Here is a 537902-nt window from a genome sequence, read left to right on the forward strand (position 1 = left end):
GAGACTTGTTCTGGGGAGGAGCTAGCTCTGGAGTTCCAGATGCAAAAAGGCTGTACCCTGCCAACCCCACTTTGAGCAATGAGGGGGCATGATTGCATCAGCAATGTTAGAGAATCCAGTGTTTACTTTGTACAGAGCCTTCGCTCCGGACACTGCTGAGAATGGGTGCTGTGTAATGCCTTGGCAGGCTTCAATCACCGATAACAGATCATGTTAAAATATCTTTGCGCTTTCTTGTTATTTGGCACAGGCTTCTCTTCCTGTGTTGTATTTGGAGGATTGCAGAGGGAAAATAGGTAGCCAAGATCTCCAGTGTAGGTAAGGAACTTTTCTTTTTTTTTTTTTCTATACTGCCTCCCGCTCTTTCTTTAAATGTTCATGTGGAAATGATTTCAAACTTTACAGAAAAAAGCGAAAGCAACAATTGTACAAGCAACCTTTACCTTTCGAATGTTAAGACTCGTGTGTGGCCGCCAGAAGCTGGCTGCCATCCTGTCCATTCGGACTCACGGTGACCCTCTAGGGCAGGGGTGAAACTGCCCCCTGGGGGTTTCCGCTGAATGACTGTCATTCATTTGGGGAGTAAAAAGCCTCCTCTTTCTCCTGAGGAGTAGCTGATGGCTTTGAATGGCCGGCCTTGAAACCATGCTTGGAGGGACAGCAAGGAAGGTCTTCAAAAAGATGGATTAACACTGGCTGCAAAAATGGGACAAACTTAAGAATTGTGAGACCCAGCACCAGGCAGCATTTTGCCCCGTTGTACCTAGGATCGCTGAGTCAGCGCTGACTTGATGACACCTCACAGCAACAGGCTTAACATCTTAGACTTTCCCCTTGATCCTGACCTTGGCTACCACTTTCTCTCTCACTTCTTTCGATCAAATGCCCTCTCCATGTTTTTGGAAAGCTACATGGCCCTTTACCTGCAAATGCTTCGGTATTTCCTAAGAAGAAGGAGAGTCTACTATATGAAGGCGGGTCATAAAGTATTGCTACACAGGTTGCAGTTTAGACTTGCCTGGGTTTTTCCTAAACAGAATGTGTTTCAGCTTGCCCCTGAAGATGCGTTATCTTAGACATACATGTGTTTTCGTCTCCTAAAAACCAACTCAGCTCACTACTATGGAGTTGATCTGGCTCATAGAAACCCTTCAGCAGAAGGTAGGTCTGCTCTGTGTTAGTCAGAGTTCTCTGGAGAAATAAAACCAGGACACTTATGCTAGATAGATAGATCGATAGACAGATTTCTATAGCACAAAGGAACCGATTACAAGGATCCACATGTGACCTCCTCCCTGGGAGACGGACAGCAGAGAAGGGGTGGGAAGGGAGACTCCGGATAGGGCAAGATATGACAAAATAACCATCTATAAATTATCAAGGGCTCATGAGGGAGGGAGGAGCAGAGAGGGAGGGGAAAGAAAAAAAAAAGAGGACCTGATGCAAAGGGCTTAAGTGGAGAGCAAATGCTTTGAAAATGATTAGGGCAAAGAATGTACGGATGTGCTTTATACAATTGATGTATGTATATCTATGGATTGTGATAAAAGTTGTATGAGCCCCTAATAAAATGTTAAAAAAAAGGAATATATAACGTTAATTAGTCCACACAGCAGTACAGAGGGCTTAGTTCAACTCACTTCAGTGGAACAGATAATATACTAGAAGTCCTTCAACTCACAAGGGCTGCCAGATTCAAGATCAAGGAAACAGACAGCTGAGTCTTCCCTCAGGCAATGCAGGCAGCACCACCCACATGCAGCAAACAGCAGGGTGGGTCAGCAACAGCTCAGGAGCTTTGCCAAGCAGGCCTGATGGGATATTGAACTCAAGCAATGCAAGAAGACAGGATCCACCAGCCTCAAGCTCAAGTGATGTAGTACACACCAGGAGTGTGGAGAAGCAGGTCTCGAAGGAACCTCAAGTTTAGCAACGTGATCCACAGGTTGGTTGTCCCACAGGTAGTATAGCTCACAAGTTGACGCAGAGAACTAGCTAAAGCAGCTGCATGCACTTAGGTCCAATCAACAGAGAGCAATAGAGCAAAGGGCAGGTCTTGCTGACCCATTATCTCTTTGCTCTCCATATATTCCTTTGGGTTTCCAAGACTGCAAATCTTTCTGGGAGCAGAAAACCTCATTGTTTTCCAAATGAGCAGCCGGAGGATTCAAACTGCTTGCCTTGCAGTTAGCAGTCCAACTCATCACCACTATGCCACCAGGGCTCCTTTCCGTCTTGCTAGGGTACCTTGGGGAGAGGTCCCATTCAAGCAGCAACTTCTGAGGGGATCTGCTGGGCCAGTTAAGCTCAAGGCAGAGAGGTTAGCATAGAAGGCTATGGCCGCTTTTTGGAAATCCCAAGAAGATATCATGATAGATTTTGTAGAAGACCATACCTCGGATTTATTAGGAAGAATCCAGAAAACTTAAACTATATTATTAGTGAGGGGAAAAAAGTCCGGGAAAGTTATGCCAAAGGATTTTCACCCCTTTCGAGACAATGCACCTGCTCATTCCTCAAGGTGGCAAGGGACATGCTATCAGAATTCCACTGGGAAGCCCTACCCCATCCACTCGACAGCCCCCATCTTGCCCCTTCAGACATTTATTGTTCCCCAAATTCAACATTTAAGAGGAACACAATTTAGCTCCTCAAGCATGCCAATGCTGCTTCCATGTGATGTAAAGTGAAGAGCGCAGACTTCTTCCGGCCAGGGTTAGAAAAACATTGTTCTCAGAAATGTACAGATCCAGATGGAAGATATGTCAAGAAACATTAGCTCCATCTTTTGATATATTTGTTTTATAGAGGTTTCTGCGATGTTGTAGCCATGCTTTTTGACCTGCCTTGGTATAATCACGGTGGAGTTATTGGGTTCAGTAACTTTAACAATGATATAGTACTCTTAGCTCATCAACTATTTGTATTCTGTCTTGTCAGTTGACCTAAGAGCATTTCCCCAGCTCCATACTGGGTCCATTCTAAAGCCAGGGATCACACTTTGTCATTTTGTTATCTTTCAGCCTTCTAGAATCTTTCCACAGCCTGTCTTTTCTGACATTGAAACTTTTAAGTAATCCTGTCTTCCCAGTCCCACCATGTTAAAAAAACAAAACAAAAGCATAGTCTGGAACCACATGCGGCTCTTTCAATATGTAACATGTGGCTTTGAAGTAAAACTGAAAAAAAATTTTTAAGGATATTATTCAGATAATAGTGATTTCATGTTTGTAAAAATATATTTGTGGCTCTTGAATAATTTTCAAATTGCCATGAGGGACAGGACTGGCTCTCCCACTCTAAAGTTTGCCATGCCCTGGACTGGAATGTTCCTCTCTGGATTGGTGTGATTCGATTCAGGTTTGTGCTCTAGCCGGCAGCAGCTCTGCAGAGAGGAGCCCTGCACAGGGCAGGCAGCTGTGTGGTAGCGCCTGATGCCCCTCTTCCCTCGCTCACCTTGTTCATTTCAGTTACCTTGACCAAGGTCTCTGGACTTCTTCACTGTGTAATTACAAGTTTCCAACTGGTAACCTGTCAGAGGTCTGTGGGAGAGAGGAACTGCTCGATTTCTAAAAATAATCACGTGGTGCTGAGGGTAACAAGGGGAGGTAATTGATGAATATCCAAGCAGCTGTTGACCCCTGCGAGGACTCCTTCCTTTTATTCTGTTGGCGAGTGTTTATAAAGGCCTTTTATACTTTCAGTTGGGGTGTATTATTTTTTTCATTTGATTTATTGTCTTTATTTTAAAATTTTTAATAAATCATTTTGTTGGGGCTCTTGCAACTCTTATAACAATCCAAACATCAACTGTATCAAGCACATTTGTGCATATATTGCCATCATCATTTCTAAACCATTTTCTTTCTACTTGAGCTCTTGGTATCAGCTTCTCATTTTTTCCTCCCCCTCCCCAACCCTCCCATTATCATTAATACATGATTATTTATAATTTTTAGTTTCATTATTTACACCATCCACTCCCTTCACCCACGTTTCTGTTGTTTGTCCCCCTGGGTGGGGTGAGGTGGGGTGGGGGGGAGATGTACATTGATCATTGTGATTGGTTCCCCCTTAGTCCTGCTTCTCTTCCAACCTTTCCCCATACCCTCATGGTATTGGTAGTCCCATTATTGGTCCTGAAGGGTTTATCTGTCCTGGATTCTGTGTGCCGAGTGCTCTTTTCTGTACCAGTGTATATGTTCTGGTCTAGCCTGATTTGTGTTGTGGAAGTGGGGTCGTGATGGGGTGGGGCATTAAAGAACTAGAAGAAGGTTGTGTGTTTCGTTGGCGTTCTACTGCATCCTGGCTGGCTCTCCCTTCCGCATGACCATTCTGTGAGAGGACATCCAACTGTCTATAGATGGGCCGTGGGTCTCCATTCCGACCCCATTAGTTCACTTCAAAATGGTTGTTTGTTTTGGATCTTCTGATGCCTGACACCCGATCCCATTGATATCTCATGATCACATGGTTGGTATGTTTCTTCCATGTTCCCTGCTAGATGGCCACTTGTTTAACTTCAAGCCGTTTAGACTCCAGATGCTATATCTTGTAATAGCCAGGCACCATCAACTTTCTTCACCACACTAGCTTATGTACCCAATTTTGTCTTCAGTGATCATGTCAGAAAGCTGAGCATTACCAGATGCCAGGTTATTAGAACAAAGTGCTCTTACATTGAAGGAGTACTTGAGTAGAGGCCCAATGTCCATCTGCTACCTTAATACTTAACCTATAAATATATGTACATAGACCTATATCCCTATGGATTTGTATTAATTAATATTTACATATTTACATGCCTATGTTTATATCTCTATAAATACCCTTTGCCTCCTAGTTCTTTTCTCTATTTTCTTTTACTTCCCTCCATCCCAGTATCATGTTTGACCTTCATTTGGCTCTCTGTACTTCCCGATGGCTACATTGCACTTGCTCGAACCCCACCAGGCATTCTATGTCCAACTCGCCATCGATTTTAGATCTCTTGTTCCCTTGTCTCTGGGTTTGTTAGCTCCCCCTCCTTTCCCCCCACCTCCTCCTCTCCCCTGTCCCCCCAGAACCTTCTATCCCATTGTTTTCTCCTTGGGATTGTTTATCCTGCCTATTTTATATAGATAAACATAGGGGGGGGAAGAAAAATAGCCTATGAATAGTTCCGGGTCTGTCTGTGGACCCTTATGAATGTTTTCCGATCAGGTCTGATGCAGTGCCACGCCCTGTCCGTCCCCTTCCCCACCCAATCCGAAGTCTATTTTCAGAATTCCTTGGGGACTTGTTGCTTTGCTCCCCTTTGCACTCCCTTCGTGTTACACCCTGGGGAGGTGGGGGGTGCGGCAGAGGTCACACCAGGCACAATTCCCGAGCTGCCTCCAGTGCTGCCCCCGTTGCGCTGTGGGTCAGTAAGCGGACATCGTGTCTTGTGGTGAGGCCAACCCTACAGTCCTCTCTGTGCACTGGCTGCTCTGAGGGGGACTGTCGTCCTTGAAGCTTAGTGGGTCCGAATGCTAGCCACTCTCTCGGTCTTTCCCTCTTAGTTTGCTCCCTGTGGTCTGGGAAGTGCTGTACCTTCAGTGTTGTCCTCTGGAGTGCATTTCCCTGAAGAGGGGAGAGGGGCCGGCCGAGCCTCGCAGAATCTCTGTTATTTCCCTGCATCGTGCCAGTATGTTGCCCTCAAGGCTTGGCACACCAGGTTGAGGTCTAGTCCCCCTCTCCCGTTCCTGTGGAGACATAAACAGTTTTAATAGAAATCAAAAGAAGCCTTTGAACTAAGTTTCTTCCCCCCCCCCCCACTGGCCCTTCTTATGATCTGTTTGGCAAAGTTTATAATTGTATCGATTGTTCCATCTGATAGGCACGGGTTTGGCAGCATCAGCCTAAAATGCTTTGGGTATGACAGATGGTCTGCGGCGATCCAACGGGACACAGGGACTCTGGGTAGGTAGGCACTTGGCAGTGAAGTATGGATGCTCGTGGGTTTCCATAGAGACATGCAGACGTACAAAGTTTCAAATGCCGCTACAGAACCAGTGTCAGTTTTGAAAAAGGAGAAGCCAGGCTCTCTTTACTTGGGAAAGTGATTCATCTTTTTCTAAAGCAGCCCAGGTCTCTGGTTTGAAAAGACCCATGGAGAGGTCAACATGGGAAGGCTGCAGGCACTCTGAGCCAAGGCTGACCTTGGAGAGCCCAGGAGAGGAGGCATCGGATGGGTTCCCTGCTCCCTGGCAAAGGCAGCAGACCACACTGACTTCATCCAGGATCCCAGATGCCAAGCGGTGCTTTACTGTGTACGTTGCTAATTGTGAGTGGTGAGGAAAGGAGAGTTGGGTGACGTGTTCCTTTGTGGGGAAGGCTGGCAGAAGTTCTGCTGAAAGTTTGACATCTTGAGAGCTCAGGTTTTCTCAAGTGGAGTCCATAAAAATGGGTGCGTGCCCCTCTTTCTCGCCTGAGTTCTCAGTGCTGGTGGGCTGCAGACCAGGAAGCTGCGCTGTCAGGGAGACATCCTGGTGCCCCATCGGGAACCTGGACCTGAAGGTCTGGAGCGGCCAGACCCAGCCGGCCGCCTGCTCTGCTACTCCCCGTGAGCAGAAAGGGGCTTTCTACGTACTTTCAATGGTCGGGGAGGAAGTGCAATGGAGAATGCGATTTTATGATGGCTGAAAAAGATTGCTGTTGGGTCGGGTTGGCTCTGTCCGTTAGCTGGCCCTGTGCACAGCTCGACCAAACCCTGCCCAGGCCTGCGCCAGTCTCACATCCAGCAGCTCCTGTGCCTGAGCACACTGTGGCAGCCACTGTGTTGATCCACCTCGTCCAGGGCCTTCCTGGTTTTCCCTGGAAATTTTAGGAAAGTCCAGTGTCCACGCTTGACTGTTTTCCCGTGGTCGACAGCAGACCTCTCCCAATGGCAATCTCCGACTTCTTCCGGACAAGGATCTATTTTTAATTTTTTCTGACGTGTGATTCCTAGAGCTTATGTGGTTTGAAATGGGGTTTGGTGAGGACAACGGAGGCTGGAAGCACGGATCCCTGGGCAGGGCTGACTTGGTCACAGCGAGTCTTATTTTCAGTGTGGTGGCACAGTGGTTCAAGCGCCCAGCTGCGAACTGAAAGGTGGGTGACTCAAACGGCCCAACTGCTATAGAGGAGAATGATGAGGCAATCTGCTTCCTTAAAGACTCACAGCTTTGTTATTTTGTGTCTTACACTGTCTGTGGTCTCCCTTCACCCACATTTCTGTTATTCGTCCCCTCGGGGGTGGGCTATTGATCAAGGATTCACAAGTATATCTCAGGTGAGCATGTCCTCGACAAGGGCGCCAGGATGAAGGAAACCCCACCATGGAGAACATGTGCGGTGACTGCTGGCAGAGAGGACAAAGATCAGTGACTGTCATGCAGAGTCTTAAAGCTGGGATTCTTGGGAATCTTGTTGAATGCCTCTTCTGATTCAGGCCTTTGAGGGGTGTCCGAGTTAGGAGAATCTCGAGACACCTACCAGGACATCAAGTTAATGCGTTTATTTATTCTCCAAATCCACACACCAGCCACTACCTACCAAGTTCTTAACCTGAAATGGACCAAACATGCAGTCAAGATGCATTAATACTCATTGGTGATTAGAATACAAAAGTTTGAAACAAAGAAGAGGGATTCGTAGTTGGAAAATATGGTCCTGGTGAAGGAAACCAAATTGGAGATCGGATGATAGAAGTTTGCAAGACCAATGATTTCTTCACCGGAAATACCCATTTTCAACAGCATACACAGCAATTCGACATGTGGACATCACCAGATGGAATAGCCAGGAATAAAATAGATGATAACTTCAGGAAGACATAATGGAGAAGCCCAATTATCATTGGCCAAAACAAAGGCAGGGGCTGACTGTAGAACAGATCATCAATTGCTGAACTTGCAAGGTCAGGTTGAAGCTGAAGAACACTAAAGCAAGTCGCCGAGAAACAAAATATGATCTCAAGTAGATCCGACTGGACTTTGGAGGGCATCTCAAAGCAGATTTAACACACTGAATACTAATGACTCAAGACCAGAAGAGTCATGAAATGACATCAAGGACATCACCTGTAAAGAAGGCAAAACTCCAAAACCAAACTCACTGCCATTGAGTCCATGCTGACTCATAGAGACCCTAGAGGACAGGGTAGGACTACGCCTGTGAGTTTCCCAGACTGTAATTCTCCCTATTTCTCCTGCTGGTGGGTTCTAAGTGCTGCCCTCGCAGGTGGAAGCCCACTGCGTAACTGCTATGCCACCAGGGGTCTCTGAACAGACAGGAAAGGAAGAAAATGCCAAAGTGGGTGTCAGAAGATCAGGGTCGATGAATTCTTTGGGGGAAAATATTGAATGATGCAGCATCCAAAGAAGTTGAAAAGAATACACGGAGTCACTGTACCAAAAACTGCTCAACATTAAATCATTTCAGGAGGTAACCTATGATCAAGATCTGGAGGTATGGAAGGAAGAAGCCCAAGCTGTACTGAACTGATTGTCCAAAACAAAACAAAACCAAACAAGGCTCCGAAAATTGACAAATGCCAATTGAAATGCTTCATCTGATGCTGCATTGAAATTGCTTACTCATCTACATCAAGACATTTGGAAGAAAACTAGTTGGCCTACTGACTGGAAGAGATCCATACATTTTGCTCGTTCCATAGACAAGTGCCACCACTTGTCCGTCAGTTTGCTGTACTTGGGTGGCTTGTGTGTTGCTGTGATGCTGGAAAGTGTGTCACTGTGCTTGAAATACTAGCAAGTTCACCCTAGGCGAACAGTTTTCAGCAGAACCTAGAGACTAAGAAGAGACTTTGCAGAAGTAAACGGCTATCCATTTTGAGCAATTAGCCACTGAAAACCTTATGAATAGCTGTAGAGCATTGTCAGATATAATGTTGGAAGATGAGCCCCTGAGGTTGGAAGACGCTCAAAACATGACTGAGGAAGAGCTGCCTTCTCAAAGCAGAGTTGACCATAAGGACATGGATGGAGTTAAGCTCTAAGGACCTTCCTTTGTGGATGGAGCATGATTCCAAATGATACGAAACAGCTACAAACACTTATTAATAGTTGAAACTTAGAATGTATGAAGTACAAATCTAGGAAACTGGAAGTCGTCAAAAAGAAAATGGAATGCATAAAGACCAATATCGTAAGTCTTAGTGAACTAAAATGTACTGGTATTGGCAAGTTCAAATCAGACAAGCTTATGGTCTACTACTGTGGGAATGGGAAATTCAAGAGAAATGGCTTTGTATCCATTGTCCAAAAGGGTCACTTAGCGTATGGGTGCTATAGCAAAGTGTGGGGAAGTAAGTATTTGTTGCTTGACTATAAGAAAAAAAATGTCTCAATTTTAAAGGCTTGTCTTCAAACAAGCAGGCACCAAAGTGTGGCTTTGATTTCATCCACATGGAAGAAGCACACCAGCCGTGTGATCTAAGGGTTGTAAATAATGCAACCTAAATCCAAAGGAGGGGATGGTACCCGAGCCTAAACCGTGAACGCTTGGTGCACAGAAGGCTGTGGATGACAGTGGAAGCCCGCAATCCATAAGCAGGGTGCCCGCGTGGATGAGTCTCTGGTGAATTCCCTCGGACCACAGGGAAGGGACGTGGACAGCCTTGCTCTCAGAAAGGGGGCCCTGCAGAGTAGATTATGGCAGATACACTTAGGTTAAAAGGTAATACCTTATCATTTGATTTCCCTTGTGACCCATTAAAAAACATTTTATTGGGGGTTCTTACAACTCTTATCACAATCCATGCACACATCCATTGTGTCAAGCACATTTGTACATTTGTTGTCATCATCATTTTCAAAACACTTCGTTCTACTTGAGCCCTTGATATCAGCTTCTCATTTTTCCCCTCCCTTCCCTCCTCTCCCTTCCTCATGAATCCTTGGTAATTTATTAACTATTTTTTTCATGTCTTACACTGACCGATGTTTCCCTCCATCCACTTTCCCCCCGGGAGGGTGTTATATATAGATCATTACGATCGGTTCCCTCTTTCTCCCCACACATTCCCCTTACTCTCCTGGTATTGCTACTCTCAATATTGCCTTTTGGACCATTTTAAAGTTGTTTCAGTTTGTACTAGTGCCTGCTTTCTCTTTGAAGTTTTTCTATGTTTTGTCTTGTCATTGTTGGGGTTTTGTTTGCTGGCTGACTGTTTGTATTTGGTATGAACTGAATAGGTGGGGGGAATGTTGAATAGGTGGGGGAATGTTAGATGGGTGGGGGGAATGTTGAATAGGTGGGGGAATGTCAGATAGGTGGGGGGGAATGCTGGATAGGTATGGGAATGTTGAATAGGTGGGGGGAATGTTGAATAGGTGGGGGAATGTTGGATAGGTGGGGGAATGTTAGATAGGTGGGGGGAATGTTGGATAGGTGGGGGAATGTTGGATAGGTGGGGGGAATGTTGGATAGGTGGGGGGAATGTCAGATAGGTGGGGGGAATGTTGGATAGGTGGGGGGAATGTTGGATAGGTGGGGGGAATGTTGGATAGGTGGGGGAATGTTAGATAGGTGGGGGGAATGTTGGATAGGTGGGGGGAATGTTGGATAGGTGGGGGGAATGTCAGATAGGTGGGGGAATGTTGGATAGGTGGGGGGATGTTGGATAGGTGGGGGGAATGTTGGGGCAAAATGAGGAGCTAACAACAATGAGGATAAGAAGAAAATGTTCTGAAAATGGCTGTGGTGAATGATAATTGCACAAATCTTCTTAATATGATCGAACAATTAAATTATATGATATGTGATGTATGTATCAAGAAAGCTATTTGAAAAGAGCTATCTTGAAATACAATGTCTGTGATAGGATAACATCTATAGGTATTAGAGCAACTATTATTTAAATTTACTCATCAACATACTGAAGCTACTTATGAAGCATTGTAACAACTTAATTAAAACATTGATAATTATTGGCAGATGGTAACATGAAAGTTGTAAATGACAAGGAAGGAACAGTATTGGAAAATTGGTCTTGGTGATAGAAATGAAGAAAATGATTGCATGATAAGAGTTTGCAAGACCAATGACTTCTTCATCATATATACCTTTTTTTAATGACACAAGCAGCAACTATATACTTCTCCAGATGGAATATCCAGGTATCAAATGGACTGCATCTGTGGGAAGAGAGGATGGAAGCTCAGAATCAGTAGTTGAAACCAGGCTGAGGGCCACATGTGGAACAGACTCTCAATTGCTCCTGTGTAAGTTCAGATTAAAGTTGAAGAAAATTAAAACAAATCCATGAGACCCAAAATAATAATCTTGAATATATCCCACCTGAATTTCAAGAACATCTCAAGGATGGATTTGGTGCATTGAACACTAATGATTGATCTATTAGCTGTGGGATCACTCCAAGAACATCATACAAGAAGAAAGCAAAATATCATTAAAAAGACAGGATAGAAAGAAAAGATCAGTGTGGATGTCCGAAGAGACTCTGAAACTTGCTTTTAAGTATAGTGACACTAAGGCACATGGAATAACTGATTAAGTGAAAGAGGTGAACAGAAAATTTCAAAAGGCAGCTTGAAAAGACCAAGTAGCGTATTATAAAGAAATGTGCCAAAGCTAGCATTAGAAATCCAAAAAGAAAGAAGATTCTCAGCATATCGTAATCTGAAAGAAATGAAAAACAGTCCAGCATTCAGTTGCAATATTGAAAGGTTCTTTGGGAAAAATATGGAATGATGAAGGAAGCATCAAAAGAAAATGGAAGGAATACACAGAATCACTGAACCAAAAGAAATGGTCAACATTCAACCATGTCAGGAGGTAGCAGATGACCAGGACCAATGGTACGATGTCCACGCTTCACTGAAGGCATTAGCAAGAACAAGTCTCATGGAAATGACAGAATAGCAACGCAAATGTTTCAACAGGCTGATGAAGCTCTGGAAACATTTACTAATTTAAGCCAAGAAATGGGAAGCCAACTACCTGGAAAAGATCCATATTTGTACCCATCCCATTGAATGGCGACCCAACAGAATGTGGAAATTATCAAACAATATTATTAATATCACATACATGTAAATTTTGCTGATGATTATCCAACCATGGTTACAAAATTCAGGCTGGATTCAGAAGAGGATGTGGAACAAGGGATGTCATTGTTGATGTCAGATGGATTTTGGCTCAGAGAATTTCATAAAGATGTTTTATTGACTGCAGACGTTAGACTGTATGGATTCTAACAAACTATGGCGAGCATGAGGAGAATGGGAATTCCCGAGCACTTCATTAAGCGACGTGGAACCTGCACATGGGTCAAGAGGCCGTTGCTCAAACAGAACAAGAGAATGCAGCATAGTTTAAAATCAAGGAAATGTACATCAGGGTAGTAGCCTCTTGCCCTGCTTATTCGATGTGTATGCTAAGCTGATAATCAGAGAAGTGGGACTATATGAAGTAGAAAGTGACATCAGGATTGGAGGTCAGCTTATTAACGAACTGCAATACGCAGGTGACACAAGCGTCCTTGCTGAAAGAGAGGAGGACTTGAAGCACTTGCTGATGAAGAGCAAGGACAGCAGCCTTCAGTGTGGCTTGTAACTCAATGTAAAGAAGACCCAAATCCTCACAACTGGACCAATCGGTAACATCATGATAAATGGAGAAAAGGCGGAAGTTGTCGAGGATTTTGTCTTGTTTGGATCCACAAGCAGTGCTCATGGAAGCAGCAGTTAAGAGATCGAACGATGCCTGCGTTGGGCATATCTCCTGCACAAGACCTCTTCAAACGATTGACAAGCAAGACTGTCACTTGGAAGACTGAGGTGCACCTGCCCAAGCCAGAGTATTTTCAGTCACCTCCTATGCACGTGAAAGTGAGACATTAAATAAGGAAGACCACAGAACAATCGATGTATTTGAATGGGTGAAGAATATCTAAAGTACCACGGACTTCCAAAAGCACAAACCAACCCGTCTTGGAAGCAGTCTAGCCAGAATGCTCCTTAGAGGCTAGGGTGGAGGGACTTCATCTCATCCACTTTGGACATATTGTCAGGAGAGCCCAGTGGGGACAAGGAGATTACGCTCAGTAAAGCGGAAGGGCAGCGAAATAGAGGAAGCTCCTCCAAGAGGTGGATTGACACAGCAGCTGCAACAATGGCTTCACGCCTGGCCACCAGGGTGAGGATGGCACAGGCCTGAGCAGCGCTTCATGCTGTTGTACAGGGGGCCACCAGGGGGTCACAACCGACTCTAGGGATCCACCAGCAACAGCATAGAAAGGTGAGCTTAAAGGACATGGCATTTATTAAGCAACATCAATGTCACACAGCATAATTTACATAACAACAGGCAAGTACAAGGTGCCCTGGTAAACTGGCCTGGGTTCCTGTCAGCTGGAGCGTTGAGTGGACGGCACACCGCCTCTGATTGACCTCTTCCTGATTCTGCCACAGGCTACTTGCCGTCAGGGGCAGGCTTCAGAGTCAAGGAGTGACTGAGGTAAAGGCTCCCATTTCTGTGTTAAGCCTCATTTACACACAATGCTTGGCGCGAGACAAGACCACTCTTCATTAAATGAAAAATAAAATGGGGAAAAATAGCAGAGAATAGGTACATCTCGGACTGCCATAACAATTAGGTGGCGCCGAAGTTTCAGAATGAACCACTATAATAACTGTGTGAGCAGATCAGCTAAATGTGAGGTAGCAAACGGGCCGTGACAGTTTTTCCTTTGGCGCATCCAATAGAAGATGCTTTCAGTGTTGTTTACCTGCCCTGCCACGAATCATACAACAAATGGACTTTAGATCTGATTGTGTCTCATTAGACATTTTTGTCATGTAATGCACATTCAAATAACCCCAAACCAAACGTAATGCCATTGAATGGATTCTGACTCACATTGACCCTGTATGTCAGGGTACAGCGACCCCTGTGAGTTTCTGAGACTGTAACTCTGTGGGAGTAGGAAGCCTGGTCTTTCTCCCTCAGAGCTGCTGGTGCGTTTGAGCTGCTGACCTTTTGATTAGGGGTCAACATGTAATCACTACACCACCAGGGCTCCTAATTCACTTAAAATAATATTTCAATAGAAAGTTAATAAAACAAATAATTGAGCTAGCTATTACTTAGATCTAAAGAAAGGTACTCTATGCTTTTCTTTTTTGAGTCCCATGATGGTGTAAAGCATCCCTGGTAATGCAGTGGGACACTGCAAGGTCTGCAGTTTGAACCCCCAGTCGTTCCTCAGGAGAAAAACGAGACTTTCTGTTCTCCTAAGGATTTACAGCCTGGGAAACACAGAGGGCCAGTTCTATTCCGCTCTACAGGTCCCTCTGAGTTGGAACTGACTCATTGGCGGTAGGTTTGGATTTGGGTGCTGTAAACCCCAAAGTTGGAGGAATGAATTCATTCAGAGGTGCCTCAGAAGAAAAGCCTGGTGAGCAATTTTTGAAAATTCAACTATCAAAAACCCAGTTCACAATTCTAGTCTAACAAACGTGGGTTCACCATAAATCAGCGTTCACTCCAGGGTCACTTTTGGGGGCGTGTTGAGTCCTTCTGTAACTCACAGTGACCCCAGTGACATTGTAAAACCACCCCAGACTGGTTTCTGAGTTGTAATCTTTGTAGGAACAGATTGAGAATTCTTTCTTTGGTGAGGCTGGGGTGGGTGTTAGAACTGCCAAACTTCAGGTTAGTGGGTGAGTTTAGCCATTGCCCCGAGGTCTCTCTCTCTCTTGAATTTTTTTTTTTTTCAATGAAAGGATCCGACTGAATTCCACTGCCTGCTTGTTCTAATCCTGGTAGGCAATACCGGGTACCACCGTGCGCTGCCTTTGGAAAAAGACTCATCACTCCTTTCGCGATCCTGATTTGATCTAAAAGTGTGTCCAGCTTTGACTCTATCCCGCACCAGCGTGATGGCAAGTCCTTTCTGTCAGCGGCCCATCTGCATGGGAAGCCCGGGTGAATTAAAGCTGTCAGTCGGGAGCTGGTGATCCTTAGCGTTGCTATGACGATTCCACTGGTAAACCGTCTGGAAAGCTCAGATTTCCTCGTGACGGGAGAGGAGTCCTTTTCTCTCCAGCTCTGCTGAGTTGCCAGGCGGGCGCGCAGCACAGCTGCTGACCCCGGAGGCTGCAGCCTCCTCCACAGGCCACGCGACACATCCCCGGGCTCGGGCTTCATCGGCAGGCAGGCAGGCACGTCGCAATCGCCTTGGTACAAGTCTCCCCCCTCAAGGCCTGCCGTCTCCAAGGCTTCTTCCCCAAGTACTCCAGCTCACAGGCATCGTCTTCAAACTCCTACTTAATGTCACAGAGTTTAATCCTCAACTGGTCTCTAATTACAGTAATTAGATGGAAAGAGCCTCAAAAGCAAGGACGAGGCCCACTGCTAGGCGCGGAGGTGGCTTTGATGGTTCCTTCCGGGCGCATTTGCGTTGGTGGAGGGTGCCCGTCCTCGGGACGCCTGGTGGAGCCCTGCTCCTCAGATGGACGTTGGCGCACTCCCTGGCCCACAGGTGCGTCCCCCGGGCGGTCCCTGCCAGGCACCTGGGCAGTCAGAGTCCCACGACTCAGACCCCAGCTGGATCCTCCTGCTCCTTTCTTCACTGTTAGGAAGCCCACACTTTAGACTTGAACTTGCAATGTTCCATTTTTAGGATGAGGGAGTCAGAGGTACAATTTTTCTATCTGCTTTGCTAGAAATGAACTTTCTGGTGGAGACAGAACCACACAGGCAAGGGGACAAGGTGGCATCCTTCGCAGCCAGGGACGGGCCGTGCGCAGATTTATGGAACTCATTCGCAACGTTAGCCCAGAAGCTGGATGAGTATTTTAATTCCGTTATCTTGAGAGGAGGCTGCAGCTGGTAGAACCGTTGGAGCTGACATGCCAATCCCCAAGCCAAGTGTGGTTTGGAGACCACCATGGAAATGATAACGGGCGGGTTGGAAGGGGAAAGAAACCAGATAACAGCTTCAGGATCAACAAGTTATTTTTTATTATAGACTAAGTTGAGGGAGGCCATGCGCTTTGTTATTTTAACCTTTACATGAAAATACGGATGGCTTTTTCTCATCACTGATGATGACTCTTGGCAATGGTAGAGTTTAGCAAAATGACCGCACTAGGCCTCCCCGCCTGCGCACTGTGTTTCAGTGGCCGTTTTAATGGTGCCGATCTGCTTGGTTCTGGGGCGTCCGATGGCAGGGAGCGCATGCTGCCTCCTCGCTCCAGTGAATTTGAGTTCTCACGGCCTGGATTCGAACATGGCCCAGAGTGACTGACATCCTGAACTGGCAAGGAAAGGGCCTCTCTCCTTTTTTATTTCTTTACATTGTCTGCCTCCTCCTGCTGGATAACACCAGCTCTTTACGGCGCCTCCAAGCCAGTTCTGACCCCTAGCAACCCTGTAGGACAGGGTAGATCTGTGCCTGTGGGTTCCTGGCACTGCAACTCTTTATGGGAGTAGAATGCCTCGTCTTCCACCTGCAGCGCGGCTGGTGATTTCGAACTCCAGGTTCCATGGGGCTGCCGGCGCTCCCTCCTGGAGTCCCTGGGTGGCACAGATGGTTAATGCTCTTGGAAAAAGCGAATGGAAAGGTTGGAGGTCTGAGTTCGCTCAGACACACATTGAAAGAAAGCCCTTGATATCTATATTTAAAAAAAATCAGCCACTGCACATCCGCGGGAGCATACTTTAACTCAGACGTGCACGGAGACTGCCGGGAGTCACTGTGGACAGCAGGGGGCTGCTGGTAGCTGGGCTGGGGGTGTCAGGCTCTTCTGCTTTGGAATGCCTATCATGGAAATTAGTGCTCAGAGCATGATTTGGGACTGTGTTCCTGCCTGACATTGGTGGGAGTAAGACTGGCCCGGTGATGTTCTGCATTCTGTTGCCCCTTAGGGATTTTTGCAGAGGGGTAATGGAAGTTTAAGGTGGGCATCACCAAACTTGGGTGGTTCCGAGCTTCACTCGTGTTATCTTGGCAGATGGCACAGGTCGCAGCTGCTGAAGGAGGAGCCCAGACCCCAGCGGGTACCCGAGCCCCCTTCCTTCTGGCAACTGCGCCAGTGGGAGGCAGTGGACCGGGCAGACGTTTGAACGGAGCTTTCTCGGTGGGAGCAGCAGCTTGGATTGATAATGAGAGCGAGTTTGTATTGTTAAGTTTTATAAGGTGGCAGTAAATTTCAGGAATTTTATAGTGCTGGCCTATTATTGGGCCCATATTTTCGTCTTGTGCTCATTGCTCAGCCTGCTTAGTTGGACGGCAGCCCTGAGCAGCGTTCAAATCGAGCAGAGGAGGAGAGCGGCCCGTGGCAGTAAAATGGATGCCAGTCATGTCCTGGCCTGCTTCAGCGGCTTCGGGGACCTCACCAAACAGGCCTTCACGAGGTCCCCAGGAGGAGGGAGGAGCTATGTGTTCGACATGGAGGAGATACGAAGGAGGAGAGGTGCGGATCGTAGAAACGGATCCCTTTATAAAAGGCGGAGAGCAAATTCTCTACTGAGCTCTCTCCCCGAGGAGGATGGCAGGGCTCCAGGGAGCCTCCGGCTCTGGTGGAAACTTTCACTGGATGACGAAGAGGAGTGGAGGGCCGGGCGGTGCAGTCATCGGTTCATGTGCTCGGAAGGCTGGAAGTTCAAGTGTACTCGAAGGCACCTCAGAAGAGACCTGGTGGTCTACTTCTCACCACTCGGCCATAGAGAACCCTGTGGAGCACAGGTGTCCCCTGGCACACACCAGGTGCCCAGGAGGTGGCGTCATCTCCGTGGAGTAAGAGACATAGCTAGAAAAAGCAAGAGTGTTGGTGTCAAAGGGGCCCTGTCCCTATGGTCTGCATTCCGCCTTCCCTCTAAAGGGGAGGAAGGGCGCAGTTGGTTGGTTAAGTGAAGGACATTTGAATGGTCTCTGTGCTCATGGGCAGAAGGATTGTACAAAGTTCAGTCACTTTGGGCTCTCTTTTTTTTCAAGGCTGGGGCAACTGGCTGGGAAAAGCCATCGTGACACGTGACAGTGGTTCAAACTCTGTCTTTTCTTCTCCCCCCCCCCCCCCCCCCCGCTCCCTTTTCTCACCTTGTAGAGCCAACCCGAGACTCGGCTTTGGATCTGTACTGAGGCTGGCTCTAGGTCAGGGGTCCTCAGACTTTTTAAACAGGGGGCCAGTTCACTGTCCCTCAGACCCGTTGGAGGGCTGGACTATAGTTTAAAAAAAACTATGAACAAATTCCTATGCACACTGCACATATCTTATTTTGAAGTGAAAAAAACAAACAGGGCAAAAACACCCGGCGGGCCGCATGTGGCCCACGGGCCATAGTTTGAGGATGCCTGCTCTAGGTCGTTCAGCCCTGATGACGTACTTTGCACCCAGGCCAACTGGGCTCACGTAGCTTCGATAATAGTGTGCTCCACCCTTGCCTTGTTGGAGAGGAAGCTTATGGAGCACAGGCTGGTCCGTGAAAAGAACTCCGACTGGCTACAATTTATGGACTGTGTATTGTAAGCTGGGCATTTCTCTAACACATGGATTATTTTATGTGATCTTCGTAGGAACCTTGGGAGGTGGTTATAGTTAATGTTCTCATTTGAGAAGGGAGGTCATTGAGTTTTGGTAATTTGTTGAAGAGTACAGAGCTAGAGAGGGACAGAGCCAGAAATTTAAACACTGGAGCTCACATTTCTGAATCACCCAAACAAGCTATTTCAAGGGCATCACTGAAGGAAAGCACAAAGGGTGAGGGTGATCTTTATTGCCCACGCAGCTCTCGGAATAGATCATAGCTCTGGAACGTGAGGGGTAGTTCCGAGACTGGCCTGTGCCTTCTCCCAGTTGTGTATTGGCATGCCTCTCTCTTCTGTGTGCTTATGTATTTGTTGTTGATCACAGCAAGTCTTGCAGAAACCAATGAATTTTGCATGTACGATGGCAGATCCCTCATTTTTAAGCTGAATACATGCAATTGGACTTATCATTTTGATCCGTTACAAACACTGGAAGCAAAATGACATGATTTTACAAAGCTTTCCGATGGCAAATCTCGTTTAGGAACCACAAATGAACCTCCAATGCTTTCGTGTATTCCGTAACCGTTGCCCCAAAGAATAGTACATATTATCATCGCTGTGTTCTGCAGGTGCTGTTATTAGCAGTGGGTACTGATAGTTAGGTAATAGACCTTCTACCATGTGTCGATTATCTACTGCCACATAGGTTGCACAACCCAGGACCCACTAAACTTCACTGACATATAATCGTAACTATGATTCACATCCAGGGGGCCGACTAGACAAATCTGCTGATCTTGCTTGGGCTCCTGGCAGATGGGGTTCAGCTTTCTCGAGACCGATGTGGCTTCACCTTCGTTGAGATGTACGTGGGACTTCAGGTCCTTCACGCGTTTCTCATTCTCCTGAAGGCTCGTTTGTGCATGTTCTCTTGGGGACAGCAGAACTTCAGGTCCTAAGCTAAACTCATTGCATACGTCCATCTCCAGTGTCTGCTTGCCACCTGACTATTAAGATTCCATTGGTCACAGAATGTCACATGGCTAACTCTAAAGATAGGTCACCATGCAGGGAGTGTGGTATATTGCCTTTGGGTCCCCTTTTAATTCTTTTTCTTTTTCCCACAGTGGTTGCAATTCTGCTCAGATGACCATCTTGGAAGTGAGTGGTCAGTTGATGATCTGCCTCAGTGGCTCCCAAGTAATTGGACACTTTATAACCCACTCTATAGTGGACCTTTACTAAGATCGGCTGCCTTAGTCTGGCCTTCCCTCACCTTGTAACGATCCAGGAGTGCACTGGGTAACTTATAAGAAACCTAGAAGGGGGGGATTCACAGGGGGCTTTCAGATTGATTCAGCCCAGGAGAAGAATGTGGGGCCCTGGCTACCCCACTGCCAGACTGAGGAAGTCTGCGACAGATGGCCACAGAGGCAGTAGCTATGACAGGATCAGAAGAAGTGCAGGCAATGAGCGGACACAGGTGGTGGAAAGACTGACCTTCTGCCACCTCCTGACAAACGTGACGAGTAGCCAAGCGCGCCAAGTGATGCCATCGAGTTGACTGTTTGAAAGTGTCCTGACGGGTGAGAATGAGGATTGGTTTGGGGGAAGGATAAGCAAGTCTCCGTAGTCACGTTAAGCACCTGTAGTGGAACCTTTCCTGAATGTGACCCTTTGCACATCTTCCTTTCGGTTCTCATTCTTTGTTGATGTCTTTCTCTGTTCTGAAAGCTGTTAGTGCAATGCTGTTGTTTCCATGTGTTTTCGGTGACCCTTCCAATGGATTACCAAACCCAACAGAGAAAGAATGCCATGGGCAGGATGATGGAGCCCCTGGTATCAGAAGCGGTGGAGAATCGGAGCGTATTTGGAGAAGCTGGTGGTATATATGGACTCCGCTTCAGAGGCACCTAGCTATTATTATTTAAGCAAATGTGCCATCACCCCACCATTCCTTGCTAGGGAAGGGTAAAACACCATGGCAGAGGGCAAAGATGTAGGGCCTGGTGAGCCCATAGGGTGTTGTTGCGGTTTATCACATATTCCCATTTTAGAGTTGAAGAACCCGAGGTCCAGATGTTAGATGGCTTGTCTAGGATGCACACATATTATGTGGTAAGAGGTGGGCCTTGAACCAGCTTTCTCTTCCTTGAAAGCTAGTTTCCTTAATGGCCTGTTATAAATGCAAGATTGAGCAACTAGTTCTGTCTCTAACTCCTTTCCAGATGTGAGAAATCTTTTCACTCCCCTTTCAGGCATTTGCACCCGGGATGACAACATGCAGCTGTTGATATCATATAATAGGAATGCTATGATGGGGAGTAATCAACGTTTCCAAATTCTCTGAAAAAGTGCTAGGTATTGGAATCAAAGAAAAACATAAACTTTTAAGTCCCTGCCTGACCTTACATTACATTTTAAATTGTTTGTGGTCTCCCTCATCTGCCATAGTTTAGAAATGTAGTTAAGTATAAAATTTCTTAATATTCACACTCTCTTCCTGCTCAAATCACCTCTGTCCCAATCTGCCTCTACTAGCAGTTAGTTATGAATTTTAAAATGCCCTTGTTCGAATGGCATGGTTTTAAAGTGACAGTAGCATCTTTAAGACCGCTCAGAAAATGGTTAATTTTACCAATCGACTACTGGGGTAGTTCTAAGGTGATAGGAAAGGGCTCTTTAGATCAATTGCCTCTTCAACACATGTGTCCTAGACTATTTTGCTGCGGAACTTCCTGCTGCTATTATATTTTACTAAGCCAATTCCACGGTCCATGTTTGGAAGGAAATAGAAAAGCCTTATACGCTTCTGTGGACCCTAGAGACTAAGCAGCAGAAGGGGATGTTCCAACATGCTGCTTACCAGGCCTGCATTCCTGTCGCCGGAATCCAGACCCTCTGGTCCTGTCCTTGACCACTGGTAAAGTGTGAAAAAGGCAGCCTATTGCTTCTCAAGAGAGAAGGCGTTTTGTAGAGTTCCAGGATCGTGGAGGGCCCTTCGGAGTTCTTGTGACGACCCTTTGCTTGGACCCACAATCGCTGCTCATGGAAGCAGCAGGCCTGCAATCAGATGGCACCTAATACTGGGCACATCTGCTGCATACGACCTCTCTAGAGAGCCAATGACGCCTCTGTGGGAACCGGCCTTCTCCTGAGGATTCCAGGAACTCGGGTCTTCTTGCCTGGAAGTGGGACACAAGCTCTCTCTGCTTCACATTCCTGTTGACAAGCCAGATGGAGCCACGCTGATGGCAGCCAGAGCCTTGGAAATGAAGGAGCCACATGGAGGGCCACTGAGGGCTGAGATGTTTCCACAAGACTTCACCCACTGACCTGTGATCTTCCTGCTTTCGGCATTAATGCATGTGCTGCATGAGTCTATAGAAGAATTTATGGACTAATATCAGACATATGGGGCTAATATTGGACTTAAGGGCTAATATAAAACTTATGGAATTGAGCTGGACTGGGCCAGAGTGTTTTCTTAATATACAATTACTCTTTGATATAAAGCGTTCTCTTACGTTAAAAAAAAAAGAGACCTTTTAAAGTCTTAAAGAGCAAGGATATCATTTTGAAGGGTAAGGTATGTCTGATTTTTTTTTAAGCCATGGTATTTTTAATTTGCTCCTGCGCATGTGAAAGTTGGACTAGGAATCAGGAAAACCAAAGAAGACTGTATGCATTTGAATGAGGGTGCTGGTGAAGCACGTGCCAAGGACTGCAGGAAGAACACCCACATTTGCTTTGGAAGAATTACAGTGAGAGTCCTCCTCAAGACTTCGCCTCTAGCCCTCCGGACACGTGCTCCGTCCACAGCAGCCCCTGAAAGTGCCATCCTGCTCGGGAACCCAGACTCCATGAAAAAGAGGAAGATCCTTGGTCGGGGGATTGACACAGCGGCTGCAACAACGGCTCCAACAACCACAACAGGTAATTGTGAGGCTGGCAAAAGGGGCAGGCGGTGTTTCACCCTGTTGTCCACGGGGTTGCTATGCATCAAGACAGACGCCACGGCCGTGGCACCATCAACAGCAGCACTCTAGCGCCGCACGCTGTGCCACGGCAGCCATTGGCACCCGATCGGTGTTCACGGAATTCATGAAGGACCCTCAACTCCAACACAGGCTCATAAAGGTGGTCTCAGATCCTGGTCCCGTTGTTTAGTACATGGAGACTTTCACTTATGCGCATGATCAAGTCATGGCTGCTACTTAAAACAAATAGTTCATTGAATTGTGGTTTGTTCATTTTAAGAAATGAGCTTTCTTTTGTGGAAACAATAGTGGGAGTAGTGCTACTTACCAATTTTCTAGCCTGTTTACTATATACACCACTGACATAAGATACAGAGAGTCAAAGGGGAGGGTTCTTACCCTCCAGAAACCTCATTGGTTCATGAGCCGCAATGCCCACCCTTCACACTAATAAAAATCAGTATGACATCTTAGTTAAGTTTCTTTGAATGCAAGGAAAGCTAAGAGAGTGACCCGTGGAAACGTAGGACACGTGGAAAGGGAGGGCGTAGGGAAGTCAAGGTTCTCCACTGCTGAGAGTCAGGCCCAGGATCCGCAGATGGCTCAGCAGGGTTCTGTGGCCAGGCTCATTTTGTTTCATTTGTTTCCCTCTTTGGGTCACTCCACTCAAGGTTCATGTGCCTGTAGCCACGGTGGAAAACAGTTGGGTCGTTCCTGTGAAACTTGCATGTAGAACGACCATATGACCTTCACACCATTTTTCTTTCTTTCTCACTGCCAAAGAGATTGTACTAACCCTGTAGGACAGGGTAGAACTGCCGCATGAGTTTCTGACATGGTAACTCTTTACCAGAGTAGAAAACCCTATCTTTCTCCCGTGGAGCAACGGTGGTGTTCATGGGTCTTGGCTGAACGAAGAGTACACCAGAAACATGTTTTATCTATGTGTTATTTACTATACAAAGAAATCCAATTATATGTATTATAATAAATTGTGGATAGCATTGCCAAGGATGGGAATTCCAGAATATTTAATGTTGCTCTTGTGGAATTCATACATGGACCAAGAGGTAGTAAATTGAACAGAACAAGGGATTTAAAGCCAGGAAAGGTATGTATTAGAGTAGTATCCTTTCACCAAGCGTATTCCATTTGTATTTCTGAGAAAATGATCCCCAAAGCTGGCCTAGATAAAGAAGAAGGTGGCATCAGGATTGGAGGAAGACTTAATAGCAACTTGGGATATGCCGATGACACAACTTTGCTTCCTGAAAGAGAAGAGGGCTTGAAGCAGCAAAGACAGAGATGAGCATTCATCAAAGACCCTTGGATTTATTGCTGTTTAGAGAAGTGAAGGTCTATGCCAGATTTAAAAAATAAATCCACGAGTAAGCCAAGGATACAGTAAATGTAGAGCTAATGTTGTGGCAGTTACATAATCTGTCATTGAGCAAAGGGGTGGAGTCTAGCCTGTCAATCGGGTTGCAGCTTGATGAACTCATTTGGAGGCACCACGGAGATAAATAGCTCACTGGAGGCCAGATACAGAGAGACTCTGCTTTGTCTTCATGCCGACAAGACACATGGAGCTATGCTAGAGCCCTGGAGCTGGAGGAGCCTCTGCCAGCGTTGAGATGCTTCATCTGCCACTGGACCCACAAGGCTTTCTGCACACTGGCCTGCGATCTTCCGGCATTCAGCATTGTAGAATGTGTTGCATGAGTCTGAAGAGGAACTTACAGACTGGTATTGGACATATGGACTAATGACGGAACTTACAGACTTGATCTGGACTGGGCTTGGATGTTTTTTTCAATATACAATTGCTCTTTTATATAAAGCTCTTTCTTATGCACATATGAGAGTGTATGAATTTGTTTCTCTAGTCCACTTGGACTAACACACATGGAATACGAAGGACTTATGGGGCAGTCCAGTCCCTGAAATAGCACCTGGAAGAAAGGCATAGCATTCTGCTTCCTGAAGAAAACCCCATGGAGCATTTCCTCAATAACACATAAATGGCAAAGATTGTTATTCTGAATTATTCCCATGGACCGCCCCATTCATATTATTACGTGCATAGTTAAAACTGTCGCTGTGCTGGGCTGCTAACTGAAAGGTTGGAAGTTTGAGTCTATGCAGTGGGGCCTCAGAAGAGAGGACTGGTGACCTACTTCTGAGAAATCAGCCATGAGTGGGACACCTCATGGTCCCACTCTGACACACAGAGGCTTGCCTTGAGTCTATACTAACTTTATAGAAATTGCTTTGGGGGATGGGGGGGTGTTGGTGTATTTTTGAAAAGAAATGTGAGAAATGAAGGCTACATTGGAAGACATTTTCTGGGTATGAAACTGAGAATCCAAGGGAGGGGTGCATCTTCAACAAGGAAGAGCCACCACTTGCTCAGAAGCTGGGGGAAAGGACGAGGGGCTGGGTGTGTGGTGAGACAGATGCACAGCGATTTATATGGTGCTTCTACGTAATTTCTGGTTGGACATTGACCCAAAGGTTAAAGCTTGGTGTCCACCCAGTGATGGCTTGGGAGACAAGTCATGCAATCTTTGTTCACACAAAACCACGGAAATCTGCCATTAAAAACCCGGTGGGTCAGAATGAGAAGATAGCAGGCTGCTGATAGTTTGGACCATGCTTGAATGGGGGTAAAATGTGGATGAGAACCTCAAGTTCCTAAAAACAAAATAAAACAATAAAGAAGCAGAAAACAGAGACCCTCTTGAAATCTTCATCTGGAACCACCCCTCTGCGGTGACCTTGTAGCTAAATAAGAAATTGGCTTTAAAAAATATGGAGGATCGCCCGTGAGTCCAGTGCTGTCTCAGGCCACGTGGTTGGATGAGACTGCACAGCAGCAGGGAAACCACCTGAAAGAAATGAGGAGCCTGGTCACACGCTATGAAGAGTGTGGCCACGTCCCCTGGCAGGCCCTGTAGGCACTGCGCAATGGCACCGAAGCTGCTGTGTGTGCCTTCACCAGAAAGACAATCAAATATGAACTACTATTCTATATAAACCCGCACCAGAAACACAAGAAAATAGGATCTGAAAAGGAAGGAGGGAGGAAGGAGGAGAGAAAAACACCCTCTGGAGCCCAGTTCTCTGACAGACATGGGGTCACCACGAGATGAAATCGACGTCACAGCAATTAGCTTTACTGGCGCGCTAAACCCATGGGGTGCGGGTCAAGGCTGGGCTTGGGGACACAGGTGTCGGAGAAGGACCGTAGGGGAATCTAGACGCTTTGGGACACCAACTGTGCACAGGGCCTTGGGAATCAAACGGGGTCATCGGCAAGGGGTTACAAAAACTGCTCTCGCTCGGTGAAAATTAGTATGGATTGAAGTCTCTTTTCAAAATGACTGGATGGACACTCTGATTTTAGTTAATATCTAAAAGTTGGCATTTCCAAAATTCAGAAGAGATTTTAAAGATAAGAGCATGTATTCAGGAATTTAACCTTTGTTCCTAGATGGAAAGGCTCATAGGAAATGGTTGGAAGACAGCAGATAGGCATGTTGTATTTGTGATGGTTTGCACCTCCTATTTATGTATAGTTTCCACAGAAGTCCCTTGATCCTACATTCATGTCATAAATGTATGACTAGAAACACCACCCAGCTTCGTGTTTGACTTAGCCCTGAAATAACAGCCAGTGCGGCCCTACTCAGCCTTAGAATATTCTCACCCATTACTTATCCTGGAGTAACCTCAGAAGTGGATTAAAGGGGAAAGCATGCGCCTACAAGTTATCCTTAACCTCAGATATTTGATCTATGCCATCACATTTAAGTAGCTCAGAGTCTGGAAAAGTCAACCCAGGGGAGTTCAGCTTCTCTTTGTCCCTTCTCTTTGTCTACACTGTTAGGGCTTATTATTGTGTGAGAGTCTCCCCATGCCCCTGCTGTCCTATGGTGGTCCAGACTAAGTCTGCGTAATGCATTGGATAAATACTTGTATGATATTAATTTATTTCTGGAAAATTAAAGGTAAACCAAGTGTTATTTTGATTTAAAAGAGGCCGATGGATCATGGTTTAATATAAGCATTCACGATGTGTCCTTTTAGGTAAGTTTAAATGTTCATTTATTGGATTTGCTGATATTGAGATACATCAAAACCTTTGAAACATAATATATGGGCTATGTACCAGGTCTTAAGGTATATCTATTTTAATTTTTCTATTGTGGCTAGTATGTAACTTGTTCACAAGGACTAATCTAGTCATTGATGTGCTTAATCACAATAACCACAATAACAACAAAGAGTAAATTCCTTAGAACTATGTAAATATCTAGTTTCTCATCATATATTTATCCATGGATTTTAGTGGCAATTTATGATTCTTGCCTAAAAAAGAGGTTACTATAGTGTTTGTAAAAGGGGGACACTTTTCTATCATTGGTTGAAATTATATTGTATAGAAAAGCTATATCCATCCACCCATCCATCCATCCATCCATCCATCCATCCATCGCTCTATCCATTTATCCACCCACCCATCATTAATTCAGTGATCTGTTTATGTTTTATAGACTCAGACATTCTTCTTATATTCTGTAGGCTACTGTCCACTGCTATCCTTTGTTTTGTTGTTCAAATTGTCTCATATTTTTCCAAGAGAGCCCCTTCAACATAGCTCCCCTATCCATTCAACATGTCCTCAGCACTTCCTAACTTTCTGGTACCACAAGATTTCCAAGGCTTATCTTGTCTTTTCTTTGCCTCGCTTTGGAATCAGCCACTTGTCCAAGAAATTCAAGTTATATTTAGTTGGAAAAAGGTATTTAGAAACCAAGATCTGGGCTTTAGTTGTGTTCATTGCCTGCCATTGTTTGAATCTCTCAGTGGAGTTAACCAAGATATTTATGTGAGTATGCATACACATACCAATCTACTTTTATCTGCCTTTCTTTATATATATGATATATCTTTATATATATGATATATATATATATAATACTAAGTTCACAGTGATACCACAGATCCTCATCCAGCACTCACACTTTAATCCTAGTCTCTATTTTTAACTTCTTTCTACGTGAAAAAACAGGCTCCCACTAGCCATAATATATAATACATTAACTTATTTATTCAATACCTGTAGTACATTTATATATATACTTCATTTTATCTTTTGTCTTAATGTAGATAGTCAAAATATTTCCTCAAAGTAATTTAGGTGAATTCCCTTTTCATCTATGTGGTTATGCGATTAATTTATTATTATAAAGTTAAAAAACCCATTACCATCAAGCTGATTCTAACTCTTAGCCAACCTAGCACAGGGTCTGAGACGAAGTCTTCATGGGAGCAGACAACCACGTCTTTCTTCTTGGAGTGGTTAGTGGGTCTGAACCAGGGACCTTATGGTCAGCAGCCCAATGCCCCCAGGACTCCTTACTCTACACCTAGGTTTATTTATTTGTTGTCATTTCTTGCCAGCTATCAATTCCTTGCCCACTCACCTCAAAGCTACCCCTCCTTACCTAGTGTCCAACAGTAGGGCTGGATCCCTGACGCATTTCTCCTTTGCAGCGAGCACCATGACAACGCATGCTCAGAGAGGACTGCTGGATGGACCATGGGAAGGAGAGGGCTTCTCTTCTTGGCTCCACTGTGCTACTGTGCTGTTATCTCCGCATTCTGACCACAAGGGCACCACTGGGTATGGAAACATCCAGGGCTCTTCCGGCCCAGCCACTTGCCCAGCCCACACAGAGCTGGGATGAGCGCACCGCCTGGTGACTGGCTCACTGTGGCCTCATACACGGACACTACAAGCTCCAGGTCTCATGACACGCGGCTGGTGAGCAGGCCCCCACTACCCCGACTTCTGAGTCAGTCGGCCATTTGTACTGCAAAGGGGTTTCTGCCTTACTTAGCTTGGCGGCAGCGCCCTCTTGCCGGCTTCAGCTTGCCTTTAGGCCGGAGGGGTGTTTCCTGCTTGCAGTCTGGAGAGTAGCTGAGAGCCAGGCAACCCAGCCAAAATCTCCACCACACCCTCTCCAGTGAGACCTGAATCCCCGTCCAGCTTCCCTCTTCCCTTGGACACGTTCTACCCTTGAGAGGCTTCACAGTTCTGTTGGCGCCTGTATAGTTATTCTGCTGTAATTAATGGCGCTTTATCTTAAACTTTACGTTCCTGCAAACTAGCGTGTGATTCCCGTGGCCCTGACTGGATGCTGGAAGAACATATTTCATTTGGGATTTCCTCCTCCATTCGGGTTGATTGAATTTATTTATTTTGTCCTATCTGTCTATCCTGAGCATGTGAATCATGGCCGCTTCTCGTGCCGAATGATACAGAAGGACTTACTCAGAAAAGAGTGGTTCTTCTGCCTCCTGTGCTCCGTTCCACCTTGCTCTCCTTCTCTGTTCTCCTAACACATTCCCGCCTCCTCTTTGTAGGTAACCACTCATTCAGTTTCCAGTTTGCCCTTTTTGTCTTTGTGCACCCATGAGCAGAGAAGGTGCATTATTTCTTGTTTCCTTCTTTTGGGCACAAAGGCTAGCACACCATTGGTACTGTTTTGTATACTGTCACCTTTTTTCCTCATTTAGCTACATAGTCTACTAATCATTCTGTATCAATTCATACAATTCTTCACCATTCTCTTTCCGTTGCCTGACACTCCATTGCATGGATGTACCAGAGTTTGTCTGGCATAATTATGTAAGCTTGTAGGGCATGTAGGCTGTTTCTGAGCAATGCCGCCTTGAATAGCCTTGTGAACATGTATGCATGTACTCTGGGAAATCCATTTTCATGCATGGATTCCTATAAATGGGATTACTCCATTGAAAGGTACGTGAGGAATAGCTTCGTTGGTCATTGCCAAGTTCCTTCCCAAAGAGCTGCGCCAATTTTCATTCCCACCAGCAATGCATGCGAGTGCTACCGTGCTCCCTCCCGCACCCCAAGTCGCTACCGTGCTCCCTCCTGCACCCCAAGTCTTGCCAATACACTATGCTCTTACACTTTTTAATTTTGGCTTCTCTGTGGAGGAAAAATAGTCTCAATTTCCCTTGTGTTTCTTTAGTTGTAAGTGATCTGAATATCTTATTTAAAGGAGCCCCACCGTTGCTGTGGCTTGTGCGTTGGTCTGCTAACTGCAAGGTCAGTGGTTCAAGCCTAGTAGAGACACCTCAGGAGAAAGATGAGGCCGTCTTTCCCTACCAAGTTACAGTCTCAGAAATCCTGTGGTTTTGTTGTTAGTGGCTATTGAGTCAGTTCCAACTGAGGGTGAGCTTATGGACAACAGAATGAAAGTCACCCCAGGCTGGTGTCGCCCTCACGTTGTTCTTATGTTGGGTCCATTGTTGCCGCCACGGGGTCCACCCTCCTCACTGAGGGCCTATGCAGAGTTGCTATGCGTTGTAATTGGCTTGATGGCAGTGGGTTCATATGGCTAAAGGTATATATAAATAAATGCTTACATTTAGATCCTTTATCTGTTTGAAATTTAGCCTTGTGCACGGTAGGCATAAGAGTCTTATCTTTCTCCAATGACAACCTAGTTTCCCCAGCATTTATAGCATCTATTAAAATCATTTCTTAGCATTTATTTTAAAATTCACTTTCAGTCCAGTGCTTTAATGTGCTTTTGCTGGATGCTAAATTTTCATGTATACTTGGATCTCTTTCTGAAGGTTTTACTTTATTCCACCGGTCTGATCATCGGTCATGTGGCCATCCCAGGCTGCTTAAATATGAAGACGCTATTGCATAGTGGATTCAACATTAGTCTGCTAGTGGACAGGTCAGTGGATCTAAACCACCAGCCACTCCACAAGAGAAAGATAAGGAACTTTGCTTCTTTGAAGATGTTTAACCTCTGAGAGCCTGTGAAGCAGTTCTCTCTGTCCTCTCGGGTTACCTGAGTCAGAATGGACTGGATGGCAGTGGATTTTTTGGGGCATGAGTATGGTATAGATTTTGCTACATGATTGAACCAGTTTACCCTCTTGGCTTTTCTTTGGATTGTTTTCCTTGCTATTTTTCCATGATCGTGATAATAAAATAATTGTCATTCAATTCTGTGATACCACATTGACGAAGCAATGTCAAGGCTTTAAAGGTATGTTTCTATTGTTATCATTGAGTCATGTGACCCCAAGTACAAGGTGATTGCAACATTGTGTGGTCCATAGTGCTTGAATTAGCTGATAGAGACAGCTGGCCAGGCCTTCCTTCCTAGTCCATGTGAGTCTGGAAGTTCTGCTGGACCCTGTTCACGAAAGCCCCCAGTGAGACGTGGGTAGGGGCTGTGCTTGAGGTGCATTGACTAGGAATCAAAGTTGCGTCTCCGATGGGGAAAGCAAGCATTCTCCCACAGAGACACAGTTTGTGTTGTTGCAGGGGGACAGTGAGTCGGTTCCACCTCATAGCAACCTTCTCTACAACGGAGGACACGCCGGGTCCTGTGCCACCCTCACCGTTATTTGGGTGTTGGAGCCCATTGTTGCAGCCACTGGGTCCATCCATCTGGCGGAGGATTTCCCCTGTATTTCTGGTTGCCAAGCATGAGGTCCTTTGCCAGGGCCCCTTCGCCCCTGAGACACCGTCTCACCATTCTTCTTTCTAAGGAGCATTCTGGCTTGTATTAGGAACTGTTAATATTTCTGCCCATGGCAGTTGGCAGCAGAGACATGAGTTGGGGTGGGGGAGGGTTGGAAAAGGAGGCAATAGAAGGTCAGATGGGGGTGGGAAAGCGTTACACAGGTAAGAGGCAAACATCAGGAGAGTGTCCTCATAGCTTGGAAGCTCCCGCTGGCTAAGGGGCACTGGTGCCATAGATGTTATGAGCGGGGCTGCTGAGCCCAAGGGCGGCCATTTGAAACCACCAGCGACTCCACTGGAGAAAGAGGAGGCTCTTTACTCCCATAAAGAGTGATGGTCGCAGAAACTACAAGGGCCGTTCCACCCTGTCCTATAGGGTGGCTATTGAGACAGGGACAAAGTGCTGCTCTGGAGGAGACAGAGGGCCGCTGCGGAGACAAAGAAACTTGACTTTCACTCTCCATCCTCCCCACCTCCCCACCACCACCCCGACACATACACTTCCGTAACCAACTTGCTATCTGCTTGCTGGCTCACTGAGTAACCACAGACACCCCCCTGAACCCGCTCCCCTTCCCTATAAATGCTACCAGATGGGGAGAGGGGAGCTCAGTCTAGTGTGGACACAACGAGGCCCTTCCTTTTGTTACATCGCTCTTAGCATTGGCCACTCCTGCAGAGGGACTCCGGTAAGCTATCGATGAGTCAGCATCGATTTGGGGACAGTGAGCTTGGGTTTTTGAACCACAAGCTAAAAGCATCAAAATTAGATGGTCAAGAGCAGTGGCCGGTCCCAGAGGCGTCTCAGGAATCATGACCTTACCAGTGATGTTCTGGGACCTCATGCAATGATGCTATGAGGCTTTGCACAATGATGTTGTGGACGGGCCAGCACACTTGATATCAGAGTCCACAAAGTCTGACTTCTAGGGACTTGTAGGGTATAGTTAGTAGGAAATCATTCCCAACTCTCTGTTCACACACACCCCCTAAAGTGACCTTAATGAGATTTGCTAGAATATATTTATGTCTTCCTATTTCTGAATAAGCTTTGTTTTGCTTGCTTCCTGGGTATTCTAACTTCCTTCTTGCAGCGTTCAAAAACTTGAAACTCAAAAGTTTCAAATGCATTTTAAACAGCCCCCTTCCCTCGCCTGCCTACCCACACATTTACCAAAATAAACAAGGCCACCCTACAAGGCGCTCCCTGATTTGCATAGCAGCAAGAGCTGTCGTGAATGCTCACATTTCAGGGCTATTTCAGCTCTTGTGGAAAGGGCAAGGGTCCCCCTCCTTACATAGTCTCCGCACACTCCCCTGGACGCGGGCACTTTCTAAAGGCTGGTGTTACTGTAAAGTGAAATGCTGGAGGAAATAAGATGCAAATGACAAAGGACAAACTGGGGATGGTGTCAGGCTCCTCCAGGTCTACTCGCTACACACCTTACTTCTGTTTTTCCTCTCACTAAAAAAAAACAAAACAAAAAACAAACACACACTAGGCCCTGAATCCCCCTTTGCACCCTCTCCCAAGCTAATCTTTTAAACAGCGAATGAATGACCCAGAGATTCCAGAGAAAAGCTACCAGAGCGAAGGTTGTGGATTAAGTGGCCTCCAATGAGGTGCTGGAGAGAATGTTGAGGGACCAGGGGACTGCCAAAAGCACAAAGTACAAACTGATCTGTCTCGGAGGAAGCGCAGCCAGAATGTTTCTTAGAAGTGAAGGTGGAGGGACTTCATCTTGGTGAGGTCGAGCAGATAGATCGACACAGTGGCTGCAACAACGGGCTTCGACACAACAGCCAGGGTGAGGGTGGCAGAGGACTGGGCAGGGTTTAGAGAGGAGCTAACCTGATGGTGCCTGTTGGCAACCCAAATCTCTGCTGGGCTCAGTCTCTATATCTGTGAACGGCCTCCTATTAGAAATAGGGGTTTTCCTTGTTACATTAGTGGGGTCATGGCAGTGTAGGGTGTGCTCTAAGCTAACCATGCCCGAGTTATCAAAAGCAGATTCGACCCAGACACACACATACAGGATCGAGACAAAGCTATCTGAGGTTGATGGGGGCAGATTTCACAGAAGTCTGGCCAGCTCCTCGGATCTGAAATAGACACAAAAGGACAAGCTCTCTTTAGAGCCACGTGATAGATAAGGATGTCTGAAGTGTAAGAAAATAAATGTATGTTCTTTAAAAGTCACCCACTTGTGGGACTGGTGTGTTAGCTGCCCTAGGAAGGAAAGGAAGACACTGACACATGAATTCGGCCAAGGTTCCGGACTGCAGATCAACACACGCAAGTAGTTGGGCTTCTGTACCACAGTGGCAAACAACCTTCAAAGGAAATCAAGGGAACCACTCCATTCATAATAAAGAACAAAATACCTAGGAATAAGTTTAACTCATTAGGCAATAGACTTGGAAAACATTACTTTAAGAAACAAAAGAGGACCCAACTGGAAAGCCAGCGAGGGTCCATAGGTTGGGAAACTTAGTATTGTTAACCTGTCTATGCCACCCAAAGCAATCTACGGGACTGAAATTCCTACCCAAATGCCAACATCCTTTGTATTTATTTATTTTTTTACAGAAATGGAAAAAAATGAGACTTGAATTCACAGGGAACTGCCAGGGGCTCTGGATAAGCAAAACTGATAACAAAGGAGGAGGACATGCATGTTCTGACTTAAAAACACAACAAAGCCGGCATAGTCAAATCAGTGCAGTCCTGGTCTGAGGAAGGCCTATGGAATAGACTTGAGAACCTAAACTTAAACAAACAAACAAATGCAGAGAAAAAAATATAGAAAACCTGATTTGAAAAAAGATATAAGAACCCCTCTCCTGGCCCCCCCTGAAGAATTGAGAGTCCAGAAGTAAACCCATGCATCTCCGACCAATAAATTTTCTGACAAAAGTACCAAGTCCATTCAATGGAAAGAGTACATGTTTTCAGTAAATGGTGTTGTGAGACTGGATTTCTATGTGCTGCTCCCTGGGAGAAAGACCTAGCAGGGGGCTTCCGTAAATATGACAGCAGCATGTGGGGAAGTTCTACTCTGTCTCCTGGGCTTGCTATGAGTTGAAATAAATTTGACGATGCTAACAAACTACATATATAAAGAACTCTTCTCAAAACTCAGCAATAAGACACACAGCCCCCTTTGAAAGGATGGACAAATGACTAGACATTTCTCCAAAGAAGGCCACAAATCACGTGATACCCTGCTCCATGTTTGATGTGTTAGGGTATGTCATTCCTCTGCTCACCCCACTGAGGTAGCTATAATCAGGAAAACCGAAAACAACATGTGTTGATGAGGATGAGCAGAAATTGGAGAGAAAATGTATCGCTGGTGGAGCTGTAAAATGGGCCAGTCACTGTGCAGAATAATTTGACAGTTTATGAAACACAAGAACAGGTTTATCGTAGAGCCCAGCAATCCTACGCCTGGGTGTAGACTCAAACAGATACGTATACACCTATGCCCAGTGTAGCATCACACACAATAGCCAAAGAGTGGAACCAACCCAAGCATCCATCAGCAGATGACAGGTAAACAAAGTGTTATATATAGATACATTGAAATATTATTGTTAGGCATCATCAACTCGATTTAGCTTCAAAGCAGCTCCACGTGCTAGAATAAAATTGCTCCATAGGGTTTTCTAGGATTTGTTCTTTACAGAAGCAATCTCTGTCTTTATCCCCTAGAGTCGCAGGGTAGATTCAAACTGCCAACCTTTGACTTGCTATTACTCAGTTACAAAGAGAAACGAAGTTCTGATACTTGCTAAGCTTGAAACTATTTTGCCCCATGAAAGAAGACAGAGATGAAGAACAAATGATTTCCAGTCCCTCATCTATGAACAGCTAGAAGAAGCACATGCGGATTCAAGACCTAGGGAACATTAGAGGCTATGAAGAAACTGGACAACTGGCCAGGTTCTAAGGATGTGGTCCTCAGCCTCTCTCGTCCTCAGGTTTCCACAGATGTGCTTGGCTGTGTTCTTTGGAGGCGTGGTCCTCTTTGTTTTCCAAGGAGAGGAGGTCGCCCCAGTGAGTTTGAAGAGAGGGAGTAAAGTCAGACGCTCGCTATGGGATCGTACTTTACCAAACTCGGATTTCAGAAGCATAATAGTCAAAGCTACTTGCAATTGTCTTTCATTTTATCCTTTCCACCCTTCAATGCTCACACACTCTTCACTGGCTTGAGTTAGTCATGGAGCTCAGCACGGAGAGAAGACGTATTTAGATCGCTAGTTACCAAGCCATGTTCAAAGACATTTCCTCCACCCCGGCCCCCACTTGTCCATAGTGCCAAATGCTCCCCACTGATCTTTGCTTCTTAGACTCTCTTCAGCACCACCAAGGACAGACACAGCTGCATTGGAAGGCGGATGGAAGGGTTCAACATTTAGATCATGGAATCAACCCTTTCCAGTAAACAGCCTTGAGCCACGTGTTATTTGGTTCCAGAATTCCAGCCGATGATGGTTTTAGCTAACCTGCCAGCCGGAGGCAGGTTTGGTGGGGTGGTCTGAGTTAGGCTGTGGTTCTTTGTACTATGTGTCTGCATTGAAGGGGTGGAGGGGTGTTGTCCAATAGAGAAAGGCCAATTCTGTTGAGATTTAGAAAGAATTTTTTGGACTTGTTTTTCGTTTTCATTTAGCAGGCTGTGCACTTCCAGCGAGAAAAACATTCGTTTCCATTTGACTGAGTAGGTAAAGAGCTGAGTGTGAAGAATCCAAATGAGCGAATGACGTTTTTGGTCGTTGTTGACTTAAAAATAAAATGAAATTATTCAGGTCTCTTACCGGCTGACACCCTGGGCAGCCGGCTTCATTTGCAGGCAGCCCCTGGTGAGGAGGCCTCCTGAGCATCTTCCCTCCCAGAGCCAGTGCTTCTACCACGGAACAGGCTCACTGACAGACCACTCGGTCAGTCCGCCTCTGCACCTGCACGACCTTCACACCGTCCAGGTCCAATGCTCCCTCTCTGAAGATTCAGAGGGAGATTTTCCTACTTTTGTGGGTATAATACCGCGCTCCAAACAAGTATGTGTGATCCAATGACACATCACATGGGGTAAACCTGCTGCACAGGACCTCTTTAACATGCTGAAAAGCAAGGATGTTTCTTTGAGGACTACGATACACCTGCCCCAAACCGTGATATTTTTCAATATTTTTCTATGCATGTCCGTGCTGGCCATTGGATGAGGAATTCTGGAGAAGAATTGAGGCATTTGAACTATGGTTCTGGTGAAGACATTCAAAGTACCACGGACTGCCAAAAGGAACGAACAAATCTGTCTCCGAAGAACAGCCAGAACGCTCCTTAGAGGCAAGGATGGCGAGACGTTGAGGTGACGCCAAGGCGAGTGGTACACAGGACACATGCCGGATCGCCAAATGGCAAATACCAGTCCTTGTTTCCTTCCAAGATCCGATTCTGGGACAAGAGCAACAGAACGAATGATCTGGGTTTGGTTCATCTATCTTGACAACCAAACAAGATAGGCAAGACTAGAGACGTGTGCCACGTTCCAGCCAAAGGGGGGAGGGTCTCTCTGCTAATGGCCAAGGTCTGACCAGGGCTCCCTCCCGATGGGCAGGGAAATGACTCAACCTGGCTGACCAGTTGTTCTCCAGTGGGTGCTTACTGCACCCCTGGAATTTTAGAAGCCGTCTTCTGACTTAGAAAGACATTGCATCTCCTTTTGCAGGTTGATGGACATTGGTCATTTTGCTGCTCTTTTAGGTTTTTCCATTTCTAGACAGCTCTGTGGAAGGACAGCCCACTTTGGAAATCGTGAGCAGCTTTTGGTGTAAACCCCACTGCAAAACTCAAAAAGTTTAAATGGAGGAGGGGTGATGGGGAAGCCAATTTCACTTTCAACATATTGTTAGTAATGAGTTAGCTACTGTCTGGGAATGGGACATTGGCTATAAAATGGTGACCTTATATCCGTGTTTCTAATCTGTCACTGGAAAGAAAAAGAACAGATTGGTTCCTCTTAAGGCCCTGGGACCCTCATGAAGACGGTGGCTGTCTTGGAATGTGGGTCAACTCGCTTGCCCTCCCCTGACCCTGGTCCCTTCTGGACAGTGCTGGCAGCGTGCTTACCAGACATTGCACCTTAGAAGAGCAGTGGACTGCTGCCTGCAATAGACAGAAAGCACCGCATTTTGAATTTGAATATTCTAAATGACCACTGCGACAGCACACAGCATCTGAATTGTGTCTGACTTGGATTGAATTGTGGCTCCTCCAAAGGTATGTATCGCTCTTCCCCTCTGTAGGTGTAACATGGTCCTGTTTGCAAATGGGGAGTTTCTTCTGTCATGTTCAAGAAGCCTACCTGACGAGGATGGGTCCTGAATCTAATCTCTCTGAGTGTCAACAAAAGAGCAGAATGTAGGTACAGGAAGCTTGCACAGAGGTGGGTTTGGGGGATCATGGCATAGAAGGGATGATACATCTATGAGCATCAAAGTGGCCCCATTCGCCACCGAGAAGCAGGAGAGAGGCAGGCCCACAGAAGAGATCAACATGGCTGAGCTCCTGAGGTGGACTTTGAAACTGACTCATAGTGACCCTATAGGACAGGGTAGAAGTGTCCCTGTGGGTTTCCAAGACCTTTCCAACTGGTGCCCTTGCGGATTGAAGCTGAATGCATAAACCCTACGCCACCAGGGCTCCTCAGAGGAACACTAATTCCCATTCCTTAAAATCACCCACTTCGTGGCCTTTTTTGGTTACAGTCGTGCTAAGTAACTAAGACCATATGCTCTTCGAGTGCTCATGGCACTGCATACATAGCTTGGAAAATGTGCCCATGAAAGGGATTAGGAACTCTTAAGAGGTCTGAAGTCCCTGTTTGGTTCAGTCCACCACAAAGAGGCCAGGCACACACCGGATCTCTAGTCCGTCGTGGCCCAGCCACTACCACTTAGGTCACAGGTGTGCTGAGAGGGTCTCATTCAAACACTGTACTTACAGGCGGAATTGTTGACTCTTTCTAGCTCTCTACCTTGCTTTTCGATTACACATTCCTATAACAGTAAAGAGCAAAGCCCTTATATTGAGTTCTAAAGCTCTCCTGAGCTGGCCCCTGCCCACCCCACCCCACCCCTTCCCTTAGCCCTGCCTCCCTCTCTTCTTCTTCCACGTGTCTGCAGGGCGTACCCAGTCAGAGGGCCCCCCAAGTGAACAGTTTTGTATTTGTTGGTATCTTTGCCTACCTTTATCTTGTATGTGAACGTGGATGCATTTGGGGTGGGAAGAGGCAGGAGTTCTTCTTAGTCTACAGTTCCTGGCTGGTGTGAGTGATTTGCATGCTTGGCTGTTCACCTCAAGGTTGGAGGTTTAAGTTGAACCAGAGAAGCCCCAGAAGAAAGCACTGGCGATCTGCCGCTCCTGTGGAGCCCACCTCTGCTCTGACACCCCAGGGCTCCCCAGGAGTCGGAGGCCACACCCTCGACCTGTCTTTCAAGTCAGAGTTGCAGTGGATTGAAAGCCAAGCAGTGTCTTCCCCCTGCCCGGGTGTCCCCAAATTCTTCTAAACTGTATTACCTGAAGACCCACGATGAAGACTAGAGGCCTTTGAATTGTGACGCCGGAGAAGAATGCAGAAAGTACCGTGGCCGGCTAAAAGGACACCTTCAATCTGCCTCGGCAGAGCTCCAGCCAAAGTGCTCTCCAGAGGCAAGGATGGCAAGATCTCATCTTAGGTACTTGGGACAGGAGAGACAAGTCCCTGGAGAAGGACATCATACGCGGTGGAGGAGAGGGGCAGCGACAAAGAAGGCCTTCAATGAAGTGGGTTGACCCCGGGGCCGCCACGATGGGCTCAGGACGGAGCGGTGCATGGCTCTGGGGTGCACAACGTGCCTGTGGTCAGAATGGACTCGCGGGCACCGCGCTACAACATCACCTGATAGCAGACGCCACCCGAGTCCGCTCTACATGGACTTGCTGTCCTCTTCAGAAAGGTCATTTGTTGCCTGAAGAAAACAACAAAGCCATGGGCGGCTCCCCAAACCTTCAAGAGGAGTGCGCCTGTTCCGAGCGGAATGGCTCATCCTTTCCAGTCATGACAGTCTGTTACTTCGAAGGACTTGACAGCTGAGCATGGGGAGGCACAGGGAACACGGTGAATCGCACAGCTGGAAGGTCTTACAGGTCATCTCTGCCAAGCTCTCACCCAAGGAAAGACTTCGTGAAGCAAGTCAGCACAGTAGCCGGCTCCCAGGCTCGGAGAAGGTTCCCTCTGACATCCTTTTCTCCCGCCTCCAGGCAGGGACAAAGCTAAACAACACTAGACAAAGAGAGGACGTTTACAAGATCCCCACTGACCCTCTCCTTGCCCTTTCCCAAGGCCCCGCCATGGTGTCGAGGTGTACAGTGACAGCGCAGGATGTCCGTTGCTGGCCAAGGCAACCGGGATGTCCAATTCCCTCTCCCAGACTCCCAAACCAGACCGCATTCCTGCTGTTTCCATGGAGTCCAAATGTTTGTGTGGGCTTAGTCATCGCCAGGAGAAACCGATCATGAGACAAATGTCTCAGCCTTTGCTGGTGCCAGGGCATGGACCCAGTGACCTCACACAGTCGGCCTTTCCCCACATCCTCTGACTGCACGTGGAGGTTTCGTAACTCCACCTGACTCAGGGTGAGTGGTACTTACCGGAACAATACCATGGAGTCACACAATTTGCTGTGTTCACACCGATGGGCTTGGAGCTATTAAAAAAAAAAGCAGAAAAGGGAAGGAACGAAGCTGGAAGCCACACGGAGTCACACCAAGCCTACTGCCATTGAGTAGCTTCTGACTCATACCAACCAGATAGGACGACATCGAATTGCCCATGGGGTTTGCCAGCTGTCACCTGTGTGCAAGCAGATGGCCAGGCTGCTTCTGCCGGGTGGTTGGTGGGCTGGAATCACTGACCTTTCCGGTGGTCTCTGAGGGCTTTAACCACTGAGCCGTCAGGGCTCCTTACAGACCAGGTCAACGCTCTGAATTGCTTTTATTCCCTCACCACCTCCATTCCAGGTGCCCAGGGCTCTCCTTGCTGTGCGATTTCCTCTCCCTGGAATCCCACAGCTCACTGAGAAAGCGTGCAGGGAAAGAAACCCAGGTGCATGATTGAGGACAAACATTTACTGGGAACTAGGGACGTAGATCGGCTCAGACCTCACGTGCTTGTTCCACTGGGGCCTCGAAGCTTCAGTCCTGTGGAAACATTCCGTGCACAGACATAGCGGGTCTGTCCGGCTGAGGGAGCTTCCCAGGAGGCTTGTTGGGTGCAGGGAGGGAGCAGGCGGAATGAGGAGACTATGGAAAAGTTCAAAAGTCTGACTTCCATAGAAGACATTTCCCTGCAAGAGAGTCCTCACCCAAGAACTCTAGTACAAAATGAGCAAAAAAATGTGTCCGCTCGTCAAGCGATGTTGCCAAGAAGCACCCCTAATATTTGTGTTTTTCATTCAAATTCAGAGTTAAGTCATAGTTACCGCACTCACCAAGGAAGTTAAAAAAAGATTCCGGTGAGAACAGAATTATGCCGAGAGCCACGAGAATCGGCCACGTGCCGTCTGCCACCAGCTGAGGTGTGTGCTGCTGGCGCTGTGTCCAACGTGGCTCCTCACTGGATGGCGCCCAGGTTCCCGCCGCCGTCTCTCCGTCCCCCGCACCCACCCAACCAGTCGCTTCATTTGTGTCTCTGTCCTCCAAACAAAGCCTGCTGGAAGGTATGCCCGGTGACCTCTGATGGACTGTCCCTGAACTGCGGCTGGGGCCTCTGCATAGCTGTGCTCCGAAACGGAGCTGAGGTTGGGAATTCGGGAAGGGCCGTGATGTCTTTCACTGTGGAGAGCTTCCAGCTTGGGGTAGCAGGCAGCTCAGATCTGGGGTGGGGTGTATGGCTCAGCCTCAGTTTCACCTGAGTGTGGTGGTGGTGGGGGGAAACGAAGGGGAGGGGCACTCCACATGAGGTTGAGTACAATCTCTAACACAGAACATGCTGAGCTCCAGGCCAGCTCTATCACTGAATGGCTGTGTAACTTTGGCCCAGTAACTTATTATTATTACATTGTCAGTGAGATAATACGAGTAGTTACTGCCAAGGCTGATTTTCAGGGTTAAAAGCACTCTTTCATTTAGTTATTATTCTGGTGTAAAGTAATCGAAGGCGAGAACTTGGGGAGAGATTGAACAGCTGTGGGAAAATTGAGAGGAGGGAAAATTTAAATAAATTCAAAATCTATGGGAAGAGGTTAGTGATGTGGAATTGACATCACATGTTATTTTTGTTTTTCCAAAAACCCTCTAGAAATCTCAAATATGTAGGCGTATCATACCTTCCTTGCCTCTCCAGACGCATGAGGATACATCAAGGTAGCTTCTTCAAGGACCCCTCGTATACGGAGGTAACCTGCACTCTTGCTTAAAATGAATGTAACCCATGCTGAGCTCTTGAATCGCACTTCACTCTTTTCCTCGCTTGGATGTTGGACAATGTATTCGGAGGGACCGCTTTCAGGAGAAGGATGTCGTGTTTGGCAAAGTAGAGGCTCAGCTATGAGGAGGCAGCGCCTCGATGCGTTGGGTTGACACCGTGAGTATAACAAGGGGCTGACGCGGAGCAAAGACTGTGGGGAAGGTGGACAGGGCGGTGCTCTGCTCTGCACGACGTGGGGTCACCGTGCGTCAGAACCAACTCACGGGCACCCGACAGCCACAATATTTCAAAAGCGTGTGGAAAGGATATCTTGTTTGATAAAGTAGAGGGTCAAGGACAGAAGGGGCGTTCTGATTAGATGGGATGCCGTGACGTCCACCCAAAGGGCATCGGACACAGCAAAGGCCAGGAAGATGGGGCAGGCCTGCTGACATTTTATCCATAAGGCCTCTATGGGTTGGAGCCAAATGGACAGCAAACAGCATCACTCCCACCACCAAGAAAGTACCTGCAAGGTGGTTATTCGAGGGGTCCCCATGAGCCGGCATGGCCTTGATGGCCAGGAGATGTGCTCAGGCGGCTAGCCACCGCTGAGGGCTGCAGAAGGACAGATAGTTGGACGAGGCTTCTCTGATGGGAGCTTTCAGGGGGGAAGGCTCTAGCCCAGAGATGGAGCTGGGGCTGCCAAGCATGGCTGGCTATGAAGGCCCGAGCCATGGTAAATGGCGTGCGGTTCTTTGCACCTACGTTACCACATAGGCGCCTACTCTGGATGCCTCAGCAGGTCCTGCAGCACGTTTCGATCTGGCAACTGTGACCCCTGCCCTTGTAGCCTCCCCTCCTTGTTCTCCTCCCCTCCCTTGTATCAGCCACCTGGTCTTCTTGCCTTTTCTTGGCGTGGCTACTTCTGCCCACGGGGAAGCTCTCTGCACACAGAATGTCTCAGCAGCAGAAGAGCACCCGGCACGTGGGGGTGAACTCAGGACAGATTTTTCACCATAATTCTGAATTTCCTAGGTTGTGTCAGTGTAAGCCAGACTCTTAATGCTATTTTAATGTAGTTGTTTTGTGTGTGAATAATATGCTCTTTTTGCCAAACCACAAGCCCTGGAACTAAGATCTCATAAAAATGCCTCCAGTCCAAAGCTAATCGCTGTTATTCAGCTGTTAGGGGGTTAGGTCTGGAACGGTTCGGATTGGTGTTATTCTCAGCAGGGCTGAGGGGGCCATGAAACTCCTGGGAGGGGGTGGTGCTGGTTGCTCTAAATCCCTGCAGGATAGGAAGAGACCTGCCCCGTCAGGATCTTCCCGTTGGCCCTGCTGTGTGGAGTTCTCTGTCGATTTTTAAAATGCATCCCCTCTGAGCCGTTTGTCACACAATGCTTTCCCTTTTGTGGCCCTCCACTTAGTGAGCAGCCTTACTTCCCACATCAGCTGGAAATTCTGCACGTCATCCTTGACACCTGCCCCTTCCACCTATTTTACTACCGTACGCCCTCAGTCCCCACCAGCAGTCGCTCAGCAAGAAGTCCTGTCTGTGGGCCTACTATGTGCTAGAAACTCTGCTGGAGGTGACAGGGAAGTAGCAGTCTGCTCCTAAGAGGCAGTGTAGTGATTACGACTGTATGAAGGTGGTTAAGGTGTGGAAGCCAGACTGCCAGGATGCTTCACAGCCTGACTCTGTCGCTTACTGGCTCTGTGACTTTGGGCAAAGCCTTTCTTTACACGCTCATAAAGCAGCCACACGTCTGCCAGTGTCTTATATGTGGTGGCTTGTGTGTTGCTGTAATGCTGGAAGTTATGCTATGGGGTTTTTCAGGTAGCAGCAGGATGATTCATAGTGAATTGGTTCCAGCAGTGCTTCAGAAAAACTAGCCCCAGAAAACCATACGAACACCAGCCAAACCTTCATCTATCTCCTGCCCAAAGATGCGACTATCGGGTTGTAAAGCACTCCAAAGTAGAATTGACCTTGATGACCTTGATGCAGCAAAGCTCATAGGACCTTCCTTTGCTAATTTGGAATGCCTCGTGATGAGAACAAACAGCTGCAACCATTCATTAACAACCTGAATATGGAATATAAGCGGACTATGCATCTAAAAATTGGAAGTTTTCAAAACCGAAATGGAATGCATCATAATCAATATCCTGGGTCTTGGTGAGCGGAGATGGCCTGGTATGGGGCATTTGGAATCCTAGGGGGTGTTACGAGCATATCAGGGGTGACAAATTAAAGAACAATAACATAGTATTCATTCTCAAGAAGAATATTTCACAGTTTATCCTGAAGTAAGATTCTGTTTGTGATGGGGTAGAATCCATGTACCCACAAAGAAGACCAGTGAATGGAATTGAAGCTTAAACACCAACCACTAATGCAAAAGGTAAGGAATTGGAAGATTTTTACTAACTTCTCTGGTCTGAAATTGATGGAGCCTGCAATTAAGATGCATTGATAAGTACTGGAGATTGGAATGCAAAAGTTAGAAACAAAGGAGAAGAATTTGCCCTGGGAAAATGTGGCCACGTGATGGAATTTTGCAAGAGTAACTACTTACTGACTGCAAATATCTCTTGGAATGACACAAATGGTGGCTACACAAGTGACCCTGGGCAGAAGCAACACACAGGAATCAAGTCAAACCCACCTGTGGGAAGAGAAGAAGAAGGAGCTCAGAATGCACCAAGAAGGAAGAAGGCCAGGGGCCGACGACACCACATAAATTACCATATGCAAGTTCAGAGTGGAGCTGAAAACATGAAAACAAATCCACCAAAGCTAAACGTGAACCTTGAGCATATCCCACTTGAGTTCAGAGACCATCTCAAGAACAGATCGGTTACCCACCAAAGATGGCGTCCAAATGGCCAAAAAACATGAAGGAATGCCGCGTGATCACGAGCCACGAGCCACGTGCATCTCAGAGCAAAGATGAGACACCACTGCATACCAATAATGACAGCCACATTGAAAAAGAAAATATCAAATGCTGGAGAGGCTGCAGAGAGATTGGCGCTCTCCTACACCGCTGATGGGATTATCACCATGTGCATCCACTGTGGATAGCAATCTGACACTATCTCAAATAAATGTGTATTTTTCAAACAAATGAGACTACCATTATCTGAATAATAGCCCTGAAAATTCTTCAGTTTTACTGCAGAGCCACAGACATGTTCCCAAAGAGCTACAGATGGCTCCCGAGGTGCAATCTGCTGACTCGGGGTCAGGCTGTTGATGGCAGTAACTTGGGTGAAGTGGAAGATAGTAGACCATGAGGGGAAGACGAGAAATCAAGGTGTAGGTGAAGAAAAAAAACTGTTGGGGAGTTTGATGAATCATTTAAACTGTTGAATACAAAGTTGATTATTTGAAATGCAAGCCCCCATTTAACTTACAGTAAAAAGCTGTAAAATAAATGATTGAATGTGACTGTTTTAAATGTTAAAAGAAAAGAAAAGGCCAGACTAAGGTCCCGTTCCCCTTCCTTCTAGTTACATGATTGGAAACCCAGCACATAGGGTTTCTCCACTGTGAACAAGTGATTTTATCTAAATAAACCAAAGGAAGCAATGCTCTCTCTTGCATGTTGTTGAGCCAATAGGTGCTTGGATTCTGTGATCATGCAGAACCCCTACAGCCCATGAGGTTGTCTGGTGCCATCCGGTCACTTCTGACCCATCGCCCCTCTATGTACAGCAGCACCAAACGCTACCCAGACCTGTGCCATAGGAAAGGGGGACAATATTAAAGTTGGGGAGAGTATTAAGTATTAATATGCTATGACCAATCTGTCTTGGATCAGGTCTAGCCAGAATACTCCTACGGCTTAGGAGTAAGGATGGCACGACTTCATCCCGTGTGCCTTAGATAACTATTCAGAAGGACTCCACCTGGGAGAAGAGTATCAAGGTTAGTAAAAGAGAGAATCAGCGAAGAAGAGGAAGACCCTCCGTGAGATGTATGGATGCAATGTCTGTAACAATGAGCTCACAATACCCTCTATAGCTGGCACCAGACCAGGCAGCGTTTTGTTCTATTTTACACAGAGCTAATAGGAGCCAGAATTTACTATGTGGCTCCTAACAAGAACAACCTCATAGTTATATTGCTTCCACAAATTTTAAAGCATGTACTTCGTACATGACCGGGCTTCAAAAAGTTCTTGGGAAAATTGAATGAAGAGATGATGGAATTTATGTAACTGTGCCACACTTTTTGAAGCACACATACTCCCAAAATAGCTGTCAGTTCTACAGCGCTCCCATGTTGGTTCAGCCAATGCCGTTCGTTGCATTCACTGTATTGGTCTATGACAATGACAGTGTGCTTGGTCAAGTGCAGGGCAGTCAGAAAGAGAAAGGCCCTCCATGGCATGGATTGGCCTGGTGGCTGCCGCAGTGGGCTCGGACGTGGGAAGGATTGTGAGGACGGTGCCCAACCACGCAGTGTCTTGTTCGGTGTGCACAGGGTCACTACGGGCCGGAACCAACTCGATGGCACCTAACCACAACAACGTGTTTGGAAACCATGGCCACTCTTCATTTTCAAACGATGCTACTACCAAGACAGAAACTCGGTGTCTGTTAGAATTAAATTCATACCTGTTGTCTCTATACTTTTGCCGGTTTCATTTAAGTGGGATCCGATACGGCATGCCGTTTCATGCCAAACTTATTCAACTTAGCATGCCATTGTCAAGGTTCATCCCTGGCAGGCCTTAGGACGTCATGTCTTTTCCTGGCTGAGTAGTATCCCATTGTGTGTGTGTGTGTGTGTGTGCGTGCGCGCGCGCGCGCCACATTCATTGATTCGTTCTTCAGTGGGCATGCATTGGTTTGCTTTCACCTTTGGCTGCAAAGCAGAATGAGGTACAGGTTCCCATCGCTTCTTTCTGACAAGTCAAAACATTTCTCATGCACTCAGCGCCTGGCTCATGGGAAATACCCACTGAGTCTGAAGCAGTGGGGTTTGGGGGACAGATGGCAAATATGCGACTGCTGGGAGAGGGCTGAGGAGGCTGGGCTGGGCTGGGCTGGCTGGGGAGGACTGGTGGACACGAGAGTCCTGCAGCCTCCCTCTGACCATTTCCCGGGTTTGGGACCCAGAATTCTTCCTTCTATGGTATCTTCTTTCCTGTTTTCCCCTCTGCAGTCTGCAGCCGAGGAGAGTTTCTCAAACATCAATCTGACGGTGTCATTTCCTAAGTAACTCTGTTATGTCACTGTGCTCCCAAGTACCCTCAGGTCTACATCCAAACATTTCAGTGGCCTCGTTTTGTTTTCAGCACTGCCTCTGTCTGCCTGCCCGCTCTCCTTGATTCTTAGGCGCCATCTTCATGTACTGCACTCCAGCTTCATGGGACTTCTTTCCCATCTCTCCCCGGGCTACGGCCTCTTTCACCTCTGAACCTTTGCCCTCTTTGCCACTTCCATCTGGAATCGGCTCCATCCCACCCTTCCCCTCTGGATCTTCTCTTTGGGCTTCAGACACAAGCTTATCTCCTGGTTCCTCCCCCAATGAGGACACTCGCTTGTGCTGTGCTCTCCCCGGCCCCTTTGCAGCCTTGAGCACATCCTTACACACATTTCCATGTTGCTTTCTGGGATCTTGGGGAGCATGAGAAGGGTGGAAACGATATTTCTTGTTCCAACATGTATTGTTCCCCCCCAAAACAAACAAACAAAAAACCTGCTGTCACCGGTGAGCGTGGCCTTGCTGGGAAACAGATTCACTGAAGGCATGATCAGTTAAGTTAAAATGAAGTCACACTAGGTAGGGTAGGGTGGGTCCTATTCCATTTGAGTGGTATCCTGTGGCCTGGAGAAGAAACATAGAGGAAGATGGAGTGAACACTGCCATGCGAAGGTGAAGGCAGAGAGCTGAAGTGAAAATCAAGGAAGGCCAAAATCAAGGATTGGCAGGGACGAGGAGAAGAAAGTTGGGCATTGAATAAGAAAGACCCAAGAATAGATGAATTTGAGTTACCGTGCTGGTGAAGGCTATTTAAAGTACCAAGGGCTTCCAGAAAAACAAACAGATTTGTCTTGGAAGAAGTACAGTCAGAATGCTCCTGAGAGGCCAGGATGGAGGCACTTTATGTCACATGCTTTAGACATGTTGTCAAGAGAGACCAGTCCCTTGAGAGGGACATCGTGCTTGGTAAAGTGGAAGGGCGGAGAAAAAGAGGGAGACCCTCTACAAGATGGATCGAGACAGTGCCCGCACCAATGGGCTCAAGCCTCAGAGCAACCGTGAGGCGGGGCCGGGACCAGGCAGCGGTTCATTCTGTTCTTCAGAGGATCGCTGCTGTGCAGACCGGTTCAATAGCAGCTAACCACCACCCGGACAGCAGAAGTTGAAAGAGACAAAGAGGATCTTCCTCCAGAGTCTTAAAAGCCAGCTTGTTTTTGGAATTCTTTGGAATGCATTTCTGTTGTTTGACCCTGTGCTGCTCGTGGTACTTTGTCTCGGCTTCCGGAAGGGAGGCTTAGCGGTGTCGTGGCTACTCCCTGGGCAGCTAACAGCCCTGTCAGCAGCTTGGAACAACCCGTGCGCCTTGGGAGAATGATGAAGCTTTCTACTCCCGGAAGACATACAGGCGAGGCAACCGCAGGGGTGATTTGATAGGGTCACCATGAATCAGAATTGACTCAAGGGCCCTGCGTTTGTCTGCTTGGGACAAAGGAATGCCACTTGCAATGCATATTTATTCAAAGACAGAATATACAACTTATTTTTAATGTGTTCCTCTAAAGAACAGAAGGCTCCCTGGGTGGTGTAAGCCATTTGCATCTGACCACCAGTGGAAAGGTTGCCAGTTTGAATCCCTCTCAGCAGGGTTCAGTCGAAGAAAGACCTGGTAATCACTTTCCAAAGACAGCTGAACAGCCATTGAAATCCCTATTGGGCACAGTTCTGCTGTGGATTTACAATGAGTCCGAATCAATCCTGGGGCCATGGGTTTTTTTTTGGGGGGGGAGCTTTTGTATTTTATAAGTGAAGGCTTAGCATGTGGACAGATAAACCCTAAACAGCTCAGTGTTCCACAAATAGATGGAGCCACATGAATGGCAAGCCCAGGTGGCTGTTAGTCATCGCGGCAAGCAGCCAATTTTAGCTTCGAACGACCCCCTCTCCCTGGATATTCCGAGAACTTCACCCAAGTGGGTAGGGGAGGCACCCCTCTCAGCAAGGCCCCACAGCAGGGGGATTTTGAGCGGGCAGCAAGCAGGTGCCTGTTTTTCTCTCCCAGCCAGGAGGAGCAGCTGAGGAGGAGCCAGGGGAGGAGGGGGGCCATGGGGCCCCAATTATGAGCAGGCAGGCAAGGAGTGAACTGAGAGCAGGAAGGTGGAGCCCCGTCAGGTTCATTCCCGACTCCAGGCCCACACCGCAGGATGTCAGTGCAGGCTGTGCAGAAGCCAAGATGTCAGGCAGGAATTTCCCCCCTGCCTAAAAAAATCAAGGAAAACGTCTCCTTCTCTATTTGATTGCAGCCTCTAATAAGCAATTCTTCCAAATTTCTTGTGACTTAAGAAGTTCAGAGTATGTGGAGCTAAAGAAACACCACGATCATAATGATGGTTATTATAGGGAGCTGTTGTGTGCCCATCACCACAGCATCTGGCTGTAATCACATATTTAATGGAATGCAAGATGATCCACAGCTCCTAATGCGCAGTTTCCGAGCCAGGCAGCCACCAAACACCCACCCTCCCGCTTGGAGGTCCAAGGAAACAGATGTTTATGGAAAGAGAAGATGCTACGCTCCTCTGGAGGGGCACTGACCTCGGGCATGGAACTCAGGGAGCGTGCGTTCCACAGGCAGGCCTTGGCACTGGTGTTGTTCCAACCAGCCATCAAGGGCAAGAATCAGCCTTTCTAGCTAATGCTGGTGGCGGAGGGGAGGTGCGAAGGGAACACCCCATCAGTCACCTCTTAGGTCACGCTTCACAGATGGGGATGATAGCTAGAGAGGGTTGAGCAGGGCCACAGACTGACGCCTGCTCCTGGTAACCCCAAGTTCCTGACTCGACTCTACAGTAATGAGAATGGCCCCAAAGGGCAATTACTAATTCCTCTAAAACATAATCAAACTTAATCATTATTTCTCTGTGCCATCCGCCTTTCTTTAGACCTCAGTTTTGAGAACGGAGCTACATAGGGTACCTCAACCCTGAAGACTTGGCCTCTGAACTTTCAGGCCATACCTTGCTCTAGAGCAGTGGTTCTCAACCTTCCTAACGCCGCGGCCCCTTAATACAATTCCTCATGTTGTGGCGCCACCCCCCCGACCATAAAATTATTTTCATAGCTACTTCATAACTGTCATTTTGCTACTTTTATGAATCAGGCGACCCCTGTGAAAGGGTCATTCGACCCCCAAAGGAGTCGCGACCCACAGGTGGAGAACTGTTGCCCGAGACCATAGACCAGGCATTATCCCTAGTTTTGTAGGGAGTGTAGTCTTAGTTCAAGTCTCCCAGAAGTGCCTTTAGATTAGTTCTATCAGAAACCCTGAGGCTACTTGGTCCTAGTCTGCCGCACCTTACAGAAATCTTCATGAACATCCCCAAACTGAGAACCCGATAGGCATCTAAATGCCCCCGTTGAATCCTGCTCCGCTGTCTCTTTGCTTCCTCTTCCCCTTTCCACGTCCTCACAGCTTCTAGCCGATGAAATAAGCATCCCTATTTGTAATCGCCTAACAGGCATATGAAAGCTGAACGCTGAATAAGGACGACAGAAGAAGAATCAATGCATTTGAATTGTGGTGCAAGTGGAGAATATTGAATGTACCGTGGATATGTTATCGGGAGAGACCAGTCCCTGGAGAAGGACGTCATACTTGGTGAAAAGAGGAGGGCCCTCGGCGAGGTAGCTGGGCCCAGTGACTGCCACAAGCACAGAAGCACTTGTGAGGATGGCGTAGGACAGGAGGGCGTGTGCGCTTCATTCTGTTTATTCACAGGTTTGCGATGGGCTGGAACTCACAACAGCAGCAGCAGCCCTTGGACACATTCTACATCCGTAGACCTTCTGTGCATCACGGCCATTGAGTCGGCGCCAACTCCTGGTAATCCTGTAGGCCGAGTCGAGCTACCCCTCTGGGTTTCCAAAGCTGTGAATCTTCAAAGGAGCAGAATGCCTCATCTTTCTCTTAAGGAATGGCTAGTAGACTCAGACAGCTGACTGTGTCGCTAGCAGCTCAACGCACAACCAACTATGCCACTAGGGCTCATTCACCCACATACAACTCAAATGCTCAGTGGCAGACAATGAACTTTTAATATCCCTTATCCATCCCACTCCCTGAAAACGTGTGTCTTCTGTCATTGGCTCATTTGGACGGTACTATTACCACCCACCCCTTGATGTATCCTTCTTTTTTACCCAACACCTGACTTAATAAGTCCTTCAGGGTTTACTCCTGGGATACTATACCCAGGCATATCTCAGAGAGATTGTTTAGTTCCAGATCACCGCAATACAATGAATATTTCAAGAAAGCCAGTCCCATGGATTTATTTTTGTATCCCAGTGCATATAAAGCGATGTTCACATTCTACTGTAGTCTATTCAGGGTGCAATAGCATTGTGAGAAAGTTTGAAATACTGTGAGGATTACCAAAATGTGACACAGAGGCACCAAGTGAGCATGCACTGTGAGTGAAATGGCGTAGGTAGACTTACTCAATGCAGTATTGCCATTAATCTTCCATTTGTTAAAAAAAAGAAGAAAAAGAAGCAGCAATATCTACAAAGTGTAAGAAAGGGAGGTATGTCTGTAAGCATGCAAAGGAGCCCATAATTAAAATAGAACATATTTTTCTCTTACAATTCAACTATTTTTGAGGGGAGCTAATTAAATCTATATTCAATATCTATTTACATTTAAATTATTAATCTATAGAGACATAGAATTGAAAAATCACACATAAATATAAGATATTTTCTAAGGTTGGGTTCTTTAGAGAGGCAAAACCGGTTTAAAAATATATGTATATGATAAGAAAGCAATTGATTGATTCATATCAAAGAAATGTCTCGTGCAGTCGTAGAAGCAGGCTCAGTCTAAGCTAGTGGGTCAGATATTAGCTTTAGCCTGACTTGTCTGGCTGCATGGGCTGATGAACCCAAGATCAGCAGGTCGGATGACAGTTTCTGGCGGCAGGAGTGAAAGAATCCAAGGTCTGAAAGGAAGATGGTCGGGTGATGGTGACCTCCAGGATCGGCAGACAATATGGCAGCCCTCTGACGCAAGCCCAGAGAACCTGGCTCTGCGGTCAGTTGCAAAATCCAGACCCAGCTGAAAAGAAAGAGAACTTTCCCATAGCGTCCACTTACATTGAAGCAGACCCAAACTTTCCCACAGCATCCACTTCTATTGAAGCAGAGCCCATCCTCAAGGAACTCTCATGACGGGGGACTACTAAGTCTTCACCACCAAACCACTGAGAATCCTGGCCTAGCAAATTTACAAAACTTTGACTATCACGGATATTAACTTAGAAATCAATATTCTCATTCACATTTTGACAGACAGTGTTTTGGCATCAGAGTCTGTTATCAGTGAAGCTTATACAGTGTACATGTAATGCAGCTTTCTAGAACAAGTCCTGGTCCACCCTGTAGCATTCCAGAAACAGCACTTTAGATGTGAGGCTCTAAAGATGTTTCCCAAAGTAGCAAAAACCCATGAAACAGTGTTTGTTTTACCTCTGTTGTCACCCTCACTATGTAATCACTTAGTATAGTCATTTAAAAATAATTTCTCTAACGCTTGTTTATAACACCACCCAACGCTTGCAATTATGAAATCAAAATCCCAGGGATAATCGCTGCATCTCGGTTGTTGTTATGTGCTGTCAGGTGTTTTCAAAGCCATCGCACCCCTAAGTGTAATAGAATGAAGCACTGCTCCGTCCTGCACCAGCCTCCCACTCGTTGCCAGATTTGGGTGCCTTGTTGCAGCCACTGTGTCAGTCCATGTCATTGAGGACCGTCCTCTTTTTCGCTGACCCTTTAACCTCCTGATAACACGTCCAAAGTGAGACAAATCTCCTTTCTTCCAGGGAGCATTCTGACTGTACTTCTTCCGAGATAGATTTCTTTGTTCTTCTGCTAGTCCATGGCGTATTTAATATTCTTCAACAACAACATCGTTCAAATGCTTCAATTTTCAGTGACCGTCCAACTTTTGCATATGAGGTGGTTGAGAACACGATTGCTTGGGTCAGGCGCACCTGAGTCCTTAAAATAACATCTTCACCTTTTAACCCTTTAAAGAGGTCCTTTTCGGCATATTTACCCAATGGAATGCGTGGTCTGATTTCTGGCCGGCTGCTTCTATGGGTGTTGATGGTGACTCCAAGAAAAATGAAAACCTTGACATCGTCCATCTTTTCTCAGGATGTGGTGTATTGTTCGTACCTTGTGCAACTGTGTTTGCCTATGTTGTTTTTAACTAAACCAGTCAAGAAACCTCTGTAAGCATCCCAAACTAGCATTGATTCAAGTCATCTTAAGACAACGCCTCTTCCCAAGCATCGGGCGACCGCCTGGCACAGTTGGTTGAAGACGTTACTCGCTTACACATGTTATCCCCATGTAATTATCAAGATGACCCACCTCAAAGTGGTTCCATTTGGGTAATTTGTCACTCTGTCAAAAACGTGTCCGTTGTTCTAACTAAAGCTATGGAGAGAACTCCTTAATAAGGAGTTAGTTGCATTGTTAGTTGTCTTCTAGCGGATTCCTATTCATTATGACCCCATGTATGCGGAGCCGAGCTGGCCCGAGCAGGCTTACTTTGAGAGGTGCATCTGGGTGTGTTCGAATGGTGCATTTTTCTTGTTCATTGTTGAGTGCTTAGCCATTTGTGCCACCCAGAACGTGCAATAAAGCTTTATAAGGATTCAACTATCAGGTGATTCTGTCTTTCCAGAGGGATTTTGTGGACATGGGAAAGCACATGGTTTCATATTTAGGTGAAAACAGTGTTTTCCATTAAATCCCATAGTAGTCTTCTGGTTTTGTGGTTAGTTTATCCCCTTCAATCCAGACCTCCCCATCCGTTCTTCCCTTGCTTTTGACCCTTCAGTGGCTCCCCAGCAACAAGAGGAGAGGAGCAAGCCCCTTACTATGGTTTACAATGCTCTGCTTTCCTGGGCCCCTTCTTGCTTCATGAAATTCATTTGCTCTCATTTGCTAAGCTTCAGAGTGCCCCCTACGCCACCCCTAATTATCCTCATCCTGATCCCTAGAACTTGTGAATGGCACTTTATATGGAAAAAGAGATTTTGTAGATGTGATCAATCGAGGGGGTCGAGATAGGGAGATTATCCTGGATTATCTCATCACTAGGTCAAAGGAGGAAGTATGAGATATGACCTGATGTCAGAGTCAGAGAAAAGGCAGTGTGGTGTCAGTAGACTGGAGTTATTCACTGTGAAAATGCTAGAAGTCACGGCCAAGAGATGTTGACGGACATTTGTTGCTGGGTGCTATTGAGCTGGTTTTCATCTCATAGCGATGTCGGGTGACAGAGTGGGAGTTCTGCATGGCAATCTTTATGAGAGCAAATCACCGGGTCTTTCTCTTGAGTAGCTGTGGGGTGCGTTTAGCTACCTTTTTTGGTTATCAGTCGAATGCTAAACCATAGTGACACTGAGTCCACTAATCTACAAAATATCTGAACCTGCTGCCAATGAGTTAGTTTCAACTCACGACAATCTTATAGGATAGAGTAGACTTGTCCCATAGGGCTTCCAAGGTCGTAATCTTTATGGAAGCAGAAGACTGTCACATCTTTCTACGTCAGAGCAGCTGGTGGCTTTGAACTGCTGACCTTTCCATGAGAACTCTTAGCCATTGGGCCACCAGAACTCCCTGAGTTACCATTAGAAGCCTCGAAAGGCAAGGAACCAGGCTCTCCTCTCAGAGCCTCCACAGGAACTGGCCCGACAGCAATTTGACGGTAGCTCAGCAAAACTGATTTTGTGCTTCTGAGCTCCAGAATCACACGCAAAGACTTTGCAGTTGTTTTGCTCTACTCAGTTTGTGGTGATGAGCTACAGCTGGAGTTAGTCCGGGTAGACTACAGAAACAAATTCATAGGACGCTCATACATGTATATGAAAGAGTTTTATAGAAAGAGTAATTGTACATTGAGAAAACATCCCAGCCCAGTCCCCATCAAGGCCATAAGTCCTATAGGAGCCCATATGTCCGATACCAATCTATAAAGTCCTCTTCAGACTCATGAAACACAGGCAATGATGCCGAACGCAGAAGATCACAGGCCAGTGGGTGCAAAGTCTTGTGGATCCAGTGGTGGTGGAAGCATCTCAGCACTGGCGTGGGTCTCCACGGAGCCCCGCTGGATTGTTCTTATCTCCATTTCTTCGCTTCCTCTTTTCCTTCTAGAATGTAGTTCTCTCTGACTTTCCTTGCTGTCATATTTCACCCCATTGACGCACTGGGTTGCAATGTCTAAAAACTGAAAATGACCTCAGGTCCTGGTTAGCTATTTCTCTGTTGGGATAACGAGATATGAGTAATTCAGTCCAATCCATTACAACCACAAAAGTGGCTAAGATCAAGTTCTTCCAAAATTGTGCCAACAACATCTTTATCTACAAAGGAGAGCACATTGTCAGAGTAAAGCAAGCCTATCTTTAGATTGCTGGTGAAGTCTATCATATAGGCCTCTGTACACTCTCTTGTGTATATTGTGTGGCCCATTATGGTAATTTCATCTCCTCTTTACCTTCTTTGTAACTGGGAGATTGTACTGCTGTTCCCTGGGTACTATAATTTGCATTGCAATATGAGGCTTCATTTGATGCTTGCAAATTATGAGCCCAGGGCTGAAGCTCTGCTGTGGGAGTTTCTTCCACATAAGTCAGAAGTTGCATATACACGAGTGCAGCTCTGGGAATAAAGGATTAGTTTTATAATCACAATTTAATATTTAAAAATAAAATCTCAGTTGCAGAAAAGTAAAAGGTGCAGGCCCCCTATAAAAGGAAGAAGAGAGCTGAAATGAAGTGCTCTCTCCTAAGTTTCGTAGAATACAGCCGCACATATATTATGCACTTGGGAGAGATGCCATACAAGTTATACATGGGAAAAGGTAATGTTCCTTCAACCTCCCTGCCTGTTCAGCATGGACTTGTTCCGAATTCTGAAGTGCCTACAGGTAAGCGCTCACAAGGCACTCAAGAGAATGAAGCTGTAGTCACTGGCCTGGGAAGACAGGGAAGAGAACCCAGTGTCCCCCAGGGAAATCACAGGCTATTGGTATCAGAGGACAATGATTTTCATATAGATGTGTTCTCCTTAATTCAGGCTTTCTCAGGAGATAAATTTTGTTGATCTTGGATTTAGAGGAAAAACATGAAGAGTGGAAGGCAGGGGACAGCTTCCCTAGAGGTAAGAAGACTGGAGTGCTAGCCTTTGCCTCATCTTTTCCTAGTCACCCCTCAACAAGGCTTTGCTTTCCTCACCTGCTCATTATGAAGTCTAATGCGACCCTCCAAGGTCGCTTCGATCTTTATAGCGCTGCTACCCAGTGCTCACTGGGAGGTGAGCACGACTCAGGTTCCTGGTTCCTGGTCAGTAAGGGGTACTCTTTACCTGGAGATATTATTCCAGCTTTACTGTATATAAAGGAGTTAAAAACAGCATCAAGCCCAAAAAAGGGGTGTGTGTGTCACAGAGAGAGAGAGAGAGCGAGAGAGAGGAGATGCTTTAAGAAACGTAATGCTAAAATCTATGGAAAGTGACAAAACCAAGGTTAGAGAGTAAAAACGAGGCTGTTCAGAAGCAGAAATTAAACAAAATTGTTTATTCTAAAAATAATGAAACTCTTCTACCTTCTAGCTAAAATGGAAAAACAAAACAAAAACCAAACATACTGTCATCGAGTTGATTCCAACTCATAGGCACCCTAAAGGCCAGAGTGAAATGGCTCTGCAGGGCTTTTCTAGGTAAGGCCTTCTTGATTTAAGAACTCCAGATGATGCTGAATGGGGATGCCAATCCCCAGGTTCATGCAATGGCCCTTTAACAAAAACGGTCTCGCCTCTTCATTACCTAGCAATTAAAATTCTCTTCAACTTCATTACGTCATTTGACTCATATGGTCCTTGGCATAAAATAAAGGGGTAGAAACGATGAAAAAAAGAGAAAATTTTGACCTTATCTCTTTTTCTAGTCACGTGTGAGCTCTTTGGTGTTAAGATGGTCATAGGCAAAGAGGTCAAGCTGGGAGTCAGGCTACCCTGGGCTCAAACCTGAGCTGTCACTTCATGTTATGTACTCTTGGTAAACTCTGGAGCTTATTCAAACTTCAGCTTCAATTATCTGTCCGATGGGGACAGTATCTTTTGAGTGATGGTGAAAATTAGAGCTACTGGGATAGGAACTCCATAGTAGCAACTGTGAGTCAGTCTCTAGGAAAGCTCTAGGATGGACTTCCAACAAGCCTGCCACTGTGAACTGTACGCTCAATTAGTCAAGAGGTACAAACAAGGAACGAAATCAGAGGGACGATTTTATTACAATTCCAGGATTTTATTACTTTTCCAAACTTTCTAACTTCACATTTACTTATTTCAATAGAATATTTCCGTGGTTGCTGTTCACTACCATGGAGTTCGTCCAACTCATAGTGACCCTCTGCACACCAGAATGAAACCCTGCCTGCACCTCCCCGGCCTCGGAATTGTCATGGGGGCTACTGCTGCTGCAGTGGCTGTGACTGTCACCCAGGGCCTTTCTCCCTTTTCCTGACCCTCCAATGTGCCGAGGATGATATTCTTTCCCGTAGACTAGTCTCTCCTGTTAATTTGTCCAAATTACATGAAATGAAGTCTTGCTATCGTCCTTTGAAGGAGCATACTTCTTAAAGATCTTAGGCTCCCCTTTTCTTCATTTCTTTGTAAAAAAAATTCATTTTATTGGGGGCTCTTACAGTTCTTACCACAATCCATCCATCCGTCCATTGTGTCAAGCACATTTGTACTGTTGTTGCCATCATCTCTCTCAAAACACTTTCTTTCTACTTGAGCCCTTGGTATCAGCTCCTCATTTGTTTCCCTCTCTGATGAACTCTTGATAATTTATAAATTAGTATTATTTTTTCATGTCTTACACTGAGTGATGTCTCCCTTACCCACTTTTCTGCTGTTCGTCTCCCTGGGAGGGGGTTATAGGTGAGATCATTGTGATAGGTTCCCCCATTTTCCCCCCACCTTCCCCTTCCCTTCCTGGTATTGCTACTCACATTATTGATCCTGAGGGGTTTATCTGTCCTGGATTCCCTGTGTTTCCAGCTCTGATCTGTACCCGTGTACATGCTCTGGTCTAGCTGATTTGTAAGGTAAAATTGGGATCATGATATTTGGAGGAGAGGAAGCATTAAAGAACTAGAGGAAAGTTTTATGTTTCATTGGCGCTATAGTGTCCCCTGACTGGCTTGTCTCTTCCTTGTGACCCTTCTATAAGGGGATGTCCAATTGTCTACAGATGAGCTTTGGATTTCCACTTCGCACTCCCCCTTATTCACAATATGTTTTTTGTTGTTGTTGTTCTGGGTCTTTGATGTCTGATACCTGATCCCATTGACACCTCATGATCACATATGCTGGTGTGCTTCTTCCATGTGGACTTTGTTGCTTTTCAGTTAGATGGCCACTTGTTTATCTGGCCCCCCTTTCTATAAAGGACTAACAAGCCAATGTAAATTTTGTTGTATTGCTATTTAGTTCACGTATCATAAAACTCTGCAACTAAATGGAACATCCTTGATTTTTTTCATTTTATTTCATGTCTATGTTTTTGAGAATAAGCATTCCATGACTTCCTGAATAACCGTGTCCAATGACATCCACAGGAGTCAATTTCCAAATTCTTTCTCTCTTCTCCTTTTCCTTCCTTCTCCCTTCCCTTCCATGAACCTCACTTTCCTCCTTCTTTTACTTGATTTCTCTTAATTTCTTGTAGAGGTTGGCCTCAGAGAACTCTTCTGTGAAATCTTTGCTCTCACGTCCCTGTTACTGTTTGTCCATCATTGCCTTTCACAATCCAGTGGTATAAAGGAGGGAAGACTCTTTGGATCTCTTGTCCCAAACTGAAACATATAATGCCCATCTCTCTTTGTTTAGGATATTGGTGTCAAAAGCAGTTTCCCAACAGTTCTCCCAAGAGTTGCTCATCTAACTGTTCAAAGTCTGATTCACTTCTTTTGCCACAGGAAAGGAGGGAGTTGGTCATCACACACTTGGATGGTGTTGTTGTTGTTGGGTGGTGTGGAGTTGGTTTGGATTAAGAGTGACCTTATGTATAACAGAACCAAACACCAGCTGGTCCTGCGCCATCCTGACAATTCTCTTTTAGCCCATTTTTGCAGCCACTGTGTCAATCCATCTCGTTGAAGGTCTGTCCCTTTTTTGTGGTCCCTTCACAATATCAAGCATAATGTTCTTCCCCAGGGATTGGTCTCTCTTGATTGAATGTACAAAGTATGGGAGAGGAAGCCTCACCGTGCTTGCCTCTAAGGAGCATTCTGGCTGGACTTCTTCCAAGACAGATTGGTTAGTTCTTTTGGCCATCTAACATATTTCAATATCCTTCCCCAACCCCATAGCTCTAATGTTCAAATGCATCGGCCTTCCTTATTCAATGGCCCGCTTTCACATGCACTGGAAGCTATTGAAAATACCACATGACTTGGATTAGATGTACTTCAGTCCTCAAAACAACATTCTTGTTTTAAAGAGGTCTTATGCTACAGATTTATCTAATGCAAAGAATCATTTGATTTCTTGACTGCTGCTTCCATGAGCGTTGGTTGTGGATCCAAAGAAGACAAAATGTTTGACAACTTCAAGCTTTTCTCCATTTATCGTGATTGTTACCTATTGGTTCAGGTGTGAGGATTTTGGTCTTCTTTAATTTGAGTTGTAATCCATGCTGAAGGCTGCAATCAATCCTTGATCTTTATCACCGAGTGCTTCAAGACCTCCTTACTTTAAACTCATCTTCTTATTGTATATGAAACCTGATAAGACCACCTGGACCATGCTCAGAGCAATGTGAGCTATTTATACCTCCAAATGACCAACACTTAAAATAGCCTGTGCAATTCTACGTCATAGCTCCTGTAGGCACGAGAAGCAAAATGATTTTTAATTCATGTTCTGGCTTCATTTTGCATCATTATAATATTGTATATTATAAGACAATGATTTATAGATCTTTTCACATATCTTCTTTAAAAATCATGTTTGATTGTATTTTAGGTGAAAGTTTACACAGCAAATTGATTCCATTTAATAATTTCAAGGATCCCAGGTGGCATGATGGATTATGTGCTGGGCCGCTACCTGCAAGGTCGGCAGTTTGAAAACACCAGATGCTCCTCGGGAGGAAAATGAGACCTTTGATTGTAATTGACTTGATGGCAGTGAATTTGATTTTTTTGTATACATATTGTTAAGTCATTTGGGCTACATTCTTCACAATGTGTCAACATTCTCATTATTTCCCTTCTGGTTGATCTGTTTCCAATAATCTTTGCTTTAGGGTAAACGCCGACCCTTTGGTCTCATATTGACTTTTTTTCTTCTTAAAATAGCACAGAAACTAGGGGTGATATTATTTCTTTTATATGCCACCTTGTTATTTCGTTGAGAGATGACTTCTGCATCCATTTGTGAAAACATTTCAATTGCTATTCAGATACCTCCTTTAACCTTGTTTTTGACTAGTGCCTTCAGTGCAACTTGAACTTGGGTCTTGAACATGTGGTGCCTCTTGAAATGATTGAATGATGATCAGTTAGTTTTTTGGTACTGTGGCTCTGAGTATTCCTTCCATCTCCTTTTGAAGCTTTCTGGGTCATCCAATTCAATGAAGGATTCAATAGCAGAATCTTTCAATATCACCACAGGAGGCGTGAATTTTCTTCAATTCTCTGAAGCCGAGTATGTTTTCTCTTTTGTTTTTGCCTTTTAAAAACAGCATTATTGCCATTTAATATGCGTATCATATATTTCAGGAGTCAAATGACATCAAGAGGAGCTGTACAATCATCATAACAATCAGTTTTACAATGTTTTCTTCATTCTTGTACTCATTGTTATTAGCTCAGTTCCCATTTCTCCCAGCCTCCCCTGTCATACCCATAATTTATATAGATTTACCTCCCTTGGATTTCATATACAGAAAAACATTTTTAAACTAATAACAACAACAAAGGAAACATATTAAAAATAAATGGAAAGAAAATATTTAATAAAATATTAAAAACTAGAACGAATTTAAAGTGGATCAGAAGGGAAATCAAATGAAAATGTATTAAATTTTAACATAACTGCCTCTTCAATAATTCATTTCCCAATAAATTCTGCATAATAGCAAGATTATTCATACTTTTGGTCTATGGTCAGAGGGGATTACCAGAGGCTTAATTGACCCATATGTCCTCTTCACTTTTTTTAAAAACTGAAACTACTTTAAAATGGGTCAATGGGAGATGTGATGATATGATATTACATTTTAACCTAACGAGCCCATCTGCTATCATCACTTTACAGTGCTCGCTGTCTGATACCAAGCTACTCACATTCCTCAACTAGAACCAGAGGGAATTCTCTGAGGTTTAATCATGTGGGGACCCTGCAAATGGATCTTGTGCTTCTACTGTTAGCCACAGCCTTCTGCAAACCAGGTGCTCACAATTTAAGCTCCGATACCTTTCCCTCCTTCCCATTTAGATTTGATTTTTTGATTATATTAATTTTTATTACTTACAATCCTTGGATCACACAGGCTGGCGTGCTTTTTCCAGAGGGCTGATTTGTTTTTGAAGACAAGTCTTTGCATAGATCATCATAAGGCGTTACTCTGTATTCTCTAGCTGCTCTTTAAAACCTTCTGCTCAACAAGATTACATAATCATCCCTTCCATTTGTTTTGACTACTTTATATTTTTGACTACTTTATATTTGAGAACAAGATTCAAAGATTCTTTTGATAGCCACTTGAGTATTTTCTTTCTTTTCTGTCTTTAATAATGCCTATTCTTTCCTCATGTATAATGTTCTCGGAGTCGTTCTACAGCACTTCTGGTCTTGAGTCAGTGTGCTCAGGGTGTCATATCTGTGCTTGAGATGGTCTTGACGTTCAGGTTGGATGTAGGAAGATCATATTTGGGCTCTCATGGGCTTATTAGGATTTTCTTCAGTTTCAACTTCAAGTTATGTATGTGCAATTGATGATATCTTTCAAGGTCAGCCCCTAAAGATATTGAACTTGTGCATCATCTGTTCCCACATATATTATCATTTTGATTACTGAGTATTCTATCTGGTGATTTACATGTGCATAAATGATGTTTATGATGTTGTATTTGCAATGAGGAAATCAATGGTTGTGAAAACTTCTATCATGGGATCTGCAGCTTGGTTTCTATCACCAAGGCCACGTTTTCCAATTACTAATTGTTGTTTCAAACTTCAAAATACAGACTCCAGTAATTATCAGTGTATCTTGATTGCATGTTTGATCAATTTTAGACCAAAGAATTTGGTACAATTCTTCTGTTTATCACCAGTTTAGTTGTTGGTGTGTAAATTTGAATAATAATTATATTAACTGGATTTCTTTTTTAGGTGTGTAGATATTATCATAATACAGATAGTACTGTATTTGGGATGATGTTAGGATGTGATTTTTGGTGATAAATATGACACAATTCTTTTGAATATGTCATTCCCAACATAATTAGCTATATGATTGTCTGATTCAAAATAGCCAATACCATTTTAGCTCACTATTGTTTAGGATACAGATCCTACGTGTTCCATTTAATTTCTGACAATTTCTAGTTTTCCTTGGATTCACAAAATCAAGTTCAGATTATTATTGTATATTTACAGCTTTTGTTTTCATTCTGAGCTGTGCCCCTCAGCAAGTGAAGGTCCTGAAAGCTTTGCTCCATCCATGTCATTATGGTCAACTGTAATTTCTGGGCCCTATTTTGAGTGCATTCTTATGTGAAGGCTCCTTTTCTGGCATTATATCAGACGATGTGTTTTCTGCTATTCCCAATGGCTCTGGTAGCTAATCCCTAAGCAGTGGTGGTGCTGTTTCTCCTTTTGACTCTGTCCTTTTCCTGGGAGATCTGTAGAAACCTGCTCACCATGGCTGATCCAGTTGTCATTTGAAATATGAGTGGAATAGTAACAGGCAAGCCACCACGGCATAACAAACTGATTGTTGAGTGTGGACTTCTTCTATACATATATGATGAATACATATCTGCCTATGTAACTTTATACATTTAAAAATTATTTCTTTTGTTGCAGAGTGGTACATGTTTTATAGCACTTATCAAAATGTCCCTTGAGTTCTTCTTAATGTCATCTTTGACTTTGGTGACATTGTGCACACTTCACCTGCATTTGGTAGTGTCTTTCCAATCACAAGAATAACGACCATCTGCTGCCTAGTCAGTCAGTCCTCTGCCCGCCATTTCCAGCCCTGACAATAACCAATGAATTTTGATTTTTGTATTCCTATTTTTGTCTTTTTATGACAGTGAGATTCTACAATATTGATCCTTTTAAGATGGACTTATTTCACTCAGCATAATGTCCTCTAGATTTATCTACATTATAAGGCACTTTGAGATTGCGACATTATTCTCTATAATATATAATATTGTATTGTAGTATGTTTTATTTATCCATTATGTCTATGGATGTGAATTTGGGTTGTTTCCATCATTTTGCTATTAGGAATAATGCTACTGTGGACATAGGTATGAATAGGTTTATTTATGTCACTGCCATTAGCTTTCTTTGGTATGTAACAAGGGGTGGGATTGCTATTTCTTTTTCTAGCTCTTTCCATAAAAGGTGTATCCTTTTAAAATCCCACCAATAGTAGATAAGAGTTTTTATCCCTTCACAACCTCACAAGCATTTGTTGTTTTCTGCTTTTATCAATGTCAATTTTTTTTGCATGGGTGAGATGCAATTTCACTGTATTTTTTATTTATACCTCTAATGTCTAATGATCAGATTTTTGTAGTACCTTTCTTCAAATCCACCACAACTAATTCCACCACCATTGCTTGATTCTGACTCATAGGGTTTCCAAACTTTTCGGTTTCTACAGAAGTGGACTGCTACATCTTTTTTCTGCAAAGCACCTGGTGGGTTCTAACGACTGATCTGTTGGTTAGCAGCTTAGCACTTTAACCCCTGTGCTACCAGAGTGCACTCTTTATTCAAAGCCATTAAGAATTATAACTGGGGGCCTTCCGGGAAGATGGCGAAGAAATAACACATACTAGAGGGACTCTGCAGAATACAGCCCGGGAGAGTTGTTTAGAGGGAAATTCAACACTGCTGGACCACAGAAGGAGCATCACAAAGATAAGTAGGCACAGACCCACAAGGTTTTGAGAGGCTGGGGGCTTCTAGATTACTACAGTGGAGGCTGGCTAGGGCTTTACCTTAGCCCCACCACTGTCTCTGCCAGAGCTGAGAACATTTGGAGCCCAGGCGGGGAATTAATCTCAACACAGCCACAGTTTGCCACAGCTTTGGGGCAGGGACTAAACCCTTGCAGCCCCACAGACAGGGACTGGGGTTCAGCTACATTGTTATTTTTGTTTCCCTCTCTTCTCTATATCCCCACACAGTCTCAGCAGATTTATTTAAAATTTTTTCCTCCTCTTTGTCTCTTTCATTTTCTCTTACACTCCACTGCTGACTTCCAGACCACTCCCCTCAGCCTAGGACAATTACACCTGTGCCACACCCAGCTAGGTGAGTTCCACCCTATGTAGCTAGCTCGAGCCTGGGAAAAGCCCTGCCAATCTCCACCAGTATATACTCTGCCCAACGTCTTACTGTGGAATTCCTGCCTGTGTGCCTGGGGGCCCAAGACAGCTCAACAAATACTCCTCAATGTTCCAAGCTGCTTCAAGAACCTCTGCCCAACCTCTGCAACACCTAAGCAGGAAACCCACCAGTTTTCTGGGCCAATCCCCTGAGGGGGAAACCACAGGAGGATAAAGTGGTAGGTTAATTCTTTAGTGAAATTAACTGTAGGCAGTTCAAAGAAGCATTCCTACAAATCTCCCAGAGAGGGCCAGTGCTCTTCTACTCCCTGGAAAATGGCACCTGGCTCCTCTAACAATGCAATGCAAACAGCCATTGGCTCCAACGACTTCAACTAAAAAACAGGAGAAACAAAAGGCAATGGCAGAAGATGTCCTGAACAAAACAACATGCATAGAAGAAGCAGATATTGAGCTTCCACAGAAAGAAAATTTCAGAATGCTGCTTGGAGTCATACAGGATATAAGGGAAGCAATACAGAAAAAGGATGAAATGATAGAGGAGATAATGGCCACACACCAAAGGGAAATACCGGAGCTTAGGGCGAAGATAACAAAAACCAGTAGCAGAAACATAGACCTCGAGAATCAATTGGAGAAAGCAGAGAACTGCACCAGTGACTTGGAGGACAGCCAAGCATACTTTAACAAATATAAATAAAAATCTAATAAGATCATCAGAGAAGCTGAAGAAAACCTAAGAGCTATGTTTGATGCTATGAAGCGGAACAACTTAGAATTATTGGCTTACCGGGAAGACACAACAAAGAAGTCATCTGCAACAATAGTGAGAGAATTCTTGGAGGAAAACTTCCCCAGCTTAATGAATGAAGACCAGGCAACCATTCAGGGCGCTAAAAGAACACCAGCTAGACTGAATCCCAAGAAGTCACCAAGGCACATAATAGTTGAACTATCAAATTTTGAGGAAAGGAGAAAATCATGAGAGCAGCTAGGGAAAAACAAACAATATCATATAAAGGTTCCCAAATAAGAATATGCTCAGACCTGTCATCAGAACTATGAAAAAGAGGGGAGCGTGTAGTAACATATTCGAAAAATTGAAGGAAAACAATGCAAACCCAATAATACTCTACCCGGCAAAATTATTGATCAAGATAGATGAAGAAGTAAGAGTCTTCCCAGAGAAGAAGAGACTCAAAGAATATGTTAGAAGAAACCCAGCCCTACAAAAGATCCTTGCCGACCCAATATGGGGAGAAGAACAACACTCACCAAATATAAATAAGAGGCTGCCACATAAAATAACCTCACCCAAAGGGCAACAAAGAGAAGACAGAACCCAAGATAGCATTGGCTTAAGGATGGAAAGAAGTCAAGAATGACAAACACACTCACACACACATGCACAACATACTAATGAGAAAGGCAAGTAGGAAAACACCCAACACAAAAGGTATAAGATGACATCACAGAGCCCGCAGATGGAACTATTAACCCTGAATATCAATGGCTTTAATTCAGGCATTAAAAGAGTGAGGCTAGCAGACAGGCTTAGAAAACACAACCCATCAATCTGCTGCCGACAGGAAACATATCTCAAGGGTACAGACAAAAATAGGCTGAGAATCAAAGGCTAGAGAAAGGTATACCAAGCAAACAGCAATTCAAAAAAGCAGGCGTTGCAATTCTAATATCGGTAGAATTGACCTCAAAGTGTAAACCATAAGAAGAGATAAGGAGGGACAATATAAATGCTCAATAGAATGGTAGACAAAGACCACTAAGTATTGTAAAGATATATTCTGGAATGAGAGAACTGCTGAATACGTCAACCAAACACTCCAAAAGATGAAATAAGAACTCACAGCCTCAACAATTACACTGGGTGACTTCAATACACTGCTCTTTGAGAAAGATAAGTCACAGGAAAAGAAACTCAACAAGGAGACTAGAGATCGAAACACTACAATTAGACAATTTGACTTGATAGATATTTTCAGAGCTTTTTTCCAAATACAAAACATTCACATTCTTCTCAAGTCCACTTGGTACATATTCAAAGATAGACCACATGCTGGGGCATAAGGCAAATCTACATAAATTTAAGCACATTGCTATCATATAGACTTCTCTCTCTCACAACTGTGCCAACAGGCTGGAAATCTACAAAAGGAAGATGAAGAAAACAGAGAAAACAATTGGAGGTTGAATAACTCTAGTGCAAAAGGAGTGTGTACTGGTACAGATCAGAGATGAAATTAGGAAAATTTTAGAAACCAACGAGAATGAGCACACATCGTACTAAAACTTATGGGACATAGTAAAAGCAGTTATCAGAGGAAGTTTCATAGCAATACATGCACACATGAGAAAGGAAGAGAGACTCACGGTTGATATGCTGGCACAAAATTTACAACAACTAGAGCAGAGTCAGCATATGGAAAAAATTAATACTGTTAAAAGTTGGTTCTTTGAAAGGATAAACAGAATCGACAGACTGCTGGTAAACCTAACCAAAGAAAGGAGGGAACAAATTTCAATAGCAAGAATAAGGGATGAAAGAGGGGACATTGAAACATAACCTAATGAAATCAAAAGGATAATTACACAGTATTATGAAGGATTGTACTCCAATGAATTCAACAATATGGAAGACATGGACAAATTCTTGGAAAAACAATCCCTCCCTAGACTCTCCTTGATGGACGTCAAGAATCTCAACAACCCACAGCAATAGAAGAAATACACAAGGGTATCAAAGGATTAACAACCAAAAATTCCCCTGGAACATATGGCTTTACTGGAGAATTTTACCAGTCATTTATGGAGGAACTAACACCAATCCTACACAAACTCTTCCAGAACATAGAAAGAGACAGCAAACTCCCAAACTCCTTTTATGAAGCTAGTATAACTCTGATAGCAAAACTGGGCAAGGATCCCACAAGAATAGAGAACTACAGACCAATATCCCTAATGAACATTGATGCAAAAATCCTTATAAAAATACTATGCAACAGAAGACAAAAGTATATAAAACAAATAATTTACAATGACCAAGTGGGGATTCATACTAGGGATGCAGGGATGGTTCAACACATGCAAGACCATAAGTATTATTCATCACATTGACATGAAAAACTATAAGAACCACACGATGATATGGATAGATGCAGAAAAAGCATTCAACAATATCCAACACCAATTCCTGTTTAAGACACTTGAGAAGGTAGGAATGGAAGGAAAATTCCTCAAGATAATACAAGCTATATATAAAAAAACAACAGCCAACGTGGTAGTCAATGGAGAAAAGACTAACATAATCCCACTAAAAAAGGGGACCATACAAGGATGCCCCTTGTCCCCATTCTTATTTAATATCATGCTAGAGGTGTTGCTAATAGAATAAGGCAAAGAAAAGGCATCAAAAGTATTCATCTGGGGAAGGAAGAGGTGAAACTATCGTTATTTGAATATGATATGATTTTATATATGGAAAATCCCAAAAGCTCCACAAGGGGAGTACTTGAAGAAATAGAGGAGTTTGGCAGAGTGGCTGGATACAAGATCAACAAACAGAAGTCCATCGGACTGTTATACACATCGGATAAGACAACAGAAGAGGAGATCAAAAAAGTGGTACCCTTCACAATAGCCAAACACAAATAGAAATATCTAGGGATATACCCAATTAAATGAACAAAAGATCTATATGGGGAAAACTACAGAACACTATTACAAGAAACTAAGAGCGACCTCAACAAATGGAGTAATATCCCATGCTTATGGATTGGAAGACTCAATATCGTCAAAATGTCAGTTCTGCCAAAGGCACTATATAAGTTTAATGAAATCGCGATACAATTACCCTCATCTTTCTTCAAAGAAATGGAAAAACTGATTATCAACTTCATATGGAGAGAGAAGAAGCCCAGAATTAGCAGAGAACTCTTCAAGAAAAAGGACACAACGGGGAGCTTGTCTTACCTACTCTAGCACATACTATGCAGCCACAGTTGTGAAACCGCATGGTATTGGTACAATGACAGATACTCAGACCAATGGAAAAGAACTGAAAACCCAGAAATAAAAGCATCAGCATACAGACAACTGATCTTTGATAAGGGTCCCCAAAATATCAATGGAACACAGATGTCCTCTGCAACAAGTGGTGCTGGAAAAAAATGGAGATATACCTGCAGAAAAATGAAGCAAGACCCTATCTCACTCCATGCACAAGAATAAACTCAAGGTGGGTCACAGTCCTTGAAGTTAAACCCCAAACTATTAGGGCCATCAATGAGGGAATTGGGACCAACTTGAGAACTTTGGCACAGGGAATACACAGGCTATCAGAAATAGGGAAGGACACAAACACAGAGGAGGCACAAATTGACAAATGGGATATACTGAAGATAAAACACCTGTGTACATCGAAAGAATTCACCAAGAGAGTAATAAGAGAGTCCACGGACTGGGAAATCATCTTTAGCAATGACACATCAGACAAAAGCCTTATTACTAATATCTACAATACTCTAGCTTCCAAAAAGGAAAAAAAAACTAATTTCCCACTGAGGAGGTGGGCAAAGGACCTGAACAGAAGTTTCACAGGGGCAGAAATCCGAATAGACAACAAACTTATGAGAAAATGTTCCCAATCTTTAGCCAGAAGAGAAATGCAAATTAAAATAACAATGAGGTACCACTTAACACCCTCAAAGATATCCCAATTCAAAAAATCAGAAAGCAACAAGTGTTGGAGGGCCTGTGGGGAGACAGAAACTCTCCTCCACTGCTGATGGACCTGTAAGTATCTACAGCCACTATGGAAATCAATCTGGCGATATCTAAAACAGATGGAAATCAAGTTACCATATGGCCCAGAAATCCCCCTACTGGGCATATACCCAGAAGAGGCAAGAAACAAACCGAGGCCAGACATCTGTGCTCCAATATTCATTGCGGCATAGTTCACAATTGAAAGGAGTTGGAAACAACCCAATTTTCCATCAACTGACAAGTGGATTAAAAAGATGTGGTACATACATACAATGGAGTACTATGGATCAGTGATGAACGTATGAAGCACATAGATGCATGGGAAGAACTGGAGGAAATCATGGTAGGCGAAGTAAGCCAAGCACAAAAGGACAAGTACACCATGAGTCCACTGAGGTAAGTTTAATAAAATGCAAAATGGGCATAGGGAAAAAGTTACTGTATACAAACATTCCTGGGGTGAGGACCAGGTAGTATGGCAGGGACCAGACCAAATACAGGGATACATATGGTAGACAACGAAAAAGGAGGTGGGGAAAGGAAAAAAAAACTGAAATGGGTAGTGGAGGCACAGGGCACTAAAGCACCCAAGGGTAGGGTATTGTTTATATCTCCACAGGGAAAGAGGGACCAGACTTCAACCCAGTGCTCCAAGATGTGAATGCAACATGCTTTTGTCAAGTAGGGAATCAGTGGAAAGGACTGAGGGGCCAGCCCCAATCCCAACTACTACATGGACACCTGCCCCTCCCCCAAGAACAATTTATTTCAAAGGACAGCATTGAATCTGCAGCTCCGGGAGAGTGACATATCTGATCAGAGCACACGGGAGCAGAGGAAGGGGGAGGAGGAGACAGTGGAGCATATCCTGCACCACCAGGCCTTGAGGATGATGTTCCCAATTAGAGCAGGCAGTCCACAGAGAGGAACACATGGCCGACCCCACTATGAGACATGACGTTCCTCACTGCCCCATATCCCTACAGGGGACAACACTGGAGACACAGTGTGGGAATTGTGCCCGATCTGATCCTGCCACACCGAGGCAAAACAATAATGGGGTGCAACAGAACAGCAAGGGAGCGGCAAGGTCCCCAGGGAATGCTGAAGGTGGACTTTGGGGCCAGGGCATGGTGCTCCAACAGACTGGACTGGAAAACACTCCTAAAGGCCAACAAACAAACAGTCCTTGAAGTAAACTACAAACTTTTCTTTCTTGTTGTGTTTTGTTTTTTGTCATTGTGTTGTTTTGTTGTATATTATTGTTTGGTTTTTCTTTGTCTTGTTTTTGTGCATGTTACTATCTCTGTAGGTCTGTCTAAATGAGATAGGCTTGATGAACAATTTGGAGGAGAAAACAATGGTACCAACAGTTCAGGAGGGACATGGGAGAGGGGGCAGTGGGAGGTAGTGGTTAACAAACCCAGGTACAAGGGACAAGTGATCCAAATCAGTGGTGAGGTGGGTGTAGGAGGCCTGGTAGGGCGTGATCAAGGGTAATCTAACCAAGAGGAATTACTAAATCCCAAATGAAGACTGAGCATGATAGTGGGACAAGAGGAAAGTCAAAGGAAATAGAGGAAAGAGCTAGGAGGCAAAAGGCATTTTTAGAGGTCTAAATAAAGGCATGTACATATGCCTTTGAGGATGTGGAAATAAATCTATTTGCAAATTTGAGGATGCAGAAATAGATCTATGTGCATATATTTATAGGTTTAGTATTAAGGTAGGAGAAGGACATTGGGCCTTCATTCAAATACTCCCTCAATGCAAGAATACTTTCTTCTATTAAATTAGCATTCTTTGATGCTCACTTCCCCGACACGGTTGCTGAAGGTAAAGCGGGTGAATAAGGAAATGTGGTGAAGAAAGCTGATGGTGCCAAAAGCTGATGGTGCCTAGCTATAAAAAGATATAGCATCTGGGGTCTTAAAAGCTTGAAGATAAACAAGCGGCCATTAGCTCAGAAGCAACAAAGCCCACATGGAACAAGCATACCAGCCTGTGTGATCACGAGGTGCCGAAGGGATCAGGTATCAGGCATCAAAGAACAAAAATCATATCACTGTGTGCTCACCTCCCTGATACAATTGCTGAAGACAAATAGGTGCATAAGCAAATGTGGCAAAGAAAGCTGATAGTGCCCGGCTATCAAAACATATAACTGTAAGGTTTATTTGAGCACGAAACAGAACCAGAGATCCAATTAATAAAGTTTTAGAAGCAGGCTTCATTGAGAAGCTTGCGGGCAGGATCAGCAACTCAGGGCATTGAGTTGTTGAAGCTGCGCAGTGGGAAATTTTAGCTGTGTTTTTATACCCCCCCTTGCTGGCAAGCACAGGGGGGGATGTGCCTACACAAAGGATTGTTAAAAAAGGGAAGCAGTCGTTATATTTTCTGGGAATTGAGTGGGAGTTGGGCAAACTGGCTGAGCAAGCATCCTGTTAGTGAGAATATGCACTTTTGGACATTTGTGGTTAACCAAAGGGAGGGGGAAGTCAGTGAGGGGTAAGTTTCAAGAACTAACATGGAAGCGCCTGATTCAAAATGGAGTTTCTTGTGCCAAGGCCATACAATAACGTCTGTGGTCTTAAAGGTTTTAAGGTAAACAAGTGGCCCTCTAGTTCAGAAGTAACAAAGCCCACATGGAAGAAGCACACCAGTCTGTGTGATCACGAGGTGTTGAAGGGATCAGGTATCAGGCATCATCAGAACAAAAAATCATATCACAGTGAATGATGGCAGGGGGTGGGGGTGCGGAGTGGAGACCCAAAGTCCATGCCACTGGACATCCCCTTACAGAAGGGTCTCAGGGAGGAGACAAGCCAGTCAGGGTGCAACAGAGGAATGATGAAACATACAACTTTGCCCACGTTCCTAAATGCTTCCTCCTCCCCCACTCGACCTTACAAATCTAACTAGACCAGAGGATGTACACTGGTACAGATAGGAACTGGAAACAGGGAATCCAGGGCATCTGATCCCTTTAGGACCGGTGATGTGAGGAGTGATACTGGGAGGGTGGGTTGACAAGGGGGAACCAATTACAAAGATCTACATGTGACCTCCTCTCTGGGGGATAGACAACAGAAGAGTGGGTGAGGGGAGACGTAAGACAGGGAAAGATATGACAAAATAATAACTGATAAATTATCAAGGGTTCATGAGGGAGGGGGAAAGGGGAGGGAGGCGAGAAAATGAGGAGCTGATGCCAAGGGCTTAGGTGGAGAGCAAATGTTTTGAGAATGATGAGGTCAATGAATGTACAAATGTGCTTTACTCAACTGATGTATGTATGGATTGCGATAAAAGTTGTATGAGCTCCTAATAAAACGATAAAAGAAAAAGAATTATAACTGATATTTATATTGTCTAATGCTTGGCGAAAGACAGGGCTTTCTACTCTCACAGAGTCTCAGAAACTCACGGTAGCAGTTCCAGCCTGGCCTATAAGGTTACTATGAGTCAGTATTGACTTGATGGCGGCAAATTTGAGTTTTGGTTTTACTGAGTACTTGGAATGAATTTTTCAAGGGTACACACACACCCAGACACACACTGAACAGTTTTACTGGCATGTAATTTATATGTCATTCAATTCACTCGTTCAGTTACTTCAAGAGTTGTACAATCATCACCATCAGTTTTAGAATATTGTCTTCATTCTTGTTCTCATTGCTATTAGCTCCTCACTTTCCCCTCCATCCCTTGCTTTACCCGCGAAGAACCATTAATCGGGTTATTGTCTGTACACATTAGCCTGTCTTCAATTTCATATACAGGAAAACATTTCTTAAAAGCAAAAACTAATAAGAATCACAAAATAAAACAGATAAAATCCCAATAAAAAAGAAAGCAGAAAAATTAAAGACTAGAACACATGTAAATGGGTCATAAAGAGATTACATGACAGATGGCTAAATTTGAACCTAGCTGCACCGCAACAATCCACTTTCCAATGCATTCTGCACAATGGCAAGACTATTCATGTCCCTGCTCTATGGTCAGAGGGTACTTACCAGGGATTAAATACCAATGTGCATTTCCCCTTCTGTTTTTTTTAATTAAACAGCTTTAAAATGAGTCAAAAGGGAGATCAAATGATAAGATATTATATTTTAGCTTAACTCTACAAAAATCAACCCTACAGTGCTCTCTCTGATGATAGGGCAATTCCCATCCCTGAACTATGATCAGTGAGGATTCACCAGAGGAATCGGCGTGGACCTGCAAATGATTTGTGCTTCTACTGTCATGCGGACCTCCTGCAAACAGGTGCTCACAATGTAAGCGCCGATGCCATTCCCTCCTGTGGAGTTGGGCAAAGATACATTCTAGACGCAACATATATACAATGACTTTGCCTCATGTATTTTGGACGTGTGATTAGGCATGATCAATCTCTGGCTCTGACATGGAGTTTAAAATAGTAGAGGCTCAATGACAAAGAAGAGTCTCAATTAGAGGGATTGACACAGTGTCTGCAACAAAGGTCTGAAGCATGGCAATAATGCGAGGATGACCCAGGACCTGGCAGGGTTTTGTTCTATTATTCTTAGTGTCTCTGTAAATCAGAGCGGTGTGAATAACATTGTCAATATATAATATGAAGACGGACAATGATTTTTAGTTAGAAAGAAATTAAGCATCAGACTACTTCTGTTTATTTTGCTAAACCACATAGCAAGTGAGTAACAAAGCCAAATGTAAGCCTAGCTGTGTATGAACACGATCATAGGTATACATTGTTATATGCCGTGCAAACTGTATGATAACTCATCAAGAATTATCGGAATTAAAATACACACTTCCCCCTCATATAACAATGTAGGCTGGCTTGGGGAAGAGGAGATGCTAATGGATGACAGGTGTCAACAGCTTTTTGAAGCTGAAAAAGTAGATTAATTAAATGACAATGGACTTAGCAGAGCACGGGAAATGGAAACCCAACAACCAACAGAGGGAAAGCAAGATGGAGACTGTTGGTGTTGGTTACTGGGCTTAGAACAGGCTCAGAATATGGAGCGCCAGCAGTGCTGTACTGGAAAGCAAATGTTCTGGGGATGGGGGCGCGGAGGGTGTTTGAATTATCCCTCTACAGCTGATTTCAAGCTTCAACCAGCCCTAGCACACAACGGAGCTAGGTATCTTGGAAAGTGGAGGTAAGGAATGTAACTGCAAACAACAGAATGGATTAAAAGTCTTTAAAAACAACAACAACTCCTGCCAGGTTAATGGTGACCCCATATGTTTGAGAGTACAGTTGTGCTCCATAGGTTCTCAACAGCTGATTTTTTGAGGGGGGAAGTAGCTCACCAGGTTTTTCTTGGGGGACACCTCAGGGGGGCTCAAACGTATAACCTTCTGGTTTGCACCCTCCAAACAGAAAACAAGCACTACCACCAGTTCTAACTAAAGAGGCTCTCTAGAGCAGTGGTTCTCAACCTTCCTCATGCCATGACCCTTTCATACAGTTCCTCATGCTGTGGTGACCCTCCTCCCCACCAAAAGATTAATTTCATTGCTACTTCACCAGGGTAATTTTTCTACTGCTTGAATTGAGAGGCCTCTGTGAAAGGGTCATTCGACACCCCTCCCTCCACGGAGTCATGACCCACAGGTTGAGAACTGCTCGCTGCTCTAGAGGGTTTCTGAGTCTGTCAATCACTTTGGAAGCAGCCTCATATTTCTCCCATGGAGCAGCTGTTAGGTTCGAACCATTAACGTGATGGTTAACAGTGCAGTGTTCTTCCTACAGTATGCCTTTCACATTGCCCTTCTACAGCATGCCTTTTCCATCGCCCAGTGACTCCTAAAAATCTCCTTAAAAAGTAGCTAATGCCCCCTGTAGGCAACCTAACCTAACCCACTTCAGCAACAGACAGGTTTGTTTTTTGGTGAATATTATCTCAAAAGGTCTAGGTATCAGGCCCAGTAGAGAAAGACAGTATAGATTGAAAATGAGGAGTCAACAAAAGTCTGCCCACTAAGCAGGATTCGCCTCCTCTTCTATCCCGGGTTCAGCAACCAGCTTCTAGAAGCCACTCGATAGGCAGGACTCAGAAAGATGCTCTGACCAGGACAAGAGCAAAAACCTGCAGATACTGACAGCTGACTAAAACCTCACATTTGCTCTGAAGTTCTCCCTCACTCACAAGGAGTTTCTGATCGGAGCCGCTCCTAAATGTGGACTGACTGAAGAATCAGGCTTTTAAAGAAAGCCTTTTATAAGATGGAGACTAAATTAAGCCTAAAGGAACAGAAATAATTTACAGAAACATAATGCAGGGATCAGAAGAAAAGCTGAAAGATTCTATAATTAATATCCTCAGAGATAAATGAAGGCACTGAATCCACGAATCCAGAGCTGAAGGCTATGGAAAAATAGTCACCCCGAAATTTAAAATGCTCCTGAAAATGAAATGCTCAATAGCGGAGGTGGGGGAGAAGTAAATAGCATTCAGGCTACAATGGTAGAGAAGACATTTCTAAGTGTCTTAGTTATCTAGTGCTGCTTTTGAAAACAAAACAACCCACAAGCGGATAGTTTGAAAACAGAAATTTACTTCTCACACACTAGACAGTTAAAAACAAAAACCAACCAACCAACCACCTCACCACCATGGAGTCCATTCTGACTGCCAAGGACCCGCTAGGACAGGGCAGAACTGCCCTGCTGTGAGTTCCCAAGACTGCAACTTCTTACAGGAGCGGAAAGCCTATTAGGGGCCGGAAGTCTCCCGATTCAGAGCCACAGCTGGAATGGAATGGTTTCTCTTTCTGTTGGTTCTGGAGGGAAGTCCGTGTCTCTTCTGCTTCTGCTTCTTGGTTCCTTGGACATCTCCATGTGTCTTGGTGCCTATCTTAACCCCTTTCTCTCTCTCTGCTTGATTTTTTTTTTTTATCTCCGAAGAGAGTAACTCAAAATAACCCTTCTTTAATCCTCCTTTATTAATATAACAAAAAGTCTATCCCCTAATTTGATTACAACCAAAGACATGGAGTTTAAGATTTGCAATACATATTTTTTTGGGGGGGGGGATCCGAAACATTTCACCCTCTCTGTGGTTAGCTGCCATGAAGTCAGGTGAGTAAGGTGCATGGGACAAGAGAGGCATGCTGTTTTTTGTCAAAATTTGGTGCACCGAGAAGGCTGCATGTGCAGTGCATTGTCATGGTGGCAAACCCAGTCCCCCGTCTGCCACATCAGGCCTTATTTTTGTCACATACTGTTTCACAATCTTTTCAGAACCTCTAAATAGATAGCTTGATTAACAGTCTGACCTGGTAGAATGAACTCCAAATGCATTACATGTCGACATTTGAGTCCATTCAGGAATTTGATGGATATCTAGAACGAGGTTTGTCATCAATCAACCTTTCACCTTTTTTGAAATGAGAAAACATTTGTACACTTGAGTTTTTCCCACAGCGCTGTCCTTGTCAGCTGTGTTCATCACAATGGGTTTCTGTGGCATTTTCCCAGAGCAGGAAGCCATATTTCACAGCAACATGATGTTCTCTTAAATTGACCATCACAAAAACAAGTTCGAGCGAACCTGCTTTTATGGAAAAATTCACTGTGACCAGAGAGAAGCTTCCCAGGCAACGCCACCGAGTGCACTAACTCAGAGCAAGTCGCTCAATGCTCTCCTAGCAGGAAAATAAATGTACTCTGCAAGCTTTGTCCAGTGGAGTTTGTGTGTGTGTGTGGGGGGGTACCCTTCAGGTCAATTTATTCCAATTAGTTGATCAGGCAGCTGTCTGCCGAATTTTTTGGCATCGGTGAGTGAGTGAGTTCTTCCAGTACATCACTTTATGAAATATTTCTGTGTTTTGTCACATACAAAAGAGTAATGCTGCTTTTTGAGAAGATACTTCCATAAAGAATTACAATTTCAGAAACTACAGGATTTCTACGAGTCAGAAGGGACTTGATGGCAGTGGGTTTATCGTATGTACACTGAAGGTGAGATGTAGCTTTGCCCTGAGTTAGAGCCCCTTCAATAGCATCTAACAACAGCAGCATGTTCATAGGAGCTCCTGAATGTAGCAAATAACTACTCACGGGGAAGGTTGGTGGTTGGCAGGCACCCTCGAAGAAAGCTTCGCCTGCCTGAAAGATCAGCTATCACAAGTCAATGGTGAAACCCATGAGGTCACCATGAGTCGAGATTATGCCATGGCAACTAGTTTGTTTTGTTCGTTGTTGGGTATGAGACATATTCCGTATCCGATGAGGCCTTTTTATAACACTTGTCATAATATTTGTTTTTCGTGGTGGTGGTTGTTAGGTGCTGTTGGATCGATTCCAACTCAGTGACTCCAGGAGCGACAGAACTCGTATTCCGTCTCCAATCTCACGGACTGGCTAAGTTTGAGCTATTGGTACGGTCACGTTGTCAATCCATCTTGTTGAGAGACTTCTTCTTTTTCACCGATCCTCCACGTTACCAAGCAAAACCCCCCTCTTCAGGGACTGGTCCTTCAGGGTAATGCGTCAAAAGTGCATGAGGTCAGGTCTCACTATCCTTCCTTCGATAGAACATTCTAGTGGTACTTCTTTCACGACAGATTTGTCTGCTTTCTGATAATCCATGAGGTAGTCAATATTCTTATCCAGCTTCATAATTCAAAGGCATCACATCACCAGTCTTCCTTATTCATTGTTCAGCTCTCATATGCATTTCAGGCAACTGAAAATATGATGACTTGGGTAAGGTGTACCTTGGTCCTCAAAATGAAACCTTAGCGTTTTCAACACTTTAAAGAGGCCTTTTCCAAGATTTACCCAGTACAATGGCTGCTTGATTTCTCAATGATTGTTTCCATTGGTATTGATTGTAGAGCCAAGCAAAATAAAGTCCCTGACCGTATCTTTTCTACATTTATCATGATACTGTTTATATGTTCAGTTGTTAAGCCTTTTTCCTTCTTCTTCTTATATTGAGGTGTAATCCACACCGAAAGCTGTAATCTCTGATCTTCATTACTAATTGCTTCAAGTTGTTTTGGCTTTAAGCAAACAAGATTATGCCATTTGTTAATGAGTCTTTCTCCAATCCAGATGCCAAAGTATTCTTATTGTACAGCTTCTTGGATTATTTGCTCAACAAACAGTTTTTACAACAATGGTTTTTAAACCGTGCAGTATTCCCTTGTTCTGTCAGAACTCCCTCACGGTCCATATAAATGCTCCACATGAACCCAATGAAGTGTTATGGAATTCCCATTCTTCAAAATGTTATCTGGAGTTGGTTATGACCCACATAGCTGAGTGCCTTTTCATAGTTCATAAAACACAATAAAATATCTTTCTAGTAGGCTCTGCTTTCAGTCAAAAGATGTATCTGGTGTCAACAATGATATATCCCTTGCTCCATATTCTCTTTTGAATCCAGTTTGAATTTCTGTCAGTTCCCTGTCAAAACATTGCTGTAAATTTTTATTATCTTCAGCAAAATTTTACTTGAATAATATTGTGGTCATTAAGATTTTGTGTCAGCTTGGCTGGGCCTGGATTCTTAGTCTGGCAGATTTCGCAGTTAATACCTAGCAATCCCCAATGACCTGAGCTAATACAATGTACTCAAAGCCAGTCCGTGGTAAACCTCCATAATAGGATAAGCAAAAGGTGGAATGTAACATCCTTACTCAGGTCGCAGCCATCACAGCAGTGATACAATTAAAAATAAGTCTCCTCAAGGGTGTTGCTTCCTTCCAATATTCAAGCCTTTGTGGAAAAGCTTCCTTTGTTTTTGCTGGATCTGGATCCTGCGTTGGCTCATAGGTCTCTGTTCTCAACAGCCTGGCATATTGCTGCCGATCTTGGGAATTGTCCAAGGCCTGTCACCTGACCTGCCAACTTTGGATTCATTCATGTCTTTACTTAAAAACCTGACCGACTGAACGTGGTGGATTCATTTGCTTCTGCAGCTCCCTACCTGTGGCCTTCCTCTTTATCTTGGGTACATCAGCCTCTAGCTTAGCATCTGACCAAACAGGCTTTGGTTTGTTCTGGATTTGAATTTCCCTGCTTCCACTACTATATCAGCTATGTGTTCCATATGTATTTAGCTACATATATATATATATACATACCTAGAAGTAAAACTGTTTTTGCCATAGTCTTTTGAACAAGTTCTGTTTGGAATGGAGAAAACAAATATTCCAGGGAGGTGCACAGGTATTATCGGAAATCTTGGAATTTGTAACCTGTATTGAAAACATTGTTGTTTTGTTTTGCTTGTACCTAGATTTAACCCTCACTAGTGATATGGTCATAGACATATTATATGATATGTTTCAGGAACTTATTTGGGAACAAGTGTTAGAATGATAAGTACCTCATAGTACTCTTGGAACAAGATAACAAAATTTAAAAGTTAAACACCCAACAATAGATTAAATAATTATGTAGTATCTATAACATTAACATTTAATTGTATATAGTTGTATTTAAAATTCTTAATCTAAGCACAAAAGTACAATGTTTTCATTACAGATTCCAGATCCTAAGCTTTTCCCATAATACCTAAGCTGTCTTCTCCTCTCTCTCTCTCTCTCTCTCTCTCTCTCTCTCTCTCTCTCTCTCACACACACACACACACACACACACACACACACACAGAGCTTCCCAGTATTCCTGGGAGTCACAGTCCACTGCACTGTACACAGAACTATAACCTCATCTTCCTTTTGCTTTTGTTCTTACTCTTCTCTTTGGCTCTTCTTTAAATGTAACATATTCTCCCTTTACTTCTTCCATTTTCTTGGACAGGAACATTTCCAGGAAATACTTTTCTTATCACAAACATTTATTTTGGAAACACACAGATGTACTTTTTATATCCCGATCACTAACCATCTTACATTCTGTCGTTTCTATTTGTTTTTCAAGGCACATCTGGTTAGGAACATGATGTCACTCAGGACTCTCAGGTGCTAATTGGATCAATGGATACACAGTCTGATGTAATTTATGGCATGAGTTGGGGTTTTATGTGCTCAAACTAAGATAAAAGAAAGAATACAAACAGAAGTAAAGACTGGAGTACTTAGCCTCATAAGTCCCAGGTTTGCTACCATCATGACTTTTAGGGAGTTTTTCTTCGCCACTCTCTTAAAGCATTACTTTTCCTCTCCCACAAAATGTTCCCTGGCATCGTAGGATGTGATGAGAAGTGGAAATAAGCAACACTTTCAGTTTGGGGCAGTGCTTGTCTTTGTTTAAGCAAAACCAAATTCACAGTCATTGAGCCCATACCGACCCATAGCAACCCTGGGGTTACCAAGGCTGTAACTGCTTACAGGAGTAGAAAGCCCCATCTTTCTCCAAGCCCAGGCTTAAACAGGTTCTAAATAACTATAGACATACTTAACATTTAAAGGGCGTGTTTCCTTTAAACTTTGAAACACATGCTCACATACCTGTTTTCAATATCAAAACATATCTCAATGAGGAGATAAAATAAAAGAACAAAGAAATTTTCAGGGAATCCCAAATCTTCACTAGTTTTGCTACAGAGAAATGTGGCAGGTGGTTTTACCATCCTGATATTAATACTTTATTTTGAAGAGATTAGAAATCACAGTGGCTTAGAAGCCCTTTAGAAGTGATGAGAACCTTGAACTCTTCATTGTTAAAAGATAGAGGGAAGTATGCTTGCATGTAACTGACAGATATTCTTACAGCCTGAGACTCATTGTGTCTGCATCTATTTCTCTAGGCTTACAGATTCAAGTTGTATTTTATATAGTTTGAGTTTTAAAATCTTAAAATTTATTTTGCTGTTGTTGAGAATATACACAGCAAAACATGTGCCAATTCACCTGTTTTTAAATGTATAATTCAGGGACATTTATTACATTTTTGAGCTGTACAACCATTTTCACCCACCCTTTCTGATATCTTGATGAAGACAGTGAAGGTTGCAACACACTGAAGTTTTGCACATATCTATAAACAAAACATCATCACTATTTATATTTATATCTATCTATAATAATACTGATATCTATTCATCTACTATATCTATATTTACATCCATCTGTCCATCTATCAAAAATCTATCCTGGAATATACACACTAAAAAGTCTTCAAAGGTGTGATAGGACCTCACATTTATTGAGATATTCTGCCTGAAGACAGGTAAGTGGATTTAAATGGCCCCTTAAACCCCTTTGATTTCTATTGCATCTGAGTTTGACACCTGGTCTGTGAGAGGCCACAGGAACTGCTATGACACCATTAAAGTAGCAATTAACACAAGAGGCATGCTCAACATCATCAGGAGGCCCGGTTACTTGACATTCTCAATATATGCCTAACAGCTGTTAGAATCCAAGGAGAGGCTCCCTCAGACATCCAGAACAATGGATCTGCCAAAGGATCCATTCAAGTAAGTATCATCTTTTCAGTGTATAGTTTCTGGTGAGAGTAAGCCCGTGAAGCTTCATGGATAGCTTCGCCAGTGCTGTACGTGTAGGATCCTGGTATAGGAGTTATGCGTTGGGCTGTAATCTACAAGTTTGGCAGTTCAACACCAGCAGCCGCTTTGTAGGATAAAAACAAAACTTTCTACTCTTGCAAACAGTTACAGCCTTGGAAACTCACAGAGGCAACTTTACCCTGTTCTACAATGGTCGCTATGAGTTTGCTATGGGTCAGCATTGACTCCAGGGCAGTGAGGTCTTGCTTTTTTAGTGTAATCTGGCATTGGGAGATCTGCTGGTGTAGTGGTTGTGTTGGGCTGCTAACTGAAAGACCAGCAGTTCAAAACCAAAGACTGCTCTGAGGAAGAAAGACGAGGCTTTCTAGCCCTAGAAAGAGTTACAGTCTCAGAAACCCACAGGGGCATTTTGACCCTGTCCTGTAGGGTCAGCACGAGTCAGAATTAACTCCAGGGCAGTGAGTTAGGCTTTGGGATTGAATCTGCCATTACGGCTTAAAAACGCCACTAAATTGGAAGAGGATCAATATTCTTTCTTTTAAATGTACACACAGGAGACCTGTGCTCAGAACCCATCTGGACATCATAAGAAAGATCCCCAAAGTGCATGGCATGTAAACCAATGAGCCCGTGTTGATGTATTTCTGCTCAGTGAGAAGTTTTCACTCCATGGGTGTGAGAGTAACCTCTGCCCTGGACACCATTTCTGGGTTGTATTAGGACATTTTTTTAGTTTCGTTTTTCTTCTTCAGCTAAAGCCATATCTTTTAAAAAATTACAAACGTAAGAAGATACAAAAAATCGAAACTTTTTTCCAGTAAAACCTGAAGAATTGCACGGTAAGCAGTTTCATTCTTCCCTAGAGATATGTGAATAATAGTACAGTAGGCCCACATTCATTTATTCTTTGATCCGTTGTCTATTCATTCAACACATCTTTCTGTGATGGAGTTTATATTGCCAGTAGGTTATTATTGATGCTAGGTTAATTTTAATTTCACTTTTAGACCCCAAGCTTTATAAAATCAATCAAAACTTACAGGAAGATTCTTTGTGAAATTTAAAGAAAAAATATATTCTTTTTGACATTTTTTTAGAAATAAAAAAAATCATTCATCTATTTGATAACTCTCCTTCATTCTTGCTTTGCTTTGTTATCATTTTAATATTTATGACCTCAAGCCCATACTTGGTGGTTGGAGGTCCAGTTGCCGGATATTCATTTTACCTGATAGTCTCCATATACGACTAAAATGTGCTAGAATGAAAGCAGAGGATCCCTATGACATTCAGCAAAGTAGATTTGCCAAAGGGACCATTTACGTGAATATCAGCTTTCCAGTAGTACAGTTTCTGGTGAGAGTAAGAGTAAGTCTGTGAAGATTCATGGATACCTTCTCCTGTGCTGTAGTTGTGGGAACTTAAACCCGGTCTAGTAACCTCATGTTAGTGCGTCTTCCATGTGGTAACAACTAAGGTCAAAACTCCCTAACCAATAGCCAGCAAATCAACACCGACTCATGGTAACCCCGCATGTGCCATATAGAACCTGATATATAGCGTGTATATATAGATATATGTATACACAGTGGTGCAACAGGCCTCCAACCTGTGTCAGAGTGAAAGCCCAAAGCCCCTCTGTAGACAATTGGACATCTCCTCACATAAGGGTCACAAGGAAGGGACAAGCCAGCCAGGGTGCAGTATAGCACCAGTGAAACATACATTCCTCTAGTTTTTTAATGCTTCCTCCCCTCTCCCCCACCCCCATTATCATGACCTCAGTTCTGCCTTACAAATACGGCTAGACCAGAGCATGTACACTGGTACAGATAAGAGCTCTCCACACATGGAAGCCAGGATAGATAAACCCTTCAGGACCAACAATGGGAGTAGCGATACTATGTGGTTAAGGGGAAGATGGGTGGAGAAAGGGGTAACTGATTACAATGATCGACGTATAACCCCAGGATGATGAACAACAGAAACATGGGTGATGGGAGACAGTGGATGGTGTAAGATATGAAAACAATAATAATTTATAACTTATCAAGAGTTCATGAGGGAGGGAGGGGGAAGGTAAAAAATGAGGAGCTGATACCAAGGGTTCAAGTAGAAAGAAAATATTTTGAAAAGGATGATGGCAAAATATGTACAAAAATGCTTGATATAATTGATGTATGGATTGTTAGAAGAGCTGTCAGAGCCCCCAATAGAATGATTTTTTTAATTGCCAATTAGACATTGTTCGGGTATACAATCAATGGCATCAATTGCACTAGGTTATGCCACCCCCCACCCCATAATCTGCCAATACGGTGTTTTCAATGCCTGAGGGTTTGCAAGTATTTAACCAAGTTTTGTTTTTTTATAAGATTTTTATAAGTTTTGTTTTTTTTTATAAGATGGGTGGACTCGAGCCTCCAACTTTTCAGTTAGCAACTGAATACATTAACCATTTGTGCCATCCAGGGATTACCAAAGTGTCTCCGTGTTTACATTTGGTAAAATCAATTTGTATATGTTTTTTATTTGTATTTATTGGGTTTTCAATGGGCAAAATGTTTTAGGAATTCAGGGTTCCATCTTCCTCCTGAATACGCTGGTCGTTCAGGGAATGGAGTCTTCTCAAGCTGTAAGTGGAGAGGCAGATGCCTTCCATTGCTTCTGTGTTATGAAACGTTGAGGTAAGAGTACCACCTAATTTGGTACTTGTGTTCTCTTGAACCTTTCTGCTTCATATGTGTAAAGCCTTGTCTTCTTTTTATACCTAAGGTTTCCAACGTAGAGTTGTGTCTCATGTTTCATTTGTATTCTTCCACCGTATCTTCCATCCAAAGTATTCTATGAATGCTTTTTTTTAAGTAGAGTGAATTGTTAGTTTATGATAGCAATTACTGTTACCAAACAATTCGATATTAAAGTTAATGTACTTGGGTCGTCCTGGCAATCTATATTTTCCCAAAGGCAATTCCTGACTCCCACAAATTACTCTGCTTAGTAAGGTAATTAAGTCAATCTTTCTCAAGGCAATTCACTTTCAGTTTTCTTCATTCTGGTGGAATGCGATGTTGGTCTTGTTTTCTGCTTCACGTTCACAATTCTGCTTCTGCATGTTGGACTCAGCCCATCGTAACTTTTTGGCTGCCAAGGGATTCACCATCATTGCTTTAAAAAATGAAAATGAAAACGAAAGCCTATCCACAGAGAGGCCTGCAGGGTCAGCAGCAGCTTGAGACAGGATGTCATCTCACTGGAGCAGACCGCTACAGAGAACAATACTGGGGACACAAGGCAGGGAGTTAGTCCAGCCTGAACCCCCACAGTGGGGCAAACCAGGAAGAGAACATAACAGATCAGCAATGGAGCCAAGCCAAGCCACAAAGACCCTGAGGAGCCCCCCCACCCCAATAGAATTCAGGGTAGGAGGGACAGTTCCCCCAGGACCAATAGGGAGATAGTCATAAAGGTCAGTGAACAGACCTGGAATTATGTACCATCTCCTTTTTTTTTGCTAATTAATATTATTCCCACCCCCTTCTTTTTATACAATCTTTGTTTTGTCTCTGTTATTATTGGTTTGCCTACCTGAATAAGACAGGCATAGGAAGCATCTGAGGAGAAAGCAAACAAACAAACAAAAAACAATACTGTTGAGAAGGAGGGAGTCAGAGCAGAGACCTAAAACCCATCTGTGGACAATGGGACATCCCCTCACAGAAGGGTCACAAGGAAGGGATGAGTCAACCAGGGTGCAGTATAGCTCTGATGAAACACACAGTATTCCTCTGGTTTCTTGAGGTTTCCTTGCCCCCTCACTATCATGACCCCAGTCCTGCCTTCCACTGCGAGTTAGACCGGAGCATGTACACAGGTACAGAAAAGAGATTATAGCTCATGACATACAGAATCCAGGAACAGAAATGGGAGTAGCAATCCCAAGAGTGTAGGGGGAAAGTGGGGATAGGAGAGGTGGGGGGACAACCGATTGCAATGATCGACATATAACCACCACCACCACCCCACAACCCCCGGGAGACAAATGACAGAAACCATGGGGAGACAGTCTAAGATATGAAAATAATTTATAATTTATCAAGTGGTCACCAGGGGTAGAGGGAGGGGAAAAAAGGGGCGTTGATGCCAAGGGCTCAAATAGAAAGTAAATGCTTAGAAAATAATGAAGGCAACATGTGTACAAATATGCTTGATACAACTGATGCATGGATTGTTATAAGAGCTGTAAGAGCCCCCAATAAAGTGATATTTAAAAAAAATAATAAAAATAAATAATAAAACCTACCATCAAGCCAACTCCAACTCATGGTGAGTCCTTTGGCCCAATACATTTTTTTTCAACAGCTAGGATATTTTAGAAGTGAATTGCCAGGCCTGTCTCCCAAAGCATCTTTGGATGATTCAAATCGCCAACCTTTGCTTAGGAGCAAAGAAAGCTCACTGATGTGCATCACTAGGGAGTCCTTAGCTCAACATCGCTGTTGCTAGGTGCCTTGGAGTCCGTTACAATGCAGATTGAGTCTGCTCTGCCCCACAAACGCTCCTGTAATGAAGCCCAGTACTGTAACCACCGTGTTAACCTCATCTCATTGATGGGCTTTCTGATTTTCCCTGGCCTTACACATTACCAGGTATGATCTTATTTTCAGGGACTGGCTCCTTTTAATAATGTGTCCAAAGCATGTGAGATGAAGTCTAGTCTTCTAAAGAACACTCTGGTTGCACTCCCCCGGCAGATTTACTTGCTGTTCTAGCAGTCCATGGTGCTTGATTTATTTATGTTTTAATTTTTTCTCCATGATGCTTTTAATATTCTCCAACAACATAGTCCAAGGGCATCGACTTCTTCTTTGGTTTTCTTTATTTATTGTGTAACTACTTTTGAAATTGTTGAATTTCAACTAATTCTTTTGGTACAGTGACCTTGGGTTCTTTCTACATTCTTCCCATGGTTCCTGCATTATTCAATACTTTGCCGTAGACTCCTTAAATCAGTGGTTCTCAACCTTCCGAATGCCGTGACCTTTAATACATTTGCTCATGTTGTGGTGACCCCCCAATCATAAAATTATTTTCGTTGCTACTTCATAACTGTAATTTTGCTACTGCTATGAATTGGGCGACCCCTGTGAAAGGGTCGTTCAATCCCCAAAGGGGTCACGACCCACAGGTTGAGAACCGCTGCCTTAAGTATTTCAACTTGAGGCTTGCATGTTTCATTATGATCTTTCAGCTTCAGAGAAGCTGGACATATTCTTTCCTCTCTAAGGCCACTCCTTTGCACATTTCATTATAATGCTTCACTCTGTCCCCTTGGGTTGTCCTGTAACATTTCTGTTCAGCTCTTTAACTTCATTTCTTCCATTTCCTTTAGCTGCTTTTAATCTTCATTTTTTCCATTTGCATTAGCTACTCTATGTTCAAGAGCACATTTCAGAGCCTCTTCTGACATCCAGTCTGATCTTTTCTTTATTTCTTGCCATTTTAATGACTGCTTTCTGTGGCCGTCAGGTAAGCATTGGACTGCTAACCATAGAGTCAATGGTTCAAACTCACAGGTCACTCCATGGGAGAAAATTGAGGCTCTCTGCCTCCCCAGAAGACTTACGACCTTGGACTTCCTTCAAAGAGGTCATTATTCAGAAACAATATGTAGGGTCTCTATGAGTCAGAATCAACTCGATGGCAATAAGTTTGACTTTTGCTTTCTTCATCTGTGATGTTACTGACATGATCCCATAACTTTTCTGGTCTTGGGTAATGAGTGATCAGTGTGTCAAATCTGTTTTTGAGATAGTGTATAAATCCTAATGGGATGTACTCAATGTCATATTTAGGCTCCTGTGGACTTGGCTTACTTCAATCTGAATTTGCTTATGAACCATTGATGGTGTGTTCTATAGCAAGGCCTTAGCTTCCTGCTGGCTGATGATGTTGAGCTTCTCCATGATCTCTTCCTACTGATACAGTCGATTTGATTCCTGTGTGTTCTGTTGGTGAGGTCCCAGTGTATACTCCCTGTTTATATTTTGCAAAACTCTATTATGGGATTCACTTGATTTCTATCATGAAGGCCATGTCTTACAACGACTGGTCCTTCATCCTTATTTTTTAACTTCCAAAATTTGAGCATCAGTGGTTACCAGTGCATCTTGATTGCACGTTTGATCAAATTAGGGTGAAGAATTACATAGAATTTTTCAATTTCTTTATCCTTGGCTTAGTGGTTGATAGGTAAACTTGAATAGTTTACATTAACTGTAATAGTTGTATTAACTGCTCTTTATTGTGGGGCATAAATATTATTCTATCCCAGACAGCATTGTACTTCATCATAAATCTTTTGATGTTCTTTTAATGATGAGTGAAGTGTCACTCATCTTGTAGTCGTCATTCCCAGCATAGCTAACTATATGACTGTTTGATTCAAAGTGGCTAATCCAAGTCCATTACATTTCAAATTTGCCATGAGTGTTGATCTTTATGTATGTCATTTCATTTTTGATGACTTCCAACTTTACTTAGATTCAATTTATCAGTGGATGTTTTCAGGCATCTCTTTTCATTTTTAGTCACCTGAAAATGAAGGTCCCAAAGCATTGCTCTATTCATATCACTGCATCCACTCTACTTTGAGAAGGCAACTCTTCTCCAGGCTCATTTCGAGAGCTTTCTAACCTGAAGAGCTCATTTGTATCACTATGCCACATAATGTTCCGCTGCTGTTCATACGGTTTTCAGTGGCTAATCCCTCAGAAGTGGGCCACTTATTACTTCTTCCTAGTTTTTTCTTAGTCTAGAAGGTATCTTCAAAACTGTTAGTCATGGGTGACCTGGCCTGTACTCGAAATACTAGTGGTATAGCTTCCCGCATCACAGCAACATGCAAACAAACCACCACAATATGACAACTAATGGACAAGTGGGGATCTGAGCGTGTGGGTCTGGGTAGACTAGAGAAACAAATTCGGAGACACTCACTCATATGTGTGTAATAGAGAGCTTTATATCAAAGAGTAGTTGTATATTAAGAAAACATCCTAGCCCAGTCCAAATCAAGTCTATAAGTCTGATATTAGCTCCACAGGTTGGATACCAATCTATAAATTCCTCTTCAGACTCATGCAACACAAGCAATGACGCCAAATGCAGGAAGATCACAGGCCAGTAGGTGGAAAGTTTTGTGGCTCCAGTGGAGGTAGAAGCATCTCAGTGTTGGCAGGGGTATCCACGTGGTTCCTCCAGCTCCAGAGCTCTGGCTCAATCAATGTAGCTCCATGTGCCTTGTCAACAGGAATGTGTAGCAGAGAGCATGTGTCCCACCTTCAGGGAGGAAGAGAGGAGTTCCCAGAATCCTTAGGAGAAGGCCATGCCCACATAGAGGCCTCATTGGCTATGACTTGATTAACACACTAGATACCACCCCTTCACAAGTTGACAGATTATGTAACCACCACACCTAGGTATTAGCTATTTTGAGTCAGAATATCTATCCTGAAATACAACGATGTAGTGATAGAATATATCCATATGCTTAAGGAAAACAGTCAATACAAATATTATTCAAACTGACATACCAACTACTAGTGCTCAAAATGAAGAAACTGAAGACTTTTAATAAATTCTGCTGTCTGAAATTAATCAAACATGATTAAGATGCCTTGATACCTAACTGGTGATTAGAATGTGTAAGTTAAAGACAAATGAGAAGTTCAGTTATTGGAAAATAAGGCCTTGGGGACAGAAATGACAAAAGAGATTCCGTCACAGAATATTTCGAGACCAATGACTTATTCATTAGAAATAGTGTTTTCAACAATATAAACGGTGTTGTGAAAGTTAAGGTTTTTTTGTGCCGATAAACACATGTGGGATTAATTGAAAGGCAGAGAGATAAATGGCTCAGCGAGCCTCACCTATGTGGTCTCTGGTTCTCTGATGGTCGGACCAGTGTGCCGCTGCCTTAGCTGGCAGGGCTCACTTCCTGCGAGACATCCCTGAGGAGAAGCCACATGGACCTACTCTGATGCAGCCCTGGGTGCTGCAGCAGCTGTGTGGAGATCCCTGCCAGCGCTGAGATGCTTACACGCTCACTGATTCAGCTTTCCTCCTGCAGTCGGCAGCATAGTGTGTGTTTTGTGAGATTGAGGAGGACTTTGTGGATCGGTGTCGGACATATGGGCTAATGCTGGACTTATGGGCTTGGGCAGGACTGGGTTGGGATCCTTTCTTAAAGTACACTTACCCTTTATATAAAACTCACTCTTATAAAATATGAGTGTCTATGAATTTTGTTTCTTTAGTCTACGTAGACTAACACAGGTGTCAATACAGGTGAGCCTCGCTAGATGTAAGGAATCAAATAGATTATTATCTGTGGGAAAGGACAATGGAGAAGTTCTATGGCTTCATTTAGGAAAAAATTCAGGGGATGAATGTGAAATAGACTACCAGATCCTTATATGCAAGTTCAAGTTGAAGCTGAAGAAAATTAAAACAAGTGCACAGAAGCCGAAGTTCAACCTTAACTACATCATACGTAATTTAGAGACCATCTCAGGTGGAGCTGACGCACTGCACGCTGATGATCAAATGAGTTGTGGAAGAATGATGGGGTGACATCAAAGACACCACACAGAGAAAGCAAATGGCCATTAACAAAACAGGACAGAAGTGACCAAAATGGATGTCAGAACAGATTCTGAACTTTGCCTTTGGAAGAGTAGCTAAAGAGATCAAAGAGCTACCCAGAAGGCTTCACTGGGTGGCTCGAGAAGACAGAGCGCTATAATGAAATGTGCAGAGATCCTGATGTTAGCAAGTCAACACGGAAGAACACACTTAGACTTTCTCCAGCTGATCGAAATGATGAAAAACGTCAAGCCTCAACTGTCGCTGCAGAATATTGCCCTGGGCAGCGCTATGTAAGTCATTGTCCCATGCACCCCTCATTTCCAGATCTCTGTCTCACCTGACCACGTGACACAGCGACTGCAACAATGGACTCCAGACTTACAGGAACGGGCAGAATGAAGCAGGATTGGCCAAAGGGTCTTAGGAATTGGAGCGAGCAAGCAGCCGCCACCACCTCCCTAGATGGAAACTGACTACAGGGGTGTAGAACAGAGAGTCCAGAGTGGGCCCAGCATCTCGCCTGTTGCAGACCCTCCTCAGGTTCCCTGATCACTGGGAACCTTGTTTCCAGTCCTAACAAATGGTCTTGATCACTAAGTTCCAATAAAGGGCTCTTCTCGTTGCTCCAGAAAGCTGGAGCCTAACTATGACCCTGAGACCATAGGATTTACTGTCTCTTTCTTGTGAGCCTTCATCTTGAAGTACAACTCAACTTCCATTTCCAACAGCCTTGTGGCAGGTTTTGAACTGGTTCAGCCATGGCTGATGAATCATGTGTTGATTACTTATGATCCACTCAACCTGTGTATCTCTACTGAATATTTATAACAGCTCTATGAGGAGGAGGAAGAGGAGGAGATCATCCTCTCTACTGTGCAAACGAAGAAGAAATTGAGGTTCGTTGGTAGTGGTCATTGTGCTAATTCCAACTCATAGTGACGCTGGGAATTACAGAGTGGAAGTTCTCCGCAGGGTCTCAAGACCTTGGCTGTTCAGAAACAGACTGCCAGGTTTCCTTTCAAGGCACCTCTGGCTGGTTTGAACCACCAACCTGTTGACAGCCACCCAGCATGTAACATTGGTGCCACCCACGGTCGCCACATTTTGGAAGAGTAAACTGAGTCTGAGAAGGGTTAATAATGTAGCGCCTTGGCCAGTGACCGTCAGAGCCGCATGCAAAGCCCCGCCTCTCTGCGTGCACAGAGTAAACTGCGTCTGAGAAGGGTTGATAATGCAGCGCCTTGGCCAGTGACCGTCAGAGCCGCATGCAAAGCCCTGCGTGCACAGAGTAACCTGCTAACCACCATGCAAGTTCAACTCACTAGTCACTTCCCTTTCTTTTTGGACAGAATAGTTTCCTTTCAGCTTTAGGTAGGAAAACGAGTGAGTTTGTGAAGAAGCCCATGAATGTGAGTCTGCACATTCCTGCTTTTTCTTGTCCCTGGGAGTTCTATTATGATGGTCCCTTTCATCATCTGAAGGGCCATGGCTGGCACAGTGACAGAAACGCGGGGATGTTGGGAGATCCAGAGTTTTGGAATCTCGGGCAACAATCAATATGCTAATCACATAACAACCCTCAAACACTTTTGCAGTCATATGTCCAGCAGCCTGGGAGAAATCCTCTCCCTTTCTATCGCTGCATAGGGAGGACACAAAAGAAGACTAGTTCCAGGTTAGTGGGGGGCCTGGCAGAACCCCAACTCTATTCTGTCCTCACACCCAAACCCTTGTCTCGGGCCCCTCTCCTGTCATTTCTCTGGATTAAAAGGATCAAATCTCAGTGGTGGGAATGCCCAGGACGCCTGGTTTCGGTTATGAAACGGACTAGCTCAAAGGAGCAAGAATGAGTGTTGTTGAGGGAGGGGGTGCTGCGGGCAGGGGTAAAGACAAGAGGTGAAGGCTGTGATGGGGGCACGAATAAAGAACTGAGCAACTGCCTGGGTAGAAAATGACCAGCGATCTGTGAGAGGGAGCATGAGAGGTTCCAGTGGAGAATGGGAGTGGGCACAGCCAACGAGAGACTGTGCCAGACTGTGCCATCTGGGGTCTGTTCCAGGCTCCTCTCCAAAGGATTTTCTCTCCCTCTCATTTTAAATGTAATATGTGATTCAGAACATAGTGTATATGTATATGCATTTTGCATACATATTGTTGGAAGTATCTAAACTGAAAACCCATTGAGGTTGACTTGATTCTGATTCATGACCACCCCATAGGTTATAGGGGTCCTCAAACTATGGTCCACGGGCCACATGCGGCCCGCCGAAGAAATTTATCTGGTCCACCAGGTGTTTTTGCTGCCGCTGCCTGTCCTGCTTAGCAGCCGACTCATCCAGTGTGCATAGGAGTTTGTTCATAGTTTCTTTCTTTTTTTTTTTTTAACTATAGTCCGGCCCTCCAACGGTCTGAGGGACAGTGAACTGGTCCCCTGTTTGAAAAGTTTGAGGACCCCTGGGTTACAAGGTAGAATGGCCCCTTAGGGTTTTCTTATCATCTTTACAGAAGCAGTCACCAGGCTGCTCTTTCATGGTACTGCTGTGTGGCTTCCAATGGCCACCCTTGACATTAACATCTGAGGGCAAATTGGGCATGAGCATGCGCATACGTACACACACACGACAAAGAGTGATTGTACATAGAAACATTGCTTTTGGGTAGATTCGGGTCATTGGCGGCCCTGGGTGTGTCAGAGTAGGACTGTACTCCTTGGAGTTTTCATTGTTTGAGATTTTGCCAGGCCTTTTGGTGGAGAGCTGAGCTTATTAACCATTTGTGTTAGTCCAGGTAGACCAGAGAAGCAAATCCAGGGAGATTCACATATGATAGGAAAGAACTTTATATTAAAGAGTAATTGTATATTAAGAAAACATCCCATCCCAGTCCAGATCCATAGTCCATAAGTTCGATACTAGCCCATATGTCCAATACCAGTCTATAATTTCCTCTTCAGGCTCACCAACAGATGCAATGCCACCAAATACAGGAAGATGACAGGCCAGTGGGTGGAAAATCTTGAGGATCCAGTGGCAGTAGAAGCACCTTGGTGCTGTCAGAGGTCTCCACGTGGCTCCTCCAGTTCCAGGGCTCTGACTCCATCCGTGTAGCTCCATGTGGCTTGTCAACATGAACGTCAAGCAGAGAGTGTGTTTGTGTCCCACCTCAAGGGAGCAAGATAGGAATTCCCAGAACCCTCAGAGAAGCCATGCCCACGCAGAGGCCTCATTAGCTATGACCTGATTGACAGGCTAGACTCCACCCCTTCGTGCCAGTTGACAGGAGATTATGTAACTGCCAGACCACTGGAACCAAAGTCCTTTGGTTTTTCCCAGGTTATTTTTAAACTGGTAGAATTCATGTTGAAATGGAGTGTGAGGAAGCACACAGTAGGGAAAACAAGTTCTAGTCCTAACACAAGAAAGGAGAGAGGGGTTTGAACCTTGAGTAGGAGATTAATACAAATTCCCATTATTCTCTGAAGCACGTGTTGCAGGTGAAAAACCAATGTCCCTCAGATTGCAAGGTTTACACCTGCATTCCGTCCACAGCTAAACACAGAGACGGTCCTATGGAGAGCGGATCTGAGAATTTAAGCCAGTTTGTTGTAAGGCAGTGATTCCTGTGCTGCTGTGCTGCCGGTCACTGCACTGGGCACATCTGCTGCATAAGACCTCTTGTTGAAAAGCAAGGAGGTTACTTTGAGGACAAAGGTGTGCTTGACTCAAGCCATGGTCTTTTTAATCGTCTCATCTGCATGTGAGAGCGGAACCTTGACTAGGGAAGACCAAAGAAGAATCGATGAGTTTGCATTCTGGTGTTGGTGAAGAATATGGTGGGCTGACAAAAGAACAAACAAACCTCTCTTGTGAGAAACGTGACCATCAAGCTCCTTAGAGGCAAGAATGGTGAGACTTTGTATTTTGGACATGCTGTCAAGAGAGACCAGTCTCTGGAGAAGGGTTCGTGCTTTGTAAAATAGGCAGCAAAGGAGAGGAAGGCCCTCAGTGAGTTGGGTTGACAAAGTGGCTGCAGCAATGGGTTGCAAACATAAGAATAATTATGAGGACGAGGCAGTGTTTCATTGTGTTGTTCATAGGGTGCGATGAGTTGGAATTGACTCAACAGCACCTCGCAACAACAACAAATGCTGGAAGCTATGCAAACGGTATCGAAGGGGCATCGAAGGCCACCAGTCACCCAAACTTAAACAGAATAGAAAGAGAGGCCTGCTGGCCTACTTAAAAAATTTGGAAATGAAAACTTTATGAAACACAACAGAATATTGTTTGGTTTGCTTGCTTTGAACAGGGAGAATTCACTGGAAGGGGACTTGAAGGTTGGTGAACTAGAGGACCAGGAAGAGTGAGGGAGGTCCCTGGGGAGAGGGATGGACGCAATAATTGCAGGATGGATTTGAACTCGCTCATGATCTTATGGATGATGTAGGACTTGTGTTCTGTATATCTGCTCCTGATTCAGGTCTGGTGGGCAAAAAGGATGATCATCTCCATACACATGAATCCATTTCTCAAAAAGAAACATCTCAGCACACAAAGAAATAATGTCTTATTGTTAGAAAACCATTTTTACTTTTCTATTAAATTATTTTTAATAGAAGATAATGCATTCAATAATAATTTAATAAAAATAATTTAGAATAATGTAAGTCAATTACTGTACCACATGGAGACACCGTGGTGGGGTAAGCATGTGCTTCAGAGACATACCTGAGAACACTGGCGTCTGAGTGCCACTGATCAGACAGGGCTGTTGAGACGGTCACTCATATTTCGTGAGCCATAGTTTCCTCATCAGTAACATTCCAGGTGCTATTAGGTCATGTGGATTGCAACGTTTGGTGACCCCAGGGGTACCTGGTTAGAACTGCGCTCTGTAGGGTTTTCATTGACTGGTTGTTTTGGAAGAAGGTCAACAACAGGTCTTTTGTTTAATATCCTTCTGAATGGACTTGAACTCCCAACCTTTCAGTTAGAAGCCGGATGCTTTAACTGTTTACACCACTCAGGGACTCTCCTCACTAGTACTGAGCTGATCACAATAAGGATGCTTTTGTGGCTCAGTCTCCCATGAGAACTAATGCCTTTCTCTTCTTCCAAAGACTCGATGGTGTAGGCCCCTCTCCCAGGCGCAAGAATGCATGGCTAATTTTGTCAAATGCTTTTCCTGTATCTGTTGAGATGGTTGTACACTGTTCTCTGTTATTAGCTAAATATGGTGAATTATCTGAATTGGTTTTTCTAATGGTGAACCAACCTGATCGAATGGGATCAATTTCACGTGTACATAGTGTGATATCTGTTTAATATAGTTCTGGAGTCAACTTGACAATGTTGTGCTCAGAGTGTTTGGTCTCTGGCCTTCCAGCATATTGGTGTATAAGGTTTTCCCCTTGAGCTCTACTTGGTGTAAATGTTATCAGGAGTGTGCCCCCGAGATCATGAGGCTTCAGGCAAATAGTTGTCGCCTGACCACTGACTACAGAAACTGTGTGATGAAAAGTGTCGGATAAGAGTCATGGGCCTTGGTGAGGTTTGGGGAAGAATTAGAGAAATTCGTGCAATAGAAACAATTATGTGTTTATTATCTAATCAGTGTACATCTCTTCATAAAGCCTATCTCTCCAAGGGAGGCCCAGGGGCCATTTTCCCCTCAATTCTTTATTATCCAACGAATTCCTGATTATATTTATAATCATAAGAAAATACAGCCATAGAAGCCTAAATACAGACATGTACATATGTAAATATATTTATGATTATGGGGGAAATAGACTTATGTGCATATATTTATAGGTTCAGTATTAGGGTAGCAGGTGGACATTGGGTCTCCTCGCGCACACTCCCTCAATACAATAGCACCTTGCCCAGCTAAACGGTCTTTCCATGATACCCACCTTCCCGACATGATCACTGAAGACAGACATGTGTATAAGCAAACGTGGTGAAGAAAGCTGATGGTGCCCGGCAATCAAAAAGATATAACGTCTGGGATCTTAAAGGCTTGAAGGCAAACAAGCGGCCATCTATCTAGCTCAGAAGCAACAAAGCCCACAGAGAAGAAGCGCACAGCCTAAATGAATACAAGGTGTTGAACGGACCAGGTAGCAGACACCAAGGAACAAAAACCATCATTGTGTGATCACCTTCCTCACATAATCGCTGAAGACAAATGTGTGCATAAGCATGTGTGGTGAAGAAGGCTGATGGTGCCTGGCTATTGAGAGATATAGCGTCCGGGGACTTAAAGGCTGGAAAGTAAACAAGCGGCCATCTAGCCCAGAAGCAACAAATCCCACATGGAAGCAGCACATCAACATGTGTGATCATGAAGGGCCAGGGGGACCAGGTTTCAAACAACAAAGGCGGGGGTGGGGGGTGGAATCACATCACCGTGAATGAGGGTAGTGCGTGATGGGGACCCAATACCCATCTGTAGACAGCTGGACATCCCTTGCAGAGGGGTAGTGGGGAGGAGATGAGTCACGCAGGGTTCAGTGTAGCAACAATGAAACTCAAAACCTTCCTCTAGTTCTTGAACGCTTCCTCCCCCCCCCCCCAATTATCATGATCCCAATTCTGCCTTGCGGTACAGTAGGGATCTGGAAACACAGGGAATCTAGGACGGATGAACCCCTCAGGACCAGCAGTGAGAGTGGCAACACCGGGAGGGAAGGGGGTGTAGAAAGGGAGAACCGATCTCGGGGATCTACGTGTAACCTCCTCTCTGGGGGATAGGCAATGGGAAAGTGGGTGAGGGGAGATGCCGGGCAGTGTAAGATAAGATAAAATAATAATTTATAAACTATTAAGGGTTCATGGGGGAGTGGGGAATGGGGAGGGAGGGGGAGGGAAAAAAAAGGAAAATGAGCTGATTCCAGGAACCCAAGTGGAAGGCGAATTTTGAGAATGATGAGGGCAACGATTGTATTAGGGTGCTTTACTCAACTGATGTATTATGGATTGTGATAAGAGTTCTATGAGCCCCAATAAAATGATTTATTAAATTAAAAAAAAAACTTTGAAAACACACACAAAAATAGGAATAGGGTTATTAATTTTAAAAATATATTACTTGTTATTTAATCAGTGGAAGTTTTCGTTTTATCTATTAATAATGTAAATTTCTCTATTCAGTGATCAAATAAATGTTGAATACATTAAAAAAATACAACTATGTGGTTATTACTCAAATTGCCAGAACCTGTTTGCATGGGAACAATACCAGTCTCTTTAAGGCCATGGATTGAATATAGGTTATGTCATTAGTCGTGCTGCTACACCATCCATTGTCTACCCTTTACTATGGGTTTCCAATAAATCCAAAAACCAAACGGATTGCTATCCAGTTGATTCTGACTCCTAGCAGCCATGGGGGATAGAGTAGAGCTGCCCTGGCTTTGGCTGTGGAGGCTGTAAATCTGTACAGAACCAGAAAGCTTCCTTTTTCTACCATGGAGTGGCTGGTGGATTCAAACCGATGATCTTGTGCTTAGCAGTCCAACTTGTAGTCCACTACACTCTCAGGGTTTCCAAGAAGACACAGTGAACATTGCCTTATGTGTTGTGAATGAGGAGTACAAATGCAGATCTTACTGAGAGAGTGCAGAACAATGAAGGATATCTTTGTTTGTGGCATTGTTCAATTTAGTGTTTGGAACTTTCTAGCATAAATGTAGGCTTCATTAGATCATGTAGTAGTTACATATATTTATGTCAACTTGAAGATATATAAAAGTGTAGGGATAGTATTCAAGCAGTCAATCCGGTTATAGCCTGATTGTGCCTCCTTGTGGGCATGGCCTTCTCATAAGGAGGGTCTTGGGAACCTCCCTCCCTCTCCTCTGTGCCCCTTCTACCTTTCTCCTCCTGCGTGCCGCCCATACCGAGAGCTGCAAGAGCCTGCCATGTTTCCACCAACATTGGATCCACATGACTTTGCATGTCCCGTCCTGTGTTCTTCCTGCACTTTGCATCAGTATATGTACCTAGGTGAGTCTGAAGAGGGACTTGTGAACTAGTATAGGATTTAAGGACTTGAGTTTGACTGGGCATGGATGGTTTATTGATATCTAATTAGTTCTGGATAGAAATCTCTTTCTTACACATAGAGGAGGGCCACTGGATTTGTTTCTCTAGGCAACCCAGCCTAACACAGACCATAATCATGCCATTCATAGAATATGATTTCCTTCAATGTCTTCCACTTCCTGTCCTGCTCATAGTCAGTGGCAGGGATAATTGATGAGAGAGCAGTACAAGGAAGGCAGTGTTCGTCCCTTACATCATGACTTAATGACCATTCAGGGAGACCACTACCACCTCAGACAGAGGCAAGAGAAAACATCAATCAGCAGGACAATTTGTGTTGCCAAGCAATGATTGTGGAGGCCCCTGAGGAGATAGGCTCAATCGCCTCCAAAGGACTACCTGATGCACACTGTGGAGCCCGAGGAAGGGGGAGGGTGAGAAAGCTGGGTGCCAGCAGTGAGCAGAGGGCAAAGGGTGCCTGCAACCAGGGGTAAAAATGACTGCTGTCTCTCAGTACCTGGATCACGGGCAACGATGCAGTCAGGATATAGATGGGCAGGAATCAAGGTGTGGGTACAAACATGTGGCGCAAACACATGAATACATGCCTGTATTTCAACCTCTATAAATGCCCTTTGCCTCCTAGTTCTTCCTCTATTTCCTTTTACTCTCCTCTTGTCCCACTCTCATGCTCAGCCTTCATTTGGGTTTCAGGAATTCCTCTTGGTTACATTGCCCTTGATCACGCCCTACCAGGCCTCCTACACCCACTTCACCATCGATTTTTGATCACTTGTTGTTCCCTTGTCCCTGGGTTTGTTAACACCCAATTCTCCCCCCCCCCCACCTCCCATGTTCCCCCTGAACCATTGGTCCTGTTATTTTCACCTCCGGATTGTTTATCCCACCTATCTTATCTAGATATACATGCAGAGACAACAATAAGCACAAAACCAAGACAGAACAAAACAAGTGACCAAAAAAAGCCTATGAATAGTTCAAGGTCTGTTCGTTGACCTTTAGGGGTGTTTTCTGGTTGAGACTGATGGGTGCCATGCCCTGGAGCCACAGCCCATTGTTGGTATCCCCTGGGGACTCTATTGCTCTCTTCCCCTTGCTGTTCTGTTGAACACCCTTAGTGTTTCGCCTGTGTGGTGGCTATGCCTGCTCATCTTTTTCTTTCTTAAATCCATCACTCTGTCAATTCTGGATCTATTTCTCTTGACTTGATGTTCTCCCCATTTTGTGTGATGTTCATTGTTGACGGCAACTTTTCCCATGTTTTTCTAGTTTTCAAAATTAAAATTGATCTTTAGATTTAATTATTTTTCTTTTTTGCAATTGTAGCCCCATTTGATCAAGGAAGAATTGCATTTCAGAAATTCATTCAAACAAAGAGGGTCGCTATAAGAGAGGCTATTCCTGTACTTCATCGTTTTTTCTTTTCTTTTGCCAGTGAAGGAATAAGTCTTTATTGGGCTCAGACCAGGAGTCCATGGGTCTTTAGAACCTCTGTGTACTTGTTGATCTTTGTATCCAAGTTTTTCTCAGCATGTTTCTGCAGCCTCAGGAGCTGCTGCTTCTTCCTGTCATGGATTTTGGCCTCTCCTTCCTCTTCTCCTCCAGGGTTGCTGTCACCGCCTGGTACTTCCAGTCCACCTCATGAGCTAGGCAGCCCATAAGCTAGACAAACTTGAGCGTGGGCTTCAGCCACACCACCTTGAGGGCAGCAGGGACCACCATTTGCTTCTTCTTATCGTAGGTGGGTGGCATCCCATCAAACATCTTGAACCGGTCCAGGGCAGCCTGGGCCCCCTTAGTCTTGTGGGACAGCAGGTCTCACACGGTTGGCCAGAAGATGCGGCCAGGGGGCCCTGAATGGTGGGGGCCGTGGGAGGGGTTGGTATTCGTGCGCTTCCGGAGAAAGGCCAGGTACTTCCACTTTGTCAGTAGAAGTTGCCAGATATGTCGACGTCCTTACAGTGCACCACCACCACCACCACCTTGCGGTCTAGTAGCATTGGCTTCGCCACAGTGGCTGCCAGACGGCCCAGGAGGAGGGCATGGCCATCGAGCACCAGGACCTGCCCGTCTGCCATCTTCGGCAGGCGCCTGGGAAACTTGTTTTTAGTCTTAAAGACTGCTTTCCTAATGAACCTAGACCACGGTGTAAGTTGAGAGGAAATGTGATTGATTTTTCTACGCAATAATATCGTTAGTTGCCTCCAAAGGGTGTTTAGTTATCATGACACCAGTTGGATCTAAACTCTGAGGGCATTAGGATGTGGTGGTTTAATGTTCATAAAGTGATGTTGTCTTGCTTCTTGGCCTGTGCAAACTTTGCCTGCGTTTTATGTTGCATGCTGGATTTTTTTTTGCCGGGGGGGCGGGGTCTTCCTTAAAGAGTTGTGTGTCTTATTCTGGCATTTAAAACCTGGAGGATTAGTTTAATAATTCTGAGGCTGGTTGAAAAGCTTTTTATAGAGTGGTTTGAGAATAACCGTTACTCAGGAATTCAAGCGCTACTACTAGGTCCTGACACTTCTAGTATTTCCATAGGAGGTTTAGTGCGGTCTTTTGACTCTGGCGTGTGAGCATGTGATTGATTCCTGGCTTTATGGATCTGGGGCGTTTGTTCAGTGTACAGTTCCTCAGTAATTGTTCTTTCCCTGAATTTATAGAGTTTTGCCCCGTTCCTCTATTAATATTTGGTTTCTGTCGGTTTTTGGTTTTGCCTTTCTCATCGCTCCCTCCTGTCCAACACTCTGCTCACAAATCCTAGGCAGCTCAACGCCTCCGACGTCTGAGCTCTCTGTAACTCCATGAGGCCCCAAGCATTGTTTGGGAATTCCCCTCCTACTACTGGGACCTAAAAATTGTCTCAGAAATCCAGGGGCCTTATAGTATATTTCCCTATTTCTCAGGGTCAGTTATAGGCAGCTCTGTGGACCAATGGCTGAACGTAGTTATTTTTTTTCTAATATTTCCCCACTCCCCTCTTTTTTACCTTCTTCTTTACAGAGAAGGCCTGAAGGGACAGTGGTTACGTGTTGGGCCGCAATCTTCCCTGTGGTAAGTTAGAAACTACCAGCTGCTGCAGAGAAAGATTGGCCTTTCTACTACAGTCTCGGAAACCACAGGGGGGTCGCTGTGAGTCAGCCTTGACTCAATGGCAGTGAGTTGTTTGCAGTAGAAGCCGGATTCCAGACTCTTATTTCTTCATGTCAGGAAGCAGAACTTCCCTGGAGACACAACACCCTTTCAACTTCGTGTCAATATTCTGCAGATACTTAAGGCTCACACAAATGGCAAACTATAACTTTAGAAATCTCCCCCTCATCTGCTCCCTCTAATTTTCAGAGAAGTTTTTAGACTAGAGTTTCCAATGGAACCCTGAAACCAATAAAGTGACCTCTTGGCTTAAACCTTAATTAATGCCAAGAATTCAGGTCTCAATTTGAGCCAGTTTAAATGCAAACCTTATTTGTGGGGGACACAATGTCATAAATTGGGGATGGGTGGGCGAGGGTGTCTGTCCTTGGAAAACTTTCTTGTAATACACATATCCAAAACTGATGGTCGAAATACTATGAAATTAATACATCTAAAAAGCTATGGGACAAGGGAAATTCTTTCTTCCCCGGAACTGCCAACCGGAGTCCATCGTTCAGAATGAAACTTGGCAAGTATTTCACGTTTCAAATCCAGAGAAATGGCTCCTTAAGCCAGTCCCACACTTTAGATTTGCTAATTAGATGACATCCTGCAGAACCAGTTTCTTACACTCGACTCCATGGCTTTGTACAGAGTAGAGGATAGAGAGAAAGCAAGGCTATTAGAAAGCAAAATTCACCAAGTATTCACAATGCCCCTTTCCTCCTCGTCCCTTGGTGCAGGTCCGTGGGTGGCACAAACTTAACAGGCTCGTGGTTCCACCCCAAACAGCAGCCCTGTGGAAAAAAGTCCTGGAAATCTACTTCAATAAAGAGCCGGCCAAGAAAACTCTACAGAGCAGTTCTACTGTGGAGTCACCAGGAGTTGGAACAATTAGCTTGATGCTTTCAATTTCCTGGAGGGCAGGAAGAGAGAGGTTTCTCTTTGTTCCGCCCTCTTCTGTGGAAATCTGTTTCCCCAAGGTCCCCTCCCTCCAAGTAGGAACTGTGGGGGTGCGGTTGTGGTTGTGTGCCAGCCAGCTGACTGAGCATTTGGTATTGCAGTTGATAAAGAGGCGAGAGACAGTGCCCTGGGGCAGCCTGTGTTTCCACCATTGGCTTGAGGAGGCCTGAGAATGCATACTATGGAAGGTAGCCAGGGCTTGCCAGATGATGGTAATCTGGAGTGAATTACCTGTTGCTGTGCTAAAAGGGGAATAGGGGAGAGGGCAAGTGCTCCAGGGTGGACCCCTGAAGAACTGATCATTTTATATCCACTCAAAAGCCAGAGCCAACATCTAACTCTAACCGTGAGTGTTGGACTGAGACAGGGGTGTCAAACTGGCAGCCTGTGGGCCGCATGTGGCCCCCAAGGCATTCTTTTTGTGGCCCATGAACAATGAAAATAGAAAAAAATTGTTACGAAGAAAATAGTGCTTAGGGGAGATTGAGGCAATACTGTACACAGAATTCCCTCATTACATTTTATTTCAGAGCATCGTGGGCCACAAAAAATTACCTTGGGGGCCACATGTGGCCCACAGGCTGCCAGATTGACACTCCTGGACTGAGAGATGGAGGAGGGACTTGCCATCTCTGATGTTCTACTGCTATGCAATTGAAGGTCCTTCCCTCTCCTGCCCAGACATAAGGGAGAGAAGAGAAGGGAAGGAGAAGCTTTGACTTGATCGTGGGACTGAGAGTTTACCATCCAGTTTGCAATTCCAAAAGCACAGGTTGGAATAAATATTAAACCAGAATGGAATGAAGAATGAAGATGTCTGGCTCAGGGTGGCTGCAGGATTCAGGGTTGTACTGTTTGAAAATGAATGCGTTTCATTCTTACATATATCTATGTTGTGACTCTTTCCTCATGCTAATAGCATATGCTTGGGTAAGCATGTACATACAAGTCTACTGTAAAAAAACCCTTTTATATTGTGGTGACTTTACATGCCTACAAAATCCGAGGGAATTTTACAACAAGGACTATTTTCACCAAGGCTTTAAATATGTAAATATATATTTTAAAAAAATATATATATATATTTCCTTTCAATAAAGTCCAGGAAAATCTCCCTATGGCAAACATAAGCAATGATCATCCCTCCCAAACTGTTGAATTGTACTCTAAATTTGAGATGTCTTAAACTATTTCACAGCTCCTTTGAAAGTATATAGTGGGTTATGCAGTGGGATGCTAACGGCAAGCCCAGCCGTATGAATCTACTAGTCTACTCTGTGGGTGAAGGATGAAACTTTCTACTCTCGTGAAGAGTGACCATCTCTGAGACCCACAGGGCTCTTCTATCCTGTCCTGGAGGGCCACTGAGAGTTGATATCGAATTGACAGCAGGGAGAGGAGTTGCAAGTCCAGCTAGAATGCTCCTGAAAATAAGGAGGGTGAGCTTTCATCTCATGTCCCTTGGACACGTTATCAGAAGGGATCAGTTCTCGGAGAAGAACACCAAGCGTGGTGAAGTAGAGGGTCAGCGAAAAAGAGGAGAACCCTCAATCAGATGGATCGATGCAGTGGCTGCAAGGGCTCATGGGAGCTACGATTGTGAGGATGGCACAGGACCAGGCAATATTTTGTTGTGTTGCACAAGAGCGCCATGAGGCATTAGAAGGAACTTACTGGAATCTAGAAATAAGCATGGAAATGTCCAAATCATTTTTGAACGACAAATAGTGTTTCTTTTGGACGACAAATAGAGAATTTCTTCAAAGATCTTTGGCATTACCATTTTAATAAACCAGATGAGTTTGCAATGATTTTGACTGTGTTGCCAGGATGGATTAATTGGGTTGGCTGAGGGACAATGGTGTTGGCTACTCAATGGTTAAAAAGTCATAACTAGGAGTTTTAGATATGTTCCGGAAGCTAAAACTACATGTTGTTACTTTGCTTTGGGTGTAGTATGGGATTGACCCATACAATGAGATAAAAAAGATTTAATGATACCCTATGGAGCACTACACTATTCTTGCTGTGAAACTGTGCCACGAACTGCAGTAGGACCTGCCCTCTAAAGTTCCTGCTTTGTGGAAGGCTGGAGTCCTCACTCCATTCTGAGTCCATTCTTGACATAGATTCAGATACTGTTTGAATTCAAAGGGGGCTATGTTTGACCAAGTTCCGGGTAAGTCCATGAAGGGGCAGTTTGCTCTCAGGAAGATTGTGGTTGAAAGTAGATAACCTGGTATTTCCTTTCAGAACTCACAGAAATATGACCAAAGAACTAGGGGCCTTGCCTGGATATTTACCCAAATATCCCATTAGTTTGCATTTCATCTCATTGAAGTTGGGACTTGAGGTCCTGGCATGGTCTCGAGCCAGGTGGTTGAGGCTCCAATTATGAGCTTTCCCCTGTTTCTGTGGCCCCACCTGTAAGAGTGCTGGGTTGACCTGCCACCAATCATGACCTTGAACTGGTTTCCTTTGTTTTCTCTCCTATCTGTATAACCAGCAGCCTCTGGCCTGGGTCGATGCTGACCATTTCCCACATCCAGTATGACTATGCTGGGTTTGTCTTTGTCCTGTTTAAGGATTAATAAAAGGGTCTCCATAGAATATGTTTAAATCTGGGATTTCTTCCCACATAGCAGAAATAACAATGAGGCTGGCATCCAAAGCCATCTTTCCCAGTAGGCCGAGGACCAAAAACAGGCACCCTAACTTCTACACACACCTCGGGGAATCCCATGGGGCAAACATTCATGGATTTTGATCCTAAGTTTTGGGGCAGCTCCCCCGACCTTTAGTAAGCCTTGCTGCTGCGTGTTCTTAAGCCTGATGATTGTTAACAATTCCTGTCTGTTTGCTGGTAATTGTTACCTCCAGGTATAAGCCAAGGCTCTGTCTCATCATCTTTTGAAGGGATTAAGAAATGAGCAGTGGCTTAGTAAACTAAAATACGTTCTAGGACGCAGCTCTTGTGTACATCTGGAGATTGTGTGTTGTGTGTGCTGAACTCCGATCTAACACATTTTTCTTCACTCCCTGTCGTCCCCGCCCCCGCCCCCCACCTGTCTTTCTAAAGAGTTAGTTTGCCTCCACAGCTGGCAGCAGAAAGGCGTCCTGGTGGCATCGTGGGCTGCTGAGAAATCCATGGCTCAAAACCACCAACTGCTCCGTGGGAGAAAGACACGCCTTTCTGCTCTCTTAACGGCTGGCAGCCTTGGACAACCTAGGAAGCAGCTCTGTGTGGCCCGAGGGGGCTGCGATGTGTCAGGATGGACCAGAGAGCATGGCGTTTGGGTTAGGCGTGGCAGTTCCGTCTCTTGCAGTCTTTATTTGTGGCCGCCGGTGGCAACACTGGGAGGTAAATTACGGTCCTGGAAATGTTGAGTTTGTAGAAGTTGAGGTTCTAGACTCTGAAAAATATAAACGGCAGAGAGTGACCAACAGAAGGCCGTAGGGCCGCCAAGAAAGATGGTTAAAGAACACCCGTGTCGGGCTGAGCCTGTTCAGAGAAAGAGCCACACACAGTTTTGGGCTGCCTGTCAGTCACCAAACACTACCTCTATAAGTCTTTGGGACACATGGGTTCCACAATGCACGGGCCACACTCGGCGGTGCTTCCCACTCAGGGTTTTACGGAGCTCACGAGTGTAAAACTTGGAACAGATTCAAACCTTCTCTGAATTGGGATGTCACACCTGTGGTCAATACAGAGTTTCCTTACAATACTCCTGTGTGATGTGTAGTCATTTACTGGGGCTCTGTCGCCTCCTTGGGAGGTCCCATTAAGGATAGCCCAGGAAATGAAATGTGGCAACTTTGGAGTTTTCTGTGCTGTAAATTTGAGTCTTAAAAGGCTGACTTCTTGCTAGAAATTTGATTGGACCATTGGAGACCAAAGTCTCAACCCAATTCTTAACATCCTTAATAAATAAGCCTGGATTTCCCCCCAGCCGGAACACAGGTAAAAGCCCCGGTGGAGCGTGAGCTATGCACTGAATAGCTCACCGCAAGGTCAGCAGCTCGAGCCCACTAGCTGCTCCACGGGACAAAGGCAAGGTTGCCTGTGCCTGTAAAGGCGTAAAGGCCCAGAAATCAAAAGGGAGCATTTTGTTCTGTCCTGTAGAGTTGCTATGAGCCAGAATCTAAGCGACGTCAGTGAGCTTACTGGTTTGGGAGAAAGGAGGAGGTCTCAAAGCAAGGTGAGAAACCCTGGTCATTTGTTCTCGTCTTTCAGCTACCACAGAGCAAAGGTGGAGTCAACCCCAGGGTCTCTGCCCTCTGGGAAATCTGAGGCAGCCTTTGGACAATGGGCTCTTGGGTGTAATAGTAGCACCTGAGCTAGCAGGTGTGATTTAGTGTACTATGTGCATCTGGACATTGAATAAGGAAGACTGAGGTAGAATCAATATGTTTGAATTGTGTGCTGGAGACGAACATTGAAAGTACCATGGACTGCCAAAACAACAAACACTTTTGTCTTGAAAGAAGTACAGCCAGAATGCTCCTTACAGGGAAGAAGGGTGACACTTCGTCTTACATTCTGAAGACATGCTGTCAGGAGAGACCAGTCCCTGGAGAAGGACATCATGCTTCGTAAAATAGAGGGGCAACGAAAAACAGGAAGGCCCCTCAACAAGATGGATGGACACTGACTACAGCCAGGGCTCAAGCACAAGATCACTTTCGAGAACGGCACAGGACCAGGCAGTGTTTCAGTCTGTTGTGCATTGGATCACTATGGGTCAGAACTGACTTGCCGACGGCATCTAGCAACAACATGTGCATCTGGAGACATACCTCTACTGTCTCACTTATGGAAGTATGGCAGGCTTCAGGGGTGAACTTCCCAAGGCAAAAATAAACACCAGGAAAAGATAAAATCAAACCAAATCCTGAGAGCTAGTCACATAATGATATTTCCAAGACAGTGGGGAATGCATAAACTCAGCATGCTTCTAAGTAAGTTCTATCAGTCCGATTCCTATCGAAAGCCCCCAGGCTTCAACTCCTTTAGGGATGAGTCTGATACCTAAATTAAAACAACTGTTCTGGTGGTTAGGTGCCTTGTAATTCTTAGTGACCGCATGGCCAACAAATGGAAACACTTCCCTGCCATGTCACTGTCACAATGACTATGTCCGATCCCAGGGTCGCAGCAACCGTGCCATTCCATCTCCTGGAGTCTCTCTTATTCGTGGACCCTTTACCAAGTATAATGTCCTTCCCCAGGGCTACTCCTGGTTGCGCACATGTTCAAAGTGTCAGACAAATCCTCTCCATCTTCACTTTTCAAGAACATTTGATGTTCTTCCTCTGAGACAGATGTGTTGGTGCTACATAGCATATTCAATGTTTGTCATCAACAACACGACTCAAAGGCAGTCCTTATTCAACACAACTCCCCGGTTGTCCTTATTCACCATGAAGCTTCCCAGCCTATCAGGCCATTGAAAATACCATGGCATGATTCGGGCACACCTCAGGCTGCACCGTGTTGGTTATACTCTTCGAGCGTCTAAAGAGCTCTTTGGTAGCAGATGGCCCCAGTGGAGTAATTTGATTTTTCACCGTTGCTTCTAGAGTCATTGATTGGGGATCCAAGTAACTGAAACCCTTGACAACTTAAATCTTTTCTTCATTTATCATGGTGTTGTTTATTGTTGCATATGGTAGTTACATAATTTCATGTCAACTTGATAAATAAGTGTAGGGGTAGAGTCTTGCCTGTCCATCAGGTCAAAGCCTGATGATGCCTCCTTGTGGCTGTGGCCTTCTCATGAAGATTCTGGGAATCTCTTGTCTTTCTCCCTGAAGATGGGCCACACACTTTCTCTCTACTTCACCTGTCTGTTGGCAGATACCCGGAGAGCTGGAGGAGCCACATGGAGACCCACGACAGCACTGAGAAGCTTCTACTGCCACAGGACCCAAAGACTTTTCATTCACCAGTCTGAGATGCGCCTGTATTCAGCATCATTGCATGTGCTGCATGTGTCTGAAGAGTCCAATTGTGAGAATATTTTATTTTTTACATTGAGGTGTAACCCATACTGAAGGGCACCACAGCCAGGTGTTTTATGCTATGGTGGCTTACATGTGGCTGTGATGCTTGAAGCCATGCCACTGATATTTTTGAATAATGGCAGGGCCATTTGTGATGGACGCGTGCCAGTGGACTTGACAGACTAAGACAGACTAAGAAGGAACAGGCAGCTCACTTCTGGAAAATGTGCCACAGAAAACCTTTTGAATCGCAGCAGAGCATCCTCTGACAGTACCAGCAAATGAGCCCCAAAGGCTTGAAGGTACTCATAATATGAGGGGGGGAGAACTCCTTCCATTGAGAAAATGCTCTCTTAAGAATGCTATAGGACAGAGTAGAACTGTCCCTGTGGGTTTCCAAGGTGGTAAGTCCTTGCTGGAGCGAAAAGCCTCATCTTTCCCCCTTGGGGTGGCTGGTGGTTCAAACTTCTGGCCTTCTGGTAATCAAGCCAACCTGTAACCCACTAATCAGCAGGGCTCCTGTGGAGAGGAACTGCCCCAAAGTATAGTTCACCCAAACGATGGAGCAAAGCTTTTGAAACGTTTATTTGCTGATGTGGTAGGACTCAAAATGAGCAAACAACTGTAAACCTGCACTAATAATGGAACTGTGTAATGTACGAAGAACGAATCTAGGAAAATGGGAGGTCATCAAAAATGAAATGGGATGCATAGACATGCATAGCCCAGGCACTCGTGAGCTCCAGTGGACTGGCACTGGCCATTCCGAAGCTGACGGTCATATGGCTTACTCTGCTAGCATGGGCAAATTGACGGGAATGGCACTGCATTCATTGCCAAGGAGCATTTCAAGGTCCATGTGCAAGTACAATGCTGTCTGCGTTAAATGATACCCATACACTTATAAGGAAGACCAGCTAATAGCTATCTCCCACTAAAGGTACCTCCCACTAAAGGAAGAACGTGTCATCTGCGGATGGAGAAAGGTCCCAGAGAAATTTTTCCCAGGAATTTCTCAAAACTCTCCTTTCTTTGGTGTTTCCTGCTTTGAGAGTCATCTTGAAAAATTGATTTCCACTTAAAGAGCACTTTTGCTCCCTTCTTGCATTTCTTCATACCATTTAACTTGCTTTTCCATTAATAGTATCGATTCTGTAATTACATAAAATGCTTTCAGCATAAATATAGCTCACTGTAGCTCAAATTGTAACTTTTTTAAAGGTAGGTCTACGATACTCACATACCTCAAAAAAATCTTCACATTGCTATAGACAATTGTCTCACTCACTTCTGACTTAAATGAAAATGCCTTTGGGGACAATTCCATATCATGTGATAGCTTCATTTTTTAAATTGTTCCAGTCTTATTATCAAGTGGTGCAGAAGTTAAGTGATAAGCTGCTAATCCAAAATTGGTGGTTCAAGGTCATCCCAGTTCCACTGGGTAAAGACCTGGTGATCTGCTTCTGCATGGTGACAGCCAAGAAACCCCTATGGGACAAGTCACTTTTGTCACATAGCATTGCTAAGGGTTAAAACTCAGTCTGTGGCTTAGACAACACAACCCATCAATCTGCTGCCTGTAGGAGACACATCTCAAGACTATAAGCAAAAATTGTCTGAGAATCAAAGGCTGGAGAAAAAAACACACCAAACAAACAGCAATTTGCAAAAGGCAGGGGCTGTAACCCTTATCTTGGATAAAATTGCTCTCAAAGTGCAAACCAAAAAAAAACAAAAAACAAAACGAAAACTGGAGGGACACTATATAATGCTCAAGGGAATGGTTGATGAACCACTAAACATTTTAAACATATATTCCCCGGATGAGAGACCTGATAGATATGTCAACCAAATGCTCCAAAAGATGAAGAAAAAAAATCACAGGTTGAACAATTATAGTGGGTGACTTCAATATACCACTCTGAGAAAGATAGATCACAGGGAAAGAAACTCAACAAGAGGCTAGAAATCTAAACACTACAATTAGACAATTTGACCTGAGAGATATTTACAGAGCTCTTCATCCCAATACAAAAAAACAAACCAAAAAACACGTTCTTTTCAAGTCCACATGGCACATATTCTAGGGAAGACCACAAGCTGGTCTATCTGGGGCATAAGGTGAATCTGCATAAATATAAGCACATTGACACCACACAGATCTCTCTCTCTGACCACTGTGCCATAAGGCTGGAAATCAACAAAAGGAAGATGAAGAAAACAAGAGCAAACAATTGGAGGATTCCTAACTATCTCTTGCAAAAGGAGTGTGTACTGGCCCAGATCAGAGATGAACTTAGGAAATTTCTAGAAACCAATGGGAATGAGAACACGAAGTACCATAACTTATGGGACACAGTAAAGGAAGTTATCAGAGGAAGTTTCATAGCAATACATGCACATCTGAAAAAGGAAGAGAGACTTATGATTGATATGCTGGCCCCAAATTTACAGCAACTAGAGCAGAGTCAACCAGACAATCCTAATAGCAAAACAAAAGAAACAATAAAAATCATGGCTGAGATTCAGGAGAGGGAAAATAAGAAAACTACGGGAAAAATTAATGCTGCTATAAGTTGCTTCTTTGAAAAGATAAACAGAATTGACAGACCACTTGAAAACCTAACCAAAGAAAGGAAGGAACAAATTTCAATAGCAAGGATGAGGGATGAAACAGGGGACAATACAACTGACCTTAATGACATCTAAAAGATAATGACACAGTACTACAAAGGGCTATACTCTAATGAATTCGAACCCTTGAATACTTGGAAAAATTCTTGGAAAAACAATCCCTCCCTAGACTATGCCAGTTGGAAGTCAAGAATCTCAATAGACCCATAGCAATAGAAGAAATAGACAAGGTTATTAAGGGATTACCAACAAAAAAATCGCCTGAACTAGATGGCTTCACAGGAGATTTCTACCAAACATTTTGGGAAGAACTGACACTAATCCTATACAAACTCTTCCAGAACACAGAAAAAGACAGAAAACTCCCAAACTCCTTCTGTGAAGCTAGTATAACTCTGATACTGAAACCAGGTAGGGATTCCACAAGAATTGAGAACTACAGACCAATATCCCTAGTGAACAATGCAAGAATCCTTAACAAAATACTGGGCAAAACATACAAAAGCATATAAAGCAAATAATTCACAATGACCACGTGGGATTCATACCAGAGATGCAGGGATGGTTCAACATACGAAAGACCATTAGTATCATTCGCCACACTGGCATGAAAAACTATAAGAACCACATGATAATATCGATAGATCCAGAAAAAGCATTCGGCAATATCCAACATCAATTCCTGTTTAACAGACGCAAGAAGATAGGAATGGAAGGAAAATTCCTCAAGATAATACAAGCTATATATGAAAAACCAACAGCCAATGTAGTAGACAATGGAGAAAAGACGAACACACTCTCACTGAAAAAGGGGACCAGACAAGGATATCCCTTGTTCCCACTCTTATTTAACACTGTACTGGAGGTCTTAGCATAAGGCAAAGAAAAGACATCAAAGGTGTTTGCCTGGGGAAGGAAGAGGGGAAACTATGGTATTTTGCAGATGATATGATTTTATATATGGAAAATCCCAAAAGCTCCACAAGGGAGTACTGCAAGCAATAGAAGAATATGGCAGAGTGGCAGGATACAAGATCAACAAACAGAAGTCCATCGGACTGTTATACACACTGTGTAAGACCACAGAAGAGGAGATCAAAAAGGTGGTACCCTTCACAATAGCCAAACACAAATCGAAATATCTAGGGATATACCTGACTAAAAGAACAAAAGATCTATATGAGGGAAACTACAGAACACTATTACAAAAAACCAAGAGCGACCTCAACAAATGGAGTAATATCCCATGCTCGTGGATTGGAAGACTCAATATTGTCAAGATGTCAGTTCTGCCAAAGGCACTATATAAGTTTAATGCAATCGCGATATAATTTCCCTCTAGTTCTTTAATGCTTCCTCTCCCCCCTCTCCCACTCTCATGATCTCAATTCCACCTTACAAATCTGGCTGGACAAGAGAATGTATGCTGGTATAGAAAAGAGCTGGAAACACAGGGAATACAGGACAGATAAACCCCTCAGGACCAATAATGAGAGTAGCCATACCAGTAGGGGAAGGGGAAACTGCGGTAGAAAGGGCAAACCGATCACAAGGATATACATATAACCCCTTCCTTGGGGGACAGACACCAGAAAAGTGGGTGAAGGGAGACATCAGACAGTGTAGGACATGATAAAATAATAGTAATCTATAAATTATCAAGGCTTCATGAGAGAGCAGTGGGGAGGGGAAAGGGGGAAAATGAGGATCTGATACCAAGGGCTGAAGTAGAAATATTTTGAGAATAATGATGGCAACAAATATACAAATGTGCTTGACACAATAGATGGATGTATGGATTGTGATGAGAGTTGTATGAGCCCCAATAAAATAATTTTAAAAAGAAAAAAAAACCCTCCGTCTGATGGCACCAAACAATAATATATCATCCAAAATACATGCCCAGTATTTCCACATGCCTCAGAGCAGCTATGGAGACAATGTTTTGTACATTATTGAGATTACATTTTGAATAAGAATTCTATTATGTTAATAGTTTGAGACTTATGTTTCTAGAATTTTAGTTACGACAAGTAAAATTTATTTGCTATGTTGGCTTTATTTTGAAGGGTATATTAATCTTGAGAAATAATTTGGACAGTTCTCCTTATTCTGTAACCTTGGAACAATTTAAACAACATGAGAATTGTTACTTGAAATTTTCAAGAGCTTGCTCATAAAATACTCCTGATCCAATTTCTCTTTTGGAGATAGTTTATTGCACATTAAAAAAAGTCTTCCATGAATATTAATTTGTTAGAGCTTTCTAATTCATACTGAAACAATTTTCCTGGGGGGAAAAAACCATTTCATCGAATTCTAAGAATTTGTTTCCACAGAGGTATAAAATGTACTTTTTAAAGAATTGTTTTTCCTTTTTAGAAATTATTATTTTTGTTATTGTTGAGATTACCAACAGCAAAACATATCAAATCAACAATGTTGATATGTACAATTCAGCGACATTGATTACATTCTTCAAGTTGTAATACTAGTCTCTCAATTGTTTCTTCCTCATGAACATAAACTCATTTTCCCCTGTTTCTGATCTAATCTTTTAAAATGATAATGTCAATTTCTGTCACTTGTCTGTCAGTATGTTGTACTGCGGTGGCTAGTATGTTGCTGTGATACTGGAAGCGGTGTCTCTTGTAGTCGGTATACAGTGACTAAGGGGCATCAAATAAGAATGGATGCATTTAACTTGTGGTGTTGAAGAATACTGAAAGCCCCAGGGAGTGCCAAAAGGACCAAAGGGTCTGTCTTAGAAAAAGTAAGGTCAGAGTGCTCCTTAGAGGCAAAGATGGCAAGACTTCACCTTCCATCTTTTGGACATGTTGTCACAGGAGAGACCAGTTTCTGGAGGACATTATGCTTGGTAGAGAGGCTCCCAAACAGAGGCAAGCCCTCAAGGCGATGGACTGACACCGTGGCTGCAACAATGGGCTCAGGCATGTGAACAGCCGTGAGGATGCCCCAGGACAGGGCAGGGCAGTGTTCAGTTCTGTAGCGCATAGGCTGTGTGTCCGAACTGACTCAATCTCAACGGCATCAACAACAACACCACTGTCTTTTTCATTCCACATCGGCAGTTCTCAGGAGAGGACAATGCTCAAGGCAGACATTCTTGACAAGTTAAAATGATTGATTGCTTATATGGAAATGTCAAAGGATATTTTTGGTTTAAGGCTTAAAGGTGAGCGTGGGACAATGGTTTCAGGAGTTCATTCAATCTCCACAGTTCCAGGAAATCTATATTCCATGAGAAGTTCAATATTTTTCTGCATTGCCCCACTTTTGATTTTTCACCCCCCAAATCTCACGGGATTTTGTTTCTTGTTTTGAGGTTTGGGGTCATGGTTTCCTGGGACATCCACGTCAATTGGCCTAATAACATGTTCAATGCGTCTGTTCTACTTCCTAATTTGCTGTGTAGTGCTTGGGGTCCTTAAAGCTTTTAAGCAGCCATCCAAGATACAATGATTGATCTCCATTCCCTGGCGAAACAGGAAGACAGAGCAGAGGATAGGAGGAGGAAATGAAATTCGAATTGCCTCCATGTGCAGCTCTTTCCCTTGCCAACGAGCCCGGAAGAACGGACTGGTTTGTGACTGCCATTACTGAGCAGTTTGTTCAAAGCTTCTAGGGAACAACCTCTCTTTCTTTTTAATTAACCTGTAAGCAGTGTGCCCATTTTGCTGATAACTGAGTAGAAACATATTGATTTTAATGATTTCTTTATCAATTCCAGTTACGGTGGCTACCTTAGCTTCGTTAACTTTTGCCTCATATTTTTCCAAGAATTTTTGTTTGTTTTCCACTTCTGATTTTTTAGCTTGTTGTCTTCATTCAATTTTTGTGGATATTGCAAATGATCTTTTGATTATATCTTCGACCACAGCTGGTATAAGGAAAACTATTGCTCTCTATGAAATGTATACCTTACTAAGTTATCTTAATTTTAAAATATCTTTTCAGTTGATCGCTTTGGGGGTGTACTGGAGATGGCACTTTCCAATATAGCCTCCAGTCTATTCCCTATACATCCTACTCCTCTATGTTCCTCTTGCCTTATAAAATGAATACTCCCTCCGACAGACGGAGTCTGACTTGACCTATGACTACAGAAGAAGCAACACGGCAGCTAAGTCGTACAAAGAAATATGCCTTTTGCCTGGGGCTGCGCAGACCTGGCCACCAGCCACCATGTTCTGACAAAGTCAAGGAGCAGAACAGAAAGGCCATGGGTAGTTATCCTAGTCCGGGTCTCAGTCAACAGCCATCATCAACCAACTGGGTACGAACGTGGGAGAGTCCTTTTTTCGATGATTCTCTCTCCTGGCCATGGACTTGATGCTGACTCTTAGCCACCCTATAGGACAGCATAGAACTGCCCTTGTGAGTTTCTGAGATTGTAACTCTTTTCAGGACTAGAAAGCTCCATCTTTCTCCTTTGGAGAAAGCAGATGGGGTCAAACTGCTGACCTTGTGGATCATAATCCAACACAGAACCAGTATAGCACCAATTCTTCTTTAGATGACTCTAGCAGCCTTTGGGTCACCCCAGAAGATATTGGTGGAGCAGAGACAAACTCCATCAAGTCCTACCCACACTGTAGATCCACTAACAAAATACGTGTTGTTTTAAGTCGCTATGTCATGAGGTGATTTTTTTTGACAGTTATAGATAACTGGAAGAGTTTATTTTGTTTATAATCATATCTTCTTCAACTTGTGAATAATTTCCCCCTTTCCATTTTCATTGTTACATCTCTAATTTATTTCTTCTTCTTTAACTGTAGGAGCTCTGTTGGGGTATTGGATTATGCAATGCACTGCTACCTGCAAGGTTGGCAGTTCTAAGTCACCAGCCCACTCCTCAGGAGAAAGACGGGGCTTTCTGCTTCCATAAAGCCTTGGAAACCCAGAGGGGCAGTTCTACTGTGCCGTGCAGGGTTACTGTGAGTCAAAATTGGTTCAATGGCAGTGAGTTTTGTTTTGTTTTGTTTTGTTTCAGCTTTTCTCCAACTGTGGTACAGGGATAAGAACAACATCCTCAATGTATGTTTCCTTCAAAGTCTAAAAGGACACACCAAGGTACATGTCTTTTTCTAAGTGATACTCACTGCCATTGTCAATGCCGACTTATTGTGATCCCAATGGGACAGGGGAGAACTGCCCCCATGAGTTTCCAAGACTGAAACTCTTTATGGGAGTAGAAAGTCCTGTCTTTTTTTTCCAGAGGAGTGGCTGGTGGTTTTGAACTGCTGACCTTAGGGTTAGCAACCCAACGTATAACCAATGTACCGTGGGGGCATGTTTTCCAAGCAGTAAAGTATGCAGACTGCAATGACATTTTATCTCCTTGTTGCTGTTAGTTGTTATTGAGTAGATTCCAACTCCTGGCAGGTGGACGGAGAAGAAAGGTTCGGCAGGGCGTTCAGAAGTGTGACCAAGGCACCTATCTTCCAAGGCACCTCTGGGTGGGCTTGAAACCATGCATCTTTAAGCCAGTACTTTGGTGCTTATCCGTTATGCCACCTGTGGTCCAATTTTCATTGTGGAAGGTGTATGTTACCAGGTCTCAGATAGAAATTCAGTAGCAACTTCACAAAGGTGACACACCAAACTGTGCCTCTGCCAACAAGTCCGTCCACCTGAGGTAGACCCACAGCAATGCTAGCCTGAGGCGTCTGAGGCTTTGTAGGCCTTTACGGGGGCAGCCAGTCACCTCTTTCTCCCAAAGATGGCAGACTCCTGGTTAGTATTATTTGTCACTTATGTTTTTGAATTCAGGTGTTTTTAAAAATTTTTATAAATCATTTTATTGGGGGCTCTCCATCCATACATTGATTGTGTATCAAACACATTATAATTTTCAAAACATTTTCTTACTACTTGCGCCCTTGCTATCAGCTCCCCATTTTTTCCTCCCTCCCCTTTCATAACTTTCCACCTTCATAAACCCTTGATAAATAATAAATTACTATTTAATTCTTACACTGTCCACTATCTTCCCTTCACCCACGTTTCAGTTGTTAGTCTCCCGGGGTGGTGGTGGTAGTGGTGGTGGTGGTGGTGGTGGTGGTGGTGGTGTGTGTGTGTTATGTTGATCACTGTGATCAGTTCCCTCTTCTCCCCTCCCCACCTCCCCCTCACCCTCCTGGTATCGCTACTGCCATTATTGTTCCTGAGGGACTTATCTGTCCTGGCTTCTGTGTGTCGAGAGCTATCTGTACCAGTGTACATGCTCTGGTCTAGTCAGAACTGAAAAGCTGGACTGGGGTCATGCTAGTGGGGGATAGGAAGCTTTAAAGAACTAGAGGAATGTTGCATGTTCCGTTGGTGCACCCTGGCTGGTTTGTCCCTTCCTTGTGACTCTTATGTGAGGGGATGTCCAAGTGTCTACAGATGGGCTTTGGGTCTCCACTCCAACCCATCTCATTCACATTAATATGGCTTTGTTTGGGATCTTTTGATGTCTGAGACCTGATCTCATCTACACCCCGTGATCACAGGTTGGTGTGCTTCTTCCATGTGGGCTTTGTTACTCCCTGCTAGATAGTCATTTGTTTAACTCCAAGCCTTTGAGATCCCAGATGCTATATCTTGTAACAGCCAGGCACCGTCAACTTTCTTCACCACATTAGCTTATGCACCCATTCTGTCTCCAGCGATCATGTCAGGAAGGTGAGCATCACCATATGCCAGGTTATCAGGGCAGTGTCCTTGCATTGAGGGAGGACTTGAGTAGAGGCTGCTGTCTGCTGTCCTAATACTTAACATGCAAATATATGTACACAGACCTATATACCTATCCTTATGTATTAATATATTTATATATGTACATGCCTGTTTATACTATGTCTTCTGCCTAATTCTTTCCTCTATGTCCTTTTACTTTCCTCCTGTCCCACTCTCATGTTCAAACTTCATTTGCTTTCAAGTAATTCCTCTTGGCCACATTACACTTGATCAAACTCCACCATGCATTCTACGTCCTCCTCGCTATTCATTTTATATATCTTGTTTCCTTGTCCCTGGGCTTGTTGGCTCCCCCCTCCCTTTCCCCCACCCCCTCCTCTCTCATGTCCCTCCAGAACTGTTGTTTTCTCCTCAGGATTGTTTATCCCGCCTATCTTATATAAATTGATGTGGGAGGTGGTGGGGGAGAAGAAGAAGAAGAAAAATAGAAAAAGAAAAGCAAGCTAAACAAATCCAAAAAAGTCTATAAATAGTTCCATGAGTGTTTTCTGATTGGGTCTGATGAGGCGCCAAGTCGTGCCCACCCCTCCCCACCCAGTCTGAAGTCTATTTTCAGGATTCCTCAGGGACTTCGTTGCTTTGCTTCCCTTGCTTCTCTGTTGTGCTCCCTTCGTGTTGTGCCCCGTGTCTCAGGGAGTGGGGGGCGAGTCTGGTGCTTCCCACTCCCCAGCCAGTAGGGATGTAGGTTAGTCAGGGCCGTCGTGTCATGGTGAGGTTGTCTCTCTGGTCCTCTGTGCATTGGCTGCTCTGAGCAGTAATGTCCTCCAGGCTTGGTGGGCGGGGATGGCATGCAGGAGCACTCTACTTATGATACTGCTCTAGCCCGGGCACGCTAGCTCAAGCAGTATATGACAGTGAGGCAGCAAGTATTGCTACTAGGGTTCCTGTTCATACACGAACAGGTTTATTTCCAAAGAAGCTCGTTTACAGATGCCCCGTGATTAGCTGATGGCTGCAGACAAGTTGTCTCAGGACCACACGTGGTCTTAGTCTCATGACCGTCCTTTATAAAAAGGTTCCCATCAAAACCAAGTCTTCCAAGAGGCTCACCCATGCCACTGAGTCAAGCTAGCAGGACAGCTCAGTAGGCATGGCAACGACGTGTAGGGTCCCAGACGGGCCATCTAGACAGATTTTCTTGAAGGACACTGGAGGATCTTGGGAACTTGTTATGAAGCAGTTGCATTGTTATAAGATCTGTATGAGCTCCCCAATAAAATGACTAATTTTTTAAAGAAATAAAAGAAAATTGAAAACTACACTGATAAATAAAAGGCCAAAGAAGTTGTCCCAAGGGATGTTTTTTCCATGATGATAATAAACCTGCTCATTCTTTGAGGATGGCAAACGGCTGTTGGCCTATGAGAGTCTCACTGGGAAACGTTACCCCTCAGACCCAGTTCTGATTTGCCCTTCAGATTTTTTGTTGGAAGAACTCAAAAGAACATTAAAAATCAAAACAAAAACACCGTTTCAGTCCCCGGAGGAGGCCACACTGCTGTTTTGGCACGCTGCGGACTGCAGAGCAGAGAATGGCTTGGGGACAAGATGCCATGGAGTCAGGTCTGACTCAGGAACCCGTGCGCAGCACAAGGAAGCACTGCTCAGGGCTGCTCCATGTGGGGAAGGGGGAGGGGAAGGGAGCAGTTTGCAGAAGCGTGCAGAGGCCAGGTCAAGAAGTGAGAGCGCTCCACTGCGCTATACTGAAGGTATCTGTGATTGTGTAGCAATGTTTTTTGACTTGCCCATGTAGAACCCGGGGAGGAAGCTCAGTATCATGTGGGATGATGAGCCACACACACTGCTTTCCTTGAAAGAGAAAGGAAAGCCCAGCCCTGCTCCCCAAGATCAGCGGCTTCTTAATTAAGCTTCCCAACGTTGTCTTTCTCCAAATGCACGGGGTCTTTTGTATGCAGCTCAGACAGAAGTGAACGTACTTGTGACGAGAACCACCCGCACTGTCCTTTCAGTCTCTGATCGTGGTACTGATTTGCAGAAGTTAGTCCAACCATGAGAGATTATTTTTGGCTGCTTTGTCTGTCTTCTGCCCCAACTTCCTATATGCGTCCCAACCCCAGGAGCCGGGAAACCAATGCTGGCATCCCACTAGGTGCACTATGTTTATTTAAACCCTGGGTTCAGAAATTGGGGAAAGGGTTCACCATGAAATGAACTCAGGCCCAAGTTGCACACTGTCTCATATGAAAAAACATGACCATTGTTACTTTTGGTTTAACATTTTCAGACATTCTTTTGCCGATCTTCTTTTCAGTCTTTGGGAAATACTCAGTTGTGCGTGTCTATGTTTTTGTAACATCTAGCATATCCCAATCTGATATATTCCCCCCTATATATAAACTGAAACTCATTTGTATTTAGTACTATACTAGGCATCTTATCTGATGTTATTTCATATTGTATATCTTAATTTTCTTCGTAATCATGTTTATCCATGGAAATGTTCTCTACATTGAGATTAAAAATTAGATACCCGTCCTATAAAGTACAGATATGCTTGTTGGTGTGGTTATTCTTGGTAAGCGGCATGGACTTGGCTCCAACTGATTGCAACCCTATATACAAAGGAACATATATACACAACCCTATAGATGCTGCTTAGCCTCGCGCCAGCCTCACAAACGCCATGCTTGAGTCCATTGTGCCAATCCATCCCATCAAGCATCTTCCTCTGGTTCGTTGACCATCAGTTTTACCAAGCATGATGTCCTTCTCCAGGGACTGACCTCTCCTATAAAGTATCCAAAACATGTGAGGCAGACTCTCGCCATCTCGCTTCTAAAGAGCATTCGGGCTGTACTTTTGCCACCACAGATGTGCTTATTCTTCTGGCAGTTCTGGTACTTTCAACACTCTACCTATTATAGTACTTAAAAGATCCATCCAGTAAATTATCCGGAGCAATCAGCAACCTTTCTTCTCTTTTCAAGTGACCACTGGGCCCCTGACTCATGGGGACCATCCAGTGAACTCAGGAGATCACCGGAGACAGACTAGAGACAAGACGGACTAGAGAGAGCGCATTTAGTGGGCGTACGGGCATACGGGAAGAGGTGAGTTTGTGCATGCGTGTGTGTTTCTGTGTGAGACAGACAGAAAGGGAAAGGTGTTTCTGGTGTGTTTCCAATTATAGTACCGACTAAAATATAACAACAAGTTTAATCAGTTGGTTGCGATTCTTGTATTTATTGGTAAGTGTTCTCAAGCCAGTCTCCACTCAGTGACATTATGTACAACAGACATAGACGACGCCCGGTCTGGCTCCACCCTCACTGTTTCTGGGGTCAGCTCCTGGGCCGGGTGTGCTCATGGAGCGTCCCCCCCTTTTCTTGTTGTTCCTTAGCCAGCCCTCCCTTCTCTAGGGACTGGTCCCTTCAGATAATGTGTCCAAAGCCCAGCAAAGCCTTTCCATGCTCACTTTTAAGGAGAAACTTGACTGAACTTCTTACAGCACAGGCTTGTTCATTCTTCCGGAAGTCCATGGACTATTTAAGATTATCTTCATCTCTATCAGCAGGGAGAGTAAACAGCTATCTTTACACAAACTAATATTTCTGATTTAAATAACATCCTATTTTCTATTTTAGCACAATCCTTGTCAAACGTTGCAAATTTGCTTCCCACCCCCCTCAAAAATCTGCTTTAAAGGTTATCATAAAGATGTACAGTTTCAAGACGAGAACATTATAGAAATGAATCCGGTTTAGAAAATCCATCACGAATCGGTAGCAGAAGCGAAGAATGGAGACATCAATGCTGTTAGGACTTCGAAACGCACCAGGAAGTTATCACATTGTGCTTGGTTTGTCTTTAATAAAGTTGCAGCTTGCATCTAGGAAAAGTTTCACAAGATTCAATCACGAGATCCAAATACTTATACTATCAAAGTTTTGATTAAACGGTTATCACTGTAACTAATAGATCTCTATGGAGGCAACTGTGATATTATTGCAGGAGACAAATCAATCATGTTTCCTCTCAGCCTTCCACTGTGGCCTAGGTTCCTTATAAAAGCTGTCCTTAAGACTAAACACAGGAATGGCTTGCCCCGTACCTACCCCTCTGATTAGAATGGTTTTCTGAACAAGCACAGCACACTTTTATTCTCCCTTGATTAAACAGTGCTACAATTGCAAAAAAAATTAAAATCCAAAGATCAATTTTAGTTTTAAAAACTAGGAGAAAAAATAGTTATCATCAGCAATGAATACGGAGAGACTTGTTGAAAATACGAGGGCAAATTATTTTGGAAACAACTGACGGATAGAAATATACTTTATCATATATATTCATAGTCCTTTTGGGGCAGAGGCAGGGAGGTGGATGACTACTGCTTTCTTCGCAGCTGCCCTCCGGCACTGCCGATGCCCGGGGGTGAGCGAGTTTCACGGGTGCCTCCATCCAGTTCTTCTGCTGAGACGTCTAGTCTCATTCCAATTTCGGCTTCTCCTTCTCCTCTTCCATACCTAGAAATACAGGCAAAGTGCTTTATTTGGACATCAGATTAAGCCAGGAGCGGGTGTGCCAAACCTCCTTAAAAAAAAAAAATCTCATCTCCTCATCCTTCTCCTCCTCTGCCCTTCCTTTATTTTCCTCATCGCTAAGGAGGAAAGCATTTATAACCTTATCCAGAAGCTTCCTCAGTGGCTTCTCACCCCACCCTTTCCCAGAATCTGATCACGGCATCTTCGGGACACGCCCAGCCCCTATCGCTTTTGGGAGGGAGGGGCTCAAGTTCGATCTTGACTCATTGGGTTTGCAGAGAAAGGCCGACCCGTTTTTTGAGCAGCTTCTGGGATCAGCTCGTGGGCTCCAAACAGCCCTTGTTTGTTCAATTTCACCACCTCGTCTCAAGTCGACGACTGCACTCTCAAATTTCCAGAAGCCTGTTCTTTTCCAGCTTGCAGAGACTCTATTAGTCACAACAAGTGTTTATGTTTCATATTTATACTTAAACTTAACCCAGTCCTGGGAGCACTATGTTTTCCTTCCAAATGCACTCATACGTACTAGACGGTCAGATCACTGTCTGCTGTCTGGGGAGGAGTCAGTACCATTTCCATTTCCTAGAGATTGAATATGCCCAAGTTATTCTCATGAATTACAGCTGGTAAACGCTCCCACCGCTTTATCTCTTTTCACCTCAAGATACACACTCTTCTTTAATATCACACCTCCCAGAGACGTTTTGCTCGTTTGCTTTCATAACAGCCATAGAACAAGAACACCCAAAGTGTTGGTAGTTTTCTCGTGTAACCGCATCTTCTGGGAAGGCGGGGCTCTTACTGGTGTGAGCTCAGTTATATTACTAGCATCTGAAAGGGTATCTAGTTCCCAGACGTCGCTCAATTAATCTTTGTTAAGTTAATAAGCAACCAATACAGAGAGAGCTTCAGAAAGCTGGACTAAAGGGAAAACGTGGACCAAAATTTGAGACTTGAATAAAAAATGGATAAAGCCCAACCCCAGAGGCTCACTGTGATAGAGTTTAGAGAGTATGTCGCTACCCAATAGCAGTCTATTTTATGGGCTCAGCACGGTGGCAGTGGGATGTGGGTGACATGCGTCCCAGCAGGCATGCTTTGACTGTCTCTTATGTTTTTATGGCTGATGGGATCTACTGCACTTTCCCCCACGGTAGCCCCTTTCCCATGGGCAGAAATCTGTAGCACGTTTCCCTAAGTACTGTACTTGCCAGAAACCATATCCGGGAAAACTTCACCTTGAAAACAAGGAAGGGCGGCTGAAATAAAGACTGGGCTGCAGGGGAGGAGGTAGGAGAGGCCTTCAATGTGTCCAAAGCAAAGGCGGGAAAACACAACGCGGGTTCCATTCAGACAGCACACCTGACGTGAGCCCCAACTTCCATCCACTGTGCCTGTGCAGAGGCCACCAGGAGCTCACGGCTTGCTTTGAAGCCTGTTTTCTCCAGTGTTCCCTTGCAGTGAAGGTCAAATCTTCAAAAGCGAGTGTGTGTGTGTGTGTGTGTGTATGGTGGGGGGATGGGGGGGGGTTCATTGACCCAGAAAAGGAAAATGGTTCCCCACCTACTTTAGTTTGGCAGCTTTGAGGTAAAGGGAAATAATCAGACAGCTTTTAAATGATGTTTGGAGGAACCAGAAATAAACCTGCCACAAAGCTGAGGTCTGAGCGCCCTGTGGCACGTTGGGGTCAGACCCAGGGATTTCTGTGGCACTTCCACCAGGGCATGGTGCGGGGCGCATGCCTGTGGAGGCTGAGTGAACTGACAGGCAGGGGTTTGTGCTCCTGCCTGCCTGATCCTGACCGCCTCTCTTCTCTGCACTCTTGCCTGCTTCCTCCACCCTCATGCCAAACGTCAGCTTTTGGACACTCATTTCTGGTCTCACAGTGTTTAATTTTATTCTGACTGGTCATCTCAGATACACTGGGATTGACTGAATGACAGGGGGATTTTTTTCTGACTGTTGAGTACAGAAATAGTTCATGATATCAAAACATTTTCAGAGAGCCACCGTGAATGACTTCCTTTTAAAACGGGCAAGTGCTTCAGTGATGTTCATGAAGCATATCATGTGGATCTCCCAGGCAAGGTCTATGGCTCCGAGAGACGTTTCTGAGATCCACATGGCTGGTGTACACACACGGCGACCTTCTGAAGGTTCACTGCAACAAACACATGGCGCAGAAGGTTAGTCAGGGCATGCTGGCTCTGCGACCACCTGCTCTGATGAGCCTTTTAAGATTTCTGGGCTCAGCTCCCTCTTTGTAGCAAGCTTCCATGTTTCTGCGGCTCTTCTTCAGCTCGATGAGTCTTGAATGTTAGGTGTGGTTTCATGCTGGAGGTGAAGCTAAGGTCATGTAACCAAGCACAGTTAGTGGAGTCAGTCTTGGAAGACAAGGAAGAGGCTCAACTGCGGCCTTGCTTTCTTGGAGATTTTGTTCGGGGTGCAGTTAATATTGCGCTATTGAGCATTATAATACTGTACTAAATTGTCAATCCATACACACACACACACACACACACACACACACACACACACACACATGCCCATGACACAGGGCACACACTGCTTTGAATCAGCAATTTCAAATGACCCACCAACAGAACCAGGCAGCTGGTGTGATCATGTAACATGACTAGGCGAGAACTAGGGAAAACCAGAGAGCCATGTCAGGGGACAGCGATACTCAATCCCGGTCCACTGCTGCCAGAAGGGAAGTGCTGACTTGGAGTTGCCAGATCCTATATTTGATAAGAAACTGGGAAAACTTCCAGTTTTTTTTGGAAGAGCCACCTTGTCTACTAACAGCTTTGTTTTAAAGTCCTATAAGAACCTCCCTGTTTAAAGGTCTTTCAGAGTGCTTGCCTGAAAAGAAAAACCACTTGGAGGCTCCGAATTCTCTCCTAGAATAATGTTTCCTTACAAAGCTCGATCTAGCTGCTTGTTTGATATCTCTGCTTCTTGAGGACCTAGATCCAGCTATAGCCACTGCTCCCAGAAGAGGATTTGAGGTGGCCTTGTGGTAAGGAAGAGTCCTCTCCTTCATACGTGTGCAGCAATGACATCAGGTCCTCCTTTGGGCATCTCCATTCCATTCCATTCCTCAGCAGGCTGCACAACAACACTGTTGCACACCAGGAGACTCTAAATCAAGAATGCTTCAAAATGCAACTGACAACAGGATGAGGTTTAAACCATCAAGGTTTAGTGAACCTCCTAAGAGGCTTCTGACGTGGGTCCCTGTCCAGCAGCCACAAAGGACTCATGGTGCCCACTTTCAATCCTATCAGGATGTCTGGGTAGGAAGCATGGAAGTTGTGATCAATTCTTGGTATGCAATTAAACGAAAATTTTCTTTTTTGAGGAAAAAAAAAGTAATTTAAAACAACCTAAAAATGTTTCTTGTTGGTCTCCATTGCCCAGACTGCCAAAGGAGCAGGCCTACTTGATCTAGGGAGGTGATAGGGATGTGTATGGGATAAACCTTCATGGATCTTCAATTTCAGCTTCCTTTTGTGGCCAACACACATGCAGCAAATCACCAGGGGTACCTGCATGTTACAGGTCCCCTGAACCCACACAGTAATTCTTATTAATCTTGGAGGAGCCCCAATCCAACTGAACCCCATATTGAGGAAAGGCTGAGGAAAGGCTTGGGTCCCTCAAGTTGTGTCATTCAACATAACCCTGCCATCCGTTTAGTCAGCTGGAGGCAGACTTGGCCACGGAAGCCAGCATCGTAACATGGTGCAGTAACAGAAGTAACTGGACCAGGAAGAGGAGGCAGCTGCTCCAATGATGTCACAGCCATCGGCAGAAATCTTCCAGTTGCTAAATGCTAGCCGCCAACCAAAGTTCCCCAGAAGGAGGCCTAACCAAAGTTCTCAGCAGGTAAAAATGTGTGGGTGGCCATTGCTGGTTTATAACAAAGTTGTAAGGCAGGGCGGTGGCTAGTTGATGTAAGACATCTGCCTGTGGGTCAGGAACAAGATGGTCCCCTGTACACTAAATTAATGCCGGTGCTTGAAACGTATGATCAAGTGCAATGCGACCTGCACTCGCACTCCCCGAGAAAGGCACAGAGCCTTCCGCTGAGCAGACCATTCAACAGCCCTAGGATCCCTGCTGGTCTCTGTTCCTTGTCAGAGCTGTCACATCTAGACTGGGCTGTCCCGCTCTGGCTTTTCAGGCTATCGTCATGGAGACCCAGCGGGAAAGTGCCCAAGGAGCTATCGGCCGAGCAAATGGAGGAGAAACAGGCAGTCATCAAGGCCCAGATGCTTCCTGAGCCCCATCTGTTGGACATAACAGCTGACACCTCAGCATGGCCTTTCTCTCGAGAAGCGAGAGAGGTGCACATTCCCTTCCCCAACGTGTTTCTGAAGGTCAACTCGGCACTTTTCTAAGTGAGCTTGGAAAGAAGTCTATTTCCACGGACCAGAGAGGAAAATCCTTAGACCAGGTGTCCTCAAACTATGGCCCCCGGACCACATCCAGCCTGCTAAGGACATTTGTCCGGCCCGCCGGGTGTTTTTGCCCCATTTTTTTACTTTAAAATAAGATATGTGCAGTGTGCATAGGAATTTGCTCATAGTTTTTTTTCTAACTATAGTCCAGCCCTCCAATGGGTCTGAGGGACAGTGAACTGGCCCCCTGTTTAAAAAGTTTGAGGATCCTTGCCTTAGAAGATTCATTCCTGGTTCCCCCAAGGTGTGGCCTGAACCGAATCTAAACGTAGGACATGTTTTCGAATAAGTTATTTATTCGACGCAAACTGGCTGCTGAGAAAAGGCCTTCTCCAGTTCCTCTGGGCCTCTGAACATCGGCTAAGAGATGGATGTTGCCATCTTGGAAGAGACATCACATACAGGCCGGCACAGGGATCACATGGTGACTGAGGTTTATGCCATTACACCCAGCTCCTGGTGTAGCCTCTGACCTGCAGTGGAGGCGGGGGGGGGGGGGGGAAAGGGGGGAACGGGGCGGTGTCTCGATGTGTGTGCAGCAAGCCCGTAGCACTGACTCGTCAGGGCTGGGGCACTTTGACCACGTCCAAGCTCGCTACACCTCACTCCAGTCATCTTGCCCGGGGATGCCGTGTCCGGAAGGGCTCAACTCACTAGCCGCCTGGGCTGCAGCTTTCCCACCTTCCAGTGTTGTGTGATCTCACCCACACAGCGGGCAGATTTTGCACACAGCTCAGATACACCGGAACGACAGAGCAATCAAACCACGGGTGAAGGGAGTTTGAGCAACAATGAAGTCTTGATCTGGCCACCCTCACACCTTCCCTACGGCAGTCCTGGGCGAGTGCTGGGGGTCAGAGGCCCTTAGCGCCACTTACAGTTGAAGCAGAAGGGTGGGGGCAGCAGGCCCCTCTGAGCTGACTGCACCCACCCAGTGGTTGACAGAAACAGCGAGAGCTGGTTAACTTTATTGGGGTTTCCTGGTTTCACGTAGGAACTGCTCGATTCGATTTGTGGCCCTTTGAGCTAAGTCGGAGCCCTGGTAGAAAAGTGTGTACTCATTCGGCTGCGATTTGCTAAGTCAACCGTTTGAAACCACAGGCTGTTCTGCGGAAGAAAGACGGGGCTTTCTACTCCTGTAAACAGTGATACGGTTTAGAGAACTCACAGGGATCATCCCATAGTGCCACTCTGAGTTGGCACCGCCTTGCTGGCAGTGAGTCTGTCGGCTGCTGGTGAGCTAAGGAAAGGCGATCTGGAAGCACATTGGGTGGCCAGCCTCCGCTGTGGTGGGTCAACCCCAGCCACCGTGAGGCAGAAGATAAAGCGTGCCTGTCCCTTGAAAGAGCTCTAGTCTTGGAAAGGCTGCGACGGGTCATATTGACTCGAGTCAGCTCTGGTGGTGGGTTTGGGTGAGCTAGGAAGGAGCGCTGGTGGCAGCATTGGTGAAGTGCTTCCCTGCTAACCAGAAGGGAAGGTGGGTGTTGAAGCTGCTGCTCTGTGGGAGCAAACTGCAGCAGGCTGCTGCCGTGCCGTGCCGGCTGTGGCTGTGAGAAGCCTGGGGTCCGCCCCAACTCATGAGCAGCCCTATGGATGTACAGCAGAACCAGGTACTGCTGGGCCCGCACCAGCCGCACTCTCGCTGTGTCTGAGCTCAATGTCGCAGCTACGGCGACAGTCCATCCTATGTCGATTACAGCCTTGGGGACCCCAGGGGCAAGTTCTACCCTGTGGTACGGGTTGCTACGAGTGAGTAGGAATTCAGCTCCACAGCAATAAGGGTTTGGGGTGTGTTTGTTCGTTTAGCTAAATATGGGTAATCAGTAAGAGCCCTTGTTACATGTCTGTCTGGTTAACGATGCATCTCTCCCTATAAAAGCTTATAGGCACGCGTCTTTCCTCTTCGATTTGAATGCTTCACTCGGTCACAAGACTAAGTGAATGGTAAACCATTCAGGTAACTGCCAGCAGCTCTTAACGTCACATTGTGGATATGAGAACAAAACTCCCATCAGCCATCCCAAGTTCAAGATGAAAGAAGAGGCCACAAGGAAGGCTCCCGCGGCTTTGCACGGCTCCCGACACTTACTTCTCTGTGTATCCCCGATGTAGTTGTTCAGAACTTCTCCCAGCAGGTACAGAAAGTTCATTAAGATGGTTGTGGACCCAAAGAAGATGATTCTGGCTCCCGATCCAATGTGTTCCAGGAAAGGGTAGACCCACATCCCAGTCACATGATGTATCCAACACACCCTGCGACGGAAGCAAAGACAGGAGTTATACTCGGGTCAGATGGCAGAGCCGTGTCCGCCGCAGACAGAGGCTGCCCCCTTGCCCCAGCCCAAGGTGATGCTGCCAGTCAAGTGCGCTGCCCCTCCGCCAGGGTTCCCAGAAATCGATGCTGCTGTTCTCCTCCACTTTTCTCTGGGAAGACTGTGGACTCATAGACAGGTTACAAAGGGAGTGTGTCTGCCCTCTGCTTAGATTCCCCTGGTGTTAACGTCTCGTAGACTCGTGAAACGATTACTAACCTGAAATATGACGGTTGTACTAATACAACCAGAGTCACTTGGTGGTATAAATGGTCAAGTGCTAACCACCCAGATCGCCTTGGAAGAAAGGCCTGGATATCTGCTTCTGACAGGTCATCCGCTCCCTGCCATTGAGTTGATTCTGACTCAACCTGTCCCTCTTGGGACAGAACAGAATGGCCCCGTTGAGTTTCCAAGGTTGGAAATCTTTACAGGGTTGAAGGCCTCATCTTTCTCCCACAGAGCGGTTGGTAAGTTTGAACTGCTGACGCTGTGGTCAGCAGCACACTGTGGCGGCCACTAAGAACCCTACCGTTCTACTCCGAAACGTACTGTCTCCATGGGTTGGGATGGACATGACAGTGAGTGGTGGTTTTGCTTTTGGTTTTTTAAACAACCCTCAAACCCCACTGCGGTCGAGTCAGTTATTTTCCAGTAATAGTACCGACTCAGTGACAGACTTTATTTGGAATTCCCTCATTTTTCCATCAGTGCCGTCTCTGTGCGGCAGGATCCAATCCAGGTTCCCACGCTGGGTTTAGTCAGCACATCTCTTTAGTGACCTCTGATCGGGGCAGCTCTTCAGTCTTTCCTTATCGTTCATGACACTTGGGGAGTTCTGCTCAGGTCTCTGAAACGGTGGCGTTTTTAATAATTTAAGAAATGCTGTTACACAACCTCCCGAATCACTTCTTTGCATACTGAAACCGCATGCCCTCGGGCAGCCACACTGCTATAAAACCGAGGAGACATGTGTCGGGCACCCTGCCCTGCTGCCTTCATTGACAGGCAGAGCCCCCCCTGCGATCAGCGAATGCCCAGCTTCCCACTCCTCCGAGTTTTTGATCTCACAGAACTTTCTTTTCTATTTCACATACTTCTTTGTAATTATTCTGTTTGTGTTCTGGAGACATTTTCAGTTCGGTGGGAATAGCAACATCATGACTCTCCACTGCTCTCAAAAGTTTAGTGAGAATCTTTGCTCCATTGGCCTGGTTCTGACACAACTGCGAACAGCTGCTATGGGTTCTTTATCAAAAGCTGTCAGTTTTGGAGATGAAGTACTAGTAACTTTACGGCCCTGAGAATAACAATCAACATTTATACTTAGGTGCTTGACGGTCTTTTTTTCTTCTCATCTATGGCTCTCTCCCCTTTTCAGCAGTCTATCTACATACAGCAGGGGCCCTGTTGGTGCAATAGGTAAACACTTGGCTGCTAACTTAAGGGTTGGTGGTTTGAGCCCACACGCAGCTCTGTGGGAGAACTGCCATGACAGTACCTAATAACGACCACCTACATACACAGGCACCCTCAGGAGTCCTGGGGGTTTGGTCACACGGCAGCACAGCAAGCAGATACGGCACTGAAACAAGTCACAGGAATTGTCCCCAGTGCACGTACGATTAGGTTCACAATCTACAATTCTCCATTGAGTATGCAATAGCATTATGCAAAAGTCCGAAAGACAGCGAGTGACCAAAGTGGGACGCAGAGATACGAGGTGAGTGCATGGTGTTGGGAAAATGGCACTGCTGGCCTTGCTCAACCTGGGATTGGCACAAAGCACACGGATCAGAGAGCGATGGCTGCGTACTGAACTGAGGCAGGATCCACAGGCGGCCACCAAGGGGACTCCAGTTCATAGTGACCCTGTGTGTGTCAGGGTAGAATTGTGCACCACTGCGCTTTCAATGGCTGGTGATTTTGCAAATAGATCACCAGGCACTTCTAGGTGGATTGGAACCTCCAACCTCTTCTTTGCAGCTGACTGTGTTGACCATTTGCATCCTCAAGGGCCTCTGAGGCAGGGGCTTATGGGGTCTCTGTGAGTGGGGATCATCTTGATGACAACTGTTGTTTGTTTTTCGGTAGCGCTGTATTCTCCAGGTGTTGAAAATTGGTTCTTGGGAAGGGTACAAAAAGTTCTCCTTTATGTGTAACTCACAAACCACATACATGTGCACAGAACATACGTAGATATGTTAGGGGGCTTCAGAAAGTTGGTGGGAAAATAACATTATCTTTTAATCCCATCTCAACAAAATTGATCTGCCCATCCATGTAATCTGGCTCATTGTATACTTGTTTCTTAGTGAGGTAAGCTAAGAGCAATTCAAATTATGAATAGCAAGTGTACTTATTCCCAGTAGCCTGCTTGCTTTTGATAGAATGAACCTTTCACTTGCAGCTTTTGGCATTGTCTCGGATGTTGTCTGCATTGTGCTTTTGGTCTGTATGAAATCGTTTTATAACCCAGATAAACATAATAATACCCACATTCCCTCCACCTTTAGTTTTTGTTAGGGGCCACTGAATCTGTTTCAACTCATAGCAACTCTATGTACAACACAATCAAACACAATCATTGCTGTTTGAGAGCATTGTTGCAGTCCCGTGTGTTGAAGTATGCATATATGTATGTATTATCTATCTATTTATCTATCTACCTATTTATTTTCCCAATTATGGGATTTATTAGGGAAGAAAGCAGGTAACAATTTAGAATCAGAACCACTTAGGATATAGCCAGATGATCTCTTCTTAGCCATGCCCTCAGGCATACCTCTTTCTGGTCCTGGACCTCTTAACCCCATAGTCTCATAGTTTCTGCCTTCCTCAGTCAATGTTACAATGTCCTTTTAGCCTTGTAGGTGAGTGCCCAAAGGGCATTTCACTATACCAAGAACTTCAGCCCCAAAGTTACTCCTCCAATTAAGTGTCTGGAGGCACCCTACTCTGCAAGTAAGCTTCCTGCCTGAAGGCACTCAGCCCACCACTTTGTCTTGTGCTCTTGATGCTCCTGCTTCTGCCATTCCTCCCTCCGCTGCTCCTTTGGTTTTGTCTGCAGGATTGAGGAAATTCTGTGTACAGGCATTTCTGATTCCAAAAGATACACTGTACTCCTGGATCTTTTATTCTTTTAAAATTAATCACTTTATTGGGGGGCTCTTACCAATCTTACGGCAATCCATCATTCAATTGTATTAAGCCTACTTGTAAATATGTTGCCACCAACATTTCCAAAACATTTTCTCTACACTTGAGCCCTTGGTATCAGCTCCACCTACCCCCTCACCTGCCCACCCTCATGAATCCTTGTTCAATTACATATTATTGTTGTTACTCGGTGTCTTACACTGTCCATTGTCTCCCTTGATGTACATTTCTGCCATCTGTCCCCTTGGAGGGTGGGTGGGCTATACATCTAACCTTGTGATAGATTGCCCCTTTCTCCCCACTCCCCCTTCATGCCTACACCACCCCCCTACCCTCATCATACTGCTACTCCCACTACTGTTCCTGAGGGTTTTATCTGTCCTGAATTCCATGTGTCGAGAGCTCTTATCTGTACCAATGCGTGTACTCTGGTGTAGCAGGATTTGTTAGGTAAAAGTGGGTCATGGTAGGAGGTGGGAGGAAGCATTCAGGAACTAGAGGAATGATGTGTGTTTGTTGGTGCTATACTGCACCCTGGTTTAATTGTAACCTTCCTTGTAACCTTCTGTGGGGGGATGTCCAATTGTCCACAGATGGGCTCCACTCCAATCCCCCTTTCACATCAATATAATTGGGATACCTGTCTTTTTGGAACCTCATGATGACACTGGCTGGTGTGCTTCTCCCATGTGGGCTTATTTGCTTTCCTGATAAATGGCTGCTTGTTTAACTTCAAGCCTTTAGGACTCCAGATGCTATATCTTTTGATAGTCGGGCACCATCAGCTTTCTTCACCACATTTGCTTCTGTATCCATTTGTCTTCAGTAATCGTGTAGGGAAGGTGAGTATCAAAGAGTGCTAGGTTATTACAAAAAAGTGTTCTTATGTTCAGGGAGGCCTTGAGTAGAGGCCCAAAGTTTGTCTGCTATCTTAACATTTAATATGTAAATGTCTGTGCATTGCTCCTATCCTTCTTATTATAAGTTAATGTATTTACATATATGGATGCCTATAGATATACCTCTATACATAGCTTTTGCTTCCTATTTCTTTCCTCTATTTCCTTTCACATCCCTTCTGTCACACACAAAAAAATTTTATTGAGAGACTCCTAGGAGGAAGAAAAACCATCTCAGCCAGCTTAGTTGATCTCAGTGTTTTCTTACTCTTCCCATTGTAAAACACAGACTCTTAAGGATTTGCGTACAAGACATAGTTGGGACAATTCCTCCAGTGGCAGGGAGTAATGGCCACCTTGGTAACAAAGGAATCTGGGAAATGTAGTACCAAGGTATTGCATGGAATCTGTGCATGGACTGTCCAAATCTGTGTTGTTGCTCCCACGTCCTATGTCATTTCCTACCCCCCTGAGAGATTTCATACCCATAATTCCTCATGGTATTGGGGTGGAGGTCTTTCCTTTTGTAACTCCTTCTTGCTATGACCCTCCGGTTTGAGGACTAAGGTGTGTCTGACCCAAGTCATGATATTTTCAACTGACTTATATGTAGATGAAAGTTGGACATTGAATAAGGAAGATCAAAGAAGAATCGGTGCATTTTAATTATGGTGCTAGGAAAAATACCATCTGGCAAGTACCGTGGCCTGCCAGAAGAACAAACAAATCTGTCTTGGAAAAAGTACAGCCAGAATGCTCCTTCTAGGCAAGGATGGTGAGACTTCATCTCGTGTACTTTGGACGTGTTCTCATGAGAGACCACTTCCTGGAGAAGAATACCAGGCTTGGTAAAGTAAAGGGTCAGTAAGAAGCGGGAAACCCTCAACAAGATGGATTGACACAGTAGTTGCAACAATGAGCTTGAACCCAAGAGTAACTGTGAACGTGGCACCAGACAGCGTGGCGTCTCCGTCTGTTGTACTAGGGTGCACGAGTCAGAACCAACTTGGTGGCACCAAACAACAACAACACAACAACAACAACACGTCTTTCTCCTAGGACTGCTCCCTCTTGATGATATATCCAATTACATGAGTCAAAGTCTTGGTATTCTCCCGTCTAAGGAGCCCTCTAGCTGGTCTTCTTCCCAGACAGATTTGTGCCCTCTTTTGACGGATCGTGGGGATATGTAATATTCTTTGCCCACACCCTAATTCAATCTATTTTTAGATGACTCACACATTTATATCTCCAGCCCAGACTACTTTCCTGACCCTCAGAATTCCAGTAGGGAGCAGTCCTCCAAGTTCAATGACTAAGTGTTCAGCTGTTGACCTAGAGCTTCATGGTTTCAGCCCACCCAGAAGTTCTGTGGAAGAAAGCACTGGCGTCTACTCCTCTCAGGGGCATTTTCCTTTTGTCACATCAGGTTCCTGTGAGTTGAAGACAACGTGACAGCCGCAGTGATAACAGCAACAATGCTCCACTAGCAGTTTCTAGTAGAAAGTGTGCAGCTGTCTTTGACTCTGGTTTTCCTCACAATCCCACACACAACCCATCCTAAGCTTCTACTGGCTCTCCTTTCCAAACACGTACACCCAGAGTATCGACTCACCACCGCCTTGCACTGGGTTCAAGGCCTCATAATGTTCCTGTGAAACCTACTGCAAGAGCTTCCTAACTGCCTTCCTCACTGTCCCACCGCCTCTGCTCACTAGCCCAGCGTATTCCTCTATAGCAAGACTGGTCTGGATAAAGCCTACGTCAAGTCACATCACTACTCTGCTCAAAACGCTTGCTTACACTCCCATTTAGAGGAAAGGGCCACTGCCTGACAGTTTTCCAAGGCCGCTACACCTAAGCTTTTCTGGTACTTTTCTGACTTCACCTCCTTCTACTACCCTCCCCCCCACCACCACCCCAGCTTGTTCACTTCATCCCAGACACACAACTCCTTGGTGTTTCTTGCACACCTGAAGTCCCCAGGCCTTTGCATGTCTTACTGCCTTTGGACCATTACCATTCTCTCAAACCCCGCTCTGATTGCCACAGGCTTTGCTCTCTTGCTTCCTTTAGAGGTTTAACTCAAATGTCACTCTGTCAATGAGGTTTTCCCTGGTCACAGCAATGAAAAAATCCAATCCCCTCCCACCCAACCCAGAACACTTTATCCTCCATCTCTCTATTTTTCTCTTTGTGTATAAGACAATGCTCATTCTTTGCTTTGCTGTTTATTCTTCAAGGAACTTTGGTGGCACACTTGCTGTGAGTTCAGCTGCTAACCAGACTTTTGGTGGTTCAAACCCGTCTTGCGACTCTGAAGGAGATGGATCTAGCAATCTGCGTTGAGGAAGTGATCCGCAGCCCCGCTGTCACGTGGGGCTGCCGTAAACTGGAATTGACTACACAGCACCAAACAAGAGTCACAGTTTATTGTCTGTGGCACGAGGACAGGCATTTCTGTCTGCTAGACTCATTGCTGGATTCCAGACCCCCGGGAGCAGAGCCTAGCACATATTTTGTCCTCAAAAATGCTTTGTTGAATTCATGACCGAATAAAGCTGAGTCAAGCTGACAAACAGCCACAGCATGTTTATTGAACCCTTACTGTCAAACAGGTACTTTGACAAGGTCTTCCAAAAAATGAACCTAAAAAGTTTTCAAATCAATAAACACCCTTTGTAAAGCTTTTCAACAAAAGACCAGATAGTAAATATTTTCAGGCTTGTAGGCCATATGGTCTTTGTCACAGTTATTCAGCTTCGTTGTCGTCTTGAGAAAGCCGTGTGGGGCATACAGATGAGTGGGCTTAGGGGCATGCCAATAAAACACTACGTACGGACACTGACCTTCGCATTTTACAAAATGCTCATGTCACTATTCATCTTTTGAATTATTTCCCATTAAAAATCTGAGACCTGTTTTCAGCCTGTGGACCACTGAAAAAGCAGGGGGAGGATCTGCTTCCTGGCCTGTATCCTGCCCACTCCTGTGTTACATAGTCCTCGATATTTCCAAAGCAAGTTCAAGCACATTACCTCACCTCATCATCTCAGCATTCCTGGGAATGCGGTGTACTACTCATTTGACTGATGTAGAAGCCAGAGATTACAGGGTGGACATGAGACTGTGTCAGGACTGCTCTTAAAACTCTATCATTCTCAGCTCTGCAAGCTGCCAGGCAAGGAAGTAGACAGCTCTTCTGAGTGCAGCGCTTTCATAGGGTAAGGAGTCTCCTGAATCTCCCACAACCACTCTTCATGAGAGGATTCACCCCCACTTCACAGATGAAGAAAACGAGGCCAGGTTAAGGGATTCCCTAAGGGATTTCGTAGGAGGGGAACAAACACATCTGATTGTGTGTGTGTGTGTGTGTGTGTGTGTGGACGTGCGTCCTTCCATGAGGGGCTTCATATTGCCTCTTGCTTTCTTCAGGTGTCCTCAACTTGCTAGGGTAGCAAACCATCCCAGCCCCTGAAGGGCTGTCAGTGGAGGTCTCACGTGAACCACAGCAAAGACGCAGCCACTTATAACAGGTTGTATTTTCGCCACTTGTTTCCTTGACATAATCCACGCTCAATCCCCTCCCCCCTAAGATGATTACTCATGGATTTGCTTGTTGGTTTGTGGGGCGTTTTCAGTTCTTGGTTGACTTTCCGTTCCGATCTCATTTTAGGCCTTCTTCTCTTAAGTGTCCAAAAAGCACGTGCTTCAGCAATTCAGTCGAATTTCGTTTCAGTCAAAGGGTTAAATCCAAAGATGGATGGTTTAAACCCACTCAGAGGCGCCTCGGAAGCACAGCCTCGAGACCTGCTTCTGAAAGGTTACGGCTCTTAAAGCCTTGAAGTGCTGTCCCTCTCCGCACGTGGGGAGTTGCCACGCATGCTCATAGACTCAGGGGCACTGAGCAGTAACAAGAGGCACAGACTCATACTTTCCTACTTTATTAAATGGACCTCTAATTCTATTTATTTCAATGTTTTCTTTTTAAAAGCAACTCTTATTTGATGCTCATATCTAACGACTGGGTTTCCTGCTAAGGACGGGAAAGCACACATGGCCGAGCTGAATCCTGTCCTCATGGACCACTATGTAAGGGGGCATTCAGACAGACAGCAAAGGGGGAGGGACTACACGCACAGCAAGAAGAACAAACAGGTAAGTGTAGAGACCAGAGGCACACAACAGTGACCAGTTTCTGCTTTACTTTTTTCCCTTCAAACCTACGGTTAGCATTAGTCTTTCTTTCTTTCTTTTTTTTTTAACTTCTTTAAAAGAAAAACACTATTTTTATAGCTATTAGGTATACTCATTACCACTCACCTGTCAGCTTTTCATACTGTTGTGGTTTGTATATTGCTACGATGCTGGACACTATGCTACTGGTATTTCCAACTCCAGCAAGGTCACCCCCCCACCCACAGTGGACCACAGATGCTGGGCTCCAAGTCAAGGCCGAATAGGAAGAAGGACCTGGTTAAGCACTCACCAACAAACAAAGAGAAACTGGACAGTGAAAACCCGAGTATCAGCAGAACCCGCCTGTCTCATGCTGCAGGATGCGCCCTTCAGTTAGAAGGCCCTCAAAAGATGGTGGGGGAAGAGCTGCCTATTCAAATTCGAGTTGATCTTAATGACGTGGACTGAGTAAAGCTTTGGGGGCCGTCACTGGCTGGTGTGGCACGACTCAAAATGAGAAGAAGCAGTGATAAGTGTTCATTAGCAATCATAACATGGAATGTACACAGCCAGCAGCTAGGAAAATGGAAAGTGCTCAGAAATGAAACAGAACCATATGATCACTTGCCCAGGCACGAGTGAGCTGAAGTGGGTTGGTGTGGGCCTTGGAATGGACCATCCTATGGTTATTCCAGGGCGACAAGTTGAAGGGCAATGGAGTCACAGTCATCGGCATTTCAGGATCCAGCCTGAAGATAATGCTGTCAGTGATGGGGCAATGCCCATAAACTGACAAAGACCAGTTAATACAACTGGGATTCAAATTTATGCCACAATCACTTATGTCAAAGATAAAAAAATTAAAGATTTTTATCTACTGCTTTAGTCTAAAATTGATCAAGCATGCAATTAAGGTGCATTGATAATTACTGGTGGTTGGAATGTCAAAGTTGGGGACATAAAAGAAGGGCCACGCATTTAAACATATGACCTTGGTGACAGAAAAGGGGACAGAGATCATATGATAGGATTTTGCATGACCAATGAATTATTCAACAACACAACCGATGACTATTCAAGTTGTCCTCACTCGATGAAATACACAGGAATCAAATCAACTACATCTGCAAAAAGAGGTCATGGAGAAGCTCAATACCATCACCTGCAATTGTGGATCAGACCAGCCAATGCTCATAAAGAAGACCCAGTTGAAACAAAGAAATTTGAAGATAAAAGGGGGTTAGTGAATTGTTTAAAATCAATAAAGGTGTGTCCTTTTCATGATATTTATTCCATCTGTATGGTAAAAGATTTGAGAAGCTGGACAATCTGACAATGTGTTTGGCATCAGGATGGGAGAAAAAGCCATTAATAACTGTGATGTGCATATGACACACAACATGCCTTGCTCAAAGTGAAAAGGACTTAAAGCAGTGATTAACAAAGATCAAAGATAACAGCCTCAGACAGATTACAATCCAACATAAAGAAAAATAATTCTCACAAGTAGCCTAATAAATAATTTCACAATGAACAAAGAATGCCATTGTGAAAATACTGATTTTACTTGGATCCACAATCAATGTAAAAGTCAAGAAATCAAACGACACATCGCATTGGATAAATCTGTTGCAAAAGACTTCTTTAAAGTGCTAAAAAACAAAGAAGTTATTTTAAAGATTAAGGTGCACCACATCCAAGCCATGACATTTTCAATCGCCTCATATGCATGCACAAACTTGACAACAGATATGGAAGACAGAAGGATTGATAGTGGCCTTTGAATTATGATGAGGGCTAAGAATAGTGACTATACCATGGTCTGCCAGAGCAAAAAACAAACCTGTCTTGGAAGAAGCGCAGCTAGAACACCCTGTTAAATGCGAGGATGGTGAGACTCTATTTCATGCACGCTTGACGTGTTATCAGGAGGGACTGGTCCCTGAAGAAGGGCATCACAATTCGGGGGCACCACCACCAAGTAGAAACAGCCACAGTCTTTAACTTAGAACATCGTTTGATGTTACCATTGTAGTTATAAAATTATATAAAACATTGTTTGCTATTTTGCTATTTTCACCCCTGCTGCACAGTTTAATGGTAAGTTAACTTAGTCTAGTTCTATAGCCATTGCTGTGAGCTGATACCAAGTTTTGTGGATGACTTTTTAAGCCATGGGAAGAATTGTGGGCTTTTTTAATCAAATGTAATATAAGTCAAATTGACCTAGAAACCAATTGCATTGAAATGTTGGTGGGTAGGAATGGAAAAGCACTGGGAATTAAAAGTAGCAGATGGAATTAAGAGCTATGAAGATTCCCCAAAACAAACTCACTGCCATGGAGTCAATGCTGACTCATCGTGACCCTAAAGGACAGGGTAGAAGTGCTCCTGTGAGTTTCTGTGGCTGTAGCTCTTTATGGGAGTAGAAAACCATCTTTCTGCTGAGGAGCGGCAGATGGTTTTGAACTGTTGACCCTTTGATCCGCAGTCCAATGTGTAACCACTATACCACCAGGGCTCCATAGATTGCAAGCACTGGTTGGTATTCCAGAGATGTCTCATATCAGGTAATGAGAGCTGGATGTTACATTTTTGGAAGTTTGAAAGCTTGGCAGGATCTTGAAATTGATCGTGATGAAGAATTTACACTAGGAGTAGGGGCAAATGGTATACGCCAGGCCTTTCCTCCTCTACCCACCAATGGCATGATTGTTAAACAGAACGAAGTCCCCAGTTATAAACAAGCAAAACAAGAATAGAAAAGAGTAGAGAAGACCAGAGTGCTTTGAGTATAATGAGAATAAACAATTTGGGAACCTTCTCTTTAAGTGTGTGTGTGTGTGTGTGTGTGTGTGTGTGTGTGTGTGTGTGTGTGTGTGTGTTTACATGAGAGGGCAGACATGTGTGCATGCTGGCTGGGCCATGAACTGGAAAAAAAACTCAAGAAATTAATTTTACTAACAGTCAAAGAAATTTGAAAGGTGCTGGCTTAGGAAGTAGAATGAACTTGTTGATTGATTGGTCTTAGGCAGTGAAGGGATTGAGATGAGTTAAGGATTAATCATAGATTCCTGGCGTGATTAACTGGGTGGGGTGTGCCGTCATTTCCTGAGATAGGGAATGCTGTAAGGGAGTCAGTTGGAGGGGATGATGAGTTCAGGGGGGAGGTGTTGAGTTTGAGGCATCTGGAAGATTTCCAGGTGGAGATTTGCTGAAGGCAGTTAGTTACATGGGTGTGAGCTGAAGAGGAAGGGCTGATGCGTCCATGCAGACACTGCCTTCATTGACAAAAAGATGGTGGCCGGCGCCATCAGAATTTACTGGAATTTCCCACGTAGAGTTGAAGGATATTAAGGCAATGGGCCCATGAGAGTCTTGAAAAGAGCGGGGGTCGAAGGGGATGAGGATACAAAGGAGGGGTCAGTGTCATGGGAGGAAGATAGTAAAGTGTGTTCCCCGAAACCAACGTGCAAATGATCCAATTGTAGAGTAGAGAGTCTGTATTAGCAGGAGCTCTTGGAGAATGAAGAATGATTAGAAAATTGGCAGTCCAGTTATCAAGGGAAATCAGGACATTTTTCAGATTATAAATCGTATGTATATCATGCAAATCTACTTTGGATGCTGATTGAGTATAAGTGATACATAAATACAAAACAGACCGTGTCATACTCAGTGGCTCTTTCTGACATACAGCTCAATTCCATCATTCTTTCATGGGACTTGAGGAGCTTTAATGTGGGAGACATCCCCATCCCTCCATTCCCTGGTTCTGTCACCTTTATTCACATGGGTGAGGTGAAGCACCCATCTTACAACTGATGCCATTTCAGGTCCTACAATGGCTTTATCTATCTATCTATCTATCTATCTATCTATCTATCTATCTATCTATCTATCTATCTATCATCTATCTATCTATCTATCTGTTTATTTTTTCCATGATGGTTTAATTTCTTTTTTAAAAATCATTTTATTTGGGGCTCCTACAACTCCTATCACAATCCATATATACATCCACGTGCCAAGCACATTTGTACATTTCTTGCCCTCATCATTCTCAAAACAACTGCTTTCTAGCTGGTTCTCTTCGAAAGAGTACTTAAACGTAACACGATCACTCATTTTGTTAAGTAGAGAGGCTATTTATTTGATAGAGCCAGCAGGACACAGAGGATATAGACGTATGTGCAAAAATAGCTAATAACTATCTATGGCTAGAGTTTAGTGGCAGGCTATGAATCAACTGCTTTACGTGAGCAACTTTTCGGTGTATTTATTAGTCTCGTTTTGCAGATGAAGGCACCGAGACTCACAGAGGTTAAGCAAATGGAGAAGCTGAGCACATTACAAATGGAGAAGCTGAGTTCGCCTCTCAGCTTGCTTGTCAGGCTCCACCGATACGCTGGACTGCATACAAAGGGTCGTCCCAGGGCTCTGGAAAGCTTTTCAGGTTCTCAGAACCAAGCTAATGCTGGGAGCAGGAAATCTCTGTGTAGACATTTCCCCTCTGCACCCTAATGAAAAGTGTTATTCAGGTTCATTGTGTAAAATGTGTGAGATACAGAAATATTCCAAACTATAAGTAAATCACATTTGGCGAAGACTTAACACAGGATTGAGTCTCTTATAAAACTCAGGGATCATATTTTACAGCTTCCTTGGAGCGGGACAACAGCGCAGCAAGGATCAAATAATCACTTCCTTCACCGAAGGTATTGGCTTACCTCTTAACAACCTGCAGTTATAATGAAGTCAGATGTTAAATGCATCACATGTGCATCGAACCTACTTGAATTTATGACTTGCTTGGCAGCAATGAAGCTGTGTCTAAGGGTAGGAGGAAGGCAGACGACCCTCATGCGCAGATGGTCTTTTAGTACTTCTCATGGTAGCTCCAACCAGATGTCTCTGAAAAGCCTTTCAGAGGCGACTGTGCGTCTGAAACGCACTTGGTCCAAAGGCTGACTTGAGAGCGCTCCCTTTCTTTAGACGAGCAAGCAAGTGGACACATCGGAAAACACTGTTGGAGAATTCTGCTGGAGTTTTCTGGGTTAGTGTACTCATTCCTTTAGCAAGGAACAAAAAGAGTCCCTATTTTGTGCAAGGGAAAGTTGAGGCTTTCTCCTCCCATGAAGAGTGACAGCCCTGGGAACACAAAGGGCCAGTTTTATCCTGTCCTACAGGGTCACGGTGGGCCAGAATGGACTTGATGGCAGTGAGTTTGTTTTTGGCTTTGAGATTCAGAGCTATGGACAGCCTGAAGAACAAGCAAATCAGGTGAGGGCAGTGCAGTGAGGGAGAGACTTCGCCTTGCTTACCTTGTACTAGTTCATTAGGACAGGCCAATGGCTGAAAAAGGACCATGCTTGGTAAGTCGGTGATGAAACAGCAGGGAACTCCTCAAGAGGTGGACTGATACAAGGCGGTAGCCGTGGTCTCAAACACACCAGTGACTGTGACGGGTGGCATGGGGCGGGGCAGTGTTTGGGGCTGCCATGCATAAGGTTGCCATCCATTGGAACCAACTCAACAGCAAGGAGCAGCTCTGTGCCAGGTGGGGCGCGCACGCGCTGTGGGGCTACCCAGGAGGCCCCCGAGGAGATCGCAGTGCTGCTGCCTGTACACTAAGGCTCTGAGGGCGGTAAATAAAGGAGTGCTGAGCAAAAAGATTCTGCTTAGCTTGGTGACGTGTATGACAGGCCAGAGATTGAGGCCCTGATTTACAGACAAGTACCAACCAGAGGGTATCTTAACTTCAGCAGTGCCAAGCACACGGTCGGTCAGTTAGAGAGCCCTATTTCCTCATCTACTGCAGGTTTTATAAAGTATTTATAATACACGATCGTAGTTTTCAATCCAATGAAGTTTTTCCAAAGTTCTCAGTGGTTTGAACTTAGAAGGCCTAGTGAGGGCGGTTCTCAACCTGTGGGTCGCGATACCTTTGGCGGTCGAATGACCCTTTCACAGGGGTTGCCCGATTCATAACAGTAGCAAAATTAAAGCAATGAAGTAGCACGAACATCGTTTTATGGTTGGGGGGGGGGTCACTACAACATGAGGAACTGTATGAAAGGGTCATGGCTGTAGGAAGGTTGAGGACCAGTGTCCTAGCGGTCATGTATTCTTAGAACTGGCTGCATTGGCGTGTCACATGTGCAGTCAGTCACACAGGGGACACGAAGAGGTGGCACTTGGTTTAATGGTACACTGTTAATGCCTTGAAATTCTTTTTTTTTAAATCTTTTTATTGGGGCTCATAAGGCTCTTATCACAATCTGTACATACATCAATTGAGCAAAGCACCCTTATACATTCGTTGCACTCGTCACTCTCATAATTCACCTTCCACTTGGGTTCCTGGAATCAGCTCGGTTTCCCTTTTTACCCCCCATCCCCTTCCCTCCCCGATCCCACCCCTGGTCCCTTGATAGTTTATAAATAATTATTATATCTTATCTTACACTCCCCGGCGTCTCCCCTCACCCGCCTCCCCCTTGACAATCTCCCAGAGAGGAGGTTACACATAGATCTCCAAGATCGGTTCTCCCTTTCTACATGCCCTTCCCTCCTGGTGTCGCCACTCCCACCGCTGGTGTTGAGGGGTTCGTCTGTCCTAGATTCCCTGTGCCTCCAGATCCCCACTGCACCGCTGTACATCCTCTGGTATAACCAGGTCCGCAAGGCAAGGTAGAATTGGGGTCATGATGATTGGGAGGGGAGGAAGCATTCAGGAACTAGAGGAAGGTTTTGAGTTTCATTATTGCTACACTGAACCCTGAGTGGCCCATCTCCTCCTCACTACCCCTCTGGAAGGGGTGTCCAGCTGTCTACAGGTGGGCATTGGGTCCCCATCATGCACTCCCCCTCTTTCACGGTGATGTGATTCTCACCACCACCCCACCTTTGTTGTTGGAGACCTGGTCTCCTCTGTCCTTCATGGTCACCTATGTTGGTGTGCTGCTTCCGTGTGGGCTCGGTTGGTTCTGGGCTAGACGGCCGCTTGTTTGCTTTCAAGCCTTTAAGTCCCCAGACGCTATATCTCTCAGTAGCCGGGCACCATCAGCCTTCTTCACCACACTTGCTTATGCACACTTTCGTCTTCAGCGATTATGTGAGGAAGGTGATCACACAATGATTGTTTTTGTTCCTTTGTATCTGCTACATGGTCCATTCAACACCTTGTATTCGCTTAGGCCGTGTGCTTCTTCTCTGTGAGCTTTGTTGCTTCTGAGCTAGATGGCCGCTTATTTGCCTTCAAGCCTTTAAGACCCCAGACGCTATATCTTTTTTTGATAGCCGGGCACCATCAGCTTTCTTCACCACATTTGCTTACACACACGTCTGTCTTCAGTGATCATGTCGGGAAGATGGGTATCCTGCAATGGCTGTTTAGCAGGGCGAGGTGCTATTGTATTGGGGGATTATGCATGAGGAGGCCCAATGTCCATCTGCTACCCTACTACTGAACCTATAAATATATGCATATAAATCAATTGCCCCCATAATCATAAATATATTTACATATGTACATGTCTGTATTTAGGCTTCTCTGTATGCACTTTGCCTCCTACTCCTTTCCTCTATTTCCTTTCGCTTTCCTCCCATCCCATCACCATGTTTAGCCTTCATTCTGGATTCAGTAGTTCCTCTCAGTTACCTTGCTCTTGGTCACTCCCTTCCAGTCCTCGCCTCCCCTCCCTCCTCTGGTTTTGAACCACTCGCTGTTCCCTTGTCCCTGTGTTGGGCGACACCTCCTCCCTTCCCCTACCTCCCACGCTCTCATGTCCCCCCAGGACCATTGGTCCTGTTGTTTTCTTCTTAATGATTTCTGAGCAGGAGGCCCTACCTTTGCATTTTGTACAAGGCTCCACACATTATGGAGCCAGGCCTGTCTGTACGGCTGTCTCATTACTCCAGATCAACTTCCGGCTTACTTCCATATTCATTAGGTCACTCTTGACATTTTTAAACTTCTTTGAGCCTCAGTTTCCCTTCTTCAAAGTGGTCCATACAGGACATGGGACATGTAGGCTTTAGATCACGTCACGTTTTTAGTACAGTGGGTGTGTTAAATTATAAGTAAACAGGAGATGGGTCAATCGGGGTGCGAGGTAGTACCTATGAAGAACACAGCTTTCCCCCAGATCCTGGATGTTTCCTACCCACAACTACCATGATCCGAATTCTACCTCGCAGGGCTGGATAGGGCAGAGGCTGTACACTGGTGCATATGGGAGCTGGAGGCACAGGGAATCCAGGGTGGATGATACCTTCAGGACCAAGGGTATGAGGGGCGATGCTGGGAGAGTGGAGGGTGAGTGGGTTGGAAAGGGGGAACTGATTACAAGGATCCACATGTGACCTCCTCCCTGGGAGAGGGACGGCAGAGAAGGTGGGGGGGGAGGGAAGGGAGACTCCGGATAGGGCAAGATATGACAAAATAACGATGTATGAATTACCAAGGGCACGTGAGGGAGTGGGGAACGGGGAGGGAGGGGAAAAAAAAAGAGGACCTGATGCAAAGGGCTTAAGTGGAGAGCAAATGCTTTGAGAATGATTGGGGCAGGGAATGTATGGATGTGCTTTATACAATTGATGTATGTATATATATGGATTGTGATAAGAGTTGTATGAGCCCCTGATATATTGTTTAAAAAAATTATAAGTAAACAAAGCAAACCCCAAACCGTCTACTGTGGTCTCTAAGGTAGAGGTGTGGAATATCTGTCTCTACTTTCTCACACTCGAGCATGTTTTCAAGGTTACAAGTGTCTCCACCCATCCCTTGGGGGAAAAGGCAGTTGTGCGCGCCTCCCAGAATGAATTCCTGTAATGAGGTAATGAGGGCATGTGTTTTCTTCCTAATTCTCAGTCACAAACATCAGAGTGATTTATCCATCAAGGCAGGCCAATAATCGATTTCAGAACTCGTTCCTCCAGCACGTGCCCTGCCTCACGTCTCCGCTGGTTTAAAATGATTTTCTTCCCTGGACTCCGGTGTTCTACAGGGTACCTGGGCCGATGGTAATGTTTTCCTGGAAATCGTTCCATTGGAATTTCCCTTAATATAACTCATGACTATTTTGCTTAACGTTCATTATTTGGGCCTTCTCAAAGCGGACAGATGCCAGCTGTCAAGCTGACACATTGAAAAATTAGGGAACATGTGTTCTTTCTGAAAGGAAGGAGAGAATGCAGCCAACAAGGGACGACGGACTACCAAAGCCCAAACAATCCTCAAGATGGCTGAGGTGGAGAAGAGCCGAGCATTTCAACCACTCTGGGAGGGGCAGAGAAAGGGCATTTTGAAATCTCACAAGAGAAAAACCCTAAGTGTGCACATCTTGCGGACATTATCCAGTGTTGTTCGTAACATATCTTATGCTTCTCCTTCCATTTGGTTCTTCTTTTTAAGATTGTAATGCTCTGGTGACCCACCCCTGCCTGAGAACATCCCTTCCCTGACTGCGCCACTTCCTGGATTACAGACCTCTCCCTCTCTGTCTGTCATCACCAAGCTTCCTTAATAAGTAGAGCAGCTTCCAGACATTAGAGTCCCTCTTGTGGGCCAGAGCCCTGGGTCAACTCAAAGGCCATCTCTTTATTATCTGTGTCCACTTCTACCACTGTCTCGTATGCTTCCATTAGCAGACATTTGTCCAGTCCCTGGAGAAGGGCATCATGCTTGGTGCAGTGGAAGGGTATTAGAACAGAGGAAGGCCCTGGACAAGATAGACTGATACAGTGGCTGCAACAACGAGCTTACCCAGAACAACAAATGGAGGAAGATTGGGTGGTTGGGTTGCTATGAATTGGGACAAACACAGTGGCGCCTAACAATAACAACTGGAGAGTCCGTTCTAATGACCTTATGCACAACAGAATGAATACTGCGTGGTCCTGCACCATCCCCCCAATTGTTACCATGGTTCACCCCATTGTTGCCGTCACCGTGTCAATCCATGGCCTTGAGGACCTTCCTCTTTTCTGCTGGCTCTCCACCTTATCAAACATGATGTCCTTCTCCAGGGACTGATCTTTCCTGACAATACGGCCAAAGTATATAAGGTGAAGTTTTGCCATCCTTCCCTCTAAGGAGAAATCTGGCCATACGTCTTCCAAGACATCTGTTTGTCCTTTTAGCAGTCCAGAGTACTCTCAGTGTTCTTCTGCAGCACCACCGTTCCAATGCCTCAACTCGTCTGTGGTCTCCTTGAGCTCGCAATGTCCAAACTTCACATGCACGGGAGCGAGGCAACTGAAAACACCATGGCTTCGGTCAAGCACACCTTAGGCCTCAAAGTAACAGCATTGCTTTTTAAGGCTATAAAGAGGTCTTGGGCAGCAGATTTACCTAATGCAACTTGTCTTTTGAGGTCTTAACACATGGCTTATGTGAGCACTGATTGTGGATCTAAGCAAGACAAAATCCTTGACAAATTCAACCTTTTCTCCACTTGTTATGATGTTACCTATTGGTCCAGTTGAGAGGACTTTGGTCTTCCTGACATGGGGCTGTAATCCACGCTGAAGGCTGCTGTCCTTGATCTTCATCAGCAAGTGTTGTCAAGTCCTCCTCACTTTCAGCAAGCAAGGTTGTGTCACCTGCGTGTGCCACCTGCGTATCTCAGGTTACGAATAAGCCTGCCTCCGATCCTGATGCCACGTTCTTCTTCACATACGCCAGCTTCTCTGGCGTGTGCTCAGCCTATAGATTGCATACTTATGGTGAGAGGATACAACCCTGCTGCACACTTCGCCTGAGTTTACGCCATACAGTACTCCCTTGTTCTGTTCGCGCATCTGTTCTTAGTCTATGTACAAGTTCCTTGTGCGCACAACAAAGTGTTCTAGAATATTCCCATTCTTCTCGAGGAGATCCACAGTTTGTTAGGCTCTACAACCGCAGTGATTGTTACGGTTAGCTGCCCATCAGAGTTGTTATGGGACCATACATTCTGTCATGTTTCCGTGGAACAGCATGCAACTGTCCATTGGGTTTTCTTGGCTACACTCTTTTTTTCTTTTCTTTCTGCCTTTAAAAATAAATAATTCTATTGGGGGTTCTTCCAGCTTGTATAACCACCCATACATCCATTGTATCAAGCACATTCGTACATATGTTGCCATCATCATTTTCAAAACATTTTCTTTCTACTTGAATCCTTGGTAGCAGTTTTTCCCCTCCCTCTCCCACCCTCCCACCCTATTGACCCCTTGATAAGTTATAAATCATTATTTTCATATCTTACATCTTCCGCTGTCTCCCCTCACCCATGCTTCAGTTGTTCATCCCCCCTGGTGGTGATGTATATGTTGATCATTGCGATCGGTCCCCTCTTTCTTCCTCACTTCCCTCTCCCCTCCTGGTATTGCTACTCCCATTATTGTTCATGAGGGGCTTATCTCTCCTGGATCCTTTGTGTGGAGAGCTCTTATCTGTGCCAGTGTACATGATCTGGTCTGGCCTGATTTGTAAGGTGGAACTGGGGTCATGACAGTGGGGAGGGGGGAGAGGAAAGACTAAAGAACTCAAGGAATGTTGTGTTTTCTGTTGGCATTACACAGCACCTTTGCTGATTTGTCCCTTCCTCATGATCCTTCTGTGAGGGGATGTCCAACTGCCTCCAGATGGGCTTTAGGTCTCTACGCTGATGCCCCACATTGGCATCGATATGACTGTATGTTTTGCAGTTCACCAAGTCTTTCTTTCCTGGAGCCTCTGAGTTGGTTCAAAGCGCCAACTTTGGGGATAGCACCTGATTACCTTTCAGTTGCACCGACCAGCTTCCATATTAAGAGTTGTTCTGGATCCATAAATTCTATCATGAGGAAACTCAAAATTGGGTGTGACAGATCAAATAAAAAAAACCAAAAACCCAAACATGTCCCCGGGCTTCGTGTTCCCAGGTGGCACCACCCGTTAAGCACTGGGCTGTTAATTTAAAGGCTGGACATGTGACTCCCCTCAGAGGTGATTTGGAACACATGGTCTAGTGATCTGCTTCTGAAAAGTCAGACATTGGAAACAGTATGGATCAGTTCTACTCTGCCACCCAGGAGGTGGCCATGAGGCAGAATTTGTTTTGGTTTTGTCTTAGTATCAGACCTGTGAATACAGCAGTATGGGAAGTAGGTGTGGTCCCTACCCTTGGGAGAGAGCCCTCAGTCTAAGGGGACATCTACTGGAGATGAGATGACACCACAGTGCTACCCTCATACTCCTTCCAGGAAGGGATTATGAGAGTTTTTGAAAGTTGAATTGTAATGCCTCTTTTTGAATTTTATTTTTAACCAATTTAAGCTGACTAAAGTACAAAGAAGCTTCTATTAAAAGCTCCTTTGCTCCCCTCAACTGCCCCGTCACGCTTCTCCTTAACTCCTAGCTTGGTCCCCAGAGGAAGCCACCAACAACTCTTTGGGATTTTACCCCCTAATTTCTTAACAATAGCCTTTATGTTGCTGTTTCTTGATTTGTCAACTTAAGATCATGCTGCATGACATCCTAACATGAAAGAAACCAGTTCATGTTTAACATTTCACATAGTGAACACTGTCCATATCTGTGGAACAAAAGAATCTATGAATGAAGGCAAGACCATCACATCAAGATGGTTTCAAAAAAAAAAAAAAAAGAAGAAGATGGTTTCGATGAAAAGGTAGCCAATCTTTCTACCTCCACCCCAGTGACTTCATTCAAAATCCAGGACAACTCTCATTCCCTATTGATTAAACAGGGGTCAAAATGCAGGACCTAAGAATACAGGGAAATTTGTTCACTCGTTAAGTGGAAAAACAGTGTGCGTGGCACACCGCACCATCAAAGGCCTTCTTTTTTTCCAAAAGAGCGGTGGGTGCACTGCTGGTGTCTGCAGAGAGTGGGGGAGTCTATCCGAGCCCTTCATTGCTCGGTTCCTCCACACAGTGGTGAAATCTCTCCCCTCGTCTGGGTCTGGAGTCACTGTATTTGCTGCTCACTCACAAGTCTGGCTGTAGTCTTCTTCTTGACCAGAAGTTCTCCTGGTGACCTCAAATCCCTCCCTTGGCCTGATCTCCCGGTATTCCTCTATTGGGAGAGCCCACATTCCCTCTCTGTTCCACCCTAAATGAATGCCTTCTGGTGATTTCAAGCTGGAAACCTTCCACCCTTAGTTCATTTGAAATGCTTTCCTTCCCAATTCTGGGCCCATTCCACGATTGCTTCACCGTCTACACTCATGCCTAAATCCCTCCTAATCCCTCCTGTCTTCTCTCTCATTGGAATTTTCGTCTCCTTTTAAAATATTCTCTAAATGACAGAGAAATCTGCACACTCTCGTGTATGTTACAGTCATTTATTATAATGAGAGCTAAGCTTATAAGGGCAAATCAAATGGCACCCAGTAGGAATTTCATGGATGAAAGTAGCTACAGCACCATAAGGCTCCCAGTTTATACATTTTGTTGGACCTTTGGGTCTCCGGGAAGGTGAAAGGTTAATTGGATTACGGCTTCCATGTTTTACTACATCTTGACTAAGTGGCAGAAAGGATGCTTTGGTGGGAATAAATGGAAGAATGACATAAAACTTTAGCAAATTCTCCTCCTTATTTGAATAATCGCGCATTCATGGTCTTTTCTGTTTACCTAAGAACAAGACGGTCTGGGTAATAAAGTCCCTATGTGCTCCTAAGAGCCCCAAGAACCAATTTGTGACTCAAAATGAAGTAATGCTTATTAGAATGCATTTATTTTGGAGAACAAAGACAATGAGAAAATCCAGATTTTGAGTCCCTGGGAAGAAGGAATTTATATTGATCGTATGCATCAACTCAACAAAAAATCCACAGCCACTTTCACTCCTTAATGCTCTTTATCTGCCATGTTTATACACACTGCCCTCTTATTGGTGCATATTTTCTTGGTAAGATTCAGCAATAATGAAGCTATTCTATTTGTCATTTCGATCTATCTCCTCCTCTGACAATAAAAGGAGACAATGGGAAGTCATAGATACGATCAAAGGGACACTAGCCCATTGAGTGGACAGCTGCTGAAGAGAACACCTGACCAGACAGCATCCCCTTTCTTAGTAATGGGGCCAGAGGCCAGTTTTCTGACTATACTTGTGCTGCCAATATTCCATGTCTCTTCATTAAGCTGTGACACAGTGAGTCTTCGGATACTGTCTATATTATGAATGTGAATAACAAAAGAGGGCTGCTACCATGGAAACATACCTGATGGCCTTTGTGGTGAGCGCCTTGCTACTTGAATACAAGCAAATGGCACACAATAAAGGGCCGCTCAATGTTAGGTAGAAAGCTTCTACACAAGAGCACTGATTATTCACTTTAATGAATGCCTTGAACGTTGCGATCCCAGCTCCAAGGCAGCATTCTTCTCGTCCAACCTCATTACTAGATAAGCACAGGGGGACTTGCAGTAAGATCTATTTTGAATTGCAAAGCACGAGTCAATTTGAGGCTATCTCCTACTATTTATCTCTTGTTAAAAAACAAAACAAAACACCAAGCTACACAGTCCGAAGATGTATGCACTTGGAAATAAACTATTAAAAGAAAACTAAGAAGCTGGTTCATTGCCAGCTGCATTTCAATGAATCAACCTCCCTTAATTGATATGTGTTCGATATTGCTTCCTCGACAGGGCGCCTTCCTCAAAGGAAAGGCCATTCAAAGGCTTCCAGCACTCACCGTTCCAAATGCAACTGCACATTGCCAATGTCAGAGGTGAGGACAGCCAAGGCAGGCTCAGGGGACTATCGACAGTTGAGTCAAGGTGCATGTGGAGTGCTGGGGAACAGGCAGAGACCATTTCTGAAGTGTTGTATGTGCCATAAGATGACACAATTGTGCGGCATTATCCCGCCTCTTCATTCAACCAGGCCTTCCCTCCCACCTGAAACCCTTCAGTTACCTGCCAGCTCTTTCTCCTTTTAGCTCTGTGGTCATTTTGTATGTTCAAACACCTGCCTTTAGCCCCCAAACGTAAACAAGTGAAAAACTGTCAATGAACTGACAAATGGATAGACACAATGTGGATATCCATGCAATTGGATATTAGTCATGAACAGAAATGAGGTACTGATACATATTGCAACCTGGATGAACCTTGAAAACATGGTGCTCAGTGTGAGAACCAGACAGAAAGGGCACATTGTGAAAGAACATATACCAACCCCCTCCCCAAAATCTTCAAATCAATTCAAAGAGTCGTTATATAAAAAAAGAAAGGCCACAATGCATATGCTTCCATTTATATAAAATGTCCCAGAGACACCTTGAAGGTGCAGTGATGAAAGGGCTCACGTGCTAACCAGCAAGGTCAGTGGTTTGAATCCACCACAACTTGCAGGCGGGAGTGGCAGTCAGCTTCCAGAAAGAGAATGGCCTGGGGGCAGGTCTGCTTTATCCTGTAGGGCCACCATGAGTTGGAGTTACCTTGATGACAGTGGGTGTGCTTTGGTTTGGGGTCTAGAATATGCAAATGAAAGGGAGCATAGATTCATCCTGCTAAGGGTTCTGAGGAGGGGGGAATGTGGGCTCTTCTGAAACTCAGTATGTGTGGTGCTGTCTGACTTTGGGAATATACTAAAAACCACTCATTTGTATACATTTAAAGGGTGAATTTTATGGGATATGAATTAGACTTCAATAAAAACCAAACCCAGCTAAAAGTAGAAGTCCAACCCAACTTTGGGAATATACTAAAAGTCACTCACTTATATACATTAAGAGGGTGAAGGGAGATGTCGACAGTGTAAGACATGACAAAGTAACAATTTATAAATTATCAAGGGTTCATGAGGGAGGGACCAGGGGGAGGGAAGGGGAAAAAATGAGGAGCTGATGCCAGGGGCTTAAGTGGAGAGCAAATGTTTTGAGAATGATGAGGGTAATGAATGTACAAATGTGCTTTATACAATTGATGTATGTATGGATTGTGATAAGAGTTGTATGAGCCCCCAATAAAATAATTTTTTAAAAGAGGTGAATTTTATGGGATATGAATTAGATTTCAATAAAAACCAAACTAAAAGTAGAAGTCAACCCCCTCACCCTCACCCCCGTTCAGCAACTCTCATGTCACAAAGAATGTAGGAGCCAATAGATAGCAATCTCCACATTTTCCTGTCACAAATTCTTCCCCTCCTTCATTCTTTTCTGCATTTAACAAATGCCCTGCTTAAGAGATGGGCAGGTATTAATGGGCAGTAGGGGGCAAAGTCGCTACCCTCTGAAGTTTATCATTTGGAAGGAATATCTGATTATCTACATATAATTACAACCAAGCAATTAGGAAGGAGAAAAACAAACCACAAACTTAAAGTACACTGGGGAATCAGGGAAGGTTCTTAGGAAGTAAGGTTCAAGAGAGTCCTGGTGGTGTATGGGTTACAAGTTGGGTTGTTAATTGCAAGGTCAACAGTTTGAAACCACCAGCCACCTCGAAGGAGAAAGATGGGGCTTTCTATTCCTGTAAAGAATTAACAGTTTTGGAAACATAGGGGACAGTTCTACCCTGTCCTATAGAGTCTCGATGAGTCAGCATTGATTCAATGGCAGTCAACTGAGTTGAGTTGTTAAGAGTCTAATTGTAAGTGTGGGTAGGAGTTAACTAACGGGGTTAAGGTGGACAGAGAGCAGCAGGTAGGAGGAAAATGTAAACTGAATTCAGGCAAGAATGAGCCCGGGGCATGCCTGTGGGGCCAAGAAGTCTAATGTGGCTGAAGGCCAAAGGCTACGTGGATGGGAAAGGAGGTACTGGGAGGGCGTGGCTAGGTCCTGGATGGCCTGGGAGGTCAGTTAAGGATTTCAGCAATTGCAAGCTCATTCTTTACTTTTACTGTTTCACTCACAGTGATTCCTATGCCCATGCATCCAGAAACTGAAAATAGCAAGAAGAATCAAGAACTCACTGTTCTTTCTTTTAGCAGCTGCTCAGACAGGAGCAAGTGCCACTAGAGATGATCAACACTGTATCTTATTGCTCTCCATTATTCCTTGACTAAGAACCAAGATATCATGATTGCTAGAGAATAAGACACCTGTATGGAAAAAGAGTGGAGTATCCCATTACCAAAGAATCCCATCCAATATGCCTCTATTCCTATAGTGGTGTGATGGGAACATTTAGGATGAGGCAGTGAGATTCCTATTTCCTATTCCTATTTCCTATTTTTCTTGAGGTACACTAGACTCTTGTCAATGACACTTGCTTGAACCCCAAGCCCAGCAGAACACCTGTTACAGATGTGATGCGATGACTCCCATCTTCCAGAGACATGCACTGTTATTTTGGCCACAATGTTTCTGTGTGCATCTAGTCAAACACTACTGGTGGTACAGACTTGGGTAATGGATTCACCTACACAATGCCCACAAATGAGGGCCACACCTGCCCTTGTACCATCGTATACCTAGACTCAGCTATTTGTGATTAGGAAGACTAATCCCAAGGATTGGCAGAAGAGGAGCGGGAAGAGCTCACAGCTTCCTTACCACAGCGGAGAAGGAACTTGTACCTAACAGATGGGATAAGGAGGCATAAGGAGGCTACCCTCTCCTCATTATCCAACAGGAGAATGGCCGTTATTGCTTACCCCTCACCCGGGAGAGGACCATTGTTCTTCTTGATGGTTACTTCATCACCTCTGGCAACGAGAGGATCATGAAATCATTGGCTCTCTCCAGTCATCCTACTTTGGCATGAAATTAGTGGCATTCACAAGACCACTTCTGATTCAGTCATCGATGTGATGCTGATGTCAGAAAGAACCTACAAAATGCCCTGTATGACCTGGAGGTACTGCCCTGGATCCTGGTATTGCTGACTGTGTGACACTGATCCTACAGCCCTGGCACCAATCCCCATGAAATTAAGATGACCGTGCCTCCCAAGCACAAATCTTGTGTTTGGCTTCTGTCTTAACCTTCCATCAGATGTGGATTAACAAGTAGAACTCAGATGACTTTAGCCTGTCTGCTGCAAATGTTTTTAAATGGACTACTGGAAGAACCCTGCACTTTCTATTTAATTTCTAACGTTACCCTGGCAAAAGGCATGTATTTTATTTGAGACTCATCAATCTGGAGGATGCCTTCTTTCAAAGACTCTAGTCTTTGTCTGATCATATTAAGGCAAGTATCAGTATTATTTGACTTTATACATAAATTGACAATTTCTACACATTCTAAAAATTACATATTACTTTGGGTCTAAAGAGTAGCACATGTGGTCTGATACTGTGTGACACAGAGAAGGCCAGGGTAATATATCAATGCGTGGCCTGGTGTGATAGGTCTTTGGCTGGCAGTTTCTGATGAGTGAGCTATTCACTCCTCCAGGGCTAATCAGACCTGAACAGAGTACTAATGTCCATTCCTGGATTTCTCTAGAGGCTGGCAAGAGTTTATGAATGAATTTTCACCTCTTCCTTACAGTTTTCCAGCAAGGCTACAAAACATCATTAATTGAAGCATTAGGATTCCACCTTCTTTCTATCTAATGGTTTTCCGGCAGAAGATCACAGGCCTAAATTACTTGCTATGCATACTTGCAAAAATTGCATTTGTAGCTGTTAATGTATGCAGCTTCAATTTATGTAAGAATTTTGTACGTAATTCTCAGCTCTTAAGTATGACTTACACATTTTGTATTTCTCTTGACATATGAGAACATCACAGCCCAAGGATGCAGCAGGAAAAATAAAAGTGCTACCAAAAAATAAAATAAACAAAAGCAACAGCCAGAAACTGGAAAACAAACTAGGGAAAAGACTTTAAAATGAGGATGAACAGGGTCAAGTTTTCATTTTAGTCAACTCTCTTGCCCAGAATTTGAGGATGGCTAGGAGGCAGTTGAAGAGACACTGCTGGGCGGGCGGGTGGGCAAGCGGGGAGGGGGTCCAGGTCTCACAAATGGCTTGAAATGGTAACGGAGGTAGAGAGAATACGAAAGGGCTGGACAAAGAAGCAAAAAGCTGGCTGGACTGAGAGATCTAGGCGATACTCTTGAAGAAAGTGGAGACAGATGACATATGATGGCTATCACTCAGGGAGGAGCCAGAGATGATACCTAGGTATCTGAAAGGAAAACTGCAAACTCAAACCCACCATCCTTGAGTTGATTCTGACTCAGCAACTCTAGGCTTCTGACCGATGAACGGGAAGTAGATTGGGAAGCAAGATGGTGGGGGTAGAAGAGGATGTGTTTATACAGAACGTGCTAACCTTGGAGTGCTCCTGAGAGAAGACGAGACATGGGTACAAGGTGAATTAGTAGGGATGGCACTCAAGGGAGAAATTGGGTTGGCACATGAACTTGGCACTTGTGGATTAATGGTTGGGATTTTTAGCCCCAGCAGTCGATGAACTAGCTCTGGAAATTCTAATTCTAGAATTACAAAAGAAGGCTACTTCACAGCGGAGGCCTGCATGACACCAACGCCAGGGAATGCAGCGAAGGGCGGGATCTGCCGTGGAGGCGAGGCCGATTGGAGTAGTCAGGAACAGGTGGGTTCCTGCGGGTCCGGGGAGATGGAGACCAACAACAGACAGATAAGCAACAATCATAGAACAATTACAAAACTGGGAAATAAAAATAGTTTTGGTGGGAAGAATCAGAGTAGAATTTAGATTGCAGCTATTTGAGGAGGGCAACAATGTTCATGGCCCTCGCCACACGCAACTTCTTTTGGTTCCCAGATTGTGATTTGCTTTCTGTTACCTTTGGGTGATGTTTTGGGACACACTTAGCCTGGCCTGGGTCTTCACAGGTTAACTCTTAGTCACCCTTAAAGTGACAGCTTCTATGTCATTGCGCCTCTGGGAAGCCTTTCATGATCTTGTACATCTGGGTTGGGAATACTCCTTGGGATATTCAGAACGCCTTGCATTTCCTCTATTATAAATGGCCCTTTCCAACTGTCCAGTAAATAAAAAAAATTCTTTATGTTTTTTCAATAAACTGCAACCATCTTGAGGGCAAAGATGAATCTTTAATCTGTCTTTACCCTCTATACTCAGTGTACCGCACTCAACGGTTGTAGCTATTGGCGGCTGAGTTGACTCAAATCAGTGGCATGAAACATTGACCCATTCTGCCCCACCTTCTTGACAGTTGGTGTGTTTGAGCCCATTGTCATAGTCACTGGTGGCACAGTAATTAAAGCAGCCTGGTTGCTAACCAGAAGATTTGGATGCTCAGGAGGAGAATGATGTGGCAGTCTATTTCTATGAAAACGTAGTCTTGGAAGCCCTGTGGGGTCTCTATGCATCATAATTGATTCAATGGCAGTGGGATTGGGTTTTGAGTTTGTTGCAACTCAGGGGTTCATCTTGGAACATTCCATTAGACCACCTTTCATGGTGATCCATAGAGTTCTCATAGGCTAATTTGTGGACATCCATCTCCAGCTGCATCATAGCCGGTCTTGATCTAGAAGCACCGCTCAAATCTGTCTTCCATGCGTGCCTCTGCTGGGAGCTGAAATACTGAGGACACAGGTCTTAGCAGCACAGAAGCTACTACAACATGACACGTCAGGTGGTGCTGACACTAGGAGGTGTCAGGAATTGCTTACTTGAAGGAGTAAGCACACATATCCGAGTCCACCGCACCCCAGATCCTTCTGAACACGAAATGATTACAGTAATATAATCACAATCAAGCTAGCCCTTTCTCTTACTCTGAAAGCTTTGAAGGGAACAGATCTACCTAAAGCTGGACTAAATCCATTTTGTGCGATGACCTCAGACCGATATTTTCTTGTCACTTCTGTTATATCGTACACAAAGGGGCTCTTTTTCTTGCTGTACATTTCTATTGATTCTCACAGCACAAACTCACTCCGGGGCAGATATTTCCTCATCTGAATTTTCTTTCATTGCCCCAACATTTTACATTGTTTTCCCAAAGACCAGCACTCTCTGGAGCTTGGTGGCCAGAAATGCTTAACAACTCCTTTTTTCCCACTTGTTTGGAAACCATCTGCTGAAGGTGAGGCTGGGTAGTTTGGGTCACTGAAAAGTTGCTCCATCGATCCCTATCCTGCAGCTCGAAGGAGAAGATGCTCTGAGCTTTCCAACCAAGCACACACTCTAAGATACTGAGAAGGCCCACCTCAGGGAAATGGAGAGGCTCTTAATTTACTAATGAATGGATCTTTCCTCTACTTGAAATGTTTGGATTGCCTGAACTGTATCATTTCTTTTGTGGAATTTCACTTCAGCAAGGAATGAAGGCTGGGAAGTTTCTCCACAAGTTCACTAGCAACACAGTTTGGCGTTTTAAATGATCAGGCCGGTGGGAGAAGACACAATTAAACTGAGGTTCGATATCAGATAAATGGATGGTAGGGGTCTTATCAACACTTTATACGGTTAGAATTGAGCTGAGAGTGTTGTTGTGCGCCATCAGGTTGATTTCAACTTATAGTGACCCTATAGGACCACGTAGATGCAGCGCAAGGGTTCTGCGGGGGTAATCGGTAGGGAACCAGGTCTCCAGGTCCGTTTTCCTACAGGCTGGGCACTTAACTCTCGTGTTACCAGGACCCCTTTACAAGAACATGCATGAAATATGTATTCATTTTCTCTACTTTAAATCTCACCTAGTAACAACTTCTCTTGTTGAATAATTAACGAATATTTTCTTGGCATGTTAATTGATGTCATGTACCAAAACATATGTTTGGATTAACTCTTGGGATCTTGTAGACAAGAAAGAAAGCGCTCTTTCAAAATTACAAAAGAACACTGTGCTGGGTGAAATTAGCAAATTACAATAGGACAAATATGTGAGCCTACTGGAGAGAGAGAGAGAGAGAGAGAGATATTTCCAAGCCAAAAGGAACAAATTTTGGAGTTTGCCAAGGTCAGGAAGATCAAGCAATGGGCTAGACTGTTGACAGGTGTTAACTTCGAGTAGTCCACCAGAGGTAGAAGAGAAATCAAGGAGCCTGTGATGGGTAAGTTATTGGGAATTTGATGAGTAATTTAAACTGTTGAATACAAAGTTGGTGATTTGAAAGGTAAACCCCTATCTAATTTACAGTAAAAAAATGTTGAGAGAGAAATAAATTGGGCAAACAGAACAGATGACGACTTTGATCTGGAACCCCAGGGCTATGGTCCTTAGTCGCCTTTCAGGTATGGAAGAGAACTCACCCTATGGTTCTGTTTTCCGCCAAACAAGGGGCCTATAAGGAGAACACTAGTACTTGGGAGGTACGCACACCTCAGCATAGTTAAGCATCTAAGATCAAAACGGAAGAATTTATCCAAGGACAGGGCTCAAAAGGTTAGGGAAGGAGGCGATGTGGAAACGCCAGCAAGGTAAGGAGCAGGAGTGAGGACACATGGAGGACTGGTGGGTGCGGCGAAGCAGACCGTATGTGAACTGCTCAAGGAGAAGCCGAGGCTCTGCTCCTTCAACCCTCGCCTGCCTTACGTCTGTGTAAAAAGCACGCTCTGTTTTCTTCAAGAGCACCTCAACTGCCGGTCTATTTATTGCCTCTGGCTCTAGATAGAGGAGGAGATTTACTGAGATAACCACATCACTACGATGATTTTAAAAATCTTTTTATGGAAATGAAAAGAAGCCTGAGAAATCAGAGACGTCCTCTCTCCGAAAAAAGCTAAGCAAGTTAAGGGGGGGGGGGGGATGGAGCTATTGGCGAGAGTTTAGCTGAAGGAGAAGAGGAGGGTGGGGTGGAGTGGGGAAGGTGAAATCTTCAAAGCTTCTTGTATTCGCCAGTCAGAGAGGTCACCGTGGCTGGTGCAGGCAAGCGGAGGGGAAAGAGAAGGGTGGTGAAATTTTGGATTTTATCTCTAGAAGTCATGAGAAGGGATCCATTCTCTCTGAACAAGGGAATGGTATGATCATACATGCTTTTAAATAGATCACCCAGTGATCTTATGATGGACAGGCCAAGACCGGCTAGTGAGGGATGACGGCTCTCTGCAGTGGTTCAGGAAGGGAGGTGACTACAGCTTGGACAGTGTTGGCAGTGAATCAGAGAAAGCTGTAAAGCGTCTGCAGCTATTTTGGAGATAAAAAGCAACAGACTCCACAGTAATGGGTAAAAAAACAAAAGTTAAACACTGCCACTGAGTCAATTTCCACTCATAGCACACCTAAAGGGGGAGGGGGCGATAGACCTAACTGTTCTTTATAGTTTCCAAGGTTGTAAATCTTTATGGAAAAAGAAAGCTGCATATTTCTCCCTTGGAATGGTTCAAGCCACCAACCTTTTAGTTAGCAGACCAGCAGTAGGTATAGCTGGCCCAAAAGGAGATAGGTTGGGGATGTCTCATAGGCCATGCGGGAAGGATACAGATTTGGGGGCAGGTCAGGTCAGGTGGTGAGATGGGTTTGTGACTGTTAAGTTTGAGAGGCTGGGTGGTGAAGTAGCTATCAAGTAGGCTCAGGAAATAGGATGGGGAGAGGCAACTGAAAACATGGGAATGGACGTGTCCATCTAGCGAGTATGGATAAACTTAGAAGAGGACCTAGTCAGCAGACAGACCTGTGATTATGTATGTCTTCTTTTTTCAATCTTTTGTTTTCTTTTTGTTTGGTCTCTGTTATTGTTGGCTTGCCTACTTATATAAGACAGGCATGGTAAGCAAGCTCGAGGAGAAAGCAATGGGACCGATGGTCCTGGAGGGACTTGGGGAAGAAGGAGGGGGGGGGGGAAGGGAGCATTGAGCAAATAATGCTATAGACAAGGGAGAAACTAGGGAATTAAAACCAACAAGGAGGATGTAGAGATCCTGGAGGTGTTGGAGCAACAACAGTCTAGCTGAGAGGCGGATGTATGGTGATGGCGGGCAGGAAGAGGGTAAAAGGAAACAGGAATGACCATAGAAGCAAAGCTATGGATAGAGGTATAAGCATAGATGGGCATATATGTAAATACATTAATTCATAAAAATAAGAGGTATTGGTCTAGGTACATATGTTTAAATGGCAATACACTGAGATAGTAGACAGACTTTGGGCTTCTGCTCACACTTTGTTCTAACAACCTGGCATTCTGTGATGCTCACCCTCCTAACATGATCGCTGAAGACAAAATGGGTGCATAAGCAAATGTGGCGAAGAAAGCTGATGGTGGCCAGCTATCAAAAGATACAACACCCAGAGTCTTAAAGGCTTGAAGTTAAACAAGTGCCCATCTAGCAGAGAAGCTACAAGCCCACATGGAAGAAGCACACCAGCCTGTGCAATCATGAGGTGTTTAATGAATCGGGCAACATGCACTGGAAGACCACAAACAAACAAACAAACAACATATTGTTGAGAATGAGGGATGTTGGAGCAGAGACCCAAAACTCATCTGTAGACAATGGGACATCCCTTCACAGAAGGGTCCCAAGGAAGGGATGAGTCAACCAGGACACAGTATAGCACGGATGAAACACACAATATTCCTCTGGTTCCTTGAGGCCTCCTCACCCCCCACTATCATGACCCCAATCCTCCCTTTCACTGTGGGCTAGAACGAAGTATATGCACAGGTACAAATAAGAGATAAGAGCTCATGACACATGGAATCCAGGAACAGGAATGGGAGTAGTGATACCAGAAGGGGGAAGGTGGGGAGAGGAGAAGCGGAAGGGGGAACCGATTGCCATGATTGACATATAACCACCCACACATCCCTCCAGGGGGATGAACAGAAATGTGGGGGAAGGGAGACAGCGATCCGTGTAAGATATGAAAATAATAATAACTTATCAAGGGATCACAAGGGTGGCAGGGGTGGGAGTGAAAAAAAGAGCTGATACCAGGGGCTCAAAAGAATGTAAATGTCTAGAAAGTAATGTTGGCAACATATGTACAAATATGCTTGATACACTTGATGTATGGATTATTGTAAGAGCTGTAAGAGCTCCCAATGAAATGATCTTTCATTAAGAGAAAATAAAACAAGATGAGGACCTAGGACTAACCTCCAAAGACCTGCAACACTGAGACGTGGGTGGGAAGAGCCAGGAAAAGATGCTGACTGAGATGGGATCATCTTGGGAATTGGGAGAAAAACGGAGAACGCTGTACCATGTGAGCCAAGCGATGAGAGCTTTTCAGGAAGAGGGTGGGCTGGGGTGTTTTATATGGAAATTGCCTAAATGTCAAGTGTGAAGGGGTCTAAAAAGCACTTCATGGATTCAGCCAGACAGTTCATGGGCACCTCAGCAAGAGTTTTGGTGGTCCTAAAGCTGGACGTACATGAAGGTATCTGCCATCCTTTCTGGACAAGGGACTCCAATTGCTCTCTTGCCTTTTCCAGTTTCTCAAGGCCACGGTCCTTCCTTGACTCCTGGCCCCTTTCGCCATCTTCACAATCTGCATCCGCGGGCGGGATCCTTTTCACACACCGCATCTCTCTGCCCTTCCTCCAGAGCTTCAATGTTGTAATTCAACATTGACAGGGACAAGGTTCTCTGCTTTTAAGTGATCTTGTGTCGGATGACGGGTCTTCATGATGTCGTGGTTGAGCTCTCGGGTACAGACAACAAGGCCTGCAACTGGAAACCACCAGCCACTCTGCGGGAGAAAGATGGGGCAGCCCGCTCCTCTAAGGATTTACAGCCCCTGAGGAAGATCTCCTCTGTCCTGTAGGGTCGCTGTGAGGCGGAATGAAACCCACTCACGGCAGCGCTTTGTGATTAGATTCGTTCACTTGGACAAGTTAACCTCTCCATCGCAACGTCCTTAAGTTAAATGCATAGGTAGAGTCCTTTGCCATGGAAGGTAACACATGTCAGAGGTTTGTGACATTAGTATATGGGCATTATCCTACTCCTAACACCACTACTACAGAAGTTCTTCAAAGAATGCCCTCTGGAGTTGAATTCAGATTTGGCCAGGAAATCCTGCTATTTTCAAAATCTATCCCGAATCGTGCATCTCCGTATCTGTCCAATCAGGAACGCTCTCACAGACTCTTGCTCCGGTCTTACCCTGCATGGTCTTTTCAAAGAAGTGATCCCTTTTTACATGTGTCGGATCGTGTAAATTCTGTGCTTGGAAACCCTCCAATGCCTCCTTATTTCATTCTGAGTTCAAGGACAAAGTCTTCACAGTGGCCCGAATGGCACTGTCCCCCTCCATTCACTTTGCTTACTGCTGGAACCACATAAGTGGAAGAATTTGGGGATTTTTGTTTGTTTTTTGCCTTTTCATTCATTCTGCTTGACACTCCAGGGCCATGGTGTGGAGGAGAAGACACGGTCTGGCTCTAGATGTGCTTCTCCAGTCCAAGGAGCTGACCAGCCAAAGTGGAGAAGAGGAAGCCCTGATGACTTCATTGCCCATGGTTGGGCAAGTGGTTGCTCCTGATTTTTTGTTGTTCTGTTTATTTGTTTTTGGCTAATACCTGCTTCCCACAGATGAATGCCGTGAGGCGGCTGTTTATCAGACGGCAGAATGATGGAATCAGTGTGCACTCCCAAGAAACAAATCATTTGTGCCTGGGAAGAATGTGTCATGAGGTCAACATTGTGTCCCTGGGGGAACGCTGTGGTCAGGACTGCAACCACGCAGAACCAGACTGGCGAGTGCCACTTGCCGAGGTGCGAGCACACCCTTCCCAGCCAAGTGGCTGACCTGTAGACTTCCAGGGACTTCTAGCTGCAGCTGATGCTTGCTCTGATCAGTCATTGACTTCCTACCTTGCTTTTGCTCCCTCTGTGTGTAGACCCCTTGGTCTATTTGAATGGGGGAGGGTGGTTGAATTTTTACTTAGCACTGCCCCAGTGTGAGCTATTCCTCCATAACACTCAGTAAAGCGATTCCCCGATAATAGTATTCCTCAAGGAAGTGCCCTTCTTTGCCTCCTAATAGATGTTCGTCTCTGACAGTGCTTTCTTAAGCCTCACCCTCCAGACATCGGAACAGAAAAGATTCAGACAGAGAGGTTGCAGAGCAAGCTAGAGTTAGAACCATGCAGCCAGACAGGCTGGCTGGCAGCCCCTGAAGTATAGATTTAGCTGAATGCTGCCTAGCACTATAGGGGAGATCTGTTTATTTTATGATGAACAAGCCCTATGAGGCATGCTTTCTTAAATTCTGGCATGAGGTCTGGAATGTCCAGTGACAACACTGGTGTGTTTTCAAAAGATTTCCTATCCTATCCTGAGCCTTTTGCTTCTGTCTCGTAGGCTCCGCTGTCGTCTGGAGCAGAGCAAAGGCCAGTCCTTTTTTGATAACACTGAAAATCCTTGGAATTATATGATGTGATATGATGTGAGGGGCATTGTTTAACTCTTGGCAGGGCTATGGGAATGCCTAGGGCAGCACACCAAAGGGAAAAGTTGACTTTGAAAGCCACCTCAGAAAAACCCACGAGAATGTGCTGGTTAATGCAAATACATGTCCAAACAAGTCCTGGTGCACTGAAGGAGAACGCAGGCCTGGCCAGACTCACTTGGCATGAAGAGTGTGCCTTAGCTTTATCTTAATGAGGGATCTTGGGGGTCTACCACGAAGACTGCGTCATTTCCCATGTGTCTGTTTGGAATGTCGTCTGATTGTCTCAAGTCCATCAGAAAGCATATAATTCCCGAAAGCTCTGGGGCTCTGCACGCTACAGATAATTTAATGGCATATAAAGAAATGCGCAGAAATATACCCAGAGTTCCCTGAGCAGACAGCTTCCCTTCCCACAGGTACCCAAGTATGAGTGCAAAGGAATGAGACTATTTTTCTTGGGGGTGGGGGAGGGTGGTGATAAGGGGTTGATCTTTAAGCTGATGTTGCAGGCAGTTCCAGATAAGTTCAAAACACTGCAGCATCCTTGGGATGATTCTGTAACTCAATTGCAAGACAACAGTCATTTGAGTTTCATGTTGTAAGTATGAACCACACACATTTATTTTTTATAAGAACTGGAAACACAGGGAATCCAGGACAGATAAACACCTAAGGACCAATGTTGAGAGTAGCCATAGCAGGAGGGGAAGGGAAAGGTGGGGGGAAATAGGGGGAACTGATCACAATGATCTCCTTATAACCCCCTCCCAGGGGGATGGACAACAGAAAAGTGGGTGAAGGGAGACATCGGTCAATGTAAAACATGATAAAATAATAATGATAATTAATAAATTATCAAGGGTTCATGAGGGAGGGAAGGGAAAATGAGGAGCTGATACCAAGGGCTCAAGTAGATAGAAAATGTTTTGAAAAATGATGATGTCAACAAAGGTACCAATGTGCTTGGCACAATGGATGGATGGATGGATGGATTGTGATAAGAGTTGTATGAGCCCCAATAAAATTATTTTTTTTAAAAAGACATTTTATAAAGGCGATACTCACCTTTCTGTAGATGCCCTGGTCATTTGTAATGTTTAATCAGAGTAATTAAATGCTTACATTTCAGATGAAAAAAAAACCACAGAGAAAACCATCTGTTGACTAGTGGAAGTGGAAGATAGGTGAACCTTTCCGCACATTTGTTCTGGGGGCTCCCTCACTGGACGGAGGTCTCTGCAGTCCAGCAATATGGCAGGACTACCAAGCAGCACATTCTCTCTGCTCAGATCTGACTCACTATGTGATCAGTGAAGTTAGGCTGGCCTTTGTTTTTTATTTCTGGGCTAGCTGGAGCCAAACCCTGCATAGGGATGGGGCCTCCTCAAGCATTCTGGGATTACATGCAGCCCTGGGTCTTAGGAAGAATGTGTTATCCATTTCCTTAGGCTTAAAGGAGGAGACAGTGACCCAGGGTTCAGGATAAAAGAGTCCCCAGAGACAGAAAAGCTGTCAGGAGAGACCTCTTCCATATACGTTAATGTATCTAAGGACTTGGAATTAGAAAATATACAAAATTCTTAACTATTGGAAAGTCAAAACACGGTACAAACCAAAATGTATGTGAAGTAAGCTCATCAGGCAAAATTTCTTATTAGACACGCTTGGCACCTCACACTTGGGACTTCATAGCCAGTGAGCCAAACGTGGCTGCCTTGTGATGTCTTTACTCCAATAGGTTTATGAAAACGAACAACCCACCAACAAAAGCCCACTAAATACACCCTGACCCTAACAGCTCATTCTAGAATAGGTTTGGACCTCACTTGCAATAATGCCCCTTTTCACAGCTCTCTTGTAATGTTTAAAGTCACTCCTGTTAGAGGTCATTTTTTTCTGTCCCTCTTTTGTGTTCTCTCCCCACCCCTAACAAAAGTAATAACAACAACAACAACCGCAACAAACCTAAGCTCAAGAGCCTGTAAGCAACACAAAGCTTGTCCAAGAAAAACACTGAGTTAGAATGAGGGCTGGCCAAGTGCAGCCTTCGAAGCCCCACTGCTTACATGGGACTGTTGAACAAATTCCTGTTGTGTGAGGTTTGGCATCTACTTTCTAAAAATATAAGCATCTGGGGAAAGGAGACAAAGCCCAGGTCTTGGACCAAATGAGGCACGCAGTGTGAATCTGTTAGTGATTATATCCATAATGAAACATGTACCCAAATTTAGCTGTGCAGAATCTAATACCCTATGAAAGCCCAGCAGGCACCATCCTTACCATAATATATAGCCAACAGAGAAGGTACATATGGCAGGGAGGCCGCTGCTCCTGCTGGGGTACTGATGGTGCGACGTCCTCATCTCGATTAGTATAAAAGGCAGAACTGTTGTGTGCTGAAAAAGAACAGGGTACAGGTGACACCGATTCTTGACTGGGATCTTTTTTTTGCTTTTGCTTTTTTCTTCACAGGAGAATTACCAGTATAAAGAAATACCCACAAAAAGCATTAAGGCAGAGAGTTGACCAAAAGGGGCAGAACTAACCATGAGTAAGCACATGTAGTGGATCACTCGTTCCACTGTTGTTTTTCTTCTGGGTCGTAATTTTTGAATTAGGATTTCATTATAAGACCCATTATAGGAAAATTTGATACTATAGAAAGTAGGCAAAAAAAATCATTGGAAAACAAGGAATAGCGATAACCAAGCAAAAGTTGTGGTACACAGTGATTTTCTCACTTTCCCCTTCCTGCTCAGATGATTGCTATATATTCAGTTTAGTTTTGGATTTTTATCACATTGCAGCATGAGAGTTTCTGATATGCTGTTTTAAGAATTCATCTAGAATATCAGTCCTAACCAGCGCTGGCTACACTCCATGTCTCCTCTGAAGCACGCTTCAGGTAGCCAAGTCCTGTTCTTGAATATTAGGCCACAACGTTTTCAATTTTTCAGTTATTAACAATGCCATGATGTATTTCTTTTACAGACGTCTTTGTGTGCCTGTCTGAATGTTAAATAATTTTTTATAATCCGACAATGAATATTTTAAAGTTGTTGATACAAAATACCAAGTTATAAACATACCCACACCAGGAATGCATGAATTTCAGCTATGTAGAAGCTATGTGGAACATGCATTTATTTATATGTGTGTCTATTTTTGTGTGTTTTTCGACTCAGTGTCTACTTTAGGTATGAACTTCAGTGGACCAGGATAGAGATGCAATTTATCCCATTCATATGGTAAGAGGAGGGGAAAGTCAACTTTTCATATCTCTCAAAGACCCGAACATTTTTGATATTGAAATCTGGTAGATAAAGAACAAGGGTCCTTTTATGTAAAAATACATCACAGTATATACACCGACTCTCCCAAAATGTAAAATTTTGCAAAAGTACAAAATTGACAGACCTGGAATTGAATTATCAGCAGGTGAGAGCTCATTTTAATGCCTCCTCCACCACCACGAAGGAGCCCTGGTGGTCTAGTGGATTATGAGCTAGGCTGTTAACCACAAGGTCAGCAGTTTGATTCTACCCGCTACTCTAAGGGGAAAAGATGAGGCTATCACCTCTGGTAAAGATTTAAAGCAGCGGTTCTCAACCTGTGGGTTGAGACCCCTTTGGGGGTGAAATGACCCTTTCACAGGGGTTGCCTAAGACCATCGGAAAACACATATTTCTGATGGTCTTAGGAACTGAGAAACTGCTCCTCTATTTGTCTCCAGGTGGGTCCACCCACATGCAGATATGCTGATCTGGTGAGAAAGAAGCTATCTGAATTTTCACACCAACATTAGCTTTTTATGCATACTGTCGCAAAATGTAGCAATGTCATTTACTGTTGTTATAGCAAGACTGTTACCCATGTTACACCATGCTTCAAGACAAAATTTCATCTATTTATAATTAGAAATAAATATTTCACAATATATAATGACGTATTATTTTTGTGATTAATCAGTGTGCTTTCATCATGTTCAATTTGTAACAATGAAAATACATCCTGCATATCAGATATTTACGATTCATACCAGTAGCAAAATGACAGGAAGTAGCAATGAAAATAATTTTATGGTTGGGGTCACCACCACATGAGAAACTGTTTTAAAGGGTCACGACATTAGGAAGGCTGAGAACTGCTGATTTAAAGCCTCAGATGCCCCCAGAATGAGTTCTATTATGTTCTATATGGCTTCTCTGAGTCAGAATTGAGTTGATGGCAGTTGGCTTGCTTTTTTAGGTTAACCACCATGAAAAAAACACCTTTGCTCTGCTCTTACTGTATTGTTTGCATATTCAAGGAAAAAGGCAGGAAATGGAATGTTAGGATTTTTAAACATTAATAAATATTTTGTACACTGAGACGCCTTTAAAGTGCAGAAAATACTGAAGCTATAAAGGATTTTGTTGAACTTGGGTCCATAACCCAGGTCCGTGGAAACAGTAGTCAAGAGATCAAGTGATGTGATCAAAGCTGGGATGTAAAATAATTAATTCTTAAGGCCGGTACTCATCCTCATGACATCACTGAAGACATGGGTGCGGTAGCAAGTGTGGTGAAGAAATCAGGTGGTATCTGGCTGTCATAAAAAAATGAAGTCTGGGGTCGTAAAAGCTTATCTCAAAACAAGCAGCCATCTAAGTGAGGAGCCAGCAAAGGCTACACGGATGAAGCACATTAGCCTCTTGACCCAAGGATTGCAAATAATAAGATTCAAGCCCAGAAGTGGGAACAGTGAAACAGAAACAAACAAACAAAACCCCCCAGATTCACTGCCATCCAGTCCAGACTAACTCACAGTGACACTATGGGTCAGGGTAGAACTGCCCTTGGGGGTTTCCAGGACTGTAACTCTTTGCAGCAGTAGAAACTTCATTTTTCTCCAGTGGAGAGACTGGTGGTTTTGAACTGCAGATCTTGTGATTAACATCGCAATGTGTACACACTACACAAGGGTCTGAATTCTAAATACCTGGTTCGTAGTCAGCTATGGAGGATAGTGGTAGCCCAAAATTTACTTACAGGGTCCCTACCTGGATTGGGTCTACAGTGAATCCATAATCCCCATAGACCAAGAAGGTTACCAGCCCTAATATCAGACAAACTGCATTGCAAAGTGGATTTTAGCAGCTGTGCTTTGGCTGGATTATAACAATTTATCATTTGATCTCTCTATGGACCTCTCGTGAATTTGTACTAAATTTTTCATCTTTTCTAGTTTCTATAGGTTGAGGTCTTATTTTGTTTGTTTTATAAGGCCATTGGTGCTGGGTCCTTCTTTGTTGTTTACCTTGTTTTCTATGTTTACCTGTATAGGGAAAGTGGGATGGGTGGGTTAAGGATTAATGATTGCCTGGGGGCCCAGAAAGGCAGGGTAGGGAATGGGGAGTCAACACCAATGGGTGCAAGAAAGAAGAAAAAGTTTCAAAGTTGATTGTGGCAATGAATGGACAACCGTCTTAATATGAATGAATGATTGAACTTTATTAATTATAGCACAAAAAAATCAAACAAGCAAAAAAAATAAAGTAAATATTACATTGGGGAAATCTGTTGCAACCGACCTCTTTCAAGTATTACAAAGCAAAGATACCATTCTGAAGACATATGCGCCTAACCCAAGCCATGGTATTTTCAATCGCCTCATGGGCATGTCAAAGTTGGAAGAATCAAAGAAGATTTCTATCACTGAATTTTATGCTAGACAAAGAATATTAAATTATACCATGGGCTGCAGGAATAAGGAACAAATCTGTCTGGGAAGACATATTGTCAGACGATCCTTACAAATGCGAACAGCAAGGCTTCACCCTATGTATTTTTGCCATGTTTCAACATGAGGGGCCAGTCTCCTGAGGGACATCCTGCTAGGTGAAGTCAAGGGTAAGCAATCAAGAGGAAGGCCCTCAATGAGACAGACTGACACCGTGGTCGCCACAATGGGCTCAAACCTAGCAACCATGGTTAGAATGAACAGTATTTCATTGTTTCACAACTGACCGGATGGCACCTCACAACGACAGCAATAGCATTTTTGCCGAACAAGGGGGAAGGAGTTCTTGGCAGACAAAAGACATGCTGAGAAACTCCGGGTGGACATCTCTGGATCAACTTACTGTTTATATTCATTGAGAAGAAAAAAATAGACGATTTTGTGAAAAATGTCAAGACAGGGGAAATCCTTTGCCTCAAATGTTCTACTCTAGATAACCATCCCGACTGCCCATCCATTAGTCATGAGAGGATGGCCTTCCAAGCACGCCAGGTGGGTGATTCCACAGTTGGGTAACTTTCTATTTCTTCATTCTTTGCTTTCTTACTGCTGTTTTCAAAGAGAATTATTAGTTCGGAAGGGAACTACACAAAATGTACATGCAAGCGAATATAGAGGCAGTATACATTTTAAAGGTTTAATCAACTTGTTTTTTTCATTATGTCACCTAGTTACCTTAGGTGCTATTGGCCTAGTAGTTCACCAACAGCCTGGCGGGTGTAGCAGCACAGTGGTGCATACACGCGGACATCAGATAGACTAGCAGCAAGGCTGATCTCCGAGAGAAAATCTCCTTAATATCCAACAATTATATTGAGGATCATACCGACTCTAGTCGCCTGAGGAGATTATAGAGTGACAAAGATATCTTTTTATTCACTAATATTAAAAAAGTTTCTACATTCTACCTCTTCTTGCTTCAAACCAAGCAGAAATTCATCCATTTTTCCATCAGTGCACATCATTCTGTAGTGAAGTGGACTTTCTTAATGTGGATCTTTTATCCATGTCTCGGTACCTCTCACCAAATGATTGGGTGGTACGATGCAAACAGAGTGCAAAAAATCCTAATCAAGGGCACTGGCCAGTTTGGGTTGCCAGTCTCCTGTATATAAAGTAGACGTCTGAGAAACAGGAATCAAGAGAAGTCCCAGAGCCATCAAAGAAGAAGAGGCACCAGTGGAGCCCATTGGAAATCCCTGGAGCTGTAGACAATATGGCACTCTGAGATGGAAGGCTGAGGCAAGGAGATCATGAGAGCAAACAGAGGAGCCGTGCTGAGACTATGAGACGGCAAGGCAGCGCAGTGGGTGGGCTTCTTGTTGTATGGATGAAGTCGGAAGCAAGAAGAGCATTTGGTTGAGAGTCTAATGACCAGAGAGTGAGAGACAGAGAGAGAGAGAGAGAGAGAGAGAGAGAGAGAGAGAGAGAGAGAGAGAGGTGGTTGTTGGCTAGGAGAGATGTTGCTATGGACCAAAGACCACAACCTTAATGTTTCGTGAACCTGGCTTACAACAACCTGTAAACTTCACTAATAAACTCCCATACTTGTGAGTATTATCAGTGAGTTCCATAGGGCCATTGCAATTGATTGTGGAACCCGGCAGAGAAGTGGAGTGCCATGGGAGGGATGGCTGGTGTCATCATGGAGAAAAAGAAGAATAGAGGTGGAGCCATGTCTGACTGCTGCCTTGGGGCAGTGAGCCTCAAGCTGGTGTGGAGTTGGCTTCTCCTTCCCTTTAGGTCCATCTGACTGTTCTTAGTTATACAGGTCATTAGCCTATTTGCTGATGATCAGGTGTTACATCTAGAAGACCTATGATGTACACTGATGTTGCCAGGCAGAAAATTTACTTGAAAAAGCCCCGCCCCCCTTTTTTTCCCCTGGATCACTTCATCAATAGCAGTATCACAACTGAAAAGAAGTTACTTGTTCTACTGGTGATGTGATCACTGACAAGCAATCTTTTTGTGGCAATCTGAGAAGGGACTAAGAGTGTTGATAGAAGGCCAGTCGCTAGTGAGTCAACTTGAACTTGTGGTATCCCCTGGTCCATCAAAATATAACGTCCTGAGTAGTGGATATTATTAACTCCATCAGGCAACAAAGCTCAGAGAGTCATTATCTGGCTCAAGGGAAAAGAGCCAGAAAGCCTGGCATTAGGGTTTAAGCCAATTCTGTCTGCCTCCAAATTGCATGTTCTTTTGCTACATCAGAATGATATATTTTAAAGATATCGATGTTGAATAGTCTTTGAATCAATTACCCTATGGGAGTGTCTCATCGAAGATCTCATATGGTGCCACTCAACCGACGAGAACTATTTTTGGTTGAGCCTCAACATAAGCAAAAGATTTTCACTGTACAAAGCTAATGCTGTTGAGTGTGTTTCTTCGTGGACGCATGTTATCCTGCTGGACAGTAATAAACAGAAGAATCACCTAGCACAAAATCAGAACCTTTCTGAGGCAGTGCTGATAGTTAAAAGATGGCTGCAATTTGACAAGCAATAATTAGTGTCTATATTTTCAAACAGAAGCCAGTTTCTAGTGTTCCTAGCCAGGTGCAGCTCCCCTTTGGGCAAACAATGAGATAAAGTCTGGTCACCAAAGGGGGTGTTAGAACCGCACCCGGACTCTGTTGTCAATAGAACAACAGAACAATTCTCAGCAGTGGAATTATAAAGATGTACAAGTTAACAATTCGTGTATTAGAGACTAATAATATGTCCCACACATGTATAAAGTGCTGTGCACAACAGTGATTTACCACGGACTAAAATAAGTGTTAGCATTAACAGAATCACCTTAAGTCCCACAGGGATGATCTCTGATGTTCTACAGCAAAATGATGTCTGTCAATGTGAACCAAGGACATTTAGAAACCATAGTTAGAGGAACTGCTTTTGAGTTCTCTCTTGAGCTTAAATCTAATATAAGAATGATTCGTTCCTGTGACATGGCCCTGCCCAGTATCCACCCTCGTGGGATCACTGAAGATGTAGGAGCCACAGCAAGGTGTGGTGAAGAAGTAAGATGGTGCCAGGCTATCAGGAAAAAGTGTCTGGTGTCTTAAAGGCCTTGTCTCAAAACAAGCCACCGTCTAATTGAGGCGTCAGCTAAATCCACAAAGAAGCAGCACAGCAGAATGTATGATCCGAGGAGTGTATATAAGATCCAAACCAGAGGAGGGAACGGTACCAGTGCCTGAATTCTAAACACCTTGTTTGTAAAAAGCTATGGACAATAGTAGAAGCCCAAATCTATTTGCAGGGTCCCTGTGTGGACTTAATTGCCACTGAGCACAGATTAGGAAAGTGAACATTTCCAATATCCCCGGCCATTGTGGAAGGGTGTCTAGCAAATGTACTTAGACCAGAACATAGCACCTTGTCATTAGACCTCCCTTCCAATATACTTTCAATTTATCCCCCCAAATTTAATGTCTTTCACAGTTTTGTATGATTATTGTTGCTAGGTCACCCCTGCCCCTTCTGTTCTTTGTCCTGGTTTCATGTATTTTTCTGTACAGGGAAGCTAGGATGGAAAAACACAGTAGATGAAATAAGAATCACCTGGAGGCATGAAAGGGAAGGTGCGGGCAATGGGAAGTCAACAGCAATGGACACAAGGAGGAAGAAAAGGCTCCAGGGTTGGCGGTGGCGATGGCTGCACAGACTGAACTATGGAACTGTCTGCTGTGTTCTTTATCGCTCAATAAGACTAAATAACGACCTCATATACTTGAGTGAACGCCGACCCGAATATCAGCCGAGGCACCTCATTTTACCACCAAAACCGCATTAAAAATGCGCTGAAAAACTCGGCTTAAACACAAGTATATATGGATAACTAAACTAAATATAAACAAAGCATTTATGGTAAAAAAAAAGCCAGTTAATTTTAAATGTTAGCGCTGTATGATCATGCGACTCGGAGACTCACTCTTGATTTGTTCACAGGGGATGTGAGCATTTGTGGGGTATTACGGGGATATTAGCACAAAGGAAAGACTCTGTTCTGCTGAATCAGAGGGATTTGATGACAATCAGGGGAGAATTACTTTTCCACTAAGTGATTCGATCTTGTTTAATTCCAATCCCTGTGCCATACAAACGATCCCACACACCATCAGGGCTACACAACCCACACACTGGAATACATGGGAATAGTGCATCTGTGAGTAAGAGCTGAACCTGCCAATGACTAAACTATTCAACTGATGAGTGGATATTCTTTTACTAGGAAAATGAAAGGATATCTGAGTAGAATGTTTAGAAACCGACGGAGTATTTCAGAGTATTAAAGAAACAGGTCGATGTTTCACAAAAAGGATTTGGATGTGTTGTTGTGGGGAAAGCCTTGACTATCAGTGATGGAAGATAGCGACCCATCAACTGGGGAGATGTCAGACTACCCTTGGCTGTGACCTTGATAAAAACATAAAGGCTAGGCTGTGTGATGTACTGAACACTGGCAGATGCGATGGATAAATTAGGAGCCTTCTCAAGATGACTTTAGAGTGGACAGTACCCCAAACCATGAGATGTTTGAAGACTGCGTTCAATCACTATTTCTCTAGTCTCTCCCCTCTGCTCCCATATATATAAATATATATATTTAGTAGCAGACTACTACTTCAATATTTTGGAAAATCCTGGAGGAGATATAGTTAGGATATTCCATAGAAGCGAGGATGGGGAGACTGTCTCATGTGATTAGGACATGTTTATCAAGGGGGTCCAGTTCAGGAGAAGGGCATCCTGAGTGGTAAAGTAGAGGGGAGAAGACCCTTCAGGGAAATGGACTGGTACAGTGGCTGCTACAATGGGCTCAAACAGGGTTGGCTGTGAGGGTGGTGAAGCACTGAGTAGTGTGTTAGACTATTGCAACTAGGGCAGTTTCTACCAACTAAATCGTACTTAACAACCACAGCTCGTTTATTCCGTGGAAGCAAGGCCTCATCGTGAACCTGAGAGATGAGCAGCTTTTCCTAAGTTGTGCTGGAGTCCATTGGGCATGTTCTCAAAGCATTGCGAACATCAAAAGCATCAGGTATACTTGCTAACATTAAGATCGCTGGGCCTGGCTCCGGGGAGGCTGATTCATGGGGGCAGAGCACTGTTCTTGGTCGTTCCCCCTTCTTGTCTTGTCAGGACTTCTAGGTTTTCTTCTACCCCGATGACAATTTCTGATCATAAACAAAAGGCTTCTTGTGGTTATTTCTGTGAGTAGGTGCCTATCTGCGTGTGTCCCTGAGTGTGTGAGTGTACGCACCTGCATTCCTGTGGGAACCCAGGCTGCAGGGCAGGGCTGGAGATGGGACTGGACTTGCCAGGGAGGCCCTGGTGAGGAAGAGTCCCCTCCAATGTCCCAACCGGTTCACAGGGACATCTCAGAGGGATGTCATTTGGAAAACCGCTCTTAGACCGAGAGCTGCAAATACAGATAGTAACGGGAACATCCTGTTTACTTTTGTTTTCCTCTTCAACATGGAATGAATAGAAAGGATTCAAAAGACAGGCCAATGTACATTTTGGGGAAAATGCTAGAAGGAATTTCAAGGTTTTGAAAGAAAGCCTATTGCACCAATACAGCAGGATCTAAAATAAGAGAAACGGTGCCATTAGAAAGACTGGGACAATCACTAATGGACTAACACTTGGCAGAGCTTCCAGGATCCCCCGAGAAGCTGAACGTCTGATGAGTGCGGGCTAACTTGACCCTGGATGGGGGCTTGTGCAGAATTGATAGGGATCCCACACTGGGACAAATGGAAAAGTGCAGTCAGCTCTGGCTGACTCCCAGCGATGGCAGGAACTTCCAGGAAGCTGGAAATAAACTGACTGCAGGCTTTAAACTACCTATTTATTCACCTTGGAAGGCCCAACCAACTGCCTTAGCTTGCGACCAGAAACCACGATTACTGACTTTACTAATTGGTCAGCTCAGCATCTGCTGGCCTTCTTCAGTATCAGGGGTTGGAATGATGAGAATTGCTAGCCTACCTGCTACAAGAGTTTCCATGGCTCAGACGGGAAGTTCTCCTCTCCTGGTTTTAGAAAGTTGATGCCTGAACACCACTACCTAGAATCTCCCCCCAGGCTTCCAGGGCCGTTCCGATTGTACTTCCCACAATCGGTCTCTGTAGTTCTCACAGAATGTTGCTGCTAGGTGCCGCCGAGTCCATTCTGACTCCCAGCACTGCCGTGGACCACAGAACAAACCGGCTGGACGACAGTGGCTCTTCTTTTGGGTTGAGGGGTCGGCCAGGCAGAAGAAAGTTGAAATGAGCTCCACCGGGCTGGAGAGAAGAGATGCTTTGCTCTGCCACAGGCCGGGCCACTGAGGGGGCCGTCAGCTGTGGCGGGACATGAGGCAGCACTGAGCTACGCTTAGACGAGTGAGGTGGGCACAAGGCCAATGAAGCATGGAGGACCACATGTGGACTGTGTCCTGCAGGAGGGGCGAGCCCAGAGGAGGTGACATGGAGAGAGGGCGGAGAGACAAGTTTGGGTGTAATCAGAGTCTCTGCCTCTCTAGTTTTCTGGTTTGCCTTGTGGTTTACCTAATTCTCTCATTGTGGGGTGGTTTTTTTTTTTGCTATTTTAATGAAGACAGGATTGAGAACTTCCAGGCTCTCTATCTGCTGGATCCGAAAGCATGATATTCATAATAGACAGACCGGCTGGGCACAGGTGGGGGCTAGAACAGAGAAGAGAGACTGCTCTGCCAAGTCATGTCCTTCACCTCCCTTTGCTCTCTCTTGCGTGCTCTGGCATTAGGGAGCGGATGCAGGTCTCTCCGGGACTCTGTGAGGCCTGGTGCTCGCCTCTCCCCTCTGCTAGACCTTGCTACAACCTCACAGCGCCTTTCCCTTTGGACTCATCTGCTCCTTTACTTCAAGAGGAACCCCAGACACAGAGTGATTGCGAATCGCGCTGCCAACTACAAGGTCCAAAGATTGAAACCACCAGCCACTCCTCAGGAGAAAGACGGGACTTTCTACTTCTATAAACAGTTCCACCCTCGGACACGAACAGGGGCAGTTGGAGCCCATCCTAGAGGGTCACTGAGAGTCAGCATGGACTTGCTGTCAGTGAGTTTACATCAAGAAGTACCACTATGCTTGCACACCATGGGAAAAAGCACACACACACACACATACACACACACACGCAGAGAAAGCTTTGGGAGACAGGTACATGTATCAGACAGGTAAGCACACTTATGTGACTTCTTGCCTCTGTCTTTTCATTTATGCTGCTTCCCCCCCGGCCCCCTTAGCTGAGCACCCTGGGGAGTGCACGCAGCTGGGAACTCAGGTAGGAGCGGCGAAACCCCAGAAAAGCTCTGTAGAAAGGTCTGGCCATCTACTTCCAAGAGATCCTCTCCACAGAACCCCCCCTGGTTTCAAAGTCACCCGTGCTGCCTTGTTGGAAAGAGCGCAATGGGATGACGTCTCCTGAAGTCAATTCTGGAAGTCCCCGGTTGTTAATATGCTGGGCTCTTGAGCCCCTCCAGAGGCACTTGGAAGAAAGGTCTGGTCGTGGGCTTACAGAAAACCCGCTACCCCAGGGAGCCCAGCCGATCCATATGGAGTTGACAGTGTTTGGAGTTGATTTGATTGCAATTTATTTTTAAAAAATGATTCCATTTTTTCCATTGGTTTTAAAAACGAAACTGTAACCTGCTATCAAAGAAGAATAAAAAAAAATCAAGTTCCTGAATAGAATATATAAGTAAATGGAAACGAAAACATTAATTTTTTTCAGGAAAAGGGATTTAAGGATTCTATAAAAATAATATCAAAGGAAGGCGATATTAAAGGAACGGCGTGATCCTGCCCCACACTGTTTTCCTGGACTAGAGCTACGTACTTACAAAATATACCGAGGCATCAATTACAAGACAAACAAACAAAACAAAACAGTAACGCAGAACTATTGCTTTGCCATCTCCACACACTCCTCGAGCCCAATGTGCCGCACACTCCAATAGCACAACACCACAGAAACAACCTTGCCGGGCCTTCAAACCCAAAGTTTCCAAATGGTTTTAATCCACCCTTGTTTATGATAAAATAAATGTTATTTTGATTGACTGGCACAGTCTACCAGCAGCAATAAGAGCAATCATGTTTGACATGGAAACATTATAAAATCTATAACCCAAACCTTTAAAGCCTGATTTGAAATGTCAAATTTGACTTATGGGAACCAGTTATAATCCTGCTTCATGCAAAAAGCATTAGGTTAATGCTGGAGCAAAGTACTGCTGCCAAGTGTGCACTGGCATAATTAATCAGGAATATTTCAGAAACGAGCCGTCTCCAAGAGGCTATTGATTTACTGTCATGCCACGTTTCTCTTTGGGGCTGGTGGCTGCTCTGGAGCTGGGGTGCACTGGCATGTATTTTTCAGTGACTAAGCCTTGATCTGTCCTCCTGGATTGCTGCCATCCCAGCACCGACATCTGCAACCACTCACACTTGACAGCCTGATGCCTGGCGCGGTGGCTTCCAAGTTGATTAGGATTAGTTCAGAGGGCTCTGGGACTAGTCTGAGTGTAATCGAAAGCAGAGACTCAGGAGCGTCTCTGGAGAGTAACATGTACCCTGCAAATGACATTGCATCAATAGTGGACATGCGTGTGCACATGGGCACACCTACAAACACACCCATGCACGCACATACACATACTCTCCCATGCACACTAAAACCCCCAAGCAAACTCATTACCACCAAGTCAATGCTGAATGATAGCAATCCTAGAGGGCAGGGCAGAACTGGCCCCATGAGTTCACAAGATTGTAACTCTTTGTGGGAGCAGAAAGCTCTGTCTTTCTCCCTCCATGAACACACACACACACACACGTGCACGCAAAGACCCAGGATGACTAACATGCACCTTTCAAATGGTAACATGTTAATAGTGGAGGTGCACGTGTAGGCAGACATATCTACAAGCGCACTCATTTACCCACGCGCACGCACAGATGCAAAGATCTAGGAGAGTGAGCTGCACCCTGAAAATGTCACATTAAAAATGAATGTGCATGAGCAACAGGCCCATCTACAGACACCACACTCAAGCATGAACACATACACACACCCATGCATGTGCACCTGATGGCTAACCTACTTAAAGAACGGGGAAGATTTGGGTTGTCATCTTCAAGGTCATCTCTATCACCTGCGGAAAGAAATGAAGATTTTTATGGTGGCCCTGCCTTGAACGCATCTAAACATAACTTCGCTCTTCTCTGTAAGGATTCTGGTTTATGAGGCCGTTTTGTCGGGAGAAGCCTTCAGAGTCAAGTGTATTCCCAAAGACAACAGAGGAAAGTCAAGGGAGAAAGAGGCAACGTAGGTCAGAGCTCAAAATCTCTTCTCCGTAATCTCTGCTAAAAAAAGCATTTATTTGGTCATCTCCTTAACCTTTTCATTGGACGCTCAGAGACGAGCATCACAGATCGGTTTTGTCTGATTTGAAATGGACATACATGGGCCATGCCACGTATGCTCTTTTTTTTATTGTCTGATTACTGTGCAAAATCTCGTTGGTGAGATTCATCCATGTTGAGTTGTCGAGTTGCAGGTCTTCATTCTCGTTGCTGTAGTCATTGACCTTCCACAGGATGTGCGCCACGCAATTTGTTTATCCGCCCTACGCGATGGCCTGGTGGTTCTTTCCAGTGTGGTGCATTTATGAAGAGAGCTTCGATGAGGCTTCCTGTAGATGTGTCTGTGCGCACACGCATGTGTGTGAGTGTGCGTGCGCGTGCATGTGTATGTGAGTGAGTGTGCATGTGAGTGAGTGTGCATGTGAGTGAGTGTGTGCGTGCGTATGTGCATGTGAGTGTGTGTGCGTGTGTGCATGCGTGTGAGAGTGTGCGTGCGTGTGTGCATGTGAATGAGTGTGTGTGTGCGCATGTGTGTGAGTGTGCGTGCATATGTGTATGTGAGTGTGTGTGTGCGCATGTGTGTGTGAGTGTGCATGCGTGCATGTGAGTGTGTGTGCGTGTGTGAATGTGAGTGTGTGTGCATGTGAATGGGTGAGTGAGTGTGTGTGTGAATGTGAGTGTGTGTGTGTGCGTGTGTGTGCATGTGAGTGTGTGTGTGTGCGTGTGTGTGTGTGTGTGTGTGTGTGTGTGTGTGAATGTACTTGCATTCGATGCGGGAATAATCTTACGAGTATGCCAGATGGGCCGTAAGGATGCCTCCTTGGATCGACTTACATGGGTAATGCTGAAGAGTTTCCCAATTTATCCTCTCCTCAGCACTGTATGCGAGTTCTGGTTGTTCCACAACATCCTGTCACTACTTGGTACTGTCTGTCTTTTTAAAAATTGTAATATTCTTTTAAAATCATTTTATTGGGGACTCATACAATTCTTATCACGATCCATATATACATCCATTGTGTAAAACACATTTGTTACCCTCATCATTCTCAAAATTGCTCTCACTTAAGCCCCTGGCATCAGCTCCTCATTTTCCCCGCTCACACCCCTGTCTCTTTTGCTTCTCTGTCACAACTGATTTTAAAATCATAGTGTTAAACATCTAGCACAGATGATCTTTTGGCTGAAGCTATCCAGCCTTGCATGGCGTTGCAGGTCAGCTCCCTTGTGAAACAGCCTTTGGAAACTGGCACGCGGAAGGTTTATTGGGGGGTTGGGTTACGAGGATCAACACCTGATTGGGGAAGGCAAGGAAGCAAGAGTCAGCAGAGAGAGAAGGGGGCCAGTGCTGACCCACTTGAAACCTTCAAGTTGGGATGCCCTTCAGAGTTGTCCCCCATGTGGGCAAAAGGGCCCATTTAGCCTCTGTGAGGATTGGACAGAATCCACCCAACATAGTGTATATACTCGAGTATAAGCCAAGTTTTTCAGCAAATTTTTAATGCAGTTTTTGTGGTAACATTAGGTGCCTCGGCTGATACGCGGGTTGGCTTATAGTCACGTACATATGGCAGTTAACATCGTATCAGGAAAGGCAGTCAGACGAACATCTGCACTTCTGTGTGTAAAATCCATGGTTGCAATCCCAATAACTGCATGGATTTGGACATATTCTAACCGCTGGTGTATCAACTTGCTGTTGGAAGCATTTGGGGGAGTCGATGTAATGCTGAAGGGGGCAACCAAATGGTCAGTGTACATTTGAAGTCCTCACTTGCCCCTACTTTGCGTGTTGTAAAATCAGTCACAGTGATTATCTATCTACCTATCTATCTATCTATCTATCTATCTATCTATCTATCTATCATCTATCTACCATCAGGCTTGGCTAGTAAGCCTTTTGGACCTGTCACTGGTCTTCTCATGAATCAGGCATAATTGGCACAGGATGTCCTTTCCGACTCAGTAACAATCTGCAGTCATTTATTTACACCACAGCCAGCTGGAAAGGGCCTATTCTAGACCCCACCTAATTTATCCATGGCGGGCGTGGGACTCAGGGACAATGCTCCTTCCTTCCTGGAGAGTGGGAGGCTGGCTGGGCTGGGGAGTAATACTTCAGGTTCTGTATCTGGGCCACACCAGCAGCCCTCAGGTCCCCCTTTCCTTATGCGTTGTGATTTTCACCTGGAGAGCCGTGGTTTTAATGACTCTTTCCTGAACGGTGGATATGAAGTTATGCAGTTTTCTTCATCATCCCTCAAAGACACCTATTTGAGCTGGCCGCAGAGCAGTAAGAGATCAGCATCCTATAAAGCACTTGTAGAATTCAGCCAAATCCAAAAACGCTGACTTTTCCATTCGCCTCTGCAGCCTAGTCATGGGTACCTAGTCATGGGTACCGATACACCAGGCAGAAGCACAGCACATGGCTCCATCCCCATGCCTACGGTCATTGATCTGAGCAGACACATTCCGGTTCTGCAGGTGTCTTAGGTAAAGAGAAAACCCCAATGTGGACAGTGATGAGAGGGGTTCTTGCCTCTTGACCAGGGACCTTGTTAGTTAGTGGAGATCAGAGATCAGAGCTTGAAAAGGTTGGTGACCAGCTCCTTTCTTAGGTCAACCCCTGCTCTAGTCAGTGGATCTCCTGATCCCAGACTCCTCCAGCTTCCACAGCCAGGAGCCCAAGATCTCTACCCGAGAGCCTCGAGAGGTGGTCACAGGATGCAGGAGGGCAGGGCTCACTTCTAGCTTTGAGAAGCACGTCGACTCGGGGGATCGGAGATGTTGAAGGGAAACAGGATGCAAGAGAGACAGTCCCCAAAGTATAAAATAAGGAAAGTTAAGGGACGGTGTGACCTGGATACAATAACTGGTTTCCAGAACACTGGGGCTAGAAATGAAGTGATGTGGCTATTACAAAAACAAAACAAATGCATGCATCTGAGGAGAAGTAGTTTAAGGGATATGAAAATGAACAGGGCTAAATTTAAAGTCTTACAAGGAAGCCCTGGCAACCCAGCTGATTATGTGTGGGGCTGCTAACCCCAAGGTCAGCAGTTCAAAACTACCACCCATTCCACAGAAGAAAGACAAGGCTTTCTACTCCTGTAAAGAGCTATAGTCTTGGAAACCCAGAGAGGCAGTTCTCCCTGTCTTGCAGGGTCACTGTGAGTTGGCATAGACTAGAGGGTAGTGAGTTTGGTTAGGTTTGGTTTTAGGGAGCACTCGTGGCATCATGGGTTACATGTTGGCCTGGTAACCTTTAGGTCAACAGTTCAAAATCACCAGTATCTCTGAGGAAGAAAGGCTTTCCATTCCTGCAGTGAGAGGAAACTCACAGGGGCAGTGTACTCTGTTCTGTAGGGTCCTTACGAGTTGGACTTGACTCCATGGCAGTGACTGTGGAGTTTTAGAGAAGTTAGGGAACATCAACGACACTGGGGTCCTTCCCTGTTATCAGACAGAGTGCATGGTCGGGTGGATCACCACAGGGGTAGTTCAGGCTACAATGGGACACCCTGTCACTGGATCTCCCTTTGGATCCAATGTATACTTATTCCAGTTTTTAATATTTTCTGCTTTCTTTTTGATTAAGATTTTTCTGTTTTATTCTTTGTTGTTAGATTGCTTGCTTGCTTTTGTTTGGATTTTGTATACATTTCTGTGTATCCAATGCAGGGTAGGCAAGTCTCCAGAGCCAGTGATGGACAGTTTTCTTGGGCACGGCAGTGAGGTTGCTGGGAAATGGGGAATTCGCGTGTACAAGGAAGAAATAAAGGCCTAAAATTGATTGTGGCGATGATTACACAACTCTTTTGAATATGATCCAACTATTGAAATGTATGATGTGTCAACTATGTCAATAAAATGTTGTTTGTTTGTTATTTTAATCATGTTGTGTACCCTTAAAGATGAGAAGACAAATGAGTCTTTCTTCTCCAGTGGAGCCTCAGGAAGCCCATTCCCTCTGAGCTGGGCTGTCCTGGGGGTCTGACCTACGGGGTAAAGACGACATTCCCTCATGAACGAAGATGGCGCCTGTGGCATTTGAGCAGGAGTTGTCTGACAGCCACAGCTGAGCAGCCGGAAGGCAAAGAGCGAGAGGCGAGATGCTGGCAAGGACCCGATGCTGGTAAGAAGCACCAGAGCCCCTTCCTTCCACTGCATTCGTCTTCCTGGAGGCCACATTCTTGGGCTGCAGCTGAGTGAGATCTTGGTCAGATGGATTACTGCCCTCGATCAATTCTCCGCAGAGGACCGCAGGTGATTTCTGCTTGGTCCCTTCAGCAAAAGGGCCATAGTCTCTGCTGTTATTTCAGTCGCCAACAATTGTCTCCTTTCAATGCTTCCCTTGGGAAGCATCACAGGATTCTGCATCAGGGGAAGGAAGGGAACTGACAGCCAAGGATGTTTGGGTGCCCCTGGCCGGGAACAATGGGTGGTGCCCAGGGTGGAAAGTTGGGAGGTTGAACACGCCCAGAGGTGCCTCGGGAGAAAGAGCTGGCAATCTGCCTAGGAAAGCTCCAGGCCTGGGCAACGTGGAGCAGAACCCAACCGCCGCAGCACACAGGCTTCACCAGGTGTTGGAATCCACTGTACTGCCTTGGCACGGGTGCATGACTCGACATGCGTGGGCAAGGCCACGGGGCGAGCAAATGCAACGGGCACCGATGGAAGGGCAGACTTGGCCCGAGAAGGAACCTTCACACAGGGTTTTCAGACGGTAGGTGCTTAGCACACTGTGTGGAACCAAGGGATGGGGGGGGGGGGGGGACGCTGCCATTGGGCCATTTTAAGTTCACAGGGAGCCCGAGGGGGTGGCTGGGGTTTCTCTTGAAGGGTCTCACTGAGCCATCTCTGAGTGAGGTCGATTGTGTCCGGCTCCTGCCAAGGGAAAACTGCATCCACGTTAAAGAGGGGGGAAGGGTTTGGCGCATTCCTTTGGGGAGCAGAAACAACTTATTTTGTTTGTTTCTAATGGAGAGGGTTAGCTCCAGAATCTCACCGTGAGATCTGAGAATCCCGGGTCAGGGGGCTGCCAGGCAGCCAGATGTGGGGGGAGAGCGAGACACTGAGAGCTTCCCAGGTGATTTCAACAGCATGAGCTGCCAGTCATAAAGGCAACACAAAACATCCAGTTTGTGGATTTAGGTCAGGACTGCATTTCAGTCAAAGATAACATGACTACAAGTGCTTGCACGAATTTTTATTTTCTTTGAAAAAATGCTATTTTTGCTATAAAAGGCAAGCCTTCCCAACAGCTCCCATCTTTGATATATATATGCATTTTTTGGGGGGGGGTGTTGTTTTTTGTTTGTTTGTCTGCTTTTCCATCCTTAGTGCTCAACAAATGAGCCTGCCAGGCAGAGGCCCCACCTGCTTGTGGAGGAGGGAGGTGAGAAGGCATTGATGCAAATCACCAGGATGATCACCAAGAAGGAGATTTTTGAAAGACCGGAGGGTGACGTGAGCACGATGTTGCGTCTGTTGGCGTGCCCTGAACCATGGACTTTCGAGTACAGCTTCTTTCCAGAGGGCAGGCTTCGTCTGTTCCAAGGAGCAGAGTGGGGCTGCTGCAAATGTCAGCAACCAAGCTCAAGGTTAGCCTGGGAAGCATCTATTACAAGGAACACTCATCCTTCTTACAGTCCCCAAGTCTGCGCCGAGACTGCTGGTGTGTTCAGTGATAGATCGCCCCTTTTGCTATCTGGCAGGGAGCAGTACACTTTGAGGCTCTGAAATGTTGTTTCATTGCCTCACGGACGCCAATCAATAACATGCAGGTAAAGTTTTCTGCAAGACATAAATCCGAGTGCGGGGAGACCAGCTGTTGTCAGAGTCTGGGTGGGTGCCAGCTTCCGCCTGGGGAGTCTCAAGGAAATGATCCTGAATCCGGGGCTTTGTTTGGATTTCAATGGAACATAATCGGGCGACATCTGGTCCCCCACCTTGTGCTGGCTTGGCCACACTTCATCAGCCATGGCTCTGGGCACCTCCTGCGGGGCTTCCTGTGAGCGCCAAGTGCCGGTGCCCTACCCGTCACCAGCTGCCAATCAGCTTTTCACAGTGGGGTACACATAGAGAACTTGGGGTGTTGAAGACGCCTGCTGAGAATGTCTCATAAAAATGATCTTAAGATGCAATTTGGGCTGCACCGCCCTGTAAGCTACTGGACCCCAGACAAAAGAGAATTATACAAGTCATGTTGAGGGGGTGGACAGGCGAGCAGAAGAGGCTACAGAGAAGCACTGGAAATTAGCTGTGTGGGGCACAAGCTAATGTTAAGGCGATGAAAGGGTGAATGAATGAATACAGCCAATGACAAACAAATACAAGGAAAGAGATGCACTCTTCCTAATAAGCAGTGAGACGTCTACAGGAGGAGAGCCAAGTTCACATATTCAGTTATAAGTAAAACTTTCTTTAAATCTCAGTGCTTGGTGTTGGAAGAATGAGGCGAGGGCAGCACCATGGCAGCCCTGGAGAAAGAGCGCGGGAACCACAATTTCACAAAGCAAAGGGGTCGTGTTTTTAAGCATCCTTAGCTCTTTCCCAGGGACTGTAATTCAAGTCCTTGGAATCTATGGTAAAGAAGTAACTACCCAAATTTAAAAACAAAAACAACCCCCCCTAAATAAAAGCCACGTAAAACACAGCCTGTAGATTAGTAGACAGGGCTATTTTCCCTAAGAGTGTTTATCACAGCTCATGCGTTGACATCAGCTCAGCAGCAGGTTTGGGTTTACTTATGTACAATAGTTAATAACTGAAAAGTAAGTTTCATGCTATATAGCGAGGGAATGGTTTGGGAACTAAAATATAACTAAGATTGCCATTCAAAAATATGTTGAAGAATATTTCTCATATGTAGACGTCAAAGAACATGGTATCAACCAGGAAGCTCACAGCACATATGTGACCAGAGTTCTGATGTGGGGGTTTCATGATGTAGCCCTGTGAGACACTCACACACGGCTGAGCTCAACCTCCAGTCCCCCTTCCCTGCCGTCTGGCGCATATCACATGGGGTCACCCTGGCCTCGCCCACACCCAAGTGTTACCTCCTTAGCTCAACTGCCAGTGTGCTCGGGAGCCCCCACAGGTAACAGTCACTGGCCAGTGGGGGAATCCAAGGTTTTAGAGGTTGTCACTCAGGGACCAAGGGCAAAGACCAAAGTCTTTGGATAATGCTATTTGAAAGAGCTACACATTGAGTCATTAAAATCCTTATTCAGAAAACGGTCTAAGATGAATACACTAAAATCTTAGCGTGATTTCTTCGGCCTGATGAACTTAGAACGATCTCTTCTCCTTTTGACAAATGTTCTTTAACAGGCAAATATAACCTTGTTATGAAAAATAATAAAGTACTAACACGTTTTTAAAACACACAGAGGGAAATACGGCGTATCTGTAGAAAGGTATTGGAATGAAAGGCTTTCATGAAAGCACAGGCACGTTAAGAAAAAGGCGCAGCTCATGGCATGAGCTAAGAGGAGGAACTGCACGGAGGAAGAGCAAGGGACAATGTTGAGGGATCAGAAATAAAATAGGGCGAGGGCGATTGGAAAGGCGTCAGTCAATGATGTGGAAAGAAGAAAACTCTGGAAAGTCCTAAGATACAGAAACAAAGGGGAAAGCTCTTCAATAAAAGCTGTCCAGCTGCACTATTCGACCACTTTTGCTTTATGGTGAGAGGGGGAGCCATTTAAAAATGCTGGTTCACCTTAAGTAATGCTGGGGTGAGGCCGCAAGAATTCACGATGCAGAAAAGCCACAGAAAACTGGAGGGAGTGGAGCAACGGGCTAATCTAGTTTCCCTTCTATAGGTCAGGGGTGAGGGAGTCACGGGTTTTCAGCTGTGTCTTCAGGGGGCTCCACTGGGATACGAGGCCCTAATAAATATTTCTCTTGGATTTTCCTTGCCACTCAGATTTTTATCTTCTGCTTGTCTCTGGCGTCAATTTTATGTATAATACTTTGGGTGAGAGAAACAGGGTTATCTGGGAAGGAATATAAAAGTGGATAAAATTAGAAAGGATTGCAATAATAATGCAAAATGAAAATTCCTGGAAAAAGGAACATGCAGTACTTTTGTATTTTTTTAAAGAAGAAATGTCAATTGCAAGTCTCTCAGCTGTGGTCCCTCTGACACTCGGCCCCAGGGAAATCCCATTGAGACTAAATTGTTAAAGGCCTTTCTCCCACTTGCTAGATGGGACAAACCCGTTTAGTTCTTTCAATTTTAGTTTTAGTTCTTTCAATTTTAGTTTTTTCTTTTCTTTTTCTGCCTCTCTTATGTCACGTGCTTTCTGAAAGATCATCATGGAGAGACACTGACCATAAGCAAACCATTTGCTCTTCCCAGAGTCCAAGTATGAGAAGCCTACTCTTAGACTTGTACTACTAAATAAAAGGGGGGATAAAGGTTTTGAGAAGTTCCTTAAATCATCGCCAAGGTAAGAGCTGTTTGCTTAGGTAACCAAGATAAATTACTGAAATCCAAATGAAGGCTGAGCATGATAGTGGAACAAGAGGAAAGTAAAAGGAAATAGAGGAAAGAACTAGGTGACAAAGGGTATTTACAGGGATCTAAAGACTGGAATGTACATATGTAAATATATTTATATAAGAGTGTGGGGAAACAGATCTATGTGCATATATTTATAGGTTGAGTATTAAGGCAGCAGATGGACATTGGGCCGCCACTCAAGCACTTACTCAATGCAAGAACACGTTGTTCTACTAAATTGGCATTCCAGGATGCATACCTTCCTGACACGATTGCTGAAGGAAAATGTGTGCATAAGCAAATGTGGTGAAGAAAGCTGAAGGTGCCCGGCTATCACAAGATATAGCATCTGGGGTCTTAAAGGCTTAAAGATAAACAAGCAGCCATGTAGCTGAGAATAAGAGCCCACATGGAAGAAGTACACCAGCCTGTCTGACCACAAGGTGTAGAAGGGACCAGTTATCAGACATCAAAGAACTAAAAATCATATCAGTGGGTGCCCACCTTTCCTGATATGATCAATGAAGACAAACGTGTGTATAAGCAAAAGATATAGCATCTGGGGTCTTGGAGGCTCCAAGATAAACAGGTGGCCATCTAATTCAGAAGCAACAAAGCCCATATGGAAGAAACACACCAGCCTGTGTGACCATGAGCTGTCAAAGGGACCAGGTATCAAGCATCAAGGAACAAAAAATCATATCATTGTAAATGTGTGAGTGCAGAGTGGAGACTCAAAGCCCATCAGCAGCCAACCAGACACCCCTTACTGAAGGGTTGTGGGGAGGGGATACGCCAGTCAAGGTGCAGGGTAGTAACGATGAAACATATAACTTACCTCTAGTTCTTAAAAATCCCCCAACCCCACTATCATGATCCCAATTCTACCTTACAAATCTGGCTAGACCAGAGGATGTACACTGGTACAGATGGTAACTGGAAACACAGGGAATTCAGGGCAGATGACTCCTCCAGGACCAGTGGTGAGAGTGATGATGCCTGGAGGGTGGAGGGAATGTGGAGTAGAAAGGGGGAACAGATTACAAGAATCTACATATAGCCTCCTCCCTGGGGGATGGACAGCAGAGAAGAGGGCAGGGAGAGACATCGGACAGTGTAACATATGACAAAATAATAATAATTTATGAATGATGAAGGGTTCATGACGTAGTGGGGAGGGATGGGGAAAAAGAGCGGCTGATATTAAGGGCTCAAGTGGAAGGCAAATGTTTTGAGAATGATGACGGCAACCAATGGACATATGCGCTTGACACAATGGATGGAAAGTGATAAGAATTGTATGAGCCCCCAATAAAATGATTTTTTTTAAGTTGTTTGTTAACCCATTGCTCTAATGACAGGTGGCTGTACACCAATTTCTCCTCCTGAGAAGGCTTTCTCCCATGTGCCAGGTGGGACAAACCATCTTGGTTCTTTGCGTTTTAGTTTTCTTTTGGTTGATGTGTCGTCTGTGTAAAGTCTCTTCCATGACTCTAGAAAGCCTTCCGACTCCTTACTTCTTAAAACCCATCTACAACCAATACCGAGTAACTGACACTTGGCAGCAGTTTCCTTCCTTGGGAGGCCATGGTTTCCCAGGGTTCCCTTCTCCTGGTCTCCTCATTGATCTGTAGCTGGGTGTGTGTGTGTGTGTGTGTGTGTGTGTGTGTGTGTGTGTGAGAGAGAGAGAGAGAGAGAGAGAGAGAGAGAGAGAGAGAGAGAAAATGACACTGAAGGTTCTCATTTCCCAGCAACCCCATGGACATAAGGCATGACTGGGTGTCTGCCGGTCTCTCGCACATCAAACATCATTGCCTCCTCCTGACTTGTAGATGGAGCCCTCAATTTTCTAGAGGTTAAAAAAAAATACCTTTGAAATGATGTCAGCCTGCTTTAGCAACATGAAGTATTTAATATTTCCTAGGCTACTTGGATTATGTAAGCCCATTTACCTTCCCCTGGTGCCCTTTAAATTGGCAAATGGATGTTATATAGAGCTGTTTCTGCTAAGCTGTGTAAATGAGAACACTTCCTCTCGGAGTTTTTCGGCTGCCTTATGCTATTTATTTTACAGGATGGCCACAGCAGAGCGTCAGGCCTAGTTAGAAGGTTTGCAGCAGTAGCACTTGGAAGGTGCCCTCCAACGGGGTTTGTCAACAGCAGTGTCTGCTCCCTCCTGCCTCTCCTAACTCACGTGCTTTCTGAAAGATCATCATGGAGAGACACTGACCATAAGCAAACCATTTGCTCTTCCCAGAGTCCAAGTATGAGAAGCCTACTCTTAGACTTCTACTACTAAATAAAAGAGGGATAAAGATTTCAAGACATTCCTTAAATCATCACCAAGGTAAGAGTTGTTTGCTTAACTCATCGCTCTAATGAAAGGTGGCTTTACACCGATTTCTTCTCCCGAGGCAATGTCACCCCAGCACGGAGGCACTCAGAACACAATGGCTGTCCCAGAGCGAAATCGAACCCTAGGTCAGCTCGATCCACCTTCCCCTAAATTCTCTGCTTTGGGCAATTCAGTTGCTTGCCAAAGCTTACTGCTTGCACCCCCAAAAGATCAAGGGTCCATATTTTAGCTGGTGTGAGGAATTGTTTGGTAAAAGGTTTGCCAAGAGTGTTTGCACAGTGGGATCCAAGAAGACTGCCTTGGCCAACATGTCCCAGGAGGTTAGGAAGTAGAAATGACAGCAAGGACTATTGCGTAACGTGACTCACTGTCCCGCATCCCGCAAGGCCTAGGTTTGTTTGCTCCACCCAATGGAAACTATGCCTTCTTCTTACATCTCGGACACGACAGCACCCTGCCTGAGTGCTGGTGTCTCTCTAAAAATGCCAGTCTTTCTACTTCTCTGTGAAACTCTTGGCTTTCACGCCACATCCAGGGAGGACTGGTCCTCACGGCAGCGCACCTTAAATCCAGGATGTCCCCTTTAACTTCTCACCTTTGGGAGCTCAGCCCACGGAGTGTGAGTTTGAGGATGCTGCTCTTTCTCCAGGCAAACTGACAAACTTTAGATTCAAGCCTTCGTAATACTTTTATTGCATGGAGGAGAGGGAAGATATAGGGATATATTTTAAAAATAGCTTTATTCCCGACCCTCTGTATTCTGAAGTTTAACTAACACTATTCTTCAGGAGAATGCCTTTGTCTGCTTAGGTTAAAGCTACCAGTGTTCATATATCAGCCCCAGTTCTAGCCTAGCACAGGCTGGAAGACGCCAACACCCAAAGGCAGTCAAACCTTTGCTTCTTTCTCCCGGCTCCTCTGCAATGTCCCGCCCACATAACAGTGTGGGTTGTAATAAGGCTCCCAGCACTCAAGCCCAGGATGTTTCCTCGTGTGTTAACTCTAGGACCCTCTTTACTTTAAATTTATTCCTCACCCTCCACCCCCTCAGTTAATGTGCTGGAACCAACCAGGAAGACATTCTTTTATTGTTTGCTTGTCACTTCTAATGAACAAACGGAAGGAGAGAGTCAACTCCGGGCTTCGGTGCGTACAAGTCACTGAAGTCACAAGTTCACTTGGCTTTCAGGTCTCAACACCCAAAGGGTACTATAACCACACCAAACTCACTGCCAAGGAGTCCATGCTGACTCGTCGCGACCCTAGAGGACAGGGTAGAACTGGCCCTGCTAGGCTTCTGAGACTGTAACTCTATGTGAGTCATTGAGCGATGCTGAGTCAGTGCGAACATTAATTCTATTTATGATTTGATTTGTAATTTGCCGATGGCTGTTCAAAATTCATGAGGAGCTGAACACAAGCTCATTTGAAATTGTTTAGCCACATTCAATAATCTCCCATTTAATGAGAGATTAAACAAGGTGGAAGGCTTTTGTTTTTATTTTACTGATGGGGAATTCGAGGGCTGATATGCTGTAGCATTTGTCTAGAAAGGCTTCAGGCTACTGGGTAACACGTGGGCTTCACCTTGGGAGAAATCTAGAATCAACTGATGGTTTGTGGCAGAAAACGCAATTGCCATACAGAAGAATAGGGTTTGATTCCTGGTCAGTGTGTCTCAAGCACAGCCAATCACTGTCTGTCTGTGGTGACTTTCCCCTCGCTGTCATGCTGAACAGATTTCAGTCGAACTTCCCAACTGAGATGGACTAGGAAGAAAAGCCTGTGATCTATTTCCCCAAATCAATCAACTAAAGCCCTAGGGATCACAACGGTCTGATCCCCAATGGATCATGGGAAAGGTGCAGAGGATCAGGCAGTGAGGTAGTTCGTTTATTGTACCAACCTGGCCGATAAACACATGTGGGGTTAATTGAAGGGCAGAGGGATAAATGGCTCAGTGAGCCTCGCCTTTCTAGTTCTCGGGTCTCTTGCTTTGTGATGGTCGGACCAGGGTGCAGCTGCCTTAGCCAGTTCCCTGCTTCAACTGGCAAGGCTCACTTCCTGCAAGGCATCCCTGAGGAGAAGCCACATGGACCTACCCTGATGCGGCCCTGGGTGCTGGAGAAGTCGTGTGGAGACCCTTGCCAGCACTGAGATGTTTACACATTCACTAACTCACTTTTCCTTCTGCAGTCAGCATCATTGCATCTGTTTTGTGAGATGGAGGAGGACTTTGTGGATTGGTGTTGGACATATGGGTTAATGTTGGACTTGTGGGCTTGGGCAGCAGTGGGTTGGGATGTTTTCTTGATGCATACTTAACCTTTATATAACACTCTCTCTTATACATGCGTTTCTGTGGATTTGTTTCTCTAAAGTACCCAGACTGACACAGGCAGCATTTCATTCGTGTGTGTAAGGAATGCCCATGAGTTGGGCATGGGAGCCGAATTGCCAGAAGTTCACAACAACATAGATTCAAATTTTACATAGGCTTTGCAGTAAGTGGGGAGAGACTTGAGGCAATCTTTTGGTTTCTTGGAGCCTCGGTTCTCTTATTTCAACGGGGATCATTACACCGCTCTCGTGGGATTTCTGTAAAGACTAAAGTGTGGAAGATGACAGTCAGCCACGTAAAAGCAATGGTCTTCCTTCTTCCTTCACATTAGAAATCACGATAGACAAAGCACCGTGGCTGTTTCACCCGGAGAGCTGGCAAGCATGCAGGAAGCATCAGGCAGAACTCAGCTTCTCCCAAAAGCCTGGAAACCATGTTCCATCATGCACGGACATGGGTGGACACGAACAAGAATCAGAACTCAGGAATTGATTTTCTTGCCCTGTCAAGACAGCCCTGCCGAGTGTGCCCAATGAAGGGAACGGCCTAGACTTTCATCTCTATCCGCACCTAGCAGAGGACCAAAACCCTAACAGACACTCAAGAAACAAGGGCTCAAGTGTTAGGCTGTTAAAGCGTAGCAGCCAGTCCTCTGTGAAGAAACTCATCTTGCCTAGACCCAGCACTCCCTGCATAACCTGGGGCAAGTGACAGAAAGCACCGAAACCGGCATTTCTTTGCGAAGCCCTGTAGAGTTGAAATGTTCGCAGGGACAGCAAAGACCCAATGAAATCAAACCCGTTTGAACTAAAACTCAGACAAGTAAATAATAACAACAACAATAGAAGCCCCCAAAGCAGACATAAAGCCACAGGCACAGAGGCTTAGCAATCACACAGTGACGACCACGAAGATGATGCAGGCCTAGACTGGGCTTCCTTCCTTGGGACGCAGTGTTGCTGTGAGGTAGAACTGACTCCACAGCACCCACAGACAACATAACTGCTCTCTCTGTCTCTCGCTCTCTCTCTCACACACACACTGTAGAAGATGGGTCACCTGAAAACCCCCAAGATTTGTTACGGTTCCATTTGTACCCATTTCAAAGATTTAATTTGTGTAGTAAGAGATCCTCAATTCTTTGGGGGAGGACTGTAAGTAAAGATGATTTCCCTCTCTCTTACTAAGTGGTGCTACTTGGACACAATGTTTGGACATATGGATTGTAATAAGAGTTGTACGAGCCCCAATAAAATGATTAGAAATAAATTAAAAGCAGCAGCAACAAAATAATTTCAATAAACTGCAAAAAAAAAACCCAGTCCCCCAAAATAAATCTCTCTAAAGAGGAAGCAAGATATTTGCAACTACCCATTACTTTTGCTCTTCTGGTGCCCTTGATCCCGGAGGGTGGGGGTGAGCCCCAGGAGTTTAGAGCGCTCTCTGAAAACCAGCTGCCTTTGAGTCTGATGCACGCACGTCAGCAAAAATGACGTGGGGCTTTGGAGATTCTGTCAAAAATAGCCGCACACCAGAAAGCCCGGGGAGCTCTCCCTCTGTGGGTTGTCACTCGAGCGGCAGGCTGTAGGAGAAAGCAAGACCACAGGCCCGGAATGTTCCCAAAGTCCATGATGTCATTTAAGATTTCCAATCCGGCCTCCAACATTGTCTTAAAATGAGGGATGGGGAGTGAGCATGGTCTTGGTTTTCCCAACCAAACATTTCTAACCAAAGGCTACAGTCAGAGAAAATAAATATGTCCTGGTTAATTTTGCTCTATTTTTTTTAACAAATAAAAACCTGGGAATATACTTTTCCTTATTTCCCCGTGTGTTTTCCGCTGGCATTTCAACACAGACCAACAGGTAGCGAGTGAGTTGATGCAACTCATGGCGACCTGATGCAGGTCTCCAAAGGTGGTTGGTGGTTTTTTTAATGGCTGGGGGTTCACAGGGAGATCCCCAGGCCTTTCTTCTTAGGTGCCTTTGGGTGAACTTGAACCGCCAACCTTGAACATGAGCCCTGGATGCAATGCCCAGGGACTCCACATCAATGTGTACTTTCTTTGCTAAACAAAGAAACTGCTAATGGATTAGGGCAGTGGTTTTCAACCTGTGGGTCGCGACCCCTGTGGGGGTTCGAACGACCTTTTCACAGGGTCGCCCAATTCATAACACTAGCAAAATGACAGTGATGAAGTAACAACAAAGCTAATTTGATGGTTGGGGCTCACCACCACATGAAAGGGGGGCAGCATTGGGAAGGCCGAGAACACTAGAGTAGGGATGCTGCTTAGCATCTGTGTTGGCTTAGGGAACTGCACGGGTGTAAAATGTTTTTATCTCAGCAGAGCCTCAGTCCCACCCCACTCCAGCCACAAGTTACATTTTTTTATCTGCTTGGCATCCGTGGAAGGTTTTGCTTGGATTCACAGTTCCAGAATGAAAGAAAGATTTTAACATCACTAGGCAGAAAAAGCAGCTTCCACACAAACCAAACTCTCGGACCTTGAGTTGACTCTGTCTCATGACAACCCTCCAGGACAGGGTCGAACTGCCCCATGGGGTTCCGAGACTATAGCTCTTTACAGAAGTAGAAAGCCCCATCTTTCTTCAGAAGACTGGCTGGTGGCTGCTGACCTTGTGGCAAGCAACCGAACTTGTTCCCCACTACGTCACCAGTGCTCCTGAAAAGAGGCCCAAGTCCCTCAAAATGAATTTCCTGGTGGCAAGTGACAACCCAACATCTAGGTTACAAAATTCATCAGCACACGTATGCCCTAGAGATCAGGGCGCGTGACCCAGACCAGGCTGTCCAGGTTTACAGGGAAGGAAGCAAAACAAAGAGGGCTTCAGTGTCCTTGACCCTCTACTTCCCATTAGAACATTCTCATCTATTTGCTTTTCCACAGGGCCCATTTCCTTGGCCACGTTTCATTGCCTTTCTGTCTTCATTAAAAACAACCTCAAATTCATAGCGCTTGAGTTAATTCCATCCCACAGTGACCCTATCTAGGGCTTCGGAGGCTGCCAATCTTTATACGAACAGACAGCCTCATCTTTCCCTTAGAGCACCTGGTGAGTTAGAACCATCAACTTTGAGGTTATTAGTCCAATGCTTATCCAATAGCGCCACCAGGGCTCTCTTCTGTGTGCATTACACAGACATAAGTAATATAACCTATGTTGGAAATTTCCAGAGAAGTTGGATTATATAAAGAAGAATGCTGCATGAGGATTAGAGGAAGACTTATTAACGACCTGACATATGCAGATGACACAAGCTTGCTTACTAGAGGTGAGAAGGCATTGAAGCACTTGCTGGGGAAGGTCAGGGATGGCGGCTTTCAATATGAATTAAAATTCAATGTCAAGGAAATTGAACTCCTCACAACTGGACCAATAGGTAAATGGAGAAAAACAATGATGTTGTCAAGGATTTCATCTTGCTTGGATCTGCAATCAGTGCTCATGGAAGCAGCAGTGAAGACATCAGAAGATGCAGTGCATTGGATAAATCTGCTGTGTAAGACCTCTTTAGAGTGTTCAAAGCAAGGATGTTACTTTGAGGACTAAGGTATGCCCAACCTAGGCCAAGGTATTTTCAGTTGCCTCATATGCATTTGAAAGTTGGACACGGAATAAGGAAGAGCGATGAAGAATTGGTACATTTGAATTGTCGCGGTGGTGCAGAATACCGAAAGTGCCATGGACTGCCAAAAGAACCAACAGATCCGTCTCGGAAGAGGTCTGACCAGAAATACAGCCGTACAGGTGAGACTTCATCTCATATCGCTTGGACGTGTTATCAGAAGAGGCCAGTTCCTGAAGAAGCACATCATGCTTGACAGCGGGGCAGCAAAAAGGATGAAGGGCCTTGGCGAGCTGACTGACACATGGCTGCATCCATGGACACAGGCATAACGATTGAGAGGGCGGTACAAGATGGGGCTTCATTTTGCCGTACGCATGGCCACCATGAGCTGGAACTGACTCGATGGTATCTAACAACAACCAAATGGTTACATTTGTGGAAAAATGCATGTATACATATGTTATGTATTTGCACAAATGACTGTGCTTAATGGCTAAGCTGAAGGGTAGGGCCTGTAGTACCATGGACAGAAAGGCTAGTGATTTGCTTCCAGTGAGATCACAGAGAAGAAAACCATCAGGAACAATTACCCTTCATTACCACGTGGGGTTCTCCTGAGTTGGAATGAACTTGATTGCAAACTAACAATAATGACATGCATGTGTCTATATTTCTTCATTAATTCACTTATTTAATAGTTTTTATATATACTATTTCTTTATCCCCAACTCACAATTGCTTTCCATTGCTCTTCCCTTTACCTACCTCACATATTTGATTTTCAGAAATTTATAAATGTATATATGTATTTTAATTAAAAGATCATTTTATTGAGGGCTCTTACAGCTCTTATAACCATCCATATATCAATTGTACATATATTTGTACATATATTGCCATCATTTTCTAAACATTTACTTTCTATTGAGCCCTTAGTATCAGCTCCTCCTTATTCCCTCCCCTACCCCCTGGTGACTTGATAATTTTTAAATTATTATTTTCATATCTCACACCGACCGCTGTCTCCCTTCCCCCTTGGTTTCTGTTGTTCATACCCCGGGGGTGGGGGAAGGTGGTGATTATGTATTGATCATTGCTATTGGGTCCTCTTCCCTCCCCTCCTCTCCTCACCTTCCCCCTACCCTCCTGGTATTGCTACTCCCATTCCTTTTCCTGGATTCCATGTGTCACGAGCTCTTATCTTTTATCTGTCCCTGTGCACACGGTCCAGTCTAGCACACAGTGAAAGGCAGGACTGGGGTCATGACAGTGGGGGGTGAGGAAGCCTCAAGGAACCAGAGAAATATTGTGTTTCATTGGTGCTATACTGCACCCTGGTTGACTCATCCCTTCTTGTGATCCTCCTGCGAGGGGATATCCCATTATCTACAGATGGGTTTTGGGTCTCTACAGTGACCCCCTCATTCTCAACAACACATTATTTTGGGTTTTCTGATGCCTGTTACTCAATCCCATTGACACCTCATGATCACACAGACTGGTATACTTTTTCCACATGGGTTTTTTTGCTTCTTAGCTAGATGGCTGCTTGTTTAACTTCAAGGATTTAAGGAAGAAAGCTGATGGCTGGGCACCATCAGCTTTCTCCACATTTGCTTGTGTACCGTTTTGCCTTCAGCAATTGTGCCGGGAGGGTGAGCATCCTAGAATGCCAGATTGTTAGAACGAAGGGTTCTTGCATTGAGGGAGGGCTTGAGCAGAGGCCCAAAGTCCATCCACTACCTCTGTGTATTGTCATATAGGTATATGTACATAAGCCAATACCTCTACTTTTATGAATTAATGTATTTAAATGTGTGCACACCTATGCAAATGTATATATTTCTCAAGCACCTACGTTGTCTTTGGCAAAGGAATACACTATAAATAAGATAACAAAAACATAGCAGCAGCATGTCAGCTATCTCAGCAAGATAAAAAAACTGTTTCTAATGATCCACTAACCCTTTGAAAGATTAATAATTTGTAGCAGAAATGAGAGTATCTCAAAGTATGGAGACTGTAGAAATCGGGTTTATAGCCTCATAAACTAATTGTGAAAGTAGTAACACATGTCATCCTGCCTAGAAAAATAATTAGGGAAGTTGGTATAAGTGAGTGAGTCCTGTCTATCAGAACCTGCTGTTACTGTTCTAAGCCATCGAGTCAGCTCCAACTCCAACTGAACAATACCCTGCCTGGTCCTGTCCCTACTCACAGTTGTTATGTTTGATCCATTGTGACAGCCAGTGTGTCAACCCATCGTATTTCATTATCATCCTCTGTTGCTGACCATCTAAGTGACCAAAAGGTGCTATTCTCACTGCCATCGAGTCAATATTGATTCACAGTGACCCTGTAAGACAGGGTAGACTTGTCCCTGTGGGTTTCAGAGACTGTAGCTCTTTATGGGAGTGGAAAGTGTCATCTTTCGCTTGACAGCTGCCTCTACTCTCTATTAAAAAAAATCCAATGTGTGTTTACACACACACACACACACACACACACACACACACACACACACACCATTTATGATTTCCAAACAGTCTTGGTGGCATTGGGGGCTACTCTGTGTTGTGCTGCTAACTGCAAGGTCAGCAGTTTGAAACCACCAACACTTCGACGGGGAAAGATGAAGCTTTCTACTCCCATAAAGTGCTACAGTCTTAGAAACCCACAGGGAAAAGTCTACCCTTTCCTATGGGGTTACTATGAGTTGGAATTGAATCAAGAGGGGTGAGCTTTGCTTTTATTTTCGGTTACGTATGACCTCCAAGTTCATTCACTGTAGACGTTGAGGGTAATGCTGTGATGTAAGGGAGGCGTGCTGGTGGTGGGGGAATAAATGCTTGCCCCATCCTAGAGGCTGGCATTTCACACCCACCAGCTTCTCCAAGGGGGGAAAAGATGTGCCCGTGGCTTCCATGAAAGTCACAGCCTTGGAACTCCTCTGGAGTCATTCTAAAGCTGGTCTCCAGGGTCACTCTGCGTCAGAATCAATCAGCAAGAGGTTGGCATGGGTTTGGCGTATCCTGGTGGTACCAAGGTTGTGCATTGGGCGTGGTCAGCAGTTGGGAACCCCAACCGCTTTCTCCCACTTCGTGGGAGGCTGGTCGAGCTTTCGACTCCCGTCACAAGTTACACTCTCAGAAACGCACGCAAAAGTTCTATCCTGTCCTCTAGGGTCACTCTGAGTTGGCATGGATTTGATGATACTGCGTTCGAGTGTCCGACATGGAGGAAAGTGTGGTTTGAGCATTGCTGCTAAGATCACCACATGGCCAACTCATGCCTGAGCTACTCTGTAATATACAGCCATCTCAGGGCCTGTCTGTGCTCAAAATGGCTAACATCTGTGCCTTGTAGCCGACCTAAGATCACAGAATCAGAGATTTCTAGAAGGGTCCTTTGGGTGCCCCACAAGGCATCACAACATTGTACCTTTAGTGCTCTCTCCCTTAGCAAACCAAACAAGTGAAAAAAGACCTCTTTAGAGGTACGGCTGGACACAGCTAAGGTTTCAGGGAGCCTTTGTAGTGAGACAGTTCAGCGCTCAGCTGCTCACCAAAAAGTGGGCGACTTGCACCCACTGAGCTGCTCGGCAGGAGAAAGGGCTGGCGCTCGGCTTCCATGGAGAGCCTGTAAAGCAGTCTACTCTGTCACAGGAGGTCGCGAGGAGCCAAGCCCCTGCCGGAGAGCCTACCAACAGCAAGAGCAAGCCCGCCAAAGGCACTGGAAAATGTCGTCGCGACCCGACCAATGCCTGTCAAAGGCAGAAAGGAAAACCTGGGCAATTCCTGGGAGTGTCAGCTTCAGGTTGTGTTTACGGACAAAAGCAAGCAGGAGGATCACCAGGAAGTCTAGGACTTAGTCTAGGAATTGGCTCCTTAATTATCTGGGTGCCTGGGAACCATTCCCATTTAGGCACATACTTGAAATTTGCAATTTCCTCAAGTATAATGTCTTTGGGATGCCAAAGGCCAACATTTTCACGGAGGAAAGGGCCATTTGAGAAACCACTCCCTGCTTGGTGCAAGTCACAGACAGCTGCAGCCTACTTGAGAAGGCAGCTTGATACATAAGCAATATTGCAACGTGTGCCTTTCCATGGATTGCACCGTCCCATCCCATCCCATCCCCCAACTCTTGCCTGTAATTACCAAAGATGACGACTCCTGATTATTATTATTTTGGTTTATTGCTGCTTACTTCAACAGACCCATGGCAGGCAGGAATCCGCCACCTTCAAAAGGCACTTGCTCCCTGCCCAGAAGGGAAGGAGCCTTTGAAGAGGAGCAGAGCCGGTGGGAGCTGAGTTCAAAGCCCTCCCCAATGGTTAGGAAGCAAGAGAGGACTGCACACTGCAGGAGGGCCAGGCTTTGATGAGGATAGACACTCACAGCGGGTCCTTCTGCCCTCTAACCAGGACATTCTTCCAGGGCGAGCTGGAGGGAGACAAAGTGGCATCTTCAGGTACTGGAAAGGGTCCTGGGCCTGGGACTCCAGGGGAGGGGATCAGGTGATGGACCAGAAGCTCTCGTTTAGTGTTAAGAATTTAAGAGCTATGTGAAGTGGTTCTTTGAGTGTCATATACCGAAAGACTTTACACCTGATTCTCTTTTCCCTGTTGACACATTTCAGTGCAAATAGGAATGACTGCACATTGGCAAGCATCAGTGAAAGGCATGTTTTGCATGGATGATGCTCACCCCCGGAGTCTGAGGTGGTCCAGGAATGACTGAGGCTCAGAGCTACAGAACTCCAAATGTCCTGACCAGGCTTTTGTAAAAAATAATTTTATGGGGGGCTCTTACAGCTCTTATAACATGCCATAAATCAATTGTTTCAAGCATATTTGCCCAGAGGTTGCTACCATCATTTTCTAAACATTTACTTTCTATTTGAGTCCTTGGTATCAGCTCCTATTTCCCCCCTCTCTTCCCCCTCCCATGTCGTGGCCCTTGGTAACTTATAAATTATTATTGTTTTCATGTGTTAACACTGACCTGACAAGGCTCGTTTGAAGATCTACTGCCTGGGGAGGGAGGGAAGGCGCTTTTCCAGAGCAAAGCAATGGTGGAATGGAAAGAAATGGTGGTGTATGGAGAAGGGAAGTTGCTTCAGCAGAGTCTTCACTCCCAATCTCTGGATCTCTCACTAAATGATTGGGTGGGACCATGCAAATCAGGTGTGAAACACTGAAAGGGGATTCGTCGGAATCAGGAAAAAAAAGAATCCAGGGCCATCAAGAAATATGTAAGAGTCACCAGTGGAGTATGTTCGAGGTCCCTGTCTGAAGTGGCAGAGGCAGCAGGTGCCACAGCCTCAGGCCAGAGACCATGAGACTGAGCAGCAGGCAGGCTTCCTGGCCCACAGAGCCGGAAGCCACGGGACCACATGACTCAGCTGCTGTGGCCCCCAGAGAGATTTGGCTGCTGGCTAAGAAGAGTTACTCCTGTGGGCCAAAGATGGTATTCTTAATTATTTCCTGATCCTGGCTTGTGGTCACCTGTTTAGCTCCCCAGTAAAACCCCTTCTTCGTGAGTATTGCCTGTGGGTTCTGTGTGGCCATTGCACCCAATCATGGACCGTAAAGCTTCTGGGGAGTGCTGTGGGAGGGAGAATTGGTGTCAGAGCGGGGCAAAGACGGATGGAGGGTGGAGGCAGGTCTCACTTGGTAGTCAGCCTTGATCTAATGTGAAACTGGAATCTCCTGCACCCTTGTGTAATCAGCAGAGATCAGACATGGTCCCTATAGTGTTTCCTCAGCTGGTGAAAGTGACCTAGTCCCCATGACATTGGGCATACTCTGGGAAAGCCGGTCTTACCAGGGGGCAGCCCAGGAGATCATACAAAGTCCCTTAGTTCCGACAGGACAAGAAATACATTTTTGGAACATGACCAATTCACTACTTAGGAGACATTGACAGTTCTCTCCCAGAGTGGTGGGCAAATGGTCAGAGTTTATACATGATCACAGCTTCCTGGGTATGGGATAGCTTAGTGGCCTGCTTCTATCCAATAAAATAAAGGTCATCGATGGCCTTTCTGTAAGTAGGCAGGCTAACATGGTCACCTCCAATTTGCTAGCACGTTTTCTCCTTCGCTGGCCTTGACAGAGCAAATTGCTGTGCTGGGACTGCAATTGTGGCAAGGAACTGGGGGTGGCCGGTGGCCAACAGCCAGCTAGAAACTGAGGCCACCTGTCAAAAAGGGATTCTTGAAAATCTGACTCTTCCAGCAACTGAATGTGCTTGGAAAGAGATCATTCTTCAGTTGGTCCTGTCGGAAAGCCCCAGCTTGGGCCAATCTTTTAGTTTCATCTTGTGAGAGATCTCAAAGCAGAGAACTGGTGAAGCCATGTCTGCCCTGCAGATACGGTAAGCCAAGAAATGTGCTGCATTCAGCCACTTATTTGTGGTCATTTGTTCCAGTGTTTGTACGGTTAACTACTATGACGCAGTGGGTTATGTGCCGGGCAGCTAACTACCAGCCACTCCCTGGGCGAAAGACGAGGCTGTCTGCACAGAGACACAGTTCTGCTCTGTTCTAGGAGGCGGCACTGAGCTGGAATCAGCTCGAGGTCAGTGAAGGGTTTAGTGCTTTTGTTTGTCCCTCCCCAACCCCCCCCACTGTGATCTGGTAGTGGAATAAGAAACCCAATCTTATCAAGAAAGGGTCAAAGATGGAAAAGCTGTGTCTTGAACTTGGGAGACTACAGAAGACGCTGTTGGGCATCTGGAATTGTCAGAGAACAGAAGCTACTTACTGGACAGGCCTGGACTGAACGACAAGCAACCTTCTTTTTCCCACAAGGTCTGGGCGTGAGCGGGTCAGTGTCTCCGCCCTGTGCTCTCATACTACATGCCTCCCTGTAACTTGAGCTACCGAGGCCTGCATCCTTTTTACAACCTGAGAGAACCTATTCACCCTGACCACATGCCCCATATTGGTGTCAATAAATACTTAATAACTGGTTATTCCATCATCACGAGATTGCCTTTGTCCTCTCAGAAGAAACCGGAGTCAAATGACAACTCCGAACCGTCATCCCTGGAACGAACTTTAGCACTGCCTTCAGGGTGGCCATGAACTTCTAGCACCGAAACATGTAAAAACATGGCAGGGCATCTAGAAATGACCATTCATTTCCTGTACAGCCAACGTTACGTTCCCTAATTTTTAAAATATCCCAAATGTCTAAGTAGGTACGTCAATGTCCATCAACACTAAGGAACTAACGGCTCTTACAGGCTGAATGATGGAAAGCTAGGCCTTACCCACTTCACTTTCTCTTAAAGAATGATCTTGCCCCAGGGGCAGGATTTAAACCAGCGTGGGAGCGAAGACATGGTGGTATTAGAGCAGCGGTTCTCAACCTAGGGGTTGCCACCCTCTGGGGGTCAAATGACTCTTTCACAGGAGTGGCCTGAGACCATCTGAAACACTTATTTCTGATGGTCTTAGGAACCAAGACACTGCTCCTCTGTCCATCTCCAGGCGGGTCCGCCCACATGCAGATACACCCACATGCGAGTACCCGGCATGAAGCCTGTTACCCAAGCTACACCATACTTTAAGACAAAATTTCATTTATTTGTCATTAGAGATAAATATTTCACAATATATAATGACATATTGTTTTAGTGACTAATCACTATGCTTTAATTATGTTCAATTTGTAATGAATATTACAATGAAAATACATCCTATCAGATATTTACATGATGATTCATAACAGTAGCAAACTTACAGTTAGGAAGTAGCAACAAAAATAGTTTTATAGTCGGGGGTCACCACTACATGAGGAACTGTATGAAAGGGTTGTGGCATCAGGAAGGTTGAGAACGGCTATATTAGAGGACAGATGGTCTTTTCTCGCGTATTTTGAAATTAAGATTTTAAGATGGTGGCCTGATTTCAGACCTGCTATGTTCCTGACATTTGCCGTGGCTCAGAACCCCCTGCAGAAATGTAGGAGCAGCTAGTTGTTGGCGTGTTCTCTGGGGGGAAATTCTGCTTCTGGAGGAATTCAGTCAACTGTGAGGTTGTAGGGGGAAAGGCAGCCAATGGATCGATTACTGTTGAATCAGTTCCAACTCAGGGTGGCCCCACGCACATCAGCGTACAACTACTCTTAGTGGGTGTGCTTCAGTGGCTCATTTTTTAGAAACAGATCCCGGGTCTTTGTTCCAAGGTGCCGCTCAGGAGACTTGAACTCCTAGTCTTTCAGTAAGCAGCCCGGCTCACCATTCATTTCCACGACCAGGAAACTCTAAGGAGCAGGTGGAGTTAGTGAGTAGAAATGCACCCCCAGCCCCCTTGTTTTCTTTTGGTTATGGTCAAGCACAGTTGTGTGAACTCACACAGCTTGGTGGTAAACTGCCCTTGGGTGTCAGCATGGCTGTAGTGTATGTGTGGGGCTGCCTGCCCTTGGGTTTTCATCAATGATTCTCCTCCGTCTGCGGGGCTGAGGCAGAGAAGCTGTTCTTGGAGGGGGGTTGGTGGGGTGTGGGTCTCCTCCCAGCTCGATGCAGCACTGACAAGCCAGGGAGATATGGTTTTTAAGGGAACAAGCTGGAGCTTGGGATCTATAATTACAGCTTAAATTTCAGGGTACTAGAGACAGCTTTCCAAGGCATGAAAGAATGCCTTGGAAATGTGTGAGGAAGCAGTGCCCACAGGGACCACTACAACAGAGGCCAACCCAGCCCTCTTCCCACAGGGGCACGTCAGGCCTGTGTCCATCACTACTGCCCTCCCTCGCTTTAAGCTTGCATGCATATACTGGTACCATTTTCACAATACAGAATTATTAGAATTATTTTCCAGATTTCCAAAAAGTCTATGCATCCCAAACAGTTACAAGCTATTCCCAAGCGATGATGCAAGATGTTTGAGCCCACTGTTATTGCCGCCATGTCAATCCGTCCCTTTAACAGCCTTCATCTTTTTTGGCTGAACTTCTACTTTACTATACATGATGTCCCTTTCTAGGGACATGGCCTGAGAACATGGCCAGAGTCTGTATCATGATGTCTCACTGCCCTCACTTCTAAGGGGCTTTCTAGCTGCCCTTCTGCCAAGACAGATTTGTTACTTTCTGGCAGACCACGGAACTTTCGATATTCTTTGCTAACACCATGATTCAAATACATTAATCCGTCTCTGGTCTTCCTTATTCCTTGTCCATCTCTCACATGCACAGGAGGCAATTCTGGCCCATGACAATTCTATATCTGAGCTGGTGAGTTAAACCACGACCCTTTGGGTTAGCAGCCAGGTGCTTTCAAAGCTGTGTCACCGGTGAGGGCGGGGGGGAGGGGAATTCTGAAATCAAGGTGTCAGGAGGACCATCCTCTCTCCAAAGGCTCTAGGGGAGCCTGCCATCCTGTTCCTCCCATTTTCTGGTAGTTACGGACATCTCTGGCGCTCCTTGGCTGGTAGATACATCCCTGCAATCTCTGCCTCGGTCTTAATTCGGCTGTTTGTGTCTCTTCTCCTCTTTTTATAAGGACAGCAGGCATATTGGATTTCAGCCCACCCAATTCCAGTGTGACCTCATGTTAAGTACTTATGTCTCCAAGGACTCAACTTCCAAACAAGGTCATGTTCACAAGGCATCAATATCTCTTGTTGGGGGACACAATTCAACCCTTCAGACCCCCTAAGTTTGCTAAAGTACGTAATAAACTGGAGCAATAGCTGTTGAGTTTCCAGTGTTTTCCTTGTTTCAGGGAAATGCGCACAGCTGGGGGGGAGGTGGGGAGGAGAAGGGACCAAGAGTCTCATGTTGGCATCTGTGTCATTGGTTGACAGCAAAGAATTACACCCCCATCCCATACGAGGCCATTTATTTTCTAAGCAACCATCCTTCTGTACGGCTGTCGCTTTGGGAGGAGCAATATTTATTCTTGATTGGATTTTGTACTGATATATTAAATGAATAAACATTTGAGTTTCCGAATTAGAGTGTATCAAATTCCATTATGGTATCAATAAAATGAAAGAAGCAGTAAATTTCGTGCAGAGCCCCAAGGGGAAAAATCAAATCACCATGAAACTCTATCTGCTCAAAATCTCTGGAAGCTGCGTTCTTCTCTCTCTCTCTCTCCCTCCCTTTTTTGTATAAATAGATGACATTTCAGTACACTTGGCTGTTGCACATAGCAAAGTGTTGTCTCAAAAAAGAACTGACAATAAATCCCGCCAGCCCTCTCCTCTCGCGGGGTGGACTCATGACCCGCCCGCAGCCCCAGCCCTCCTCCACAATTAGGATCGCTGGCCTTTTTCTGTGACAGGCTTGCTGACTTCCATCTCCTTTCCTTTCTTGCAAGTTCTTAAACATTTGACTTCATTTTTCTTCCTTTCAGGGGTACACTTTGTACTTATGAAAATGCACTATTCATAGCAACGTTTCAAATCAAGCCAAGTTCTCAAATTTCCCGCAGCCTTGTTGCTAGGGGACCCAATCATTTTCCAAGTTCATCTTTGGGGTGCCCACTCACCTTGAAAAATATTAAAAGACTCCTACAAACTTGGCATAACCGTATTATGATTGAACTGGTGTGGAAAGGACTGATATAGCTAACCACCCGGAAATTCTCATCGCAGAGAATTATTTGAGCCTCTAGTTAATTCAGCTTATAGAGATACTTGTTTTTTTTTTTTAATCTAGCCCCACATTAGTGGTACTATTTACCATTACAATGGGTTTAATAATATCTGTCCATCTACCTTTAATTATCATGTGGATCAAACAATATAATATTTGTGAGAAAAAAATGCTTTGCCAACTGTCCTTTTGAAATGTAAGAGACGATGGTTACCTTGACTTGGGTGACGTTCAAGTCTTCAGTGAATGGCATGTGTCGAACTGTGTGCCCCCAAGGTGGCTGTCAACTTGACTAGGCCATGATTCCAGCACAGTGTGGTTGCACTGCAGTTTATAGTGTGATTATCTCGCAGGAGCCGTGTGGACCTTACGAGAGGGCTCCCTCCTTACTGACATCACACCCAGGCTTGGTCACACCTTCTCTCTCTTTTAAAAAATACTTTTATTGGGGCTCTTATATCTCTTATCACAATCCATCCTCTCACAAAAGATAAAAGGAGAGGGAATCTAGTAGTGATCAGAGACCTCCTACCATAGTCAAAAGAGACAAGGCAAGAATGGAGCACATGCCTTTGGACTCAGGGCCCCCATGCTGAGCCCCCTCCTGGCCCCCGACCCAGCAGAAGATTGGTGGCAAGGCACATGGGATTCTCCCAGGAACATCAGGCCCATCACTATTTAAAGGACCTTCGACCAGAGCTAAGAGAGAAAGTCGTCCCCTAGAGCTGTCCAGCTGGACCAGCTCACCTGAATCTGGACTTCCAGCCTCCTAAACTACGAGCAGATACACCTCTGCTTGTTAAAGTATATATATATTTATATATTTGCTGTAGGAGCACCAGATAAGTAAGAGAATGAGCAAACCTACAAGTCTTGCTCATGAACTGGTGAGTTATAGTCAATGAATACGGCCCTGCTAGCCATAATTCCCCACGTTGATGCATTAGGATTACGGACTCTGTGCCGATAGGTCCAATCCTGTTTTGGAGACAGTTTTCTGCGACCGGATTAAGGTGTGATGTTATCGTGAGACTACTTTCTTAGAGGGTATGACTTGTCCCCAGCCTTGTTTCCTTCTTCCTACAAGACAAAACCATGCCTCCATCAGAGCCATTCCTTGTGTGTAAGAACCATTTCAGACACAGAGAGAAAGCCCAGGACCATTGGAAGAGCACGCTGCAGATCTCTAGCTGAAGAGGTGGAGGGCCAGGCAGAGGCACCAGAGACTGCGGCGATGGAGACTATGGGAGAGAGCAGTAGGAACAGTGTCAGGCGGATGGGACTGTGAGTCAGAGAGACAGGCGGGCTTCCTGGTCCATGGAGACAGAGGCCAGGCGCTGAGGACCAGACTGAGACTTGACTACTCATTGAGGATGGTTATTCCTGTGGACCAATGACTGTATCCTTACTGTTTAATCACCCTCACATGTGGGTACCTCTTAACTGTCCGCATAAACCCCCACAACTGGGACTACTGTCTGCGAGTTCCGGGTGGGCCACTGCAACGGATGATGGAACCCAGCCAGGAAGCGGAGTGCCAGCAGAGGAAGAGCTGGTGTCAGAGTCGGTAAAGAAGGATGAGGCATGAGGCGTGCCTGAGCCCTGCCTGTGGCAATAGGGAAGCCAGAGGAGGTCACCTAAGGCCGCCACGCCGTTATTACAGCTGGGTTTGGAGAGGCATAGCCCCCACACTGAAAACGGCCATGCTTCCTGATCTTCCACGATGCTTTGTGAGAACAGATTCGCTCATGTGTCTAAAGTCGCGCTGTTAGTCAGATGCATGCTTGAGCAGGTTTCCTTCGTGGAGTATTTGTTGGAGATAAGAGCTCCTTGGCGAGTGAGTGGAAGTTCAAGGACTCCAGAGAGTGATGGGAAAAGGTTTAGTGATAACAGTCTACTATTCAGTGTCAAATTATGATGATGATTAACAGTCAATTACTCTTGCTTCTTGCAAACTTGGAGCTGAGTTTATAAATTTTTCAAAGCAGACCAGTTCAAACCATCAGCTCCTTTTGGGGAGAAATATTGACAGTGTATGACACCCAATGCAGGATTGCTGTGAGCTGGGCGGGCAGGATGTCAGTGGACGTCCATACACAGTATTAGACAAGCACCCGAGTAGACTTCCGATCTGCCACGTTTTCCATCACACAAGGTTCCCTCAGTTCCTCCTACATTCCCAAAACTGCAGACCCTCACAATTACACCATTTGGCTACCTCCCCAGCCTGTACCCCAGCATCATCGGGGTGCACCGCATGCTCCAGGTGGCAGGAGGAGAGACCGAGGATGGTCTTGGGAGCATTAGGTGGGGAGGGTCTTCAGAAGCATGCAGAGGGTGGGTAGAATTCGCCTGGGTCATCTGGGGGTATCCTGGGAACCCAGGATAGGAAACACAGAATACGGGGACACTGAATCCATCTTCAGGGTGCATGGAAGGCTCCAGAGGCCATATGGGTGAGACCCCACTGGGGGAACTGGACACACTTGTAACCTGAGTACTTAAGCTGGAAAACACTTGGCGTCCAAGAAGCAGAAGACAGCTGCATCCAGAGCGGCGTGCCATTGGTTGGCAGACAGACAAGGCCTGGCTACATGAACGCCCTGTGTGCTGTGTTAAGATACGGATTACTCTGGCAATCCTGTGGTGGGCATTCAGCTACATTATGCATAGGCAAGTTTATATTAGGGTGCAGCTCAGAGGTACACCACCACTGGGGGTCACCCTCTTGAAGCTGTGTTACTTGTTTCTCTGTTTTTCAGTAAGTGAAACCCAGAGACATTGAGCCTATAGGGAAAGAAACCATAGCAAGGGCTTGGGTGGGACAGGGGTGATTTAGAGGGATGTGGGAGATAAGAAGGAAATGACGTCAAGAAGCACAGAAAGGAAAAGTATGTCTGGGGACCGATTATAAAAGCAATTGTACTATGTTTGACATGGCTTAATTATGGAATTATATGACATATGTATTAATTTCCAAGTTATAGCAAAATAAAAAGGCATAGATCCAGGACCGAGTTCTGGACTTATACTAAATCCTAGCTCCAACTTAAGAATATTTAGTTCTTACATCATGGCCCTGCTCAATAATCAACGTCATGAACTGATCACTGAAGATAAGGGGGCTACAACAAGGTGTGGCAAAGAAAGCAGATGGTGCCCAGCTATCAATCGAAATAACTAACGTCTGAGGTCTTAAAGCAGCGGTTCACAACCTGTGGGTCGCAACCCCTTTGGGGGTCGAATGACCCTTTTACAGAGGCTTCCTGATCCATAACAGTAGCGCAATGACAGTGATGAAATAGCAACGAAAATAATTTTATGGTTGGGGGTCACCACAACATGAGGAACTGTATTAAAGAGTCGAGGCTTTAGGAGGGTTGAGAACTACCGTCTTAAAGGCTTGTATCAAACAAGCAGCCACCTAAGCGAGGAGCCAACTAAGTCCACAAAAAGAAGCACACCAGCTGTGTGATCCAGAAATGACAATGACAAAATTCGAATATGGTGAAGAGAAGAGTATCAGAGCTAAAAGTAGGCACACCCAACTGGAAGAGGCTACGGAGGACAGTGCGGGCCCAGACCCACCTGCAGAGTATCTGGTCAGACCGAGCACCTGCACACCTGCTCTAGCCAAGGGCAAGAGTCTCAAACAGCCTTACTATCAGGCAGAGATCATTGGACTCTTGATTATGTTGGACTGAACTCGGTACCAGGCCGGTTGTCCTCCCTATAAACACGACCTGAATTTGTTCTGGGTGGAAGTATCTCTTAGTTGACCCATGACAGAAATTTCTTCCCTGGCTTTTTGAATGTCTATGGGAGTCTTCTCTCTCTTCATGCATGTTTTCTATTTTTGCCTTTATACTAATATGATTTTATCTTTATCATCATAGTGCTTTCATTGTCTTCTGTTGGGTTTCCGGCTATGAAGTACAGGAGGCGTGAAGTACAGGAGGCATGAAGTACAGGAGGTGCTATACAGAGAATGCAAGGGCGGGGAAGGGCGACAGGGAGGGGAAGGGGGTTTCTGAGTACACAATGAAGGCAGGAGCGGGCAGAGAGCACTAGAACTGATGATGGTTGTACACCTGTTTAAAGGTGATAGAACCATGGGGAGGGGAAGCTTCAAGGTAGACGTGGAGGTAGTTTTACAACTCCCTTTGATGGACTGTTCAACTGTATGTGTGAATTATGTGTCAGGAAAACTATTGGGGAAAAATAAAGTCCACCCGGAGGTGACTTGGAGGAAAGACCTAGCGATCAACTTCTAAACCGTCCGCCATTGAAAAACCCCACGAGGCACCGTTCTATTCTGAAACTCAGGGTCCGTCATCCTGAGTCAGAATCCACTGGATGGCAGCAGGCGTGTCTTCTGGTTGAGGAGTTGTTTTCCCTCCTTGGTTGGGAGTTGCTGGAGGGCAAACCCTATGATAGGTTCATTGCTGTGATCAGAGAAAGTCATCAGATGGGGCTCCCGTGCTACGTGCCACCACTTAAGAGAACCAGCCTGGAGAATCTTGCTGCCGTGAGAAGCCAGGCAGGACAGGGCAGAGTGCTGCGATGGATTAGTTAGGTCTGTGCTGAGAGAAGTCGGTAGAGTTGAGGCAGGCGACTCATATAGGTATCCTTCCCCTGGAAGTGTGAACTTGACAATGCCTGTTGCATGCGTGAAGAGTGCTTTCTGGTTCATCTTAAGCACTCATCTAGTCACAGGTGAGCCTGGCAGGCATGAATGCGTATTGCTGTTTCCCTCTGCGCCTCACCTCAACCTCTCAGTTGTCATTGGTGGCAATGCAGAATTCTTTTTCTTCTTAAGCGAGGTGTACAATGCCTCCTTCCTCCATTATGCTAAGTCAACGTTTTAGCAGTACGGCTGCTACACTGAGTAGTTGGATTCTCCTCGATGGCAATGGCACAGGTGAATCCCAGGCTACCGCTGTCTGCTACCAAGGAACATGCCTGAGTGAATGCAGGGTCACTGAAGATCAGGTATCTTGAAAGGGGAGACTTCACCTGGACAAAAGATTCCAGGCATTTCTGGAGTCTGGGACACTTTATCTGGTTATTTTTAACTGGGAGGTCATTCAAAGACAGATAAGCCTAGCGTTCCAAGCAAGTGTCTAATGACAGGGAAGTACCACTGGCTGGTCCAAGAATACACGGGCTTCTCTCTCTCTCTCTCTCTCTCTCTCTCTCTCTCTCTCTCTCTCTCTCTCTCTCTCTCTCTCTCTCAACACTTATACCAGTGGTCTTTTTAGAGTTCCATTTGGTATTCTCAAAATATCACTCCTGATGACCCATCTTGGGAATCATTGGCTTCTATCATCCCTTCTGGAATTTCTTTGCATAAACTGTGAGTATCCAGCTATGACTCCAATTATTCACGGAATAAGGATTTGGCATTGACCTAAGCAACTGCAAGTGTTCCCACAAAATCAACCAACTGTTAAACAAGGCCTGGAAGGTTGGTTTATAGATAATTCTGGAAGGAAGGGACCAAATTTTGACAAGCCATGTGGGGTAATGAAAATACCTTCTGTCCCCATCTCAGAGACTCGCTCTATCTGCCAGCAAACTTTATGTGGATCTAGGATGGAAATAACATTGGCAGAATCCAGTAACACTGCAGGATCACCTAGCCAGGGCATCAGATAGGTGCCCGCCCGGCTCAGTAACAGCATTTCTCCTTTTGCAGCCCACACCACTTGCTTGCAGGGCAGTGGCTACCCCTGGACAAGATGAGCAAGGCTCCTGAGAGGGGCATATTCTCAGCCAGCCTGTTGCATCAACCTTGGTGTAGAGGCATGTAAGATGCTGTCACTTGTTGGACATAGAGATGTCCTGTCACTAATTCACGAATGGCTACCGCCATCTTTTCTTGATTTTCTCAACTCTAAACAGTTGAAAACTACTTTAGTCTTACCTGGTCCTGAGTCTTTTTGGCCACAGGGTGGTGGCACATGGATTTCGATTCTCTCTGATATCATGCCCAAGCCTCAGCTCACTAACTCTGGATGTTGAAGTAAAAGGGGCCCAGGATTTGGAGTTAGACAAAAACTGAAGAAGAGCCAGCTGCTGCCCAGCTGATTCTTCTTCATGTTGAGCCGTGTTTCAGAGAAGCACCACACTCCACAGGGTTTTCCAGGGCCTCCACCTTCAGAAGCAGCTCGTCAGACCCTCCTTTTGAGGTGTCTCTGGATCAGTAGTTCCTTCCGTGGTTTCGTGTAACTGTGGGCACCACTCAGTAGCTCCAGTCTCAGAACAGAAGGAACAGTCTGGCTTTGCCAGCCACATGCTCCGAGACGGTGGCAGGATAGCCTCCTCTTGTTCTTAGCTTGTTCATCTGAAAAATGGAGTAAGACTAGCTTCCAGACACACTGGTCAAGTGCCACAGAAGAGGAACCTCAAAATGCATAGCTATTGTTGGTGTTAGCGACACTGGTGTCGTAAGCCGTAATGGGATTGTTAGATGTACTAACAGGGCCTGCGACTTGCTAAAGAGGTGATTTGGTTTTATTTCCTCTTACACATCAGCCCTGCTTGAAGCTTGTTTTCCTTTACAGGGAACAAGACTTATTTTAATTCTGAGATTTGGCTACTTCCTCCCCCTAGAATTTGTTTGCCCCCCCCAACCCCAACCTGGCGCGGTTTTGTGAAATTTGTAATGTGGTTCTTCTAGCCACGCCTCTGTGGCTCTCGTCAAATGACTGGATGGGACCATATGCCAGTAGGGGATGGCTTAAGGTTCCTCACCATCCCCCTGGCTAGAAGGTACACCATCTTTGAAGGAGCAGCAGAGAGATAATTCCCAGAACCGTCTGAAGAACGTGTTCCAGATCTCTATCTGTCGTGGGGGAGGCTCAGATCAGAGGCCCAGGGACTGGAGCATGGGGATATGGGAGACACACAGACACCAAGACTCTGGGACTGTGAAACAGCAAATTCGGCTGACTTCCTGGCCCATGGGGGCAGAGGCCAAGGGACCACATGGCTGAGAGTGAGGACCAGAGAGAGACCTGGTTAGTAGCTGAGGAGAGGTGCTCTGGTGGACCACTGCATCTATACTGTTGAGTGACTCTGACTTGTGGTAACCTATTCCCCCAGCCAACCCCCATCACCGCGAGTCCTGTCTGAGTTCTGTGTGGCTGCTGCAATGACTTAGCGAACTTGGTCTAGAAGTAGAGCACCGTGCGAGGCAGGGCTGCTGTCGGAGTAGGTGAAGCTGAATGGGGCATGGAGGCATCGTTGGCCCCCGCCTCTTGGCAATAAGGAAGCCAGCCAAGACCACCCCATGCCGTTTCCCACACCTGGAGAGCGACACCGTTCTCCTCCCATGGCTGTCCCTCCTGGTCACTCTAAACCCTTCCGTCTGAGTCTCCACTTTACCCTAGAGAAGCAGCGACATTGACAAGACTCGAAAACAAGTCGTGTGCCCTTGGACAGCTGCCTCCCTGCTCCGTGATTTAGATGCTAGAAAACCTAGAAAACTGGGGCAATAATAGAACCGAGCTCCCAGGGGGTCGTGAGGAGCAAATGAGCTGATGTTTGTGAATTCCCCGAGGGCAGTGCCCGTGAGACGACACCCAGCAGAAACACAGCGGCAACATCTACTAAGCCATCCATGTCACTGCGTGCACGAGGAAATTATGGAAACAATAAACTAACGGGAAAATCATGTAGTGACAATGAACGCCAGAAGTGTATTTTCCCTCTGATTGTCCCCAGAAGCCTTCCAAGACCACTGTAATATTCTAAGTTTTAGAATGGTAACGTGAGAGATAACAATGAACCAAGAAACTGAATGTTTCACTATGAGACCACCATTCAGCACCCATCCATCCACCTACCCATCCATCCATCCATCCATCCATCCATCCATCCATCCATCCATCCATCCATCCATCCATCCACACTGACACAGGGAGACCTCGAGAGTTAGACTGTGAAGGAACTGCCTCCATTTCTGAGTCTCCCCAGTTTCCTGCCTCTGCAAGGGTGCGCTTTGGGCTCCTTCTCATGGGCAGTCACGGGTTCCAGTTGTCTTAGGTTTTTCTCTGCAGAGAATAAAATGACACAGCAAATGGTGCGTTGGCTAGCAGTGCAGTCTAAGCACAAACTCCGTCTGTCCTGGCTCCTTTGTACCTTGTCCCAGAAACTTGGAGATGACAGCCTGAGCCTGAGGAGAATTACACTCTGTGAAAAAGCTCAGCCAACTTCACAAAGCCTGGGGCCTTCCAGTAGAGATCTGCAATAAAATCGGGTTTCCACAGTGTGCCTGGTGCCTGTCTCAGGAGCAGTGGTGCCGGTACGCCTTCAGGGGACATTGGCTATTTCGATCTTTGGTCAGGTGTGACTTTAACATTTACTATGTTGCTCGCAGGTTCATTGAAAGGAGTTGCAGCTTTTAAATTTTAATTATTTTATTTACAGATCACTCTCTTTATGTCCTCCGATGATGGGCAGGGCTCCCCAGGGAGCCTTTCAAGTGTGCGGTTGATGTTTATATGAGGCGGCTTCAAAAAACTCATAGACAAATCAAATGAAAAGATAATGGAACGTTGCCATGTGAACTTTTTAAAGCCCTCTTGTCTCAGAGCCCTGCTGGCATAGTGGGATATACATTAGGCTACTAACTGCCAGGTCAGTCGTTCGGAACCACCAGCCCCTCCCAGGAGAACAAGGAAGCTTTCTATTCATACAGAGTTATAGTCTTACAGCATGGTTATGAGTCGGAATGGACTCGGGGGCAGTGAGTTTGAGTTTGGGTTTCTGTGGGGTCCAGGAAAGCCTCTATCTAGACATCTGAGTAACTTCCCCACAAGCTACCTTCCCCTCAGGAGGAAGCAGTTATTCAACGAAGTCGGAGCGTGATTTTCCGCGGGTCTAAGTCTGTGATGAGAAAGTACAGGACTCGAGGACAAATGTTAAGATATATTTACAACTGTTTTCCTGGTGGATCTATTAATAACAAGTTAGCACCCATATGCTTTTTTCATTCTAGTAATTCATTAAAACAGTTAAAAAATAAAATTTGGTTCATCAGACATTGGTAGTTTATGCACCCACTCTTCGCCAGAGAGTTTGTAAAGTATTTCTTTTTAGTATTGGGAAAACCCGACCAGGCTTTGGTCTGCGTGCAGGGGTGGTACCTAGGTCTCGTGTTCAAGTTCCAGCGTTCCATAAGCCCTGGCAGTGCAAAGAATCTGTGGCCATGGAAAACACCTCGATGAACGTGTCAGTGGCTCTCTGGTTACGGGAAGGCCTGATGGATTTGCCATTAAGACGAGACGAAGCCAAAAAATATTACCACTAGGGTTCCATTTGGTCCATGCGCAGGCTTACTCCAAACAAATGGTGTTCGAACCTGCCTCTGCATTCAGTGGACAGCTGCAGGCCATCAGCAATACACACACCGGACTTTTATCAGGCTCTCCTAAAAAATTGGGGGGAGGGTTCTTTTTGTGGCATGGTAAGAACAATTTTGAGGTCAGGGCTAATACCACATTTTTGAACAAAACCCCAGTGGACATCTTCACAAATGACGGAAGCAGTACAACAGGTTTACAAGGCCGTGGTTCCGCACAGAGCCGCGGGTTTCTGACGCATCAAGTATTCTAAAGACGAGGAGGACCTCTAAGACTAGCCATGACTATCAGTCTTGGGGAAGTGGGGAAGGGGGACTGAAACCCAGAAACTGGAGGAAGCAGACCACAGGACTACCACGCATGCAACCACTACTGAGGTGGGGGCTCCGCCACAAGTCAGCATTTTCAACTGTCCGCAAACATCTCAACTTCTGCAAGCTGTCCGTTCCACGGGGGCCCCAAATGCTGCACAACATGCTGACCTTCCCGTCAGTCTTGCAAGTAAAAGCACAGCCAACGAGGTTGATTTTCTGCAATGACGAGTCTCGGATTTGCCCATATGTACCTGTGATGTGAAAATCAAAGAGTGGAAATTCCGGGGAAGGTTGAGATCTGGAAACACTGCCTTCAGAAATGTCCAGATCTCGATGCAGGATATATCACGAAAAAACAAAATCCGCACATGTTGGGTTTTGTCTAACACAGGTGTCTATATTTGATAGCAATCCTTTGATGTACCTTTATACAATGGGATCTGTGGTTGTTTGACTTTCTCCCAATAAGGGTTGTCATGTCAGATTTAAATTTCAATCCGGACTTACTGTCCGCTCGGGCACTTCCTAACAGTAGCTTGTAGAATACTGGAGGAACACAAAGCATGTTCCCTCTTGAGGTTCTTTGAATTGGGGAATAAAAAGAAGCCTGAAGCGCTAAGATCAGTGTTGCAGGGTAGAGAGAGTACGGTTTCTCAGCAAAATTCCTCCAAGACAGCTCTTTTTACCCTCAAAGAAGAAAGCTCGAAAGTCATACTTATTTCCCCTGTGGTTTGGAAGCTCAAGGGATGAACACTTGTCCCAAGGTGCCCAGTTCAAAACTTTGGACGATGGGCAGTTCTGCGCTGTCCCACAGGGTCTCGATGAGTCAGCATCGACTCCGTGGCAGTGCGTTTGGGTTGGGTTTGGGCGCCTTTAGGCTACCCTAGTAAATGCCAACGGCCCTGGTAATTACTGGGAACCCTAATTACTTATACACTGTATGGGTTTAAGATAAACAGAAGTTGTGACAGGTTGTTCTCATTCCAAAAACAAGCCAGTCACGGAACATTCACCGGAGTCTCTTAGCGGCGATCGTGTCCCCTTTCTTGGGGATCATTCTCTCTTGTAACCCAAGACCTAGAGGGTGGATCAAAAAAGATTCTGCTCCAAGGGTTAGGTATCTTTTCTAGCACTAACCTGTTGAATGATCTCACTTACTATGCATGTTTCAAATGTTACAGGACTTTCTAGGGCTGAACGGTCATCGCTGTCGTGTCCGCTTCCACTGAACTCTCTCTGACAAACACCATCAATTTCCCACTTGCGTTCCTCTGCAAATCAAACCTAGATTTTATAGCCCATGACGACCTCATAACCGCAGGGCCAGCAAGACCCCCTGCTCCACATCCCAATGAGAGCGGAATATCCACCCAGGGCTTACTAACATGTGGTCAAGTTCCAGCCAATGAGGCACAAGGGGGCAAGTCTGCTCGAGGAGGGCTTTCATCCAGAAAGAAAAATAAAATCCCCCCCCCCCCCAACAACACAAGGGTGGCCCACTTGGAAGGAGTATTCCCTGTCCAGCTTGGGCTGTTATGAAAGTACCGCTGTAATAGGAGCCACCAGGCAGTAACTTTGAGCATGAAAGAACACTGATTAAGGTTGGCAGATCCAAAGTCTAAGTAAAAATGATGGCCCATTGAACAAGTGAAACAACAGAGGAACCACTTAACCTCTGACAGCTTCCTATGTCAGACAATATGAGCTAATGCTTTAAGACATTGGTCATGTTTGCATTACTTGTAGCCCAGCACTTTCTAATTGAAACTATGTTTTGAAGTTCTTTTTTCCGGTTTTGCTCACAAACCTCAACTTTTCTTTTCTCCCAGAATCCAAAAGTGGAGCCTTCCTTCAAAACCAAGTCCTGTTAGAATGTAAATTAATTTTCTATATCTGAAAGGAAAGTACATCTTACCTATTCAACAGATGGAGATTTCAAGGGAAGGGGGGTGTAAGATATTGGTGAGAGCACCCATACTCAACACATATGGGTGTCAGCATCCTACTCTTCTGGTTCCTAGTCTTCACAAAACCAACTCACGGTTATCAAGTTGATTCTGACACAGAGGGAGCCCATAGGACAGAACAGAACGTCAGCAGGCGGTTCAGAGGCTAGCTCTTTACGAAAACAGAAAGCCTCGTCTTTGGCCCAGGGAGAAGCTGGTGGGTTTAAACCACTGACTCTGTGCTTAGCAGCTCCATGCATATGCCACGACATCACCACAGCGTACCTACAAACTTATCATCTAGTAGTTTTGGAAGAGTATCTTTTTATTGTCTTTATAAGTTCAGCATCTGGCACAGTGCCCAAACACCATACGTTCCCTATAGATGTTTGTTCAACAAAGAAATATAACCCCCACGGCTTCACAAGCTCAGGGAAAGCAAGAATAGGAACTTATCAATGTGCCCGTGGGGCTCCCTACAGTGCAGAGGATCAATAAATGTCTGTTGTAGGGATAGATGGGTGAAAATTGCTAATGAGTTTGCCATGCTTTAAGGGCTGAGGGATTAATCCGTTCATCAAAGGTATTGGGATTCAAAGCACCGGCTTATTAGTCATGAGACGAGAACAGTATATGAAGACATTAGCTGAGTCTCTGAGTGGTGCCAATGATTAAGCATGATACCCTGAAGACACCAAAAGGCTGGTGGTTTGACTCCAACCTCAGGTGCCTTGGGAGGAAGATCTGGCAATCAACTTGGAAACAATCATTGCCCTTGAGAACCTCACGGGGTGCATTTCTGCTCTAAAACACATGGGGTCACCATGAGTCGGAGGCCCCGAAGGCTTGCTTTTTTATGCAAAAAAATATAAAAGCTCTTATATTCTGGCACCAGGCAGTGGGGGAGAGCACGGTGTTCACGAGTAAGTAGTTTCTGTTTAAGCTCCCATTTCCTGAGATCATAGAAACCAAGCCAAACGAAATAGAAACTCACAACAGCACCTCCTCCCTCAAGTTTTTGTGAGCAGGCTATGGAATCAGGAACGTAAAGTGTTCAATGCCTGGCACGTAGAAAGTAAAGATCTATATTCGCTTTTATGGTTATCTATCTGCGTGCTTCAGGAGAAAGAGGAGGCTTTCTCCTCCCATACAGAGTTACGGTCTGGGAACCCTCACGGGCGGTTCTCCCCTGTCCTGCACGGTCCTATGAGTCTGAATCGACTCGAGGGCAGTGAGTTTGAGTTTTAGAGTATTGGTGTGTGTGGAATTCCTAGGAGGTGAGAAAGCAGGGTGATGTAGAAAAGACAAAGTGGTTTCATTTAAGATGGCTTGAGGCAAAAGGGTTTTAGTTGGGGGGGGTGCGCTCTTTTTTTGGGTTTCAGTTGCTTGCTTTGCTTACTGTTGGGAGGAAAAACTAAGCAGATGGTACAGTGACACAAGGGGCCGGGCTACTGTTGCTAGAGGTTGTAAAATTGGAACCCTGCGGCGGCCAGCCTGGCTGAGCTTCAAGCAAGTCCCATAAAGAGCGTAGCCCGCTCGAGGAGGAGCGGGGTACTCGGTGGGAAGCGCTCTGCAGTGCACCGGACAGCAGCATGATGTTCACGGCGGCTTGACTCAGCGTGCTGGGCTCTGGGCACACCCTGGATGGGGTGCAGTCACTTTGAGGAGAGACTCCAGAGACGAAGCCTTTGAAAGCTCCTGACTCTAGAACAACGACAAATTGCCAGCAGATGGTGTGAGTCATAGAAACTCTCGACAGAGGCCCTGCCCTGCTGGGCGGTTCAGGGCAGACTCAGGTCCCGGCCCAGATGGTTGCTAAGGTCACCAGGAGGGAGAGCAGCCACAGGGGCTGCTCTGCTCTGAGGACTGGCAGTGCCAGCCCCGGATTAAATCAAATACCCTTGTCAGTTAAGAGGTTGCACTTTGATTTGGCCTTATTACACACACACACACACACACACACACACGTATTATGGGAGAAGGGCGTACCATTAGGAGCCTGGGAAAGACACATACCGGAGAGTTATTCAGGAGGGAAAAGAGGACCACAGTCTGTGGGAAGAGCTCCATGTGCGTACAATTTCAGCTTCAAATTAGCAAAATTCTGCACGAAAGCCTATTCCCCTCACTTGTCCCCCTGCCACTATTCAGTAAGACACGGCCACGTGCAACCCCAGTGCCACGGGAGCTGCGCACATTTCAGATGGCGTTCCTCCTCCCCTACGACGGAAGCACACCATCCTCCCCTGGCCGAAAGAGACCAGCGGGGATAAAATACGTGGAAGGAAATACCAATTTCTCCTTTTTTGAATCTTGTGCCTGAATTGATGAAGTACTGCAGCACTCGGCTAGGAGAAAAGGCCAGTTTCTTTGGTTCCCATCGCACCTAGCACTTATGTTGCTACCTTACACTGGCTGCCATCATTTCTAGGCCCAATCCTGCCTCCAGAATGTCAGACTGTCGGGAGAAAGATGAGGCTTTCTGCTCCAGTGAAGATGTAGTTCTGGAAATCCATAGGGGTAGCTCTTCTCTGGGGGAGAACTGGGGGAGGTTGCTGTGAGTCAGAATTGACTTGCAGGCAGGAAGTTTGCGTGAAGGTCAGAATCGGGAGTGTTGGTGGCACTATTGGTAAGTTATCTAGAAAGTCTGCAATTCAAACCCTTCAGCCGCTCTTTTTTTTTTTAAAAACAATTTATTAGAGGCTCATACAACTCTTATCACAGTCCATACATATACATACATCAATTGTATAAAGCATATCTGTACATTCTTTGCCCTAATCATTTTCTTTTTTTTCTCCTCTTTTCTTTTTTTACATTTTATTAGGGACTCATACAACTCTTATCACAATCCACACATATACATACATCAATTGTATAAAGCACATCCATACATTCCCTGCCCCAATCATTCTCAAAGCATTTGCTCTCCACTTAAGCCCTTTGCATCAGGTCCTATTTTTCAGCCGTTCTTTGAGAGAAAGAGAGGCTTTCTACTCCCATAAAGACTACATTCTCATTAGTCCTGGGGCACAGTATCTACTCTGTCCAACAGGGTCACTACAGGGTCACTACGAGTCAAATGGAGTTGGTGGCAGTGGAGGGCAGTGGATTTTTTCAGGGGGCAGAGAAGTTTAAGGGCAGAATTATAGCATCTTCACGCTGGAATCCCCAGTGCTTTGAAAACTGCCTTACATCTAATGGAGAGCTTCTTTAAAAATCAAAAGATAGAGCATCTGGGGTCTTAAAGGCCTGAAGATAAACAAGCGGCCACCTAGCTGAGAAACAACAAAACCCACAAAATGAAGCACACCAGCCCATCCCGACATGATTGCAGAAGACAAAGCAGGTGCGTAAGCAAATGTGGCGATGAAAGCTGATGGTACCCGGCTATCAAAAGACAGAGTCTGAGGTCCTATAGGCTGGAAGATAAACAAGCGGCCATCTAACTGAGAAACAACAAAGCCCACATCAAAGAAGCACACCAGCCTGTGAGATCACAAGGCGTCCATGGGATCAGGCATCAAAGATCAAAAAAAATCATATCATTGTGAGTGAGGGGGAGTGCAGAGTGGGGACCCAGGGCCCATCTGTGGGTAATTGGACATCCCCTTGCAGAAGGGCTGTGGGGAGGAGACTAGCCAGTCAGCGTGTAGTGTAGCAATGATGAAACATACAATCTTCCTCTACTTCTTGAATGCTTCCTCCCCCGCACTATCATGATCCCAATTCTACCTTACAAATCCGGCTGGACCAGCGGATGTACACTGCTACAGATAGGAACTGGAAACACAGGAAATACAGGACAAATTAACCCCTCAGGACCAGTGGTGAGAGTGGAGATACCAGGAGGGTGGAGGAAAGGTGGGGTAAAAAGGGGGAACTGATTACAAGGATCTACATATAACCTCCTTCCTGGGGTATGGACAGTGGGTGAAGGAAGATGCTGGATGGTGTAAAATATGACAAAGTAATAATAATTTATAAATTATCAAGGGTTCATTGTGGGGGAAGTGGGGAGGGAGGGGGAAAATGAGGAGCTGATGGCAAGGGCTCAGGTAGAAAGCAAATGTTTTGAGAATGATGAGGGAAACAAATGTATAAAACTGCTTGACACAATGGATGTATGTGTGGATTGTGATAAGAGTTGTGTGAGCCCCCAATAAAATGATTTTTTTAAAAAAGGTCATTTTATCGGGGGCGCTTATAGCTCTTATAACAATCCATACATCAATTGTATCAATCATATTTGTACATATGTTGTCATCACTATCTTCTAGACATGTACTTTGTATTCAGCCGCTGGTATCAGCTCGCAGAGTCTCTTAAACTGCGGTTCCCAACTTCCTATGTCTGAACACACAAGCTACTCTTGGAGTCATAAAAATATCACCAGTTAGATATTGTGTTTCTCAGTGCTATCAAAATCATTAACTTCAGTAAAAGATATGATTGATTTGCATACTTATTTTAAATGCCCCTATACCCTGACCTCACCACCATCCAGTTGATTCCAACTCATAGCGGCCCTATAAGACAGAGTAGACCCACTACTGTGGGTTCAGAAACTGTAACTGTTTATGGGAGTAGAAAGCCTCACTATTCTCCCTCAGAGCAGTTGGTGGTTTCAAACTGCTGACCTTGCAGTTAGCAGCCCAATGTGTAGCGACTATGCCACCAGTGCTCCCATTGATAGCAATGGCTGATAGGAAATACAAGTGGAAATGAAAATTAACTAAGTTAAATATAAAGCTTAGAGATGGAGGTTCTACCTGAATACCTTGGGTCCATTAAGCCTTTGATTGAGAATTCTGTTTTGATACTTGCCTTTTACCGTTGTCAAGGTTTTCGCTGTCTCCACATTCGGTTCGCAACCCCATATAAGGTAACCGAATGTGGAGGCAGAGAAAAATTTGACAACGGTAAAAGCAAACCACAGATTAAGAAGTCCTAAATTCCAGTGGACTCTCAATTAATGACTGAATAGGCCCTGGGCTGCCAGAGGAATGAATTAGTCAGGTTTGGAAGCAACACAACCAGAATGCTCCTTAGAAGCTAGGATGGCTGTCCTTGGCTCAATTTCTTTGGCCCCACAACCAGGAAAGACCAATCCCTACAGAAGGACTGTATGTTTGGTAAAGTATGAGATCAGTGGTGTTAACCTGATTGAAATGGGCTGAAAATGGAATAGTTTGTGCCGAGTTCTCTGTCAGGAAACCCAAACCTATGTTCCAATTTTTATTTAGGTTTCTCAGGAGCCAAAATCCACGTTCATCAACGGACTCTTCCAGAAGTAAAAACCTCAACTGGTCGATGAGGATTTGCTTGTTGAACTTAACCTGGTTCCAAATTTCTATTTCATCCTTACAAAGTAAGAAGATGCCTGCCTGCCAGTCTAGCTGAACATGACCCAATATAGCTTTCCTCGTTCCTGTGTTGTCTGCTATTACTAAGTGTTTCTGTTTGCACCAGGCTTCACAGATCCTGTCTGACTTCCAGATCAAATGCTCCCTGGTTCATAAACTGGAGGATCAAGTGCATGAGTTCACACACAAGTGTAATAGAGTGAACATTTAATTTTTAACAGTGACATCAACGGAGATAGATCCACTCAGTATCAACAGCCCTGGCCTAAACCCACAGTGGTGAAGACGGCAGAGAAGGAAAAACATTCGGTTCTGTCATAGACACGGGCACGATGCGCTGGAGCCAACTCCAGGGCAGCGAGCAGTTAATGGCACAGATGCAAGCCAGACTTAGCAGTCGTGACTGCGTGTTCCACAGCCAACCTGAGTTCAGCTCAGTTCACCTCGATCTCCCACGTAGCTGTCCTTCATGTCAATATCATGGATGATGTACCATCAACCAGGAGAGGCTGTGTTAAAGTAGAGGCCTCTTTGTCTGTTTTCCACTCTTACTTTCCTCTTACTACTGGTGTTGGCTTTGGTTCTCGATTCTAACTTAGAGCTATCTCTAGACAGCCACAAGAATCCTTCCTCACTGCTATGGATTGAATTGTGTTCCCCTAAAGCATATGGTGAAGCCCTCACCCCACCCCCTCCCTGTGAATGTGACCTTGTTTAAAAACAGGGTCTTTAAGATGCCATCAGTTTAAGGTGTTATCAGTGGTCTTAGTGGATCTGAGCAGTGTCCTTATACTAGATGAGAAGAGAGTCAGCTTGAATGGTCAGGGCTACCAGGAATAAGACAGAGGAGACAAGGAAGGATGTGGAGAAGGGATAGTTCTATCAACAGCCAGACTCTAGACTTTGGGCCTCCAGAACGGAGAGCTACTAAACATGTCTTAATGACCAACTAAGAAGGAGAGGGTGGGGGGGGGGGACGACAACAACACATGGGTAGCAGGGGAACAGGGCACTAACCCACCCAAGGGGAGGGTGTTGTTTATATCTCCACAGGGAAAGAGGGACCAGACTTGAACTCAGTAGGCCAAGACATGAATGCAACATACCAGCACGAAGCACGGAACCAATAGAGAGGTCTGAGTGGCCAGCCCCAGTCCCAACTACATGGACAGCCACCCCTTCCCCCAGAAGAATGCACTGAAGCTATAGCTCAGGGAGAGAAACACGTCTGATCAGAGCACACAGGAGCAAATGAAGGGGGAGGGAGAGAGAGTGGAGCACATCCTGGCCCACCAAACCCCGAGGATAATAACCTGCTCAGAGGAGCCAATGCACAGAAAGGACCATAGGGCCAGTCCCACCATGAGACCCAACATTTCTTACTGACCCATAGCACTATGGGGGACAACACTGGAGACACACTGCAGGAATTGTGCCTGATCTTACCCCACCACACCAAGGCGAAACACTAAGGGTGTGCAACAGCACAGCAAGGAAGCAGAGCAAGGAAGACCCCAGGAATACAAAAAATAGACTGTGGGGCCAGGGCGTGGCACCCCATCAGACTTGAGTGGAAAACACTTCTGAAGGTCAACAAAGAGAAAGTGAACTATTTATAGGCTTTTCTTTTTTTGTCATTGGTTTTTTTTTGTTGTTTTGTTTTCTTTTGTTGCTTTGTTTTGCTCTGTCTTGTTTTTGTGCTTATTATTGTACTCTGCATGTCTATCTAGAGAAGATAGGTGGGATACACGATCTGGAGGAGAAAACAAGAGGACCAACAGTACCGGGGGAACATGGGAGATGGGGGAAAGGAAGTGGGTGTTAACAAACTCAGGGACAAGGGAACAACAATTGATCCAAAATTGAGGGTGAGGAGGGTGTAGGAGGCCTGGTAGGGCTTGATCAAGGGCAATGTAACCGAGAGGAATTACTGAAACTCAAATAAAAGCTGAACATGATAGTGGGACAAGAGGAAAGTAAAAGAAATAGAGGAAAGAACTGGGAGGCAAAAGGCATTTATAGAGGTCTAAATACAAGCATGCACACATACAAATATATTTATATATGATAATAGGGAAATAGATCTATGTACATATATTTATAGGTTTAGTCTCAAGGTAGCAGATAGACATTGGGCCTCTACTCATGTACTCCCACAATGCAAGAACACTTTGTTCTAATAACCTGGCATTCCGTGGTGCTCAACTTCCTAACACGATTGAAGACAAAATGAGTGCATAAGCAGATGTGGTGAAGAAAGTCGATGGTGTCCAGCTATCAAAAGACAGTGTTTTGAGTCTTAAAGACTTGAAGATAAACAAGAGCCATCTAGCTGAGAAGCCCACATGGAACAAAGCCTACATGGAAGAAGCACACCAGCCTGTGTGATCAGGTGTCGACAGGATCGGGTGTCAGGCATTAAAGACCCAGAACAAAAAATCATATCATTGCGAATAAAGGAGAGTGAGGAGTGGAGACCCGAAGTTCATCTGTAGGCAACTGAGCCCCTTAGAGAAAGGTCTTGGGGAGGAGACGAGCCAGTCAGGGTGCAGCATAGCACCGATGAAATATACAACTTTCCTCTAGTTCTTTAATGTTGCCTCCCCCCACTATCATGATCCCAATTCTACCTTACAAATCCGGCTAGACCAGAGCATGTACATGTGTAGAGACAAGAGCTGGAAACACAGGGAATCCAGCACAGATAAACCCCTCAGGACCAATATTGAGATTAGCCATACCAGGAGTGTAATGGGAAGGTGTGGGGAGAAAGGGTAACTGGTTACAATGATTTACTTATAACCCCCTCCCAGGGGATGGACAAAGAAAAGTGGGTGAAAGGAGACATCAGTGTAAGACATGAAAAAATATTAATAATTTATAAATTATCAAGGCTCATGAGGAAGGGGGGAGGGAAGGGGAAAAAAGAGGAGCTGATACCAAGGGCTCAAGTAGAAAGAAAATGTTTTGCAAATGATGATGGCAACACATGTACAAATGTGCTCGACACAATGGATGGATGGATGGATTGTGATAAGAGTTGTACAAGCCACCAGTAAAATGATCAAAAAATTAAAAAAGAAAGAAAAGAACTGCCCTCAACCAGTTGCAAACAGGAACCTTGACAAATCTCGGTTCAAAGAAAAAGGAAAAAAAATAAAAGGATCCCACTGTCTGGTTGGATTCTTTTGTCTTTCCTATTTTATTTCTCCAGAAATGAAACTAAAAACAAACAAATCAAAAAGAAAAATGAAACCGAAAGACAACCACTCTCCGGTTTGCTCACAATCGACACTCTCTTCTCTTGGAGACCCAGCTCCTGAAAGGCATTGGGTGGGCCCCACCTCTGGGGAGAAACAAGGTGGGAGAGACCCCGGAGGGGATGCATTCTTTGGGGAACTCCCTCTGGGACACTCCTCTTGGGATGGTCGCTGATGACACAAAGAGAGGGAGTGACAAAAGCACCAGGAATCAAACTCGCTGCAGCAGTTTCCTCTGTTGCCCCCCTTTTATGAAAGCACGAGTGAAGGGATCCTCAAAGACAGTGTTTGTTTCCTACTGAAAAGGCAAATTTGCCGAGGGTTTTATATTATAGTTGGAAGCAGTGCCAGAGTCTAGGTGCCTGAGGTAGTTTTTTTGTGCCAGCCTGGCCGATAAACACAGGTGGGATTAATTAATTCAATTAATTAATTGAAGGGCTGAGAGCTAAATGGCTCAGCGAGCCTCACCTTTCTTGTCTCTCGCTCTTTGATCATCGGACCATTGTGCGCTGCCTCGCTTGTTCTGCACCTCAATTTGCAACCTACACTACGTGACCTGTGTCGCTGTAATTTGAGGTCCCTTTAAGACTTCCTTCGCCATACAATTGGAATTTACATCTCTTGAGCTGGGGACTGTTAGTGACCTGGCTGACAGTTGGTGACCTGCCTTGCTGTTTGCTGCCTGTGCCGGATAGCCTGGATCTCTCTACAGAGGACGACCTGGTGGCCCTCAAGACTTGAAGGACTGCCAGTGTCTCACATGGGAGTGAGTTCTACTGAGTCATTTGTACTGCTTTATAATTTATTCATTTCTTGTATTATATATCTATCTATCTGTATATAATTTAACAGTTCATTTCTTGTGTTCTCTCTCTATATATAATATATATCATATATATAAATATAATATCTATCTATCAATTATTAGCAATCTGGTTTAGTCTCTCTAGAGAACCCTGTCTAACAGAGTGTCCCAGCAACAGAGTTCCCCTCCGGCCAGAATGAGCAGAGATGTTTTTGGGGGGTTGGGTGTGGTCCTTTAGGAGTTCCCAGGGTGGGGTAAACTCTTCATTCACTAGCCTGCTAACTATAAGGTTGTAGGTTCCAATCTGTGCAGAAATGGGCAAAAGAAAGGCCTGGGGACTCAAAGGAAGGAACAATATCAGAGTGTAAATTGTGAACGCCTGGCTTGCAGAAGGCTGTGGATGACAGGGGAAGCCCAAAACCCACTTGCAGGGCCGACACATGGATTAAGCCTCCAGTGAGTCCCCTCTGATCATAATTGAGGGGTGTGAACAGCCTTCTTATCAGACAGGGAGCATTGTAAAGTCAATTATGGCAGATGTAGTCTGGGTAAAATCAATATTTTATCATCTAATCTAGTTTGACCCATTTTAAAGTTGCTTCAGTTAAAAAGGAAAAAAAAAGGTGAAAGGGAAAAACCCATGTGGCTTAAGTTCTGGTGCATTCCCTGTGACCATGGACCAGGGATGGGAACGGCCTTGCTACCATGCAGAGCAGATTGGAAAGTAGATTGCTGCAGATGCAGTTAGGTTAAATTTTAGCACTCTGTCATTGGATATCTTATGATCCTTTTGAAATGTGTTCTAGTTTTCAGTATTTTGTGCTTTATTTTGATTGAGGTTTTTAATCTGTTCTACTTTGTTACTATGGTTACTCTTTTGTTTTTTAAAAATGTTTTTCGGTATGTGAAATCCAGGAGACACAAATCTATAGAGACAGTAACTAAATTAATGGTTCCTTGGGGGTACGGCCAGAGAGGTTGGGGGGACATGAGAGCTGATAAGGATGTGTAGAAGAATGAAGAAACAGTTCTAACACTGACCGTGGAGATGAAGGTTCAACTCTTCAGTCGGTGATGGAACTATTGAATTGTATGATGTAACAATTGTAGACCAATAAAACCATTGATGAAAACATGAAAGAAAGGCTTGGTGATGTACTTCTATTGAAAAACTTTTGGAGGAGAATTCTACCCCAATACACAGCGCGGATAAACAGGAGTCAGAATCAACTTGACGATGGCAGTGGGCTAGTTTTCCGAAGAGCTGCCTGCATCAGCAGCGCTATCCAGAGTTGCTAGGCAATCCCTGTAGCCTGGTACCCAGCTGTGCCAAATTAAAAATCCAGATACCCCTTTATTTTTAAAGAAAGGAAAAGCATTTTCTTAATTATTAACTGATTCAGTAAACTATTCACCAGAAAAAGAAGAGCCATTGTTCACCATTGACATGGAAGTTACAGTGGCTTACTGTGTCCTTGCATATCCTTCTCTTTATAACCTCAAGAAACAACCCACCATCCTTAAATTCTCTAGAATTTGAGCAAATTAAATGGATCACCCGAGCTCATGAAATTCCAGGGCATGATTCTGGAATTTGTGGGTTGAAAAAAAAGGTAGGCTTAAATTTTTAGATTTAAGAATTGGCTGCCATATCAAGCAGAGTCACTCTTGTGGTCCACAACCCAAGGCGATACGGCAATGCTAGTCAGAAAGAACCTCCTACATCAGCACTTTCTAGGCTGTGGACACAGGAGGGCTGGGCAGTGTCTGGAAGGGGGGTTCGGATCTGAGACACATGGGCACCTGCTCCGTCAGGGTGGGCAGCATCTCACTATATTTGTGGGTCCCAGCTTGCTCATTGCTGCATGTGTCTTTTCATCATCCACGGTGACCCTATCTGTATCCGAATAGAACTGTGCTCCATAGGTTTCAAGGCCTGATTGCTTGCGGAGATGGTTGCCAAGTCTGTCTTCCTCAGCATTTCTGGATGGACTCACACAGCCAATCTTTCAGTTAGTAGCTCCAAGCATTAACCATCTACCCCACTCAGGGACACCGTGCACGTTCTTCTTAGCCTACCGTGCTAAAGATTGGCAGTTGAGAACTTTAGAGGGATGGGCATCATGGCAGAGAGTGTATCGGGGGTGTGTGCTAGAGTTCTGTTGTTGTTGACAGGTGCCATCAAGTTGCTTCTGACCCATAGGGACTCTATGTAACAGAACAAAACACTGCATGGTCCCACACCACCCTCTTCCCATGACTGAGCTCAGAGCGCCACTTCACCATAATGGAGTGTCTGCTCCAGCAGGCCAACTTTATCCCAGAGAGTCCGCCCATGTTCATGCAGTCACGGGACAGTGGCTGTCCTGGTGGTTTGCTGGATGGCAAGGTCCATTTCACCAAGAGATCTACACCATGAGAAGCTAAGCCTTGAGCCTCCTGGTGGCCACATTCCATTTTCTCTCTCTTTCAAGTTGGTAATTCTCAGATCCCTCTCTGTCCCTGTAAAATTCTCATAGCGCCTAGATCGCAGTAGGAACACATATAGCCCTGAAAATCCAGCAAGCAGCCTGCCAATTGCCAGAGTGCATATCATACTTCCATCCAGCACAGAGAAAGACAAGGGCTGCGTGGAATGCCACTGGTGGCCTCCCCAGCCAATCCTTAACACAGCGGCCAGTGTAATCTTGCACATCCTCCAGTTAGATCTACCAAAAAATGTCACATGCTCCCGAAGGCCGCCGCAATTAAATGACCAGGTCCTTTCACTTGGCATCTGAGGACTGGTGATCTTCTGCCCATTTCGAGTTTGGTTAACAAGGCCTGAATCAGTGACAAACCAGCTGCTTCTGTTAATTCTATTAGAGAAAAATCATGCTGAGCTTCGTGCTCGCCAGAGCACCAACTTCATCTGCGTGTTCAAGCTTGTCCCTACCTCAGGAAGACTTTTCAAGAAGCAGCAACTTCCAAAGCTTCCCGTGCAAACCCGCAGCTTCCGACTGTCCCAGCACCTTCTCTTCCCACGCTGTAGTCCAGATGAGGCTACGGCTGATGTTGATTTGAAAAGTTCTTTTAAAATACAGCTACCATTCTCTTGTCTGCAATGCTTCTCAGCCAGGCCAGCAGGCCCGAGTCGCTCTGGTCAATGGCTTCCCAGTCAAACGGTCCTTTGGCCTCGTCCCAGCTTGACCAAGTGCGACAAAGCTCCTCTGGCATTGTGGGCGCTCAAAGGCACTCAGCTTAACACTAGCCGCTGCCTGGGACAGCCTGGAGCAGCGCCCACTGCTTCGGCCACTTCTCCAAGCATGGATTTCAGGTAGGCTTCAATCTTTTCTTTTCTTAGGGATCTTGGGATTCTCTGTTTCTGTTTCTTAGACAGCTCGTTTTATACCCAGCAGAATGCCGAATCGGACCAATCCAAGATTGTAGTCCTTTACACCTAAGTTGCTTACTCCTGGTCAGTCATTTGGTGGCGGAAAAAGACGGGATGGAAGAGTTATATCAAGCAATCACATTTCACTGCAGCAGGTGAGCGCTATAACCACTGTGCCACAGAGCTCCTCTCCCTCCGACAATGTGGTGGAGAGAATGAAGATCACTTCCAGTCAGACTAGTGATGCGACTCACACTGCAGCTGTGCTATTGGAAGAAAGCACCCTGTAACTTTCAAATGATTGCAGAGAAACACAATATGCATCTTTCCCACAATGCCCTGCAGATTTTAGGTTAGGATCGTTAAAATATTCAGAAGCCGTGAAATGAATAGTTATAAAATTATGTGAGCCAAGAGAAACACATTATCTTAACTCTTATATGATATAGTAACTATTGCTGACATCTCTACCTGGGTTTGGGTCAGAATACCTAATGCTCTTTCAACTGAAAACGACGGGAGGTAGAGATAAGTTTGTGTTACTTATACACCTGAAAGAGAGTGCCATCCCAATTTTGCAATACAATGCCTTTTGTGGTGTTATTTTCATACAAGGAAGCAAGGGTTTGGTAGCAAAAATATTGAGTAATAATAAACTTACAATTTCTATAAAATATAGAATGTTAAAATACTGGTCAACTGTTAAAATGATCATTCATCGGATATTCTGAGTTAAAGTTTACTACTAACATCCATTTAACCTCCACAGCTGTATGCCTACTTTGGTTTAATATGTTTCACTTTGTGGCTTGCATGCTTGTCTAGAGCTAAGCTCATGCTTCCTCAGCTGAGCTAGATGACCCACTACAGAGATTGCTTCTTTTCAACCTCTGCCAACCTCTAAGAAACTGTTTAAGTGTCACCTCTTCTGGGAAGCTTTCCCAGTTGAGTTATTGCTCTTTGTATCTCTATTGAAGGATCATTACTGAAATACCTTCTGATGATATCCTTCGATGTTAGATTCTACTAGGTGGAGCTCCTTGAAGGTAAATACGTGTTCCAAATATTTCTACATTAGGCACTGTTGTTCCATGAATGCTTGCATAAACAAGATCATCATCATCTGACACTTGAACATCAGGAGTAGCCATGCACTATTTCCTAACATGAAATGGGCACTTGCTGGGTAGAGATATAAAATATCTCAGGAAAATATAAAAACTAAAAAAATTATATATGTATAATTTATTGAATCTAATCATTATCTTTCAAAAATCTTGGATGGGTGGTTAGTCATTAAGTTTTACTCGTCTCTCCGCTTTTCTTTTAAGATGGGAAAACTCATTCAAGACCAAAAGAGTTTAAGTAATTTGCTCAGAGTCATCACAGGCAACAAAATAAATCCAACACATGATTCCAAGACTACCAGTTGTCTGTCAGTTTGTCGCACTACAGTGGCTCCCGTGTTGCAGTGGAAGCTATGTCACTGGGATTTCAAAGGCCAGCAGGTCACCCACAGTGAACAGGTTTCAGCAGAGTTTCAGACTAAGAATAGACTACAGAGAAGGAATAGGCTGTCCAGTTCAGGGGAATTAGCCGCCGAAACCCCCCTGGATGGCATCAAAACATCGAGAACAGGAGGAACAGAGTAGCATGTTGTCAGAGACAGTGCTAGGAGTGAGCTCCTCGGGTCAGAAGGCACTCGCAATATGACTGACGACGAGCTGCTGTTTCAAAGCAGAGTCCACCCGAATGGCACAGGTGAAGGCAAGCCTGGGGAAGGAAAGCCTTTGGGACCTTCATTTGCTGATCAGGCATGACTCAAAATGAGAAGAAACAGCTGCCAACACAAATTTATCACTGGGGCTTGGAATGTACAAAGTATGAATCAAGAAAACTTGGAAATATAAAAATCGATAAAGATCAGTATTAGTCCAAGGGCTCAATCGAAAGGAAATGTCTGGGAAATAATGAAGGCAACAAATGTACGAAGATGCCTGCTTCAACTGATGTATCGATTGTGATAAGAGTTGTATGAGTCCCCAGTATAATGATATTTTTTAAAAAGTTGCTTAACTAGTTTGGTAAAACTCTGACTTTGCGCTATCTCCTTCTATTTTAATATTCAGAAATCAATGCTGAATGTTTGAGGCATATTCCAGAGGAGAAATCCCTTAATCCCCTGTAAATATTTAAATGCTACTTAAGTTCTCTTCTTGTGGGTACCTTAAATTTTTCTATTAAATAATTCTGTATTATCTGTTTAAAAAAAGATCGTTATTAGTAATCTGCAATAAGCTGGTATTGGCCATTGTGCATCAGAAAGCCATATGGTTTACTATGCGAATGACAAAATAAAGAGGAATGGTGTTGTATTCATTGTCACAGAAGGACATCCCACGATCTATCTTTATGTACAATACTGTTTGTGATAGGATAACATCTGTCTACATACAAGGAAATCCAATTAATACAATTATTAGTCAAATTTATGCAACAACCACTAAAGCTAGTGATGAGGCTATTGAAGAACTGTACCAACATCTTCAACCTGAAATTGATCACACATGAAATCAAGATGCATTGATAATTATTATGCAAATGTTGGAAACAAGGCGGGAGGAACAGTAGTTTGAAAATATGGTCTGGGTCATAGAAACAAAGCTGGAGATCACGTGACAGAATTTTGCAAGACCAACGACTTTTCCAACTCAATTTCATTATTCCAACAACCCAAAGGGTGACTCTCCATGTGGATTTTTCCAGATGGAATATACAGAAATCAAATTTACTACTTTTGTGCAAAGAGACCATGACAAAGCTCAGTGTCAGCAGCTAAAACAAGACCAGGGACCAACGGTGGAAAATACCATCAATTTTTAATATATACCTTCAGGTTGAAGTTGAGGAAAATGAAAACAAATCCATGAGAGCCCAAAGATGACCTTGAGTCTGTGCCACCTGACATTGGAGAACTTCTCAAGAACAGATTTGCTGTAATGAACACTAAAGACCGAAGACCTGGTGAGCTGTGGGATGACATCAAGAACATCAAGCAGGAAGAAAACTAAAGGTCATTAAAAAGACAGGAAGAAAAGATCAAAGTGGATGTCAGCAGAGACTCTGAAACTTGCTCTCATTCGTAGAGTATCTCAGGTACATGGACAAAATGATGAGGTCAAAGAGCTGAACAAAAATCTTCAAAGGACAGCTTGAGAAGAAAAAGTAAACTATAATGAAATGTACAAAGACGTGGTTAGGAAACAAAAGAGGAAGAGCATGCTAAGCCTATCTTAAACTGAACTCAAGAAAAATCCAAGCTTCAAGTTGCAACACTGAAAGAGTCCATGGGCAAAAGATTGAACGATGCAGGAAACATCAGAAGAAAATGGAAAGAATACACACAGTCACTGTACCAAAAGGAACTAGTTGATATCCATCCATTTCAAGAGGTAACATATGGTTTATTTACAAACCTAAAGGTAGTTCTCAGTGGCTGAAATGAAGGTGAGTCGAGGGTAATGGTAAGATATAAACCTAGAGACAAGTTGAAAGCCTAGACTTTGTTCGAATGGCCAAAAAATGTCAAACTCTAGGCATCCTCTTACCATCTTCATGAGCTTTGTAATATTTGAGAACAGCCTGTACTGTTCTTTCGCTTGTATTTTTACAATGGACTTTATATTTCTCACTTGTTGTATTTGTTACTCTAAGCAAGACTATTCATGATTTTATATATATGAGAGGGTACCTCCTACCCCCAAATGATAAAAAGCTCCACTATGTGGAACTTTCATAGTAAACCCTTCCCACTAGAGGAGCATCAGGCAACTCGCTCTGAGTTAGTGTACCCAGTGGCAGCACCTGGGAAGTTTCTCTTTGGTCACAGCAATTTTTTTTCCTAAGGTATTTTCACTCAAACCTCATATTTTATGATGGTCAATTGAAGAGAACACGTACAGCTATGGAATTTTATTTCCTGCTCAAGAAAAATGCCACAGAAACTATGGGAAAAACTCAAGTAGACAAGTGGTTTTCTCATTTTAAAAAAAAGTGAAATGTCAATTGATGACAAACTTTGTTCTGGACATCTACTACTATCCCAAATGGATGAAAATGTCGACCAAATTTGTGCACGCACGTGTGCTCGAAGACCGAATATAGATGACTGAAAGGACAGAGAAGTTATCTGGATTATTGTGGAGCTCAGTTTAGCCAATTTTAGCAGAAGATTTGGGAATGAGAAGGGTCAGAGTAAAATTTGTGTCTCGGGTTGTTACTGACCAGGAAAAAGAGCATCGATTAGAAACATACTGTGCTTAGAAAGACCAGCTCTAAAGAGACCCAGGCTTTTTCCCAAGGTCATTACTGGTGATGAGACAAGGTACTCGTCTTACAGCCCCGACAGCAAACATCAATCAATCCAGTGGAAGACCATGTCACCTTGCCCAATAAAAGCTCATCACGTGAAACCAAAAGCCAACCTAATGCTCATTTGTTTTATTGACAAACTCATTTTGAAATAAAACAGGTTTGAAATAAAACAAGTCAGACTGTTAATTATGCTTTCTATTTAGAGGTGCTGAAAAGAAGGTGCTACAGAAAAGGCCTGGTTTGTGGCAGACGAGGGACTGGTTTTGCCACCATGACGATGCAGCGGCTCACACAGCCATCTCACTATGCCAGTTTGGGGCAAAAAAACCAGCATGTTTCTCTTGCCCCACATACCTTACTTACTTGAACTCACTCGCTGCAACTTCTTTTTGTTTCCACGAATGAACAGAGACATGAAAAGACAGTGATTTGACGACACAGAAGAAGTAAAGAAATAAATGAGGGAGGTGCAGTCAGCCATCTAAACAATTGAGTTGGAAAAATGTTTCCAAGAATGAAATTGCAGTTTTGACAAATGTATCAAGTGTAACAAAGAGTACTTTGAAGGTGATAAGGTTGTTTTGTAAAAAAAATTTAAATACGTAACTTTGGGGGTGGAAAATTCCATTTTGGGGGGTACCCCCTCTTGTATATGTATATATTAAATTATATACATATAACTTAAATACACTATCATGATAATATAACATATTTATTACTGTATATTATTAACAATGAACTAATCCAGTTTTACTTGTTTCTATTTTTCCTAATACCTACTACAATAAATGTATGAGTAATAAAAACCTTTGTCTTTATATCCCTAGAAACATCTCATGGATTTCGAGGAATATATATATGCTATCCATTGGATATTAGAGAGTTACAAAAATATTTTACACCAGAAAGTAATATCATAAACCAAACCAAACCCAGGGTCATTGAGTTGATTTTGACTCGGAATAACTCTATACAGAGTTTCTGAGACTGTAAACGTTAGGAGACCAGATGGCCTCATCTGTCTCCTCTGGAGCAACTGGTGGCTTTGAACTGCCAACTTTTGCTAGCAGTCCAGCACATACCCTACAGTACGGGCATAATCAACTCCTATTGTAGACTCCTAGAAGCCCATCTCTTAGTCTGTGGGTGAAAGGAAGTGAGACGATGGGATAGAAACTCCAGTCAGTAGAAAATTAAGGGGCCATGTGAATTTGGAGCCACATGTGCCCTTATCTTTAAATAAAGCAGACACCAAGAACGTGGAATTGTTGCGTAATGTTATTTTCCACTTCTGATATCAGAGGCCTTGTCAATGGTACATAGAAAAAAGCCAGCTGAAGTATTTCTGGACTGCAGCCCAAGACAGTTTTCTTCCAAGTCCGTATTCCAGAAACATCCAAGCCATGGGATTATTACAAAGGATCCAGGACAGAACCCCTCCCTGCCCCAATGTAATGGCACTGGCTTGGTCGTCACTTCCAGTGGAGGGAAAGTTGTAGGGATTTACCTTACCTAAGAAATAGCAATACCATCACAGTCGAACGTCCAGAGACACGCCGTCGGGGACACCATGCCAGGCCCCCTGTGAATGCAGGCATGGGATCGTTCATGGTCATTTATATGATCTGGTGGGTTTTAAACCAGGACATTCCAAATGTGCACATGAGAATCACATGATAAAATACCATCTTTCCTAATTCTCAACAAGCCACAGATATCAACTTATGGTAGATCCTGGCTTGGAGGAGGTAGAAGAGAAATGTCAATGAAGGTGGTGAGAATGCGTTGTTGGAATTCCCTACTTGGGAAATAATAATTGTGAAATGCATTTAGAAAGAAAAACTAAAAGGATACACAGTGCAGAAAAATTACACAATACGCTGATGTCATAGCCAGCATCACAACTTGATTCCGTTCACTCTATTCTCTTTGCCCTATTTGGGGCAAAGGACTTCATCTCTGAGTAGTAAAAACAAATAATTTCAGGTACTTCGTTCAAATTGCAGCAAACAGCCACTTTCCTCATGGGACAATTCCAAAGACTCTCTTGGAGTCAGGCCTTCCCTGCTGGTGGGGCAGGGTTCATTTATCGCTGAAATCCGCCGCTTCTGGCTGAGAGAGTCACGGTTCCTCCCAGTGGGCGCCAATCTGGTTTCTGCCAGGAAGGACACTGGCAAGATCTGACACTGTCAAGAAGATCTTGACTGGGCACCCTTTAAAGCAGGGTTTCACGGGGCCACAAAAGCAACGTTTGACTTTAGAGAGAGCAAAGTTTAAACTCTTAAACTAAGAGTGAATTTGCACGTTACACAACACCCTGAAAATGGAAAGAACATGTCTTTTGAAAAGCTGGCTCCACACCTCCACTAGGAGGCACAGAAAGGTTACAGTTACTCGCCCCTCCCCTTCCTGTTCCCAGACCACACCTGCCTTGGGGACGATGAATCATATCATTACTATGGACTGCAGTCAATAATAAGTTAAGGGAAGTTATGTGCACCCTGAACCCCCTTTGTAATCATCTTTAATGAACAGATTCCTAAAGCCCACAGCATGCTCGGTTGTGTCTGTCCTAATTAAGAAGTGCAGGAGAATGGGATGTATAGTTGTCATCCCAAGGAAAGGTTGCACAAGTGACTCTTCACCACAACACCTTTTGTAAGTCAAGAAGGTGAGTAAAAATCAGAAAACAGAGAGCGAGCGAGAAGTCAGAGATCCGAAGTGCCTAGGTGCACCATTGCACAGGCTTCACCTGCAATTCCAAATGTTCTCTCTGTAGACAAGCAGCATTCTCTTAGAAATATTTTGAATACATTTTTTTGAGAGAAAACTTGTCATTGAGGCAACTTCCTTCCTTGACAAGGGAAGCCCTGGTGTTGGGGTCATTAAGTGCTGGATAGACTTGAGTCAACGCCGACCCGAAGATGAGCCGAGGCACTTCATTTGACCACAAAACCTGCACAAAAATTGTGCTGAAAAGCTCGGCTTATACACAGGCACAGCCGGTACTTGGCTGGTCACTGAAAGGTGAGTGGTTCCGACCCACCAGCTCTCCTCAGTCTAGTCCATAGCCTCGGGCGCCCTTGTGGCCGTCCTGCTGTCCTACGGGGCCAGGATGAGTTGAACTCTGCTCGATGGCAATGTGTTTTGGGGGTGGGGTAGGGAATTGTTCCCTTGACTACAGATGTTCTCATAAACAAACAAAAAAGCCTTATGTCTTATTGATGATAAATAACTTATCCAAATAGGCCAGAAGGTATGGGTGAGCCGTATTACCTCAGCGGTCCTCAACCTTTCACAGGGGCCGTCCGATTCCTAACAGTAGCAAAATTATAGTTACGAAGTAGCAATGAAATAATTCTATGGTTGGGGGTCACCACAGCATGTGGAACTGTATTAAAGGGTCGAGGCGTTAGGGAGGTTGAGCCCCACTGCCTTAGATGATAGGAAAATCTGTCTCTCAAGTCGAGATGATTCAGAGGAAAGGGCAAGGCAAGGCTAGGCCCAGATTTGACATCTGGGGGCCGGTGGCCCAGGAGACCAACGCGATGCTTTCCCCAGTGTCTGAACTGCAAACAGATGACTGACTCTCACTGGACACATGTGTGAAATTTGCTTCTTGGACTAATTTTTGTTTTAGTATCCACCAATTTGTTTCTCTGGGAAAGTAACGCTAAGAACATCAACGTGAAAATGCTGAAGGGAGCCACGCATTGTTTTAGGGGCTTTTCTGTTACTGACTTCAGGATATTCATCTCCGTATTCTTAAGGGAAGCCAAATACACGAGGTGCCTTGCCCTGTTATTTCAGGGGCATTTGCTGTGAGAGGTAGCAACCGCGGTATTTCATTACTGGCTGGGCAAAAAAGTGATATTCACTTAGTTGTTTGTTCATTCAACAAACACTGATTTCCTCTTGTGTATGGAGAGACCTGGTGTTTGCTGCCCACCTACCATGTGTGCGTGTATGTTGTGGGGGTGGGGTGCCTGTGACACAAACATGATTAAATACAATCTCAAACTGAGAGCGCCCGGAACTCGAGGATGTAAATGAGACATTGCTGGGAGGAGTGCGGGAGGAAAGGGGGAGCTTCTCCCTGGGCAGGTTGGGAAGGCTTTGGGGAAAGGCCACGCTTGAGCATGACAGGCAAAAAGAGCTTCCACAGGTGGACATCCAGGTGGGAAGAAGGCCCAGGGGAGGGAAGGAAGAGCATAAGGTAAGACAGGAAGGCAACACTGCAGAGATGCTCAAGTTTGCCAAGAATGTGGTGGATTTAAAGTGCTTGAAATGCCCTGCCGTCAAATCAGTCCTGATTGACAGTGACCCTGTGGCCACAGAACTGCCCCATAGCATTTCAGTTGTTATCGTTACAGAAGCAGACGGCTGACAGTTTTCTCGCATGGAGTGACTGACTCATGGGTTTGAATTGGCGCCCTTTTGGTTAGCGGTGCACTTAATCGCTCTATCAGAAGGCTCCCTGGTGCTGAGCATTCGGTCTGGAAAGCTATGTGGGCCCCAAACATGACGACTTTTGAATGCCAGGCGGAGGAGCTGGAACTTTATTCAGTGGCCAATGGGACGTGTTCACAGCAGTGGTTCTCAACCCTCCTAATGCTGTGACCCTTCAGCACAGTGCCTCATGCTGTGGTGACCCCCCCAACCATAACATGATTTTCATTGCTACTTCATAACCATCATTTTGCTACTGTTATGAATTAGGCGACCCCTGTAAAAGGGTCATTCGACCCCCAAAGGGTCACGACCCACAGTTTGAGAACCGCTGATTATAGGGTCAGGAAACAGAGAGTGGTTCAATAGATGTGATTTCAGAAGGTTCATCTGGCAACAGCTGTGACACCGAGGGGCTCTGACTGATGGTGGCCCCAAGCACAACAGTGCCTTGCCCTCCACCGTCCATTCCAGTCCATTGTTGTGACCACTGTCCACTGGGAGGGCCTTCTAATGTAGTGCATTGGCTCCTTTTCCTGGAGTAGTGGGCAATATTCTGCTGTGCCCCATAGGGATTCCAATGGCTGATTTTCAGATGTAGCTCTCCATTCCTTTCTTCCTCATCTCTCTTATTCTGTGAGCTCCACTGAAATCTGTCCTGAGTCACCTTGCTAGAATTTGAAATACTGGTGACACAGCTTCTGCCAGCCTAGCAACACACAAGCCAACACAATATGACAAACTAAAAGGTGAGCAGAGACTGACAACAGTGCACGGCATGTATTAAAGGGAAAAACAGAAGGCAAGGTATTCACCCAGGAGACCACTGCTGCTATCAAAGAGCCGAAGACAAGGGACAGCCCGGGGCCATCAGGAATAAAACCAGAAGGCAGGTTCAGAGCAATGAAGACAACCATGGCTGTGGCAGAGAAAGAGAAAGGAACTCTGTAACCATTGAGGACCTACTGTGTGTTCCACGGAGTTAAATACAGAGGGCGAGCATGTGTACTTTGCTTGGCACAAGCTGAAGTTTATGCTCTTACTCCTTTTCTCCGGGAAAGGCCAGAAACAATGGCTTCTTCCATTTTCAAAGGCATTCTAAGTTTTGACAGTTTATTATATGATCAGTTCTTTTTCTGTTTTGTTGGGTTTTTTTTGTCAGTGAATACAGATGTTTATTGCAGCATTGATTGCTGTAAAAAAACAAAGCAAAACAAACAAACAAAAAGACCCTGGAAACCACCTGAATTTCTGCAACCAGGAGACTAGTTGAATAAATAATGATCAAGTCTAAGGACTAATAGCCAGCTATAAAGAATAAGTTACATATAAAGGGGCCAATCTGGAAAGATGTCCATGATTAATGAGGTCTCTCATTAAGTTTCAATAAAAAGTCTACTACTGAATATAACATAGTATGATCCAGTGTTTACAAAAGGGCCAGAGAATAATGCACATAGCTCTTTGCACGTGTTTGTGTGAGCACTGAAAAGTAATTGTCCCACTGTCCCTCAGAGAGCAGGGTAGCCGGGAAGCTGCCTCAGGGCTGTGTGGCCCCTGAGGTTGGTGCCGTGTTTATAATGAAAAACAGAAAAGCAAGCGGTGTCCCACTGGACACAGCCTGCCCTAGGAGGAAGCATGCTGCCCCTGCAGTGCAGCCTGATAGTCCAGCCACAGGGAGCCCCACTCAAGCCATCCCCATCACCTACCTGCCTCCCATCTTGGCTGCCTAGCCCCACCTCCAGCCTGCCAACGTGTGCCAAGCCAACGGGGCCTATGCCCAGGAGCAGATCAAGCCTCAGGCCACCAGTGAGTGAGGGGCGGCACTGGCTTCCCACCTCCTTCCTGGACTGGTAGTGAGCAGGGATCTCTGGGGGCAGGTCCTAGGCTGCAGCCTGTAGGGGTCCAGGGTCAGGCGAGACCGTTGTGGTGGCTGTGAGCCTCTTCCCTTTTCCCAGACCCACCTGCTCAGCTGTCTGGCCCCCCAGGACAAGGCATACCTTGTCCCTCATCCAGGGCTCCTCTATACTCCGGCCCCTCATGGAGCCAGCCCACCCTTTCCCCATTGCCCCCTAGTCAGGCCTCCACACCAGCTATTGCCAAAACCCTGGCTCTCTGGCTGCTTTTAGTCTGCTCTACACCCAGCAGGTGGGGGCTGGCCCAATAAGTCAGGGCAGAAGCCTCACTCAGGCACCCGTGAGCCAGCCTGCCCAGTGGGCCCACTTTATTCCTCTAATTTATTCTTGGAGAAACTGAAGATCTGAGAAATGACTTGCTTCCTGATATACAAAAGGGGCTTCAAAATGTTCCTGGAAAACTTCCATTATCACCAGGACCTTTTCATTCCATGTCCCCTTGGACTTTGGGAAGTACAGCTGATATCGGGTGGAGCCTCAATTTTAATCTACCAGAAGTTTTCCCAAACTCATGCATCTGTTAGTGCACCTGGCTTCCTACTCCCTCTCGCCCTCTAACTGGGGGGTGGAGAGAGAGCAGCCCCAGAAGTCTCCCATGCGGCCAGTCCAGGTGCTGAGGACCACAGTGGCCCTGCCAGGGAGAGATCTAGGTGTGTCCGGAAGATGGCCACAGGGAGGTTTAAAGGTGACAAGTTCTGAGATGGCTGCGTCGTCTTTAAGGTGCTGGAAGGACATGAACACGGTTGGAGATATTGGCTGGAAGCTGGGTGAGAAATCACACTCCAGGTAGATTTGTGAGTCTTCCAAATCAACAGATGCAGGAGCGAAACCCTGGGAGGGAATGACACTGCCAAGCATGAGAGCATGGAGCCAAGGCCACACATGTCCTGGGGGGGCCAGGCAGGTGACACGGAATGAGTGAGACGGGGAGGCAGGCGCTAATCCGGAGAGTCGGAGGAGGTGTTAGCGAAGATTGCTTTCATTTTTTAAGCAGTTTCTTTGGCATATCATTCATATCTTATACAATTTAATTATTTTATCATATTAAGAAGAGTTGTGAAATTACCAGCTCAATTGATTTCAGAAAGTTTTCTTTTCATATTCCTTGTTGTTGGCTCCCCATTTCCCTCCCACCTCCCTCGCCACTGTCATTGAGTCAATGCCAAGACATAGGTGATCCCGATAGGGCACGCTGGGACTGTCCCTCTGAGGTTCTGAGCTGTAAGTCTTTACGGGAGTAGAAAGTCCCATCTTTCTCCTGCAGACCATCTGGTGGTTTCGAACTGCCGACCTTGCTAACCACTATACCACCGGGACTCCTCTCCTAGGTAATTAATAATCCACTGACTATCTCTAAAAGATTTACCTATCCTGAATTTCGTATGCAGAAAATCATACAAAACACAAACACGAAACAAACAAAAGCAACAATGACAAAGCAAAACAGAGAAACCTCAACTGAAAGAAAGCAGAAAATATTAAAAAGAGAAGCAACTTTAAAATGTGTCAAAAGGAAGATCAAATGATAAGGTATTCCATTTTCACCTAACTACATCTGCCGTAACAGACTTGGTCGGAGGCGATGCACCAGAGGCTTAAATCCATGTGGGATGCTGCCCATAGGTTTTGGGCTGGCACTATCGTCCACACCCTTCTGACAACTGGGTGCTCACAATTTACATGCTCATACCATCCCTCCTCTGCATCTGTAGTTTACTGTTTACCATCATTGGATCACATCGGCTGGTGTGCTTCTTCTTTGGACCCCCCAAATCATGCATCCTTTTAAACAAAAGCAACACAGTTGTTAAAATGATGGTAGTCTCCTCCCTCTGCCCTTTACTCAGGAAGCACCAGTAAGTTAATTGAAAAGAAATCACAATTTATTTCTTTTAAAGTTGTCCTGTTGAAGATTTTAGAAAAAGGAGCGCTGGGGGTGGAGTGGTTGTCTGCTGGGCTGCTAACACAAGGCCAGCAGTCTGAAACCAGCAGCAGCTCAGAGGGAGAAAGACGAGGCTGTCCACTCGTGTAAGAGGCACGGTCTCCGCCCCTCACAGGGGCATTCCTCCGCGTCCTCTAACATGACTGTTAGCCAGCACTGAATGGACGGCGGTGAGTTTGGTTTTATGGTTTGGCCGAAGATAAGGCTAACATGTTGAATAAGACATATATCAACTTTCATATTCTCAGAAGGACTCTGAATGAAAGTTCTGTTAAAAGATGCAATTAGTTCTCAATCAAAAATCATTAGGTACCAACGAGCATATTTTGAAAAATAAAGCATGCCTTTTACTCTGAAAGAAAAAAAAAAAAGAGCAACCATAAGTCAGGTCGAATTGCTGTAAGTTGTCTAAGTTTATGGAGGAAAGGACGAAAGAGCATATCATAAAACAATGCCCCTGAATTTCAAATTTTCATACCAGTACATGTACTTCGTAAGGAATCTTATTCTTGAGAACTTGCATTTCGGGTGCCGTTCTTGCTCCCTGCTTTCAATGGAAAGGGAGGAAGCAAGTTTGTGCTACACCTGGCCCCACCTCTGGGTTTCTGGCCCCGGTGGGCCTGGCCAGGTTGGGCGAATGGGCTTCCCTACACAGTGCCCAGGTGATGCCTCTGCTGCCGGTCCACAGACCACTTTGAGCACCACTGGTCTCTACACTGGTGTCCCGGTGGCTCCTGACTCTTGGGGAATGACCGTGGAACACAAACATCCTGAGCCTCGGCTCTCCCGGTACTCTGGAAAATGATTCAACGGCACTGGTTCCACCAGAGGTCCAACTTTTTGCCTCATTGTCTGTGTTCTGAATCCAACCTAGCCTAATATTTTGGAAAATGTTACCCTTTTCTGTACCGAGCAAAGTAAATATTTTGTCAGTTGTTAAGGATGAGCTGCAGCGTAAGACCTAAGGATGTATCCAAATTCAGCAGGGAGCCTTGGAGCTGCTTTGGAACTTTTTCCAGATTGCGATTTGTAATGTCTTTCAGAAACCAGCAGAAACACCAACCACTTCATCCATGAAGAAAAGGCTGAATGAACCTTCTCACCGCAGATTTTCCCCACACCAACTCCCATACTTGGCAAAGAACGGACGAAGGAGAGATATAACGTTTTGGGGTCCAGAGGGTTCCATGGGTATTGTTTAGAGAACTTAATAGCAGAGATGGCTAGAGTTGGAAAAGAATTCATATGTTCCCCTTTCCTTTCTTGTCTGATGACTGAGAAAACGAAGGTCTAGAGGAGGTGGAATGTCATTTGCCTGAGAAAGAGATTGTGGCAGAACTAGGGCAGGAATAAAATTCAGGGACCCTTGGCTCATGGGTCAGTGCTTTGTTACCACCTTTTATGCAGTGAGAATTAAAACACAAACAACAAGCCAAACAATCCAAACTCCTCCCATACTGTGGTTCATGCTGTGGCTGCTAGGAGGCAGGATGGCTTCGCCCCCTAGGGAGAGAGCTGGCAGAGCAAACAGCATAAAGCCCTGGAGAGGGCCTTTCTGCTCATCCTTACGGAGCATTTCCTGTAGCATCTTTCCGTCTCCTGATTAAGGTCTTTTAAACCTGTTTGGTGTATGCGGAGAACAAGAACTATACCAGGGACTTCGTGAAAACAAGTGTGTGTTGGAACAAGTAGAGCCAGAACACGCCTTAGAAGTTCAGTGAGGAGGATGAGACTGTCTCACATACTTTGGTCATGTCATCGGGAGGGACAAATCTCTGGAGAAGGACAGCATGTGAAAAAGGAGAAAGTCCTCCCCTCCCCCTCCCCTAGCTGGAGCTACACAATGTGACAACAATGGGCCCAAACAGAATCACTATGAGGAGAATGCAAGACTGAGCAGGGCTGGGTTCTGATAGGTTGCTGTAGGTTGGAACAGACTCCACAGAAGCTACAGCAACAAAGGCTACTTGGATGAGTAAGGTGCTCCGAACCCAAATTATGGTCTTTGCAGGCCCCTGAGGTACACGCTAAAATTGGATAATATAATGGGAGGACAGGAGAATCTACCTGTTCAAATTGTGATGCTGGTGAAGGATATTGAATCTTGAAGCATGCAAAAAAATTAGCCTAATTCACTCACTGCTGTTCAGCTGATTCATTCCAACTCATCATGACTTTATAGGACCCCAAAAGGTTTCAGAGGCTGTAAATCTCTATGGGAAAAGACTGCCCCATCTTTCCCCTGAGAAACAGCTGGTGGGTTTAAAACACCAAACTTACAATTAGCAGTCCAACACTTAACTCACTGCACTACCAGGTATCCTCAATGAACAGAAATATAACCAGAATCGTCTTCAGATGTGAAGGCCGTGAGACTTCTGACTTGCCTCCTTCACCACACACATCAGTAGTGGGGCCCAGCTGATTGGTTAATAAAAAGAGAGAAAGAACCCACAAACACTCGGAAAGTCTAAGAGAAAAGGACACCATTACCACACAGTGAATTTACACACATAGCAATGGTCATGACGACAGGGCCAGCTCAGCAACCAATGTCCTTGTTGTTTTCTTTAATACATTAGGCCATCATCAATGGGAGACAATCCAAGGGTAACTACCTACAAAAACTTAGTTAAGTTGACTGAGATGGTAAAAATAAAAGCCTTGTTATGGTGAAATCCACATTTTGTCAAATAAACGTCTGGAGCAGAAAATGGGGGAGAAGTGGTAAGAGGCCTTGGATACATAACTGGGTTCATGCATCTCATGTCAAGATGGGGAAATTGAGGCTTTTAAGAATACAAGACTTCCTTAGGGTCCCCTAACACATACCTAACGCCCAGTTCCAGATCTCTATTTAATTGTATCTTCGTATCTGTGGTAGTCTCTGTGATTTCAACAGCAACAACAAAAATGATACCCTTCACTAAAAGTCTAGATCTACAATTACTGAATCTCAGGATTAAAGAAACAAAAAGTCAACTCAAATTTGAAGGAAGGAATAGTAGCAGAGCTTAAGTTGTGAACACCTGGTTTGTAGAAGGCTATGGATGACAGTGGAAGGCCCAGATCCATTTGGAGGGTCCCACATGGATTTAGGCTCAGTGAACCCCCTCTGATCAGAGTCCAGGGACATGAATAGCCTGGTTCTCAGACAGAGCAGAGCAAAGTCAATTAGGGGAGATGTAGTTAGCTTAAAATGTACACCCTATCATTTTATCATATGATTTCCTGTTTGACTCATTTAAAAGTTGTTTTATTTTTTAATTTTTTCTTTCTCTTTGATTGGTCTCTTTCTATGTTTTCATCTCGTTTTTTGGTTTGTTTTGTATGATTGTTTTTCTGTTTTGAATGATGTTCTGTGAAATCCTGGATAGGTAGATCTAGAGAGACAGTACTGGATAGGGGGATGGCAGGGGGGTTGGGGGATGGAAGCAGATGGGGAGCTGAAAACCAGGAGTATGAGAAGAAAGTGTCCTAAAATTAACTGTGGTGATGACTGCACACATTTTAATAAGTGAATGATTTCATTTTATGATTTATGAACCATATCCCAATTAAAAAAATAAAAGAACAGGATTATGGTTACAAAACCAGCTACCAAGTCTTGAATGCTAATTCTATACTAAGGAGACCTGGTGCAGTAAACACCACTGTCAGGTCAGTGATTGAACTGACCAGCCTCTTTGCAGGGGACAGATATGGCAGTCGGCTTCGGTAATGATTTAGTCTTAGAAATCCCGTGGGGAAGTTCCACTCTGTCCTCCAGGGTTGTTACGAGTCAGAGTCAATTAGACGCAACCGGTTTGGTTTGGGGTTTTAATTCTATGCAGGCCGGTGTTCTCAGGGCTTTATGTGGATTATCAAATTTAATCAGCGGCATCGCTGAAGATGGGATACGACAGAGCAGGAAATGGCCCTGAAGGCCCTGACAGAGCAGGAAATGGCACATGAAAGGCATGGAAAGCCCTAGCGGGCACAGGCCTGTGCTGTTTAGTCTTGGGCGGCCATTCACTCGGCACCCACTCTCAGCGACCCTGGGTACCAGGCTGAAACGCTGCCCGCCCTGCGCCTTCCATCCTCGCCGCTGCTCTTCCGTTGGAGCCCAATGTTGCAGCTACGGGTCAATCCATCTGGTGCCGGGCCTTCCTCTTCTTCACTGCCCCTCTGCTTTCCCAGGCATGATGTCCCTCTCCAGGGCCTGGTCTCCCCTGACAACATGTCTCTTAAGTCCGGTAATCCAACCAAGGTATTAGCACAGTACCAGGCTCCAAGAGCATGCTAGATACTGGGTGTTATAATTACATTTTCTCTATTTGTGTGGAACTGATGAGGACCTACAAGATTCAGATAGGGGTAACAGTGGAACCACTAAGGCCACAGTGAAGCGTGGAGTAAAATGCTCTAGAAGGCCGAACTGAAGCCAGAGGCCACGAAGAGCTTCCCAGGTTTTCCTTAGACCTTCATTTCAGAGAACTCCGAGGGCTGTCCAAACATCAATCTTCTGAACCTTTAGATCAGAGCAGCATGTGGTCATCCCGCAAAGGCTACCTGCATCTAGCATAATGGGTCCTTTCCTTCTAAAATGGCTTGCCAAGACAAAACTGATCACCCACAGTCAGTGATGAGGGCTCTGTTTCTTTAATAAGAACGTACCGATCTACTGGGGAAGGGAAAGAATGCCACCCTTAATTAGGGCAACACAGCGCTCATCAAAACACCCATGGCAGCCTTGCAAATTAGCCCACATGAGAATACTTGATTTTGCAGGTACCTGCACATCGTCAAGAAACTAGAGACATCCAGACAGGCTCACCTGCCGCTCCCCATTTCCTCCCCAACCTGGCACTCAGCAACGAGGCCCTCTGTTTGGCTCCCTATGGATAAATTAGGAAAAGGGAAAAGGTGATCCAAGAAACCCTCAGTGAGATGGGTTGACCCAACGGCTACAACTCATTTAGACATATGAAGAAAGGGCTGAGAGAGCGAGCAAGCTAATGAACAATACGCCACCAGTGGAGCTGGTGCATGATCAGGTGATCAACGCAATCAATGAGAGGCATGGGAAATGCTCAAAGGGCGTCCAATGATTCCCTTACAATTACTGCTTTCACCGTGTTCATTTTTAAAGTTTTACCCCATCAGGCGGCTGTGGCACTCACAAGGGTTGAAAGTCCTTCAAACAGAGAGGTGGGTTAGTAGTGGAGATTAGCTCAGAGGTGCTATTTGAATTTGCATCCAGGCTCTTATCACTCACTCATTATGTGGCTTCCCTTTGGTGATGCAGCCCAAGCTTTGGCTCGCTACCTCAGCCCCACTTCTTCGTCTCTCAGGTGAGGCTGAGACTGACTACCCTTCTGCGCATTGGTTCATTCACCGGCACCTACAAAGCATCGGCCTTGTGCCAGACACTTTTCTAGGTGCAGGGGCTTTGGTGATGGCCGAACTAGGCCATCCATGGGACTGATATTTCACAGCGATTGGAGGGAATGACAATACGTAGACATCAATGGAACAACTGAGCTGACTAAATATTTACTTGGATGGTAATGAATGCTGACAAACGAAACAAGGTGTCCCGGCTTCGTTAGTGAGGAGGGTCAAAGAGGACTCCTCTGGGAAGGGGACATCCATGTGGAATTTAAATCAGAGGCCGGGCTCTGGTGAAGCCCAGGCAGAGGAAGGAGCAAAAACAGCAGTGAGCTTTGCGTGTCTGCCTGTGTGCAGTGGGGAGGGAGGAGGAGTTAAGGCAGTGGTTCTCAACCTGTGGGTCATGGCCCCTTTGGGGGCCGAACGACCCTTTCACAGGGGTCGCCTAAGACCATCAGAAAACACATATTTCCGATGGTCTCAGGAACCAAGACACCGCTCCTCTATCCGTCTCCAGGCAGGTCCGCCCACATGCAGATACACCCACATACGAGTACCAGGCGTGAAGACTGTTACCCATGCTATACCATGCTTCAAGACAAAATTTCACTTATTTGTAATTAGAAATAATTATTTCACAATATATAATTACATATTGTTTTTGTGATTAATCATTAAGCTTTAATTCTGTTCAATTTGTAACAATGAAAATACATCCTATCAGATATTTTACATGATGATCCATAACAGTAGCAAACTTACAGTTATGAAGTAGGCATGATAATAATTTGATGGTTGGGGTTCACCACAACATGAGGAACTGTATCAAAGGGTCGCGACCTCAGAAAGGTTGAGAACTACTGACCACGGAAGGTCAGCCGTACAGTACACCATGCCCAGGACACCCACAGAGAGAGGAAGGAACCAGTGCATCATTTTCTTAGTCAGAAAACCCCAGGCTCTGGTGATGCCCAATCTGGGCCTTCACTTCTGTATCCTCTGACACTCCAGACTGCTCAGGCCTTGCCACAGGTCCCCCAGGCCAGTCTGCTAATCTAATCTACTTACATGAACTTTAGCATGGTGTGCTTTTTAATCACTGGAGCGTACAGAAAATTAGAGCTAGAGACAGACTTGGTCTATCCATTTTATGCATGATCCTCATGATCCAGGGTAACGAAAGGGCTCTTGGGGCAGTTGTGGAGGCACAGAGACATGGAAGGTGAGGGGACTCCAAAGAGAGTAGGACTCAAGGCCTGCTGCCCGTACTTCAACTGGAGGAATTCCACAGGTATTGGTTTATGCTTTGCTGGAGAAAGAGTTGTGCTGACAGGAATTACTAGGAAGCAGAAGAAGGGCGAGCGTGATGGTGTGACAGGAGGAAGGTACAAGGAAACAGAGGAAAGGTCTAGGAAGCAAAGCTATGGATAGAGGTATAAACATAGGTATATACATATGTAAATGTACTAACTCATAAAAATAGAGGTATTGATAGAAAGGGAGAACTGATTATAAGGATCTACATATAAGGCCCTCCCTGGGGGATGGGCAACAGAAAAGTGGGTGAAGAGAGATGTCGGACAGTTTAAGACATGACAAAACAATAATAATAATTTATAAATTATCAAGGGTTCATGGGGGGTGGCAGGAAGGAAAGGTAAAAACGAGGAGCTGACACCAAGGGCTCAAATAGAAAGTAAATGTTTAGAAAATAATGATGGCAACATATGTGCACATAGGCTTGATACAAGGGATGTATGAATGTTATAAGAGCTGTAAAAGCCCCCAATAAAATGATCTTAAAAAAAAGTTGTGCTGCAACAGTAACAAACTAACCTCAAAGTTTAAAAATCACCTCTGCCCTCCAGGATGTCCCGCTTGATAGGGCAGGATTTGGATCCTCCAAGAGGTTACTGATCTACCCAGTGCCTCAGCCAACTAGGGGCAACCTGTGCTGCAAAGCATTACCAGCCTTCTGATTTAATTAGGGGGGAAACCCAAACTCGTGGCCATTGAGCCAATGCTGACTCTTAGTGGCCCTAGAGGACGCAGGAGAACTCTCCCCCTGAGTTTCTGAGACCGTAACTCTTTCTGGGAGTAGAAAGCCCTGTCTTGTCTTTCTCCCTTGTGGGTTGGTTTGAACTTCGGACCTTGAAGTTTCCAGTCCAAGTCATTATCACTAGGGTTCCTGTTTTGACTCAATAATGGTTCCCATAGGGTTTATACGCTTTAATCTAATCTGTGTACGGCATTTGTTTCTGCTCATCTTTATGACCACTCAAAACAAAAACAAATCCCAAGCTCATGGCCATTGAGTCCATTCTGATTGGTAACGACCCTATCAGGAAGGCTAGAGTTTCCCTGCGAGTTTCAGAGACTGTGCTTCTTTACAGGAGTCGAAGCCTCACCTTTCTCCCAGAGCTGGCTGGTGGTTTCAAACTGCCAACCTTGAGGTTCTCAAATCTCCTATTTGAAAAGCACCCTTTAATTAATGTTGAATAACAAATCCTGAGCCTGATGTCAATGTTTCACAGTCCACGGTTCTGTGGAGCCAGCGCATCCCACCAGTCCAGCCCAGTACTGTAACTGCATCACAACTAAATTGTTGCTGGTGGCATTTGGACCGAAGCAGGAAGAAATATACCATAGATGACCAGAGAAACAAATACATCTGTGTTCAGAGAAGTACAGACAAAATGGTCCTTAGAAAAGAGGATGTCAAGACTCCGTCTCCAGTCCTGTGGACACGTCATGGGGAGGGAGCGAGTCCCTGGAAAAGGACATCATGTTTTGTAGGAGGTTGGTGAGAAAGGGACTGACACACTGGCTGTGACGATGGATTCAAATCCAGGACGATTGTGAAGATGGCCCAAGACTGGGCAAGGACTTCTTCTGGGTACAATTGTTTGTTTCCTACTACAAGATACCAAAAGAGCAACAGATGTAGTTTCTATGTAAGACCCATGCAGCTCATGTTTACATCGCAATTCTGACCCCACTAGAAGTCCTGCTTGAGAATCAAAAGCTGTTTTAGTTAGGGGCCAGAGGCGAAGGCTGATTGAATAAAATTACAGTGGCACTTTCTGAAAGGATTGAAGTAAACAGGGTGACCTTTCCCCTGCCCGAGGGGAAAGGAGAGCTGAAAACCAGTAAGAGAATAAATTATAAAAATAAGGGTTAGAAAATAGCAGAACGTTAATAAGGCAACAAAGAAATGATTTGCAAAATGCCGAGAATGGATTTTTTTTCAGATGTTAATTTTAAAGAAGTCCTACCTTGGATAATGAGAACAGGTGGTTTACACTGAGCTCAGGTTGGGTGGTGGCGGCGGTGACTCTGGTTCCTTTAAAAGAGAGGGCTTCCAACTGGGTCATTCTGGTTGGACCCCCTGCTGAGAATATGCCTGTCTGCCCTAGATATACTGAATCAAAATCTAGAGTTGAACAAGATCCCCAGGTGATTCTTAATGTATAACTGAGGGTCTTGTGAAAAAGGTAGATCCAGACTCAGCATAAATATTTAAAAGCAAGCAAACAAAATCTATTGTTGGTTAAGTCAATTGGGACTCAGAGGGATGCAGCATATCTAGGTTAGAGGTGAACCTTCTCCGCCCGGGGCTGAACAGCAAGCAGCCAATGAGTTGAAGACACTGGAAACCAGGTGAGAAGAGGACAGAGGTGTAAGACTCTGTGTTAAGACACCTGCTTCAAGTAGGGAGATGGGCAAGAGACGCCATTTAAAAAGAGGTACGTTTCTCTTTGGAAAGGGGCAGTGACAAGAAGGTACCTAGGAAACGTATTCTATTTTTCACCATAGATAGGAATACTGGGATGTTCTTTTAAAAACCATCTAAGTATTTCCCGGATTAGCTCACAGCAGCTCCTTTAAATGGCCTCCTTTGTCCTGCATCCGTTTTCCATGCTGGCAGCTAAAGCTGCTAGGCCTTTTAACAAGGTTGCAGGTTGCAGATTTTCAGAGCTGAAAGTTCTCTGAGAAGAAGGATCCCAGGTGCTCCTCAAAGGAAAGTAAAAGCGTTCAGAAACACCCCACAAATAGATGGAAAAACAAGCCTCTACTGAGAACCGAGACCTAGGGGTTAAGCCAGTGGGGCAATTCCACCCTGTCCCACTGGGCTGCCCCGAGCCTGCATCCGCTTGATGGAATGGATTTGTTCTGGATAAGCGAGGACAACTGTTGTTAGCGGCCATCCAGCAGATTCTGTGCTCCACGGGGGCCTCCAGGCGGCGGCGACCTTTCTGAGGCCAGCTCCAGGACGGTCTTCTGAGCAATGAGGGCAATCCCAGCAGCGAGTGGATGTGCTTCTTCTTCAGCTAACCAGGGCTCGGCACACACAGTGAATAACTCACGCTGGGCCGCCGGCTAGACTCAGCGCACAATGGGAAGGCTGTGCAGCGCCAATTTCCAGTGCAGAGGAATAATGGAAGGGATTTCTAGCGCAGAGGGATCAATGGAAGAGGTTTCTAGTGCAGAGGGAGGCACGTAGGGAGGTGAAGGCAATTTCCCTTTTCAAGATTCCCTGTACACAAAGAATGAAGTGGAAGGGCCATCACTGAGAAAATGCCCCATCTCTTCTATCAGTTTTCAAAAGGTGGAGATCCCGCTGAGATAGGCAGGGCATTTACACACCGCACACACAGTGATGACTAGTTAATTATTATTGAATTGACCACTGGGTGGTCTGGGGACAAGGACACAGCATGACCTTTGGGGTGCACCCACATCCCTGCAAAGGGGAGGTAGGCTATGAAAAGCCAGTAATAGTGAAAGGTTCGTAATTAGCAGAATAAGGACCTGAATTACCATCAAGCAGTGCCTTAAGACTAGTGGGGCGCCCATCTGCAGTTTGTGATGTTCATCCCTCCTCCCCCCTTTGAACATTTTATCGAAGGCTCTTACAGCTCTGTAACAATGCATACAGCAACTGTATCAAGCACATTTGTACATCTGTTGCCATCATCATTTTCAAGACATTTTCTTTCTGCTTGAATCCTTGATATCAGCTCCTCATTTTCCCCCTCCCCTACATGAACCCTTGATTACTTATACATTTTCTCCACTCTTAAATAAACTTACTTCCTGTGTCTGAGCCTCTTTCCCATCTCTCATCTGAATTCCTTTGTATGAGTGTGACAGGAGCTGAGGGAGGAGGAGCCCGACCTTCCAGTCCCTGCCCCGTAGCAATACGGTAAAAGGATACAACCATGATGCATACCTCTCCTGGTTTTCAAATGCATACACTCCCTTTAATCTGTCCAAACCGCCTCTTGGTCTGTGTACAGCCTCCATACGAGAACCAAGAAGTGTTCTGGAATTACCATTCTTCTCAAGCCTATCCATATCCTATCCTATCCCACGCAGTTGAATTCCTTGAAAATACAGCTAAGCAGCTTTCTGGATTTATTTACTGGAATATTTCACGTGCCACCTCATCAACTCCTAGTCTTCTTTTGCAGTAATATCTTCGGCGCAGTTTGGGCCACTTCTTTCTATGCCACCATCAGTTCTTGACCATTTGCTAGATCCTAAAATGGTTGACCACCACCGAAATCTGTTTGCGACAGTGACCCTGTGCACTCCATCCCGTCTTTCCCCAGGCCCCTAAAGCCCTTCCATGTTTCAAGTGGAACTTGAATTTTTTCCTCAGTTCTTTCCATTTGAGCAATGCTGAGTGTGTTTTCCTAAGTCCTGGTCGGTGCACATCCCATTCTATGGCTTTGTCTTCTCGAGTAGCCCTTTGAGGTCTGTCAGCTCTTTCATTTCATCTCTCTTCCAGTCATTTCGGTGACCCTGTCTTTCAGACGCTCTCTGATATCCACTTGGCTCTTTTCTTTCTTCCTTATCTTTTTAGTAACCTTTCATTTTCTTAATGGAGAATGGTCCATGATGTCACCTCACACCACTTCTGGTCTCCAGTCAGTATTCAAAGTATCAAGACTCTTCTTGAGGTGGATTCTAAATTCAGGCGGGGCATATTCTCGGTCATCCGTTCCTCCTCACGACCTTGATTCACTGTCTTCAGCTTCAACATCTACCTATGGTTGAGTAATCATGGTTGGTTCTGCAGTTGGCCTGTGGCCCTAGTCTGATTGATGATAGTGAACTTCTTCACTGTCTCTTTCCACCAATGTAGTCGATTTGCTCTTTTGTATTCCATCCATGTGAACAGCTGTCATCGATGTTGAAAAACATATTTGCGAAATTCTATCACGCAACCTCCAGCTTCATTTCTATCACCAAACCGTACTTTTCAACTACCGATCCTTGGTCTTTGTTTTCAACTTCCACATTCCAGTGGCAATTACCAGTGCATTGTAGTTGCATGTGTGATCACGTTACAGCTGTAGCAGTTGGTAAGAATCTCCAGTATCTTGGGCTTGAACGTGTAACTTTAAATAACCGCTTCCTGAACCGGCCTCCCTCGTAGCCGTATGAGTGTTATTCTACCAGTTGTATCACAGGGTATCAGACTAGATCGGAAAAGTTACCTCTTGTCGGTCAGTGAATGTGATGCCTTTCTCTTCAACTTGTCGTTTTCAGCATAGCACCCCATATTTTGTCTAATTTTAAATGGTCAAGGCAGTCCATGCTAGCTCACTAATGCCGAGAATATCAAACTTTATGCATTCCGTTTTCGAGAAAATCCAATTTTCCAAGATTCATACTTCATCCATTCCACATTCTAACTATTAATGAGTGCTTGCAGCTGTTTCTTCTCATTGCGAGTCGTGCTGCCTAAGCGAATTCAGGGCTGGGAAACTTTATTCCACTCATGTCCTTAAGGCCGACTCTCCTTCGGGGAGGTAATTCTCCCCAAGGGGCATATTTGAGTGCTTTCCCTATGTCAAGTTCTCATAGCCTGGTAGCACATTAGACAATGTTCTGCTGCACTTCATAAAGTGTTTATTGGACAGTTTTTTCCCTCAGAATCACACAAAGAAATCTTTCCCCCTAGTCTGTCTTAGTCTGGAAACTCACCTGAAACTTCTCTACCTGCTTCCAGCATCCTGACGACAGGAAAACTACCGCAGTACAACAAACCGGCACCTACTGGTAACTGATGACACACCCGGGGTTGCTGAATGGGAAGAGGAGGTGAGGAACTTACTGATAAAGGGCAAAGACGACAGGTCTCTTCAGAGAGGTTAAAGGAACCAAACAACAGCAAAAAACCACTACTAGTAAGTTCATTCTGCCACCCAGTAGTGCTATAGAGAGAGAGATTCTGAGACTAGAAACTTTTACGGGAGGAGAAAAGTCTCATTGTTTCCCTAAGGAGTAGTTGGTGGGTTTGAAAGGTCCACCTTGCAGTTAAGCTGCCCACATGCCTAGCCCACGTGCCACTCGGTATGGATGATACTTAGGATAAAGAATCAAACAATCCTCACAATTGGACCACTAAGCGACATCAAGACCAAAGGACACAAGATTGAAGTCTGTCAAAGATTTCACTGCCTTTGGATGCACAACCTATGCCTCAAGAAATCAAATGCTGAATCACACTGGGCAAATCCGCTGCAAATGACCTCCTGAAAGTATTAAAGTAAACAAAGCTGTCACTGAGGTCGAAGGGAAAATGAGGAAGAGTCTCAATCAGGAAGACTGCTGCATTAGCCTTGACAATGGGCTCACTCCCAGTACTGGCTGGGAGGAGGGGACTGGAGCAGGCAGTGTCCCATTCTGTCCCACACAGGGGCTCGTAGGAGTCAGACCCCGCGGTCAGCACCCAACAATCACATGGTCACTCTTCACGGCCCTCCGAAGAGTATGTGACTGTCCCAAAGAGAAAGCACGATGCGCACACCACAAATGAGAAAATGCTGCACTGACAGAACGTGCGGCTCCGCCTCCTTCCCTTCAGAGAGCGCTGAGGAGGGTGTAGTGAACCAAGTGAGCTCATGCATGGCAGGGGCACTGTAAATCGATGCTGCAGCGCTTCTGGAAAGCAATTTGGCAACACACAACAAGCCGTAAACACGGCCGTATCACATGACCCGCCATCTCACTTCTGGGAATGGATCTTAAATAATCGAATGGATGTGAGAAGCTATATCCATAAAGATGTTTTTTCGAGCGGTTGTTTAAAATATTGTAGCTCACAACGGGCAAAGATGTCAACAAACAATAACGGAATGCCTACCAGGAGTTAGCCATAATGAGGCAGAATCCTTTCCCTCAATAATTCATAATCACAATTTAATGCCTTCACCCTTTTGAATATTATATAACCACTGGGAATGAGGCTAGGCAGACACTAAGGATTAAAATTGGAGTGATAGATTAAATTTAAAAAGCTGAACACAAGCATTATGTTAACCACAATGTTTAGGAAAAGCCCTGAAGGAAATATAACAGAATGCTAACAATGATAGGGGAATGGATTTTTCTTGTTCTCTATTTTCTGTTATGTGGTTACATTGTTTTAAAATAAAGATAATAAAACATGAGGGAAACATGAACAATTGAAGTGGTAAATGAAAAAATATGAAGATCAGTGAGGAAAGTACCAAATGTATTTCAGAATTCATACTTATTAAATAACCATTTTGAATTGTGCATCTTTAGTAATTAATACTAAGATTTGTTAATTCAATATTCTATTTTAGTAGAACAGTTATGAGTGATCTGAACCAGAGATTTACTTTGCCACACTCACAGCATTGTTCAGAGTGTCACATAAATAAAAGTTTCTCTGAAGCGTGAACTGAAGACAGTGCATTATTTAAAAATGACTTACAATGAATATTCTTCTCTGCCTGTGGCCACCCATTGTACAATGGGGCAGAGTCATGATGTAATCCAAGGAGTGTTGGCTGGCTTTCAAACATTGTGTAGCCTTTCTTCTTAGTCTACCTTCGTCTGGACGTACCTCAGCATCACCACAACCTGCCAACCTCCAGATGGGGTGTGGCCATGCTTGAGGTGCACTGGCCAAGGACTGAACCCCGGTCTCCCTCACAAAGGTGAGAGTCTACCAGTGACCCCCTGCCACCCTCTTACGTTAAGTAACACAGAGTAAAATACTTATGAAACCTGGTTGGCCAAGAAAATGAAGATTTACTAACATTGCGGAGATTGTAACTCTTTATGGGAGGAGAGAGCCTCATCTTTCTCCCACTGGTGGTGTCGTGGTTGCAGGTTGGGCTGCTAACTTCAAGGTTAGTAATGCAAGACCCTCAGCTGGGTTTGGCAGGGAAGGTGAGGTTTTCTACTCCCATAAAGAGTTGTGGCCTCATACACTCAACAGGGCAGTTCTAAGCCTGTCTAAGAGCATTCGCAACCCAAGGTGTAACCGCAATGCCACCAGGGCATCCCAGGTGAGGCAAGGTAATTTAGTGACCTGTTTTACCGCCAGGTGCTAGAAGCTGTTAGAATCACATTCTGGAGATTAAATACGATTTTCTTTGCCATCTATCCAATCTAGGTAAGATAATCAATTCCCACTTAGCCCTATTTCCCTGGGAGTTTGTATCTTGAAGCCCACTCCCTGGGATCAATTTCCATGCTTTTCATAGCTCTTGACTGCAGGTAGCAACCCAAACAACCAAACTCTGGTTACCATTAACACCACTAACAAAAAGCGATTCTTGGAAGGCTCTTGTGGCACTTCTTGGTAAGTGTTGGCCTGCTAATTCTAAAGTTGGTGGTTCAAATCCACCAGCTGCTCCACTGAAGAAAGATGAGCCCATTTGCTCCCATAAAGATCCACAGGCTCAAAACCCTATATTGGGTCTGTCTAGTCAGCATCGACTTGAAAGCAGTGGGTTGCTTTGGTTTATCAGGGTTTGCAGAATTAAGTGGCGTCTCAAGGATGGCGTTGTTAGACGCAATCACATCGGCTCTTACTCATGGCAGCTGCCTGCACAGCAGAATGAAACACGGCTCGACCCCGTGCTATTCTCACGATTGTTATTTTTAAGCCCATTGTTGCATCCGCCGTGTCAATCCATCGCATCGAGTCTTCCTCTTTTAAACTGCCAGTCTGCTTTACCGAGCATTTTCCAAGGGCCAGTGTCTCCTGGTGCTCAAAATACACGAGATGAAACCTCGCCATTCTTGCTTCAAAGGAGCAGCCTGGCTGTACTCCTTCCGAGGCAGATATTTGTTCTTTTGTCTACGGTTCTTTCAATATCCACTGCCAGCACCATGATTCGAATGTAGAGATTCATCTTTGGTCTTCCGTATTCAATGTCCAGCTTTTATATGCAGAGGAGGTGATTGAAAATACAGATTTAAAATGTTAGGATACGACTTGTAAAAACTCCAGGAAGATGAGAGATCTAGAAGCTGGGCTGTTAGAACCAAGCAAAGACCTCACTACCAAATAGATTTGTGTCTAATATTTTTAATCAAAAAGATGATAAAAATTGTTGAAAAGTATAAAAATTACAATGCTCCTTAGAAGCAGAGGCAGCTTACTTACTTTGGATACATGAGAGAGAAGGACATCATCAGGTATAATAAGGTAGGAAGCCATAAAAATGAGGAGCGCCTTCAATGAGATGGATTGATATAAAGGCCACAACACTGGGCTCCATCAATCAAAAAGATGGGCAGGACTGGGCAGCACACAGCAAGCGCTGTGTAATGAAAGAACCACTTGATCTCTCCAGTGGCATTACCACTAATTAGATGGGTAACTAGGGGTACGCTAGCTTACATTTCTGAATCCAAATAGTGTCACCTGTGTGAGGAAGCTGAGCCCCGGTCGTTTAGCGAGTACTCAATGGGCTGCTAACCAACAGCTCAGCAGTTTAAAACCATCAGCCACTCTCTATGGGAGAAAGATGGGCTCTCCATTTCCCTAAAGAACCACAGTCTCAGAATCCCACAGGGATAGGGCTACCCTGTCCTATGGTCACTCTGAGTCACAATTGACTGACGGCAGCGAGTCTGGAGCGCAATGAAGAGGTTCGAGGTTTGAAAAGGATGGCTCTCTTTTCGCTTTTTCCTTCCCGGAGTCTATAATGAAAGTTTCCGCCCGTTTGGGTTTCATCCTCATGCATCCCATGGGCTCAGGTAGGAAAACACAGCCCGATCTGGTAATGCTGGGGCAAGCACAGATCCTTCATTTTCCAGAGCTCCAGAGAGCCACTGTCTATCTGCAGGAGTTTGCACGTCAGGGGAAATCAATGCCCCATTCTTGCTCTGTTCCACATTGTTCTGCTCTTGCAAGATGAACTAAACCAGAAAAGCCAAGACATTCTGCAAGCATTAGGTACAGCTCTTACTGAAAAGAATCTTCAAGACTAGTTCTGGCCCTGCGGTTAAACATCCATTTGGCTTGTACCATCGCCCTGGGAACCAAGTACAATAAGCTGTCATCCAGCCTGCCTGAGAGGTTGGTCGGGTAATTCAAACACGTTTCAAGAACTCTCAGCATGATGCTCTTCCAGATCTTGCCTTTGTCCCCCATTCCCCCTGCCCATATATGTGATAACTGACCCATTTATATTCTGCAAGAATCCTCCAAACGGAACACAATGGGAATGGGGAAAGCTAGACAGGTCCAGAATTGTGTGGTCTCCATAACCAAGGGTCTCCACACAGTAATGTCAGTGCACAGCAAAAATCAAGGTGCCTCAGCGGGGCAGTGATGTAAGTGTTCAGCTGCCAGTCGAAAGCTCAGTGGTTCAAACCCATTAGCCACTGTGCTAGTGGAAGACGAGTCAGTTCCTGTCCAGATTTACAGTCTGGGAAACCCTGTGGAGCAGGTCTAGCCTGTCCTATAGGATCGTTGTGAATTGCAAGTGACTGTACAGCAAGGGGCTTTGGGACATGGTTCAAAATAAGGGTAAACTGAGGCAGAAACAGTCTACTGAAAGGAAAAAAAAACTGTAACAATAAAACAAAGGCTTGGCAATTTTGCTCTTCCATGGCAGAAGATGGATTTCACTCATTGCCCGAGAGCAGAGGTCCGCGCGCTACCCCCATGGCCGCCTGTTTTTGTAATCAGCATCCTCTTTAAATACAGTCTCTCACTGGTTTATGGATTACCTAGGACTTGGAGCAGTTGTGGCTGAGGCAGTCTGGTCCACTTGCCATCTGGCCCTGCAGAGACAAGGAGGGCTGACCCCTGTCTCCAAGTCAAGGAGCCCTGGTGGCATCGTGGGTTCTCAGCTACTAAGCACAAGGTTCACGGCTCAAGCCCACCGCCGTTCCATGGAGAGAAGATGAGGCCATGAGTTACAGCCTTGCCACCCCCAGGAGCAGTTCTGCTCTGTCCTCTCAGGGCGCTATGGATTGGAACTGACTACACCGGAGGGTTTGGGGTTGGCCTTTGCGTGTGAATGTATTTCTCTCATGTGAAGAAGTACAGAAGCCGGCAGTGCAGGATGGAAATAGCAGCTCCCCACAGGGCCACGGGGTTCTGGCTCCATCTGTCTTTCTGCTTTACCATCCATCCTAGTGCATGACTTGCATCCTCAAGGTCACCTCATGGTCCAAAATGATGGACTCTAGCCACTGCATCTACGTTTCCAGCCAGGAGGAGGAGAGACGACAGAGGGCAAAGGGGGGTGACTGACTGATGAGTCAGCTCATTAAGCAGCCTTCCTGGAAGTTCGACAAAACACTTCCATTTGTGTTCCATTTACCAGAGCCTAGTCACTTGCCATACCTGGCTTGCTGGAGGCCATGTACCTAGCTGAAAATACAGCGTATCCAGGAGAAAGCAGGTGTTGGCTTTCACTACAACGCACGTGTTTAATGACGTTATGGGTGTCAAAGTCGAAGGGAACTGGTTTGTTTTTTCCTATCTTTGGAGTGAGGTTGTTTGTTTATTTTTATTTTTTTAAGAAAAGAGAACTTTCACTCCGGCAGCATACATGGTAGCTACTGTGCAAGTCATTTGGTGCAGATGTGAGACAACTGTAAATCAGGATCAACACATTCATCCCATCAAAATGATCAGAGCACCTCCAACGTTCCAAACCCACTCTCAGGCATGGGGATGGAAAATACATGCCCCAGTCCCTTCTCTCAAGGAGTTCTGAGTCAACAAAGGGAGAGAGAGAGCGAGAAAGGCTATTACGTGTGAGAACCTTCCCTGGGTATATGTAATGGGATACATTATTGAAAGCTCTTAGGAAAGACCAGTTAGAAGCAGTCATTTCCTTGGGAACAGTAAAGTCAAAGCCATGGAGGAGAGAGTGGGAGTTTGCTCAGCCCGGCAGAGCAGAGGGTATGTAGTTGAAGGACAAGAAAGGAGAGACCTCAACACAAGAGACCTTGGTGCCAAGTCCCTGGATTTCCTCCAGCCAGTGAGGAGTCGACACAGGAGAGAGTGGCATAAAGGACCTGTGTCTCAGTGGGGATGGACTGAGGTGGCATGGATGGCTGGAAGATGCAGACGGCTCCCCTTCAGTCCTCTCCACCTGTTCTACAGTGATGCTTCAGTTGACCTAGGATCTTGTATTGCTATACCTGTACTCAACAGCTAATTTGTTAAGAGGCCTAATGGGTCAAAAAAAACCCCACCAAAAACCAACAACCCCCAAACCCAATACATCCATATTCATTTGATCTTCCCAGCAGGCCTGGGCAGCCCCATCTTGCAGGTGAGGTAACTGAGGTTCGGAAAGGGTAAGTGGCATGCCCCCAATCTCACCACAAAGAGGTGGAACAGAGGGGATCGTAATAGGGTTTTCTGTTTCCAGTTCTAGCTATCTCTCTACTGCGCTGTGAGGGCAACGAACATTCCAGACTTAACTTGTCACCCCAAATGCCACCCAGGCAGCCCTATTTGCAGGTTTTGGCAGTCACCTATCTTAGTGGCCCGAGACGCAGGAAGAGATGGAGGCATTTCCTGTCTTTCACTTTATGAGGATATGAAGACCATTTTCTTAATTTCGGGCCAGTTCTCCTCATAGAAAAAAATTAAGCACATTTTTATTATTCTTTTTGATTCATTACCATGGCTCATGAAAAACTGATGTTTGTCTGTGATTCCAATCTGATGTATCTAATTATAGCCTATTTCTCATCATTTCTTCCGGGAACCTAAACATTTTCACAATACACTTGTTTAAAGTCTCAAACCAGCTTGTGGTGGTTACATAATCTGTCAACCTGAGCAAAGGGGTGGAGTCTAGCCTGTCAATCAGATCACAGTCAATAATGCCTCTGTGTGGGCATGGCCCTCTCCTGAGGATTCTGGGAATGCCTGTCTTCCTCCCTAGAGGTGGGACACACTCTCTCTGCTACACATTCCTGTTGACAAGCCACATGGAGCTACGCTGATGGAGCCAGAGCCCTGGAGCTGGAGGAGCCATGTGGAGACCCACGCCAGCCCTGAGATGCTTCCCCCACCACTGGATCCACAGACTTTCCACCTACCGGCCTGTGATCTCCCTGCAAACAGCATCATTGCATGGCTGCATGAGTCTAAGAGGAATTTATGAACTATTTTATTGTAGGTTCATACAACTCTTATCATGATCGATTGATCGATCGATCGATCGATCGATCGATCCATCCATCCATCCATCCATCCATCCATTCATTGTGTCAAGCACATTTATATATTTGTTCCCATCATCATTCTCAAAACATTTTCTTTCTACTTGATCCCTTGGTATCAGCTCCTCATTTTCCCCCTCCCTCCCCAATCCTTGATAATTTATAAATTATTATTTTTTCATGTCTTATACTGACCAATGTTTCCCTCCCCCCACTTTTCTGTTGTCCGTCCCCCAGGAAAGGGGTTATATGTAGATTATTGTGATCAGTTTTCCCTTTCTCACCCACCTTCCCCTTCCCCTCCTGGTATTGCTACTCTCATTACTGGTTCTGAGGGGTTTGTCTGTCCTGGATTTCCTGTGTTTCCAGTTCTGATCTGTACCAGTGCACATCCTCTGGTCTAGCCAGATTTGTAAGGTAGAATTGGGGTCATGATAGTGGGGGGAGGAAGCATTAAAGAACTAGAGGAAAGTTGTATGTTTCATTACGTTTACTGCAAAATAATGAATCATTCTAGGGCCAACTTAAAATCAAACCAACAAACCTGTTGGCATTGAGTCAATGTTTCCTCCTAGTGATGCTGTATGTTAAGGAGGAGAATTTTCTACAGGGTTGTCTTGGCTGTAGTCTTACTGAAGCTGTTCTACAGGCCTTTCTTCCATGGCACTGAGTAGGCTCCAACTGCCCACCGGGAGGTGCAGGATTGAGTGCCAGCTGTCTGTACCACTGGAGAATCCTAGGAACAATCTCTGAGCCATAGGACACAGAGGGGCATCTTCTGGGTGTGTTTAAGATTTTTGTTATGACATCTGTTAAGATTGAGGATCCTAATGCTAAATGACTGATCCAAAGACGTCTGGTTCATGGTTCCATTTGCCCTCCTCTGTCCCATCTCCCATGGAGAGCACAGGCTTGACTGATTCTGAGGTGTCTGTTTTATGAGACCAGAGGTGATGCTGGGCTTGTGTGCCTTTACAACCCACTCCGATTTCTATGATGGATCTCCATGCTGGTCCTTCACAGTTCACCACCACCTCCAAGTTTGGGGGCTGAATGTGAGTGGAACTCGTGGCACCCACAGCTCATAGGCACTCACACACCTCACCTCACCTTCTCAATGCTGGAGGGCAACCTTCAGCTGGGAGCACTTTGTTTTCATCTTATGATTCAGCGTTAAGCTCTGCATAAGATAGTTATAAACAGACTATTCACCAACAGTCAGAAGTCATTATCCACTGGATCGCTGGTTCAAAATATAGCTGAGAAATGTAAGTTTTTTTAAAGAATTTCCTAAGATTCTGTTCTTATGCTTTGCCCTAAATGAGTATCATAACTCTAGAACAATAGCTCCTTTAAATATGCCCTTTTTGAAATAGAGGAAAGAACTAGGAGGCAAATGGGCATTTACAGAGGTCTACATACAGGCATGAGCATAGGCAAATATACTTATATATGAAGATGGGGAAATAAATCTATGTACAATTATTTATAGATTTAGTATTAAGGTAGCAGATGGACACTGGGCCTCTACTCAAGTACTCCTTCAAGGCAAGGACACTTTGTTCTATTAAACTGGCATTCCATGATGCTTAACTTCCAAAGATGATCACTGAAGACAATGCGGGTGCATAAGCAAATGTGGTGAAGAAAGCTGGTGGTGCCTGGCTATCAAAAGATATAGCGTCTGGTGTTTTAAAGTCTTAAAGATAAACAAGCAGTCATCCAGCTGAGAAGCAACAAAGTCCACATGGAAGAAGCACACTGGCCTGTGATATCATGAGGTGTCAACAGGATCAGGTATCAGGCAAAAAATCATATCATTGTGTATTTGGGGGAGTGTGGAGAGGAAACTCAAAGCCCATCTGTAGGCACATCCCCTTACAGAAAGGTTTTGGGAAGGAGATGAGCCAGTCAGGGTGCAGTATAGCACTGATGAAACATACAACTTTCCTCTAGATCTTTAATGTGTCCTCACCTCCTACTTACTATGATGATCCTGATTCTACCTTACAAATCTGACTAGACCACAGCATGTACACAGGTATAGATAAGAGCTGGAAACATAGGGAATCCAGGGCAGATAAACACCTTGGGACCAACATTGAGAGTAGCCATACCAGGAGAGGAAGGGGAAGGTGGGGGGATAGTTGGGAACTGATCACAAAGATCTGTATATAATCCCCTCCCAGGCAGATGGACAACAAAAAAGTGGGTGAAGGAAGACATCGGTCAGTGTAAGACATAAAAAAATAATGATAACTATAAATTATCAAGGGTTAATGAGGGAAGGAGGGTGGGAGAGGGAGGGCACAAATGAGAAGCTGATACCAAGGGCTCAAGAAGAAAGAAAATGTTTTGAAAATGATGATTGCAACAGATGTACAAATATGCTTGACACATGGATAGATGTATGGGTTGTGATCAGAATTGTACGAGCCCCCAATAAAATGGATTTTTAAAAAATAATAAATAAATAACTATGCCCGTCTTTGCCTGCTTTTCTCTGTCTAGCTCAGTCACTAACCTTCCTCTGACCCTACCTTTAAGCCAACAACAGGAACACCTTGGAAGTACAGGGATGCCAAAAGGGAGGCTTGTGAGGGACCGTGAGCCAGCAAACCCCAAACAAGGAGGTGCAGGGAGGTGAGGAGTCTGGGAATTGCGCCCCTTCCATTCGCCTTCTGTCCTCAGGACCATCTGGAGTACACTATCATCGAGTTGATGCTGACTTACAGTGGCCCTGTAGGACAACACAGAACTAAGCCCATGGGTGTCCGAGATTGTAATTGTAATTCTTTGTGGGAGTAGAAAGCCCCGTCTTTCTCCTGAGGAGCAGCTGATGGTCTCCAAGGGTGGCGGGGGGGGGGGGGCTTGGGAGGTGGGGGTTGCTGTACAGATTCAGAAAGTGCTATCTGCAGAGCTTCCCCAACGGTGTGAGAAGGCAGAAAGAAAAACGTGCTACACCTATTAGGCAGGATGCCCGGGTCTTCAAAGATGGGTGGAATTTGGACCGTTGGTGGGTTACCAATGCTTCTCAACCTGCAGCAATTTCATATCACACGGGACATTCAGAAATGTCTGGGGACATTTTTGGTGGTCATAAGTGACAGGAGAGGTAATTGTTACTAACAGGAAAGAACAAGGATTCTTCTAAACATCCTTCAGTACATAAATAACAACCAGTAAAAAAAATTGTTGTTAGGTGTCATTCAGTCAGTTCCAACTCGTAGCAACTCTGTACAAGTGAATGAAACAACGCTTGGCCCTGAGCCATGCCCACAATGTTGTTGTGTGTGAGCCCATAGGTGCAGCCACTGTGCCAATCCTTCTTGTCGAGGGCCTGCCTCTTGTTCACTGCCCCTCTACTTTACCAAGCACGGTGTGACTGTCTCTCTTGATAACATGTCCAAAGCATGTGAAATGAAGTCTGAGCCAACAGATCCGAGGATGAAAAATCCTGGGTTAGACAAAGGACAAGTACCTTGGTGGGGCAATAGTTAATCACTTAGCTGCTAATCCAAAGGTTAGTGGTTCAAACCCACCAGCGCATCTGTAACAACTGGCAATCAGCATCCTTAAAGATGGCGGCTGTTGCTACTGCTGCTGCCAGTTGCCGCTCACTTGGTTCCAACACAACAGAATGGAACATGCACAAGCCCATGATCTCTAGATGAAGGCACATGTTTGAATCCCACTTCTGACACAGGTGACTCCCTTAAAGATTACTTTCAGCCTTGAAAACCTCCTGGGGATGTTCACCTCTGCCCTCTACAATCTGATAACGCACAAACATCACGACAGGCAGAGCACACTGAGAGCACGCCTGATAGCATAAGCTGGAGATGTAAAATTTAACTTCATCGGGGAGGTTAAAAAACCATGCACATTACATCTCATCCATCTTCACAGAAGTCGCTGAGACAGTTTCACATTAAAATGCTCATTTGTCCCAGGAACCAAGTGTGCACTCAGACAGCTGCAAATGTCTGGCTTTGATCTCAGGACAGGGTTAAGCCCCTGGTTTTTCTTCTGTCTCTTTCAGAGCTAGCTCTCATCACATGAGCGTCGGTGAGACCCATGCTCATCATGTCCCTCCAGATGAGCCAGACGGGGTCGGATGTGCTCCTTCCTTCACAGGTAGGTAGCTGTCTGGAGGGGGTGGGGGTAGAAGCCAAAAGAGGGGATTACTCAGCAGAGTCTCTTTTGTGGAGGCTTTTGGGCTTGAACCTGATTTGCAATCCCAACTCTACCACTAACTCACAGTATGATCTAGCCAAGTAAAGTTTTAAAAAAATAAATCATTTTAATGGGGATTCTCACAGCTCTTAAAACCATCCATACCTCCATTATATCAGGCACATTTGTACATATGTTGCCAACATCATTTTTGAAGTATTTTCTTTCTACTTGAGCCTTTGGTATCAGTTCCTCATTTTACCCTCCCTCCTCTTCTACCCCCTAGTGAACCCTTGATAAATTATAAATTATGTATTATTATTTTCATATCTTACAGCATCAGCTTTCTCCCTTCACCCACGTTTCTACTGTTCATCCCTGGGGTGTATGTGTGTGTGTGTGTGTGTGTGTGTGTGTGTGTGTGTGTGTGTGTGTGTGTGTTATACACTGACCGTTGTGATTGGTTCTCTCTTTCTCCACCTTCTCCCCCTACTTTCCACTACCCTCATGGTATCACTACTTCCATTTTGTTCCTGAGGGGTTTATCTGTCCTGGATTCTGTGTGTCAAGAGTTCATATCTGTACCAGAGTATGTGCTCCTGTCTAGCCAGATTTGTAAGGTAGCCCTGGGGTCAGGAGTTGGGGGAGGAAGCATTAAAAGACTAAAGGAATGCTGTGTGCTTCAGCGGTGCTGCACTGCACCCTGAGTGACGTGCCCCTTCCTTGTGACCTTTCTGTGATGGGATGGCCAATTGCTAGACAAGTAACTTAACTGTAACAAAGCCTCAGCTTCTTCATCTTATAAAAACAGAGATGTCCCATGGTGTCATGGTTTTTTGCTAGCAATTACATTTCATGCTGACTCTGTGTGTGTGTGTGTGTATGCAGTAAAAATATTCCATAGGGTTTTCAGAACGGTGACCTCTTAGAACTTGATGGCCCAGCCTGTCTTCTGATACATGCCTGGGTTAATACACACCTTTCGTTTGGTAGTAGAGCAGTTAACGATTTACCCAGCATGTTGTTGGGTGCTGTCAAGTGGGTTCTGACTCATAGCAACCACAACAGAAATGGAAACGTTGCCCGGTGCGGTGCCATCTTCACAATTGTGATGTCTGAGTTTATTGTTGCAGCCACGGTAGCAATCCCTCTCACCGAGAGATTTACTCTTCTCTTCTACTTGATCAGGTATGACGCCCTTCTTCAGGGACTGGTCTCTCCTAGTAACATGTCTAAAGTATGTGAGACAAAGTCTTGCCATCCTTGCTTCTAAGGAGCATTCTGGCTGTAGCTATTCTAGGACAGATTTGCTTGTTCATTGGCAGCTCAGGGTACTTTCAATAGTCTTCCCTAGCACCATAATTCAAATGGATCGATTCTTCTTCTATTGTCCTTATTCAATGTTCAACTTTAACATGCATAAGAAGTGAATGAAAATAAAACTGGCTGCTGCCATGCGTGATGTGCTTAATAAATATTTATTGATGAAAGAAACATCAACAAGCAGAGACAGGTTTAAAAATCTTTCAGGAAATCACCAAATTAGGAAGAAAAACCATGCGAAGCCACTTGGCTTTTGCCTTCCAGGAATTTAGAAATATAGAACTTTTGATATGTCTGTAATGAACATTCCATGTGTTTAATATTTATAAGCCCAAGACATGGAGCACCATAGCAGGATGTACATTTTTTACCCTATTGATTTTACTTCACAATCAACGTTCTACCTGCTATGTCCAGTTCTTTTTCACCACATTTATTGCTGTGGGTTCATTTCAGTCTTCTGGTCTTCTGATGGCACTCTGGTATATCAACCTGGAAAAGCCACCTCACAGCTCTCTGTGGTTGGGCAGGGAAGGCTCTTCTTCCTGCAGCCAAGCTGCTTCCTTCTGCAGTCTTGCCTCCTTCTGTCCTGGAGAGCTCTTTCAAGTACCAAGCAGGGTTTGGGTCTGCTTTTAGAGTTGGTTTCCTGTGCTTCTCACCTGCGTGACACCTGGCTATTTCCTAAGCATCTCTCTCGGGAACCCGTAAGAAAGAGGGATGTAACCGCTAACGGTCCATTGAGGCACTTGACTGATCCGTTAACAACCAGCAAGCGCTGACTGCTCGAGGGTCTGCTCACAGCATCAGGGACACAACAGGGACCCTGCCTCCGGGATGGGGGGGCAGACGGACACACATTCTCCCGTACTAAGGGAAAGGATACAAAAGCAAAGAAGTCAATGCCAAGGTCAGTTCTGTCATTTTTCAAAGAACTGCTGCTGCCCAGACCATTTCACGGGGAGCCCTGGGTTACAGAGGATAATCAGAAGCTGTTCCTGGCTGTCATATTTATGGGAGATATATAGGCCCTTCTTTTGAAGTGCAGCTGGGGAGGGGGGTGGTTTTCCACCAACCTTCAGATTCGCAGTCTAGTGTAACCCATTGGTGTCACCCAAACCAGTACCATCAAGTCTATTCTCACTTCTCAGCGACCTCGCAGGACAGAGCTGTTTGGTGGGGTTTCTGAGGCTGGAAATCTGTCCAGAAGTACACTGTCTCATCTGTTTCCAGCAGAGTAGCTATTGGAGTTGAACAACCAACCTTCCTGTTACCAGTCTAATATTTTATTCACTTTATTCGCAGGAACCTTTTTAATAACATTATATAAAGGCGACCAAAGGCATTTTTGTTATTAGTAGTTTCTTTATGATTGCTTAACAAAGTACCATAAATGGGGTGGCTTATGTCAATAACATTTATCATCTATAGTTCTGGAGGTCAGCAGCCCAACATGGGTCTTAGGGGGTTACTATGAAAGTGCTGGGAACAGGGAAGAGCTGTTCTTTCCAGTAGCTCCTGGGAACCGTCTGCTTTCCTGTCTTTTCTTTCCAGCATGTACACACCACCTGCATTCATTGGCTTGCAGCCCCCTTCTGCCTTCAATATGAATGATAGTAGCTGAGTCTCACGTCTTGTCACTCTGATACTGACCTTTCTGCCTCTGTCTTCCACAGTTAAAGGGCCCATCCAGACAATCCAGGGGTCTCTTTTATTTTAAGGCCATTCGATTGGTAACCTTAATTCCATCTGTAAGCTTAGTTTCCCTGTGATACCCAAGATAGCATCTTCAGAAGTTTTGGACGTTGGAATGTGAACATAGTTCGGGAGTCCATTAGTCTGCTGACCGCGGCGATGGAAAACCAAACAACACTCTGCCCTGAGTCAGGTCCAGCCCATGGCAACCTCAAGCATCACAAGGGAGAACTGGCGTCTTCACGAAAGCCAACTTGCCAGGCTTCTTCTTTACAGAGCTGGGGGAGGGGGGAATTCCAACTGCCTCCAAATTCATTCTACTCTAGGTCTGATCAAGTGCCAGCCAGGGTCTTAGAAAATGACCCAAGCCCAAGGCTATATTGGTGCTATGTTTGTTAGGTTCTTAGCAATTCCTGGCAGCCTGGGGTTTAAACCCACTACCTGTCCCATGGGCGAAATTGTGGCAGCACTTCTATACAGATTAAAAAACCAAGCCAAGCTCACTGTCATTGAGTCAATTCTGACTCACAGAGACTCTAGAGGGCAGGGTAAAACTGCCCCTGTGTGTTTCTGGGATTGTAACTCTTTACTGAAGTAGAAAGCTCCATCTCTCCCCCAAGAAGTGGCGGCTAGTTTTGAACTGCTGACCTTGCAGGCTGCAGCACAACACGTAACCCACCATGGCACAAGCGTACAGAAACTCTGAGTGGTTCGACTTCATCCTACAGCATCAAGATGAGTCTACTTGACCGAGGTGGGTTTTGTGCGTTTGTGGTTTGAGTTCCAAAACCTGCTTAGATGGTTAACACACACGCTCAGCTGTGAGTGGGTCAAAGTTGCATACATTTGCTTCTTGTTATATGACCCAATGATCTCAGCACGGGCTTTGTTTTCTTTCGTGGGAAAATGGTGAGAACCGAGAGCTGTTTGAGCCAAACTTCCAGGCTCCAACCTCTGGGGTGAGGTCCCTCTCCGTTTCCCTTGCAGCTTTCTAGGGGGCTGTTGCTCATGTGTGTCTTTGAGTAGATTCTGGCTCACAGTGGCCCCCATCCATCAGACGGAGTAGAATTGCCTCTGGGATTTTCTCCGCTGTGCTGTCTGCTTTACAGAGGCAGATCATTAGCTGTTCCTCCCATGAAGCCACTGGGTGGGTCTGAACCACTGACCTGTTGGTTAACAGCGGAATGCTTAACCACTGTACCACCAAGGCTCCCACCGTGGGGAAAGCCCCCACCAAATCGCAAGGATCATCTTCCTGGTGCTTCTCTGTGGGCAGGGCCACCTTGTTTCAGTTGGCTGTAGCGATTTTCCTGAATCGATTAATAGAGATTTTAAAAAAATGATTCTAAGAGATCATTTTGCAGCTAAGGAAGCCTAGTTTTAGAATAGCTGGGGAAGATATCTAAAATGGTTTAGAAAGGCTTTTGATTGGTAAGATGAGAGATGAATCAGTTTTATGGGGTTGCTTTTATGCCGAATGCATATGGTGAGTTTAATTTTTAATTTCTGCAGTGCTGCTGGTTTATTATGCTACGATTATGTTGGATGTGTCTGAAGCCTGCCATCCTTCCTCCTCGCAAAATTACAGCCTTCCACTCCTCCTAACATTGCAAAGGACTTGAGCCTTGACAGCTTAAGAGGCCCCGACCCGCCCTGCCCCCATTATATAACACAGTCGGCGGAAGCGTCACTCTGCTTCTCTGACTTGTATCCATCGATTTCAATCTGCATTTGTGTACCATCATACGCCCCTGGCAAGGGAGCAAGGGCCCAAAGCTCCGATTTTGCTTGTCTGTGGTTTGAACTTCTGCTACAGGCTCCTGCATTCTCTGGCCAGGAGCTGCTAAATTTGATGATCCAATAGAACACTGCCTGAAAGTGTTGGGGAGGGGGGGTATTTCCTAGCTGGCTTTGACCTGAGCCCGAGAGCAGAGGCCATAGCCATCAGAAAGGCGGGGGCTGAGATCGTTCCGGGAAAATAGCCAGTGTGTTGCCGCAATCTCACAGCGCATGACTGAGCCTGCCTTCTCTCCTTCAGTCTGCCCCTGAAAGGCAGGAAGATCAGGGGTTGAGGGGGCCCTCTCGACCGCTAAACAACAATTAGCCGGCCATCCCACAATCAAGGGGCTGGAAAGAAATTAGACACCTATGGGGACAACCCAAAGCTGGGCATGCGCAGACTAAGGCCTGCTAGACACAGGTGGACGTCGAGCTGGGCAAACTAGGCACCAAGCACCAGCAACATTGGATCACACATGTGCCTACACTCGGCCACTAAGAACGGTCAATACCCTCCCGCGCCCCCCCCCAGGTGGGGTAAGCAGGGAAAACAGCACAGACCGAGGGCAGGATGACTCCTTATCTGCATGCATGCACCCTTGGGACCCCTCCCTGCGCTTGCTCCCGCTGCTCTTTTGGTCTGGGGACCCCTCTTGATGGCTTTTTTCCCACGTGGATTTTGCCACTCCCCTGAAGGCCCCTTTCAGTCGCGAACTCTCCCACGGCCCCTCCCCGCGGCCTTGCGCGCTTTCCAGCGAGAGCAGGTCCTATCTGAGGCTGCGTTACCCGAAATTTCCCTGCCCCCCATAAAAGTGACTTGGATTTGCCAAAGGGCTTCTGCCGCCTGAATTCTTCCAGCATTGGGAAGCAAGCAGCGGGGAAAACCGTCCCAGAAACCCCACACCCTCCTCGCACCGTGAACTAGGTCTGATGGACAATTAGTCTTTGTGGAGATGCCACCATCCAGCGGCCAGGGAATTCTGACCTAGAAGATGGTCAAATCCAACAGCGCTGCCAGAGTCAATTCCAACTCACAGATCCTACAGAGCAGGACAGAACGGCCCCTGTACGCTTCTGAGGCTCCAGCAGCTCCAGCTCTTTACAGGAGCCAAGAGCCTCATCTTTCTCTCACCGAGTGCCTGGTAAATTCGAACTTCTGATGTTCCACTTAGTTGCCCAACTCGTAACCTACTCTGCCACCAGGACTCCTAGCAGAGGGCGAAGCAAATGTGAAACATCTTGCATGGCTCAACTGTCTGAAACTCTGAGGGGGAAATCCTTCTAGTAAAAAAAAAAGAATATGTAAGACAAAGCTAAGTTTACACTCAGCAAAATGGGCAGTGAAACACAGGGTTACTTTGTGTCTCTGCCTTTCTCAGCAAGACCCTGAAGGTTAAAGTTAGCAATCAGTTAACCTCGTCAGCTACAAACCCAGGACTTGGAGGCTCAGGTTCACTCTGAGTCCTCCTCCCCGGCAAACCCTCCAAAATACTCTCACACACAGGGAAGCTGGCGAGAACCAGAGTGCCCAGCCTTGAAGTCTACCAAGGGAGTGCAAATGGATAGTTAGCTCCATAGAAAAAAGCAATCTAGTCAATTAGATTGCATTTAGAAAGCAAAGTGAAAGGTCTCTGTGTGTGTGTGTGTGTGTGTGTGTGTGCTGTGTGTGTACAAAAACTTGGTTACATGCAGTTACAATGTCCACTTAGAGAATTGCACTTTTTTGGATCAATATTACAAAGTCTTAGCTTGCTGCTATGGAAGCAATGACATTAACAGAAATAACATTAGTGCCACAAACCTTCAGGGATTTTTTTTTAATGGAAAGGAAAATTCTAAAACTAAAAATACACTTTTTATTTGCAACTATGGGGATACAAACACCAGAATGGGGCATGGAAGGTATTTGATTTGGCGGTTTTAGGCGGGTAGGAAAAACAGTTCTGGGATAGGATCGAGGTCTCAGGTCATTACAAGTGGAGAAGTATCAACTGAGTGCTGCTGGAAGGAGGGGGAGCTGCTTCCACTTGCTCCTCAACATCCCCATCCCACCGTGACAGAGCAGCAGGGTGTCCGCCCACTACCTCCTGGGGTCAGGACCTGAGCAATGACATTGTGAGCTCCATTCTCACAGCAAACAGATGGGAAGCACACACAATCATCCACCACAGAGATACATCCCTGCCCTAATTGTCAATTTCAACTGACATTTATTTTACAGGGTTCACGGCAGAATGCCCAGATTTAGCGGTATCCAAATATATGAGAAACACTCTCTTTATCCCAACTCTAAACATCAATATTGGCTGAACTTTTTTAAGACAAACTCCCAAGAACAGCTCATTTAAATTGGCCTCTCTTAGCAAAGACCGTGAAATGTTTTTCTACATGTTGGAGCTTAATGATTGTATGATTACAGCTGTAAATTATTTATATCTAAATTCAGACTCATAAAACCTGGTCACAGAAGACATTCTCTTCCGATCTTAGTGTGTGAACAGGAGAGGAATGAAAACGAATCACGGGAACTGGAGACAGAAGAAGCGGGGTCCATGACGTCTAGTTCAGAAAGATGTGATGGTCAGTATCCTGGGGACAGTCAGGGACACGGTCACAGGGAGCTTGTGAAAAGAAGGTAGTGGTTCTGCTTTCATTCTGCCCACACTACTACCTTCCCCCAGGAGAGCCCTTCTCCGGCCGCTGCTGGGTAAGCTGGCTTTACTGAGTCTGGCCCACCCAAGGTCTGCCTCTTCTAAACCTGTGGTTGACATATTCAGAAGTCTGGTCTCTGGATTACATGAATGTATTCATACATGCAGTCCTTATATACATACACATGTACATGAGTATGTTCCTTCAAATGAATACACATGTTAGATACCAAAGAATTAATTTTTCCTCACATTGAAGAATTCATATTTGGCATGATTTTATTAAAAATATATCTTTTGCTTCTTTAAGGATCTTAAATTTTTTTGCAGGGTTAAAAGGAGGAATACTTCTTTCTATATTTTAACTTTCCTGGAAGGCCAAGATAGGCTTTCACTATTAAACAACAAACAAACAAACAAATAAATAAGGAGAACATGTTTAGGAGTCCTGGTGGGGTAGCCAGTGAAGTGCTGAGTTGCAAACTGTAAGGTCAGCAGTTCAAGCCCATCAGCTTCTACTGTGGAGAAAAAGGAGGCTTTCTTCCCAGAACCGCTTACCACCTCAGAGAGCCACAGGGGCAGTTCTACTCTGTCTTCTAGCTTCGCTAAGAGTCAGTGTCTACACCATGGCACAGAGGTAGAGTTTGGTTTTGGTTTGTGTGTGCTCTGTCTTACAAAACGCCAACAGACTCACAACGAGCTAACAAACAAACCCCACATCACTCTGGGAATCTTGAATTAAAAAAAAAGAGTTGGAATCGGCCCTTCTCTTAGTGGAGCTTGCAGTAGCACCTATGTTTACAAAGCTGAATATATTGTCAAGGAATTTTTCTTAACAGCTAAAATTTACACCCGTTTCCCGATTGAGAGGCGTATTAGGGAAAATGTGATATTTAAAGAGTGAAAATTACCTTGAGTAATGAGAGGAAAAAGTTGTTACTGAAAATAGATGCAGAACAACCCCCAGCCAGAGCTGCATCCACAGTGCAATAGGGAAGCTTGCTAGCTCGCCATTTCCTGAGGGTGAGACGCAGGTCCTTTTCAGGTTCGCAGCTTGTGCCATGTCACACACGTGGGTGCGTCAGCCTTCCCTGGAGCTGGGGTCTGACAATGAGTGAACAATGGGGTCAGAGGAAACTTCAGAAGGAAGAGAGAGGTGATGAGGTCACAGCCATGACATCTGAGTCATTTAAAAACAGAGTCCATCGATGATATGTAGATGGTTCCTAATGATTTAGCGGAATAGAATTATTTCACAATTACCCTGTGTTTCCACTGGCAAGTCCATCAAACGGGTGCCTCCAGCACTTACGCTAACCGTAAAGTCCCACGGTGGATTTTTCCTTGTTCTTCTTCTTCGGCCTGGCAATCTGTATTTTATTAGCAACTTTCATTTGGAGGATTCTTTGCTGCTGACTGAGAGAATTTGCGCCTGCCCTGGGGGTGTTGTCACAGCACATTAATGCAATCTTACACTAATCAATGACCCCACCGATAGATGCTATTTTAAAAAGAAAACAACTCTGAAAGCCACTCCGCTGTCTGGGCAAGCGAGGTCCTGACTTGGCAAAATGCTGCATTGTAGAGTCGGCTCTCCTGAAAGGATTCCCAGTGGTGCACGTTACAGTAACAACAGAAAACAGTGATTGAGCAAAGGAAATGCATCTATGTATCCATGATGTATCATCCGGATGCATAATGGGAGAAGAATGAGACGTGGTGCCAAAGAGAAACATTCCTTTAAACATTAATTACCAAGCTCCTCAAGATAAGAATCGCAAGGATACCTATGGGCAGAACTGTGTAAATAGGGTCAATCTAACAGCTCTGTGGACACAGCAGGAGCCAAACCATGGCCCAGCAGCTTTGAGCACATGCCAACTGGTCACCCTCATGTGGCTCTGTTTTTGTTTTGTTAATGCATAAGGGGTTTGAAAGAGATTATCTGGATAATTTGAGGAAAGCAGATTTCATGTTCCGCTAGTTGAGCCTTGGTCCATGGCTGGTCTGCCCAGTCTCTTCTAAGTGGGCTGGGCATGAGGTCACATGTGGGCTCATTTTTCAGGGAGGCCAATTTGCCTCACCTACTGCCCTGGGCACCACTGGAGCCTGCTGGGCTACATGGAATACATCAAGAGAACTGAGAGCCTGAAAACCTGAAACACTTGCAGAAAATCTGCCTCTCGATTGAGACTTGTATGTGCATGCTTAGCAGACCCGTGACGGTTTCTGATAAGAATGAAACACATGCACCGAGACAATCTAGAGGTAAGATATATATTCAGTGAGTGGGCGGCATCATATTCCTTAGGTAGAATGACCCTCCCGCTTGGATCACCTCGGATGACATGACCCCTCTGAAGATAACGTCCCCTGCAGCCTCTTCATCTCAGAATCCCTCCTGCGGCTACACCTCCTGCTACCCTTTTCCTTGGTTCCTGTTTCCAGAGGCAGGTATTCCTGGCCAGCTCTCTATTAGGCAGGCTAGAACTGCTCCTGTGGGTCTCTGAGGCTTTACCTCTTTCTGGGAGGAGAAAGCCCTGTATTTCTCCCAAGGGGTGGCTCGTGGTTTCACACCGCTGACTCTGCAGTTAGCCCAACGTGTAACCCACTGTGCCAAGACTTGAAAGCCGTCGCTACACTGATGCTGCGATTTATATCAATTGCACAACAGGAAGGAGGGGAAAATGTACTTCAGAGGTTTCTAGGAAACTTGGTGTACCCATGTGCTTGACAGTATACACTCGAGTCAAATGGCTTAGACATCCATCCTGCCTCTTCATGAATAGGGGGGTTCTTTGAGCAACCTACGACCAACCTCTGACTGGAAGAGAAACGAAGTTTCCCAGGGTCCCTTGTCACAGAGCAAGTTAGGGGTGGCAGAGTTTTCACCGCTGGGGGCAAGGGTGGTAGAGATCAAAGAAGGGCAGCCGTTTGCATCAGCGGGTAGGCCTCAGGCTCAGGCTCTCTCAAGTGATTTGTGGAGGCCTGGGAGGTACTGCTGGCAAGCAGTGGACTAACCCCAAAACTCTTGGTTCAACCTGCCACCAGCTCAGCAGTTGACAGAGAAGACTGTCTGCTCCCATAAAGATTTATGAAGCCTCAAAAATTACTATGGGTTGGAATCAACTCAATGGCTCTGGATTTGGGGGAGGGGGCCGAGGGAGGGGTCTCTTCTTAGAGACCCCTTAATCAGGCTGGTCCTGACTCACCAAATGCGGCCATCTCAGAGGTCTTGGGTTTTCAGGTATAAAGAAGGGCAAATTTAAAATTTAAAGCTAGCCCTTTGCCTAAGTCAAATTGCTAATATTGCAATGAAGTTATATCCAAAGCTTTATTTCTTAAGTCTACATACTTCAGTTACTTTGAGATCAGATAAAAATACTTCATAACGAAAGGCATTTGCTTGGGGTTCCAAGCGGAACGGTCCTGTGGACTCTTTGCAAACTACATGATGTGCTTCATTGGAGTGGGAGTAGTGGTTCTGAGTTGAGTTGTGATTTGCAAGTTCAGCTGTTCGAAACCACCAGCCATTCCTTGAGAGAAAGCTGGTCTACTCCATAAGGCGTCGCAAACTTAGAAATCCCCAGGGCAGTTCTATCCTGCCCAAAGGGTGGCCATGAGTCAGAATTGACTCAATGGCAGTGAGGATATTGTTGTTGGTGTGTGTATGTGTGTGACGCCTGGGCATCAAGGGATATGGTTGTGACCTTGACTAAGAATGACAATACTTGGGAGCAGAAGAGAGAGTCAAACTTCCAGTTTTGAATCCATTACAGAGAACATGGATGTGAAACGTCCAAGTGGGGTAGAGAAGCAAGACCAGAAGTCAAATGAAATACAAATGGGGCACTCTGGACTTTCGTTAGGTGTAACCATGGGGTTAGAAGAAATCGCTCCAGCAGAGAGCATCAGAAGAGAAGGGAATTCAGCAGAGGATGGGGCTGGAAATGGAGGAGGGGCAGCCAGAAGAAAACCAGAGTCCAAAGGAGAAGAGAATTGCCAGTGAAATCAAATATCGCTTAGGAAGTCCAGTGGAGCGAGGAGTAAGATGTGTCCATAAAACGGGCCAGCTAAATCAGCCTCTGATAACCCTTAATCATTATTGTTTCAGTGGATTAGGAAATTGAATGCAGCGTGAACGGAAATCAGGGAGTGAGTACCTTCTGTGTAGATAAATACTTTAGAGGATCTTAGATTACCAAAGATAAAGTGAAGACAGGGGGCGATGTGTGAGATCAGGAAGCACTGAGAAGCCAGTAGATGGGGAGGGACAAAACACAGGATCTTATCACATGAACGATTCATCTTATCTTTAATGCCAACTAATCATTAAGTCCTGAGACCAGTGTCATAATTTCCACACTCTGGGCTATTCAGATTGGTCATTAAAAATATCTCTTCTTTGTTCTCTTTAGTAGTAAATCCTCTATCTACAGACTCAACTGTCACATTGATGTGGTTGACTATTCACACTAGTCTCTCAACAGTGCCCCAATACCACATATCCCGAGCCCTCTAATCGACAGCTCAGTCTTCTCAATCGGGTTCTCTTTGCTGACAGCACCTTATATTACTGGGTGACAGTCTTCACATCCAAACCTCTTCCTGTCATTAGCTCTGTACCTTTCACCACCCAGTCACTTTCTAAATCTCAGAAATCTTTGTATTTATTCCTGCCTTCCTGTTTTCAAGTTTCTAGCCAGAGGTACAGCCTCTAGACCAGTGTTCCCCAAAGTGGGTGATACTGCCTACCCTGTGGGCACTGGAACAATCAGGGGTAGGGGGTAAGGGGAGGTTGCAAAAGCAAATAAATACACTTTACCCCGAATTATGGGCTATAGTACAAACGTTTTTGAATAAAGAGGACTCAAGAAGAATCAATGCATTGGAAGTGTGGTGCTGGAAAGGAATCTTGCAAGTATCGTGGACTGCTAAAAGGACAAAGATGTACATCTTGGAAAAAACACAGCCAGAGTGCTCCTTGTAGGCAAGGATGGCATGACTTTAGCTTCTATTTTTTGAACATTTTGTCAGGAGAGACCAGTCCCTGGAGGAGGACATCGTGCTTGGTTAACGTCGATGGGCAGTGAAAAGAGGAAGGCGCTCAAGGAGCTGGACTGACACCATGGCTGGAAGCATGGGCTCAGGTATGGGAACACGTAGGACACTGGTTCTCCACCTTCTTCAGGCCGCGACCCTTTCATACAGTTCCTCATGTGGTGGTGACCCCCAACCATAACATTATTTTCATTGCTACTTCATAACAGTCATTTTGATACTGTTATTAAGGTGACCCCTGTGAAAGGGTCGTTTGACCTCCAAAGGGGTGGCGACCCACAGGTTGAGCACCATTGACGTATGAGACTGGCACAGGACCATGCAGTGTTTGGTTCTGTTGTGAACAGGGTTTGTCTGGGTCATGGCCACTTGATGGCACCTGACAAGAATAACAAAAGTTTTCATTCACAGGGGGGCACTAATGTTTTTTTCTAGAAAGGGGGTGGTAGGACATAAATCTTGGGGACTGTATGCTCTAGGCTTGTGATAAATGGGGTAACGTATCACCCCAACCCCGACCTAAACTTGCACCAAACTCACAGTTAACGTTCCTATTATAAGTAGGATCTAAATTACCTATATACTCGTGTATAAGCCGAGTTTTTCAGCACATTTTTAATGCAATATTTGTGGTAAAATTGGTGTCTTGGCCGATATTTGGGTTGGCTTATACTCAAGTATATACTACATCTCTAAAAATACTACTTAAATGCTTCAAACTCCTCACAGGCTCTCCAAAGATTTTACCAAAGTTATGGGAAAATATGTTATTAATATCCACTCCATGGACAGACATTGGGTCTCTAATCAAGTACTCTCTCAATGCAAGAACACTTTTTTCTAATAACCCGGTATTCTGTGATTTTCAATTTCCTGACAAGATCACAAGGCAAAGCGGGTACATAAGCAAATGTGGTGAAGAAAGCTGATGGTGCCCAACTATCAAAAGATATAGCGTCTGGGATCTTAAAGCTTTAAAGAAGCCAGCTAGCTGAGAAGCAACAAAGCCCACATGGAAGAGACACACCAGCCTATGTGATCACGAGGTGTCAATGGGAACAGGTATCAGGCATTAAAGACCCAGAATTAAAAAAATCATATCGAAGTGAATGAGGGAGAGGGTCGAGTGGAGACCCAAAACCCACCTGTGGACAGAAGGGTCCCAGGGAGGAGACAAGCCAGTCAGGTGGCAGTATAGTACCAATGAAATGTACAACTTTCCTCTAGTTCTTTAATGCTTCCTCTCCCCGCACCCCACCCCCCGCTATCATGACCCCAATTCTACCTTACAAACCCAGCTAGACCAGAGCATGTACACGAATACAGATAAGAACTTGCAGCACAGGGAACCCAGGACAGATTGACTCCTCAGGACCAATAATGAAAGTAGCCATACCAGGAGGGTAGGGGTAAGGGAGTGTGGGGAGAAAGGGGGAATCAATCACAATGATTGAATATAATCCACCAGGGAGATGAACTACAGAAGAGTGTGTGAAAGGAGGCAGTGGTTGGTGTAAAACATGACACATTTTTTTATAAGATATAAGGATTCATGAGGAAGGGTGGGGCAGGGAGGGAAAAATGAGAAGCTGACACGAAGGGCTCAATAGAAAGTAAAGGAAAATATTGATAACAACATATGTATAAATGTGCTTGACACAATGGATAGATATATGGACTGTGATCTGAATTGTAAGAGCCTCCAAGACAATGATTATATACATATACATATATATCCACTCCACGTTATGCTCACCAATCTACACTTCCAATTTCATTCATCGTTTCTCCACCTCTTCAGAGATGATCCCTTATTTGCATCATAGTTTTGCCAATCTTCATAGCATTTTATTGTTGTTCGTAGGTTCCATTGTGTTGCTTCTGATTCACAGTAGCCCCATGCACAACAGAACAAAGCACCATGCTCACAACTGTTAGGTTTGGAGCCCACTGTTGCAGCCACTGTGTCAATCCATCTCTTTGCACTCTTCCTCTTGTTTGATGACCATCTAACTTTACCAAGCATGATGCCCTATCCCAGGGACTGGTCTCTACTGGGAACACAACAAAAGCACCTGCGCTGACATCTCGCCATCTTTACTTCTAAGGAGCTTTTTTGCTGTACCCCTTCTAAGATCGATGTGTTGATTCTTCTGACTGCCCACACGACTTTCAATATTTTTCGTTCAGACCATAATGCAAATTAATCAATTCCTCAGTAGTCTTCCTGATTCAATGCCCTGCATTCACATACAGATGAGGCAACTGAAAATAGCATAGCTTGGGTCAGGCACAGGTTAGTCTTCAAAGTGACATCCTTGACAACACTTTACAGAGTTCTCGAGCAGCAGGTGTGCCCCATGCAATATGCTGTTGATGTACTGAATGCTGCCTCCAGGAGCACTGACTGGGGATCGTAACAGTTGTAGTTTGAGTAACTTTTGGTGAAGAAAGTTAACATGCACAAAAATGCAAACCCCCAATCCCACCATGAACTGGTCATGCTTTTAATTGAATTTCTTATTTAATTTCTGAATCATACGAGGATAGTAATACCCATTGTATTACCGACAGTAATGCCAATGTCTACCCATTGCTGTTTCCTAGCTTTGAGGAGCGCTGTGTGTGGCTTATCCTAATTCATAATCATAATTCTAGAGGTTGCCTTAGTATTTCATTGTAAGAGAAGAAAAAAGAAGGAAGGCAAAAGGAAGACCAAATAACAAACAAAACTACAACAGCACTGATACCCTGTCATAATTAATTCACCAATATCTCAGTTTGCGTTTGAACCTGGTCTTGCCTGGCTACACAGTTGCAAGTTGTGAGTGTACAACTCACATGAGAAATAACACAGACATATGCCAGACCTGCTCTTGAACGCAGCCTGCACACTATACCTCCAGCACATATGATTCTATCCTTGCAACAAGTTTTGCAGCCTCTCAGATCTGTGGTACACAGATTACTTATAACAGTTTTCTATCTACACACATTGAACTTGTAAGTGTTAGAGTCTCTGTTTGCTCCTGGTGGCCTCTGCACCAGAAAACTCTCCCCAACACCTTCATCTGTCAAAAACCTAGCCTTCCCCTGAAGCTCAAGTAGCTAATCTGGGATTTTCTCCATGACCCTTCCGTGAGGTCTACTGAGTTAAACCTTCATGTTGATGTCGTTAAATGATATTTACTTGAAAGAAAACCTTACCCAGGCTAGGGGCTTACCATTTTTTAATATTCTTTGCATCACTAGACACAGTAGGTGAAGACCAAATTTTTGTGCAATTGGCTCCAAAGCAAATTGCTAATGAATTCTTTAGATGAAGATAAGTTTCCCCAGTTGTATTCATGTAGAGCAAATAATAAGTTGGAAACAAGAATGCATTTAGCTGGAATACATAAATGAGCTCATAAGAAGAGCAACATACTGCCAAAAATTACTTTTGCTCCTTGGAACAAGTATTTATTTAACATTTTTATTATGGAACATTTCAGCTTTACATAAAAGTAAAAAGGGTAGTATGAGGAACCTCCATGAACTCACTGGCTAGCATCAGCGATAAACAATCGTGTCCCAAACTAATTTCAACTACTCCTATTGGTTCTAAAGTACTTCACAGCAAATGGCAGATAGTAAATATGTCAATTCACGTGTACAGAGAGCTTTAAAAAGTTCGTGTAAGTGGAATCATAGGATAATGGACTTCTTCCATGAACTTTTAAAAGTCCCTTGTCTACCTATAATATCTACTAGATAAGATTATGTTTTATGTTTCAGCCATCTGTCAAACAATAAGATGAAGCAATTCTAATTACTTTATGTAATTGAGTACCTAGTCAGAGTTCAACTGTCCTCAATCTTGTATTCATTTTACTTGATGATTGATTGATTTAAGATTTAGGACTTATTTAAAAGCAAATTAATGCAAAAGAACCAACCCTTGGCTCTTTAAGCATATCCATGAAAAATGTTAAGGAGATGTTTAATTTCTGATTACTTTATTTCCTTGGAACATTTCCCTCTTTCTTAATTTCCTCTGCTTTAGATTTTATTAATATGTTTATCAAAGGGCAGAGAGGAAAACAAGGTGTGGTAAAGACGGATTTGTCTCTTTGTGTTTTTGAATCCCTTCTAAAACAGTAGAAATATTGACACAAGACGACCTAACTAAAGACATGTCCTAGATTCTTTTGCAATTAGATAACCATGTGGCCATTTAGCATCTGTGAGCAAGCGTATAAATGATGCGTGTGATTTCTGGGATACGTCCTTAAATAGAAAGAGCTGGGCCCTCGCCTCTCACTTACCACCTTCCTGAAATGATAGGGGAGCTGCAGCGTGCTGAGAAATGCCATCCTCAGGCGTGCACAGTGGTTGTGATGGAAGAGCCTGGGGCCCTACAGACCGCACCAAGAAGGGTGGGCCCGGAAGCCTCCAGGTCATCAGGTTTCAACCGTCATTTTGGCATCTGTTGTAACAACTGGGCGGGCAGTCTAATTAATATGGAGGATAAAACTCAACCATGTCCGTATACTGACTTCTTTTAAACAATCTGATAAATTCTGCTCCCGATGTCAAAGATATTAAAAAGCTGGTTGAAGAGGTCTCCAATTAATAGCTGTTATTCTACTCGAAGCAGCTAAAAAGAGAAAGGCGCTCAAGGCGATGGGTTGACACGGTGGCTGCCCCAATGGGCTGGAACCTCGGAACAACTATGAGGCTGGCACAATGTCCCATTCTGTTGTGCATAAGGTCACCAGGGGCTGGAAACAACGGGATCGCACCTAACAACAACAACACGATTCTACACTGGAGCATGAGGCCAAAGGACTGGGTAAATGCTGTGAGAACAAGGAAGCAAAGTCGAAGCTTAGCTGAATCTAGGCAAACATTGGTTTAAACCATAGGGTCCCACACTTATTTAGCCCATCATCCCTCTTTCAGAAGAAACACAAAAATTCAGTGCCCCCAGGGCACTGACCCACCCAAGGGGAGGGTATTGTTTATATCTCCACAGGGGAAGAGGGACCAGACTTCAACCCAGTGCTCCAAGATGTGAATGCAACATGCCGACAAGGAGTAGGGAACCAGGGGAGAGGTCTGAAGGGCCAGCCCCAATCCCAAGTACGTGGACAGCTGCCCCTCCACCAAGAAGAACTTATTTCAGAGGACAGCACTGAATCGTCAGCTCCGGGAGAGGGATATGTCTGATCAGAGCACATGGGAGCAAATGAAGGGGTAGACAGTGAGAGTGGACCACCTCCAGGCCCACCAAGCCTTGAGGATGATATTCCCACTCAGCAGCCAATCCACAGAGAAGACCACATGGCCAGCCCCACTATGAGACACGACATCCCTCACTGACCTATAGCCCTACAGGGGACAACACTGGAGACACAGTGAGGGAATTCCACCCGATCTCATCCCACCATACAGAGGCAAAACACTAAGGGTGTGGAACAGAACAGCAAGGGGAGAAGAGCAACGAAGTCCCCAGGGAACACCAACAGTGGACTTTGGGGCCGGGGCTGGTGCCCCAACAGACTCGACTGTAAAACAATCCTAAAGGCCAACTAACAGTCCTTGAACTAACTACAAGCTTTTCTTTCTTGTTGCTGGTTTTTGTTTTGTTGTGTTTTTTTGTCATTGGCTTGTTGGTGTGGTTGTTTTGTTTTATTTTGTTGCTTGATTTTGCTCTGTCATTTTTTTGTGTGCATGTTATTATCTCTGCAGGTCTGTCTAAATAAGATAGGCTGGGTGAACAATTTGGAGGAGAAAACAACGGGACCAACAGTTCTGGAGGGACATGGGAGAGGGGGAGGTGGGGGGAAAGGTAGTGGTGTTAACAAACCCAGGGACAAGGAAGCAAGTGATCCAAATTGGTGGTGAGGAGGGTGGAGGCCTGGTAGGGTGTGACCAAGGGTAATGTAACCAAGAAGAATTACTGAAACCCTAATGAAAGCTGAACATGATAGTAGGACAAGAGGAAAGTAAAAGGAAATAGAGGAAAGAGCTAGAAGGTAAAGGACATTTATAGAGGTCCAAACCACAAAGGCATGTTGAGAAGCATGTATTAGGTGGAGCAATGCTCGCTGATACAATGTACAACCCTCACATCGTCGATGACACTGGATATCCCTGCTCTGTGTTGAGGCTCTGATACACCGTTATCCAAGGATTCAGATGGACACAGTTCAGTTTGGAAACACCAAAAGAGAAGATGAAGCATTGTGTGGGTACTTAGGGGTGGAGTCCCTACATGGTACAAACATTTAGGGTGCCTTGCCTGTTCATTAAAATATCAGAAGTCTGCATCCATCCCAGGAACCTTGTAAGAAAGACTTGGATCCCTACCTTCACAAGATAGGCAGGGTCCCTGGATGGTATAAGTAGTTAACTGTTTTGTTCATAAACTGAAGGTGGAAGGTCTAATTCTACTTAGAGATACCTTGGAAGAAAGACCTGGTGGTGTTCTTCTGAAATATCACCCACTGGAAACTCTACAGACTGCAAAAAAGCAAAGCGTATAGGGATCAGTTAGCAGTTTCTGTTATAAGAAGTTAGTCTGAAAAGAAAATTTCTTGAACTATTTTATCTACCTTGAGTAATAAGATTATGCTTAGAAAAATTACTCAAACAGCTATGTGAACAGTCTCTCTCTCTCTCTCTCTCTCTCTCTCTCTCTCTCTCTCTCTCTCTCTCTCTCTCACACACACACACACACACACACAAATTCTTTGATAGAAGAGACAAATTTAGTAAAAATAATTCTTTAAAAAAAACTATCAGAAAAAAAATTCTCAAGTACCTCGAGTGACTTCTGTAATAATGTCATCTTTAACGAAAGGATTATATAAGGAAGCCTTCATTATTTTAGTTATTGGTCATTTTCTTACAGAGAAAAGACAGCGCTTTAGGGCAACAGCTGAACTTGGAATTGTCAGGCATTCTCCAGAGTCACTAACTTCAAGTTGTCTTTCCTAAGCAGTGCTGCCCACGTTACTGGTTCAACAGCACAGATGGCCCAGAAACCACAGGCACATTGATCCCGGCCAGTGTCAGTCTCAGATGCATGGTAAACTGTTTGAAGAAGCTGCAGACGATTATGTTTCACTATAATAATATTTCCAGAAATAAAGGGGCTTGCACACTAATAAAGCAATAAAATCAGGCAAGTAACCATGGCTACGGCTGCAAATTCAATAACATTTTATACTCCTGGAGATTTTTTTTATTATTGTCAATAAGATTTGAGAAATTTGGGGAAAGAATTGAGAAGCATTCACTTTGTGAGCTTTCTTAGCCCATTAGGACATCAACAGCATGGTGACCCTGGAAAATCAGCTGCTCCTGCTTCTTCTAGTGTACATTATGAGGGGTCTTCAAGTAGAAAATGATATTTTTCTATTTTACTTTTCCACAAACTGTTCAAAGCCCCATCTTATCTTAAGAAACAGCCAAAGTCTAGAGCTCACAGTCCAGTAGCTTTAGTGACATCTGGCGAAAGAAATACTTTTCTGATTCAAGTCCAGCAGAATTTACTTTCTAAAACACACATTCAATTATGAATCTTAAAAAACAAATGGCTGACCTTTAGCAGAAATTTCTGAAGACTCTGACATATCTGCTATGGACTGAATGGTGTCCCTCTGAATGGTATGTTAATACTCTTAACACCTAGTACCTATGAACGTGGCCTTGAACATTTGGAAACAAGGTCTTTGAATGTATCATCAGTTAGCATGAAATCAAATGCCGCAAGGATGGGTCCTAATACAATCTTAGTGCAATTCTTCCCCCAGCCATCGAGCTGACACCGACTCCTGGTGGCCCTACAGGACAAGGCAAAACTTCCCCTTGTGGGTTCCCAAGCCTGTAACTCTTCATGGGAGTAGGAGCCCTATCTTTCTCCCAAGGAGCATCTGGTGGTTTTGAACTGCTGACCAACGTGTAACCCCTCCACCACTAGGGTCTTCTAGTGCTATTCTTATAAAAGAGAGACACAGATAGAGATAGAGAATGACGCCCGGTGATACGATAGCTGCAGGCTAAGGAGCTACCAGAAGCAAGGAGAGGGATATACAGGCATATTCTTCTTCAACATCTCAGAAGGAGTGAACACGACTGATCCTTTGTTCGTGGGACTCTCAGTCTCCAGAAAGATGACACTACACATCTATGTTCTTTGTCATCATCGAAGGGGAGGTTCAGGGGTCAAGCACTGGACTGCTAAGGCACAGGGCAGCGATTTGATCTCATCAGCCACTCAGCAAGAGGAAGACATGGCTGTTTCCAGAACGGCTTACAGCCCTGGATGCCCAGGGGTCAGGTCTACTTTGTCCTGGGGGGCTGGTATGAGACTGGATCACCTGACAGCAATGAGCCTCAGTTTGGAAGCCCATCGACTTGGGGATATTTTGCCATGGAAGCCTTAGGAAACTAATGACCTTTTGCCATGGAGTTGATTCTGACTCAGAGAGCACTAGAGTGCAGAGAGCGGAACAGCCCACCGGCCGTGCTCGGATGCTGACTGCCACATCTTTCTCCTGTGGAGGGCCTGGGTGAGTTTGAACTGCTGACCTTTAGGTTAGCAGCTATGAGCTTGAATCATCACACCACCACTCGTGTTTTCAGGAAAATGTATAGGCATCTAGTCTACACCATATAGCTTTCATTTTACCAAATCATGCTTTCTCTTCCCCAGCCCCCACCTGGGTGACTTCTGATGTAAGGAGACATGAGAATTCACAAATAGGAAAGGTTTATTTTAAAGTATCTCTTTTCCCTCCCAAAATGAAAAAACAAAACACACAAAGGGGGTGCCTAATTGCTTTGGTGGTTGTTGCCTTTGCCACTTTTTCACCCCGCATATGCGCCTGTGACTTCTCCTTTTTGTCTTGATGGACAAACACACCCACGAACACAGGAAAAAACGGAGGGGTGGAAAGAGCGCCAAAGACCACGCGCTCATCGTCCGGGCAACACTGGGCCCTGATAAGGCCAGCGTCACAAATGGCACCTCTTTCCCTGGGAGAGGCGGAGGGGGGGGGGGGTCCCAGGGAGCTGAGGCTGGTAAGGGAAAAGCAACCTGCTGAGCAAACGCTGGGGCTCAGTCTGCTCCTGTTTCTGGCTCAGGAGAACGATGAGGCAATCCACCTTCTGTCACCTGAAAAAAGGTCACATCGATGAAATCTTGGGCTGCTTTGTCCTTTGCAGGCAAGCTCTTGTGGTTCTCGGCAGGGTGAGCCCCTGGCTGACATTCACCACTCAGCCTGTGTCTTATTCGGATTCCTCAGGTCAGACCTCTGGGGGGCCAGGAGGTTGCTGCCAATGTTTCCCATCCCCCCCCCCCCCCCCCCCGGAGTTCATGCTCAAGGCTACCACCATGACCCTGTTTGGAGGGAGGCTGTTTGAAGGCATCATGATGGAAGCTAATGAAAGGTCACAGGAGAGCAGTGAAAACATAGTGACATGCCCAGGAACACTCCGGGTCCCCATTGACACAGGAAAGCCTTCCCTTGGGGCCTTCAGAAATTGCATGGCTTCTCCCACCCTGGATTGGAACTGATGGCCTCCAGAACTTATTGGAAGCCCCACCAGAAGGCTCCTGAGAAGTGCGGCCTTGCTTTCGTAAACTTGGTCATGTCAGCAGGAAGGGCCAGTCCCTGGAGAAGGATGCTACGATGACTGCTAGAAGATCCATAAAGGAAAGCGTTAATGCCTCTCAGAAAGCTGAATGGACACAGGGGCTGTTGCCACGGTGAGCACCGCACAGCAAGGCTGCGATGGCACGGGGCGGGCAGACTCCCCTCTCGTCTGCACGCGTGTGCTGTGGCCTGGAGCCGACTTGACAGCCCTGGGCAGCAGCGACCTCCACACCCACGAGGCATCAACGTTCTGTTTGATGAGCCCTCAACCAAACGGTGAGACTTCATATAGACACCGCAGTCCGACCAAACGGGGAGCATCCTCCGTCAAGGTTGCCCCCTGCCAGGTCTGCTTCCGCCTCCTGAGGGGAGTACATGCCACGGCATGCCGTGACCCGCACGTTGACAACTGCTGAGCTAATAATAGAAGGAGTCTGTGTTATGTTGGGTTTTCTAAAGAAGCAAAAACAGTGACATTTGTATGTATACCCAGAGAGAAAGGTTTATCCCACGAAACTGCTTAGATGGGTATATGTAAATCCAATCCGGTACAAGTGTGTAGGTCAGACACAAGCTCAAAGATTGGCCGAGATTGGCCAAATCAATTGCAGGTTGGCAGGCTGAGGACAGCTCCTGAGATCAGCAGGTGACATATCAGAAGATTGACACACCAGACACAGTCCAGAGCCAGTAGCAGGTTATGGAGCAGAGAGGCACTGCTCTGCTCAGCGTCTCTCTCTCTCTCTCTCAGACCATAGGTCACAAGTGGATTCCGGCTGTGACCAGATGGGTAGGCTGGACTCCCCGCCAACCTTCACCCAAGCAAGTCTTTTGGACGTAATCTCGAACCATCAGTGTCGTACATCAAAAGAATGGCTTACGTGTGACTTTCCCCTCCCCCTGGTCAACAGACAAGGAACAGTCATGAAGAAGCCCTTCCTTAAACACCTGCAATTCCTCCGAGCTTCTCCTGGACACTTTACTGACCGCCTCTGGAGTGACTTATTTCTTCCCCAGACATCTGTGAATCTCCTTTCTTTCCCTCCGTCTTCCTTCTCCCTCTGGCTGAATTAGCTGGAGAAAGTTTATTTCCTCACTCCCCCCGAAACCACTCTCATCCTCAATTTCCCCTTCTGTGAAATGAGGACAGCAGTGGGCTATGCGGAGTCAGAGGCTTAAGGCTTTCAATAATTCATTGTTCAGCAGTCGGAAATTGTGCCGCAGGCTCCAGGCTCCTCTGGGTGGAAGCTAAACATCCCCGTTTTGATTAGCAGCCGACTGTCTTCCCCATTTGCATCAACCAGGGACTCTGGGCACATGTTTGGTTAGCAGCTTCTGTGGACTCAGAAGCACTCTGAAGAAAGACTTGCTGATCTACTTCCAAAAGATCACAGCGATGGAAAAGTCCATGAAACACCGTTCTACTCTGAAACACACGGCAGTGCCATGGACACAGACTCCAGAGCAACTGTTTGCACACACACACACACACACACACACATATGCACTCATGATTGAATTATAGAAAAGCCTCATGAAAAACCCTATTTTCCTTAAAAAGCCAATTCCATTTGAAGAGGTCTGAAAGACTTTTCTCTTTCCACACGCTAGTGGTGGACAGTTGTGGTGAGCTCAGGTCTCTGGCTCAGCAGTTCTGACTGGTACAGTGTGAGGTGAGATTCAGGAGCAGCTAGATTTTTTAGGCTTCCCCACCTGGTTTGAGAGCTTGAAGCGGTTGGTTCTCTGGCTTCCTCTGGGTTTGAAAGAGGTTAGTGGAAGGTCACAGAGAGGGAAGTCCCCATGATGGTGTTGAGCTGAGGTCACAGGAGGATAAAGACACAAACCTGGGCAACCTAACACAACATCACTAGCTGGTTATGAAGCGACTGTCCTATCTTGGTTTATACTGGAATAATAATACTAGCACCATCCCAAGATTTTAGGAAAAATCAATTAATAGTAACATTTTAGAAGAATAAAAGCATAATATATGTATATTCATAACCATTAATTCATTACCAGAAATCTCCAAAATTATGTAAGGAGTTAACTGGTTTGTACTAATGAGAGATTGTAGTTAACAGGGTTATAGGTTTCCTCTGAGTTATTTGAAAAAAGAAAGAAAGAAATATTTTATATGATCTATTCCCAACAGAAAGGACTTGTACCCATCAGTGGGATTTTGAAGTTTTGTTTTCTAGGACCTCATCGCCTTTTCATAAATCCTGTAGGTAGAATTATAGTGGAGTCAAAGCAATGCACCTTTAAAATTTTTCTTCTATCCATATGACTTGGAAGTTAGTGAATTTAAAATAAAACAAAAACTGTAAAAAGTAGGAACGGCTCTAGAGAAGGAAGAGGGGCAGGAAGGTATGGATGTTACATAAGCATTTTACCTTTCATTGTATTTTTTTGACTTAATGGCACTATAAAAACAACACTTTTCTGGTATTTTATGTATATGTTGTAGACAACTCTAGAAGTGAAACTGACTTTAGATTCCAAAGGCTTGCTAATGAACCAGTTATTTGGCAATGGAACATATTTTCCTATGAAACTATTGCTTTATAACTGGCAATTAATTTTGTTTAAGACTAGCTCATAATGTCTCCTCATTCTGTTCTGAAGCCAAAATATTGTGCATCTATCATGCAAAATGTAGGCCAGGCTGTTGAAACTTTGTAGATCTCAAGAACATAAAAGCCATAAAATCATTTGTTGACTTGTCAAAACTTCTAATGTGAACATTGGTGCTGGAGGGAAAGCAGGTTGAATTCGATGGCTCTGAAGATACACAAACAAACACTGCAAGTAAAAGCAAAGCACCGGTGAGAGATTGATAAAGAAAACAAGGTAAGATAACAGATTCTTTCTGAGTTCCCTTCCCACCCAGAATGTTTCGAAAAATCTTACCAAAGGTAGACTATTTGGGAAAAAAATATTCACAAGCAAATCATGAATACATAACAGGAAAAGAAAAAGAAAAATCCCAAGGAAACACCACTAAGCTTGATTTTGCTACAAATTGCTGCGTGTATACACTGTGTTGCAAATACATTATCGGTTTTAATCTAAGTGGCTGTGTCAAATGGAAACAGTTTTATAAACAACTACATTCTATAATTGTGCCTTTTAGCCTATTCTCATGGCTTGCTTATGTAACTTGACAAAATGATTGGGAGACTTGAGCCTCGAAGGAAAAAATGCCTTCATTTTAGTGATTTCAGTTTACAGCAACAAAATATCAGATTGCTTATGGAAAAAAAATATTCCAGTTGAAATAAAAAGAAAACTCCAGGGAAGTTGCTGCTGGCATGATGTTGCCCTGGTCCTCGAGCAATATTGCCCAGGGAGGTCTAGCAGCAGGTGGGAAGTCCCTGAGTGGCACAGGGAAGTGGGCAACTCCCAGACAGACGGTGGGAAGTTCAAGCCTACCCAAATGTCCCAAGGAAGGTAAGTCTGGGGATCTGCTTCCCAGAGGTCGCGGTCATGAAGACCCTGCAGAGCAATTCGCCTCTGCACCCTTAGGTTCGCCAGCAACTGGAATTTACTTGGTGGCAACTAACCATCACTGCCAACTGCATTAAAAAAAAATAAGAATGCTCAGGGGTGTCTGAGGTGGTGTAGTGGCTACACATTGGCCTGCGATCTGCATGGTCAGCAGTTCAAAACCATCCTTCTCTCTGAGAGAGAAAGGCTTTCTACTTCTGTAACCAGTTATCATCTCAGAACCCCCCGTGGGGTCACTAGGAATTGGCATCGACCCCATGACACTGAGTTTGGTTTGGGTTGGGTTTTTTTCCCCAAGAGATCTCTAGAGAAGCTGAATGACTTTTTGTTTTGTTTTTTTCTGCGTGACAAACAGAGCCAGCTGAGAGAACACAACTTGATGGCTTGTTCCCCCACACTCTTCAGATGTCCCTCCGTAATGACTCGGACCTCTTGGGTGGTCTTGGTTCCTCAAGATGGCACACAAGGGCCACAGCATGGGAAACCGAACCTCTTCTCAAAATCAGACAAGTCCAGGAGCCTGATCACCGACTTCCCAAGGAAGCTGAAACATAACAGCATTGTCCGCATCTCCAAATGTCAGCCACCGTCCCCAGCATAGGAAGCACAGTCTGCCAGAGAGGCTGTCATCCACATGGAGACACCATCCGAGCTCGTGACAGCGTCTGAGGTCCACAAAAATGGACACTGTCTCCTAACTACAAAAGTGTTCTGCAAGGTTACATAGACTGAGGTAAGAAATGCTTCTTCACATTTCACTCTCTGAGCACCTCCTTTCCCTTCAGAGAACGGTTGACAAGACCCCACAGGGAAACATCAGTGAGATGCCAATTTCCTCCATTACCTCATTTTCCGACCTGTTCCGAAGTGCCATTAATAAAATAAAATCAAGAGTGAGCTCCATTCCTGATGTTCAGAAGGGGTGGCGATCCAGCATCACATTCAGAAGCCAAGGTTGACAATGCCATGAATACTTTTCCATCATGGCTGTGACACGGCACTTCTGGAAGGCCCATATTTCATGAACTCGGCAAAACTCCATTTCAAGGTCATTTCCAGCGTCTCATCGTGTGCAGTACAGCATGCCGGAATAGCACCGACATGGCAGCAGGTCAACCCATTAGTCATTGCTGGAGGGAGCTCACTGTGGAGCTGCAGCCTGCTTCAAAGTCAGATGGGCTTTTGAGAAACACGCCAAGAAAACTCTAACGGCTAGACGCACACACAGAGACATCTGCAACCGCCTGTCATTGTTTGCCAGATTTGCATGAGAAGGTTGCTTTTCATATTTTTAAGAAAATAGTACAGATCTACCCAGTGTGGAAAACAGGTTAGAAATGTGGTGTGTATACTGGTGCATATGGCTTCAATTGAGGGTAATGCCGAGTGCCAGCCTTCTGCCCAGCTGATCAGATGGTGGGTCTGTGTAAAAGCTGAGTGCTGCGGAATCTCGTTGCCATAGCTGCAAATTAAACAAATAAATGAGACTGGATGGAAGGAGCAGACTCTCTGAGGTCTGATTAGTTCATATTTGCCATCGGTGTGAATATTAGCAGCCAGGGGAGAAGCAAAGCTCTTTCCAACAGGTACGATGAAGGGGAGATTCCTTTAAAAAGTTAAATCAAGAAGGAAAACTTGGAAATCTTTATTCAAAGAGCATCATTTTCTATAAGTTTTTAAGCAGTTTCATCCATTTTTCTGTGAGGTGTGCCTACAAATTCAGTGTTGCTAAAAATGTCCGATTTCCACCAGGCTGCTTTTCGTTGACTCTTTAGAGAGCGTTTGATAGTACGTGCTCCCTGTGACATGATAATAAAGCACAACCAGTAGCGACAGGGCATTTGCCTTTGCTTTAAGCTGTAGCTATAGCGTTGCTTTGGCCCACGCTGATCCCCGAGTATGGAGTATGTCCGAGAACCGTGTTGCACGTGGTTTTCGGTGCCTGGGGCATTTTTGGAAGTTGATTACCAGGCCTTTCTTCTGCGCCATCTCTAGGTGAGTTATCTCCAGGCTTTGCGCTAGCTGCCGAAGCATGAACCACACACTCCACCCAGGAACAACTTTTTTAGTTTCGCAGACATATTGACTGGGTCCACTGAGTGGGAAGCAAAGCACCATCTCCCTCCATGTCCGACTTCCTGAGCCCCCAGGAGCCAGACAATCTCTCATCAGTTGGATCCAGCGGACAATTTAAAAAGCCTGTTAAGCAGAGAAGTCCACCCTGACTGGTCTGTGAAATCAGTGACATACCACTCTTCTCACAAAATAACACAATCAGAGGACAATTTGAGGGACTCTTTGGCTCAGTCCACCTTTCTAGATGACTTGCATCTCAAATACCTGCATCTAGACAAAGTGGGAAATGCGAAAATGAAGGGGATCTTTAAGAGTTCGCCTCATGTGTGAAAACTAATGGAGCCCAGAAGACAATACTGTGTGTGCTGGGGTGACGGCAGAGGAGGTGTTGAAAGGAATGTTTGCTAGTATCAACTGTCTGTGAATCCTAACGCAGATAGGAGCAAGGCCAGCAGCTGCACCTGGATATTTAAGATAATGAGCTATATTAATGAATTTGTTAAAAATCAACCTAGTGGCACTGAGAGGTAAATTGCCCACCCATCAGGACTACTCCTTGCACCTAGGATAAAACAGATCTTAATTAGATCATTAAGTGCAAGCGCACTCTCTAGACATGGATATGGAGATGATGTGAACCATAGCGGGGAGGGGGCCATCCTTCCCTGCTTAGATAAAAGGGAAAATAATCCTATTCATGGACGTTTGCCAGTGTCCTCATGAAATATGTTTAGTGAAATATAATGAAATGTCTTGTTTAGAGACCTCTCTTCAAAATGACATGCTGGCAAAGCTCCTGCAAAAATGTACCAAAAACATGGGGCGGTCAGCCGATATTCCACTCCCAGCTTGGCTATTCAGTAGCCACGCGAGGGTGGAAATGTTGCTTAACCGAGACGGAGGGAATGCTGGAAACCTGGAGGCAAGCACGCTGGTACGTCCCTTAGTCAACGGGGGAAGACGGATGCTGGTAAATCGAGACCAACATGCCTGACAAGAATGACATACATTCTAGAATGGTGCAGGGAAGAGCTGGGGTATGAAACTAGATTAAGTCGTCATCCGAAGGTACCAGAGTTCGCTTAGAAAATGATCTTATTTCCTTTCCAGAAAGAGCTACCAGACTGAAAGAATAGGGAGATATGTAGGGATTCCTTCTTTCTCTTCCTCCTCTTCCCTCTCTCCTTCCTTCCTCCCCTTCTTTCCTCCTCCACTTCCTTTTTTATTCTCCCCCTCTCTTTCTTCGTAAGAAAATTTCCTGAGAAATACTATATGCCAGGCACAGAGTCAGACCGTGGGAATAAACCAAGGAGGGCTCAGATCCTGTGCATGCCTCAAAGAACAGCTAACTCCAGAAAAGTATACAAGGAAACCTAAAGCAAGAGGGGGGAGGCACTGGGTAAAGACGGTCATGAGGGGATGGTCCTTTGTTTGATGGACTGAGAGTGGATGCAGGAGCGGAATCATAGAGAGTTGAGTTTTGATGGAAGCAAACACTCCCTCTCAGAGGGCAGAGGGAAAGGGCCCAGACATACGTGGCTGGAGTTCAGCGATGGCCACAGGTCAGGGTTATGGCTGTTAGGTCCCGTGGAGTCTATTACCACTCATAATGATCCTCTGGGCAACAGAACAAAACACCGCCCAGTCTGGTGCCATCCTCACAACTGTTGCGATACTTGACGTTAGAAAAGGGGCATCCTGGAGATGTTCTCTTTGAGAAGAGAGAGAAACGGGTTGGGGAAATCAGCCACCATTTTAGACCCTTAATGACCACAAAGTGTGGAGACAGGTATGCTCAAGTTTAGAAAAACAAACAAACAGAAAAAATGATGGCTGGAACACTGTCGGGTGGATTGCTTACGGTTTGTCCTTGCTTCCCTTTAATCAATTTTCTACTTGACTTGGATAAAGTCGAAGCAGGTAAGGTGAGGATGGGGGGGATATCTCTGTGACTTGGAGCCAATTTAAAGTCTTGAAACAATGATTCTGGACTCTCAGAAAAGTTTCTTTTGCATTTAATCTAAACACACTAAACTCAATAACTCATCAGGAACTCTAAATGTCTAGGTTCCAACTAAATTGGCGTAAATCATCACCTTGCTTACAGGTGAGTGGTGGACCCATTGGCACCATTCACTTGTTGCCAACCCCGGTGCCTATGTTTTTCCCTCATGAGATCCCTTGTCACTTAATTATTTTTCAATGACACAAATTTAAGTAATTTCTTATTTCCCCATTCCTGACCAGAGAAAAATTTTCAGGACTTGCATTGCTGCCCTCTCCTTTCCCTTCAGCCCCACATGCTTGTGTTGACCGTAAGAATTCCCCAAGCATGGTTTTCCTGTGAATGAAATTTACTGCTCTAACCAATCAATCACTTTGTTATTGACCCAGTGTTTAGTTATTAAAATTGTTTCCATTCAGTGGCACAGACTCAAGCCATCTGATTCAAAACAAAGAACATGCCATCTGTGTTTATTCACACCGTACCCATTCAAGTAGCCCCTAATGCTTAATATTCTACTCTCTTGACAGCTCATCCTGTATTTAAACTGGGCTTACCAGGATGGTATGAACAACAGGTAAGAGTCCTGCTTTTTGGGTACAAGTAACAGCAGCAGCAACCTTAAACCGCAGTTCAAGCTCACTCTGGTGAAGCAAGCCAGATGGGGAACGTTTAGGGTTACGTGTAAAGAAGCTGTCCAAAATAGTCAATGGAAACTAGGGCAAAACTAAGCAACAACAACAAGGAAACCAGTTTCACTGCTTAGCTGTGTACTTGATAATTTCCTATGAAAATATAACAATATAGATAAGCAGAAGCAGCGGGAGAAAAGGAGGTTGTCTGCTCCTGTAAAGGGTTAAAGGCTCAGAAACCCAAAAGGGCAGTGGGACGACTTTGTCCTGTAGGGCTGAGATGCGTCACGATGGGCCCGATGGCCGAGTTTGAGACGCAGGCACACTGTCAGGAGAGACTGAGCACGACGGCAAAGAGCTGATGTACCATTTCCTGAAGAAGCATTTCTCGAACGGGCACTGAGTACTGGAACTACGCTAGGTTACGGAAGAGAGAAGAAAAGATTCCCTTGGGGACTTTAGAGTCTATTGGGGGTAAAAGACAAATAGGAACCAAAGAAAAGGATCAAAGAAATCCCAGAAGTGTGAACACAGAGTGCAATGAGAAGGGATTCTCTCGCATAACTAGGAGAGAAGGGGCCACGTCAGTCACAGGTGGCGGCTGAGGTAAAGAATGTAGCAAGAAGCTACATTTCAAAAGATCACTGAGGCTGTATGGTAGGTTTTATGTCAACATGTGCGGGCCAGGGTTCTCAGCAGCTTGGCAATTCAGGCCTAGTGATGCCCCATCATGATGGGACTTAACACAGTGTGTTCCCCTCGATAGTGGGACCTACTGTGAGCATCCCCATGCAATCAGTTGGAAGAAAGTTTCTTTGGGGCAGGGGTAGCCTGCTTCCAACATAAGTGGACACTGGGGAAATGCTTGCCGACTTATTGTTTGGTCTGGATCTTGCATCTGGCTCATCAGCCTCTCATCCTCTGAACTTAAGCCAGTAACTTCCCTATTGCCTGCTGACTCTGGGAGTAGGCTACTCTGGTAGTCAGTGGGCTACCGTTGACGTGCTGACCTTGAATTCATGTGCCTCTGCAGCCCATATCTGATTGTCTTCCTGCTAACCTTGGGTTCAGTCCTTGCAGCTATGTAAGACAGAAGTACCTAGCCTGACTTGGAGCCTACGTAGACGTGGACTTAACCACTTCTCCAACTGTGTGATTCCTTGACATTGATTTCTCTACTGTTGCTGTTAGATCATTGAGTCCATTGCAACCCACAGCAACCTTAGTTACAACAGAATGAAAACGGCCTGCTCTTCCCCATTCTCACACATGCACCTATGCTTCAGCCCACCGTTGCAGCTACTGTGTCCATGTGCATGGAGGGCCTTCCTCTCCTTTTTCGCTGCCACTCTACTTGACTATAGATGATGTCCTTCTCCAGGGACTGCTTGCTCCTGACAACATGTCCAAAGTATGTAAGATGAAGTCTCGCTACCCTTGACTGTAAGGGGAACTCTGGCCATACTTCTTCCAGGACAGATCAGTTTGTCCTTTGAGAAGCCCATGGTACTTTCAATAGTCATCTCCAGCACCACAATTCAAATGCATCAATTCTTCCATCTTCCTTAGTCAATGTCCAACTTTTACATGTATATGAGGCAACTGAAAATACTAGGATTTGGGTCAAGTGCACTGTAGTCCTCAAAGAACTATTGTTGCTTTCCAAGACTCTATACAGGTCTTATGTAGATTTAATGAACATAATTCATCTTTTGAGCTCTCTGTAGATATAGATATACAAGCTTTACCATTTGCTTCCCTAAAGAATCCAGCCTAAGACGGGTGGTGATATGGAGAAGGAATCACTGAGGGCAGAATGAGAGGTGAAGATGAGGAAAGCCCGTCGCTTTGGTTCAGGTAAGAGATCACACGCTTGTACTAAAGTAAGGTTGGTGCACACAGGTGGTTAGGGAACGTTTGGGAGCAATTTTAGAGGCAGGGCTGATGGAGCATAACTGTGTAAGATGGGGTGTTCCACTTTCGTGTGATTGGCAACTTCCCAGAAAAGACAGTAAAACAAGAAGCTGTTAGAAGAGCCTTGCTGGGGGGAGCGGGGGGGAGGGGAAAAAAAGAGGATCTGATGCAAAGGGCTTAAGTGGAGAGCAAATGCTTTGAGAATGATTGGGGCAGGGAATGTGCGGATGTGATTTATACAATTGATGTATGTATATGTATGGATTGTGATAAGAGTTGTATGAGCCCCTAATAAAATGTTTAAATAAAAAAAGAAGAGCCTTGCTGTTATTATGAAGCTGGCAGCACTAGACAAGTAAAATGTTTTAGAAGAGGAGTCAATGCAATGAATTTGTTTCAACCATGTTTATCTCAAAGTCTTTGTCAAAGGTAAATGGGACACGCACTGGGTCCTTTGACCAGGAAGTACAGACAAGCGTGTGGTGGAATTTGAAGCTTGAATAAGACTGAGATCCTCCTCAAAAGGCATGGGGAGGGGCGGGGTAGGGGGGAGAATAAAAGATGCTTAGTTTTTCAGAATGGCTGATAATAACTGGGGCGCATTTGGATGGGAGAAAAAAAGAGTCAGTTCCTTACAAGAGTCCTTCATAGAGCTGCAAGCAGCCAGATGGTGGCTATCCATCATTGACGATCACTGACGATGTTCAAGCTACAAGCTCAACGGTAGTCAGCCAGGGCACTGTGGAGGTGATGTAAGCATCACCAGGTTTGTGGGCCAGAGGAACTGGAGACTCATTTCCCCAGTCTTACACTCTGGGATCCTGTGATTCTGTGATTGAAAATGCAGTTTCTTTCCACTTTACTTTCTTTGGCAGCTACTACCGGTGTTTGCTGGGGTTGGAACTTCAATTAAAAGCAACCTGGAAAAGATATGGGTATGGACAGCTGCCAAGGAGCTGGGTCTGTGGGTAGCAAATGATCTGTCTGTGGCAATGAAAGCGGAAGCTAGTTCTTACAATAGTACCTTCCTGCCCCTTTCACCCTTAAAAAAAAATCTGAGGAACTAAGGGCAAATGAATGAAAAACATATGAATTAAGTTTACTCTGCAATATCTATGGATTTAAGGATTAGTGGGGAAAGCATTTGAATAAGCCAAATTTGGGTCTTGCTGACCCCAAAATATCTGACTATGAATTATAGACCTTCTGATGAACTCACCCTCTTGCTGGGCTTGCCCGTCTCTTAAATGTAGCCAGAAAAGGGCAGTGTGTAAGTCAATGAATCATATGAGCCTTGAATTCTGCATAAACATACAGAGGAATTTGTGATGGCAGTGGAACATCAGCCTAGAAAGAATAAAAAAATAAGCAATACCCAGATAAAATATTCAATATACGGGACTTTGTAGTAAACTTGATCCAGGCTATTGCAGATCTGACCTATAGCTCTTAACCATTCCAGCGGCCTGTGCTGCAACATTTGGACATCAGTTCAAACCTTCTCGTGGATTAGCAGTGTGAGAGGTACCCATCAGTAAGACCCGAGTAACTTCTATTCAAAGCAACCTGGAGAAGATAGGGGGTCGGGGTGTCACAGGCTTCCGTGTAGCTGAGATGGAAACGTGAAGTCGAATACAAGTTAGTGAAGAAGTGAATACTTTGCATCTTCAAAAGAGGGTCCCCGGCTGGTGGAAACAGGTGATGCGCTTGGCGGCTAACCAACAGCGTAGTAGTAGTTTGCATTGACCCAGAGGAGCAGCCACTGAAGACCCTTTAGAGCACTGTTCTACTCTGGCACACTTGGAATCACCATGCGTTCAAATCAACTTGATGGTACATGGCTTATTGTGGAGAGAGAAAGAAGAGAAAGGAAAAGAGGAAACAGCAACAAAACAAACCATGGGGAGAGAAGAATGATAGAGTCCATTCATTCATTCAATATTCCCCGAGTGTTCCTCCTATGAAGATACTGTTGGGAGACATGCCAGAATAAATTGGTAACCGAACAGACTAAGAATCCTGCCCTCACAGAAATGATATTCTAGGAGAGGGAGACGGACAATAAGACAGACATTTCCTACAGATAACTAGAATCCCCGGCATGTTGGAGGAAGTGTCTTAGGGGAAAAGAGAACAGAGCCAGGGGTTGCCATGCCAGGGAGCATGGTGTTCATTGCCATACTCAATCTGCTGCTCTGAGTAGGCCTTCCTGAAACAGTGAGATTGAGCTTAAAATCTGAAGGAAGTCCTTTGTCGAAGAGGCCAGTTGACCGATGAACATTGGCTTATTCATGAAATGGCTACTGAGTATCGCTATTACTCCGGCCACTACACCAGGGACTGTCGAAGGAAAGAGTCCGCGAACCCCAAGGCGCCACGGAGGAGACATGGTGTGAAAATGAGATTTGTCCGTGTGTTTTCTCCACCCAAGGGCAGTTCAGTCACCTTTTCTCCTGCAGTGCCCTTCTGCTCTGTTCCCTATCTTGTCTCCTCTTTCCTGCAGCTGTCTCTCTTCTCACCCAGGACATCGGCTCCTTTCCTTTTTCTCTGCTCCTTGGCACCCCTTCTCCCAGCAAGCAGCTCTCCAACTCAGCTCTCCCAAATTCCATCTATCTCCAAACCCTGTTCATACTTTATTTTTTTTCATGGATCAGTTTTTAAAACTGTATGTTGCTATGGATTTCATTATATTCTGCCCCCTCATCATGAACGAGAATCCTAATCCCTAGATTTGTAAATATAACTCTACTCGGGAATAGGGGTTTCTTGATGTTAACGGGTCTGTATCAGTGTAGGGTGCGTCCTACGCCTCAGCACCTCTGAGTTATAAGAAGCAGTCACTGTGTCTTTGGGTTTTATTGGGGAGCTCCTTGGAGGGTATTCGAACAAGGTTCCCAGGAAAATCGTGAATTGTCTTTTCGTTTTCTTCATGTTATTTGTTCCAAATATCTTCCAGTTGCTTTTGAATACTCGAAAATTTTTGAAGAAAGGTTCGTTTTTTCAATATCCAGTGTTTACAATGGTCTCTGAGCTAAGAGCCTAATTTGTGAAATAATCGATATCAGGCACAGACCAAGAGTGATGAAACCCCTGATCTGTGAGTCCTAGGATTGGAAATTTCCATGTCATGCTATCTACCAGAAGAAAACTCCAACTCAGAGTTCTTGCAAAACCAACGATCATCCAAGTAGTATTTAACGCCTTCTCTTCTAAGAAGGACAGACATACAAAAACTTTAGTAATTACCAAGTGTCAATATACTATTGAATGGCATAGTGCAGCAGACTAAATTAAAGTCATCTTCAGGAGCAATTGCCTATAATAAGAGCAAATGACAAACCAAGAAGGATAGGAATAGGGCTTATTTTTTCACTCCTCATAAAATTATATGGGGCATGAACAACTCCTGCTGCGACTACATGAACCTCCAGATCATGTCGACTTAAAAGCCTTTGGTAATAATGATAGCATCTGAACCTTCTGCAGGGCTTTGCATTCTTGAAGAACTTTCTAAACATTAATCAGGTCTTTCAATAGTAGGGAAATTATCCTTTTGTAGCATTACTGGAAGTCTGCAATTTTTTCAAAGTTTAAATACCTATTTATCTACCTATCTATTCATCTGTCCATCTACCCATCCATCCATTCATGTTTCTAATGCTTTTAGAGTATATTTAATAATTTACAATTACAATCAGCAGAGGAGAAAGTCTCACTTTTATTTTTGGCAACTAAGAATTGTGCTCCTCAATTTTAGTTAAAACAGCCCTTTAGAGATGAATTCTGTTAGCTTGTGGAATTGATTTTCTACTTCTTCTATTTCAAATACCATATATACTCGTGTATAAGGCGAGTTTTTCAGCACAAAAAATGTGCTGAAAAACTGGGGCTCGGCTTATACAGTGGTACCCCAGTGAGGTGTAACATCTCACTGGGCCCCTCACCCCACCCCAGGTAACAGGACGAGTGCCCGTTATCTCACGGGTGATTGCCGTTTCTCTGATGTTCATTCAAAGCCCCGCTGACACTACAAGGCTTTGAATGTTTGTTTACTCACATCTAACCAATCAGAGCCATCCTATGACGTGGATGGCAGTGAAGACTGCGCTTTATATGAAAATGACAGCAGTGATGGTGATGATGGCGATCTCAGTGAGGACAGCGTCTATGATGACCTCACACCAGCTGAAGCTCTGCATTGGGATACGGATGATGATGAGGAATCCAGTTTTGAAGGATTTTAACTCTTTACATTTTAGCTTGGTTGCAGATTGAGCTCAGGGAATGGTACTCTTAAGGTATCATTGTTGATACCTTATTGTTTTGTTGAACCTATTTTCCACTTACTGTGTTGGTTTACTAATGTTAAATGACTTGTTATCTTTTATTTATGTTTTTTATTTAAAATAAATATTTAAATACATCACCCCACTGCTGTCTCAATTTTTAGTAATTTTATTTTCATTTGTTTTGATTATTGAAACTCACCAATAGCTTCTGCATTTTCCACCCTAGGCTTATACTCGAGTCAATCAGTTTTTCTGGTTTCCCAGGTAATAATTAGGTACCTCAGCTTATACTCGGGTCAGCTTATATTTGAGTATATACGGTATTCCATTTATATCCTTTAAAATTGCATGTTTTTCTCAACCTGTTACCCCACAAAGCCTAGCATGATGCTCTGCAAGGGTAGGTTTTACTATAAATATTTACATAGTTTTCCAAGACCTATTTTCTAGGTTGAAATAAATGGAGGTGCAGCCTCATGTCACATGTTCTGCACTGTGCCAGAGTGTTCCCTGATCAGTACCATTCTTAATCATATATTGGAATATGGTCCATTTGCTGATACCGCTTCTTTCTCCTTTGGTCTAATCATCGGTAGACTGAGGATAAAAGGTGGTAAAAAGGCTATAAAGATCATTGGGATGTCCTGCCAAGTTTCACACCCATTTTTTTTTTGTTTAAATCATCCACATGGATGTCATGTGCTGTTCCAGTTACTTAGAATATATAGTTAACGAGGCCTTCCCGAAGGAAGGAGCAACTTTAGATTTGGGAAGATTGAAAAACCTTCATTGGAATGTATTATATATGTTTACATCTCTCAATTGTAGTGAATTGAGAGTCACCCTTTGCTTGGGGCTGTTTTCATATAGCCTGGAGAAGCCCTAACAATTACACAACCACTGCGGGCATGCCGTCCTAACTCGTCCATCTGCTCCTTCTTGCCTCTCCTTCAAAGAGATGCCAGGTTTAGTCCCTGAGAGAACACAAGTAGACAAGAAGGGCAGACACAATGTATTCATGTCAAGCTTGTGGCAGCTTTAGTATAAGTCTAAATAAAGACCCTGAACGTTTTATCCTTTGCTTTTCCACATGTCCTTTTTCTGACTACGCTTCTGATCTGCTGTTTGAATCTTACAAATTTAAGACTGGCCTGGTGGCCCCTTTGAAATGGTGCCATGATATATTTACAAACTCCATTCCTCTTCTGTGGTCCAGGGCTCTAAATTCCTGGAAATTATGTTGAGACCCTTCAACTAGAAGGACAGGGTGAGTATATTTTGTCTTGGAATGCTTTCAGTTACAAAGCCCTGACCAAGTTCATGGTAGACAGACTTTTTGAGCCATAAACATTTTTCATAAATATTTAAAAGTCATAAATGTAGCTAGTAAAGTTTTAAATAAAATATGTTCCATTATTAAATAAAATATATTCAATAGTGTCAAATATATTTTTCATAAAATAAAATGAAAAACTATATATGTGAGTTTTTAAAAGTATACATATTTATCATTACAAATATTAAGATTTAAATATTTATCTTGGTAAATATTTTAATATAACAAATTTTCACAAATATTATTTGCTTTCAACTCAGTGATATCAAAAGTACGCTGTTGTAATAAAAATCTACACAAGACTTGAACTTTACTGATTTAGCAATTAAAAATAAAATGTAATTTTAATTAAAGTATATATCATTTGCATGCTTTCATCAAAATATATCCATTAAAGTAAATGATGGAACCTTAAAAGTGGAATTATTCATGCATATTTAAAAATAGTGCTTAAAGTTATCTATTAAAAAAGGAAATACAAATTATAAATGATTAACAAATTTTAGATTTACTTATATTAAAAGCTAAAAATGTTTCTTTAATATTTATAATATATTAAATCTTATAACATATTTTTAGAAAAATTAAATTCATCATGAGCCTCCAATTTAAAGAGCATATTTTAGTTGCACATGGGAAGAAGCATCATGTTGAATGCACTTTATGTACTGAGCTACCTACAAATTTTGAGTAATGTAGATTGCTCAATATGGCAAAATATTCCTCAGACATCATGTGCAAGTTTTTTTGGAGCCATGAGCTAGAACATGGGAAAAAAAAGACAAGAAAACAAACCTTCAGCTCTATGGAAATCAAAGTGCAGCATCAGAAACTATTGAGTTCATAATCTCTAGAGGGACATGGTGCACTGAATTCATATTTTCTCTTACCTAAGTACTTGTGCCATTCACGTTTCTAGAATGGGAATGTTATCCCATCAAAGTGGATGATAGAACGTACGGAAGTAGCTGCAACTTGAAGTTCTAAAGGCCTCATACCTGTTTGGGGGCCATCGTTTGAAGCACTACGAATGCAGAGCCAGCAGGACCTGCCATTTCGGCGATTCATTCTATGGCCTCATAGTAATCACGTGTAGCTGAGGGGCAGAGGCAGTAGGTCAAATAAGCAAAGGGCTGCACTTTACCAGCATATGATGCAATCAGTTGTTCTGAGCCCATCCCTTTCTGGTGTCAGAAAAACGATAACTGTGTTTGACATGATTTCATGCTCCGTGGTTAGGAGCAGCTTCAGAAGCCTCACTTTGCTAGTTCACTCAGCTAGTGCTCATAATGGAAAATAATCTAGATGACATCACCACTCTTGCTCTTATTTTGAGATCATGCCATGGAGGATGAGGACTGTACAAGAATATGCCTGCTAGGTGACCGACGGGGGCTCCTCACTGGGCATGTGACAATTTGTTCATGGTTTCATGTCTGGAATGGCTATTTGCAAAACCCATATCCGTTTGTAACGCTCCTTTTAGGGGTTGTGAGGGTCCTGCAACGGTTTTCTTACTGACTGCAGCATGTTCAAACACTGCAGTATGCTACATAATTGGAAACTACACTTCAAAATAGCCTGAAGTCATTTCTTCTGTATTTTCTCCACCAGCACTCACAAGAATGACACAAGGTTAGACTTTGAATAAAGAACAAATGAACATTTTATGCAGATAAAATGTAAATAATAGAAACGTACACCTTCAAGATCACATCGATTGAGGTACAGTGTCCGGTTCTTCCACTTGGAGCTCTGTGAGTTTTAGTACATTATCTACCTTTTCTAAGTTTCATTTGTTTCCCCATCCTCAAAAGAGATAATTCTTAGCTCAAGGTACTATTGTGAAAATTATATACAATGTCTGATACCTAGTAGGTTCTTAATACTAGCTATTAACATTGACTGGCAAAGCATTATGGAAACTGGCTCCTCTGAATTCATTTATCAACCTGATAAATATGTATCAATCCTACAATATACCAGTTAACTGGTAAAGTGCTGGGGATTCAAGGTTGTTTTCTGTACCAGGAACTTCACATCCTTGGGAGGAAACGAGTTCTGAGTAACAGAGCTATGGAGCACACAAATGACAGAATGGCTACCTTTCCTTGGGGGAGGCAGGAAAGGCTTCTCAGGGGAGATGACAGGCAAATGCCAAGGGGGTTAGTGCAGTTACTGGACGATGCAAACAATTAAAATGCCCACCTACTCCTTGATGGGTGGTTTGAGTCTAATCAAAGGCACGTTGGCAGAAAAGGCCTTGCACTCTATTTAAAAAAATCAGCCATACCCAAAAGACCTTAAAGCAGAGACGCAGAAAGAGACTTCTGCACCACTGTTGCAGGACACTAGCTCAAAGGTGGAAGTCACCTAAATGCCCACCAACAGATGAATTGAGAAACAAAATGTAGAACATGCATCTAACAAAAGACTGCTGAGCCAGTAGGGGAAATGAAGACGATGCATGCAATAGTCTGAAGGGAGCTTGATGATATTATGCTGAGGGAAATATGTCAATCATGTGGGGACGAATATTATCTAACTCAAATGAAAAAAAAAAGAAAACACACATGTATAGAGGCCAAAGTTTGCCTAGTTTTGTGCTATTAGTGTTCCTGCATGTCTATCTAGATAAGAGAGGTCGGATAAACAATTCAGAGATGAAAAGAATGGGGCCAATAGTTCCGGTGGATCTGGGAGAAGGAGAGGTGGGAGAAAGAAAGGGGAGTGGGGGAACCAACCAAAGGACAAGGAAACTACAAGTGAACTAAAATCAATGACGAGAAGGGCATAGGATGCCCAGTGGGGCTTAATCAAGGGTAATATAGCAGCAAGGAATCACTAAACCCAAATGAAGGCTGAACACGATGGTGGGGCAAGAAGAAAGTAAAGGGAAATCGAGGGAAAACCCACAAGGCAAAGGACATTTATAGAGGTTTAAATATAGGTATGGGCATATGTGAATATATTTATATATAACAAGAGGGGAATAGATCTATGTACTCATATCTATATGTTAAGAATTAAGATTACAGATGGACATTGGGCATCTCCTCAAGCAGTCCCTCAATACAAGAACACTTTATTCTAATAACCCAGCATTATGTGATGCTCACCTTCCTGACACAATCACTGAAGACAAAATAGGTGCACAAGAAAATGTGGTGAAGAAACCTGATGGTGCTCTGCTTTGAAAAGATAAAGCTTCTGGGGTCGTAAAGGCTTAAAGATAAACAAGTGACCAACAAGCTGAGAAGCAACAAAGCCCACATGGAAGAAGCACAACAGCCTGTGTGATCATGAGGTGTCAATGGGATTAGGCATCAAAGACCCAGAAAAATAATATCATTGTGAATGATCAGAGGAGTATGAAGTGGAGACCCAAAGCCCATCTGTAGACAATTGGACATCCCCTCACAGAAGGGTTGCAAGGAAGAGATGAACCAGTCAGGGTGCAGTATAGCGCCAATGAAACACACAACTTTCCTCTAGTTCTTTAATGCTTCCTGCCCCCCACTATGACCTCAATTCTACCTAACGAATCAGATTAGACCAGAACACACACACTGCTACCAATAAGAGCTGGCAACACAGGGAATCCAGGATAGGTAAACCTCTCATGGCCAACAATTAGTATAGAGATACCAGGAGGGTAAGGGGAAGGTGGGGGGGGGGGAGAATCAATTACAAGGATCAACATATAACCCCTCCCAGGAGGACAAACAACAGAAAAGTGGGTGAAGGGCGATAGAGGCCAATGTAAGATATGAAAACAATAATCTAGAACTTATCAAGGGTTCATGAGCGAGGGTGGATGGGGGATGGAGAAGAAAATTGAGGAGCTGATATCAGGGGCTCAAGTAGAAAGAAAATGCTTTGAAAATGATGATGGTAGCATACGTGCAAATGTGCTTGACACAATGGATGAATGTATGGATTGTGATGGGAGATGTAAGAGCCCCCAAAAGAGGCCAAAGTTTATTTGTGGTTACCAGGGGTAAGAGAGAGGTAGAAAAGTGGGTAACGGTGATGAAAAATCAGCTGACTATTGCATTTGCTGAGTCCAAGTGACATAGTGGGTTATGATTGGGCGGCTAAACCCAAGGTCAGTAGTTTGAACCCACCAGTACTTTCTGGGAGCAAGATGAGTCTTCCTCCTTCCAATATTCTTGGAAACCCATAAGGCAGTTCTACTCTGTCTTACAGGGAACAGAGAGTCAGAATCAACTCAATGGCCATGGGTTTGATGTTTACAGAATCAGTGAGTTAAACACTTGTAAAAGGTTAATTGGCAAAAGATAAGTGCTATAGTCACAATGGCCAAAAAAAATAAAAGAAAAAACATGGGAGAGGGGACCTGCTGATGTGGCTTGTGTATTGCTAAACAACCCATGGGACTTCATTCCTTGATTTAGAAGTTTCTTTAGGGTCGTAGTTTCATGGGATATCCAAGGTAACTGGTCTAATGAAATATTCCGGGTTCCTGTCCTGGTTCATAGCATGGTGCGTGGGGCCTTACGGATTGCAAAGAGCCAAGCAAAGCACATCCATTGCTTTCTACTCATCTATAATAAGAGAGGAAGAAGGACAGTCAGGAGGAGGAGGAGGAAGAAGAGGATATGGATTATGTGGTTGATTGGGTCAATGAACAGTAGCTCGTTTCACCATGAGAGCAGAACCGGAAGTTGGCTATCTCCGATCACTAACATTTTGATCAAAGTTTCCAGAGCGTGAGTGTGATCAAAAGGGAGGAAATGCAGAGCAGAATTTCAAGTTCTCACAGACTCAAGCTTTTTGTAGCCATGGAGGGTGGATGAACCACCAAAACTACTTCCCTGAGACAATCTTTATACCTGAAACCAAGAATATTCCCAGAAGTCTCCAACAGTTGAGCTTAAAAAGTCAAAAAAGATCTGCCAGGAGCATTTTGCTCTTGTAAGAACTACCGACCTGTGACCAAACTGAATCTCGAAATGTCAGAGAACTCCCAGAGTAGTGAATTTGTGTGAGTGAGGAAGGAACAGCTCACAAAAGGGGGTAAGAGGGTTGCACAATTGGAAGAACTGATGTCATTAAATTGTACGTGTAGAAACAACAGTTTCACTGTGCACATATTCTCGGCAACATCAAAATAACTAATGAAAAGCAAACCCAAAAGAGCTGTTCTACTCTAACATGAGTGGGACTGTGTGAGTCTGCGTTGAGTCCACACCAATGGATAAAGGGGCCTGGTGGCTCCCTGGTAGAATTCTCACTGTCAATGTGGAGAACTGTAGGCTACCACAATCCTGAACAGATTTCTGCGGAGCTTCCAGGTCAGAAAGTCCTAGGAAGAATTGCCTGGTGATCTATTTCTGAGAGTAAGCCAATAAAAACCCCATGGGTGTTATATATGAGGATGGGGAAACAGATCTATGTGCATATATTTATAGGTTTAGTATTAAGGTAGCAGAAGGACATTGGGCCTCCACAGAAGTACTCCACCAATGCAAGAATACTTTCTTCTATTAAATTGACATTCTATGATGCTCACCTTCCTGAAAACAACCGCTGAAGACAAAGCAGATGAATAAGCAAATGTGGTGAAGAAAGCTGATGATGCCCGGCTATCAAAAGATACAGCATCTGAGGTCTTAAAGGCTTAAAGGTAAACAAGGGGCCATCTAGCTCAGAAACAACAAAGCCCACAAGGAAGAAGCACACCAGCCTGTGTGATCACGAGGTGCCACAGGGATCAGTTATCAGGCATCAAAAAAGAAAAAAAGTCTTATCATTGTGTGCTCACCTCCATGATACAATTGCTGAAGGCAAATAGGTGCATAAGCAAATGGGGCGAAGAAAGCTGATGGTGCCCAGCTATCAAAAGATATAGTATCTGGGGTTTTAAAGACTTGAAGGTAAACAAGCAGCTATCTAGCTCAGAAGCAACAAAACCCACATGGAAGAAGCACACCAGCCTGTGTGATCACGAGATGTTGAAGGTATCAGATATCAGGCATCATCAGAACAGAAAATCTTACCATAGTCAATGGGGGGAGGAGTGTGGAATGGAGACCCAAAGCCCACATGTAGGCCACTGGACAACCCCTTACAGAAGGGTCTCAGGGAGGAGACAGTGAGGGTGCAATGTAGCAATGATGAAAAATACAACTTTCCTCTAGTTCCTAAATGCTTCCTCCTCCCCCCCCCATCATGATCCCAATCCTACCTTGCAAGTCTGGCTAGACCAGAGGATGGACACTGGTACAGACAGGAATTGGAAACAGGAAATCCAGGTCGGATGATCCCCTCAAGACCAGTGGTGTGAGTGGCGATACTAGGAGGGTGGAGGGAGGGTGGATTGGAAAGGGGGAACCGATTACAAGGATCTACATGTGACCTCCTCCTTGGGGGACAGACAACAGAAAAGTGGGTGAAGGGAGACGTCGGACAGGGCAAACTATGACAAAATAATAATTTATAAATTATCAAGGGTTCATGAGGTCTAGAGAGAGGAGCAGGGAGGGAGGGGAAAAAATGAGGAGCTGATGCCAGGGACTTAAGTGGAGAGCAAATGTTTTGAGAATGATGGGGGCAATGAATGTACAAATGTGCTTTACACAATTGATGTATGTATGGATTGTGATAAGAGTTGTATGAGCCTCTAATAAAATGATTTTTAAAAAAAACATGGATCACAAGGGCCCAAGCCACAATCCATCATGGGGTACAGGACTGGCAGTGTTTTATTCTGTTGTGTGTGGGGTCACTACGCGTTGCAGGCTTATTTGATGGCAGCAAATAACACAAGTGAGAAGGAACTTATTACTAAAGAATCAGGATGGGCACTGAGCGAGAGGATTACACATTCATGGATTTATAAAAAAAAAGTCTTTCCACCTATAAGAAAGGTGAAGAGTTGGAGAGTGTGAGTCCCTTAGATAGCTAAGTTGAATACACTCGTCTCAACTTTTTTGTATGAAAATGGTCATTAGTAACATGACCGAAGATGTCATGTTAGTCCTTTGCATTGGTGCTCTAAGTAGAATCAAATACAATCCTGGTTCTCAGAGGTGCGCCACTTGGGATGAGTTGGCTTAGGAAAGGACTGCTCAATACCTCTCAGTAGAGTAATGTTCACTATTTAATACTTACCACTTTTCTTAAAATATACCTACATCGGGGGCAGAAGGGAAGCTTATTTTGGACTCAAGGCTCGTGACTTCTTGTTCTCTGTTCCCCTATAATTTCTGCGATGTGTTGCCCTTTCCACCAGGAACGCCCAATGACATAGTCTAAAAATTGCTGTAGCCAAAAAGCAGGCTTCTTAGCTAATAACAAACAATGCTCAATTCCATAAATAGAAAAGGAAGACAACACAACATGTCTTGGCAGAAAATGTAGCCTCGACTCTGCAGAGCCAGGTGCCAGTGATGCAGAATGTTTGCTGAGAAACCAGTGGAGGCAACACCATGTAAACCATCAAAAGCAAGCGAAGAAGGAACAGAACTTATACACAGAGATGAATCCTGAATGGGCAGAACCGTACAAGGCAGACAACTCTACTGGTAAGGACGCCCCAAAATGCTTATAACAGTTTCTTGTTTTGTTTGTTTTAAAGAGAAACAAACAGGCTTTCTCCTCCTCTGGGGGGAAATTCTCCAAGTGCAAGGTTATTTCTAACATAATCAAGCGATGTAAGCTGGAGGTGGAGTTGATAGCCATCTAGTTGGCAATCGATCCTTTACCTATACTGGGGGCCAAATTTTTGCACAACACAGACATTAAATCCATCCCAGAATGAGTTATTATTCACCACCACTGAGCCTTCTTCTAATTCATGGGTCCACATGCTTCATAGCTTTAATAAGGACTCAATTTCCAAGGAAGAGTTCTTTTACTTGAATGCAGGATTCTTATCTAATTATAAATCTCTCATGATCATATTCCAACATTTCACAACATAGACTCCATGGAAAGTCTAGATTTTAAAAAGAATTCTTTAATAGATATTTTTAATAAATGGAAATCACTTGTTTGAGTTTACTCACCATTCCGTGATTCAGCCACCCTGGGATAAAATTATCAAGCAACTTCGGGTAAATCATCTCTCTGTCATAGGCGTAAATGATCCAGAACACCGCTACAACAAACTGGAAGGGAAAAGAAACAGTTTACTGCCAATTCACCCAACCCCCTACAGTACACAACTTGTTGGGTAATCTGTTGTTAAAAGAACCCAACAGAATTGGAACCCTCTAACAAAAAGCAAGTCAGGTGACCAGTTAGGGCTGGAAATACAGTGTGGTTTCATTTCACTACTGCTGACAATGGGCTGTCTGACCTTGTTGCTTGAGCTCCCAGTTGTGTTCTTTTTCTTGGGCAAAGGGACCTATTTGTTCCCGAGCAAGGAAAGAAGAGGCCTGCCATCAGGAGCAACTCTGTCTCGGAGCTCACTGTACCGTTGTGAGTCCTCGCAAGAGGGTTGAAAAGTTCACTTGTGGTTTTCTCTGGTTCTGCTCCCCACTGTATGGAGTCAGCACACACTCTAGGAGCTGTAAGGTTTGTCCCTTCCCTTTGAACCCATCATGTGGTTTAGATTAATCTTCATACTCTCAAGTTTCCATTTCCTCATGAGCAGCATAGAAACCACTGCTATAATATATCCAAAAGTCATATTCCCAGCAAATGTATTAATTTATCCAGCCTAAGCCAGGGCTTTCACGGCACCGAGAAGCACAGTGGAGGGAGGTCAGAGAGGATTCCTAATTCTCTTGGAATACCGGTTCATCTGGGTTCCAGAGGCTTTTTGTGGCACACCAGCCACATCACCATCAGAATCGAGGGGAGGACTCCACTTACTATCTTACGTTTTTCAAGCTAATGGGGGGGGGGAGGGGAGGAAGGGGAGGATTTGTGAGTGGTTCGGGTGGTGGTAGGGGATGCTCAGATAGAAATGAGTGGTATAAGGTCTCAACCATCACTATAAAATTTAAAAGAAAAAAAAGGCGCTGCGTTTGCAAACATCAATAAACGAAGCATGAAAAAGGAAATCATGCTCAGGCAAGCGATCAAATATGTGCAGGGTGAGGTCTCAAAATAAGTACTACTACTAAGCAGGAAAAAAAATACCAAGAATACTGACAAGAGAAACACAAACAAAACCCTTTACTTAATTTCTTATATACCGCATATACTGGAATATAAACCAAACCTAGTATAAGCGGAGGTACCTAATTATTACCCGGGAAACCAGAAAAACTGATTGACTCGAGTAATAAGCTTAGGGTGGGAGATGCAGAAGCTATTGATAAATTTCAATAATCAAAACAAATGAAAATAAAATTACTAAAAATTGAGACATCAGTGGGGTAATGTATTTAAATATTTATTTTAAATAAAAAGCATAAATAAAGAACAAGTCATTTAACATTAGTAAACCAGCACAGTAAGTGGAAAATAGGTTCAACAAAAGCAATAAGGTATCAACAATGATACCTTAAGAGTACCATTCCCTGAGCTCAATCAGCAACCAAGCTAAAATGTAGAGTTAAAATCCTTCAAAACAGGATTCCTCATCATCATCCGTTCCCAATGCAGAGCTTCAGCTGGTGTGAGATCATCATAGACACTGTCCTCACTGAGATCACCGTCATCACCATCACTGCTGTCATTTTCATACAAAGCGCAGTCTTCACTGCCATCCATAGCATTACTAATACTACATTTCTGGAAGGCACGTCGCACCATGTCTTCTGGAATGTCTTCCCATGCATCTCGAACCCACTTTGCTATTAACTCTATGTCAGGCTTCATGAGATTTCCTCCTTTTGTTAGTCGGGCTTGACCAGATGACATCCATTCATGCCACATCCTTCCCACACGGTCTTTAAAAGGCTTATTCAAAGATACATTCAGAGGCTGCAGTACAGATGTAAGCCCACCTGGAATAACAGCTAAAGTAACTTTACTAGATTTTGCCAATTTTTTAATGTCATCCGATAGGTGGGCTCTGAATATATCCCAAACAAGTAACGGTGGCTTTTTCTTTAAGGCTGTTCCTGATTGGCAGTTCCAAATTTCTTCCAGACATTTTTTTGTTCTGTCTTCATCCATCTAGCCTTTAACATGTGCACGCACAGTAATTCTTGGTGGGAAATTGATCTTTTTAGGCAAGGTCTTTCTTTTAAAAATAATGACAGGATGCAGATTAGTTCCATTAGCCAAATATGATAGAACAACCATAAAGTGTTTTTTTTTTCATTTCCTGTGGTTTTGAGAAAAATGTTTTTTTCTCCTAAACTTGCCACAATTCTGTTGCTTGGAAGATCAAAAGTCATGGCAGTTTCATCCATATTCCCAATATCTGCCAGGTCATAATGATAAATCCTTCTTTGTTTTATAATAAATGACTGGAATGACATAATTTTTCTTCAAGGTCTTGTGGCAATCTTTGGGAAATCTTTGTTCTTTGTCTCAAACATAGTAGGCCAAACCTATTCATGAAATGGGTACACCATCCTGCTGATGCAGCAAATTTTTCAATGCCTGGTGCTTTATATTTGTCATCCTTAGCCATTTGTAGAGCACATATGCAGAATCCCATGCATGTTATGCAGTAACCATTTTGACGACACTCCATAGCCCATTTATGCAATTCACTCTCTAGAGCCCCATAAAAAGACGTTAAACCACAATGAGCTTTTTTAGCTTTTGGAATCTGTTCCAAGTCAGCCTTCATTTTCCACCACTCCCTCACTTGCTTTTCATCAACACAGAATTCCCTACTTGCAATACTGTTATTGCTATCTTCTGCTCTTGACACAAGCTTCATTTTGAAACCAGCCTCATATGACTGGCGTTTTTGTTTTGGTTCAAGAGTAACCATTTCTAATAGGATAAAAAAACAAGACTTTGAAAAAGAACTTTCATGGTAATGCCCCCCCCCCCCCCCCGCTATGAGGTATTAGCCAGGAGGAGGTGGGGAGTCCATGTAGGCAGGGGATGCAGGATGTGAATTAACACAGAGACCAGAGGGGAGAGACAGAGTGCAGCCACAGACACATCCTTACCAGTTCAGCTGCTGGTATAAGTGAATCACTACAGGTGCTTCTGCCAATCAGAGCCATCCACGTCATAGGATGGCTCAGATTGGTTAGATGTGAATAAACATACATTCAAAGCCCTGCAGTGTCAGTGGGGCTTTGAATGAACAGCAGAGGAATGGCAATCACCCATGAGATAATGGGCACTAGTCCTGTTACCTCGGCAGGGGGGTAGGGGGTGGGGGCAGCGAGATGTTACACCTTGCTGGGGTACCACTGACCTATGTATAAGCCGAACCCCAGTTTTTCAGTACATTTTTGCACTGAAAAACTCGGTTTATACACAACTATATACGGTAAATCATTTCTGTTATCACGTTTTATTATCAAGAATGAAAATTTATTTTTTTTTAATTTAAAGAAAAAACACCCGGTAGCCATAGCTCCAGAGTAGCCATGAGAAGGGGTCCCACTTCTTTTGTCTGATGTTGTCTGTTGCATACTCATTGCAATAGAAAACTGCAGATTATACATATATTTTTTAATACTAGATTGGGGTCCCCAGCCATTCACCCCGCCGTTGGGTCAGTCCTTGTATTGCCATTTGAAAAGTGCACGAGATGAGAAGGAGAGGGGTAAAAAAATCCATTAGTAACCCAAGGTGAACACGCATGAGGAGCTGGGGAAAAAGAGTCAGATGTGACAAATGATTTGGGGATTATCTATACTTTTGGACTACATATCTATACTTTTCCACTACATACTTCAAATGTCCCGCGAGTCAATGGTAACTGCCTTTATAGGGCTCGCTTTGGCTCGTTGCCTGGAACCTGTGTGATGTCAGCTCTCAATGCAGGCTGCAGTGCAGATGATGGTCTTTTCCTTCCCATCAGCTAGAGAAGTTAGGGCTTTCTTGCAGCTACTATCATGACATCTGTTTGCGTGCCAGGCTTCGCATATCACTAGAACCTCATGAAAAGCTCTTCAATTTTGATCTTTGGCAATTTGTTGAACTGTGGTGGTTGGTATGCTTCCATAATGATGTGTTTCAAATACCAGCAGGGTCACCCGAGGTGGACAAGTTTCAGCGGGGCTTCCCCAGAACCCCGGGGCCCCACCAGATATGTTGCCATTCTGTGTTTTAACCAGACCTCAAAATGCTTCTTATGCAAATGAAGTGTGAGCCATCCTCCTTTGGGAGGACTTACCCCAACCACTTCCAGTCTCCTGTTCCCTTGTTCTAGCTCACAGCAGGGGAAGCAGTAAGCCTGGAATTCCCTGCCCAAAGAGAGAGGGTAGGGTTCAGGGTCTGTGCGGGACTTCAACTGCGCAGGGTTGACTTTGCACCGTGAAATGGGCCTCCTTTGGGCTGAGAAGCAGCTAAAAGGTGTCAGTTTGTGAGTGCAGATTGAAGATTAAAATTTTATATTTGGTTCACGTATCCAAATAAGGGGATTAAGTAATTTTCACTCTTAGAGCCACGGCTGGAATTCCTTCACTTTCGTGATACACCACTATCTAGTCATATTCGCAAAGTCCCTGGCTGGTACTCACGGTTATTGAGTTCCACTCTTACCCAACAAGTTGGTAGAGTCCAGTCAGAGGGTCCTTTAAAGAAAGCCCTGACGATCTCTTCCGAAAAACTCAGCCACTGACAATTCCAAGCCACAGGGGGTTTCCATGAGGCAGTCAAGTAGACAACTTGTTGTCAGGTACCATCAAGCCATTTCCAACTCAGAGCGACTCAATGTACAACAGAATGCAGCACCGCCTGGTCCCACACCGACCTCACAACTGTTAGGCTTGAGCCCACTGCTCTAGCCACTATGTCAATCCATCTCCTGTCAACCTTCCTCTTTTTTGCCCACCCTCTGCCAATTATGATGTCCTTTTCCAGGCACTCGTGTCTTCTAATAACACGTTCAACGTACGTGAGATGAAGTTTCACCGTCCTCACTTCCAGGGAGCATTCTGGCTCCGCTTTTTCTAAGACAGATTTGTTTGTTCTTGCAAGTCCATGGTACTTTCGATCTTCTTTGCCAAGTCAAATGTTATCAATTTTTCTTTGATTCTCCTTATTGGCCAACTTTCATCTGAGGTGACTGAACATATCCTGGGTTGGGTCAAGCAGGCTTAGTCTTCAGAGTAGCATCCATTTTCATCAGTCCAAAGAGGGCTTATGCAGCAGAGTCACTCAATGCAATGAGTTGCTTGTTCTTGACTGCCACTTCCATGAGCATTGATTTTGGACCAGTTGATTATATTTATTCAAGAGAGAGAGATTACATCAGCGTGCACACCAGGGGAGAGGTTTACAGGCCATTTAAAAAATCTACATACCACCTGCTGCTGTTTTTATTTTTGTTGTTTTTTTTCATCTCCAAAATCTGTTTCTGGCTATTTTAATATTTTGGCATTCTTATTTAAATTTTATTATCTCATGTTGTAATCATGATAAAATCCTGCTAGAATTGTGACTGGGACCATACTGAATCCAATCTGAGAATCAATGTTACCAATATTGAGTCTTCCAGCCCTTGAATAAAGTTTATATGCTCATTTAATTCCTCTCTAATTTCTCTTAGCCGAGAAATTGGGATTTTTGATGTACACCTATTGGATGTATTTTAAAAATCTATCCCTATTTTTTATGATGCCATAAATTTTCTTCCATGCTTTGCTGCACATATGTAAGACTACAATTCTTTGTATATATTGCTGTTGCATCTCTTACCTTTGTTAAATTCACTAACTAGTTCTAGCAGCTATTTTAGAGAATATTTTAGAGATTTCTATGTACATGAGCCTATCATCTGCAAGCCTTTTCTTTTCCCCCTTTACAATCTGCAAGCCTTTTATATTTGCGCCCTTTCTTCTTGCATGTCTAGGACCATCAGCACAATGCTGAGTATGTGGGATGAGAATGGGGATCTCCGCCTTCTTCCTATCTTAAGTGCAAAGTGCTAAGGTTTTCATATTGAAATGTTCATATTGAATAACAGCTGTACACTTTTCTTAGATGCCTGTTGTATTAAGAAAGATCTTTTCTAGTCTTAATCTCATGCTGTGCATTTTTCCTTTTTAAATCATGAATGAATACTAAAATTCATCACATCATTGTGCTGCAGGCAGTTTTCCTCCTTTTTTCTGTTAATATAGTGAATGGTATTCAATTGATTTTTAAATGTCTGACCAACTTCCCAAGGAGCCCTGGTAGTGCTGCAGTTAAAGCATTCAGCTGCCACCGTCAAGGCTAGTGCTTGAGAGCCATGAGCTTCTCCATGGGAGCCAGATGTGGCCATGTGTGATTGTAAAGATTTGCAGCCTTAAAACTTGGTGGGGTCAAGACGCCGAAGGGCTCAGTTATCAGGCATCAAAGAAGGAAAATTCATAACATTGGGTGCTGACCTCCCAGATACATTCGCTGCAGACAAATGGGTCCATAAGGAAATGTGGTGAAGAAAGCTGATGGTGCCCGGCTATCAAAAGATATAGCGTCTGGGGTCTTAAAGCCTTGAAGGTAAACAAGCAGCAATCTAGCTCAGAAGCAAAACAAAGCCCACATGGAAGAATCACACCAGCCTGTGCAATCACGAGGTGTCATAGGGGCAAAGTATCAGGCATCAAAGAAAAATCCTATCATTGTGAATGAGAGGAAGTCTGGAGTGGGGACCTAAAGACCATCTGTAGGCAACTGGACATCTCCTTATGGAAGGGTCCTGGGAAGGAGATGAGCCAGTCAGAGTGCTGAGGGATAAAGAAGGATTTCTCCCAAGCTGTTCCCCCCCAAATATATGCCAAACAGCTGCTTGCTAATAACTATACACTTGGAGGTCATCAGAAGTAGGTCAGGGGTTATTCTCCCTAAGAGCTATCAGCCACTTAGAGCAAGCAGTTACCACTGTTTCTCCCACAAGAAATAGGGCCCACTCCCTTGTGATAAGGATAGTAGTTGTCTGTTTCCTTGTAGGAGACACCAGAGAGGTCAAACCCAACCAAAGATGACCAAGGTTAGACTGCCATCCTGACTCTAGGATCGGCCCATCTTGTCACATGTATACCCCCAATCCCTCCTCTTGATCTCACAGACAGGTGTGCTTCTTCCATGTGGGCTTTGTTGCTTCTGAGCTAGATGGCCACTTGTTTACCCTCAAGCTTTTAAGACCCCAGACACTATATCTTTTGATAGCCAGGCACCATCAGCTTTCTTCAACACATTTGCTTATTCACCTGCTTTGTCTTCGGTGATTATATCGGGAAGGTGAGCATCATAGAATGCCAATTTAATAGAAGGAAGTGTTCTTGCATTGAGGAAGTACTTTCATGTAGGCCCAATGTCCTTCTGCTACCTTAATACTAAATCTATAAATATAGGTACATAGATCAATTTCCCCATCCTCATATATAAATATATTTTCTTATGTACATGTCTTTATCTAGACCTCTATAGATGCCCTTTGCCTCCCAGTTCTTTCCTCTATTTCCCGTGACTTTCCTCCTGTCCCACTATCATGTTCAGTCCCCACCTGGATTTCAGCAGTTGCGCTTGGTTACATTACCTTTGGTAGGGATGATCAGGGGTAATGTAACCAAGAGGAATTTCTCCTCTATTTATGAGGTACACAGATCTAGTTTTCTCTCCTACTATCTTTGTCCAACTTTGGAAGCAGAATCATCCTGGCATCAAAAAAAAAGAAGAAGAAAGTGTTTCCCCCTCTGTTTTCTAAAATATGTTATGTATTTTGGTATTGTTTCTTTCTTAAATATTTGATACAATTCTCTAGCAAAGATTTTGGAACTTGAAAATTTTCTTGTAGTAAGATTTTGTTGTAAATTGAATTTCTTTAATAGACGTAGGATAATTTGAGTTTTCTCCCTTGAGTTTTATTTTCTGTGGGCTTTTCAATTTCCTCTAAGTCTTTCAATTTAGGAAATTGTTCTTTCTACTCCAGCATGGATATTACAAAATGCTTCTTGGTAAGCACTGGACTGTCAATCACAAGGTCAGCAAGTCAAATCTTCCATTGTCTCCTGAACAGAAAGATGAAGCTACTTTGTCCTGAAAAAGATTTCTAACCTTAGAAACCCTATTGGTGGTATTTATGAGTTGGAATCGACTCAATGCAGGTTTTCAGGGGTTTTTTTTGCTTTAGAGAGCTTGTTGTTAAACAATTAACAGCAAACCAATGTCGAAATCTGTTTTCTGTTCACCATATATGATTGTTCAAGAAGTCTTTATTCTCAACAGAATAAAATTATAACAAAAGGCCTCAAAGACAAAAGAAGCCCCTATTGTTGTCAGCTGCTGTGGAGCCAGTCCCTGTCTCCTGGCAACCTCATATGTATTAGGATCACACCTTCCACCTGCACAGAAAGCACTCAGAGGTCGGCATTTAATAGTGCAAATCTGATCAACACTTTGACTCCTAAAGTCTTTATTTAGTTATTAAGATGGAAGTAGCTTTCAAGAAAAGTGCTAGTCACCTTTCTAGCTGTAACTCTAGAAGGCCCAGAGGCACATCTACCTGAGCAATCAACCTTCTTAATAATTATTTAGCTATGAACACAGCACAGATGGTAGCTCCATGGCTTCCTGCACTAATATCCTCTTGATAGTAGTATCTCCCAAAATACACTTGAACTCTAACACCAGGGCATATATGAAACAAAAACAAATTCTAAGTGATCATAAAAGGCCTTACAGTTTTAAGGAAGCTCCTTCTCTGACCAGACCAATGGCCAGCTAGCTCTCATTTTTCACCTGCTGCTTCTCAGCTGCCAGGCCCAGGCAACTGCATGGAACTGTGAGCAAGAGAAACCTTCAAGCTCTCTAGAAAATAGCCTCATGGTATGGCTAGTTGTTGAGGCTCCATTTGAACAACGTAACTATTAGTGGTGAATGCCAAAAGAAAACTGAATTCCGTTTATTAAGTCTCTTTCCAATGGAGTCTGATAGAAGCCAGAACTAATAGACCTTAGTGCGCTGCATGGAAGATTAGTGGACAGCGCTTTAGAATTGAGTAAAACTAAAATGTGAAGGGCCTTTTAGAGGGAGTTACTATAAAGAAGTCTAAAGAGAAGATATCACTAATTGAGAGATTGGTCTAAAAAGACCATTTAGCATGATCTCAGAGATTAAAAGAAAAATTACATTCAAAACCGCAAAAACTCCAATTATAGAAGTACAGCGGAGAGTATACATCTGTGTGAAGCAACATGAAAATGAAACATGAAAATTTAAGGGGGTGTGTGTGCCTATGGGTAAAGTGAAAAGATGATCAGGAAATCGGAATTTCAACTTCACGTCTGTCACCAGCTAGTTGAGTGGATTTTTCTACCATTTCTGTGTCAGGGTTTTCATGTAACATGAAGGGACGGCAATTTCCGACAGGGGATTTTGTGTGACGTGACTCCTGCTGTAATGCCAACGTTCAGATAACTCCTGACAGAGTCAGTCAGTGCTCAACATGCACTGGAGAGGGAAGGAAACTGAGGATGGGGAGGGTCCAGGGAAGAAGGATGGGAAACGGAAAACGGAGGAGGGAGTCGGGAGGGAAAAGGGTAAAGAATAAATGAACACATTTTTTAAAATCTTCAACATGATATGGTCCTAAAGCATTCATTTCCCTTTTTAAATGAAAGGTATTAGTACTCAGATTCTACCAACAAAGAAAAACAGATTCTGCTGTGGGCTCTGTGTCAGTCTGGGCAGACTAGAGAAACAAATTCACAGAGAAACTGATATGTGTGTAGGAAAGAGCTGCATATACAAGAGCAGTTGAATACTGAGAGAACATATCAACCTAGTCCAGATCAAGTCCCAAAGTTCCATATTAGCCCATATGTCCAATAACAATCTAGAAATTCATTTTCAGACTCGTGCAATGCATGCAATGATGCCAAATGCAGGAAGATCACAGGCCAGTGGTTGGAAAGTCTTGTGGATCCAGCGGCGGTATGAGCATCTCAGCACTGGCAGGGGTCTTCACGTGGCTCCTCCAGCTCATGGCACTAGCTTAACTCCATATTTCTTGTCAACTGCAATGTCCCCCAGGGAGTGAGTGTGTGTGTGTCCCCCACGCCCACCCGGTCTCCGCTTCCACCCGATGAGCTATTCATCTCCTTACCACCTCTAAATGAGGCAATCAAGCTATGATCTGATTGACAGGCTAAACTCCACCCCTTTGCTCTTAATCCTCTCAAATTGACAACAGATTATGTAACGACCACAGGCTCTATTTGAATTACTTGACTTTTAGACTTTCATTTTAGGATGCATATTCCCATCAATTCTTTCCATGTTGGTAGTGTTCGTGGGTAATATTTGGAGCTATTTCAATTATGCTTTCATCTTGCAATTATATAAAGCATGAATATGAGAAGTTGTGCATTTTGGTTGCTGTTTGTCTTTGTCTCTGATAATGCCTATTAAATATAGTGAAGGCCTCTTGAGGTGGCCTTCATTTTCCTACCTTCCAGGTCTAGAAGATGCTGGGATCCCTAAGTCTTCTTCCTTCTTGCTGTCTTCCTTCAATTATCCCCTCAAATTCAGAAATGCATTGTGAAGCACGCTGTAGTAAGCTGCAGTGCATTTGCCGATTATATACAACAGAACAGAGTGACTGACTATGAGCTGTGATCCAGGGGAAAGGGAAGCACCAGAAAATGCAAACTCACTGCCATCATGTCGAAGCTAATTCATAACAACTCTACAGATCAGGGTGGAACAGCCCAGGTGAGTATCTGAGACTGTAACGCTTCACCCGAGTAGAAAGTCCATGATTTCTCCCATGGAGCACTTGGTGGTTTTGAACTGCTGACCGTCTGGGTTAGCAGCCTAGTGCATAGCCACTACACCACCAGTGCGCCTTTTTAGTGGGACACAAACCACAAAGATTCAAACCGGTTGCCATGGAGTCAATTCTAAGTCACAGCAGCTCAACAGGACAAAACAGAACTTCCCCATAGGGTTGAAAAGGTATAAATCTTTAAGGAAGCAGATAACCACACCTTTCTCCTATGGACTGGCTGGTGGATTTGAAATATAATAGCTTCTTTCTCAGAGTCTATTACTCATTTCTAGAAATGTAACATGGAATTCTCCCAGTTATTATAAGGTTGTGAATAACATTATATTTTTATGCTACAGATTCTGTCCAAATCACTTTTAATCCAGAACCTTGGAGAATTTCTAAAGCTCACGTTGATATTATTCTCTTTCTAATCATGCATTTCAACTACGTTTGGGGCTCTGATTTATAATTTATCCATATTAGTCTATGCTTGGGGGTAGTGGTGGTTCAATGGTAGAATTCTCACCTTCCAAGTGGGAGACTCAGATTCAGCAATTAGCTAATACACCTCCTGGGAGACCCCTGCCCTGTCATCAGTGGCGGTTGTGTGTTGCAATGATATTGAAAAGCGTCTCATCAGAACTTCCAGACTGTAATGGACTATGAAGAAAGGCCCAGAGATCAACTCCAAAAAAAAAAATCAGCCAGAGAAAACCCTCAGGGTTGGTAGAGCCAGACTCGGGTATTCATGGGATCACTGAGTTACAGTCTCCGTGACAACTAGCAATGACAAAGTGATGTGTAAATAAAAAGCCACCTCCTACAAGCACCTGTTTGGTTGGGTCTTGTGTTCCTCACCCACCTCAGTCTTACAGCATTCGCTCTTGCCTTGGCATTCTCTCTCTTGTTCTCTAAACTCCAATCAGCACTGTGATTTGTTTCCTTTAAAAAAAAAAAAGTTCTTTCCTCCACCAAGGCCATAGCATTGTCTACTCTCTATGCCAGGAGCCCTGACAGCAATGTGGATTGGGCATTAAGCTGTTCTTCAGGGGAATGAAGTTATCTGCTCCAGTAAAGATGTAACACCAGCCTGGTGCCATAGAACAAGCAAGCCAAGCGCCATAGAATACTGGGGCATTTGATCCTGGGTCTTCAGGGCACATACACGCTCCAAAGGCTGCACCAAAGAGATCTGATGCAGAAACTCCTCTAGGTGAACTGGACTCTATCTGAAAAACACTTGCCCTGAGGACTGAAGGCTGAAAATACACGGTGTTTGAAGCAGTAGAAGACAGCTATACCAAGATTACAGAACTGTCAGTCAGCAGACAGTCACTGCCTTACTACAGACATCATCCCCTATATGCTATATTGAGATCTATAGTATGCTAGCAAACCTGTAACTGACAGTCTCTGAATATTATTGTCTCTGATAGACTGTGAATATTATTATGACAACCAACTCCCATTGTTTGTATAAATCACATCTGGTCATAAAAGGATGGATTGTGTACTACTGAAGAATTCAGGTACTGTGATAGGGAGTTAGCCTGTGTGGCCCAATATCCTTCTCTCAACAGTGCTTTAAAAAAACTACTATCAAAAAAAAAAAACTACTATCAGGGCTAATCAATGACACTCTTAATGGAATATCTTTAAGCCTTAGGGAGATGATCCATAAGATACTCTACCATAAATTAATACGGAGGTCTCAAAAGGAAGCCAAAGGCAGATTTTTAAAAATAATAAGAGATCCAGGAATGGGTTTTGGACTTGCACTAAATCCTAGCTCCAATGTAAGAACAACTAATTTTTACATTATGGCCTTGCTTGATACTTGCCCGCAGGAAGGGAACACAAAGTTATGGGTGCGATACAAAGTATGGTGAAGATGGCATCCCTCACTGACTCATAGCACTATGAAGGACAACACTGGAGTCACAGTGCAGAATTGTGCCCAATATGACCCCACACTGCAGTGAAACGCTAAGGATGTACAACAGAGCAGCAAGGGGAGCAAAGCAATAAAGTCCCTGTGGAATATCAAAAACAAACTTTGGGGCCAGGGCATGGCACCCCATCATACTCACAGAAAACACTCCTAAATAGGCTTTTCTTTTTGTCGTTGTTTGGTTTTGGTTATATTTTGTTATCTTTTGCTCTGTCTTGTTTTTGTGCCTATTATTGTCTGCATGTCTAGATAGGTGGAATAAACAATCTGGAGGAGAAAACAATAGGACCAATGGTTCTGGAGGACCAATGATTCTGGAGGAACATGGGAGAGAAGGAGGCGGGGGAAAGGAAGTGGTTGTTAACAAACCCAAGGACAAGGAACAAGTGATCTAAAATAAATGGCAAGGAGGACATAGGAGGCTGGATAGGGCTGATTCAAGGGCAATGTACATGAGAGGAATTACTACTGGGGCAAGAGGAAAGTAAAAGGAAATAGAGGAAGGAACTAGGAGGCAAAGGGCATTTATAGAGGTCTAAATACAGGCATGTATATATATAAATATATTCATACATAATGATAACTAGATCAATATACAAATATTTATGTTAAGCATTAAGGTAGCAGATGGACATTGGGCTTCTACTCAAGTACTCACTCAATGCAAGAACACTTTGTTCTAATAACCTGGCATTCTGTGATGCTCAACTTCCCTATACGATTGAAGACAAAATGGGTGTATAAGCAGATGTGGAGAAGAAAGCTGATGGTGCCTGGCTATCAAAAGATAAAGTGTTTGGGGTCTTAAAGGCTTAAAGATAAACAAGCGGCCATCTAGCTGAAAAGCAACAAAGCCTACATGGAAGAAGCACACCAGCCTCTGTGATCACAAGGTATCAGGCATCAAAGACCCAGAACAAAAAAATCATATCAATGTAAATGAGGGGGAGTTCAGAGTGGAGACTCAAAGCCCATCTGTAGGCAACTGGACATCCCCTTACAGAAGGGTCATGGGGAGGAGATGAGCCAATCAGGGTGCAGTATAGCACCGATGAAACATACAAATTTCCTCTAGTTCTTTAATGCTTCCTCTCCGCCCCCCTCGCCCCATACCATGACCCCAATTCTACCTTACAAATCTGGCTACACTAGAACATGTACACAGGTACAGATAAGAGCTATAAACACAAAACATGTACACAGGACAAATAAACTCCTCAGGACCAATAATTAGAGTATCGATGCCAGAAGGGTAAGATGGAGGAAAGGGGGATAACCGATCACAATGATCGACTATAACCCCCTCCCAGGGGGACAGACAACAGAAAAGTGGGACATAGATCAGTGTGGTAGTTAAATACTCTGGTATCAATTTCAGATTCAGAGTGAAGGGATGGAGTCTATTCTGTCAATCAGATAATATCTAATGAGGTTTCTGTGTGGGCATGGCCTTCTCCTGGGGATCCTGGGAACTCTGGTATTCTTACTTGGAGGCAGGAGACTCTCTCTCTCTCTCTCTCTCCCTCTCTCTCTCTCTCTCTCGCTCTCTCTCTCTCTCTCCCCCCCCCCTCCTTCCCTCAATTCACTCTCTGTGAGACATCCCTGTGTAGAAGACACATGGAGAGATGCTGGATGGAGCCAAACCTCTGAAGCTGGAGAAGCCACATGGAAAGCCCTGCCAGCACTGAGATGGCTTACAATGCCACTGGATCCACTGGACTTCCTACCCACTGGTCTGTGATCTTCTTGTATCAGTGTCATTGCATGTGTTCTATGAGTCTGAAGAGGAATTTATCTGGGCTGAGCTGACATGTTTTCTCAATATTCAACTGCTCTTGTATATAAAGCTCTTTAATATAAACATATGAATGTCTATGAATTAATTTTTCTAGTCTTCCCGGATGAACACGGTCAGTGTAAACATGAAAAAAATAATAATTTATAAGGGAGGGAGGATGGTGGTAGGGAAAAACAAGGAACTGATACCAAGGGCTCAAGTAGAAAGAAAATGTTCTGAAAATGATGGCAACATATGTGCAAGTGTGCTTGAAACAATGATGTATGGATTGTGCTAAGAGTTGTATGAGCCCCCAATAAAAGAGTTTTTTTTTAAGTATGGTGAAGAAATTAGATGGTGCCCGAATATCAGATAAAATATCACCTGGGGTTTTAGTCTTGTTTCTAAATAAGCAACCATCTAAGTGAGATGTCAACTAAGCCCACTTGGAAAAACCACACCAACATCAGTGACCTAAGGATTTTAATCATATAACCCAAAGCCAAAGGAGGGAGTAGTATCAGAGTCTAAGCTGTGAAAATCTGGTTTCCAGAAGGTATGGCTGACAGTAGGAGCCCAAGATACATTTGTGAGATGTACATAGGAAACAAGCCTCCGGTGATTTCCCAATGTCCAAACTAGAGGGATGGGAAGAAATGGGTCACCAAGCAGAACACAGTGGAGAGATGACTTTAGGAGATCAAAGTTATAAACCTGACTTGAACGGTTAAAGCCTTGTCAGTTGATCCCTGCTCTATTTCATGTTAGGCCTGATCTAGTTTTCAACATTATCTATATTTTTTGTTGTGTTCATATTGGGGCTCATCCAAGATGTGTTTAGCACAATGTACTTTGTCATTGAGGGTGATTCTCTTAATTTTTGTTATATATTTTTCAGGATTTGAAACTCAGGATTGATGTATCTATAGAGATAGCAAGAAGAAAAAGGGATTCTGGGGAGAGGGGTACAGTGAGGTAGGGGTGGGGATAAAAGGGAGCAGATGTCGAGGAATTCAAGAAGGAAGATAATGTTATGAAACTGATTGTGGTAGAAATTGTACATTGCTGCTTGATGTGATTGAACTATGGAGTGATATGACATCTGTATTAGTTCCATATAAAATGGTTTGGGGAATATAAAAGAACAACAACAAACAAACAGATGTAACTCCTTGGAAACTCCATGGAGGGTCATTATGAGTCAGAATTGAGTCAGTGGCAGTGGGGTGTGGGGTCATGCCAGGAATGCTCTTCTCCATTTGCACCAGTGGGTCCTTCTGTTCCTTCGGCTCGTCCTTACACAGCACCTCTTCAGCGAAGCCTCCTTGGACATCACACTGTAAACAGATTCCCACTACTCATTACTTTCCATCACAGACCCTGGTAAGGATGCGCCCTCTGTTCTGAGTGGCTGTGGTTTGTTCATTTGTTCAACTTCCCTGCAAGGCGGTAAAGTCTCAGAGAGGAATTAGTCTATCTTGAATCACTATTTCCCCACTACCTGGTATAGCACGTTTGTGATGAAAATGTGTAGAACGCATTAGTGAAAGTCTACTGCTGCTTCCATGTGTCAGACTCCATATCTCCCAGAGCAACAGGTACCTTTGGCCCCCTCAATTTTCTTCCTCCTCATCAACAATTTCCCCTTCATGTCCTCTGCTTTGCTTGTTCGTGCGCTTGCAGCACTCTTCTGCCTGTACAGAATGTAGGCCCTTGTTTCGGAGGTGGATGCTCTAGGTATTCCTGCTCAGAACATCTCTGAGCTACCTCCTCCTTTACCCCTTTGTCTTCCATCATCCTAAAATCCTTCTCTGGACTTCTAGTTCCAGGGAGAAGACAAAAGGTTCTCTTCCTTGAAATCAACAAAGAATAAAGGGAATGATAGGCAGAGATCAAATCAATAAGCGCAGGTATCAGTCACAGTCCAACCAGAAAAGGCTGCCAAGGTTAGGACGGCTGAGCCGGGACCCGGAAGGCTGGAATGGAAGGAGCAAGGACATGGAGCTTTCTGCTCAGCGGGCAGAAGAGAGAGTTGTGTGAGGTGGTAGACCATGAAGAACACTGCCTGGGGAGAGCAGAGGATGTAGAGTGACATTGGGGTAAATGCTTGGATCTTTGGCTGGCTTCCTACAAAGACAGACTTGGTGGTAACAAGCCAGGATCCCATGTTCACCTCACAAAGATGGAGCTTCACATCACCAGACAAGAAAGTGTTGCCAAAAATGGGCGAAGAAAAGAGCAATGAGCCGAGGTCCCCAAAGAAAGCCTTTTTCCAGGAGCGAGGATTGGTGGAAAGGAGCCAGAAACTAGCTGCCCTGGCTGTGTTCTATAGCCTGTCTCCAGTTCTAGCCTTTCACAGAGAGCTGTCTCAGGAAGAACGGAACACTTTAAGTAGGAGTGACCCTAAGGAAAGAAGTAGTATAGGATGTGTTCATAAATCCCACCAAAAAAGACATAGGACAAATATGACCACCCCTCTCAACAAAAGGGCAAATGCACGATGCAACTAGGAAGATGTAACATAACACATATAATTTGTAATCAAATACATACCTATTAAAGGCACTTTAAAATGAGGTCAAAGAAAAAACATGGGGTCTTAAAGATCAGTAGAGAGAGCAAGTGAGGAGGGCAGAATCAAGTGAACTGAAGAAATACTAAAGTGAACAACAAAACCCTGTAGAGGAGAAGGTCACATTGTAAGTTGTAAAAAGAAAAGCCTGCCAGTGATGTGGAGGTGGGGCTGAGCTTTCTGCAGTACAGCGGACTCGATGTGCTAAGAAATCTTCCCTCTGTGCGACAGGGGTGAGAAGAAAATGACAGCAAATACACTTTCTAGCGTGTTGCTGAGCACACAAGGAAGGGCAGGCAAGTAGCAGGAGCCAAAATAACCCAGACCCAAAAGAACAGGGGAGACACCAGAATGGCAGTGAACACAGACACCGGGTGGCCCTGGAGGTCAGCGCCAGTAACAGAAGCCAAGATGCCCTGGGGATTGTGGTCCAGGAGACGGACACCTGCATCCAGGGGCTCACACAAGGCAGTGGGGGGGAGGGCAGGGAGGGTGCCAAAGTCAAGGTCTCTGCACAAAGCCCCACCAGCCCCCTGGAGAAGGCATGCCTTCAGTGAAAGGTTACGCTTTCCTTTTTCAGGTTGAAGGAATTGCCTTCCATTGCTGATGCTAAGGTTTTATTTGTTAAATTGAATTTTACGGACTTCTCTTCCTGCGTGGATAGAGATCCCTACCCCCTTTATTTTTCTATTAGAAACCCAGAATGATGCATATGGCTAAGACAGTTGGCTATTCACCAAAAGGATGGAAATGTCAAGTCCACCCAGAAGTCCCTTCAAAGAAGGCCTGGAAATCTACTTTTAAAACAAAACAAAAAACCAAACTCCCAGTGATTAAAAATCCTAAGAAGAACATCAGCATGGGGTCCCCATGAGTCGGGTCGACACAACTCTACTGCAACTGTCTTGCTGCGTTGTCTTGACTTACAATTTTTTGATCTTCACATTAGCGGTAATGAAGCGAAGTCTTCAAAGTCTTACAAAAACACACTTTAGATTTAGACCAAATGACTGCAGTGGGCACTGTGGTACTTCCCTCCTTGGGGCTGATATCCAAATCCCCAGCTGTTCGGGGCAGGGCCCAGGGCAGCCCTCGGCAGAACCGTGCCTGGGAATTGCCCTCAGCTGCAGGAACATGCATGCTTTCCAGTACCAACCAGGTCAAGCCCAGTAATTGGCTGACATTGGGAGACAATTTGGGCAATTGATGGGGGCCATCCCTGCTCTTGAACAGCTGGTACACGTCAGTTCCAGTGGTGGTGTGGGCCAGCTCCTCCCTCTGTCCCGTCCTGCCTTCCTCCTTACCTGGCAGGTGGATGTCATGAGAGCCTACTTCTCATATACATACTCTCCATACAAGAGTCCGTTCAAAGGGAGCCCACCAGAGAACCACCTCATAGCTGTATAGTTGTCACAGACAGATCCTTTCATACATGGAAACATTTACAATGAACAAATCACCACAGAGAAATGTAAAATCTGGTTTCTGTCACATCCTGCAGGGAGAACCACTGTCAAAAGTCAAAACCAAAGTCAGGGCCATTGAGCTGCTTATGACTCATGGAGGAGTCCCGGTGGCAGAGTGGGCTGCAAACTGAAAGGTCAGCTGTTTGCAACCACCAACTGCTCCTCAGGAGAAAGAGGAGACTTTCTACTCCATAAATAGTTAAGGTCTCAGAAACCCCTCCGGGGCAGCTCCACTCTGTTTTATAGAGTTGCCAGGAGATCACTGTCAGCAGGAGGGTCTGTCCTTCCAGAAAGGAGCCCCGGAGACGTAGTAGATGATGCGCTTGGCTGCTAACTGCAAGGCCGGTAGTTTAAACCCACTGAACTAAACCCACTTTCTCCTGAGTTTACTCCTCAGAGAGAGATGGAGATTTCTACTCCTGGAAAGATGCACATCTTCAGAAACCCAAAGTGGCAGTTCTACTCTGCCCTGTAGGATGAGTCAGCATTGACAACATGACCCGAGGAAAGAAATCCTCCAAGAAGATTGTCTAGGTAGACCAACAGGCTGAGCCCTCAGCCACTCACCATGAAGCTGGCCGTTGACGTCATCCAGCGGTGATTCAAAAGAAAGGCCTAGCAATCTATTTCTGAATGTCTTTATCCATGAAAATCTCATACTCCTACACACATGAGGTCACCATAAATTGTAAATAGCTTGATAGCAACTGGTTGTTTCTGTCATTAAATCTTTCAAGATCTTTTCTTATGCAGGTAAAATGCATACTACACATTATTTTATGGAATTAGATCCCGTTCGGCAGTTATATGCCCTCCTGTCAACTTGAGTGAAGGGGTGGGGTTTAGCCTGTCAATCGGGTCACAGCTTGATGACCTCATTTGGAAGTGCGACAGAGATAAATACTTCACTGGAGACCAGACACACTCTCTGCTTGACATTCCTGTTGACAAGCCACATGTAGATCCATGCCACCACTGAAATGCTTCCACCACCACAGGATCTACAAGACTTTCCACTCACAGACCTGTGAACTCCCTGCATTTGGTGTCATTGCATGTGGTGCGTGAGTCTAAAGAGAAATTAATGGACTAGTACTGGGCATATGGGCTACTATCAGACTTATGGACTTGATCTGGACTGAGCCGGGATGTTCTCTTAATACACAATTACTCTTTGATATAAAGCTCTGTCTTACACACGTGCCCTGGGATTTGTTTCTCCAGTTTACCCCGACGAACACAACATTATAACCAACTTCTGAAATATTTTTCACTTAAAAGTATTTTAAGGATACACACTGTGATAGGCTTTGTAATCCCCCATGATGTGATCTAACATAATGCAATAAAGTCCAGGATAAGACGTAACAATCAACTCGGCAGCCAACAGCTTTGGAGTCCAGCCCCCTTGATCAGCTAACAGCCTCCAGGAGGAAGGAAGGCTCCTCAAGGGTGTGGCTTTTCCATTCGAAGCATTGTCGTTGTTATTGTTGTTGTTACCATTGCGTGTGTGGGTTCCAAGCCATAGTGAACAAATGCGCAACAAAAGGAATCACTGCCCGTCCTGCGGCACCCTCACAACTATTCCCGTGCCTGAGCCCGTGTTGCAGCCACTGTGTCAACCCATCTCCTGGAAAGCCTTCCTCCTTTTCTCTATTTTACCAAACATGTGGCCCTTTTCCAAGGACTCATCTCCCCTGAGAACATATCTAAAGTATGTAAGTGGTAACAATCAAGGTGTCCTTTAGCAAATAAGTGAATAAATAAACTATAGTCCATCCATACAGTGGAAAACCATTTAGTAAGAAATGCACCATCAAATTACACAAAAGACATGAATAAATCCTAGATGCATACTTGTAACTAAGAGGAATATTGAAAGCACTATGAGCTTTTAAAAGGACAAATAAATCTGTCTTGGAAGAAGTATGGGCAGAGAGCTCCTTAGAGGCAAGGATGGCAAGACTTTATCTTACATACTTTGGACCTGTTGTCAGTCCCGGAAGCAGGACGTCATGCTTGGTAAGGTAGAGGGGCAGCCACAAAGAGGAGGGCCCTCAAGGACATGGATTGTGGCAGCAACAATGAACCCAGCCATAGGAATAAGTGATGGTTACCCAACAACAACAATGTGGTCTGTGACAGGATCCTATTTATTCCGCTCCAAGGAAATCCAAGCAATACAACTATTATTCAAAAGCTAGTGATGCCTTCCCGACATGATTGCTGAAGATAAAGCAGGTGCGTAAGCAAGTGTGGTGAAGAAAGCTGATGGTGCCCGACTATTAAACGGTAGAGCACCTGGGGTCTTCAAGGCTTAAAGTTAAACAAGCCTGGCTTATGACACTGAACAGAAAGTGTCCTGGTGGCAATGGCCTGGTTAGAAGCAGTGTATGCTGTGGGAAGGTAGATGGTAGAGAAATGAGGCTGGAAGCGACATAACCACATATTCCACTTACTGGTCACCTGCCAAACTATCGAAATGGGTCTAGCAAACAAATACTCAGGTCCCACTGACACGCTGAGCGTGGGCTGAGGGTGGTGGCGACTCAGAGGGAAAACAATGAGGGCTCCAGCCAACCACACAGATGGAAAGAAAGGGGCAACTGGGTGCTCCAGGAAAAAGCATAGTGTGTATCCTGGATTCACGAAACACCATGGAAACCGTCGCTTTCTTTTTAACTCCACAATGGTCTAGGTTAATTCTAGCATCCCCAGCACAATGCTTTCTAAAAAGATAACATCTATCATTGAAGCACTGATACAAAGGATGTTCAGTAGGATGCCTGGGCCCGTCTATTCTCTCGGTTATCCACATCGTGGGCAGAGAACCAAGCACTATCCATCCAGCCACGTGGCAAACCTAATGCCAAGATGACTCTCCCAGAAAACAGTATCAACAACCATCATCATGGAAAGGCTAACGCACACACGTACATACATGGAGAGATGCTCACTCAGATAAGTGGGTGTGGTTGCCTGTGTTCCCTTCTTAACTGTACACAGTATCCTACCAGGTAACTTTGACTTTATTTATTTCACAATACAGTTAAGAATTCTAGAACAGCTTTTACAATAAGTCCTTATGTTGATCCTCCCCCCAAAATGTAGTGGAACAGCAGAAGTCAAAAACCAGATGACAGTGAGAGTCATCCTGGGGAGTCGGCAAGCACTGGAGCCAGCTGTCCCTGGTGAGTATATGTCAGAGCGCAGGGAGCCTGAGCTTGGCTCCCTATCTCCGGCTGCTCCAAAGGATGCAAGCGTAGAAGAGAAGCCTGCCCAAGCTGGGGGCCCAGAGGAGATCGCACATCGAGCTGGTGCCCCAAAGGGCTATACCTTCCGCATGACCTTCTGAACGAAGAGGACAGTGAATACACTTGCCTGCTGTAACTTTACTTTTGTATTAAGAAGGGAGAGAAAAAAATGTTTCCCCGAGAATTCAAGATTAGATGGCCATTTTGTGGGTGGACACCCTGATGTGTGCTGTACGTGCGGCTCTATCAAACTTTACATGTAGTAGTTAGTTTAAAGTGCTTCTGGTATGGCAGTTCTCCAGCTGGTACGGAAGTGCAAAGCCAACCCTTAGCTGGAGGACAGACCTTCTAGCTGAAAAAGTAAATTTAATTAATGCACGTGAAACTGCAAGGAATATGAACTCAGAAGGGTAAACACCACAAAGCACAAACGAAAGCAAGGCACCAGGTGTCAGACAAAAATGAGAACCACAGATAGGAAAAGCCAGAGAGGATGAAGAAGACAAACAATAGATGGCCGAACAAACATAATGATCGAAACTCCCTCAAGATGTCAGGCGTTTTCAGACATGGACTATGAAGGCTGCTTACTATGTTTCAATATATAAATGGGAAACTGAGAATATGATCACAAATATTTTAAATGGGATTTTCAAACAACTAAATATAATGGTTAAAATAAAAACAATAATGGCTTAAAGAGTATATTTAAAACAGCTACAAAGAAAATTAAAGAAATTAAATAATGAAGAGAAAGGATCTGGAGTAAAACTGAGAGAAACAGTGATGTGGGAAAGGTTAAGGGACACCAGGACATATGTTTTCAGTGGATGTCCAGATCAGACAATATGTAGGAGAAGAAAATATTTCAATGATGGTTTAAAATTTCTCAGAATAGTTTTAAAACCTTCAAAGTCTGGATCCAAGAGGTTACATTAATATAAAGCAGTATAATACAGGAGAAAACCGCTACTACAGACATCATTGTACAAATAAATAATACAAAAGAGAGAATATTTGAAAAGCAGCAAGGGAATAAAAACAGAGCATGCTCACAGGAATAGCAATTAGACGGAAAGCTGAGCTTCACAGCAACGGTGGAAGCCAGCAGGGAGTAGAGTATCATCCATCCTCTGTGCGCTACAGGAAAATGCATGGAAGCCGCTATTCTGGACCCCAAAATTAATCTTTCAGTGTTGCCATGAGTTGGAGGCACCTCGATGGGAGTGAGCTTTCCTTTGGGAAGTATAAACAACTTCATCCTATTCAGGTATTAGTAAAATATATAGGTAGGCTACAACAGTATGGACACAGAGAATAAAACTTCACAAATGATTTTTAAAACATGAAAAGAATAAAAATTATAAACAAGTCAATCTACTAAAAAGAACTCAAGAGAACTAAAGGGGGAGAGATCTCAAAGTTGATAGCAAAGTAAATCCAAATATGTAGTCATACAAAGAGTTAAGTGATAGATTGTATTAGATTTTTAATAAATCCAATTATTTGTTATTTTAAGAAATAAACCAAACATATAATAATGGGTGAAAGCAAAAAGAAGTTATAAGGAAGATAAACATGCAAATAATGCCACAAAATATTTTGGAGTTAAATGCATAATAAGACGATCACTGTATTAACCATAAAAATGAATAATGCTAGAAGCTAAAATGATTTGAAATATATATTTTAAGCACAAGTTAAACATGAAAATTAACCATCTAGGCTACAAATTAAGATTCAAAGTATTTGCATCTTACTGATTATAGTTCTAACTAAAATGCAATTTGTTAGGAATTAATAAAAAAGTAAACATCCCATATTTGGAAATCTTAAAACATGCTCACTTAAAAAACATAAGAGCTGGATATGAAATCACTCCAGAACTTGAGTTGAATTTGAAATGACTCTAGAAAATATTTAGAAGTAAACGCTAATAAAGTGCTAAGTGCAGGCATTTTGGAAATAGCTAAAGTGGAAGTTGAAGGGGATTTATGAAAAACTATACTTAGAGTAAAATCAAAATATGTTGCCATGAAAACAAAAGTGAATGTGACCTTTACATCTTCAGTAGATATCAAAGAGAATCAACTTATTAATGAAACAGAAAACAAACAAAAAAATGAATGAAGCCTAAATTGGACTTTGGAAAGATTAAAATCGAGGTACAATTCTGGCAAGGCTGGTAGAGAGAGGGGGGGCGGAAAGGAAAAGCACAAATAAATCATCTTAGGAACAAAAGGAAACATTCCTACAGACACTAACGCAGACGAACCCAATTAGCATGGCCCTTCTAGCATAATTTGTAGGCGATGAGCATAAAGTCTAGTCTCTGTGCAGGTGGCTATCAGCCCATTTTGGAGCAAGTTCCCTTCTATGTTAATGAATGGGATCCAGTCTCCACTTTAGGAGAAGGCTTGGACCCAGCCATCCCCTTTTGTTCCCTTGAGGATGTGGTCTGTTCATAGATGAAAATCACACCTCCACCAGTGCCAGTCCTCTGTACATAGGAGCCATCACAGGAGCAAGAACACACAGAGAAGTCCCACAACCACTGGAAGAAGGGAAGCACATTGCAGATCCAAGTCTGAACTGTTGGAAGACGCTGCAGCAAGGAGACCATGGGGCAGAACAAAGGAGGCAGGCCCAGTCTAGGAGACTGAGGCAGAGTAGCAGGCAGGCTTCCTGCCAAGGGATCACATGACCAAGAGGTGGGAGAGAAAGAGAGAGAGAGAAACTAGGCTGCTGGCAGAGGACCAACAGTATCCTTACTGTTTACTGATTCTAGGTTGTGGTAACGTGTGAACTTGCCTAATACAAAGCCCCAACTGAGAGTACTGTCTGTGAGTTCTGTGTAGTCACAGCAACAAATTACTGAACCCAGCATTGAAGTAGACTGCTCTGGGAGGAATGGGTGAGGTCAAAATAGGTAAAGATGGGGGATGGAGGCATACCTGACTGCTGCCTCCTGGGAACAGGGAAGCCAGAGAAGGTCGGAGGATGGTCCTCCCACTCCAAGTCATTTTCCCATGATGAGAATAAAATTATCAAACAAAGTTATAAACTTGATGCCATGAATGTGTTTATTTTCATTAAATATTTTTATTAGAAAACTTTTCTCAAGACTGATTTAAATGGAAATAGAGAATGTAAAGCATCTTCTAATCACGAAATCAAGTCAAATGCTAAAATTTTTACAAGAAGAGTATTCAAAGCACAGATTACTAGTACTTTCCATTCAACAGTAAGGGAAAGCATAATTCCAATCCTTCATGTAATTTTTCCAGAGATAAAGAGAATGGATTATGAGTTTTCTAAGGGTAACATAATAATAACAGCACAACAGAAGAGTTATTAAAAAGGAGAATCTTAGGACGATATTACTTATGAACACATGAAGAAAATCCTATGCAACACCTACACAAAATAAAGCCATCAAGTTTATTTTAAAATACTACTTTATTATTGTGGTGGTGAGATTCTATGTCAACTTGATCCTGTATGAAAGTGTAGGGGCGGAGTCCAATCTTTTAATCCGATCACAGACTGATTATGCCCTGTTGGAGTTATGGTCGTTTTATATGAGAGACACTGGGGACTTCTCTCTGGGTCGTTCCCTTCTCTTTGCTGGGACTCTGTGTCTGTTGGGGCAGCCCATCTCGGCCACTGACCCTGGGAGCCAATCTCAGAGCTGTCAGCACTCTGCCATGTCCCACCAACCCCGGATCCACACAACTCTGCCACTACAGGCCTGCAGTCTCCCTGCATCCTGATGCACCTTTCTGTGTCATTGACCTTCAGATCTATGAATCTGAAGCAGACTCTGGCTAGCACTGGTCTCATGGACTTGAATTGGACAACCAGATTGGTGGGACCTCTTGATATCGAATTAGTTCTTGTTATAAAGTTCTCTCTTATACATATAGGTGCCACTAGTGTTGTTTCTCTAGACAACTCAGTCTAACACATGGATCAAGCTGGTTTATCCACAGGATGCAAGATTGGTTTACTATCAGAAACTCACTAGTGTAATTCATGACACTAGCAGAATCTAGGAGGAAAAAATGATCACCTTCAAAGTGCATGGGGGAAAAAAATCTAGTAAAATTTGACAAACATACATAATAGCAATTTTGAATAAATAAGGAGGCGTTACCTCTTAGGGGGTGTGGCTGTGCCAGACCCTATCCCTGACATATTTTGGCACACATGAATCTCACTGTACAAACTGCCTAGGGAGTGTTGTCCTGAAGAATCCCTTGGATGATAAGTAAAGCAGATGTGTCCAAGAGCATTCTGAACCATACTGCTCCTAACAACCAGAATAATGCTAACAGGTCTACTATCAATAGCAATAGAGATAAACATATTTTCTGGTAAAATATTATTAGAAATTACAGTGGGGTTTTTGTTTGCTTGGATTGATAGTTCTCAAATTTTTCTTTTTGGTCTTTCAGACAAATTTGGGCTCTATATTCAATAAATCCATCATTGTCTCTCATCAGATAATAATGTGTGTGTGTATATTTACAACCATTAATTAAATTCTCTGGTGCTTCTATAATAGAAAAACCGCAAGTGGGTGACTTGAGCAAACAGAAATTTGGTCGCTCACAGTTTAGGAGGCTAGAAGTCCAAATTCAGGGTGTTGATCCTCAGGAAGCCTTTTTCTCTGTGTCACCTCTGCGGGAAGGCCCTTGTCTCTTCTGAGCTTCTGCTTCTGGCTGATCTTGTAGGCCTCCTTATGCTCTTTTATATCTCAAACAAGATGAACTCAAAGCACACAATCTTGCCTCACTGACTTGGCAAGGCAACCGATTCCCAAAAGGGATTACAGCCACAGGCATGTGGTTCGTAGGTGCAAGCTGCTCTGACTCACAACAACACTACATGCACAGTGGACTGAAACAATGCCCCACAACATGCTACCCTCACAATTGTTTGCTTTGCAGCCATTATGCCAATCCACTCTGTTATGGGTGTTTTCAGCTTTTTCTCTAACCCTCTACTTTACCAAAGATGTCCTTTTCCAAGAAATTGTTTCCCCGGATATCTCACCATCTCACCCAAAGTATACTAGATGAAGTTTCTCCATCTCACTTCCAAGGATCATTCTGGCTTTTTGAGGGAGGACCCCAAAAATGGATTTTTTTTTCAAAGCTATGTCTTCTTTTCTTAAATGCTTCCTCCATGCCACACACCTCCTCCCCACACTATCATGATCCCAATTCTACCTTACAAATCCAGCTATACAAGAGGATGTAGGGATGTAGACTGGTACAGATAGGAACTGTAAACACAGGGAATCCAGGGCAGATGAACCTTTCAGGACCTGTGGAGGGTGGTGGGGTAGGAAGGGGGAACCGATTACGAGGATCTACATATAACCTCGCTGGGGGATGGACAACAGAAAAGTGGGTGATGGGAGAGATCGGACAGTGTAATATATGACAAAATAATAATAATTTATGAATGATGAATGGTTCATGAGGTAGGGGGGAGTGGGGAGGGAGAGGGAAATGAGCAGCAGATATTAAGGGCTCAAGTAGAAAGCAAATGTTTTGAGAATGATGATGGCAACAAATGTACAAATGTGCTTGACACAATGGATGGATGGATGGATGGATGGATGGATGGATGGATGGATGGATGGATGGATGGATGGATGGATGGTGATGAGTGCTGTACGAGCTCCCGATAAAATGATTAAAAAACAAACAACCTTATCACTTTCAAAGTACTCTCCATCACACTTAATACATTTGTCCAATCTGCAATCTCATTCTTGGAAACATTTTTCAAACGCTTTGTTTGGATGCCTGACAGCACCTCCCTCGTTTTGTTCTTCGCCTCTTCTATGTCATCAAACCACTGTCCTTTCCTGTCCCTCTGCATTCATGAAAACAAAAAGAAGTTGTATGAAGTGAGGTCAGTTAAGGTGCCCAGGGAGTGAGGCATGTTGTTATTTTGCCAAAAAGTGGCACACTGAGAGGGCTGGGAGAGCAGGTGCATTGTTGTGGTGGCAAAACCAGTCCCCAATCTGCCACAAGTAAGACTTTTTTGTTGCACACTCACGCATTCTTCTAAGAAGCTCTAAATTGAAAGCTTGATTAACAATGTGATCTTGTGGAACAAACTGCAAATGCACTACTAGTCAACATTTTCATCTGTTCAGGAGGTTGACAGACGTCCAGAATGAGGTTTGTCATCAACCAACATCTCACCTTGTTTGAAATGAGAAAACCACTCATATGCGTAAGATTTTCCCATAGTGCTGTCCTTGTGAGCTGTGTTCCACATCACAAGAGTTTCTGCAGCATTGTTCCTGAGCAGGAAACAAAATTTCACAGATGCGTGCTGTTCTTTTAAATAGAACTTCACATATTACAATAAATATTGATCCAAATATTGGAAATAGGATTTAAAGAAAAGAAGCAGACTACTTGGTGGAGCTTACAACTTAAGTTGCTTCTTTACTTTAAATCCTATTTCCAATATTTGGGTCATTTCACCACTTTTGATTGTATTATTAGATTCTTAAACCATAAGAAATCTTTCTGTGACACTGGATGGCATGACTCTTAGAATTTCAGCAACTTGCCTCCCTAGCCTTTTAGATGAATATTTTGCAATGGGGCATTATCATACCTCACCAATATTTGTTGTCATATGTAGTCACTTTTTAGGATGAATGGAAAGAAACTGGCATCCTTCTGTACCTTCTCATGTACAAGATGGACTAGTACATATTTCATTCATTTCTGCATATTTCATTGTCCTTCAATAACCCAGACCAAGTAGATTTACTAAGCCTGCTTATCCCATTAGAAAACAAAGATTTTGAGAGCTTACAAAATTTGCTTCAGTAAGTGATGAATCTAGAATAAGAAATCACACCTGTCTATGTTCTTTTGACTGTAGCTAGTTGTCTTACACCCAGTGGTGGTTACAGAATTTTACGTCAACTTGAAGATCTATAAAAGTCAATCACATCACAGCCTGATGGTGGCTCCTTGTGGGCATGGCCTTCTCATAAGACGGGCCCTGCGAACCTCCACTGGCTTGCTCGGCCTTCCCCTTCCTGCTGGCTGACCCTGGTTGCTGTCTGAGCCATCATTGAATCCACATGACTTTGCACCCCCCGCTGGTCTGCAATCTTCCTGCATTCTGCATCATTGCATGTGGTTGCGGGAGTCTAAAGAGAGATTTATGGACGAGTATTGAACTTATGGACTGGGCTTAGATTGGATTGGATGCTTCCCTGATATATAAAATTACTTCTTGATATAAAGCTCTTTCTTATACATATTTGAGTATCTCTGGATTTGTTTCTCCAGTCAACCCAACCTAACACACACCTCATAAAAGTTAAGCAACCCCATAAAACAGCTTTTTTAGCATTATACTAACAAACATCCAAACTTTTGTGGGTTCATAGTTAGATCCATTTTAACTGAGTTCTACTCCAGAACAAAGGCTCTTCCAATAAAAATGAACAGGTATAAAAACCCCATGCCAGATATTTGAAAATACTAGATTAGATATTGGTGGTAAATGAACTTGCATTTATATAAATCATTAAAAATACTTATTTTATAGATCTTGAATCATCAAATAATTAAATTTTGATATCTCTCTGTGTGTGTATAATGAAAAGAGGCTATATTCTAGTTAGTGTAGTGCGAGTTATTGAAAATGGTCAACACTGTTGCCTATTAGCCAAAAGTTCACAAGTTCATGTTCACACACAAGGCACTCTGGAAAGAAATCTGGAAATCTGCTTCTACAACCCCAGCCATTACAAACCCAATAGAGCACAGTTATGCCTGTATTCACATGGGATCGCCATGGTTAGAGCCCACTTAATGGTAACCGGTGGTAAAGTCTAGCTATTAAAATCAATTACATTAAAAGGACTACATCCAAGCACTTAGCACATAGAAGAGACACACAGCTAATAGCAAGATGAGTTTGAAGTTTCCATCTGAGAAAAACATGCAGAAAAATATCAGTACTCAAATCAGGCCATCCTTTTGTGGAAACATCCCATGCTACGTGATTACCTATCAATGAGTGCCTGCGTTCTGTGCTTTCTGTATAGCAATGGTCCTCAACCTTCCTAATGCGGTGACCCTTTTATACAGTTCTTGTTGTACTGACCCCCAACCATAAAATTATCTTTGTTGCTACTTCATAACTGTAATCTTGCTACTATAATGATTTGTAATATAAATATCTGATATGCAGGATGTATTTTCATTGTTTCAAATTGAACATAATTAAAGCATAATGATTGGTCACAAAACAATATGTAATTACACAGTGTGAGATATTGCTAATTACAAATAAATTTTGTCTTGAAGCAGGTGTAGCATGTGTAACAGTCTTCACGCTGGGTACTCATATGTGGGCATACCTGCATATGGGTGGACCGCCTGGAGACGGATAGAGAGGAGCGGTGTTTGGGCTCCTAAGGCCATCAGAAATGTATGTGTTGTCTTATGGTCTCAGGCAACCCTGTGAAAGGGCCATTCGACTCCCAAAGGGGCTGAGCCCCACAGGTTGAGAACTGCTGGTGTGTCATATCAGAGTAGCCTGATTGAAAATGCTATGGTAAGGAGTACAAAAAGCTATGGTAAGAGAAGAAGTTGAACAATGATCAGATGAAGGACAGTTTAACCAACATGGATATTTTAATAGATGCGAGATGTAGTTAATAATGTGGTACTGGCTAGCCACAAGTACTTACGTCCTGCGTCGTAATCCCAGACTCTCTACCTGTGGTTGGAGGGAGATCTCTGTTACTCTGTAAGGTGGGGTTAAGTCCTGGCCTTAGTAGCTGATGTGACTTAAGTCAGACACTTTGTTTCCTTGGGGATATCTTTAAGACTGCTTTACTGAGCATGAGATTTAAGCCACCATTCTTCGATTTCCTTGGGATTACAGTTGGCTCAAAGACAAAAGTCACACCTCTATCAAAGCCATTTCTCAGTGTGTAAAGCCATCGGGGAAACACACAGACAGCTCTCCCAGGACCGTGAATGCATACATCCAAGATCTGTGTCTGACGTGACGGAGGTCTCTGAGAGCAGATGCATCCATGACGGTGGCTTGGAGACTCCAATTAGTTGCATTTTTATCTGTATACTCATGTTTTTAACCTTACCAACTTAGCACAATTTTGTTTGTTATTGTTTCCTGTTAGGTCTCCTGGCTGTGAAGCACAGGGGAGTGAATTCATAATGAAGGGGGTATACGGAATACAGAGGTGGGGGTGTGTGAGGGGGGGCAGGGTGGGAAAGAGGATTTCAGGAGTAAATAATGAAGGCTGGAGAGGGGAGGGAGCACTTCATCGGATTGTGATTGTACAACTCATTTTAAGGCAAATTTCCCATGGGGTCTGGGGGGTACCTTGGTGATGTATAATTTTCCTAGATATGTCTGAACGAGTGAACTATTGAATTGTATGATATGTAAATTATGACAATAAAACTGCTAAATAAAGAAAAGACTAAAACAGGTTTAAAATGTTCAGAGGCACTAGTAATTTTAAATTTCAGTGGTGTTCATTTAACCCATAAAATTGGCAATATTTATTATTTTTAAGAGTGAGACTCCAGGAATTGATGGAATACCAACTGAAATGTTTCAACAAGCTGATGAAGCACCAGAAGCACTTAGTTCCCATGTCAGGAAAACTGGACAACAGATAGTTGGCCAACTGACTGTAAGAGATTATAGTTGTATCCATTCCAAAGAAAGATGACCCAACAGAATGCTCAAGCTACAGAAGAACAATATCACTGAGATCACATGCAAGCAAAATTCTTCTGAAGATCATTCGACAACTGTTGCAGCAGTACTTTGATAAAGAGCTGCCGGAAGGTCAGGCAGGATTCAGAAGAGCATCTAGAACAAGGGATATCATTCCTGAAGTCAGATGGATCTTGACTGAAACCAGAGAATATAAGAAAGATGTTTACTTGTGTTCCTTTGACTATGCAAAGGCACTCGACTGTGTGGACCGTGTGAATGGCCTTGAGAAGAATGGGAATTCCAGAACACTGTGATGTGCTCATGAGAAACTTGTACATGGATCATTAGGCAGTTGTGCAAATCCAACAAGAGCATGCCACGTTTTTTAAAGTCAGGAGAGGTGTGTGTGCGTCAGGGCTGTATCCTCTCACCATACTTGTTCAATCTGTATGCTGAGCAAATGAACAGAGACGCTGGCTTATACAAAGAGCTAATTGTTCTTAGATAGGGGCTAGAATTGAGTACAAGCCCCCAAATTCTACTATGACATCTGAGTAAGATTTTAGCACAAAGGATACTAAGAAATGTTGACCTCACTGCCTCTAACTTGCTACCGCGATACTAGATGAACAAACTAGAAAAATGTCGAGCCAGTTGGATACCTAGTTTGCATGAGAAAAGGAATTTGGGAAAGGTCCTTGTATTTGTTTCATCGTATATCAATGCACCTTCATTTTTCCCTTTATGAACAATTTGCCTTTTACATTTCAAATGTGAGCATCTCTAAGTGGGACTGTATTTGCAAATAACTGATTTATTTCCCAATAACATGAAGGCTTTTTTTCTTCTTCGATAACTCTCTGTGGGGTTTTCCTTTTTTAAGAATAATAAATGCTTATTGTGGTGAATTTTGTGGGATTTTCTTTTTGCCATTCGAGTTTTTCCACAATGATCTATGCCATACAAATAAAGTGGACAGAGTCAGCAAGCAAATTGTCGGCTTTGGAAGCAAAGTGGCTCAAAGATGCATATACACAGCCCGACATCAGCAATCTGTCTGCCTGACAGCACTACAGGGTTGTATTTTTCCTCTTGGCATCTGGCCTACCTGAACTCCTTTGTCATCTGCATAAGTCCCCTCTAGAATTGCTGACCAATTATGGAAATTTTTTGTGTGGTTGAAGAACACTTCTCCTCAATTAGGAGCCAGGAGGTTGCACTACACTAATTGCTTTGAGCATCCGTGGTTCAGAAAGGTGCCAGGAGGTAGGAGAAGCACCTGTTTTAAGGTTGATGAGAGAAAGCGCCAAGGGACCCACAGAAATCTGCTTCATAGGGGTGGTATGCACCCCTGAGCTTTCGCTTCATTCCTTTCCCTTATGACCCTCTTTGCACAAATTGTCATTCCTCAGACATTCCCAGTCAGGTGCAAGATGGTAGACATTCTTCTTGACTGGAGCAGCAGAGAGCGGAACTGGCTGTTACAGCTGCGATGGTGCAAGCTTTGTCGCCCTTCAATGTGCCCCCCTCTCCCTGGAAGTCACCCCAGTCTTTTAAAACTTCCTGTTGCTTAATATGTCTCTTGCTTTACGTAGGTTCCCTTCTAGAATAGGTGATGGGTGACTGCACTTAACATAGCAATGGACGCAACCCCCAGTTGCTGTTGAGTCCGTTTTGATTCACGATGACTCTGTAGGTGTCAGATTAGAACTTTTCCATTGGATTTTTTATAGCTGTTTTTTAATGTTAAATAGATCACCAAACCTTTCTTCTAAGGTATTTCTGGGTACACTTGAACCTTCAACTTTGTCTAGCAGCTGAGCATGTTAACTAATGGGCACAAACCAGACTCACTACCACTGAATTGATTCCAACTCACTGTGACCTTACAGAGGTAGAATTACCATAGCTCTTTACAGAAGTAGAGAGTCAATTTTTTCATCCCTGAGTGGCTGGTGGGTTTGAACTGCTGACCTTTCCATTCGCAGCCCAACCCATTATGCCACCAGGGCACCCCACAGGGCATATATTCAACTTACTCTCATTGCCACTGAGGTGACTCCAATTTTAGAAACACTAAGGGACAGAACGGACCTAACCCTGTGGATTTCTGAGTGTGGCAATAATTTCTTTTTGTGAAAATTAGTACCAAGCAAGTCCCAAGGAGTTGAAGATGGGAAAAAAATCTCCAAACTCCAACTCTTGCAAGATACTAGTCTGATGCATTTCCCCTGACTCCTCCCTGGAGCACAGTCCTGCACCGTTCTGTGTTCACATCATGGCCATGTCCCACAGAGACGCACAAGTCGCAGGAAATCTCACATGTGGTGGTGGGCAGGCAGAGGAAGCTAGATGCTGGTTCTGGAGAATGTGCTCCACTCCCGGCTCTTACCAGGGATGAGATCACAGGTCCTGCTTCTCAGTGGGCTCATTTGACATGCAGCCAGGTGGCCCAGCAGGGAATCTTGTCCACAGTTACGCACAGGTAAATCCTATCAGCATCTTCTGCCACCTTCTTACCAGACCCATGCAGGGAAAGGTCATTTGATGGGAGTTACAGGGTGCAATCAACTTTCTCCAAGAGATAATAATCTGTTCTGTACCTCTGGGCTCTATCTTATTTATGCATATCTGACCTGGGGCCTCTGGCAAGATGTTCCCAGTAGGCTCTGGCCTCCTATGAATCTAAATCTACTGGGCTTTCCCCAAGGTCACTCCAGAACTGGTTTTCTTCATCCTCTCAGCTGTCGCCTCTAATTCCTTACATCCGTTATAAGTAACAGTAACCAGAGAACCATTAAACACCCTCTACCAAGGTCAGAACTTAATTCATCCTCCCTCTTTGTTGGCAGATAATGCCCCTAAAAATGGGATTATACCTACAGGTGTGTGAAGTCTAGAATTATAATACATCACATATAAGAGATTATGGCTGGAAGGGCAATATTGAGCATAAATCATTGAGACTGATTTCCAAGGGAATAGAAAGCCTCATCTTTCTCTGAGCAGCTGGTGGCCTTGAACTGCTGACCTTGGGGTAGGAAGTGTTCTCTCTTATTTTCTTGACTTCCCTCACTTCTCAGAATCAAATACACAACACAGCTGCTCTGTATCTTTTACATCAGAATATAAAGGGCATTTTTTGAAATAGGCAAGATTACTTCCAGGAGACCTCTTTTCAGATAATACTGAGTGGTCGGAATGTAAAGCCATTCTGCCTGATTGTGTAACTGGATTGCTTTATCTCCTCAAATATGCTATGAAAATAGGCTCTGGTTAAAGCAAAAGCAGACCTGACTACAGCTTGCTCTCAGAAAAAAAAGACGAAATGGCTTCTGAGAATCCCGGGGAAGGATTTCACTGGGTAGGGACAGTTCCTTTGTTAGGATACTGCCCCTGCTCAGCGAGAAAGCTTTCTAGCATTTCCAGCCCAATTTGAAATGTGTGTGGCTATGAACTTTGCCTTCTGGAGAGCCCAGAGGTGCTTGCCTGGTGATGATGGTACATTTAGAAACCATTATACGATCCAGATAACTCTACCAATAAGAACCGCATTTTTCACATATCAAAACCAAGCATACTGGGTAAATATGGTGTGAACTCAACTCTGTACTCAACCACTGATCTGAGGAGCCAGGGCGGAAAAAGATCTTCCTATCTTGTTTAAACTTTTATTTCCTTAGTAAACTGGCCTATTAAAAAGTCTATGAAATGATTGGCCTTATAGTATGAAACATTGTATCAAAAGGAAACAAAATGCAGACATGATCACCAAGCCTTTTGTCAAACAACCCCAAGATAAAGTAATGAATTTTTCACCTAGATTCTGCACAATTTCCCGTTCTCTGAGTAAATTATTCTCAGTGAAAACATTGGGTCAGCTTAGGCTCGTGGAGGGGCATCAGCGATTCTATGCTAGAATGCTCACCTTCTCTGCTGAAGACCCCGGTCCAATTCCTAGACGATGCACCTCGAGGGCAGCCACTATGTCTCTCGGTGGAAGCTTGTGGATGCCGAACAGATTTCAGTGGTGCTTACCGCCTAAGAAAAGCCTGGCAATCTACTTATAAAGATCAGCCAATGAAAACCCTATAAATCACAATGAGCAGATTTGCAGCCAAAAGTAGGGAAGGTGCAGGGGGGCATAATCGCAAGTCGGGGTCCCTTCCACAGCAGTAACAACAGGATTTATGTATACCACTATAACAGTAACACCCACAATGTGTATTAAGCAAATGATGGCAATTAGGATTAGATTGGCTCAGTAAACGGGTCTGGAGGAGCTGCTCTGATTAAGCACTCCATGGCTGGCTTAATTCATGGCTGTGTCACATATTAGTCATGTGGCCTTCAACAAGCTGTCTGTAAAATGGAAAAAGGCCCGTGTAAAACAGTACAATTGCAGTATCTTCCTGGTAACGAGACTAATGGAAACACCTGCCTTATTGGGCTTTGACAAGGAAATTAACCTCCGTGAACATGAAATAGAACTTAGTTCTTATCACTGGGTTTTTCATACTACGGGCCTATGTGGTAGTTACATAATCTCATGTCGACTTGAGGATATTAAGAGTGAAGGAGTGGAGTCCAACCTGTCAATGAGGTCACAGCCTGATTGTGTCTCCTTGTGGGTGTGACCCTCTCATGAGGATTCTAGGAACTTCCCCTCTATTGATCTGCCATCAGAAGAGGCAGGCCTCTCTCTCTGCCTTCATCTTCCAGAGGACAAACCATGTGGAGGTATACTGGGACTTGCGCAAGCCATGCAGCGGAGACCTGCGGAGACAGGCCTGGGATGCTTCCACTGCCAGTGGATCCACAAGAGTGTTCACCCACCGGCCTGTGAGCTTCCTGCATCCATCATCACTGCGAGTGGCAACATAAATCTGAAGAGGAATTTACGAACTAGTATCCGACATATGGGCTAACATAGGACTTACGAACTTGATCTGGACTGGGCTGGGATATTTTCTAATATATAATTGCTCCTTGATATAAAGCTCTCTTACACATGAGTCTCTCTAGATTTGTTTCTCTAGTCAACGCAGACTAACACAGGTTACTAGTGAAGTCTGCCACCCTGGAAGTCAAGCTCGTAAGAAGAGGCCCGAGGGAGTGTTGAGTGGAACTGTTTACACGGGGCCTGTAAACCAAAAATGGGAGCACCAACAAAGCCTCCTTTGGAATGCCGAGGTAAACTGCAGCGAGAGGGGGATACAGGTAGCATTTGTGAATATTCAGACAAACATCTTACCGTATGTCTGAACCTGAAGGTTTCATTCCTCTGTTGACTCAATGTTAATTCTGTTTTTTTACTGTAACATCCAGGCTCTGGATAGGAACTTTGAGGTTACTTTTGTGTACTCATTTCCTGAAGAGATGAAGGCTCAAAAACTCATGGCTACTGAGTAGATTCTGACTCATATCGACCAGAGAGGACAGAGTTGAATTATCCTTTTGAGTTCCCAAGACTATTAAATCTTTACTGGAGCAAACAGTCTCCTCTTTCTCCTGAGGACTGGCTGGCGGGTTGGAACCGTTGATCTTGTGGGCAGCAGCTCAAGGTGCAGCCCATGATGTCGCTTGGTTTAAGGCAGAAATGGGGAGGGAGGTTCCCTTAAAGATCAAGAGGTGAGATGAAAAAGGTATTAGAAGCTCCTCTCTATTCCTACCTCTAAACATGAGTACATTGCTGAGGTTCAAAGTTCTTTCTTATATCATGCCTCTCTCCCTCCAAATAAGGAAAGTCAGAGAGAGCAAGCAAACCTTAATAACAGATCAGGGTCAAAGGGTCCCTCGTGTTCAGTTCCATGGCATCAAGTCCTTCCTTTGCCTTATGTCGCACTAATCCACTCAATACAGTCCTGACTTAGTACATGCTTGTTCCGAGTTGCAAGTCAATATGCAATTACCTGTAGGGCAAAGGGAGAAGCTGTAGAGCAGTGGTCCTCAACCTGTGGGTCAAGACCCTCTTTGGGGTCAACCACTTTCACAGGGGTTGACCAATTCATAACAGTAACAAAATGACAGTGATGAAGTAGCAATGAAAATAATTTTATGATTGGGGTCACCACCACGAGGAGCTGCATTAAAGGGTTGCGGCATTAGGAAGGTTGAGAACCACTGCTGTGGAGGGAAACTTTCTGAAATTTGCCCCTCAGAGGAGTCAAGGACCCAGTGAGCTGGCGAGCAGGGGTACTTGTGAATTGTGGCACCACTCACTGGTCTCCCTCTCCATCCTCTCTCTTTCTCCCTCTAAGCCCACCCACCTCTCTGGGTCCCATCTCTTGTAGTTGTTCCTAACAGAGCTGCAGAAAGGAGTGAATGAAAGTCTTAGTACTGTTATTTGAGGTGAAATTAGTAAGCCATTTGCAGGTTCATTGTGCTGGTAGAAAGTCCACAAGCTCCTTCCTGGGAGAAGGCGCTGCTTTTTATATTGATAGAAAGGCACCCAAGACACCCCCTGCACTGCTATCATGCCAGGAACATGCACACCTCAAACCACTGTTTTCTTTTTCTGCAGAGAAAGACAGGGCAGTGGTAGAGAAGTGAGGAAGAGAAGGGCAGATGAAGACTGGTTGATGTGCCTGTGTTTTTAAAAAATCAGTGACTAACTGAGACATGTCTTGTCTCTGTCCCCCAAAAAGGAACATACATAAGCTTTTGGGTGCTTGGGGAGTTATATTTTTGAGAACAAAAATCTTACGGTTTTGAGATATACACCTCATTATTGATGTTGCTAAAAACCAATGACATTGTTTGTTCATCTTAGATTTCAAGTGTATGTTAGGCTTAGGAAGTTAAATATGGTAAAAAAGATACCTTCATTCCTCGGAGATGTTTTTGTAACCTTCCTGTCCTGGAAGGAATGGGAACTCTGAAGTGATACATGGGGCTGGACAATCCTTTCCAACTCCTAGAAAGGTTGTTAAGGAAAACTGTACTCCCTGCATATGGCTGTCTGTACTTTGTAGTGGTCTACAGCAAAATTTTGCATGGAATTTCAGAGATGTAACCTACCCCACTTATAATTAATCCTACAAAGAAATCTGACTTTCTCTGAGAAGGACTTCGTGAGACGTCTGGTTTAGATGGTTGTTGATGGTAATCCTGGTGGGAGATGCATTTAAACTGGACTTGTCCAAGAACGAATGGAAAATATGCCTTTCTTGGCTAAAATAGAAAATTGTTGATTAGTTTCATCAGTTAGACTGTACCCAGTTTGCCTATCAATTCAGAAAACCGAAAGAATACATTAACTACGGTCCTGTTCATTTTTACATTCTCAATTTTTGTTATAACATTTCTTGACAATCTTCTTGGTTTTCTTGGGACCGTAATCTGCATAGTGTCAGAGAATGAATCATAATTAGTTTTAGTTGTCATGGTAACATCATTCCCTCATGCTTCTGCATGCTTTCCCAGCCTTTCACCACATGGTTACAGCTATGAGACATTCCTAACCAGCAATGCTGCTGTGGTTAACTGCCGCAGTGTGAGTTCCCAGAACAACAGAAAGAAATGTTGCCTGGTTCTGTGTCATGGTCAAAATCATCAGCATGCTCATAATTATCAAAAGTATATTTCCAGGCCTTTCTTCCTAGCCTGTCTTATTCTGGGAACTCTGCTAAAATGTCTTTGCTCCGGGGGATTGTGTTGGAAGTAGCATAACTCCTGGTGTCACCCGTACAGGAATAACAGACGGTGACAGTATCAGGGACACTGAGGGGGATTAATGCCGGAACAGTCAGTCTGGCTTTGAGAGGAGACTAATCCTGAAAATGAGCCCGGCGGTTGATGAGAGCTTTCTTCAGAGATTCTTTTTCTTCTTAACTTCAACATGCTTGTAGCAAAGAATACAATGCTTGGTGCCTTATCAATACACTGTGACAAAGAATAACAAGGGCAAGAACGAAAAAAGCTGACACTCCAAAGATTTTTGCTTTATTTGGTATCAGCAATCAGGTTCTAGCTCATACTATGCTCAACAGGAGAAAAAAAATGTTGCCCGGTCCTCTACCATCTACACAATCGCTGCTAAATCAGCGCCTTGTCTGGCTGCTGTGTCAACACATCTCAACGAAGGTCTGTTTTTCATCGATTCTCTACCTCACTTGGTGATAGAAGTTACTATGGATATCTTAGGATATAAATTTGGAAAAGAAGTGACTTATTCACTGCAAGCATCATTTCTCAACAATATAAATAAATGGTGACTAGACTCATGAACCTCACTGGGTAGAACACACAGGAATCAAATTGGATACCACAGTGGAAAGATGGAAAAGCTCATTATCAGAAAGAATTCAACCAGGAACCCAGCACAGAACTATCAATTGCTCATATGCAAGGTTAAAGAAAATTAAAACAAGTCCACAAGAGCGAACGTATGGCTACTTTATACTACAAAGTATAGCCCAAGCAAATTAAAGACCATTCAAAAAACAGAGTTTTGACCTTCAGGATGCTAATGATGGAAGGCCAGATGAACTGACTGTGGGATGGCATCATACAAAAAGCAAGCATTATTTTAAAAGGCAAGAAAGAGGAAATATCAAAGTAGATATCAAAGGACACATTTGGGTGTTTTGTTTTTTTATTGTGAAATATTTATTTGTAATTACAAATACATGGCATTTTGTCTTTTTTAATGATTTGAATAGTAACTGCTTTTATTGATCCTGTATATTTTATTCCCAGAAGTTTATATTTTTCCTTTTAAAAAAATCATTTTATTGGGAGCTCATACAACTCTTATCACAACCATACATACATCCATTGTGTCGAGTACATTTGTACATCTGTTGCCATCATCATTCTCAAAACATCTTTCTACTTGAGCCCTTGGTATCAGCTCACTTTTCCCCTCTCTCCCCACTAGTCCCTTCCCTCATGAACCCTTGATAATTTATAAATTATTTTGTTATATCTTACACTGTCCAACGTCTCTCTTCACCTATTTTTCTGTTGTCCATCCCCTAGGGAGGGGGTTATATGTAGATCCTTGTAATTGGTTCTTCCTTTCTACACCACCCTTCCTCCACCCTCCAGGTATCGCCACTCTCAGTACTGGTCCTGAAGGGATCATCTGTCCTGGATTCTCTGTGTTCAAGTTCCTATCTGTATCAGTGTACATCCTCTGGTCTAGCCAAATTTGTAAGGTAGATTTGGAATCATGATAGCGGAGGGGGCGGGGGAAAGGAAGTATTTAAGAACTAGAGGAGAGTTGTATGTTTCATCATTGCTACACTGCACCCTGACTAGCTTGTTTCCTCCCTATGACCCTTATGTAAGGGGATGTCCTGTTGCCTATAGATGGGTCTTGGGTCCCCAATCTGCACTCCCCCTGATTCACAATGATTTGCTTTTTTGTTCTTTGAGGCCTGATACCTGATCCCTTTGAAATCTGGTGATCACACAGGCTGGTGTGCTTCTTCCATGTGGGCTTTGATGCTTCTGAGCTAGATGATCACTTATTTACCTTCAAGCCTTTAAGACCCCATACACTATATCCTTTGATATCTGGCAACCATCAGCTTTCTTCATCATATTTGCTTATGCACCCATTTGTCTTAGCGATTGTGTCAGGAAGGTAAGCATCATGGAATGCCAGTTTAATAGAACAAAGTGTTCTTGCGTTGAGGGAGTACTTGAGTGGTGGCCCAATGTCCATCTGCTACCTTAATACTAAATCTATAAATATATGCACATAGATGTATTTACCCATCCTCATAAATATATTTATACATGTATATTCCTTTATTTAGACCTCTATAAATGCCCTTTGCCTCCTAGTTCCTTCTTCTATTCAAAGGAGATATGTGTACTGCTTTCATTCGCATTTTCTGTTTTACCTCTCTGGATTCCAATATACATTGTAAAAACTCCACAGAACTCAAATACAAAATTTAGGATTAAAAGGTTTCTTAACAAGTTGTAATGCCAATGACATATGCTCAGGGTAGAGTAGTTTATAAGAACATGTTACAATACAAAGTTCTTTCAGGTCAAGGAACATGCCACTCTGCAGGAAGCCTCAACCCACGGCTTGGTCCCAAGAGTCAGCAAACCCAGCTCCCTGAATGTCATGTCCAAAGGAGTCTCACCCAATAGGCCTTGGCTGGAAGGCAGTCAGCTCCACTTTGGTGGGTCAGCAACTTCCCCAAGTAAGTGCCCAGAGGCACCTACTCTGCAAGCCAGCCTCCTGCACAAAAGCACTCAGATTTACTTGCTCCCTGTTGGGTTGACCACCACTCTGTCCCAGGCTCTGGCTGCAGGTTCTGGAGCTGTTCCTCTGATGTTCTGGCTGTCTTCTGGACCTCAGAGGCTCACTGAGAGGGGACCTCAGGCCAAGAGACGAACTGTTGCCAGTAGTGAGATCCACCCTCCTGCTTTTCAGAGGACTCATTTTATGCAAAGCAGGATTGCATTCCAAGTAATTCAAAATTATTCATTTTGAATCCTATCAATATTTTCCCTCACCTTCTTCGCAGACCCATTCAGGAAAAGGTCATTTGATGGGAATTAGTGACTTTGGCTAGAAGAGTTACGTTAAGCAGTGCCCTGCCCCAGCAACACTGAACACAGAGATGCTAAAGTGACTCGAATAAATGAAGGAAAAGAGCTGAACATTGTCTTCTCAAACTCCTCTTTGAAATACTAAGTATTATAATGAAATGTGCAAGGGCCAGGAGTTAGAAAACAAAAAGAGGAGATCTTTAGCATTTCTCTAGCTCAAAAAAAAAACACCCCCAAAAAAACCTGAAGAAAAATGTCAAACCTGAAGTTTCAATATGGAAGGCTTCCATGGACAAAATATTGAGCTCGCATGCAGTACGGGAAGAAAATGAAGAGCATATGCAGACACTGTGTCAACAATAACTGTTCGATATTCAAGCATTTCAGGAAATACTGTATGATCAAAAGCCAATGGTATTACAGGAAGAAATTCAAGCTGTACTGAAGTCCTCAACTCAAAACAGGAATTAAAGGCTCCAGGAATTAAAGTGTCAAATGAAAATGATATGATGACAGTGTTAGAAGCACTTACTCATCTGTGCCAAGACATATAGAAGGCAATTACCTGGCCAACTGTTCAACAGAGACGTACTTCAAGGTTTGTGCCCAATTTCAAAGAGAGGTGATCCAATAAAGTATGTAGATTATCAAGTCATTAATATAATACACAAATGAATTCAGAAGAAGACATGAAACAAGGAAATCATGGTTGATATCAAATGCATCTTGACTAAAAGCAGAGAATACCAGGAAGATGTTTGCTTGTGTTTTAGCCACAAATGCCTTTATACTTGTACATATGGATCATAACAAATTATGACTAACATTGCAAAAATGGGAATTTCAGAACGCTTAATTGTGCTCATGCCAAACCAGTACATAGACTGAGGCAGTCATCTGTCCAGAACAAGGGGGCACTACATGGTTTTAAATTAGAAGAGGTGTGCATCAAAGCTGTACCCTTTCACCAAATACATTCAATCTGTATGTTGAGCAAATAATTGGAGAAGCTTGACAATATGAAGAATGTGGCTCCACTATTGGAGGAAGATTCATTAGCGGCCTATAACATGCAGATGATACAATGCAGCCTGATGAACGTGAACAAGACAGAGTGCTTCCTACAGATAAAGATTACAGCCTTCAGTGTGGATCACTGAGCAGAAACAGACGTGCTTGACAGATAAGCAGCCTTATGACAAATGGGAAAATGATGTCGTCAAGGACTACATTTTACCTATGTCCCCAATCAACATCCATGAACATACCAGTCAAGAAATGCAACGTATTGCATTGGTCAAATCTGGTGGCAAAGACCTTTAAGTGTTAAAGAGCCAAGCTGATACCTTAAAAACCAAGATGCACCTGGCCCAAGACATTTTCAATGGCCTCATATGAATAACAAACCTGGACAATTAAGGAAAATCAAAGAAGGATGAATACATTTGAATTATAGTGTTGATGAAGTATATATGAAGGGGCTTCAAAAATTTAGTGGGAAAAATGCATGATCTTTTAATTATACTTTTCCACACATTTGTGAAGTCCCCTTGTAGCCAGTCTTAGGGATACAAATCTGTCATGGAAGAAGTACAGCCAGGACAGTGCTCAGAAAGGAGGATGGGGTGACTTCATCTCACATACTTTGGACATTTTTTAAGAAGAGGCCTCTCCCTAGAGAAGGACATCATGCTTAACAAAGTCCAGGGTTATCAACAAAGAGGAAGACTTTCAATGAAATGCATTGGGACAGCGACCGCAACAATGAACTCAAACACAGCAACAACCGGGAGACTGGTGCAGGGCGAGGGCAGTGTTCCATTCTACTAACCACCACCACCTCTTGAACAAGTGTGATGTCCTTGTCCTGGAACTTGTCCTTCCTGAAAACACATCCGAAATATGTAAGACCAAGACTGACCCTCCTCCTTCCTAAAGAGCAGTCTGGTTGGACTTCTTCCAGGGCAGACTTGTGCATGTTCCTGCAGTCCCTGTGTTCCAAATAAGAGTGGCTGCTGTGTCTGTCTGTCTTTAAATGAAATCAGAAGCGAGTGGGGAAAGGTGCATCCAATTCGCAGTGTCAGTTTAGTGCAAAGAAAGGTTCAGAGCCTTTTTCAATGTTAAAGCTGCATACGTCGTAAGTGAAAGGGATTGGAAAGAAGAACTCGATGCACACAGGGGTTGGTTCGGTTGTTTCAAAGCTAGGGCAAATTTACATAATGCTAAAGGATAATGAGATATTCATAACCCAGGGACTCACTGTATGCAAGGTTTTTTTGTCAACACCAAAATTCAACACCATCAATTCTCTAGCCTTCATTACTTTTTGTAACCTGCATGCATTTTAGGCTATAAAAAGTATCATGGCTTGGGTCAGGCATACCTTAATCCTTTCAAAGTGAAGTTACAACCAAAGAAAATTGAAACAAGCCCACGGAGGCCAAGGTATAACCTGTCGCGAGTATAGTTTTTCAACAATGAACACTAATGACTCTGATGATAGATGGGGGAAACAGAAGATGCTGACATCTCCAATGACAACAGGGAATACTTTTGTGAAACAGAAAATAACATCTTTATTGTTTAAGCCATAGTTGAGACACTTTCCAGTCTTTAAAAATATATCAGTCTTTAAACATTATTCTTGATATTTGGAACACAGCAGTAAACCAAACACACAACCCTCTTAAGAACATGAGCCAGATCAGAGAAAACATACACTCAACAGACTAACAACACATTACACGCCCCCCCACCCACATACACACACAGAGTTCATAGTAAAATTCTGTTCTTTATTAATTCCATTTCTCCAGGAACTCCTTAAAGTAAGTCCCTTTGTATATAAAATATGCTAGAGGGTGGTAATTATTATGAATAAAACTAAATCAAGGGATCAGGACAGAAAATAACAAGAGGCTCCTTTATATGTTACATAGGAAGGTGGAAAGTTGATCATGTAAGCAGAGACTTGAACAGAGCTAAAGAGTAATAAGCCATGTGGGTATCCTGCCGGTCACAGCTGAAACCACCACTGACTAAGACATCCAACAAATTCTTACTCATTCTTAAAAACGGAGCTCATACAGACTCCTCTCTGGGAGCTGTCCAGGCCCACAGGCCCACTCAAATTAATTCCTGCTACTAGGCTTTCTCTGCATCTTAGACCCATGTATCGTTACATTTTAATTAAATCATTAAAGTTTTTAATGCCACCTCGATTAGACTGAAACTACATAGGACCTGTAACACAGCAGGTTCTATGTTCTCACAAGTAATTACTGACTTGACTGCCAACCTCTGTCTTTTGAATAGTCGTGATAAAAATAGGCGGTTGTCAATATAGTGAGATAAAAAGTGAGCACTTAACTACATTCTGATGAAAGTTTATTTCTTTGTTTGTTTCCAGCTGTGTCTTGCAAGTCGATGAGTATCTGAGGGGGGCTTCGACAAGTTCAAGGCAAGGTTCCGTTAGTTTCCCATGAAATTTTGAAGCTCCTTCCTATACGCGTGGAGAAGTCAGCTGGTCCTCTCTGCCAGGTACATATATCTAATCATACTAGGATCCTACAATTTTTTAAAAGATTGCCAAATAATAATTGCAAGATTGCTCAGCCAGGTTGGACAGTCACAGTCCTCTGAGCCTTTCTCCCGGCAATGGGAAGGGGGGCTCATTTTACTCACGGATCTTGCATGGCCACCTGGGAATCTTCCCTTTCAGGGCACTCAACTGGCAACACCCAATCGCCACTATACTGCTCCTTTTCCAGGCCAGCACACGACTGACTCAACCAAGATGGAAGGATCAGGTTATTTTACTCTTAGTCTCAAAGGAGAAGGGAAAAAGAGAAGGCATATTTACAGACACGGAAACCATTGGCTAAGAAAATAGAGCTGCGTTTGGCTTGTAGGTTCCAGTGTAAAAAGTTAACAAAGAAGGAACACTGGATATTACGTATCTTTTAAAACTGAATACAGAGTTTTTAGAATAAAATAAATGTGCTTTTTGAAAATGTTCCCTTTATCATCAAAGCAGAAGGAAAAGTAGTGGCTTATCATTATGATCCATTAAATTAAATTTCCTTCCTGCATGTGTTGTTTCAACATACTTATTATTAATAATTCATATTAATTAATGTTTGTTTTCCATTTAAAGTCAATATCATACATTTAACATTCAGTCAAGAAATAATGTTTAAACCATAGGAGCATGATAATCTGAATGTATTACATATGGCTTTTTGTCCACCCTAAAAATAGTTTAACTGCCATCAAGTTGATTCCAACCACCATTGACCCCATCAGAGAGTAGACCTGCTCTTTAAGGGTTCACAGACTGTGACTCCTTCCAGGAACAGACAAGCCTCCTCTTTCAACCAAGCACAGCTGGTGGGTCTGAACTGCAGCCCAGTTCTTAACCCATGGTACCACCAGGGCTCCTAAGGCGGCTTTGATTCCCAAAATATGTCAATAAATGAAGACATGTAGGGATCGCTGTGTGAAAATAATTGCCAGATACTTGATCTTAGAGAATGTGTTTCAGATCTCAAATTCCGTATTCCATGTTTTCCAAGGGAGTAGGGGCCCGACGGCTGCAAGCACAAGCGCACACAAGTTTTAAGGGATTCTGAAACCGTTTGGCACGGACAAAACCTTCACTACGTCTGTACCGGAAAATGATTGCAACATCACAAACAGTTACTGAACAAATGGCTCTGCGACTCAAGTTGGATAAGGAGGCCCAATTCCAGGAAGCTCTATGGTTTGTTCCCGGGGACTTGGACCAACCTGAGCTCGGGATCAGAACAGATCCATTCCTCCGGGACGTGCTTGACCCAGTTTTCTTTCCTGTCCTTCCAACTGGGGAGGGGTCAAGCCCACGTCAGGCAACTATCTGTTCTGGAGCAACCACAAGCTAGTCCACAACCTGGGACAAAGGGGACTGAGGGGGTGGTAAGATGTGGCAGCTAACAGCTCCGAATGGAAGGGCTTTTCTGGATGGTGGCAGAGGAGGCAGGTTGGGTTTTCTGGGAGGGCCACTCTCAGACTCATCACCCTGCTGAGTTTTCTGCTGTCGTCGGAGGCCCAGCTCGAGTCTTTCCATCCGGGGAACGAGCTCTGCCAGCACACACATCAGCGAATCAGGCAGCGAAAGACCTTCTCAGCGTGATGGCTTCCAGTCAACGTCAGTGTTTGCCGACCACATCATGTCAGTTATTTGTGACGCCTCTTTGAAAGGGTGGTAAGGTTCAGAAATACACCGCCCGTGGGAAGAAGAGCCTCCCGTGGGTTTTCCCAACAACATGAGCGGCACGGCTTGGGGAGTGGTGGTGGTTTCCGGCCATCAGTGCTCGGAATCGAGGCCAGCTTTGCACTTCCAAGCGGCAATGCCAAGCGGGACGGCACATGTTGTGCACGTCTAGCAACTCTGCCCGATTTCTTCAAGGTGATGCGGAAAGAGAAACTGTACTCCAGTTCGCTCTGATCGGACTGGTTGGTGAATTTTATATAGCCCCGAGATCTTCAGACTCCCTGAAGTTGATCCAATAGGCCTATTGGTCACAGAATTATATTTAGTGCTTCATGCCCAAATAGAGCAATTGCTGTCAACTCTCAATTAACCTTGCTATCAGAAGAAGCATTAACGCAGAAAGCACCCATCCTACATAACCCTTCCCAGGGCCTTCCTTGCTGCCAGAATAGCCGCTGAGGTGAGGGTGAGGGAGAGAGAGAGAAATAGAGGCAAATGACGACGTCACAAATGGCTCAGGGTTAAAGGTTTCTTAGGGAACGCTGGCTCAGAACGATCCATTCAGCTGCCACTCGCTGCCCTCTCTTCACGCCTTTGTCCTGCACCGTGAAGTAAAAATAGCTTTGCTTTCCCAGTAACCTTCTGACTGACAAAACAAGCAGGACGCAGCGGAGGAAGCAGCGGAGGGGTGGTGTGAGATCCCCGGTGTCTGGCCTTCATGTGGCAGTCGGTGGTCCAGCAGGGGACGTCTGTGAAGTACAGACTCCGCATCTTCTTCATCAGGATGCTGAGCGTGCCTGGTGTCCCGCCATGGAGAATGCTATCAAGTGTCCCCGCGCTGTGGGTCTGGCTCGGCCAAGCAAAACAGAGAGGCATGTCCAACTGTAAATGCTGTGACTGATTCCCGCGCCCAATAAGTGTCCTTCAACTTCAGTTTCCAACAGATACGACTCTGTGCCCACAGGCTTCTCGGCAGGGACCCACTCGCACCTTCTGATCCCCTCTGGCTGGCCACCTCTCCGCCAGGCCAGGGGCCACCAGAAGAGCAGGTAGGGCCCTCTTCCAGGGATGTCCAGGACTCTTCTGGGAAAGGACTGCATCTGGATAAGGGCAGCTGGAAGCCATCAGATACGAAATAGAGTGAAATTCCTGCTCCTATACGGTCGCTGGGGGCACAGCGGTTACATGCAGGGCTGCTAACCACACAAGGTCGGCAGTTTGAAGCCACCAGCGGCTCTTGGGAGAAAGATGAGGCTTTCTATTCCTCTAAAGACTCTCAGAACCCCACGGGGGCAGTTCCACCCTGTCGTACAGGGTCACCGGGCATCAGCATGGGCTCAAGGGCAATGCGTGTGGGCTCTGAGGGCAGCCTTACCAGGAGTCAGCACCCACCCGACGGCAGTGGGTGGAAGATTAGACAACTGAGGGGTATGGGGAGGAGGCAAGAAAAAACATCGAAACAGGGATGTTTCAAAGTAGGGAAACCACAGGAAACAGCTAAATTACATTTGTTTTTCTTTCAAATGAAAAAAAGCCCACTATGTGGGGTCCACTTGTTCAGAAGCTAAAGAACCAAATTCAAATCCTCCATTCAGTATGTGTGTTAGTCTGGGTACTTTAGAGAAACAAATCCACAGAAACTCATATGTATAAGAGTTTTATGTAAAGGGTAAGTGCACATCAAGAAAACATCCCAACCCAGTGCTGCCCAAGCCCAAAAGTCAATCATTAACCCATATATCCAACAACAATCCATAAAGTCCTCCTCCATCTTACAAAACTGGCACAATGACGCAAGCTGCAGGAGGAAAGCCGAATTAGTGAACGTGTAAGCATCTCAGTGCTGGCACGGGTCTCCACACAACTGCTCCAGCACCCAGGGCTGCATCAGGGTAGGCCCATGTGGCTTCTCCTCAGGGATGTCTTGCAGGAAGTGAGCATTACCAGCTGAGGCAGGGAACTGGCTAAGCCAGCTGCACCCTGGTCCAACCATCACAAAGCAAGAGACCAGAGAACTAGAAAGGTGAGGCTCACCAAGCCATTTATCCCTCTGCCCTTCAATTAACCCCGCATGTGTTTATCGGCCAGTTTATGGCACAATAAACTAACTAATTCAGTATGACTTTGCTAAAAATTAATGGAACACTTAGGAAGAAGCCACTTGATCAGGTTTTCTGCCTCAAAGTGATGTTCTAGATATGAGAGTTAGAAATTGGGTAGGTACAAAACATTCCAAGGGCAGAGCATACAGGAACCGGCAGCAGGCAGGATCTGTTCAACAGAAGACAGGGAAAGTGAAGGAGGAAAAGGAATATAGCGAGGATGTTCTGGGAAAAAAGAACAGGTTGCAGAACATGAAGACGGAATGTGACTCTGAATGACAGGGACTCACGCGATGAGAAGGGGAAACCCTGAGTAAAAAGTGCCACTGCGCAAGGACAAAAGGAGACTCAAGGAACTCAGGGAGGCTGCGCATCTTTTAAGCTCCCCTATGAATTCAGAGAATTCTGATTGTGTGTGGTGTGCCAGGCAGCATGGCAGACACCAGGGGGTCAGCACGGAGAAGGTTTCTACACCTGCAGTGCAAGGGCGATGGAACCACTTATCAGCCTAAAGGACTTGCAGGTGAAAAGCATTTTGGCTCCCTCCTTTGAACACAGATAAAATAATAAAATATGGTAAATAATATCAGATGAAATAAAGCAGTCATCCAGACGAGAGAGGCGCCCCTTTTCTTACAGCCCTGGGGTGAGCTTCCAAAGGGATGCTGCGAGCAGACAAATCCTTCACATCTCACATAGACAGCAAGACTCCTCCTAAAAATACCAAACAACCAGACGCGCTGCCATTGAGTAGATGCTGACGCACACCGGCCCTCTAGAACAGAGTCAAACTGCCCCTGTGGGTTTCCAAGACCAACTCTTGATGGGAACAGGAAGTCTCATTGTCCTCCCCAGGTGCTTTGAACTACTAATCCCATGGCTGGCAGCCTAATGAGTCACCACGATTCCACGAGGGCTCAGAAGCCTTTCTGAAAGTCAGGCCAAATCTCTGGAGGTCACGACCATGAGCCCATGACGACAGTGGCAAGACTCACCATATTCAGTGGGAATTCGTCCCCCAGTGAGACCCAGCCTGACACCACGGAACAGAAAGAGAGGAGGAATCCAAAGAAAGCATTTTTGTTTCCCACCTTGCTGTCTAGCCAAAGACGACATCTAGAAAAATTTGTGGTAATAATTCCTTTTAGAACAATTAATAACAGACTAATCCCAAGGAATTGGGGATTGATGATGTCTCAGATGCCCAACTATCCCATAATGATATTCAATTCCGTTCTCATCCCCCACCCCATCCCCCCAGGCCCTCTTGGAAATATTGCCTCACATGTCTTGGGGTTCTACAAATTGCTGCAACTTCCCACAGAAACTCACAAACATTTGAGGAACTATCTCATGTGGGGGAGGCTGCTATTCAGCCCAATATCCAAAGGACAGGCGTGATAAGCCAGATGCTAGATGCAGAGGGCGTACTCCATTCCTGACTCTTGCTGGTGATGAGATCACATCCCCTGCTTCTTAGTGGGCTCACTTTATACGCAGCAAGAAGGCATTAAAGAGAATCTTCTTCACAATTACCCACAGGTAAATCCTATCCACATCTTCCTCCACCTTCTTAGCAATTCCATTCAGGGGAAGGTCATTTGATGGGAATTACACTGGGGATCAATAATGCAATCAATTTTAAAAAATCATTTTATTAGGGGCTCGTACAACTCTTATCACAATCCATACATCCATCCATGTGTCAAGCACACCCGTACACCTGTTGCCATCATCATTCTCAAAACATTTGCCTTCCACTTGAGCCCTTGGTATCAACTCCTAATTTTCCCCCCTCCTTCATGAACTCTTGATCAAATTAATATAGAATCCTTCACCTTTTTAATGATAACATCAATATAATAGTTTCTGATCCACTGCTATGTAGTATCTCATTTATGCTCATATGACTGGGGGCCTTTAGCAGGGTAGTTCCAGTAGGCAGTGGCCTCCTGCTACTCTTAGATAGCTTTTTCACCCAGGTCCCTCCAGGAGCAGTTTTTCTCCTCTCAGCTGTGGCATGTAACTCCTTACGTCCATTACAGGTACAGCAACCAAGAAATCTATTACATAAAGAATCCGGCACAATTCACACCTCTACTAAGGCCAGGTCTTAAATTAAACCCATCCAGATCATTAGCAGATACAGCCCTCCAGCAATGAACCATAACCACAGGTGTATGAAGTCTACAATTACAGCACATCACATAAGGGAGTGTGGCTGGAAGGGCGGTGCTCACTGACCGTGATCCGGCATGAACACTCCTTTCTGCTCCTTCTCTGATGAAATTGCAGGAGAATACCAGGGTGAAAGAAATAAACCAAAAACACAAACCTCCCACTTTCTGGAAGATTCCTTTACGCAGGAAGAGTGTGCATTTACTCATGACCCTGATGACCTTTTCTTTTGTTTCCTCAGATGGTTATTTTGAGAAAATATATTTGAATTTCGTTAGGCAAGTCCGGTGAAGGGCACATCGAGAGGTTAGAAAGGTTTTACCTTTGCTAAGAACAGACTTTGTGGGAGTGGAAAGCTTAGTCCTTCTAGATGGCTCCGATGGAAGCCCTCATTTACGTTCTTGGGAAACAAAGACGAGGCAATGAGAAAAGGAGCAGGGCCAGATGCTAGTGTTTCCCGGGCCCTTAATTCCTCTTACGAGCTAGCAACTGCTTCATCCAAGAAGATCCCAACCAGTACAGACACTAAGCAATTTAGCGACAATTCAGTGCCCACTAATTTGCCCACAAGCCATTAGCACCACCGTGTACAGGTCTCTGGCAGCTGCACAGCTGGCCAATGTGTATAGAGGTCACTGGATAACTACAAAGGACACATTTCTTATTCTCCCTCCAGTGGACCTTGGGCTTGGGCGCCTGGACTCTCCCCGGTCACCTGGGCTTCCGATTCTCCCCAAATTCCAGCTGGCAATGAAAGGTCTGAATCTGACCCGGGCAACACTTTGAGTGACCTCACAATCCAAGCTATACCGAGGTCTCTCATTCTACACCTGTGTGTGCTGAGACATTACAGATTGAATCGTTTCTCCTCAACATATAGTGAACTCAATGCATTCCCAAGTTGTGTTCAAACACCAAAAGGTTTGAGAACTGAACATACTTTTTTTTCCCTGAAGAAGTAGTGGGAAATCAAGTAATTGGTTCTGAGGCCCCAAAATTCATTTTCCAGGCCTTTAACACAAAGTTGAGAGATTATGGAAATATCCCCTAAAACATCTAAACACAGTAAATGCTGTACATTTTGTTGCTTAAAAACCATGGGTTTTCAGACTGGTACCCTAACTTTCAGAAGTCATGGGCTTCACTTTGAGATCCCCACTAGCACTCCCACGCAACAGCAGAATGCGCCCATCTTTTAGAGGCTTGTGGCCTGGCAGTGCCTCTTCCTCTTTAGTAACGAGTTCCTAGGGGGCATGTTATTTCCCCAAAAGGTCTGGAGTCGTCGCAGTTGAGCACTGGGTGGGTAAGGAAACCCTCAGCCTCCACATATTGAGCAGATTCAGGCCTGCGAGAGGCTTCGTCCTTATTTCCACTCACCCCTCACTGCGCCTCACTGTTCCCTTTCTCAGCGTTTCCCTGCCTGTTCCCTTTCTCAGAGTTTCCCACCGGCCCCGCTGGCTTTGTGCACACGGGGCTGCTCCGCACCCACTCCTACATCGTTTGCATGAAATAACGACGCAGGCCTTTGGCCTTTGCACAGAGCACCGTCTCCGATGTTATCCCCATCGATCTGTTTCCAATTTATCCAAATCAACAGTAACTTTTCAACCTCTTCCATGGTCTGGGTTCTTTGTTTCGTGGTCAAGGATTTCACATCTGTCGATACATTTAATCATATATACATATATATATGTTCTTTTTTATTTTCTCCGAAAATGTTCACAATGCCAACGTAGGCAAGTTATGCGACCTGATTCGAATCTTGCGGTGATCTCTTTCCTTTTCCATCGTGGTTCTCACCGTTTTCCTCCTAGCTTTACTTCGGCTATCACTAACTGTCTTTGGAGCCAGGTGACAATCCTTTATGTCAATAAAGGGAAAGGGGGGAAAAGGGCAATGGTGAATGTTTCAATGCCCTATCCAAAGTACTCTCTGCTGACTGCGAGAGACTGACGCATCACCCCCTTTGTGTCCTCAGCCAGGCACAGGGTGTGACTCGCTCTCGGCCCGTACAAGGTTTTTGAAGTCAAATTTTCAGTTCAATTATGGAACAAAGTTACACCCACAGGGCAGATTTTTAAAAACGTTGCATTTCCGGGAGGGGAAAGCACCAGCTGGGAGCTGTTCCACGACAGAGGTGGGTGCTGACATCCCAGCTCTGTGCTTGTCAATCCCGAAAGAGGTTTCTGTTATGTTACGTTCCTGAGGCTCTGCCAGAAAGGCAGCAGCGGGCCTGGGAGCGGGCCCTGTGAGGATGCTCTATCATACAAAGAAGGCTGAGCAACCACACAACACCTGAGGCTACCCAGAAAAGGAGAACTGACAGGCTGATGCCCGGCTTTGGCCTTCAGCTTCCAGAACTGTGAAGAAATCCATGTTGGTTCTTTTAGGTCGTTCATTTGTCATACTTGTGATTAGCAGGCCTCGACATGGGGTTAAAATCATAGACGCTCACGGGAGCCCAGTCTTCCCAGGCGTCATGGTTTATGTGTACACAAAGGTTAGTTAACAGATCTGTGAAGGAAGCTGAGCTATGGAGGAACTCAACTGAAAACAATGAAAAAATCAATGACGCTAGAACATATTGGAAGTGGCATTTACTTAAGTGATATTATCTAATGGCACAGTTGGGGCAGTAGGAAGTATGTGTTAATACTGATTTGCTATATAAAATATTAGAATGGGTTAGACCCAAGAATCACACATTTCAAATCTGGTGTGCCTAAGATACCTTTTAATGAACCTCCTTTCTTTCCCTGGGAAGCCTGAATTCAGACACTCATTTCTTTAGGGAAGGAGACCTGGTGGCACAGTGATTACACATTGGGTTGCTAACCACAAGGTCAGCGGTTCAAAACCACCACTGCTTCTATGGAGAAAGACCAGGCTTTCTACTTCCATAAAGAGTGACAGTCTCAGAAACCCACAGGGGCAGTTCTAGCTTGTCCTGCAGCAGTGGTTCTCAACCTTCCTAATGCCATGACCCTTTAATAGAGCTCCCCATGTTGTGGTGACCCCCAACCATAGTTATTTTCATTGCTACTTCCTAACTGTCATTTTGCTACAGTTATGAGTCAGAATGTAACTATCCTTTATGCAGGCTGTATTTTCATTGTTAGAAATTGAACATAATTAAAGCATAGTGATTAATCCTAAAAACATTATGTAATTATATATTGTGAGATATTTCCAATTACAAATAAATGAAATTTTGTCTTGAAGCATGATATAGCATGGGCAATAGTTTTCAAACCGGTACTCGTAGGTGGGTGTATCTGCATGTGGGCGGACTCACCTGGAGACGGATAAAGGAGCGATGTCTTGGTTCCTAAGACCATTGGAAATGTATTTTTCCAATGATCTTAGGTGACCCCTGTGAAAGGGTCATTCGTTCAACTCCCAAAGGGGTCAAGACCCACAGGTTGAGAACCGCTATCCTATAGGGTTGCTATGAGTCAGCATCGACTCAATGCCAGTGACTTTGGTTTGGGCTTGGGTTCTTTAGGAATTAATGCTCCATCATCATACTCACAACCCCAACAGGAAAGGCCAGTACGGCCAGGATCCAGTCCCGGAGAGAGATGAGCTTCTTTAGCTGCCTTTCTTGCTCTTGGTTCCCACTCCCTCTTGTCAGAAGACTAGAAAGGTCAGTCAGTACACAGATCCCGAAGAAGACAGCTTGGATAACCTGTAGGTAAACAACAGCTCTGATTAGTCAGCCAGATCCAAAGCCACCCTACCTGGGGAACTGCAAACAAGCCACACATCTGTAACACATCAAAAGGAATCAAAAGCCTATTTACAGGGAACTCCGATCAAAACAGCAATGGCAACAACTCAGTTGCCGTCTAGTTGCTTCATGGTAAACTTGGGTGTGCCAGTGTGGTTTTCAGGGGCTGATTTTTAGTACTGTATCTTTTATTTGGAGGCACCCCTGGATTGACCTGAACCTCCAATCATTTGCTTGGAAGCTGAGCCTGTTAATTGTGTGCCCCATCTTTTGAAATGGGACTCTGCACATTTAAAAAGGTATCTCCAATTTGAAATCCTATGAGAAAATTGATCTCAACATGACTTCCCTTTTTATTTTTTTAGGACAAATGTAGAAATGGACACACACACACACACACACACACACACACACACACACTCAAAAGACCCAGCAGAAAGCAGTATCATTTAGCAAACTGAAGTTCCCATGAGTTTAAGACAGTACATCAAATGACTAGTGCAGTTAGAAAGGATCTAAGACTTGAAAAATAAACCATCAGGGTCATTGCTGAATAAACAAGACAGATTTTTAAAACAGATTTTATTGGGTGTGAATGCAGATACCATATCATTCCATAGTTCAATCACATCAAGCAGTACTGTAGAATTATTGCCACCATCTGTTTCAAAATATTCTCTTCCTTCTTGAACTCCTTGACATCAGCTCCCTTTTACCCCTCCTTCCACCACTGTACTCCTCTCCTCCCCCTCCCCTACTTGGCCCCACCTCACCTGCACTGCTATAGAAGACCAGGGAAGAGAGGTACCATAAGAAAACTTTCTGTTCATTGGATTTTTTATGGGGGGGTGGTGGTGTCAGTGTCAGTCCGGGTAGACTAGATAAACCAATTCATAAACACACATATGTATATAAGAAAGAGGTTTATATACAAGAGCAGTTGAATATTGAGAAAACATCCCAGTCCAGACCAAATCAAGTCCATAAGTCCGATATTATCCTATATGTCCGACACCAATTTAAAAAATCCTCTTCAGACTCATGAAACACATGCATTGATGCCAAATGCAGGAAGATCATAGGCCAGTGGGTGGGAAGTCTTGTAGATCCAGTGGCGTTGTAAGGATCTTAGCGCTGGCACCGGTCTCCACGTGGCTTCTCCAGGTCCAGGGTTCTGGCTGCATCAGGGTAGGTCCATGTAGAGTCCCAAAGGAAGTGAGCACAGAGAGGGGGGGGGGGGGTTGAGCCCTGCCTCCAAGGAAGAAAATACCAGATTTCCCAGAATTCTCAGGAGAAGGCCATGCCCACACAGAGGCCTCATTGGCTATGACCCAATTGACAGACTAGACTCCACCCCTTCACTCTTAATCCTCTCAAGTCCCCATTGATACCAGATTAGCAACTACCACAGGAGGGGGCTTGTTTTTTGTCTTTTATTTTAATCCAGACTGGCTAATCTTCAAAAATTAATCTCCAGAAATGATGAAAACAGGCTACCATTTCCTAGAAAGAAACATGCAATGAAGTTTGACTATTTGCTTACGAGGAGGCACCTCCCAAAAAAACCGGAATTGCGCTGGGCTGAGTGGAGTTTTTGTAGTACTCATTTTCTCCCACTAGGTAAGCATTGAGCAACTCACTCTGAGATAGTGCACCCAGTGGCATCACCCGGGAAGGTTCTCTCTGGTCACAGTGAATTTTTTTGTATACACATTTTTACTGGAACCTTGTTTTTTGTGATGCCAATTTATGAGAACAGCGTGCAACTGTGAAACAGTGTTTCCTGCACTGGAAAAATGCTGCCTAAACTGTTGAGTTGAATACAGCTTACAAGGACAGCGCTATGGGAAAAACTCAGGTGTGAGAGAGGTTTTCTCATTTTAAAAAAGATGAGATGCTGATTATGACAAAGCACATGCTGGATGTCCATCAACTTCCTAAAGGGACGAAAATGCCGACATATATTGTGCATTTGGAGTTCGTTTTACCAGGTCAGACTGTTAATCAAGCTTTCTATTTAGAGGTTCTGAAAAGATTGTGCAACAGTGTGTGACAAAAAAGGCCTGATTTATGGCAGACAGGACTGGTTTTGCCACCACGAAAATGTACCTGTTCATGCAACCATCTCAGTGTGCCAGTTTGGGGCAAAAAACAGCATGCCTCTCTTGCCCCACCCAGGTTACGCACCTGACCTCGCTCCGTGTGATATTCTTTCCCCAAATGTAGAGGGATATGAAAGGACAGTGATTTGACGACAAAGAAGTGAAGAAAAAAACAATGGAGGTGCCATTGCTTGACTATTGGCTTGCAAGGCGGTACCCCCAAAATGGTCAGCCATTCAAACAGATGAGTTTGAAAAATGTTTCCAAGAATGAAATCGCAGGTTTGACAAATGTAGTAAATGTAATGGAGAGTACTTTGAAGGTGATAAGGTTGTTTTGTTAAAAATTTAAATCTATAGCTTTGGGGGGGAAACTCCATTTTTATGGGGGAGTAACCCCTCATATTTAAGATGCTGTTTGTTAATACCATTAAAACCTTGTGTGTCTTTCAGCCACTATTATTAGAATTTAATTTGAGCTGGCATGGAAATCGTATTAAAGAAACTTTGAGTGTTTCCATTGCCTGTGTATACTATGCTGTCTATCACAACTTGACATGCATTAAGGTTAATTGATAAAAATGTAGATGTTACACAGAGATGCACAAGCGGGCCTTAAGCAGGATTGCCTTGAATCATTACTTGGCTCTAGGCATCTTGCAGACTGGAATTTCCAGTCCACCAACTCAGCATGTCACATATGCACCATCTGGCTCTGAATTTGAGCAAGCTGGTTGCTTTTATTATTTTGTATTATATGTAGAAATGAATTGGTCCATGTATACCTTAAATCTCTCAGGTCAAGTGTACCTTAAATCTCTCAGGAAAGTAAGATGAGAATTGATAAACTGATCAGAATAAAAAAACACCATGATATTTTGGAGTAATTCCAATGTTTGCTCCTCTAGCATGTCTCTACTGTTACATGTTCTTCCTACATGTTCTTCCTGCCTCCACCTCTATCCCCTACATCTCCCCCTTAGGAGATCACAGATGACTGCAAAAGGTTGGAAATGTACCCACATTACATTCCCAACTTTGTGCTTCCGAGACATGGGTGCTTTTGATTAAGCGCATATAGTATTATGTCCCCTTATTCTCTGGACTGCACTGAACTAGTAAAATTCTCTATGCTACAGAGCACATTCCTGGAGCTTCTGCCATTTCCTCCCTAAGATAATGACATAGCTGATTCAGAATAGGTTTTCATTTCATTCTATTAGCACATCTTCAATATCCTCAATGAAAGTTAAACACATCCAACCTAACATGTATACATCAGATTATAACTTTAATCAGTTGGTGACTTTGATATTCTAGTATCACTGGATATGTTTTCTCCAGACAAGAAAGACCCAAGAATGTAACAATGTAGCAAAACCAACAGATTAAGGATTGAATTAGTTAGTTATTTATATACACTTGAAAAGGGTCACGGGGTCTTTACTAATGTGCCTCATGGCTGGAATCTGTGGTGTCCCATGTTTTGATCATGTGACGCTTTCATAACAGCTAACTGTCAAGTACACCGCGAGGTCTATCTTAAAGATGGCACAAGATTTAACTGTAACTTTTGACGTGGCAGACAGGGGAAATAAGACGGACCTCTGAAGGGGAGGAATGGCTTTTGGCATGATGTAGATTGTGGCATGAAGGAAAGCTGCAGAGAGAACATTCCAGAGACTTGGAATGAAGGCTGTGGGATTTATAGATGTCCTAAGGGAAGGCCCATGGGATCCTCCCACAGAAGAGAAGAACAATAATGAAAGGAAATGATAAAGAAACAACAAAAAGATACCCAGAAAAACCTACCCAGCCCCTAGAGCATGCTAAATCTAACTGAACCGTTCTTAAACTTAATTCCAGAGAAAGAGGAGACTGTCTATTTTCAGGGGGAAGTTCTACCCTGTTCTACAGGGTCACTATGAGTCAGAATTGACTTGAAGGCAGTGAGCTTTTTCAGTTGGTGTTATTGGTCATTTAAATGTAATTCCTAAGCCTTTGTTTTATGTACTTAAAGGTCCATACACAGCCGCGTGCGTGTGTGTGTGTGTGTGTGCATAATTTCTCCAATGTAGAAACGGAAGGACATATTTGGAGAAACGGTGTGAGTGCCAGGCCTTCCTGCATCTCCTCTGCGTGGCACGAGACACAAAGGACATGATAGCATAGGAATAAAAAGTCACTGTGGTTCGGTTCATAAAACTTCCCATGCATTTCTTTCTGGAAAGCAACCCCAGCACTCTCTGTGTTCAAGGAAGAGGGAAGGTGGTAGAAGGAGTTTAAATAGCATGTCCAAAAGATGTAAGCGCAGTAAAAAGCACTGTCCTCAAAGCCAGACTTGGAGGGATTTCCCTCTACTCCACAAATGTCTTGGTCTTGGATCGTCCCTAACTCCTCCTCCCTGCTATCAAGATGAGGAGTGAACGTCCAAGTTCTTCCAGCACCCCGTGGCTGTGGCTCAGATTTGAAGTCACATGAGTGAATCCTGCAGGGGTTTCTCCTCTCTGTTCTTCTGCAGTGCCTTCCCTGCTGGAGACATCTGAACATCCCCGAACAGTACTCCCATCCTGGTGTCCAAGAATAGTTCCCGTCCAAACGCTGCTCTGTAGAGAAATCCATGCAGATACAAGTCCCACAGGCTCACTGTGCCTCCTTCAGCCACCGAGACAGTCCACCCCATGCTGCCCAGCCTGGTGAATTATCCACCGGTACGCTTGGGAAGGTGGGCTACCTGGGCAAGCGAATACGCTTCCCTCACTCTAAGGACTGGAACTCGAGTTTTTCTCCATCTGTCTTTGGAGTGATGTGCTTTAAGCCCTCGCCTTCTCAAGGACCCTTCACCACAAACATCTGTGAGGAGCTGGTCTAGTGACATCATCAAGCCTGTGGTTTCAGAAAGTGATTTAGAATCCAGCCCCATGTGCACAGACATTTACCTCATACTGCTCCGTCTCAAGACTGAAAATCGATGAAGTAAAGCCGTAACTCACTGCTGGCAAGCAATCCATTCAGACAAAGGCAGGCAAAAAGAAGCTTTCCCATTAGAAATGATACACTTGGATACGTGGCTTTGGGAAGGAGGGGTTGTCAAGCAGATTTGTTACTCTATCGCGAAATAATCATCTAAAGAAGGCATTTTGATGTGCTTCACCAAGGAATGGACAAAATCATGCCTTGTTTCCTCCACAACCTGGTAAGAGCACAGTGGGGATGCTTCCAGAGACTTCATTCTGGGAAGCAAGTGGGAGAAGAATGAACAGCAAGTAACAATAACGAAACTCTCCCTGCCCTTTGGTAGCGACAGGGTGGGTCCACAATGATGCTCAAAATGTTACTCCAAACGTGTACGGACTCAAAGATTAAAAGAACAACAACTAAGAACAGTAGCGTGAATCTCTGTGAACACTGATCTTAACACAGCATCAACTTATGTAACAGATATTGACCGATTAACCACTAGGCACGAAGCACTTAGTAAACAACGAATGCCGAAATGCAGTCTATTAAATGATTTATGCTAGGCTGAAAATGTGAAAGTGCTGAGACAGCCTAATCTCTAAGTGAGCAATAGCTACATTTACTAAATGCATGGCATTGAGAGCTAAGCGCAATAGTGATAAGGAACTATTGAAAAAGGAAAAAACAGCTTGCATCTTTAATAACACGACTTTTTAATATTGTAAAATTTGTTATCCCACTAAATTTTCACTCATGGGAACAATTTCACAACTGACCTCAGCAGAGGAAGATTTAATAAGCCTCATCCCATCAACAATCTGATAAGAGTTCAGTTGGGATCTTTTCAGAGACTCCATTGTGCAAAGAATGGAGAGCAAATGATAACAGAGACACTCTCCCTGCACTGGGTACTTACAATCGTCATTAGTTCACGACTGAGCACCAGATCACATCCCAACTGATGAGATGGTGTAGAGGAATGATACCCACCCACATGAAAGAAATGAAATTCTATATTAAAGCTTATAGAGTTCAGGTGTACATCCTCAATGCTATTACGGTCATGTCAGTATTTTTCCGAATGACCGAATCAAAGTCTGCTCACACTAGCATTGTGGTCACTGAGATATTTGGTGGGTGCACTCTGCTATCTATCTCTTCATCCTTTCTCGGTTCACAAGGACTTAATTCACTGTCCTCCAGTCAATTCCAACTCCCAGTCACCCAACAGGACAGGGTAGAACTGACTCTGTGGGCTTTTCTGGCTTGTAATTGTTTATAGAAATAGCAAGCTACAGCTTTCCGCAAGGAGCAGATGGTGGATTCAAACTGCTGACCTTGTGCTTAGCAGCCCAGCTGGTAGCCCACTATACCACCAGTGCTCCTACAAGGACTTTAGGCTTGTATAAATACTCCTAGTCTACAAGTGAACATTGTAAATTCATAGGTGAAGAGTATAAATGTAAAATATGGTGTCTTTTATTTTTAGGCCCTTTCTCAGTTAACTCCAAAATGATTTATTAAAAATACATATATAGTAGGGTAAATGCCAGATTGAGTTATTAATATTGTTTGATAAGAACTGAGACCGTATCAGAAGCCGTTGTCTTGAAGATCCTGTTGGGGAAGGCAAAAGCGAACATTTAGAAATGAGGAACTGTCTCAGTTATTTGAACGATTCACTTCCCTGCCAGTATCTATCTGCAATTGCACAGGATTCACAGATAAATACTGCTTTCCTTGTGGAAGCACATCATCAGATAGCCTTTCTGTAGACTCAGTGCAGACTGACCAAAATAAGTGTATTTTTAAATATCTCATATGTCACATGGCAGCTTTCAAGGACAAGAACAATGTCTTCGGAATTTGCTTTATTCATACAATTAGTAAACACTCTGGAATGGGGGGGTGTGGGGAGGGCTTTAAACAATCTGTGGGAATTTACACTATGTTTTAATTTCATTTTCCCAAAAACTTTTTAAAGCCTCTTCTTATAAGCCTATCAATAGCCTTTGGTATGCCTCCTGATATCTGAGCCATATTATGCTTTGGAGTATATGGCAGTTACATCATCTGTCAAGGGGTAGAGTCTAGCCTGTCAATCAGGCCATAGCCAATAAGGCCTCCACATGGGCCGGGCCTTCTCCTCTGAATTCTGGGAACTCCTGTATTGCTCCCTGAAGGCAGGAGACACTCTCTTCTTGTCTTCCCATGGACAAGTCACATGGAGCTACACTGATGCAGCCAACCTCTTGGAACTGAAGAAGCCACGTGGAGACCCACGCCAGCGCTGAGATGCTCCCACCACCACTGGATCCACAACTCTCCACCCAATGGGCCTGTGATCTTTCAGCACTCAGCATCATTACATGGCTGCGTGAGTCTAAAAAGAAATTTATGGACTAGTATCAACATATAGGGTAATATTGGGCTTATGGACTTGATCTGGACTGGGATGTTTTCTTAATGTAAAATTGCTATTTGATATAAAGTTCTCTCTTGCACACATTTGAGTGTCTCTGGATTTGTTCTCTAGTCAACCCAGACTACACAGAGTCGGACTGGAGTTATAAATGTATGCTTTAGCCTGTTCAGACTAGCGTGGAAGGGGAATAGGACATAAAAATGAAGAACAAGGAGACAACAACAAGAACAAGAAATAAAGGAGAAAAGCAGGAGGAAGGTGGCAGAGGGGAAGGAAAAGACGACGGGAAAAGAAGCCCAGTTATTGATTACATAAGAAACTAAGAATTATATGGAGTTGTAGGTAACAAAGTAAATCTATCCATTACATTCTTCCCCTCAGCTTTTATTAAGCAACCAGTTTTTATCCAGATTGAAAATAAATTAACTGATAAAATTTTGAGTCATAATTCAAGTGAAATATATTATTTTCTGGACTGTAAAGACCTAGTGACATTTAGATCACTGGAACTCTAAGTTGGTATTAGATTTTACAATTAGACTTCACTGTGTTAGACTTTGCTGATTTTTTTTTTTTAAACAACGGGGGAGCTTGGTTTAGAGAGTTTTTAAGCTGCAGCAGGAGAGTAACTGTCATAGATAAAGAGAACTCTAAAGGATAGCCTATTATTCAAGAAGAGCACTCACAGAAGATCACAGCTCAAGGAAGCCTCTCACTCTGAGAAGGAGCTTGGGCCCTAGGTGTGGCTGCCGCCCCCCGGATAGAAGAATTCTCTATGCCGAATCTGGACGGAAGCCAGTGCATAGGTCTGAAGCAGTTCTCCCAAGTGCAAGTGAGCAGCAGCGGAGGGGCAAAAGCATAAGAGTTGGAGTACCACTGTGGGAAGAAGGCCTGGAGTCTGTGATGTCCTTGTTGAGTGGGCTCCCGGGAATGGTGGCCAGGCCAGGCTGAGCCTGTGAGGTCACTGTGTGTGTGTGTATGTGTGTGTGTGTGTGTGTGTGTGTGGCAGAGCAAGACTGGGGTCCTCCCACTTGCACCCCTGAACCATGGTGCAGCCAAGCCTTCAGTGTCCTCCAGGAAGAAGAGCACCAGCATCCTCACTGTTGCTACACACTTAAAATATCCAGTGTGTTATCAAAGAACAGGTGTTGAGGGGTAAATTTGGAGCTGACAGACAACTTAGGATCATTTCACTGAATTCACTGTGACTGCATTATTGGGGGGTGTTTGTGTTTATTTTCATGGTGTAAGAACACACAATAAAACCTGCACCAGTGGTACAGTTCTGCCTTCTAATTCAATGACACTGACTTCACTCTTCACGCTGAGCAGCTGCTGCCACTATGCTTTCCCAGGGCATTGCTTCTGTCACGTGTGGCCTCAGGTGATTCTGACACAGCAGTGCCATGTGACGGGGCAGAACTGCCTATAATGTTTTTCTTCACGGAAGCAGATTGCCAGGTCTTGCCCCCAGCCCATGGTGGGGATGAACCACCGACCTCTCAGTTTGTACCCTAGCACTGAACTGTTGTGCCATCACGGCTGGTGTTCCATATCCTTCTACACCACGGATGTCAACCCAATGCCTCCCCTTCCCTCTCCTACACCTGGTAACCCCTGCTAATCTCAGCTCTCTCTCTGTTTGCTTATTTCACATAAGTGAGATCATCCAGCAGTTGTTGTTTACAATTGACTTACTTCACTAAGTACAGTGTTTTCAAGGTTCAGCCTGGTGAACTTCGTTCCTCTTCGGGGCTGAGTAGGCACTGATTTTTTTTTTCAAGTTTCCAAGTTGAACAACCTTTTTTAAAACATTTTATTAGGGGCTCATACAACTCTTATCACAATCCATACATATATACACATCAATTGTATAAAACACATCTGTACATTCTTTGCCCTAATCATTTTTTCTTTTTTTTCCCTCTTTTCTTTTTTTACATTTTATTAGGTGCTCATACAACTCTTATCACAATCCACACATATACATACATCAATTGTATAAAGCACATCTGCACATTCCCTGCCCCAATCATTCTCAAAGCATTTGCTCTCCATTTAAGCCCTTTGCATCAGGTCCTCTTTTAGGCATTAATTTTTAATAGGCGTTTCAGTTATTCTTATGAGATGCAGAAGAATCGATGAAGAGTATGTGTTTTTCAATTGTTCCCACTGGCAATTTGCGTTCTAACTCCCACCTTTTCTCCTTTTAATTATTTCCTGTCATCGTCTATCAATAGTAGACCAAGAAAGCTGAGAGAGATGTTATCTTAAAACTTGAAACCTTGTAAGGAAATCAAAGTGGTCTAGCTTTCTACTCATTAGTTAGAACTGTTTACAGGAGGCAGACATGAACGGCCAAAGCTTAATTTCAAATGTATATTCCAAATGAATTAATCTGTAGCATGCCATTTCTTTTCATATCAGCATTGTTTGCGATGGCAAAAACAAAATCAGAAAACAACTTTCATGTACACAGATTCAACATAGGGGCACTACTTTACCCTACAGCAAATTGTTTAAAAATAATAATACATTAAAGATCATTTTAAATATACATATACACACACACAAGCTGTGGGTTTAAACAAGCATGGTACCATTTATGTAAAATTCTTATTTTTAAAATGCCTAATAGGCATCTCAGATTTTTTCCTTTTTGATTTAGCATCAATTTCAACTACTGGCCATCCCAATTGTATCGAGTAGAACTCCCCTCCATCGGGCTTTACAGGCGCTGAGCTGTCAGAAGTAGATCAGCACACCTGTCTTCTGAGGAGTCTCTGGATGCACTTGAACTGCCACCCATCTGGAAGGTAACATGCACATCAACTCTTTACCCGGAGATTCCCATCTCAAACTTAGAGGGTACAAAGCTGAACTCCTCATGCTCCCCAAAAGTCTGCTCCCCCTCCCAAAGCCATCCTCGCCTCAGCTGATCATGACTCTGAATTCCTAGTTCCCACTGCCATCAATTTTATTCTGACTCACAATGACCCTGTCTATCTAGGGGTTCCAAGGCTTTGTAAATCTTTATGGGAGGAGACAACCATGACTTTCTCCTGAGGAGAAGCTGGTTCATTTGAAGTGAAGACTTCACCGTTATCAGTCTAATGCTTACTGAACACAATCACCCAGGCTCCTTTGCTTGATAGTAAAGGCAACCTCACTGTCACTGAGTCAGTTCTGACTCACAGCGACCGTCTAGGACAGGGTAGACCTGTACCCGCGTGCTTCTGAGGCTGTAACTCTTTACAGGACTGGAAAGCCCTGCCCTGTCTTTTCGTCCCAGAGAGGCTGGTGGTTTTGAACTGCCGACCTCATGCTTAGCAACCCAAAGTATAACCACCACTCCACCAAAGTGCTGACCTTATTGTTGGGGAGCATCGAAACCTTATGTTATTCATGAAGCAATCCTGGGGACTGGATCAAACATAAGTGATAGAACCTGACGCTTCGTGCTACTTCTTCCACTCCCTTCCTGTCACATCTCACCTGACCCACTGTCTTCCACTGGGCCACCTTGCTCCTCTGCTTCTCGAGACAGCAATCAGAAAGATGCTCAAAACCCTCCGTGGTTTCCTGGCCCATGCCTAGTGAAGCCACAGTTCTGAACCCCACCTCCTGAGGACCCTTTCCCCGCCACCAGGCACCTCTCACTCATTCCGCTCTGGTTGCCCTGGTCTCCGGGGCTGAGGTCTTCATAATTGCTGTTCCCTGAAATGAGGCCCTGGCTTCCTTGAGGCTTCATTCAAACTCTAATTTGTGGTCAAGATTTCCCTGTCACTCTCCCCAAACTTGGAGCTCATCCTCCCTAACGTTCCTAAGTAATCTTTGCTTTGTTTTTGGTTTGTTTGGTGAGTCACCAGTACAGTTTTACCCACTTCACCTCTTGCATAGAATGATCTTTGACAGTAGCAATTCTTGTACATTTTCTTCACTACTGAGCCTTGACATCAAGAGATACTTGTCAGATGAATGGATGAATGAGTCGCTGACTTTTAACTCTCTTCATTTCATTCTTAGAAAACAGGGACCTGCCTTGCTTGGTCATTCGGCACATTTTTTTGGATCCAGAAGATGAACAAATGACCTTTGACTCAAACCTCCAATTTTTTTCTACCACAGCATGCCAATTAACTTGCTACACACCACATTCTCACCCTCTTAGGGGCCGGCCTGGCTTTATTATTCTTCACTCTCGATCCCAAATACCTACCAGTGCACGACTCATGGAAAGAATGCAACAATGACTCTAAAGCTTAAGAAAATGGGAATTCAACCCACAAAGGCTGGTAACCACTTCCTGCCAATATTTGACCCTATCAAGGACAAAAATTATGCTGTCTTACAAGGTTAGGGTCCTACTCACCAGGCGGTTATATGCACTTTGAACTCGAACCCAAAAAACCCACTGCCATCTAGCTGATGCCAACTCATAACAACCCTATATAAGAAAGGGCAGAACTGCCCTAGTGGGTTTCTGAGACTAGAACTCTTGAAGGGAGGAGAAAGCCTCATCTTTCTCTCATGGGCCAGCTGTTGGTTTCCAACTACTGACCTTATGGTTAGCATACAAGTTACACATTGGTGTACCCACTATGCCTCTGTATGGCACATGATGTTGTTTCTCCAATATCCAGAATTCTTAAGTCAGGAACCAAAGAGTAGAAATGAGAGTGGCACCACTCACTAGTACTCCTAGTGACCCATTCAAAACATTTCTGTTTCCTGTCCCAGGACCTTATGCTCTTTCAATCTGGAAGTCTTAGGTCAAAAGGGAGGAAGGTCTTTAACAACCTTGGCATACAGGTGTCAGAACCTCGCTGAAAGTAACGAGGATTTGAGGAAACACTTGCTGCTGAAGATCAGAGACTACAGCTTTCAGGATGGATCATACTTCAATGAACAGAAAACATAAATCCTCATAATGAGACCAGAGGACAACAACATGATAAATGGAGAAAAGATTGTGTCTAGAATATCAGTCCATTAGTCCATCAATCTAGCATTGGGAGGATGGGGAACATGGTAAGCCTAACAGATTTTTAATTTGTTTTTGATTTTTTAAATCATTTTATTAAGGGCTCATACAACTCTTATTATAATCCATACATACATCAATTGTGTAAAGCAATTACCCTCATCATTCTTAAAGCATTTGCTCTCCACTTAAGCCCCTGGCATCAGCTCCTCATTTTTCCCCTCCCTCCCCGCTCCCCCCTTCCTCATGAACCCTTGATAATTTATAAATTATTATTTTGTCTTATCTTGCACTGTCTGACGTCTCCCTTCACCCACTTTTCTGTTGTCCGTCCCCCAGGGAGGAGGTTATATGTAGATCCTTGTAATCGGTTCCCCCTTTCCACCCCACCCTCCTTCTCTACCCTCCCTCCACCTTTCCGGTATCGCCATTCTCACCACTGGTCCTGAAGGGATCATTCACCCTGGATTCCCTGTGTTTCCAGTTCCTGTCTGTACCAGTGTACATCCTCTGGTCTAGCCAGATTTGTAAGAGAGAATTGGGATCATGATGGTGGGGGAGGAGGCATTCAGGAACTAGAGGAAAGTTGTATGCTTCATCATTGCTACACTTCACCCTGACTGCCTCATCTCCTCCCCGCTACTATTTCGTAAGGGGGTGTACAGTTGCCTACAGATGGGCTCTGGGTCTTCACCCCACACTCCCCCTCTTTCACAATGATAAGATTTTTGTTCTGATGATGCCTGATACTTGATCCCTTAGACACCTCGTGATCGCACAGGCTGGTGTGCTTCTTCCATGTAAGCTCAGTAGATTTTTATGAGCACGAGTACACTGCTGCTTATGCTTTAATTGGCTGGGAAGTAAGTCCCTTGATGTGAGGCAATGCTGTGTAGGACACATGATAAGACGTTGTGTTAGTCCACGGATGATAGTTTAACAGAAGCGCTGTGTGCAGGGAAGGCAAATCCACAGCCAGAGTGAGAGACTATTCTAGTAAGAATAAAATGCTACCCTCCCCCTTCTAGGAAGGTGCTGGTTGATCTCCCCAAGGAAAGGTCTCACATCTCAAACTCAGCGTTAATCTCTATTGCTCATAGTTTGGGCAATCAAACATGACTGTCTTGGGGAGAGGCCCTATTGCTGAATCTATGCCTAACCTATATTCCTGCCATCATAGGAACTTTGTTTGTGAAACAAAGTTATTTTCACTTTCTGGCCCATTAAGAGAAGTTCGTTCCCATACCTCTACATTGTCACTAATTTTCCACCCATGCTCCTTCCCAGTCCCTGATCATCCACTCAGATCATTGACCAAAGTCCAAGAATCATTATACAATCACATAGCTGGTCATTTCTCCTTTGGAGCAAAATGAATGGTCAGGTGCACTGTGAGTTGCCCATTGAGAGGCTTTCCCTTCACCACTGTCCTTCAGGGAGGTCTCAGAAATGGGCTTCAATGCTGGGCTGTCCACTTTCAAGTGGTACCTGAGTATTGTACAGAACGATCCACAAACAAAGTATGTGTCTTCTCTTCCTCAGTCAACTGATCATAAGGAATCCCCCATGAAGCCACGGGTATAGCTGGGGGGAAGGAAGGTGATGTGAAAGAAGTGGAAACCATGTGAAAGAAGTGGAAACCATGGGCATTTGGGGCACTGCCCCGGACAACTGACTTTTACCTTTAGGTCCTATTCAAGGGTAATAGTGTGTATACCTCTTCTACTTAATAAGGGAGCGCTGCTATGCACATCCAGTGTTATGACTCTGTGGACCAGATAAAGCTCAGTTCAAACTAGGAACATCGAGCCACATGGTGACTTGGTGTACCATGTTAGTCACTCCATCTCTACTGAGGCCCAGCAACAAGTCAAATGCTGATTTTCGAAAAATAGTTGCCTGCAGAGGATTTGCCTGCGGGGCTTTGCTCCGAAATCCTAAGGTCCTGCATGCGATTCACCAATAAGGGCCTAACCAAGACTCCAAGCTATATCTCTATCTCCCACTGACACCTTGAGTACCACTGTATCATGGATCCAATGGCCCGGATGGCAAAACAACATGTACAGCAGCCTGAACCTGTATCTGAACCTTCACTAGTTCTGGGTCACACGAAAAACTAGCAGCTTTTGAGTCACTTGATAAATAAACTGTGTAGGACCCCCAAATGAGGGATATGTTGCCTCTCCAAAATCCAAAGAGGCACACCAAGCACGATGCCTCCTTTTTAGTTGTAGGAAGGGCCAGATGCAATCACTAATCCTTCCCGCTAGCAGAATATCTCAACATGCCATTGGTCTTTCCTGCTGACAACTGTGCTCTATTGGTCAAATACTTGAACTTGACAGCCAATGAAAATGTTATCTTGGATTACCTGACACATGTCAAAGGTAAATCACATACTTAACTTGAACATATATCCAAATCATAATTTACAATGTCTAATTATTGAGACAATGCTACTGATCTCATATTCTCCTCTCTCAACTCCCACCTTTGTGCATTTTCTTTCCCAGGTGTTTTAAATTGGACTCACAGAAGTGTGTGCTTTTTCCATTCATATTTTTGAGAACTTGTAAACTTGTGTTTTGTAAATGCTTTCATCTTAGCCTGAAATGCTATTGAGTCCACTAGAAACCTACTACTTGAGATCAGGCTTACCTCTCCTCTTGACACAGTGTAGCTGAGCCGCCCACAACCACTTCATACTATTGCATATACTTACAGGCATTTGTTTGTTTCCATCTGTCTGTAAGTCCACCTGTCTGTCCTACTAAACTTTCCATTTTTTGGAAGAATAATGTTTAATTTTTCTTTCTCTTCTCAGTTCCAGTTTACCTGCTTAAGTACTTAGCTGCCCCTAGGAAAGTGCTTTACACTCTCTGAACTTTGGTTTCATCTCTGTGAAATGAAACTACTTACCGTGTCGTTTAATTGAGATTGCGCCTGTGGAAGCACCTGGAACACAGGCTCTCAATTAATGTCAGTGTGAACTGAATGATTCCACTCACCATCGCAATAGAAAATTAACATCTAGCAAGACGCCTGGTCCATCTACTCTCACTATGATTACCAAATAAATGATTAGAATGAACATATACCAACATGCAAACCAGTGGTTCTTTGAGTTACAAGAACTTTGAGAATATGATGAAGCTAGAACCCAACTCCCCATTTGTTCAAATACTCGATTTTCAGGTAACTTTAGGGAATAATCAAGCCCCTTGGAACTTATCCATGATCCCTGGGGTCTATAGGCCATCAGTTACGCACCCAATGCTGGACAATACTATATAAAGGATGAGCGATTCCCTTCCAGATACATCAGACACGTTCTTCCATTCAATGACCTTTGTGTGCCACTGTCCCCCAGGCCTAGGAGAGCTGTGGAAGAATTTCCAAATACTAACTGTGCGCTCTTGGCTAGGGACGGAAGGAAACCAAAAGCAAATGATCTTGCTTGGCTGGATAGTTTTCTGGGATTTCACACTGTAAAATAACTCGTCTGGGCTTTTCCAAGCTCTTGCTCTTCACCATATAGATAAATACCTTTCAGACAAAGTCAAGGCAGATCCAACTCCGATTTAAATCACAACTGGGATTCTTGCCAGAGGGCTTCTGAACACACAAAATAACATATTGATGCTGTCAAGTGTCCACTCAAAAACACACAAACAACAAATGGCAGCAAGTCGATGTCCACTCATGGAGACCCTACAGGACAGGGTGGAACTGCCTCTGTGAGTCTGAAGGACTGTAAATCCTTATGAGATCATAAAATGATGTCAAGTTCTTCTGTTTCTCCTTCCAAACCACACGGTTTGTTGATACGATCAGGTATCACTTGTTAATATTTCACTCCCATACCACCTCTGTGTCTGGAGATCTAAGTGAACACTCTCTAGAGATTGGCAGGTAAAATTGGTTCTGGCATTGCCAGGAATTTTCCTAAAGATGATCTGTACTTGGAAGGTGATTTCTCCATGAATCATGCCTCTGGGTACCGCTGCTGCGTACACTTAAATAGAACTCTCGCAGACCCAGAAGCAGGCGCTCCTTCATCTGCATTTGAGAAAGATCTGTAAGGCTGTACTCACCCAAGTTCACAGTAATTGTTCGTTGATGTTTCTGTCTCGCCTTCTGTTTTCAGAGTCCCACGGCAGAGATAATGTCTTATTCATCTTTGCATCCCCAGAGCCCCATCCAGTGTGCATTTATAAAAGCACCCACAAGAGAAGCTACAAAACGAGGGGAAAATCCCTTGTCTTCAAGAAGTTCAGAGCAGGGGTCACCTGGATAAACAGACGCTTATGATGTAACCCGCAGTGGTGAGGGAGGGGGAGGGGCACGGAGAAAAGATGTGCCTAAAGCATCCCATTCTGAGTTCAACTTTGGAGGCCAAGGACCAGCCAGAACAGAGAAGGAAGACAATGATCAGCGGAGCAGTGGGAATGGCATGACTGGTAATGGGAGGGCACGTGTGATGGCCTCCACTAGTCCTGCACAGCTCAGGCCTGTCGGGTAGAAAACGGAGAAGCAGAGAGAGGCTGAATTTGGATAAGATTTTTTTTTTAAGACATTTATTTTCTCTCCGTTCTGGAAGCTAGGTTCTTTCTCTGTAGGCCTGAGCATTCCTTAGGTCCTTGGCGTGTAGCTAATTCTTACATTACATCTTTCATCTGTCTTCCCCATGTTTGTGTCTCTATAGCTATCCTGGTGTTCTTTTTCTATGTAACAATTTTATTTATAATCAAGAGTGACAACAGTATTTTTATTTTTACTCTTCAATAAGCTTTGTATTTTACAACAGTTGTAGGTGCACAGAAATATTAAGAAGACAGTTCAGAAAGTTTGCAAACGCCCTGTCAGCATCTTCTGTTAGCACCACACATTTTTGACAATTAATAAAGATATGCGATTATTAATTGGGCTTCAGATTTCATTCAGATTTTCTCTGATTTTTAACTGAAGTTTGTTTTCTGTTTCAGGACCCCATACAGAGCACTATAGGATATTTAGTCATTGTATCTTTTCTTATTTTTTAAATGTTTTGATTGTGACTGGGGTGAACGTTTACAACTTACATACATTTTTATTTCATATCATCAGTCGCGGTCCCTCAATGTAAAAGCATTCTTCCAACTTCCTCCTGTGGGTCCCTATTTCCATCTGTCCATTTTTCCTGCCCCTTCCTGCCTTCAGAGCTTAGTTGCTCAGCAAATGCTGTCCTCCAGATCCCTAATGGTTGACTGTCTGGGGACAATGCCCTTCCCTGGGGTTCCCTTTACAAGCCTGCGTACTGTTGGGCTGAAAGTCGACCCTTGGGCCTTTGTTCAGTTCTAGGCTTGAACAGTGGCCAAAGTCTGGCCTTTTAAACATCACTGCATCTTAGATGACCACATGCAACCTTTGAAAAGCCCCGTTGCAACTCATCAAAGCAGGATATAGAACACTGTCTCTGTGATGCCGGTTGATACAAGGGTCTCCCAAGACTGTGGTTCTAAGTCCCCAAGCCCAGTGGTACATTTCCTCAAGACTCTGGTTTATGACTAAGGAGTTTTCAAAACGTTCTCTTTGGTAAGCGCTACTAGACTCCTGGAAGTATTTGTTACAATACAAACACATAGGTACAAATATCCTGTGTCAATTCCGTGTATGATAATAGTTTGTTCACATTCCCCTTCCCACATCAGTGAGCTTGCATGTCTACCTATGTACCTACTCATACGCTGTCGTTCATTATCACAGCCACTGCATGTATAATGGCATTTAATGCTGTCACCCCCATGTACGTGTGTATCTCCCAGTGGTTTTGTGTGCCTTAGTTATATGATGCTAAGTTTTATTTGTTTGTTTTTAAGCTATAAGGAGGAGTTTGGGAAAATCATAACTATTACAGAAGTTTAAATCAAACAAAAGCACATTTTGGAAAGCTATCCCCGAGGGAGAAAAGGTAGACAATAGGGTGATCATACGACTACTTCAGTACACAACTGTGAGATGTGTAGTAATAGAAAAACAGGAAGTAGAGAGAGAGGGCCAGGATTAGAGAGCTACTTCAGGAAGAAGACAGCTAAAATATGGTGTCAGTCTGGATAGACTAGAGAAACCAATTCATAAACATGCATAAGTGTATAAGAAAGAGGTTTATGTACAAGAGCTATTAAATATTGAGAAAATATCCCACTCCAGTCCAGATTAAGTCCATAAATCCGATATAGCCCATATGTCTGATACCAATCTATAAAGTCCTCTTCAGACTCATAAAACACATGCAACGATGCTGAATACAGGAAGATCACAGGCCAGTAGGTGGGAAGTCTTGTAGATCCAGTGGCATTGTAAGCATCTCAGCGCTGGCAGGGGTCTCCCCGTGGCTTCTCCAGGTCCAGAGTTCTGGCTGCATCAGGGAAATCTTTCAGGGAGTCAGCCTTGTTGGTAGAGGCTCCAAGGAAGTGAACAGAGAGACTGTCTCCTGCTTCCAAGGAGGAAAAACAGGAGTTCCCAGAATTCTCAGGAGAACGCCATGCCCACACAGAGGCCTCATTGGCTATGAACTGCATGACAGACTGCACTCCACCTCTTCACTCTTAATCCTTTCAAGTCTCAAATTGACACCAGATGATGTAACTACCACAGATACTGTCACTGTACAAGGGATGTTAAAGGAGAAAGAAGAGTCAATAAGTACTACAGAGCTATCAGCTTCGTGGAAACGAGGCCATTCATCCAAAATGCATAATATGTTTAAAAAGGAATTTAATGCTGACATGTTAGGTTTGCAGTTTCTTTGGGTCATTTAAATGGAGTGGCAAGATAAGATAGTTGGAGATATGTGTTTGCAGCCTAGACTATTTCAATAATAAAGCAAACCAAACCCACTGCCATCAAGTCAATTCTGACCTAAAGCAACCCTATAAGACTGGGCAGAACTGTCCCTGTGGGTTTCTGAGATGGTAACTCTTCATTGGAGTGAAATTCTTATCTTTTTCCCAAGGAGTTGCTGGTGGTTTTGAATTGCTGACATTGCAGTTGGCAACGCAACAAGTAACCGCTACACCCCCAGGGTCCTGACTGTTAAAGGAGCCATGAGTGTGCACATGTCTTCCCAAGCTAAGAGTAGGTCTGGAAAAAGGCTTGTGAGCCAAGCATGGGGAACACCAGCACTTACGGAATGAGGAGCACCTGTACAATGGCCTGAGAAAGACTTTCAGAAGAAAGAGGAAGGGTAGAAATGTTCAGAAATTCCAAGAAAGAAGAGTTTAATGGAGAAGGAGCATTTCAATTACATCAAATGTAGAAGAGAAGTTGAAAAGGTGAAAATACTTTTTACTAAATTAGACAACTATATGTGTGCCTTGGTGAGACGAGTTTCAATGGACTTTAGGGAATCAGGAGCCAGTGTCAAAAATAAATCGGAGAGGAAACACTGAAGTCAGCGAATAAGAAGTATATGTTGAGCTGTAGGCAGTTCGAAGAAGCATTCTTATAAGTCTTCCAGAGAGAGAGAGAGAGAAAAAAAGAAGTATATGTTTTTATGCCTAACTTGGGGGGGGGCGGGGGGCAGGGAGTAAGTAGGCTACGACTTAGAAGGAATTCGAAAAGTATGCTTTCACTGATTCATATATGATTTATTAACATCTGAAGAGTTCCAATTTCATGAGAAATGCCTCGATGGTAAATCCATCCATCTCTCCCTAACCCTATCACCTTGATAATATTTTAATTGATAATTCTTAAACTTTTCACTCTCGGGGAATTGCTTGGTGCAGATAAGTTAAAGATGTAGGAAGTTGGGTCTAGGATAGACTCTATTTACTTAGCATGGTTCATTGTTCTGCATCAATGAACGTGTTTCAGATCCTTAAAGTGTGCACTGGTTTCTTGAATCAACTGTGTAATTACCTAATGCATTAAGTAAGTCTGCTTCTCAATATACTCTTCATTCTTCCCACACACATCTGCTGCTTGAAGGATACTGCAAAGGTTCCATCTGGACAAGACATACTGCATCTCACCTACCTCAAGCCAACAAGACAAAAAAAGACACCTCCTCCACAAGGTGCAAGGGCACTTCCTCTCCGCATCATCCAAATAGTTTCTCTGCAACGCTTTGTTGAAGGGTGTGAGTAAGGAAGGAAGAACTTGCTTCGATTTAGCCTAGAATCAGCTCTCTACTAAGAAGCTAAAATGAGCTATAGAACTAGGAATAAGTACAATGAAATACATGCCTAACAGCTGCAAAGAAAGCCACCGAACGCTGCTGTGACAAGGTGGAAGAAGGCATAAAGGAATGGATGTATCTGCTATGTTCCTGGAAATTTTACATTGCAAAACACCAACTCCCACTATGTGAACGGTCCTCAACTTGAAGGTTGCAACCCCTGTGGGGGTCGAACGACCCTTTCACAGGGGTTCCCCGATTCATCACAGTAGCAAAATGACAGTTATGAAGTAGCAATGAAAATAATTTTATGGTTGGGGGTCACCACAACATGAGGAATTCTATTAAAGGGTTGTGGCAAAGGAAGGTTGAAAGCCACCGCAGTATAGTGATTATAGATTCAGTGTTTTCCCAATTAATAACTTAATTTTTTAATTTGAAATATGACAGTCAATTCTAAATCTAAGTGAAAATGCACAAGACCAAAAAATATCCAGGACAGTATTAAAGTAGAACAAAATTGGAGGATTTACATTATCAGTTATCAAGATCCCAGCTACAATTAGAGTGGATGAAAGTGTGGTATTGGCTCAAGGAAAGAGAAATAGACCAATAGAACTGAGCAGAGTCCAGAAACAGAGATACCCGCAGATGGTTACAGCAAGGCTTCCACTCCCACATATTGAAAAAAAGAAGAGATCACCAATAGGATGGGGAGGGCGGGCAGGGGTGATTATCACGATCTCTATCTCAAACCACACAGAAGGCGCTTTACCAAAGGAAGCATAAATGTGAAGGATAAAATGAAAGTTTCTGAAGCTAGCACAGCAGAATATCATTGCGACCTTACAGTCAGCAAATATTTCTTAAAAGAATCTATAAGGGAAACTATTTTTAAATATTTAAAATATCTTAACTGAAATGAAGAACTTCAACTCATCAAAAGTCTCAAGAGTGAAATGAGCCATAAAAGTGGAGAATATATTCATAATATAGGTGAAAAAATGACTCACATTTTAAAAATAGGCCTTTTCAGATGAGAAAGTAAATGGAAGATGCAAGTTTTGTTTTGTTTTAAATGGATAAAACACATTACCACTTAATAATTGAGGCTCTTCAAATGATCTAATAAAAATGTCTAAGAATTTTAGTGATCATGGAAATGCTAGTTATAATAATGTACCTTATACCCACCAAAATAACTAAAACGCAATAAATGTAATCCAATGAATTCTTTGAATGACACTACAAAGCACTGGTGGGCTACAGAAAACAAGGGCTCTTAAACATAGGTGGAGGAGATAAACATTGTTTGGCACTACCTACTAACCTGAAAAGACAACCCAGCAGAAATATAAGCAGAAAAAAATTCACAAGCATGTCCACAGAAACATCATTCTTAATAGCTAAAATTTGAAGATAACCCAATAGTGCACTGGTAACAGAATAAAAAAATAAACGTTGAACTCACAAAGTAAAGTTCTATCTGGCAACAATAAAAAACAAATTGCCTTGATTAGCAACCGCAGAGCTAAACCTCACAGACACAATCCTGAGCCAGAGAAGCTACAGAAACAACAAACTTCATGGCTCTGTTTCTATAGTTTCAAGAACTAGCAGCTCTAATCTACAGTGACAGAAGTCAGAAAGTGGTGACTTCGAGAAAACAAGGACATGAAATGGAGACAAGGAGGCTGCTAATCTGCTAGTAATGTTGGATGACTTGCTCTGGGTGGTGACTACAAAGCTGTATTTGCACTGTTCATATAAGAGATGTGTCCTTCCTGACACGATCACCGAAGACAAATGGGTGCATAAGCAAATGTGGTGAAGAAAGCTGATGGTGCCCGGCTATCAAAAGATATAGTGTCTAGGGTCTTAAAGGCTTGAAGGTAAACAAGCAGCCATTTAGCTCAGAAGCATCAAAGCCCACATGGAAGAAGCACACCCACTTCTGTGACCACGAGGTGTCAAAGGGATCATGTATCAGGCATCAACGAACAAAACATCAAATCATTGTAAATGAGGGTGAGTGCAGAGTGGAGACTCAGAGCCCATTTGTAGGCAACTGGACACCCCCTTACAGAAGGGTTTCAGGGAGGAGATGAGCCAGTCAGGTTGCAGGGTAGCAACGATGAAACATACAACTTTCCTCTACTTCTTAAATGCTTCCTTCTCCCACTGTCATGATTCCAATTCTACCTTACAAATCTGGCTAGACCAGAGGCTGTACACTGGTATAGATGGGAACTGGAAACACAGGGAATTCAGGACAGATGACCCCTTCAAGACCAGTGATGAGAGTGGTGATACCGGGAGGGTGGAGGGAAGGTGGGGTAGAAAGGGGGAACTGATTACAAGGATCTACATATAACCTCCTCTCTGGGGGACACACAACCGAAAAGTGGGTGAAGGGAGATATTGGACAGTGTAAGATATGACAAAATAATAATAATTTTTAAATTATCAAAGGTTCATGAGGGAGGGGGGAATGGGGAGGGACAGGGGAAAATGAGGAGCTGATATCAAGGGCTCACGTAGAAAGCAAATGTTTTGAGAATGGTGATGGCAACAAATGTACCAATGTGCTTGACACAATGTATGGATGGATGGATTGTGATAAGAATTGTATAAGCCCCCAATAAAATGCTTTTTAAAAAAAACAGGTGCGTAACTGCATAGTATCAGTTCCACTTCAAGAGAAAGAACTAGTGAATGATTAAAGAGATACAGAAATACGGCGTGAGTTTTATAGACCTGCAGAATTCCACATTAAGACACCTATACCCATACATATAGGTCTCAAAAGACATTCGTAATATTACGCAAGTATCTCGCCTTTGTAGTTCTGTGCTGGCAAACCCATTCCAACACGTAGTGGCCCCGTGCACAACAGACCAAACCCTGCTCGGTCCGGCACCATCCTCATGAACATGCCTGTGTTTGGGCTCACTGCTGTCACCGCTGTGTCAAACCGCCTTGCAGAGGGTCTTCTTTCCACTGAGCCTCTCCTCTGCCAAGAAGGATGTGGTGCTGATGCGGGTCCCCCACACACCAAAGAAGAATTGCTACATGTGATTTAACATTGGGAAAGACTGGAAATCACCATGGACTGCTAGAACAAACCAATCTGTCTTGAAGTACGACCAGAAAGCTCCTTATGAGAGAGGATGGAGGGACTTTGTCTCTAGTATGAGGGACATGCTAACGTCCTTATTATATCCTTATGATGACATGTCCTCCCTAACCCAGATTGGCAGAGTGGCTACAACACAGGGCCCATGAATAATGATGACTGCGAGGACGCTACTAGACGGACAGTGTTCCGTTCCACTGTACGTCGGGTCGCTGTGATCCAGAGCCCACCTCACGGCACCTCACAACAGCATACAGTGAGTGTCCTGGCGGTGCTCTGCATAAGGATTCCGCTGCTAGCCAAGAGCTGCTCCGTGGCAGAAAGATGTAGCGGGCTGGTCCCATAAAGATATATCGCTTTGGAAACCCTAAAAGGCAGTTCTGGTGTATCCAAGAAGGTCACCAGAAGTCAGAGTTGACTGACAGCAGTGTGCATGTACGATATATAGGAGCGCTGGGGGGGGGGGCAGTGGTTACTCTGCTGCTACATAGAAGGTGGTCTGTTCAAACGCACTAAGTCCATCTGTGGGGCCATGATGAGGCAGTATTTTTTCAAGAAGTTTAAAGCCTTGCAAAGCCTATGGGGCAGTTCTCTGCCGGAAGCGTTGCTATAATCTGAACGGACTCGACGGCAGTGGATTTGGGTTGGGATATCCCCTTTAAGTGTCTGCGTGTAACTGGCAAAAGAAATGTTCACATCCTCACATCGAGTTAAAAGTGTAATTTTATACACCAGAGCCAGATTCTGGGCCCCATCCAAGCTGAAGTTAAGTGAGAATTCTCTGAGCTACAAACTGCCCTTTGGTTTTTTATTCCTAGAAACAGAGGTTAGATCCGGGAAAAGGGAAAGTATGCAGTTTGATTTCGTGTGTTGCATTATCAAATAAACATCACAAACATTTGATAATCATTGTCAGATGTTTTCCTTCTAAATCTTTTCAGTAGGTTTAGTCTTCTCAATTTGCTGTCTTCAATGGAGCAAATGGTTTCTTACATGCTGTAGGAAAAGCAAAACCAATCGTCGTCGCCAACGAATAGAAAGAAGCCTGGTGGAACAGAGGAGAGCCGCTCTATAGGGCTTCCAGGCCGACCGACTTTATGGAAGCAGGGGATGGCTGGTGGATATGAATGGCTGACCTTTCACTTATCTACTACACCACTAGCGCTTGTGCTCCTATTTTTTTCTTTATTATTGGGTTTTAAGACATACAGCATATCTAATGCAATACATGGAGGCTGCAGACAGGCCTGGGGATTGGCTCAGGCCTTCCCTCAATACAAGAACACTCTAACAAATTGCCATTCTGTGATGCTCACTCCCCACCCCCCACACGATCGCTGAAGACAAAATGGGTGCATAAGCAGATGTGGTAAAGACAGAGGCTGGTGCCTGGCTATTAAAAGATATAGTGTCTGGGGTCTTAAAGGCTTGAAGTTAAACAAGCAGCCATCCAACAGTGAAGCAACAAGTCCACATGGAAGAAGCACACCTGCTGGTGCAATCGTGAGGTGTCATCAGGACTGGGCAATGGGCACCAGAAGATTCACAACAAACAGTAAACAAATACACAAAAAAATGCATTGGTGAGAACGGAGGGGTTTTGGAGCAGAGACCCAAAGCCCATCTATGGACGATGGAACAACCCCCAATAAAGGGGTCGCAGGGAGGGGGTGAGTCAATCAGGGTGCAGTACAGCACCAATGGGTCAAGCAATATACCTCTGTTCCCTGGAGGCCTCCTCACCCCCGCTATCACAACCTCAATGCCGCCTCTCAATCTAGACTATATGACTGCATGTACATAGGTACAGGCAAGAGATAAAGCTCACAACACATGGGACCCAACAACAGCAATGGGAATAGAGATACCAGAGGGCAGGGGAAAGGGGGTGAGAAGTGGGTGGGAGGGGACCACCGATCACAGTGAATGGAACATAACCATACACACCCAGCCAGGGGGGAGAACAACAGAAACCAGAGGGGAAGGGAGATAGCGGTTGGTGTGAGATTTGAAAATAATTAACAATCTACAATGCACCCTAATATGAACAAACAAAAGCAAACCAAACAATGCAAATCAAAACTACAGAAAATTTTGGAAACCAGGTCAGGTCCGGCCTGCATCATAGGGGGTTCTGGTGGTTCCCGTCAGGTGTATGGCTTTGGACTTCTATACTCGTCTCTCCCCAGCACTGTGTTTAGGGACCACTGTCCTCCCCCCTCAATTTTAGATATGGGGAGTTATCGGAGGTTTATTTCCTATGTGGCTCCACAAATGAATCTTGGACTCCCACTGTCACCCATCGCCTTCTGCACATCAGATTCTCATAATTTAGGCTCTGATACTAATCCCTCCTTTGACTTCAGATCATATGAATTACAATCCTTTAGTGACTGACGATGGTGTGCTTCTTCCATGTAGACTTAGAAGGCATTTCACTTGGATGGCTGCTTGTTTGGAGACAAGCCTTAAAGAGCCCTGGCATTACTGAATCTGTTAGCCGGGCACCATCTAAATACTTGGCAACAGTTTGCTATAGCACCCCGATCTTCCATGCTCCCTTCCTAAGGGTGAGTATAAAATCTGTGAAGAGAGGTGGGCAGGGGTGGGGGCCTCCTTAAGTGTGTGCTGCTTGTTTTTGAACATCAAGTAAATAAAGACAAACCATCAGGAAACACTTTTAAAATTAGTTAATGTAACTAGCAAATATTCCTTAAGATGGACTCGTTTCCTGAGGTAAAAGTATGCCTTTTTAGTTTGAGATTAACATCCTAGCCAAATGTCCGCTCCTTTTACTTCTGCTTTCTCTAGAAGACAATTGATCATCTTTTCTATCCAAATAATATTGAGAAAAAAATACTGAAACGTAAATTCCAATTACCTCTCAGACCCAAATTAACAGTCTAGGCCAATGAGCTACACATCATTACTTAAGAGTAAAGGGAAGAATTCCCCCTGTAGATCTTAGGGTTCGGAGGACCATTCTGTAGTAGAAATGTAATAGAAACGCTGGAAGGATGTTTGAATTGGAAGACTATGAAGGATTAGGATAGCCAAAGGCAAACACCAAAATGCAATCAGTGTCCATGGGTAATAACCATGCACGTTTTAAAGTTTCAACAAGGCTAATCAAAGTGATGTAAAAGTATAAATGCATTTGAAAATCAACCTGACACCACCGGCACCCGATCAACAGAAGGAATCTTGAGAAGAACTCAACTCTGGCTGAGTGTCCTTTCAAAGCTGGCCATAGTACGACATGAACTCACAGGTTTAGGTTTGGCATGCGGCCTCCCAAACAACAGAGCAGGTGAAATTCCACAAATATACACTTCTAATAAATCATTCTGTCCGTTAAGCAGTAACATTTACATATCACTCTTCCAATTCCTAATTAAGTAATCAGTTGCAAGACCAAATTACATAGTACTGATGGCAATAAAAAAACACAAGCATGTAAACAGTCATCACAAAGGATCATTGTACTGTCGGGCTTGCCCTACTTAAGCATGCTATTGCTATTTGGATAAAGAAAGCTTCCAGAATGACAGCATTTTTATGAAGGCTCGAATCAAGCAAAACCAACCAACACAAGAGATGGTTTAGGGGGAGATACTACTAAGAAGAAAAACAGAAAGGCGAAGATAAACATAACATTCAGGATAATAGCTACCTCTGGGGAGGAGGCAGAATCGGGGGATGGGAATGGTACAGAGTACAGCAAAAGTAGCTGTACTTTTACAACTGTGCGTAATAACCTATGCACATACAAGCTATTTTACATGAATCATTTATTCCTTAACTTTCTCAAGTCCCTTTCTTGCTTAAAATACTGATCTTTACCATCATTTCTGCCTGAAACACCTTAAGAAGCTTTCCGCAGGAGTAGCAACAACAAAAAAAGGGTCACCTAGCAACAATGCCTTTTCAGTACTTTTATAGTTACCACTTTTCATCCGAAACAAAGGCTGCTATGTCTGCACAGAAGAAGCATACCAACCTCTGTGATTCAAGGATTGTAAATGATAAAATCTAAGACGGGAGAGGGAAGGTATTAGAGCTTAAATCCTGAGCACCCAATCTGCAGAAGGGAACTGCTGTTGGGTCGTTGCTGTCATTGACTCCGTTCCAACCCATCGCAACCACGGGAACGCAACACTGCCACGCCTTGGGCTTTCCTCACATTGCGCCTAGGCTGAGTCCCTCATTGCAGCCACTGTGTCGGTCCATGTCCTCGAAGGTCTTACCCTCCTGTGTTGCCCCTCTACCAAACAGCGCGCCCTTCTCCAGGGACGGGTCTCTCCTGGCATGTCCGAAGTATGCAAAACGAAGTCTTGCCTCCTTCCCGCTAAGGAGCACTCTGGTCGTACTGCTTCCAAGACAGATTTGTTTGTCCTTCTGGCGGTCCATGGGACTTTTATTCTTCCTCACCACTACGATTCAAACGCATCAATTCTTAATCTTCCTTATCAATGTCCGAATTTCAAACGCATATGAGGCAACTGAAAATACCATGACTTGGGTTAAAAGAACCTTAGTCCTCAAAGTAACATTCTTGCCTGTCAATATTCTAAAGAGGTCTTGTTTAGCTGGTTGACCTAAAGCAACACGACCTTTGGTCTCTTGACTGCTGTTTCCACGAGTACTAATAGTGGATCCAAAGAAGGCAAAATTCTTGACAACTTTAACTGTTTTTCCATTCATCATGGTGTTACCTAGTAGTCCAGTTGTGAGGATTTGGGTTTTCTGTACATTGAGTTGCTCTCCACACTGAAGGCTGCTGTCCTTGATCCTCATCAGCACGTCCTTCAAGTCCTCCTTGATTGCATGGGTGTGTCACCTGCATAACAGGTTGTTAATAAGCCTTCTTACAATCCTGATGCTGCAATCTTCTTCATAGAATCCAATTTCTCTGAATATAAGTTGGGTGAGAGACTCCAACCCTGACGCACACCTCTCCTGATTTTAAACCATGCAGTCTTCCCTTGTTCTGTTCACACAACTGCCTCCTGATCCCTATCCAGTTTCCACGTGGGCACAATTAAGCATTCGGGAGTTTCCATTCTTTAAAGGCTACTCGTAGTTTGTTACGATGCAGAGAGTTGAATACTTTGGCAATTTACTTTATCCAAGTAAGTTTCTTTCTGGTATTCCCTGCTTTCAGCCAAGGTCCGTGTTATATCAGCAGGGCTCTCTCTTGATCATGTCCTCTTCTGAATCTGACCCCTGAACGGCTGGCAGCTCCCCGTCGATGTACTGCTGCAACTGTTGCTGAGTGACTTCAGCAGAACTTTACTTGCATGCGACATCACTGATGTTAGTCTATAATTTGTGCATTTTGCTGGGCCACCTTTCTTTGGAATGAGTATAAATATGAATCTCTTCCAGTCAATTGACAAGTTCTTCAAAACATCTTGGCATAGAAAAGTGACTGCTTCCAGAGCCTGGTCAGCTCGTTGAAATATTGCATTTGGTATTCCACCAATTCCTGGAGCCTTGTTTTTGGCAAAGGTCTCCAATGCACTGACTTCCTTCTGCAGCACCAATGGTTCTTGAAATGGTGGGTGTCAACTGATTCGTTTTGGTACAGTGACTGGGTATTCATTCCAGCTTCTTTTGACAGTTCCTATAGCATTCAATATTTTGTGCATAGAATCTTTCAGGATTGCAACTCGAGGATTTAATTGTGTCTCTGCACATTTCACTATAATACCTGGTCTCCTGTCACCTGAGGTTGCTTTTTAAAAATATCTGTGGAGCTATTTTACTTCATTATTTCTTCCATTTGTCTCAGGTACGCTACAATTAAGAACACGGTTTAGAGTATCTTCTGACATCCATCTTGATCTTTCTGTCTTTCCTATCTCTTAACACTTTTAAAATTTTGTATTAATTGAGATTAATACATACTTTTATTTCAAATCATTCTATAGTTCAATCACATCCAAGAGAATTATACATTTGCCATCACAGTTTCCAAACAATACTTTTCTATGTGGAAAGTAGTACACTTTAATATAACTACATATGCCTTAATGAACTTTACAATGCTCTCTGTCAGATAGCAAAGCTGTTCACAAGAGGAGTATTGAAGGCCTTACAAAAAAATCTTTCCATTTACAAAATGTTTTTGAGTTTCATTAGTCTCCTCAATTTTCTTGATTCTGTTTTTAAAAAATAGGAAACTAAGTTATTTATCATTTTATTGGGGGATCATACAACTCATCGGAATCCATACATCCATCCATTGTATGTCAAGCACATTTATACATTTGTTGCCCTCATCATTCTCAAAACCTTTGCTTTCTACTTAAGCCTATGGGATCAGCTCCTCGTTTTCCCCTCCCTTCTTCCTCCCTGTTCACCAGGCCCCTCGCTACTCACTCATGACCCCTTGATAATTTACAAATTATTATTATTCTGTCATATCTTACACTGTCCGATGTCTCCCTTCACCCACTTTCCTGTTGTCCGTCCCCCCAGGGAGGAGGCTATATATAGATCCTTATAATCAGTTCCCCCTTTCTACCCCACCTTTCCTCCATCCTCTAGTATCGCCAATCTCACCACTGGTCCTGAAAGGATCATCTGTCCTGGATTCCCTGTGTTTCCAGTTTCTATATGTACCAGTGTACATCCTCTGGTTGAGCAAGATTTGTAAAGTAGAATAGGGATCATGATATTGTATGTGTGTTTGGGAGGGGGGGGGAAGCATTCAAGAACAGAGGAAAGTTGTATGTTTTATCGTTGCTACAGTGCACCCTGACTGGTTCGTCTCCTCCCTGCGACCCTTCTGTAAGGGGAGGTCCAGTTACCTACAGATGGGGTTTGGGTCTCCATTCTGTACTCACTCTCATTTACAATGACATGATTTTTTTGTTCATTGATGCCTGTTACCTGATCCTTTTGTCACCTCGTGGTCACACAGGCTGGTGTTCTTCTTCCATGTGGGCTATGTTGCTTCTGAGCTAGATGGCCACTTGTTTGTCTTCAAACCATTAAGACCCCAGATGTTATATCTTTTGATAGTCGGACACCATCAGCTTTCTTCACATTTGCTTATGCACACATTTGTCTTCAGCAATTGTGTCGGGAAGGTGTGCATCCTGGAGTTCCAATTTAATAGAACAACGTGTTCTTGCATTGAGTAAGTGCTTGAGTGGAGGCCCAATGTCCATCTGCTGCCTTAATACTGAACCTATAAATATATGCACGTAGATCCGTTTCCCCACCATCCTGTATAAATATATTTACATATGTATATGCCTGTATGTAGACCTCTATAAATACCCTTTGCCTCCTAGTTCTTTCCTCTATTTCCTTTTACTTTCCTCTTGTCCCACTATCATGCTCAGCCTTCATTTGGGTTTCAGTAATTCTTCTCGGTTAAATTGCCCTTGCTGAATCGCTACCAGGCCTCTCATACCCTCCTTCACACTAATTTTGGATCACTTGTTGCTCCCTTGATCAATGCATTTTTATTGCATTTTTTGATCAGCTTCAGAATGAAGATGTTGGTAAAATTCTTCAGTATCTTCATTACTAGTTTTACTGATTGGTGCATAAATTTGAAAGATAGTTACAATTGGATTTCCTTATATTAAGATAGATAGTACTCTATCACAGATAGCACTTCACTGCAAGGCACATCTCGAAAACTCCTTTTTGACATGAACGTGATGCCATTCTTCTCCGTGAGATAGATCGACACAGTGGCTGCAACACAGACGTAAACAGTGAGATAGATCGACACAGTGGCTGCAACACAGACGTAAACATATTGTGACCTGTTACAGGATGGAGTGGTGTCTTGTTCTGTTGTACATAGTGTTGCCACGTGTCAGAACTGACTCCATGGCACCTAACAACAACAACAATACCCCCATGTCTCTGTAACTCGCACCAAACGACTGGATGGGACTGTGCAAGTAGGGCAGGGGTAAAACTAAGAGAGGGAACTGATCAGTTGTGACCACCAGCCTGACGATAAGGACGAGTCACGTTGGTAGGAAGAAACAGAAGCCCTGGACGGCTGGCAGCAGAGCTTGTCTGAAACCACTGTCTGGGGCGGTGGAGACTAAGACAAGAGATAACAGAGGCTGAAGCAAGAGATAACAGATGCCATAAAACAGAATAGAGAGATAGCAGCAAGGCCATAGGAGTGTGAGGCAGGGCATTCGGTTGGCTTCCAGACCCAGAGATACAAGTGACCAAGTGGCTGAGAAGTTGAAGTCTGGAGAGAGGCTTGGCTTCTACTGCAGAAGTGTTGCTGTGGACCTTATGTTTCCTAATCCTGGTGTGTGATAACCTATTAACTTCCCCCTTAAGAGCCCCTCGTAATCAGAGTATTGTCGGTGTGTTCTGTGTGACCACCGCAGTGAATCCGTGTAGGTGCTGTGGGAATAACGGTTGGGGTCAGAACAGGGTAAAAAGCGTGGAGTGTAGAGGCATGTCCATCCGCTGCTTCACGGCAACAGGCTGCGCCGTTGCCGGCATTGTTGCTAGGAGCCACTGAGTCCGTTTGAATCGTAGCACCCCTGTGCACCGCAGACCAAGCACGGTCCTCCTGCACCATCCACACCACTGTTATGTTCATAGAACACGCTCATTGTCGATCCATCCCCTTGTTCGTCGTCCTCGTTTTTGCTGATCTTCTACTTTACCAAGGATGCTGTCATTTTCCAGGGACTGGTCTCACCTAAGAACATGTCCAAAGTAACTGAGGCAAAGTCTTACCATCTTCATTTCAAAGGAGCATGATGGATGCATTTCTGCCGAGACAGATTTGTTTGTTCTTCTGGTAGTCCACAGTACTTTCGATGTTCTTCACCACCACCACAATTCAAATTCATTTATTCGTCTTCCGTCTTCCTGATTTACTGTCCAACTGTCACATCCGTATGAGGTGACTGAGAATATCAAGGCTTTGGTAGGCGTACTTTAGTCCTCAGGCATCCTTGTTCTTCGGTGCTTAAAGGAAGTCTTCTGCAACAGATTTTCCCAATACATCATTTCATTTTTTCACTGTTCTTTCCAAGAGCCAGGGAGCCCAGGTGGTGTAGTGGGCTGCTAACCGCAAGGTCAGCGCTTGGAAACTACCAAGTGCCCCTCAGGAGAAAGACAAGGCCTTCTACTCCTGTACAGAGTTATGGTCTGTACCCACAGTGGCAGTTCTACCCTGCCCGATAGGCTTGCTCTGAGTCAGAACTGACTTGAAGGACCCAAGTAAAATGAACTCTGTGACAAAATCAAACTGCTCTCCATTTCTCGTGATGCTGCGGGTCCAGTTGCGAGGACTTGGATCTTTCCAAACATTGAATTTTAATCCATACTAAAGGCTGCAATCTTTGACTTTCATCAGCAGGTGCCTCAAGCCATCCTCCCTTTCAGCAAGCCAGGCTGTGTCGGGTGAGGATCTCGGGCTGTCAATAATCTTCTTCCAATCCTGATGCCACATTCTTCTTCAGAGAGTCCAGCTTCTCAGAAAAATTAGGACTAAAAATAGTAACCAACTTTGCCAGAGTCACAATACTGGTGGATGGAAAAGTTGAGATTCAAACCCATGTTTTCCTTGAGCCCAAACAGTCACCTCTTAGGCAATGTGGCTGCTGCTGCTGCAGACTTCTGGCAGGATGTGACCACTGAACAGTGCTGGCCGGGACATGGACTGGCTACGGTGAGGAAAGTTGGAGTAGTTGCTCTTGTGCCCTCCCCGCCACGTTGTGCACCACGTCTTTCTCCACACTCCGCCCACGGTCTTGGAGAGTCCCTTCACTAAACTTAATGAAATCCCTCGATTTGAGAATGCAATCTCTTTTCCTGCCAGGTTCTAGGCTGACACAGGATGATTTTCCTCTAACACGGGACATGCTCCAGTGTTTGAGAATAAGATCTTTTGCCATTATGTAACTAGCCTTGGTATTTGTGTGTATTTTTTAAAGTAGCAAGAATGGATAAGCATCTTTATAAAGAAAAAGGTGTATAATGTTAAACATTCGACCTTGCTCAAACTCCTAGTGTTCACTTTTAAAATAGACCCAATGAACCACTTAGAAATGAAGTAGGATGTTGATGCAATTGGAATGCAATGCCGAAGCAGACTAATGCCTACCGTGTACAGAGAACCACTCTTGCTCTCGCCTTGTCAATTCTATCCTAATTAAGATTTTTCTAGCCACCTGAAGATGTCTATTTGGCTCAAGTATTTATGGGCCCAAACCAAATGTGCCTAAAGCAACTGGGGTTTCTATAAACATAGCAACAGAGGACAGCCAGCCATTCAGTGTGTGAGAGATGCGATGGAAGATGTGCAATTAATCTACTGTACAGGAAGCTGTGAGAGTGCTTCTTGAGTGATCATTGGCATTATTTTTTATTCATAGTGTTTGCAGGAGTATAACAAAACCCGTACTCTAAATATTAATGGAAATATAAACTGATTTAAACTGAAGATACTCTTAAAGTATAGCAAATCCACCTCTAATTATTTGACTTAAGACCATAATTACATCTGTGTGAAATTTTAATATATCATATGTTCACTATGACAATCAGTAGAAACAAACCATTTTAGTTCTTTCCAGATTAAACTCACTGCCATCAAGTTGATTCCAACTCATTGCAACCCTATAGAACAGGGTTGGTCTCACTGCAAGTCGGGATTGTCATTCCAGCCCATGGCAACCCTATAGGAAACCCCTTCGGCTTTTCTTCCCAGGCTGTAAATCTTGACAAGAGCAGAAAACCTCATCTTTCTCCCATGGAGCAGCTAGAGGTTTTGAACCACCGGCCTTGTGGTTAGCAGTCCAATGAGTATCCCACGACACCACCAACGTTCCTTTCCTTATCTAGAGAGGCTACAATAGAAATAGAACACATGAATGGACTGACCAAAAAGAAACTGATGTTCTCATAGTTTTGGAAGTTGGAAGTCGAAATTCTGGATATCAGCTCTAAGGGGAAGTCTTCATCGCTTTTCCACATCTGTGGGCCTGGCATTTCTTGGAAATCTCCACGTGTCTTGGCATAACTTTCCAAGTCTTGGAAGTTCTCAGGTTAAGGATCCTGCGACCAAAGATGTCCTCCTTTCCTAGCTCTTCTTCCTCGATAGTATTCAGGTAACCCGACTTCTCTGCTCAGAGCTCTCTACTTGCATCTCTTGTAAGATTAAAGTTTTGAGTCAGGGATGGACTATACAACTTACATAGAGCTGGTGACTTGAGTAAAAGTATGATTTGAGTACTTAAATAAGGGAGGTAACAAGTAAGGTTAGGACTTGAGTCCAGCCTTCCTGTAAACTGTGACTCATGATACCACCGACCCTATTCCTGCTGTATAAAAATATGGAAGTTTGAAGCATTGCCTGCATAACCTTCATAAGCACTGGTATATCTGTGGCAATGACTGTGTTATTCCACCTCACTGAGGAGGTGTCTCTTTTATGAAGACCCTCTACTTTCACAAGCATGATGTCCTTCGTCAAGGACTGGTCCTTCCTAATAACATGCGTAGTTCTGTTTGCTCTTCTGTTAGGCCATAGTATACCGTATATACTCGAGTATAAGCCAAGTTTTTTCAGCACATTTTTTATGCTGAAAAAACCCCCAGTTTTTTTGTGGTAAAATTAGGTGCCTTGGCTTATCCTCAAGTATACAAGTATTTAATATTCTTCACCATAATTCAAAGACATCAATTCTTCTTTGGTATTCCTCATTCACTGTCCAGCTTTCAGAAGCATATGGGGTAAATGACAATATCAAGGCTTGGATGAGGTCCACCATAATCCTCAAAATGACTTCACTGCCTTTGACTCCTTTAAAGATGTGTTTGCAGTAGATCTGTCCAGTGTAATTTGCCCATTATTTCTTAATTGTGTTAGCCAGGTTTCTTAGAGAAACAAAACCAGGGCACTTATGATTATGTATATGTTTATACAGCACAAAGAAATATAACAGCTAATGAGTTCACACAGCAGTACAGAGGGCTCAGTTTAACACTTCTGTGTAAGAGTTAAGATACTGGAAGTCCTTCAGCTCAAGGTCAAGGAAGCTCCAAGGTCAAGGAAGCAGGCAGCTGAGTCTGCCCACAGGCAGCAAACAGCAGGGAGGGCACCACCAGTCAGCAGCTCAGGAGCTTAGCAAAGCAGGCCTGGATGCGATATCAAATTCAAGCAGTGAGGGTGACAGGATTCACCAGCCTCAAGTTCAAGTGATGTACATGCTAGCTGCGTGGTGAAGCAGGTCTTGAAGGAACCTCGAGCTCTAGCTACCCGATCCATGGGTTAGCTTGCCCCACAGGTGTTACAGCTCACAAGTTGAGGCAGAGAACTTGCTAAAGCAGCCTCACGCTGGTCCGATCACCAAAGAGCAAGACAGAGAGGGGTAGACCTTGCTGAGCCATTTATCTCTTTGCCCTCCAATCAAACTGTGACCTGATTAATGCCACGTGTTCCTATTGGCCAAGTTGGCACCAAAAAAAAAAAAAAAACCCCTACCTACACACTGCTGCTTCCATGGGTGTTGATTGTGGAACTAAGTGAAATGCAATCCTGGACAATTTCAATACCTCATCGAATTTATCGTGATGTCGGCTACTACTTCAGTTTTGAGGTTTTTGTTTTCTCTCTTTTCAGATGTATTCTATGTTGTGCACAGGGTCCTTGCAAATCGGAACTGAACTGATGACACCTAACAACAAATACTGAAATCTGTTTTCTTTGTTCTTCATCATTAAATTCTTCAAGTCCTCTTACTATGAGCAAGCAAAGCAGTGTCATCTGTATATTTCAGCTTCTTAATGAATCTTCTTCCAAACCTGATGCCACTTTATTATTAACATACTCCAGGTTTGGGGATAATTCGCTCAGCACACAGACTGAATAAGTAATGGTAAAAGAAAACAACCGTGACCCATACCTTTCCTCATGTTAGACAATGCAGTATCCCCTTGTCAGATTCTAATTGAGTCCCTCTTAGTCCATGAACAGGTTCCACATAAGCACGATTACGTGTTCTGGATTTCTCATTCTTCAAAATGCTTCCAAAATATTTTATAATACACACAGTTAAATCCCATTGCATAGTCAATAAAACATGGATGGTTATCTTTCTAGTATGTTCTGCTTTCATTCAAAACCCATTTGACACTACTAATGATACCCCTTGTCCCACAACCTCTTCAGGATTTCTGGCAGTTCATCTGCAATTCTTTTGGAATTACCATCAACATATTTACTTTCATGTGACATTAACGGATTAGTTTGAAAGTTTTTGCCTTCTGTTTGAACACTTTTCATTGGAATATGCACAAGTCTGAATGTTATTTAAAGCTACCACAAACAAATATGAAAGGTGCTAGTGTATAACCACTTCTCATCTGTCAGTTTGTCTTACTCCAGTGGTCTGCTAGTGCCGTGATGCTGAAGTCACGCCACTGGTCATTCAAATACCAGCAGGGTCACCCAGGGCGTGCGGGTGCTAGCAGAGCTTCCAAACTAAGAACAGGCTAAGTAGCAGGAACAGATGGCCCACTTCTGAGGCATTAGTCACAGGAAACCTGAATGAATCGCACTGGAATAGAAGCAGATGTAGTGAAGATGAGGAAGATGTGTCCTACAGGGAGGAAGGAACCAAAATATGACTGGGGAGGATCAACATCCTCAAAGCCTACTTTGGTGGAAACCACAGAAAACGTTCAGGACCTTCATTTTCTGATAGGAAGTGACTCAAAATGAGATAAACAGCTGCAAATACCCATTAATAATTGGGACATGAAATATTCAAAGTATGAACCCAAGAAAATCGGAAGTCACCAAAATTCATATGGAATGCCTACGTGAGCTGAAATCGATGGTATTGGCCATGCTGAGTCATATAGCTTACTATCCCAGGAATAACAAATTCAGGAGGAATGGTGTCACATCTGGGTTAAAAAATTTTTTCAAGATCTATTTTGAAGTACAGTGCTATTGGTGGTAGAAAAATAACTACTATTCAAACCTATACACAAATCGCTAAAGCTAGTGATGAAGAAACGGAACAATTCTGCCAACTGCTTCAGTCTGACATTGATCTAGCATGTGATCAAAATGCATCGATGATTATTGGCATTCAGAATACACAAGTTGTAAACACAGAGGAAAGAATGAGGAACTGCAAAAATTGCCTTGGTGGAAAAAAAAGACACGAAGAAAGTGAAAGGTCATCACACAGATATGAAAGAAAGGTGAGATCCAAGTGGGTATCAGAAGAGACTCTCTAACCTGCTCTGGAAGAAAGAGTAAATAAAGCACATGAAGTAAAAGAGCTAGACAGCAAACATCAAAGGGCAGCTCCAGAAGACGACATAACGAACTGCAATGAAATGTGCAAAACCTGGAGTTAAGAAGTCAAAACAGAAGAGCACAATCAGCTTATCTCAAGCTGAAAGAACCGAAGACAAAGCTCAAATTATCCAGTTGCAATATTGAAGAATTCTATAGACAAAATATTGAATGATGCATGAAATAATAAAAGAAGATGGAAAGAAGACACAAAGACATTGAACCAAAAAGAACTGGTCAACATTCAACCATTTCAAGAGGTAGCAAATGGTCAAGAATCGATGGGTATGAAGGAAGGAGTACGAACTGCACTTAAGGCATTAGCAAAAACAGCTCCAAGAATTGGCAGAACACCAACAGAAATGTGTCAACAAGCTGGGGCAGCAGTGGAAGTGCTCACTAGTCTAAGGGAAGAAATCTGGAAGGCAGCTTCTAGGTCAGCCATCTGGAAGAAATCCGTATTTGCGACCATTCCAAAGAAAGGTGACCCTGTAGAATCTGGAAATTAACAAGTGACATCACTACTCACACATGTAATTTTAAAACGGCTCTAGCAGTACATCGGGGACTGCCCCAAAAGTCAACCCAGATTTAGAAGAGGATGTGGAATGGGGGATATCATTCCTGACATCAGCTGGCTCTTGGCTAAGAGCAAAAATATCAGAAAGTTGTTTATTTGTGTCTTGTTGACTATGGGGAAATATTTGACAATGTGGATCATAGCAATGGATAGCATTGCAAAGAATGGGAATCCCAGAGCATTCCCTTATGCTTACGTAGAACCTGTGCATGTACCAAGAGACAGTTATTTGAATACAACATATTTAAAATATAGAAAGGTGTGTTCCAGTGGTATATACCTGTACCATACTTATTCAATCTGTGTGTTGGACAAGTAATCTCTGAAGCTACTTATTATATGGGGAACTCATCAACAAGATGGGAAGAAGGCTTGTTACAAACCTTCACTATTCAGACACCACACACGTCTCCTGCAGACAAAGAAGACTTGAAGCACTTTCTGATGAAAATCAAAGACGGTGGCCTTCCATATAGATTTCGACTCAGTGTAAAGAAAAGCAAAATCCTCACTAGACTTATAGAACACACCATAATAAATGGAAGAAAGACTGAAGTTGGACAAATAGGCTGCAAAAGCACTCTTTAAACTGTTGAAAGGACAAAGAGACCGCTCTGAGGACGGAGGTGGGCTGACCAACCCAGGATACTCTCCGTCTTAAATTATGTGTAAGAAAGACCAAAGGGGAGTTGTTCCGCGATGGCCTCCAATTTTAAGAAGGCAAGCATGGCATCAACTTCCCAGCTCAAGAGGATGTCTTCTAAGCCCGAAATCAGTGATGACCAGAAACAGGAGATCCGTGAAGCTTTTGATCTCTTTGATGCAGATGGAACTGGAACCATCGATGTCAAAGAACTAAAGGTCGCTATGAGGGCCCTGGGCTTTGAGCCCAAGAAGGAAGAGATCAAGAAAATGGTCAATGAAATTGACAAAGAAGGCACTGGGAAAATGAACTTCAGTGACTTTCTGGCTGTGATGACTCAGAAAGTGTCTGAGAAGGACACCAAAGAAGAAATCTTGAAAGCCTTCAAGCTCTTCGAGGATGATGAAACTGGCAAGATCTCTTTCAAAAATCTGAAGCGTGTGGCCAAGGAGTTGGGAGAGAATCTTACTGATGAAGAGCTGCAGGAAATGATCGATGAGGCGGATCAGGACGGTGATGGGGAGGTTAGCGAGCAGGAGTTCCTGCGCATCATGAAGAAGACCAGCCTTTACTAACGCTGCGCCCATTTCTCCTGGTGCCAGCCAGGGTGGGAAAGTTCTTTGAAGACCCTAACCATTTTCACTCCCACCCGCCTTATCGCTTTAGCACCAGCCTCAAATCCCCTCGTCTCCTCTTGCCATTGCTCTTTGACATGTGAAACCATCATGCTCGGCTGATGATTTGCATTCCCCAGTACTGAACTAGAACATGCTCGCCAGCATGGAGAAAGCCCAAGAGCGGCCCCAAAGGCTGTCGCCCACCTCCCCTCTTGGCCTGGCCTTACACAGCCCTCCAAACCCATGTCCCCCATCGCCACTAGCAGCAGCCCCTTCTGTGGGGCTCTGGCTTTTCGTTGACCGCTGGACTGATTGGCGTTTTCTCTTGTGTCAAACCTGCCGCCCTCTCTCCCCAGTGCTCTGGCAGGGGAAGGGGTGGGAGGGGGATTCAGCACTCTTGAGTTTGTCTTTGAAAATAAAACCTTTCTGATTTTGAAAAAAAAGAAAAGAAAGACCAAAGGATAAAAAAAAGAACTCACACATTTGAATGATGGTGTTGGCAAAAATATTGGAAAGTCCATGGACTGGCAGAAGAAACCTAACAGCAGCAGCAATAAATCTAATGAAATATGTGCAGAAGCCATATTCTGGAAACTACAAAAAAAACTGATGAATAAAATCAAAGACCTAAATAAAAGGAGAGAGATCTCATATTCATGAGATCCATCTGCTGAAACACAGAATTACACACCAAAAAAAGTTGGTTTTGATGTATGTGAATTTAAAAAGTAATATACATAAATGATGTGGATGTGCTCTACCCAGGAGTTCACAGGTAGTGCAAAGCATTACGTACTAGTCTACCAACCACTGTCGGTTTGTTACGTTTGGTGGCTTGTGTGTTCCTGTGATGTTGGAAGTTATGCTACTGGCTTCAAAAGTAACCCCAACTCCATTCAAAATCACAGCAACCATTTAGGACAGAGTAGAACTGTTCCCTGGCTTTTCCTAGGTGGTAAATCTGTACAGGAAGAGACACATTCATCTTTCTCCCATAGAGAGGCTGGCGGATTTGAACTCCTAATATTAACCCTAGCGGCTGAACAAGTAAGCCTCTATGCCACGGGGGCTCCCGCTCTAAAGACGGGCAGGAGCACGGCAGTGGTTGTACGGGTGGTGTAGGATCAGGCAGGCTTTCATTCTGCTGCACATGGGAGCACTGTGAGTTAGAACCAATTCAATGGTACCTAACAACAGAAAACGACAGTGAATTTGTAACAAGATATATTCATAGGAAGAAAACGCGACCAAGAGAGTGGCAGCTCCAACACATTCAGGGGCGCCTTGGAATGAAGCAATGGAAATCTACTATGGAGAGTTCACAGCATGAAAACGCTCCTGGGAAGTATTCTACTGAAATGCATGAGGCCACCATGAGTACCAATCCACTTGATGGCAAATGGTTCAAGGCAAAAGCAAAAGTTTTGCATTTTAGGAGTATATATTTAACTGAACGGTAAATACCCGAGTATTAATATTGGTATCTCGGAGCACGCTGATACCTATTTTTTCTATATTTTAAATATCTTTTACATGAATATGATTTCTCCTAAAATCTGACTTATTTTGTAGACACAATCACATTTCAGTAGTCTGATTACATGTGTCAACATGTCAAGGTCTGAAAGAAATCGTTTCATGTAGCACTTAAATGCGAGAAGCATTAGGGAGAATTCAGAGAATGTAGTTTTCCCCTATGATTTTCATATAGTTTAAAAATTTCTATGATTATGTACTGCTTCTGAAATACGATTTTGAAATTAGAGGAAAGCCTTTACTGGTCTAAAGAGAAGTCAATAAGGGGTTCCATCATAGATGCCCAAACTTATTTGACCTACCACCTCCTTTGCAGAACAAAATGCCTCAGCGCTACCCTGGTAATCAAGAAGATCTGTGCTCCACCCTATAATCCACAGGATCATGCAGGCATCCAGGATCATTCTAGCACCCCAGGGGGTTGTACGGCCCGCTTCGGAGAAAAATAGTTTAAACCATTCTAGAAGTCCATACTTCTAAATCAAAATGTTCTAAGAAGCACACCTCCACTATCCTGGGATTGGGGTTGGCAATATCCTTGCCACTTTGCATGTTCAAGCAATCTCTCTGGTTATTCTTGGTCAGCCTTTATTATGATCAAGCCTATTGAACTCTATCTCATGTCTTCTTCAATTCCACTACAGATTGGAGCTAATGGTCAGTCCTCCATTTCAAAGAGAGCTCTCAATTCGACTCTCTGACAACAGGACACGGCAGGTGAGAAATGAACCCTTTAAATATCTAACCACAGTTATGAAATCTGAAGCAGTAAGATTTGTCCAAGTGTGATTGGATCCCAGGGACATCTGATTCAAGTTGGAAAATCGTGCTATTGTTCACACTTACACAGAAACATATGGCATTTCAGGGGAACACAAAGAAACAAATGAAAACCCTAAATGCACCCACCAATGTCACTAAATGTTGTACCAGACGTGGGAGAGTGGCAAGGCCGGGAAAGAAGTGACCTCAACTAGTGGTCAGATGGTTTTCTGTAATTTCAATAACATTTGTGACTAGGGAAGGGAATGGATGATTATATCTTTAGCTATTTCCCCACTTGGACAAAACCAGGGCCCATTTGATTTTTGATCCAAAAGAAACACTTGCAAAGAAGACAAAAGAAGATTCCATGCAAAGTATTATGCTCACAATTCTCCCAATTTAAGGGAAAACAGCATTATTTCAGCTTCAAGTTAATGCGCATATTTTAGAGCTGAGACTAACTCTCTCAAAGGCTAAAAAAACAAACTTAAGTTTTATCCTCTTTGTAGAACATCCATAACAGAACAACTAAGGCCACCTAATTTTTTTCACTCACTACTCAAGGAGCGACTAACCCTTCGCAGGGCCTGCTGCTGTTACACGTGCAACACCAAGCCCTCGAGTTGCATAAGAACATTTGAACTCTCACCTCAAGATCCTAACTATTTAAAATTAAGTCATGAACTCGAGTCAAGAATATATTATGATTATATACCGAAGAGTAAGGCAAATTCAAATGGGAAGCTTCATATTCTTGGTTCTTGTTTAGTTTATTCAGCCTCTTTCAAGTTTTTTTCTAAATGTCAAAAATTCTTAGCATGTCTAAAAACAAAATACTTACTCTCCAGCTATGACCGGACCATTTTCTACTCTTGGAACAGCCCAAGCTTTGCCACATCTGAGAGCTCAGTTATCTTTCCCCTTCAGTGCTTTCCTGAGCCTTGTTCACAATAGGGACTTAGATAACAAAATTGTACCTAGATTAGATTTCCTTAAACGCCTACAAAAATGCCTCTAGCCAGTCAAAATGTAAGAGTATACCATGGGTAATCAGCAGATCATGATACATGAGATTTCCAATATAATATTTCTATAGATTCTACTAAACACACACACACACAGAGCAAAAGATACCACTGACTAGGCTGTCCAATAGCCTTCAATGAGGGGTTGACTGCTATCATTGAAAAGTTAATGCCCAGTTCTCGGGAGCACCATCAGCCTCACTATGTTGACAGAACTGACCTAAGGAGACTGTGTCCTATAACCCCTTTAAGGTGAAATTGCAAAATAAAAGAGGTACGGCATTCCTCGATCTGGAATATGCATTAAGAGTCACTGAGGATCTTGTGGGAAAGCAGGTTCAATGTAGGATTCTGGGGAGGAGCCAGGGAGCCCTGGTGGGGCTATTGTGTAAGCACTGGCACCGTAACCGCAGGTTGCCAGCAGCCGAGCCACAGGGAGACAAGCACATCCGCTCCCGTAAATATGTACAGCCTCGGAGCCCTACATAGGGTCTCTGGGAGTTGGTTATCAAGTTGCTGACTGTGGATTTTGGGTTTGGAGGAAAGAGTGAGTCGTTCCATATTTCTCCTTTCTAATAGGCTCCTAAATAATGCTGGCCCTCAGTCACTGCACACTTTGGAGTACTGCTGTTACTAGGTACCAGGAGTTGGTTCTGACTCATAACACTATGCACAACACAAGGCAACACTACCTAGTCCTGAGCCCTCCTCCTAAATCTGGTTGAGCCCATTGTTGCAGCCACTGTGTTAATCCGTCACCTGGACCGTCTTCCTTTTTCCTTACGGACTCTCTACTTCAACAAGCATGTTGTCTTTTCCAGAGACTGGTCTCTTTTGGGAACATGTCCAAAGTATGTAACATGAAAACTGGCCATCCTTACTTCTAAGGAGAACTCTGTACTTCTTCAGAGAAAGATTAGTTTGTTCCGCAACCTAGGAACCCTGGTGATACAGTGGTCATGCACTGGGCTGCTAACCTTAAGGTCAGAGGGATTTCTATTCCCATGAAAATGTACATTTTCAGAAATCCACAGAGCAGTGCTGCCCTGTCCTATATGGCTACTGTGAGTCAGCAGGGACTAGATGGCAGTCAGTTTGGTTTTTGAGCTTCATGATCTATGGTATTTTCAATATTCTGCATCAACATCATAAATCAAATACACCAATTCATCAGTCTTCCTTATTCGTAGTCTAACTTTCATATACAGATAGGGAATTGAAAATACCCTGGCCTGAGTCAAGAGCACCTCAGTCCTGAAAGCGGCATTCTTGTTCTTCAATGCTCTAAAGAGGTCTTCGGCAGCAGATTTGCCCAATGTAACACATTTGTGGCTTTTTGACTGCCACCCCATGAGTCCGGAGTGTGGATCACGATGTTGTCCACTGGACCAGTGGTGAGGATTTGGGTTTTCTTCCCACTGAGTTGCAGTCCATACTGAATGCTAGTCTTTGATTTTCATCAGCAAGCACTTCCCGGCCTTCTTTCGAGTTACCTGGGCCTAACCAACATTCAACCAGTGTACGAATGAAAAGCCAGTAGAGGGGAACAATGAGTAGGATGCAACCCTAAGAGACAGTGATTTACAAGATGGTAAGTATCACAAACAAATGCATATATCGCAGATGCATTTCATTTTCAATCTGTAAAACTCATAATGTGTTTAAAAGCCAAAAGTAATATTAGTTTGCTTCTTAATGACAAATATCCGGTTTCTATTTTGAAGGGAAAAATTTTTTGATGGTGACCATTTGTCAAGGACTCTACCATACATACCTAAATACTATTCTGTTACAAATATACATGAATATGCATGAGGATTCAAGCCAGATTCAGGAGAGGATGATGAGGAAATGAGATGGAAGCTATATCTGACTCGCACTGAGTTCACTAGAGGACACGGCGACTCCCGGCCAGTCCAAGGTCAAGTGTCAAGGCAAAGGTCAGACATGTTCTACCTTCATCCTGGTTTTCTGAACCAACCACCCCTCCCACAGCACTCTGCTTCTCGGCTGGGTTCAAATGTGTTTGCAGCCGTCACACAGACCTCACAGGAACTAGTCATTATCCTGAGAACCATCAGGGAAGCTAACAGGTTACACCTGCCCCTTGTCAACCAGTCTGTGGTAATTGGTGGCTTCCATGTTGCTGTGATGCTCAAGGCTATGTCACTGGTCATTGCAATTATCAGCAGGGTTACCCTGGGTTTCAGGGTACTCTCAGATTAAGAATTTCATCTTGTTTGGATCCACAGTGACTGTGCATAGAAGCAACAGTAGTAAATTAATATTGCAAAGGGCAGGTCTATCACACAAAATGTACCACTTCAGGGACAAGAGGAAAGTAAACGGAAATGGAGGAAAGAACTAGGAGGCAAAGGACTTTTAAAGAGGTCTAAAAGCTGATTCCAGGAGCCCAAACGGAAACCGAGAGTTTTGAGAATGATGAGGTCAACGCATGTTAAGTGTGCTTTACAAAATTGATTTATGTGTGGATTGTGATAAGAGTTGTATGAGCCCAAATAAAATGATAAAAAGTAATAAAGAAAGAGGTCTAAATACAAGCATGTGCATATACAAATATGTTTCTATATAACGATAGGGAAATAGATCTATGTACGTATTTTTATACATTAAGTATCAAGGTAGCAGATGGATATTGGGTCTCTACTCAAAAACTCCCTCAACGTAATAACAGTTCATTCTAATACCTGGAATTCCATGATGCTCACCTTCGCAATATGATTGCTGAAGACAAAATGGGTGCATAGTAAATGTGGTGATGAAAGATGATGGTGCCCCACTAGCATAGGTACAGCATCTGGGGTCTTCAAGGCTTTAAGACAAACAATCGGCCATCTAGCTGAGAAACAACAAATTCCACATGGAAGAAGCACACTAGCCTGTGTGATCATAAGGCGTCGATAACATCAGGTATCAGGCATAAAAAACCCAGAACAAAAAAATCATATCAATGTGAATGAGGGGGGATGCAGAATAGAGACACAAAGCCCATCTGTAGACAATTGGACATCACCTTACAGAAGGGTTGCGGGGAGGAGACAAGCCAGTCAGGGTGCAGTATAGCACCGATGAAACATACTACTTTCATCTAGTTCTTTAATGCTTCCTTCCCCACTTTCTCCCTCCCTCCACTATCATGATCCCAATTCTACCTTACAAATCCAGCTAGACCAGAGCATGTACATGGGTACAGATAAGAGCTGGAAACAGAAAATCCAGGACAGATAAATCCCTCAAGACCAACAATGAGAGGAAGGGGAAGAGGAAGGTGGGGGGAGAAAAGGGGAACTGATCACAATGATCTACAGACAACAGAAAAGTAGATGAAGGAAGACATGAAAAAAAAATAATAATTTATAAATTATCAAGAGTTCGTGGTGGGGGGGAATGAAGAGCTCATACCAAGGGCTCAAATAGAAAGAAAATATTTTGAAAATTATGATGGCAACAAATGTACAAATGTGTTTGACTTGACATAATGGATGTATGTATGTATTGTGATAAGAGCTGTGTGTGCCCCCAATGAAATGATTTTTTTAATGTACCACTTCAAAATGTTAAAAAGTAAAGATGTCACCTTGATGACTAAGATGTTATTGCTCCAAGCCATGGTATTTTCATTTGCCCCACATGCATCTGAAAAGTGGGCAATGAATAAGGAAGACGGAAGAATTGATTGCCTTAGAAATATGCTGTCAGTAAAGACTTAGTTGGGGTGCCATAGACTGCCAGGAGAACAAACAAATGTGACAAATGTGCTCTGAAAGAAATACTGTCAAAATACTCCTTAAAAGCAACAATGGCGAGACATCATCTTAAATAATTTGGGTAAATATACTCAGGAACGACCAGTCACTGAAAAAGGAAATCATGTTTGTTAATGTCGAAGGTTAACGAAGAAGAGGAACACTATCAAAGAGACGGAGTGGCATGGTGCCTGTAATAATGAGCTCATTAATAAGAAGGGTTATACGAACGACACAGGACTGGGTAGGCTTTTCTTGTGTCGTAAAGGATTGCAACGAGTGTGAACCAACTTGGAGGTACCTACCACCACCAACAGGCTACGAAATGTTAAGGATACAGTTTATTTGTCCACAATGCCTCTTCACAGCCATACTCTAGGCATGCATCTCTCTGGTTTACTGTCTCTCGGTCATGTGGAACCTTTGGTTGGCTCCATGGGTCAGAAACCCACCGCTCTGCTTCCTAGTCTCAGTACTGCTCCTCTGCTTTGTCTCGTGGTCTCAGTGGTACAGACTGGTGTCTCTGTTGCCTCCACCACGTCAGGCTGAAATCTCACACACGTTCCTCTGTTAGCGCTTCTTTCTTGATGGTCACAGGATTTTCCCTGCCAGTTTCTGAGACAGCTCACTCTTCTAGAACCAGTGGAATGGCAAAACTGACCAATCCCCACAAGTGTTTCACACACCCTATGTGTACAATGCTAACAATTATGTGATGGGTGTTACAAAGATATGGATAGACCGTACATTCCAGTGATGTCCCTTCACCATAGATGTGGAACAAGGAGTATCATTGCTGATATCAGATGGATCTTGGGTGGAAACTGAGAACATAAAAAAGCGTTTGAATTGTATTCTACTGACTGCATGAAGGCATTTAACTTGCATAGCCTAACCAACTGTGGAGAACATTGAGAGGGAGGAGGGACCATGCTCCTCTGGGGTCCCTGTGTGGAGAAGCGACGCAGCAAAGATCATGAAGAAGGAGTCACGGCAGCGGTAGAGGTCACGAGACAGAGGAGAGCGCTTCTTAGCTCATGCTACAAGGAAAGCTAAGCGCCTTCTAGTTGAAGATCAGCTCACAGATTGGGCTGCTCTTTGAGCCTTTATCAGCATTAAAGGGCCCTTGTAGCATGTGCCCCAACAGGGCAGAGGCCAAAGAACCCATGTGGCTGAGAGGCCAAGGCCCAGAGAGACATGCCTGATGGTATGGCTTAGCAGAGGCACTATAGACAACAATGAGTGTATCCTTAGTGTTTTCTGTTCTTAACTTGCTATACCCTGTTCATTTTCCTAATAAGCTCCCAATAACCAGGCGTATTATCTGGTTTCTGTGATTTCAACAGATCATTGAATCCAGCAGAGAAGTGGAGTGCTACAGGAGGGGCAGGTGGTGTCAGAAGAAGGTGAGAAGGTTGGGGAGTACAGACATGCCTAACCTATGTTTAACAGGAATCATCCTGGGGCAGATGAGGTGTTGGATTATCTTTGTTCATGGGCAGCCAGAGGAAGCCAGCTGTGGCTTCGGCACCATTTCCTTAGATGCTAAAAAGTGTTGCACAAAGACCAGTTAGCTCAAAGAGTTGACTTTCCCATCAGTCTTTTAGGTCAGACCAACGTTAATGAAGATGGGCTTATGGACTGATTCATAGCTGGGGATGAGTTATTTACCACTATGATTATATTTACCAATATTATCAATGAGAACAAAGTTCAGTCAAAATAATAACTTGCAAGGGGATCTGCTGGGTCAACTAAATTCATCAAAGAGAGGTAAGCTCAGAAAGTTATGCTTCTGAACTCCAAAGGAGTAATCTTTACAGATTTTTGCAAAAGACACAGAAAGTATGGGGATTTCTTAGAAAGAAGTTTAAAGCAAATTGAAAACTACCTAGGTGAGCAAAAGGCCAGGAAAGGGACAAGGAGCTTTGGTGGGGGGGTTTGTTTGTTTGTTTGTTTTTTCCCATCGCAACAATGTATCCACTCATTCTTTGATGATAGTAGGGCTGTCTTATGAAAACTGTGTTTTGAAGTCTTAGCCCCTTGATCCTACAGTCCTGGTCATGCCCTTTCAGACATCTTTCTGTTCCCAACACTCAAAATAAATATTTATTTATTTAAAAGATCATTTTATTGGGGACTCTTACACTCTTCTAATAACCCATACATCAATTGTATCAATCATATTTGTACATATGTTGCCAACATTTTCAAAAGAATACTTAAAAGGAACACTATTTGACATGCTACAACTCCAAGAGTGATGAATTTTCTACGGGAAGGGCTAGGGAGATGGAAACACTGAAGATAAATGGTATATCAAAAACAATAGCTTCGAGTTTTGATACTTTAGCTCAATAAATATTTATAAGTTTACAGCAATGCTTTACTTTCATATTTTTAACGTTGAATGTGTATATTTAAATGTTGAATGTTTGGGGAAGAGATAGAGTAAGAAAAATCTACTCATTGACAATTTGGGAAGAGGAGATGTTTCCATTTATGGCAACATTTACTAAACACCTATTATGGTCCAGACACAATTTTAAGACTTCAAAATGTATCCTTTACCTTTAAATTATATATGCTGGTTGCCTGATTTTTCATTTTGTAAAAACGTATCTTCTTGGAACCTTATTCTGTAACTTAGAAAACTATCTTTCAGTTGTTTCATAAATAAATGAATGGGATGAGTCTGCACCATTCAAATAATTCATCAGTTGCCATTTGACCAAGGAAATGTTTGCTCATCAGTTACATTAATTTTTATTCTTTGAAAGTAGAGTTCCAATTTAGAGTGCTTTTTCGCCTGATCTTTGTGTTGCATTTTAAATAATTCATGGTAAAATCTTAGCTTTTCCAATGTTCCTTTGACTTTGTAGATGCTCATGCTGTCCACTGTTACATGCATGGACATCACCACCACATCATTTCATGGGTGAAGTGGGTAAAAGGCAGTGTCTTTGTTTAAAGACAAAAGTACTCAGTTACTTAACATACATAAATGACCAAAGCAACAACTACAAAAGAAAAATAAAATTCTAGATCAGAGACCTCAAGGCCAAGAGTACTACTGGTTTTCTGATGTTTCTGTGACAAACTGCTACAAACGTGGAAGTCAGAGCTCCAAATGGGTTGTAGGGTTCTAGTCCTTTCTGGAGGCTCTAGGGGAGTCTATGTTTCCTTGCCCTTTCCAGTTCGTAGACACTGCCTGAGTTTCTTGGCTCCATCTTGAATGCCACTAGTGTTTCAACTTTCTTTCTTCAATCGTCAGATCTTCCTCTGATTCTCCACTTCTGCTCTTTCCTTCCACTCAGAAGGAGCCCTGGGATTCACTGAACGGACCCTGTTGATCTCACTCTTTTGATTCACTGGATTGACCCTGTTGATCTCAAGGTGAACAGACTAGCAACCTCGATTCCCTTCGCAAACTTAGTTCTCCTTTGCTATCTAACTTAATATATTCACAGGGTCCAGGGATTGCAACAAAGATATCTTGGGGGACCCTTATTCTGCCCACCCCCATATAGGCAATGTCTCGTTTCCAGCGACTGAGTTGACTTTTCCAGAGCCCTTTAGTTGTCTCAACGTTTTCCAAATATGAAAAGCATACATTCTTAAGGAGTAAGCAGTATAAGATTATTTGCACCTGAGTTTCAGTTTTTAACTCCAGGCTCTTATTCAGATGGCTCTAGCACAGTGGTTCTCAATCTTCCTGATGCTGCGACCCTTTCAGACAGTTTCTCGTGTTGTGGTGACCCCCAACCATCAATTATTTCTCTGCTACTTCATCACTGTGATTTTGCTACTGTTATGAATCATAATGTAACTATCTGATACGCAGCATGTATTTTCATTGTTACAAATTGAACATAATTAAAGCATAGTGATTAATCACAAAAAATGTTATTATATACTGTAAAATATTTGTGTTTTCCAATGGTCTTTGGTGACCCCTGTGAAAGGGTTGTTCAACACACACACACACACACACACACACACACACACACACAAAAGGGGTCACGACCCACAGTATGAGAACCACTGCTCTAACAGAGTAAGCGATAGGAATATATATATGAATTGGAGCTGTCACATAGCTAACTTCTCATAGAAACACGAGATGCCCAGTTTACATATTGGTAACTAATTCCTCAGAACATGGACTCAGACTACAGCACCCAGGAAAGTACCATAATTCTACAATCCATGTTGGCTAGAAAGGGGACAAGAGAGCTTTTGTATGAAAACTTTGAGAAGCAAAGCCTTCTAAAATTGTTCGAATGGGCTTACGTGGCCATTAAAAAAAATCTTCCAGGGCACTATGATTAACATTATCACCCGCCCCCACTTTTTAACTTAAAAAATGAAATGTGAAATGAGCAGCTGAACTGTTTCTGAGCATCACTGAGGACTGGCAGGTTGGTTGTTTTTACAGCTGCGCAAGGCTTAAGTGCTAAAGACTAAATCTTTATTAATACAAGGAATAATGCTTTGCAAGAGGGTTTTTGTGAATGTATTTTCGACAACTTTTCTCACTGGAACGCTTAGTGCAAGACACTACATTTCAATCAGACAACAAAAAGTTTGCATGATTGGCTGAAAGCTCCGTACAAAATGAATGTAATTATGAAGCCGAGGAAAAGTTTCTGAGGTGAAGTTGTAGTCTGAATTCTGGACGCGAGAAGACTGCAGCTGTGGTGGCCCAGGTTCAAACCTAACCAGTGTGCAATGTCACCGGACCAGGCAGTGTGCTCTTCATGTCTCGGAATCAACTCACTGGAGCTGCACAAGCCCAACCATACCATGATGAGACTGTACTTTTTGTTGACCGTCTATCAAGCCGCCTCTTCTACATTGTCAATGATTAAGAGAAGCATATTGTTTCTCAGGAAACATAGGGTTTTGTTGTTCTTTGTGTTACTTAAACACACACACACACACAATAAGCAATAGCAACGTGAGAGCATTCATCTATCTTAGATTAACAAACACTGAAATCCTACCCCTCTTACCTGCTCTCCCCCTTGCCATCTAAGCCTTCCCGGACCACCCCACTGCCCCAAATAGATTCAAATGCAACAGTATCTAATGCCAGGGCCCTTTGGCGCACCCTGTCCAGCCAATCAGCACTGCTCCTGGGTAACACCCAAACAGGCCAGCTCTAAGTGCGATCTGAATAAGGAGTGTGATAAGATGGTGTCCTACAGGAGCTTTGCTCCCCATTCAGTGCTGTTGTGTCAATTCTCTCTCGTAGCCACCCTACAGGACAAAAGACATCTCTGCCCTCCTCCCACCGCCCACCACCACCCAATTGGATTTTAGGGTTTTAATCTATAGACATGTGGTCCCACCTTTCTCCCATAGGGCAGCTGGTGAATTCAAACCACTAAACTTTCAGTGAGCATTCACCAACCCTAACAGAATTCTGAACAACCTATGTACATATTTTTAATTAACATCTAAGTATATTAAACCTAAATTTAGCACTTGAAAAAGGAATCCCTTTTCCGACCCTCCAGATACTGTACACTTGCTTTCGTTACAAGCTTGCACAGGTTGGCTGTAAAGTTGATGTGCCAGGGATGAAGTGGTGGATGCAGTTCCAGGCCTGAAGCGGGTTCATCAGGCTCCATTTGGGGGAGTGGGGTGGGTGGGGAAGGCTGAGATGGCAAGGGGGAAAGCAGGTAAGACGGGTAGGATTTGAGAGTTTTTGTTCACCTAACTGACTCACAGCCAGCCTATAGAACAGACTCAACCTGCCCTGGTGGATTTCTGAGGCTGTAAATGTTTACAGGGACAGAAAGTCTCAACTTCCCTCTTTGGGGTAGCTGGTGGGTTCAACCTGCCAACCTTGCAAAGAGGAGCCCCATGTGGGCCACTGTGTCCCTAGAGTTTCTTTCTTCTTTCATTCTTCTGAATGCAAATCAGGATGGACAAACAGAGCACAGCCTGGCCACGTACTAGGGGAGGAAGAAAGGGGAATTGGCAGATATGCAGAATGCCCAGAGGCAGATGAGTTTCAAGAGTCTAGAAAGTTGAGCATTTGAAAATGGACACCCTTGAAATGTTCCACGCCGTGGGAAATCTGGTGAACCCCACGAGTATACACAGTTGGAGGATTGCTGGGGCAATCTCTCTGAAAGCCTGGAGTGGGATATACTCTAAGGAGGGGTTGCTAAACACAAAGTCTCTGAAGGCTTTCCCTGGAGACCTTTAAGCCTTAGAAGCATCTTAAGATAAGCATCTAGTTCACACCACCAAAGTGGAAGGCTACCAATCAGAGAATATCTTGTTTGTGATGCCACTCTTGGTGTGTAGGTTAGGTGGCAGTTGTGCAGTCTGGGGGATTGGCTCTGCTTTTCTCTAGATGCAGCCTTAGAGCTCATTGCTTTTGTTTTACCCCTTCTGCCCACAGTGGGCATGTGACACCGGGTCTGAAGTCACATTTCACCTGGAAGTTCCAGCATCCCTCTCATGCCATCACTGGGCCTATGTCTATCTTCTGAGTTTCTCAGAGGGCTCTTTCAAAATCAGACTTGGTAAACATTAAAAACAAACAAATACCCTGCCAGCGTCAAGACTGTAATGTTGGGCCAAAATAAGAGGTGTTTATGCAAACTATTGTGAACTTTCACGGGGGCGGAGAAGGGAGAAAGGAGTACATAGTCACACCAGGAAGGCATTATGAAGCCTCTCTCCTCCGAAGTTGCTACCCTTTGGGTATGGCAAATTGCACTGAAGGAGCACTGGTGACATCGGGGCTATGCAGTGGGCAGCTAACCACAAGGTCAGCAGTTCAAAACCATCAGCCACTCCTGGGGAGAAAGACAAGGTTTTCTACTCCAGTAAAGAGTTTCAGAATCCCACAGGGCCAGTTCTACCCAACCCTATGGGGACACACTATGCATCAGAATTCACTTGATGGCAGTGATTGAGTAATTGTGCTGACAAACAAACTCCTGCAGGCATTAGTTGCTGCAGAGGCCTGTCTACTGTTTGTTTGAAGAGTAGCTCCACGGGGATCTAAGGGACACGGTTTCAGGCGTTCCAGGAGTGTTGGTCAGACCAGGAAAGACCGCGAGGAATAAGATGGTGTCTTCAAGTACAATTTGTAAGTGAGCCAGAGCACACGGTTGTTAGGCCCCGGTGCAAGCAAAGCTCCCAGGGCTTCTCAATGATTTAAGATCTATTTCTGTAGCAAGTAGGCTGAATGTGCGAGGACTCTGTTGCAGGTGGTTGGTTCAATTGTTTCAAAGTGACGGCAAGTCTGCCACCAGAGGCAATGGAGGACGAGTAGGAGTTGTATGCAAATCAGATTTTCTTAAACTGGCAACTGCCGCTACTGACAAGGGGCAGACCCGGTGCAAAGCTGTCAACTCGATTCGGTGCTTTTTCTACCTCACGGAGGGGCATTGTCCTTTCAGGCTGAAACGCCAAGGAGCCGGACAATACCCAGTGTCCTGCAGTCACCACCACTCCATCCTACGGTGGGGGCCCTGAGAGGCACACATAATCACGGTCGCCCTGCCATTTTGCTAGTTGATGGTCTTCCCGCGACCTCACAGTAGCAGAGCTGTGTTCCCCTCCAAACAGCTTGCCACCTGGCTGCCTCTGCCCGTCTCCCCCAACTACCAGGTCATGCTGGGCGTCCGTCCAGAGGGTGCTGCGGTGCAGCCAGGCCTTCCCACGCAGCCCCAGCGAGGACGCGCTGACAGGAGCGGATGCCGGCGGGGCGCGTGAGTGCGCACGTGTCCGCGCAAGCGCGTACACACCCACCCACACTGCGCGCCTTGGGCGCAGGGTGTTCTCCGGGGCAGGGGAGGGGAGGGGACGACCTTACCAGATCAATGAACGTCAGGAATTTCCAGCTCCCTCCGTAGGTCTGATGCGAGGGCATCTCGATGGCCTTGTAGTTACACAAGATAGAGCAGTAGGACAGCAGAATGGCCACCCGCAGCACCTGGCAGGGGACGAGCGCCATGTTCGCCAAGAGCCCGGGCAGCCTCCTCGGCGGGCGCGGGGGCGGGCGCGGGCGGGCGCGGGGCGGGGCGCGCGGCCGGCGGCACAGGCGCGGCCCCGTGCGCACGGCGACCTGCGTGGGCGGGGCGCAGGGCGGGGGCTCGGGGGTGCCTCCGAGGCCCCAGCCGGGGAGGGGAGGGGAAAGGGAGGGATGGCGTGGCGTCATCCCGTTGTCATCTTCGTCATACTCCTCCCTGGGACGCCCGGCCGGAAGCGCCCCTTTGCTATCCCCGCAGTGGGTGGGCCGCCTTCCAGGGGCGCCAGGGACCCGGGAGCTGAGTGGCTCCGGGGGCGGAGAGGGACCGCGGCGCAGACAGATATGGGCTTCGAGCTGCAGCAGAGAACCTGGCCTGAAGGAGGGCAAACCCAGGGCAACCAACCCTCCAACCGGCCCAGTAGTGGTGGCAGCCCTGGGGGCAGTTGTCCTTGACCGAGTGACAGGGTGTCCTCTGAACATGGGGCTCAGCGCACGTGCCAAATGGCAATCTTGGGGACACAGTGAGCTTCAGTGTTGCCAGACGAGGGTGCATCCCTACAGATCTGCCTTTGAAATCCAGCTTTCTGCCGGAAAACAAGCCTACACTTTTTAAACATGCGGTTTGAGATGTTTTATGTAGCAACAGATGTTAAAACATCGACTCCGAATGTTATATAAACAGAGTTATTTTGTTCTTTTATCTCTCCTCATTGTACAACTGCATTCACCTGAAAACACTCTTCAAAGGGTGACTTGTGGGGAGTTAAAACTGCTTTTGCCCGTTGGCTTCTTTTTCTTCTTCTCTCCCTACGCTGTCAAACCAGAGCTGAGTGGAAAATGGAAACTAATTCCCTCGGCCTTCCAGTAAATGGTGTCCCGCTGACATCAGTCAGTCTGTGGGCAGTCTTGGTTTAATCATGATCACATTTCAGTCAAGTAGATGCAGTCACGTTGTGAAAAGACAACAACATCGGTATTTCCTGCGGATCCATTTAAAACAGGTGTTATCTCCACATAGACTCTGAGTGAGCAAGGGATGTGGAGTGGGGGGCGGGGGGGGAGGGGGGAGGGGGAGCTGTATTTTCGAGGAAAGGGAAAGTAACATAATCAGGAATGCCTTCCTGATTTTTCCAATCAAGCTCTCCACCAACAGCCGGAAACCGTCCAGCTTGTAAAAGTTAGCCCTATTGTTTTGCTAATATAAAATAGATGTCACACAGAGTAAAATGATTCCAACAAAGTCGGGGGGTGGGAAAGGTGGTACCCTCCAGTTGTTTCTGAAGCATAGCGCTCAATGGACAAACCGAGCATCTCCAGATGTTGGCCAGGCCTTACAAACTCGCCATCTTGGATCGACAAGCCATACCCATGGAAGCAGTAGGCAAGCAATCAAATGGTGCATTGCATGGGGGCAAAACTGTTGCAAACGATTCCTGTAAAGTGTTATTCAAACAAAGAGGTCACTTGGAGGGCTTCGGGGCTCCTACTCCAAGCCAGGGTGTTTTCCATTGCTCCATCGCCATGACAACCCTGGGTGATCACTGAGGAAGGCAGTGGATGAATTGGAGTATTGGAATAATGTTGTTGGTGAAGACTGCCCGGCGACTAGAAACAAATCTGGGAATAAGTTCAGCCAGAACGATCCTTAGAAGAGAAGATGGCAAGACTTTGTCTCAGATAAGCACTTCAGACATGGTATCAGGAGGGGCCAGAGAGTAGAGGACTGTATCATGTTTGATAAAGCGATGGTGAAAGAGAGGAAAACCCCCAAGCCACACAGTGGTTTGCAACAGTGAGCTCAAACGTAACTGCATTTGTGTGGCCATTAGTGTTCCATGTTTCACAAATGCTCTTGAGATGGTCTCTAAATTCCGGTGAGATCTACTCAGGTTTATACATGGGTTCTCATGAACTTGTTCTCAGTTTCTGCAGCTTCTACTTGGCCTTGACCTGGCTGATAATACTGAACTTCTCCATAGTCTCTTTGCAGATATAATCGATTTGATGTCTGAGTATTTCATCCAGTGAGGTCTCTCTGTGGAATCTCAGTTTAGTTATTGGGGGGAAAAAGTGGTATTGGCAATGAGTAAGTCATTGGTCTTGACAGTTATTCTATCGTTCAATCTCTGACCTTGTTTCTGTCACAAAGGCCATGCTGATGCTTGTTCTTTGTTTCCAGCCTTACATTCTAATAACAGGTAATTATCAGTGCATCTTGACAAAATGGATTAATTGCAGGTTTCAGAAGTTGATTGAAAAAAAAACACCCAACAAGCTTCTGTTTTCTTCCTCGTAGTAGTGGCTGACAGATAAGCTTGAATACCAGTCTTCCTAGTAGGAGCACACATACTATCCACTCACGGTCTGACCTGTACTTCAGCAAGGGTTTTATTATTATTATTATTAAGTACTTTTATTGGGGCTCTTAGCATCTCATCACAATCCATACATTCATCCATTCTGTCTAGCACATTTGCACGTATGCTGCCATCATCATTTTCAAAACATTTTCTTTCCATTTGAGCCCTTGATATCAGCTCCTTATTTTCCTCTCTCTCTCCCCTGCATGTCCTCCCTCATGAACCCTTGATAAGTTAAAAATTATTATTTTCACATCTTACATTGTCCTCTGTTGCCCTTCACCCACTTTTCCGTTGTTCATCTCCCTGGGAGGGAGTTATATGTTGATCCTTTTGAGCCATTTCCTCCTTCTCCCCCCACCTGCCTCTAATCCTCCTGGAATCTCTACTCTCATTTTTAGCCCAGAGGGGTTTATCTATCCTGGAATCCCTGTGTTTCAGGCTCTTATCTGTAGCAATGTGCATGTGCCAGTCTAATCCAATTTGTAAGGTAAAATTGAGGTCATGATAGTGGGGGGAAAGAAGCATTAAAGAACTAGAGGAAAGTTGTGTGTTACATCAGTGCTAGACTGCACCCTGACTGACTCATCTCTTCCTTGTGACCCTTCTGTGAGGGGATGTCCAATGGCCTACAGATGGGCTTTGGGTCTCTACTCCACACACACATACACACACACACACACACACACACACACCATTCACATTGGGTATGATTTTTTTCTGGGTCTTAGATGCCTGATACCCAATTCCACTAACACCTTCTGATCACACAGGCTGTGTGCTTCTTCCATGTAGGCTTTGTTTCTTCTCAGCTAGATGGCCACTTGTTTATCTTCAAGGCTTTAAGACCCCAATTGCTTTATCTTTTGATAGTCGGCACCATCAGCTTTCTTCACCACATTTGCTTTTGCACCCATTTGTCTTCAGCGATCATGTCGGGAAGGTGAGGATCACAGAATGCCAGGTTGTTAGAACAAAGTGTTCTTGTGTTGAGGGAGTACTTGAGTTGAGGCCCAATGTCCATCTGCAACCTTAATTCTTAACATAGAGGTATAAATACATAGATCTATTCCCTTGTTTTTCTATATGAACATATTTACATATGTGCATGCCTGCATTTAGACCTCTATAAATGTCCTTTGCCTCCTGTTCTTTCCCCTATTTCCTTTTTACTTTCCTTTTGTCCCACTATCATGTTCAGCCTTCATTCGGATTTAGTAATTCCTCGATGTTACATTGCCCTTGATTAAGCCCCACTAGGCATCCTATGCCCTTCTCTCCATTGATTTTAGTTCACTTGTAGTTTCCTTGTCCCTTGGTTGGTTCACCCTTACCCCCCCCCCACACACACACACTTCCTTTCTCCCACCTCCCCTTCTTCAGTACCCCCAGAACCATTGGTCCCATTCTTTTCATCTCCCAATTGTTTATCCCACCTGTCTTATCTAGATAGACATGCAGGAACATTAGTAAGCACAAATATAAGGCAAAGCAAAACAAAACAACAAAGGAAGTCAAAACCAAAAAAGCAGTAAAACTAAAAAAAAATAAAAAGAAAGCCTCTGACAAAAATGGGAACGCCTATAAATAGTTCAAGATCTATTTATTGGCCTTTATGAGTGTTTTCTAGTCAAGTCTGTTGAGGTATCACACTATTGTCTCCAAAGTCTATGTTTGGTATTCCTTGAGGATTTCATTGCTTTGCTCCCCTTGCTGCTCTGTTGCCCAGTGTGATGGGGTCAGATTGGGCTCAATTGTCTCCAGTGTTGTCCCCCATAGTGCTATGGCTCAGTGAAGAGACATTGTATCTTGTGGTGAGGCCGGCCCTATGGTCCTCTCTGTGCATTTTCTGCTCTGAGCAGGAATATCCTCCTCAGGGCTTGGTGGGCTAGGATATGTTCCCCTCCCTCTCCATCCATCTTCATTTCTGCTGTGTACTCTAATCAAATGTGCCCCTCTCCCCAAGCTGTAGATTCAGTGCTGTCCTCTGAGGTGCCTTCTTCTGGGGGTGGGGGTTGTCCACATAGTTGGGATTGGGGCCGGCCCTGCAGACCACTCTATTGATTCCCTGGTACAGGCCGGTATGTTGTATTCACAACTTGGCCCATTGGATGGAATCCTGGTCTCTCCCCAGGAGAGATCTTGAAATATTATTTTTGACAATGAATGTGACTCCATCCCTCCCCAGGCTTAGTATAGGAAACATATGATTCTCTATTCAAAATGACCCATTTCAATTCATTTCAATTCCCTAATTCCTAGGATTATGATCTTTGTGCATTCCAGGTCATTTTTGATAATGTTATCTTTTCATGGATTTGTGCTGCATGCACTCTACACGCCAATTTACCAACGACTGTTTGCAGCTGCTGCTGCTTCTTCTGAGTCATACTGCATCAGCAAATGAAGATCCCAGAAGCGTCATTCCACCAGGTCATTAAGGTGGGCTCTCCTTTGAGGACCCAGCCCTTCTTCGGTCCCATTTGGGGGTCCCTTTCGCTGTGGGAGCACTTATTCTGCCTCTCATCAGACAGTGTTCCACTGCAAACCATGAGAGTTTTCTTGACTGATGTTTTTTTCAGAAGCAGATTGCTGGGTCCTCCTTTCCAGTTTGAGTTAGCCTGGGAGCCCTGCTGAAACCCCCCACCTTTAGGGATCCTACTAGTGTTTACATCCTGTCGGCAGAGCTTCCAGCAGCACGGCAGCACGCAGATGACCACAATTTGTCAACCTGACAGACAAATGATCGAGGGTTCCAGTAGCACACACCCGTTCATTATTGAAGATTTCTATATATAAATCTGTTATACGTGTGTGGCCATACAATATGTTTACCCAATGGGGGCGTGGGGGTGGATTACTTAGTTTTAATACGTATGATGAGTTTAGTATGATATTTATTAACTTTGGCCTACATTTCTGTCTTGGTCTGGGTTCTGTACAGGAACAAAACCAGTGACGCATGTTGTGGTGCAGTGATGTTCTGACATGGCTCTTCTAGCCATAGTCTGCAACTCCCATCAAAGCACTGGATGAGGTCCCGTGGAGCGGTGCTTTTCCTCTCTGTTGAGTCCTGGTAAGAAAAGATTGAAGAAGACGCTGCTGGGATTGTCTGATTCAGTTGTGAGTTCAACAGGGCTCACTGTGATTGTCAAAAGTTGGAACTCTGATTTGGGGATTTTTCAAATTTGCCATACCATTGGGTGTTTAATGAACCATCTCATAAGCTGAACAGGGATTTGGTGGGTGGGGATCTAAAGGACCTATCCCCTATTCCACTCCTCTGCCATCAAGAAAGTAGGGTGGAACAGGGGATAGGTCCTTTCGATCCCAAGATTGCTGCTTAATAAAACTTCGTGATATGGGAGCCAGTGAACCGTGATACCATGGGAGCTGCAGGGGCAGAACCCAGAACCAGAGCACAATGCAGAAACAGTGGGCTTTCTAGCCCAGAGCCACGAAGCAAGTAAAGCTGAGAGCCATTGGGCAGGAGGCTTGCTTGGGGAGTGGAATTGAGGAAGCTTAGTTTGCCGACTCACCGAACTACAGCTGAACACCTTCCAGCGAGGCTTGCAGAGGAATGAGGTGCCCTTTGGACATTTTTCAACAGCACTAAAGGAACTTTGTAACATTCCCCAAGCTGGGCAGGGCCTAAGGATCACCCGAGCTGAGCAGGCCAAAGATCAGGAGAGGTCTGTGTTTAAGCATAACTAAGAAGAGCTTGGCCCAACTGTAGAAGAACTGGGTTCTTGAGCATTTCTGACACTGACTCTAAGATGCCAACTGCATGTCACATGACCTGCCTGAACAGCACTCATAAGTATGAGGATGACCGGTGAGTTCTGTGTGGTCATTGCAATCATGTATCAAACTTAGCTGAGAAATAGATAGTGCTGTAGGACGGACAGGTGGTATAAAAAGCCAGAGAGGATCAGATGTTGCCTCTGTGTTCTTAAAAAAAATACACATTTGTATACACAAACACACACACATATGGGGGGGAGGGCGGGTTTAAGGGGAAGATTTCCTTTGGATCGCACAATAGTGGAGCCTGAAAAAGTAACAAATCCATGGGTCTGACTGGAGGCTGAAGCTTTCTACAGGCTTATTCAAAAACTGGAGGTCAGTCAATGAGAACAGTCTTCACCCCTCTGACCACCTCCCCTATTTTGGAGGGCGGGGAATGAGAGGAAAGTAGTCTATCAAATTAGTTATGATAATTTTTGAAATTTTCTATCCCCTTACAATTGTATTCTAAAATTCCAACTGCATGTAACCATGGGCCTTTGCTTAAAATTTCAGGAGGAAGAATTTGGTGTGTGCATAGCTTTACACTGCTCAATATTTACAAGTTTCCTATGATTCTGTATTCGTATTAATCATTTCCCAACCATATCAATTGCTTTGGACAAATAACCTTCCTTCCACTACCACCTGTCTCAGGTTTACCTGCAATTCATGGGGTGCTAAAGATGAGCCAGAATGAAAGCTTGGATGTGTCCCACTGAGACATAGAGGCCTGGGGATCATCTCCTATAGAGCACAAAAGATAGTTTTGAGTTTATTTTTCCTTCATTATAAAGCTAATATATTTATATTTTTACATGGGAAATGTTTAAAATCCAAAACAGGGGAAAGTATTTCTCCCACTCTCGCCATCCAGCCAAAACCACTGTAAATGTAAATATTTTAGCACACAATGAATTGTGACATGCTGTAGACACGGCTAGCACCAAGCAGATTTTTCGGGGGGTGGGGGGGTGGGGGGCTTAAATGTTTAAAGGATGTTGCCCTGGGAAACCTTTGTTTTCCGTCATTGTGCTGCCAACATCAGACGAACATATATTTATCTTAAGCTCGTCCCTGTGTTTAGATATCCTGGCTATTTCAATTTTCTATCATTATAAAGCAAAAAATCAAACCCGCTGTCATCGACTCAACCCTGACTCACCGCCACCCCATAGGACACAGTGGAACACAGCTCTGAGGGTTTCCAAGACGGTCACTCTCTCTAGGGACAGACAGTGCCATCTTCTCCCACAGAGCATGCTGGTAGGATGAACTGTGGACCGTGCCCAGCATCAGTCTAGATAACAGAAAAGTTCACACTGTCAGCTGGAAAGCTTACTTCTTAGGCGAATTTGCGGCTCAAAACCGCTGAAGAGACCACATTTTAAAACCTAGTGTGTAATTTTGTTCACTTATGCTTATGTGAATTGAGGTGCCAAAGAGAGTTAGTTCTTCTGCCTTGGGGCAGGGGCGCAGCTGGAGAAGATGAAGATTTAAATGAAAGAAGGGGGTACAAATTACGCATTACAGATTATTAAAATTGCCTCCGATGTGGAAGGCATTGCCAATTTTAGCCAGATGTGCTGCTGATAACCAGACAAAGGTGCTATGCAAACGGGTCGAGTTGGCAGCCGCAGCGGTTGTGTGCAAGGCAGCTGCTGAGACTTGTCACCGGTTCACGAGGAGCAGCATTGGCCGGGAACAACGGAGAGGATTGCTAAAGCCCCAGCAGCCCTGGCACCATCACTGGAGAGCTTTTTTAAAAAGTACTATCTCGGTTCGTCACAAGTCATCAGCTAGATCTCAGGCAGCTTTAAAACGTGCCCGCTTCTCCCTGGAAGGCCCTCAGTGTTTTGTTAATGCAAATCCTCTCGCCTGAAATGCTCTCTCTTCGTGAGCCTCTACCCAGATCCAGCACCGCCCAGAAGACCAGTGCAAACGCACACTGACCATCTCTCTCAGGAGAGATGAGCAGGATGTGGGCTCGCTGCTGGGGCAGATCTGGAGCTTGCAGGCGATGACTACAGGTGATACCGAAGCTACACGGGCTCCCTGTACTCACTTTCTTCTCAAGCACACTCCCTTCCGCAGTGTTCCCAACATCTGGAAAGAGAAGCATCAGTAATGCTAAAAAGATTGAGACGAAGCCAAATTGGAGGAGAGGGGAGGGACAAGGCAGTTTTTTTGAGTCCCTACTATATCTTTGGAAGTATAGCGAGATGAAAGTAATGCACAACCAGAAGTCTCAGCGAGGTTACCATGTGTTATTAGAACAAATGTTTTCATAAGTTACTTTGATGGCTTGGGGGTGGCTGATGAGATAGACTCCCTACAGCTGGCTAGAGATATACTACATGGTTGCTAAATTTCTTCCTACCAAATGGTTGTCAGGGTAATTGCAGAGCTTGGGTTTTGCTGCATGGAGGGTCTGGGAATTGGGGACCAATGCTAAATTGCTGTATTGAAAGTCCCCCACCACCCTCCACCTCTCCCCCAGCCACCCCACAGATTTCACTCTCTATTCTAAATAAATGTTGAACGGATATTTAAAGAACATCTCAGAGATCTTAAACACACATCCTTCAGAGACAAGTCCTGAATTACGGTTTACAATTACGGTAAGTAAAACTAGATGTTGGTTGAGAAGCACCAAAGCCCACGTGGAAGAAGCACACCAGCCTGTTTGATCATGAGGTGTCGATGGAATCAGTTGTCAGGCATCAAAGAACAAAAAAATCATATCATTGTGAATACAGGGGAATGCAAAGCCCATCTGGAGACAATTGGACATCCCTTTATGGAAGGGTTGTAGGGAGGAGACGAGCCAGACAGGGTGCAGTATAGATAGCAACAATGAAACATACAACTTTCTTCTAGTTCTTTAATGCTTCCTTCCCCTGCCACCACCACCACCACCACCACTATCATGATCCCAATTCTACCTTAAAAATCTGGCTAGACCAGAGGATGTACACTGGTACAGATAGGAACTGGAAACACAGGGAATCCAGGACAGATAAACCCCTCAGGACCAATAATGAGAGTAGCTATACCAGGAAGGTGAGGGTAGAAAGGGGGAACAGATCACAAGGATCTGCATATAACTCCTTCCCTGGGGGATGGACAACAGAAAACTGGGTGAAGGGAGACATCAGACAGTGTAAGACATGACAAAATAATAATTTATAAATTATCAAGGGTTCATGAGGGAGGGGCAAGGAGGGAGGGGGAAAATGAGGAGCTGATACCAAGGGCTCAAGTAGAAAGCAAATGTTTTGAGAATGATGATGGCAACCAATGTACAAATGTGCTTGACACAATGGATGGATGGATGGATGGATGGATGGATGGATGGATGGATGAATGGATGGATGGTGATAAGAGTTGTACAAGCCCCCAATAAAATGATTTTAAAAAGGAAAAAGAGAAAAACGAAAACTAGATGTTTGGCATGGAGGACCTGGATGGCACACTGGTTAAGTACATAACTAACTGAAAAGTTCATGATTTGAATCCATCCAGAGGTGCATCCAGAAAAAGTCCTGCTTATCTCCTTCAAAAATATTGACACCGCCCCCCCACCCACCCACCCGGAAACCTTGCTATACTCTGAGGCACATGGCGGCACCATGTGTTAAAGGTGCACTATAGGAACATCTTATCCAAGGTATCCATAGGTCTCTGTGTTTCAGGATCATACTCAATGTCTCCTCACATGTAAGATGACTTTGTCATTGACAGCTCTAGTCCAGGAAGCAGGACAGGGGAAAGGAGGAAGATGATTGGCACACTCCCTTGAGCTACCATTTGGATCCATGAGATGCGTGGTCATTGGGGTGCTGCAGCAGTGAAGAGACAGGCTGATTTGGACATGTTTCATTGGTACTCACTGATGTGACCTGTGTATATGGCTAGACAAATGGACAACGGAAAAATGGAATACTTGTGTGAGGCAAATACCTATGGGAAACACTGGGAGAATTTAAAGGGCACATCAGAGTCAGACACGTTGATCCCCACCAAAAAAAACTTTTTCCTGAATCCACAGGTGATCTCCTCAAGGCAAGAACCAAGAGTGGATCACATCTTCTGGGTCCAGCGTCTGGCATTCCGTGTCTGATCTTCAGATTTTGAACTAAACAGTACCGACCATCATATGAGACGTTTTCTCAAACTTCTCTGAGCTTTTGTGGGCCACGTCAGTGTTTTGTAGAACCCAAAGACATGAGAGAATACGAGGAGATACCCCAAAATAACTGGAATTGTGGTGGGCCGAGCAGAGCTTTTCTGGTATGCATTATTTCCCTTTAGGTGAGCATCTAGCAACTCACTCTGAGTTAGCGCATCCAGTGGCAACCCCTGGGAAGGTTCTGTCTGGTCATAGTGAATTTTTCCATAAAAAATTTTTTGTTCCAACCTCATATTTTGTGATGGCCAATGTAAGAGAACAGTATTTGACTGTGAAATTTTGTTTCCTGCTCGGGGAAAATGCCCTAGAAACTGTTGTGATGTTGGACACTGTGTTAGTCCAGGTAGACTAGAGAAACAAACCCAGAGGCATTCATATGTGTGTAAGAGAGAGCTTTATATCAAACAGTAATTATACATTAAGAAAACATCCAAGCCCAGTCCGGATCAAGTCCATAAATCCAAAATAAACACATATGTCCAATACTAATTCATAAAGTCCTCTTTAGACCCACACAGCACATGCAATGATGCTGAATGCAGGAAGATCACAGACCAATGGGTGGAAAATCTTGTGGATTCAGTGTCAGTGGGAGCATCTCAACACTGGCATGGGTCTCCACATGGCTCCTCCAGTTCCAGGGCTCTGGCTCTATCAATGCAGATCCAAGTGTCTTGTCAGCAGGAAGATGAAGCAGAGAGTGTATCTGGCCTCCAGTGAGCTACTTATCTCCTTTGAGCCTCCAAATGAGGTCATCAAGCTGTAACCTAATTGACAGGCTAGACGCCACTCCATCACAAATTAACAGGAGATTATGTAAGTTCCACAAGCACAGCTGACAAGGTCGGTGCCATGGGAAAAATTCAAGTGTTTGAGTATTTTCCTTGTTTCAAAAAATGTGAAATATCAATTGATGGCAATTCTCATTCTGGACACCCAACAGTTTCCCAAATAGACAAAAATATTGACTCATCGTGCATTTGGAGTTCATTCCACCAGGTCAGACTGTTAATCACACTTTCTATTTAGAGGTTCTGAAAAGATTGTGTAACAGTGTGCACCCAAAAAGGCCTGATTGGTTGCAGATGGGGGGCTGGTTTTGCCACCACAACAATGTACCTGCTCCAACAGCCATCTCAAAGTGCCAGTTTTGGGGAAAAAACAACAACATGCCTCTCTTGCCTCACACACCTTACTCACCTTACCTTGCTCCTGTGACTTTTTCCCCCTAATTTTATTGGGGGCTCTTACAGCTCTTATCGCAATCTATCCATCCATCCATTGTGTCAAGCACATTTGTACATATGTTGCCATCATCATTCTCAAAACATGTCCTTTCTACTCAAGTCCTTGGTATCAGCTCATCCCCCCTCACCCTCCCTCCCTTATGATCCCTGGATACTTTATAAATTATTTTTCATCTCTTACACTGTCCACTCTCTCCCTTCACCCACTTTTTTGTTGTTCATACCCCTGGGGGGAATATATGTAGATCTTTGTGTTCGGTTCCCCCTTCCTCCCCCACCTTCTCCTTACCCTCCTGGTATCACTACTCTCATTATTGGTCCTGAGGGGTTTATCTGTTCTAAATTCCCTGTGTTGAGAGCTCTTATCTGTGTCAGTGTGCAAGCTCTGGTCTAGCAGGATTTGTAAGGTAGAATTGGGGTCATGACAGTGGGGGAGCGGGGAGGAAGCATTAAAGAAGTAGAAGAAAGTTGTGTGTTTTGTCGGTGCTATACTGCACCCTGACTGGTTCATCACTTCCTTGTGACCATTCTGTCAGGGGATATCCAATGGTCTATGGATGGGCTTGCGTCTCCACTCTGTCTTCTTCCTCATTCACATCAATATGATTTTTGTTCTGGTTCTTAGATGCCTGATACCTGATCCCATTGACATCTCATAATCACACAGGCTGATGTGCTTCATCCATGTACGCTTTGTTGCTTCTCAGCTAGGTAGCCACTTGTTTATGAATAAGTCTGTAAGACCCCAGACGCTATAGCTCTTGATAGCCAGTACCATCAGCTTCTTCACCACATTTTCTTATCCTCCCATTTTGTCCTCAGCTATCGTGTCAGGGAAGGTGAGCATCACAGAGTGTCAAGTTATTAGAACAAAGTGTTCTTGCATTGAGGGAGTACTTGAGTGGAGGCCCAATGTCTATCTGCTGCCTTAATACTTAACTAATAAATATATGTGCATAGATCTATTTTCCTATCATTATATAAAAATATATTTACATATGTGCAGGCCTGTATTTATACCTCTATAGATGTCCTTTGCCTCCTAGTTCTTTCCTCTGTTTCCTTTTCTGGTCCCACTCTCATGTTCAGCCTTTATTTGGTTTTCTGTAATTCTTCTCAGCTACATTGCCCTTGATCAAACCCCACCAGGCATCCTTTGGCCTTTTCACCGCTGATTTTAGATCACTTGTTGTTCCCTTGTCCCTGGGTTTGTTGGCACCCCCCTTCCTTTTCCCTGCCTCCCCTTCTCCTAAGTCCCCCTGGAACCATTGGTCCTGTTGTTTCTCCTCCGGATTGTTTAAACCAACTATTTTATCTAGCTAGACATGCAGCAACAATTATAAGCACAAAAAATGACAAAGAAAACAATGAACAAAACAACAGCAAAAAAAGAAATGCCTATAAATAGTTCCAGATCTGTCTGTTGCAACTTCTTTTGGATTCTGTGAATGCAGAGGGACATGAAAGGACAGTGATTTGATGACATAGAAGAGGTGAAGAAAAAACGAGGGATGTGCTGTCAGTCATCTAAACAGATGAGTTTGAAAAATGTTTCTAAGAACAGATCACAGATTTGACAAATGTTTTAAATGTAACCAAGAATCCTTTAAAGGTGATATGGTTGAATTTTTTTTAATTAAATACTTATCTTTAAAAGAAAATCCAGGTTTTGGGGAGGGGGGTACCACCCTCATATGCTCAAGGAAGGAAAGGAGTGGAGCGAAAAGGGAACAGACTAGCATCTTGGAAGAGTTTGACATTGGTACTTTATCCTTCAACTCCTTGGCACTAATTTGGTATCAATTTTCATAAAAGAATGTATTACCACAGCAAGATAGAGAACATCAGGAAGATAGGCCCTGTGATGACATGATCATGTCCCTTTAGGAAGGTTTACAGGGATTTCCACATAACACTCCGTGGCTAGCACGTTCTTTGACGTGGCTTCAGATCAGAAAAACAGCCTCCCTTCTGGGTGGCCATGTACCCAGTCCAAAATTAGGGCACCACTAGCCCAGAAGGGGAAGAAAAGTGATCACTACACTTTTTCTACCCAACATCCAGCCAATAGTCAAGTTCTAGTGACTCTTCCTCTGTAATGTTTCTCAAACCAGAACCTTTGTATCTCTATTACCATATTGAATAAACTCTGCAATGGGACTTCCTACCACCATCCTTGCAACTCCCTGTCCCCCATCACTACTATTTGCTAGGGGTTGAATTGCATTCCCCTCAAAATATTTGTAGTAGATCATAACCTCTATACTTGTCCTAGGTGATGTAGTGGATAATGTGTTGGGTTATTAACCCCAAAGTAGTTCCAACTCATCAGTTCAAACTCATCAGCCTCTCTGTGAGAGAAAGATGAGGCTTTCTGATCTCATCAAGATTTCCAGCCAGAAAAACCTTAGGGAGCAAGTCTACTCTGTCCTGTAGTAGTCAGTACGAGTCAGAATCAACTCCATGACAATAGCTTTGGATCTTTTACAGTCAGGGTTATAACCACAGTTGGGAATGGGTATTTTCTGGTATATCATTGAGGCAGTATTTGTGTAGGGTGTGTTTTAAGTCAATCTCTTTTGAGATATAGAAGAGATCAAACAAGCAAGCAGCCCACGAGCGGGAGAGAGATGCCAAGCTACATTAAGATTGTTCTAGGATTACAAGGATCTACATATGACCTGGGGGACAGAGCACAGAAAGGTGGGTGCAGGGAGATGTTGGAGAGTGCAAGATATGACAAAATAATAATTTATAAATTGTCAAGGGTTCATGAAGGAGGGGGTAGTGGTAAGGGAGGGGGAAAATGAGGAGCTGATGCCAGGGGCTTAGGTGGAGAGCAAGTGGTTTGAGAATGATGAGGGTAACGAATGTACAAATGTGCTTTATACAATTGATGTACGTATGGATTGTAATAAAGTTGTATGAGCCCCTAATAAATATTTTTTTTAAAAAAATAATGTTCTAGGAGCAGACGTTCAAAAGAACAAGGAACTTCCTGCAGAACAGACAGAGAAAAGACCTTCTCCAAAAGCCAGCACCCTGAATTGAGACCTCCAGTCTCCTACTCTGTGAAAAAAATATATATTTTTGGTTTGCCAAAGCCACCCATTTGTGGTCTTTCTTTTAGATTTTCACTAGAGAGCTAAGCTAAAACTAGAATTATTTCCTAATTCGGGGTCTACCACTTCTCGTAAACAACCAGTGAAGCCACATGGCCTGTGGGAAAGCCCCTACTATAACAAAGGGATCAGAGCCCTGTGTGGTTTGTCTGACCTTACCTGAGGCTTGCACCTCCCGCCACTACACCTTTTAAAATAATTGAGTATTCTATTACCATAGCTTGCTCCCCCTCCCAAACTTAGCATTTACTTTCACTCTCCCGGGCACTAACATGCCAGGTCACTTTCTCTATCTTTTGAAATTTTACTCAACTCTTAAGGCCCAGTCCTGGAAGAAATTCTATAATAATGCGTCCATGTGCACAGTACCTTACCAATTGAATAGCCCTCACAATACATTCAATTACAACCATGCATCTACTCCTGATGACTCAGTCCCTGGGACCCCTGCCCCTATTATAGAGGATTCCTCTGGGGTGTCCGTCCCTAACATCAAAAAAGTTGTAAGGTAAGGTAGGGGATTCCCTCCATTTCTTAAGATGGAAAGTTTCTTCCCCAAACCTTTCCAATGATCGAAGCAGCTAAGTAAACTACTCCCTTAGGGTCCAGACTGTATGTCCATAGAAGGCAAGACTTTGGGGAAACAGGGAGTCTCCACATTAAAGCAATATCACAGGAATGTGGAATGCAGGGATGGGGAGATGAGCTGTTACTTCTGACCATATTAAGCAACTTTTCCCTCAAAATTAATGGCAGCTAAAATGTTCTCGGTCCATTTATTGGCTCTCTGTGTGAGTCATCCACCAAGTTACTTAAAAGAAAAATTTCAGAAATTAATGTTATAAACACCCAGGAATAAAAGGTGGATGCCACACAATTAAACCAAGCACCATCATTTTCTTTTCAGGAAACCTGTGATTTGCCGTCGGGGATGGCACGCATGCTCAAGCACGCTTGCCCAGAGCCGCAGCTCTGCTTCAGCTATCTGGGAAGTCTGCTAACCGACAAGGCAAGCAGCTCTGGGGTCCCTCATTCTTAGGGAAGGGCCTGATCTCACAGTCAGTCTTACTCTAAAATCTAACCCCTCACAGGAGCAGAGCAACCAATACATGGTCCTCTAAACGAGTCTCGTGAAAGCAGTAGGTGAGTGACATCATTTACAGCTACATTTTGAATGTTGAAGAAAGTACCTGACATTTGGAAGACTGTCTGTACTGCAGGGTTCTGAATGGGGCAGCCATGGTTCTGAGGAGTCATAATCTGCTGGGAGGACTTCTGAGAACATTTGCTCCTCTCCCATGCCCCTTCTCCCAATTAGGCTCCCATATATCGACCGGCAGCTATCTTGTAGTCAGAAAGCAAGACATTCTCAGAGCTGTTTGTCTTGACATCAGTTGTTGCTGTTGTTGTAAGGTACCGTCAAGTTGGCATGTCACTCTCCAGAGGGACTGGTCTCTCCTTTCAACATACTCAACGTATGTAGACTATGTCTCTCTTTTTTCCTTTTCTTCCCATTTATTTATTTTAATAAATCATGATATTGGGGCTCTTACAACTCTTATAACAATCCATGCATCAATTGCTCCAAGCACATTTGTATATATATTGCCATCATCATTTTCAAAACATTTTCTTTCTACTTGAACCCTTGGTATTAGCTCCTTTTTAAAAAATGTTTACTTATATTTTTAAAAAATAATTTTATTGGGGGCTCATACAACTCTTTTCACAATCTATACATACATCCATTGTGTCAAGCACATTTGTACATTTATTGCCATCATCATTCTCAAAACATTTGCTTTCTACTTGAGCCCTTGGTATCAGCTCCTCATTTTTTCTCCTCCCTCCCCACTCCCTGCTCTCTCATGGACCCTTGATAATTTATAAATTATTATTATTTTGTCCTATCTTACACTGTCAGATGTATCCCTTTACCAACCTTTCTGTTGTCCATCCCCCAGGGAGGAGGTCATATGTAGATCTTTGTAATTGGTTCCCCCTTTCCACCCCACCCACCCTCCACCCTTCTGGTATCGCCACTCTCAGCACTGTCCTGGATTCCATTTCAGCTCATATCTGTACCAGTGTACATTCTCTGGTCTAGCTAGATTTTTAAGGTAGATTTGAGATCATAATTTGGGGGGTGGGTGGAGAGGAAGCATTAGGAACCAGAGGAAAATTGTATGTTTCATCGTCGCTACACTGCACCCTGATTGGCTGGTCTCCTCACGGCAACCCTTCTGTAAGGGAAGGTCCAGTTACCTACAGATGGGTTTTGGGTCTCTAATCTGCACTCCCCTTCATTCACGATGATTTGATTTATTGTTCTTTGATGCCTGATACCTGATCCCTTCCACGCCTCATGATCACACAGGCTTGTGTGCTTTTTCCATGTGAGCTTTGTTGCTTCTGAGCGCCCCTTTGAAATTCTCTGTTCAGCACTGACTTCATCGTGCCTTCCATTTACCTTAGCGACTCTCAGAGCAAGTTTCAAACTCTTCTGTTAGCCACTTTGATCTTTGCTTTCGTTGCTGTTTTTCAACGGCCTTTTTGCTTTCTTTATTAAGATGTTCTCGGTGTCCTCCGACCGAAAGCTCAACAGGCTTTCTGTCATTGGCGTTCAATGCAACAAGTCTATTCCGATGCTCTCAAAATTCAGGTGGGGTGCATGCTCGAGGCTGTCTTTTAGACCTAATGGACTTATTCTCATTTCCTTCAACTTCACCCTTCACTTCCATATGAGCAATTGATAGTCTTTTCTACAGCCAGCCCCTGGTCTAGTTTTAACTAGTGATATTGAGCTTCTCCATCATCTCCTCCCACAGATGTAGTCAAAATGATTTCTGTAGATTCCATCTGAAGAAGTCGATGCATATAGCCAAAAAGGTATTTGCGATGAAGTAATTGGTCTTATAAAAGTCTCTCATGTGATCTCCCACTTCATTTCTATCACCAAGATCATATTGCCAACTACTCTTCCTCCCTCTTTGTTTCCAACTTTGGCATTCCAATCACTATTAACATCAGTAGCTTGCTGTGGTGATTACATAATCTCTTGTCAATGTGAGACTTCAGAGTAAAGGGGTGGATTTTAGCCTGTCAATCAGGTCACAGCTTGATGACCTCATTTGGAGGCACTAAGGAGATAAATAGCTCACTGGAGGTGGGACACTCACACGCTCTGTGCAAGACATTCCTGTTGAGAAGACACATGGAGCTATACTAGATCCCTGGAGCTGAAGGAGCCACGTGGAGACCCCTGCCAGTGCTGAGATGCTTCCACTGCCATTGGATCCACTTTCCACCCACTGGCCTGTGATCTTCCTGCATTTGGCATCATTGCATGTGTTGGGTGAATCTGAAGAGGCATTTATCAATTGGTGTCAGACATATGGGCTAATATCATATCTGATTTGGACTGGGCTGGGATGTTTTCTCAATATTCAATTTCTCTTGTATATAAATCTCTTTCTTATACACATAAGAGTGTCACTAGATTTGTTTCTCTAGTCACCTTGGACTAGCACACTTGCTGAAACAATGTTAGTAGTGAATTCCTTCCAGATGTTTTGTTAGATAAGAATAATACACCCTCCCCCTAACACCATTTGCTTAAGTTGCTGTAGTAGGGTATTCTGGTAGATGCCACTTAATAATAGTACAAGGAGATATTTTGAGTTATTTCCTGGAATTTATCAAAAAATAATGAATCATGGGATAATGTGCCAATAATGAGATAAAGGTTCAGATTTATGTATATTTTAAAGCTTAAAATTTCCTATAGTACTCACTGTAGAACAGGCTGAAGAGCCCCAGGTGGCATGGTAGGCCACAAATTGAGCCGCTGACCACAAAGTCATCCTTTGAACCCACCAATGACTCTGCAGGAGAAAGATGAGTCTATCCACTCCTGTAACTATTTAAAATCTCAGAAACTCAAAAGGAATATCCACTCTGACCCCTAGGGTCACTTTGTGTCAGAATCAGCTCAGTGGCAGTAAGTTTGACTTAGTGATAGACCAGGTTCAGCTTTAACACTTGGTGGTGGGTACCATAAAGTCAGTTCTAATCCATAAGGACCCTGTGCACGACTGGATATAACACTGCACGGTCCTGCGCCATCCTCACAATTGGTTCCATGCCTAAACCCATTGATACAGGCACTGTGTCAAACGATCTCGTTGAAGGCCTTTCTGTGGTTTGCTATCCTTCCCGGTTACCAAATTTGATGTCCTTTTCCAGGGATTGGTCTTTCCTGACAATATGTCCAGCGTGTGTAAGACAAACTCTTGCCACCCTTGTCCCCAAGGAGCACTCCGGGCTTTCTTTTTCCAACATAGATCAGTGTGTCCTTTCAGTAGTCCGTGGTATTTTCAATATTCTTCTCCAGCACCGCAGTTCATCTTGCAGCTCACAGCCCCGTGTGTAACCACTCAGCCACCCGAGTTACTCTGCTACCACAATTCAAACATGTCAGGTCTTCTTCGGTCTGCCTTTGTCTTTTTTTTTTTTAGTTGTTGTTTGTTTGGGTTGGTTTTTTTTTTTTCAGTCTTCCTTTTCCAATGTCCAACTTTCACATGCATGAGAGGCGACAAAGAATATTATGGCACACCTTAGTCCTCAGAGAAACATCCTTGCTCTTCAATACTCGAAAGAGGTCTTATGCAGTAGATTTTTGTCTAATTCAATGCTTTTTTTATCTCTTGACGGCTGCTTCCATGAGCATTGATTATGGATCTAATCAAGACAAATACCTTGACAACTTTGATCTTTTCTCCATTTATCATGATGTTAAGTATTGGTCCAGTTGTGGAGATTTTCATCTTTTTTACATTGAGTTGTAATCCACACTGAAGACTATAATCCTCCGTCTTCATCAGCAAATGCTTGAAATCCTCCTTACTTTCCGCAAGCGAGCTCGTGTCACCTGCATACCACAGGTTGTAAATATGCCTTCCTCCAATCCTGATGCCACGTGCTACTTTGTGTGAGCCAGCTTCACTGAGGATTTGCTCAGCACACAGACTGGACAAGTAGGGTGAGAGGATACAAGCCTGACGCACACCTTTCCTGATTTGAACCAGGCGGTATATCCTTTTTCATAGCCTCCTCTTGATCCATGTGCAAGTTTCTCATGAGCACAACGAAGCGTTCTGTAATTCTCATTGTCCTCAAGGTCATTCACAGTTGATCATGGTCCACACAGTCGCACGCCTCCACCACGTCAGCGATGTGCTCTCATACAGGCTCCGCCGGTGGCCCTTCTCTTGGTGACCATGAGAATCCATTCCTGCTTCTGAGATGACTCTCTCATGCCCTGTGGAATGACACAACTGGTCAATCCTCAAAGTAAGAGTCCGCTACACTTTATTTGCATTAGCCCACCAAGTGACTGAATTGGAGTTTCGAAGGTTAGGGTAAAATGCCATCATAAGCAATTTCACTTCACCAGGGTTACTATGGTAATCTCCAGTTTATCTGAGGGGCGCACCAGAAGAAGAAAAAAAAAGGAAAACAGCTCTGCTGGGCAGAGCTTTCAAAGTCCCCATTTTTCCTGCTAGGTGAGTGAGATTGTGAAGGTTTATTGTGCCATCCTGGCTGATAAACACATGTGGGGTTAATTGAAGGGCAAAGGGATAAATGGCTCGGCGAGCCTCGCCTTTTGGGTCTCTTGCTTTCTGATGGTTGGACTAGGCTGCAGCTGCCTTAGTCAGTTCCCTGCTTCAATTGGCAAGGCTCACTTCCTGCAAGGCATTCCTGAGAAGAAGCCACATGGAACTACCCCAATGCAGCCCTGGGTGCTGGAGCAGCCGTGTGGAGACTCCTGCCAGCACTGAGATGCTTACACACTCACTGATTCGGCTTTCCTCCTGCAGTCAGCATCATTGTGTGTATTTTGTGAGATGCTGTGAAATTTTGTTTCTTGCTCGGGAAAAATGCTGCAGAAACTGTTGTGATGTTGAACACAGCTTACAAGGACAGCGGTGTGGGAAAAACTCAAGTGTACGAGTGGTTTTCTCATTTCAAAAAAAGGTGAAATGTTGAATGATGACAAGCCTGGTTCTGGATGTCCATCAACTTCCCAAAAGGGTAAAAATTGTCAACAGAATTCATGTGCTTGTGCTCAAAAACCAACGATGGGCCATTGAAGAGATGGGTAAGTGAACTGGACTATTTTGAAGCTCAGTTCGGCAAATTTTAGTGCAAGATTTGGGAATGAGAAGGGTGACTGTGAAATTTGTGCCTCAGATTCTGACTAACCAGGAAAAAAGAGCAGTAGCGAGATTCAAAGGAAAATAGCTGGGAAGATCCTGTAGCCAAGGTACCAATCTATCATGCTGTTGGTCTGCCTCCTTATTTATGACCCTCACCTTTACCAACAATACTAGTACCATCTGATAACATATCCAAAGTAAAGGGAAAACGTCTTGTCATTCTTGCTTCTGAAACATTGAGCTGGACTTCTTCCGTGTTGGATTTATTTTTTTTTATTCCTTAGGCAGTACATAGTATATTCAATATTCTTGGCCAGCACTATAAATCAAATGTGTCAGATCATCATTTATCTCCCTTGTTTAACAACCAGCTTACCCGCATAGGAAGTGATGGAAAATGCCATGGGCTGGATCACACGCAAACGTTAGTCTCCAGAGTGACATCTGCAAACAAACAAACAAACAAACACAAACCCATCTTATAAAGTCTTGTGCAACAGACTTGCCTCATGCAATATATGTCATATGATTTCTTAACTGCTGCTTCCCTGGACATTGATTGGGGATCCATGTAAAACAAAATCCTTGACAGCTTCAGTATTATTTCCAAATCTCATACTCTTGCTTATTGGTCTAGCTGTGAGGAAGTTTTTTCTTTATGTTAAGGTGTTCCTTACGGGGAAAAGACCCCGGTGGTACAATGGTTAAGTATTTGGCTGTTAACTCAGAGGTCAGAGGTTTAAAACCACCAGACCCAGTAATCTCATCCCCAAAATATTACAGCTTAGAAAACCCTGTGAGGAGGTTGTGGTATGTAATGAGTGGAATCAATTGGGCATCCCACAAGACAACCACTACTTGATGGGGAGTAGCAGTCCTCTCAGGGACTATATTTCCCAGGTTCCCTTGCATCTGGGTGTGATGCTGAGACTGGTTGTCACCAGTTGTCATGTGAGCAGAAGTGATAAGAGTCAAGGCTTTGAAGTGTCTCTTTTATTCCCCATCCTGGGGCTCTATGGGGAATGATACTCGGTCATAAGCATTTTGTTTGTTTTATTTTTTCTATATCCTGCTGAATATGATTTGTTAACATTTATTGATGATTTCTGTTTTCATGGGCACAGTGTGCTTATCTTCACCATACATTTTTGGTCTGGAGATTAGTTTTAGTATTAAAATTATAAATAAGTAGGGAAATGTTTTCTCTGTTGTTCTAATATTTTAGAACGTTTGATACAAAATAAGGATTATTTATTTCTTGATAATTTGTTTAAAAATTTTGCAAGATCATTTGTACCTAGAACCTTTAGTAAATGGATGATCAAGAATTATTCTGCTCAATTTTATTAGTGATTGTTCAAGTTTGAATTTTCACTTGAGTCAATTCATTAATTTATATTTGTAAAAAAAGTTGTTCATGTTATCTGTTTTGAAAATAATCAAAGTTGAGAATTATTAACTTACGATTTCTTAAATCTCTATTTTGTCTGACATTGTATTTTGTTCTGGATATACTTTAATTTGGACTTATTTTCTTTTTAAGCAGTCCTGCCAGAAGCTTATCTTACATTGTTATCTTTTAAAAATCAATGTTCTTTTATTATCTTAATATATTTTTTTATTTATTGATTGCTTCATTCTGTAGTCTTTTGATTTATTCTGTTTACTTTTATAACCATTCGAGTTAAACATTTAGTTCATTACTTCCCAATAATCCATATTTTAAAATAAATTTGTATTCAGCATTAGCTGTATCCCACATGAGTTGGTATGCTGATTCGTAGTGTCAGGGTATTGTAGACACACAATATGGTTTCCGTTAGGATGAGTCTAATAGTGAAATCTAATAGTGAAAAATCTCAATTTTCATAAATATCCTGTTTCCACAAAAATAAGACAGTGTCTTATATTAATTTTTGCTCCCAAAGATGCGCTAGGTCTTATTTTCAGGGGATAACTTTATTTTCCATGAAGAAGAATACGGTAGACATTTATTGTTTATTGTTTTATTAAAAGAGACCTCACACTTCCTGTCTGCTCCAGCTGCACTGTGGCCAACATGAGCTGCAGTGCCCGCTGCTACGGTCCAGAGTCCAGAGTTACCGGTAGCTTGGGAGGGGGAGGGCTTATTTTCGGAGAGGTCTTATTTCCGGGGGGGGTGCCTTATATTTCAGCAAGAGGCAAAACTATAAGTAGGTCTTGACTATAAGTAGGTCTTGCTTTGGGGGTTGTCTTACTTTTGGGGAAACAGTAGTAAATGCATGGTTGTGAAGATTTTTTTTTAATTTTAGAGGCAGGATTCTATACAAACAGATCGTGCTTCTTAATTTCACATTTGAATATTCAAATAAACTACTTTTTCAAAATGAAACCTAAGTGTTTGTGTTTTTAATTGTGACTTTTATCAGTTTAGGTTTAATATGCTATTTATCTTCACGGCCACGTATTTGGACTCGCTGTCCTGTTTGATTTTGTTTTCTAAAAATTTTCCCTTTATTTCCTTTTTTTTAAGCTATATGTTTTAGGAAAGCAGAAATTATTCAAAAATGTTATGAATATCACATGCAAATGAAATATGCTAAAGATACTTTTTGAATGGTACATTGACCAGCAACAGCTAGGAATTCAAGTTGGATTCAGATGAGAATGTGGAATGAGGGCTATCAGTACTGATGTCAGAGGGAGCTTATGTGAAAGAAAAAACACCAGCAAGCTGTGTAGTCGTGCTTTATTAATTATTCAAAGATAGTAAAAGACAAAGAGTGTGTAGAGGGATGAAGTGTTGGGCTGCTAAATAAAAAGTTGGCAATTTACCCCACCAGTGCTCTGAGCGAGAAAACTGAGGCCGCCTTTCCCCATAAAAGTCTGCTCCTTCAGAAACCTATGAAACAGATCCACTCTGCTCTTGGGCCACTAGGAGTCAGAAACCAGGAATCACGGATGGTTTTAGCTTTTTTAACTCGTGCTTATGCATAAACCACGCAAACCAATCATTTAAATAGAACAAAGGATACTGCATGAAAGGTATATATTAAGGCTGTAACCTTTCACCGTACTTACTCAAACTGTAAGCTGCCCAAATAATCAATAATTGGGGCTGTATAAAGAAAAACATGGCCTTAGGATTGGAGGAAAACTCCTTGGTAACCTCCAGTTTGAAGATAAATACAACCTAGCTTGCTTGGAAGTGATGAGGACATGAAGCGCTTACTAAATAAATATCACAGACTACAGTATGGATTATAGTCCTCATGAAGAAACCAAAAGTCCTCACCACTGGACCAATCAGCAATTCTCTGAGAAATGGAGGAACTGTTGAAGTTGTTGGAGATTTCATTTTACTTGGGTCTACAGTAATTCCCATGAAAACAGCAGTCGAGGAATTGAATGATGCATTGCGTTGGGTAAATCTATTGTAAAGGTTCTCTCTAAAGTGTTAGGAAGCAAAGATAGTACTTTGAGGACTAAGGCATTCTTGACCCAAGCCACCATGTTTAATTGCCTCATATACATGTGAAAACTGGACAATGAATAAGGAAGACAACAGAAGGATTAATTCATTTAAAACCCAATGCTTAACACTACACCACCAGGACTCCAGCAATTATGGTGTTGGTGAAGAATATTTAATATACCATGGGCCACCAGAAGAAGAGACAAATCTGTCTTAGAAGAAGTACAGCCAGATGCTCCTTGGAAGCCAGGTTGGTGAGACTTTTGTCTCGTGTCCTTTGGCCTCATCATTAGGAGGGACGGATCCCAGGAGAAGAACAATTGGTAAAGTAGAGGATCTGGGACAGAGAAAGAATTTCAACAAGATGGATTGATACGGTGTCTGCAAAAACTGACAGAGCAAAGATTGGGAGGATGGCACAGGACCGGGCAACACAAGAAGCTAGACAAAGAGAACACAGTTCTGCCCTTAGATCCTTCTGAGAGAGCATGGCTGCGCTGGCACAGGGACTTTGGACTGCAAGCTTCCAGATACATGAGAAGATACATTTATGTTGATCTAGGCCAGGTGTCTCAACCTTCCTAATGCTGCGACCCTTTCATTCAGTTCCTCATGTTGTAGTGGCCCCCCAACCATAAAATTATTTTCGTTGCTACTTCATAACTGTAATTTTTTCTGTTATGAATTGGGTAACTCCTGTGAAAGGGTTGTTTGACCCCCAAAGGGGTCACGACCTACAGGGTGAGAACTGCTAAGCCAACCAGTTTGGGGTACATTGTTACAGCAACTCTAGGATATATCTAAGATTTTTTTCTCTAGTCTTAATGTTATGCATGATAATATTATGTATAAAGATATGAATTATATATATCTTTATTGTGCTTTAAGTATTTACTGAATCCTAAAGGTTTCATGGTTGTTTATATATCCCTTTAAATATTCCCTCTCCCTCATTTTCCTTATTTTCTTGTTTACAGAGTTCTATATCATGACATTTCAAGTTCTCTAAGATCATCTTTCATAGTTACCATTTCTTGATCCCTCTGTAAGACATTCAGAATATTCTCTTCAATTCTCTTTCAATTCATGTTTATTATACTATTGTATCTAATCTATTGTTTGACTCCTATTTTGAAGGTGTTGTTTGTTTGTTTTAATTTCAGCAGCTGTATTTAGTTTCACATCAGCGACTGTAAGCATTTCAATTAAATTCTTTCATATATCTACTTATTCTTCATTAGCGATCAGTGCTGTTCTTTTATGGGTCAAATTCCTTCTGTGATTTGTTGGAAGAATTTAAACATATTAATTTAAAGTCTCTTTCCAATGGCTCTCATATTTTTGTACTTCCTCTGAAATGAATTTTTCCCTTTATTGCATCTATATGAAGAGATCAAATGATGGACTGCATTGGATAAATCTACATACAAGACTTCTTTAGAGTGTTCAAGAGCGGGAGGTTACTTTGGGAAGTAAGGTGTTCCTGACACAAGTCCTGGTATTTTCAGTCAACTCATATGCATGTGACAGTTGGACACTGAATAAGGAAGACCACAAGACCAGAGGTTCATTTGAAGGGAAAGTACCATGGCTGGCCAAAGAACAAACAAATCTCTCTTGGGAGATATACAGCCAGCATGCTCCTTAGAGGTAAGGATGGACAGTTCGTCTCATGTACTTTGGACGTGTTGTCAGGAGAGACCAGTCCCTGCAGAGGAACATGGTGCTTGGTAAAGTAGAGGCAGAAAAAGGGAGGAAGACCCTCAGCAAGATACGAACAATGGGCTCAATCATAGAACCATGGTGCATAGCACGGGGCCAGGCATGTTTACCTCTGGTGGACAGAGGGTTCCAGCCAACTTGATGGCATCCAACAACAACCAAGAGGAAATTCAAGATAACATACTGTCGTATTAGAAAAGGAGAATTTAACCAAGGGAAATATGGTTTATAAATGAAATTTTGCAAATAATAGTTTAAATATATTTTTCTAGGAAAATGCCAGTAACTAAATTTGAGACCATAAGAAATAGAAAACCTAAATAGATAAATATTCTCAGAAAAACTGATCATTTTAATAAAATTTCTACTAAATGGCTCTGGATCCTATTGGTTTTCCCAGAAATGTTTATCAAGTATTTGAACAACAGTTAAGTTTCATAGTATTTAGGTGTAGTAAAGGGCTAAAAAAACATAATTTTGGATTCAGTAAACCAGACAATTATGTCACAAAATATATTAAATCCAGCATGTATAATAAAAGAGTAATACACTTTATATAACCAAACGTACTAGTGGCCAAAAAGATATTCAATGTTAGGACTATTAATGTAATCTTTATAGATGCTAAAGAGTTCAAATAAATGTCAGCATTACTTCTGGGTAACATTCCTAGTGAGGCGGGACAGAAGGAAGTCTTCTTAGTTGTTTTTTTTTATTAGTATTTATCAGCAATCCAGATAAATGTACTACTTAATATTGGCCTATCAAAAATAATCATGCTGAAGACATAAAAAAGAGAAAGCTTTCTACTAAAACTACTCCCATTCATCAATATTCTGGAAATATTTACCAAAGTAAGATAAGCCGTGAAGCATGAACTGTGGACAAATAAAGGTCTGATTCATTGGAACAAAACCAAGAAAATCGCTTGTATTAGTAGTAACAGAAAGGGAGTAGCCACAGAAGGAAAAACAGCGCATGCAAAGTTAACATATGAAAAATCAAGTTAGAAAAAGTAACGGAAGAGAGGACTCATTGATATTATTAGTTAACATATTGAGATATGCATCCAATAAGAGAGTGCCAAAAAGCAGAATAAAGTAAATAAATGAACATACAAGATAGAAGAAAAGGAATAAAGTTATCCCCCCCTGATGGCAAGTTTATTACTATCATAATAAAAATCAAATGTATTTTAGTATTAATTTTAAGTTAGCTTTTTTCCATTTTTATTGAAGAAACATTTCAAATAACAAATTAATTCTAACTTTTATTTAAGAAAAAAATGGGTTAGAGCAGGCAAAGAGTATAAAAGAGATTAATGACCTGCCATTTGTAAAACACATGATCGTATGCAAGGGATCAAACTATTCTGACAACTAATAAATACACAATGCAATAGATCAACAAGTCCCTTATAGTAAAACAAAGAAGCAAAACAAAGCCAAAGATAAAAACCACTTCACCCAGATTTACTATAGGATAAAATTGACTTTTCATGTCAATTGGAAAAAGACATACTATTATATGGACTTTGAAAATTAGCTAGTCAAGTGGGAAGAAATTCATTTATATTTACACATCAAAATGACATCCTAAAAATGCTCAAATTAAAGTTTAACTGTAGCAAAAAACATAAATGTACCAGGAAAAATAATCCTTATGTAGAGAAAATATAGGGGGTTGGGGGGGGGAGGGTGCCGGAGAACAAAAGAAAGAAAGAAATCAGACAATCATGATTTACTATTCCTGGCATGACAGAGTCAAGAGGAATGGAGTCATATTCATCTCAAAAAGGATATTTCCAGATCTTTCCAGAAGTACAATATTGTCTGTGATAGCAAATTATCTATCTGTAATTTCTGCAAAATCCAGTTAACACAACTATTATTAAAATTTGCATTAAACAGTAAAGTTCGTGATGCAAAAATTGAAGAATTCTACTAACTTCTATCTGAAATTGATCAAACACTTAGTCAATGTGCATCCATAATTATTAGACATTGGAATGCAAGTTGAAACAAACCAGAAAGAGAATACTGGTGATAGAAATGAGGCTGAAAATAACATAATAGAATTTTGCTTTTTATACCTTTTCCCAACAACACATATGGTAACGAGCACTGGGACTTCTCCAGATGAATACACCGAAATCAAACTGGCTATATCTGTGGGAAGAGACCATGAGGAAACCTCAATATTAGCAGCTAAAACCAGGCCAGTGGCTGACTCTAGAACACACCATCAATTGCTCATATGAAAGTTCAGGATAAAGTTGAAGAAAATTAAAACAAGTCCACGAGAGCCGAAATATGACCTTGAATATATCCCACCTGAATTTTGAGAGCACCTCCAGAACAGATTTGACTTATCGAACACTAATGACAGAAGACTTGATGAGCTATGGGATGACACCAAGAACATCATCCATGAAGAGATCACACGGTCATTAAAAGACAGAAAAGAAAAGTTCAAAGTGATGTCAGAAGAGACGCTGAAACTTGCTCTTCATTGTAGAGTAGCTGAGGCAAATGGAAGAAATGATGACGTCAAAGAGCTTAACAGAAAATTTCAAACGACAGCTTGAAAAGAAAAATTCAAATATAGTGAAATATACAAAGACCTAGAAAAGCATAAAGGAAGAACACACTCAGCATATCTTAAACGGAAAGAACTCAAGAAAAGTTCAAGCCTTGAGTTGAAATACTGAGAGATTCTATGGGAAAAATATTGAATTATGTGAGACGCATACAAAATAGAAAGAATACACAGTCACTCTACCAAAATGAACTTGATATTCTACCATTTCAGGAGATAAGCATATGATCAAGAACCAATAGTGCTAAAGGAAGAAGTTCAAGCTACGCTGAAAGAAATAGTCACATACAAGGCTCCAGGAATTGATGGAAGACCAATTGAAATGGTTCAACAAGCTGCTGAAGCCCTGGAAGCACTCGCACATCTGTGCCAGGAAATTTGGAAGACAGCTATTTGGCCAACTTATTGGAAGAAATCCATACTTGTGCCAATTCCAAAGAAAGTTGACCCAACAGAATGCTCAAACTATAGAACAATATCATTGATATCACATGCAAGTAAAATTTTGCTGAAGATCATCCAACAACAGTTGCAGCAGTACATTGACAGGGAGCTGCCAGAGGCTCAGGTTGGTTTCAGAAGAGAACATGTAACAAGAAATGTTGCTGATGTCAGATGGACGTAGGCTGCAAAGAGAGAATACCAGAAAGATGTGTATTTGTGTTTCATTGAATCTGCCAAAACTTGACTGTGTCGACCATCACCAATTCTGGATAGACTTGAGAAGAATAGGCATTCCAGAACACTTCCTTGTGCACGTGCTGAACAGGTACATGGATCAAGAGGCAGTTGTGTGAACAGAACAAGGGAATACTATTGAAAGAAAGTGGATACATGGATTGTGTAAGTTAAGGCAAAATAATAATAATATATAATATAGTGAGGGTTTAGGGGAATGGTAGGATGGGGGAGGGAGGGGATAAAGGAGAGCTGATATCAAGGAGTTCAAAAAGAAAAGAAAGTGTATTGATGATGATGAGGGCAGTAATTACACAATTATGCTTGATCTAATGGAACTATAGATTGTAATAAAATATCTGTAAGATCTAATAAAATGTTGGGTTTTTTTAATCAGGCATTTAGTGTGCAACAGAGCTGTACCCTCTAACCATACCTACCCCATCTGTATGCTGAGCAATCAGCAGAGAAGCTGGACTATATGAAGAAGAACTTGGCAGCAGGATTGGAAGAAGGTTTATTAAAACCTGCAGTATGCAGATGAAGAAATTCTACATTTCTGAAAGTACTTGCTGATAAAGTTCAAGAATGACAGCCTTCGGTATGGTTTACAACTCAATGTAAAGAAAACCAAAATCCTCACAACTGGACCCAGAGGTATCATGATAAATGGAGGAAAGACTGAAGTTGTGAAGAGAACTGAAATTCATCTTGCTTAGATCCATAATCAATGCTCATGCAAGCAGCAGTCAAGAGATCAAAGGACATGCTGCATTGGGGGAATCTGCTGCACAAGATATCCCGTATAGTGTTGAGGAGCATGGATATTACTCAAGGGCAAAGATGCACCTGACTCAAGCCCTGATATTTTCAACTGCCTCACTTGCATGTACAAGTTGTGTATGGAATAAGGAAGACCGGAGAGGGCTGTATGCATTCGAATTATGATACTGGGAATGAATATTGAGATTGTTTTGCTCTATTGTACATAAAGTTGCTATAAGTGGGAACCTATTTGATAACATCTAACAAAACAACAATAGGAAGGCTATGATAATTGACTATAGAGACAAAGCTGAAAAACAAGTGACAAAGGAACAGTGGGATTGTTGTAAGGACAAAGTGTTAAAATCATCTCTCAGAAATATATGAGCTAAAGGAAAACACCAATATAGAAATATACAAAAAATTTTGAATATAGAAATCACTAGAGAAACACAGATGATCATTAAAATAATTTCTGAAAATATTCCACCTAGTAATTTAAGAAAAACAAGTTTTACTTAGACTAGGTAAAATGGAGCTGATGTCAGGGATTCAAGAAGCAAGAGAATGTTTTGAAACTGATGGTGTAAGCAATTGTACCATACTGTTTGATGTAATTGAACTATGGAATAATATGGTATCTGGATTAGCTCTCAATAAAATGGTTTTGCAAAAAAAAAAGGATTAAAAATGTACAGTCCTGGGGATGACTAAGAATTCTCAGACATTTTTTATAGAATTACAAAATGTTATCATTTGTCTTCATAATTTTTCCCTAGAGATTTGTGAGTCCAATCAATCAGATAATAATGTTTCCTTCAGCAAAAAAATTAAATACTACAACTATCCATTTTTTTAAAGACTGGTAGCATAATGAGTTGCAAGTTGGGCTGCCAACCACGGAGCCAGCAGTTGGCAGCTACCACCTACTCCGAGGGAGGAAGATGAGCATTTCTACTGGAACAAAGACTTGCAGTCTCAGGACACCGCAGGGGCAGTTCTACCGTGTCCTATTGCGTGGCTATCACTTGGAATTGACTCGATGGCCGGGAGTTGGGTTTTATGATTTGGGTTTAGTCAGTCATGATGCCTCTGTCTAATGGAATGGAATATTTTAAAAGAATGGAATGGGACTGTCTCTTTGGTATTGCTGTTGAAAGATTCTCAACTTAGATAGTTAAGTTAAAAAGCAAATGGAACTTGTACACACACACATAGCATGGCACACTATTTTCATAGCTCTTGAGCGTAGATGTAGTTGCATAAGCACAGTAAAGCACACCCAAATGGAAGGCTGCACTCTATCTGCAATCTCTAGCTTTCTTCGAGGAATAGTGGAGAGAGTCCTTGGGGGTTTTCACTACTTTATTTCCTTTTGAACCAGTTTTCAAAAGTGCTCATGTGATTTGTATCTAGGAAATAAGACACAAAGAATAAAATTCGAATTCAGAAATCCATGGTCGAATTGTAACTCAAAGTGGCATCGTTCCTAACGATGACAGTAAATGACCAAAGAGAAGAAGAATTGGAATAAGAAAATTACATTGGCTAACCGAAGTTCACTGACATAGAGTAGACCCTGTCTCGTGGCGACACTGTAGAACAGGGTAGAACTGCCACGGTGGGCTTCCAAGACTGTGGCTCTTTATGGGATTACGCATGCGGCTACTAACTGAAAAATCAGTAGCTTGAAACCACCGGCTGACGCGGAGAAGAAAGACCAGGCTTTTTTTTTTTTTAACAATTTATTAGGGGCTCATACAACTCTTATCACAGTCCATACATATACATACATCAATTGTATAAAGCACATCTGTACATTCTTTGCCCTAATCATTTTTTCTCCTCTTTTCTTTTTTTACACTTTATTAGGGACTCATACAACTCTTATCACAATCCATACATATACATACATCAATTGTATAAAGCACATCCATACATTCCCTGCCCCAATCATTCTCAAAGCATTTGCTCTCCACTTAAGTCCTTTGCATCAGGTCCTCTTTTTTTTCCCCTCCTTCCCCTTCCCCCCCCCTCATGTGTCCTTGGTAATTTATACATTGTTATTTTGTCATATCTTGCCCTATCCGGAGTCCCCCCCCCCACCTTTCTCTGCTGTCCCTCTCCCAGGGAAGAGGTCACATGTGGATCCTTGTAATCAGTTCCCCCTTTCCAACCCACTCACCCTCCACTCTCCCAGCATCGCCCCTCACACCCTTGGTCCTGAAGGTATCATCCACCCTGGATTCCCTGTGTCTCCAGCCCTCAAGGACCAGGCTTTTTATTCCTGTAAGAATTTATAGTCTTGGAAGGCCACCGAGGACATTCTACCCTGTCATTTAGGGTCGCCTTGAGGTGGAATCAACTCGACAGCACTGAGTTTGAATCATAGGTCTGGAAGAGAATCCATTTCAAAGACGCTTTTGCCCACCCCTTTCACCTACACCTGCAGCCTGGTTTCTCTGGGATTATGGGCCCCTAGGGCCTTGCGGGTGACTAGGGTGCCAGGGTGTGGCGCCAAAGAGTCACCACACCCCCAAAGAAACCAAAGCTATCTAACAGGGTCTGCTATCAATGAACCCGAGAACCCTGCTTACCACAACCATTTGTTGTAGGGCGCCGTTTCCCCTATCACTTCTAAATACTCTTCTTGGATTCCATGAACCACAGGAGGTGCGGTAAGATGACTCCAATCACTGCTAGGTAAAACTCCCTGAAGCAGCTGCTGCTTTGGGGTTGGAGGCACAAGCAGAGCTACTTTAAGGACGCAGAGCATATCCTCACCTTTCATGTGGCAGCACATTGAGTTTCAGGGAATGGGAAGACCATGAGCAAGGCCCTTTGGGGAGATGGATCGCTTGTGGTAGAAGCAGAAATGCCCTCAGAGAAAACAGCAACAAATAAATTGCAAACGAAAAATAAGGGGGGGGGGCAGTGAGGACATGGGGGGGAGACAATACACCCATTGCTAGCACGTCCACTCTGATTCATAGTGACCCCGTATAGAGTTCCCGAGACGAAAACTTCACAGTAGTTGACCTTGTGATTAAAATTGTCCAATGCCTAGCCCATAGGGCCACCAGGGCTCCTTCTAAATTAAAGACCTGCTCAGGAGACACAGATGAACATTTCTCTTTCTACAAGTAAATTCATGTCTAAGTAGCATCGGCTTCAAGGCTAACACAGTGTTTTTACTTTGCTCTCTTTGGAGAGGTGATTTAAAAAAACACGCATCACTGTGTCCTTGTAAAATGGGAGTAGATGGAAGGGGCAGAGATCTCTAAAGTAGTAAAATTATTTCATAAATGATTAACTAACTGGTGCCTTCTGCTATGTAAAAGAATCATGGCCTTCGCTCAGCATTTCCTTTTTAAAGGTGTTGTGACATTAAGCTGTAAAATGATTCACAAAATCCTAGAGTATCTCTGGATGATAAAGTCCAGACAAAGAGTTGTTGGCACTGAAGTGTCTTTCTCTTTATAGAAAGGGAAAATTCTAGAGTGACTGCGTAGACCACACTGCAGTAAGATGTACTTTAGAACGGGAGATAGATGGCAAGATATAGACCCCCGTACTTGGGCAGCCTAGCCAGACTTCAACCTGAGGCTACTTTACCAAATGATGTGATTGGTTTAGAGAATCTCTAAATATCTAACCTAAGGTATTCTTTATGACTCCAGAATGTGGGTATAGATTTTCAACAAAACACAGCAAGGTAATTAGTTTATATTTCTAGGTTACTAATTCATAGGACTGAGGCAATTGTCCTAACAGAATAAGGGATTATTATATACCGTATATACTCGTGTATAAACCGAGTTTTTCAGCACACAAAAAAAAATGTGCTGAAAAACTGGGGCTTGGCTTATACACGGGTCAGTGGCATGAATGGATGTCATCTGGTCAAGCCCGGCTAACAAAAGGAGAAACTCTCATGAAGCCTGACATAGAATTAATAGCAAAGTGGGTTCGAGATGCATGGGAAGACATTCCAGAAGACATGGTGCAACGTGCCTTCCAGAAATGTAGTATTAGTAATGCTATGGATGGCAGTGAAGACTGCGCTTTGTATGAAAATAACAGCAGTGATGGTGATGACGGCGATATCAGTGAGGACAGCGTCTATGACGACCTCACATCAGCTGAAGCTCTGCATTGGGATATGGATGATGATGAGGAATCCAGTTTTGAAGGATTTTAACTCTTTACATTTTAGCTTGGTTGCTGATTGAGCTCAGGGAATGGTACCCTTAAGGTATCATTGTTGATACCTTATTGTTTTTGTTGAACCTATTTTCCACTTACTGTGCTGGTTTACTAATGTTAAATGACTTGTTATTATTTTATTTATGTTTTTAATTTAAAATAAATATTTAAATACATTACCCCACCGATGTCTCAATTTTTAGTAATTTTATTTTCATTTGTTTTGATCATTGAAACTCACCAATAGCTTCTGCATTTTCCACCCTAGGCTTATACTCGAGTCAATCAGTTTTTCTGGTTTCCCAGGTAATAATTAGGTACCTCAGCTTATACTCGGGTTGGCTTATATTCTAGTATATATGGTAGTTTGAAAGCAGGAAAGGTGGGCATCAGGATTGTGTCACCTCACCAGACTTATTCAATCTGTATGCTGAGTGACTAATGAGAGGAACTGGCTTCTATAAAGAAGAATGTGGCATCAGGATTGGAAGACGGCTTTTTTACCACCTGCGACCCTTCCTGAAAGCGAGGAGGGCTTGAAGAACTTGTTGATGAAGACCAAGGATTGCAGCCTCCCATGTGGATTACAACTTCATGTAAAGAAGAACCAAATTCTCTCAAGCAGACCAGGAGGAAACATCGTGATACAGAGAGAAAAGATTGCCGGTGTCAAGGACGTTGTCTTGCTTGGATCTGTAGTCATGCTCATGGAAGCAGCAGTCAAGAGATCAAGACACATTTCACTGGGTCACTCCGCTGCACAAGACCTCTTTAAAATGTTGAGGAGCAAGGATGTTACTTTGAGGACTACCGTGTCCAAGCCATGGTATGTTCAACTGGTTCATGTATATGTGTGAAAATTAGGCAATGAACAAAGAAGACCCAAGAAGAACTGATACATTTGAATTATGGTGCTGTTGAAGAATATTAAATTAGCATGGCCTGCCAAAAGAACAAATAAATCTCTCTTGGAAGAAGTACAGCCAGAATGTTCCTAGAGGCAAGGATGGTGAGACTTTGTCTTATCTCCTTTGGACAGAGTTTTCAGGAGAGACCTATCCCTGGAGAAGACATGCTGCTTGGTAAAGTCGCGGGCAGTCAAAAAGACACAGGCCCTCAAAGGTGATTGACACCGTGGCTGCAACAATGGTTTAAGGCATAGGAACATAGGTGAGGATGTCGCAGGACAGGGCAGTGTTTCATTTTGTTGTACATAGGGTCCCTCCCTATGATTCGGCACCAACTGGCGAGCACCTCATAATAACAATTCACAGAGCCACCACTTGTCTGTCAGTGTATTATACTGTGGCGGCGTATGTGTTGCTGTGAGACTGAAGGCTACGTCACCAGCATTTCAAATACCATCGGGATCGCCCAAGGGGAACAGTTTTCCACGGAGCTTCCAGACTAAGACCAGCCTACTAGGAATGAATAGGCCAACTATCCACATCTGAGGAATAACAGCAGAACACTGTGAAATACAGCGCTAGAAGATGAGAAGAAACAGCTGAAACATACATGGACATCAGAATGTGGAATGTTTGAAGTATGAATCTACAAAACTTTGCAGTCATCAAAAATGAAATAGACTCTATCCCTAGATCAATATACTAGGTATTAGTGAGTGAAATGGACTGATAGTCGCCACTTTGAAGTAGACAGCCATATGGTCTACTATGTAAGAAATGACAAATTCAAAAACAAAAAAATGACAAATTCAAGAGGAATAACATCGCATTCATCATCAGAAAGAACATTTCGAGATCTGTCTTGAAGCACAATGCTGTCTGAACTAGGATGGCCTCACTACATCTACAAGGAAGCCCAGTTAATACAACTTTTTTCAAATGTACAAAGCAACCATTACAGACAGTGATATAGAAATTTAATTCTACCAACTTTTTCAGTCTAAAATTGATCAAATATGTGACCAAGATGCATTAGTAATTATCAGGGATTGAAACTCCAACTATTGGAAAGTTGGCAACAAGAGGAAGAATCGGTAATTGGAAATTATAGCCTTGGTGATAGAAACCAAGCTGGAGATCACATGGTAGAATTTTGCAAGACCAATGACATCTTCATTGAAATACCTTTTTCCAACATAGATGGTGATGATATATGTGAAAATCACCAGATGGAATACCCGGGCATGAAGTTGACTACATTTGTGGGAAGAGATGTTGCATTAATATTAGCAACCAAAAGGAGCCAGGGGATAACCGTGGAACAGACATAAGGTCAGGTTGAATTGAAGAACATTAAAACAAGTCAATGGGAGCCAAAATACAGCCTTCAGCATGTTCCACCTGAATTTTGAGAACATCTCAATAATAGATTTGAGTTTTCGAACCCGAATGATAGAAGACCGAGTGAAATGTGGGATGACAGAAAGAGCATCTTACATGAAGAAACAAAAGTCATTAAAAGCAAGGAAAAAAGAAGGAAGGAGAGTAAAGGTCAAAGTGGATGTCAGAAGTGACTCTGAAACTCGCTCTCAATCATAGAGTGGCTAAAGATGTTTTTACAAATTAATGTCACACCAGTTGAAGTTTCACATGCTTCAGACATGTTCTCAGTAGAGACCAAAAAACCAAACCGAACTTGAAATCAAGGTGATTCGATCTGACAGTGACCTTATAGGGCGAAGTAGAACTGCCTCTCTTGGTTTCTGTGATTTTAACTCTCTATGACCCTTCATCTTTCGCTTTCATGCTGGCTGCAGTTTCAAACTGATGTCTTCGTGGTTAACTGTCCAACACATAAGCCACTATGCTATCAGGGCTCCCTCAGTGGAGACGAGGCCCGGGAAAACGTCATCGTGTTCACTTAAAGGGTGAGTGAAAAAGTAGCCCCTTCCTTAGACTCATTGACATAGTGTCCACGACAATGGGCTTGAGCATAACAACTGGGAGAGTGGCACCGGACCGGCAGCGCTCCTTCCGCTGTGCCCGTGGTCGCTGAGTCGGAACCTGCTTCCTTCCGCTGTGCCCACGGTCGCTGAGTCGGAACCTGCTTCCTTCCGCTGTGCCCACGGTCGCTGAGTCGGAACCTGCTTCCTTCCGCTGTGCCCACGGTCGCTGAGTCGGAACCTGCTTCGGCCCACGGTCACTGAGTCGGAACCTGCTGTGCGCACGGTCACTGGGAGTCGGAACCGACCCCAAAGCTCCTTACCACACTAACACCGTTTGAAGTCAGAGTTGATGGCATTCATTGTTCTTGGAAAACTACAGAGGGTGTGGTATGTCTATAAGTAGGTAAATTTTGGTATGTAAGCAGATGAAATATACACATAAATGTCATATTCCTGGGAAGACATTATAAGTGTATAATAACAAGGACATCCAGGTCAGGAAAATGGCAATGCTGTTTTCCCATTGAATGAAGGGTCGTATTTACAGTGAGAGGACAATGATGGGAGTCTGATATATTTTTGAAAACAACCTTTTCATTTTAGAATAGTTTCAGATCTACAGAAAGGTCACAAGGATTGCAGAGGGTTCCTGTACACGCTGCACTCAGCATCTCCCTTGATAACATCTGACATGATGCTCTCCAGTGACTGATGATGATACGTTCTAGGGAACTAAAGTCTGTGTTTTTGTCACTATCCCTAGTTTATGTTTTATTCTTCCTAAATGATGCCTTTCTATCTCAGACTCAATGCAGGACACATTCTGACACTTCTACTGATGTGAGACTTTATAATTCCTCATTCTCTAAAGCTGGGTTTCCTAACTCCCCCTCCCCCAACACACTTTTTAAAATTTTATTTTTTAAAATCATTTTATTGGGGGCTTGTACAACTCTGACCACAATCCTTACATCAATTGGATCAGGCATGTTTGTACATATACTGCCATCATTCTTTTCTAGACATTTACTTTCTGTTGAGCCCTTGGTATCAGCCCCCCCTTTCCCTCCCCCACCCTCATAACCCCCTAATACACTGCGCATTGTTATTATTTTCATCTCTCACACCCACCGCGGTCTCCCTTCCCCCATCTCTTCTGTTGTTCTTGCCCCTGCAGAGGGGTACATGGTTATGTGTCCATCTTTGCCATCGGTTCCCCCTTTCTCCCTTCCTCTGCCCCTCTTCAACTTACCCTTCTGTATCACTGTTCCCACTCCTGAGCAACTGCGACCGTGAGTCAGGCTGTATTGCACCTGCTCCGGATGCCCAGGAAGAAGCCTTCGTGGTGAGTCCTATCCTTCACTCTATCAAGACAGTACTAAAGGCCACCACTGAGCTAACGTACCAGGCTTGAAGTACAGGCTTTTGGTTCCCCTCCAGCAACTAATTTTTCGAGATTGAGACATCATTGCTATTCATTGAGCCTAAGAAACGATGTATCTTGCTGAGCCCTAACTTCTGCGCTAGTGCCTAGTGACTACTTCCCTTCAGTGTCATGTTGATAAAAGATGTTCATGTCCCTAAGTCCACCTTTGATCTGAAACTCTGAGTCTAAATTTGGATGTCTCCTTTAATCCAATTGAAGATTTTCGTTCTAGATCTTGTAGCTTGTTCTCTTCCAGGCAAGTTCCCTACTGGATTGTAGACTCCTGTCCCTGAAACCAAGTGCATTTTCTGAGGTTCTGCTTCCCCATGGGTCCTGGGACTTCAGTAACTAGGACCCCCAGGATCACTGTGACACTGATATGGTTTTCTCAATCCAGACCTCAGCCACATGCCAAGATCTCTGCAGAGGATTTAGTTATGGCCAGCAACCACCACGGTTCCTGTCAGGTAGCATGTGCTGAGCTTTAGCTAGTAAATGCCCATGAACCTGAGTCCGGAGGGTAAGCCTAAGAACCTAGGTCACCTCTCTGATTTTCCGATTAACTGCTGAGTCTGTTAACCCTTCGAAACAGTAGGGACACAGGTCTCCTTTGATTCCTTTCCAGTACGCTTCTTTTTCTCTTACAGAACAAGTATTTTTTAACCCAGTTCTGAAGTTCGGATTTAACAACTAACATAAACCAAAATTCCTATGATAATTTAACAATATAGGCTGCACGTAACACCATAGAAGTATAGATTTTCCCCTTACGTTCCACTCATTTTAATATTTAATTCACTTGTTATTATTTAATAAAGTTACACTTTTAACTGTAATATTGACACTTTTCTATTTAAGTGCTACTTTAGTCTAGACAGGATACACTTACTTATATGCTAAATAATAGATAAGTGATTCGTGTGCAGTTTGCCGTTAGTGGGATTGATGGATTCTTCACTGCACAACTTCCCTGCTCGGCTCTTATTGTAGACCTTCTGCCAGTGGTCTCTGTCAGTGTACAGTGTGAGCGCAGCTGCCTGAAAGTGGGCGAGATCCTGATGTTGATTAAGTTGCTCTTTTTGTTTTGTCATTTCCCAACAATGGTGTTAGAAATGCAATGGTACAAAATGGCGCTTTGAATCAGGAAACGGGCTGCTCTGTTACCTCTTTGTTATATAGCATGTGTTTTTCAGCATCACTCTTGGGCCTACTTGCTGGGAAGTAAAGCAGGAGAGACGGCTTTTCGCCCGGCTGAGTAATGAGGCAGAGCAAAGGAGCGAGTGGGCTGGCCCTGCTTCCTGTCCAAGAACAGAGAGTTGGCTTGGGTGGCACCAAGGCAGAGGCTGATATTTTCACCCAAGAAAAGGTAGAAATGCTTTTTGTTCCTCAAGCAAATATCCATCTAGTACACTCACTCAGATTAACTCTAAAAGAAATCTAGTGGATTCTGGAGCATAGCCTAGTTTTATTTCTATGCAGAAGAGAGCACAAAGATTATTCTTAATTTACAGATATTATACATTATATCAGTAGATGTTTCTTAATTATAATAAGAACCATGGTCAAACATAAGAAAATATATTCCCGGTTACAAGATACAAAGTACTAGACAAACTCAGCAACCACATCTTGATATCTACTACCCTTCGCCACTAAAAGAAACCAAGATGTGTGTTTGGCTGATTCTTGACTAAAGCGGAACTTATCTAAGGCCTTGCTAGAACATCACCTGTTGTCGATAGATGCCTCCCTATCAGGTCGCAGCTGAGTACATAACCACTACACCCCCAGGGCGCCTTTTTTTCCCTCTGGATTAAAATCATGCAATTAGGTGCAGCAGGCCTTGTGCAACCCAGGAGATGAAAGTCCGCTGCTTTGTGGGCGAGGCAGAAAATCAGAAGGCAATGACTCCCGGTGGCATTGCGGAGCCCCTGACGGAGCCTAACTGGGGCTCTGGGCCTTTGTGGAGCGTACTCAAATGCCCTGTTACCTGCTGCCAGGTGGCGTTCTAACAGCTACCACAAAGTGCTGCACTCAGAGAGCGCTGGAAGAGTAGAAAATAGGACTAACTCTTCTAGAGGCCAGATAGCAGTATGTATCAACAACTTTCCAACTGTAATAGTACATATTCCTTTGTATTTTTTAGTCTATGGGAAAATATGTGTATCCATTAAGATTCAACCATAAGAATATTAACTGGGCCACTGTTAATAATATTAAAGAAGTTAACTCCATACTATATTCTAACAATACACGTATGCTTTCTACATAAATTAAAGTATAATCACATACTGGAATATGTCCCAGTCATTAAAAACTGAAGCTTTACAAAATTCACAGGAAAAGTTTGGTAATTAGTGTTAAGAAAGAACTTTTTCAACGAAGTAGAAAGTAGCTGATATTTTAATTCCATAAATATAATTTAATTTATGCACATAGGAGATGTGGGGGATGTAACTAACTCAAATAATAATAGTCCATGCCCTTAAAAGTGAGTTACAGGCTGATCTCTCTTTTGGTCTTTATTTTTTCCACCTTTGCTGATGTGTTTAACTTGATTGTAATTTTTTAAAGCAGAAAACAATAAACATTACTTTTGAAAATTATGCTTAGAACTAGGGTCTGCTATGAATGCAAGGTCAATGAGTTTAAAGTTGTTTTTGAAATGGATTGACATAGTCATCAAACAAACAGTTGACATTGTGGCGACTCCTGGTGATTCCATTTGTATCAGAGTAGACTTGTGCTAAGGGGTTTTGTTTTTTTTCAATGGCTGTTTCATGGGGGGAGTAGAGTGACAGAACTTTCTTCTGAGATTCCTCTGGATGGATTCTAATCTCTAACCTTTGGGGTCGTCACTGATCATGGTAATCATTTACACAACCCCAGAGACTCTTGATATTTCCTTCCTCCTAATTAATAATCCACTACGCAGAGTCATAGTTCTGCTTTGTGCTTTAGATGCCAGAAGCTCACAATTTGGTATAACTTTGGCACTGGGACTTCCACATGTTAATACATTTCTATTTCTGAATGTGGAAAGTAACAGATCACTTCAGTTCACCCACCAAACTGGGACTTATCTTTTAAATTGCCTTATGAAATTATTTTCTCCCTTTCAAACACAACCTGTGGTACCTGGAAATGTTTGTTCAAATTTTGGGTTGTTCACATTTCCCAATGTGTTTCCTCTAAATCACTTCGCTGTTGGGAATGATAAATTCATATATAAAAGATCACCTTCAATTATGAACTCAAGGCATTGTGGGAAAGTGGTGTGCATGTGTCCAGCGATGTGTCCAGCCCCTGACTGAGAGCAGAGCTCATGGGTGCTCTTTGCGTCTCAGCACGCTGTTCCCTGACTCATTCCCCAAATGGTCCATGAGCCACAGCTGGCGCAGTTGCCAGCCCTCCTCAGATGCAGCAGTGGACCAAACAGGCATAGTGGGATGAACATAAATTGATGTGCAGAGCACGTGGCTGGGGGTAGGGTGGGGGTAGCTTTCAGAGCCAAGGACAGATCCAGAGTTACAGTGTCAGGTAAAACTGTACTTGCTGAACATTCCAGAGGGAATACCCTTCCCCTGCCTGACTTTTCAAGGCGACTCAACAGCTTCTAAATTCTTGGGATGGAGGGAAAACTGCAACCCACATAGCTACTTTCCGAGGTCAAAAATAGCTAGCCCATCTAAAGAAAAAGAAATGGGAATAAAGTCACAATTCGCACACTCTCTGTGCCCTTATTGATTTCGCACACTTTCCCCCTGAAAAATTAGCTCCCCTCTGCACAACTCGGGGACCCGGTGGCCTTCTCATGCTTGGCAAGGCTCACTTAACTCCAATCAGACTGGAGTGGGAAAGAGGAAATGCCTCCCTTTTCTATAACACAAAGCAGAGATTAGAGTCTTTTAAGAATAACATTGAAACCAGAGAGAGATAGGGCAATGCAGACTTTCCAACTTCTCTCCTAAGATATTTTCTTTTTCTCATTGACTGTCAGCAATTTAATGAGGATGGCCATTGGGATGCATTTGGGCGCTTCAGTCTGGATGCGTTGTCATCAAATTTAGATGCGAGTGTCTATCTTGCCTTCACGTGCTTTCTACACGTCTCAAGGCTTCAAGTAAACATATGTTTATCTAGTGTCCTACAGCTCACGGAGGCTAAATTCGACTCTCCCCTCAGTCTTTCTTCAGGGATCACAAACTTGCTGTGCACATTGCTCAACGTCGGAAAACATAGCAGGCACTGTATCCAGCTTGAAAGCCATTTATAGAGGAAGGGCAAGTCTGGATCCTGTTCATTCATGATGATAAGATCCAAGAGTCCCCTAGTTTTTCCTTGGTGTACTAAATTTCAGAAAGCCGCTATTCCTAAACCAGTTCTCTCCCACCCCCATGTAATATCCCTCTAGTTCATTGTCTGCATGCGGCAGGTTTCTTCTTCACATTTCTGACTCAACGCCTTAGGATGGAGATACAAACCCTAACTCTGACATATAAAGCTCATGAAATAAAACACCAAAGCTCTCTAAAGGACAAAGCAGCACTTCAGATCTGATAGATCCTGATGGTACAATAACCAAATTCTGGAATAGAATGGAATGTATTTTTTCCTTGAGTATCACGAGTACACAAGAGAAAAGAGTTAAACTTTCAATAACCCATGGACACACATTGTTGACCGATCCTTTCAGCTTCTCAAGTTTCCTGGCAAACTGTCACCTAGGTGTAGTAGGGAGGTGGCACCACCTGGCAAGGACCTGGGCAAGCTGTGCATCTCAAGAAACAAGATGCACCAGAGCAATCCGACCACCAGAATTCACTGGGACATATGCATCCCACGGAACTGTCACAAAATCCATACCTCAAAATGTTTTCCCCTTGGTGCCCTCCATTACTAAAAACACACAGTTTCAACACAAAACTCAAAGTAGAAAATGATTTGTTCATGAGAAGACGAGTTAAACCAGAAGTAGTCTAAGATATGGTTCTGACTCATTTTGCCCTGCCAACAGTAGTCACTAACAATACCATTTTATCTAAAGATAACAACAACCAAATCAAATCAGCAACATACTGGCATTCTGTGCCAGAGAGGGGAGAAAAACAGTATATATGTATATATAGATTTTTTAATCGTTTTATTGATATAAAACTCGCATATCATACACTTCCATAGTTCAGTTGCTTTTTAAAAGTGGTGCATATACATAATCACAACCAGTTCTAGTGCTTTCCCCCCTCCTGCAATCATCATTTTCTCTCCAATTCCCTAAAAATTATTGAAACAGTTATTATCTCTATGTACCCACTCCTTCTGTGCTTCATAAACTGGAAAACCTAACAGAAGCAATGAAAAACAAAGTTAAACAGAAAGAAAATAATAATAATAAAATAAAGAGTAAGAAAGAAAGGACTACCAGTAATTTAAAATTAAACCAGAGAGAACATTTTCTCTCATGGAGCGAGCAAGAAATATTTAAATCAAGAGCAAATTCAGGTTGAGTCAAGAGGTAACCTGATCAGGTATCATATTATAATATAGTCCTATCCCCATAATCAAGTCTACAATAATCTCTGATAACAAAGCTGTTGTGTCCCTTGACTGTGGCCAGAGAGCAGCTGCCAGAGGCTTAATCCAACTAGGTACTCTGCAGATGAATTTTGGAGTGCCATTGTCCTCCATGTACTTCTACAAATTGGATGTTGACAATTTAAGCTCTGATACATTTCCCTTCTTCGTATTTGGATTTTGTTATTGTCATCTTTGGATCACACAGCTTGGTGTGCTTCTTCCATGAGGAATTAGATGATGCCTCACTTAGGTGGTTGCTAGTTGGGGCTCTACTGTACTTAGTGTTTTGTCTACCAAATGATATGTTAGGCTATACATTAGAGATATTAAAGTATTCCATGAATACTCTAATAATTAATCTATGAAGGTGTGAAATATCTCCTATTCACATGGGCACCTCTAGATTCTAAAACTGGGATTTAGAGGTTTTAGATAAAATTTTGCTGGAAAAAAAGCTAAACTAAATGAATCAATGAGTGAATGGGAGTCATGTATAACAATATAACAAAGAGACTCCTTAGTATAAAGTTAGAAGGAATGTGCTGTCTAAAAGCCTGTACAGAGAGACCAGAATAAGGCTCAGGTAGACCTGCATTTCAGGACGTGAGATGTGTGGGACAGGACAAAAAGACGTGGAAAAAAGAAAAAGCAGGAGCCTGCCAATGCAGGAAGCATCCACTTATGTCTTGATCTCATGGGGAATTTAGTTGGCTCCCTATTGAGAATTCTTTCTTTTCAAGAGTCAGCTTTGTCCTTTGAATCGGTGGAAAGATGGAATTGAAGCAGCCATTACAATATAATTACAGGAGTAAAAATAATTCCACAGTTGCCAATAAGTAAATTTTGAAAGAAATTGCATAAAATAACAAATCTTTTGAGATTCCACCATAATATTATGGAGTACCAATTATACATGGAATGATTGAATAGAAGATACCCATACTTTTAATATACATTTTAATCATTTTATTGGGGGCTCGTACTATTCTTATCACAATCCATACATACATCCATTGTGTCAAGCACATTTGTACATTTGTTGCCATCATCATTCTCAAAACATTTGAGCCCTACTTGAGCCCTTAATATCGGCAGTTCATTTTCCCCCTCCCTCCCCACTCCTCCCTCCCTAACCATTCATAATTCATAAATTATTATTATTTTGTCATATGTTACACTGTCCGACATCTCCCCCTGCTCTCTTCTCTGCTGTCCATCCCCCAGGGAAGAAGCTATACGTAGATTCTTGTAATTGGTTCCCCCTTTCTACCACACACTCCCTCCACCCTCCAGGCATCGCCACTCTCGCCACTGGTCCTGAAGGAGTCATCTGTCCTGTATTCCCTGTTTCCAGTTGCTATCTGTACCTGTGCACATCCTCTGGTCTAGCCAGATTTGTAGGGTAGAACTGGCATCATGGTAGTGGGGAGGAGGGGGAAGCATTTAAGAACTCGAGGAAAGTTATATGTTTTATCATTGCTACCCTGCACCCTGACTGGCTCATCTCTTCCCCACAACCCTTCAGTAAGGGATGTCCAATTGCCTACCAATGGGCTTTGAGTCTCCACTCTGCACTCACCCACATTTACAATGATATGATAATTTGTTCTTTGATGCTTGATACCTTATCCCTTGGACAACTCGTGGTCACACAGGCTGGTGTGCTTTCTCCATGTGGGCTTTGTTGCTTCTAAGCTAGATGGCTGCTAGTTTATCTTCAAGCCTTTAAGGCCCCAGATGCTATATTTTTTTATAGCCGGGCACCATCAGCTTTCTTCACCACATTTGCTTATGCACACATTTTTCCTCAGCAATTGTGTCAGGAAGGTGTGCATCCTGGAATGCCAATTTAATAGAACAATGTGTTCTTGATTGAGTAAATGCTTGAGTGGAGGCCCAATGTCCATCTGCTGCCTTAATAGTAAACCTATAAATATATGCACGTAGATATGTTTCCCCACACTCTTATATAAATATATTTACATATGTACATTCCAGTCTTTAGACCTCTATAAATACCCTTTTTCATCTAGTTCTCTCCTCTATTTCCTTTTACTTTCCTCTTGTCCCACCATCATGCTCAGCCTTCGTTTGGGTTTCAGTAATTTCTCTCGGTTACATTGCCCTTGCTGAATCCCTACCAGGCCTCTCACACCCTCCTTGCCACTGATTTTGGATCACTTGTTGCTCCCCATTCCCTGGGTTGGGCCAGGATGTGCTCCACTCTCTCTTCCTCCCCCTTCATTTGCTCCCATGTGCTCTGCTCAGACATGCCCCTCTCCCCTAGCTGCAGCTTCAGTGCTGTCCTCTAAGGTATATTCTTCTGGGGGAAGGGGAAGTTGTCCACGTAGCCCTCAGGCCCCTCCACTGGCTCCCCACTCCTTACCAGTGTACTGCATTCATCTGGCGCTGGCTTTAAATCTGGTCCCTCTTCCCCTCCCAATTTTCTGGTATGGCAGCAGGAGCTCCAGATAGGTGAGTCCTATCGAGTCACCATTTTCCCTCTCCCTCTTTTAATATTTTTTAAAGCATGATGTTTGCTTAATGTATTCATACCCCTCATCATTTCTTCTGTAAGTTGTCCATGACTGAAAGGATGCAATTTTTATGCACAAAGCATACACTTTATTCTAAGAAAAGTGCAAAATATAATAAAAATCTCTTTGTGTCTAATCACCTCACATCTATTCAAGGACCCAATAAAGCAAACAAACACAAACAACCAGGCAAATAGAACATTAACAAGCATAAAGGAAATATTTGCAACAAATGCCTTAGAAAATTTTGGTTCTTATGGAGGAAAATGGAGATATTGGGCAAACATATTAGCTTGGCAAATGGACTAATGCGAGCATGTAACAACCTAAGTGTATATTACAGTTGGTTCTTTGTGTTCTATAAGTCATTCATGTGTTTTTTTAAATAAAGGAAAGTCCACAAAAATTAAGATACTATGTATTAAGAGTTAATTTGATGAAGGCTGATGGTAAACCCTAAAATCTATACAATTTTATCAAGAGTAACTTTTAAATTATCTGGTATAATTTTCCATCATATTCAGATTTCCATTATATCCAAATTCCAAATATTACTTCACATTAAGTCTAAATGGAAATACAGGGTTTTCTGAAATATGAATATAATATGATTGACAAGATAAAGGCACTTATTTCAATGACCTCAATATTATGGCTAATATGAATTTTATTTCTATTTTTTAATGTTAATAAATATGAATAAAATTAGTTCTGTTAATATACATGTAATTGACATTGCTGCCTCTAGTTACAGAAATGGATCACAACATCGCAGCATTTTGCAGTGAAAGCAATAAGGAAATTCACTGTTGTTTACTGTAAATTGACACATTCACAGATCGCCACAACTCATCTTCTCAGAATCGGGCAAAACTTCCACTTAGAATGGAGAAGCGGATTTTATTCTGGCCTGATAGATAGAACTTGTTCTTGCTATTTGTTGAATCTGATAGGGGTTTCAGCCGTACGGATAGCACACAAAATAGGTGTGAGGAAAGGGGAAAACTTTGGTAAGGAAATGAGGCTTTTCAGTCATCTGAAATTTGTTATGTGATATTTAGAATTCAATTAGATCCCACAGTGAACTAATATGAAGCCCTGTCAGCTCTTAGGTCAGAGCATTTGACTCATATCTGACTGCTCAAAGTACACTTTACTAGTCAGAAAAGAAACGGAAGATGTGCAGAAAGTACTATACAAATAATCAGATCATCCGTCCATAATGTCACCTGTGCTGATTTTAAACCTTTATTTGCAAATTACCTAGCACAGTGTAGATACACAGTACAAGTTCATCTGGTATTGGTGTTGGTAGGTGCTTTCTGGTTGGTTTGGCGACTCTGTGTACCGAAGAACAAAACACTGCTACCTGTCTCCCAACCTTATCTGTGCTTCATCTCATGGTTTCAGCCAATGTGATGATCTCTCTCATTCAAGATCTTCCTCTTTTTCACTGACTCCCCTTCACCAACTAGAATGTCCTTCTCCAGGTTATTTCTGAAAACATCTCCAAAGCCAGTGGGACAGAATCTCACCAACTTTGATTCTAAGGACCAGTATGGCTACATATCTTCTGAGACAGATTTTTTTTTTCATTCTTGTGGCATTCTATAGTATCATCAATATGAGGGGGGCGGAGTATAGACCCAAAGCCCATCTGTAGGCCATTGGACATCCCCTCACAGAAGGGTCACAAGGAAGGGTCGAGTCAGCCAGGGTGCAGTAAAGCACCGATGAAACATACAACATTCCTCTAGTTCTTTAATGCTTCCTCCCCCACCCCCACTATCTTGACCCCAATTCTACCTTCAAATCAGGTTAGACCAGAGCATGTACACTGGTACAGATAAGAGCTCTCCACACAAGGGCTGCAGGACAGATAAACCCCTCAGGAACAATAATGGGAGTAGTGATACCATGAGGGGAGGGGATAGTGGGGAACTGATTGCAATGATTGACATTGCAACACCTCCACCCTACCCCCATCCCCACCCAGGGTGACAAACAACAGAAACATGGGTGAAGGGAGACAGAGGACGATGTAAGATATGACAATAATCATTTTTAATCTATCAGGGTTCATGAGGGTGGGAGCGTGCGGGAGGAAGGGGAAAAATGAGGAGCTGATACCAAGGACTCAAGTAGAAAGAAAATATTTTGAAAAGGATTATGGCAGCATATGTGTAAGTATGCTTGACACTCTGGATGTATGGATTGTTATAAGAGCTCTAAGAGCCCCCAATAAAATGTTTTATTTTTTTAATAAAGAAATCTATTCTCTCAGATTTTCTTTAATATCATCAACCTAATTTCATTTGCTAGCTTCAACTCAAATCCCCAACTTCTAAATATTTTATGCCTCAGTGCAGACTATGTAATAGTTGATCTCTATGTAAGCTCATGTAACGTTTTCTTTACAACTCAATGTAAAGAAAAGCAAAATCCTCACAAATGGAGAGAAGATCGAAATTGTATCAAGGATTCCCTCGTGCTTGGGTCCACAATCAATGCTCGTGGAAGCAGCAGTCAAGAGAGCACATGGCGAGTTGCATTGGGGGAATCTGCTGCACCAGACCTCTCTAAGTGTTAAAAAACAGAGATGCTACTTCAAGGACTAAGGTGTGCCTGAACCAAGCCGTGGCAATGTCGATCTGCTAATCCAAAATAACATCCTTGCCTTTCAGCACTTTGAAGCAGTCTTTGTGCAGCAGATAGTGACGTGTCCACCTGACCCTAGCCATCACATTTCAATCACTTCATATGCAAGGGCAAGTGGGACACAGAATAAGGAAGAATAAATGCATCTGAATGATGCTGGTGAAGAAATCAAAGGTACCATGAACGGCCTGAACAGACAAATTTGTCTTGGAAGAAGTACAGCCAGAATTCTTGTTTTTTTAAATGGGGGCTCTTACAGCTCTTATTACAAGCCATATATATATATATATATCCATTATGTCAAACACATCTGGTGTCATCATCGTTTTCTTTTCAAAACATTTTCTTTCTACTTGAGCCCCTGGTATGAGCTCCTCATTTTCCCCCTTCCCTCCCCAATGTCACCTTGATAATTTATAAAATTTTGTTTTTCATGTCTTATACTGATCGCTGTCTCATTTCAATAATTTTTCTGCTGGGAGGGGGTGGCCATACATAGATCATTGTGATTGGTTCCCCCCTCCTCCCCCGCGCCCCACCCTTACCTTCCTAGTAGTGCTGCTCCCCTTTTTGGTCCTGAGAGCTTTATCTGTTCTGGCTTCCCTGTGTTGCTGTACCAGTTTACATGTTCTAGTCTAGCCAGATTTGTAGCATAGAACTGGGGTCACAGTAAGGGGAGAGGGGGGGAAGCATTAAAGAACAAGAGGAAGGTTGTGTGTTTCGTCAGTGCTATACTATACCTGACTGGCTTGTATCTTCCTTGTGACTTTGCTGACCGGTGTTCAATTGACTACTGATGGGATTTGGGTCTCCACTCGGTGCTCTCCCTCATTAAAACCAGAATTCTTAAAAGTGCGAATGGTGAGACTTTGTCGCACACTTTGGACATGTTATCAAGACAGACTAGTCCCTGGAAAAGGCCATCCTGCAGCATATAATAGATAGGCAGTCAAAAAGAAGAGGACATGCAAGGAGGCGGATTGACACCGTGGCTGCCACCGGGGTTGTAACTAAACCACAATTGTGAGGATGGTGCAGGACCGGGCAGAGTTTCCTTCTGTGGTACATCGTGTCACTAAGCATCAGAATCGCCTGGGTGGCACCAAACAACAACGAACAATCCAGACCAAACCCACTACCATCAACTTGATTGATATCAGCGGGAGGACACAAACACCGCAAGACAAGGCCAGTCCCAAAGTTGGGGGAACTATTTTAAGATCCTAGTTACTTCACCTTGAAGCCTTGATGGGAAAGCACCAAGGCGCTAACCGCAAGATTAGCAGTTCAGAACCACCAACTGCTCCTCAGGAGAAAGAGGAGGCTTTCTACTCCTGTGCAGAATTACAGTCTCAGAAACCCACAGGGGCAATCTACCCCGTCCTCTCGGGTCTTTATGAGCCAGCATCGTCGTGATTGTGGCGAGTGTAGTTTGCAGTTGTTCCTTCAACACGCAGGTCGGGAAAAGCAGAGACACTACAAGGCACCAATCATCAGAAAGTCTTGTGACAGACTTCTCAACCAAAGATTTTTTTTCTAAGAATGTATCATTTAATCCTCGTTATTAATCATCTCAAAGAGTTGCTGGGCACGCATGTAAACATAGCTTGGAAAAGGGACATGCGGTGTACATTTTTAGCTTGGCGACTTGTGTTGGGAGATATACAGTAAGCAGGTAAACACAGAAAGACACAAGAAGTATTGAAATGAAGATAGGTTGCTAATGAAGCGTTTCATGCATGGTGATACAATGGTGACTCAGAAGGTCAGAGACTGGGACGCTGAGCAGGGACGTTTGACCTGATCTGGGAAGATTGCCATGAGGACATTTCAGACAGCAGGTTACGAATTTGAGGCCAAAAAAGCCAAGAAACGAATAGAATACATTTAAAACTTTGTCTGAAATCAAGGAAGACCAATGTACGGGGAACTGGGGGTGGGGCGTGTCCCAGTAAGAGGTGCAATCAGCGAGGGCGGTGATTGTTCTGGGGTTGCTGGCTGCTGCTCCGTCGTTCAGCTCACCCCAACCCAACAGGACAAAGAGCCGTCCCCGTGCCATTTTCTAGACGGAAGCCTTCCCGGGAACGGATCATTAGGCTTTCTCTCCCACAGACTGGCTGACCGGTCGGAATGGTTGACCTTTCGGGTAACAGCCAATCTCTGAATCATTCTGCCATCAGGCCTCCTTTGATTGCCCCTAGACACGGAGGCTTTATTCTAAGAGAAATGCGGAAAGCGATCTCAAGGGGCATATACGATGACATGTTAGTTCATCTGCATTTTACAGCCCAAAGGGGAACCTCTGGTCGGAGTGGGACATGAGGTGGCTGAGAGATCGCTCCATGCTGACACCAAGTCTGATGATGGAAGTCAACTGCTAAAATAGAATTACTGTTGCCCTGCCTCCTTTCCCCACAAGGAGGTGTCCACTCTCAGGTGGAAGTCTATCTTAATCTTTTCACCAGCCCCAAAGAAACAACATCTAAGAACGTCATTTTTTATGGTGATATTCGTTGTTGGTAGTGGAATCGCTATTTTAGGCGGATATTACCATTGCTATCATTGGGGAAATAACGCCTTGCATGAACTATCAGTATGACTTTCTTGACTGGAAGGGTGACGATATAACAAGACCGAGAACTCACGTGTCTACCCTTCTGCTAAAAAGGTCAGAGCCTGCCATTGTCGCTGAGCTAGCGTGGCTTGGGTGTCTTCCCTGGCTTGGGTGTCTTCCCTGAACAACGTATGGTCCTTGAACTTGTAGGAGCTTTTTCTCCCTGTTCCTATCTCTGCCTTTTCTTTCCCACAAGCCTGCCCCCTCCCCTGAAATTAAATCTACACAATTTACTTAAACACACATCTGTTAATGTCACAAGTCTGAACTCTGGGAGAAAGAAATCTAGAAGGCAAATATCCACAGTGAATTATTTTGATGCCACGTTTTAAAAATATTGCATCAAATAACTCAGATTTCAACATCTTAGTTTCAACTTCAGTTTCCATTTCCCAGTAGGATTCTACAAACAACAAAATTTTAGCCAATTAGGCCACTGGATACTGAGATTAAAAAAAAGCTACAGATGGCAATCTGCTTTATACATTTCTTCAATAAAAATAAATGAATTGCAGAATCCAGGACAGATAAATCCCTCAGGAACAGTAATGGGAGTACCATGAGGGGAAGGTGAAGGGTTGGGGTGGGGCAGGGAAGAAGGCGGAGAAAGGGGGAACCCATCACGATAATCAACAAATAACAATCCCTGCCACTGCCCCGAGGAGGGTGAACAGTAGAAACGCGGGTGAAGGGAGACAGTGGATGGTGAAGGATATGAAAATAATAATAATTTATAATTTATTAAGGGTTCGCGAGGGTGGGAGGGTGGAAGAGGAAGGGAAAAAAGAGGAGCTAACCCCAAGGGCTCAAGTAGAAAGGAAATGCTTTGAAAATGATGATGGCAACAAATGTACAAATGATGGATACAATTGATGTGTGGATTGTTATAAGAGCTGTAAGAGCCTCTAATAAAATGATTTTTTTAAGACTAAATAAAAACAAGCCAACAACCAACAAAATATACCTTTCCCTAATGTAAATTTTTTGAATAGATGGACATTTATTTTAATTTATTTATCATTGAGGACAGAGACGTTTTAGGAAGTGATTAAATCTCAGACTTCTGCAGATGCCTATACATTTGGATATTAAAAATTGGATATCTTCAATGGAAATGTTAATAGTTTCATTGACCATGAAAGGGAAATCAGGCATGCTCAGATGGCTCTTAAAAATGAGCATGTGTTCACTTCAGGTTTGGTGCTTGGTTTAATATTTTTGGTCATTTATAGGAATTAAACACTCATATTTAGAGAGTTCTTAGTGTATATTTGGGTTTTTTAGTAATACTCAGAACATTTGAAGAGTGTTTTGTTGCTTACAACAGAGTTTGATATACATATATCTTTTCATTCTCATTGCTTTTGATATGCCATATATATTTGAGTGATAAGCTGACCCGAATATCAGGCAAGGCACCGAATTTTACCACAAAAACTGCATAAAATGTGCCAAAATATTTAAAAATTAAAGAAAGGACTGCCAAAGCCTATGGTTAGTGTGTTTGTGGCATGGAACTTTTCTTTATTCGATTTCCCTTACAGTTCTGAAAGGTTTTCCACTGAGAGTCCTGTGTTTTTAGAAGAATTTCTTGACTGTTGCACTTGTGGATGACACCATTTATCAGTTTAAAATATCCGTGTGTACAAATTTAATGTTTATGTCTTAAATTTTATTTTGATATTAATATTGTTGCCACAATATTGTTACCACATTTTATGTTTGCCTGATAGAGTTTTTGCTCAAGTCTTTTCAGTTCTGTGTGTATCTTATGAATATCATGTAGTTCGATTTTATATATGTCCCAATCTTAAGTTTTTCTTCCTTTTGAAAAGTGTTTTTTTCCTTTCACCATTATGGAATGTCACATTTCATTTAAAAATATTCAAAAGTGTAAGGGTCACAATCCTTAACAATCTTTGTATATCAGTGCTATCCTGTTTCTGAATATTTACGAATCTAAACAGACAATATGCTTGCACAAAGAAACACACACTCGTATCCACACACTTTAAAACAACGCTGAGATGATGCTGTTACGTGCCGTCAAGTCAGTTCTGACTCACAGTGACCCTCTGTACAACAGAACAAACCCTGCCCAGCCCTGCATCCCACCCTCACAACTGTCCTAATGTTTGGGCTCACTGTTACAGCGACTTTGTCCACCCATCTCATTGAGGGGCCCTCCTTTCTTTCACTGCCCCTCCCCTTTACCAAGCATGATGTCCTTCCCCAGAGATGGGTGAGTCTCTCCAGACAACATGGGGTGAAGTTTTGCCATCCTTGTTTCTAAGGTACAATCTGGCTAAGTTTCTTCCAAGACAGGTGTGTGTGTGTCCTTTTGACAGTCCATGGTATTTTTAACATTCTTGTCTAGCACCGTAGTTCAAATGCATTAATTCTCCTTGCATCTTTCATATTCAAGGTCCAACTTTCACAGGCACGTGAGGCAGTTGGCAATGGCAAGCTTGGGTCAGGTGCACCTTAATTCTTAGAGTGTCTCATTTTCCCTCTGGTGGTGCTGGTGAAGAAGCATGAGGTGGTCTTATATAACATAATTGACAGCAGAGTGCCTTCCTGTCATTATCTGCAATCTATTTCATTCCATGATAAATACACTATTTAACCCTATTGATAGGAGTTTGTTTTATTAATCAACAATGTTGCCTACTTTCGTGAATACTTCTTTTTTTAAAACATTTTATTAGGGGCTCCTACAACTCTTATCACAATCCATGCATATACATTTATCAATTGTATAAAGCACATCTGTACATTCCCTACCCTAGTCATTTTCAAAGCATTTGCTCTCCACTTAAGCCCTTTGCATCAGGTCCTCTTTTTCCCCCTCCTTCCATGCCCCCCTCCCTCATGAGCCCTTGATAATTTATAACTTATTATTTTGTCATATCTTGCCCTATCCAGCGTCTCCCTTCACCCACTTTTCTGTTGTCTGTACCCCAGGGAGGAGGTCACATGTGGATCCTTGTAATCGGTTCCCCCTTTCTAACCCACTCACCCTCTACTCTCCCAGTATCGCCCCTCACACCCCTGGTCCTGAAGGTATCATCCATCCTAGATTCCCTGTGCCTCCAGCTCCTATCTGCACCAGTGTACAACCTCTGCTCTATCCAGAATTGCAAGGTAGAATTCAGATCATGGTAGTGCGGGGGAGGGGGGGAAGCATTTAGGAACTGGAGGAAAGCTATATTCTTCATCAGTGCTACGTCGCACACAGACTGACTCATTTCCTCCCCTAGACCCCTCTATGAGGGGATCTCCAGTGGCCAATAAATGGGCTTTGGGTCTCCACTCTGCATTTCCCCCTTCATTCACTAGGGTAAGATTTTTTTTTTATGATGCCTTATACCTGATCCCTTTGACAACTCATGATTGCACAGGCTGGTGTGCTTCTTCCATGTGGGCTTTGTTGCTTCTGAGCTAGATGGCCGCTTGTTCACCATCAAGCCTTTAAGACCCCAGACACTATCTCTTTTGATAGCCGGGCACCATCAGCTTTCTTCGCCACATTTCCTTATGCACCCGTTTGTCCTCCGTGATCGTATCATGGAGGTGTGCAGTCAATGATATGATTTTTTTGTTCTTTGATGCCTGATAACTGATCCCTTCGGAACCACGTGATCACACAGGCTGGTGTGTTCTTCCATGTGGACTTTGTTGTTTCTGAGCTAGATGGCCGCTTGTTTATCTTCAAGCCTTTAAGACCCGAGACGCTATCTCTTTTGATAGCTGGGCACCATCAGCTTTCTTCACCACATTCACTTGTTCACCTGCTTTGGCTTCAGCAGTTGTGTCGGGAGGGTGAGCATCATAGAATGCCAATTTAATAGAAGAAAGTATTCATGCATTGAGGGAGTGCTTGAGTAGAGGCCCAAGGTCCTTCTGTCACCTTAATACTAAACCTATAAATATAGACACATAGATCTATTTCCCCATCCTCATATATATATGCATGTACATATCTTTGTCTAGACCTCTATAAATGCCCTTTGCCTCCTAGTTCTTTCCTCTATTTTCCTTGACTTTCCTCCTGCCCACTATCATGCTCCGTCCCCACATGGGTTATAGCTATACCTCTTCTTTACGTTACCTTACCCTTGATCATTCCCTACCAGGTCTGCCACTCCCACCTCACCACCAATTTGGATCCCATGTTGTTCCCTTGCCCCTGAGTTAGTTAACAGCACTTTCTTACCCCCCACCTCCCCCATATCCCAGGTCCCCCCGGAAATGTCGGTCCCGTTGTTTTTCCTCCAGATAGTTCATCCAACCTATCTTATTTAGACAGACCTGTGGAGATAATAACATGTACAAAAACAAGACAGAGGAAAACAAAGCAACAGTATACAACAAAACAACAACAACAAACCATTGACAAAGAACAAAACAAAACACATCAAGAAAGAAAAGCTTGTAGTTAGTTCAAGGATCGTTTGTTGGCCTTTAGGAGTGTTTTCCAGTCCTGTCTGTTGGGGCACCCCGCCTTGGCCCCAAAGTCCACTTTCAGCATTCCCTGGGGACCTTGCCACTCCATTCCCTTGCTGTTCCACTGCACTCCCCCAGTGCTTTGCCTCGGTGTGGTGGGATCAGGTCAGGTGCAATTCCCACACTGTGTCTCCGGTGCTGTCCCCTGTAGCGCCATGGGTCGAATACTTCTGTAGAATTCCTAGGATTGTTAGGAATAGATATTTCAGATTAAAGGATAAATACCTTTAAGATGCAATAGAAATGGGTTATTTACTTTTCAATAAGGAAATAACAATTTAAAGACAAAAAAGGAAAAAAAGAAAACAACTTGCCTTTCTACTAATTGTGTGTGAGGGAGTGTAATTCCCTGCTGTCCTCCATTTGGTCCTCCTCATATTTGTCAACATTGTTTGTTATTTGTCTTTTCGTAGATACTTTATAAAAATAGAATCATATGCTATTTATCCCTTTATACCTGATGTAGGGCTGCTATGAGTCATAAATTACTCGATGGCAATGAGTTTTGTTTTTGTATGATGGATTTTAGTTTACATAAAGTTTTCAAGGTCAATTCCTGTCATAGTATGCTTGGAAGTAGTCGGATAATGTTCCATTAGACAGATAGTCCTTATTGTGTCATCCATTCATCTGTTGATGGATGACTGAGTTGGCTTTTACAAACAATGCAGCAATAAACATCGATGTACATTTATCTGTTTACAATAAATAAATAAATCAGTTGCCAGCTAGTTTGTTCGCCATTCAGCTCACCAATTAAAGTAAAGGTCTGAGGGGTTTGTTTCTAGCTTTGCATTGGCCAGTTTTCACACAAGGATGATCAGTAGGGCAGCAGTACCTTCCATTTTGAGCAGGTTGCCAAGAGAGTTCGTGTTCAGCAGCCATGTGTCTGTGCAGTGATTTCTCTTCAGAGAGTGTGTTTACATAAGGAACTCCAGCGCTGCTGGGGGATACCAATCAGACTGCTCACAGCAGGATGTGTGGTTGAAACCCACCCGGCCCTCGGGGGGAGAAAACTGAGACGCTTTGCTCCTGTAAAGCTACACAGAATCCAAAATCTGGAACAGAGGTGATGGCAGGGAATTTGGTTCTGTTTGTGTTTCTCATTTTAAAATATCTTAATTCTTAATAATTAAAGGAACTGTGTTGCTCTGGGTGGACTAGAGAAACAAACTCATAAACACGTGTAATTAAATAAGGGAGAGGTTTATGTACAAGAGCAATTGAACATTGAGAAAACATCCCAGCCCCGTCCAGTCCAAGGCTATAAGTCTGATATTAGCACATATATCTGATACCAATCTATAAAGTCCCCTTCAGACTCACAAAACACTTGCAATGAAACCAAATGCAGGACGATCACAAGCCAGTGGGCAGAAAGTCTTTGGGTCCAGTGGCGTTGTAAGCATCTCAGTGCTGGCAGGGGTCTCTCTGTGGCTTCTCCAGCTTCCTAGGTCTGGTTGTGTCCATGTGGCTTGTCTTCTGCAATGTCTCCCAGGAAGTAGCAGGGAGAGAGAGATGTCTTCCGCCTCTAGGTAGGAAGTACCAGATTTCCCAGAATTCTCAGGAGAAGGCCATGCGCACCCAGTCAAGAAATCAAATAACAGATGACATTGGGAAAATCCGCAGCACAAGACCTATTAAAGTGTTAAAGAGGAAGGATGTGCTTCACCCCAGCCATGGTCTTTACAACCACTTCTTCTGCATGTGAAAGTGGGACACTGAATAAGCAAGACCTCTGAAGCACAAAAGCATTGGATTAGGGTGTTGACAAAGAAGATTGAAGGTCCCAGGGACTCCTGTTTTGGTGCAGAAGTGCAACCAGGAGGCTTAATCTCACGTGCTCTGGGCATGGTATCAGGAGAGACCAGTCCCAAAAGCAGGGCGTCATGCTTGGGAAAGTAGAAAGTTAATGACAAAAGAGGAAGGCACTCATCCCCACGAGGGATTGACACAGTGGCTGCCACGGTGGAGACAAAGGTAACCATACTTGTGAGGTTGGCACAGGTCCTGGCAGCGTTTCACCCTGTTGTGTCCCGGGCTGCTGACTTGGAACCTACTGAACAGCACCTAACAACAAAGTCTCCAGACAAGATACAAGCACACGCGCAAACATTTCGCTTTTATGCTCTTAGTTCACAATCACAAATAGAGTGAGTCCCTAGAAGAATATCATGTGCTATGTACCAAAACGCAATTCAACTGAAGTATCCCCGAAGTAAAGTAACTCTTTCTAGAGATGGTCTTTGTAAATATATTACTATCTGATTGGACATTTGGAACTTTAACAGTAATCTTCTTTAATGAAACAAGTTTAATGTTCCTTAGCTAACAATTTAATATTGAATTCACTTATATGATCATAAGTAAAATAAGTAATGCCCCTTGAGCAATAAGTATCCTATTGTGTACATTGTAATCTTAATCTTATCTAGTAGATAGCTCCAGCCTTCCATTCAATGTCATGTCAAGGTTATATTTCAAATTGAGGTTTCCAGTAAGAGTATCAGTAAAATCTTAAATGACTACCAAAGGCATTATTTAATTTTCAAAAGCCAAACTGAAGTTTATGGAAGAAAAATAAGTCAGCATTTAATGGATGGAACAGAGAGTGGCAACGTCTGGCAGAACAGTAGGAAACTTTGTACTGTTTTTAATCCTCCACCACTACTCCTACCATCTGTCAGGCATTTCTCATGACAGAACTGATTTTCAGAAATGTTTGTCCAGGGAAGAGGCATTTTACATTTCATGGATCCATTCATTCTACATGGATTTGATGCCATGGCATTTAGGAAATTCTCCCGTGAAGAGGATACTGTCATACAAGTAGCTGGGAGTTCTGCTGTTGGGAAGCACGCGTGGAGACTGTGCAAGGGAGATACACGGGACAATGGTTCAACTGGGAAATGGGGGGGGGGGGAGCTGGCAAGGAGGTAAGTGCTGCCAAGAGCAAACACTGAATTTCCTGCTACTTTCATTTCCCAGCGTGGCTGAGAAAAGGCTTGCTGATGGAAGAAGGCATTGGGCTGGGGGGGCGGGGAGGGGGGGCTGCGGGCAGAAGAGAAAGACAGCACTCCTCTGAGGAGACAGCAGGGAAAGGAGGGAGATGCGCCTTCCTCACAGTTTTGAACCATTGCCACAATCTGGCAATCTTTTCACGCCAGAGGGAGGGGAGTGTCCAGTTCCTTCCTCACTGACAGTTCTCATGCTACGACTCAGTGGGTTGGACAAGTCTCCTCGTCCCACTCTGGATGTGAAAATTGACGCTTTTCTTAATTATTTTATTCATATTCAGAGAGAGTATCCTCAACAATCCAAGGACATCCTTGACTTTGACCACTGATATCACATAATTTCTCCTTCACTCAATTTATCTCTCTCTGTCCTTCTCTACTGGTCTACTGCTAGTTTTTCCATGTCAGGTGTCCTGTTGGATGGGGCGCAGCTGGCACCTGCTCCACAGGCTGTGACCGTAGAACAGCTGAGATGATGTAGTTAGAGTCCATGGCGTGCCCGAGGCGTCAACATCCACGCCTTGGCATTGTGGGTATTTTTTTCAGGGAGGGGTGTGTATTAGGAATTAATAAATGTTTATTCTCTTTCCACATTCCTTTTCTCTGCTCTTTCACTATTTCCATTGCTAGGTCTGTCTTTCCAGCTTGTCTCCTCCATCAGCTCCTCCCAGCATGCATTGCACCCTCTGTCCCTCCTCATGGCGGTTAACGGTGGCAAGACACAGGTCTGTGCGCTCACAGTGCAGTGCGCTTTCCTCGCGTTCATGATGCCCAGCCCAAAACCACGTTGTTGTTCTTGCCTGTGGTTGCCCTTGCGTCGTTCAAGACTTCTAGCCAGTTATTCAGTGTTGCTGTAAGAGAGTTGACTAAAGTGGGTGGCCTTGGCAAACAGAGATGTCTTTTGTCACGGGTAGGAGACTTGAAGTCCAAGTTCAGAGTAGTAGCTCTTGAGGAAGGTTTTCTATCACTCCCTGCTTCTGGATGGCAGCTTCTGATTCAGCCCCGATTCCTTGGTCCCTTCGTCATGTCACACGTGTCTTCTCCATCCTCTGAGCTTGAGCCTTTGCGGTCCCTTTGTTCATTTTGTATCTCGAAGGTGATTGTCTTAAACTGAGACGGCCACCTCAGTGGCATGATTATAATCTCATCAATATAAAAAAGAAAATTTAGTTCCCAATGGGCTTGCATCCATAGGGTTGACAACATACCTTTGGGGGCAACACAATTCAATATATAATCACTCCTCAATTAATATTTCCTAAAGCAGTGATTGATACAGTGGCTGCATCAGTGAGCTCAGACACAAGAACAATTGTGAGGATGGCACCGGATTGGGCAGGGTTTCCTTCTGTTGTCGCCATGGACAGCACCTGAGAATGATAACAACGCAGCAACAAGTCGATCCTCAAACCATCGCAATGAGTCTCATCTCTTCATCCTTCTTGATTTGAGTTTTGTTTTGTCTGTTTGCTTCACTGTCTCTGCATATTTTACTTCTTTGTCTCCACTGCTTCCCTCTCCCATCTCCCAATCATCTCTCTTTGTAAATCCATCATCTCTGGGTGGTGCTTTATCCAAGCGCACTCACTAACTCACAGGTGGGAGGTTTCAGTCCACCCGGCCCTGCCTTGGAAGAAAGGGCTGGCACTCTACTTCTGCAAAGTTAGTCTGGAAACCCCACGGAGCTCTGTCCTGATGCTGGAAAGTTCCAAGAGCTGGAATCCACACCATGACCTCTAGTTTGGCTTTCTATTAACTGCCCCGCCCGACCCCTCTCCCTTTTGAGTTGGTATCCGTTTGAGGCTAACAGTCATTTGCTCTGGTTAAACATAATGGCCTCACACTTCTAAACTTCCTAGACATGTAGTCTTGTTAACCTTAGTTACTGGCCTTGCAATTTAATGGGAGCCATGCTAACACCTGCCTTCTCGCACTCCTCTCCCAATTCCTTGGTCCCATAGGTAGCACGACATCAGATGTTACTGTCTTTGTCTCTCCAACATTTTAGACACCACTTCTTTTTCCTGGGTCCAGTCACTGAGAACTATCCAAAATTCCACCCATTTCCATAGTATGTGGGGGTCATATAACCTCTTAAGAAGCTCCCATGGGTCCTTCTTGTCTTTTGACTTCCTCGTTGACCTTATAGCACAAACAATAATGCAACACTGGAGCCCTGGTAGCATAATGGCTTACTCACAGTGCTGCTAACTGCCAGGTCCACAGTTCAAGACCACTCCCGGTCCTCAGGAGAAAGATGAGGCTTTCTATTCCTGTAAAGATTGGTAGGCTCAGAAAGCCACAGGGACAGTTCTACTCTGTGCGTTAGGCTTCCCATGAGTTGGAATGGACTGTGTGGCGGGAAGATGAGACACTGAGCCATCCAATGAAAGACTAGACTGTGTGGTGGGATGATGGGGACACTGAGGTGCCGCTTCAGTGCTCAGAAACTTGCCATGGCTCGCAGTCAACAATTCTCTAGCATCAGCACCAGAGTCAGATGTTATGTTAGACAGAGTTCGCTAGAGAAACAAAATCAGAATGCTAATAATTAGATAGATAGATAGATAGATAAACATAAGACATAAACAGTTAATTAAATTTTAAAGCAGTACAAATGGCTCAGTGCAACTCACTCCCATGAGACAGTTGTGAGACACTGGCAGTCCTTCAAGTCTTGAGAGTTGCCAGCAATTCAGGCTCTCCAGGTACAGGCAGCAAACAGCAAGGCAGGTCACCAACAGTCAGCCAGATGACAGGGTCCGACTGTCCCCAGCTCAAGCGATGTAAATTCCAATGGTGTGGGTGAAGCAAGTCTTGAAGGAACCTCAAATTACAGCGACACAGTCCGCGGGTTAGGTGTCCCACAGGTAGTGTAGCTTGTAAATTGAGGCACAGAACAAGCAAGGCAGTCGCACACTGGTCCAATGATCAAACAGCAAGACACAAGAAAGGCGAGGCTCACCAAGCCATTTATCTCTCCGCCCTTCAATTAATCCCACATATGTTTATTGGCCATGTTGGCACAATAAACGTTAACTATCTCAGATGTCAAGGTTGCTCACCAATTAGAACCCCGTAGCTTGCCCATTATTCACCTTTTTCTGTATTCTTTTCCATATGGGCTTCCAGGTATGTAGAAAAGGGTCGATTTTTGGTGTATTACTTTAGGTTCTCTTTGATCAGTGTTTGCCAGTGGAGATAAATTGGAAAGTTGGAGATCACAAATGATTTGCTGAAGGCTCACTTATATTAAGACAATAGTGGACATATTTCTTTTGTTTTATATTTACTAGCTTTTTTTTCAATCAGGGAATTATTTAGGGTTATTTAAAACTGGTAAGCTCATCAGCAATTACTTCACATAAGCAAGATAAAAAAAAAACCCTGTCCAAACTACCACTATTTCATTTTCTAGCCTGCTTTCTACCTTCTCAGGTGGGGTAGTAGTTATGTATCGGGCTGCTAACTGCAAGGTCAATAGTTCAAAACCACTAACCTCTCCTGGAGAGAAATATTAGGCTTTCTATTCCTGTAGAGTTCCAGCTTCAGAAACCCATAGGGCAGTTCCACATGGTCCTATGGGGTCAATATGGGTCAGAATTGAGTCAATGTCAATGAATGGGTCTTTTGGTTTTCTACCAGAACCAAAGCCAAGTGTACGAAACAAGCATCTCTCACAAGACGCTTTCGCGGGTACCATCCAGTGGCGTTCATGCTATGTGTTGTGTTAGTTACGAGGTTAGTGCTTTAGCACTCACCTTGCTAAGAGATGCAAATAGCTACAGTGACATTTCAGTTGGCTTGGCACAACTCCACACAGGCCCTGTTTTCAATTCACATACCCAAGCACAGGAGGATCTGGTCCCTGGCCCTCCTTATGGATTGTCTCCCTTTACAACCTCTCTACACATCCTTTCTGTTCAGTCTCTGTAACAAACCAGGGGCCATACAGGTCATAAAAAACATCCACAAGGACAAAAGACTCTCTTCTCTCTTTACCTTTCTGCTTCTATCCTGGCTGCAGTCACCTTGAACTTCTATGAAGAGGCCCCCCCCCCCAGGGCCTTTGAAACTGCTGTTGCCTCTGTAAGACAGTGTTTCCTCACCTCTGCCCTCTCCCCTTCCAGGGAATCAGCTCTTCCTTGAGATCTCAGCTTCTGCTGACTCTCCCTGGCTAGCTTCTCCCTTCCAAGAGTCTCTCAAAGAGGCGTGGCTCTCTAAATTGCACATTTATTGTGTGAATCCTTCCCTCGATTCAAGTTGGAAAAACAAGGCTGTGACCTCTCTTAGGCATCAGTTTTATTCCAGCGTATCTGAAGTCTGGATGAAATAATTACATATGAAATAGGGGAGGTCTGTATTTAATTTACTTATATCTCCCTAGCTACATAATGCATACATGTATGTATACACATGCGCACAGGCATACATATTGTTGTTGTTGCTAGTGCCGTTTGGTAGGTTCGGACTAAAAGCACATGCCTGTCTGGTCCGTCAGCACCATCACAATTGTTAGGTTAGAGCCCGTTGGTGCAGCCAGTGTGCCCATCAGCTCTGCCTCTTTCTCATCAATCTTACCAAGTATGAAACCCTTCTCCAGTGATTGGTCCTTCTTGATAGCACGTCCAAAGCAAGCAAGGTGGCATCTTGTCATTCTTACTTCTAAGGAACATCTTAGTCATACGTCTTTCAAGACAGATTTGCGTGTTCTTTTGGACGTTCAAATTACACTCACAATTCTTTGCTAATACCATAATTCAAAGGCATCAGTTCTCTGGTCTTCTGTATGTGTTATTCAGCTTTCACGTGCATAGGAGGCCATTGGAAATGCCATGACTTGGATCAGGTGTCCCTTAGACCTGAAGATGGCATATTTGGTCTTTAAGACATGAAAGAGGACTTTGGTAGGAAATTTGCCCAAAGCAAAATTTACCCTTTGATATTTTGACTACTACTCCCAGGAGGGTTGACTGGGGATCCTAGTAAAAATGAAACCCGTGACAGCCCCCTTCTTCCCGCCATCTGTCATGATGTTGTCTACTGTTCCAGCTGTAAAGATTTTTGTTTTCTGTACACGGAGGCGCAATTCATATGGAAGTCCGACTCTTTCATTTCCCTCATTAAGTCTTTCAAGTCCTTTCAGCTTTCCGCAAGCAAGTGTGCGTCATATGCCTACGTAGGTTGCGAATGAGTCTTTTTCAGTTCCTGCTGCCCCATTTCTTAACACAGTCCAGCTTCCCCAGACGAGTAGCTCAGTATGCAGATTGAAGAAGCATAGTGGAAAAGTTCAGTCCTCACACACATTTTTCCTGATTTTCAATCACGCAGTATTAGTATTCCCTGGTTCTGTTCAAGCCGCAGCCTCTGGTTCTACGCATATGAGCACAGCCAAGTGGTCTGGCGCCCCCTTTCTCCACAATGTTATCCATAATCTCTTAGGATCCAGGTAGTCCAGATCCCTTTACATAGTCAATAAAACACAAGGAAATATCTTCTCTCTAGTGTTCTCTGCTTCCAGCCAATGCCCACCTGGCATTGGCAATGGGATCCCTCATTCCATGCCCTATTCGAAACCTGGTTTCACTTTCGGGTGCTGTCCGGTGTTGCGCTGCTCTCGTTGCTTGTGAAATTATCTTCAGCACAATATTACTTGTGTGTGATATTAACGATATTATCTGGTAATTTCTGCCATCAGCTGGTCTTGGGCATGGGCACAGGGATGGACCTCTTCCAGTTGGGTGGCATAAGATGGGGAGTCTTTCCAGAGTTGCATTCATTCTCTGTCTGTAATCTCATATGAACTGCTACTCACATGATCTAATTTCCCCCAAAGTGGTAACATTCCAAGGAAAACAACGTACAATGATGGTATATAAAATCCATTTTATATGGTATATAAATTCCATTCCAGACTCCAAAAAATAGTAACAGATTTCTAAATCATATAAATACTTTGTAGACTATTGAATGTGAGCTGTAAGACACTCCTTCATTGCCTGGGACTGCCTCGTGTATCCTGACCATCTTGGTGACAACAGAAAACAGCCTTTTTTCTTTCATTTCCAAGAATGCCACCAAGGGAAAGTAGACCCTTCGTGGAGAACCACTGCTGTACGTGAACTGCGTGTCAAGAACTAGGGGCAGGAGCAAGAAGAAATGGCAGAGGAAGTACGGGTATGGGTTCACAGTTCTTGTTGCTGCTGTTAGTTGGCACTGCTTCGTGGCAAGCCTGTGTGTGTAAGGAAGAGCTCTCACGCAGTGCCTATGAGTCCACTCCTACGCCTGGGGATCCTGTAGGTCAGGGTGGAACTGCCCCGGGTGGGCCCCAAGACTGTAACTGTTTGTGGTCTTTCTCTCAGGGAGCAGCTGGTTTTGAATCAGAGACTGCGTGGTTAGTTGCTTTACATGTAAGCACTACACCCCAGGGCTCTTTCTGAGAACGACTCCACAGAATTCCCAAAGCTGTCATCTTTCAGGGCAGATCAGCAGGCCTGCCTTCTAAGAAACCTCTGGCTGGGTTAGAACCACCGACCTTTTGGCTAGTTGTCAAACTTTTTTTTTTCTCCCCAGCGACTCCTGGTATCTACCAGGTGGCAAAGGGAATCCCTGGAGGCACAAAGGGTGCAGTGTTTGAAAACAGGCTGAACGATTGGAGGATGTTCCAGTGATGGTGCAGGAATTCTGCATTTTTTAAACTTCACCTTCCAAATGAACCCCTGAGACAGGCAGCCAAGAGAGTTTGAAACGCTTGCCAGTGTCACACAGCTGGCAAGTCGAGAGCCCCATGGACCGTGAGTCCATAGCTGGTGGCATCCTTGGCTCCCCTGCTATAGAGAAAGCTAAGAAATGGTCAATACCTCACACACAGCAGGCAAGGCCCCTTCATGGAAATTTCAAGGGGGTTCCCAGCAGAGCCATGCCCAATACATGAAAGCCCAGGCCAGGCAGAGAATGTTAATGAAGTTATTTCACAAGCTCCAGCTGAGTGAGGTCCTGTCCACCGCTGTGCAGCAGGGTCGAAGTCTTGGCCCAAGACTCAGCTGTGGAACAATGCCTCTCTCTGTGGGGTTTTTCTATCTTTTTTTCTTTTAAAAAATGCTCATTGTTTCGCCCCCTTATAATAGAAATAATACGTGATCATTATACAAATCCCTACAGGGTAGAAGTGTATAACAGGAAGTCAAAGTTCTGTAATCTTACCCCTACAAGATAATTGCTGGGAGTAAATCGCCATGCCTCCGTAAGGATTCTTGTTCCTGTATGTTTAGATAATAATGGTTTTCAATAAGATCACACTACACGACTGTTTTCAGCTTGCTGTAGGTACCTAACAGTATGTTGTGACTTCCTGTCCATATCAATACAAAGTTCTCCATCTTGCTTTTAATGGGTGTGACTACTCTTGAGCTGGGAAACTTCTCCTAAAGAAATAACACTACAAAAATTAATTTAAAAAATATTCTTATACTCGTAAACATTGCAACAGTGGACACCACTAGTCATACCTTTGTGTATGTTGATAAGTATTTCTGAAGGGTTAGCTCCTAGAAACAGTTGTCAAAGTATTCTCTAAGAAGCTGGGCAAATAATATGTGAAAATGCCAATGCGTCTCACCCAAACGCTAGTTATTAACAATGATTTCCCTGTTGGTCTTGGGGAAATAATGCATGTCCATGGTGTGTGGGTGGGTGCATGGGGGGGGGGGGGCGGGGGAACATAAAGATTACATTAGAAAGCAAGAATCGCTTGACATCATATCTTGCAGAAATTTCCAGTGAAAGATTTATCTGTCTGTTCATATATACAGGAAAGATAGATAAGCAAAACAAAAATAAAACAACCCTAAAACTAAAGCCACTGCCATTAAATCTATTCAGATTTATCGCAAATACTCTGTGGAGTTTTCATAGTAGTAGATCGTTGGCCTCATCTTTCTCCCAAGGCGCAGCTGCTTCTGGTTTTGACCCCCTGGCTCTATGTTAGAAGTTCAGTGCTTACCCACCATGGCCACCGGGGCTGAGAGGCAGGTAGACACTTTACTACGACGACGAGGATCAGTGTGTACATGCTGCTTTGATTATTGCTTTTTATGTTGTTATTTAGCAACACATTCATGCTAATTAAAGCATGATCCATGTGAATTAAAGTAGAGCCGCATAATCTCTTTTAGTGCTTGGGAACATCCCATTGTCTCTATGTGCACCATGATTTATTCCATAACGTAGTGCAGTACTTTCCTACTGATGGACTGTGAAATTTTCCACACACCCACGTGGTCTTGTTGTGTTTTGCTTTTGCAGATATAAGTAATGGTTTAGTATCTATTCACTTGGCCAGTAAGGAGCATTATTTATTGTAAAATCCTAGTATTAGAATGACGAGTGAAAAGCCCAGGCTCGGTTTACATTTTGACACGTGTGGCCAAGCAGTCCTCCTGAAGAGGTCGGCTTGTTCTCTGGTTTGGTTCATTTTCCCCCCACGCTGGCAAACCGCCTCCCTATTAAGAAACTATGAGCCAGGGTGTGTAGGAATGATCATATTTCCTTCTTGACATAAATCAACTTAAATTCGCTGTAGCAGTCGAGCCTGTTGAAATGGTGGGGGGCAGAGGGCTGTCAGATTAAAACCCCAGCTGGGGAACTCCTGGGCCATCTTTCCCTTCCCCAGGCCACAGAGGCTTGCAAAGGTCTCTGGAGGTTTCTTCGAAGTGTGTCAGGGCAGCTGAGAACGCACTTGGTCCTTCTTCCCACAGGACTGCCGACTCATTCTTGCAGGCTCTCGTCTCGATGTTTCTTTTGTTGCTAAATGCCATTTTGTTGTTGTTAGGTGCCTTCAAGTCAATACCAACCTCGAGCAACTCTTTCCACAACCGAACAAGGCTCTGCCCAGTGCTGTCTTCACCATCGTTCTTGAGCCCATTGTGGCGGCCACCATGTCTGTCCGTTGTCTGTCCGTCTCCTTGAGGGCCTTCCTCTCCTATAGTGTCCCTCGAGCTTACCAGGCAGGATGTCCTTCTCCAGGGACCGGTCTCTCCTGACAACGTGTCCAAGTATGTGACACAAGCCTCGCCATCCGTGCCTCTAAGAGGCACTTGGCCGGGCTTCTTCCACGACGAATCCGCTTCAGCAGCTCACGGCACCTCCCATCTCCATCTCCAGCGCCACACTTCAAAGGTATCAATTCTTCTTCAGTCCTTCTTATTCAACGTCCAACTTCCACATGCATACGAATGAGGCGGTTGAAAATACCATGGTTTGGGTCACCTTAGTCCTCAAAGTGATTTTCAGTATTCTAAAGAGGTCTTGGGCAGCAGATTTATCTAATACAAAGTGTCTTTGGATCTCTTGACGGCTGCTTCCATGAGCATTGATTGTGAATCCAAGCAAGACAAAATCCTCAATAACTTCAACGTTTTCTCTGTTTATCAGGATGTTACCTATTGTTCCAATTGTGAGGGGTTGGGTCTTTTTGACATGGGTTTGTAAACCATAGTGAAGGCTACCATCTTTGAACTACATCAATATGTGCTTCAAGTCCTCCTCACTTGCAGTAAGCAAGTTGCGCCATCTGCATATTGCAGGTTGTTAATAACCCTTCCTCCAATCCTGAGGCCGCATTCTTCTTTACGTAGTGCCACTTCTCTGATTCTTTGCTCAAAATACCACTCGGGAATCTTTAAAATGGAAATCAGAGCTAAGGTCTAGAGTTCCTAGAAGGCTGGCTTAGAGGGTCTCAGATTACTGCCGTCCTTTCGAGTGACTCCATGAACCTCTAATTATTTCCCCTTCTCTGGGATCGATTTTCGTCTTCCTCACTCCATCATTCCTCCACCTCTGTCTATCTTCTCCAGTTAAAAACTCTCCACTGTCTCCCTCCCCCTCCCCCACACATGTACACTCCAAGGACCCATGATGGTGCTGTGTGTTGGGCATGGGGTTGCTAACCTCAAGGTCAGAGGTTTTAAACCTCCAGCCACTGCACAGGAGAAAGGCTTTCAGACAAATTCATTGTCTCCGAAATCCTTGGGAGCAGGCCTGTTCTGGGTCTTAAGGGTGCTAGGAGTCAGAATGGACTGGTGACAGTGGGTCTGGTTTTCAATTCCTCTCTCAGACATTATCACATCAGCTCTCGCTGCCATTGAGTTGGTTCTGAATCGTAGTGATCCTGTACTGCCCTGGCAGGTTGCAGACACCTAATCTTTCCAGGAGATGAAAACCTCATCTTGCTCCTTTGCAGTGGCTGGTGGTTTTGAACAACTGACCTTGTGGTTGGCAGCCCCATGTGTCATCCACTATTTCAGTAGGGCTCTTCACGTCATAGCCACAGGTTTAGGAAAATGACAGGGAAGGCCAGATAATGTTTGTCTGCCACTGCAAGGGCAACTTGACGGGAAAGAATCTGGGCTGAAAAGGGGACAACCCGCAGGAAGAATCAACACAAATGATGGCCCTACCTACCCTGTTTCATATTGTTTGCCAATTGTTACTGTCGTTGATGGCTGATACACAATAAAATGCTATCTTTTTATTAGTTTTTATTAGGCATGCTTCCCCTTAGTGATTAAAAATCTTTAAAATCTGTTTGTATCTAAAGGGTATCACTTATAGTCTATGTTGTTTTCATTTCTATGTATTTCAGGAGCCCTGGTAGCACAGTGGTTATAGGCAGGGCTGCTAAGAGCAAGGTCTGCAGTTTGAACCTACCAGCTGCTCTGTGGGAGAAAGAGGAGGCTTTCCACTCCTGGAAAGAGCGACGGCCTCAGAAGCTCCGGGGGTGCTTCTGTCCTGTCCTGTAGGACCTCTCTAAGCTGGAATGGACTCACTGGCAGTGGGAGAGAGTAATTAATTTAAAGACAAGTTTTACATAGCTATTATTCATTAAAAATCTATACTTTTTCTTTTTACTTCCAAATGTTTGATTTTTTTTCTTATGGATGCATTGAAACTATCTATAAAAATATATTTCAAATATTTCTTTTCATCATTTACTAAACAACCTTATCTAGAGTTATTAAGTTTCTAGTTTTCATATAAACAAATGGCAGTCTTTTCCTTTATCAGCTTGGGGCTTGGTATTGAGGCTAGCCCTAGATCTTTTCCACCCCAAGAGAAATTCTCCTATACTTAGTTTCACTACTGCTATCGTTTATGATATTTGTTCTTAATTAGCCATCTGGAGTGTGTGTGTGTGTGTGTGTGTGTGTGTGTGTTGTGGGAGCGAGGGATGTAATATCTTGCTCCATTTCAGGTTATCAAATTCTTCTAACATTATCTTGGTCAATCTCCCAGCCACCTGATCATCTTGTTTTTGTCCCATTACATTTTCTAATCAGTAGTGATGGTATTTTTGAAAAAGATATGAATTCTCTGAGAGATCAGTCGTCTTATTGCTAAAATTATAATGTTGAAAAAAACTATCCATTGTTGTTGGAGGGTTTCTGTGCATAAAACAGTAGCATAAATCCAGATAGGTGCTGCCCCTAAGACACACTTGGATTAACTGTTACTGTTCCACGTATAGATTTACATGGTTCACATTAAATGTATCACTAAATTACCTTTAGACCTTACTGCTGCTGGAAATAAAATAGATACATGCTTGTGTGCTGTATTGCACGATTAGAAGCTCTCGAATCATTTTAAATAGTAGAAGCTTAGGTTCAGTGTGTTTCTCTGCACCTCCTCCCACTTTGAAAAGATTCCTTCATCCCCAATGTGTGCACATTTAGGATGTTTATGAACTGTTTCAAATTGCTCTCCAAAAACTTTTATCAACTATTTATCATCTCACAAAGGCATGCCTATTCTGTGTTGGAAAAGGATCTCAGAGTATCTTCATTCTCCTGGGAAATCACATGGACTTTGAAGGAGTAAATCAGATCACCCTAGCAATAGCTAGGGATATTTCTCTCCCCTTGCTTTTTCTTGCTTCTCCGAGTGCACTGACAGTGCATTCAAGTTCTCTGCTCTATTGCTCTTTCCCTAGTCAGTGCATAGCCTCCCATCTAACTAATTCTTGGCTCCAACAGGCCCTTTCCTCCCCCTTGCTTGATTTGCTAACTTGCCCCTTCTTGGAGGAGATGGAGCTGGCCGGGCTAGTCAGACACTGGCCAAGTAGAGAAGAAGGCATCAAGGATTGGATTCCCCACCCCCACTGGAGTTGGAACAAAGTCGCGAAGTCCGTAAGCCCAAACACAGGCAACACATTGTGTAAGCAGGAGGAAACCCATATGCAAACACTAGATCCAAGTTGTAAAACCCCAAACATGATCAGCTGACTTCTGAAATTAGCAGCCCCCTTTTGATTCTGACCCAGTAACAAGTTAGAGCAGACTTTTGAAAGCTTAAAAAAGTGCTATGTGAAGACAGCACCAGCACTGTCTGTGTATTAGGTAGGATTAGCATTGGGTGTGAGGAATGGAACTGCTTCCTCTGCAAAAGTAACTGAAACAAGGTAAGATAATAGTTCTTTTTCAAGTAAAACTGCAGAACTAGCTAATATAGGGTGATAAAGCAACTAGGCTCCACAAAGTCCTCAGGGATCCAGTTTCTTGCAGATTTCTGCTTCGCAGGGCCTGAGACAGATGTCTCAAATGAAAGTGGACAGGGCCCTTCCACTTGGATCCCATTGACCAAAACCTTGTCACGTGACCGAACCTATTTGTAAGGGCTGCTGAAAATGTAGTCTCGGTTTCAGATGACTAATGCACTCAGCTGGAGAGCCTATCACTGTGGAAGAATGGGGATGGATATTGAAGAATAATTAGCAATTGTCTCAAGATGCTAATCAATTAGGCAATAAATGGGGCTTTACAACTGAGAAAGACATATTTTTAAAAGAATAAAATAAAGTCGCATGTTATCTAAATTACGAGATTGTTTGGTTGAAGTGTGCATATTTCTACTAAATCCTAAAGTTAAATAGTTTCTGTCAGGTATTCCAGAAGAAAGTATGGCTGACACTATAGGAACTGAGTCCATGGTCCTCTAGTCAATTCCAGTTCATAGTGACCCAATCGGACCAAGTAGAACTGTGCCATAGGATTGCCAAAGCTGTAGCTCTTAAGAGAAGCAGACACCTCATCTTTCTCCCAGACAGTGACGAATCCACTGATATTTCGGTTAGCAGCCCAACGCTTAACCCGCTGGGCCACCAAGGCTCTTTGCTGTAGGGGAAGATCAGGCAAAAAAAAGTTAAACATGGTGATGCCTTCGAAAACATGGCACCATTTTCATCTGACTGTAGATGCAAGAGACGTGGGTAGTACAACCAGAAATGAGTCGGGAAAAGTAGAGTCCAGATCATGAAAATCTGTGGTCCTACTTAGTCAGTTTACAGTCTAGAACACAGGGAGGGACTATAAGAAGTACTCGATTAGATCTGAGAGTTATTTAGAAGCCTCGTTTGGAAAGGTGTGAGTGAATGAAAGCCAGCAGACAAAAGAAAAAAGTTGAAGAAGCCTCTTAGATTCTTCTCAGGATCTCTAGAAGGTGGAAGACACAACAAATTGCACAGATAATATGTTGGTGGTGGTGGTGGTGTCTTCGAGTAGTTATGACTCATGGTGCACAACAGAGTGAAGCAATGTCCAGTCCTGCGCCAGCCTCACGATTGTTCTTATGTGTGAGCCCACTGTGACAGCCACTTTGCCAACCCATCTTGCCAAGGGCGTTCGTTTTTCTTTTTCACTCTCCCTCCACTTTATCAAGCACGATGTCCTTCTCCAGAGACTGGTTTCTCCTGACCACATGTCCAAAGTACGTGAGATTAAAGTCTTGCAATCCTTGCCTTTACGACCATTCGAGCTGTACTTCTTCCAATAGAGATTTGGGTGTTCTTTTGTGTTCCGTGGTATTTTCTGTATTCTTTGCCAACACTATAATTCAAATACATTGATTCTCCCTCCGATCTCCTTATTCAATGTCCAAATTTCACATGGATATGAGGTGATTGAAAATGCCATCTTGAGTCAGGTGCACTGTAGTCCTTAAAGTAACACCCTCGATTCTGTGTCTTGTGCAGCAGATTTGTCCAATGTAATGTGCCATTTGATCTCTTGACTACTGATTTCATGAGTATTGGTTATGGATCCAAGCAAGATGAAATCCTTGACCAAATCAATCTTTTCTCCACTTACCATGATCTTACCTATTGGTCCAGTTGTGAGTAATTGGGTATTCTTATAATTCAGTTGTAATCCATACTGAAGGCTGAAATCCTTGATCTTCATCAGCAACTGCTTCAAGTCCTCTTCATTTTTAGCAAGCAAGCTTGTGTCACCTGCATATCACTGGTTGTTAACAAGCCTTCCTCTAATCCTGATGTAGCATTCTTCTTCATACAATCCAGCTTCTCTGGCAATTTGTTCAGCAGACAGATTGATTGTGTGTGGTGAGGTGATACAATCTTGCTGTACACCTATCCTGCTATTAAACCATGCAGCATCCCCTTGCTCTGTTCAGTTCCTCCTGAGCACAAGGAAGTGTTCTGAAATGCCTATTCTTCTCAAGACTAGCCATATTTCGTTATGCTCCACATAATTGAATGCCTTTGAAGAGTCAAAAAAACACAAGTAAGCATATTTCTGATATTCTCTGCTTTCAGGCAAGATCCATCTGACATCAGCAGTGATGACCCTTTTTCCATGTCCTCTTCTGAATTTGGTCTAAACCTCTGGCAGCTTTCTGTAAATGGACTGCTGAAATCATTGTTGGATGATTTTCAGTAATAGTTTACTTGCAAGTTATATTAATGATATTGTTCTATAATTTGAGCATTCTGTATAAAAACTCAGTGCCATCGAGTCAATTCTGACTCATATCAACCCTCTAGAGTAGATGTGTTAGACAGGGTTCTCTAGAGGAACAAAACCAGGACACGTGTGTGTGTGTGTGTGTGTGTACATATACATACACACACATACATACATACATACATACATATGCGGCATGACGGAATATAACAGCTAATTAGTACAGACAGCAGTACAGAGGGCTCAGTTCAACTCACCCCTGTGAAATAGTATACAGGAAGTCCTTCAACTGCTGGGTCCAAGGTCAAGGAAGTAGACAGCTGAGTCTTCCATAGAGCAATGCAGGCAATCTGGCCACAGGCAGCAAACAGCATGGCAGGTCACTAACAGACAGCCAGATGACAGGATCCAATAGTCCTCAGCTCAAGCCATGTATGCACCAGCAATGTGGTAAAACAGGTCTTGAAGTAGCCTCAAGCTCTAGTGACGTGGTCCACAGGGTGGGTGTCCCACAAGTAGTGTAGCTCACAAGTCGAGGTAGAGAACTAGCTAAGGCAGTCACACACTGGTTTGTTCACCAGAGAACAAGAGAGAGAGAGAGATGAGATTTGTCAAGCCATTTATCTCTTTGCCCTTCAATCAAATTGTGACCTTATTAATACCCCACATGTTTCTATTGGCCAGATTGGCCAATAAACCTACCTAACACAGTTCACCCCTTGTCAACTTGGCAAGTATACACAATTCTTTAGCCATATATAATTTCCAGACATTAATGAAATCATACTTACACCTAACATCAAACATCTATCATACATATAAATGAAAATACACTGAATCTAATTGTATCTGGTACATCATACATGAACAAAGGAAAGAGATTCAATAAACACTTATAGGGAAGATAAACTGATGATCACAAACTCACTTTTGCAATTGATCACATGGCCATAACTGATAGGTAGAACTAACTTCTTCTATTACCCATTCTGTATTACCTTTGCCCTCAGCCAGCATTCAGCTGGCCGTGGTTCTTTGCTGGGTGGGGTGACCCAGCCCTTCATTCCTGAGAGTTCTTGATCATTAGATATCCTGTCAGGATTGTGTCACTGTAGATTACCATTTACTTTAATCACAGGGCATGGTAGTACTAAGAGAGGGCCAACAGGATCTCCTGGATTCCAGACATATTCTTCTTTATCTCCAGTATGTAGCATCAGTTCAATTTCTCCTTGGTAATCAGGATCAATCACACCACTCAGTACAGTGACACCTTTCCTGACCTGTTGATCCAAAGGCATGAGAAGCCCAAAGTGGTCAGGGGGCCTTCTCAGCTGCCAGTTCAGTGGAATCTGTGCTGTGTTTCCAGTTGGGAGAGTTCCTTCCTTCAGGACCAGGATCTCCAGGTCTGAAGTGCATAGGATTGCTAGGACAGGAAGCAAAAATGCTGCAAGTGGATCACTAGGCGTAATAGTGAGTAGGACTACCCCAGCTTCCACCCCTTGATTCCTGGCCCCATGAATCGCGGCTATTGGAAATATAGAACCATCTATTGACTGCTGGTTTAGAGCGCATACAGCCTCCTGGGATCACTGTCCTAGCCCTGCAAGTTGTTGCCACATAGCTGGCACCATAATTGTGCCTTTAGGAGCTCATTCCATTGTTCTATCAAGCCGGCAGCTTCAGAATGATAAAGAACATGATGTGACCAGTGGATTCCATGGGCATTGGCCCATTGCCACACTTTATTTGCTGTGAAGTGAGTTCCTTGATCTGAAGCAATGCTATGCGGGATGCCATGCCGGTGGATGAGACATTCTGTAAGTCCATGAATAGTAGTTTTGGCAGAAGCATCACGTGCAGGGAAGGCAAGTCCATATCCAGAGTAGGGGTCTATTCCAGTAAGAACAAAACGCTGCCCCCTCCATGATGGAAGTGGTCTTGTGTAATCTACCTGCCACCAGGTTGCCTAATGATCTCCCCAAGGAATGGTCCCATATCTTGGACTTAATATTGGCTTCTGCTTCTGGAAAGTGCGGCAGTCAGCAGTGGCAGAGGCCAAGTCAGCCTTGGTGAATGGAATTAAATTGCTGTGCCCACGCATAACCTCCATCCCTGCCGCCATGTCCACTTTGTTCATGTGCCCATTGGGGGATCACAGGAGTGGCAGAGGAAAGAGGAGGACCAGTCTCCACAGCGCGTGTCATCTTATCCATTTGATTATTAAAGTCCTCCTCTTCAGAGGTAACCCTTTGGTGAGCATTCACACGAGACATGATTACCTTTACTTTCCTGGCCCAATCAGAGAGGTCTATCCACATACCTCTGCCCCACACTTCCTTGTCACCAATTTTCCAATCATTTTCCTTCCAATTCCCTGACCATCCAGCCAAGCCATGTGCCACAGCCCATGAATCAGTATATAGTCTCACATCTGGCTATTTCTCCTTCCACGCAAACTGAATGGCCAGGTGCACTGCTCGAAATTCTGCCCATTGGGAGGATTTCCCTTCACCACTGTCCTTTAGGGAGATCCCATAAAGGGGCTGTAGTGCTGCTGCTGTCCACTTATGAGTGGTACCTGCATATCATGCAGAGCCATCTGTAAACCAAGCATGACTTTTTTGGTCTTCAGTTAAATTATCATAAGGAACTCCCCAGGAGGCAATAGGTGCAGACTGGAAGAAAGAAGGTAATGTGACAGGAGTGGCGATTGTGGGAATTTGGGCCACTTCTTCTTGCAGCTCACTTGTACCTTCAGGTCCTGCTCTAGCCCGATTTCATATATACCACTTCCATTTAACAATGGAGGGTTGCTGCGCATGTCCAACTTTATGGTTCTGTGGTTCAGACATACGCAATTCATGATGGGCAACCCAGGTCTCATGGTAACTTTGTGGCCCATGGTGAGATGCTCAGTCTCCACCAAGGCCCAGCAAGGCCAACAGATACTTTTCAAAGGGGAAGTAGTTGTCTGACAAGGATGGTGGAACTTTACTCCAAAATCCCATGGGTCTACACTGTGATTCACCAAGAGGAGCCTGCCAAAGACTCCACACTGTACCTCTATGTACAAATGACACCTCTAGCACCATTGGGTCAGCAGGATCATATGGTCCCAGTGGCAAAGCAGCTTGAGCGCCACCTGAACCTATTGAAGAGCCGTTTCTTGCTCTGGGCCCCACCTAAAATTGGAGGCTTTTCATGTCACATGATAAACCGGTCAAAGTAGAACATCCAAAATCCAAAGGGGCCCTCTAGGCATTGTGCCTCCTGTTTAGTTTGGGCGGGGGCAGGGGAGTATCAGATGCAATCGCAATTTTTCACTTTAGTAGGAATGTCTCGACATGCCCCACACCACTGGACCCCTAGACATTTTACCGCAGTGGAGGGTGCCTGAATCTTTGTTGGTTTGACTTCCCAAGCTCTTGTACACATATGTTGTACCTATTAATCTAGAGTCTTTGATACATCCTCCTTACTGGGTCCAATCAGCATGTCATCAATATAATGGACTAGTGTGACATTTTATGGAATAGACAGGCAATTAAGATTCCTTTGGACTAAATATGGCACAGGGCAGAAGAGTTGATGTACCCCTGGGGTAGAGTTGTGAAAGTGTATTACTGTCCTACTAGCTGAATACGGTGGTCCTTCGAGACTGATATTGAGAAAAAGGCATTGGCCAGATCAACAGCTGCATACCAGTACCAGAAGTATTAGTTTGCTCAAGCAATGAAATCACATCTGGAATGGCAACTGCAATTGGAGTCACCACCTGATTAAGTTTACAATAATCCACTGTCATTCTACAGGGTCCATCTGTTTTCTTTACAGGCCAAACATCTGAGTTAAATGGGGATGTGGTAGGAATCACCACCCCTGCATCTTTCAAGTCGTTGATGGTGGCACTGATCTCTGCAATCCCTCCAGGAATGCGGTTTTGCTTTTGGTTTACTATTTTCCTAGGCAATGGCAGTTCTAATGGTGTCCACTTGGCCTTTCCTACCATAATAGCCCTTATTCCACGTTTCAAAGATCCAATATGGGGATTCTGTCAGTTAGTAAGTATGTCTATTCCAAGGATGCATTTTGAAACAGGGGAAATAATGACAGGATGCGTTCGGGGCCTACTGGACTCATGGTGAGGCGTACCTGAGTTAAAACTCCATTGATAACTTTACCTCCATGGGTCTCTACTCTGACTGGCGGGCCTTTAAAACACGTTTGGTTTCCTGAAATTGGTGTCAGTTCAGAGCCAGTGTCCAGCAATCCATGAAAAGCTTGATTATTTCCTTTCTCCCAACGAACAGTCACTCTTATGAAAGGCCATGGGTCCCTTTGATGAAGGCTAGAAGAAAGACTAACAGTATAAACCTTCAGTGATGCAGCAGGCTCCTTCTTGAAAGGGACCTGGCCTTCCCCTCATTCAAGGGGTTGTGGGTCTGTAAACTGACTCAGGTCTGGAAATTGACTGAGTGATCGTGACTCTTTCTCTATTCTGCTGTTCACCTGATCTACCATTCTTCCACCTGTATAGATCACTTATGTAGTAGGTGTCCTATGTATTTCACTCCTAGGAACACCGTGGCTAAGTAGCCAATGTCATAAGTCCACGCAAGACAGGTTGCTTTGATTACTATGGAAACCTTACTGTCCATTACAATAACCATGTCACCACTGTCTCCTTTGATTCAGTGATGACACCTGTCCTCTACCATCATAGGGCCCAGTCAGCCCCATTGTAGGCAAATGTCAGAGTTCACTTAGGGCAATTCCTACTGTTAATCCTGGTGTACGTAACATAGCAATCTCAGGAGTCTTCAGAGATGCTGGAGCCCACTTCACAAACATGTTCCTTATGGTTGTGGTGAAAGGTATGCCCTTGGGACACTACCCTGTTGGGTCTATGGGATTGTCCTGATAGATCCATCCTAACATACCAATTTCAATTAAGCTTTTGGATGCCTTCTTCCACAGTGTACCAAGGTAGGTCAAGGACCTCAAGCTGGTCTAATCTAGGCCATCTCACAGCCCATGCTTCAGTGAACCAACCAAATAAGCAATTAGATCCTCTCTTAACCTTTCTTGCTGAGATGTTGAAGGAAGAATCTGTGCTTTGGGACCCCATATCAAGAAACTCAGACTGGTCTAATGTTACATTCCCTGCACCAGTGTCCCACACCCTTAGAACCATTCATTCCCAGGGATATTCCCATGCTTCTGCTTGTAAATATTAGAACACTCGAGCCTATCTTTATGAGTATAGCGCATGTCTTCCTAAGTCGTAATCTGAACCTCACCTCTAGGAACTTTCTGAGACTTAATTCTAGTTAAAGGTCCAGAGGAAATAATGGGTGGTGAGGGTGTTTCCTGGGTGCTCTCAGCAATATCTTATAAAGCATCTCCTCCAGGCAATGCTATAGATGCAGCCTCACCTGGCATTTAAGCTTGAACAGTTTGGTTAATCTGCTCAGGTATGGGTTGTTTTACTGATAGTAGATTAATCCTCGGATGGGAAGGGTGGATCTATTGACTAGAGTGGCTCAATTGTCTCTAGAGGCTCAGTATCCTCCTCTTCTGTAATATCAGCCCATATGTTCCTATCCCATGTTTCAGGGTCCCAATTCTTTCGGATTAATTCCCTTACTTTAATATCAGACACTATTCTAGTCCTGCAATTCAGCTGATGCTAGAATCGGCTATGCCTATGATGAGACTCTGGATTTTATTTTCAGCAATGTCAGCTCTGTTACAGAGGAGAGTAGACTATCCTTTGTAGCACATGCAGAAGCTTTTATGTCTATTATTTGGCAATTGAGACATGCTTCTGAGGTTCTGGAATTCTCCCTTTCCTTGATCACATTTTCTATCAGAAGGAGGACCAGCCAACCAGCTTCCCTATACGTCTCATCCTGAAAAAACTGCTGGAAAATAGCAAACACAGGATCACCAGAGTCTCTCCTCTAACCAGCACTTCATCTATTGGTGGTGCTCCTATGGATATCAGCTTTGCTACTTCACATTATGGGTTAACATCACCCTCTCTAGTAAGGGTGGCAGACTCATCCATGTTTTTAGGGGTAGAGCCGGCATTATCAGTGCTGTTAAGCCTAATCAGGCTGGAGAGTCAATTTGAGAAGCCCATACTTATTATCTTGTTTCTCTAAAACAGTGGTTCTCCACCTTCCTTATGCCTCAAACCTTGACTACAGTTCCTCATGTTGTGGTGATCCCCAACTATAAAATTATTTTCATTGATACTTCATAACTGTAATTTTGCTTTTATTTTTAATTGGCGATACCTGTGAAAAGGTTGTTCGACCTCAAAGGGGTTTTGACCCACAGGTTGAGAACCACTGCTCTAGAACCACTCCTGGTACCAATTATGTTAGACAGGGTTCTCTAGAGAAACAGGGTTCTATATAGCACAAAGGAATATGATAGCTAATTAGTCCACACACAATACAGAGGGCTCAGTTCAACCCACCTCCATGAAACAGTTAATATACTGGAAGTCCTTCAACTCATGAGGGCTGCTGAATCCAATGTCAAGGAAGCAGACAGATGAGTCTTCAGTAGGGCAACACAGACAGTCTGGCCACAGGCAGCAAACAGCAGGAAGGGTCACTATCAGTCAGCCATATCACAGGCTCCAATAGTCCCAAACTCAAACCAGCAGTGTAGTAAAGCAGGTCTTGAAGTAACCTCAAGCTCCTAGTGGCACAGCCCAGGGGTTGGGTGTTCCACAGGTAGTGTAATTCACATGTTGAAGCAAAGAACTAGCTAAGGCAGCCGCACACTGGTCCGATCTCTAGAGAGTAAGAAAGAGACAGGTAGGGCTTTCTGAGTGATTTATATCTTTGCCCTCCAAACTGTGATCTCATTAATCCCACATGTTCCTATTGGCCAGGTTGGCATAATAAACCTACCTATCACAGCAGGGTAGAACTTCCCCTGTGGACTTCCCAGACTGTAACTCTTTATGGGAGTAGAATGCCACCTTATTCTCCCTCGGAGAGACTGGTGGTTTTGGACTGCTGGCGTTTCAGTTAGCAGCCCCATGTGTAACCACTCTGCCACAACCATTTGTCAGATATAGGAGAAGCTAATTTGAGAGGTAGGAGAGAATAAAATGAAGGAGTCAGACACATCTCATGGTAGCATGCTCACCTCAGCCCCACTTGGTGGTTCACATGGGGATGTGGAAGGTGGGAATGGCAGGAGAGAGAGAGTGGGGAAGGAGGGTAGGAGGGAAGTAGGGCATGGGGCAGGGCTGAAGAGGGGACTGGGGACCGGAGGAGAAGGGACCAGCAGAGAGAGTGTCTTCATTGTTTGGGGGCTATTTGTAGGTAGCTATAAGACATGTATATTCAGTAGTTACATACATCACAAGGTGGGTGGGAATCACAGAAAGGTCCCTGAGCTCACAGGTGAGGAAACCTAATACCTGCATTGGGGGAGACATGCAGGGGGCTGGGAGCCTCGGTGGGAGGAGATAACCAGGGAATATCTGCTTCCATAGGGAGATAGAATGAACCATGTGCTCACTATAAGGCAGCACAGCTTTAAGGAGAGAAACTGTGGAAATGATAGTTTAATGCAGGAAAATGTACTTGGACTATATCTCCAAATACCGGAGTGGTGGCTTTCCTACCGTGGAACACTAGCTTTCCAGATTCCCTCTGTTCCAGTCAGGGAACAAGTCCCAGACAAATTTCCCTCAGAGTCAGTTTCCCACAGAAGAAAGCAGTTTTTGGAACTGGGAGCTCTAACATTTAGAAGTCAAAAAGAGAGTGTCAACTACTGTGTCGGTCTGGATCCCTTAGAGAAACAACGCCACAGAAACGCATGTGTGTAAGAGAGAGCTTTATGTAAAGGCTAAGTGCACACCAAGAAAACATCCCAACCCAGCGCTGCCCAAGCCCCCAAGCCCAACATTAACCCATATGTCCAACACCAATCCACAAAGTCCTCCTCCATCTCACACAACACACACTATGACGCTGACTTCAGGAGGAAAGCTGAGTCAGTGAATGTGTAAGCATCTCAGCGCTGGCAGGGGTCTCCATACGGGTGCTCCAGCACCCAGGGCTGCATCGGGGTAGATCCATGTGGCTCCTCCTCAGGGATGTCCTGCAGGAAGTGAACCTTGCCAGCTGGAGCAGGGAACTGGCTAAGGCAACTGCACCCTGGTCCGACCATCAGAAAGCAAGAGACCTGAGAACTAGAAAGGCGGGGTTCACGGAACGATTTATCTCTCTGCCCTTCAATTACTCCCACATGTGTTTATGAGCCAGGTTGGCCCAATAAACTAACTATATCAACTACATAATATTCATGTTAGGTGCCGTGGGGGGTTTGGCTCCTAACCATAAGACCCCCTGCACAAGAGAACTAAACACTGGCGGGCCAGTGCCGTCTTTATGACAGTAAGTGCTGGGTTGGAGTGGATTGTTGCAGCTACTGGGTCAACCCGTCTTGTTGTGGACTGGCTGACATCAGCTTTATATTCCACCATGAGGAGTTGATTTACAATCATTCTGTGCATTGTTAAAGGAGCCTGGTGGAAGCAGGAGCCTGGATGGTGGAGTGGAACCCACACCAAGGAACTGCTAACGGCATCAGGTGGTGACCCTAGAAGACGAGGAAAAACCGGCCCTGTTGGTTTTTCAAGACTGTCATCCTTTGCAGAAGTAGAAAGTAGAGCAGCTGATGGCTTCGAACTGCTGACCTTGTGCTGAGCAGCCCAACACATCATCACTACTCCACCGGGACTTCTTTGGTGAAGGCAGGAGTGGGATTATATATGGTGCAGAAAATTGAGATAATTCTTTGTAGACCTGCATGGTAAATGTTTTATTTTTCTTAGTAACCATTTAGTAACAACACTCTCTTCACTTCTAGCCCTTGAGAACACAATGTACATTTCTGGCTCCCTCCAATAGTTTGTGCTCAGAGTGGGCAATGCTATGTTCCCAGGACAACCTTGCCTTTGCCCTTTCCTTGAGTTTAAGGGACACAAGCAAAACATATCAAATAATCCATAAATATAATTTATTTCTAACAATATGTTGTTTACAGATTCACATGAAGAAATTAACAAAACCCTACATTGTAACAGTTGGTGAGCACTGTCCGATCAGGAACCACTGTTTCCTTCACAGAGGAATTAAATTACATCACCTGCTCTTTCTGAGGCTCGGACAGACAGCAAGTTCCAGTTATTCTACTCAAACTCATTCTGACTCATCATGACCTTGTAGGACAGAGTAGGACTGCCTCTCTGAGCTGCAAAGTCTAAATATTTACAGGGGTACAAAGCCTCGTTTTTCTCCTTTGTGTTATCCAGAGTAGTATTCCATTCTAATTCCAGAAAGAAGTAAAAGTCCTCCAGCAATTGCCTGTGAATGAAGGATCTGTGCATGTAAGTGTGTATGTATCTACCTGCCCACCCACCTGTCTCTGGGGTCATGAGTTGTTGCAAACTATAATGCACTCCGCTGCTAACTGCCAATGGAGGCTGAGTTCATCTAAGAAGACAAGCCTAGTGAGCTAAATCCGAAAAATCAGCCACTGAAAAAGCTTTGGAGCACAGGGTCTACTCTGACATCTATGGGGCACTATGAATCAGATTCAACTCTATGACAACTAGTGGTGGTAGCAGTCCTCTCTGTCTATCTGGGCATCTGCGTAAATGAAAGCCTTTCTTTCCTCAGGGGCGTACACCAGGCAGAGTGAGCTTACAAGCTGATTTTATGCCCCATAAACAAAGCCTCATTCTTGGGGTCAAGCTCATAAAAGGAACCAGAAATGACTCAATCCCTGAGCAGAGATTCTTCTCAGCAAGTAGATGTAGGGCCTGTGGAGCCGGACCCTAACCAAAGTGGGAGGAAACTTCCCACCAGCTGAAAGCTTAAGGGATGAAGAGAGTCAATTACCCAAAGACTTCCTAGTGAGGAACCCTGTAAAGGGTCCATGAGGTGATGTGAGATTTCACTGATCGGAGGGAGGGAGGAGCTAACCTGCTATTCACATGTTTACGATGCAAATTCCCAGAAGAGGAGGGCATTTTCCATACTTAGTGACCTTTCTCTTTTGGACCATCCTGCTTCTTGTCACTAGACCTAGCTGAAAGCTGTAGATTTGAGAGCACATGTTTCGAATGGAAAGGAAAGGAGAGGTTGAGGCAGGTTGGAGATGGAGGTGACAGGAGGGAAGCAATCATTTAGGGACAGGAGACCCCTCAGACCCCTCACAGTTTTTGCCATGTATATTCTCAATACAACAAGACTATAGATATAAAAAAACAGGTGTTCAATTATCCTCAAGATCTTACATTTACATCAAGATTTATAGTGATTTTTAAGTGACCAAAATATAAGTCTTTTTTTTTCAAAATATAAGTCTTAAGGGGACATTTATCATTTTAAATCCCAATCTATCCTGTGAGACAGATGTAGGTTTTTCATTTTATGGCTAAAGAAGTGAAGCACAGAGAGGTTAAATGGTTAGATTTTCTAACCCTGAGTGCTAACTTCTTGAACAAAGCCTGGCACCAGCAGACAGGAAGTTCTCTTGCTGTGCTTCCATGCGTGATGCAACATAAGGGGAAGGGCAGCTTGCATCTGTATCCTAGGTGGGGCTCCTTCTGTGCTCTCTATCCATCTGAACTGTTGGGAAGGGGGAACTGGGAAACAGAGAATGAGTTGAAAAAATGTCATAGTGCATGCCACCGAGTTTCCGTCAAATTGCAACTATTATATTTCAGGGAGTACATTGAACACTGGATTCCTAAAGACTTGGTGGCCCACACATTTTTATAGTAGCTGTGACTGAGTCTAAGCAAAGCTTGTCTTCATGTTTGTCGGGAAAGAGGAAACCCCTTCCTTACAGCTCTTGGTTTGGTTCTGAAAATGCAGTAAAAGCAATCAACTGAAGAGTGTAACGAAATATGATAGATACACTGGAAGAACTACATTCCAGACATAAAAATATAAGAAGACCTAGGAGATTCCTACATTGTTGTTTTTCCCAAATGTCCAAGGGTATGTTACATTTTTGCAAAAAGTCAGGAGGTTTAGAAACCACACAAAGAAACATTCCTTGGAATGGGGAACTCTTCAATGGTCTAAGATTACAGATCCTTGAATTGGAATGGTATGCAGTTGAGTTTTCCATTCACAGTTCCAGGAAAAAATGGGATTTTTTCCCCCATTAAGAATACTTTTATTTAGTTATTTTGAAGTATACAGTACATACACGCTTTTATTCACTGAAACCACTAGATTTCATGAGCACATATTTCAATCTTTCAAATCTTCTCTACTGATTTTAAATCAGACCTGAGTTTCAATTCAAAGGGGGTGGGGCATATTTCAAGTAAAAAACAGAAGCAGAAGTATCCATCAGATGGCTCATAAAAGGGTTACATTGACTATTTGTTTCTTAAGAACAACTCTACCATTCATAGTTCCTTTATTTACCTTTTTAATTTCATTTATTTTAAAAACTTATTTTAATACATCATTTATTGGGGGCTCTTACAGCACATACAACAGTCCATACACCAATTATATCAAGCACATTTGTACATATGTTGCCATCATCATTTCTAAAACATTTTCCTTCTACTTGAGTCATTGGTATCAGCTCCTCTTTTTTCCCCTCCCTCACCCACCCATTCACCCTTCTGAACTCTTGATAATTTATAAATTATTTTCCTGTTTTGCACCATCTGCTGTCCCCCTTCACCCATGTTTCTGTTAACGTTCATATTTCTAATAATAAAATGCTGCACAACTGCCAATAAGTTGTGGAAAGACGGAACTTTATACATGTAGGACAGAAATTATCCTATCCTAATAAAACTCGTCTTGGCTGAATGAAAGGGGAAAATTCTTTGCAACAAAAGAAATCGTAATTTAATAAAATATAATTAAAGCACTGTGTTTTCAGCCAATTTGCTCTCTCAACCACAGTTTATTTCCCTATAAATTGGAGCATTACCACCAGTTCAACCCAAAGCACAGGATGTTCAATCGGGAGTGACAGCTACTCAACTCAAATGTCAAAAGGAAAGGACAAAATGTGGATCTACGTAGTAGAAAAATGCAGGGGTCACCTGGCATCCACGGTATCTGGGTCCGATTCAAACAATGCCATTAGGATTCAACCGCTTTTGGAGGGGCTGGCTCTGCTTTCTCTGTTAGCCCTAACTCAAAGTCAGGCTCTCCTCGTGTGGCAAGATGGTCTCTAACTGTTCTAGCATATTCCCAACACACTTCTGGAAGAGAGCATGGGTTTCTAACCCTTACAGCCCACCCACTGTCCTCCGGTCAACTTTCACTCATAGTGACTGCAACCTAACCAGGGGGGTCTCTGGTTGTGTTTGGGTCCTCTGCTATTAGAATCTGTTCTGATTCAATATGTCATTCTAGGGTCCCACCCTGCAATTGTACTTCCCAGGGGAACTCCTCAGAACAACGGTTTCAAATTTGGTTCCTTCAAAGTCATCCTCTGAGACACACATTTGGATGCACGTGGTTTATTTGGCAAGTGATTCCCGAAAGTTTAGTGAGAAAAGAAAGGGGCAGGTGGGTGGGTGGGGGCGGGGGAGGACAAAAAGTCAAGCGAGAAAGGCAAAAACAAGAACAACCAACAAAATGCATTAGTGACTATGTTACTGAGGACAGCTGGAGTTTGAATCTTATGGGAATCCTTTTGAAGAATTTCTCTGGCCCACCTCCAACAAGTTCCCCAGAGGTAGAAGTAAACTAGAATATTGTGCACGGGCTCTTATCTCTTGTTGGATAGGAGTTGTTTCTCCAGGCTGCCAACTTCCAGGCACGTCGGCGTTGCCAGTAAGTGAAGGGCCAGCATGTTTCCACAGGTAGAGAACATCCTCAATTGGAGATATTTAGCTGCTTGGAAGTAGCAAGTAATTGGAATATATTGGCATTGTCCACCAAAACTCACTCACACTCGCTGCCATCAAGTCGATTTTAACTCATAGCGACCCTGTAGAACAGAGTAGAACTGCCTCTGTAGGTTTCTGAGATGCTGCCTGACGGAAGGAGAAAACCTCATCTTTCTCCCTCAGAGATGCTGGTGGTTTCGGACTCATGACCTTTCAGTAAGCGGTCCAATGCATAACCCACTAGGCCATTGGTTACAAAACTCATATGGAAATGCAAAGGAATTGTAATACCCCAAACAGCTTTGAAAAGGAACAAATTTAGAGAATTAAGACTTCCTAATGTTAAGGCATGGTAATCAAACTCTGAAGAACTGGCATTACAATAGACTAATCAACCAATGGAACCGACCAGAGAGTCCAGAAATAGACCGACATGAATACAGACATCTCAGACAAAGAGGCAAATGCAACCAATGGAGAAAAGGTGGTATTTTCAACAAAGTGTTCTGGAAAAAGAAAAAGAGGAACTCAGAACTCTACTTTGTACCTAATGAAAGTTAACTCAAGGGCACCGTAGACCGAAATGGACAATAAAAGAACCAATTGTACTTCTAGAAGAAAATGTAAGTGGGCCTTTCGAGATGTTTGATTATGCAAAGATTTAGTCATTTTGCTATCATAAGCATTATCCATAATAAATTAATTGAACTCCTTCAAAATTTAAACCTTGCCTTTGAAAGAGAATGAAAAGACAGGCAACAGTCTAGCAGCAAATATTTTAAATCCTATATCTGGTGATGAAGAAATTTTGTCTAGAATATGTAAAAAATTCTCGAATGTTTCTTATGCAACAATAAGAAATAAGCAACAAAATTCAAAAACAAAGCGTTTGAGTAGATTTTAGCTAATATATACGGTTTATATGGCCATATATATATATATATATATATATATATATATATATATATATATATATATATATATATATATAGTTATTGCTGATTCAGTGTCATTAAATTAGTTCCAATGCATAGCAACCCAATACGCAACAGAAGGACACGCTGTCTGTTCCAGTGAGTGCCACGTTCATAATTCTTCTTATACTTGAGCTAACTGTTGCAGCTATGTGTCAATCCATCGGGGTTGGAGGTGGGGGGTTTCCTCTTTTTCGCTGCTCCTCTACCAAGCTTTGAAGTCCTCCTCCGCGGACTGGTCTCTCCCGACAACCTGCCCAAAGTACTTGAGATGAAGTATCACCATCCTTGCCTCTAAGTAGCACCTTGGCCAAACTTCTTCCAAGAGCTCTAGAGAGCCAACAAGGCACAAAAGGCTACTCAATGTCTTTAGTCATTAGACGGATTACCAACTAAAGCTACAATGAAGTGTCTGAAACGATTCACATTAAAGAAAGACCATTCCAAATGCTGACAGGGCCACGGAGGATAGAAACCCTCGAAAATTGCTAATGGCGATGTTAAAACTTTGGGTAAGTGCCCGTTTCTTAAAAAGCTAAACATATACCATCGACCTGGTTAATTTAGCTCCTGGGTAATTTACTCGATGAAAGCTTTCCTCTACAAAGATCTGTACATGAATGTTCAAGGTAGTTTGTTTGAAAAAATTCAAAACTGACTCAAATGTTCATCAACAGTGAATGCTTCAAAAACAGAGCACAAAGCTGATACCAAGGGCTCAAGCCGAAAGCAAACGTTTTGAGAATGATGATGGTAACAAATGTACAAATGTGCTTGACACAATGGATGTATGCATGGATTGTGATAAGAGTTGGACAAGCCCCCAATAAAATGATTTTTTTAAAACACACAAAAAGAGAGCACAAGTCATCAATAAAAAGAATGAACTACTGATGTATGCAACAGCACAACTCTTTTTGTCTTACTTTATGTTTTAAAGCTTACTTATATTCTGCATTTCCTAAGTTGTTAGTAGCGTCATCTCATGACCATATGACTCTCTTCCTGTAAAGCTTGTACTGTCTAGGCCAGAAGGGCAATCTTTTCTATGGTCAGAACCAAGTAGTAGTAAATACTTTAGACATTCAAGACCAGATGGTCTCTGCTCTAGCTCTTTAACTCTGGCCTTGTAGCACAAATGAACAAAAAAGAAACGGGAGTGGCTGTTTCAACAAAACTTTATTCACAAAAACGGGCAATGGTAGCTTGAGCCATGCACTGAAATACTGGCTTCTGGTTTATGTAGGCTTTGAGTCTTGGAGACTTCAATCGATCTCAGCTAGCTCGGTGGTACCAAGCTTAGGTACATGGAGTCATCTGGAAACTTTGCCACAGGTTCCCTATTTCACAAGATTCCATAAGCCCATGAGGAGAGTGGCTGATTAAAAATAACTGGAAGTTCTTCATCCTTTCCATCCCCAGTGCATAGTGTGGTGCTGTTTATTTTTCTGTTTCTCTTGGATCTGGGCAGGTCCTGTGAACTGCTTTAACCAGTTGAATGCCACAAGGTAGGATCTTTTGATGTTGCACTTTTGGAAGTCCTGGGTTACTGGGCACATAGTTCAATTATCCTAGGAGAAGACCATCAAGGGGAGAGCATGTGCTAAAGTCATGTAAAAATCAAGAGCTTCTGAGACTCGAGTGAGGGAAAGGCTCAGTCACGCCAACATCCAAAGCCAAGTCTAGCCTATAGGGTGGGCCATCTTGAGTGTTCCAACCAATCAAGCCACAGAGAACTACAGACTCAGCTGACGGCATAATGAACAGAAAACCTACTCAGGCAATCTCAGCGAACTCAGATAATAAAAGGGCTGCTTCTTGTTACTAAATGTGTGTGGGGGTGGGGGGAGGGGGTGGGGGGTTTGTTAAGCAGTATTAGAGAGCTGAAAGGATTGAAGACCAGGGCTTCTGAGAACAGGTTCCACTAGAGGCACATAAATGAACACAAAATAAGAGTATCAGGATGTCATACTGAAATAGGATTGAAAACTATTTCGTGAATCAAAATTAGGTGGGTTTGTTTACTGTAAAATTTCTCAGAGGCTTTAATATACCCATTTACTAAGAAGCATTATGAAACTCAAAGTGGGGGGGGGGGAGTACAGTCTTTCTGGGAATGCTTAATTCATTTGTTTTGAAAAGGCAAACTTATTCATATCTCGGGGAAGGATTCCCAGAAAAGATGATATCTACATTTGTGTCCTTACCAAAGGATACAGTTTGGAAAATAGTGAACGAGATGGGTTCTCATCTTCTTTCAGGCTCCAACATTCCCTTGTGTAGACTAGCTTCTGAAGCGGCCTTCCTTAGCACTACACACTAGATCTCCAAGACAAGTGGGACGAGCGCCCGAGGCTCCTAGTGGATGTCTAAGCCTCTCCTGTAGCCTCCACTCAGGTCCAGTCGTTACGGATACAGGCTTCTGCTGGGAGCCTCTGAAATACTTACAGTCTCTAAGCCCATTCACTGTCTGGAAATGAAAAGAGAGTATCAGGCTGTCTCTAGTCATTGAAAACGGGGTGGGATGGGGGGATGGAAATCCCAAATCATGACTATGGGAGTGAGACAATTATTTTACACAAACTCAGCTTGTTTCATGTGCTGTCATCTTTCAAAACAAGCGTCTCTTGCCAATGACTCGGTCCTTCTACTCAAAAATCAGCTCAATTTCTTTTCTTCCCAGAACTAATAAAAATAAAAGTGGAAGCAGCATATTATTCAATCCCACCGACCGTTGCCTTGTCACTTAGGCATTAAACTTCTTTAAGGCTAGTTTTATCGGCACATTCTTCGCATGGCCCGAAGTTTCATCGCTCAGTCATATTAAGAAGAACCGTGCAAATATCAGCACAATCAGCTTCCGAATCATCGTTGGCACTCCTCATTACCTCCTCACCCCTGCATTCAACCCTGCCATGGCCCTAGGTACTGTCTATAGATTTACTGGTCCTGGATTTAAGATACAGAAAGCCAGAGAAACACAAATAGGGAGCAATCAAAAAGACAAACACCTCAATAACAATTAGTAGCCAAAACAGAGAAAAACGTTTATCGAAAAGAGAGCAGAAAATATTTAAAACGGAATTTCACTTTAACGTGAGTCAAAGGGAGATCAAATGGTAAGGTATTACATTTTCACCTAAGTCCTCTGCCTTAATGGACTTTATCGTGCCCTCTGTCTGATAGCAAGGCCCTCCACATCCCGGGGCTCCGGTCAAAGGAGATTTCCTGTAGGCTTCCTCCGTATGGGCACCTTGGGAACAGATTTTGGGTTCGCCCTGTCCTCTACAGTCTTCTGGAAACAATTACAAATGAGATAAAAAGCAGACAGAGAAGAAAACCGTCAGAAGAATGACAATCACCCTGATTTGTCCGTAGGAGGCGATACAAGAATATTATTGTCATGAGATCAAGTGTAGGCCAGATAAGATATGGATGTCTATCAGGCAGTTAATAATGAAGATGATAATAATAAAACAACAGATTCCATCACCACCCCTCCTAGAGATTGTGGTGCTTCTGGTATTTGAGAGAATTTGAAAACTTGTCACTTGGGATTTATTTCTACCTTTCACTCTAATTTTATCTTTGTAATTCGGTGTCCTTTTTTCTTAAAATGCCACTCTGAAATTACCTAAGCTTAGGGCTGGTCACACCTGAACCCACGCATACCCTTCAGATGGGCTTCCCTCAGGGGCCAGGCTGTGACCTTTCCCTCTTTGTCTTCCTGGCACAATGCCTGCCAAGAGCTCAGAGCTTAACAAATATTATGCAATCAAATGGAGTGGAGGCAAATAGTCTGAGAGTCTGCTGCAAGCAGCATTTTGGTGATGGGGGAGAGGTACACAAACCTCCCAATCATGGTCTAAGTTCCCTCCAGGGGGAAAATATGCTTCCACCCCTTGGGCTGGGTTTCTGATCTGCCAGGCTTCTATGTTCATAAGATTTATTCAGTCCAGCCTTCCCAGAAGTCTCATCCCACTGGATACTTTTCCATTAAAATTAAAAACAGTCTCTTAAACTTATTAACTCTGTGTATGGATTGTCTCCTAACATTCTTCTAGGTCTTAGAAGTCGGACCATTTTAGTTCTGTGGTCTTTTTTTAGAAGTAGTTTATTTATCAGCTCAAATATTCATTTAGATAAATCATAGATGTCATATTGGAAGGATATTATTAGAACAATCTGAGGAAAATCTTACAGAGATGGAAGCCTTTGCTCTAAATTCAAGGAGAACGCTGAACCATTGACATTACCTGCGCTTTTGCATGACAAACAGTGAGAATCACTTTATAATGCAATCAAAAAGGTAAGTCCCAGTGTGGTAGGTGAGCTGAAGTTATTTGTCACTCTGCACTTTCAGAAATAAAAATGGCAGAATTGCCAGCTGATAGGTTAGCTTAAGAAGCGGTCTCATCAGGCGGTGTACATTATTCACTGCAAGCAGATGTGGTCCTATTTTTAAAGGCTTCTGGGAAAGGGAGATTCCCTAGCATCCCTTAGCAACCCATTCCAGTGTTTGACAACACTCGCTGTCAGGCATGCTGAGCCTGGCGGGAGTGTTTCTACGTGTCCCTACGTGTTGTTTGTCCTTGTTCCATCGTCCACTCATCTGGCCTCACTCCTTTGCCTGTCCCCATTCATTCTGTTTGCAGCTAGCTTGTTCTTTACAGTGAAAAACAACTTAATGCTAAAAAATATGAGCAAAGCGCAAAGAATATTATGTTGCCTGCCAGACACCCTTGCTAAGGAAATTACATTCAGCTGAGATTCCGTGCAAGTCGGGCAGAGTGGATGTTTTGTTTGTACAGTTGCTGTGTCCAGGAGCTACTGGTGAATGTGTGAGCAGTGATGCGAGGGGGGATGGGTCACACTTTATTGAGATGTTTGTTAGCCCTAAACATTTGGCACGTACTGCTAAGGTTATTTTAGTGTCTTCTGAATGGTCTCCAAATTTTCAATATTTCCCGTAATATTGATGATGAACTGAAGATCAAGCTCTGGGAAGATCCGAACGTCGCCGCACACGTGGCCAAGCACAGGAACGCGAACCTGCAGCCCTGGGGTCAACTCCGACGCACAGTGATGCACCAGGACAGGGCAGACTGACTGCGCCTGTGCGGTCCTGAGACTGCCGCTCTTGAAAGTAGCGGAAATCCTCTTCTTTCTTCCAGGGAGTGGCTGATGGTTTTGAACCGCTAACCCTGTGGTGAGCAGCCCAAGCCCTGTTTATTAGAATCCTGCTCTCCCGTTGACTGGATGCCCTTGGGGAGGTTATGTAATGTTTCTCTCTTCCCACCTCCCCATTGACAAACATCACCGTGATCGTAACTTGATACTGTCAAGCTCCACCCTGCATCTAGGCATCGTTGCTCATGCTGTTCAGCTCGACGAAAACGGCTACTGTCATCTTTAGGGCCCACCTGGTAGTGGTGGTGTAGCCGTCATCATTGGAAACTCCTGCTGTGCTCAGCCTTGGCATACTTTTTAAAATACAGTCACTGTCTTATTTTTTGTATTGAATTTCTCATTATTTCTCTAAATTTCTTCTTTTTTTAAAAAATTTTTCTTTTCTACTGTGGTAGTCACCTAATCTGGTGTCAATGTAAGGATTAAGAGTGTAGGAGTGGAGTCTAGGTTGTCAATCTGGAGATACCCAATGAGACTTCTGTGTGGGCATGGCCTTCTCCTGAGAATTCTGGGAAATCTTGTACTTTCTCCTTGGAGACGGAAAAACATCTCTCTCTCTCTCTCTCTCTCTCTCTCTCTCTCTCTCTCTCTCTCTCTCTCTCTCTCTCTCTCTCTCATCCCCCAACCCCCTACTCCCTGGGGGACATTGCTGAAGACAAGCCACATGGACGCAACCAGACCTCGAAGCCACAAAGAGACCCCTGCCAGCGCTGAGATGCTTACAACACCACTGGACCCAAAGACTTTCTGCCCCCTGGCTTGTGATCGTCGTGCATTTGGCTTCAATGCATGTGTTTCGTGAGTCTGAAGAGGACTTTATAGATTGGTATCAGACTTATGGGGTGATATCAGATTTATGACCTTGGACTGGACTGGGTTGGTATGTTTTCTCAATGTTCAATTCTTCTTGTGTATAAATCTCTTTCTTATACGCATATGTGTGTCCATGACTTTGTTTCTCTAGTCTACTCAGATTAACACACTACTTACCAAGAAAATCAATCCCACTTCTTGGCTTTGCCATACTGTCCAGCACTTACTTCACCGTTGGCTATATGATATTTCCATATTTTGTAATATATAAATTATGAAAGTAGTTCTGTGTTGTTGACTTGGTCCTACCTTATTGTTAGTTTCTAGGTCTCCGTGGAAAACCCATCTTTTCGAGAACCCAGCACAGCGTACCTTTTGTGCAGCCACCACGTGCTTGCTGGGGTGGGTTGCATGTTGCGAAGATGCTGGAATAGCTTCAGCAGAGCGTTCGGACTCAGACAGACCGGGAGGAGAGTCTTGGCAATCTACGGGAAATCCGCTGATGAACGCAAGATCCTAAGGATCACAGTGACCCAATTCCCTTGTGCCATGTGTTGGGCATGTCACAGCAGCTAACAAAAACAATATACCCGAATGTAAAGAATAATCTAGTGCTGCCCGTTCATGCCATGCTTCCAAAATGAGTTAAAACTCCTGCCTCCCATAGCACTCTCAGCTTCTTAAATTATTTAATCTGAGTGTGAGAACTGCTAAACTTATACCATCATGTTCAGGGTGGCAAATAAATAAGAAATCATTTCATACATTAATGAAAAGTGTAATTTGCATCTTTTGTAATTGAGATCCGATACAAAAATAACACTGGTAGTGACCGTCTCTTTTGCAGCCAAACTTAACAAATAAATCTGCCTTGAGCTAGTGGAAACTTCTTCAGCAGATTGGGAGCTGCATCTCCACGGTTCATTTAGTTCTGTGCCTTCTCCCTGGGTGTGTCAATCAAAACACTTAAAGAGTGCTCTTTGGCATCCAGGCCCTGACGACTTGAAATGAGGTCGACATCACCAGGGCATTTGAGAGGCCAGACTCCTGGCGGTAATAATACATTTCAACCATTAGAAGCGTGGGTCAGAAAGCTAAAGGTGAGGGCCTTATCTCATTGGTGAAATGATGTAATTCATTATTAAATCAGGACCAACCAGTTACCATGTGAAGTATACTTTTGGTTGCTATTTATCCTGAGCTCCCTGGTTGGTTTTGCTTGGCTAGGTTTATTTAATTCCTTGTGCTCTGCATTTTACATTTGTTGAAAGCTAAGGGAGAGCTAGGAAAAGGTTTGCACAAACCACAGTTCCAGGTAAATCTAAACTCTTATTTGTGTGCCAGTGAAATGTCAGCCTGTCTTAGTTACTTGACAGAAGTATGAATTACTTAAGGTAATGTGAAGCAGGAAACATTCTAGGTTAAAAAAAATTGTAAATCATTTTATTGGGGTTCTCACAGCTCTTATAACATCAATTGTTTCAAGCATATTTGTACACATGTTGCCATCATCATTTTCTAAACATTTACTTTCTGTTTGAGCCCTTATATCAGCCCTTCTTTTTTCTCTACCCCCCGCTCCCCTTGACCCCTTGATAACTTATAAGTTATTATTATTTTCATGTCTTCTGCTGACTGCTATCTCTCTTCACCCACGTTTCTGTTGTTCATCCCCCTGAGGGGGGATTCAATCAGTTCCCCCTTCTTCCCTTTCTTCCCCACCTTTTCCCTATCCTCTTGGTATTGCTGCTCCCAATTCTGTTCCTGAGGGGTTGATCTGATCTGGTTTCCATGTGTTGTGAGCTCTTCTCTGTACTAGTGTATTTGTTCCCGTCTAGCCAGAACTGAAAGGCAGGAGTGGGATCATGATAGCGGTGTAAGGGTATGGGGTATGGGATGGAACCAGAGGAATATACTGCACCCTGGTTGACTCATCCCTTCCTTGTCATCCTTCTGTAAGGGGATAATGTCCTATTGTCTACAGATGGATTTTGGGTCTCTGCTTCAGCCCCCTCATTCTCAACAATATGTTTTTTGTTTGTTTGTTTGAGGTCTTCTGGTGCCTGTTACCTGATTCCACTGATATTTCATGATCACATAGGCTGGTTTGCTTCTTCTGCATGCGCTTTGTTGCTTCTCAGTTAGATGGCTGCTTGTTTAACTTCAGGCCTTTAAGACCCCAGATGCCATATCTTTGGATAGACAAGCACCATCAACTTTCTACACCACATTTGCTTATGCACACATTTTGTCTTCAGTGATTATGCCAGAGGGTGAGTATCATGGAATGCCAGTTTGTTAAAACATAGTGTTCTTGTGTTGAGGGAGGGCTTGAGCAGAGACCCAAAGTCCATCCACTTCCTCAATGTATTGCCATATAAATATATTTATCTAGGCCAATATATATGTTTTAATGAATTAATATATTTACATAAGTACACACCTATGTTTATATCTGTATCCATAGCTTTGCTTCCTAGATCTTTCCTCTGTTTCCTTTTACCTTCCTCCTGCTCCACCATCATGCTCACCCTTCTTCTGCCTCTTAGTAATTCCTCTCAGCTAGATTGCTGTTGCTCCAACACCCCCAGGATCTCTATGTCCTCCTCGTTGTTGCTTTTAATTCCCTAGTTGTTCCCTTGTCTATGGTGCTTTTTCTCACACTCCTGTCCACCTTCTCCTCCCTCCCCAACCCAGGCCCCTCTGGAACCATCAGCTGCATTGATTTCTCCTTAGGCTTGCTTTCCATGTCTATCTTATATAGGTAGGCTAAACAACAAAAATAGAGACAAAACAAAAAGAAAACAAAAGATTTAATAAAAAGAGACAAAAAGTAAGAAATTAGCAACAAAAAAACCCCAACTCATAAAAAAGCATACATAGGTAGGCAAAGAACCCGAACAGAAGTTTCACAGGGGCAGAAACCTGAATGGCTAATAAATATATGAGAAAATGTTCCTGATCTTTAGTCATAAGAGAAATGCAAATTAAAACAATGAGATACCACCTAACACCCTCAAAGATAGCCCAATTTAAAAAAATCAAACAGCAATAAGAGTTGGAGGGGCTGTGGGGAGACAGGAACTCTTATCCACTGCTGGTGGACTTGTAGGTATGTACAGCCACTATGGAAATCAGTCTGGCAATATCTAAAACAGATGGAAATCAAGCTACCATACGACCCAGCAATCCTGCTACTGGGCACATACCCAGAAGAGGCAAGAAACAAGCCACAGTCAAACATCTGTGCTCCAATGTTCATCGTGGCGCAGTTCACAATCGCAAGGAGTTGGAAACAACCCAAATTTCCCTCAACTGACGAGTGAATTAAACAACTATGGTACATGCATTCAATGGAGTACTACGCATTGCTAAAAAGCAGCGATGAACGTATGAAGCACATTGCTGCGTGGGAAGAAATGCTAAGGAAATTATGCTAAGTGAAGTAAACCAAGCACAAAAGGACAAATACAACATGAGTTCACTGAGGTAAGCTTAAAAAATCTGCAAAGGGGGCATAGGGAAAAAGCTACTGAATACAAACATTCCTGGGGTGAGGTCCAGGTAGTATGGCAGAGGCCAGACCAAATCCAGGGATACATATGGTAGCTAACTAAAAAGGAGAGGGGGGAAAGGAAAAAAATAAAAAATAAATGGATAGCAGGGTAGCACTAACCTACTCAAGGGGAGGTGCTTGTTTAAATCTCCATAGGGAAAGAGGGACCAGACTTTAACCTGGTACTCCAAGATGTGAATGCAACATGCCAGCATGGAGTAGGGAACCAGTGGAGAAGTCTGATGGGGTGACCCCAATCCCAACTATGTGGATAGCTGCCCCTCCCCGCAGAAGAATTTACTTCAGAGGATAACACTGAATCTGCAGCTCCAGGAGAGGGACGTGTCTGATCAAAGCACACAGGAGCTAATGAAGGGGGAAGAAGAGAGAGTGGAGAACATCCTGTCCCACCAAGCCTTGATGATGAAATTTCCGCTCAGAGCAGCCAATCCACAGAGAAGACCAAATGTCTGGCCCCACTATGAGACACAGCATCTCTCACTGACTCATAGCCCTACAGGGACAACACTGGACACACAGTGTGGGAATTGTGCCCAATCTGATCCCGCCACACCGAGGCAAAACACTAAGGGCATAAAACAGAACAGCAAGTGGAACACAGCAATGAAGTCCCCAGGGAATACCAAAAATAGACTTTGGGGCCAGGGCTTGGCACCCCATCAGACTCGACCAGAAAACACTCCTAAAGGCCAACAAACAGTCCTTAAATTAACTACAAGCTTTTCTTTTGTTGTTGTGTTGTGTTAGTTTCATTTTTTGTCATTCGCTTTTAGTTGTTATTGCTTTGTTTTCTTTTGTTGCTTGGTTTTGCTCTGTCTTGTTTTTGTGCATATTATTATCTCTGCAGATCTGTCTAAATAAGATAGGCTGAATGAACAATCTGGAGGAGAAAACAACAGGGCCGACAGTTCCGCAGGGGGAGGGGGGTGCGGGGGGAGGGATAGGGGGCGATGGAGGGAAAGGAAGTGGTGTTAACAAACCCAGGGACAAGGGAACAAGTGATCCAAATGGGTGGTGAGGAGGGTGTAGGAGGCCGGGTAGGACATGATCAAGGGAAATGTAACCGAGAGGAATTACTGTAACCCAAATGAAGGCTGAGCATGATAGTGGAACAAAGGAAAGTAAAAAGAAATAGAGGAAAGAGGTAGGAGGCAAAGGGCATATACAGAGGTCTAAATAAAAGCTTGTACATATGTAAATATATTTATATATGAGAATGGGGGAATATATTTATGTGCATATATTTATAGGTTTTGTATTAAGATAGCAGATGGACACTGAGCCTCCAGTAAAGTACTCCCTCAATGCAAGAATACTTTGTTCTATTAAACTGGCATTCCATGATGCTCACCTACCCAACACTATTGCTGAAGACAAAGTGGGTGAATAAGCAAATGTGGTGAAGAAAGCTGATGGAGCCTGGCTATCAAAAGATATAGTGTCTAGGGTTTCAAAAACTTGAAGGTAAACAAGCAGCCATCTAGCTCAGCAGCAAGAAAACCCACATGGAAGAAGCACACCAGCCTGTGCGATCATGAGGTGTTGAAGGGATGAGGTATCAGGCATCAAAGAACAAAATTCATATCATCGTGAATGAGGGAGATTGTGGAATATAGACCCAAGACCCATCTGTAAGCAACTGGACATCCCCTTACAGAAGGGTTGCCGGGAGGAGATGAGCCAGTCAGGGTGCAGTGTAGCAATGATGAAATATACAACTGTCCTCTAGTTCCTAAATGCTTCCTCCCCCCTACTATCATGACCCAAATTCTACCATACAAATCCAGCTAGAACAGAGGATGTACACCGGTACAGACAGGAACTTGAAACACAGGAATCCAGGACGGATGATTCCTTCAGGACCTGTGGTGAGAGTGGCAATAATAGGAGGGTGGATCTACAGGGATCTACATATAACCTCCTCCATGGGGGGATGGACAACAGAAAAGTGGGTGAAGGGAGACATCAGACAGTGTAAGACATGACAAAATAATTATTTATAAATTATCAAGGATTCATGAGGGAGGGGGGAGGAAGGGGGAGGGGGAGGGGAAAATGAGGAGCTGATGCCAGGCGCTTAAGTGGAGAGCAAATGCTTTAAGAATGATGAGGGCAATGAATGTACAAATGTGCTTTATACGATTGATGTATGTATGCATTGTGATAAGAGTTGTATGAGTCCCCAATAAAATGACTAAAAACAAAACAAAAACACAGTTCTAACTTCAAAAGTTGTGTGGTAGATACAGAATCTCGTGTCAACTTGAGCGAAGGGGTAGAGTTTAGCTTGTCAATCGGGTCACAGGTGACTAACAGAGAGAAGGGGCTCGCCAGAGACCAGCCTCCCTCTTTATCTGCTTTCACTTCCTGTTGAAGAGCCACATTCAGAGAATTTGCAGAGCAACGTGGAGACCCACACCAGCGCTGAGTTCTTTGCACCGTCATTGGATCCAAAAGACTTGGCAGCCACCAGCCTGTGATCTTCCTGCATTTTGCAACATTGTATGTGACTGTGTGACTCGGAAGAGGGATTTATGGACTAGTTTCAGACTTAGAGGCTAATACTGGACTTATGGACTTGGTCTGGACTCGGCCAGAATGTTTTCTCAAAATACAAAGCTCTCTCACACACATTTTAAAAAAGCATATGTTATTCCAGGCCTATCTGCTGACCATCCCAGGCAAGTATAATGAGCCTCGACAACGTATGTGGGATTCAGGAGCAATGCATTTTTGCAATGAATGTGAACACATTTCTCTGGCTACAAGAAGCGGCAGTGGCAGTAAGTAAGCCAGCTTATGTGTCAGCTAGTGTGTTAGGCTGGCTTGTCTAGAGAAACAAGGCAGAGGTCAGACAAGCCTATACTCTCTGTCTTCATGGTTTGTTTTTCTACTCCTGGTAGAAATAGGTTAGGCCTGGTTTTCTCGAAAAAAATCCAGTGACATTCATTTATGTACAAGAAAGAACTTTATATCAAGAAGGTGGCCCAGCCCAGTCCATAGGTCCAGGGCTAGCTGTGACCCTCTTCAGAGTCATGTTGCTGACACCAAAAGGTCAAGTGGACCACAGGGAAATCACAAGCTGGTGAGTTCAGAGTCATGTGCACCCAAGCTCTTTGAACACACAACAGGAAAGCAACAGCTGTCAGGACTGGTGGCCCATACAGAGACTCCGTGAAGTCCCAGTGAGGTGCAGAGAGAAAGGCAGTTCCCAGAGTCCTACATTCTCATACAAAAGGCCACACTCACCTGATGCAAAGGGCTTAAGCGGAGAGCAAATGCTTTGAAAATGATTGGGGCAGGGAATGTATGGATGTGCTTTATACAATTGATGTATGTATATGTATGGATTGTGGTAAGAGTTGTATGAGTCCCTAATAAAATGGAAAAAAAGAAAAGAGGAGAAAAAATGATTAGGGCAAAGAATGTACAGATAGATGTGCTTTACACAATTGATGTATGTATGGATTGTGATAAGAGTTGTATGAGCCCCTAATAAAATGTTTAAAAAAAAAAAAAGGTCACACCCTTAAGGAGGTGACATCAAACTACCACTTGATTGACAGATTTAACGCTACCCGCAGTCAGGAGTGTCTCCTTGACACAATCCCTAACTACCACAGAGAGTGATGCTAAAAAGAATAATCATAATGTTATCTCATCCAGGTGTCTGCCCTCCGAAACCTCTAGACTTTTTCCAGCTCTTACTTAGAAGTGACGGGTTTAGTTTGGACGACATTGGAGGGGTGAGCGCTGACCTTGCTCGAGGAAAGAAGATGAAATACAAATGAATCCTATCCTGTCTCAGAATTCCCACACCGTTTATGGACGGGCCTGCCGCGTCTTCTTCAGCAGTAGCAAGATCGTTATGTTCAAGGCACTGTTCTAAGGACCTCTTGGCATGCCTGAATCCAACTGTATTCTCTCCAAAATTCTATGAGTTGGTTTTACTTGTGCACATTGTAAAGATGAGGAAGCTGAAGCTACACGGTTGTTAAGAACGACAAATTGGAAGGATTGGGGAGGCGCAGTTGTCTCAATCTCCATTCATAATTGGGGATTCTTAAGCCCCAAGATTCATGCATAGCAAGTTCATTGCTGAGTCACAAACAAGTGCAACCAGAATGTAATGGGTGCTTACTCTTGGCCGCGCAGCCCTTGCACACTCGATTAGAGAAACACTGGTTATCTCCAGTTTGCAGGAAGTGGAGGCTCAGTTATGTTAGGTACTTGGGTAAACCATGGTTAGGTGATAGCGCTTAAATCTGAGCCTGTCGCTAGATATTTTTATAGACTAGATTGCGTTTCTTAATAAGATTCACGCTCCTCTCCAGCCTGTGTGTTCCACTGTATCATGGGACTGCTATTAACCATGTTTCATGTATTTGTGCATTTTAATCTAAGGCCTTGTGAGATCTCATGTGTTCACGGCATCCAGGATTGGTGAAGAAAAGTTCAAAGAAGCAGCAGCCTTCATGTAAGTTCTGAAGCACCTAAAATGGTAATAGCCTTTTAGCTTCTTCTGCACAAATTGTATCTGGATAATAACGGAAAAACCCAACCAAACATCTTTATATTATACTTTCAGATGTCTTGATGTTTATGTTAATGCAAATTTTATTTTTTTCCTTTCATTCAGGTTTTTTGGGGACATGTTGCAAATACAAACATTATTTTAATCAGTGCAATAAGCCTAGTGATATAATCCAAATACTACATTAGAGTTTAAACTTCCAAAAAGAAATTTAAATTCAAATGCAGTCGTCGTCAGTTTTCTTCTTCAAATTTTACCCCGAACATGAAAATTTAAATTCCCCATAAATGTTATTTAAATAAATTAGTATCTTGGTTTTATTTGAAAAACAGAGTGAATTTTAAAGCTGTCAATTGGCTATTTACCTTTAGCTTGTGTTCAATTTCATATATATTTGGATCAATACATGTGGTTAGGAAGGCTTCTTAAAAAGATGTACATCTGACATTTACTAACGAGAAAGTCTATTTACCTGAGATTTTGCCCAAGCATTCATTTTCTCTTGGTGCACATGTATGAAACGGTTCATATTCTAACTAAGCCCTTGAGTCAAATACCACATTTTCTGGCTAGGAGCGGGGCATGAAAAATTAGATTTCAAGAGCTTTATTGCTCTATTAGCACAGCAACATCGTTTGAACTTGCAAGCATCTACTAATAAGAAAAAGGCACCTTTTGCAGCTATCCAGAAGGCTCTTAATTTGACTCATCTACTCTGGGGATACAATGCAAGTCCTAAGACAAGCTGGGGGTGGCAACCAAGGGCTTCATTTCTCTGAAATTAGAAGTGCCCATAATGGGTTGGCAAGGCTGTGGGCAGCATTGTGTGTTTCCCAGTTCTCTCTAATTAACCATAGAAAAATGTGAAGAATAGCACCCACATTATCCAGATTCTCTTTGGGATTTGCTACCTTAAAAGCTATTTTCCTTTTGTTACTTTCAAAATGTATAATTACGCTTTCAGAAAATCCTCTGCTTTGGAATTCTTTCCTCGCTGACCTGCCACACAATTGCAAGTCATACCCAGCAGCCACTGCTTATCTGCTTGGGGGGAGGGGGGAGTTTGTTTCCAATTAATTAGGAGACTATGTATACCAGATATGTTTCTTTATGCCCTGTGTCCGTCTAGCTCTTCTTTGAAAATCACCTGCTTTATAAGGGAATCTTTCTCTGGTTCCTGTGGGCTCCTCCCTCCTATTTGACCCGATTTCTTAGGAAGCCTCCACGGCTAGCCACGCTGGCCTTTCAGTTCCTCCCGGCACCTAGCTTCCCTTGTCCCAGAGCCTTTGCACTTTCAGTTCCCTTCCTTTGCTCTCCATCTGCCAATCCTTGCTCAAGGTGGCCCCTCTGCCCTCACCCCTCCACCACTACGCACACACATGCAAGAATGCAGGGCCCTCCCTGTTGACTGCCTGCACATCACCAGGGCTTATTCTTCATGTCATTTTTCACGATTTTGAATTGTCCGATTTGCTTACTTGTTTACTCTCAGATCCCCACCTGGACTCTGAGCCACCCAGAGCCTAGAGGGCTCACCTGCCTTGGCACCTCGTGCATCTAGTCATCATGACTGTACAGCGCACGCCACTTGACACATTCTTTTGGAATGAATAGCTCAGTAAATGGATATATATTTATCTCTCCTGATCCAAAAACTAAGCTATGGTAACAAAAGGCAGAATGTGTCTCCCTAGAGACTCGCATCGCCCTGACATCAAGTCAATTCCAAGCAGCCCTGTGGTTAGCAGCATAACCTCATACCTATGACACCACCAGGCCACTTCGCCTGGAGGTTGCGAAGTGAGAGAGGACGTAGCTGGGTTTTCTGCGGGATGACAAATATGTTCTTTCTTGATCAGAGTAATAGCTACACATATACAAAAATCAATCTAGTTGTACACTTAGGATGTGTGTACCTAGATACAAGCGAAATGCTGCTTGTTGCATCAAACTGTTGCTTTGTAATCATTTCCCCCCCAGAACTCTGCTGTGGCTGTTCAGTGGGAGAGACTATGCGTTTAACCTGCTCATCCAGGATAGGTCTACTCTATACACATGAGGTTTGCTTAGTTTGGGGCCAGCCATCCCTAGATGCACAGGCTAAAATCTTTTCGTTGTTACAAAAGGCTGGGTCCCCAAGACTGCACGTTGTTCTTTTGATATGGCGTTGGTTTAACCATGACCTCACCCTTGTCAATGTAAGGCTTTAGCTCAGGGAGTCTTACAATTTTCAGTTACCAATTCCATGTATTGTATATGGAGTCCAGGAAAAGATAAGAAAGTAGGAGGGACATATTCAGGTCATACTGAGCTTCTTCTGTGAAGGGTGATGGGAAAAATTGGGAATGGTTAATGATGGATACAATGAATGTCAATAAACTTTATGGGTAGATTATTAAAATGTCAACTGTTTTGTAACCTGTGTACTTATCATAATTTTTTTTAACTCCGTGTTTTATTTTTTCATAATTAACTACTGCCGTGGCAATAGAAACCAGAATTAATGTACATTCTCTGCCATTGAAAAACGCACAGCTTTGCCCAGAAGAAATGATCATGAAACAATGAGGTATCCGATCATCAGAGGTTACTAGCATCACAGGGACTCTATCAGTATACTTGGAACTGAGAGCTGTGACGTGTTCATCTCCATATGTAAAAATACCAACAGGAAATGACATGCTGAGCGAGTAGAACCTTCCAGCAAATGATTTCTTTTAACGACGTGAAATAAATAATTAACCTTGTAATACTGCTGCATCTGTGAAAATTACTGGGAAAGTTCTTGTCCTACCAAAGTGGACTTTTCAAATATTTGAACCCTAGAGCTCATGAATACAAAGTATTTTACAATTATGTTTACTTTGACCTTGTGGACATCTTTCCAAATAGAGCCCACGTTTTCTCCTTGTAGCTAGACACTGTCCCGAAGGAGCACATTTGTGATGCATGTCTTTGTGGTGTGGGTGCATAACACACCTCAGTGGTGTCAGGGGCCACCTCATCTGTTGCCAGGTTGTTAGTCCCATGGGAGCGCAATGAGCCTGGCCTGTGTGCATCTATGTAATTTTGCGCTCTCTTCCCTTACTAAAAGTCCTCTTCTCTCAATCTAAGATAGTATCTTCTGTCAGCATCCCACCGTGTACTGGGGGTGCCACAGTTAAGTGCTTGGCTGTGAACTGTAAAGATGAAGTGTGAGCCTACCCAACAACTCTGTGGGAGAATGACGTGCCCATGGCCTGCTGATGTGAGTCTGCAGAGCTGACAGCCGGGGACACCCCAAAGGGGAAGTTCTACTCTAGTATATGCTGTAAGTGGAAATCAAGTTGATGACACCCGGCAACAACCAGTGTATCCAGCCTGTCTAGGATAGTAAAATAGTTTTTGTTGTTGTTGTTGTTGTTAACTTTCTAGCATATGTAAAATGTTCGGGCTGAAAGCCTGAACTGCTGTAAACATTTTGTGGCAATTATTTGATTTCCAGATTCTTTTCTCTCTCTTTTCTTAATTCGGGCCTCCAAGTTATCCATCGTTTTTAAAAGTTCAATCTGTCTGGAGGTAAATTATGGATAAGGTAAGTCATTCGTTCCAGAAATACTAAAAGCGTATGGGCTTAGCCATCGATAAAATATTTCTCTGGTTAAATTCAAGGAAAACAAAACTTTCCCCCAACATTTTGAGGTTGTTAATGAGAAACAATTGGTCTCATTTCTGAGAATACAGTCTATCCAATTTCGATGGCAAAGGTTAAAACCAAAATGTCTGTGGCAAAGGTTAAAACCAAAGTCTCTCCAAGTTTTAAAAGTTGAAAATGTGAGGATTCGCTCTGAGAAACTGCTTGGGGAGCTCAGGGAGGCATTTGAGAGCCTTTGATCAGCTCTCTTCCCAAGCTTCCCCTCTGCACTCCCCTCTCTTCCTGACTCCTTTCTCCTGACCCTGCTCGCTTGGCGGCTGTCCAAATGTCAGACTCTTATTACTAGAAGGGAACCTGCTTGTTCTTTGGATGAGGAAATGATCCAGAGAGATGACACGCGTCTTCCTGAAGGTCAGGGAAAGAGCTGGGCTCTGTAGCCTGAGCTCGTGAAATCTCCCACCGTAACCTTGCCTAAAAAGCCGGAGGTCATCACGGCTGCCTCCTTCACTGGGCCTGAGCAACGGCCGCATTGCTGGGTGCCCAAAACACTGCTTTTGCTTTTTCCTCTTTCTCATGGCATCTTTCCTTTAATTTTTGTCCTATTTCTAGAGTCCTGGCAACCTCGTATAGCCCATGCGAGAGAGTCTAAGCTTTAGATTTCTCCGTCTCAACCATGTAGGCCTCTCCTCACCATCCCTTACCCTATGCTTTCCTAAGACAAATCTGTGTGAGTCCTACACTAGCTGTCCCTCTGGAAAGGCAATCTACTAAATTCATCTCTCATAAGAAGTGCATGACTAATCAAGAGCTTAGGATGTACGGAGCTCCCTTTGTGCATTTGGCTTGTAACGGATGATTTCTGTAGAGGCTGGCATCTATGGAAGCCCCAGGTTGTGACTGTTCAGTGGTAGTGTTTTAATGGTAACTGATTTGGGAGTGGGAGGATTAGGGTAGATTGCAACCCCTGAATTCAGGTAACAGTCCTAATGCAATGAAAAGAGGTTTCCTTCAGAGTGTGACCTACTTCCTATATAAACAAATGCTCTGGAACGCTTGTTTCTGTCTGGGTCTGGATCCTGCATCTGGCTTATCATCTTCAATTCTTTGGACATGAGCTAACGGCCTGCCACATTGCCTGCCTACCTTGGGAGTCATCAGCGGTCTGTCATCTGACTTGCTGGCCTTGTACTCACTTGCCTCTGGAATACTCACTAGCCTGCCACTTGCTTTGTACTCACTAGTCTGTCATCTTCCTGGTGGACTCAATTCTGGCTCCATCAGCCTCTCCAGTTAAGGGAATCAGGAGGTCTTCAGCCAAATATCTAACCCATGGACTTGGTGCCTGCCTGAATTTGGACTTGATCACGTCCACAACTGTGTGAATCCTTTTCTTGATAGACATTTCTTTATATGTGTGTGTGTCTCACTGATTTTGCTTCCTTAGAGAACCCCGCCTAACACTGTTTGCCTGATATTTTCAATTCTCTCATAGCATGTGAGAGCTGGACAATGAATAAGGAAGACCAAAGAAGAATTGATGCACCTATTGACACATTTGAATGATGGGGTTGGTGAAGAATATTGAAAGTACCATGGACTTCCCAAAGGTCAAACATTTGTCTGAAGGAAGTACAGTCAGAATGCTCTTTAGAAGGGAAGGTTGGGAGATTTTGTCTCATGCCCTTTAGGCACGTTATGAGGAGAGACAAGGCCCTGGGTGAGAGGAATTCATACAGTGGCTGCATCCACGATGAGGGAGGCACCATTTAGTCCTGTTGGACACAGGGCGGCTGTGATTGAGAACCAACTCCTGGGCCCCTAATAACGACAGGATCAGACATTTGTCACCCTGCAAAGAGGCTGGTTTCCTCTGGATGCCCCCTGATTGGGATGTTCTCTGGAGGTGTCCTAATTTGCTTAGTGTTTCAGGTTATCCGCAAGGGATCGTTGAGCTTGCCTTTCCCAGAATAAAGGCCTACTTGTTTACCCTGTGAGTGCTCTGGAGTATGTAGATCGTTGCTTCCCCAGCAGCTTGGATCGTTGAAATGTGCGGACTCTGTCCATAACTTGTTCACAGGCCCGGTCCAGAACAAAACCAGCAAACCTGCATTTTGTTTCCATCCCCACTAGTTTACCTCTTCCTTGCCCTTCTCTCCCATGGGAGTTCCTGGCATCCCTTCCCTCTGCCAGCAAGCTTTGGGCTGCCCTCTGTGCTGATCATCCCTAAGTCTGGGACATTCATTGGGGCCAAATATTAACTAACAAATGAATTTTGTAAGAAAATCCGTCTGTTGCATTGTTAATGGGATTCAATTCAAGCCCTCTAGTGGAGTCTCTTTATCCCACAAGGATCACCTTTGGTTGGGAACTAGGAAGGTTTTGTCCTAATTTTGCAACAACGAAGCCTGGTGAAAATAGGAGCCACACGACTACCTTTGAGAAGAAAAGGGGACAAACTTGTCCCAAAGGATAAGTTGAAACTTGAATAATTTGAAGAAGGAGAGAGAGTGGTGGTCTCAGACTTAGGGGTAACATCACGTGCACAGCAATGCTCCTCAAATTGTCCTGAGAATAGGAGTCACCATGGACTTTCCCAGGTCTCAGGCTTGTTTTGGTTTTTAGAATAATTTTTATTTTAGCAGGTGGACATTGGGACTCCTCACGCACACTCCCTTATTAGCACCTTGCTCAGCTAAACAGTCATTCCATGATACCTACCTTCCCGACACGACCGCTGAAGACAGATGTGTGCATACGCAAACGTGGTGAAGAAAGCTGCTGGTGCCTGGCTATCAAAAAGATATAACGTCTGGGGTCTTAAAGGCTTGAAGGCAAACAAGCGGCCATCTAGCTTGGAAGCAACAAAGCCCACAGAGAAGAAGCACACAGCCTAAGTTAATACAAGGTGTTGAAGGGATCAGGTAGCAGACCCCAAAGGACAAAAACCATCATTGTGTGATCACCTTCCCCACATAAACACTGAAGACGAATGTATGCATAAGTAAGTGTGGTGAAGAAGGCTGATGGTGCCCGGCTATTGAGAAATATAGCATCTGGGGACTTAAAAGGCTTGAAAGCAAACAAGCGGCCATCTAGCCCAGAAACAACAAAGCCCACATGGAAGCAGCACACCAACATGTGTGATCATGAAGGGCCGAGGGGACCAGGTTCCAAACAACAAAAGCGGGGAAAAAATATATCATTGTGAATGAGGGGAGTGTGTGATTGGGACCCAATGCCCATCTGTAGATAGCTGGACATCCCTTGCAGAGGGGTAGTGGGGAGGAGATGAGTCACTCAGGGTTCAGTGTAGCAACAATGAAACTCAAAACCTTCCTCTAGTTCTTGAATGCTTCCTCCCCGCCAATTATCATGATCCCAATTCTATCTTGCGGACCTGGCTAGACCAGAGGATGCACAGCAGTGCAGTGGGGATCTGGAAACACAGGGAATCTAGGACAGATGAACCCCTCAGGACCAGCGGTGGGAGTGGCAACACCAGGAGGGAAGGGAGTGTAGAAAGGGGGAACAGATCTTGGGGATCTACATGTAATCACCTCTCCGGGGGATGGGCAACAGGAAAGTGGGTGAGGGGAGACACTGGGCAGTATAAGATAGCATAGAGCAATAATTTATAAGTTATTAAGGGTTCGTGAGGGAGAGGAGAGCGGGGAGGGATGGGGAGGTAAAAAAGGGAAAATGAGCTGATTTCAGGAACCCAAGTAGAAGGCGAATTTTGAGAATGATGAGGACAACGAACGTATAAGGGTGCTTTACTCAATTGATGTATGTATGGATTGTGATAAGAGTTGTATGAGCCCCAATAAAATGATTTATTAAAAAAAAGACATCAACATGAAAAAATTTTTTTTATTTTAAAAATAATCGCCTCAGGAAATGTTGCTACAGGTGGCTTTTTGAACGCTACCTGGTGAAAACGTGGTTGGTTGGATGCCTGTGAGCTTCCTGCCCTTGTGAAATCTATGATGATAAGTCAGTCCTCACAGATGAACCTGACAGAGTGGCTCTTAATTACCATCCCTCGCCCCCATCCTCAACCAAAGAGGTTATCAGGGGGCGCATACCCTGATATACATTAGAGTGGATTTGTATCCAATTAACAATTCAGTAGACAGGTTTTCCCCTCAAAATTATTTTCTTCAACTAAGTTTTGGAGCCCAGGTGTTCTTCACACCTCGCCAATCATGACCCTGTTCAACTTTTCTCCACATACCAATGAAGAGCAGTACTAAACCACTGTTCTAAGTCAGATTTTATTAATTCACTAGGATGCTGTAACCGAGAACTCCTTTAGTGTATTAGTTATAGACCCATACACTTATCCAAGGGAAGGACATTCATTTTGCATGGGTTTCCAGTTGGGTTTATTAAGAGATACAGTGATATTGATTAGAGAGAGAGAACTGAGAGTCAGAAGGGATTAGCCACAACGTTGGGATCAACTCTGGAGGACTTCAAGGATATTGTGGGGTCCTCGCATCTCCCTGCCCCTAACTGTACAGCTCCTTTCCTCCAGGAACTTCTCTTCCCACGAGGACCCTTCTCCCCACCCCAGACCTAGGCCTAACCAAGTACACCAGTGCTTCTCAACCTTCCTAATGCCATGACCCTTTCATGAAGTTCTTCATGTTGTGGCGACCCCAACCATAACATTATTTTCGTTGCTACTTCATCACTATAATTTTGCTACTGTTACGAAACGACCCCTTTAAAGGGGTCTTTTGACACCCCCCCCTCCAAAGGGGTGGAGACCCATAGGCTGGTAACTGCTGAAGTAGCTTGAATGGCATCCAGGGCTCTGGCCAATATCCTTCCGTATGCCTCTGAAGAGCAAAGCCAAATAAACAGGTGAACAGAGCTGAGAGATACAGGAGGACAGAACTGTTGAGTTAGAACTCAGATTTTGACTTGTACTTATATAAGTCAATGACGTCCCTTTTTCCCTTCAGTTTGAGGTTTTTGTTTTGCTTTTTGACGTACAGCTAAAGAGTCCTGATGGGTAATGGAGAGGCGCCTATTTCTAGAAGGTTTACTAGGCACAGTGTTTCCGGAGACTCAGTTCGGCCTGGTTACATCCAGCACCGTGTCCTGTGACAGCAGGTCTCAAGCTTTAGATGGCATACGGAACAGCTGTATTTTTTATTAAATACAGGCTCCTGGGTGGATTAAGATTTGGATTGATTGGGACGAAGTGATGAAGGCCCCAAACCTGGCTCTTCATCAAGGTTCCCCCTCCCCACCCCCCCACGAAAAATATTTTTACAGTGGCCTGGAAGGCTGCTTCCCCTCACCCCCCACCCCAAGCAATCTTCCTTTTCCTCTGCACCAGTCAGGCTGATCTTCTTGAGGCTCGGCCAGCACGCCAGGCCTGTTCTTGTCTTAGAGCAAACAGTTCCAATCTCAGTTGTCCCCTCTGCTTGAGAAGTTCCCGCACCCCCAAATATCTTCACAGTAAATGGTTTCTTTTGAGACTTGGAAAAACCCATCTTTCTCAACAAGACTTATTCTGACCTCCCAGTTTAATAAGGCACTGCCCCTTCCCCTTCCCCCCTTGGATAGCTCTTCCTCTGTTTTAGCTTTTTCTCCATTCATAATACTTTGCACCTTTCCGAGTCTAATATATTTTTAATATTGCTTGTCTGTCTTGTAGGTTCTTCCTACACCCCACTCCCACTAAAAGGCAAGCTTCCTGAGGCACCAGGCATCTCTGATTATTCACTGATGTTGTCTAAATATCTTCAGTACCTAGCGCAGAGGACGAAAATCAAACCCAGTGTTGTCAGGTAGATTCTGACTTCTGGAGGCAGCTCGCCTGGCCCTCTTCCGTCTGTTCTGCTAGGTGGGTTTCTCCCATCTCCCATGAGGTGAGCAGAAGGGAACAACCATTTGCACTATGCTTTCAGTACATGGTACCAACCGCTTCTGTGTTCATAACTTGTAGTTACACAAAAAAGATTTTTGGAGTGAAGGTGAATCTGCCCAAAAGTCGTTTTCTGAGGTATGTTATTCTGCCACGCAGACCCTGCTTTCTTAGTGCCTGACAATACCGATGAGCAAACACTCCTTCCCTTTGAAACTGAAAAGTGGTGAGAATGACAGGCCATGACTAGATGTTTCCGACTTATTGCTGACACACCACCTGGAGGCCCAGAGTCCATCAACTGGGCTTCACTGGCCACACATCTCAGGGTTTCCTGAGGCTGACTGCTCAGTTTTCCTATGATGCTGATGGTAGCTTCTGGGGTTCTCCAGGGAGGGAAGCTTTGTTACTACAATGTCCTTACGGGGAAAATGGATGCATAACAACCAAATGTGGGTGCCACATTTGGGCTATAGATGCAAGTTATAGATTTCAAGAGAGCTCTGCCTGGACAGGAATAGCCACAGTCCTTTCCGAGAGGCCCCAAACAGGATAGCAGGATCCTCCAGAGGAAAAATTTTGGAAACAAATAAGGCTTCCTCTTAGGTGGGTCTTACTTTAAGGATGAAAGGTGCTGGATTCCTCTGGATAGTTCCATGCAGGTGCCAGAGACTGGAATCTTAGAAGCAAGTGGCAGGATTTTCTTTACTTAATGATACTAGCTTCTCACAGTCGGTGGGGGGGGGGGGGATATCTCCTCCTTTACACCCATTAGCAAACTCTTTCTTCTGTTTCAGCCCAATTTGTCTCTTTTCTTTAGATCTGTATCATTTTTAAACCTGTGACAATGTAATAAGTGTAAAAGTTTGAATCAAGTCTTTCTAGTTGGCAGGGGGGATCAATCATCTTGAGGGACACTTAGCACCTTATGTAAGAACTTGGAGGCCCAAACTTGATAATTGATGTGTTTTTATTTTTCTTTACCCCCAAACAAAACAAAACATTAAATTATTTAGACTCTCCCAATTATCTGAAATATTTTAACCCTGACACTTTGTCTAGTCTTTCAAAGAAGGATTTAAGATTTCAACCAACACTCATGCTAGTGAAGTAATAACGCCTCCTACTTCCCATGCTGTTTCTGGGAGCTTGGGCAGCTGCTGTCCTGTGTGTTGAAGGGAAATTGGATTCTTCAAGAAATTGCTTAATCTTCTCTATTAAGCAATTAAATAAAATGGGCTCTGGGAGTATGTAGCAGGTGGGTTGCAAAATTTAAAAAAAACCCGACATTTGGAAAATCATGTTTTACATTTTAAATGGATGTCTCAGAAACGC

The 537902-nt window shown here is 44.0% G+C and overlaps 1 protein-coding gene, 1 long non-coding RNA gene and 2 pseudogenes across 4 annotated transcripts; 1 reads left to right on the forward strand and 3 right to left on the reverse strand.

Moving 5' to 3' along the window:
* Positions 1-5082: 5082 nt before the first annotated feature.
* LOC142452668 (uncharacterized) lies at positions 5083-28440 on the reverse strand. Its single transcript, XR_012785342.1, has 3 exons — positions 28014-28440; positions 11091-11162; positions 5083-5723 (listed from the first exon to the last, which is right to left on the reverse strand). It is a non-coding gene; the product is annotated as an uncharacterized LOC142452668 (long non-coding RNA).
* A 71412-nt stretch (positions 28441-99852) lies between these two features.
* Positions 99853-100478, reverse strand: LOC142452669 (large ribosomal subunit protein uL13-like; annotated as a pseudogene).
* A 20600-nt stretch (positions 100479-121078) lies between these two features.
* On the reverse strand, positions 121079-424794 carry AIG1 (androgen induced 1). Of its 3 annotated transcripts, XM_075554448.1 has the most exons (6): positions 424597-424789; positions 369532-369687; positions 314388-314489; positions 166971-167086; positions 128961-129124; positions 121079-122387 (listed from the first exon to the last, which is right to left on the reverse strand). In XM_075554448.1, the coding sequence occupies exons 1-6, from the start codon at positions 424735-424737 to the stop codon at positions 122350-122352; spliced, it is 717 nt and encodes a 238-aa protein (XP_075410563.1). In that variant the 5' UTR covers positions 424738-424789; the 3' UTR covers positions 121079-122349. The 3 variants fall into 3 exon arrangements, with proteins under 3 accessions (XP_075410563.1, XP_075410564.1, XP_075410565.1); XM_075554449.1 differs by lacking the exon at positions 166971-167086 and having other exon boundaries at positions 424597-424791; XM_075554450.1 differs by lacking the exons at positions 121079-122387; positions 128961-129124; positions 166971-167086 and adding an exon at positions 290040-290111 and having other exon boundaries at positions 424597-424794.
* LOC142452670 (centrin-2 pseudogene) lies at positions 409092-409726 on the forward strand (annotated as a pseudogene).
* Positions 424795-537902: the final 113108 nt, after the last annotated feature.

The sequence above is a fragment of the Tenrec ecaudatus genome, chromosome 7 (assembly GCF_050624435.1).
Source record: "Tenrec ecaudatus isolate mTenEca1 chromosome 7, mTenEca1.hap1, whole genome shotgun sequence".
NCBI lineage: Eukaryota > Metazoa > Chordata > Mammalia > Afrosoricida > Tenrecidae > Tenrec > Tenrec ecaudatus.

Bases quoted from the DNA above. Each gene is read 5' to 3' on its own strand.
- AIG1 (XM_075554448.1), bottom strand. From the start codon at position 424,737: ATGGCGCTCGTCCCCTGCCAGGTGCTGCGGGTGGCCATTCTGCTGTCC. The intron at 129,125-166,970 runs GTAAGGATGGTG...CTTCCGTCGCAG, and splicing joins TCTGTTGGCTATATATTATG to GGTGTGTTGGATACATCATG. The intron at 122,388-128,960 runs GTAAGTGTCGGG...CTGTATTTCTAG, and splicing joins CATCGGGGATACACAGAGAA to GTATGGAAGAGGAGAAGGAG.